This window comes from Lontra canadensis, unplaced genomic scaffold (genome assembly GCF_010015895.1).
Source record: "Lontra canadensis isolate GAN:19392208 unplaced genomic scaffold, GSC_riverotter_1.0 scaffold93, whole genome shotgun sequence".
NCBI classification, from domain to species: domain Eukaryota; kingdom Metazoa; phylum Chordata; class Mammalia; order Carnivora; family Mustelidae; genus Lontra; species Lontra canadensis.
Window position 1 is genome coordinate 585,392 of NW_022631087.1, and position 549,971 is coordinate 1,135,362.

Genomic DNA, 549,971 nt, shown 5'->3' on the forward strand with positions numbered 1-549,971 from the left:
TGTGTGTGTGTGTGTGTGTGTGTGTGTGTGTGTGTGTGTGTGTCCCCTTGTGGTTCTGCTTATTGAGCAAGCATTTCCTGAACACCTACTCTGTGCGGAGCCCTGGAGACATAGAGATGACTCAGGCGCAGTTCCTGGCTGCAAGGAAGGCGCTCCAGACAGATATTTTTATCTTGCTTCAAAAATAGTGATAAGAATGCTTCCTTGCTCTCAATTCCACACTTTATGTGTTTCAACTTACTATTAATTTTTTTTTTTAATTCTATGCCCATAGAGCTCTTTGGCAGAAATAGGGGAGGAACCCCGTGATGCAGGAGTAGCCCTAGCTTGCCCCCCATCAGAGTTCTTTCTCGTGCACGTTTGGCGTCGCCGCAGGCCGAGGTGACTTGGGGTGTGGCACTTGCACAGTGAGGTCTTCCTGGTCTGTAGGAATTGGGGTGGGGGATGGCCCCCAAGAGGAGCCAACCAGATGATGTTACTAAAGGCACGCCGATGAAGATGTCCTGGTGTCAATATGTGATGTGACAGTTACGCCCTTACTTTGGCCTGGGTGCGGGGCTGAGAAAGGGAAGCACAGAAAATGTGTTTATTTCGCCTTAGCCCCAGCAGTCATCTGAGTATATACGATGCAGCGTTAGACCCCAGCGGGCACCTTCCAAATACGTTCAGTAACCATCTGCCTGCTCCTTTGCCAGGGGACGAGGCCAGTTGGCAGGGCTGGGTCATATCCACGCCTTCTGTTTGGCTACCTCCTACTCTACCGTTTCCACCCCCCACACCTCCCCCCACCCCAGTCTGGGAAATTTTTGGAAAGTGTAGCAAATAATATAATAAACCCTCTTTCTGCTCGCCGTCCCAAATTAACAAACCGTACTGGCATATTTGTTTCAGCTCTCATCTAGGTCTGCAGATGTGGTAGAAATAATTCCTCGCCAGGGGAGAAAATCCCTTTGGAGTCTGTCCCTGTTGTGAATTTCCCGTAAATACCAGCCTGCGTGTTCACGCTTTCCCGTCCCCTCCGTGTGACCATATACAACATGCATTACCGGTTGGTGTCCTGGTTCACATAGGGGCTGTCATCCTGGGTATATTCTTCTTCAACATGGCTGTGCCACCCAACCTTGGCTTGTGAGGTCCAGCCCTCAGTTGGTTTTAATCATAATACCGTCTCCTAACGCATAACTATACCTTGTTTTATTTATCCATCTCCCCACGGGTAGCCATGTAGGCTCCTTCCCGGGTTTTGTTTTTGCAGACCACGTGGATCCCAGCGTGCTGGGTCATGCCTACGTCAGCATGCACGGGTGCAAGACTTTCCCTTCACAGTGTGTGTCAGGACACCCACCTGCGGTGGCTGAGGGCACCTGCCCGCCCTGTATCCTCCCAGCCCCTGGATTTCAGCAGCTGTTTTGCATTTCTGACCAAGTCCATGATCTCCTTATAGAAAAAAAATTTTTTTTTTTTTAGATGAGGATCTTGCACTGAAATGCCTAAGCATGCGCGCGGAAAGGAGTGCTGTGGAGATCCCAGGCTTTGGCCTCTTCTTCCTTCCCTGGGGCTCTGGGAGATTCTGGCTTCACGAGCCTCTTCCTTGCTTTCCCGGGGCTTTCAGCCTCCCGCACGACAGCATCGTGCTTCGGTCTTCGCCACGTGGATGGTGACTCCTTACCGCAGTCTTACCTTGCTTACTCTGGGTCATTTGGAAGTATCTCCCATCTGCTGTCAGCGCTTGGTCCAGGTCTCACCTTCTCACCCAGACAGCTGCCCCTCCCCGTCACTGGCCTCCTGGTGTCAGGGTTCCCATTCAGTCTGTCATTTATCCATCCATTCATTCATCTGTCCCCGACAGGAGCCCTGCTGGGTGCATCCCTATAAGCTCAGTTATGGCCCCTCATCACCTGCCAGACTGAATCCTAGTGTCTTGGCTGGGCTGTCAAGCTGTTTGACCTTTTCCCCTCCAGCTCACTTCCCCAGCATCCCTGGGTCGTCACCCCCGACCCCCTTTCCCCTGGCATTGCATCTTATCTTGCCTGCTCTCCTCCAAACACTCAGGGACAAGGTGCTCACCCCCTCTGCCAGTGTCCGCAGCCTCTCCCTGCGAAACCCTTTGTGGTCGCCCAACAATCAGCACCTTTCTTATCTGAGGAGCCTTCCCACCCTCTGGGGTAGAACTCACAGGTTCCTTTCTGTGCAAACCTCTTCTGGAGCATGACCCGTCCTCATCCACCCCTGGAGCTTCAGGACTGAGGACTGTGTCTGGCATACAGAAGGCGCATAATTAAAGTTTGTGATAAGTAGCTCTTCACTCCCTCCCTCCTGCCGTTCCCAGTTGAGAATAGTCACCCCGACCATTCAACTGACCAGCCAGCCATCCACCATCCCCCACCAACACTCCCTTGTCTGCTAAGGAAGTTTTCTGTTCCGCAAATTAGGGCTGGAGATCAGAAGGAAGGTCCGTTTTGTCTTAAGAGACTTAATTAGCTTTTCAAGAGTCTAACGAAGTATGCGGATGAATATTCTTCGTTTTTAATCAGGAGGGCTTACCTAAACAAACACCCTCTGCTTGAAGACTCTTTTGAGTTTACTCTTTATTCTTAAAAGTAATTCAGCTGAATGTAACCCAGTGTTGTCTTTAATTCAGAGTTTGCTCATTAAGATCAAGCTTCCCCTGATCAATATGAATTAAGGCAGAGTGTTAACTTGCTAAATGGCCGTTCTCCATTGCGAATGACAAATGACTGGGCTGCGTTTCATTTTATCAGCTCGGTGATTCCAGAATAAACCAGTTGCATCAGAATCGCCTGGAATCCTGATTAAAATACAGGTTCCCAGACCTTGCCATCGATCCCCACCAGACTCTCTGGGTGGGACCTGGAAATCTGTAGTTTGAACAAGCTGTCTGTGTGGCTGTAACACGTCCTGAGACTGAAAACCCCAGGTCTGGATCTGCGCCGTCGCATAGGGTGGCCACTGGTCACATGGGGCCACTGAGCACTTAAAAGGTCTTCAGTCCACACTGAGATGCGCTTCTCTGTAAAATACAGGGTTTCAAAACCTTATACCCCCCAAAAGTAAAATACCTCAGTGATACTGTTATTGATGACCTGTTAAAATGATGTTTTAGAGATACTGATTTAAGATTAATTTCACCTGTTTACTTTTCAAATGTGGCTGTTGGAACATCTTAAATGGTCCGTGTGGCTCACACGCTGTGTCTGTGGGATGGGGCTGGTCGGCATGGTCGAGTTCCTGAGAGCACGGAGCTTGTCTCCTGGGGAATCTCAGAGAGTTGGTGTTCGTTCCGTGTCTGTTGGGTGAATGAATGAGGTTGATCAGTAACACGTGGCTGGCTTCTGCTTACCTACCTCGGGACCTTAAGCGGTTCACTTCCCCGGGCCTCGACAGTCTCATCTGTAAAATGAGCAGAGTGACGGGAGCACAGTTAACGCTTGCGGTTGGGTCTCCGCGGTGACTCGGGAAAAGGCTCTTCTGTGCCTCTTGCAACGGCCACACAGCATCGCTCAGCAGGGGCAGGAAGTGATATGGTCCCCAGCTTGCCTAATGGTGAGGTCAGAAGCCTCCCGGGGAACCCTGGATAATTTCATCTTCTGTTTCATTCTTCCCCTGATATCCTCTTGGTTTCGCTTAGAGCCAGGAACAGTCCTGGCTACCCTTGTAAGCTGTGGTGCCCGTCTTTCTTACAGCGGTCCCCACACAGCTTCTGGAATTTATTATTCATTTTATCCCACCACCCTTAATTCATGACTCATTCTAGAAATCCCAGATGAAACATCAGTGGGTTTTTTTCCCCTCCTGCGTTTGCTCTGAAAATTATGCATTCTTGAGGCAATGTGGTGGTCAAAAGGGCAGATTCCAAAGTTAAATCATCGGGGGTCAGGTCTCATCCCCACATCTTACTAGTTACGTGACTTTGGGCAAATTAACTCTAACTCAGTTTCCTGGTCTGTAAAATGGGGGTAGCGTCAGCAATAAACTCCTGTGTAAGATGGAGAAGGTTACATGAGAATGATTATGTTTGTAAAGGAATCAGCACGGCACCTGGTACCTGGCAATATATTAGAATTATTATGAACTATGTTATTGATGTCAGTTTCCAAAGCCTTTACCGTGTACCCATGCAACCCCACGCATTACTGGGATATCATCCAGTATCCCAAGGAAGTGAGGTTCCCCCTACCCCATTGCAGCAGCTTTTAGGGAAAATGACATAGTGAGACGTTTACGGGTGTGAGCAGCCATAAGATTCAGAAAGGAAAAGTCACAAGAGCTGGACAGGCAAAAAAAAAAAAAAACAGCGATAACAATTATAATAATGGGGGGGCACCTGGGTGGCTCAGTCGGTGAAGCAGCCAACTCTTGATCTCAGCTCAGGTCATAATCTCAGGGTTGTGAGATCGAGCCCCACATTGGGCTCTGCACTGAGTGTGGAGTCTGCTTCAGATTCTCTCCCTCTCTCTGCACCACCCCATCCACTCGTTCTGTCTCTCAAGAAAAAAAATTTGTTTAAAAAAAAAAAAACTGAAAAAAATAATAATGCGAACCCCCTGCCACAGTCCAGTCCCATTACCCGTTCATCACATCCGTGGTCTCGCTTCATCTTCGCAGCCACCCCCTCTGACACACATGGAGAAGCGAGTCTCGGGGGGGTGAGTCCAAGGAGATGCAGCTCCAGAGAGGCCTCCCTGTATCCAGAACTCAAGTCTCTGTACCCACAAGGCCTCTACTCTTTCCACGAGCTCGTAATTCTCTCTATGGAAGTGATGGGGTCAATCAGTCCTTTTGATGTGTCTGAAGATCTTATATTAAGACATTTTCATCCCCAACATTATGGAAGACGCAGCAAAACAAATCACTGAGTTTAAAACCAGAAGATCCCTGCTTTCTGTGAAGTGTACCCCTCAGGCACACTGTGGGTGGGCTGTTCTCAAGGTCTGTAAGAGGGGCCTGGAGATGATTATAGGTGGGGTGGTGGGTTGGGCTGCCTGGGTAGTGTGGAGCTCCCTGTCCCTGCGGGAGTCAAGCAGACACTAAGAACACAGCATTCAGGACTGTTCCATCTGGAGCACACCGGTGTGGTCCTCCAGGTGGGACTTCAGGATGGGAAATTGGGAACGGAGTCAGGGAATGACCTGGGAAGCCGGGACCTGGGCCACCCCGAGGCTGGTCAGTGGGACTGGGCAGGAAGGATGGAACCTGATGCCCACTTGGGTGCTGGAACACGGCAGAAGTGTAGTATGACCCTGACCACAGGTGGCCCTACATCCCTCTTCCTCAGTCATCGGTTCCCAATATCTTCCTAGTCCAAGATCATCTAGGTTGGGGGTCAGGGTGGACTCAGCAGGCACGCCCTCCTGGTAGCCAGGCTGGGATGGCGTGGACAGGACTCACAGGTTCACCTGCTGCTCCAAGCCCGTGGTGACGTGGCCACAGAATAGTATGGATTCCAAAAGCCCATCTTTTATTCATTCAACAAACAGGCTGAGAAATTTTGCTCCCTTCTATTTTCAGAGACCCTTGGAGAGAGTTTCTCCACGTCTAGAATGTGCTGGATTTCTTTGAAATGGACAGTGGGCAAATCATAAGATGGCAAGGCGTCCCTAGTGCCAGCACATTCTAGGTGCTCTGTGAGTAATAATCGTCAGGAACAATCGGTGAGCGCTTACTGCATGACGCCGCTGTTCTACTTCATGCTCTGCTATTTCACGGAGTCCTTTCTGTAATCCTGTGATAGGTACAGATGTGGAAACTGAGGCATAGAGCAGGGGAGTCCCTTGCCCAAAGTCCCACAGCTAGCAGGGCTGGCAGCCTGGGGGCAGCCCCGGACCTATGTTCTGGATGTAGGCATGAAGATGAGGCTGGTCGGGTGTTGGAGGACTGGGCCCAGGTGATTCCTCAGGGTCCCTCAGGAAGCTTCTGGAAGGGAACAGACAACCCTTCGTCTCAGGCGGTGGAATGACCCTCCCCCCCACCCAGCCCACGCGGCAGGTCATCTCTCCCTCCCTGCCCCCCAGGCTCCTTCCCACATTGAACCCTGCCCCCAGCAGCGTCTTACGCATATTGGAAACATTAACGTGTCCCCTGCTCTTCGTCTCAGCTAGTGTTGGCTCCAAGAGTACCGTTTAGACGTTTCTCCAAGGGCAGACAGCGGGTCAGCACAAGTCGATAATGGATTCCAGCAAATTGGACACCGTTCAGATCTAATGCAAGCCTGGCGTCCGGGGCCCCCTTGTGCATTGGCAGCTGCTGGCGTGGCCCCCTGGGAAGGGCCTGTGGGTATGGGTGGTCATGGCTGACCTCCCGGCCCCAAGGCCCCACACCCACACCCCTCTGGGACCAGTAAGCACCAACGCTGGCCTCTCCCGGCTCTCCTGGCCTCTCCCCTGGTCATCTGGTCTTCCCGTGCCTGCTGGCTCGGATAAACTCCCTAGGACAGAGGACGAGTGTTCCCCACAGCACCTGCTGCAGGAGTGCCAGCCGGTGGAGGCATCGGAGAGGATTTACTGAATGAAGCAGTCACAAGCCTGTTCCTAGTACTGCTCCGCTAACACCCCAGCCCCCAGGACCCCAGACTCATCTCCCCATCAGCTTCCTGGACATCTTCATTAACATGCCTGGAATTGAGGAAAGCTGCTCCTCTCCTATCCCCCATCTCAGCAAACAGCGGCCCCCTCTTTCCAGCTGCTTGGGGCAAAAATCCTTCCTGGATGCCCTCTCTTCCCACACCTGTGCTCAGCCCGCATGCAACGCCTCTCCATCCTGCCTTCAGAATAGATGTGGAATTCATGGGCTTCTCCCCACCCCCCACTGCTGCTCTCCTCCAGCCTGCCCTGCATTATCCCAGCCTTTACTGCTCTTCCCGCCAAAAAACATTCTAATGTTGCCGCAGAGCCTGTGTGGGCCCCCAAGTCAGGGCCTGGCGGTCCTGCAGCGCCCGCCACTGCACAGGGAAGGCCCAGGTCCCCCGCAGCATCCCGGGCTCACGGTGGGTCCTTGTACCTGCTAGGCACGCGTCAGGCACGCTCCTCACTCCGCCTCTGCCTTGCTTCCCCAGATAGGCTCCGGGTTCGCTTCCTCACTTTAGGTCTCCGCCTAGACATCGCTTCTGATGTTTTGAGGATTAATGAGTTAACATGTGAAAAGCATTTAGAGCAGAGCCTAGTTCCAGAGCTGTTAGTTATTACTGTATGCTCACAACGGGGCCTTGGGGCCTAATTCAGAGCAGACAGTAAGGTTGGTGAATGGGTTATGTGTCCTGGGCCTGGCCTGATGCCTGGCACCAAGCGGGGACTAAAATGTCCGTCGAGCTGAAGGTGGAGAGACGGACCGAGTGAGGCAGTTCCGCACCCTGCCCGGCGTGGACCTCGAGAACCTGCCATGGGAGCGAAAGCGGCCGGCCCATCATTTCTGTATCCTCTGGGGATGGAATCTCCTCTTGCTTCCACGGCCCTGGGAAGTACTCCTGCCTGGGACCCTTACTTCCCGGCTTCAAGCTCGGGGGCGTTGGGGCAGTTCGGGATGGAGTCTGCTGGCAGATAATGAGCTCCTGACCAGGCTTAGAGGGTGACATGGGACGGGGCGGCCTTCCCTCCTGCTCAGCACTCAGGCTCTGTGCAGCCATCCCGAGTGGCCACCTCCCCATCAGGGAAGGGGGTCAGGGCCTTCTGTCTCCACTGTCGCTGCTCCTGGCCTTTCCTTCCTGGGCCTCTCAGCTGGAGGCTTCCCCCAGAAGGGTCTGAAGATGACGGCTGTGGCCCGAGTCCCTTGGTCTCTTTCCAGGGCTGAAAAACTTGTTAATGTGTGCTCTGTTTGGAGTAGTTCATAATTTGAAGCAGCTGCTGTTCGCAAGCAAGATCCCTCCGTTGGATCCCAGAACCCCAGCCTCCAGAGGTCTCCCCTGGTTAATTCAAACTCAGCCACTTGGCCCAGAGGTGCAGAGGGAATGGGAGATTGTGGGTCCTGCCTCGCTGGGCTACCTTCATCCCTAGGAATGCCTCCAGGGGCACTCACAGGAGCACAATCCGTTTCAACCTCAGGGCACTTGGGGTGAGGGTCTTTCATAGCCCGAGTTTCTGCCTATTTATGTTCAGTGTACTAAAAAAAAAACAAAAAGCATGGAAATTTCTTACAAAGACCAATACAGCATGAAACTCTCCTTCCACTCGGAGGGGATGACCCAGCCATTTGGCAGAGAGGTATCTCTCCTGATGAACAACACACCCTTTGCCCTTCCTTAGGCAAAACAAAAGAGGAGCGCTGTGTGCCTAGGGAGCTTGCTTCTGGAAGGATCTTGGTTTGGGTCACTCAACATTACTGTTATGTGAGTGGAGCCTTGCGGCCTGGTGGGTTTGCTGTCAGAGAGACCCAGGTTCATATCCATCACTTACTCATTGCATTCTCTTGCCCTCTCTGACTCTCGGAGAATTCATGTTATCATCTGTAAAATGGGAATAAAACAACCACCCCTGCAGGATTTCCATGAGAACTAGAGACCATGGATGTAAAGAGCCCAGCATACAGTAGGTGCTCTGTAAATGGAGGCTGTTACTCACTGACCCGTGCAATAGCTTTTTCTTGAGCATCGGCTGTGTATGAGATGGGACATAACACAGGCAAAAATCCCCACCCTTGTGGGGTTAACATTCTTGATGAGGACCTAGACACCAGCCAGATAAGTCCGGACGGAGGCTGGGGTCTAAACAGTGTGGGCAGGGGAGGTTTGCAGAGAAGATGGCATTTGAGCGAGAACTGAAGGCAGCAAGGTTGCTGGCCCTGTAGACACCTCCGGGGAAGCTGTGCCTGGCCATGGAACAGCCTAGAAGGGGAGGTTTGCCCATCGCCCACATGGGCTTTCCAACACATGGACTGGCTGAGCCCCATTGCCTGTCCTCTGCCTCCTCATTCCTGAGCTTTCTTGACCGATGGAATCCCCTCCACAAAATCAGCTGTCTCTTCAGGGAGTTTGCCTTAATAACGAATTAATTGGACCAAATGTTATTTTGTATGTTCCAGGGAAAGAATGAACCTGTGCCATTGCAGGGCCGTCAAATTCTAATGCGGAGATTGAGAGAAAAACGTAGCTGAAAGGGGACTGCACAGGACGGCTGGGGAGGGATGGACAGAATCCCTGCCCATGTGTCCCAGTCAGGGTCAGTGTCTAACCTTTGACAGTAGAGACAGGACACAAAATACACAGCAGCCTTTCCCCCACACCTCTTGTCTTGGCCAACTCCTTCTCCTCATTGGGGTCTCAGCAGAAATGTCACCTCCTCAGAGAAGTCCACCCTGACCACCCCACTGAAGTACCTTCATAGACCTTGCGGCTGTATCTGAAATGATCTTATTTCAGTGTTTCTGGGTTCGTGGTTCATGTCCTGCTTTAGAACGAAAGTGCCAGGCGGGCAGGAAACTTGTTTCCAAAGAACCTAGAAAAGTAGTTGGCACATAGCAATGGCCCATGGTTTATCCGTTAAATGGACAGATGGCATCTCTTCTTGCAGAGCCAGGGAAGGGTCACCCTGGGCCAGCGTTCCACAGACTGTAGAGTCCGCCCCATCAGTGAGTTGTGACATCAATTTGGTGGCTCATAGCTGGTATTTTTTAAAGAGAAACAGAAAAAAAATTGGGGCACCTGGGTGGCTCAGTTGGTTAAGCATCTGCCTTCGGCTCAGGTCATGATCTCAGGGTCCTAGGATCAAGCCCCGCATTGGGCTCTCTGCTCAGCAGGGAGCCTGCTTCTCCCTCTGCTACTCTCCCTGCTCATCTTCTCTCTCTCTCGAATAAATAAATAAACAAAATCTTAAAAAAGAAGAAATAGAAACATCAGAGCATATTACACATGGTGAGGGCAAGTGTTGTTTTAAGAAATATGTATATATGCATGTACATATCTTCAGTGGTGTGGAATGAAATACTTTATTTCTCGTTGGGGACTCATCAAAAAAGTTTGAAATGCAGCAGTGAATTCTAAGTTTTCTCAGGCTTGATCTTCAAAAGACATTCTTCCCTCAGAGGCTGTAAATCTCATCGCATGAAGTTTACATTCTGGGGCCCCAAAGCAGAACTTGAAGAAAAGATTCCTTTGTTTCCTATTAACTGAAAAAAAAGTGAATAACTTTCCACCGTAGAGGGGGCCTGATCTTCTGAGTCTCCCCCGACATGTAGGGGGTTATTTACATGCTCGTGTACAAACGCACACAGATACGCAGATATGCTCATACACCTACCAGCATACACGCTTACGTGGACATGTGCTCGCATGGACAGATGGACACAGACAGCAGTAATATGCATCTACACATGCAAATACACACGGACACAGATACACATGGAGACACTCAACGTTTATATAGACACAGACACATGACACAGACGTAGCTATAGACCCACACAAGAACATACTTATTTCTCCCATCTTCTCTCCCCCGAGAGGCCCCAGGCCATTCTCAGATCTGCAGCCCGCAGTGGAGTCATCGGTAACCGGCGTCGGTGGGGAGGTCAGGCCCTGTAGGTCCACAGGCTCTGCAGCTAGCCAGACTTGGGTTCGACTTTCCACCAGCTGGCTGAGTGACCTCTGTCTTGTGGAGCCAGATTTCTCACCTGGAGCTGGGGTTGATGAAGGTTATGCCTCCTTCAAGGGGGTGGGGACGAGCTGGGAGCACAGGCTTGTGGGACTTGCCAGCTGCCCCAGCAGGGTCACTGGGATAAGCTCGGGCATCTCTCCAGCTGTATGAAGGTGGCAGCTCCTTGGGGCTTTTTTGTGAAATGGGGAGAAGGCATCTCCAGCAGGCAGAATGGCAGTGAGGAGACCCCGAGGTCTGTGGGCGTTGCCTGGCATGTGCTCTGCCCCCAAGACTGCATGTTCCCCTGTGTGCTCCCTCCAAGCCCACACCGCCCCACGCTGTCCGCACCATTTCTGGGCCTCCACGGAAGCCAGGCTGGGCTCTCCCTGGAAAACCACCCTCGGCCATGTGGAAACGACATCTGTGATTTCTTGGATGGATACGCTCTTGCTCCTGTGTTATGAGGATGGGCTTCCCGTCTCTAGAAGGTTCTGGTTCCGTGATCCCACGTTTCGTGCCGTGGGGCAGAGGTCCTTGGGGGCCACTAATGCCCATGAGCTGAGAAGACTGTGTCATCTTCACCTTCTTAGTTTCATGGTTCTTCGCTTTAAGGGAAGAGAATGATCACCGAGGTGTGGAGAGTGGGAGCTGGTGGTCCTGGGTCCAAGGGCAAGGCCTGTTCCAACAGGACCCCCTGGGGATGGGGAGGAACAAAGCATCCCAGACAAATTTTCTACTTTACACTTTGCCTCTAGAACAATGCAAAGCAGCAGATGTCAATGACAATGAAACTAAAAAACAAGGAAACCCATAAAACTTAACCAGAAAGCAGTAGCATTTGTCTGCCATCTGGCACTGCCTCCTGGCCCTGCAAGCAGGCGTGGACACAGGGGAGCCCCCTGAGTGGCTCCGCCCGGGGACTCACCCCCCGCACTTCCTGCACTCCAGGGCCTTCCCTCGCCCTTCTCAGCTGCCTGCCGTTGTCAGCCAGCAAATAAATGGTTCCTGAGGCCAGGCACAGGCCAGGTGCTTTTAGGGGCAGGAAAGTGAAGGAGGTAGAAGTTTTCTTCTGGTGCAAGGACAGACATTACCCAAATAACGACTCTCTTGCTGCCAGGCACGCTGTGAGGGGGGTGAGCTGGGAGATGCGTTTCTCTGCCAGCTCCAGCCCAGCTGGGGAGTTGGGTGAATTCATTCCAATGAAGCGGTGAACTGGGGACATATTTAATCCCATCATTTCCCTTTGGGGAAGGGACTGTTTGCCCCGGCCTGCCTGACAACCCGAGGCTAGAAAGTGGCAGAGCCGGGATGTCCGGTCAACACTGATGGCTCTTTCTTTTAGAAGCCGGTCACAGAGGGCACATGGGGGGCTCAGTCGGTTAAGGGTCTGCCTTCAGCTCAGGTCACGATCCCAGGGTCTTGGGATTGAGCCCCACGTCAGGCTCCCTGCTCATCAGGGAGCCTGCTTCTCCCTCTCCTGCCCCCCCGCCCCGGTGTTTTCTTTCTCTCTCTCTCTCTCTCTCTCTCTCTCACTCGCTTGCTGTCAAATCTTTAAAAAAAATTTTTTTTTAAAGCCAGTTACAGAGAACCACAAATTGTCTGATCGCATTTCTGTGAAAGGTCCAGAATAGACAAATCCATAGCGACAAAAAGCAGATTAATGATTTCTTATGACTGGGAGGACCAGAATGGGGGGTAAGAGCTGGGCAGGGGGGCGGGTTGTAGGTACAGGGTTTCTTTTTGAGGTCATGGAAATGTTCTAAAATTAACTGTGATGAGTGCTGTCCAACTGGATGAGTGTCCTAGAAACCATTAAATAGTACAGTCTGAATGGGTGAATTGTGTGGCATGTGAATTATATCCCGAGAAAGCCGTGCCACAGTTTTTCATTTCAAGTCGAGCCCTCTTCGCCCTCTCTCAGCCGGCCGGTCCCTGCAGCTGGAGAGCAGCTGGGTCCGCATCTGTGCTTGCTCTCGCTCTCGCTCTCTCTCTGCCTCCAGCTCTGCGGTGAGAAGGGCGGGAGGGGGCCAAAAAGATGCAGGAGACTTCTGGCATGGCTGACCCCGTCTCGAGTTGGCCTGGGCTCCCCCCAGACCAGGCCAGATGCTTCCAGCAGGCTCTTTCTTTCGTGGGACTTTTGCGGGTTCTTGGGAGACTTCTCAGTCCCTGGCGACCCTCACCTTTGCTTTCCTTCTGGAGGCTCTCTATCAGCTGGTGGCTTGTGTCCTGTGCTCCAGCTCCTTCTGCAACCCGGAGACTGGGGAATGAGTCCCTGTTACACGTGGAGGTGGCCCCGCCTGGTCCTGGGGAAGCCACATGCATGCTTCCATGCCAGGCTTGGTGCCTCAGCAAAAACTTCCGAGTTAATATCCTGATACAGCCCTGCAGTATTGCGGGGTTCATGCTCTCCCATCTGCCCTAGGGCCGCCGAGTCGCATTCAGGAAAGCGAGATCCATGCCAAGATGGGCTTGTCTACCACATATATACCCCGAGAATGCTTTTAAAAGATCCATCTTTTAAAACGGTGCCTGCAGGACTCATGGAGTTGATTTTTGCCCAGGTTTATAGATGAGCTTCCTTTTTGTAGGAGGTCCTGGTGTTTTCCTGCCCCACTGAGACATCATTTGGCTAGGTTAGAAGTCCAAATAAGAAAAAAGTGCTTTTTTAAAAAATAGGAAAAAGAAAAAAAGTGGACGCCGCAGAGTTCACTGGAGTTTTGAGCTTTTTGCTGGCACGTTCATCCTGGGAGCCTCTAGCGGGGACGTCACAAGATGGGAGGAAAGAGCACTAGAAACGATCCCCCCCCCTTCTCCTTCCTCTGGGAATAAATAGCTAGGCTTACTTTTTTCCAATGCCCTTAATGTAGGTTTTCTAATTAATCTTGGGAAGGACCCAAGGACAATGTCAGCCAATTTATAATTGAATCCAAACTTGGGGGGGTGGTTGGGGTGGAGAGCGGGAAGCGAGGGCTTGTTCTCTCCTCGGCCGTGTGTGGTGGCATGTTTTAAACACTGCCTGCAAAGGTGAACGGAGAGAGACCTTCAGAGGGCAAAGTCGAGTTGGCAGTCAGACTCTTTGAAGATGAAGGATGCTTTGGGAAACTTAAAAAAATAAAGAAAGAAAATGGTTGAAAGGAAATAACAAGAACACAGGATCTTCATGTGCCTCACATGGCTTGATTCTAAGTTCGCTTCAGGCTCGGTGTCTCAGAAGGTTGCTCTGTCTTGCTCCCAGCAAAGAAGAGTGAGACGCCGGCACAGACAGAAGTCCTCCTGGCATGCTTTCTCTGGTCCCAAAGAAGTCCCTTGATGGGAGGGGTGGGCCGGTGGGCCCCAGGTACAGGTAGGAAAGGAACATTCTCAGAACAGCAGAGACGGGGTACTGGCTGGGCCAGTGTCCATCAGGGTGGGGCGGGGCCGGGTCAGGACTGAGCTGTGAGGCTGGAAAAGTCACACTGGGAGCTACCGTGTATCCAGCATTCACCGTGGTTAAGGCGTTGTGCCGGCATTTTATAGAGTGTGTCATTTGGTTTCTCTGAGGTGGGAACCGTGTTATTCTCCTTGTCTACAACCAGCTGAGGGAAAAGCCAAGTGCTGGAGTCGGCCTTCAGAGCCTCTCTTTTACTTCCCGTCTTTGTGGTAAGGGGCAAAAAGAAGAAAGAATTCCTTCTGATTATGCATTTACCGTGTGCCTGATACAAAGCTCCTCACAACAACCTCACCTCTCAGCCCTGCTCCCTCTTCACAGCTGCAGAAATTAGAGCCCAGAGGGATCAGGTAATCTGTCCAAGGCCCTCAGCTAGAAGGTAACAGACCTGAGATAAAAATCCGGGTCTGCAGAGCACCTGGATGGCTCAGTGGGTTAAGCCTCTGCCTTCGGCCCAGGTCATGATCTCAGGGTCCTGGGATCGATTCCCGAGCCGGGCTCTCTACTCAGCGGGGAGCCTGCTTCTGCCTGCCTCTCTGCCTACTTGTGATCTCTCTCTCTCTCTGTCAAATAAATAAATAAAATCTTAAAAAAAAAAAAAAAAGTCCGGGTCTGTCTGGTTCCAAAGCCCACGCAGGTACCCTCTCTTGGAGTCACTGAATTCCAGACGCCTGCGGGAGAAAGCATTTGCTGTGAAGATAGCTGGGTGAGTCTACGCTGATCAGTTATGAACCCTCAGGACTAGTGGCCCAGAGGAATTCTGGTTAGCCAGAGCTGCTCTCGCTCCACAGTCTCTCTGCTGCTCCCTGGGGAGCCCCCACCCCCACATCTGCTGTCACTGTGCTTCATGGGCAGCAGAATGACCCCTGCCTCCCCTCGGCGTGGCTTGGAACATTGCGATTTGATTTCAAGTCCGATGTGCTGGGGTTGTGCACACACAGGTGTGTGTGTGTATATATATATATATGTATTTTTTTTTAAGATTTTTTTATTCATTTGACAGACAGCATCAGTAGGCAGAAAGGCAGGCAGAGAGAGAGGGGGATGCAGGCTCCCCACCAAAGCAGAGAGCCCGATGCAAGACTCGATCCCAGGACCCCATGATCACAACCTGAGCTGAAGGCAGGGGCTTAACCCACTGAGCCACCCAGGCGCTGTATATTATGAAAGGCCAAAACATACGAAGAAGGAGCAAAGGGAGGGGCTGGTGGAGGTCCTGTGAGCAAAGTGACCCAAGTCCCCATCGCTAAAGGGGGACTTCCTGCCGCCTCTCCCACAGATGCCGGAGGACGAGCAGATCGATGGGGGAGATGCCCTGCCCCGGAGGGTGCAGGAGCCTCAGGCAGGCCTCACCTGTTCCTGAGGAGCAGCGAGGCCTCAGTGGGTCCCCCTGTGCTCACTGGGCTTGTTTGCATCACCTTTGTACCTGCCAGGGCTGAGGGAGGGCAGGGGGGCCAGCAGACGGATGGAAAGGGCTTTAAAATATAAAAGGTGCTGGAGAATGGTCAGGAATTTGGTTTGCTCTGGTGACAGTGGTGACATGGTAACGGTGAGCTCTGCGGACCCTATGCGGTTTCACAGGCTCCCGCAGCCTGGTGTCCACAGACTCCTTTTCTCAGTGAGCTTGGGCAGCGGAGGGGAGCGCGGCCCAGTGTGTGTCCTTTGCATAGCAGAACATGTAGTTTAGCTACCGCTGAGTGTGAGAAATGGAAGACTGCCTGGCTTCCAAGTCTGGATCCGTTCCACCCAGCCCTGGGACCTTGGGCCCACCACTCAGACACTCTGGGCCTCAGTTTCCTCATCTGTAAAACGGGGATGACAACAGTACCTCCCTCATAGACTTCTTGGTTTCTAAGACCACGGGCTGGAACCCGAGACCTCATGTTCAAACCCAGAGCTGGAGCTCTCAGAGTCTCCGATGTAGAGGCAGAGCTGCGGGAAGAGCCCGGTTTTGAGTCCTGGGTGTGAGTCCCACCCAGACCCTTGACTTGCCAGAAACCCGTGGGCAAGTTCTGGCTCCTCTGGGGACCTTGGAGTCCTCATCTGTAAAACGGAGCCAGAAGCAGCTGCCTTGTCAGTCGTTGACAGGGATGATGTAAGACCGCATGACATCATCACACTCACAGTAAGTTCACGGTCATTAGATGCGAGGCACCAAGCAAAACACTTCGTATCGGCGCCATCCTCCCTGACCCCGGCAGGCAGGTACTACTGGGGTTCCTTACTTCATAGTTGAGGGAACCCCAGCCCCTCAGCTGCCCCTCCCAGCTCTCCCTCTTGCTCCTACAGCCCCCCACCCCCAACAGGAAGCCTAGCCAGCTCCCAGCCCTAGGGAGCGTCACCCGGGGATGAATGGGTCTGCGATGGTGGCTGCTGCTGGAGTAAATGAGTTCATGTGTGGCGTGCCTGTTTCTTGCTGAGTGAACATCACCTTATGAATTCTCGATGAGCTTACGCAACACACAGCAATATTGGATCAGCACTTAAATGGACAGTCTTGTGCTCACCGAGAATGCACAGTCAATAAAGGCCTGTTGATTGTCGGCTGGCTCAGCCCCGCTTGGCTCAGCCCCGCTTGGCTCAGCCCTGCTCGGGCTCAGGCCTGGATCCTGCCAAGCCTGGAGAAAGATGTGGCCCCTAGCCTCCAGCTCCCGTGGCTCTGCTGGTGCTTGGGGTTCTCTGCACCCCTAGCAAGTCCGAGGGCTTCCCTGACACGAGCATACCTCCTGCAGCTTGTTTTCCAATGCTTCGGTGCCTTGTGCCTTTTTTTTTTCCTCAAGAGCCTCCCTTGTCTTGTTTAATTTAGACAGGGGTGGTAATGAGGGCTGTGTCTCCTCCACTCTCACGCACAGGATTGAAATTTTTCATTCAGGAGATCCTGGGAGGCCAGCTGCACCGTCTCTTCCAGGTGTCTCCTCGGCCTATTGGTCGCGGTCTGCAGGTGCCGGGCCGAACGGAGGCCCAGGGTGGTGGGCAGGAGACCCCCTCCGTCTCTCCTCCTGAATAGCAGTGACTGCTCTTGGGGGTGGGGGGGGGAGGTTATTAAAAACAGCCCACAGTCCTGAAAGGGACGAGGTGACAGGGTATGTTGTGACACTATTCATTTTCTAAAATTATTTCTTCATAGGTAATACCCAGTGAGGCAACCTGATGCAGAGAAAGAGCCTGAGCAGGGCAGGGAGTGGCCAGGTCACGTGGGGCTGGCTGCACGGTCATCCTTGGCCTCAGTCTCCCAATCACAGCAATGAGGACTGAAAAAAAATCCTGCCGTCACACGGCAGCTGTGCAGCTGAAATGAGAGAATGTGTGTGAACAGTAGAGAGGCAGGAGAGCAGACCAGAAGTCAGTAGGATTCTGGAGTCCAAACCCTGGGGTTCCAATCCCAGTTCTGCCACTGATGGGCTGTGTGGCCTGGGGCAAGTCACTCAGCCTCTCTGTGCCACAGTTTCCTCATTAGAGGGAGCTCAGTAAAGACCAGCTGTGAACAGTAGCAATGCTGCTGAACGCAGCCAGCACAGCCTCATGGAACGGGCTCCAGGAACGCTTGCTGCTTCTGATTCTGGGTGTTCTACTTTATTAATTCTGGTTTGCTGGCACCAGTTACCACTGCAGAGAATGACCACCACATGCCTGGGGCCATGCATTTCGAAAAGAGCTATCCAGAAGGAGGTACTAGTTTTCAGAACTTTGTCCTCCAAGGGCACCTGGCTGGCCCAGTTGGTGGAGCATGCGACTCTTGATCTCAGGGTTGTTAAATTCAAGCCCCACGTTAGATATGGAGATTACTTAAAATCTTTAAAAAAAGAAGAATTTGCCCCCCTAAAATGGTCTGGAGCAGTTAAACAGGGAGTTTCTGCATTAGTTTTCCCACCTTCCTGAATAATGAAAAGTTCCTGTGGTAGCCACAATGGTCGTCCCCAGAGACTTCCATATCCTCATCCCCAGAATCTGGGAATATGTTTTGTTACTTGGAGAAGGAGGAAGGAATTAAGGCAGCAGATAGAATTAAAGTCACTCATCATCTGACCTTAAGGTAGATTATCCTGCACTGTCTGGGTGGGCCCAGTATCATCACAAAGGTTCTTTAAGTGGGGAAGAGGGAAGACTTTCTGAAGATGGCAAGAGATGATGAGCCAAAAATGCAAGTGGCTCCTAGAAGCTCAAAATCCCCTTGATTTCTGCCAAGTGGGACCCCTGTCGGACTTCTGACCTCCAGAATTGTAAAATATACATTTGCGTTGCTTTAAGCCACGAAATGCCTAGTAAATTGTTACAGTGGCCATAGGAAACTGGTCCATCTCTCCAAGGTAACTTCCGGGCCTTGAATCCCTAAAGGGCTCAGTGGCATCCAGAGACCACGGTCTCCCGCCCCCATGATGTTTGGAGCGGTAATGTTTACCTTTGTTCACCCTTTCAGCAAACACTTTCTGAGAACTTGTCATATGTCAGAAGCAGGACCAGGTGCTGGGGACACAGCAGTGTCCAGGACAGGTGGACCTTCAGCCATCGGGGAGCTCAGCGATAAGAGTGACCACTGATCTTTACCAGATATTTATGGAGAATGATAAAAGAAACCTTTTATAGGGCTTACCATGTACACGGCCCTGTGCCAGCCCTTAATACATATCAACTCACTGACCTTCACAAGTACTCATGAAGGAGGTGGTGGGGCACCCATTATCATTCCCATTTTACAGATGAGGGAACTAAGGCACAGAGTGTTTGGCACTGCCCGAAGTCTCACCGCTGAGCAGTGGTGGACCAGATCTGGAACGCAGGCATTTAGACAGTGTTCTATGCTGTGTCCACAATGACAGGAAACGGGGAACATCCCAGAGAAGATGTAGATGTGACTGTGGCCCCCAAGGTGTCCTTCTGGCCTAGAGGATGGCAAGTCCCCCTTTAAAGCAGGTGTCTGATGCTGGCCCTGGGGGCTGATTCTGAGAGCGTGTACGTAAAAGCAAATTATAAATATGGTGACAGGTCCTTCATCTGCTGAGGTCTGGGGTCCAGAATGGGTGTGGCCGTGACCCTGGCTGTCTCTGCCAGCCTCCATGGGGCCTGGGCTGCAGGCCCGGCCCCAGGGCTGGGACTTGGCTACAGTCACTTCCGAATGAGAGAACCAGACTGGTGGTGCTAGACCAACCCCCACCCCCCCATGCATTGTCTTCCAGGCCCTGCATTGCATCTCAGGGGGGATGATCTAAGAGTCAGAGTGGTCCAGCGCGTTTGTTCTGGAAGTCAAAAGGCCGGCGTTATTTTTACTGTACATTCGAATATGTCCCTCCACTGACCCCTTGCCCACCATTTTTCATTCATCCGTCTGCTTCCTGCTGTCTGTCCCTATCTCTCTCACATACCACACACACACGCACACACACCCCCACGTGCTCACGCAATGCTGGCTGCCGTCTGACAGGAATACAGGCTTCCTGCCATTTACTGGAGGCCCCTGACTGCAGACACAGCATAAAAGTCTATTCATGGCTCTTTTTTAATTCTAGAAATGCTGCTCCAGCTAATGCCTACTTCAGGGCAAGTGACTCGTTGGCATATCAGCACTTTTCAAGTTACAAACACCCCTTCTGAGCTGGGACTCCTCGTTTCAAATGTTCCGAACGGAGAGCTGCTGAGTGGCCCGCAGGCCCAGGGAGGTGGCACAGGGGATGAGCTGGCCAGCGCGGTGGCCGGCGCCCGGGGGTGCTCCGGGGGTTCCTCTAGAAGCCCCACGAGCCCTGGGCCCAGTGCCACTTCCTGCGTGGCTGTCCTGGGTCACAGCTTTCTTTGCCTTGTGCCCATTTCCTGGAGTAAAAGTAAAGACGGTTTAGGAATTGGTCCCTGCTCCATAGCCTCTGAGGATAAACCCGTCTCTCCTGATCTCTGCTGCCTTCCAGGCTTTTCTCCACGTTTGGGTCTGTGGCTATAGTGGCCTAGTTAACACGTTGCTTTTTGTAGTTTGGGTAAGTAGACGCTTCTGGCTCGGGGAAACATTGCTGGAGGTGCCCAGGGCCCCAGGAAACACGCTTCCTCCTGAAGCACGCCCACAGAGCAGATGGGGTGATGCGCAGAGCACCAGCTCCCGTTTCGTGTGGGCCTACTGTGTGCCGGGCAGTCTAGCCACAAGTTCTGATTTTATTCTCCCCACAGTCCCATGTGGTGGGTGCCATGACTTTCTCCTTTCACAGATGAGGAAGATAGCACCAGGGAAGCTGCAGGAAGGAACCACCAAGGAAGGAAGCCCTCCTGGGCTGCACCGTAGCCTCCCTTGGTCTGCAAGGCCCCTTGCCAAGCAGGCCTGCACAACACATCCCCCATCCAGCAAGACGCGGGGGCCGGGGTCTGGGGTGCAGCCACACTTCCCCCAGGGGCTCCCTGGGACCACAGCCACCTCACACCCATTTTCTACGAAGATGCATCGTTGCAGATATTAATCTCAAACAGTATGAATGTCGTGGTCGGCGGCCAACACGGCCCCTGAACAAGGCCAGCAGACGCCTGGCCTTTGAGGGACCAGAACACCATGAGCTTTCCTTGGCCTTCCTTTTGATTTGCTATTCAATTAAAAAAGAAAAAAAAAAATTGGAGAGGATCAGTGAGTAGAAATCTAATTGGAAAAAAACAGAACAAGTCCACACAAACAGGAAGTGTGGTGTGCTGTTCGCTGGGGCTTTTTAAAATGACCCTGTGTCCTCTAGACCTGGCGTCTGCCTCCCCTTGCCTCCCTGAATGAGCCTGGCTTCTTGGGTGCGGCATTCAGGGGGTCGAGGAGCAGGGCTGGGTGGCCTGCCCCAGGGACGGGGAGAAGTGCCACCTCGTGCACCCCCACTCTCCCCGCTGTCTTGGTTTCCCCATCCTTCGGGACATGGGAAATGCTTGCTGGGAAAGGATGAGAACCCACCTTGTTCTGCTAGAACAGAAAAGGAATGTATTGGAAGGGCAGAGCCTGGGGTGGAAAGGGTGTTTGGGTTTGTGCTTGTCCTGTCTACCCGCCCCCCCACCCGACCCTGTCCCCACCCCTTCAGGACGAGGCTGTGACTCCACAGGGCTCTCTCTGGGCCCTTGAGTTTCTTCTGCCACGCATTTCTGTGTCTGCATCTCCCTCCCTCCCTCCCCCCTCCTCTCTTCTTCTCCCCCTCTCTCAGAGCGGTGCCTTTAGTCTGGAGCTTTCATGTCCATGTGGGTCCGGTGCCCAGTGCCGGCTCACCCTGTCCCTCTGACCTTCGGTGCCACATTCATGGGGAGGAGAACATGACTGTTGCATGTCTCAGTATCTCCATGTCTATAAAAATAGCAACACTAATAGTAACACCCATATCCTGAATTTCTGTGAGGGCAAAATGAGTTTCGGTTGTGTTGCTTTTAACTCCTTTAAACTCGAACGGGTGTTTCTGTGCCTGGTACATCGTTAGCGCTCAAAAATGGTGGTTGTTGCTGCTCTTCTTCCTGGTGTTTAGTGGCCCTTGTTTGAGGAGTCGGGGGAGGGAATGTTTTCCAAACTACCTCAGAAACAACTGGCATTGAACAAAAGCTTGTTTGTTCTGAAGAACTGATATAAATATTTCATGAAAAGTAAGATTTGTGTAAATCCTTGTTATAAAGATTTGCTTTATAATTTTCAAAGCACTCCCACATACGTGTTCTTATTTGACAGGCGTGACGGATATTTCCCCAAATATACTGAAGTGTTACTTAGACTGCTCAGTAATGAGCAATCAGAGGGATCTGAGGTCACAAGGTCTGCAGGTGGCAGAGTGTATACTCAGTCCAGCATCAACTCTAACCCATTCTTCTGTGTTTTCAACACCGCCAAGGTTGGAAGGTCTTGTGACCCGTCTTGTGACCCCTTTACACCTTGGCTGCTGGGAAGCTCAAGCTAAGCTCTCTCCCAGCCATGGCCGTTCGTATGCAGGACCTGGGTAAGGCAGGTGGGCTTTGTAAGACACAGCGTGAGTGCACCTGCATCGAATGGATGAATCCTGACTTCCCAGGGCCTTTAAAAGTGGTGGACATGCATTTGACCTTGAACGCCACCACCATTCTGCTCTCAGGAGGGGATGGGCTCTCGTGGCCACAAGGTCCCTCTGCCTTCCTGCCTTCTGCGTCTCTTCCTCAGCCTGGCTGTTAGGGCTCTTTGCCCACCTCTTTCAAAAGGAAAGAGGTTTCCTTTCTCCTCTGTCAGCCCTCTGACAGCTTCCCTCTGATATCGGGGTTTTCTCAGAGGCCCTGGCAGTGACACATGGTCAAAAGTCAGCCAGGATCTTTCTGAGGCTGAGATGGAGAGAGCATCTTTCCAGAACTCTAACCGTGTCAGCCTCCTAAGGATTTTAAAGTTGCCACCAACAAACCAAAGTGTATTATGGGAAGGGTTCCTGTGTGCTGGGGTGGAGGCTAATGACTTTCTTAGTCTTTGTCCCTTAGTTCTCAGGGGTGTGATGCCCAGGTGCCTGGTCAGACCCTTGCTGGGGCAGAATTTCCACCACGAGATTCTGATTCCTTCCAAAGAAGCCAGACATACCTGGCCTGAGTCCCCACTCCACAGCTCTGTGCAAACTCCCTGAGCCTCAGTTTCCTTATCTGTAACGTGAGGGTAGTATCACCTCCCAGAGGAGTTGTGGGAACAGCCAGCAGTATTAATAACAGTAAGACAGCTGACACGTAACAGGACTTAATTAACGGGGGGATAATAGGAGCTGATGCTTTTTGAATGCTTATGGTATCCCAGATGCTGTGGTAGGCGCTTTGTGTGTTAACTCATTACGGTCTCCCAGTAGCCAGTGAAAAAAACAGAGAGGTTAACAACTTGCCCAGGGTCACACAGCAAGTTTGCAGCAGCGGCAGGACCCAAAGCTGAATGCAGGGCACAGGACCAGGGCATGCCGTGGGTGATTGGGCCGTGTCGTTTCTCTTCCCTTCCCCGGGGACTGGGAGGCCAGCAGCCCATCTTCAGTGTGGAGTAACGCCTCCCTCTGTCCCTCTCCCTCTGACCCCCTTCCACTCTCCGCTCTTCACGTTTTTCTTTGGCAAGAGCCCAGGCTACATGAGGGACAGCTTTGAGTGGGGGGGTGAGCGGAGAATGTCTCCCCTTGGCTGCAGACTGGGGTCTTCTTTCTGAGGCAAACACTTTGCCGTTGTTGGAGACGCATGTGGTTTGTTTAAAAAACCCAGAGTTGTTGGTAAATGCAGTGCCCATCCCCAGACGAACATTGGGCATTCAGACCCTAGGAACCTGGGGAGCAGCTCCCGCCCCCCGCCAGAGCACCCACACATTTCCAGGAAGGAGCGCAGACAGCCCACTGGCTCAGCGAGTAGCCTGTGGACATCTCACCAGACTAAACAACCCGAGGCTGGGGCTTTTTATTCCATTGATTTTTGCACAGTCCTCTTTTTAATCTACGTGAGTAATCCTGTGCCCTAAATCCTATTAAGGGACTTCCTGACACACCCATCCAGTTTGGGGTTTTATCTTCTGAGCGCCACTGCCCTATCCCACCTTCTGGAAAGCAGCTGTTTCCCCTGAGCACCTACTGTATGCTGGGGACTCACCCTCACCCTCGGGGTGCTCCCTGTTGGTGCCATTCCTGCCGGTTCGACTGAGGACCCAGGCCCCACCGAGGCCGCCCGGCCAGGCTGCCCCAAGCGTCTACACTGCCCCTGACTGTGCCGCCCCCCTCGGCCGGCGGCCGGCTGCCAAGCGGGAACTTGCTCTGCTCCCTCCCCGATGCTTGCCCTTAATAAATCACTCCCCATTTCAGTTGTATTGTTAGAGCAGAAATAAAACCTCCTTGGAGTGCCTCATATATCTGTCTCTGGCTTGCTGTCAGGCCCTTTGGCGTGGAGAGAATCACCCCCGGGAGGTGGTGAGTCCTATAAGCCCGTGAGGGTCCAGGTTAGATTCTGGGAAGGGGGCTGTCTGGGCCCCCCACCCCCCTGCTGAGAGCGCATGACGGATGCGACCTTAGCAGCCCTCCCTGGCAAGGGGCTTCATCCTCAGAGCCCAGACAATGGAGCATATCGGGGTGTTTTCTGCACCTCTTCCCAGAGAGGAAAAGTTACATAAAATAAACTGTTCAGACTTAAGAAGGAAGGCGGCTCTGGCACAGGGCTGAGCCTTGAGGACGTTCTGCTCAGTGCAACCAGGCAGACGCAAATGGACAGATTGTGTGTGATTGTACCTCATGAAGGCCCTGGAAGGTCGGATTCATATAGGCAGAGAATAGAAGGGTGGTTGCCAGAGGCGGGGGAGAGGGATTGGGGGGTTAGTGTTCACGGGGGCCAGAGCTCCAGTTTGGGGAGATGAAACACTTCTGGACTGGGCTGCCATGGTCGCAGAGCGGTGTGAGCTGTACGCTGAAAAATGGTGATGGCTAATCTTATGTTGTGGATACTGTACCATAGTTCGAAAACAAATAAGAATTCTGCATGGTTTTCTGCTCGCATCACTGCCCAGGGAGCTTGTACCTTGTGGAAGCATTTGTCCCAAAGGGTCAGGGAGGAGCTGACAGGGTCTTAGAGCAAGGTGCTCACCCTCGGGCCTTGTCCTGCCCCTCCAGGGCCTCTGTGCAGATTTCCTGGGCTGGTCTTGGCTGAGAACTGTCCTTAGAGAGCTGCTTCTGTCCTTCCCTCCTACTGAGGATTCACTCACAGAGCCTTTGGGCCAGGCTCTGGTCCGTCCTGTCTGACAGGAGCAAAATGGAGACCAGAAGAGGCCACGTTGCTTGCCTCAAGGGACACGTCACGTTACTGTAGGGCTGACGGAGAAATGCAGGACGCCCAGTCAAAGTTGAATTTCAGATCAGCGAGGAGTAATGTGTTGGTATAAATATGTCCCATGCAATACTGGGACATACTCATACTAAAATTACCTGAAATTCTGATTTCAGTAGTGTTTTGTATTTTCTTTGCTACATCTGGCAGGCCTCGATTTGAGGCAACCTGGGGTCTTATTTCCCAGTAACTTAGCGCTTCAGAACCTGAGGCGGTGACAGGGTGTTGGCAGGAGGAACAGACATGTCAGATACCGGGGTGACCTTGGGCGAAGTTCCTCAGCTCTCTGAGCTTCTGAAATATGGATGATAATAGCGTCTTCCTCATGAACTGGGCAAGGGCTGAAACAGCACCCGTGAAACCCTTAGCACAGTGTGGGCTCACTTAGAGGCAACACTTTTCCAGTTATTCTCGGTATTTTCTTTCCTTTATGAATGAAAGATAAACAGGTACTTAATGAGCACTAGGCTGTGATGCCATAGCAGGAAAATCACGGTGTGAGGACCTGGCTTCTCATCCCAGCCTTGCCATAACACGCTGTGTGCCGCTGGCCCAATCAGTGCCCTTCTCTGGGTCTCAGTTTCCTCATTTGATGGGTTGTCCACTCACCAAAACCTGTCTGCCCCATAGCCTACTCTTTCAGGGGCCTGAGTTCTGCTAGGCAGGTCATCAGACTGTTGATGGGATCAGACAGTTCCGAGGTGGCTTTCAAAACCGGAAGTGTAAATTACACCCCAGTATCCCAATTACTGATTATGTTTTTTCATTCTGAAGCGTGCCTCCCCTGGGTCTCCCGGCACTGCACAAGACTCTCCTGTAGGTTTGCTCACTTAATGCTCAAAACCATGAGAATTAGGTGTTCTTTTCCCCGTACTGAGCTAATGACTCTCAGGGCTCAGAAAAGCTAAGTCACGCATGCAGGGTCACACAGCCATCTTGTGGCAGAGCCTGACTTGCTACCCTGGTCTTCCTGAGCACCTGTTCTTACCATCCTATACACACCAGGGATTGATCTCTCTGGAGGGCTGGGAGGGGGTGAGCAGGGTTCTACAGCCACAGCCCCAGGTCAAGTCTTCCCGGAAGGATTATCCCCAAGGCAGGTTCACCACTCACCAGACCCAAGTACATCGAGGAGGGGCCATCGGCCTGGTTCCCAAAGTTTGTTGGGGATGGAGCAGGGAACATCTTCCTCACCACACTGCCCCCGCCATCTTGAGTAATCAAGATGTGAGTGGGCAACAGAGGCCTCTTCTTTAAAACGTCAGTCCCTTGTTGCCCATCCTTTAATGAAGTAGGGTTGGCAAGAACAGAGCCTGCCGTAAAGGCGTTCTTAGCGAGGCCTCCATTGACCAGAGGATGGGACAGAAAACAAATCGGGCCCCTCCCCTCACGGCAGAGAGAAATAATTTCCTACTTCATGAGGGGTGCCTAGTGTCTCATCTGAAATCCTTAGCAGACTACATAACCAGCAACCGTTCCGTCCTTTGTTTTAGGTCCAGCTTCAGAGTTCAAAGGAGTTTTTGTCCTTTTCATTATCAGACAGACCATTTAGAAAGTTGGGTTCTGGGTGGTCTCTGTGACCAGCGGAGATCATATTGTACATCCCCCGGATGGAGAGTCCAAGCTCGAGGTAGACGCGGGACCTGCCCCTCAGCATGTTCTAAGAGAAAAGCAGGGCAGCTGGGCTGACATGGAAGCCTGCGGGGCTTGTAATTAAAAGGCAGTGGTATAAACCAGCGGCCTGGGATAAGTACCTGCTACAGCAAACTAGAAACGGGCCACTTCCGCAAAGCAGACCAGAGAATCCCTGGACGGCGGGCCCCTGGGAGTGGCACGGGAGAGGGGCGGCCTGCCTCTGCCTTCCCATCTCCGCACACTCCGTGCTGCCTCCAGACAAGGGAGCTCGGCAGCCCTGACCAGACAGGAGTTTCCAGGAAGATCCCTCCCAGTGTACTGGTGGAATGGCCTAGGATTTGGGGCGGGGGGCGAGGGGGGGCTTGAAAGGCTGCTGTCCACCCGCTGAAACGTCAGAGTATAATTTCTCACAACTGTTCGAGTCCTGTGTGTTTGAACTGGACTTAGCTGTGCACGAGCAGAGCAGCTGTCTGACGAAGTGCATACGGCTGGCAAGGTTCACCGTGGGTCAACAGTCCGATGACCTCCCCTGCAGAACTCCGGGCCCTAAAACAGTAGGATGTGGGGCAGATAGGTTTTGGCGGGTGGACTAGGGAAGATACTAGGAACAAATCTAGGACATGTCGGATGGTTACGACAATTAAGAAGAACAGTTTTGCCCACTTTGCAGTTTTGTCTGTTCTACCCGTGTAGTCATGAGCAGTTAGGTCTCCACGGATTGAGAAGGAAGCAGCTGGGCATTGATTTGGCCACATCTCCCCTCCCCCCCACCAAGTGATGACGTAGACATGACAATAACAAATTACATTGTTTAGAACCTTCTAGAAGGAATGGTGCCTCCCCTCTACCTTCCACCAATCGTTGGGGGTTCCTAAGATCTTGACTGTTCAGATTTTGTGTTATATCCCTTGGGGTCTTACGTTCAGGATCCTTTAAGGTTATAACCTTGCTCCTGGCTCATCCCGTTCAGCCTTCTGAGACGCAGTGGAGCTGTGAACCTGGCCAGGAGCTGTCCTCAAAGCCTGGGAAGCGGTGCAACTGCCCAGGTGACTGAAGTTATACCAACCCAAACAGAAATCCACTCCTCAGAGCCCAACACTGGAAGGCTGTGGCGCCGTCAAGATGGCCAGTGGGAGTGGTGGGCCCTGGGAGTGCAGAGTTCCAGGGAGCAGTTCACCACAATCCCTGGAGTGGTATGTGGGATGGTAATGGATTGGAGAAGATGAGGTATGACCAACCCGACTGCCACCCAACATGCTACAGATCCCTGTTTGTTGAATGAATGAATGAATCAATCAGTCAATCCATCAGTCAATCCATGTGCTTTCAAAACCAAGTTTAGACAGAAATCTACACTCAGAACCCAAGGAGGAAATATTGCATTCTCCAGTCCATTCATTCAGTCTTATTCAGTAGGTGTGGTGAGCATCTTCTATGTGCCAGGCAATATTCTAGATGCTGAGGACACGGCAGGGAACACAATATGCATAGAGCCTCCGGACTGGCGAGAAGACAAGCAAATGGTCACAGACTCACAGAAGCACTGGGAAGGAGGAGGACAGGGCTCAGGAAACTCCCCCAGGAAGCATTGTATTATAGAGGTCTGACATTATAAGAAGTCAGCAAGTAAAAGAATGGGAGAAGAAGATCCAGGCCCAGAACACATCCCTTCTGGAATATGTTGGGGTAAAATCCAGTATTGAACAAGTGGATGGCCTCTAGACATCACATGATTTTAGAAAACAATAATAATAATAGAAAATAATGGCTATGATTTCTCGCTGTTCTCCATCCAAAGAATTTTCACATCCCATTCATGGGCTGTCACTCTAATTGAGTAAGTAGTTCCTTTAGAAATAATTAGAGATTGTAATCAGTCGCTATTCAGAAGTCTGGCAGGAACTAATTTGCAAGTCTCTTCAGGGTTGGCCTCAAAATTTCCCCAAAGCTGTGACTACACGTACATCAAAGCCCTGGGGATCCATGCTGGATTTCAGAGTGAGAGAAAAGAAGAAGTCAGACATCCCCATCGTCAGCATACGCACAGTGTCTTGCCGATTCAGAAGCATCTGGAATGATTAAACGGTCTTCAACTCTCAGCTCCTCTTAAAAAAAAAAAAAGCCCAGGTCAGTTGGCATCACCAAGGACTTTGTTATCTTTCAGAAGCAAGGAGTTGGGAGGTGGAGCCGGACCGGCCCCCTCAGACACCAGCCTCCCCTCTCTCCATCTGAGGGCATGATGAAGTTTGAGTCCCCAGTTCCTCACCGTGCTCTGCATTTTGCTGTGTCCCTCTGGAAAGTACTAGCTTCAGTGTGCTCTTGTCCCCCTCATTCCGTTTAGGAAGCCAGTGGAGACCCCTAAAGTTTCCTGAAGTCCTGTCCTCGACCCCTGGGACATCTAGAGGCCCCATCCCTGCCTGGGAAGGCGACCTCCCAGATGCCACCTGCTCTTATAAAGACTGAGATGGGGGGGCAGAGCCCGAAGGGGCAGTGGCCGTGGAGGAGGGCGGTGGACAGAAAGGGACAAGGTAGATAGCCAGCATCCTTCCCTTCTTGAAAGTGCCAGGTCAAACAGTACTGTCTTTGTTCCCAGCTAATTGTCTCGGAAGGGAAAATGTGGTGTACAAAAGAGTGCCATGGCCATTAGAACCTAAGAACAAAGCTAGAAGAATACACCAAAACATTAATAATTGCCTCTGGTAACTGGGAGTTTGGGCGATTTTTTGTTTTCCTCTTACTCTTATGGTTTATCCCTGATTAGTACCTTCAGTGTCTAAGAATTGTTTTGAGAATTGTGGCAAGAAAGAAGAAAAAAGAGACAGAAGCAGGGGCAGAGAGGCCCAGAGAAGCTGGCAGAGAGGCAGTCACATGGCTGGGGGGACGGGGCCGGGCCGTGGGCTCTGGCCTCCCGTCTGACTTCTCCGGCACCTTGAGCCCGCAGCTCTATGAACCTCACCTTCCTCGTCAGTGCTGTGGCGCCTGTGCCTCCCGTCCAGAGCATGTTACCGGTTGTTGTGATGTTCCGGGGAGAGGTAAGGGGACCTAGCAAATCAGGAGAAACTGTATACACATGACGGGCTGTTGTCATCTTAGTAATTAACCACTGAGGTTTTAAACTGTGAGTCACCTGCAGATGTCTAGGCCTGTGGCACAGATGGCTCTCTGGGAGCAGGGCCCCAGAATCTGCATTTTAACAAGCAGGCACATGCCCTTTACCTGCCATGTGGGTTCCCGTGTTCTTTAAAGTTTGAGGTCCAGGCAACATTTAGCACAGACAACATCGTGGCAGGAGCGTGAGAAAGGGAGATACAGAACCCTATAGGGCGCATGGTGGCTCAGTGGTCAGCCGAAATGTTTCTGAGTTCGCCGGGAACTGGATGAAGCTGGGGAGGGGCAAGCTGGACTCAGAATGACTAAGGGGAGGGAGGCCTGGGGTATCTGGCTGGGGAGCGCCTGGGAGCCAGGGACTCGGACCGGGAGGGAAAGCAGCCCCTCTCCAGGCCTCCCTCCCAGGCTGTGTGTCAGGCAGGCTGGGTCGGTGATTTTGCCCTCTCTGTTCCCTGATCTCCACCTGCCCTCATGACCAGGGGCTCTCAGTAGCCCTAGATGGTTGTGCAGACCAGCACTCAGTCCCCTAAGCTGTTGGTGGCTGGCTGGTGTCAGATGACAGCAAAGCCCCCTCAAACACAGGCAGGGCCTGCCTCTTGGGCCTGCTACTCACTGGTTCACTTCCAGCAGATTCTGAGCCTGCCCGGCTGCCCGTGCAGATGCTCCACTCGTGATTGACACGCTCAGGAGCCTCCTGCCTAGGTTGGAATCCTATCTCTGTCACCCCCTCACTGTGTGACCTGACACCAGTTACTTAACCTCTCTGCCCACTTGGCCTCTTGGATCAAACAGGAAGAAGGATGGGGCCTGCCAGAGAGGGTTGTCAATGGGGGCATCCACGGACATAACCACACAAGAGCCTCGTGGCAGGGCGTGGCCCATGGTGGCAAGGGCGCAGTCATTATTAGCTACGGATGACATCGGTCCGTTCTGCATCCCTGCAGCCATTTACTGAACACCTACCCTGTTAAGTACAGAGAAGGAGCTAGAAACAGAAGGAGCTTGGGGTCGAGGGCCGGAACAGGTGTGAAACAGATTCCCGTGACACGGTGTGATGATAGCGGTGTGTCCAGGACCCGGATGGCGCGGAAGACTGAATGGCTGCCTCACTGACTGCTTAGAGGAGGAGACATTCGGTTGGCTGTTGAAATAAGAGGGAGCAGAGGGATGGGGGGGCTTGCAGGTGGACAGTAGAGACAGTAGAGCTGTGAGAAGTCCATGTATGGTGTGACAGCCTCACTCTGGCTTTGTAAAGAGTGGGGACAGGTGTCCTGTGGCTTTCCCACCCTCCGTCTCTGTGGGAGGCTGACCGATGAACCCAGAGCTTCTCTGGAGCAGAGGGAAGGTGCCCTAGCTCCCCAGGAGGGCTCTCCGGGCTTCCTCCTTCTTGCCAAAAGAGTCCCAGCTCAGGAGATAGCCTGCTAACTCTCACAGGAGCCCCTTGGAGCTCCCCAGTGTCGATGACAGGGCGGGGACAAGCATCTTCTCTCCTTCACCGACTATCAGCAGCTCTTCTGTGTTCTTCTCCATGTGGCCCTCTGCTCTCCGCTCACAAGCTGACTCGCTGAGGCCAGTCTTTGCCGTCCACCCCGTTTCATCCTGTGTGTACGTGTGCCTAGACGTGAGCGGTTCCTCTGGCCTTCCAAGCCAAAGAATGCAAACTGGCTGGAACCTTCCTGGGAGGGCTGGTTCGCTGCTCACGCGGGCGTTGTGGGAGTGGAGGGAGGGTGGGCGTCCTCAGGACCAGGAACCGGACCTCTCGGGGTCTCAGCATTGCCATCTGTAAGTCACAGATGAACTTATCCACCTCTCAGGGTCAAGACGATTCAGGAAATGACATGTCAGGTTTCTAGCCCCTCGTGAAGGTTTCCAGAATGTGCGTTCTCTTCCCCACCCCTTCCCGGGATGAGGTCCCTGAGTGCGATGATGCCAGATGTGGTTTTGAATGAAACTGTAGCGTCCCCCAAGGAGCATTCATTCACCAAGTGGCTTTGAGTGCCTGGCGCTAGGGGGAGACGTCAGGAATACAGCTGTGGAGACAGATGTGGAGCCTCCCCCTTGGTCTCACAGCCCGACAACTGCTCCAGCTTTTGTTGGAGTATGCGGGCTGGTGGGTCTGCCTCACCATTCACCTCCCCAACCTAGGGCAGGAGAAAGTGGAACTGGGCTCAGAGGCGGGAGTGGTGGTGGGTTACATTCATGCCCTGTGTGGCCTTGCCAGCGTCTGTGAGTCCTAGCGGTATGGACCGGGCTCTGTCCCTGGCATCCGAGAGCCCCATCTGTGTCCACTGCGTCCATGAGTTCCATCAGTGTGCATCGCGCTGTGTCCTGACATCAACAAGTCCCAGTGGTACGGAGTTGTGTCCCCCACGTCCGTGGGTCCCAGCGGTGTGGACCTGGCTGTGTCCCTGGCATCAAAGAGTCCCAGCAGTGTGCACCAGGCTATGTCCCCCTTGTCCATGAGCCCCAACTGTGCACACCAGGCTGTGTCCCCTGCGTCCATGCGCCCCAGTGGTACGGAGCAGGCTATGTCCATGGCATCCATGAGTCCCAGCAATGCGCACCAGGCTGTGTTCCCCACGTCTGTGAATCCCAGCAGTGAGGACCGGGCTGTGTCCCTGGTGTCTGTAAGCCCCAGCAGTGTGGACCTGGCTATGTCCCCGGCATCAACGAGTCCTAGCAGTGCACCCCCACGTCCGTGAGCCCTAGTGGTATGGACCAGACTGTGTCTCCAGCATCTGTGAGTCCCAGCAGTGCACACTGGGCTGTGTCCCCAGCGTCCATGAGTCCCAGCAGTGTGGGCCAGGCTGTGTCCCCAGTGTCCATGAATCCCAGTGGTGCACACTGGGCTGTGTCCCCAGTACCCATGAGTCCCAGCTGTGTGGACTGGGCTGTGTCCGCAGCATCAACAAGTCCTAGCAGTGCACACCAGGCTGTGTCCCCAGCATCTGTGAGTCTCAGCCATGTGCACTGGTCTGTGTCCCCCATGTCCGTGAGCCCCCATGGTGTGGACCGGGCTGATTCCCCCATGTCCACGAGTCACAGCAGTATGGACTGGGCTGTCCCTAGCATCAGTGAGTCCCAGCAGTGTGGACTGACCTATGTCCCCAGCATCCTTGAGTCACAACTGTGCGCACCGGGCTGTGTCCCCCACATCTGTGAGTCCCAGCAGTATGGACCGGGCTGTGGCCCTGGCATCCATGAGTCCCAGTGGTGTGCACCGGGCTGTGTCCCCGGAGCCTCTGAGTCCCAGCAGTGCTCACTGGGCTGTGTCCCCTGTGTCCTTGAGTCCCAGCAGTGCCGACCGGGCTGTGTCCCTGGCATCCATGAGTCCCAGCTTTGCGCACCGAGCTGCACCAATAGCATGTCCTGATCTGGCTCCTGTGCCAGAAGCTGGCTGGGCTTTTCTACACATATGCCCACTGTGGAAAGCTATGGTAACTCTAAGAACGTCCCCAGCGCTTAACCAGGTCCTGGCAGAAAATCCAGACTATGGCATGTTTTAATGGCTGTTTCAACCCCAGGGGCACTTGTGGCCTAGAAATCAAATCATTGGACTTTCACTTTTCAAAAATCCAGCTTTCACATGGGAAATCAAGCTTCTCACCCAATCTCTGAGCCTTTCCCGGTCTCTTTTCCCTTCTCCACCCCCCTCCAAAGGGTCCATGAGAGACTCCAGGGTGGGCAGTGAACAAGAGTCCCACAGGACTAATGATAAAGCACCTGTTGGTATTTAAGGGCTGAAATCACCCAGTCCCCGTGTCCCTCAGGTCACAGTGACTGCATCAAAACCCGAGCTCAGCCAGGTAGATCCCACTCACACAGGTGTCACGGGCATTTGCTGAGGCCGGGCTGATGATGTCATCTGTCGATACCCTCAGCCCCTCTCACTGGGACCCTCCTTCCCAGCTTGCTGATCACTTAGGAGACCAGATGGCAAGACACATGGTGATTTATTTTGCGGCGACAAAAGGAATCCGAATCTTTCTTTCTCTCTGGAGCTCCGCATCTCTTAAGTATTTTTTAAAAACTTGTTTTGGGCACAAAATCCAGAAAGAAGGCATCAGCCTTGGGCTTTGAACTTGACGTGGATCATCTGGTTGAATCCTGACTGTGTATTTTGCGTGGTGTTACCGGCCCCGTTAGAGACGAGTGAACCGAGGCGTGGGCCAGTTAAGGGACTTGTCCAAAGTCGCACAGGTAGGACCCTCCCCTGCCACCTGACCTGTCCCCTCGGCTCCAGAGACGATGCCCTCTCCACAATGCTGAGCTGCTTCTGGGCTCTTTAACTAGAAGACGGCGTTGGTGAGAAGCCTCCTACGTGTCGTGTGGAAGGCGTGAGGCCAGAAGTTGAATTTTGCTTGTGGATTATCTCAGATATTTCAAGCTTGAGATTCCTCTGGGATCTTTTAGGGTGATGACCAAGGACGGGACAGGAAGTCCAACCGCCTCGAGAATGAAATGAGTGCGCTGTGTTCAGTGGAAGGGAGAGGAGGAGGAGGGAGGGCCGTTTTCCAGCAGAGGCTGCTGGGAAAGAGGCCAGTGACTCAAGCTTGTATAGCGAATGCCCAGCCCGGCCAAGCTGGAGCTTTGCCCTGAGGCCTCCAACTCCATCCCATGGATTTCCAGATGTTTCTGGTTAGAAGTTTCTATAAAACTCTGAGAAAATGCCCCGCCCTTCTGGATTCTGGCCTGATTGAGGAGCCCTTGGGCTGGCCAAGCTGTGGCAGAGCCCAGAGAAGCAGGGTAGTCAGGGGGCCAGCCCCGTGGCGAGGGTATCTCGGGAAGCCTCTGTGGATGGCTGGGCTCCTGGCGAAGCCTTTGCTTTGCCCTCATCTGACTAAGTAGGGCCTTCAGAGAGCAGCCCTTTGAGATGCTGGTTCAGTTCTGAGCTCCTCCCAGGTGCCCATGAAAGACCAGGGTCCTCTGGATCCTGTTAGGCCCCTAAACAGACCTGTAGATGTGCTAGAAGGCAGCATAAACCACCCTGAAAATCCAATTTATGAAAGCCAAGGAGAAACACTTCCCTACGCTGTGAGGTATCCTCATCATAGATCTTCCCAGAAACCAAACATGGCTTCAGGGACAAGAAGGCAAAAAGCATGCCCTGTGGCTCTGAGAATCGAAACGAGCGGTATCATTGGGAAGAAAACCTCATTTCCCTTAGCACCATTTATAGATGATCCCTATGGGATATGCTGCTTAACCAGTAAGTGATGGCGCTTTTTAAATCTCCGTAAGAACTTTAGGAAGGGAATTTATTATTGTTTTATTGAGCTAGAATGGACATAGAACATTAGTTTCAGGTATACAACCTGATTCAACACTTGCATAGCATGAGAAGAGATCGCCATAATAAGTCTAGTTACTATCCATCGGCACAGAGTCATACATTTTTTCTTCCCTGTGGTGAGAACTTTTAAGATCTACTTTCTTAGCAGCCTGGGGAAGACCGTTCAGTCAGAACTTCCTACCTGAGGGTTTATTTAGTTCAATACTCATCGCCCAAGTGTGTCTCCTGCCCTGGAAGCCATGCCTCCCCTTCAAGGTAGATCTGAGGGGTGGACTGGCCTATGTGCTCCTGGCCGTTCCCGATGGGAATGGCTGAGGCCACAGAGGCAGGCAGAGTGGGGGTCACAGGCTTGGGCCGCAGACCCATGCTCCAGAATTGGACTGCCAGGGACAAATCTGGGCCCCACCACTTTACAAGGTGTAGGCCTTGAGATCTATGTCTAAGTAGTCTGAACCTCAGTTTACTCCTCTGTAAAATGGGTAATGCTTCTCGGGTTATCGTGGGGTTTAACGGTGGCGGCTGCCAGCTGCTTAGGATGCCTGGCATACGGCAGGCACCCCCGTCCCAGTGCTGAGGTCCCACCAGAGCTTCTCCTATGGCCCACGTCCCCACACCGCAGGCCACACTCCAGTCACAAAGCATCTAGCTCGCGGCGGAAGCCCACACAGGATATACTTTGAGGAATTCCCAGACTCAGGGTGGCTCTGAGCATCCGTGACTTCACTGAAGGATGGAGAGTTCCCCTCTTCTCCCGGCCTGGGTCTTCCTGGTCTGTCCCTCTCCTGCCGCCGTGTCTGATCCCCTCACTGGGCCCAGCATCTCCGCTGCCCCATGATGGGTTCTCAGTCCGTGTTGCTCTCCATAATCGCGACACCTGCTCTTCTTCCTTCTTCCCCCTGAGCCTGCAGGTGAAGCTGTAGTTTTCTGGATCATTCTGTGTCCCTCCAGACCTCACACAGACCCTTTGCTCAGCACCTTCCCCAGGCCAGTCCAGAAAAACACATGGGTGGAGGCGGGCTTGCATCTCTCAAGTGACTGTAGTTTTTGTGTCTTTCTAAAGAAGACAGAAATAGAGGACGGCGATCCCCCGCCACCGGCTCGTGCACTCAGAGTCAGGCCCGGAGGATGTGCGGAGCAGGGGAAGTGAAAGGGACGCCGCAGGAGGGGGGGTGCCACAGCTCTCTCCTGTGAAGGCCTGGGTGTCCCCAGCTGTCACTAGGTTACTTTGTTTCCTGGAGCTGAAGGGTTCCCCGCCTGGAGGCTTCCATCGCCACAGGAAGTAGATTCATTCATGAAAATCAGCCCCCCTCAGACCCTGACCCCACTCGCTTGTCTGCATCAGTTCGTTGCCTTGGCTCAGAGAATGCCACTTAGTGTATAAAAACAGATTCCCAGCAGCCCCCCTCGCTCTGGCAGTGCAATTATGTCTGTGGAGCTTCCTTTCTGGAAGGCCTGGGGTGGGGTGTGCCGCAGCCTCCCGTGGGCCCCACAGGCTCACCCAGCTTCAGTGGGCCCACCGGTCCCTGTCCCCTGCAGGCCCCCAGCCTGAGCAGAGGGGCTCTGGCCTTTGTCACCCGGAGTCTCCCTGCTTCCTCTGTCCCCACCCCGCCCCCTGCCTACAAGGCCTTCCTTTCCCCCAGCTCACAGCTTCTTATCTCTCCAGCCTCTCAGGAACATTCCTTCCTTGGGGACCTCATTCTCTACCAAGGCAGGGGCCCGCACTGTCTATCCCCCTTCACCCCACCCCTGCCCTGTGAGGCTCTCCCGAGCATTTACATGCCAAGGCAGACAACTCCTCGTCTGGTCGTTCTCCCCTCTAGCAGGTTGTTGAGCCCATTTCACAACCGGGGAAGTAGAGGCTCGCGAAGGCCCAGGCGTCCAGACAGGAGGGCCTAGATCCAGGCGTGTGACAGCAGTGTAGGCCTGGTCCCTAGAGGAGCGCTTGTCAGCTGCCACACAGCAATGGCATCTCTTCCTTTCCTCGTCTGTGGGCCCAGGTAGAATGTGAGATTCCTCTCCCCATGGGCTGGTGGAAGGTAGCGGGGATGTTTCCTACGCTTCACAGAGACAGTTTAGCACCTCAGAGATGGCTCTGGCCTGCCCCTCGCTCTGTCCCTGACTCCATCCCTGTGCCACCAGCAAGGGCTGCTGGGTGGATGGAAGGAGAAGGTGCCGCTTCTCGTTGCAGTCTTAGCTCTGGGCGTGGAGGAGTTCCCATCTCTCGGGCTCAGTGTTGCCATCTGAAAATCAGAATCAGTTGTACACTGAGGTGTTTTACAATGCTAAAGTTGGGTTCCCAGGACTCTGGGGGTGAGAAGTCCCTCCAAAGCTCTCCAAACAGAAGGGTGTTCGTGCCTCTGATGCCATTAACTTGAAGGTGTCGTATCCATCCATGGGCCGGGGTCGAGATCCACGCTGTCATGTGCGGCTCTGTTATGTGTTCCCAGCACGACCTAAACAACAGCCCAGGTGCACAGGGTTCTCGGCACACAGCTAGTGAATGCACACACATATCTGTCCCTGCAGCACTCTGTGACAGCCTTCTTGTTACACTTCCATGATCCCAAACGGGCCTTAAAAGAGGGAGAGGCGGGAAGGTGACAGAACATCTTAGTACTAGAAAGGCTTTAAGGTGTTGGCCCCAAACTCCTCATCTCTAAGTCCTGCATGTGGTGGACACCGAGTGGCACTTGGGACACTGAGTTAGCCAGGAGCTGCCCCAGCAGCCTCAGATGGGGCAGTGGTGAACTCATACCTGTCATGGCACTGTGTGATCAGGATGGAGCAGCTCGAGGCCAAGGGGACCGGGGGAAGGCGGTGGAAGCAGCTCCTCGGGGGCACTAAGGGAGAAGACAGTGGAGGGGAGCTGGTGTCCCCTGGCAGAGCTGAGAGGAGGGCTCTGGGGGCCCCTCTGCAGCACTGGCTCAACCTCCCCACTTTGTGAAGGGCCAGCCGTCCCCCTCCAGGAGACAGGCCACACGCAGACGTGCATACCTTCTCAGCAATGAGGAATGGGGATATTGCTGTAACACGTGACCCGATCATGAAATACATCCTTTCTGGGTGTCTCTCGACCGAGAGTTCACGTCCTCTGCAGTTCCATACGTCGGTGTAGTCTGTTAGTGCATACTGACGGGATCTCCGTCCAGCTGGGAAATTCATCCTTACACTACCAGTTTGCCTACCAGCTGCTGTCATGTCCCATGTCCGCGAGCGTGCGTGGCCGTGAGTCAGCTGTTCTGCACAGATGACAACTGTGTGGGACATTAAACGTGGAACCCACTCGCATAAAAGCAACCCTTAGTCAGCAGTGCTCAAAATGGAGCCCAGGTCCACCGTCCTTGGGTTTCACTTGTAGAATTACCACGGGACAGCAGTCAAGGGCAGGTACGCAGGATAGCCATACCCTGAGAGTCAGAATCTCTCAGGAATCCACATTCGCCAGGCACCCACCATGACCCTTACGTAAGGATCGGGAGCTGCTGTTGGAGTGACAGGCTTGCCGTTCTGCCGGCCACTTACGAAGCAGCCCTCTGTAACGGGATACGTGCTAATGACAAAACAAACTGCCCTTGACCGAGGGCCTACTCTGTGCGTGGCACCCTGGCAGCTGCTTTGTGGGCACTCACTGAATCCTCAGACCAACGCTGAGAAGTAGCCACTACTGTCCCTATTTTATAGATGGGAAAACCGAGCCCTCAAGGGACCAAGTGATGTGGCAAAATAGGAGTAGCTGAACATTCTGGGGAGTCTAGGAAAGGAACCAGTGAAACCAGTTGGTCCAAGGAGGGGGGAGACCAGGAAGAGAAGCTAGGGCTTCAGAGACCCCTGACTTGGAAGAACATCGCCCTCGAGGAGGCCCCTCTGGGAGGGGTGCTGTCAGCACCTTGGCTGGGAGACCGTTTGAGCCGTTTGAAGCCGTGCCGTGGAAACTTCCTCCCTGCTCCCCCCAGCCAGCAGGGACTTCCGAGGGCCCCCAAGCGTCCGTCGGCAGGTGCACATTACCCCTGTCCTCGGAGTTCTGATTTCCCAGGAAACCCAGCCTCCCAAGCAGCGTGGGGGCCACGTCCCTTCACCATTGTCCCTGTTCTTGGCTACCATTCATGGGAAGCCGGTCCAGCTTGGCAGCAGCCCCATCCCTATCCCTGCGCCCCTCCCACACCCTGCCCGGGGCCTCCGGAAGCCCAAGCAGCTGATCTAAACTGGAAATGCAACCCCTCCAGCCGCACCTGGCCTGGCTGAAAGGGAGCCCCAGCAGCACGCACCCCACGCCAGGCCTTCCCAGGGCGGCCCTTGGCTCCAGCACCTCCTGCACGATTTTCCTCCTCCTGCTTCCTGGCCTCACCAGATGGGTGGAAAGTACCAGTCTCAGAGGCTGTCGCAGCTCTCCGGAGTCTGTTTTCAGCCGGCGCCTGGAGTCCCGGCGCTGCCGCTGCAGGGGCTGTGCCAGAAACCTCTGTGGAAAGACGACGTGGGGCTGTAGATTTAGGCACCCAGAAGTCCCTGCAGCTGCATCAGCCATCCCCACGTCATTCGTGCCCACCTGCACTCACCCAGTCTTGGGACAAAGCTTGGAGGGTCCGGTACGTGCCGGGCTCTTGGAGAGACAGGACTAAACAAGAAAGTGAAAGCTACCGGCCCTCCCAGAGCTTGCATTCTGGAAGGGAGAGCCACACAGAATAAGTACCTCGGGATAAGAGCATCAGAAGGACGTGGGTGAGCACTAACGCGGAAAGGGGCCGGGAGAGCTGAGGTTCTGGTGGTTTCTCTTAATAACTCCTGCTGATTGACAACTTTCCAAATTGTTCCCAGGGGCTCCTGCCTGCAGTCTGGCCGGTTCCACCTGGGGTTTCCCCCCCCCCACCCACCCACCTCAACTTCTCCCGGGTTCTGCTCACTGAGCTGATCCGCTGGGACAAGGACAGGTACTGCACCGAACACCTGGCCCCAGAAGAGCACCTGCCCCCAGAAGAGCACCTCCTTACCAGCCCTGGTGTCCTCAAATGCCTGGGTGAGGGCGCCAGCTGGTGGCCCTTAGCAAACCCAGCCCAAACAAGCACGGTTTGGCCCACGTATTAAGACAATTTTTTTAATTGTAGCTAACATTTAAGAATGCCAAGATTTCACATAAAATCTGGTTTTCTGGCTCCTGTTGAGAAATGGAAACATCTTGAAAGACCAGGTTCCCATTCCCTCCTGGCAACAGGAGCCAGATTGAAGAGGCATCACTTACTTTCAGCGGCCCGGGGACTTCTGGCTGGCTCTGGAAGGCGGATTGAGTTTGTGACCCTCATCCCAGTCACAGATTTAAACCCTGCACATGGAAGAAGTCATTTAGCCATTAACCGGAAACCTCTCTTTGCTTCTTTCTGCCCTCAAAGCTCCGGAGGTTTTCCTCCCTTCAGAGCCCTTGGCTCCCTGTGGCCTTGTCAGCTGAGCCTGGCTGGGGTTCTGCTTCTAGAGGCGAGCACTGGGCCCTCGGGCACCCAGCGTCTCCTGTGCCTCTCCCTCGCCTCATCTGCCAGAGCTCAAAATGCTCCCCATCTGTGCGTCCCCTTCCTTCTTCCTTTTGCTTCCGGAAGGTAGGAGAAGCTCCTGCAGACCTTCAGCCCTTGTAACCAAACAGCCCCTGCTTCCTCGTGACAAGTTCACATCCTAAGCAACCAGTTTCCTGGCACCGTTAAACCCTTTAGGCCTTGTGACAGATTCAGCCCAGATTGTTTCTTTAAAGAGTCAGTATTTCTCTCCTTTCTTTTCTGAACATAAAAGTGGTTAAGCATTATGTAATTCCTCGTGGTTCCCTAAGGATGCATCCAAACATGGCTGAGAACTGTGGCCTTCTAGACCTTTGACCTCTGGCCCTGCCGAACGAATGGAAAGCCCCTTCACCTTAAATCCGAGAGCTAGGAAAAGGAGTTTTGCCCTGCATCATGCTCAGGCATTGCTTGCGTCCCGTATGTGCTTTAATTTCTAGCTGGTGGCGTTGGGGCCTGAGGGGCCGTGGTTCCCCAGCAGGGCAGCTTTAGAACGCCCTGGGAGCAGGCCGCACTCAGAGCAATTACATCTGATCTCTGGGGCTGGCCCCAGGACTCAAGAGGTGTTTAGAGCCTCTCCTGAGATCCCAGGGAGCTGCCAGGGGAGAGACCCTGGGCTCCAGCATCTCTACCCTCCAGATGATAACTCCTAGGGAGGGGAGGTGGTGTGCAGACCCCGGGAGGCCACACAATGCAGGGTCTCAGAGCACAGCCCCAGTCCCGAGCTCCCTGATCTTGAGCGAGTGACTTAGTCTCCTTGTGCCTCAGTTTCCTCCATCCGTAAGCTGGGACCAGGAGGATACCTATCTGCTAGAGTGCGGGGATTAACAGTGCCTGGGACATAGTAGGAGGTTAGGATCAGTGCCTGCCTCTCGTTTGCTGGGGCTGCGGATCCTCCAGTGATCCCTCCAGGCGAGCCCTTTCCGTGAGCGTTTAGGAGTTTTTCTGGCAGAAAGAATGGTGATGGAATCTCAGGGAAATCAGATCATCAGGTGTCTCCTGTCTCCCTCCCGTTCTCAGCTTGTCAGGATGACAGCCAGTGCAGCCGAGGTGCTGGGAGGGGTCTTTTATTAGGATTTTCAAGTGGAGAAACTGAGCCCGGGCCCAGGCGAACAGTGGTTAATGGCAGATTGCTCCAGACCCCGCTCTCTTGCTGCCTCCAGAATTTACCTTCTCCAGGTTTCCACTTCTCTGCGCCTTCCCCGCCAGGGCAGCAGAACGGAAGAGCCGCTCCTTCCAGTTGGGTTCTGATGTCTGAAAGAAATTGTAAACACCAGGACGATGTTTTAATTTAAAGGAAACCAGTTTTTCTTCCTTTTAAGATGAAACATAGTGAAGTTTTAAAGACTTTGTCAAACAGTCCCTCAGTTTGCTACTTAAACTAATTATAGATGCCTTTTTTAACTGTCCAGATTAAAAATAGACCTCAAAATGAGAAAGCAGGATGCAGCCCAGAGCCTCTAGCCATGTTCACGGCTTCCTGGAATCAGGCCTCCTCTGACCTAATTTGTACTTTTGGGAGATCAAACGGAGACAAAGGGAGCCCAGGCTGAGAGCAGAGGTGGGTCCAGGCGCCTCTTAGCAGCAAGCGAGGAACCCGGGTTCTGTGTCCGGAGTTTGAGGGTAGCCGTGACTTGGTGAATTCCTCATTACAGAACCCCGTGGTTCTCAAAGTATGGTCCCTGGACCAGCAGCATCAGCATCACCTGTGTAACAGGCCAAATGGTGCCCCCCACCCCCACCCCAAATTCACGTGCTGTAGTAAATCAGAATGTGACCACATTTGAAGCGAGGGCCTTTGAAGAGGTGATTAGATGAAAATGAGGCCATTAGGTGGGTTCTAATCCCGTAGAACTGGTGTCCTCACAAGACGGGGAAGAGACACCAGAGGCAAATGCGCACAGAGGGCATCCATCGAGGGGCAGATGTCTGCAAGCCGGAGGGGCGGGGGGGTTAGAGTAAACCAACCCCCCCCCCAGAACTGTGAGAAAATTAATTTCTTATTTGATTAATTTCTTAATTAAGCCACCCAGTCTGGGGTATTTTATTAGCAGCCCAATCAAACTAACATGCCTGGGAATTTGCAGAAATGTGGTCTCAGACCCGGTCCCTGAGCTACTGAATTGGGAACTGGGGGGGTGCGACCCAGCAAACCGTGTTTTAACGGGCCCTCCAGGTGACTCCCACGCATGCTATGGGTTAGGAACCACTAACATGAAATATACGCGATACCTTGTGGTAACCCGAAAAAAGATGTCACATGGTTGGACACATTTGGTCTGCCAACACATAAACCTCCTTTTACTAGGCTCTGGAGAAGTTCCAGTGTGTTCCTTAAACAGGATGGTGTGTGTAAAAGTGTCCTGTAAATTCTGAAGCCGTCTGTTGGCATGAGGTGCGGAGTGGCCGTAGTAGCATTGAGTCATTGGAGGAGAGCCGCCCTCCTAATACTCCAGCAACAGAGCCGGCCAAATCCCAGATGCTCCCTCCTCCGCTGAAATCTGAGTCCTTTAAAATCTTGTGCGGTGTCCACCCTGAGCCGTTGGAATGACACAGAGCAAAGGCAAAGAGATTTAATCACATTTCCCTTTTGTCCCTGCTCCTAGGAAGCCCACAGCTAAATGAGATTCTTAATCATGGCCCGCATCGTTAGCATATTTGCTTTTTCCTCTTTCAGTGTGGTCCTTTGTTGTGTTCTCTTCAAATACCTTTGAGGGAGAAAAAAAAAGAAATGGAGAGAGAAAGGGAGTGAAAGAGGAGACTGATCTTCCCGCTCAGACAATTACCAGATCCCCTGATAAAGACAGACGTTCTCTCTCAGTGACAAAGGACTAAACTGTTCAGCAGTGAGTCCTCTCCAGTCCCTTGTCTTCCTGGTGTCCCATAGCTGTAGGCTCCTTGGAGAGTTCCCTAACTGATACTCAGGGAACCTGTTAGTTACTGAAGAGTTGTGACCATTGCAGCAGGTGTCTCTCTCCTCCCGTGACCCTGCTTGGGGGCAAGAGCGGGAGTGGCGTGACCAAATTTGCAGTTTTTAAGGTTGGAAGTCACCATCTACCTGATCACAGTTTCGCACATGCTACTGGTCCTAATGATAAGCATGGAGAGATCTAGAACTGACCAGGCTGCCATCAGAAATGTCTCCTGCATCATCTTGGCCACAATGGGGCGGTGGGAGGGGCAGATGGAGAGAGAGAAGCAGACCCCCACTGAGCACAGGCTGGACCTCACCACCTGGAGATCATGGCTTGAGCTGAAATTAAGAATCAGATGCTTAACCCACTGAGCCACCTGGGCGCCCCCAAAATTATTGTAAATTAAAAAACAAATTAAACAATTTTGTGCAAAAATCTAACACTAGAGGTGCAGGTGAATATCTTCCCCTGCAAGGGGAAGTCCCCATTTGAGAATGTGCTTAGTCTGTTGACCTGTGCCCTAAACCACCCCCACCCCCCCCCCCGAGGGGACCTGGCCAGACTTCATTGCAGCAGGTGCACCATTTGTTACCTTGACTGCTGTGGCGAAAAAGGAAATGGAAAGAGAAAGAAACCTCAAATACCACAGTTCAAAGCCCCATCGAGTTAATTTTGTCTCTGCAACTGCATGTAAAATGACACCGTGGTATCGTTTCCATTTCTCATGGCTTTGTGGCCCTGACGGCAGTATTTAGCTGACATGCTACCTCCCCGGAGACCCAGAGGGCCAGAGAATTGCCTCCGACTGAAAAGACCTAGGGAAAAGTAAGTGGGGGAGACCCCTGGTTTCTCTGCTTGTTTAGTTATTTATTGCCTTCATAACAGTCAATAGTGATTTGAATAGGCAAAACTCATGGGTCTTTTCTCCTTCCGAGCCCTTCTGGTTTCTTCTGGACAGTTTGTTGTTGTTGTTAATTGAATGGTATGAATGCTCCTCTTAAGGTGATGATTCTGTCTGCTAAGAAGTCAGGAAATGGGAAACTGAGGGTTGCTGGAGGGGAGGTGCGTACAAGGATGGAGTAAGCAGGGGATGGCCATTAAGGAGAGCATGTGATGGAATGAGCCTTGGGTGTTCTATGCAACTGATGAGTCACTGAATTCTACCTCTGAAATTAATAATACACCATATGTTCACTAAATTGAACTTAAGTAAAAAAAATTTTTTAAAAAGAAGTCAAGACATGCAAGCCAGAACTTTTCATATTTAAAATATTAACTGGCTTCCATGACTTAGAACTGCCTGGAACAAAATTACTGGGCTGGTGAAATTGGTCTTTGGGATTCCTGGCCCTCTCTTTTGGGTTTCTTTCTTCATCTTTCATGAAAAAACGCCTACGTATTAACTGCCTGCTGTGTACGATATCTTGTCCAAATGCTGTACTAGGCTTGGTCTGCTTTTCTAAATGCTGAACCCATACCTGATTTGATTTCATTGACATCCCTGCGAAGGAGGTGGTACTATCTATCCCCATTTTGCAGCTAAGAGAACAGAAGCTCAGAAGATTCATGGTCTTGCCCAAAGAAGATCAAGCCCAGAGCTTCATTTTGAAATCTCATCCTCGCTGTTAACTCGTGTTCTAATATGCTTTCCTTATTTTGCGATGTAAAAATATCCTCTTGTATGATGTCATCTTCTCCTATCCATTTATACTCTCTATCAATTTGCACAAAGTTATTGACTGAAGCCTTGGCTCTTGTTTTCCCTTCATAGGGCTACCAGGTAGACCGTCTCACCTCTTGCCAGGTTTTGGGTGGTGCTGACAATCTTTGGCATCCTGTCGCTCGTAGATGCATCACTCCAACCTCTGTCTCTGTCATCACACGGCCATCTCTCTCTGGGTGTCTCTTAGTCTCTGTTTTCTCTCCTAATCAGGACAACAATCTTCGGATTTCAGCCCACCCTAATTTATTAAGACCACAACTAGTTACATCTGCCAAATACCTACTTCCAAGTAAGGTCCCATTTTAAGGTTCCAGGTAGACATAAATTTGGGGAGGACACTACTCAGCCTAGCACAGCCTTTATTAAGGGATATTCTGGCATCCATCAACATTTGCTACAGAGGGACCTTCCTGCTTTCCTATCACATTTCTCTAAAGAGGTTATTAACTGATTCACTCACGACCTCAAATATTTATTGAACATCTACTATGTGACTGCCACTTTTTTAAGCATTGAAGACACAGCCATGGGAAGAAAAATTCCACACTTCATGGCACTTCTGTTGGACAGGGGGAACCTTACGCCCGTGTAGTATGAAACTATGGCAGCTTTTCAGGAGAACCAAGGTGTAGGAACTCCAAGGTTTCATACCTGGCCCCAGAATTTGCTCATCATGGCTTCTACCACATTTGACTAGTCAGCAACTCATAGCCAGGGGGAGTCAAGGGGTTGGAGAAGTAAACTCTACTTCTTGTTGGGAAGAGTGCCAATATAGGGGACTGTCTATTAGAAAAGCACTAACGACTCCTTTGTGCTTTCCAGTAGTTTGTGAGGCTAAAAGTTGTGTGAAAATCTCCTTGTGTTAGCACCGTCTTGGTTTGCTTCCTTCCCTTGAGAGTGGAAATTTCCAGTGTGATAACATCTAATTCAGAGAATTACCAGGAAGATTAGAGATGATTTATTAAAATAACCTTTGAAAGAGCCTTAGAGTAACTCCTCCTATTGTCTGTTGTTGTCTCGTGCTGTGTGATGCCACTGATGTCCTCGGGACCATGGGGGAGGTGGATACAGGGCTATACTGCAGAGTGTTATGACTTTCTCTGGTGACCACCAGGTTATGCCTCAAGTCTCCAGGAAACTCAGCAAATCTCATTTAGGCCTGTCACAGATGCCCTGTGAATGTTTTAGATGAACTGTAGAGATTGTGCTTCATTGGAAACTCAGGGCTAGCCTGTTGGGTGATACCCAGGTTCATGGGTTTATTGACTTGGCTGTCCAGGTGGTTGGGGGGGGGGTGGTGTTCACTAATCCCTCTGTATTCTCAAGACTCAGGTCACCTATAGTCTGGCCTGGAGTGGGGCAGTGGTTCTGGGACTCTGAGTCTCCGTGAAGCAAGTGGCCACCAATCTTGAGAAAACCAAGCATAAACTAGACGGTTGGGGGCAGGGGGTAAAGGATGCTTAATGCAGTGGGTTTTCAGAGGAAAGAATGATTCTTCCACTCATCTGGCAGGGGTCATTGGAACTTGAAGGATTGTCAGGTTTATACCCACAAAAATGGAAGGGCGAGAATCCTAAATGCAAATGGTTGGGCCCAAAGGAAAAAGAAGGGAACTTCTGGAGATGATGGCCGAGTAGGGGGATCCTAGGCTCACCTTGTCTCATGGATATACCTAGATAACACCCTTAGTCAGCATAAATAACCCAGAAAATGAGCCAAAGACTGGCAGAACAGACTCTCCACAGCTGTAGGTAGAGAAGAGGCCACATCAAAAATGGTGGGAAGGGTGGAGATATGGTCAAGAACCAAACTGAGCTGGGACACTGTCAGTGGGAGGGAAGGACACTACCACCACAGAAAAGGGAGAGGAGCAGACCCCACACCAGGCTTCCCAGGCACAGGGGACCTACACTGGGAAGATAAACCCCAATAACATTTGACTTTAAAAACCAGAGGGACTTAACTTCATGAGTTCTTACAATCAGTGGCGCTTAACACTTAGAACTTTAAAAATTAGCAGGCTTAGCTCTGGGAGAGCCAGAGGGTGGTAGGAAACTGAGCCCCCCAACTCCCTTAAAGAGACATATAACAGACAACCCTGTTCAGATATAGCACAGACTAGCAGCTTAAAAAAAAAAAAAAAAAAAAAAGCCTGGGGTATGCAAGAAAGCAGTGTTTTTGTTTATAATCTCAGAGTGTGTGCCGGAGAGGCAGGGATCTTTAGGAGACTTCTCCTAAAACAAAAGAGCTGGTGGGCACTGTTTCCCTCCCTGCCCCCTTGGCTTAGATGGGTGGACACCTGCAGAAACCAGCATAGCCAGAACACACTCCACCTGGCTTGCTCACAGCGCCTTAGCCCCACGTTCACCTGCCAGCCTGTCCCATCCAACCCAGCACCAGCAGAAGTCCATCCAAAGTAGTGTCACAAGCCGAGCCACGTGCAAGCAGCCCCGACAGGGACCATCATTGTTCCGAAGTGCCTCCTTCCCTGGGGAAAGGAGATGATGACCACACATGCCAGCCTGACTGCAGCCCCAGCAATGGGCTGGGGGCATCACTGGTCCACAGGCCTTGTCCATCAACCAACGCTTCTCAAGGAACACGAGGCGAGTCCCTGCAGTTCGGTGCTACTGCCACTATGGCAAATGCCTGGGCTGACCCTCCTCAAGCCCAAGGCAGCCCCAGACTGGCTGCCATAAGGACCAAACCCTGCCCACAAAAGGTCAAGAGAGCAACTGCAGACAAATGCACTGGGAGCAAAAGCAGCTTAGCCACAACAGTAAGACGTGTGCGGTGCACACAGGAGATCCCCCTGAAGTGCCAGGTTCTGCTGAACAGGGACCATCTCACTGCTGGGCACGACAGGACCTCTTCTTCATGAGGCCACCACCCTCAAGAGCCGGAGACTTTCCTAATCCACAGAAAGAGCCACAGAGAGCAAAACAAAATGAGGAGACAGAGGAATGTGTCCCACATGAAAGAACAGGACAAAAATCACAGCAAGAGAGCTAAACAAAACAGAGATCAGCCATACGGCTGATGGAGAACTTAAAGTAATGGTCATAAAGATACTCACCGGACTTGAGAAGAGTGGAGGACATCAGTGAGACCCTCAACAAGGAGCAAACATAAAAAAGAACCAGAGATGAAGAACACAATAACCGAGATTGAAAATAGGCTAAAGGGAATCAATAGACTAGAGGAAGCAGAAGAACAGATCATCAATCAATGAGTAATGGAAAGTAATGGAGAGTAATGGAAAGCAGTCAAGCTAAACAGGAGAAAGAGAAAAGAATAGAAAGTGAGAATAGATTAAGAGAACTCAGTGACACAATCCAGCATAATGACATTTGCATTATAGGAATCTCAGAAGAGGAAGAAAAGGGGTCAGGAAACTTATCTGAAGAAATAGTAGCTGAAAACTTTCCTAATCTGGGGAAGGAAACAGATATCCAGATCCAAGAAACACAGAGACCAACCCCCCCACCCCCCCCCCGCAACAAAATCAACTCAAGGAGATCCACACCAAGACACACAGTAATTTAAATTGGCAAAAAGTAGGGGCGGGGGCTGAGTGGCTCAGTCATTAAGCGTCTACCTTCAGCTTGGGTCATGGTCCCAGGGTCCTGGGATCGAGCCCCCCATCAGGCTCCCTGCTTGGCGGGAAGCCTGCTTCTCCCTCTCCCTCTGCTTGTGTTTCCTCTCTCACTGCGTCTCTCTCTGTCAAATAAATAAATAAAAATATTTTTTTAAAAATGGCAAAAAGTAGTGATAAATAGAATGTTAAAAGCAGCAAGAGAAGGATGCCTGGGTGGCTCAGTGGGTTAAGCCACTGCCTTCGGCTCAGGTCATGATCCCAGGGTCTGGGATCGAGTCCCACATTGGACTCCTTGCTCAGCGGGGAGCCTGTTTCTCTCTCCACCTCTGCCTGCCAGTCTGCCTGCTTGTGCTCTCTCTCTCTCTCTCTGACAAACAAATAAATAAAATCTTAAAAAAAATAATAAAAAATAAAAGCAGCAAGAGAAAAGAAAGCAGTTGCAGAGAAGGAAAACCTCCTAAGGCTGATATTTTTTTTCCAGCAGAAACTTTGCAGGCCAGAAGAGAGTGCCATGATAAATAGTCCACCCAGCCAGGTTCTCATCAGAAGAGAGGGAGAGAGAGTTTCCCAAACAAAAGTTAAAGGAATTCATCACCACTAAACCAGCCTTACAAGAAATGTTAAAGGAGATTCTTTGAACCAAGATAAGATAAAGACACCAAAAAAAAAATTTTTTTTTGAGAGAACTACAGGCCAGTAACTCTGATGAACATAGATGTAAAAATCCTCAACAAAAATACTAGCAAACCAAATCCAACAACACAATAAAAAAGAATCATTCACCACAATCAAGTGGGATTTATTCCTAGGATGCAAGGATGGTTTAATACTTGAAAATCAATCAACATGATATATCACATCAATGTTACAGAAAGGATAAGAACCATATACAATCATTTCCATAAATGCAGAAAAAGCACTTGACAAATTACAACATCCATTCGTGATAAAAACTCTTGTCAGAGTAGGTTTAGAACATAATTAAGGGCCATATATGAAAACCCACAGCTAACATCATAATTGTGAAAAGCTAAGAGCTATTCCCTAAGATCAGGAACAAGACAGGGATGTCTACTCTCACCACTTTTACTCAACATGGTACTGGAAGTGTTCACCACACACAGTAAACAGACAAGAGAAAGAAAGAAAAGGCATCCACATTAGTAAAGAAGTAGTAAACCTTTCACTATCTGCAGATGACATGATACTTTATATACAAAACCCTTAAGACTCCACCAAAAACCTATTGGAACTAATAGACTAATTCAAGAAAGTTTTAGGACACAAAATCAATATACAGAAACCTGTTACATTTCTCTACACTGATAATGAAATGACAGAAAAAGAAATTAAGACAACAATCCCACTTATAGTTGCACCCAGAAGAATAAAATACCTAGGATTAAACCTACCCAAAGAAGTAAAAGACCTGTCCTCTGAAAACTACAAAACACTGATGAAAGAAATTGAAGACAACAACTGGAAAGGTATTTCATGCCCATGGATTAGAACAAATATTGTTAACGTCCATACTGCCCAAAGCAATCTACAGATTTGATGCAGTCCCTATCAAAATACCAACAGCATTTTGCACAGAACTAGAACAAAAGATCCTAATGCATGTATAGAAACACAAAAGACCTTGAGTAGCCAAAGCAATCTTGAAAAAGAACAAAACTGGAGGCCTCAGAATCCCAGATTTCAAGACACACTACAGAGCTCTAGTAATCAAAGCTGGCACAAAGACACACAGAGAGCCCAGAAATAAAGCCATGATTATATGCTCAACTAGTCTATGACAAAGGAGGCCAGAATATGCAATGGGAAGGACAGTCTCTTCAACAAATGGTGTTGGGAAAACTGGACAGCTACATGCAGAAGAATGAAACTGGACCACTTTCTCCCACCATACACAAAAATAAACTCAAAATGTATTAAAGACCTACATCTGAGACCTGAAACCATAAAAATCCTAGAATAGAGTAGAGGCAGCAATTTCTCCGACATTAGCCATAGCAACTTTTTTCTATCTCTGTCTCCTAAGGGAAGGGAAACCAAAGCAAAAGTATACTTTTGGGACTATAGCAATAAAAGAAAAAAGAAAAAAAGAAAAAGTTTTGTAAACAAAGGAAACAACAAAATGAAAAGACAACCTACTGAATGGGAGGAGATATTTGCAAATGATATATCCGATAAGGGGTTAATATCCAAAATACATGAAGAATTTCTACAAAACACCACCACAGAAACCAAATAATCCACTTAAAAAAGGACAGGAGACATGAACAGACAGTGCTCCAAAGAAGACAAACAGATGGCCAACAGGCACTTGAAAAGACACTCAACATCACTCACCATCTGGGAAATGCAAATCAAAACTACAGCGACGTATCACCTCACACCTGTCAGTCGCTAAAATCACAAGAAACAAGTGTTGGCGAGGATGTTGAGAGAAAGGAACCCTCGTGCACTGTTGGTGGGGATGCAAAGTGGTGCAACCGCTTTTGTATGGAAGTTCCTCAAAAAATTAAAACAGAATTACCGTATGATCCAGTAATTGCACTACCGCATCATTACCCGAAGAATATGAGAACACTAGTTCAAAAGGATACATGCACCCCTCTGTGTATTGCTGCATTGTTTACGACAGCCAAGATGTGAAAGCAGCCTACGTGTCTGAAGATAGATGAATGGATAAAAATGATGTAATACACACACACACACACGCACACGATGGAATTTTTCAAGGATAAAATCTTGCCATTTGCAACAACACAGCTGGATCTAGAGGGTATGATGCTACGTGAAAGAAGTCAGAGAAAGACAAATAACCATATGATTTCACCTATGTGTGGGATTTCAGAAACAAAACAAAGAAAGAGGCAAACACACTCTTCAATATAGAGAACTGGTGGTTACCAGAGGGGAGGTGGCGTGGGGAGCGAGACAGGTGAGGGGATCAGGAGTACGCTTAAGAGGAGTACTGAGTAACGTATAGAATTACTGCATTGATACATTGTGTATCTGAAACTAATATGCCAGTGTATGTTAATTATATGGGATTTTTTTTAAAAAACTTTTTTCATTAAGAAACAAAGGGAAAAGAGTGAATCATTGATTTCTCTGGAGCTCCCTTTAGTTCTGAATGGGGGAGGACTAGAAATGGGACTGGAAAGGTAGGTTGGCGCAGACTATGGAGGACGTCAAAGACAAGTACACAGATGGGGTCTGTGTTCTCGGGGCAGGAAGGTAACCATGACACCATGTCCTCTGCAGCCCCAGACTGGCTGTTCCCTAGTGCTGGTGCCCCATTTTCTCTATAGCGTTAACCATAATTAATATCAATCTCTTGGATATTTAAAAGAAGAGCCACGGGGCGCCTGGGTGGCTCAGTGGGTTAAGCCTCTGCCTTCGGCTCAGGTCATGATCCCAGGGTCCTGGGATCGAGCCCCGCATCGGGCTCTCTGCTCAGCGGGGAGTTTGTTTCCCTTCCTCTCTTTCTCTGCCTGCCTCTCTGCCTACTTGTGATCTCTGTCAAATAAATAAAAATCTTTAAAAAAAAATAATAAAAGAAGAGCCACATTGTGCGTTCAGGAAGGTAGACAGAGGCATGGTGTTAAGCCAAGAAAAATAGGGTTGTCAGCACACCAGGGCAGTGCGGTGTTCTGTTTCCTATCCTAGGAGCACTGGCTCCCAGGGGAGTGAATGGCCTTTGAGGAGACACTTCTGTTCCTAGAACCTAGAGGAGCACAGATGTCTTCCCTGTGGGCCCTTCTGAGGCGGCCAGCTCTCTGGCCTGATGTGTCCTGGACTGTGAGCACTTTAGGAAAATGTTCTCTCTCCCATGGGTGCTGAGCTGAGTGCCCTGTACACTGTGAGGTCTGGACAGATGTTTGGATGGATACATCAATGGATGAACATGGCAAAGAAGAAAGTCTCGAGGGTAGTAAATGCCAGTCCCCTTTATTTGGGCTCCAAAATCCAGACTCACACTGCTTTATGCGCCAAAGCAGATGTACTGACTACCGTAACAAAAGCCCAGGAGTTGAGGGGTCTGGTTTCAGCAAAGTATGGACCTAGGTATTGAGGTGACATCACTGGGAGTACATCCCTCTGTCTTCTCTTTTTTTGTATCCCCCCTTCCCAGTCTAGCCTTTCCTGTCCCCAAGCTCCAGGCTGCCATTCTCACCACACAGCTGCTTGAGAGGGAAAAGGAACTGGGAGTGGAGGAAAGGGGGTTCCCAGAGGAACATCAAGGCAGAGGCACCAGAAGACGCACAAAGCAACTGATGTTCATCATCGTGGCCTCGTAGAGAAATTGGATCCGCCTACTTTAATGTAGATCGATCAAATGCCAGACTTGCCATGCTTCAGTCAAGAAGATGGGAGTTCTGGACCTCAGGGTAGAGTGCAAAGTGGGCAGCCCTGGTTGTCAGGAGGACCGACCTGGGTTTGAAAACAGGGTCAGTTGCTCACTCACTGTGTGATCTCAAGCTAGTGACTTAACCTCTCTGAGCCTCGGTTCCCTCTTTCTCTCCAGCTAGGCTGTCAGCTCTGCAAGAGCAGTAACCTCATTGTATTTTTTATGACCGCATCCCCCGTGCCTCGCAGCGTAGCCTGGTATGCTGCCTGGAAACAGTGGCGGGTCCTTGATGCTGTTAAATCAGCCTCGTTTCAAGGTGCTTGTACAGAGAGAAGGAAAACAGCCTATGTGCAGCTCTAGGAACGTGCCAGGCTGGTAGAGGGTGATGCTGTGGCTAGAGTTGACCGTGACTATTGCTCCACAAAGGAAACATGGTGGAACAAAGAACCCAAAGAGGCGAGGCAGCTGGTAGAGAGTTAGGAAGGAAGACCGGGCCATCTAGTCAGTGGCCGTTTATGCTGGGTCCCCATCCCCCCGCACGGGCCATGGCGGTTGTGGACGCAGCCCAAGGTTCCCATCTCCCGTGCCCATACTGAACTCGTGTCCCTCTTGTGTCCCCTCTGCAGCTGGAGCTCTCGAACACCGCCGTCCTGCACCAGATGAGGCGCGATCAGGTCACGGACACCTGTCGCGCCAACAGCGCCCTGAGCCGCAAGCGGCGGGTGCTGACGCCCAACGACCTGAAGCACCTGGTGGTGGACGAGGACCACGAGCTCATCTACTGCTACGTGCCCAAGGTGGCGTGCACCAACTGGAAGCGGCTCATGATGGTGCTTAGCGGGCGGGGCAAGTACAGCGACCCCATGGAGATCCCGGCCAACGAGGCGCACGTGGCGGCCAACCTCAAGACCCTGAACCAGTACAGCATCCCGGAGATCAACCACCGCTTGAAAAGCTACATGAAGTTCCTGTTCGTGCGCGAGCCGTTCGAGCGCCTGGTGTCGGCCTACCGCAACAAGTTCACGCAGAAGTACAACACGTCCTTCCACAAGCGCTACGGCACCAAGATCATCCGGCGCCAGCGCAAGAACGCCACGCAGGAGGCCCTGCGGCGCGGCGACGACGTGCGCTTCGAGGAGTTCGTGGCTTATCTCATCGACCCGCACACGCAGCGCGAGGAGCCCTTCAACGAGCACTGGCAGACCGTGCACTCGCTCTGCCACCCGTGCCACATCCACTACGACCTCGTGGGCAAGTACGAGACGCTGGAGGAGGATTCCAACTACGTCCTGCGGCTGGCGGGCGTGGGCAGCTACCTGAAGTTCCCCACCTATGCCAAGTCGACGAGAACTACTGACGAGATGACCACGGAGTTCTTCCAGAACATCAGCTCCGAGCACCAGACGCAGCTGTACGAAGTCTACAAACTCGATTTTTTAATGTTCAATTACTCAGTGCCCAGCTACCTGAAATTGGAATGAAGGGGGTCGGGGAGAGGGAGAGAGAATCGTGCTTTTTAATTTAAGATTTTTTTATTTGTCGAAAGAAATTCTATGGATATTGGGTTATTTTGTAAAGTAATATTTCTGTGGGGATGATGCTGCGAGCGGCATGGTGAGAATTATTTAAAATCCTTAGTAGGGAAGGACGGCTGTCTTTGCAGGGGAAAAGGATGGGTGTCCTCGTGTTTAGACGTGAATACCTACAACACTGTCTCAGAGGTTTCCTTGTGCTCTGGTGAATTCCATGAATTGTGCATCCCATAAATTCTAATATTATTTATAGTTATTTAAACATGGTCTCTGTAGAGATTTCTTTCTGTGGCAGCAAGATTCTAATGTCTGCAGAAGAAATGTGTGTTTTTGTTCTGTACTTGCTACAGCTCGTTTTGGGGCATGAATGTTCTCACTAGGCGCTCATAGGGTTAACTGTGTGATAACAACCATCGTGATGTCTGTCGATGCCACCCTTCTCAGAAACTGGTGAGAAATAAATAGAAAAAGGCACCTTTGCGAGGGACAGATTCCAAGCAGATTCCAAGCAACCCAAGAGTCCCTTGCGCTAAGAAAAAAAAAAAAAAAGTTTTTTTTTTTTTTTTTTAACCCAAGGAGAAGAGCTGGTTGTAGCTATTTTTTCTTTTCCCTTTTTCACCAGAATTAGTAGTCTGATAGAGTAGGCCTTTCTACAGAAATTTTTAACTGGCAGTGCCAGTTATGCTGGTGAAGTGGCTGTTGCTTCATAGTCAGCAAGTATTTATTGAGCAACTACTACATGTGGGGCCTCATTGTAGGCCCTGCGGGTAGAGCATTGAACGAAACCAATAGTCTTGGCCCTCAAAAAGCTTTATGTGGACACAGTTTCCAGCTCAACCATTAGCAAACCCCTCATAGTCATGGACTTCACATGAGGTCTGGACCATTTTGAACAACCCCAGAAGGTCCATGACCCGACAAATTTGCATTTTTTTCTGGCCCAAATTTGAAAACCACACACTTAGAACAGGCCACTTGATGTGGTGAGTAATCCAGGCTCATTGCCCAACACAAGAGAAGACAAAAGCGTTTCTCATCATGTTGCCCACTCCAATGGATTGGTGGTGTCTGCCTTTAAGCACCAGCATGGATTCGCCAGGCACAGCAAGGAGCCGGGCTGTGACTGATTAGTACTGTCTGCCTTGGGGGAGGGAAAGGACTCATTCGCCAAGTGCCTCTTCCTGTGCTGTCAGCCCAGCACCCACGCCTCAGCATAGAAGTGTTCTCTCCTCTTTGTTGTGTCCAAGAGTGAGAGGCTACGGCAGGCAGGCCTCGTACACTGGCGATCTGGAGTGGTCTGTCATTTCTCCCCCGGTGAAGGTCAGAGGTAGACCACCTATACACACACACGCACGCACATACCCCTCCCAAGTCCTCCAGAGGCTGAGACCATCAGCGCCTTGGCGAGCACCATGCATGAGCCTCAAGGACAGCCTTCCATGACTGTAATCTGTGCCCCCTTTCCTCCGGAAGGTCGGAAACATTCCACTTCCTGTTCCTTGCTAATTACCATCTGCACACACTTCTCATTTCCAGCCATTCCAATGCCTCGGGTGAAGTTTGAGCCACATCCCTCTTACAACTAGTGAATGAGTTGGTAGCAGATCCTGTATATAATAATTATAGTTCTAATAATAGGGGGTGGGGTGGGATGGGGCGTGGGTAAGTTTTGCTTTTTGTTTTGTTTTTGACGCATTATATAGCAAAGGGGTGAGAATATTCTAAACAAAGAAAAATGAATAATTTATTCACAGAAACTATTAAAACTGTAAAGCTCACGGCCAGCCCAGCAACAGCTGCCACATCTCACTGAGAATATGATTTTATTGAATGTGGGTGAGGTGTGCACTGGAGAGGGTGGCCAAAGCTTTTTATAAAATGTCGTATACCTTCTTTCAAGCTCTCTCCCCTTTGTGAAGGGCACAGTCACAGTGCCCTCCTTGGACGGATATGTGTGCCATGTGTTTTACTGAATAGAGTGACAGGCCTCGCTGTCCCTGGAGTTGGGAGTCTGGGTCCTGTTTCTAGGCAGGGGACACTGTCCTCACAAATAGGGCTTCTGCTAATGAATCCTTGCCCAGCATTTCCTGATATGTGCTCCGTAGAACAAAGAGTCAAAGAGTTGTGTAGTGTGATGCAAAAAAAGAAAGAAAGAAAAAGGAAAAAAAAGGGAAAGAAACCATTTTGAGGTCAAATATCCTTGGGAAAGAAAGTTAAGTCAATTTCCTTTCTGCAGGACTTTTAAGAGCCTTGGATGTACACTGTGCATTATGAACCGCCCAAAGCATTGAGTTGGTAGCATTTCCTGAACTTATGTGACCAGGATACTCTTATTTTGCAGATCTCAGAGATGTTCCACAGAATATACTTAGGTTAGGTTGATTTAGCATATCTGAGGTTGTCGAGGATAAAACAATTTCCCTGACCTTTCTCCAGAACAAAACAAATCAATAAAACAGTACCAATCCATCTCTATCTGGTTTATAGCAACAGAGGTACGTTATCAAAAGAATCAAACTTTTATTTAAAGTGCAATGGTTTTAATCCTGGATACTACCCTGGGCAATGATTCCATCCTTCCCAAAGGGAGCAGGGGATGGTCTTGGGTGGTATGGACAGAGGAAGGGGGGGCGGAGAGGGGGACATAAGGCCACAGAACGGTCCCCCCACTCTTCAAGCCTTAGGTTACTCAACGCACGCAAAGGGAGCCCAACCTTTGAGCAGTGCTTCCTCAATTCCACCATGTGCTTTTGATTTTCCAATGGAAATTCCAAGCTCTGTGTTCCCACCACCATCTTTGTTGGGTTGGGCGAGCTCACTCGGGCCGTGAGCAGAGTACTGCCTTGCCTACATCTTCTCTCAAGTGAGAAAGACTGTCCTTTAGGGGACAAGGCATCAGTGTCGTTCTGCAATGAGGGACTTTCTCCTTGTGTTTTGTGTTCACATTTTATTTTCTAATAGCATAAAAACCTTAAAAAAAAAAAAACGAAACTGAATCAACTGTTGTGCAGAATGTAGAAAGTATTCTGTGTCCTTGGTGGAAAAGAATCCATGGGTAAAATGTGCCTGGGAAGCAAAAGCTTGTATTTTTGGTTTTTTGTTTTGTTTTGTTTTTTAAAGAAAACTGTTTGAAAACACTTTCCATTGCATGCTTTGCTGGAGAAAAGTACAGGCTGGCATCCCACCTCCAAGCCACTTTTCAAAGGTGCTGCTGTGTTTTCAAAACCAGGTACAGTTAGGGTAGTATTTGCAAGGACATTCCTGCTTAACCTATTCCTTAGGTTGGAAAATTCTAGAATATTAGCCACAGGGTTTGAATTCCTGCAGCTTCTCTGGACCACCCTCCCCATCCCCTTCCTCGCCTCCCCAGCTGGTCTGGGAAGAAAGGCAGTCAGTTGACCTATGGTGTCTCAGGGGGGACCTACCTTCCTCCCTGTCTACCAGATGAGTCCCACCCTCCTGACAGCAGAGGAGTGGGGGCACAAGGGGCTAATTCCTGCTGGAAGAAAATTCCCAGGAGAAAACAACAAAAACGCAAGTCACTAGCCCCCTTAGCTGGTGGGCTCTAGACCACTACTGAGGTAGTGATTACTCAGGCCCTATTCCAACCTTGCAAGAACCCAAGGGACTCTGTCCCCGGTGAATGGTGTCAGACCATCTCCCTCGCAGACTGCCCCTCCCCCACACACACCAACACACACAGTCAGAGCTGCCCTGTTCTGTGCCATCCCGGGGACCAGAATCCCTCCCGGGTCCCCTCCTGTGTCAGCGGGACTGACCTCATGGCTCCCCCAGTTTGCAACAACCAGCATTTCTTCCAGCATTTTCTCATCAGCTGACCGGACCCTACGAACAGGCAACAGGACCTACGATAACCAACTTGCCCCTTGGCTGTTCGCAGGCGAATTTCAGTTTGCTGCTCTTTGTCAGGTACAGAAGTGGCTGCCCGTACTGTTTTCCTATGAGCATGCTCAGTATGGTATATATGCACATATAACTTAACATCTTTGTGGAGTGTGATTTTTTTTTTTCTTATATCTTTGTATGCAGTAGAGGGCTTGTTTTAGAAAACTCTCCCTGTCTCCTACTGTACTGTTCAAGAAAGCTGAATTCCACATTGCCAACAAAAGCGTGAAATGTTCATGAACCTTCCTCCAGGAAAAGCCATTCAAGCCTGATTATTTTTCTAAGTAACTTCAATTAAATTGAAGGAAAAAAAAAAAAAAAAGAAGCTTCTCTCTGTGTATGGTTTGTTCATGGCTCATTGACAAAAGACTGTGCGGGTTGGGTGGGCTGTGTGCCTGAGCATGTGGGGGGCCCTGCTCGTGTGCGCCAAAGGATGGAGAGGGAGAAACAGAGATGAGGCCACCACCACTCTGAACCCTTCCTGTTCAGTGGATGAATGGGAGCTTTCTTCATTCCTGTTTTGCCCACAAATTCTGTTGAGTCATACTCTAGGAGGCCCACCACGATCATGTTGTCCCACCACCCATGGGAAATATAAGGAAATGGTCTTCTGGAAGGTTAAATGGTTTTGGTGACAGAGCCGGTATCCAGGGTGCCTTCAGAACCCCACACTTTGGCCACTAAGCGACACGCCTCTGAGTAGCTGTCCACCCTTCAGAAGTTGCAGACCTGCCCTGGGAGCCCCAATTTTCCAATTCCAGACCCACTCCTTTTCAGACGCCCATAGCTGCTCCCATGACAGACTTTTTTTAGCTTTATTGCTAGAAATGATTAACATTTCTATTGTGCCAAAGGAAACATACTAGAAGTCGTTTATTCTGTTCTAATTTCTTTAAATGTGTTATCTAAACGTTTCACATGAGAAGATTAGGTTTAAAATGTATCCCATTTTCAACCATGTCAGATAGGGTTTGTAATTGTCCCTACCAGTGGCCAGCTCCCACCCATGCCTGGTGTCACTACTGTCCTTGCTCTGGTCCCTTCTGCTTGGGAGATGTCCAGACCGTGGAGCTCAGTTGTCTTAAATCAGTGGAAAATGCACTTCTTTTTAATGTAGTAAGTGGACATCCCTTGGTCAGGGCCTGTCCCTGTCTCATCTAGGACAGTAGAAAATGTCACTGGGAAGCAAGCCTAAATGAGAACATGCCCAGTGTTTGTTTATTCTCAGAGTAAGACCAAAATGCCCTCTCGGCAGTGGCCAGCTAATGGGTATCTCCGATGGCACCAATGATTCCCTCTGGCTGACACGGCAAGAGCTATAGGAACGGGGGGCCAAGGCGAGGTCATTACTGATCCACCTCCCAGTGAAGAGGAGTAGCACCAGCCAGGATCCTTAGTATCCAGTGCTAAAGTGTCCTTTCTTGGAAAGAGCTCTCCTTTCTCAAGTTGTGCCTTTCCTTGAGATGTAACTGGTGATCGCATAACTGTTATGATAGTAGACATTGATTCAGAAAATAAGAATGATATTGGCAATTCCATGGCAGCCCCCAAAGCCTTTTCAAACATTTTCTCAAAAAGTCCAAATATCCAAAAAGACTAAGAACCATTGGCCAAGGAGACGTTTGAGGGGGCAGGACCCCGAGGGCTTGGTAGAGCACAAACCTCTGGGGGAATCCCTTGCGCAGGGTGATTCTGAGCTTTGCACAGCCAGTCCCCACCTTCCTGCTGGCACACTGTGGCCCATGGCTGTGGCCCGCTGGGGTTCTGGATGACTAACAGGACGTGGGGGACGAGTCCAGTCTACGTTGACCGCCGAGAGTTTATCAGACATCTTGGGCCTCGTGTTTCCAAAATGAAGCAATAAGGAAGATTCTAGCAAGACTGACATGAGAAACAAACAAGCTGTCCCCCATCTTACAATCCTCTCCCAGCACCAACATCCTCCCCCCACTGCAACACGCCCTACACAGGACAGTTAGAATGGAAACAGCCTGATTCCAACACGGAGCTGAGGACTGTTCACAATCATACCTAACCTCTTTGAAATGGGGAAAACCGTAATCTCTGAATTATATATCTCAGTTGAGGCTGCTAGCCCTGCTTCATCCACCAAGGAGTCGTGGGTCTTCTGGAGGTAATCACTTCCTGCTGGGGCCTCAGTTCCCTCGCCTGTAAAATGTAAGAATTGAGCTAGGTCTGTGGTTTTTCAATTAAAAAGAAAAATAAGCCTCTTGAATTTTTTTATATGCTGAGCACTCAGATGTACAGTAGATGAAGCAGAGATGCTGTGATTGAATAGTCTGAGGACCCCCAAGCCTCTTTTCCCTGTAAAGTTCCCGTGAACCTCCACGGACCCCTCGGGCTGGAGGGAACACAGTTTGAGAACCTTAAGTGAGGTGACCTCTAAGCGCTTCCAGCTTTGACATTCTCTAATGATCTACCCGAATCCTTCTCTGAGGCTCTTTGTGCCAAAGAGCTTGATAAGTGTTTAGAGGACACCACAGGGGTATTAGCAGCTTCAAGAAGGGATGCTGAGGGAACAGCGTTAGAACAAGATGAAGACAGAAGGAAAGAAATAAGGAAAAAGGAAAGTACAAAGGTAAAGGCAGAGGCAGGGAAGAAACAGCTCAGATTCCAGGTGGGAACTCCTCTTCCAAATGGTCTACCCAGGAAATGCAGCCTTCACACTCCTACAAAACCCCATTAATTCGAAATACGAGAGATGCAATGAAAACCAGTCTCTGTATTAGTCTGCTTTTTAATTTGCAGTGTTTGCTTTTATTTTTTAATTTTTAAAAAATATTTTATTTATTTGACAGAGATCACAAGTAGGCAGAGAGGCAGGCAGGGAGGTGGGGGAGGCAGGCTCCCCACTGAGCAGAGAGCCTGACGTGGGGCTCTGATCCCAGGACCTTGGGATCATGACCTGAGACAAAGGCAGAGGCTTTAACCCACTGAGCCACTCAGGCGCCCCTCAGTTTTGTTTTTAAAAAGCCATTGAGTGTGTCATTATGCAAGAATAACAAAGGCTTGGGGTTCATGTGGGTTTGGACCCACCAGCTAGAGAAGACTTTTTTTTTTTTTTTTTTTTTTTTTAAAGACTGCACCCAGTCTGGGATCTTTACCTGACCGAGCGAGCCAGAAACAATTTTGTGCCTAGAACCAAACTGGCAACAGGATGAAGGAGAAATGCCCGAAGAAGGAATGAAGGAAGGAAGAAGGAGCTCTGTCTCAAGGAGGGACAGCTGTTCGTTGAGCCTCTTTACACAATGGGCAGAGACTCATCTCTAGGAGGCTTGGGAGTGTTTGCTCTTAATACTTTTTTTTCCCCAAAACACATAGTTTCATAGAGGAAGTTGGCTGTAAACGTGGCTACCTTTTATTAACGTGTAACATTTATGGCAATGTGTTCAACGCTTTCCATTTCATCCTCACACCAACCAACATGGTGGATGTCTGCACCCTTTTTTGCAGATTAGGAAACAGATGACTGGAATAAATAGCTTCTGCTAAATAAATCACTCATCTAATGAGTGACAGAACCAGAATTCAAGACCAGGTTGGTTGATTCCTGGCCCATTGGAATTGGCCTCACTGGTGGACCAAGACAGGAGGCAGACAGAAGTCAGACTGGGAGGGGGGGGGGGGATGAGGGCCCTACAGACAGATATGGGAAGAGATTCAAACTCTAGCCCAAGTGGCAAAAGCTGATTAAATACAGTTGAAAGACACTACAGAGACAAAGAATGAGCTGGAAGACAAAAGGGGTCAAGTTCAGACTAAAATAGTTGCAGACAACTGGACAATCTATTAAGTTTCAGCCCGTGTGGCTGAGATAGGAAAAACAAGCTCCCCTCCTGTGTGTCCCTTTTACACCCCCCTGACTTCAGCCACACCCCGCCCTCCTGACACCAGTTTGGGGCAGAGGCAGTTCTCCCCACAACAAGCAGTTCTCTGTGACACCAGCTGGGAGTCCTACAATTCAATTCAATTCTGACACTCTCTACCTGGAAACAGTGTCAGATCCCACCGGTGAAGGACTGACTCCTACATGACTACACCCCCCCACACACTCCGGATGCCAGGCATGAGCCCGGATGTCACCTGGGCTTTTGACCCATTGGCTATAAACCAGAAGTTCCCATGCCCCCCTCCTCAGGTGTGATTCATTTGCTAGAGTGGCTCACAGAACTCAGGGAAACTGATAATAATGGCTTATCAGTTATTAGAATAGGTCGAAGGATCCAGATGGACATTTGGATGCAAGAGACACATAGGGCAAGGTATGGGGAGGGGCACAGAGTCTCCACGCTCTTTCTGGGCACGCCACTCTCCCAGCACCCCCAAGTGTTCACCAGCCCGGAAGCGCTCCAAACCCCAGACTTCTGGGATCTTTATGGAGGCTTCATCACGTAGACATGATCGACCAAGAACTCCAATTCTAGCCCCTCTCCCCTCTCTGGAGAATGGGGGATGGGTCTGATAGTCCAAGCTTCTAATCATGACTTGGTCTTTCTGGTGGCCAGCCCCCACCCAGGAGTCCACCAAACATCACCTCAGTAGATCAAAGAACACTGCTACTACCCGGCAAAGTCCAAGGGATGTGGGAGCTCTGTGTCAAGAACAGGGTCAAAGACGAAATAGTACAACAGATGCTCTGTGTGCCCTGATTCCTCACGGGATTACAAGGGTTTCGGGAACTCTGGCCAGGAACCAGGGCAGGGACCAAGATATGTTTTTTCTATTATCTACACTTGTCTATCACAGCATCTTGGCAAAACAGCTGGACCGATGATCAGCAAATTTAGACGAATGATTCCTAAGGGTCGGACTTCAACTAAGAGCCAATGGCAAAAGTGAAATTCAAACCAGGGGCTTCGGAGGAGGCCTTGAGTCTCCCAAAATGCAATGCATAAGCCATGGGTATTCTCATGGTTTGCTCAGAACAAGCCAACCTGGGTTTCAAATATAAGCTCTAAACAGGGTTCAAGGGCAGCCATTCAGGATGGAGAGAGTGTCTTTGAGTAGCTGCTCATGTAGCAACACAGCCCCTTGCAGTCTGGGTTGAGAAGCAGTGGAATGAACAACCTTTCTAAGCAGTGTAGAGAGGCCAGACAAAAACAAGAGAGAGAGAGAGGCCAAAGGGCAGGTGGGAGTATCTTGGAGCAGAATCTACTTTGGATATCATCTGGTCCTCACGGCTCCCTCTGTACATTGGGCTCTCTCTAGATACACACAGGTGTTACTTGAATCCTGGGGCAGACCTCCTGTGAGCGGAACCCTGAGCTTCTTCCTTCTAGGAACCTGCAGCTGTGAGGGGATTGAATCATTCATTCATTCATTCACTCATATGTGTAAAGCATTGCCTATATCAGGCTCTGTGAAGGATGCCAAGAGCGTGGGAATTCTTAGGCCTCACACTCAAGTGGAGAACACAGAAATGTTAACAGATTGTTATAGGATAATTAAAATATACACAAAGATGAAACACCAGACTATCCCTGGGAAAGAAGTGATCCAAGTTAGTAGCTGGAGAAACGGAGAGAAGGCAAGAGATTGGAGCAGTGGTTCTCCACCAGGGGTGTGTCCGCCCCCTGTGGACAGATCTCCACTATAAAGAATTGTCCAGCTCAAAAATGAATGGTAGAAATACCAAGGAGGTAGAATTTGTCGCTTTTAGCAACTGATCACTGTGTGGATGAGGAAGAGGACCTGAGGAAGCAGGGAGGACTGGCACATCGCCAGCTTGGGAGACAGTATCTGGAGACTGGGTCCATGAATGGGGTCAGATAAGCAGGAGCAGAAACAGGTTTCTGCAAAGGCCATAACTTCAGTATGGGACATGCTTAATTAAGTTCATGTGGGACATCCAGGGGACGATGGATAAATGGGTCTGGAACCTTACTACTCAAAGTGTGGTTTGTGAACCAGCAGCATGTGACTTGCAAGTTTGCTAGAAACACAGTATTACACACAGCCCTCCTGCATTTTGAGAAGCCAGGTGAGGCACATGCTCGGTCACACCTGAAAAGCATTTATCTAGAGCATGAGAGATAGTCTGAAGTAGAGCTGTATCTGTGGGGGAGGGGGATATCCTACATTACTGCTTATTCCTCCAGCAACCCTGAGATGTGGGTATGATCAGGGCCACTGGTGGTACAGCGTCTGGTTGTACGGGTTGTGCACTGCAAAAAGATGCCTAGTTAAGGATGGGCTGACAACTGACATTTACCGTGAAGGAAACGATGTAATACTCCTACTGTACTTGCCAAGTTATGGGCACAGGGGCTGGGATCGCCCAGAAGGGGTACTGTCCAAATTTACACAAAAGCTGGTGGTTTCCATGGTAAAATGCTTATCTTGTTCTTCCCACAGAAAAGCCCTACAGCCTAGCAGTGGCCCTGAATATAACAGTTCCACGTGCCCTCACCTGCAGTTTTGAAATCTATAAACCTTGAAAACCAAAAATCTTTTTATAGATTTACAGCAAGCACACTTGGCAGCAAAACCTGACCTTAACTAACATGATCGTATCATTGTCTTTATTTATCCTGCATACAGTGAATATTCATACATTTCTCTCCAGAAATACTAACGTGTTTTTACCGGTGTCCAGCCCCGCACTCTCCCGGGGCATTAGGTGATGCTGGCTATCAGGACAGCATTACTTTTCTGCAATCTGAAAATTCCTGAATTCTAAAACACATCTGGCCCATGGGTTCCCGAGAAGAACTGTCAACTTGTACCACTCTGATTTTACAGATAGGGAAACTGAGGCTCGGAGAGGCTAAGTACACGAGGGAGCCAAGGTCCAAACCTCCTGCCCTTTCCACATCAGGCTAATCCCGAGAAGCTTCTTAAGTAGGACCCAGATGGGTACACAGCCCAGGCCCTTCCCTCACTGGGAATGTGTATTTTCAGACAGAAACTTGGGTAAGAGACTCGACGAACTGTTTTGTACGGTCCCGGCACCTGAGTGACCCATTTCCGAACAAGCCCCCAGGTGTTCTGATGGCACTTAGCCCAGAGCCAGGCACCCCATGCCGGAGGCGTCTGTCCATCCACTTCAACCTCAGAGCAGCGCAGCAATTTTGCAAAAGAATGAAAGCAAGTGAATTCTCAATGGATCTGGGATTGATACAATACAAACGCGCGAGAGCCGAGCAGCAGGGACGGCATTCTGCTGCGCTATTCTTATTCTGATGGAGGTCTCCTGCAGCAGCAGCAGGATCCAAATGCCAATTCCTTCTTGAAAAGACATTTGCTTGCTTTGGAGAACACAGCGCCTGTCATCTCTTCCGAACCAGGGGCCGCTCCCGATTCCTCTGCTCCCTCAACAAAGAGCAGACTTTATTCTCTTCCCAGCGATGAATCTGGAGCTATAAATTATTAGCCAGAGAAGAGTCCATGTAGCGTCCTCTCTGAAATTTTGCAATTAAAATTACATTTCTGTGACATTCTGGGATCTGTATTCTTTGCTTTCGAGCTTACATGTTGGGCTGTTGCCACAAGGTAAATGTTGGAAATTTGGCATCTTGTCATCCAAATCAATGATTATCCATTCTCTATTTTGAACTTCAGCTTTTTAATAAAAATGTTTGTTTTTAAGAAACCCCTTATTAGGTCGCCTGGGTGGCTCAGTCGGTTAGGTGTCTGCCTTCGGCTCCGGTCATGATCCCAGGGTTCTGGGATGGAGCCCTGGGTCAGACTTCCTGCTCAGCAGTAGGTCTGATTCTCCCTCAGCCTGCCCCTCCCCCTGCTTGTGCTTTCTGTGAAATAAACAAAATCTTCCAGAAAAAAAAAAAAAATCAATAAAAAATGGTTAAAAAACCTTATTTAAAAGTATTTCAGTGACTACAAAAAATCATTTTTGGATTCATTTCTGATTCTCTCCATTGTCTACACATGAGTTGGACATTTTTGTGTCTTTATTTACCACTTTATATTATTTTATTTACACATTTACATATCTTCTCTGGAGAAGTGTTCATTCAAATCTTTGGCCGATTTTAAAAATTGGCTTGTTCTTCTTGGTATCAAGTTGTAAGCTTTCTTTATAAATTTTGCATTGAAGTCCATTACCAGACACATGTTTGGCCAATCTTTTCTTCCAGTCTGTGGCTTGCCTCTTCGTTTTAATAGCATCTTTGAAAGATGAAAACATTTGAATTTTGATGAAGTCTAATTTCCCCATTTTTATTTTGCGGTAGGTTGTGTCCTACATAAGAAGTCTTTGTGCCTACCTAAAGCCTCCAAGATTTTCTCCAGCGCTTTCTTACAGAGGAGGTAAAGTCTTAGCCCCCATATTTAAGATTATATCCATTTAGCCATGAGAGACCCTTAATCTCACAAAAGAAACTGAGGGTTGCGGGGGCGGGGGGCTGTGGCGGGATAGTGTGGCTGGGTGATGGACATTGGAGAGGGTGATGGACATTGGACATTGGACATATGGTGAGTGTTATGAAATGTGTAAGCCTGATGATTCACAGACCTGTACCCTTGGGGCAAATAATACATTATATGTTAATTTAAAAATTAAAAAAGATTATATCCATTTAGGGTTAATTTTGTACATGGTATGAAGGATCAGAGTTAAGACCATATAGATATTTAGTTTTTTGAAAGCCGTCTGTTGAAAAAAGTGTGCTTTCCTCACCTTGGTGCTATGTCAAAAAGCAAGTGAGCACCCACGCATTTGTGGGTGTTTCTCCCTGGATTCCATTCTGTTCCACTGGCATCATCCTGTTATAATTACTATGGTTTCAGAGTAATCATGTCGTGTCATTTCCTTCAGCATGTTTATTTATTTTTTTAATTGCACTGGTCCTGAACTCCAACATAAGGTTTAGTAAAAGTGGCTAGGAGGAAAGCATGTTTTTTACTCTAAAGGATGATCCCAGCTAGAGATCTTCTATAGATGCTTTTCATCACAAACGGAGGTGGCTGCTTTGCTATTTATTATGTGTCTAAATTCATGGGAACTACTCGCCCGTAGTTTCCTTTTCTTATAATGTGTTCATCTGGTTTTGATGTCGGGAGAATGCTCATCCCATAACATGACTTCAGAAGGGCTCCTTCTCCTATTTTCTGGAAGAATCGGTGCAGAAATGGTCATATTTCTTCCTCAAATGTTAGGTCGAATTCACCTGTGAAGCCAACTGAACCTGGAATTTTCACTGTGGGAAGACCTTTAATTACAAAATCATTTTACTTAACAGATGTAGGGCTCCTTAAGCCATCTAACTTTTCCTGACAGAGTTTTAGTAGCAAAAAGTCATGTAAGGTGCTTTCAGGCGAGTTTTTTTCCTAGAATGAATGAAACCCCATTTGTCAGGTGTGGCCTTTCTAAGGATCATCGTTAGTGTCCTGAATATTCAGTGAGATCTTTCTCTCTAGCTCCAGGAGACACAAATCATCCCTGGCATGGTGTAACCTCTGGGATCATTGTTCTTTTTTTTTTTTTTTTTTTTTAAGATTTTATTTATTTATTTGATAGAGATTACAAGAGTCAGAGAGGCAGGCAGAGAGAGAGGAGGAAGCAGGCTCCCCGCTGAGCAGAGAGCCCGATGTGGGGCTCGATCCCAGGACCCTGAGATCATGACCTGAGCCGAAGGCAGAGGCTTTAACCCACTGAGCCACCCAGGTGACCCTGGGATCATTGTTCTTTCTCTGGGAGCTGTTCTTGTCTGCCCTGTGGGGTTTTTCTCTACATGTGCACTCATTGGCATTTAGTCAAAGACTCAAGAGGACCCCTACCTAAATGTCTGAGGCCCTTTTCGGCATGGTTCTCCTCCCCAGGGCACCCTCCTCTGCCAGTTCTAGAAACATTGGCCTGTCAGAGCGTCCGTCCATCTCTCAACCCAGAGGGACTGGTGCATGGAGTCTGGGATTCTCCTTGGGGAGCTGTGCTCTGGGAATTACCCCCAGACAGAAAGCCTTGGCCATGGCAGGCTTCACCTCAACTGTTTCCTTTTCTCGGAGATCCTGGTCACTTTCTGCTTTGCTATGCAGTGTCTGAAAATAGACTGATTCCTAGATTTTGTGCATTTTTCTAGTTTGGGGGGAAGGTAATTCTGGATGGTGTTTATCCCTCATGGGCCGATGCAGACACTTGCTTCTTGTTCCAACAGCTTCAGCAAAGTCAAGGTTCCATGGCCTATTTAGCTAATCCTTTTACACTGAGAATTTGGAGTGTTTCTCTAATTTTTAAGGAAATTCTAAACAATGCCAATATGAACATTTAAAAAAAAACACACAACTTTTTTTTTTTACCAGGGTATTTCCTTAAGATTCAGCAATGATACCAGAACAAAGGATTTGAACAATTTCATAGGTTTTTTTTGCAATATTTCCTTACTATCTCTGGACAGACAAATCCCATTTATGGTATCACTAGGCATTGCGAAATGAATGTATATTTCTCCTGATTGTCAGCAACGGACTTTACCACTCTAATTTATTTTTGTTAGCTGAAACCTTGATTAATGGTGCCTAGAAGGTGGCTCAATTTATTTATTTTTTCTTTTTTTTTAAAAGATTTTATTTAACTATTGGGACGTCATCAAGATCAAAAGCTTTCGCACAGCAAAGGAAACAGTCAACGGAACCAAAAGACAACTGACAGAATGGGTGAAGATATTTGCAAAGGACATATCAGATAAAGAGCTAGTATCCAAAATCTATAAAGAACTTATCAAACTCAACACCCAAAGAACAAATAATCCAATCAAGAAATGGGCAGAGGACATGAACAGACATTTCTGCAATGAAGACATCCAAATGGCCAACAGACACATGAAAAAGTGCTCAACATCACTCAGCATTAGGGAAATACAAATCAAACCACAATGAGATACTACCTCACACCAGTCAGAATGGCTAAAATTAACAAGTCAGGAAATGACAGATTCTGACAAGGATGCGGAGAAAGGGAAGCCTCCTACACTGTTGGTGGGAATGCAAGCTGGTGCACCCACTCCAGAAAACAACAGGGAGGTTCCTCAACAAGTTGAAAATAGAACTACCCTATGACCCAGCAATTGCACTACTGGGTATTTACCCTAAAGATACAAACGTAGTGATCCGAAGGGGCACGTGCACCCGAATGTTTATAGCAGCAGTGTCCACAATAGCCAAGCTATGGAAAGAACCTAGATGTCCATCAGCAGATGAATGGATAAAGATGTGGTATATATACACACAGTGGGACACTATGCAGCCATCAAAAAAACCACCAAAATCTTGCATTTGCAAAGACGTGGATGGGGATTATGCTAAGCTAAATAAGTCAGAGAAAGACAATTAACATATGATCTATATGATATGAGGAATTTGAAAGGCAAGGCGGGAGGCTTGTGGTAGGAAGGGAGGAACAAAATAAAACAAGATGGGACTGGGGAGGGAGAAAAACCATAAGAGACTCTTAATCTCATGAAACAAACAGGGTTGCTGGGGGGTGGGGGTAGGGATAGGGTGTTTGGGTGATGGACATTGGGGGAGGGTATGTGCTATGGTGAGTGCTGTGAAATGTGTAAGCCTGATGATTCACAGACCTGCACCCCTGGGGCAAATAATACATTATATGTTAATTAAAAAAATTGTTTATTTGAGAGGGGGGAGGGGCAGAGGGAGAAGCAGACTACCCCCTGAGCGGGGAGCCTGGCCTGGCTGATCTGAGGACACCCTGGGATCAGGACCTGAGCTCAAGGCAGCAGCTGAAATGACTGAGCCACCCAGGCGCCCCTATTTTGTTTTCATATACTGCTAAGAAGATTGTGCATTTTCCCATCATACAATCCAATATCCGAATTTTCTCTTGTATACGCTATGTGTCCATCAGCCTTGATGATGCCTCAAGAGGAATTATGGTAGTTTTACCTGGTAGGACCTCATTACATCTTGTAGGAGAGCAGGCTGTTAGCAGCTGCATTTTTTTTTTTTTAAGATTTTATTTATTTATTTGATAGAGAGATCACAAGCAGGCAGAGAGGCAGGCAGAGAGAGAGGAGGAAGCAGGCTCCCCGCTGAGCAGAGAGCCCGATGCGGGGCTCCATCCCAAGACTCCGAGATCATGACCTGAGCTGAAGGCAGCGGCTTAACCCACCGAGCCACCCAGGCGCCCAGCAGCTGCATTTTTCACATAGCTTTGAGGTTACGCAGGACTTTCGGGTACGTGTCTCTTTAAGTAGCAGATAATTACATTTTGCTCGTGATTCTGTCAGTGGCTCTTTGCCCGGAGGATTTCATCTTTTCAACTTAAACATAAGTGATACATGTAGATTCTTTTCACCACTAGATTCTAAATACATTTTTAATTGTTACAGTGACTTGCTTTCTCTTTTTAACTTGCATGCCTGCTGCGGCAAATTGGATTTCTCTTCATGCTGCTTTTAAGCTACAGGACTTTAAATGCCACAGTCTTGGGGCACCTGGATGGCTCAGTCGGTGAATCATCTGCCTTCAGCTCAGGTCATGATCCTGGGATCGAGCCCTGCTTCAGGTTCCCTGCTCAGCGGGGAGCCTGCTTCTCCCTCTGCCCCCCGCCCCACTACCTGCTTGTGCTCGCTCTCTCATGCTCACTAACTCTCTCTCTCTCAAATAAACAAAGTCTTAAAAAAAAAATTCCACGAGTCTTGTGTTCTTACCCCTAGATTCCTAGTGTGGGCCAAAGTGCCTGGCATGCTGATTTATTCATTTAAAACCGAATGATTGGGCGCCTGGGTGGCTCAGTGGGTTAAAGCCTCTGCCTTCGGCTCAGGTCATGAACTCAGGGTCCTGGGATCGAGTCCCGCATCGGGCCCTCTGCTCAGAAGGGAGCCTGTTTCTTCCTCTTTCTCTACCTGCCTCTCTGCCTACTTGTGAACTCTCTCTCTCTGTCAAATAAATAAATAAATAAAAATCTTAAAAAACCAAAAAAATGAATGATTGCGATCCTGCAATGAGTTCAATGGAGATCAGGTGTGTGGATGAATCCAGAAATCTGAAATCTTTGTTAAGGGTCGAGTTTGTATCTTGTGCTTCTCCTAGTTTGGTGGTCTGAGGGACAGACTTTGATGTTCTGTCACTAACCATGCCCTCGGGGAAGGTCCAAGGCAACTGCTCTTTCAGAAAAACCCTCAGGTAATTCAGATCAGTAGTGCTCCCAGGAGGGCCCTCACAATTGTGGGATTTGGGGTTGACAGAGCATTTCCATACCTCTCACAAACCCCTGTTGGGTTTCTAAAAGAAAGGTCAGTGTGGTCTATGTTAAAGGTCAGGTGAAAGGTCAGCCGACCCTGAAAGTTCAAGCTGTCCAGCCTGCAGGAACACGGACACCCCCCTAGCTCCTAGCTTCCTGCACGTTTCCTCCAAAGCCTTCCTTTGCTAGCCGCTGTACATAAAAGGATAATTCCAAATTTGTCGTTCTTCCATCCCTCAATGTTTTTGTTCTTCTTAAATCCTTGGAAAAGCTGGTCTTTAATTCTGATGTTTAAAATCTTCACCCATTAGCTCTCTTGGAGCCCTGTTCCTATGTGGATTTCTAGATCATTCCTTTGCAATGACCTGGGATGGTCATTCATTCAGGTCACCATATTGATCTTTAATGATTTCTGATTGCCCTGGCCTTTCCTCCGGAGCCCTAGACACTGCTGGGATCGATTTGTCCTACTTACTTTATCAAGCACCTGTCAGGACTCCCAAAATCACAGTCTCGCTCATCTTCATGGTTCGGTCTTGATTTAGGGCCACTGTACGGGCTCACCTTCTGCTCTCCAGAGTTCTTTGTGCCGATGCAATCACCCTCGTTTAAACTTTACAGAACTATCAAACCCTGGGTCCAAATAGAATCCCATGCCAAAGTCTGGTCTACAAAAGAGACACCCCTAGGGATGCCCGGGTGGCTCAGGTCATGATCCCAGGGTCCTGCGATGGAGCCTGCATGAGGCTGTCCGCTGAGAGGGGAGCCTGCTTCTCCCTCTGCCTGCTGCTCTCCCTGCTTGTGCTCTGTCAAATGAATAAGTAAAATCTTTTAAAAAGATAGAGTGGTAGGTGGCGGCACCTCGGTGGCTCAGTGGGTTAAAGCCTCTGCCTTGGGCTCCGGTCATGATCCCAGGGTCCCAGGATGGAGCTCTGCATCAGGCTCTCTGCTCAGCAGGGAGCCTGTTTCACCCCCTCTCTGCCTGCCTCTCTGCCTACTTGTGATCTCTATCTGTCAAATAAATAAATAAAATATTTTTTAAAAGAGAGAGAGAGAGAGAGAGAGAGAGAGAACAAGAGTGTGATAGTCCAGAGCTGCTTTGGTCTTTGTTGGTGGTGGTGGGTGGGGACTGAGGATGTCTGGAGCCTTCCCAACCTCTGCGTCCCCTAGGAGATCTCTGACAATCCAAGGGCTCCACGGAGGGTTTTAATCAAGCTACTCTTGTGTCAAACCTGCCTCCCCACAGACTAGCTCCCCAGACACGTTCCTGAGCCTTAGCTCGGGGTTTCATGCTTTGCTCCATTTTCCTTTTTAGCAACCACCATCTCTAATGTAATCCTTCACATCGACTCATATCTTATTCTTTATGCTTCCTTGAAGATCTGCAGAAATCTGGGCAGATTTGGTTAATTAAAAAAAAAAAAAAGCTATTTATACTTCGGGATTGTGAAGAAGCCAGGAGAGAAGTGTTTGGGATTTTTAAAATACACATATGGGCTTCTTTTTATTTATTAACAGCTTTTATACATTTTCAATATTATTCCTTAAAGCAGCTGTTTCTTTGAGTTCTCTTTCACACCTGCCTGTCACTTCGGATTTCCATTTGTTAATTTACAAATCTGGAGTGGAAGTGATAAAAGCAAAGCGCAAGGTAATTTTCCTGATTTTAAACTTTACTTACATGTTTGAGAGTCATTCGTGGATACCCAGCTGGGGTCACAGAGAAACCATGAGTTTATTCTCTGTCCTCGAAATACTGTTTCTGAGCTCTCAATAATAATATAACATGGGGTGCCTGGGTGGCTCAGTGGGTTAAAGCCTCTGCCTTGGGCTCAGGTCATGATCCCAGGGTCCTGGGATGGAGCCCTGCACCGAGCCCTGCATCAGGCTCCCTGCCCAGCAGGGAGCCTTCTCCCTGCCCCCCACCCCCCCCCCCCCCCCCCGCCTACTTGTGATCTCTGTCAAATGAATAAGTAAAATCTTTAAAAAATAATAATATAACGTTTGCCAAACTTAGTTATGTTTATGTGTTTTTCTTCCAGGAGATTGTTTAACTCTGAAAGGAATTTTTCTCTTCATCCGTCATCGGACTTAGTGTGAGGCAAGTAACATGTGCTCAAACAGGAAGGCTTCATCCCTTTGTCCTTTTTAAATATCTTACGAAGGCCTATTTAAAATATTAATGATCTTGGCATTGGGACAAATCTGACACAAACTGACTTAAAGAGGGAAACGAGAACAGGGATCATGCTCCTTTTTCTAGAGGGAAAAGAACATGGTGTTCTCCACTGGCCTCAAAGAGGGCACATTTTCAGACGACAAGTGGCTCCCCAAGTTAGTGAAACGGCAAAATGACAGGGCTGATAGGACACTGATCGCTCTTAAATGTGGAAAACATGAAAGGGAAAAATATCCGGACCGAAAAGATGCAAGGGTAGCTTGAGATCATTATATCACTGGAAGCCACTAGCTCTAGGCTCAGTTTTGGCAAAAAGGACGCAACCGTAAGCTCAGCCTCTCTGTTAACTGCAGGGACAGCACACAGCAGAGGTGAGGCTCCGCCTTCTGGGCCCTGGGCGCATGCGCACGCTTGTTGTGGTCACAGGAGGGCTGAGCGCCCCCCACCCCCACCCCATTGGATTACTCAGGGCCCTGGGCAGGGACCTGTGACAGTCAGTCGTCAGTTGGCCCCAGCATTGTTAGGCTCGTGTTATTCGAGGTGCGGAGCAAGGCCGGGAGCAAATCCCCGCCATTCATTCATTCCACATGCTTTATTGAAACATTAAGGAACATCAAGGCAAGTAAATACCAGTACTCATCCTCAACTTGTTCACAGATTATAGGATAATAAAGTATGGTAACGGCATAGTATCTTGGCGGGGGTGGGGGGTATCCTGTTTAGACAATGACACTTTATTGCTGATATCTGCCATTCTGTGACTGTTATTCCTGCCACCCAGTGTGGGAATGAGCACCCTGCGGTATACACACCACTCCAGATCCCAGAGAAATGACCTCCACGCAAATGCCCAATGGCCCAAGTTATTCCAAAGTGAAATCCACCAGTCAACAAATGAAACTCATGCCTGGTCTGACTCCTGAATGTAGCTGTTCAGTTAACTACACAAGGAGGCCATTGGACAAGTGTCTCTAAGGCCGTGGGGGGCCACATAAGCAAACCAAAATCTAAGCCTATCAATACCTCCGGTTCTGAAATCAAAATGCTAAGCACAACCAGTCGCAAACAGCCAACCAAGCCACAGCCAATCAGATCACTTCCCTTCTTCGCTTCCACACTTACTCTCTGTTAAGCCTTTCCGGGTCTCCTGCCCCTGCCCGCCAAGCTTAACCTTAACAATGGTCACTGGCCCTACCCAATTCACATCCATTGTTTCTCAAACTCTTAAAATTCTTTATATGCCTCCACTTAGCTTTGTAACAAACAAACAGTTAGGAATCTCCAAGTATTTGGGAAAGCCATCCAAAGCAAAGAGAAAAAATAAATCCAGAGGAAATAGATTAAAACAAACCAAACACCAAATAGGGCTATTATCTTGCAGGAGGTAAGACAGACTACTGTATTCACAAAACGAGAAAGGCCCAAAACAAGGAACAAATAGAGATTGGAAATTAAAATTAAAAATTAAAAATAGCCAAAATAAATTCAGTTGAAGGAGAAGGAGATGAGGAAAGCTCACAGGAAGAAGATAAGAAGAAAGATGAGAGGGCTGGTTAATCTAGCCAGGAGGTAAAATTTCTAATGAATAGGAATTCCAGGAAGATAAAACAGTGAGTAGAAAACTATCAAAAATAGTGGAAATTTTTCCAGAAGTAAGGGAGGGACTCTGTTCAGTACAGTGAATAAAAAACGCCTCCACCAAGAGACCTATCATCGTAAAATTTCATAACACCAGGAACGAAAGCTTCTGGTGAAAGAAAATGAAGGCGAGTGGTAAAATAAAACCAGCATCTAATGAGGGTGGCAAGAAGCAAAAATTATAATATCGTGGGGCGCCTGGGTGGCTCAGTGGGTTAAAGCCTCTGCCTTCGGCTCGGGTCATGGTCTCAGGGTCCTGGGATCGAGCCCCGCGTCGGGCTCTCTCCTCGGCAGGAAGCCTGCTTCCTCTCTCTCTCTCTCTGCCTGCCTCTCTGCCTCCTTGTGATCTGTCAAATAAATAAATAAAATCTATTAAAAAAATTATAATATCGTGCGTGTCTGCTGTTTGAAGATGACATAGCACGCATTTGAGTTTACCACCTCATTTTCCTGGAAACTCACTGACATGAGAGGAGCAAAAAAAGAAGTAAATAGAGGAAAGTCATAAAATTGCTGAAAACTGAAAAGGGAGCGGGGCAATCTGCAGTCTTAAATAGTGAATACCAGGAATATGGGAGGTGGATGGGGGGTAGATGGGGGAACACACAACAGGGAAGGAGACCCCCCCCCCAACAAGACACACAGCAGAGTTCTTGCCTCTGGGTGTCTCTGGGGACAAACATGGGCTGAAGAGCAGACACCGATGGGAATGATGGGAAAACGTCAAGTAGCGGCTTCCCTCACCCCTCCCAGCGATGGTGCCCCTGGACTTAAACCAGAGGAAAATGCTCCAAAAATCGGAGCAGGACAATATAGTGCTCCTCTAGGGGCGGTCGAGTCCTCAAAGTAGAGACAGGCATCCTCATTTGGACATTTTGGGGAAGAAACCCAATGTATGTGCCTATTCCTTAACACGAATATGCTCTAGTGAAAGCTTTTAGTGAAGTTTGCCATTGGATATACCCAGGAACCCCCCCTACCCCAAACACGCATGCGTGCGCGCACACACACACCCCTCCACGGTACAGTCAGCCCTCTCATGCAGGGAAGAGGCCACTAGAGACAGAAAATCACACCAACTACCTACATGAATGAACCAGTGTCTCACTATTAAATATACACAGGTCACTAACAGTCCTAGGTGTGCAGAGAAAATCTCCTACACAAAGGACAAACAGACCAAACCATGGATGCTGTGTGTTGCTCAGGGCTTTTAGCTACAGAGTACTGCATCCATTCTACCTGAGTTATAGATGTGATCAACAAATATTTAAAGACTTACTGTGAACTGGGCAGAGCTCTAGGTATGGGGAGTATGGCGATGGACAAAGGAGACAATCCCTTCCTTACCATCAGGTGTGCCCAGAGCTTCTGGCTGAAGAACAGAAAATGCAAAGGCCCTGGGGTGGGCCCCGACTTTGGCCAGGATGGCTTGGGAAGAGAACAAAGGGAAGAGAGCCTGGAAAGAAGGTCAGACCACACAGGCCTTTCAAGTCATTCTAAAGACCATCTTCACTAGAGAGAGGCGGAACCATTAGAGAGCTTTGAGCCAAGGAGAAAAAAATGACTTTACCTTTAAATGGGTCACTTTGGTTTTGTGTTGAAGGAGACTGTAGAAGGATAGCGACCCATGGAGATGTTACTGCAGTCATCCGTATCAGAGAGGACAACGGCTTCATCAGAGGACAACGGTTTCCTCATATCAGAGAGGACAACAGTAGCAAAGCTGAGGTGAAATGGGCAGATTTTAGAAACATTGGGAAGGTAGAGCTGACAGGGATTGCTGATGGCTTGGTCCTCCATCATGAGAGAGAGGGAGAATCCAAGGATCATCATCTGGAATCAAGGATGACGCCAAATGAAGGATGAATCAAGGACGACTCCAAACTTTTGGTCTTAGCCACTGGAAGGGGAGGGTAGTCATTCATGGAGATGAGAGTCTCTGAGAGGAGGAGCCCTTTGGGGGCATGAGTAAAGTTCAGGAGTCTGGTTTTAGACAAGTTAAATTTGCGATGCCTGTACTATTTAGCTATTGCTACCTAATAAATTACCCCCTAACGTAGTGGCTGGAAACACAAGACACTTTGTTAATTCAGGAAATAATTTTTAAAAAATTAACAGCATTATTTTTGTTTCAGGTGTTGTAATCGAGTGATCAACAATTCTGTACATTACTCAGTTCGTCACAAGTGTACTTTTCATCCCCTTCCTCCATTTCCCCCATCACCCCACCCACCCAGCCTCCAGTAACCACCAGTTTGTTCTCTGCAGTGAAGAGTCTGTTTCTTGGTTTGTCTCCTTTTTCTATTTGTGTTCATGTGTTTCTTAAATTCCACACGGGTGAAAATCATATGGTATTTGTCCTTCTCTGACTGACTTATTTCACTTAGCATTCTACCTACTAGATCCAACCATGTTGTTGCAAATGGCAAGATTTCATCCTTGAAATATTCCGTTATGTGGAATACATACATACACACACACACACACACTTTTTTTTGTCCACTCACCTATTGATGGACACTTATGTTGCTTCCATATCTTGGCTATTGTAAACAATCCTGCAAGAAACACGAAGGTGTGCATATCATTTTAATTAGTGTTTTCATATTCTTTGGGTAAATGCCCAATAGAGAAATCACTGGATTGTATCGTAATTCTTTTTTTTTTTTTAAGATTAATTTATTTGACAGTGATCACAAGTAGGCAGAGAGGCAGGCACAGAGAGAGAGGGGGAAGCAGGCTCCCCGCTGAGCAGAGAGCCCAATGCGGGGCTCGATCCCAGGACACTGAGATCATGACCTGAGCCGAAGGCAGAGGCCTTAACCCGAGCCACCCAGATGTCCCTCATATCGTAATTCTGTTAATTTTTTTTTAGTAACCTCCATGCTGTTTTCCACAGTGTCTGCACCAGTCTGCATTCCCAACAATTCATGAGGATTTCCTTTTGTCTGCATCCCTACCAACACCTGTTGTTCTTGTGTTATTGGTTTTAGCCATTGACAGGTATGAAGTGATATGTCACTGTGGTTTGATTTGCAATTCCTTGATGATGATGAGTGATGTTGATCATCTTTTCACATGTCTTCTTTGGGGAAATGTCTGGTTATGTCTTCTGCGCATTTTTTAATTGGATTGTTTGTGGGTTCTTTGGTGTGGCATTATATAAGTTCTTCATATATTTTGGATATTAACCCCTTATCGGATATATCATTTACAAATATCCTTTCCCATTCAGTAGGTTGTCTTTTTGTTTTGTCGACTGATTCCTTTGCTGGACAGAGCTTTTTATTTTGATATAGCCCCAGGAGTTTATTTTTGTTTTTATTTTCCTTGCCTCAGGAAACATATCTAGAAAAAAGTTGCTATGGCTGTTGTCTGAGAAATTACTGCCTGTGCTCTGTTCTAGGATTTTTAGGATTTCTTTAATCCACTTTGAGTTTATTTTTGTGTTGGTGGGAGAAAGTGGTCCAGTTCATTCTTCTGCATGTAGCTGTCCAGTTTGGCCAGCACCATTTGTTGAAGGGACTATCTTTTTCCTATTGCATATTCTTGCCTTTGTCATAAATTAAATATATAATTGTGGGTTTGTTCCTGGGCTCCCTATTCTGTTCTGTTGATCTCTGTGTCTGTTTGTGTACTGTTTTGATTACTACAGTTATGTAGTATATTTTGAAACAGAATGTGATGCCTCCAGTTTTGTTCTTTTTCAAGATTGCCTTGGCTACTCAGGGTCCTCTGTGGTTTCATACAGATTTTAGGATTATTTGTTCTAGTTCAGTGCAAAATGCTGTCAAACACCAAACATTTATTCTCACGGTTTCTGTGAGTCAGATATCAGGAGCTGTTTAGCTGGGTGTCTGTAGCTGAGATTTCCCATGACACTGCTGTCAAGCTACTGGCAGGGGCTGTGGTCTCACTCAAAAGCTCAAATGAGTGTGAGGGGACCTAGTTTCCTATCTCACTCACATGGATTTTTGTAGGCCTTGGAATCTTGCCACATAGGCCTCTCCACAGGGATGTTTTAGGACATGGAATTTGGTTTTTCCCAGGCTGAATGATCCGCGAATGAGCCAGAGAGAGTGAGCACCCAAAATGGAAGCTATGCTCTCTTTGTTATGTGATCTGAGAGAGGACATCCCATTACGCCTGCCATATTGTAATAATTAGAAGTGAGCCAATATTCCCAGCCTGCCCACACTCAGTGAAAGAGGATAACACAAGGACATGAAAACCAAGAGGAAGAGTTCATTGAATATCCATGTGGCAAGGCCATATGAGTAGTTTGGGGGGGGGCAAAAAATCTGGAATACAGGGGGTAAATCCAGCTAGAAAGTTATTATCAGGAAAGTACTTATTTTGGGTGTTAGGCATCTTACACAAACTTTGAAAGGACTGGAGGGCCCAACTCTGGGCTTAGTCTCTGGGAACATCTCCCAGAACCGTACTGCTACAGATTCCAGAGAAATGTTGCCTCTGTTTCCCCACAGTGCAAAATAGATACAAGGTGTCCTGGCCATTCCCTCCTGTAACTCACTTTAGAATCAAATTTCTCAAAGGATCATATTCTGATTGGCAGAAGTAAAGTCTATGTCCTAATTACAGGGAGCAGCAAAATGTGATTTTTTTAAAATGTCAATTATGGGGGGCACCTGGGTGGCTCAGTGGGTTAAAGCCTCTGCCTTTGGCTCAGGTCATGGTCTCAGGGTCCTGGGATCAAGGCCCGCGTCTGGCTCTCCGCTCAGCGCGGAGCCTGCTTCCTCCTCTCTGCCTGCCTCTCTGCCTACTTGTAATCTCTGTCTATCAAATAAATAAAACCTTTAAAATAAATAAATAAAATGTCAATTATGGGAGGGTGAAATTAATATTATGGAAAAGGATTAAAACATAAAATTATTCAAAAGAAGTGACGCATCTATGAAGGACTACGGTCCATCGCATTCTGAAAGGAATGGAAATTTTAGATCATAAAACAAATCTAACTAAAGTGCCACAAAGAGATATGGATAGTTATTACATCCACTAAAAACTCCAAAGTGAACCAAAAGAAGCACAGAACAAGAAACCATTTGTGATAATTAAAGACATGAATGCAGAAATTTAGAACGTAATAATTCAGGTGGAAGAAATAGATGAGAAGATCTCCCTGAATATAGAAAAGACAGAAAAATGGAAAATCTGAGAAATCTTAATCCAAAAGGGTCTACATTTAACCAAGACATCTGAGAAAGAGAAGAGAGAAAGTGGAAGGCATAAAATTATTTCTTAAAAGTTTTTCTAATCCCCAGAACTAAAGGAAGATACTTCAAAGGGTCTTCTAACTACCAAATTCACGGAGCACAAAGACTCACACAGCTGTGGTATCATGATATTTCAGAACACCCAGGATACATGCCAGACAAGAACGATGATGAAATTGATTTTTTTTTTAAAAGGAGCTAACAGTACCATAGGGCTCAGTATGTGTGAGCAGCTGCCTCACTTTATATATAATAGCTAACTTATATATCATCATATTTTGGGTGAAAATACTGAGAAACTTACCCCATGGCCGCACAGTGAGCAGGTGGCCGACCAGGACTTCAAGCCAGCAGTCTGGCTCAGTACAGTGAACCGCTGCTTTCTTTTCAGTGGTGCTTAAATTCTAGATGGCAGTAGAGAAAGGTCTTCAAAGTTCTGGAGGAAAAGGATTTTCAATGTAGAATTAATCAAACATTAATCAGATATTAGGGGAACAAAATACATTTTCAGACCTGCCAAAACCCATTTTCAGACATGCAAACACCTCCAGACATTTCTTTGAAAAAGAAATTTAGGGATCCACGTCAGCAAAAGGAAAAATAAATTGAAGAAAGACAACACATAAGCGCCCAAACACGGGGAAACTAACTAAAGAAGGTAAGGAAAAGTTCATCCCAGGATGACTTCTATGCAAATTGTCCTAGAAAGAAATCAGTGTATATGCACGTACTCATAACGCATTAAATGGCTGGAAGAGATGAATAATAGGGTAATTTTTCCCCCTGTATCATCAAGGAAGAAGATAATTTTGCAACACCAGGGAGGGAAAACTGTACGAGAATATTCATTCCCAAAGTAAAACAAACTACACATATCCAGGGTTCCTTTTCAGTGACACGCAATGTTTCAGTGACATAAACGGTTCAGTATTTGATGGCATTTAAGGGAAGAGAATCCATTTCCCTTTGACTCTTGGCATTTCCCCTCGAAGAGGCGTGCCTGCCAGAGGACAGGTTTCCTATTCTGTGCATCCAGTCAGCCTGCCCTGGTCCTTTGCTAAATTCTGTTTATTTAAGCATAACTTTCTAAACTCTGTTTTCCCTTGTTAAAATAAAAAACAAACAGAGACCAGCCTTGAAAATTGCCCGAGCAGACAAAACCGGTTTAGTTATACAAGCAAAGCTTAATTCGGCTTATTTTGCAAGGCTAACTTGACCTGGGTTATTTCTTGCTTAGGCCTCTGGAAATCATAAGCGAAAGTTAAACTGTTCTAGGTTAATATGAGCTAACCACTGGCCAATTCCCCCATCATGTTGGGAGAATTCTAATATTGCAAACAACCACCGTGAAGAATGAACAGTTGCCGCTTTCTCATTAGCTAAGCTGCTTTATAACCGTATTACCCCCGAGTCTCATTCTGCGTTCTGGTGTACGAGCTCCCGATTTGCAAACTGTCTTTTTCGCTGTGTGGCCAATACATTTTTACTAATTACTACATCAGTGATTCGCCGGTTTTACTTTCGCTATTTCTGAACCTTTGATGCTGTTTCGAAAAACTTGATGAAATAACCCAGTGACCAGGACTGGAAGAAAGAGGGAGATGTGGAGGAAACTGCTGACACATCAGTAAGGAAAAACCGGTATTTAAAGAGTATGGATCAAGAAACAATAGTTTAAGCATAGCACTTAGGTTTTAAAAGTAACCAAAATAAGAACCAGTCCATAAAAAACACAACCAGCAAAATCAGGAGGAGGGGGTCAGAGAAGGAGGCGGAAGTGAATGAAACCGTACATCTTCCACGTTGGTTATTAGTAAATAATTGCTTAAAACCAAGAAATCGTGAAGCCGAGGTAGAAGCATGGTTTAGAGCCACAAGAGAGCACGTAAGGCTGACACAGGGAGTCCCAGTGGCTTACCTAGGAGCAGCCGCACCCGGGATGGGCAGCAGGACGATCTCCGTGTAGTTTGCATTTTAATGGTTTCATTCAACATTGTCTAAATGTCTCACTGCTTAATTGACTGACTTGCCACATGCATCCTGAAACAATCCAAAGGGGGTGATGCTTCCACTCAAGAAACTGGGGCCGTTCGGCACCCCCAGCCCCCCGCCTTCAGCAGCATGGGCCATCTTGCTCCCACTTCCACATTTCTTCTCCGTTCCCGGAGGCAGAGTTTTCCGCCTGGAGCCAATTTACATTCTTCCTCTTTGCCAAGCCAAAGATGATGTCTGTGTCTTTGCCAGCCCATGGACTTGGCCTGGAGAGGAGCTGCAGGGAGACTCTGATGCCATTTCAGAAGAGACTGGGGCTGGTGCGGCAGGAAGCGAGCTCAGCGTTTGGCACCTGTGCCTCATTCTCCCTCTGCTGCGTAGAAGCTACCAGAAGCTGGCGTTGCCCTGGACGGAGGTTCTGCCGTGCTTTCCGAGGGGCCCTGGGGCGGCCCGAGCAGGGCCTGGCACCAGCAACAGTAACAGCCCTCCCCGAGAGGTGGCCTGAACTTGGAGCATGAACCAGGCGATCCCGACAAGCTGTGGCTGAAGGGGAGTGAGAGACCCCCCCACCCCCACCGGGGACACGTAGGAATCACTAGGTGAGACTTAGGGAGAGAGCTGGAGGTGCTGATACGTAAATGGAGGGAGAAGCAGAAGCCGGTTGTTTAAGCAGGTGCCGTAAACACATTGTCAGCCTGAGCCCTTAATTGAACTCAGCGGCTGGTGAGGTCTGGGGAAACCTTAAATGCATTTACCCCGCATCCAAACGATCATTATCATCGTCATCCTCCTCCTCCTCTCCTGCGCAGACTCAGTCTAGTAGCACCTGGGCTTTATCTCAGTTTCTTCGGGGGTGCAAACTGTTTTCCCATGGTGTCATCCAGAAACCAGCGGCATCAGCAGCCCCTAGGAACTTTTTAGGAATGCAAGACGTCAGGCCTCACCCCAAACCTACTGAACCAGAATCTTCACTGCAACAAAATCCCCCTGCCTCCCACCGCAGTGACTGACCGACACAGGAAAGTATGAGAAGCCCTGTTCTTGAGGCATTCTTACCCTGGCTGGCCTTTTAGAATCCCCTGGACGCTGTGAGAACGTTCGGATCCCCACCCTGCCCCGCCCCCGGTGCAATTCAACCAGGATCTCTGGGTGTGGGACCAGGTGGCAGTGGTCTATAAGAGCTTCCCAGGTGATGCAGGGGCAGCCGCAGGCGGGGGAGAAGCAGGCTCCCCGCTGAGCAGGGAGTCTGAGGCAGGACTCGATCCCAGGACTCTGAGATCATGACCTGAGTGGAAGGTGGACCCTTAACCGACTGAGCCACCCAGGTGTCCCAAAGGTTCAAGTCTCAAAGGTTCAGTCTGATTCGATTTCGGGAAAGCTTTTTACCATGACTTTCCTCTTCCCAGAGTCAAACATTCATCCCCTTTCCTTCCACCATGGACTTACCTCCTTCTGCCTCCCTTTATCTCAATAAATGATATTTTTTATCCAGGGGTAGATGGGAGTCTGCCGTGGAAGGTCGGAAGTGAGCTCAGCTGGTAAAATGGAGAAGGAAGAGGCCCACCCTGACACCGACAAACACTCATGCCGAAGTGACTCGAGTGACCGGGAGAATGAGGAATGAGCTTGATGGTTGGGCAGAAAAGTTCATTTGCGGGTAGGGGAAAGACTGGAGAGAGGCAGAGGGGATTGGAGAGAGGGAGGATATGATGAGATTAAGTTTAGTTTGATGATCCGAATCTGCATCTGGAAATACAGCTTTACCCAAACGTGGAAAGGATGGCCACTCCGGCTTTCTCCGGCAACTACCTACTGAGCGGTTCCCCATACAAATCTGCTCAGGAGCCAATAATGAAATCCAATAAAGTTTTGCTAATTACACTTCTAATGAATTCCAAGTCTACCTGCTCCACAGTCCAGAGATGTATATAGTCAATAGCTGTGTTAAATAACCTCAATTACTTACATATGGTATCTAATTTTGGTGTTAATTGTACCCATTAACCCACACAGAAGAGTTTTACATTTCTGCAGGATGGTTAATGTGCTGATTCCTCTGAGGCCACTGACCACATTTTCCTCCACCCTGAAATTACTCAGCCTTCTGGATAAATGACCAAGAAGTCTAAATTTCTTCCTCATGGGAAATGCTTCATAGTATCTTTGAATTAAAACTCAAAATCAACTCTACCCGAGTTTCTCCATCTCAGAGGTGACCAAAGGAGGACATTTGTTATTTGAGCTAGTAGCTTCAGAAGCCAAGATCTCCTCCAGCTAATCAAGTCATCTCCATTCACCAGACTACATGGGCCCCAAATGTCCATATTTTTAACCCTTCACTTTTGTGGGCTTCTATTGTTAATAGACTTAAGGCAGCATGCTACCTTGGCTGGCGCATTCCAATGGAGGTGATAGGTAGGGTTGGATCAAAGACAGCATACTCCAATGATCCAATCAGGAGTGGGATGCAACAGAGCAACTGAAGTTGTATTTAATGTATTTTGTTGCCCACCCAGGCTTAAGGAGCTACCACGGTATGTAACACTCATAAAACATGTTAGAATAGATTTTGCCCAATATACGTCTGATAGAGGTTTTGGAAGTTTAGAAAGTGAAGAGCTCTTGTCCTGTGTGTTCCTGGCCGTATCACTTGCTCATCTTAAAAGGATGCAGAAAATCCTTAAGCCACTATCCGGTGATGATGACAAGTCAATGACGATGACAGACGTTAGCACTAATGACAGTGACAGGTAGTGGCCTGGGTGGTGGTATTCTCAACATAAAGGCACCCTCTGTCATAACACTAGAGCCAAGTGAATACTGCACCAGCAAATTTCACTTGAAAAACCCATTTGCAGGTGCTGGGTGGCTCAGTGGGTGAAGCCTCTGCCTTTGGCTCAGGTCATGATCTCAGGGTCCTGGGATCAAGCCCCGCGTCTGGCTTTCTGCTCAGCGGGGAGCCTGCTTCTTCTTCTCTCTCTGCCTGCCTCTCTGCTTACTTGTGATCTCTCTCTCCGTCAAATAAATAAATAAAATCTTAAAAAAAAAAGATATATAGCTTTAAACAACCATAACAATAATATATGTTTGCTGCAGAAAATTTTAGAAATATAGAGAAGCATGAATAGAAAAGAAAATCATCTAAAATCTCACCGTAAGATAACTGATATTATGTTGGTGTTTCCTTCCAATTCCTTAAAAATGTACAGTTATACACCACACATATATTTCTTACCTTTCTTCCCCACCCCCTAGTTCTCTAGCTCATAGGCACTGAGTCCTGTGGGAGCCCCTTTGCATTTTTGTCCCCAAAGCATGTCCCTTCCCTTGTCCCATAAAGTTGGGGCCCTCCCCAGATGCTTCCTGATATTCAGCAGTCCACAGTGAGGGGGCTGCCGTGGTAGGGCAGGAGGCTAGCCTCTCCAGTGTCCCTTTCCCTGAAGCAGGTTTGCCCTCCGCGGAAGAAGACTGGGAGTCCTTTAATGAATGATTCAACCGTTGCTACAAAGTCATACTTAATTGGGCAGAGAGGGGGAAGCTGGTTGGCAGGATGCCTGGCCTGCTATACTTGTGCTTTATCACCCTTGACTTCTGCACCAGGGCCGTGAGCTGCCCAGGCCCCCACAGCTGACTCCCTCAGTAGGGTCAAGGTAGAGGCACAGGGGTGACTGTCATGTGGAGCACTGAGAAATCCTGGCCGGTCTTCTGGGCTGTGCTATGTGGATTTCACTCACCTGAATTCTTCCCACTTCTCCCTAGTCCCCTTGGTTTCCCCAGCCTCCTCCTTTTCCCTTGAGCACACTGCCCCTCATCCCTGGAGAAATAACTTGCTTATTACCTGCCCCTCTTGCAAATTTCACAGCTTGCCTGTTCCCTTCTTTGTGCTGTTCTCCTTGCAGTTTCTGGTGACTCCATCAGGGGCAGCAGTGAGCACGGGGCGCAGTGATGGCTGAGGCCAGCTTTTGGGGGCGGAGATGGAGACCCTGGGGGGTATGGACACAGTGAAGTTCTGATTTGTTTTCCTAAAATAAGATCTGGAATTATAGAACTGACCTTTGTGAGGATTCGTTTCCTTCCCGAAGTATTGACTTCTCCCTGCCCGGATTGTATTCATTTCCTTGCATTAAGTTAGCAGGAAAATTGATAAATCCAAGCGGCTTTTTTTGTTTGTTTGTTTATTTCTCCCCAGTCCCTGGGTGAGAGATGGTGGAAGGCAGTCCACAGTAAATAAGATCAACCTGCATCTGTCCTGATTTTTTTTCACTTAACACTGTGAGAATTTCCCCCATGTCATTAACTGGTTTTGGAAAATATGATTGTATGTGATGGTTATATATTTTACATATATTTTGCAAATTGTGTACCACAGTTCTTTAACTATTCCTCTACTGGTGGACAGTTAGTTGGCAGTTTTTACTCTTATCCAAAACTGCTACGGGTTTTCTCATATGTAAATCCCTGGCCCTCTCACGGATCACCTGCCATGAGCCACAAGAGCCTCATTTCATCCTTCGGATTCTCCTCAGTGCTGAGAGCAGAAGCCGCTTCACATCTGGCACTTAATAAAAACTCGTTAACTTCCCTCGTGGTCTAGATCAGCTTTCATGGGGGCCTAGGAAACCTATCTCTTTAATATTAAGCTATATGAAATCACAAGATTATGCCAAACCCAATTAGCCTCTATCACGAGCTATTCACTCCGTGGACAGGCAGCTCACGTTTTGTTAATATTCAACTTCTGACAAGCTATTAGCAGAAACCATTCAGGCACCAGAGAATCAAAACACAAGTAATAATTTTTTAAAAGCACTCTGCAATGAATGTCTCATGAATATTCATCACGACAACAACAAAGTCCCCAATTCAAATTATGTTCTTTCGAGAGAAACTATTTGACAAATCCTAGGCAGTGGTGGGTGTAAGCGACGTTGCCAGTGCTCCCAGGGATGATGTCCGCCACTGAAGCCACATCATAGTGTCGGGTCCAGATTTCACGATCGGGTCTGAACCGCACACACATGCACACACATCCAGGTGCCCTCACACGTGTGTACACACACACACTCACACGGCGTGTTTGATGACGGTAATGCTCTCAGGTAATGTGAGCATCAGCTGTTGATTCACCAGAAAAGTAGAACCAAGATGAAGGAGACCTAAGTCCAGACCAAAGCTACCTGACTACTACCTTTGGGAGGAAAAAACTTGTGGAAATCACCTTTAAAGACTTTAGCTTTACCATCACAATGAGACAGATTCAACCCAGATGGGACTTTCCTTTCTGCCCAACCCTGGGCTCAGAGTCATTTATGGAATACAGGTTAACTTAACCAAAACGTAGATGGAATCCATTTACAGGCTTACCTTTAGTGCGCTTCGTTTTTTTGTTTTGGTTTGTTTTTTGAGTCTCACAGATATTGTGTTTGTTTTTTTACAAATTGAAGGTCTGTGGCGCCCGGCGCCAAGCGAGGCTCTCCGCACCACTTTTCCCATAGCATTCACTTACTTCCTGCCTCTGTGTCTACGTTTTGGTAATTCTTGCCATATTTCAAACTTTTAAATTATGATTATAGGGGCACCTGGGTGGCTCAGTGGGTTAAAGCCTCTGCCTTCGGCTCGGGTCATGATCCCAGGGTCCTGGGATCGAGCCCCGCATCGGGCTCTCTGCTCAGTGGGGAACCTGCTCCCTCCTCTCTCTCTCTGCCTGCCTCTCTGCCTACTTGTGATCTGTCTGTCAAATAAATAAATAAAAATCTTTAAATTTAAAAAATAAATAAATAAATAAATAAATTATGATTATACTTCAGTTGCTGCAATCTCATGATAAACTTTTAACAGATGAAGAGTTGCCTCTTAGGGATGAACAAAGAAATGGCTGCTTGAGTTGGAGTCTACTGGTGAAGATGCTGTAGACTGCTGAGATGACAACAAAGGATGGAGAATATTACCTGAACGTGGTTGACTGAGCAGTGGCAGGTTTGGGAGGCTTGTCTCTAATTTTGAAAGAAGTCCGACTGTAGGTAAAATGCTATGGAACAGCATCGTGTGCTACAGAGAAATCATTGGTGAATGGAAGAGTCAGTCGATGTGACAGACGTCATTGTTGTCTTATTTTTAAGAGACTGCTACAGACACCTTGTCCTTCTACTATTGCCGGCCTGATCAGTTCAGCAACCATCAATGTAGAGGCAAGATTAAGAGTTGCTCAAGGCTCAGATGTTATCATTTTTTGGCAATAAGGTATTTTTAAATTAAGATATATATATATATATATATATATATATATATATATTTTTTTTTTTTTTTAAGATTTTATCTATTCGAGGGTGGGAGGATCAGAGGGAGAGGGACAAGCAGACCCCATTCCCAATGTGGAGCTCGACAAGTGTTTGGATCTCACCACCTATGAGATCATGACCTGAGCCAAAACCAAGAGTTGGATGCTTAACCGACTGAGCCACCCAAGCACTTCCGGCATTGTTTTTTTAAAGACATAATGCGGTTGCAGACTTAATATAGTATAAATATAACTTCTATAGACACTAGGAGACAAAAAAACTTATTTGACTTGCTTTATTGCTGTAATCCTGAACCCAACCAGCAGGGCCTCTGAGAGGCACGCCGGTACAGATGTTCTGGCCTCTGGCCTCTAATCCCATTTATTTAATGCTGTTGACAGTTCTTCCCGGGTTGCCACACCATCTTGCCCCCAGGGGATACTGGCTTCCAATGACTTTCTCAAAGGTTGTTCCTGAGCTTTGCTGATGGTGGCCATGGATGCTCGGCTCACTGCAGGTGTGCAGAAAACTGTGGGAGGTAATGTCTTCTCATGTTAAATTTATTGGAATTTTGGAGCATAAATGTAGAACAACACATCTTTCAACCATATCTTCCCTTGAGTGTCTAGGCTGTAGTTATGGCGTTTGAGATGTGATTTTTTTTCCGTGTTGACCACATCCAAAGATTCAAACTCTGGTCAGGCTCCCCAAACTTCTCCTAGGTCCATCTGCGCACTTCCTTATCAAACCCGGTTTTAACAAGAACCCTGCTAAGTCCATTTAATCAGAACCCCCCACCTTTAATATCTGATCCAACTTTGATATCTGATTGGGCCCCTCATCTGCCACCACACCCCAGGTGATGAGGTCCGATCACATCAATCTGCTGCGTTTAGCAAGAATCCTGTTAGGTCCACTGAGGCAGAATGCCCCTCACCCCTGATATTTCCTCTCAGTGATTTTCCACCCACTGACCCCTACCCTACCCCTGAGTGGCTATGGCTCCCCACTCGCCCATGTTGTTTTCAGAGTTGAGTCCCATCTCTCTCCCCCACTGTAACATCCCGTTGCAGTGGTCCCTGAATAAGGTTTGCCTTACCATTGTTAGCAAGTGTCATTGAATATTTCTTTAACAGTGCCTGCCTTCCACACACCATCACCAGCGAGGAGGCTAGGTGAGGGTCCAGAAGCAGGTTGAGAAGAATGGTACCGTCCACATGATGAATGACTGTTCCTTGTCCAGTACAATTTAAGACTGACCTGGGGAAGCATGGCATCGGCACATCAACTGGAGGCAAGACAGGACATCAATTGGAAGGGTCAGTTGTGGGGCAGTGATCTTGAAAGCCATCAGTGGAGAAATGAGCAGCCAACCCCAGAAGACAGCATGACAAGTGGCACAGAGACTGCAAGAAGTTAGGGAGACTCTCCTGGGTGCAAGCGGTGAGGACACACCGGGTAAGGGACACTTGCCACCACCCTGCCACCCTTCAATGCTCTAGACCAGAGGTGATGCTATAGTCAATGCTGACAAATGAGATCTGAGGCTCAAGTCCAAGGGTTAGCTGTTAGCCGATCCTCAGTGGCCCAGAGCTCTGAACTTGTCCTCTGTCTGATGTGTCCGTCGCTCCAAATCAATGTCAGCAGCATTCCTGCATCCCACTGTCATTCTAGCCAGTGAGAGTGACCAGTCCACCCTGCTACCTTCTTGGAACTGGGCCCAGCCCTAGAGCCTTAGGACTACCCCATAGGCAAACTGTCTTGACTTGCTGGGGCATCTAGTTGACCCCATACAAGGGGCTCACCCTGAAGAGAAGAAATGGGAATGGGGGCCCATGTTCATCCCTGGATGGTCCCAGGAATTGGGCAGTGATTTACAAATCTGTGAGGTGCTTCTGGCAACTAGAGCCCATATAGGACTAGTTTCAGGTTGGGCTGCCCTGCCTGGATGACACAGCTGATCCTGGCTAGTCCCAGGTACCTGAGGGAGACTCAAAAGTAAAATTTGAGGAATTGACTCTAAAGCAGGGTGGGTCAACTTTTTTTGTGTATAAAGGGTTAGAGAGTAAATACTTCAGGCTTTGCAGGCTATATGTCTTTCATAGCTCCTCTGTTCTGCTGCCATAGAGGGAAAGTAGCCAGACACAGTATGTAAACAAATGGGCGTGGCTGCATTCTAATAAAACTTTATTTATAAAACAGGCAGTGACATGGATGTGGCCTGCTGGCTGGTTTCCCAACCACTTCATGTGGTAGAGGGCCCAGGGTAGGGGCTTTACTTGCCTGGGTCTAATGATGGTGATAGTGGGACTACAGGATCAAATGATAAATGTGTCTATAATTTTGGTAGATATGAGCCAGATTCCCTTCTACGGAGCTGTTATCAGTTTATTATGGTAAATTTATCATTTACTACCAGCAATATTGTCTGTTTCCCTACAGCCTGGCCAAGAGAATGTTTTATTAGATTTTGAATTTTTGTCAATTTGATAGGTGAGAAAGGATATCTCACTGTTATCTTTTTTTTTAAGATTCATTATTTGAGAGAGAAAGAGAGCAGGAGGCAGGGCAGAGGGAGAGAATCTTCAAGCAGACTCCCTGTTGGGCGTGGAGCCTGACACGGGGCTCCATCCCAGGACCCTGAGATCATGACCTGAGCAGAAATGGAATTGGTCACTCAACCAACTGAGCCAACCAGGTGCCCCTCAGTATGATTTTAATTAGCATTTCTTTTAGTTTGGATATTGAGCATCTATTTGGTTTTTTAATGAATTATGTCTTTGGCTTTTTTACTATTGGATTGTTGGTCTCTCTTCCTGGTTTATAGAAGCTCTTTATATATGAAGGAGATTAGCCCCTTATGTGTATTCTGTTGTCGTTTGATATGGCGGTCTATATGTGTCAGTTAGGTTAAGTGGCTGATAGTGTTGTTCAAATGTTTGAGATACCTCATCGTGGTTCGCGTGGAGTTGTCCAGCAGACATGTGGACATACAGGTCTGGAACTCGGGTGAGGGGCCTGGGCTGGAGGAATACCCTTGGGGCTAAGTGCCACAGATGGCATGTGAAACAATGAGGTGGGTGTGGTCACCTAGAAAGAGTAGATACAGAAGAGGTCATCAATACTGAGCTGTAGGCCGTTCCAGAATGTAGAGATTGAGGAGAAACCACCAGCAGGACAGACACAGGGCTTTCAGTGATGTAGAAAACAAAGCGGAAGGCAGGAGGTTTTTTGTTTTTTGTTTTTTTTGTTTTTTGGGGAAGCTAAATGAAGAAAGCATTTCAAGGAGAAAGGAGACCTTCAAAGACTTACAGAGGCCAAATAAGGTGAGAATTCTGAGAACTGACTGCTGGATTTGGCAACCCGGGGACTCTTGGTGACCTTGACAGGTCTACTTTCAGTAAAGTATAGGAGACAAAGGCCTGGGCTCCAGAGAATGAAGTGATCAGAGAAACAGCGCAGGCTGCTGGGCAGTGCGGGTTAACCTGATGCCTGAGGTTATAAATTCAAAGATCTGTCTGAGCAGTGCTGTGTCTTTTGTGAGCTGTATTCAGCTGCGTGAGCGCCGGCAAGGCAGGGGCTGTGTTTAACCAGAGCTGTCCGGTGAGTCTGAAGGAGGCAGCTGAGGATGAGTGGGCTGGCGGACCTAGGAATCGAAGCTGAAAATGAGAGGAGTGTTCAATCGTGGAAAAGTGGTAAAGCAATGGTTTGGAGGTGGAGAGGTGGTCAGAGCCTGGTTTATTATACTTGTTACAACAAATATCCACAGATCACTCCAGTCTCTTCTAGGTGAGTTCCACACAGGCTTGATGTCCTCCTAGTTTATCAAGAAGTACAACAAGGCTGTATTTCTTACATTTTATTCTTATTTGAGTTTACAACAATTCAGAGACAGCAGATGCCCATTATAAATGGGTATATGATACCACAGATACATTGTAAGGCAAGGAAGCCCGATTACTGAAAGACTTCTTAGAATGTAGTTCATTTGGCTACATCACTGATAGTGTATGATGGGGGAACTTTTGATGTCTCCCAGAAGAGACCTGACCATAAGTTCCCATTGTATCAGCTTCTAAACTTTATTTTTTAAAGGAAAAAAAAAGGTTAGTGAGCAAGAATAAAAATATGTTTTTAAAAAGATGATCTCTATATAAATAAATCGTCTGATAAATTAGTGAAAGGAAGACGTTTGGAGAGGAGTTTTTATGTTGTATAAAAATAAATACTGTCAATTTACATTATATAAGACCGATAATAAATTATTTCATGGGTAAATAAGTCTCTTATTAGTTGCATACTTATGAAAAGGCTTTCAGAAAACCAGTAAAAAGCTTTTTTTTTAAAGGACTCTAGATCCCTTTTATAAATTAATTGAGCTAATTGGTAACTGATTTTTCCATGTCTTTATTTTTCCTTATGACACACATGCCTTTTAGACTTTTTGTTGCTATAGCGAAGGTTGGGTAGCAAAAGAAAAAGGAGACAGAACTCAAATCAGCCACGCTAATTACTTATTAGCATCTATAGAAAATGTTAAATCAGGGAAGGTGGTGGCCACTAAATGTTCAATGAAATCAGGCATTAGTTTTTATTCTGAAGTCTTCATTTATCTGTGTTTTTCTTGGTCTTAGAACATGAATAATTTAGAGTTGGACTACACTTACCATTAAGACAGATTAGATGGAGGTTTCCTTGTCTGAACCCTAAAAGATGTGGCAATATTCTGTTCTACTTTAGAAAATCCTGATGCTCCAGCCTATTTTCTGTCAGTTAATGAGTTAGGTACTCTCGGTACCCCTGCGGGGGGTTCATAGAAAGAGTAACTGGCTCAGGAGACCAGAGACCCAGATTTTAGTCATGATTTCGGCACTTTCACATCCAGGCAATGTTAGAAGCGTAACTTCTCTGCGTTTCAGTTTCTTCTGGCGCAAAATACAGATAAGAATCTCTCCCTGATCTGGTTCACAGGTGCCATTGTGAGTACTATATAATAGAGTGTATTTGAGTGTGTTTCAGAATAGGTAATGCACTAAAGATGATGGTAAATGCTTTAAAAATGTAGTTTGCCGAGCACTTTTTTACGTTATAAATCAAGATAGAAATCTATCGGCAAATAGAAACGCTTATGAATCAGACAGCCCAAATGTAAGTAAGTAATTTACAAATGCTTTACAATAAAAATCAAAGAAATTATTTATGGATTTTTTTTAAGTAAAAAAAACTCTTTGCAGCTACATAGTCATTGACTTAATCGTTCTTTTAAAAGAATGTTCACTATTTGACATTATAACTCTCCAAAGGAGAAAGTCTATAATTAGTTCAGTTCTCTGCCTTGGAAGATTCATTATAAGGCAGAAGAGTGGAATAATTAAAGTTTTAAAATAAGCAAAAATATATAACTCTATACCACAGTCCTCTTATTTTAAAGAGTGTAAGAGGAATACGTCCCCCATTATGTTTATAAACAATATACTATTTATACGTTAACCCTAACTCACAACTTAAACCATAATGATCAACGTTAATGTACATGTTTCCCCTTACCAGTTCAATTATTAGATATCTGATGGTCTTGAGAGACTCTACTGAATTTTTTTAAATGAACAATATGTGATATAAAAATGCTGACCTACTGAATAACTAAAGCATTGGCCAAGTTTAGGAATATAGGTCAGAGTTTTAGAAAAATATATAGGAAACATAGCACTGTATATGACAGAGTAGAGATAAGCCTGTGCAAACAGGTGATATGTACAGAGGTGACCAACCACTAAGGTAACCCGCCAACTTCTCTCTTAAAACAGTAAGCCTAAACGTTCCAACAAACGTCTTCAAAAGGGCAAATGGATCACTTGCTCACTCGAAATCTTACTATAAAATCATAGTGATATTAAATGGTAGTTTTTTTCATAAGAAAAATTTACAATACAGGTAATAAATAGTAAATCCTGGAGAGTAGCAAAATTTGCAGACCAAATGATAAAAGCATATCAATAAAATGTGTTTAAGAATAATTACATAAAGTTAGTACTTCTATAGCACTATAATCTTTGCTATCAACAATCCAAGACTTTGTTCTCCATCCAACACTTCTCTCTGCCTTCTGTTCTTCTCTCTCTCTCTCTCACACACACACACACACACACACACACACACAATTTCTTACACCATCCTGTCCCTACAAATGCAGCCCAGTTTATCTTCTGGTTTTGACTATTCAGTCTTCTTAGAAAGATCAAAATTCTTTCACTGCAACAATGGTTAAATATGACCCACTGCTTTCTTTAAAGATCTCTCGAGGTCATTCTGTGTTTCAAGGCTAGCCTGCCAAGACCTTACAGAGCTGAAGTTAAATTCACACTGGCACAGGGAAAAGTAAGTTTATCTTATGCTCAGCAGAACATATTTAAGTCAGGTTGGGAGCTAATAGCTGATCATTTATCCTCAGCTAGCAGAGAGATGGGCAGAGTTAAAACTATTAAAGGCTTAGTTTTGGTCCTTTTCATTTTATAGTAGGATTTGCAGGACAACACACCTTTGAGACAAGACAGGCTGAAGTAGAACTCAGTTTCCTCAAACCTGGCATTATTAAGTTAAACAATAATAAATTACATTTCTGCTACATCAGTGATTTTTAAATTATTCACTGTAAACATCTTATATTCTTTCCTATTTAATTAATTTCAGAGCTTGAGCGTGTGTCTACATCTATGTCAAATTACCATTTATTCTATGAAAAGCAGCACAAATACTGTTCATTCTGGTTTTAACACAAATTCCTTAAAAAAATGTTAAGGCCATTTAATTGAATCAGGGCCAACTAAAGATTACCCTGGTAGAAGTCAACTACTGATTTAAGATTTTTGAAAAAGAGTCATATGTGGTTGTCTTGTGTTTTCCTTGTTGGGACTTGAGAACAGTTTGTAGGATTTATTAGTCTCCAACGTCCCCATCTCGATCTCCAATAAGCCAAAGAAAATGAAAACTTAAGGCTAAAAGAGCTGTCCCAAGCAGGTCACCCAATGCTGTCAGGTAGGGGATGGAGAAGCTATCCGGATCCTTCCCTTTCCTCCAGAAGTGATGCACCATCCAGTCAGCAATCCACAGCAAGGTAAACACCTAGAAAACACCAGAGATCATTCCTGTGGCTTGGACATTCCTGGTCCAGTAAACATAAGGCCCACTGGGTCATACGTCTATACCACAGCTTTCTGAAAGGAAGAGCATATGTCAAAGTCAAGAACCACGCTTGAAAAGAAGAAATATTTAACTGGCAGGAAACTTTCCTTCTCACAAGAAAAAAATGACATCTCCGCAATTAATAACTTTTCTTCAATTTTTCCCATATACCATGTCATTTTCTTCAAGCTTCCCCCAAATCCCAGTAAGCCTAAATTTAACAGTATTGCACAGTTGCCAAACCACTGCCTGTTTCAACTTCTCTCTGTATGATAAACCTGTGAAGAAGGAAGACATATAAGGAAGGAAATAAAAATTAAAATAAGGAATAACATTCTCCTATTATAGGTGTATCAAATGAAATGACGATGGGGAACCAACCATTCACTTACTAATTAGAAGGCCATGGGTGGCCTGTCAGGGGGAAGTGCCAGTCAATGCTAAGAACCACCACCAGAAGGGGCCAATGAGGAATGACCTGTCTCCACAGATGCTCAGATACAGACACAGCGTCCAAATATTTTAAAGGGTGATTCAAATACTAAGGTGACAGATGTTAAGTATTTTCTAGGCTATCGGGAAAATGAGACCATCAGAATGCTTTGAATTTGGGGGTCAGATATTTTTTTTCTTTGAATGTACAGAGTAGGAGGATCCTCTAATTTCTAAACTCCTTTAGTATTAAAAAGGGGTTTGGGGTTAGAGAGGTCAATGTTCCCTGGTTTTAGATAACTTGGCAGGAACAGTGGCGTGGCGGTGAGCCCTTCTCCATCACTCACTCAACAACTGCAGGCAAGTCACTTAACCTCTCAGATGCTCCTTCTCCAAGTGAACGTTAGAGATAATAATGGCACCTACTTCATGAGAATGTTGTGAGAATAACAGACCAAATCATCAGTCGCTGGCACACAATAAGCTTTCACCAGATGTCTGCTACTAGTAGATCTGAAGAGTGTCATTGCTGTGACAGTCTGTGGCCTCCCAGACAGTGGGAGCCCACCCCCAGTCCAGAGTCTACACCAAGGGGCTGTTATCTTTTGCTGTTCTGACATGTTGGCCATGGAGGTGAGGTGTCTGCCTTGAGTTCTAAACTTCTGTGTGCTATGGTTAGCTCTGACACCTTTGCCAGAGAGGAGACTGGCTTGTCTAAACAGAGAGACAGACATGTACCCATTCCATAGGAGTAAACTCTAGATGTCTTTGGACACCTGTCAGAGAGGGAAGCTGCGTCTTAAGCCCCATTTTCTTTTGCATGAGGCTGTTTCTTCTTTAGTGCTTCCCCGGCAAAGACTGTTTTGGGATCACAGAAAGTTCCATCAGGACAACCTGGGTTATATGTGGAGAAAACATGGAACATTAGGACTTGGAAAAGATAAGACATGGATTTGATTTCCATTTATCAGCTGTAGGACTTTGGGCAAGCTTCTTTCCACTCTGAGCCTAAATTTTCTCATTTGAAGAAAACCCAAAAGGACCTTGTGTCTGCCACACTGACTTTGAGATAGTTAATAACAGCCTCAGTCTGGGGTGGGGGGCAGAAAGAGAAAGGTAAGAAAGCAGCAGGAACTCAGGTTACATCATTAAAAGCATAATGTACAGACCAAGACAGAGCGCCATCCACTGGGCCCCGGGTGGGCCAGGCCACAGCTGGGCAGTGTGTTCTGCTCCAGATACCTTATTTCCATAGGAACTCGCTCCCCCTAGGCCTCCAGTGTCTAGCAAAGTGACTGGCTCCCCAAGCACACCCTTGCTATTTGACCGAATCCATGAGAATCAGTGGGACACAGAGTATCCCATGAGAACAAGAACAGTTTGTCCTGTGTAGGGAGAGTGGGAGATGTAAACTTAGGGTCATGGAGTCAGGAGATACTAGTTTATAATACGCAGCTTCAGAGGGTAGTTTTAGGCTATGGGAGAAAAGTTACCAGAAGACAGAACAGTTTCCATAAAAACAATTTGGGTTGTCTATAAACAGACCAAGTCCCGCAGTAAACTCTATATTCCTGGAATGTACGGAGGTTCAGTAAAGAAACATGCTATGAGTGAATAATGTGTACAGAAGAAAAAAGCAGTTTGTTTTTTTTTTTTAAGATTTTATTTACCCATCTGACAGACAGAGATCACAAGTAGACAGAGAGGCAGGCAGAGAGAGAGAGAGGAGGAAGCAGGCTCCCTGCCGAGCAGAGAGCCCGATGTGGGACTCGATCCCAGGACCTTAAGATCATGACCCGAGCCGAAGGCAGAGGCCCAACCCACTGAGCCACCCAGGCGCCCCGGAAACAGCAGTTTTGAAGAGAACAGGGTAGGTTATTTCTATGGGATTGGCAGGAAATAGAAATAAATCTGTATTATATGTGTATTATATATATTTATATAGGATAAGTTCACATATATTTATATACATAAATTTATGTAGTATATACTATCATACATATATGATAGGTAAACAACTTAGGAATTCCTTGTTTAACATCTGCACTGAATGGATTAGATTTGTCTAGAACAGGATTTGGCAATCTACAGCCCGTGGGCCAAATTCAACCTGCTGCCCGTTTTTATAAGTAAAATTTTATTGGAACGCCACTCTACCCATTTATTTACTTCCTGTCTATTTAGTCTATAATCCTCGCAACATTCTCATGAAATAGACACTCTTATTATCCCCAGTGTTCATCTGGAGCAATCAAGTCTGAAAGGTTAAGTGACCTGCTTGGCACTGTAATGACAGAACTATGTAGTTGTGACAAAGACCATATGGTCCACAAAACCCAAGATATTTACTCTCTGGCCCTTTGCAGAAAAGGTGTGCTGACCCCAGGAGACAAATGCTTATTCATACAGAAAGAAAGAAAATAGCATCTGTACCGCATATCCCAAAATAAATTCTAGGTAAGACTCAGGTACAAAAAAGCAATACATGGGAAGTTTTATACGACCTTGATGTGGAGAATGATTTCGTAAGTAAAATGCATAAAATATTAGTTTATATTAAAGATTTCCATGGTTGAATAAACACCATATGTAAAGTTAGAAATCATGCCCCAAGCTTGGGGGGTGGGAAAAAAGGCTCTGCGTTGTATATAACCGACAAAGAATTAGCATTTGGAATATTTAAAGAGAATATACAGAGAACTCCTACGGTTCATGAGAAAAAGGAACAACCCAATAGAATGGAAAAGGAAATTGAAAGTGTTAATAAACATATGAAAAGATGCTCTACCTCACTAATAATACAGGAATGCAAATTAAACCACATTAAACTCCATTTCATACTCATCTGAGTGGCAAAAATCAATTTTTAAGCAACAGTAATAGTGAACCTTGTTTTTCTAAAATGGCCTTTTACGGGGAGATGGCACTGTTCAAAGAGGTTCACATGAACTGATCCACTCCTCAAAATACCTTTAGAATATGCTATGGATTATGATTACCTCTTTTTGACATAAAAGGGAACGAAGGCATACGTGAAGTATAGGACGCCTGCCAGAGATCACACAGAGGGCACACAGCTCGTGGGCGGAGACAGGCTCCAACCCATTTTATAGTCTAACACTAAAGCCCACATTATTAAACACCAGTTGGTAAAAAGAACTCCGCATTGGCAACAGGAGCATAAACTAGCACAACCAGTCTGCAGACCAGCTCGGCAGTCTCTGTTAGATTTGAAGATGGGCATTTCTTCAATTCACCAATTCCACATAGAAACATGATTTAAAAAAAAAAAAAAAAACATTTATTTGTCAGAGAATGAGAGAGAGAGCGAGAGCAAGAGCATAGACAGAGACAGAGAGAGAAGCAGACTCCCGGCCAAGCAAGGAGCCCAATGCAGGACTCGATCCCAGGACTCTGGGATCATGACCTGAGCTGAAGGCAGCCGCCTAACCAACGGAGCCACCCAGGCGTCCCATGAAATACGATTTCCCCCCCCTTTTTCTTCTGCAACATGGGTAAAAGGATAAAACTGTTCATGGCTGAAGGAGACTGGCCTGGAAACTCTACTGATCCCGGTCCCATGTGGCTACCCAAGGGACTGAGAGGACCCATGTCTTGGGGGACTTGCAGAAACTCTGCTGGGAAACTCTGCAGGCACGCTCTCAGAAATGCATAAGGACATTCCTTGCACCAACGTCCTGGAAGTCTGAAGTTGGAGATAACCTCAAAAGGCTATTGACAAAGGAATGAATAAATTAACTCTTAGGTCACACAACTGAACGCTACAGAGAAGCTAAAACAAAATGAAAAAGAGCTCCATGAATCAAGAGGAGTATGTCTCAAAAGCCTAAGGTGGAAAGCAGAAAGCAGTAGGAGACTGCGTGAAGTACGATTCCAATAAGGCTTATGAATATGAAAGACAATACGATGTGTTATTTACAGATTCATTCCGTAGCAGTGCTCGAGAAACATGCTTGGCGGTGATACATACCAATTTAGATAACGGCTCGGGAGGGACTCCAATGAGACCAGGAAGTGATACGCAGGAGGCACCAGCCATATACATGATGCATTTTTATTGATCATTTTGAAGCAGCTGCTTAAATAATTTGTTAAGGGTTGATAAAGCCGGGTAGTAAATACGAGGCTATTTTATCTCCTGTAACTTCCTGCACATTAGAATTTTATAATTAAAAAAATGGGAGCAGCCAGGGCAGCGGTAAGTCACTGACCAGGGCTGCCGGAGCCACCTCTTAGAACACCTACTCAGGGGGACGCCCCAGAGAGGAAGTCGGTGTGTCCTGTCCGGTCCATGAAAGGTCCAGACTTGTTAGGACCACGTGGTGCTGGGGCTAATGCCAAAAGGGTACTTAAGTGTCTGTGTGTGGAGTAGGCCAAGGTTTAATTCTTTCATGATTCTTGCAACTGTTCTCCCCAGCTGGGAAAATAGAGACATTTTCTAGAGAAACTGAAGGGGAAAGTCACAGGACTCAAAAGTACTAGGAACTATAAAGTTTGAAGAACGAGGGTTAATTGGAAGTCTGCAGAGTCAACAACGTGATTCCTTTAGACCCTTGCTTTGTTCCAGAACAGTGGCGGGCAGGAGTGTCTCCCCCTAGAGGACATCAGATGTTCAAATTCGGAAGGCTCCCAGTTAAGGGGGGAGAGCGCTCAGTCAACAGCCTTCTCTACTCCAAGCTACCCACACTCTCCACGCCTCCGTCTCCTCCCTGTGAAACAGAGGAAATCATCCCTATCTCATAGATGACATAGTGCAGAATACTTACAACAGTACACACCACATAGAAAGAAAATAATAAATATTTGTTATGATTTTAAAAAATAGTAGCACTTGGATGGCTCAGGTCATGATCCCAGGGTCCTGGAATGGAGCCTGCATCCGCCTTGGGCTTCCTGCTCAGCAGGGAGTCTGCTTCTCCCTCTGCCCACCCCGCTGTGTGCACTAGAGTGTGCACTCTCTCTCTCAAATAAAAAAAAATAATAAATAAATAACAGGTCCTACACGAAGGAACAAGAACCTGACTTTCCCAATAGCAGCACTGGGAGACAAGGAAGCAATGCCTTCAAAATCTTCAGAGAAAGGTATTTCTAATCTCTAATCCTGTACCCAGTCAATGTTCACCCAAGTGTTGAGGATAAACGATAGCATTTTAAGACATGCATGCGCTCAGGAAGTTTTCTCTCATGCTCTCTTTCTTTGGAACTTTCTTGAAAATGTGTTGGCACAAAATGAGGGGAGAACCGAGGGAGAGAAGGAAGGGGGATGGGGAAAAAGAAGAGCCAACGGAGGAGAGCGGTGAGGGAAGGCGGCTCCGGGATGAGAGCCGTGCACTGGGCTGGGGAGCCAGAGTCTAGACGCGGCAGGCGGAGGGAGCACACTGGAAATGAGGTCTCCACGATCAAGGCCAATGGCAAATTATCTGATATAACAGTTTGGGGGGCAAAAAACTAAGTATAGATGTGTGACAGCTGTGATGGGACACTGGGGAAAAAAATTAATGACTGGTATACAGGAAACGATGCCAATGAAAAAAATAGGGCAATTATGTCCAGGAAAAAAAAAGAGAGAGAGAGATAGAGAGAGAAATTAAAAAAAAAAAAAAAAAAAGGAAATATATGTTAAAAAAAGAAAGAAAGAAAATATAATTATAATGCATGACTTGGCTCTGGGATAAATGTTACTTATAATCATAGAATATAAACAATACTTATTCATTAAATAAAAATTGAGCCTTCCTATATTAGTAGGAAGAAAGTTGGGGGAATAAGGCATGGGGTAAGATGGCCAGATCCTCATCTACTCTGACTAACAGTCCATAGATAATTTCTTAAATTAAGAAAGCAGAATTAGCAATCCAAGTACAACAGAGAGATAAAATAACAGAAGTAGCTAGAGTTGCTCTGGAGGACCAATAGTATGTAGTTTTTTACACACACACATAAAAGAACTTTTTAAAACATGTAACATATCTTTTTTCAATATGTGACACAGGAATGAGCTATGAACTCAATTTAATGTAACTGGTCTTTTAAGAAATGAACTAGAATAAAATAGAATACAATGGGTTAGAATAAAAAGTATTAGCATGCTAATAAGGGTATTTCATACAAATTTTGTTTCAGCTATAAAATTACACGTTTATATATTTTATTTATATATGTGTGCATTAGTTTCAGTATAAACATATTTCTTTTCTTTCTTGTTTTTTTTAAGAGAAGGGAAGGGGGGCGCCTGGGTGGCTCAGTGGCTTAAAGCCTCTGCCTTCGGCTCAGGTCATGATCCCAGGGTCCTGAGATCAAGCCCCGCATCGGGCTCTCTGCTCAGTGGGGAGCCTGCTTCCTCCTCTCTCTCTGCCTGCCTCTCTGCCTACTTGTGATCTGTCAAATAAATAAATAAATAATCTTTAAAAAAAAAAAAAGAGAGAAGGGAAGGAAGAAGGAGAGGGAGAGAGAGAATCTTAAGCAGGCTCCATGCCCAGTGTGGAGCCCAACACGGAGCTCACTCCATCTCACGACTCTGAGATCATGACTTGAGCCAAAATCAAGAGTCCGCTTAACTGACTGAGCCACCCAAGTACCCCCTAAACATGCATCTTACTGAGTGTTGGGGTCAAAAACATTCGAAAGCTACTGATCTAACATGAACATCTGACATGTGACGTTCCAGGGATCTCACGTAGAAATCTCTGGAAGGAGAAAGAAAACGATGTCATCTTTCTACTTGATCTCTTGATTTCTAGCAAAACACTTATCCACGATAAGCTGGAAACAAATGTGTGTTGCTGAACGGGCTCTACCGATGAATGACCTCATTTACTGTCAACAAGGGAATAAACCATCAAGCCTTCCTCACCTTCACAATGAGAAATCCATTACTTAACTCATGGGCGGGTTGCAGGAATTAAATTGTATGTATAAAGGGGTAAGCAAGCGTCTGTACACAGTCAATACTCAATAACTATTAACGCCACCCTCATTGTTCATTGGCTATTATGCTGAATCTATGATCTTTATTTAAAAGGTTGTTGGGGGATCCCTGGGTGGCTCATTTGGTTGAGCAGCTGGCTCTTGGCTTCAGTTCAGGGCATGATATCAGGATCCTGGGATGGAGCCCCACGTGGGGCCCTTTGCTCCATGGGGAGTCGGTTTGGGATTCTCCTTCTCCCTCTTCTCCTCCCCCCCACTCATGCTAGCTCTCTCTGTCTGTCTCTCTCAAATATATAAAATCTTTAAAAAACAAAGCTTATTGGAATGGAAGTGTGAACACTGGTTTCTAACACTCACTAACCAATGTGACTTTTCTCTCTGATCCTTAGTTTAGACTTTTTTTTTTTTTTTTTTTAAGATTTGACTTATTTATTTGACAGAGATCACAAGTAGGCGGAGAGGCACGCAGAGAGAGAGTGAGAGAGAGAGACAGAGGAGGAAGCAGGCTCCCCGCCAAGCAGAGAGCAAGATGTGGGCTCAATCCCAAGACCCTGGGATAATGACCTGAGCCCAAGGCAGAAGCTTTAACCCACTGAGCCACCCAGGCACCCCAGTTTAGGCTTCTTTAAAATAAATGTCTTCATAGTCTGTTCTAGCTCTGCAGTACAAAGGTAAGAAATTTGTTGTCATGAACTACACAGCAATAGCTTGCCTCACTACTCCCATCCCCTCCCACCTCCTCCATTAATTGGATTTAATTAATTGGATTTAAGTTCCCTTCCCATGCAATTTCTTTTTATAGGTATTAGGATGACTTAAAGTTCACTCAGGTTTCAATTTATTATTTTTTTTTTTACAAGTTAAGAAAGGATTTCAGTGCTTCTTTGGAACACAGTGTAATGAACTATTAAAATCACAATAAATATCACATACTTCTTAATGCAACATTTTATTTTTTAAAAAACTAGATGATTATTTAAGGAATGCATGCTTTTCACTGCAAAAACACATTGAAATCAAACCAAGGGTAGACTGTTTTTACATCATGTTTGTTTTTTATGAAATATGCATAAATTCTTTGGGTAAATATACCTTCTGAAGAGGCAACTTTGTAGCCTATTCTGCATGTTCTAGAAGTATTGCTTGGAATTTAAATAAATGTCCAAAGTACAAAAATATATATTTACTTTGGACGATATTGATTCTCTTGGCCAACTCCTTCTTTGAGCTAAAATCAACATTCCCACGTACTAGCATTCCCTCAATGCCCTGAATGCCAGTAATGGCCTTGTGTATTGTGTAAAGAAAGATGATTCTTCAGGGAAGGAAGGCTTAGAAATATGATGCAAATAAACACGAGGAATAGCAAATTAGTACGGTTCTTCCAAACCCCTAACTTACAAAGGCTTTATTTATTTCCCATATCAAAATATGCTTCCCTAATCCAGTTCCCAGACTAGAAACGCTACTCATTAAAATCCAATATATAAACGTTTGCTCAGAAGAATTTAGGATTATCAGTCAACAGGAATTCAATTTACTCCTGATATTTAAATAAAAGCAACTTTTGTTTGGTCTGAACTATTTTTGTAAGGTGGCAGGTGGAGGAAGGTGGGAAATGGATAGACCTTATTTTGAGAAGGAGCCCGTAATACTCCCAAGGAGTCCACGGCACAAAAATGGTGAAGACCTTCTATCCAAAAGAAACTTTTAGAATGTGTATCTTTAAAAGGTACATATACTAGGATAGGTAGTGTTTTACTTCTTAAACTGACTAGTGAGTGTCCTGGTGTTCACTGAATTATTCTTCTTCATACCTTGTACATGTCATTGTTCATCTACTCAACATTTAATATGATAATTAAAATTTAAAAAAAATTTTGGGGGCTGAGTGTTCATTAACCCTGGCCCATTTAATCCCACCACTGATTGCTCCCTCATCTGACCATGTCATTCTGTTCCAATCATGCAAAGAGCCAGTGATAATTAATGTCACTTAACATTAGGAAATGACAACCTGAAAATTAAAAAAAAAAGGGGGGTGGGGAAGCAAAATAAGATGTTTCTTAGACTCTAAAAAGGGGGAAACAGATAGAAATAAAACATGTAAACAGTCATAGGAAATGAATGTTTATTGATTTTTTTCCTACTGAGTTAAATTACTTTAATGCTGCTAGTATCCTCAGAATATTAAGGAAAAGATGCAGCAGGGAGAAACCAGGTTCTTAGCAACTTAGGTGCTCTTCCTTCACCCTCGGTCCAAAGCCCAGAGATTGCCCTGCTATGGTAGCATGGAGAGCTACCATCTCCCTTTCAGGTAGGAGGACTTTCTACGGGTTGCCTAGTAAAACATTACACTGAAAAAAAAAAAAAAAAGAATATTCATTCATTTAAAACCATTTGTTGTATGTCTTTCCAATATATTTATTATAAATTTGAGAAATCATCTTTTTAAAAATATTTTTTTAATAGCACACCAAAATATTTGTGGTGGTGGTCTTTGAGTGTGGGGATTATCGGCAATTTTACCACGATGAGTGTATGTTGCTTTATGATATGAAACGAAGCTCAAACTAGAACAAAAATGCCCAAGAAAACAATGACCAAAACGATGACCCCTTCTTGCCTAAGCTCAGCAGAGAAATCTGTTTTTTTCACTTTACTAGATGACATATGGTCTCAAAAAACAGATTAAAAAAGGCTAACCTGGAAATCTACAGGAACTGTGTAAGAAATATTGCTAGAACACGGAACTGCCTGGAAAACATTTTAAAGGTAAGTAAGGTTAAAAAAAAAAAGGTGCAGGTAAAATGAAAAGGGTCAGAAGTACAGTTCTGAACTTCTTTGACATGAGAAAGGTAAACCCTGAAAAGAAGACAACTCATTTTAATGGGAGGAAATAAAAGGAAGAGGCAAAGAAATGACAGAGATTTGAAAATCAATCTTTTCTTGATACAGAAGGGTCTCTTTAAGTTATTGGTTAGAGACAGAATATGGAGAAAGGCAGGGAATTAGAGTCGGGAGTACAAAAGGAAGGAACATGCATAATTAATCTAATTCACCTCTTAAAAAAAGCAGCCATGACAAGTGACAAGCATGGAAACCCAGACATAATCCACTTGGACTTCCGTAAGGTTAGAGAGACAGTATCACATAGAGATTCATAAACATAATTACTGCTGCTGTTGAAATCCTAGCACACTGAGAACTCTATGTTAAGAGCCGAGAATAAAAGGATATTGATTTGGCAGGGATCACAGAGAAAAACATCTACATTAGTTTTGGTTACTTGGCATATCCGTAGCTGTAAAAACATAAACACTCCTATAAATGAACTGAGACCCACATAAAGAAGAGAGTTTGCAATTAAGAAGAATGACACATGATTTCTTTTGAGACTAAATTTTAAAAAAACATGTGAAGGCTCAAAAGAAAACAGTTGCATAAGAATAGAAATATACATCAGTGGAATGGAGTAAAATTTAGAAACAGACCCACATATACATAAACTGATTTTGACAAAGACATGAAGGTCATTCAAGGCGGGTAAGGATAGTTTTCCCAATAAATGGTGCTGGAACAGCCGGGTATTCATAAGGAAAAATATGAACCTTAATCTGTCATTCACAAAAATTAATTCAAAATGGATCAGAGACAACAAAAAGAGCTAAGACCATAAATTTCTGGAACAGGAGAAACCCTTCATAAGCTAGGCATAGGCAATGGTTTCTTAGGACAAAGAAAAGCACTAGTCATAATGAAAAAAAAAATGATAAGCTGACTTTATTAAAATTGAAACCTCTGCTGTTAAAATACATGGTTAAGAAAATGAAGAAGCAATGTATAGACTGATAATATCTTCAAATCATGTATATTAACAAAGGACTTGTACCAAGAATATATAAAGAACTCTTACAACTCTGTAAGCCAGCCCACCTTTAAAAACAGACAAGACTTGAACTGGATCATTTTCTTGCACCATACAGAAAAATAAACTCAAAATGGATGAAAGACCTCAATGTGAGATAGGAATCCATCAAAATCCCAGAGGAGAACACAGGCAGCAACCTCTTTGACCCTGGCCACAACTTCTTGCTAGACATGTCTCCAGAGGCAAGAGAAACAAAAGCAAAAATGAACTATTGAGACTTCATCAAGATTAAAAGCTTCTGCATAGCAAAGAGAACAGTCAACAAAACCAAAAGGCAACCTATGGAATGGGGGAAGATATTTCCAAATGTCTTATCTGATCCAGGGGTGTATCCAAAAATCTATAAAGAACAAACTCAACACTCAAAAAACAAAAAAATCCAGTCAGGAAATGGGCAGAAGACATAAATAGACATTTCTTCAAAGAAGACATACAAATGGCCAACAGACAATTGAAAAATTGCTCAACGTCTTTCAGCATCAGGGAAATACAAATCAAAACCACAATGAGATACTACCTCACACCCGTCGGAATGGCTAAAATTAACAAGTCAGAAAATGACAGATGTCGGTGAGGATGTGCAGAAAGGGGAACTCTCCTACACTGTTGATGGGAATGCAAGCTGGTGCAGCCACTCTGGAAACAGTATGGAGGTTCCTCAAAAAGTTAAAAATAGAGCTACCCTATGACCCAGCAACTGTACTACCGGGTATTTATCCACAAGATACAAACATAGTAATTTGAAGGGACACCTGCACGCAATATTTATAGCAGCCATGTCCAAAACAGCCAAACTATGGAAAGAGCCCAGATGTGTACTGACAGATGAATGGATAAAGAAGATATGTGGGGTGTGTGTGTGTGTGTGTGTGTGTGTGTGTAATGGACCACTACTTAGCCAAGAAAAAGAACGAAACCTTGCCATTTGCAACAATGTGGATGGAACTACAGGGTATTATGCTAAGCAAAATGAGTCAGCCAGAGAAAGACAAATACCATATGATTTTGCTCATATGTGGAATTTAAGAAACAAAACAGAGGAAGGGAAGGAAAAATAAAATAAGATGAAAACTGAGAGGGAGGCAAACCATACAAGATGCTGAACTCTAGGAAACAAAGTGAGGGTCGCTGGAGGGGAGGTGGGTGGGGGGATGGGGTAATTGGGGGGTAGGCCTTAAGGAGAACGCTTGATGGAATGAGTACTGCATGTTACATGCAACGGATGAATCACTAAATTCTACCTCTGAAACTAATTTTTTAAAATAATAAATTAAAAAAATATATAGAAGGACTCTAAAGAGTTTTCTTTGCAGCAATAGCCTATAGCAAACTACAGCCTACAGGCCAAATCTGGCCTGCCACCTGTATGGCCCATAGGCTAAGAATGGTTTTGATATTTTTAAATGGTTGAAAATAATTAAAGGGAGAATAGTATTTTGTGACACACAAACATTATAAGAAATTTAATCTCCAGTGTCCATAGCAAAGCCTTGCTGGGACCCGGCCATGTGATTTGTATTTATTTATTTATTAACATTTATTTACACAGTGTCTATGCTGTGTTGTCACAGCAGCGTTGAGTACTTGTGACAGAGACCATGTTGACTATCTGGCCTTTTCCAGAAAACGTTTGCTGATCCCTGCCCTAGAGCATAGGACCGCTTTCTGTCATTCTCTACTAATAAATAATGAGATTACCAGGTTAAATTCTCAGTCCTTTTACTTATCTTGTGATGGAGTAGAGAGAAAAAGACTTTGGAGTAGTACAGATCTAAGTTCAAGCTTTAGCTATTACTTAACTGCTTCTGTGACTTCCAGTAAATTTTTTAAGCTTTCAGTCTCTAAGATTTGTCACGTGGAAAGTAGGGAAGACTATGCACATTTCAGAGGACTGCTAAAAGGATTACGTGAAATAAGGATAAAATGTCTGGCAGCTAACAGGCACTTAATAAATATTAGTTCTTATTCTTCTTGTAAGTAAGGTATCCAAGAACAGTGGCTCATCAAATCCGGGTGAGAAGAGAACGTTCCCGATTACTCAACAAACGGTTTTTGAATTCGAAGCCACAAGCTATTGTTCGTTACTTTGCCTCAGTTATTATTCTGACACAAGGTAGTTATCAAACTTCATTTACTTTTGTTATTGTTGTTCTTTGTGCCTTTATCTGTATTTAGTGTAAATGTAACAATATGTTATGTATCTCTTTGGGTCTGGCTTCTTCTGCTCAGACAATGAGGAACTGTGTCAGTATTTGCCCAGATATTCAAAGTACACTCAGCACATCTTAAATCCAATTTAACAAATATTTATTTATACCTAACACAGAAAATACTGTGATAAGCTTCATTAAGAAAAGAATACAACACAGTTATTGCTTTCAATGAGATCAGAATCTGCGTGAAGATACATGACTGAAATGCCTAAAATAATCGGAGAATACTATAAAGCTGGATACTTCTTTGAGAATTATTTACTCGAACAGGCAGGGGCTGATGCTGAGTCTACAATGATGAATGACATCATCCCTGGTCTTTCTGTCTACATTCAAGCACAATCTTGTCTGAAAGAAATGCCCATTATTGAACTAAAAATAAAACCAAACATAATATAGACTCAACCAGAAAACAAAACCAAACATAATAAGACTCAACTAGAAAATCCCTTGGAAAAAAAGGTGGAAGGGACCTTAGCAGAGCTGGACAGTAATACCAGTCAAGAACCTAAAACAGGTTCTGCAGAGAAACTCCAGAAACAGATGATTCACGGAAAACTGATTATCAACACAAGATTCTCAGAACAGAGGTGACCATACAAAGTAGACAGCTTCCACACAAGACTATCAAAATAACAGTTGCAGTGATAGCTAACGGAATGGTTTTAGACTTTCTTGGGGCCAACCAAAACCACTACTAACACTCATGTTACTTATACCTGACCAACATTACAGATGAAATAAAGCAATCTCTATCTGAGCTGAAGAAAAGGCAATCTAAGGGCCCCTGGGTGGTTCAGTGGGTAAAGCCTCTGCCTTCGGCTCCTGGGATCAAGCCCCGCATCGGGCTCTCTGCTCAGTGGGGAGCCTGCTTCCCTCTCTCTGCCTGCCTCTCTGCCTACTTGTGATCTCTGTCAAATAAGTAAATAAAATCTTTAAAAAAAAAAAAAAGAAAGAAAAGGCAATCTGGCTACCTAAGGAATGCTTATGACTTCTTATCGGGGTCACATCTGAAAAATCTTAGGTTATGCTAGTGACCTATACTGGAGTCCCTTCTTCTAATACTTCTCATCATCTTCATTTGCCTCACAGTCCTTTGATGTTTATTGTCAAGCGCCTCAAATTCTTTGACAGCCACTGTGCTGGCAGATGTTTCAGCCAATGACTCAAAGTAAAAAAAAAATGACATCAGATCTTCACAAATGAAACCTCATCTTCCAGAAGAACCAGCAACATAGGTGAAGGTTTGCGCAATCCCTAATGATCTCCTGCAGCTTCGACTGAGTGGAGAACAAAAACAGAGACTGGGGATTTAGAAAGTTTGCACACTCTCAGGAAATCGCTGATGATTCTTTAGCCATGTAACCAAGAGCCATCAGAACTGGTTTTGAATCCATTCAGTCAACAAACAACTTACATTACTGAACACACTTTAAAAGCCAGCCTGTCAATGACCGTCCTTACTTCTGAAGCAGCCAATGAGGAACAAATTCAGTCCAAGACATATACGGCTTGGGGACAAACCAAACAACATTAGTCACACCCAAGTAACCATACTTGCAGAGATGGCGTCAACCCACTCGTGCCTTTGAACATCTGCCAATCCCTTAGCTCCACAGTTCCCCTAAACTCCTATGTAAGATCGGTAGTTTGCCGGGCTGGAGAGATCTGCCTGATCCCAGCATAGCTCCCTTACAACAGTGAACAATAAATTCCATTCTGTCTTCTTTTTTTTTTTTTTTTAGATACCCAATGATGGTTTCATCCTCCTCTGACTTCCTTTAAATTTTTTTTATTCCTTTTATTTATTTATTTCTAACTATTTTATTTACTTATTTGCGTGAGAGGAAGAGGAGAAAGCAGAAGCAAAGGGAGCAGCAGGCAGAGCGAGAGAGAGAGAGAAGCAGGCTCCCCACTGAGCAGGGAGCCCGATGTGGGGCTCGATCCCAGGACCCCAGGATCATGACCTGAGCCGAAGGCAGACACTTAACCAACTGAGCCACCCAGGCGCCCCAACATTCCTTTTAATAATACAACTAGAACTAACATGGACATTTAGCTTCAAAATTTAAAAAAGTGGTGTATGGTCCTAAATATTTTTTAAAATAAGCCAAAAATGTTTAATTACAAAATCAATCAGGTCAGTATTTCTGTGGTGAATATTCTGGGATCACGACCAAAAAAGACTGTATTCTGGCAGATTTCTTGAGTAATGGTTTTTACGTTTTCCAATTAAGTGCTTTCACGGGGCTGTGTTATAAGATTTTTGTTGGTGATGTGAGAAGTCCTCTAAGTCATGTCTGCGATCTCAGCAGGATTCAGAGCACGGCTGGTTACATCCGAACCAGAACACTAGAAAAAGATGGCTCAGCTCCTCTGGCCCTACCTTCATCTTCATCAGGGTCGACAAGCCTGAAAAGAGTTCCCTTCCTCAATGCCGTGCTACCCAGGGATCCGGCATGCTATGCCTCCAGTGAGGCAGACAATCATTTCATCTTCCATGCCTGACTGGCTTGTAGCCCCAGCATACTTGTCTAGAGAATTAATCATAAATATGGATTTAGGGAGGCGTCTCCATTTCCAGAACCTACCACCTAAGCTACAGTAACATCCCCACACTATCATATCACAAAAAAACAATCACAAGGTTAAAAAAGAATCTCAAGAATTCACCTGTTTCAGGATGCCTGGGTGGCTCAGTTGGTTAAAGCCTCTGTCTTCAGCTCAGGTCATGATCTCAGGGTCCCGGGATGGGGTCCTGCATCTAGCTCTCTGCTCAGAGGGGAGCCTGCTTCCCCCTCTCTCTCTGCCTGCCTCTCTGCCTACTTGTGATCTCTGTCTGTCAAATAAATAAATAAAATCTTTAAAAAAATTCACCTGTTTCAACTGCCTACGTTAAGGTAACCATATTCATCAAATCCCAAAGCTAAAGTAGACATTTTTATAACGACAGAGAAAAAAATTCTTGGAAAGTTGATCTTCCCCCTCACATTTCCTCTGTCATTCTCTTCAGGCTTTCCTTTCAGCCCAAATTGACAGAAACCAATTAAGAGACAGAGGCAGACTAGTAACACAGAAAGAAAGAAGATCCTTACTTTCCATTTGAAATCTGGTGAATTTAAATCTTGAGGAGAGACAAAAGAATGTGAATGAGGTCAGTCAACCTGTTAAAATCCCCTGGTTGGGGCTCCTGGGTGACTCACTCAGTTAAGCATCTGACTCTTGGTCTCAGCTCAGCTCTTAATCTCAGAGTCATGAGTTCAAGTCCCACACTGGGCTCCACACTGGGCATGAAGCCTCCTTAAAAAAAATAAATAAATAAATAAGAGACGCCTGGGTGGCTCAGTCAGTTAAGCGTCTGCCTTCGGCTCAGGTCATGATCCCAGGGTTCTGGGATGGAGTCCCATGTCGGGCTCGCTGCTCAACAGGAAGCCTCCTTCTCCCTTCCCCTGCTTATGCTCTCTTCTCTCTCTCAGACAAATAAATAAAATCCTAAATAAAAGTAAAATAAAATAAAATAGATGGCCCTTCTTTTCACCCCAATGTTCATAACAGCTATGGCCACAGTCACCAAACTATGGAACGAACCAAGATGCCCTTCAACAGACAAATGGATAAAGAAGATGTGGGCCACATACACAATGGAGTATTATGCCTCCATCAGAAAGGATGAATTCCCAGCTTTGGTATCAACAGGGACAAGACTGGAGGAGGTTATGCTGAGTGAAATAAGTCAAGCAGAGAGAGTCCATTATCATATGGTTTTGCTTATTTGTGGAGCATAAGGAATAACATGGAGGACATGGGGAGATGGAAAGAAGGGAGTTGGGGGAAATCGGAGGGGGGAGACAAACCATGAGAGACTGTGGACTCTGAGAAACAAACTGAGGGTTTTGGAGGGGGAGGAGGATGGAGGGTTGGGTAAGCCTGGTGGTGGGTATTAAGGAGGCCATGTACTGCATGGAGCACTGGGTGTGGTGCATAAACAATGAATCTTGGAACACTGAAAAAAAATTAAATTAAATTAAAAAATAATAAAATAAAACCCATGGTTGCTTAGCTCTTTCCTTTGAAATGCCATCTGGGAATAGGAGTTGAGTTAGTGCAGTAATAAAAACATATATGAGCATACCAAGTAATGAGGCCTACTGTGTGCCACACATTTAAACATCATTGCTGCTGTGCAAAGAGGAATCATTATCCTCATTTTACAGGCAAGAACAATAAGACCCCCAAGGAATGAAGTAACTTGCCTAAGACTAAGCCAGTGAACTCTCAGGGAGGGGCTGGTTATCCCAGGATTCTGGTTAGGTTGTGCTGCCACCATTCGTACTGAGAAGAATGACTCTAAGGAATTAGTGGGCACTGGAATCACAGCAGGGACTCTGAATGCTAGATTCCATAGGTACTGATTCCCTGAGAGACTCATTGCTCCAATAATCCACAGCTGCTGAACAGGATGATATTAAAATAGCGAGACAGTAATGGCACCTTAACATGGATAACCTCATTTCATCCTTAAAACCACCCACACCGGGGCGCGTGGGTGGCTCAGTGGGTTACAGCCTCTGCCTTCGGCTCAGGTCATGATCTCAGGGTCCTGGAATCGAGCCCCACATCGGGCTCTCTGTGTGGCGGGGAGCCTGCTTCCCCCTCTCTCTCTGCCTGCGTCTCTGCCTACTTGTGATCTCTCTCTGTCAAATAAATAAATAAAATCTTTAAAACAAAAACAGCAATAAAAACAAAAACCACCCACATGGTGGGTCTGTTCTCAGTTGATTTTTACAGATGAGAAAACACAATCCCTGAGAAGTCACCTTGCTGAAGTGGACACAGGCGTAAGTGGTAGAAACCAGAGCCCAGAACCCTAACTTTACATACTATAAACTCTACCGCATCAGATGATTGTGTCAGATCCCTCAAGTTTGTTGCCAGTGGAGCTAATTTTGAAAATCATCATTTTCTAAAACCCAATAAGCTCTTCAGTCTAGTCTTCAAGATCCTTCATGATCTTGCCACAATCTGTAATTTTCAACCTCATTTTCTGGAAATTTTCTTACTCTTTTCTGTAAATACCCCGAGTTTGCTACTTCCTTTTGCTGAAATGGTATTTTCTAGGGATCTACAAAACAAAATTTTATCCATTCTACATCTTCCTCCCCGCATAGGAAAAAACTCTCCCAGTGCTGAAATTCCATAGCACTTTGTCCTTCTCTCAGGACACTCAGGACATATCTGTGTTCTTGACTGGATTCTTACTTGACTTCAAAAGACACAGATTCTGGGTAAACTCTGCGGAATGAATGCCCTTCTGAGGCAAAATGCCTGTCTGGAAGAAATAAGAAGATCTAATGAAACCAGAAAAAAGAGACACTTTTAAGTCTTCAGAAATTGCCATCCTAAGAACTATGACCCTCTAAGAGCACAGCAAAGTGTTAAACTTATTCTTGTAAAACACTGTGGTTAGGATAGTAGACTCTAGACCCCATCTTGCTGTGTGGACTTGGACAAGTCGCTCAACTTCTCTCTACGTCAACTGCCTCACCTGAGAATGGGAATAATGTAACTTAGCTCATGGAATTGTGCTGAGTACTCAGTGAGTTCATATACGTGAAGTGCCTACCAGTGAAATGGCTCATAATAAAAATAAATGTAATACAAATACTTGCTTTTACTGTTTTTAAAACTTTGATATATATTGGCTGAGATGACCAAACTTCAAGAAGGGGAAGGGAACTGTCAGAGATGGAAGGCGTTCAGAATGAACAACTTAGATGATAAGACCAGTACTCTTTTTCTCCCAAAAGATTAAGAGGAGATGTGACTGAACATTATAATATGACTCAAATTATGGCATAAAGAGTTGAACACAGACTTCAGGGTAAAAACAGATCCATTACAAATTAGCTGTTTGAAAAAAAAAAAAAATTAGCTATTTGGATATGGAATACAATTTTGCAGGAGAACATGTTCTGTATTGCCTGGGTTTCTGGCCAAGCCATAAAAAGCCAATTTAACTTAGTATTACTTTAGTAGTAATCATCAATTCTCATATTAATAGAAGTTGCAGTTACCAGCTCACTTTAACAGTAGCATATATATTCCTCAGTGTGTTCAACAATGCTTTGTAACAAATCATCTTTAGTGTAGAAATAGGAATTCACAAAATCAAACATCATGAATGCAGGAGGGGGATAGCTAGGGTCACTGTGCTTCCTCGTTTGCCCAGGGTAGTGATGGTCTGTGCTGGTCATTCTGATTATCAAGCTCCCTTTCAACTCTCAAAAGTGTCCTGGTTTGGGCTAAAATGATATGGTCACTTTAGTGTTACTATCTGCACTCTTGCGTTACAAGTGAGGGGTCTAAGCCACGTAGCAGTGTTGTGACTTAGCCAAAGTCACAGAGTTAGGAAGGGACCAGAAATACTTATTCCTTAGTCTGGGAGTCGTCCTGTCCCACTGCATGTACTCACCAGTAGCAGGACCGTGGTAATGACAGTGGTGGCTAGGATCTGGGGCACAAGCAGTGCATGTGGCATGAAGTCTCTGTAGGAAGGCTCTCCCCCATCCCAGAGCGACTCGACAGCATCAGGAGCTGAGGCTGGAGAAGTTTAAGGGATCTTTGTTTGTATGTCCTAAGCCTGGCCTACTGCCCTTTTCACTGTAAGCCTTGTGGCTTCCTCATGGGTAAGATTATGGGGAGAGTGAGGAATTTCATTTGGACATGTCACGTTTGAGATGTTGTCCAACATGCAACTGGAGATGTAGACAAGGAGTCCAGACTAGAGAGATCAATATGAGGGTAAACAAGGAAAGGGAGCTACCTAATTTTTTTTTTAAAGATTTTATTTATTTATTTGACAGACAGAGATTACACGTAGATAGAGAGGCAGGCAGAGGGAGAGGGGGAAGCAGGCCCCCTGCTGAGCAGAGCACCCCATACGGGGCTTGATCCCAGGACCCTGGGATCATGACCTGAGCCGAAAGCAGAGGCTTTAAACCCCTGAGCCACCCAGGCGCCCCGAAAGGGAACTAACTAAAGCTGAGGGTCCCCATCAGAAGAGCAAGAAAAGAGAGCTGCAGTAAAGAAGAGGGGCCAAGAGGAAGGTGAATGGTGAGAAGCTTAAAAAACAAAGTTCTCAGAGCATCTAACAACCAGCTCCAATAATGAGGAGAAAGAAGAAATGATGGCTCTGACAATAATGATGACAGACTGCGGCCACGACCATTACTGTAAACTTACTATGTCTCAGGAATTCCACCAAGTAATTTATACACATTAGCTTAGCCCTCATTACTATCCTCTGAGTTAGGGGAAAAAATAAGGCCAGGGAGGTTACAAAACTTGATTAAAGTCACAAAATAAGCAGCAGAGCAGAAATTCCCACTCATGTCTGACTCAAAGGAGCTCTGATCTTTTTACAATATTCCGCATATTGGGATCTTATCTTCTCTCTTCTTTCCTTTGTCCTTATGTGACATTTGTGATTACAGGTAGCCTGGCTTAAAATATTTTTCTTCTGTGGGAAGATTAATTTTATGTCTCTATTCATAGTTAAAATGGTACTAAATCATGTGAACGTGACTTCAGAACTAAGATGTGGTCAGTGTTTCTTTTTGTAAGTATATAGACCGTATTTCTGCCCCAAGCATGTTCTGCTAGATAAGAAATTGAGGATGTTTGCTCTTCATTTATACCATTTGTGTTGTGGCTGTGGTCATATAACAAACACAGGTTTCAAAATGACCATGAACTTCATTTGTAAGACAGAAAGCCTTATCAGGAAATTCATTAGTTGATATCCTAATTGTACATTTTATTTTGAGGGGCATACGTTTGCTCATTTAAGGCAGGCTTGAGATTTGCTAAGAACAATTCTTCTGAGAATATGAACCTGTGCAATTTGCACATAAGTATAAAATTCAAAGCCAATTACTATCTACTGAAAAGGAGTAACAAAAACTAAGGAGAGTCCTGTTTTTAAAATCACATTAAAATCAGTGCAGGTCATGATCTCAGGGTCCTGGGATTGAGCCCTGCATTGGGCTCTCCGCTCAGCAGGGAGCCTGCTTCCCCCCTACCCCCCCCCACCCTGCCTGCCTCTTTGCCTACTTGTGATCTCTCTCTCTCTCTGTGTCAAATAAATAAATAAATAAAATTTTTAAAGAAAAAAAATAAAAATATAAAGTATAAGAATTAACTATCTTGCTAAGAATGATTTCATCTTTATGGCTATTAACTGAAGTTCTCACCAGCTATAATATATACTCTGATCCTCCCCTTTAAAAAAAAAATCTATTAAAGCACTTTTAAAGAATGAAAGCCAGGCATTGGCAAAAAAAAAAAAAAAAAAAGTGTCTGATTCTGAAGTTACAGAGGAAGAGTCTATTGTCATAGGGAGGGAATCTCAGGGTCTTCTTTGTTTCACACATTAAGTCCAATCTCCCACAACCGAGAAGACACTGTATAGGCCAGGGACAATTTCTTCTATTTCTTTTGTCTAGCAAATAGCACAGTGCTTGGAAGACTATTATGGGTTTGATAAAATCGTGGATGTACAATTCTCAATTTTATATATTGAGAACTTGTCATTATACCATTTAATGGAAATATTTTGTCTCTCCTACATGAAACAGCAGATACAGCCAGAAGCAAAGATTTTCTACAACCAAATTTAACAATGAATTTTTCATGGAATTTGGTGCTGCTGGAATTTTAGTAGTGTTCTTAATAATCTATTTTTCTGCAAGAAACAATCAGTGCCTAAAATAGGGAATTAAAAATTTCATTTAGAAATGGCTCTGATTCATAGTTTACCAATTATATTAGCAAGCACTTTGTTGGGATTCAATAGGCATCCAGAACTAGGAAAGTCTTTTTTTCCATTAAAATATTTTATAGCAAAAAAGTGTTAATGTACTCTATATGTGCTTATCTTTTTGCCTCTTGTAAGGTATGTCATTCAAGCTTTATGCTTTTGCCTTTTCAAAGATAAAGGAAACACTGTTAGGATTTCAAAACACAAAGGGAAACTAGTAGAGACTGAATTAAATAGGGAAATGAGCCACAATGTACTCTGCTCCTTCTTTGCTAGAGAAATTGCCAGTCTGCTTATCTGATTGATAGTTACTTTTGTACCTTCTCGGGTTTATTATGCTGTCAAAATACTACATCCTTGAAAAAGACTATAGAGAATAAGGCAAAAAATGAATGAGAGAAAACCTTGAAGAAGATATTAGGATTCCCTTCGGTGGATCTTAGAAGGAAGGTCAACTAGATTTATCACAACCTGGAATTCCGTATTATAATTTTGATTTCAAAAATTAACAGGCTTTGTCCAGTTAATGAAGCATCTGAATCAGTAAGATGTGAAGGCAGAGGAAATCATCACTTAGAAGAGAAAGACCCCAATCATCTCTAAGTTTTGGGAAGAAAGTACATCCTGGTTCTGTAAAATCAAAGTTGTGGGTTCAATGGGCTAATGTGACACAGATGAAAAAAAATAGGTTCCAAAGCCAGCAACTATACCCTTAGCCATGGCTAGCAGACTCATAAATGCTGGCTTATGGCACAAAAGCTATTGTGAGTAGCCCAGGATGGTTAGCTTGGTGCCAACTCACTCTTCCTGCTGACCAAAAAAAGAACTCAAAATGCAATATGATCAGTGGTGTTCCAAATATAAATGGCTCTCACACACTACTCTGGCCTTGACATATTCCAACTAATCCTGATTGCTCTTGGGCCCTGGGCAAGAACAGAAGCAAGCACACAATCCATCACAGCTACTAACTGTGGCTTGGTGGCCCTCCTGCACATAACAAAACCACATTTGTTAGGTTCCTTCTAATTGCAAGACACATCATGAATTCTTAAGCGATGTAATTTGTGACATGTATGTGCATTTTAAAACTTAAAGATTAGTTTCAGAAAATGTGGTTAGTGTGTGCCAAGGGCAAAATGAGATACAAGATACAAGATACTTGGGACCATTTCAAGTCCCAGACAATTTCAAATTCAAGTGGACGTTCTACATTTCACTTGATGTAAGAAATAGCTACAGGACCAAAATTAGAAAACTAACATGCTCTGAAAAAACTCTTGTGTTAGAGGCACCTGAGTGGCTCAGTGAGTTAAGCATGGGAGATTCTGGCTCAGGTCACGATCTCAGGATAAGTTCAAGTCCTGAGTGGGACTCCGCACAGGGTGTGGAGCCTGCTTAAGACTCTCTCTCCCTCTCTCTAAAACAAACAAATGAACCAAAACCAAAACAAAAACCCTCTTGTGTTAACATCTGAAATAAAACCTTAATTTTTAAAACTCACTATGAAAAAGTTCAAACATACACAGAAGAGAACAGCACAAATTAACCCATACCATTCTCCTCTAACATTACTCCGCTTCACCCGCGATCCGTCATGACCAATACTGCTTTATCTCTATACCCCTATCTTTTATTTTCTCTAGATACCAAGTCATTTCATCTCTAAACATTTCAGAAAAACCTTGTAATTCTGGCTCAACAGTGACAGAACTGGTGGGGGGAGGAGGTTGTGTTTTATTTCTCATTGCCTCTAATTTTCAATACCTATGTCATTGGAAGAGATTAAGCTGGTGTTTATTGAAAGCAAGGAGAAGAAAATTTAGATTTTTTCCGTTTTTCTGGCATATCTAGGGCTTAAAAACATTTGTAAACTTTTCTCCTCCCTCCAGTGAAGGAGACATGGCTGGTAAGATATAGTTATTTGGGGGCGACCCTCTGGCCCCGCCCCCAGCCGCCCTGCCTCCTACGCACTTGGCCCTCTCAGCCTGTTCCTTCACAAGGATGCTAAGACCTCCAGTGAGCCCTTGACCAAGTCCCAAAAACACAACTGTGATCCCAAGCTCCAGCAAGAAATGGCCCTCAAGCCAAAAAGAAAAAAGAGATACAGTCATTCAGTTCAACAAACATTAACTGAGCACTAGGGATAGGACAAGGTAAAATGAGTAAAAATATTCAAGATCCCTTCTCTAGAATGGATGAGACACACATAAATAGAGAATGTCAATAAAATGTGAAAATGCTAGAATAATAATATTCACAGGATACTATGGGAACAGAATAAGGGCACTAGGACAAAATTAGGTATTCAAACAAACAAGGCTTCCAGGAAGAGATGATACCTGAGTAAATGCAAAAATACCACAAATGATTGTTACTATGTCATTATAATAAGTCCAATAAGAAGTTTCTTTCAAACAGATTTCCTTCATTTAGTTGGTTGGGGAATTGGGTGCTGAGGGGTTGGGAGGGGAACTCATCAAAGAATATTAGGAAGAAAGCAAAACACCAAGAATTCAAAACAACCACTATATAATGTCTTCTGGGGAATACCACAGGGAAAAGGGCTTGGTCTCTAGTCCCAAGGAGATAGAAATCTAAGTGTGAAGAAATTAAACATGCATCAGAAAACCTTATTATAGAATATTCAATCAAAATACAGTTTAGGGATGGGAAGAATAGACTAAAATATTTAAGTAAGAGCTGGGACTTAAATCAACCTTTTGAATATAAATTTACCCCAGATTAGAAAGGGAAGCTAATCAAGTAAGTAATAATAAAATGAATCTGAAGTGGTCAAGGAGGCTTTGTCCTTAAAATGTATTCCTTCATTCTGTCCATCTCTGAATGAGTGAAGCAGGCAGGGGAAGGTCTTTTATTCAAACCTTAGTTTCCAAAGAGGTGTGTATACACGTGTGTTTACATGTGTGTCACGGATGTTAGTGTCAGAACATGATGGTTTGATTTGAGCATTTGCAATGTGACTCAGATATTCCACTGGAATAATACACAATGTCAAGTGCATGCAAAGGTCTACTCTGGCAGATATCTGATTCTTGGGGAGAAAGTAAACATTAAAACCCGTAAAAATGAAAGCTGTAAAAGATACATAAGAAAATTCAATCAACACTATGAGATTAAAAAAATATTCTCTGATTGTCATCAGAGATCAGTGCCGCACCACTTCTAATTCTCCTTTCAGTAGCAATGACAGCATCAGCTAACACTTAAACAGCATCTATTATGCGGCAATCTCTATATAATTGACTCACTTAATCTTCAAAATGAGTTATGAGGTAGATTCTCTTATACAGGAGGTAATGGAGATACAGAGATTAATATTATTCTTTCCTCACCTCCAGTTTTTTGACCTTTACTTGTCAGAATTTAAGTCAGAGGTAAAAAAAAAAAAATCTGCAGGATTTCTCTGAGTACAGGCTGAAGTCTAATATTTTTATAAGTTCAGAAAAATTCCTTATACCCTTCAGTGACTCAAGTGAAATGATGTGTGACAGTGTGTTGGCATGGAGCCATAAACACAAATGTAAAATCAATCCATGAGGCTAAGAGATAGTGTTGCAAATAGAAGCATGCTCTAAAAATGGCATGTTTATCAACAGACCAAAGAACAATCTCTGGGTATTTCCCATGGGACTGAAGAATGCATGTTTTTCATAATACTTACACAGAGATAAATGACCATATCATATACAGCAATAAAGGAAGCCAGTGGTAAAGAAGCATTTGAAATAACTTTTGCCCCTCCTGAGCAGTAGAAAAATATTACTCCCTAGGTAGAGTTCGTTGCTTTTTCTTCCAAGATCTGAAAGTACCTTATACGTAGCTATACCCAGAATGTGTATATTACATTATAACATAATTATGTGTCCATGTAGTATCTTCCCTCCAGACTATGAGTCCTGCAGCAGAGGGTCTCAATATTCATCCTGGGATTTAAAACCCATCTCTGCATCTAGCAGAATGAAGGCTTATTGGATGAATAATTGAGTGATTTGATAGGTGACTTTTAATAAACTCCCAGGCACTACAAAGTGTTACAGGAAAGTTTAACATATCAGTGAAGGGGCGCCTGGGTGGCTCAGTGGGTTAAAGCCTCTGCCTTCGGCTCAGGTCATGATCCCAGGGTCCTGGGATCGAGTCTCGTATCAGGCTCTCTGCTCAGCGGGGAGCCTGCTTCCCCCTCCCTCTCTGCCTGCCTCTCTGCCTACTTGTGATCTCTGTCTGTCAAATAAATAAATAAAAACTCTTTAATATATGAATGAAGTTGTGTTTGCTATCTTAAGAGTATATTCCAGTCTCTTTTGCCTGGCATTTAAGACCCTTCTCCATGGCCCTAATCTACCTTCTTAACCTTCTCTCATCTACTCCCTCCTCCCAGTTATATACTGAGTATGAATTACTTTCTCTTTCTGACACAAGCTCTGTACTTTCTTATCTCTGTGCTTTAACTCCATATTCTCCCTAGGAAAAAACACCTGAGCCTACTTATTTAACACTGTGTTAATATGTTTACTATAAAACAATCATAAAAATAGAAGAAGACAGACATTTTAAACCAATGAGGAAAAAATACCTAAATAGATTTTTAATTTTTTTCTTCCTGTACACAGTGGATTGCTTTGGACATACTTTACTCTGAGAAATCACTGATTTACATGAAAAGAACAAATTTCATACAGTTTTTGTGAGAATTAAGTGAACCAACACGTTTAATGCACTTAGAACAGTGCTTGGCATGAAGGCCAAATTTAAATGTTAACTCTTCAAAGAATTACTTGAATGCATCTCTTCTGAGGTTGGGATTTCTCGCTGTAGGAGGCGCTACTCTTACAGAGTTTAGCAAGAGGCCAAGCCTAAGAAGCCAAAATAAAGCGGAAACTTGGAAAGGTTGGGTTTATAGAATATGATGGAAAAGAAAAAGATATAATTGTTAACCCCAAGAAAAATACAGTACCCAAAAAGGAAATATAATCACACTATACTATCTGGCTCTACAGTACATGATGTTTATATAGGACTAATCATACAAACACTGGCTCCAAATTAACCAAAAGTTGTGATATAATTAAATGGAAAAAATGGGGTATTAACACAGGCCCTCAAATCTTCAGTTTTTATTAGCAAAAGGCTAAAGTTTAGGCATGTTATTTTAAAACTTGGAGATACATATCAGAAGAAACAAGCTAAAATATTCCAGCAATGATCTCTGAGGAATGTGATTAGGAAGGTAGAATACTTCAGCACTATTTAATTTTGAAATTTTGTGTAGGTATTATACCAATTAAACTTTGAAAATAAAGTCAATTTTCTGGGGCGCCTGGGTGGCTCAGTGGGTTAAAACCTCTGCCTTCGGCTCAGGTCATGATCCCAGGGTCCTGGGATAGAGCTCTGCATCAGGTTCTCTGCTTGGTGGAGAACCTGCTTCCCTCTCTCTCTCTGCCTGCCTCTCTGCCTACTTGTGATCTCTGTCTGTCAAATGAATAAATAAAATCTTAAAAAAAAAAAAAGAAAGCCAATTTTCTTAAATTTAAAAATTAATAGCCTCCCACCTAGAGATGGCAGGTTGAACGCATATGTCCAACTCTACTCTCTCCAGAACTCTCAGTGACACACCAGAGAAAAGATGTAGAAAGGCACAAAAGAGAAAAAGAGAAAAAGATGAGAAATTTAATGCAAGAGTTTTAGGAATCATATAATAAGACTCCAGGGTGAAAGAAGGGAGAAAATGGAGAAAGAAAAATAATCAAAGAAATCATTCAAAAACCTTTCCTAGAACTAAAGAACACGAATTTTTTAGACCGAAAGGGTCAAACAATGTCCAACAAAACAGACAAAGTATATCTAAACCAGGGCACATCAACGTGAAATCTGAGGAAACAAGAGGAAAAAAGGGATCCTGCAAGTTTCAAAAGAAGTTATGTACAGTGAGATCAGCACCTGTTATTCTTCTCGATGGTTAATAAAAGTTAAAAGGCAAATGAAGCAAAGCCTTGAAAATTCTAAAAGAAACAATTTTATATCCAGTCAACCTATTCATGTAAAAAACACTTTATAACATGCAAAGGCTTTCATGCCTTCTAAGGAATCTATGAAAAAATGTGTTCATACGAAACAAGAGAACCAAGCCAAAAAAAAAAAAAAAAATGGTGCAGGGGAGATGTGGAATTCAGGAAATCCGAAGGTTCTGTTTATCAGATGATATTAAAAGTGTCATGAGTTTCTTGGTTTTAGGAAGATGAAATCCACACAAGGCATACGTTGCTTTTTGAAATGTTAAAATAGTTCATGTGCTCTTAGATTTACAGTTTTGCTTTTACAGCAGACTGAGGATAAAAGAGATTACAAGAGGCCTTAAGTCTTACCTGTAGTACAGCAGCAAATAAGTACACCACTATGAAGATCACAGTTAAAGAAGTGTGACCACTTTTCATCAAGTGAATAGTGTAGAGGAAAATTAAATGTCCGGGAATCACGAGAAGCAGGAGAACCTGAGCAGACTTATTATTCACTCCTGTAGTAGAAAATGTAAAAGTTAAAACAAGATCCTATTGGGTTACTAATAGGTCACGGTTATTAAAATTTAAGGATTACTTTCATGTTACTATACTATATAGCATCACATAAAATTCTGTTGCTAACAATACGTTTCAACCACTCACAGTTTACTTAATTCTTTGAAATTCTCATTATACGTTATATGCTAATTGAATGGCAGGAAGTCGATAAAAACTTGCTATGAAGAACACTGGTCAGACTTTAGTATCTATCATAGTAACAGAGGGAAGACAAAAGAAAATATATAAAGTTCTTAAAGCAAAGAAATGTTCTAATTTTACTTTTCCTTTAGAGTTCTTTCACTGATATTTCACTGGGCATTTCTCTTTTTTTTTTTTTAAGATTTTATTTATTTATTTGACAGAGAGAGATCACAAGGAGGCGGAGAGGCAGGCAGAGAGAAAGAGAGAGGAGGAAGCAGGCTCCCTGCTGAGCAGAGAGCCCAACGTGGGACTCGATCCCAGGACCCTGAGATCATGACCTGAGCTGAAGGCAGAGGCTTGACCCACGGAGCCACCCAGGTGCCCTCACTGGGCATTTCCGATCCTCATTCAGAGTGATCCGAAGGGGCACATGCACCCCAATGTTTATAGCAGCAATGTCCATTATAACTGAACTATGGAAAGACCCCAGATGTCCACTGATGGATGGATGGATAAACAAGATGTTTACACACACACACACACACACACACACACACACACACACAGGAATATTATGCAGCCATCAAGAAGTGAAATCTTGTCGTTTACAATGACATGGATGGAACTACAGGCTATTACGCTACGTGAAATAAGTCAATGAGAAAGACCATTATCAAATGATTTCACTCATGTGTGGAATTATGAAATAAAACAGAGGAGCATAGGGGAAGGGAGGGAAAAATAAAACAGGACAAAATCAGAGAGAGAGAAACAAACCATAAAAGACTCTTAATCATAGGAAACAAACTGAGGATTGCTGGAGGGGAGGGAGATAGGGGGAAGGGGGTAACTGTGTGGTGAACATTAAGGAGGGGACTTGATGTAATGAGCACTGGGTGTTATATGCAACTGATGAAACACTAAATTCTACCCCTGAAACTAATAATACACTGTGTTTTAACCAAATTGAACTTAAATTTTTTAAAAAGCCAAATATAACCTTTATTTTCATCAGAAAAGAAGTGAGAAGAATTGTGAGGTTTAATCCTGTGGTCACAATTCTTTGGTAGTCACTGGTTGGGTGACACAGGACACTACTCCGTGTTAGGGAGGCTCCACTCTCCTCCTGTTTGCTTGGGATCAAATGCCTACATCCAGAAAAGCCAAAAGGATTAATATAGGAAAGACAGTATATCTGTCTCTCTAAATCACCTAGCAAAGCTTTCCTATGTGTATAAGGTTCCTCCTTTTTTTTTTTTTAAGATTTTATTTATTTATCTGATAGAAAGAGACACAGCGAGAGAGAACACAAGCAGAGAAGTGGGCTCCCCGTGGAGCAGGGAGCCAGATACCAGGCTTGATCCCAGGACCCTGGCATCATGACCCGAGCTGAAGGCAGACATTTAATGACTGAGCTTGACCCGGGTGCCCCATGGTTTTTCCTTCTTGACCCATGAACAAGGCATCCCAGAGAAAAGAATGAAAAAGAAAAAGTATACAAAGTTCCTCAGCAACTGCAGAATTGATACAAATGACTTTTTCTCACTGAGATTTAATGAACACAATCTATTCTATTTAAAAACTACTCAGGTCTCAGGAATAAAAAAGCCACATCAAACTATGTGTTCAGCAAACGTTGCCCATCTCTATTATCAGAGAATTATTCCTGATATAAAATATGTAAAAATCGAAAAGCACATACCTGGACCAAAAAAAGTTCTAAATGGGTAGTAACAACCTTTGGGTTCATCAGGCAGTTCTCCTGGAATGCTATGTAAATGGAGGTAGGTAGAAATCCTGCTAGCCTGAATGGCCACCAAATTACCACCAATACCTGAAACATAAGGACAAACAAAGCAGTTATCATCATATTTCAAACAATTTGCATAAATGTGACGAAGCAAGGCTCTTCATGTTATAGCGTGGGCCAATAAAACAAACAAAAAAGAATCCTTCTGAAATGTTGACTTATTTAATGTTGAGCTAGGTATTCCAAAGACATAAAGTCGTTGTTATGAATTATTTTTTTAAATCTGACTCACTGCCTGAAAGCAGACCAGACTAAATAATTTTTTTTAGTGACTATCATGGCCAAGATACAGGTAGCAAGGTGTTTAATGCTTATCATCTTTTTCTTTTTTTTTAAAGATTTTATTTATTTATTTGACAGAGAGAGATCACAAGCAGGCAGAGAGGCAGGCAGAGAGAGAGGAGGAAGCAGGCTCCCTGCTGAGCAGAGAGCACGATGCGGGGCTCAATCCCAGGACTCTGAGATCATGACCTGAGCCGAAGGCAGCGGCTTAACCCACTGAGCCACCCAGGCGCCCCAATGCTTATCATCTTAATGAGAAGAAAAATAAGCTTGATTTTTTTCAAATAGGGAAGTCTTGAAATTTCTCTTCCCAGGTTACTAGAGAAATTAGTATCAGGGACTGAAAAAAATACTCAAGAAAATCATCTTTCAAGCTCAATTATCCTCTCAAATACTTTACAGACCTGCCCTACAAGAAACATGAAAGGAATTTCTCTTGGTAAAAGGAACATAAAACCAGATGGAAATCTGGAACTACACAAAGGAAAGAAGGGTGCCAGAAATGTAAAATAAATTAGAAAATTAAAAGGATATCATTTTCTCATTTTTAATCTCTTTAAAAAATAACCAGCCATTTAAAGCAAAAATAATGACGATGTATATAGGGCTTACAACAAAGTAAAATGTATGACAAAAAGAGCACATAAGAAAGAGAAATGAAAATCCAAGTATACTGATGTAAGGTCCTTCCTTTCTGTAAATGGGCTCAATTATTATTTGAAAGTACTCTGTGATAAAGATATTTATAAGCCCTAGATCAGTAGTTCCCAAAGAACAGTCAGGGGTCTGAAGGAAGATTAGTTCTAGAAATCCTAACCCCTTGCTAGCAGAGGTCCCAGAAGGAGAGCTTCACAGTGCATATTAGCATGATAAAGGCTTTAAGAAATCCTGTAGTAAAGAAATCTATTTGACCTAATGCTTCCCAAACTTAATTGGCCACAAAACTTACTTCTCAAGGTATACTATTAATCTCACAGAACTAGTATTCTTATGAAATCTATTTCAGAAAATGCTACTACTTCTGTGAGACGTTAATAAGTGTTAAAAGATATCCTCATCAAAATATCAACACTGATATGCCTTACTTGAAACAAAGTGTGTATTTTTGTAACCCATAAAACAGATAAATTAGCACTTATTGCGGGGGCTGGGGGAAGCACAGGCTTTGGAATCAAGCAGGTCTGGGTTTAAATGCTGAGTTACCACTTACTAGATGTGAGATGTTGGACACATTACTCTGTTATGATGAGGATGAAATGATGTAACATGCATAAAAGACCTGCATGTTATCTGGCATATAGTAGGTACTCACTCACTAGTTAAAAAATGATGATGGTGATGATGGTGTGTTAATTAGAGGCCCTTTAAATCACACATCCTCTAGCACATTTAGTATGAAATTCGATTCTCAAAAGTTCTGTCTTTTTTGAGGACCATGGAAGTAATCTTCTCTATCAATGTTTCTAACCAGTAGAATTTAACATAAAGTGAGCTCATTGTGAGATCCCACTAAGAGATTCACTTACTGAGATACCAAAAAGATTTTACTACCACGAATACCACGGCTTCCAAGGACAGCACTCCAGGGAGCCTCAAGAATCGTTTCTTACATAAGATGAAATAACAGGAACACTGATTCAAACCTTCCTAATGATGGGGTTGTTATAATTTAAAATTTTCTCTGAAATATTGGGCAATATAGCTCTAACAGTATTGGTGGTAGTATTTATGCTAGTGACTTCATTAACTAATATTCACAGAAGAGGATTTGAACAGGTGGACGAAAGGCAGTAATCATTCCAGGCAATGAAAATTAGGTCTTTGTAGGGCCATGAAATAGGAATCTGGTTAGAAAGATAAAGGAAAAAGTTGTACACATCCAAAAGCATATAGGGGGCTTTGAAAGTGAAGCAGAAGAATTCAAACTTGATTTGACAGGCAGGAGGAAGCCACTGATAAGTTCATCATCTTTTTTTTTTTTTTTTTAAGATTTTATTTATTTATTTGACAGAGAGAGATCACCAGTAGGCAGAGCAGCAGGCAGAGAGAGAGGAGGAAGCAGGCTCCCCACCGAGCAGAGAGCCCGATGCGGGGCTTGATCCCAGGACCCTGAGATCATGACCTGAGCCAAAGGCAGAGATTTTAACCCACTGAGCCACCCAGGCGCCCCTAAGTTCATCATCTTAAGATTGAAGTAATAAAAACAATGTTTAAGAAAGACTAGCCTGCTAGTCTTAACTGCTACTCAGTTAATTGGCACTGAGTAGGGAGTGGGTCAGGAAAGCTACTTTATGACTTCAGTGATGGCTGAAGTAAGACATTAGCAGACTATAGTGCTGAGACATTCTTATACAAAAAGTGAACAAGTGAATTATGTTAATGGGCAAATCAATGAGATTTGATCATTGTCTATTCAACGAGGGTGAAGGGCTGCGTTGATGGTTCTGTGATTTTAAGGGTGGATGATGGGGGGTAGGGGCACTAAGAAAATTGGAAAGGGGATCTAGAGGTGAAATTTCTTCATGGACATTTTACAGTTATGCAAAAATGTAAATGTTCAAGTGAAATTTTAGGTCTGAAGTTAGATTTTGGGGAACTTGCCTTCATATAACATTTTATTACACATAAATATATGAAAGCAATTTATATTAAATGTGTAGCATATCCTGTGACATGTTTTCCCTCAGGTAGAATTACTTTTTAAATTATACTGGCATAAACTGTACTAAAATCCAATATAATGACACCCAGCCCAAAAGTCAGTATGACTAGATTAAAATTATCTTACTAAATGGAATTCATACCAAAAAGCCCTGTGTACCTAAGTATTATAATTCCCATTTTATAGGTAAGAAAAAAATATAAGGCAGATCTTAAAGGGAGCCACAGAGGAGTGATAGATTTTAGTGAATCGAATTGACTTAAGCAATGTTTAAACCTAGCTAACGCTAATTGATCCACAAAAATCGACAGGAGCAGTAGCAAAACATGAGACAGCAGATAAACCCAAAGTCAATGATAATCCAGAACTGAAATATCCTATTTCGCCACACTAATCTTAACAATCAAGTATGCTCGACTCTTAAACCAATATCAAGTAAGAGTAAGAAACAGTTCTTTTCAAAAATAGGTTGTGCATACTGAGAACAGGGAATGTAATTTCTACCACGAACACCAACCTGGGGGTGGGGGGAGAATGGAAGGGAGGGGGAGATACACCTCTTAAACTGTGAACCCTAAAATTCCTGTTCCTGATTAAGAGTATATATAATGATTTGATACCATTGTGAAACAGTGTATCTAATTCTTACCATTAATAACTGGCGTGTAAACAACAATCCCAACCAAGTTTGGATCAGATACGGTTGTATCCAGAATAAGGCCCCCAATGCTGGAAGATAGAAAATTGTATAATTTAGGGAAGAGAAATGAGTGTACTAAATTTAAAGTTGCTCTTTACACACAAACACCTCTACTTTAAAAACAATTTTTTAAAAAATTGTTTTTTAAAATTTTAAATTAAAAAAAAAATTTTTTTTTACATTTAAAAAGAATAAAAAGGAAAAATAGTCCAAGTAAAAATCAATGTCAACAGTGAAACTTTGAAAATAAAACATAGAATAAGCTCTAGGCCTACATGTCAGGGCTCTCCTCCTGATCTCTAAGATATGTTCCTTTAAACAAGAAAAGAATATGCTTTAGATGCATTAAAATGTCTGGAAGGATATATAAGAAATTATCAACAATGTTTATCTCTGGGTGGAGGGACTAACAGAAGACTGATGATTATTTTATGTCCTTCTGTATTTACAAATTTTTAAAAACCATGTGCATTTATTGCTGTTCTAATTTAAAAAATAGTTTGTTATTACTTTTTTTTAAGTGAGCTCTACACCCAACGTGGGGCTTGAACTTACGACTCTGACCCCGAGATCAAGAATCTCATCATCTACCAACTTGACCCAGGCAGGTGCCCCTAAAAAATGGTTTTTTAAAAGAGTATTTCTTCGTATTTGAAATTAACAAGGCATTAGAGGCATCATTTTTATTGTGTGAAAACTAGATAGGTGTAGCATCTTATCATTGGTAATGAGTTGTAGCCAGAGAAATAATGAGTTGTGGCCATAGAAAGGGCTGATTTTGAGGACAGAGGTCTGGAAAAATAATCTATACAGGAGCAAGCCATGTACTCTGAAAGTCTCTATGGAGCTTGGAGATTTGTTAAGTTTCCATGACTGTTACCAATTGGTTAGCTTCAGTTTCTTGGTCTAAATCCTATAAAACATTGCCAGTACCTATACTCTGTGGGATCCTATTGCCTAAATCTTCCAGGAAAATGCAATCTACATTACAGAAAAATAAACCCCATGTTATCAGAGAACGGGGTTGATTGTCAAAATATCAGATCAAACGTTCTACCATTACCTGATAGTTAACATTAGGAACTTATTATTTTAATTTTTTAGTAAAATAAATGAATTGTGGCTTGCTATACCTAAATTAATAGGACTTCCCATTAAAAGTTACATTGTAAAATCCCAAAGGAGTCATCCTTAAGAGTATTTTATTAAGGTCTCACTTTAAAAATATATGTATTTCATAGAACAAACTAGTTATTGCCAAAGAATAAATTTCTGTGCCAAAATGCACAGGTTCATGCTGTGACCATAACATGAACACTTGCTAAAATACATCTTAAAATGTTTTTATGACCTAGGTAACAAAATATTATAGGAAAAATTAGAAAAGACAAAAAGAAGAAAATAAAAATCAACCTCAGTGCTATCATTCAGCATTATACTGTTATCATATTGGTATATAGCCTCCCAGACATTTTTAAACACATAGATTTTTCAAAAATAAAAGCTCATATTGTAAAAGTGGCTCTCTCTTCACTTGTATTAAATTTTATTTTTATTGAATAAACATGCACATTATTTAAAAAGTGAAAGTACCACAAAGCTTATTACATAGTCCCCAGCCCCCACTCCCAGAACCTGTTCTCCACGAGTAATTCTTTTCAACTTCTTTAGCTGTTTCTTCTGGTGTTTAATGCTCTATTTCTAAATAACATGTTTATACTGTGATTTCCTGATTTTAAATTTTAGAGATTTACCTAATGACCTCCACTATGACAGATGGGGACTTAATCTCACTTGCCCTTCCCCTCCCCACTTGGGATCCTTTATAATTCCCTTCCTCCTATCCTGCCAACTTGGTTATAACAATTCTGGGTGAAAAATATTTAAGGTTTACTTTATCGTAACAAGGAAATCATTATTCACAACTGAACCATCAAGTGTATTATTAGATTTCCTCACTTTTATTTGTTGCTTTGGCCCATATTTTTCTCAATTTTGGGGGTACTTACTACCAATTTGCTTTCAACTTTCTAACAAAGTTAATGAAATGCTTCTGAATACAGTCAAACATCAGGTAACTCATCAATTCCACTTTTGTTTCCTAGAGAAAGTCCTCTGTAAGTCCTCTGTCCTGCCAACCCAGATGGTGGCCTCTAGGCACATTACACGGCTGTCACCCCGCACCTTCCTTCAGTCTCCCACACTGGGTCTTGGTCTGTACGCCATGACCAAGTCCCAACATTTCATAGGACCCTATTGTCTGAATCTTCCAGGAAAAAGCAATCTACATCACAGAATAATGAACCATCTGCTCTCATAGAATGGGTTTCCTCATTCCTGTGTCACCTTTCTTGATTTATTTCCTTATTTTGATAGACCATTATCTGCTACCAGAGTTGATATGAAAGGGCATATGGGAAGTAAACTTTTTGAGATCCTGTCTAAAAATTTCTTGATTCCACCCTTACATCTGGCTGATATTGCAACCACAACTTATGTTCAAAATAATCTCCCTTCAGAGTTTTGAAGAAGTAAGTTTAGGTGTTGCTATTGGACATCATTCAGTTTCCCAATGCTTCATGTATAACTCATCTTTTTTCTCTAGAATATTTTGGGATTTATAGTAGTGTCCTTTGATTAGGCTCTCTCCTGGCGTTCACTGTGCTAGGTACTTAATGGGCCCAATAAGCTGGAAGCCCGTGGTCTTCAGTCCTGGGGAAATTTCTTGTATTATTTCTTTGATAATTTCTTCTCCTTATTGTTTGCCTCCAGGTGCCCGCCTCCACTTTCTGTTCTATTTTCCAGAATAATATCTCCGCTCTATCTTCTAACTTTTGAGTTTTTTAAAGATTTTATTTATTTAGGGGCACCTGGGAGGCTCAGTCAGTTAAGCATCTGCCTTCTGTTCAGGTCATGATCTCGGGGTGCTGGGATCGAGCCCCTCATTGGGCTCCCTGCTCAGCAGAGAGCCTGCTTCTCCTTCTCCCTCTGTCCTTGCCCCTGGGCTCATGCTCTCTCTCCTTCTCAAATAAAAATCTCTTAGAAGATTTTATTTATTTATTTGAGAGAGAGAGCAGGAGGAGGAGCAGAGGAAGAGGGATAAGCAGACTCCCTGCTGAGCACAGAGTCCAACGCAGGCCTCTGTGCTCAGGTCATGATCAGGTCAGATCATGACCTGAGCCAAAATCAAGTCAGTTGCTTAACCGACCGAGCCACTCAGGTGCCGCTATGTAGTCTTAATTCCCAAGAGCTCTTCCTACTTCTTAAATCCTCCTTATTAGAGCATTCTGTTCTTGCATTATGGATGCCATACATTCTCTTACTGCTCTGAGGACACTGAGGAGTTTTTTGAGGTCTTTCAACTATCCCTGTACTTTCTTTAGGTACCATTTTTCTGCTTTCTATCTCTCATGTTAGAAGCCTTAATCAAATGTCTGGTGATCCTTTCACTGTCGGCTTCTCCATGAGGGGCACTGCAGTGCACGCTTGGAGCTTTCTGTATATGGAGGCAGAGCTCATCAGAGGGCAGGCTTCCTGAAGAAGCATCGGGTGCACAAGCAGCTCTTTTCGCTAAGGGACCCACAAGGGTCAATATCCACAAGTTTTTCTTTTGTGCTGATGAGTTTTCCCAGAAAAGAATTATTCTAATTTTTTGCCTGGGGGTAGAGGCCTGACTGCCAACATTCCATGAGCAAAGAACAAGAAGTGGCATAGGATTTTCACTGTTCAGCCTCTAGATTTTCACTTAATCCTATTTTTCATACAGCGTGTAACTTGCACCCTCACATGTGCAGGTGTTTCCAAATCCACATACTCTCTGGTTCAGTCTCTCAGAGTGAATTCTTGTCTTCTGCCAAGTGGGGGTGGGGAAGAGGGTGGTCCCCCAGGTGGTCAAGCTGGAGAAGGGCTTTTAGGATCTAATTGCCTCTTGAAGAAACTTTCCACCAATGATCTTCATTTCAGCTCTGAGAAGTACTTAGTGCCTCTATTTCCTCCACCTCTCCGGGTTTCTGAGGCTCAGCTCTCAGACCCACTTGCTTCTTATGGGTGTCCCCTCATCCTGCAGGAGGTGAGGTTTTAGCTTTTTCCATTCTGCTAGTTCAGTTAAAAATCATCTGATTCCTATTTTACTAATTCTGTAGAATCTCGCACCTGCTGTCCTCTCTGCTCCCCTTCTGTTTGTGGTTTTATAGCTTTTCTGTTCTATTTACTGTCATTTTAGTAGTTTCAGGAAGGAAGAACATAAATGTGGGTCAAGACACCATGTTTAACAGGAAATTTGTACTCTTTTCTAGCTTGCTCTTTTCACCAAATGTGCAGTGAACATCTTTCCATGTCAATACAAACTTTGTTATTTTTAGTGGTTAATATTCCATTTGGTGACTACACTACTATTTACTAGATTGATAGCTGGTTGCTAGACCTCTAAGGTGATCTCTTTAGTTGTTGTCGTTAAAAATCCCACTGTGATGGGGATCCTTACAACTTTATTGTTTGCATATATTCTTAGTCATATCCTGTGTCCTGTTAGAGTGTCAGTAGTCAAATGGCATGTCCATTTCTAAGGCTTTCTGATACTTATGTGAATACCTTATTATTAAAAATAAGTAAAGTCGGGTTAACACACACATACACATACATACACACACATACACACCATGAAACCTTACTCATCAATCTGGTAAGGATTTGATTAGAAAAAAGTTTGAAACTGGTCTACAGATTTCAATAATTCCTGGGATTAATTTCTCTATTACCTGTGATTAAAAAAAAAAAAAAAGACCTGGCTATATAAGATAATTGAACCAAGAAATAAAAATAGGCTGCTGATATTTTAATATATACACAGGTACAGGTATATAGAACACATTTACACACACATTTTAATACTAACCTACTTATAACCATAGCTGTTATGACAGGCTCCCAGCCCGAGTGGAGAACTGTCCTTGTGGCTGGATGTTTAGCAGCTATTATAATCCAGATAGGAGTTAGAGCCAAGAAAAAGACACCAACTAATGGAGAAATGTAGTAATAGTTGTCTAAAATTAAAAAAGAGACAATATTTCAATCTCTCTTCTAATCATGTAGCAAATATAGATATTAAAAGTACAAGTTTCCCAGGAGATAGGATGTTATCCAATATATTCACAGGCTATATATTTTCTCTAAACTTCACACAAATTTAAAACTGTGGATAAGAAAAAAAAAAACTGTGGATAAGGAAAAATATTAAATAATGTAACTGAAAATAAATACATGAATCCAACAAACATTTACGGAAATAGCTATCTGAGCTGGATAAGAACTGCCATAATAACAGGAAGGACGATAACAGTAAAAAAACATCATTTATTTGGCTTCTATTATTGACCAAGTACTGTGCTAAGTGACTTTTAGGCAACATCTCATGTGACCGTCCTCACAAGTATGAGGTATACTGCTGTTTCTATGTTATGAAGAAACTAAAGCTTTGGAGCTTAAGAACATGGCTAGGAAATAGGAGAGTCAGGAAAAGATGGCATCTGATATCAAAGTTAGTAACTCTTTTTTTTTTTTAAGATTTTATTTATTTATTTGACAGAGAGAGAGAGAGAGAGAGCACATGCACACACACAAGCAGGGAGAAGCAGCAGGCAGAGAGGGAGAGGGAGAAGGAGACTCCCCTCTGAGCAGGGAGTCCCATATGGGACTCAATCCTGGGACCCTGGGATCATGACCTGAGTGGAAGGCAGCTACTTAACCAACTGAGCCACTCAGGCGCCCCAAAGTTAGTAACTCTTAACTCTAAAGTTAAATGGGATATTATTTTTACTTACAAGGATCTTACAGTACAAGCATTCCAAGGAATCTGGCCAATCAATTGATAATAGATAGCCCTGATACTAAATAGTGTTCCAAGCTCCAAAATAAAATAGAAAAACTAGGGGCGCCCGAGTGGCTCAGTGGGTTAAAACCTCTGCCTTTGACTCAGGTCATGATCCCGGGGTCCTGGGATTGAGCCCCCTATCAGGCTCTCTGCTCAGCAGGAAGCCTGCTTCCTCCTCCTCTGTCTGTCTGTCTCTCTCTTTCTCTCTCTGCCTGCCTGTCTGCCTACTTGTGATCTCGGTCTGTCAAATAAATAAAATCTTAAAATAATAAAATAAAATAAAATAGAAAAACCAAGTTTAATAAAGGTAAACACCTCTCTTCACTGCTGAACTTCTCAGAACCCTTAATATGCTAAGACAGAATACAGTACACTGTGTTAACCATAGTTTGGCCAGATCATCTAGTTTCACATCTTGGTGTTAATAACCTACCTTGGACAAGAAATTTCACTCCTATAAACTTCAATTTCCTTATCTATAAAATGGCAATAGTAATAGTATCTATTTCATGGAGGTACTGTGACCCTTAAGAGAATGAGTACATCTAAGTAGAATAGTGCCCAAGCACCTAGCTAATATTCATCGAACACTTGCTGTCATCATAATTATCACTGCCATTATCATTAACATCTTGCTATCTGGAACACACTGAGATAGCAGATTGCCAGGACTTTGCTATAACCCCTTGTGGTAAACTGTCTTACTTGATCACAATTACTCATTCTCTCTCCATTCTTGTTATGCTTCCCTACAGAGTGAATATATTTCTCTGCCTCATTGACTTTGGGCTTAGCTATTTGTCTTGCTTTGTAGACATGCTGTATGTCACCTCTGAACAAAATTTTAAGTGCTTTCAGAAATGACTAGAATAGATAGAGATACATGGGTAGATATCAGCAGTCTTCAGACACTAGACAACAAGCATTGCAAGCCTGTGTTCCCTGAGAGAAGGGAAAGAAATGAGATAAGCCTTATAACAGCCTCAGCTTTTTAACTAAAGGCATGTCCCAGACCACAATGCAGGAAGGGAAAACTCCAGCAGAGTAAAGCTAGGGCAGCAGGAATTTATAGGATAAAATACTGGAGAAGAGGAAGCTCTCAGAGAAAGAGTTCGTGAACTGAATACTAAGCCACGCATTCATAGGGTAAACTCCACAAGGCTAGGCCAAGAATAATTGTGGAGTTGTAAGCTGGAAAATTCCCAGAGTTTACAGAAGGCTGGAAGTCAGTCAATTCAAGGGCCAATCGTGCAGAAAGGAGAGGCCTCTTCAAACGTTGAGAACATTTAGTGAAGATCTAAGAAGTGTCACATCTTAGTAGTAGGACCAGCCCTAGTGTAACGTCTACTCAAAAGAGCTTGAAACCAAGCCTTGTAAGGCTCAAGCTAATCTACAATACATTGCTTACAGGAACAAAGTCAAACACTTCATAAAGAAAAACAAAACAATTGAGCACTTAACATTATTACATTCACAATGTCTAGCATCCAACCAAAAATTATTTTGAAGTGTTTATAGAATAATATTTGGTCACAATTACAAACTTGGTTAAATACCCTAAGATATTCTATTGACTTAGACATTTCTCGTCTCTCAAAAGTTTCCAAGTACTTAAGGTAATCTTTATAAATCTAATAGATTAAATGTACAAATATGGCAAGTCTTTAAGGTTTTATAAATGTTCATATAATGCATACAATTTTGGAATATTTATATTTAAAAGTCATAAGAGTAAGACAATTAATTACAAATTTAAGATAGAATTAGAAGACTGACATGTTTCTCTGATGGGCTTAGTTACAAGTATATTTAAAAATACATGTTTTGCCTCTTTCAGCAAATACCATGAATTTGATTCTCAAATATTTTTATACTTAATTCTAAATATCCCCAGGGATAAAAGCTGCCTACCCCTTCTTAAAACAGTAACACCATCCCAAAATATTTTTGGTAATATCATTTTAGCTGATCAAGGTGTTACTAAATTTTTCTGGCATCTCACAAAATTCTTCAATCCTTACCCAGAATCTTATCTTTGATTGAATTTGGTATTTCCCCATCTTAAGATATTTAGAGATCCCTTACCTATGACTAAAAATGTTGGAACCAGATAGAAGCTCAATTTTTTTCCAATCAGGGAGGAATAAACAATTACTATAACTATTAAAATAATATCCAACCAAATTTTATCTTTAGATCACCTCTTCAAAATAAGTATGCTCACAAAATCCATTTGAATGTTTTCTTCCATTTAAAGGGATATGACTAATGTTATACATACTGTCATTTTCTTCATGAATTTTATAGAAGATTGAAAAAAAAAACTTTATTGAATGGATTCCCAGTTCTCCTTGTTAAAATATTAGATAAGGGTAAATAACATCCCAATTAGAAGGCAATTCTTACCTCCTAACAACTAAGATTAACAACGACCTCTTTATAAGATCAAACAGGAAACTAAAGGCAAAATCCACTAAACACAAGTGAAAAGAACTATTCTGCTAGGTCAGATCATCTTACGACTTCATTACCCTTTTCATTTTACTATGTCAAAAGAGGAGCACCCTACTCAGCTTTTAAGTTACTCTCAACATTAAATCTCTGGAAGGGCACCTGAAGTGGAAAGAAGCACCTACCACCCCAACCCCAGAAACACCGCTTGAATTTTCAGAGTAGGGTAAAATTTTCTCAGTACATAAGCTAAAAATAATGAGTGGGCAGTTCCTTAAAAAGTTAAACAGAGTTATCATATATTCCACTGCTAGGTAAATACCAAGAGAACTGAAAACATATGTTCACACAAAAACTTGTGTGTGTTCATAGCCTCATTTTTTCATAATACCCCCAAAAATGGAAGCAACCCAAACGTCTATGAATTGGTAAATGGATAAACAAATGTGGTATATTCATACAATGGGATATTATTCAGGACTGACTGACTCATGCTGCAAGGCAGGTGAAACTTGAAAACATACTAACTGAAAGGAGCTGGACATAAAAGGTTATATGTTGGATGATCCAATTTTTTGGAAATGTCTAGAACAGGCAAACCCATAGAAGGTAGATTACTGGTTGCAGGGTCTGGGCAAAGGGTAGAATGGGGAGTGATAGCTACAGGTTTCTTTTGGGGTGATGAAAATGTTCTGGAATTATAAAACAGATTGTACAATGTTACAGAAGTACTAAAAATCATTGAATTGTACACTTTTTAAAGGTGAACTGTGTGGCATGCGAACTGTAGCTCAATTTTTAAAAATTCTAACAATGAAAAAAAGGAGGGGGAACTATAGTCTTCAAAAATGTCAATGTCTTAAAGACAAAGAAAAAACATATACAAATATATATATACATACATATAGAGAGAGACAGAGAATAAAAGACAAAGCAAATGGGATAAAATGTTAACATTAAATGTATCTAGGTCCAGGATATGCAGAACTTTAAAAAGTAGGGGAAAACATGATAGAAATAAAAATTTCTAAAATTGATTTACTGTAAACACGTTCTATCTCAATTTCCTGCCAAGTCTAATATGCTCATTCCTACCAAACTATTATTGCATGGGACACTCCTATCTTTTTCCTGGCTAAGACATAACCTAATTCTGATAGCTAAGGAAAAATTACAAATATAGGAAAAGGGAAGATTCTAAACATTTCTCTTTGTAGGCTATACTGGTGTTTTATAGATGTCAAAAAATTAAAGAATTACCTTCAGAAAATCACTAATGACACAATCAGCAAGAGAAAAATGGATGACTAAAAGCCAAATTTTGGTATCAAATTTAATTTCAAATTCTATCAAAATTTATCAAAATTTAAATAATGTCTTCCTTCAAAATGAAATACACTTCAATGATCCTAGTCAAAATAATATTTTGTATTAATTTCAGAGTATATCACAACAGGTATTATAGTAGGTCATTATTCAGCCATTATTCAACACATCCACATCCTAATCCTTAAAACCTGTGAATAATTACCTTATACGGCCAAAGAAACTTTGCAGATGTAAGTCAAGTATTTTGAAATGAGGAAGTTATTCTGGATCATTAGGGTGAGCCTGAAATGTAATTATAGGTGTCCTCCCAGGCGGAAGTCAGAGGAGATCTGACTTCAGAAGAGCAGGCAGTGTGACCACAGAAGCAGAGAATGAGTAATGCAGCTATAAGCCAAGGAATGCTGGCAGCCAAGGAATGCGCTTCCCCCTAAAATCCTCCAGAAGAGACCAGCCCTGCTGACACCTTGATTTTAGCCTTGTATAAGACATTTTAGACTTTGGCTTCCAGAACTGTAAGAAGATTCATTTCTGTTGTTGTTTTCTTTCATAAGATTTTATTTATTTGACAGAGGGAGAGAGAGAGAGTCAGTCAGTGGGGAGCAGCAGAAGGAGAACCAGGCTCCCCAACGGGGAGCCCAATGCGGGACTCAATCCCAGGACCCTGGGATCACAACCTGAGCTGAAGGCAGATGCTTAACCCACTAAGCCACCCAGGTGCCCCTCATTTCTGTTGTTTTAAGCCACAGAGTTTGTGGTTAATTTGTTACAACAGCAATAGGAATGAATACAGGTATACAGATAAAGCTTTGCAGAATTTTAAGCCTAAGAAATGTCTGTGCGCATTAGTATTGATTCTGTGACATACGTAAACTACAGAAAACTAAGGATGAACACAGCTAAAGTGGTTCAAATTGCTGTGATTCCACTTATCTGCCAAACATAACAGCCATCTTTCTGATTCATGGCTTGTACCTTTTATTGGATTGCTGGTGGCGTTTTGCAACAACTGTCACACAATTTTCATTAACATTCATTATTCTTACCCTAAATTCTTTTGAAATATGTAGCTGCTATGAGTGACATTCTTATATGTCAGCTGTTTGTGTGTGAGCAACAAAGCAAGGGGCATGGTAAGTTGTCAATTTTTTTTTCAATACCCTCCATTATAACTATCAGAATTTTCTCACTAAATTGACCTTCCAGGAATCACCCTAAACTAAGATGGTGAGTGCTGAAAATCTCTGAAGACTGACATGCAAGAAAAATTTAGATTCTACTCATATCACTACTCACACGCAGGCAGAGATATTCTAGAATGCCTAGCTGGCCTCCCTGTTGGTTTCTACAGATTGGAGCTACCTAAGGATGATCGTGATTGTTCTATGGCTTCAACTAAGCCTTCTTTTTAAAGTTAACCTCAAAGAATGAGAAATCCATCAACATTCTGCTTCTCAGATCTTGCCTAAAAAGAGAAAAGCTGACAGTTTGTCAAATCAATAAAATGATGTACATACCAGAATTAGATAGCCATGGAGTTATACAAATAACTGAAAAGAGTTCTTAAAATTCTCTCTCTCTTTTTTAAAGATTATTTATTTATTTATTTATTTATTTGACAGAGAAAGATGGAACACAAGCAGGGGTAATGGGAGAAGGAGCGGCAGGCTCCCCACTGAGCAGGGAGCCACTCAGGCGCCCTCTTAAAATCCTCTTAAAAGTATGCAAACAAGAAGAAAGAAAGGGCAGAAATCACTACGTACCTATATTCTGGTTGCTGGCCTAACCGCATCCTTTTAATAGCTTTTAAAAAATTACTAAATAAATGCCTTTATATCTTCTCGGCAAGTCATACCAAAGCATATCATAGTTCAGAGCTTAGATTATTTTCTAAACTAACTTTCTATTTTTGCTTCTATTTCAAGATCTCCTACCCATATGCTGCCATTTAAATTTTTCTGTATGGATACTAATCCCCTGATACTTTCTGCTAAGGCAAGATATTCTTCCAATATTTCCCTAATACTAAATATTCATTGAAAGGGTCATTTTTTTGGTTACAATCTATTCTGCTGTTGGACAAAGAACATAGCAAAATCACTCAGAAAGATTCCTGTCTATTTCCATGTGTGTATGACATCTGAACAGCTTATCTATTCACATTAACTGGATAGCTTTCCAAAAAAATAAAGCATTTCACCAAGTGTTATTTATTTAACATCCATTTATGTATATGGCCCTATGGGAGTCAGATAGATTGATTGATTGAGAAAACACAGAATTTTGTTCTCAGAAGCTTATACCCTCATAAAGGAAGGTACTACATTTACACAAAAAGCTATAATGATCAGTAAAATGTAAAGAACCATCACAAGAGACGTTATCAGTGAAGGGCTACAGGAATTCAGAGGAAAAGATCAATTAACATCAGGGAAATGTATGCAGTTAGCACTGAAAATGAGTCCTCTGACTGGCCTCAATGAAGGGGAAGGGAATGACAGAAGAAAGAAAAGGGAAAAATCTTGCCTGACAGATGAGAATCAGTAACTGAGAAGGAGAATCAGTAACTGCGTGAGTCCGCCAGGAGTAACAAGCACAAGAAAGGGAGGAGCAGGGACGGGAAAAGATAACGTTTCCGCTGACTCCCAGAGGCTGTAAACACAAGGCTAAACCTTTAACTTTGTTAACTGAGCAACAAAGACTTAGGTGACGACACAAAATAAAGTCAACAGGAATAAACAAAGCTCTGGGCTTGTTTTGCCCTTTTTGTGGGGAACTGGTGAGGTACAAAGGGTAAAAATCCTACATTTACCTCAGATATCAGAAATCAGCAAATTTTATCAGAACCAAAGGAAACACATTGAATGAATGTAGAGTGAGCTTCGGGACATGCATCCAAACTAACAAGACAAGAGGGGAGCTGTTCCAAGTCATTCTAAGCATCCAAAATTCTAGGTGAGGAGTTAAGAGAGACTTCCCTCAATGCCCTGTTCTTTGGGAGCCGTGTAACACATGCCTCTATTTGTAACAAAAGCCTAGAGAGGCCATGAAATCCTCTTATCTCTAAAGACTGCTAAGTGTTTCCAACATAGCTCAGGAATTAAACTTTGTTTCCAAGAACCAGGCAGCTCAGCAGGATGAATGGGGTTTCTGAATTTAAATGTGCCTGTTCCTAACCTCTGTAGTGAGACGACCACTAACACTGCGCTGGTCTTATGAGGCCCTCTAGTGTTCACAATGAAGACACATACTCCAACACGGGCATCAGAAACCCCTTCATCGTTACATCAACTATAATTTTAAGACAGAGAGAGATTGATTAAAAAAAAAAAAAAATCAGCACACATGATTTTCCCCCAAAGTTGATTTACCTTCTGGAATCTCATATACGGAGTCTATTATACCATTATAACAACTGTCGTATTTATTAGGATAACCTTCTTCAGTGGCATTCTCTTACCTTCTTACTCTAGGACTTCAACTGAGGAAACACCCTGATATTCAACCAGCTAGCTGAGAAATGGGTTACAAACGACTCTGTGGTATTTTGAGCAATCAAGTCTGCAAATAAGATAACTTTCCTGTTTCTGTATGCAAGAGAACCCATCCCAGAAACACTACCAGGCTTCTCATCCCATCTCCACCCCACCCTCAAAGTTTCTGGCAAGACCCATAGAATAATAATAGGTAGAAACGCTTTACTCTCTTCTCCCCTTCTTTTCTCCTCCCCACTCCTCCTCACACACTTGTCTAATCCGTAAGACTAGGGAAAGGAACACTAACCATACCTAACTCATCTTGTCTTTTGGGATCCAGCCTATTGACGACAGTCTCCCTTCCCCAACACAGTTAGCAGCCCATTTCTGTGGGGGAGATGAGGTCTACAAGTCATCCAGCTGCCTGCCTATGACTGGAGGAATGAATGAATGAAGAGTAGAAGATTATTAAGCCACATTCTTTAATACTGGCATATTTTAATCCCTGACGTCAGTATGAATTTCTGAACTGTATAAAAGAGAGAAAAAGTATACCAATTATCACCCCAAAAATAAATTAAAGCAGATTATCCCTGTACTATCATAACTCCTTTTCTGTGCTTTGCCTGACTGGAAGAGGAAAGAGTCGAACATTGCCCTAAATATATTTGTCCATACAGCACTCCCAGTATATTTCACAACAACAATGAAAACTCAAGACCTAAATGAACAATATCTTACTACATTTAGGCCATTGCTTGTTTATTGTCTTCTGCCTTGTTTCAAGTGGACATATCGTATTTCTAAATGAGAAGCATTTTCCTTCAACATCAAGTTTTATTGACCAACTCGTTAAATAATTTAAGGTAACTTTATATACTAAATGGCGCTTCCCTTAATAAATGACTGCCTTTGTCAAGTTAAAGCCCTTTCTTTAGTTCAAAAACATGTATCTGAGACTTACTTCTTCAAACCAAATGTACTTTAGACTTACTTTAAAGAATACCACAAATCTGTATAGAATTATTTATTATTTGAATGGACTCTGAATAACCCATTATATTTAATTCCAAATTAACTTACCAAGACAGGAGTACAAACCCTGACTTATCCAGGCTAATATGGCAAGAGTTATGAGGTCGCCAAAACTAGCGGCAATGGGGGTAGCAACGTTATCAGGATTTATGCCAGTCTTCTTTGAACCAACGATAACGCCAACCATTATTATTCCTAGAAGAAAGAAAACTCATTACTTTTTATGCTGTGATTTAGAGAAAATCAATCCCCTGCATTCTGAAATATAAAGGCTAGACCAACAGCCCATCAGTTCCAGTCAGACTGCTTAGATAAGTTGACTAAAGCAAACAAAACATTTTACTCTAATGCTTTGGCAAAATGCCTTTCAACAAATTCCAAATAGGGATCATAGAAGATTTCAGAAGTTCAGTGTTGCATCTGGAGACCTGAAAAGCTACTGTAAAATAACATTAAAGCTAAAGTTTCAGATTTAATAACGTTGTATGTCTCAGGTGTAATGTATTTGTGTGTACCAAACCCGAAGAATTTATTTTAACCCTCAAAGTATGAAAATGTCAAAGAAAGGTGAGGCATATTTATATGCATAGCAACTGGGAAGAAGACCGAAAAAATGGATTTGTCTACATGGTGGTAGCCAGAATGCTTGCTTTGTTTTATTTTTTAAGAGTGATGAAGCAGGGATGGGGATACCTGGGGGGCTCAGTCGGGTAAGCGGCTGCCTTCGGCTCAGGTCATGATCCCAGGGTTCTGGGATCGAGTTCCACATCGGGCTCCTTTCTCAGCAAGGAGCCAGCTTCTCTCTCTACCTCTGCCTGCCACTCTGTCTCACTTTCTCTGACAAATAAATAAATAAAATCTTAAAAAAAAAGTTTAAAAATAAAAGTGATGAAGCATTCAGAGGAGTGAACTAATTAAAATTTGAACACTGGAGGCCAAAACACAAAAAGCAGTCTCTAAAGAAGTTTCTTTTTCTTTTTTTTTTTTTTAAAGATTTATTTATTTATTTTGAGAGAGAGTGAGCAAAAGGGGCTCGATCTCACAACCCTGAGATCAGGACCTGAGCCTAAACCAAGAGTCGACACTGAACCAACTGTGTCACAGAGGTAACCCTATAGGGTATTATTTAAAACCAAAGTTTCTATCTATGAACTTCCAACTAGAGAGGATGAAAATATGACTGTATACTTGCACTCCTAAATATTTATTTTCTTGAATCACAGAAATGGTGAGGGAGGGTGACAATAATTATAACCATACCCCGTTGCATACATTTTCTCAGGCCAAAATGTAGAGGATGCAGGTGTGGAGAATATTCAAGATTAGTGCACTTAGAAGCTAACCATAAACCAGTACGGAAGCCTAAACATGGCTACAGGAAAAAAATCCAACAGAATCTCCCTGCATTCTTATACTGACAATGACTCAAAATGATTTTATTTTGGCATACTCATTTTATAGATAATAAAACTGAGGTCCTGGGAATAGGTTTTAAGTGAAAGTCACAGAATTTGCAAGTAACTCTAGTCCCGTGTCTTCTACCAACCCATAAAGGCAAAATTATTAAAAGTAGAATTTTCGTCTTGCTTCCAACAATGTCTCACTTCTTATATTCTGGAGACATTTTCAATCTACAGACTCACCTTTTGCATAATATTGGGGAAAAATGCAATAGCAGAAAAAAATTTTAAATGCATTATGTAATAATCAAGATGCAATCCTACAGAATTCTTCCTTCAAAGTCAGCACATTTAAAGACTGATATGGAAAGTTCTCCTAGAACAGAATGCCATCCATATCTTTTCAGCTGAAAACAGATATTTTGCCAGCACAGACCAGTAGAAAGAGCTGGGAGTCAGCAAACAGCCTGTAATTCTCATTTTATGTAAACCAGTTGATGAAACTAGAGAAGTCACCTTACCTGGGTCAGTCTTCTCACCTACAAAAGGTGGTTAATAGTATGTGGTATACATATATAAAGGTCAAAGTCTCATAAAATTAGAATACACATTATTCAAAGTAAGGAACCTTAAGTAAATATATTTTAAAAGTCTGGATTCTTATGATTTTGAAAATCCTAGGCAATAAAATAGTTTTTACTGAAAATTTTTAAACAAACCTCTCTAAAGAAAACAAGATTAGAAAGAAAACAGAACCAAATGAACTTAAAGAAAAAGAAGCTAATGCTTTAGGGTTTGTTTGTTTGTTTTGTTTTTTTTACCAGAAATTAATTTCCTAGTAGCTTGGGGTGCCTGGGTGGCTCAGTCGGTTAAATGACTGCCTTCAGCTTGAGTCATGATCCCAAGGCCCTGGGATCAAACCTCGCATCGGGCTTCTTGCTCAGCAGAGAGCCTGTTTCTCCCTCTCCCTCTGCCTGCTGCTCTGCCTACTTGTGCTCTCTCTCTACTACTCTCAAATAAATAAAGTGTTAAAAAAAAAAAATTTCCCGGGGCGCCTGGGTGGCTCAGTGGGTTAAAGCCTCTGCCTTCGGCTCAGGTCATGATCCCAGAGTCCTGGGATCGAGCCCCACATCGGGCTCTCTGCTCAGCAGGGAGCCTGCTTCCTCCCCTCTCTCTGCCTGCCTCTCTGCCTACTTGGGATCTCTGTCTGTCAAATAAATAAATAAAATCTTAAAAAAAAAAAAAGTTCCCAGTAACTTAACTTCACCCTGCTTTGGCCACTGTTAACTCCCCTGAATTCTGGTAATTCTATATAGAGACAAGAAACTACCCCTAATATAATTTAAGTACCAAAACAAAATGCTCGAAAATATTTTGGAAGTCAAGTCTTAATTTTAATAAGATACCCTAAATTCCCAGAACCTAACCAAAAAAGTTACCTTAACACTTGTAAAATCACCTGACATGAGAATTTACTATTTTTCACCTTGCTGGTGATATAAGGGTAAGAAGATGGTAATTTTATAATAAAAACAAAGTCTTTATCATTATGATTTCATAATAAACTAGTTCTCCAGTGCTGAGTTCTTAATAAATAAATACAACGAATGATATCCCAAATGAAAAATTCTAATGTAGTTAAGTTTTTAAATCTTTGGGCTCTTTAAAAGTCTATAGCCAGCAATATACTGGGTTGAGCATATGGTTATATTTGTATTGCCACAGAAATAGTGAAGAAATTTTTTTGAAATCTCAAACTTTAAAAAATTTTAACACAGGGACTGCTTTTGAAATTTGGAATTCCTAGAATCCTTGTTACTCAAATGACAAACCGTAAATCCTCTGCATGATTTCCAGAAAGGAGTTTCTCAATTAATTTAATTTACAGAAACTAGTGAATACCTAGATTTTTTTCCCGAGCTCACTGGGAACTCTACCAGAATACCTAAGGCCAGGAGACAACTTCAGATAGCATGTTCTAATACAAACAATCATTAGAACATATTATGAGCAACTATATGTCAGCAAATTTGACAATCTGGAAGACAGAGGCATTCCTAGAGATGTATAAACTACCAAAACTGAACCAGGAAGAAAGAGGAAACCCGAACAGACCCATAACCAGTAAGGAGATTGAAGCAGTCATCAAAAATCTCCCAACAAACAAGAGCCCAGGGCCAGACGGCTTCCCAGGGAAATTCTACCAAACATTTAGAGAAGAATTAATACCGATTCTCCTGAAACTGTTCCAAAAAATAGAAATGGAAGGAAAAGTTCCAAACTCATTTTATAAGGCCAGCATTACCTTGATCCCCAAACCAGACAAAGACCCCATCAAAAAGAATTACAGACCAATATCCTTGATGAATACAGATGCGGAAATTCTCACCAAAATCTAGCCAATAGGAACCAACAGTACATTAAAAGGATTATTCTCCAGGACCAAGTGGGATTTATCCCAGGACTGCAAGGTTGGTTTAACATCCACAAATCAATCAATGTGATATAATACATTAATAAAAGAAAGAACAAGAACCATATGATACTCTCAATAGATGCTGAAAAAGCATCTGACAAAGTACAGCATCCTTTCTTGATCAAAACTCTTCAGAGTGTAGGGATAGAGGGTACACACCTCAGTATCATCAAAGCCATCTATGAAGAACCCACAGCGCATATCGTTCTCAACAGGGAAAAACTGAGAGCTTTTCTGCTAAGGTCAGGAAGAAAGCAGGGATGTCCATTATCACCACTGCTATTCCACATAGTGCTCAAAGTCCTAGCCTCAGCAATCAGACAACAAAAAGAAATTAAAGGTATCCAAATTGGCAAAAAAGAAGTCAAACTATTGCTCTTTGTAGACGATATGATACTTCATGTGGAAAACCCAAAAGGCTCCACTCCCAAACTGCTAGAACTTGTAGAGGGATTCAGTAAAGTATCAGGATATAAAATCAATGCACAGAAATCAGTTGCATTTCTATACACCAAAAGCAAGACAGAAGAAAGAGAAATTAAGGAGTCAATCCCATTTACAATTGCAGCCAAAACATAAGATACCTAGGAATAAACCTAACCAAAGAGGCAAAGAATCTGTACTCAGAAAATGACAAAGTACTCATGAAAGAAATTGAGGAAGACACAAAGAAATGAAAAAATGTTCCATGCTCATGGATTGGAAGAACAAATACTGTGAAAATGTCTATGCCACCTAAAGCAATCTACACATTTAATGCAGTCCCTATCAAAATACCATCCATTTTTTTTCAAAGAAATGGAACAAATAATTCTAAGATTTATATGGAACCAGAAAAGACCTTGAATAGCCAGAGGAATGTTGAAAAAGAAAGCCAAAGTTGGTGGCATCACAATTCCAGACTTCAAGCTCTATTACAAAGCTGTCATCATCAAGACAGTATGGTCCTGGCACAAAACAGACACATAGATCAATGGAACTGAATAGAGAGCCCAGAAATAGACCCTCAACTCTATGTTCAACTAATCTTCTACAAAGCAGGAAAGAATGTCCAATGGAAAAAAGACAGTCTTTTCAACAAATGGTGTTGGGACAATTGGACAGCCACATGCACAAAAATGAAACTGGATGATTTCCTTATACCACACACAAAAATAGACTCAAAATGGATGAAAGACCTCAATGTGAGAAAAGAATCCATCAAAATTCTTGAGGAGAACACAGGCAGCAACCTCTTCGACCTCAGCTGCAGTAACTTCTAGGAACATCGCCAAAGGCAAGGAAAGCAAGGGCAGAAATGAACTATTGGGACTTCATCAAGATCAAAAGCTTTTGCACAGCAAAGGAAACAGTGGACAAAACCAAAAGACAACTGACAGAAAGGGAGAAGATATTTGCCAAGGACATATCAGATAAAGGGCTAGTATCCAAAATCTATAAAGAACTTATCAAACTCAACACCCAAAGACAAATAATCCAATCAAGAAATGGGCAGAGGACATGAACAGACATTTCTGCAAAGAAGACATCCAGATGGCCAATAGACACATGAAAAAGTACTCCACATTACTCGGCATCAGGGAAATACAAGTCGAAACCACAGTGAGATACCACCTCACACCAGTCAGAATGGCTAAAATTAACAAGTCAGGAAATGACAGATGTTGGTGAGGATGCGGAGAAAGGGGACCCCTCCTACACTGTTGGTGGGAATGCAAGCTGGTGCAGCCACCCGGGCAAACAGCATGGAGGTTCCTCAACAAGTTGAAAACAGAGCTACCCTACGACCCAGAAATCACACTACTGGGTATTTACCCTAAAGATACAAATGTAGTGATCTGAAGGGGCACGTGCACCTGAAAGTTTATAGTGGCAATGTCCACAATAGCCAAACTATGGAAAGAACCTAGATGTCCATCAACAGAGAAATGGATAAAGAAGATGTGGTATATATATATATAATGGAATATTATGCAGCCATCAAAAGAAATGAAATCTTGCCAATTGCAATGATGTGGATGGAACTAGAGGGTATTATGCTGAGCAAAATAAGTCAGTCAGAGAAAGACAATTATCATATGAGGAATTTGAGAGGCAACGTGGGGGGTTTAGCGGGTAGGGAAGGATAAAATGAAACAAGATGGGATTGGGAGGGAGACAAACTATAAGAGACTCTTAACTCACAAAACAAACTGAGGGTTGCTGGGGGGAGGGGGGTAGTTTATTGGCACTGGGGAGGGTATGTGCTATGGTGAGTGTTATGAAGTGTGTAAGCCTGACAATTCACAGACCTGTACCCCTGGGGCTAATAATACATTATATGTTAATAAAGAAAAAAGAAATAAAGCCTGTTCTATATTTACTAAGGCTTATATATAATATATATAAGTGTATCTGAAATAAGACATTTTAAAAGCTTATAGATAAATTTTCTCTTCTGCCTGCACTCTTGGTGAGAATGCAAACTGATATGGCACTCTGGGAAACAGTATGGAGGTTCCTCAAAAAGTTAAAAATAGAACTACCCTATAGTCTAGCAATTGCACTACTAGGTTATTTACCCTAAGAATAAAAAATAATAATAATAATTCAAAGTGATACATGCACCCCAGTGTTTACAGCATTATCTACAATAGCCAAACTATGGAAATAGCCCAAGTGGTCCTCAAGTGATGAACAGATAAAGACGATGTGACAGATCCATCCATATACAATGGAATATTACTAAACCATAAAACGAATGAAATCTTGCCATTTGCAATGATGTAGATGTAGCGTACCATGCTAAGTGAAATAAGTCAGAAAAAGAAAATACCACATGATTTCACTCATACAGGGAACTTAAGAGACAAACAAATGAGCATATGGAAAAAAGAAAGAGAAGCAAACCAAGAAACAGACTCTTAATGGTAGAGAACTAGTAGTTACCAGAATGGAAGTGCCTGGGGGGAACTGGGGGATTAAGAGTACACTCATCTTGATGAGCACTGAGTCATACATGGAAGTGTTGCATCACTGTGTTATACACCTGAAATTGATATTACATTGAGGTCAACTAACAGGAATTTAAATAAAAATTTAAAAATTTTCCCTGTTGATCTTACAATGAACAGGCATCATTTTAATAAAAATAGTCAACATGGAAAACAAATTATTTGAAAGTGAAAGACCGTGGGGGCAGACATTCATAAATTTACTTGCCTTGTAGAAGAGACGCAATGAAAGCAGTGGCAACACTGCTGGAACACAGAAGTATGGAATGGTCGAGGTAGTACTTCCCCTCCGGAATCCAGCCCAGGATCACCGCCGCCACAGCTGCTAGAAAACCAACCACTGTCGCTTGAACCTAAAAATTGTTTCAGGAAGTCCAACTGAATTATTCACTTCAAAAACCAGTTTTTACTTGATTGTGTAAATATGCATACCAAAAGTCCGAAGAAAGCGGTGCACACAGTCCCTGAGCTGCATCTTACCTTTTGAAGAAGCTACTCTATTTTAGCGCTAATATTCCCAAAGGCAGTGAGTTCTCAAACCGTCATAACCGGGAGCCATTGGGGTCCTGAATGGGGTCCAGGAATCTGTTTTTATCAAGCATCCCAAGTGACTTTGATGGTGTAACCCACAGATCATCTAAGAAGACTGAAAGGTACCCAGTCCTTACAACTGAACTTTGACTCTCCAGAGGCAGTGCTAGTAAGAAATTGGATTTTGTGATCCAACAATAAGAGTTTGCCTCCTGGCTATATTGCCCAATCTTGTGGCAAGTTATTTAAAATTTGTTCATTCAGCAAGTATTTATTGAGAATCTAGGGGCGCCTGGGTGGCTCCGTCAGCTGAAAGCCTGCCTTTGGCTCAAGTCATGATCCCAGAGTCTTGGGATCGAGTCCCACATCTGGTCCTTGCTCGGTGGGGAGCCTGCTTCTCCCTCTGCCTGCTGCTCCCAGCTTGTGCGCTCTATCAAATAAGTAAAAATAAAATCTTTAGAAGCTATACAAGGTGGTTGGCCTTGGGCCACACAGTGACCAAAATAGATTTATCCCCTGTTCTCCCCCAGCTCTTGGTGGGTGGGCGGGTGGGAGAGATATTAAAAAGTAACCTCACGAATAACACAATCATGACCTATAAAGTAACAACAGTAATACTGAATTTGAAAACTGAGATTTAAATGAGTTACATAGTATAAAAGTGCTTCCCACAGTGCTGGCACAAAGGAACCCAGCGACTAAAGAAAAGTAACACTGGGAACTCATAGAAACCTATTAAGTAAAATGTGAGAACTAAAGAAGCCCTAAGGGAACCTAATTCCAAATTCTTCATTGTATTGGTGTCCTAGACTCCTCTGACAGCCTGGCAAAAATTTTGTAAAGATTCTTTTCTCTATGAAAACACAGATGCACTCAAGACTGAGAAGAATTTCTAGGTGCTCACAGACTCTCTGAAGCCAGTCCACGTGGTGGAAGAATCCAGAACCATCTCTGGCTCCCATCCTGACCATCTGCAGGTAAGGAGAATTACAAGGGAAGGGTGCAGATGAAGAGTGGAAGGAAAAATTAAAAGCTGGGATGGAAGGTCTTAGAATGATGTGATGAATAATTTACATTGCCACTTGTATTACCTGGTAAGAGCTTAGAATATTTAAAGAATAAAATGAAATATATTTTCCAAATTTTAATTTATATATTAATTTATAGTAGCCTACTTGTTAAATATTTTATTACCCCTGAGTAGGTTCCTACAATTTCAAGCTGGAAAGGAACATTGACATGCAATACTGTGATTTAAAAGAAGAGGATGAAGAAGCCCAGAAAAGTTAAGTAAATTAACAAAGTTTATACAGCTGGTTAATGTTAGAGCTAAGATTAAATCCCGGACTTTCTTATTTCTAACCCTGTGATCTTAGAAGCAGCTACACAGGTATTTTTTTAAAGCCCATATTCAAAAAATTCTTTTATTTCTATGTCTTTGAAATGCAATACATGAAATTACTGTTCAGCAGCCATGTTTCTCAACATGATGTCCTAATCAAGCTAAGATTAAAATTAGTGAGTGTCCCTTAAGCCCACTTGCTAGAGAGTTACTAGGAGGCTGTGGTCATGTGTCTTGGGCATAATAGGAAGTAGCTGGGGAGGAAGAGATATTTACCTGAGATCTGAAGGAGATATAGATCATCTACATAATCCAAGATTTAGTGTATATGTAACTGACAATCTAATGTGCTCATTTATATGAACATTAGTAACATTAACAAATTAAGAAAAACTCTTAAATAAACATATGACTATAATATGTAAAAGTTCAGTTTGAAGAAGATTTACTTTTAAAAACAATCAAAGTAGAAAAAAACAGAACCTAAGCAATTGAAGTGCAAAATATTTGTACAGATATTAACTCAAATACTCAAATTCTGGCTCTGTAACACATGATAAAAAATTTATATATTTTATATACTTTTCAATATTTGGAAGAACCTGACCAATTTCTAGAGAAAGAACATTTTTTAGAGGTCATGAGTATCCATTTATTCTATCATTTCTTCAGGGTACTAAATTATTGTCTTGGATCCCCTGAAATAATTAACTGGTAAAGTTAAGAGGGCTAAAATTTATTCCACTCTTGCAAGTAAAACCCTAGATGTATAAACCCAAGACCTGTAAACAAACACATGCATCACTTACCTGCTTTAAAGCCAAGTTGCCAATTATGAGGTTCCACTTTTCAATGGGCGAATCCATCTTCCCAATATTTACCTGTTAAGATAGATACTTTCATCATGTATCACTGACTAATCTATACGCTTTCTCTGTTTAAATGTTTAAATAAGCATATTAAGTCTTAAAGCCAAAGATAACTCTTTAGCACATCTGATGAACGCACATTGTACTTTAAATATAATTCTGGATTCACCACCAGTCCTGTATCTCACATTTAGCTTGTCCAAGATGTTTAGAAAAATATATTTTTTAATTTAATTACTAGCTCACAAGAACTAGTGGACCAATCAGTCCACTGTTTACAATTAACATCATCAAATGTTAACCTAACATGCCAAATTTTGTGTACTGAGACCCAATATAAATAATTACACAATTTTGAGCTGCTGGCATTTTATGCCGTATCATGAAACTAATGTAATTTGAAGAATTACTGACCAGAAACCCCAGGATTAAACAAATCATTTATATGTACATAATTTATATTTGAGTCAAGACTAAAACTGTTAGCAATAAAAATTTCATTCAGTTCACATAAATTTTGATCGTGTACCTCAATATTAAAATTTACACAACTTTCTGCTAAATGGAAGAATACTCCCTGAAAAATTATTCAATTGCTCTATAAGCAAAACTGTCACTTTTCAACCATTTAGGATTCAAAACATGTATACCCAAATCTGTCGAGTTTTTCTAATGCAATCATTTGGGAAGCAGTGAACGATCTTTATTAATAAAAAACATACTGAGCTGCATTTCAATTATTCATCATCTGCTTGGTCATGGAAGACAGGTGAATGGGTGAAGTGGGAGATATGTAAGGGTTGTTATTTGTGGATAGTTTATGGACAGACTAGAGTTTCGCTCACTGGCTTCAAGCCAGCAGATTAAGTGCTACGTCAACATTCCCATTATCGATTTGGAAAACAGAATTCTCGAACCTCCCTCTGGGCTCCCTCTGGGCTCTAGACTCAAAGAGCCCAGCAATGCAAATATTAAGATTTTTCAGTTTTTCAGTATAATTATTCATGCTGTCTTTATTTACAGATTCCTTCCCTAAGCTGGGAAATATACATTATTCATGAAATTTGTGATTGTAGCTCCAACAACCTCGGGCTTTGCCTCAGTGAGTAATAAGGTACAAGCAACGTTTAAAGGTTTCGTGTTCAAGAAATAGGCATGAGAGAAATTAGTGTTATCTTTAATAACTTTTAGGAAGAGGTCTATAGGAAGCAATCTAAAATGATTCCATGAAACAGTATAAGATGTCAAGACCCCAGAACTGCTTGATGATCCGTAACGGCGAACAGTAGAGGTGAATCACACATATAGGAAGGTCTAGGAGAAGGTCAAGAAAGGTGAGTCACAGAATGAATAAATGCTATGAATTAGGTATGCTACAGTGCCAGATTCACTTGGTACCACTGCCACTAGTCCCCTTCTAAAGCCTGGAACCACCTTCCTCAAAATTCTCTTCCTTAAGCTGCAGGTTACAGTCTGCCAGTGACAGGACCTTGCCTAAGATTTGGAAGGCAGAAGCAAAGGAGAGACCATTATTTCTGTAAGGTCTTGGTAGTCAGACACAGTAGGCATCCAGAGGTCTACACTGCAATGCACCCATGTCTTTCTTCTCCTGCTCCAGTGTCTCAGGCTAGTGCTCTGACACCTCCCCCCATCACAGATCTTTACTTCTCCCACATTTGTGTAAGCCCAGATTGTTCTATCAAATTTCTTATTGCCACAGTATTTACCATGGCGGTTCTACTGACCAAACCCATTATGATAGAGAACAACGTCACACTATTCAATTAATCTGTTTTATAACTGATGAAGATCACAATTTCTAAGTCCCTTCCAGATCTCCAAGTCTCTGAATCTAGAGTCCTTTTAGTTTATCGTGAATAATAAATAGTAAGTTAGTGTAGGATGTGAAATAAAACATATTTTGCATTTATGAAATATAATTTATAGTGTGAAATCACACTATATTATGTGTAATAATATATTATGTGAAATAAACACAAAGTGGAATATATTCACAAATAATAATCACTTTTTTTAATAAAGCAAAGATTTTTAGAAGCAAGGATTTTATTTTATTTTTTTAAAGATTTTATTTATTTATTTGACAGACAGAGATCACAAGTAGGCAGAGAGGCAGGTAGAGAGAGAGGAGGAAGCAGGCTCCCTGCTGAGCAGAAAGCCCAATGCAGGGTTCAAACCCAGGACCCTGAGATCATGACCTGAGCCGAAGGCAACGGCTTAACCCACTGAGCCACCCAGACGCTCCCTGAAGTATTAGTCTTAAAATATGTATACATATATATGGGTGCCTGCGTGGCTCAGTTGCTTAAGCATCTGCCTTTGGTTTGGGTCATGATCCCAGGGTCCTGAGTTCTGCTGCTTTGGGCTCCCTGCTCAGCAGGGAGTCTGCTTCTCCTCTCCATTTGCCCTTCCCCCTCTGATTGAGCTCTCCTTCTAATTAATAAAGTCTTTTATATATATATATATAAATAAAATATGTGCTCCCCAAAAAGGGCATATAAAAAAATAAACCTGAATGTTAACTGTTGTTATTTCTGAATGACGGGCTTGTGGATAATTTTTATTTTCTTCTTTGTTCATTAGTGAATTGTTCAAATTTTTAGAGCTGAACATGTGGAACTGCTGTAATCAGAAACTATTTAAAAACACATAATTGGTAAATTTAAAAATTTGGCAACTAGAAAAGGAAATAGTCTTAGCTTTTTGCCTATGATTTCTTTCTTAAGATTCCCTGTCTGGGCACTCATTCACATATTTGTTTAATTCTTTGAACATTTTTTCCTTTAGTTCTTTGAACATATTTACACTAGATGCTTTGAAAGATTCTGCTAAATCCAACATCTGAGCCTACTTTTTTTTTTTTAAGATTTTATTTGTTTATTTGACAGAGATTGAGAGAGAGAGATCACAGGAAGGCAGAGAGGCAGACAGAGAGAAAGGAGGAAGCAGGCTCCCCACTGAGCAGAGAGCCGGATGCAGGGCTTGATCCCAGGACCCTGAGATCATGACCTGAGCTGAAGATGGAGGCTTAACCCACTGAGCCACCCAGGCGCCCCATCTAGCCCTACTTTGAGTCACTTTCCATTGAACTGAGTATGAATCTCACTATTCTTAAATATGAATCACAATTTTTTGTTTCTTGCTACATCTAATAATTTCCGGTTAAAAACTAGGCAGCATAATAATGCATAACAATGATTCCGATGATGTTATGTTTTTCTAAGCATTACTGGATTTCCCTTTCAATAGGCCATTAATTCCCCTAGACTCAAACTACAGACTATTGTCTTCTCACAGTATAAAGCAGTTCCTATCTTTGCTTCTAGTAAAGCTGGTTCTTTCACCTAGGAACTATTGCTTTGTAGCCTAGGCGTCTGGGGATCACCCCCGCACCTCTCTAAGTCTGATGGACAGCCAAAGATCTGAGCAGAACTTATACCCAGATTTTGGGGCTCATGATTTCTACTCTTCTCTTACTGTTGGGATTTCTCCATAAATTTCTACCTGCTGTTAGCTCCAAGCTCTGTTATCTAATAACTCAAGACAATAAAACTTCCACTTTTTGCCACTATACCTATGAACAAGTCACAAAAGGCATCTGGTCAAAAAAAAAAAAAAAAAAGCAAAAAACTCACAAATCTTAGCCAGTGTATTTGTTTATCAAGTACAGGCCCCTCTCATGTTTCCGTCTAGTTTTTTGGTTTTGTTTTTTTTGGTTTTTGGTTTTATTTTTTGTCAGACTCCCTGACCTCTGTCACCTCAGGCTGGTAAGACTGTGGGTTTTCTGCCACATGAGGTCCAGGGATTGGGGAAACTGCCTCAGGGAAGAAAGCTACAAACTTTGCAATCCTTACTCATTGTAGACATGGTCTTTTAAGGGTGAACTCAGTTTCTACCTGTTTTTGATCACTTTCTATTGCTTTCAGTTTGTACAGGTTCTCTAATTGTTAATCCTCGGAAGGGTTCACTCATTACTTCATTCTGCCATTAACTGGAATTAGAAACCTTATTATACATATTTTTACATGCTTGAAATATTTTATAAAACGTAACATGGCAAAATACATACAAACATACATGCATACACATACTCTAAAGCCTTTCTGAATGTGCAAGGGTGATGTCTATGCTCATAATCTTGATTGTGGGTTTCACACGTGTATCCCATGTATGAAAACTCAACAAATTGTGGACTTTGAATTTCAGTAGTCGATTTGTGTCAATTATACCACAATAAAGCTTCAAAGAAAGGGGCAGGTTAAAAATCTAGATGCCTGAAACAGTTTTAGACTAAACATAAGTAGTTCCACTCCACAAAGCAATGGCTGTGGGTTGGTATTTATAACATAAGAAACATACTCTAAAATTAAGAACTAAGAGGAATGTGTGGTTTCATTTGTATCTAACAACCAGACAAGAACTGGTAAAATTTAGAATTGTGCCAAATTTAGGAAACAATACTGAGAGTGTAACTATCTCAAAATTATGCCATAGTAACTAATATTATTACTTGGGGTTTAATTTTTCTTTATTTTAGAAGTTCTACAATGTGAACTAGAAGTGTAACTTAAAATTATTAGGGAAAGGTTTTGCCCAGTTTTTCACATTCTGGAACGTTAAGCTCAATGAAGGCAGGAACATTTTTTGTTTTATTTATTGCTGATTCCCTAGCACATAAGAGCACTTGGCATATTGTAAGGGTTTGGAAATATTTTTTGAATTAGTGAATTAAAAAGGTAGGATGTTACAAAATAATTTCAGAGAATCAAGAGTTCTCTGAGCAGACATTTGAGGCAACAAAAATCAGTTTTGGCTAAAGTGGAAAAGTGTTAATCAAACCGTGTTAGGTAATTTGCTCCAGAAAATAGATTTATAGGCTTTAAAAATATGTTGTCTTTAGGACAGTGGATGCCATTTTTGACTCTTTTATATTTAGCATCCAGAAGCAGAAAATTTTAGACCTCAGATAATAGAACCTAACCCCAACAATTTATAGAATCACTGTACTTGGATTCTTTTCTAATTATATACTACTGTTATATATCCACAACAATTATCTACCATAACATATATCTACTATTGAAAAGGTTAAAATCCAGGAAAAATTTTTGAAGTTAATCATTATAATTTAGAGATAAATTTTGACTCAAGTAAGAGGGCAAGATAAAGCTGATTTGAATTCATCATTATTAAATCTCCCTTGTTAAAATAGGAAACCTTCTTATTGAAATATCTTTTATCTGGGAACATTTAACCTTTACCTTTATAGAATAATAAGGTTTTTTTTTTTTTAAGATTTTACTTATTTATTAATTTGACAGACAGAGATCACAAGTAGGCAGAGAGGCAGGCAGAGAGAGAGAGGGAATCAGGCTCCTTGCTGAGCAGAGAACCCGATGTGCGGCTCAATCCCAGGACCCTGGGATCATGACCTGAGCTGAAGGCAGAGGCTTTACCCCACTGAGCTACCCAGTCTCCCTAGAATAATAAGTTTTAAAGACGACTGTCCTTCAATGATTGAGTGAGTAGCCTATATCTGATATTTCATGTCTTAATTTCTCTATATACTTAACCAAAGCATTCCTCACAATCCTATAAACTCATTTACCCTGATTCTCCTGCAGACAATCATACAAATGAGAAAAGACTCTTTAATGGAGCAAAAAGATTAAAGTAATCATAGCCTGGTCTTCTATAGCTATAATATTTTTTACTCCTACTTTTACAAGTGAAAATAAATACTACATAGGAAAATCCTAAAATTCAAAAGAATTATTTTTTGACTATAGATGAAAAGGCGGACTTTCGAATAGTACTTGTTTTAAGTTAGAAAAAAAATTATACTCATTGGCCCTTTTCCCTGGAACCAGGGAGTACAGGTAGGAATCTGCCACAGCAGTCCCAAATGAAGACAAGAGACAACTAAATTAAGGTAGTGGTAGGTGGGGCATAAGAGGAAGGGGAGAGGGATTTAGGTTAAACTGACAATCTAGACATTAACTAGATAGAAGGGAGGGGATGATTGGTAAGAAATACACAAAGCACAGGTAGAGTATGAGAAAGTAAAAAATTTAATTTTGAATGTAGTGAGTAGTGCAGACAATTGGAAATTCAGCTCTGGAGGTCAGGAAGGGGTTCTGGAGATAGATATCCAAGAGTTAGCAATTAGCAACGTGCAAGCAGTAGTAGGCTACATGAAATTATTGCCAGAGAACATGAAAACAAGGTACTAATGGTTCAGGCAAACCTCAGATCAAGATAAGCAAAGAAAAAGAAACCAAAAGAGTAGACTAAGAGGAAGTCATGAAAGAGTGGAAGGAAGACAGCATGGGGTCTCAAAGTCAAGGGTAACAAAAAATCTCAAGCAGAGACAGTCAGTGAAGAGTACAAGGAAGGGGAGGCTCTGGGGACTTTGCAATGAAGAAGTCATTAACCTAGGGGCTGCCTGCCTGGCTCAGTTGGTAGTTAAGCATCTGTTTTGATTTCAGCTCAGGTCATGATCTCAGGATCTCAGGACTGTGGGATTGAGCCCAAAGTTGGGCTCTGCACCTCAACAGGGAGTTTGCCTGAGAGTCTCTCTTTTTCCTTCTCCCTCTGCCCCTTTCTGTCCCCTCTCTTCCTCTCTCTGGTTTCTCTCCCCTCCTCTTAAAAAAAAAAAGAGTAAGTCTTTAACCTAGAGTTCCTTTAATAGTTGATACAGTATCAGAATTAGAAAACAGGTGGCAATGATTCCCTAGCACTCTGTAGGAATGGTAGTACTTCACCTAGCAAACATGAGATCAAATTGTCTAAGCATGAAAATACCATACACTAGGTGAATATAGTATGTTATCATAGCTTAATACCACAAGTTACTAGTTTTCCATCTACTAATTTGTTTACTTTTATCCCTCTCGAATCCTGAGAAAATTTCAAGTGACTACTCCTAGTATTTAATTTCAGCTAATCCATCAGGCAATCATGTCATCTCTCTCTGAAGATTAGTTCTGGACTCCCAATTATGTCTCACTATATCCACTGCTACCACCTTGACCCAAGCTAGCATCACCTCTAGCCTGTATTACTGCAACAGACTTGTCTCTCTGCTTTAGTCTTTGGCCCTCTGTACCTCTGTCTCAACACAACAGTCAAAATAATCTGTTAATATCTATCAGATCACAGCACTCCTCTGTTCAAAATCTTCCAATGGCTTTCCATTTCCCACAACAGGCAAAGTCCTTACAAAGGCTCACAAAGTCATCTCACGCCCTGTTATTTTCCCTCTCACTGGGTCCCCGCCCCACTGGCCTCCAGGTTGTTCATTTAACACAGTGGGTCTCAGGCTCTGACGTACATAAGAACAGCCGGTTAAATTACAGATTGCTGAGCCACACCCCCAGAGTTTCAGATTCAGTAGCTTTGGGGTGGGGCTGATAATTTGCATTGCTAGCAAGTTGCTAACAGTGCTTATCAGAGACCGCTTGTTGAGAATCATTGATCTAACAAATCAACAGCATTCCTGCCTCTGGCCTTTGACATTGACTGAGTTGTGCCTATCTTAAATAGCCTCAAAAAATAAAAAGGAAACAAATTAGTAGATAGAAAAGTAATAACTCACGGCATCAAGCCATGAAAACATAGTATATTCATCTAGTTTATGGTGTCTTCATTGCTTAGAGATCTAGGTAATTTCTTCAGTGTGTGACTCACATATCTTATCATCAGGGAGGAAATTCTCGATCTATGGAAGACATCAATTCCACCTCAACCTCCCAAAGACAGACCCAGCGAGCTCACTCTGCAGTCAAGACCTTGATTATCATATCCTCCCATGGGCTTTGCTTCTAATCAGCTTTGGACTTGCCCTCTCTTAAATATGAACAAATAAATGTAACCAGACATTTGATGGAAATATCTACCATAAAATATAAATGCCACAACACATAAAGTTCAAATTAAAACATGAAGATTAAATTCACCTTTATTCAATGTTAATGGTAATATAAGCAAATTAATTTGTAGCATATCCCTTATTACCTGGCTTCCCTATAGCAGAGCCTATTTCAAAATGGAGTGGCCTGTTCCATTTCTTATTTGAATCTAAACAAATACTGGAGAATGCTCAAGAATGTTCCTTTTCGAAATATTTTCTCTGAGATAAGCTAGCCAAAATTTCGGTTTTCCGGGCAGAGTTATCCAGTTGCTTAAAAGCTTGTATGCTTAACTATATTTATCAGAACAAAGTTCATTTTCCAACAAAATGAAACTAAAGCTACCTTGTAACTCTCATTCCAGTAACTTCCTTTTCCTTTAAATGTTGTCCGTTTTGTTTTTCAAGACCTCTTCCTTATTCCCCTCTCTGGCCATAAACCTCTTGGATTGAGTTTTACCTTCCTGACCCACCAGTTCTGCAAGCATAATGCAAATGCAGATCACTGGGGAAAAAAGATGGTATATGGAACGCATGTATATGATTTCACTAACCCTGAAAACATCAGTAAAGCCACATAAAAGGGTTTTTTTTGTTTGTTTGTTCTGTTTTTTAAGATAAAAGCTAGTGGTATAATGGACATTCTGGTGGAACACCAAGTGTGAAAATCAATATTCAGGTGACACCAAATGTAACCATTATATAATGAATATATGATGAATATCTTCTGAGATATTAGAATGTGAAATTTAATCAAATTTTTAAAAAATAGCATTACCATCTTAGTATTACATTTTTTAGCGATCATTTCTTAGCACTGAGAGCTACTAGGTTGATCCTATGGTCACTATACTTTCTATATGTAACACAATACAGATGCCCACTTTAAAACAAAGTCATTGGAGAATCAAGATTGGTTTGGGCTAGTTTTACCAATTTAGATACTTCTAAGAACAATGGTGTTACCAAATTACTGGACTTTCTTTCCTCTCACATAATAATTGATGAAAATTTGAAATCTCCTCTTTAATTCTTAGGTTTGGAGATTTGGTTGATGGTGACAGTGCAATTTCACTAAGTAGTTCCGTAAACTGAAGTTTTGTACATTGCTTGATGATGCTTTCTAAATATTTTCAGATAAGTCTAAGATTGCTGTCCTAACATATTTTTTTAAAATATTCTTATATGGACTTAATGGCTTCATAGGATTGCTTGAGAAAACCTGGTCTTTAAACCTTGGATCTAAAAGTTTAACAATGGAGCAATGTAAGTGGATTCCATGGCGCCAAAAAGTAATGAATTTCCATCTGTATCTATCACCAACACAGCTATTCAGTTTCTTGGTTACCTTTTGATATGCAAATTCCCCCCCTTCATAGATGGACTCATTCACTGTAGCACCTTTAAGCAAACAAAAGAACTTCATATACTAAATGTACTATAATTAGTAATAACCTCTGATAGCTTAATTTTTGACTTAAATTAAATTGGGTAGATGGTTCCCTGAAGTGAACCCCACTAGTGGCATGATTTTTTATTATTTTTTTATTAACATATAATGTATTATTTGACCCAGGGTTCAGGTCTGTGAATCATCAGGCTTACACATTTCACAGCACTCACCATAGCACATACCCTCCCCAATATCCATAACCCAACCACCCTCTCCCTATCCCCCTCCCCCCAGCAACCCTCAGTTTGTTTTGTGAGATTAAGAGTCTCTTATGGTTTGTCTCCCTCCGGATCCCATCTTGTTTCATTTATTCATTCCCTACCCCCCAAACCTCCCACTCTGCCTCTCAAATTACTCATATCAGGGAGATCATATGATAATTGTCTTTCTCTGATTGACTTATTTTGCTCTGCATAATACCCTCTAGTTCCATCCACGGTGTCGCAAAAGACAATATTTCATTTCTTTTGATGGCTGCATAGTATTCCATTGTATATATATACCACATCTTCTTTTTTTTTTTTTTTAAGATTTATTCATTTGACAGAGAGAGAGGAGAGAGATCACAAGTAGGCAGAGAGGCAGGCAGAGAGAGAGCAGGAAGCAGGCTCCCCACTGAGCAGAGAGCCTGATGCGGGGCTCGATCCCAGGCCTCTGAGATCATGACCTGGGCTGAAGGCAGAGGCTTAACGCCCTGAGCCACCCAGGTGCCCCAATATACCACATCTTCTTTATCCATTCACCTATTGATGGACATCTAGGTTCTTTCCAGAGTCTGGCTATTGTGAACATTGTAGCAGCATGATTTTAATCAATATAATTTGGTTTCACAATGGGGAACTCCCAACAAATGCTACAGTGAGAGAACAATGTCCTTTGGGCTTCTAAAAATAACTCAGAACCCTGTAGGGGTTTTGGTTTTAAAAACCTTCCTAGATGACAATTTAGCATATGTAGCAAAAGCTTTAAAAGAATGCATTTTTGGGGGGCGCCTGGGTGGCTCAGTCAGTTAAGTGGCTGCCTTCGGCTCAGGTCACGATCCCAGTGTCCTGGGATGGAGTCCCACATTGGCTTCCTGCTCAGTAAGGAGTCTGCGTCTCCCTCTCCCACTCCCCCTGCTCATGCTTGCTCTCTCTCATGCTGTCTCAAATAAATAAATAAAATCTTAAAAAAAAAAAAAAAGAATGCATTCTTTTCCTGAACAGTTACAATCCTAGAATATGTCCAAAAGAAATAAAAGAATACGGAACTCTGTGTATAAAAGTATTCGTTATAATATTGTTTATATAGCAAAACATTAGAAAGAGCCTATATATCTAATAATAGATTATGGACTGAATTATAGGAGAGCTATGTAAGGGAAAAGTACATAGCCAATAAAAATAATGGCATAGGTCTATAGTGATATAGAAAGATGATCATGGTGTATCTTCAAACTGATTATCACAGATTTTAAGAGAGTATATGCTATCTACATTATGCCTATCTGTAAGTATAGATAGCCAAGTACAGATGGCTATCTATATAGATAGAGACAGAAGGATCTATACCAAAATATTAATATATGATTTTATCTAGGTGAAGAATTTGAAGTGATTTTAAATTTTCTTCTTTGTAATTTTTTCTCTTTTCTTCAGTTTTTGCTACAAGCATGTATTACTTTTATAAGCACAAAAGGTTTAAATACCAGTCAACCAAACACTGAAACATAAAGAATCTCAATATCTAAACTGTCCCATGTCTTAAGCACTGATAACTGCTAGAATGCCCTGGAGTAAAATGAGGCAAGTATACTACTTCTCGGGATAAAGGAGGGCCTATAATTCACAAATTAGCCAACCTAGAAAACTTCTGGGATATTATCAACCATTACTACTTAGCATATCCCTGAGGTCCAGAAATTTATCAGATAGAGGGAAAAAAAAACTTTCTGATACAAGTTCTCCTTCTCAGAAACAGTATAGGTAATACACATACTTAGAGGTAGGAAAAAAAAACTTACTGCAGTGGATAATCTGGATGCCAATGTCATTTCCAAGTTCCCTTTGAGACCAAGAAGTGCAGGAACTAAAATGAAAACTTCTGTTACCTTTTTGAATACCTCCCAGTGCTGTAAGGGGAAAAAAAAAAAAGAATTTTCTGATACTCTTGAAAAAATACTTTAGAAAAAAGACGTTTCAAAAAATCTTAGCCTTTTTTCCTGCAATGGTGTATTTACATTTTGAATGACAACACAGGTCATTTAATCAGTGAACATTTAGCTTAACCCTATTCTCCACAGCTCTGAAGCCTTGAGTTGCTTTAGAAGATTGAGTTAAATTGGAAGTGATAGCTGATATAGTCACTACATCCCAAATACATCTAGCTTGCTACACGAGTGATACCCTTAAATTTTACTTTATCCCTTAATGAGGACAGGAGTCAGTTTAACTAGTAGTTAAGAGCACAAACTCAAGAACGAGACCATCTGGATTTGAATCTTGGTTCCAACACTCATTATAACAACCCCGCAGGAAAAGTCTAGTAATATTATATTATTATTTTATTTCACAGATGAAGAAACAAAGATTCAGTGAAGTTAAATGATTTTCCCAAGGCTAGAAGATGGGACAGAGGGGCGCCTGGGTGGCTCAGTGGGTTAAGCCTCTGTCTTTAGCTCAGGTCATGATCTCCGGGTCCCAGGAATGAGCTCCACATCAGGCTCTCTGCTCAGTGGGGAGACTGCTTCCCCCCCCTCACCTGCCTCTCTGCCTACTTGTGATCTCGCTCTATCAAATAAATAAATAAAATCTTAAAAAAAATTTAAAAAAGAAGAAGAAGAAGAAGATGGGACCGAGAATGAACCTTGGGAGTTCATCCTTGAGTCATCCCATGTTCTGGTCCCCATTTTAGGGAGTGAGGCAAGAGGCTGCAGTGTACAGCATCCATAAAAAAGCATTAAATTGGAAATTAGAAAATTTGTGATTCTAGGGATGGATCGATCACAACATAGCTGCATAATCCTGGATGAGTCATGTCTTTTGGATCTCCATTTCTTCATCCATGAAATGAAGATACTGTCTAACAGCCCTGTCTAGTCCTTGGGAAAATACCATGATAATGAAAATAACATGTTAAAGTACTTTATAAAGCGAAAGAAATCACTTAAAACAAATCACTTAATAACACAACTTACTACTTTATTAATGCCATTAAGAGGTGATTGTTCCAGTAAAAGACTTTATGGACTAACATTTTGATTTATGCCAAAAAATATCAAGAATGCAGCCTTGTCATTGATACCAAGACAGGTAAGAGAAGTAAAACTTAAGTCCATCAGATAAATGAAAGAAAAATGCAGTTTGTCCCCAGAGCTGCCCTAGAGGTTGTTTCAAATAGGTATAGAACTAGGACCTAAAGAGGTTAGGAAATGTTTATCAGATTGGTGTTTGGTAAAATCCTGGTTCAAAGAATATGCGAAGGAATCCTTCCAGGGTTCAAGTCAATTAAGGATGAGCCTAAAAAAAACCACTGGGGGCCCAGCTGATCCCAGACTTTTTAACCTGTCAAAAAACTAAGAAATAATCTTCCCATGTTTTACAGTGGGTTAAGAATTCTGCTGTGCTTGTGGGATATGTCTCCTTCAGAGGTTAAGAGTGGTGGTGGTGATGATGATGATGATGAAAGAGGTAATAATTATTAACAATATTCAACATCCACTGATTGCTTATGTGTCAGGCACTGTTTTCTTTAACTTTACTCATTTAAGCTTCACAACAGAACTATGAGATAGGGTCATTTTTAACAATTCAGGGATACATTTTACCTAGGTCATCATTTTAAGACATCTAGCTATATGACTTAATTTTAGAAACATGAGATATCCAGATCTCTCTACCAGTCTAGCTCCCACATGTCGTCACACTTTGGGTCTGCTGGGATGAACACCTTTTGGTTACTCCCATCCTTTCCAAGTTCGATTCAAATCAAACACTACCGTGAGAATTACTGTGAAGTCACCGTCACCTTAGATTGCTATAATAAGAACACTCCATTACTGATTTCCTATCTCATGCCAAATAAATTCTATATTCTTTTCCCTACATCTGCAGGGGTATGCTTCTAGAAGTTCCCAAACTTCCCCAGTTTTCATGACACCCCCTAGGGCAAAAGAAACACCTAAAAGTCCTATTTATTAAGTAGCTGGTCCAAACAACTTAACACATATTTATTTCCTAACAATTTTTTTTAAGATTTTATTTATTTATTTGTCAGACAGAGATCACAAGTAGGCAGAGAGGCAGGCATGGGGCGGGGGGATGCAGGATCCCTAATGAGCAGAGAGCATGATGAGGGGCTCAATCCCAGTACCCTGGGATCATGACCTGAGCCGAAGGCAGAGGCTTTAACCCACTGAGCCACCCAGGTGCCCCTACTTCTTAACAATTTAATAGCCATTTGTAGAAATAAAAAAAATACACTGAAAAAATATTTTACGTCAAATCACCATAATGACTTACTGAGGGGTATGTGTACCTGTTGGTCACTGCACAACTTCTCAAACCTTGGAACTGGACACTGTCACCTTCATTTCTTGTTCTATATTGTTTTTTCTGTGACATCTGCTTTTTTTCACAGCACCCCTGAAAATCTAGCCATCAAGAGAAACGTGTGATGCAATGCGGAAGTGTTGAACCACCCTGAGTTACAGACTGTCCAAGAAGTATCACTGTGCTTCCCTCAAAATTTTTTTAAAAATCCCACAGCAACCCTGGAGTGTCAAGAGACAGCATGTGGCCTATAGAGTGGTGAGAGGTAATACAGTACTTTAGTCTAGAGAAGGACTTTGGGGTCATATTACCTAGGTTGGAATTCTGACTCTTCCTGCTTTTACTATGTGACTTGTGTGATTTACCAAAGTTTACTTAACCATTCAACTGCTGAAGGTTACCTGGGTTGTATTAGGAAGCAGTCCACTTTATTATATTACCTGCTTGGCTATTATGAATGAAGTCGCTATAAACATTCATGAACCAGATTCATGTGAACATAAGTCTTCATTCTCTAGCATAAGTGCCCAGGAATGCAATTGCTAGGTTTTATGATAGTTGACATTTAGTTTTAGTTTTTGTGTGTGTGTTTGTTTTTAAGAAACTGTCAAGGCGTGCCTGGGTGGCTCAGTCGGTTAAGCATCATCAGACTCTTGGTTTCAGCTCTGGTCATGATCCTAGGGTCCTGGGATGGACTCCCACCACCTCGAAGTCAGGCTCCATGCTCAGCATGGAGTTTGCCTCTTTTACGCATGCTCTCTCTCTCTGTCTCTCTAAAACAAATTAAAAAAATAAAATCTAAAAAAAAAAAAAAAAAGACACTGTTGAGGTGCTTTCCAGAGTAGCTGTTCTGTTTTAAATTCCCATCAGCAATGTATGACCATTTCTCTACATGCTTAACAGCATTTCATAGTTTACTGTTTTTATTATGGCCATTCTGATAGGTGTGAAGTGATACCTCATAGTGATTTTCATTTGCATATCTCTAATAGCCAAAGATCCTGAACATCTCATGTTTATTTGCCATCTGGACACACTCTTTGGTGAAATGTCTCTATGTCTTTTGTCAATTTTCTACATTTTTTTAACTGTTGAGTTTTGAAGAGTCCTTTATACAGTCTAGCCTTTTGTCTAGGTATGAGCTTTGCAAATATTTTCTTCCACTCTGCAGGTTGCCATTTTATCCTCTTAACAAGGTCATTCAGAGAACAAAAATTTTATTTGATGAAGTCCAATTTATCCATTATTCCTTTTATGGATCCTGCTTTCGATATCAAGTCTAAGAAATCTTTGCTTAGCCCTAGATGTGAGAATTTTCTCCTATATTTTTCTAAAAATTTTATAGTTTCACATTTCATATTTAAAGGTGTGATCCATGTTGAGTTTTTTTTTTTTTTTTAGTTTATTTTTCTACAAAGACTTAGGTTGAGGTTTATTTCTCTGCCTATGGATGTCTAATTGCTTCAGCACCATTTGCTGAAAGGACTATTTTTTTCTCCACTGCACCTGTCTCCAAAATTCGCTGAATATATTTGTGTGGGTCCATCTCTGGGCTATCTATTCAGTTGCACTGATCTACATATCTATCCCTCCACCACTACCACAGTCTTGACTACTGGAGCCATGTTAATCAGCTTGACAACCAGGTAAATTGATCCTTCCCCTTTATTTTTATTTTTCAAACCTGTTAAAGCTATTCTATTTTCTTGTCCTTTGCATATAAATTTTAGGATATCATCTGCAAAATGTATGGAGTTTAAAAAGTTCTGCTAAACCCATTTATCAATTTGGGGAAAACTGACATCTTTACTATGTTTAGCCTTCCAAGCCATGAATATGGTATGACTCTCCATTTATTTAGATCTTTGGTTAATTTCATCAGGGTTTTATGGCTTTCAGCATACAAGTCCTGTACATATTTTGTTAGATTTATATATAGGTTAATTATTTTTTGAAAAATGTTACTGTACCTTTAATTTCAATGTCCGCCTATTCATTGTAGTGTACAGAAATAGAACTTATTTTTTGTATGTATTATGTACCCTGTGACCTTGCTGAATTAATGTGCCAGTTTTAGGAGCTTTCTTTGTAGATTTCTTGGGGTTTTCAAAGTAGGCAATCACATCATCTGCAAATAGCTACAGTTTTAGTTTTTCCTTTCCAATTTGTATGCCTTTTTTTCCCCCTTGCCTAATTGCACTGTGTTCAATAAAGGTAATGAATGCAAACATCCTTGCCTTGTACCTGGTCTTAGGGAAAAGACATTCATATTTCACCATTAAGCACAATATTGAGGAAATTCCACTCTCGTCCTAATTATCTGGGAGTTTTTTTAATTGTTTTTTTTTTTTTTTAAGATTTTATTTATTTATTTGACACAGAGAGAGAGAGATCACAAGCAGGGAGAGAGGCAGGCAGAGAGAGAGGGAGAAGCAGGCTTCCTGCTGAGCAGAGAGCCAGATGTGGGGCTTGATTCCAGGACCCTGAGACCATGACCTGAACTGAAGGCAGAGGCTTAACCCTCTGAGCCACCCAGGTGCCCTCTGAAAGTTTTTTTTAAACATGAAGGAGTGTTGAATTTTGTCAAATGCTTTTCCTGCATCAGTTGATATCATCATGTGATTTTCTTCTTTAGCCTGTTAATAGGGTAAATTACACGATTTAATTTTCAAATATTGAGGCAGACTTGCTTCCCTCACTTCTTCATGGTACATAAATTATTTTCCATATTGAATTCTATTAGACAGTGTTTTGTTAAAGATTTTTTGCGGGGGGGTCTATATACAGGAGATTAATCTGCAGACTTAAAGAAAATTCTATTGTCTCTGGGTTTGGTATCTGGGTAATAATTTGCTCTTAAAACGAACTGGAAATTATTCCCTTCTCTTCCATTTTCTGGAGCTTATGTAGAATTAGTATTAATTCTGCTTAAAATATCGATAGACTTTTCAGGTGAAGCTGTCAGGGTCTGATAGCTTTTTGGGAGGTTTTAAAGTTACACATTCAATTTCCTTGGTGGCTACAGAGCTATTCAAATGATCTATTTCATTTTGGGTTCCCTGTGGTAGTTCTGCCATTCAAGGAAGCAGTCCACTTTGTGTAAGTTGTAAAATGTATGCATGCACAGTTGTCTGTAGTATTCTCTTATTATTCTTCCAATATCTACAGGATCTATAGTGATATCCCCCATTTCATCCTGATATTGGTAATTTATGTCTTTTTTTTTTTTTTGGCACAGATTGCTACACAATTGCTACAGATTATCCATTTTACTGATCTTTTCAAAGAACCAATTATTTGTTGCATCAGTTTTCTCTATTGTCCTGCTTTCAATTTCACTGCAATTTTTGCTTTTATCTTTATTATCCTTTCCTCTCCTTGCTTCGGATTTATTTTGTTCATCATTTTCTGCGTTTGAGATGAGAGCTTTGATTGTTGATTTAAGATTTTTTTCCCTCATACTAATGTATGCATTTAATTCTATACATGTCCATCTCTGTATCGCTTTACCTGTGACTCACAAATTTGGATGTCACGTTCTCATTTTCACTCCGTTCAACGTTTTGTTTTTGACTTTTTTGAGACTCCCCCTTTGAATATGGATTGTCTAAAGGTATGTTGTTTAGTTTCCAGGTATGTGGAAGTTTTTCTGTTTTCTTTCTGTTACTGATTTCTAGTTTGATTACATTGTAATTGGAGAACATATTCTGAATCATTTCAGTATTTCAGATTTGAGATTTGGTTTATGGCCCAGGATATGGTCTCCCTTGGTATATGACCTGTGACACTTCGAACAGCATGTGTGTGCTGCTGTTTGAGGAGGGAGTGTTCTGGAAATGTCAGTCAGATCTTGTTTGGCTGATGGTGTTAGTCCTCCTATATCCTTGCTGATTTTCTATCAGTTCTATCAACTGTTGAGAGAACGGTGTTGAAGACTCTAACCGTAATTGTGGATTTTTCTATTTCCTCCTTTCCATTCTATTGGGGGCTCTCATTATTAGCCAAAAAAATTAAAATTCTGGCACCCTACATGCCCTCCTCTGATATCATCCTGGATGAAGTGTTGGGGCACCTCATTACAGCTTCTTCCTCCCCAGATTTATTGAAGTGTAACTGAAAAAAGTGTAATATATGTAAAGTGTATAACATGATGATTTGATATGCACACATTGTAAAAAGAGGCCCACCACTGAGTTAATTCACATACCCATTAACTCACATTGTTACCTTTTTCTTTGTTTGATGAAAATGCTTAAGACCTACTGTCTTATTTAGCAATTATCAACTATACGGTACAGTATTATCAACTATAGTCACCATGCTATAGATTAAATCCTCAAAATCTTTCCGAACTATGGAAAGAACCCAGATGTCCATCAATAGATGAATGGATAAAGAAGATGTGGCGCATATATATATATAATGGAATACTATGCAGCCATCAAAAGAAACGAAATCTTACCATTTGCGACAACATGAATGGAACTAGAGGGTATTATGCTGAGCGAAATAAGTCAATCAGAGAAAGACAATTATCATATGATCTCCCTGATATGAGGAAGTTGAGAGGCAACGTGGGGAGTTTGGGGGTAGGAAAGGAATAAATGAAACAACGTGGGATCGGGAGGGAGACAAATCATAAGAGACTCTTAGTCTCACAAAACAAACTGAGGGTTGCCAGGGGAAGGTGGGTAGGGAGAGGGTGGTTGGATTATGGACAATGGGGAGGGTATGTGCTATGGTGAGTGCTGTGAAGTGTGTAAACCTGGCGATTCACAGACCTGTACCCCTGGGGCTAATAATACATATGTTAATAAAAAAATAAGAAGGGACGCCTGGGTGGCTCAGTTGGTTAAGCGGCTGCCTTTGGCTCAGGTCATGATCCCAGCGTCCTGGGATCGAGTCCCGCATCGGGCTCCCTGCTCGGCGGGGAGCCTGCTTCTCCCTCTGCCTCTGCCTGCCTCTCTGCCTGTGCTCGCTCACTCTCTCTCCCTCTGTCTCTGACAAATAAATAAATAAAATCTTTAAAAAAAAAATAAAAAATAAAAAAATAAGAAAATCTAAAAAATCCTCAGAACTTATTCATCTTATAGCTGAAAGTTTGTACCTTTTAACCAACCTCTCCCCATTTCCCCCATCCCCCACCAAGTACCATTTTACTATTTCTATGAGTTTGACTTTTTTTTTTTTTTTTTAGATTCCACATGTAAGTGATACTATGCAATATTTGTTTTTCTCCATCTGGCATATTTTACTTAGCGTAATGTCCTCCACATACATCTATGTTGTTCATTACAGCCCCAAACTGAGCCTTTGTTGCTCTGGGTATGTGGGCGAGACCACAGTCTTTTCTGTCATGATTGGCTAGAGTAGAACAATTCTTGTCTACAAGGTTTCTGCCTCACTAGATTGCTCCTTTCCTGGTCCTTTAGCTGGAGAGAGCAGGCTTTTCTTGTCGTTGTTTGCACCTGTTGGTATTCCCAGGTTACTGGCTTCTTTAGCTCCAGATCTGGGATACATGAAGTGAAAAGGGCCTCACCAGACTGCTTTCTTCTCTCCATCTTTCACAGAGTCTTATGTTTGTTTTATATAAAGTTTTCAGGGTTTTGTTTTGTTGTTGTACTTAATGGGAAGGACAGGTAAATGTATATTTATTCCAGCTTTCCAGAAGTCAAAGCGCATGAATTATTTTTTAAATAAAAACCAGAATAATCACACCAGAGGGTGTGCTACTGCTTTCCTGGGATCACATGTTAAAAGAGTTATTTTCTCTTTAATAACAAACTCTAAAATGATCACTATGCTTTATAAGGAGACGCAAACATGCTGATGCCTTCCTAGCTTTGTATACTAAAAACTGATAAAAATTAGTCTAACATTGATACTGTCCTCCTACCTTCTCTTTGCACTTTTAAAACACTGGCATTTCTGTCCATAAAACTTCAACAAAGTATCTGTTTTCTCCCTGACCGCTCTACTTTCTGTATCAGAAAACTAGCCCTGACTCAGAGTTCCATGGTTAGAAATACGGCTTAGGCATTGCATCATTCCATCTGAATTCCAAAACACACACAGCAGTATAGTAATAAAGGACTATTTGAGAGCTATACTATCCTCTATTTCAAAGGAGTATTTTCAGCATTGCAACAATTCTATCTTCATAAAACACAATAGGATCTCAGGGTTTGGCAGACATCAGTTTTCAATAATATTCTAACCATCAGGATAAACTTACCTAGAAATTACTGGAAGTTCCAAAGGTATTAGCTCAGTTTACATACACTTCTTCTAGATGGATAGGTAACTAACAGTAATCTCATTTTACAGAATCTTGTAATAGATGAAGTCAACGGACAATCCAAGATACGCACATAGGTACTGTACAGAGAACAGGATTTATCCACAAGACGGGGCTCCGCCATTGACAAGCTGCACGTTCTTGGACAAATCGTTTAACGATTTGCTTATTTTTAGTGAGGGAAGGGAAGACAAAGAGCTTGGACTAGGATATTTCTGATTGAATCCTACAATTAAAAACTCAATCTGATTATCAATATTCAGCAATATTTGTAACAAAGTAGAGTTTATTTCATTTCATTCATTCATTGAACAAGGAATTACTGAGTGTCTGCTCTACATAAGGAATTAGGTTAGTTTTTCAGACTGAAGACTATGTGGTTGAACTATCCCACCCAACTCCATTTACCAGTAGTAAGGGAATTTACATTACTTTAGACTCATGATTCTCAAACTGGAACCCACATCAAAATCACCAGAAATAATAAAGCTCATAAAAAGAGTTTGCTGGACCCGCCCCAGATTTCTGATTCAGTAGAGGAGGGACAGTCTGAGAATTTGTGTATCTAAGTTCCCAGATGATGCTGATGATATTGGGCCGGGGAGCCCACTTCGAGAACCACGGACTCAGATAAATAAATAAAAAGACCAAGGAGGAGCCAGGTTCTATATGGGCAGGGTCACTACACTCAAGGTGCTGTTCTTGCCTCCTGTGCATACTTCTCCATCTCTGTTTTCCTGGAAGCAGTATTTACTCCCTTTCACTTAAGCAGTTAAATTCCGAATATTCGAGCTTCTAGTGAAATTGCTGATCTGAGTGGCCCTCTGTCCCGAGACAGAAGTGTAACTCAAACAGGGCTCATCATGTTATCCCATCTCCCTAATCACATTGACTGTTCCCCCAGAAGTAAGCATGTGACCAAACACAACCCAACTGAAGAGCTCTTCCTTAGGATCTTCCAAACTGAAGACAGAGGACAGATAGCTCATCCTTTCCCTTTGTAAAAAAAACTGAAAGGATATGACCCCACAACTGTCAGGAGCTATGTGCCATAGGAGAGCAACAAACAAAATGGAACTTGAAAGGAGAGACAGGGGTGCCTGGGTGGCTCAGTGGGTTAAGCCTCTGCCTTCAGCTCAGGTCGTGATCCCAGGGTCCTGGGATCGAGCCCCGTGTCGGGCTATCTTCTCGGCAGGGAGCCTGCTTCCTCCTCTCTCTCTGCCTGTCTCTCTGCCTACTTGTGATCTCTGTCAAATAAACAAATAAAATATTAAAAAAGAAAGAAAGAAAGAAAGAAAGGAGAGACAGAGAGAAGACCATCATAAAATTAAGTCCTTGATCTAGTTGTATCTGAGGTAAGGCCGTACAACTATTCTTCCTACTTACAAAAGACAACACATTCTTTATTATTATCGTTATTATTATTTAAATTAACTGGTTAGTTGGGTTTCAATTTCTTACAACAGGGAAGTTCTGGTGCATAGAAGGGGATCCACAAATAAGATAAGTCCCCCATAAACAAGGAGATAGTACAGTAAGTAGTTAAAAGACAACTTGGATTTAATTCAGCCAGTTATCAGTTGTGTGACCTTGGGCAAATAACTTAATATCTAACCCTGGTACATGGCCCACCTGAGTCCTCATATACATAAGGTGAGAACTCGTGCGCTAGGTACTGACAAAGAACATTCAATGAATGATGCCTGTTAATATCACATCATTTACTGAACATTGATCTCCCGGGAGATCATATACTATTTATTGTGCTTCACAAGCTCTTTTACTAAGTTCTTTAATTCAGGGCCCAGGGTGAATAAAGCGATGTTGTAAGGCACAAGCACACAAAGGTAGTTTAGACTGGGACAAAAGCTTACCCCCTGGGGTAAGTCTTAACATGTAAAAAGAACATCTCTTATTCCTATAGGTCTTTTTGGTACGTCAGTAGAATTCCTACAGCACTCTTCTAAGTGTTCAGTCACACATTTGAGTTAAGTATTTGTATTTCCCATTACTATGAAAAGGCATCAACTTTGGGGTAAAAGCTCCAAATCTGAATTCCTAGCCTGTATTTGCTAGCTGAGGGAGGTCTCTGAGCCTCACTCAAATGCCTCATTTGTAAAGTGAGGTTAAAAACTCAATCTTTGGATTATTACTCCCACTCAATACAGGTCATCTCAGCAGATTTTCTCAGCAAACATCGACAGACCACTCCAAGCTGGAATAAGTGAAGAAGAATAAAAGTAAAAAGCAGAGAGGCGAGGCTAGAGCGGGTCTTACATAAAACAGGGAGCAGATGTCCTACTACATAGAAAGCAGACAGTGGCCAAGCAATCTACCCTAATTTGCCTTTGGCCACATATTAAAGTACTGCCTTAAGACACTAACAGCCATTTAACTCCTTATCCTGCATTTGATAATCCAGCCAGAGCAGCACATATAACAGCACCTGCTAAGGATTGAATGGTGTCACCTTCATAATTCCTGTGTTGAAGCCCTAACCCCCATGTGACTGTATTTGGAGATCAGGCTTAAGAGATGGTGATGAAGGTTACAGGAAGTCGTAAGGGGAGGACCCGAATCTGACAGGGCTGGTGCCTTTATAAGAAGAGTAAGAGGCACCAGCCCCTGCTCTCTCCAGCATGAGAATGCAGAGAAAAGGCAGCTCTCTGAAAACCAGAAAAGGAACTCTCACCAGGAACAGGGTAGGCTGGGGTCTTGCTCTTGGACTTTCCAGCCTCTAGAACTGTGAGAAATAAGTGTTTAATGTTTAAGCCACCCAGTCTATAGTATTTCATTACAGCAGTCCAAGCAGACTGAGAGAGTACCAAAGACAAACTTTAGTTTTTTAGTTCTTTAAAACTGGCCCTGACCTCTATCATGTTAGAGGACCGTAGCCCTTGGAGGTGTGGGTGGCTTAGTCATTAGGGGTTTGCCTTCAGCTCAGGTCATGATCCCAGGGTACTGGGATGGAGCCCTGCATGGGGTTCCCTGCTCAGTGGGGAGCCTGCTTCTCCCTCTCCCTCTGCCTGCTGCTCTGCCTGTGTTCTCTCGCTGTCAAATAAATAAATAAAATCTTATATAAAAAAAAGAGAGATATGTAGCCCTTAAAGGATTACGAAAGCTTTCACATGCATTAAATTTATACAATGTGTAGTGGTTAAGAGAACAGATATTGAGTTTGGACCAAGATCCAATCCTCAGCTCAATCACCTGATGACAAAGTTTTTTTTTTTTTAATTTTGTAAAGCAAAAACAATGGCACCTTTCCTACAGTTTTCTTGTAAGGATTAAAATAGATCATGTATGTAAAGAGCTTAGGGCAGTGCCTACAGCAAACTTTCAATAAATGGTGTCATGTTTCAACAAACATTTACTAAAAATCTACTCAACCTGACAGGGATGTAATGGTGAATTTTTTTTTTAAGACTTACTAAAATAAACACAAAAAGAAATAGAAAAATTTGATTAGCTCTGTGACTTCTATAGAAACTCAAGCTGTAAATAAAAACATTCCCCCGCAAAAATAAAAAAACAAAAAACGCATTCCCCCACAGAAAATGGTGGGGCCAGATGCCTTCATCAGGGAATTATACCAAATACTTAGGGAAGAAATAATGACAAAGTGACATAAACTTCAACAAAGAATAGGAGAAAAAAAAAGAACATTTTCAAATTCACTCATGAGACTAGTACTACCTTAATGAAAACTGCTAATGACATTATGAGGAGGACAATTATGGGCTAATCTTACATACAGATATAGATGCAAAAAATCTCACCAAAATATTAGTAAAATTAATCAGAATTGTATAAAAAGAAAACAAATCACGAACAGGTTATACTTATCCCAGAAATATAAGATTGATTTAATTAATATAATTCAACATAGCAACAAAGGGAAAAAATCATAGATGTTAACAATAAATAGAAAGTATTTGATAAAATTCATGATAAAATTCCATTCATCATTTTTAACACAAAGCTTAGTAAATTAAAAAAAGAAACGTCCTTAATATAGTAAAGAATATGACAAATGTCAATAGCAAACCCCAGACTTCATGAGGAACTGCTGAAAACTTTCTCTTGGAGATCTAGGACAAGATAAGTCTGCTTTCATCAGTCCTATTTTATTTTTTAAATCTTTTTTTAAAAGATTTTATTTATTTGACAGAAAGAGAGATCACAAGTAGCCAGAGAGGCAGGCAGAAAGAGAGAGAGGGGAAGCAGGCTCCCCACTGAGCAGAGAGTCCGATTCGGGGCTCGATTCCAGTACCCTGAGATTGTGACCCGAGCCGAAGGCAGAGGCTTAACTCACTGAGCCACCCAGGCGCCCTCATTACTCCTATTTTATAGTGCTTTGGAGATCCTAGCCAGTACAGAATGCCACAAAAATAAATAAATAAATAAATAAATAAATAAAATGAGTTTTAGAAAGAAGTAAATACTGTCATTATTCACAGATAATATGGTTACAATGAAGTGATTCCAAAAAAATTTACATATAAATTATTATTAGTGAATTTAGCAAACTTGCTAGATACAGGGTCAACATACACATACACACACAGAGAGAAAGTGAAATTTTAAAAGAACTGTACCATTTACAATAGCATAAAAAGTATCAAATAACTAAGAATAAGTTTAACAAAAAATGTAAAAGACCTGTGCTCAGAAACTAGAAAACATCAGAGAAGGAAATCAAAGATAACCTAATAAATGGAGAGGGCTATTGCATGTACATGTGTCTGAAAAGTCAGCATTGTAAGGAGTAAATTCTCCTCCTAATTACCTGTAGATTCAATGCAATCTGAATCACAATTACAACAACGTTCTTTTGCGGAAACTGACAAGCTTTTATACTAAAATGTACATGAAAGTACAAAGGGAAAAGAATAGTCAAAGCACTTTGAGGAAGAACATGGAGAGAACATTCTCTACTCGATATTCAGATAGTGTGGTATTCATGCCAAGCAACATAAATACACCAGAGGAGAATAGAAAGCCCAGAAACACATCTGCACATAAATGGGTACTTGATTTATAACAAAGAGTTTGGTTATATAATAGTGCAGACACACCTGGAAATCCATGTGGAAAGAAACAAAATAAAACAATACACAATCCTACACCAAACTCTATAAAAAAGTATTCCAGGGAGAGGATTATCTAAATGTAAAAGGCAAAACAACAAAACTTTAAGAAGGTAATTTAAGAGAACATCTTAATTACCACAAAGTATGGAAAGGTTTCTTAAGCAGGAAGCAAAAAGTACAAACAATGGAAAAGTAGGAAAAAAGGCACTGTATCAAAATTAAGAATTCCTGCTCATTAAGACTCACTGAGAGAGGGAAAAGGTAAGCCACAGAGGAAAGATATTTTTAATACATATAACTAAAGGATTTGTATCCAGAATACACAAACAACTCTTACAAGTCAGTAAGAAAAAATCTAACAAATAAGAAAATGAGCAAAAAAACCTTTACCAGTTAACATCCAAATAAATGGTCAGTAAACATCATTAGTCATGAGGGAAATCTCCATTAAAACCACCACACATATGCCAGAATTTCTCAACTTACAAAGACTGCTGATACCTTGTATAAATAAGAATACAGAGCAGTGAGACCTCTCAAACACAGCTGGTTAACCTGTAAATTGGTACAACTATTTGACATATACTAACTTTAAATACCCGTATATCCTAAGACCCAGAAATTCCATTTCTCCATGTATATACAGCAAAGATGCATGTACATGTGCACCCAGAATCTGGAAACACCAATGAGTTCTATCTCCAGAATTAATACATTGTGATCTATTCATAATTGGATTAATATATAGAAATAAATATAAATGGACTACAGTTTCATAAAACTTACATAATGCTGAACAAAATAAAAAAACAGACACAGGGGCGCCTGGGTGGGTCAGTGAGTTAAAGCCTCTGCCTTCGGCTCAGGTTATGGTCTCAGGGTCCTGGGATTGAGCCCCAAATCGGACTCTCTGATCGGCAGGGAGCCAGCTTCCCCTCTCTCTGCCTGCCTCTCTGCCTACTTGTGATCTCTGTCAAATAAATAAATAAATAAATAAATAAATAAATAATCAATCTTTTAAAAAAAAAAAGACACAGAAGAATATATATTCTACGCTTCATTATATAAAGTTTATATAAAGAAAAATTAAGTAAAACCAAACAATGGTGTTTAATGATTCACATTTATAAAGACAAAGAAGTACAGACCATAAAATCAGATTATTGATTACCATTGGTGATGGGGAATAAAGAGTAGCAATCACAAGGGAGCATAAAGACGACTAATGAAAACTGCTAAGATTCTGTTGCTTGACCTGATAGTTATTTGGTTGTTTGTATCATGAAAATTCACTGAGCTATACATTTTTGGTTTTTATACTATGTGCTAATTTTCATAATTAAAAGTTTTTAAAGCATATTTAAATGAAATTTTTCAAAACATGTTTTTGCCATTTTTAACACTAGGGTTTAATATTATAAATCAATTGTACATGTGTTATCTCAAATAGTATCAAGAAATAAGTAACCATTACACCAGAGGAAGGTGTAACATCTTAAAGATGTTATTATCGTTCTAGATTATATGCTGAGTGTTTCTTCAGAATAATTGGTATATCAAGAAAAAAATGTCAACCAGAAATAGTTCATTCATTTTAACAGTTGTGATACTATTGTAATAACTTGAAACAATTATATTTCAAGTGAACAGGTAGATCTGGTCCTCTGTTGGTTTATAGTCCATTCAAAAATTCAATATACTTTCCATCCCCCTTATTCTAACCTCCTGTCTCCCTCTTATTAAGACCCACCTGGAAAATAAAATCTCCTCATCTCAGTATCTTTAAATTAATTACATCTGCAAAGTTTCTATTTTCCCCAACATTTTTTTTTTTTTTTACTGATGGATACTTAACATATAATTATATTAGTTACAGGGGTACGATATGATTCCACAATTCTATACATTACTCAGTGTTCATCAAGATAAGTGCACTCTTAACCCCCTTTACCTATTTAACCCAATCTCCCCACCCACCTTCTGTCTGGGAACCATCAGTTTGTTCTCTATATTTAAGAGTCTGTTGTCTCCTTTTTTTGTACATTTTGTTTCTTAAATTCAATATACGAGGGGCGCCTGCGTGGCTCAGTAGTTTAAGCCACTGCCTTCAGCTCAGGTCATGATCTCGGAGTCCTGGGATCGAGCCCCGCATCGGGCTCTCTGCTCAGCGGGGAGCCTGCTTCCTCCTCTCTCTCTGCCTGCCTCTCTGCCTACTTGTGATCTCTGTCAAATAAATAAATAAATAAAATCTTTTTTAAAAAATTCAATATACGAGTGAAATCATATAGTATTTGTCTTGCTCTGACTTATTTCACTTAGCATTATACCTTCTAGGTTCATCAGTGTGGTTGCAAATGGCAAAATCTCATTCTTTTTCATGGTTGAATAAGATTCCACCATATATATACACCATTTTTTCTTTAACCATTCACCCCTCGATGGACACTTGGGTTGTTTCCACATCTCGGCTATTGTAAATAGTAGTACAATAAACATAGGTGTGCGTATAGCTTTTCGAATAAGTGTTTTTATTTTTCTTTAGGTAAATATCATAACGGAATTACTGGATCTTACAGTATTTCTATTTTTTAATTTTTCAAGGACTCACCATTACTGTTTTCCAAAATGGCTGCACCAATTTGCATTTCCACCGGTATGGCACGAAGAGTTCCTTTTACCCCACATCCTCACCAGTACTTGTTATTTCTTGTGTATTTGATTCTAGGCATTCTGCCAAGTCTAAGGTGATATCTCACTGTGGTTTTTGTTTGCATTTCCTTGGTGATTACTGATGTTGAACATGTTTTCATGTGTCTGTTGGCCATCTGTATGTCTTCTTCAGAAAAATATTCAGGTCCAGTGCCCATTTTTAATTTAATTTAATTTAATGCTTTTGGTGTTGAGTTATGTTCTTCATATAGTTTGGATATTAACCTCATACTGGACATCATTTGCAAATATCTTCTCCCACTCAGTTGCCTTTTTGTTTTGTTGATGGTTTCCCTCACTGTGCAAAAGCTCTTTATTTGGTATAGTCCCAATAGTTTAATTTTGCTTTTGGTTCCCTTGTCTGAGGAGACACACCTAGAAAAATGCTTCTTTGGCCAATGTCAGAGAAATTACTGCTTGTGCTCTCTTTTAGGAGTTTTATGATTTCAGGTCTCACTTTTAGGTTTTTAATCCATTTTGAGTTTATTTTTCAGTACGGTGTGAGAAAGTGGCCCAGTTTCACTCTTCTGCATGTAGCTGTCCAGTTTTCACACCACCTTTCACTGAAGAGACCATCTTTTAGCCACTGTATATTCTTCCCTTCTTTGTCACAGATTAATTGACCGTGTAAGCATGGGTTTGTTTCTGGGCTCTCTATTCTGTTCCATTGATCTGTATGTCTATTTTTATGCCAGTACCATTTTTCTCCTCCTTCTCCTTCTCCTTCTCCTTCTCCTCCTCCTCCTTCTTCTTCTTCTTCTTCTTCTTCTTCTTCTTCTTCAAGTAAACCCTACTCCCAATGGGGGGCTTGAACTCATGACCCCGAGATCAAGAGTCACATGCTCTACTGACTGAGCCAGCCAGGTGTCCCCTGTTTTGATGACTACAGCTTTGTAGTGTATCTTAAAATCTGGGATTGTGACACCTACAAGCTTTGTTCTTCTTTTTCAAGGTTGATTTGACTATTCAGCGTCTTTGTGTTTCCATATAAACTTTAGTACTATTTGTTCTAGTTCTCTGAAAAATGCTGCTGGAATTTTGGTAAGGACTGCATTCTATCTGTAGATTGCTTTGGGGTATTACGGACACTTTAACAATACTGGATCTTCTAATCCCTAGGCACGGGGTATCTTTCCATTTGTTTGTGTCATCTTCTATTTCTTTTACCAGCGTTTTATAGTTTTCAGAGTACAGGTCTTTCACTTCCTTGGTTGTTTAATAATAGGTACTTTATTATTTTTGGTACAATTGTAAATGGGATTGTTTTCTTAATTCCTCTTTCTGCTATTATCAGCATACAGAAATACAACAGATTAATTGTTATTAATTCTGTATCCTGTGACTTTACTGATTTCATTTATCAATAGTAGTAGTTTTGGTGGAGTCTTAAGGGTTTTCTATATATGGTATCATGTCGCCTGCAAGTAGTGAATGTCTTACTTCTTCCTTACCAATTTGGATGCTCTTTCTTTCTTTTTTCTTGTCTGATTGCTGTAAAAATTCAATATACATCTCAAGACAATTTTTTAAATATCCTTTCTCTAATGGTAGAAAAATTGTTTCTATTTATGTATGCTTTCCATTTAGATAAAGATGTTATATTAGAAAGTTTTTTGGTGTCACAAATGATGAGATTTCTTTCAGGGAGCAAGCAATGAAAGACAAGGGCACATAAATGTTATCTAACACTTTCCCAAAGCCAATCTTTCTCTGATTGATGAATGAAAACTTGTAGTAACAGAATGCCACACTTTAACAACCTACTACTTTAGAAAGATAATTATATATGGGTAATTCTGTAACCATACCACAGTAAGAATTCCTACAAATCAGTAAGTAGCATATACATTTTTAAAATGGACAGTAGATACAGAAAAGCATTTCATAGAAGAAATAGTCACAGAAGACTAAGAATGGCCACCAGACATATGAAAACATGCTAAACTACTAATAATAACTGAAGAATGTTAATTAAAATATGAAAACATTTCCCTATCAATTACCAACAATGAAAATGATCAAGAATATTCAACACTCATAAGGACATGAAAAAATAAAAGTACTTCTACATTGATGGTAGGAGTATAAATACTTTTGCAATCTTTTCGAAAGTCAATCTGATGCTATCTACAAAATTTTATTTTTTTTTAATTTTTTTAAATATTTTATTTATTTATTTATTTGACAGAGATCACAAGTAGGCAGAGCAGCAGGCAGAGAGAGAGGAGGAAGCAGGCTCCCCACTGAGCAGAGAGCCTGATGCGGGGCTTGATCCCAGGATCCTGGGATCATGACCTGAGCCGAAGGCAGAGGCTTTAACCCACTGAGCCACCCAGGCGCCCCTATTTTTAATTTTTTTTATTTTTTTAAGATTTTATTTATTTATTTGACAGAGAGACAGTGAGAGAGGAACACAAGCAGGGGGAGTGGGAGAGGGAGAAGCAGGCTTACTGCTGAGCAGGGAGTTTGATGTGGGGCTTGATCCCAGGACCGTGGGATCATGACCTGAGCTGAAGGCAGACGCTTAATGACTGAGCCACCTAGGTCTCCCCATATCTATAAAATTTTAAACACCTAAACCTACCCTAACCCCCAGTAATCCCATTTTTAAAATCTATCCTACGAAAATATTAGTGTAAGTGCATAACGATACATTTACAAGGGTATTCATTACAGCCTTAGCATGGGAGAGTGAATAAGTAAATTTTAGTATGTCCACACAATGGAATATGAAGTTCTCATTTTATAACACAGAACATCCTTGCTATTGATTTGGAAAGATGTCTAGGTATATTATTAAGCAATGAAAATAAGGTACAGAAAAATATATACAGCATTTCATTTTTTTCTGAAAAAGAAACCCTGCACATAGGTATATATGTAGGCAGAGAAAAATGTCTGCAAGTAAACACAACAAACTCTTAACGATGATAACCTCTGGAGGGGGAGAGACTTTGGTGTGAAGAGGAGAACGAGGAAAGATTTTTTTTTTTTATCTTTTATTTAATACTCTGCACTGTCTGAATTCATTTTAACGTGTTTTCATTTTAAAAATAAAGAAGTATTTAAATGTAACATTTATTGGGTTTTGCACTGTACCCATTTGGGGATTACTTTATCATTGTAATCCTTTATGTAGAGTCACCTGACAGTCAGAATGAGACCATTCTCTTAGAACCTCTAAAGGGAAACAAACAAAAAAACACCTATAAACAGCAGATTCTCTGCTCCGGGCAGCATCCCTTCATTTCACTGAGGGATAAATTCCATCTAAAGTAAATGTCTGAGATTAGTAACCTATGCAAAACGCTGCCCGCAACAAAAGCAGTGAAGATAAACAAAGAGACAAACCCACCTGCACTATATCCAAAACCATGCCGGCTGACACTGTTCCAAAACCAGCTAGCAGAAATGGTACCAGTATTTGCAGCGCCATGACACCGCTGGATTCCTTGGGTGATTTCTGGTTTGCCTCCACAATGGCGTCTTCATCCCCATCACTAGATGCGTCTTCATTCTGCAACAAGGAAGCAGCTTCTGCAGTGCCCCTTCCATCACAGTAATTGTAGTCGGCATAGTCATCATACTTGGGGCTACAGCTTGCGGGTGTGTGCCCACTATTGCCATGAAAAGGCTGCTCTGAGAAACTGTGAAACTCCATGTGCTGCTCAGATCGATTGCTAAAAGTCTGTGCTGCTGTTGATAATCCATCTTGCCAAACGCCATTTGCTTTCTTGTGCCTATCTTCCTGGTTTTTCTGATAAATTACTGGAACCATAGTCAACAACAAGTTTAAAAACTTATCAGACTGAATTGTATTTAAGCGTAAAGTCCAGTCTACTAAACCTCCTCCACTACTTGGACCACTACTTGTGTTATTAGTAATAGATCTTCCTTTGCTATTAGTCATATTGTCATCGCAAAAGACCCTGTACTCCTAAGATCTCAAGCTTCATGAACCATGGTAGGTAAATCAGAACCACACAAATGCTGGTTTAAATTAAGATGTTGACTTCATTTTGTAGGAAATAATGTTTCTACTAATAAAAGGTGTTTAGAAGTTCCACAGAGGGACTGGATCTGAAAAGAAGAAAATAAAATAATTTTTAAAAATCAGATTAACGATCTTGATACTTAAGATTCTCATATAAAACACACATGTTCTTAAACCAACCCTAAGGTGATGACACTATACTTTGTGGGCTTAAACACATAACTGTTTTGAGCCACACACCTATTCTGTAAACAGAAACATAATACAGAGAAATTGTGCTCAATCTTTATTTAAAGTGTCTTTCATTGTTGCACACTTTACCTAATTGATACCTATGTAAAACCATCAAGTCACTAAAGTTTTACAGTGGACAAATTTATTAAATAAAGTGATGGCTTCTGGGGCACCTGGGTGGCTCAGTGGTTAAATGACTGACTTTGTGGTTTAGGCTCAGGTCATGATTTCATGGGTGGAAAGATCAAGCCCTTGTAGGGACTCCACGCTCAGCAGGGAGCTGGCTTGAAGCTTCTTGCCCTCTGCCCCCCACCCAGTCAGAAGCATGCACACGCATGCACACATTCTCTCTCGCGCTCAAATATTTTAACTGATGGCTTCTATTACTGTACAGAGGTCTCAGAATCAAATTGTTACAACTCTTCACATATGTCAGTACATAATAAGAGGTGAAGTATATGGCATTATATTTTAAATATTAAACAGCTACTTTATTTACAACTTAATATAATATGTATTTTATCAAAATGTTATTTTTATTAAAATATGAGACAATGATAGGATTTGCCATAAAAATACTCGGTAAATATTCTGAATACTCGTCAGGGCATTTATTTCACATATAAAAGTAGGTTGGAGTCATATTTGCACAATTCATTATAATTGATTAAGGAATACAATCTCTGTTATCTACCAAATAACCAAAATGAAAAGAGATTACAGATACTCACTAAATGCTCTACTTTTCAAGCCAACCAAAAGAAAGCTTATGATGCACTCACTACTTAATGCTCTTCTCAAAGTCTGCTCTGACCTTTAATCCCAGAGTATGCCCCTGAGTGGCTGGCCAGTGACCACATTCTAAGAGACACAGACACACACTGTAGCTAGTTGGACAGCAATGGACACTGAGGCTGGAGGTCATACACCACGCGCCCAGGTAGAGAGCCCGAATATCTGGACAGTGCTGCCATAGACACAGAGGCTTTCAAAGATGTCTACCGCAGTAGGTCTAAAGACCTCAGGTCAGGGACACCCAGGCCTGCCTTGTACATCCAAGAGCATTCGAGATCACGAAATTGGCACTTATTTGATAATGGGTACATGATCCCACCGCCCAACTGCACTGCCCACCCACCCAGCAAGACTAAGAATTAACTGCTGTCAGTATTGCTGCTTTTAATGAAAATTATTATATCCTTCAATGTTTATTGCCAATTCCTTAGACTGTCCATCCCCACTCCTTGGAGAGGAAGATCAACAGCAAGGAATGGTAAACAAAAGATACCAAGGAAGGGCAAACAGAGCTATCGCAGGTGCTAATAAGGCCTGTCTCATCCACTTCATCATTTACTCGATTTCCTTCCTTCCCTCTTGTGATTGTGGAGAAGTCTTGGAATTCCTACTGGGAAGTATCTTAAAATAGATTCTAGAACCCCAGGCCTACGAACTTGGAATATCTGTGCATCTTTCTTTTTAAATTTCCCAAGCAATTATGGTGCAGACTTCTTGTAAACTTGCCCTGAGAATCCAATGAGTAGATCAAGTACTAGCTGCCATTTTCCACCACTTGCAGGTTGATCGGTATATAGAAAAAGGTGGTGTCTGAAGAAAATCAGATGAATGGAACCAATGTCCAGAGTAAAGCCGAGGAGAAACCAAGTAGTCCCAGGAAGAGAGAGATGACCAGAACAGCTGCCTGAGAACCTCCCATGGGTGGAGAGGCTCAGCTGTACTTCTGGAACTAATAAGATTCCCAGAATGCTTAGATGACTAGATTGAGAGGGTTCTGTTCTTCAACACATTGTGTCTTTTTTTTAAAGTTTAGGTTTTTTTTTTTTTTAAATCTATTTGAGAGAGACAGAGACAGAGGTAGTGAGAGAGAACACAAGCAGGGAGGAGAAGGAGAAGCAGGCTCTCTGCCAAGCAGGGAGCCAGCTGTGGGGCTTGATCCCAGGACTCTGGGACCCCATGACCTGAGCCAAAGGTAGATGCTTAACGGATGGAGCCACTCAGCCTCCCCTCCCCATTTGTGTCTTTTTAAAGGGCAAGCATTTCACTGCCTCAAGGAGATCTTCAATTAAATGAAATATAAAACAAACCTCAAAGGGATTGAACTTTAAGACAAGTCTATACTACCGAAGGGCCTGTGATGGATACAGGCAGTTTCTTCCTCCTTTTGAAGTAGAATTATACAGTTGATCAAAACGGAAATGCAGAGAACTGGGGAAACATGATCAACTAACACTAGATAGAAAAATGAAGGGGAGGGAAGGGGGATAAAAAAGATGAATTTCCCAAGACAAGTCATCGCTGTTAGAATATTTATAGGGCATGGCTAGGCACATAGTCAATACAGAGTTGGCCAAGCAGGATCCAGATGCAAAGATACGTCCAGCTCATACTTCCGCTCCTAGTATCCTCACGTCAGCATAAACAATTCAGAAATGGAAGATGGATACTCAACCAGGGTCTCTGTGCAAAGAGACCATGAAGGAGGGTTGAAATCCAGCCCAAGGCTCCATTCATGGGGCTGCCTTTTTCTGGGAGGCAGTATCCTACCCACCAGACCACACAATGACAAGTGGCCCAAGCAGGACCTAAGTCCTCCCCCTTTTCATATATCTGTTTTCTTACTATTTCCCGAGTGACCACGAGATGCTGGAGTTACACCAAATTAACAAAAGTCACCATTCCTGCTTCTAATGGATTTTAACTTGTAGTGGGGAGGATAAACCACCAGGTGAGCGAACAAATGAGATAATTTGTGGAATCTGTGATAAGGGCTATAAAGGAAACAGCTGATTTAATGAAGAGTGAGTAAGTTACAAGGTTACTTTAGAGTGGAAGGCCTCTGGAAGAGTTTTCTCACTTCTCTTCGAAGTGACATCATCCTGAAGCTACCATTTTATTTTCCAGCTCAAAAAGTCCCCTCTACCACCACCACCACCACCATCACTACCACTTGAAGTGAAACCCATCCACATTAAAAGAGGATCCACAGAAAGAGAGAATCAAAGCCAGGAGATGAGTCTCGTAACAATTAGAACCTCTATTTCATTTATGTAACGCTCCTTCCGGCCCTATTGTTCCCAATTATTTGGACCAATAACTCTACAATGAGAAAGCTAGTCTGAGTGGTGTTTCTATCCTAACAGCTTTTTTTAAAAATAATGCAATTTGGAATTAGTAGGGATTATCTTGTTACAGGTGCATGCCCTAGACTACATATCACTATTTTGCACTGAGATACGTGTTTATTTTTATTTTATCCTTCACTTCATCCAGTTACTGAGTGATCATCAATTAGCCTAATGCTTGCTTACCGACAAGTTCCATTACCTCCCCTAAAGACTCCTTAAACTTTCTTCTTTTAAAGAAAGCACTTGGGAACTCACTGAATAATGGATTATAATCAAAATACTTTGTGATGGATGTAAGATGAGTAATGTACATATATACCACCAAATAAAAATCTGTTGCTCTATACGATTTACCCATGTATGACTAAAAACAGGCAATAATTTTAAAAATAACTAAACAGAATTTGGCAAAGTCTTCCCTCGCTTTAAGATACTTAAAGAATGTCAGTGGAGATACTTGTGGGTCACTCCTCAGCTACTTAGTAGGTTATATTAATCTAACCTAGTTGTGAAGAAACAGAGTCTTTAGAACTTCTGCATGTCAGTTACAAAGAAGCAAATCTCTAAAAACAAAGAATCTGCTACTCTACTCACTAATGGCCAATATTTGCACAAAACAGAAGTTGCAAATATGAGGCATGATTCAAAAACCCTCGACTGAGTGGCTGTATCAAATACTATTACTTAGCAGCTGTGTTCCAAAGACTCTTTAGGTGCTATGCACAGCCAACACAGGGGCAACTTCATTTTAGCGCCTTGGATCCTTGTTGCTCAGAGTACGGTTTGTGGTCCAGCAGCATCGGCATCACCCAGGAGCCTGTTAGAAATGTAGGATTTCAGCTCCAAGCCCTACTCCAATCTATGAATCAAAACCTACCATGTCAGGGGCGCCTGGGTGGCTCAGTGGGTTAAGCCGCTGCTTTCGGCTCGGGTCATGATCTCAGGGTCCTGGGATCAAGTCCCGCATCGGGCTCTCTGCTCAGCAAGGAGCCTGCTTCCCTCTCACTCTCTCTGCCTGCCTCTCTGCCTACTTGTGATCTCTCTCTGTCAAATAAAAAAATAAAAATAAATTAAAAAAACCCTACCATGTTAATACATCCCCAAGTGATTTGTGTACACATGAAAGTCGGAGGAGCACCTCCCTGTACATTCAAAAAAAAAAAAAAAAAGAATCTGATTTATAGGGTGCCTGGGTGGCTCAGTTGGTTAAGCAACTGCCTTTGGCTCAGGTCATGATCCTGGAGTCCTGGGATCCAGTCCTGCATAGGGCTCCCAGCTCCACAGGGAGTCTGCTTCTCCCTCTAACCCTCTCTCCAGCTCATGCTCTCTCTCTCTCAAATAAATAAATAAAATCTTAAAAAAAAAAATCTGATTTATATTCCCTATACCAAAAAGGAGATGTTGTCAGACTTTCAAATGTGAACAAGGACATGAGCACTGGTAATACATTAAACACTACTAGTGGGACAGTAAACGTTATTATACTGTTTTGGAAAACAATGGGCATTATCTACTAAAATTAAAGATGCATATGCCCCACATGCCAGCAATTCCACCCTAAGTTCATGCCCTGAAGAGACTCTTGCATGGTACACCAGGAGACACACAAAAAAAATGTCCTCAGCAGCATTTTCATACTAGCAAAAAAATGGAATTAACTCAAGACCCAAAACCTAAATTGTGGGATATTCAAACACTGGAATACATGAAAGTCATGACAGACACAAATTTCAAGAGAATTTGGCTAAGTGGTATAAAAGCAGACAGGGGGCTTCAAAGGTATTGGTTGCCATTTTTTCAGCTTGACTGAATACCTGTTAATTACTCTCCTTTATTCATATATACACTACATGAGTGTTTCAGTATGCGTGATACTGTAGATTTTATCTTACTCCCATTATTGCCACCCTCCATTAAGAGAATTATCTCCACCTGCCGCCACCTTACTTGAAGGTACGTGAGAGGGTTACACTTCCTCATCTCCACTGACATCAGATTTGGCCACGTGACTTGCATTGGCCAATGGAATGAGAGCAGTGGCAACACCTACAAGCAGAAAGAGTTCAGCTCTGTCTCCTTTTCCCTCCGTCATGAGACTGGCACATCCTAGGTTAGTGCTGCTTCTTCAGACTGGATCCTGGGACAAAGATACGTGCAGAGTCCCAGCTACGGCAGCCAATCCACGGTAACTCACAGGCAACATGTAATGTGAGAAAGAAAGAAAGGCTTGTAGTTGAAAGCCGCCAAGAATTCGGAATGATTACCACAGCATGATCTAACAAAAGCATCCTAATAGTATATATATTTAGAAAAGGACTCTGGCCTACAGATTCCTGCCTACTTTAGTTTAGGTGAATCTCTGATACAGAGCACTTATGGGTTCCAAATACGGTTAGAGTTTTAAAACAGTGGTTTGCAAACATTTAGATCTTATTAACCGAACTTCCCCTCGAATTTTACCAAGTTAAAAACAACCTTCCCAAGGGGCACCTGGGGCGGATCAGTTGGTTTAGAGCCTACTCTTGGTTTCGGGTCAGTCATGATCTGAGCATAGTGAGAATGAACACCATGTGGGGCTTGGTGCTCAGCATGGAGTCCACTTGAGATTCTCTCTCTCCCCCTACCCCTCTCCCTGACCCCCTCCCTGCCCCCCCCACATGATCCTGCTCTCTCTCAAATAAATAAATAAAAATATTGAAAAAGAATCATTCCCACCTCATGATTAGAACGGCCATCAACAAGAAGATAAGAAAACAAATGCTGACTAGAATGTGAAGAAAAGGGAACTTTATGCACTGCTGACAGGGCCGTAAATTGGTACAGCCATTATGGAAAACAACATGGAGGAACCTCAAAAAATGAAAAAACAGAACTACCATATGACCTAGCCATTCCACTTCTGGGAACATATCCAAAGGAAACAAAGACACTAACTTGAAAAGATAGATATCCTGTGTCCAGAGCACCATTATTTACAAGAGCCAAAATATGGAAACAACCTAAGTGTCCACTGACAGGCAAGTGGACAAAGAAGTTGTGATGTATATATTACATAAACACCTAATAGATTATTCGGCCATTAAAAACGACAACAACAACATCAAGGAAATCCTGACATTTGCGATAATACGGATGGGCCCTGAGGGCATATGAAATGAAGTGAAATAAGTCAAAAAGGGAAACAGACATACCGTGTGATCTAATTTATATGTACAATCTTGAAAAAGAGAGAGAGAGAGAGAGAGAGAAAGAAAAGACAAGAAAGAAAAAAAAAAACCCAAACTCACACACAAAAAGATCAGACTTGTGGTTACCAGAGATTGGTTGGGGGGGGGAGAAACAGATGGGGGAATTTGAGGAAAGAGGGCAAAGAGTACAGACTTCCTATTATAAGATGCACAAGTACTAGGGACATAATCTGCAACACCATGACTATTGTTACCACTGCTGTAGGATATTTAAATTTGCTGAGAAAGTAAATCTTAACAGTTTCCCCCACAAGGAGAAAAAGGGCTTTTCCCCCCGCCTCATTTCTTTTTAGTCTACCTATATGGCATGTTACATGTTAACTAAACTTACTGTGGTAATTATTTCACAATATTCATAAGTCAAACCTTTATGCTGTAAACCTGAAACTCACACAGTGACGTATGTCAATTATATCTCAATAAAACCGGAAAAATTAAATATATATACAAAATCTAAAATTTTTTTAAAAGATTTTTTTTATTTGACAAAGAGAGATCACAAGTAGGCAGAGAGGCAGGCAGAGAGAGAGGAGGAGGCAGGCTCCCCGCTGAGCAGAGAGCCCGAAGTGGGGCTCGATCCCAGGACCCCGGGATCATGAACCAAGCTGAAGGCAGAGGCTTAACCCATTGAGCCACCCAGGTGCCCCCCAAATCTAGAATTTTTTAAATGATCTTTTTCTAAAAATAAGTGTACATTTTAACACCAAGAATGTAGAAGGAGAGGGGCGCCTGGCTGGCTGGGTTGGAAGAGCATGCGACTCTTGTTCTTGGGGTTGTGAGTTCGAGCACCACATTTGAGGAAGAAATTACTTAAAATGAATGAATAAATTAAAACTTAAAAAATGAAATAAAAGAACGCAGAAGGGGCAAAATCTCGGACTAAAAGACAGCCTTTCCACTGAATACACTGAGATTTATAAAGAATTCACTCCATGATCCCCATCACAGTTTTGTCATGGGACAGCCCTCGTCTACAGAGACACATCAGGGACCGACTGATTTAAAGGAATAGAAATACCAGACACCCCTTATGAACTAAACTTCAGTTACAAAAATGAAAAACATTAATGTTCAAATTGCTTGTTTTTAAAAATTGGGAAAAACCAGAGTATTATATGTGTGTTGATTTACTAAACCATTATCTCGGAGAAAATCTGCTCCTTGTGCTGGAGGAAGCATCCTGTTGCATTGCAAAGGTTAAATGATAGACTTGAAAAATCTGGCAGAGCTGTGAGGCAGGCCTGTCATGCCTCCTTACTAAGAAAGGCATTAAATGAGAGCTTAATACTTTGTTATATTCCCATAACAAAAATGTTTTGAGTTCCTGTTACCAGTATTATAACATTTAATAAAAAATCCCAAAATCTGTCCATCAGGTGGGTATTTTCTATTTGTATAAATATATTTACATAAACTGTATATATTTGTATAAATTGTGTGCACTCTGCTCCTTTCATTTTTTCTTTGAGTATATCTCTTCTGTGTTTTGTTATTCAAAAGCGGGTAGTAACCAAACAGGATGTATTAGGTGGTCAGTTAAATTAGCTTTCAGGAAGGTTATGGCAAACAAAACCAGAGCTCAGCTGATATATAAACTGTTTCCTTGTTTCACAAAAAATATTTGTTCAGGGGCCACCTGGGTGGCTCATGACCTGCCTTCGGCTCAGGTCATGATCCCAGAGTCCCGGGATCGAGTCCCACATCGGGCTCCCAGCTCCATGGGGAATCTGCTCTGACCTCCTCCCGTCTCATTCTCTCACTCTCTCAAATAAATGAATAAAATCTTTAAAAAAATTTGTTCATTCTTTTGAATACTCAATTAAATACTTAACTGTCTAATCGTAGAATCGGTTCATAAAGAAGGATTATGTCAAATTATTTAAGTTGCTTTGTGCAGGACCCAAACAGCAGGTTGACTTTATGGCTGTTCAGTTTTCTTTAACTATTTTTATTTTAAGCTCTAAATCTGTGTAAACTTAAATGTTCACCAACCTCTATCAATGATTAACTCCTTCCATTTAAGCAAAAATGATGTTTAATAGCCTTTTAAGTATCAGTTTCATTACCTGAACCTCAGCTTCTCCATTTCTTTTTTTTTTTTTATAAACATATAATATATTTTTATCCCCAGGGGTACAGGTCTGTGAATCGCCAGGTTTACACACTTCACAGCACTCACCATAGCACATACTCTCCCCAATGTCCATAACCCCACCCCCCAGTCCCCCTCCCCCCATCAACCTTCAGTTTGTTTTGTGAGATTAAGAGTCACTTGTGGTTTGAGCTTCTCCATTTCTTATCTACAATTCCCTTTTCCCAAAGAATTTACCATCAAATCAGCACATATTCCACACAGCTCCTAAACATATCCCTCTGGTTGTCCTGTGTTCACCCCGACACCACTCTCTGTCATTCTGCTGTGACCTCATGCCAAACCTGCCTCCCTTGGGTGCTCATCAGAATCCAGAGGACACTCTAATCCCATTTATGGATATCAGAGACCTTGACAGCTCAACTACTGAGTTCATACTGAAAAACTTTCTTCTCCATTCAAGCTAGCCCTACATCTATTACTAAAATAATTTCCCATTTTTAGCCCTTTGATTTCATCATTTTCATCCACTGAAATGGATTACTTCCATTGCTTATTTGGGGTTCCTAATGTTTCACACAGACTCAGTGCCTTCTACTAGATTACCCAAACCAGGTAAATTATCCTCTCTTCTCTGCTTCCTTTATTCAATACAATTTCCTTTATTCAACTTTTCCAATTCTCTACTTTCTACCCAAATGTTCCTAACACCCAGGGACTTTCATCTCATTCAACAGGCAATGATAAAAGTATCCAACCTCAAAGAAATCTACCCAAATTAGTGTAAGACTAAGGGTACAGAAAGGAAAGAATAGTCAAATGTCAAAAGTATAGTTAGCAATTTTCCTATCACTTAACAGTTTAAAAAAGATAAACATTTTTAAAAATGAAAGGTATCCATTTGGTTGTCTAATGCCCATTCCCCCATGACAGAAAGGACAGGTTGCATTACCTGTGGTATTTTAATAGACCACCTGGCCCTCAAGAGAAATCAGTATGGTGATGTAAAAGAAATCTCAAGAATTCCAAATGCACTATCGCTGCTTGGCAGAGGTATATAATTCATTGTATCCAGTTAAGAATAGATAACTAGAAAAAAAGTATACAAATGTCTTCTGCTAATGTCCTGCAGCTAAACAAGGAATAGGAACTGCCCACGGTAACAATTCTAAGGAATGCAGGTGAACCCATTCAATAACTATCCCACAGAGTTTATTAAGTGTAAGTCTCAAATTGGTCCAAACAACAGCTGAGTTATAGTAATTTATGTATCTTATAAATTTTTATCATTGTTCAGCTCCCTTAAAAGTGCTTAGAAGGGCTGCCTGGGTGGCTCAGTGGGTTAAAGCCTCTGCCTTCAGCTCAGGTCATGATCTCAGGGTCTTGGGATCGAGCCCCGCATCGGGCTCTCTGCTCAGCAGGGAAACTGCTTCCCTCTCTCTCTGTTTGCCTCTCTGCCTACTTGTGATCTCTCACTTTCTGTGTGTCAAATAAATAAATAAAAATCTTTAAAAAAATAAAAATAAATAAAAGTGCTTAGAAACTGAGAGGTGTCTGGTGTTTCAGTTGGTTACGCACCCAACTCTTGCTTTTGGCTCAGGTCATGATCTCAGGGTTCTGGGATCAAATCCCATGTCCGGCTCTGTGCTGGGAGCCCCGTAGGCTTAGGATTCTCTCTCCTTCTCCCTCTGTCCTTCCCCTCAAACCCACACACACACAGTCTTTCACTCTCTCTCTAATAAATAAATAAATAAAATCTTTTTTTTTTAAGTACTTATAAACTGAAATTTAAGACACATTTCTTCACAAATACTGTCCTCCCTGGTTAAAAGGCTCACCTCTAAAGTACCGTGAAAATATCTCCTGCTTCCCCCCCCCTTTTTTTGGCTAAAATACATAATTAGCTTCTTTTAAAAATCTTGAGTTCTTTGACTTAAACTGAATGTAAGCACTCACAAAAGTTCCATTTAGGTAGGAGGGAGTGATATCAAACTTTCTTGGCAAGTTAGGAAAAACTGGGAGAAGCAAAAGGACAATTAACTGCCATTTTAGTAGCACTGAATTGCCGTAAAATTGGTGGTCCTGATAATTCCCTAACAAACACAAAAGCTTGAGCAGTCATGGACATGATTCAGCTACTGATATCCAAAAACTAGCTGACTGCATAAAACACTCACTCACTTCCAAGACTGTCCACTGAGAGAAAAAAGTAATACCATAAAATTTATTAATTCTATATGCCTATATACCAAACATCTGTAAAGAATTTGTTTTACACCCAGAGAAATAATCAGTGGGTATAATAAATCTTCTGTATAATAAATCCTCCACACATCTCAAACAGTTTTTCAAAGAAAACCAGACTCAGAGCAACTGACTTTGTTTTCAGAATCACAACCTCAATGTCACTAGTTAGTTAATTTATTTTTTGGAAGAATGCTTTAGAAGGACATGCCAAAACAAGCTACTGAATCAACTAAAACACAATCTGCAGTTAAACCATTTCTACTTACTGAGAAAATGTTGACAGAATAAATACGTGTGTGTCCAAAGAACTAAGGGTACTGCATAAACAAAGTACAATTTATCCTACCAAGTGCCATCGGTTAGATTGTATCTAGTCCCTATCAAACCGACCAACTAAAAAATGGGAGGGGGGATTCAATCATTTAACTAGACATTCTGATAAATTCACAGCATTTACAAATTCTTTCTATAACACAGGAAGCCAGCTATTACCAGAAATATCCGCCAGAGCTATGATTTGAAAACACTTCAGGAATAGTTGGATAGTGAGGAGTTCAGAGAACCCTGTTTTGAAGTTGAGAAACTGCTTTTCAATAATAAAACGGAGTATATTTCTCTTACTCTATGTTAAACATTTCTTACATGTATCTTATTAAAAAACTGCCACTTAATGACTCTCTCCTTTAACTGACGAGCAATCGACATTCATTAATTTCCTGAGAACTACTGCTGAGAACATCCCCTTCTCATCAGTCATTCATGTATAAGGTCATATGAGACTTTATTTAGAAGGCCACGCCAAAACAAGCTAATGAATCAAACTAAAGCACAATTCGCAGATAGCCTTGCTACTGAAAACTGGTATGTTTACTTTTCTTTAATAAATATTGAGCCACGTTTATTTTTTTTTTACTTCAGCAGTGAGGAAACTTACAGGTACATCAGAAATTCAAATCTATGATCAATTTATTCATCTTAATGTTAAACTCCTAGTTTTATTTTCTCTGGTCCCAGTTTCGTAATTCTTTTTTTTTAAACCAACATTTCTTGTAGGTGTTGCTTTTTATAAACTGATTCAACACTTCTATGTAAAACAGTGTACATAAGAATAAAACATAAATACATTTCCGATCCAGTTTTCTCTGGCTCTTCTGAATCTGAAATACTTAAATTGAGAAAGTAAGTTATAAGTTCATCCGCATTTCAAATGAGTAAAAATTATTATTCAGAATTCATACAAAAGTATACTTTCATACTTTCCCCTATAACACATGCTTATATTCTTAGAGAGAATTCAATTCTAAAAATGCAAACCCACTTCTGGACCAACATAAATATACACTTAGCTCTCTGTATAATTAAACTGAAAACTGAAAATGAAAGCTTCCAGAATTTTAAGGCGCAGAAGGGATGCCAAAGTGCCAAAGTTTAAAAGAAAAAGAAAATCCTATTTTTAAGAACAGAGAAAGGAAGAAAGGAAGCTAACACGCCAACATTTAAAAGAAAAAGAAAACTTGTTTTTAAGAAAAATGAAAGGAAAACGTGGTTTTCCCCATGTAAAGTTGGCATTTTTCTTCTACATTTTAAGACCTGGAGTGTCCCGTAACTTTCACGGTATCTCATTTCAACTATGTATTCAAAGCACATCTATCTGTCTACCTCCCCATACTCTCCCCTATCTCACAGGTGAAGCAGCACACTCATGCACAGGCCACACTAAATTACACTACCTTCCAGAGTTAGGAAACAGGCCAGCACCCTCCCTGCGGCGTTCCTCAGGTGGGAGCCTCACATCACCTTCCCTAGGTAGGACACCCTCACAAGGGCACCACCCAGGGAGATGACGCTGATCTTCTACCTTCCCAAACTGCACTTTCCCTTAAGAGTCCTCCCAGAGTGCTGTGGAGTTCAAGTGCAGGGAGTCAGTAAAAGGGACTACGCAGATTAGGTAAATGGCAAGTACACAGTGTTATGTTACTCAATTATCTTGGCAGTGAACTGAAACAATGGCCTCCATATCTTTACTCCCTGCAATCAAGTCTCTCCTCTACCCTTTGGCCGGGGCTGTGCACCTTTTTATTCAAATATCAGTTTTTTTAAAAAAATGGGAGGGGAAAAGCTCTAAGTTCAACTTCAAGTTCAAGCTAACTACCCTCAAAGCCACCTAAAAACCAACTGCATTGTCATGATGGTCTTTGCTCAAATATGTCCTACCATTCCTTCTTTCCCAGCTCATTTGAAATTGTGCTTCTGATATCCACTAGCACAGAGGTTTTCTTTTCTTTTTTTTTTAATTACTTTGCTTTTTCTCACAGAAGCAATAGGTCTTCATGAAAAAAGAAAAAAAAACAAGGATACATAAAAATTGTTTATTCTGGAAACCCATTATTCAGAGATAATCACTGATGACATATTGGTATATGTAACTCTTTTTTTACGATACTTTTTCTCCATATATGTATAATACAAAAATAGGCTCATATTGTACATATTATTTTATATCTTGCTTTTTGCATTTCATAAAACATCCCCCAAATTGCCTTATCAATAATATCTACAAAGTTACTTTTGATGGTTATTGCAATTTCCTCCTTCTAAAACTCCTAGGAGTTCCAAAATTGCCACTTTCTTTGCTACCTCTCCCTCTCCACTCATTCCCCAGTATGACCATCGCAACTAAAAGGTCTTCATTTAATGAACACATCCTAAACACTGCCAGATAACTGACATTCTGTATTCATTTTTCCATTTTTTATAGCCATTTCATTTATATTTGCTAGATAATTGTGAATAAGTTACTGCATCTGTCCCATGACGCTCCAAAGCAAGGCCAGATTACCACCGAGTCTATGGTGTGTCTCCCCAACAATCCACCATATATAGTTCAAAATGATAATAACTCCAAACGCATTAAGAGTCACAAAAAGGTATGATTTTTCCCAGAAAAGCCACCTCATTTTTTCTTTAAAAATTACAGAACATTAATGTTTTTCTCTTTTGGTGCTTCTTTGCTAATGCTGAAACGCATGCTTAGATTGCCTATACAGGATTGAGAAAGGGGTAGGTTATGTCCTAAAGAGTAGTATGATTTAATTTTCTTTCCTAGTTGTTATTTAAATTTCAGTGAGTGCAATTACACTAATACAGTGCAGTATTAGTTTCAGGTAGAGAACTTAATGATTCAAGAGTAACATGATTTTAAATTCAGATTATAAAATCTAGCACAGACTCCCATACCCGAGTATACAGATTTCAGCCAAGTATGTGATGCGAAATCACTGGCAAATGCTTTATGCTATATTTGAAACTGTACAAAGCTTCCTGAGCTATTTGCTATCCTTTCATTAAATGAATTAATCAACAACAGGACTTGCATTGAGTAATTTTAGAGGGAAATTCCAAGCGACTTATACAGCAAATCTCCACACTTCAATTGAGAGAGATGATTTTCTTTAAAAAAATCCAATGTTCAATTCAATAAGTATCAACACACTAATGATACTGACAGTAGTTAAGAGTTTGGGCTCCAAAGTCAAACTGCTTTGGCTTAAATTCTGACTTTCATTAGCTGTGGGAGCTATGCCTCTATACCTCAGTTTCCTCATGAAAAAAAAACCCTCCCTCACTGGGTTTTTCTGAAGATAAGTGACTTAATACACGTAAAGTATGTAGATCAGTGTATTAAGCCCTCAAAAATGTTAATTATCAGCATCATTAGTCATCATTCTTTCTATACTTTTATAAAATGTTCAAAACCTAATTTTCCATCCCTTTTTCCCCTTATTAAGGAATATACAATGCCATATGATCACAAAAATATTATATATCGCTGTATTGAACCCCCGGCTTGTAATTTGCAGGTCCACTGTTCTGTTCCAATTGTCTTTTAAAAATCAACTGAGGTTTAATAGTTACCTTTTATATAATTTATCACAGCCTTTTTTTAAAAAAAGATTTATTTATTTATTTGAGAGAGAGACAGCAAGGCGGGGATGGGAAGAGGGAGAGAGAAACTTTTTTGCAGACTTTTGTTCAGCACAGAGCCCAAAGCAGGTTTTGGTCTCACAACCCTGAGATTATGACCTGAACTGAAACCAAGAGCTAGACACTTAACTGACTGCATCATCCAGGTGCCTCTATCCCATCCTACTTTTAATTTAATTAATTAAACTGCCAGCAAGCTATAAAGTGTTGCGTACATATACTGACCACTACGTACATACACTACACAGTACTTACATATCCCAGACAAGACAGTTCTTTAGAAAACCAGTGTTTTAAAAGAAAAAAAAAAAAAAGAAAATGAAAGCTGGAATAGGAAGTAGCTGTAATACCATTATTAGGTTTACATATCATCTCTGATGTATTTTTTCATTTTCATCTACCATTTTAAAAAGAGATATTAATCCAGCAAACTGGATTCAAGTTCTTTAACACAGCTGATTGCTCAAGAATGAAAATCACTCCTTCTTAAAGTTGATCCTGAATTCACAGGTGAACTCTGCATTTTCTTTAATTACTCAACTAATAAATGAGCAAGTATTTACTGATCACCCAGAAATGTAGCTGTATCATAAAGTGCCTTTTTTAAATAAGGGCCCCATAAAACTGCAGAAGGAAGAGACCACTTCTTTTTTTAGTACCTGCCCACCCCTCAATGCCCTTACTTTGCTAAAAACATTATTGCCTTTACCTACATGAAGGTCATCCTTTACTAGTTTATGAGGTTTTGATACAAAATTCTACATATTTCCCATTCAGTATTAGTAAAAATGTGGGTGTTCACTAAAAATATGTTGAAAGAAGGAATGAACAAAACAAATGGTGAGCAGAACCTTAAAGGACAACTAAGATTTAGAGAGATGGGGGAGAAAAAGGCAGGGGTGGTGGGGGGAGGACAAGGTGACTGGTTAGCAGCGAGAAGAGTACTGGAGAAATAAACAGACAGGTCTGTATGGAACATTCCCATCACCGTGCAGCAAAATGGTAGACTGGGTAAATTCTGGAATTCCTGATCTGGAATCTCCTAGGGGACTTAGGACTTCATTTTCTAAATTAGGCCCATAGTTCTTAAACACTTAGTTTTAATGCAGAGCTATTATTTTTTTAAATTAAACCCTATGTGAAATCCCTATATATAAAATTGGAACAAACGAAGCGGTATAGGGTTTCGCAACCTGGTTCCCACCCACTTGGTCTTCAGCTACCCAACTTGAGAAGAACCAGGAGCCCCCTCCTGGGAGCAAAATTCAAAAACTACTGGGTTAGAGAAAAGTTTGGAAGGACAGATACCAAAGTGCTCAGAGTATTTACTTCTAAGAACCAGGTTGGCCTATGTTGGGGGTGGGGTGTACAGTAAGGAAGGACTTGAAATACCCTTTTCTCCCTTTTTAAATCTTGCATATGTTTGTATTATTTGAATTTTTGCTCATATTGAGCACTTTTTATTTTTTAATTTAAAAAGTAATAAATAAGAGACCATTGCTCAGAAATAGCACTTTTAATGGTTAAACTTCAAGTGCATTGACACATTTTAATGAATCATTTCCCTATAGCAGAACATTTTCTTAGCTAAATTACACTGTAATGAAAATGAACATCTTTGTGCATAATAATTTCCCATATTTAGAATTATTTCCTTAGCATAAATTTAGACAAGTTGGCAGTTTCAATTGAGGTTCTACGATGCACTGTTTAAAATAGGACTCTGTAGAACATAAAAATATAAAATGCAGTAAGTATCTTTAAAAAGCCATCCTATATTAGCAAAATTAGATTCCAGCACTCATGTTTAAGCTACATAAAATCTAATTTACAAAACTAATTAGCCAAGTTTTCACATCTCAAAAGTATACTAAAGAGAAATCTGAATCAGAACTTGAAATCTACCTTTCATGAATTTTTCATAACTTCTCTTGCCACTTATCAAAACCGTACACTTAAAGAATTTTTCCTTCACAGTTGGGTTTCACAATCGAATTCTGTGAAGTCACAGTACTGTGACAGTACAATCATTCTCTGGCAACAAATTGACATCATTAGATTCTTATTTGTTAGTTCTTTGGGGTATATGGATGTTCTGCTTTTACTTCTTTTAAGACCAAAATTTATTTTCTGTTACCTCTCCATTAAGCTCATAAGATTGATACATTTTAATCTAATTTATTCTCTTTCCTCCTAGCCATCTTTATAAAACTGTCTTTTGGTGAGTGCTCAGAAAAATGCCTATCCAAACAAAATACAAATGACCACTGGGTTGCCTCCTCTCGTCAATAATCTGTCACTGCTCTGCACTCCCTGGGAAGAAAAACTCCAGATCAGAGAGTCTGTTGTTCTTTTTCATCTCTCTGCTACTGTTTTAATATAAGAGTGCTTTTTGTTAAATTACCTTTTAAGTAAATCAGTATGGTTCTATCACTAACATGATTCCAACGGAAAAAAGAAGAATTTCCAATGAAACCTTTTCCTTTTTCCAAAAGCAAGTATTATTAGAAATGGCCAAGGTCATTTCTACTAGTATGTAACAGTTTTAAAATTAAGACTGTTTAGACTCTATCAACAAAGATTTGCTTAGTCCCTACTGGGTACCAAGCACTAAGCTAAATACCAGCGGTTCAACATGAGTAAAACTGAAGCAAGATCGACTCTTGCAGACCTTTCCATCAGTGCAAAGGCACTGAGGCAGACTATAAATCTTTATGAAATGGGAGGTTCCAATACCAAAAATAGTGGAAGGATTCTTTAGAAAAAATAGATTAGAACTAACTTTGGGATACCTGCAACATGGAGCCAAAGAATTTGTATTTTATATTCAAACAGAGAAAGCCTGGGCACTCAGAGGGATCTTTAGAAAATATTCATCTATTTAGGCCCTTCTTGAAACTTTCAGTGGCTTCTCACTTCCTCTAAGAGAAATGCCAATTCTTTAATAAGCCTAACTAAATCCTGCCTTATTATCATCCCCACCCACCCAAGACCTCTGGCTGTCGTCACACAGGGTTTTTTCTCTGTTTCGCCTGTTGCAGATTTTCAAAGTTTACATATCACAATCTAGTAACTATGTGTGACATACGTGCTTCTATGTGATTTCTTTTTTAAAATGCAGGTCACAACCCACTCCACTGAACTGACAGTCTACTCGTGAGTGCCTAGGCGTCTGCAGTTTGAAAAATACTTTAGTATACCACCCTCTCTCTTATTGACCTTTGCATTATGTTCTTTTTTCCTGAAAACTCTTGCTTTTACGTGGCTACCTCCTATTCTACTTTGTGACCTTAGTTGGTTTTGTTTTGTTTTTTTTTAAGATTTTATTTATTTGTCAGAGAGAGGGAGGGAGCACAAGCAGGGGGAGCAGCAGGTGGAGGGAGAATCAGGCTCACCAGACCTGAGGCAAAGGCAGAAGCTTAACCAACTGAGCCACAGGTGTCCCTGTGACCTTAGCTCTTAACCATCACTTCCCCGACCCTCCTAGATGAGGTCTCCCTTCTCTGTGGTCCCAAAGTACCCCAAACTTTCTAACACTTACTATACTCTACTGTAACTGTTCTGCACTAGTTGTCTTTGTAGGCTGCAAACTCCATGAAAGCAAGGACTCATTTGTCTTCACTGCTGAATCCCAAGGGCCTAGACTAGTGCCTATTACATATTCGACAGTCTGTAAATATTCGAGGAGTAAAAAAGTTATGATATAGACTTAATAATCTATGTATTTAACCACACAATGAAAAGATCAGCCACTTAAAAACTGTTCAGAGGTTTAGCTACTTCCAAGGAAAATAAATTCTCAGTTCCTATTTTGTAAAGTATTAAGTTCCTAGGCTAGCCTACAAAACACACACGACACAGTTAACTGATAAGAGGACCTCCGTATTTCCCGCTCTACAAAGACAACAGGACTTTCACTCCCCTAAGTAGAAGAACATGGGATTAAAGGGGCGCTTTTCTTTCTCTTTACCCCATCAGCAATTCCTGGAGAAAGTGACTGTTAAGGGCTGAGACAGGGATAAAGGTCAATATTCCAGACAAGCCCCTCCCCCAAACTCTCACTGGCTCTCTCCCACTTGGATGCCTTCAAGGAAAGTTTTCCTTTCCATTCCAACTCCTAGGAGGGCAACTTCCTAATCAAGAACTTTCCCTCCCTGTAGGGGAGACCTGACCCACAGCTTTTTAAGTGCTACAGTTTCCTCTGGGTAGGTAAATTAAGAAGGAAAAGAGTAAGCACAGATCTAAACTAAATTCTCCAATTCAGCTTTACCAGAAATAACAGTGAAACTATATTTTAACAGCATTTTAATCTTCATCTGGTTTCTTGACCCTGATCTCAACTTGACCAGAATGTGGAGACAGGGGAATATAATTAGCATACTGAAAAGCTTACACGTGAACAGTATTCATTGCAGTCTGACTTCTGGGTCCTAGGAGAAGAGTACCATGGAGAAGCAAGGTGGGGGAAAGGGGAAGAGGAGTGAAATAAAGAAGGTTCTTCTACCTTTTCCTATCTAGAATTTCTCTTGGGCAAAAAATGTCTACATAAGTTGAATCTATTTTAATATCTCACAACCTTTTCTTCCAAATTCTCATTCTTGTTTTTCTTTTCTCTTCTTCCAGAGCTTTTATGCTATCCAAAGATCTCCATTTTCAACACCCACACTTTTAGAAATACTGCAAATTTTGTCAAACCTCTGAAATGTAATATGATCCCCTACTACTTACCTCTCCTATCTTTACTCAGGTCAAAATTCCCATTTCCTCAGTGTAGCTGATCAGGGGGAAAGCAATTTGATTAAATCCATTTACATTATAATAGAATAACTGACTGACAGTCCTAGCCTTTGATCCCTACTGGAGATACATATGTTTTATTTTCATATATATTTTAAAACACACACACATACATTATTCTTAAGCTATAGAAATGTAATTATAGTAATCTCAGAGAAAAGATGTGAGGTGCCTAGATGCTCACTATAAAGGAGGCAGGTCTGCTCTGACCAGCATTTCTCAGGGATCCCGTCCCCAAAACTGTTCCCATTTTACACTGCCCTCGACATTCAGTCCTCAGTAAGTCCTAAAAACTCCAGAGTGTGAAGAAGGCCAGCTTGGAAAACATCTGTAGCTCTGGGAGACGTTTATAACCATTGGGTGAGTTAGTAACAATCACTATTAGGTTGGACAGGTTATCTCCAATATTCTGATAATCATTCCATTAGCTAAAAGAAAAACAGACACTCAGGTTACATACTGAACTTATTCATTCTACTAAGAAAGTCAGTGAGGCATAAAAGGGTTAAATAACATTTCCATTGTTTTATAATTTAGTAGTTGAGAAGCAGGATTGGACTGACCTTCATACTTTTAATCAGTTGCTTATCCATAATTCCATTTGGAAATCTTTAGTTTTATTTTCTATAACACTTCTGAAATTTGGAAGTAAAATTTTTTTGAACAGTTACATTAGAGCAATAGGAAAATGAGCTTGAACTCCTGAGAGGCAGGTGCCATGTCTTTTTCAGTGGTTTTTGCTATAAAAGAGCTAAGGCTAACACTGAATTTGTGTGTACTCAGAAATTAACCACAAAAGAAGCCTAGCTGCATTCATTGAGCCATAATGGCTCTTAACTCCAGTGCCACCAAAAATATTTATTTGCCACCCACAGATGGGTCTAACTGTAATAAAAGACTACAAAAACTTAGGAAAACAAGATCTTTGCCTGAGAAGTTAAGCAAATGAAATTTTAACTGAATAACTAGCGTTTGCCATTTTTTAGTATTTTGTTTAGCCAGCCATCAAAATAAATTATTTGTAATTAAAGTGATAACTGGGACTGTTTTCAAACCAAGCACTGAATATATGAAAACACCAGCTGTGTGTGGTCTCTCTTCAATCTGGTCATAGCATACCTTTTGTGGCTTTTCTCAAGAGAATAGAAAGGAAAACAGGAGGAAAGATGATCAAGAATTGACAGCTAAGGTATTCTGGAAAACATTAATGGCCCTTACTCCACTTTCCCCAAGTAGAAGCATTATGTTGCCTGCTATCAGGTTGGTTGGCTTTTTTTGGTCAGTAATAGCCCCCAAACCTAAATTTTTTTCTATAAATAAATAACATAATACAACAATAAAAAAATACCCAACATGAAAGGAAGAAAGAAAACAGATAATCACATCAAAATATGTGCAAAGGATTTAAAAAGACATTTCTCCAAAGAAGCTATACGAAGAGCAAGTAAGCACATGAGAAGACCCACAACACCATTAGTCCTGAGGTAAATGCAAATCAGTATCACTTCACACCCACTAGAATGGCTGTAACAAGAACTAGCCAACAGATCATCACAAGTGTCAGTGAATACGAGGAGAAGCTGGAACCTTCATACAGCGTTTGGCCGGAATGTAAAAGGATGCCCCCTACTATACAAAAGTTCGGCAGTTTCACAAAAAGTTAAACACGCAGACACCCAAGAGAGATGAAAGCATATGCTCACATAAAAACCTGCACACAGGGCGCCTGGGTGGCTCAGTTGGTTGAGCAACTGCCTTCAGCTCAGGTCATGATCCCAGACTCCTAGGATCGAGTCCCGCATTGGGCTCCCAGCTCCTTGGGGAGTCTGCTTCTCCCTCTGACCTTCTCCTCTCTCATGCTCTCTCTCACTCATTCTTTCTCAAATAAATAAATAAAATCTTAAAAAAAAAAACACCTGCACACAAATGTTGATGGCAACAGCATTATTCACAAGAGCCAAAATAGTGGAAACATCCTGAATGTCCATGAATGGATAAACAGTATGTGATATTATGGTACACTGATACAATGGAATATTATCCAGCCATAAAAAAGAATAAAGTTCTGATACACCCTACAACATGGATGAACGTTGGAAACATTTTGCTATGTCAAAGAAGCCAGACACCAAAAGCCACATATTGTAGGATTCCTTTTATATGAAATTTCCAGACTAGGCATATCCATAGAGAAAGAAAGTAGATTAGCAACTGCCAGAGGGTGGGGTAAAGGAGAAATGAGAAATGACTGCTAATGGGTACAGGGTTTCACTCTGAGGTGATGAAAATGTTCAGGATAGTGGTGACAGTTGCAAAACTTTGTGACTGGAGTAAAAGCCACACTTTAAAAAGATGAATTTTATGGTATGGGCAGTGTATCTCAATTAAAAAAAAAAAAAAACAAGTGTTCACTTACAGAAAGATGACATATATGTGTAACAGATTCGTAAAGGTAATTCGAATTCGTAAATGTAATTCAAAAACGTAATCGCCCAATGCAGATGAATGTTTGGGGTTTTTTTTAATTTTTATTTATTTTTAAAATTTCTTTTCAGCATTCCAGAATTCATTATTTTTTTTTTTTAATTGAGATACATTTCACTCACTTAAAAGAATGAGAGAAGGAGGTGAGACGAAGCAACTGCCGAGCCCCGAAGCGGTGGAGCTGGGGTGTGCCCGAGCCCGCCGGGCGGCGTCTCCATCCGAGCTCACCTTCCACGGGTCCCGCAGCCACCCCCACCCCCGCTGCAGGGCCCAGCGTCCGGGGCCGCCCGCCCGCCCGCAGCTGCCCGGCATCCCCGTCCGCGCCCAGGGCCAGCCCGCCGTCCCGCCCGAGGTGGGGTAGGCGCGGGGGCCCCTGGGGAGGGGACCCGGCGGCTCCCGAGGGGCGCGCGGCCGCCCCGCACAGCCCGGGCCCTCCCGCGCCCTCCCGCGCCCCGGCCGCAGGGTCCCAGCCCGGGCCCACCCCACCTCCCTCCAGTACCTGGGATGCGCCCGAACCCCGCGCCGCGGCCAAAGCCCAGACTTCCCCTCCATTATCACCTGCCCCGGAGCGCGGCCGCCCCGGCCGGTGTGAGCAGAGGGGACCCCGCCTCCTCAGACGCGACCTCGGCACCCGGGGCGGGGGGTGGAAGGAGCATTCACCTAGTGCCCCCGCGGCGGCGCGGCGGCTGCCCCCGGCCGCGGCTCCTTCCTGCAGGCGCGCCTCCTCGCGCCCTCGCGGCCCCGCGCTGACAGCCCGGGAGCCGGCGCCCGCGGCTCGCTCGATCCCCGCCCCCGCGCGGCCGCCCCGCGCACGCGCAGCCCCGCCGCCGCCCGAGGGGAAACGAGCGCCTGGTGATGTGGCCGCGGGGGCGGCGACCCGGAGCGCGAGCACCGCCCCTCCCCGACCCCCGGCCGCACCCTGGAAGCCGCCGCCCGGGGGCGGGTTGGAGGAGAGGACGCGGGGAATCTTTAGGGAACCATACCCGGGAGAGAGGGACTGTTGGCCTTTCCGCAGCGCCCTGTCATCCCCGCAGACCCACGCCCATCCCCATCGCCAGCTGCTCCTAGGTCCGAACCCCCAAATCTATGACTCATGATTTCTGTGCTCAGACCAGGGGCCTCCTGGTGGCTGCGTTCGTGTTTCCTTCTCGCAGACTGGAATGAAAACCAAGGCGTCTGTAACTCTGTGCTTGCCTTTGCGCAGAGCCTCGCTGAAGGCGCCGTGCCTCGCCGAGGACGGAGAGACGAGGGGGTGCACCAGTAGGGGATGGGATTGAGGGCCGCTCCCAGCACCTTCCCGGGGGAGCGAGGTGTAGACTCCAAGTGCATGGGCGCAGTGGAGATGACTGGGATGCCAATACTTTTCCAAGCTCGCCACAGTCCAGGTGAAAGTGACCAAAGTTTGCAGCGCAACCCCCCCCGCCACCATCCCAGACCTCTTACCTAACTACTGAGCCCCTTTACTATGACTCAGGTAATGGCCTATGCCTGCGGGATATTCCAGGGACTGTCCTCAGGCACTTATTACCAAAGGCTGTCATTTTAAAAATTACACAGCTAGTGGCCCTCTTTTCCTCAGAGCAGAGCTCCCACTGTACAGCAGTGACTTAGTATCAGCTTTTCAGATGCTAAGGGACACCAGAGCGTACATTTATCCAGTTTTTTTTTTTTTTCTTTTTTGTTTTTGTGCTTCGCAATCAGCTTGAGTTTTGACCTTAACCTTCTGGGTGAAGTGTGTTTATGTACCCGTCTTCACCATCTGCAGTAATGCCTTTTACAATGGCGAAAGCGGCTGTTCTTCGCAATCTAAACACCGTTAGGAATGAAAGGATAATTGCAAAGAATACGGAAAAACAGAGTTCTGACTGTATTTCGAAGTGGGTTTTGTTCTCACTGTTCTGAACCATACTACCACTTGCAGGTAAATAGCTGTTCTTAAAAGTTTGCCTGTAGTAAAACTCCAACCAGATAAGTGTACCTCCCTGGGACTGTACAGTTTTTGGAGACTTCTGCGCTAAGTTTTAATCAGAGAAACCGCCCTCTCCCAGTTTTGAAAATCTACCACCATTTTTTTTTTTCTCACTGATTCTGAGCTGGTGGTTTCAGCTGCCCTAAATTTCATTAGGTGGGAAGCCTTCTCCTTATGGGGTGCTGTCATTCTGTGTGCCACAATATAGTATTTTTTAGATATTTTAAGCTCTAAGTTGGAATCCAAATCCAAACTAAATTTCAACTCTGGAAATAGCTGAGGGTAGAATTGGGTCAAGAGATACCCCTTTCTGAAAAATTAGATCCTAATGTGTGCGGGCAACAATGCTCACATCACTACTTCCTCTTCTGCCTGACAGCTGGCAAGTTAAATTGTGAAGCAAGTGGCTTAGAATTGAAGATCTGTATTAATCACAGCTGCGATGATTGCTAGAAGAAAACCTGGGAGTTATGAGAGTGTGTTAACAATGGGATGTGTCTGTTTGCTCTAGGGGTAAAAAAGATCTCTTTGAGGAAGTGACATTTAATCCGAGCCTTGAAGAATAAGGAAGAGTAGGTCTGACAACAAAGGGAAAGGGGTGGGGAGTGCACTTGTTGTTGTGGAAACCGCAGGTTTGAAGGCTCTTGGGTAGGAAGGGACTCCACCTGTGGCTAGAATGAGGCGACTAAGTGCTGAAGGAGATGTGGGTACATGGCTTGAGGGCCATGGTGAAAATTTTGGACCTAATCCTAAAGACAAAAGGAAGCCACTGAAGAGTTGGAGAGACTCCAACTGCGCTCGATCCAATTCGTGTTTGCAAATGATATTTCTGGCTGCAGTGTGGGAAGAAGGCAGCAGCAGAGGGTGTGTGAAAACCAGTCTGCAGGTATGGGAGAGTAGAAGACGGTGGATCAAGGACATCAATCAGAATTAGATCTATAAGTGCCTAATCATTGGCTGCATGTGAAAGGTGGGGGAATGAAAAGTGCCAAAAGGGTGCCTGGGTGGCTCAGTTGGTTAAGAGACTGCTTTCCGCTCAGGTCAGGTTCCTGGAGTCCGAGGATCGAGTCCGGCATCGGGCTGTTTGGCAGGCAGTCTGCTTCTCCCTCTGACCCTCCCCCTTCTCATGCTCTCTCTCTCTCTCTCTCTCTCTTTCTCACACACACACACACACACACACACACACTCTCTCTCTCTCAAATAAACAAAATCTAAGAAAGAAAAGAAAGAAAGAAAGAAAAGTGTCCCAAAATGACTCCCAGGTTTCTAGGGTGAGTTCATCCCATTCCCTGGGATGGGGAGTCTGGAGGGGGAGGTCTCAAGGGGACAAGTTTGAGTTGCTTTAAATATGTTGAGTTCGCTGTCTCTATGAGACATCCAAGTGAAGATGCTGAGTATATATTTACAAAATAAATCTGGAACACAAAGTAGAGATCTGGATGGAAGATGAAATCAAACCTAAATGTTTAGAGAGCAAGGAATATGATTTGCTTGTAAGAACTGAACCTCTAAACTTTAGAAAAAATGAACAGAAGCGAAGGGTACCTAATACTATGTGTGAGACACTCCACAGACAATATTTTTATTTTATCCTTTACACCCTATGTGGATGGTATTATAATCGCATTTTTCATATAAGGACACTAAGGGTTAAATCTTTGGTCAAATTTACTTGAATTCTCGGGGTGCCTGGGTGGCTCAGTGGGTTAAAGCCTCTGCCTTCGGCTCAGGTCATGATCCCAGGGTTCTGGGATCGAGTGAGCTCCGCGTGGGGCTCTCTGCTCAGCAGGGAGCCTGCTTCCTCCTCTCTCTCTCTGCCTGCCTCTCTGCCTACTTTTGATCTCTGTCAAATAAATGAATAAAATCTTTTAAAAAAATGTACTGGAATTCTCAATTAAAAAAGACCAATTGAATAAGAATCTCTGTGGGTAATTCTGATGATCACTGAGGTTTAGAAACTTAAAAGTGCAAACTGCTGGGGCACCTGGGTGGCTCAGTGGGTTGGAACCTCTGCTTTTGGCTCAGGTCATGATCTCAGGGTCCTGGGATGGAGCCCCACGTCGGCTTTCTGCTCAGCGGGGAGCCTGCTTCCTCCTCTCTCTCTCTCTGCCTGCCTCTCTGCCTACTTGTGATCTGTCTGTCAAATAAATAAATAAAATCTTTAAAAAAAAAAGTGCAAACTGCTTAAAAGTGGTCACACAAACCATATAAAACACCTATTTTAAACAATGATTAAAATAAGATAAAATTAAATTTAAAAAGAAACCATGATTCCAAGAACATGTAGCCGATGCAGCAAATGTTTGTGGGTACACTTCCCTGTTTCTTTCACCTAAGCACCCCCACCCATTATCAATGCCCTTCCTGGGAAACTCTGGAATGTTCATTTGTTCATTCATGCAGTAAATAGTTATGGTGAACCTACTACCGTGTCCCAAATAACAACAGTCATTCATTTATTCACAAATATTTATGAGCACTTACTAAACACCATGCTGTTTCATGCTCTGGGAATATAGCAGTGAACAAAATAAACAGATGTCTGCCCTACAGAGTTTACATTCAGGTGGGGAAAGACAAACAGACATGTATGTGTATATGAATACAGGTATCCGTATGCAGGTATATATATGTAGAAAGATGTATATATCTCACATGGCAATAACTACAATGACTACAAATAAAACAGGAGAAAGAGTTGGAGAGTTCAGGGTATAGAGAGGAGGGGAGACAGTTTTATACAGGGCAATGCATAGAGGTCCTGCTGGTTTGAGCATAAAGGAGTGAGAGAGCAACTATGCTATCCCGAGAAGGTACAGCAAGCACAAAGGTCCTGAGGCAGAAGTGTGTGTGAGGTGTTCAAGATACAGCAAGGAGTCCTGTGTGGCTGGAATGAGAAGTAGCTAGAGGCAGGTTATGAGGCCTGTAGGCCATTGTGGGTAAGACCTTTGGCTTTCACTGTGAGAGAGACAGGAACCACTGAAAGGGGCTGGGCAGAGAAATGGCCCACTCTGACAGTTTCGAAGGGATGACTATGGAGAGCTGAGTGAGGAGGCAAGGGTGGAAGCAGGATGACCAGTAAGGATGCTGTTCCAATAATCCAGTCAAGGTGGGGGCGCTGGGTGGCTCAGTCAATTAAGCATCTGCTTTTGGCTCAGGTCTTGACCCCAGGGTCCTGAGTTTGAGTCCTACATTGGGCTCCTTGCTCAGTGGGGAGCCTGCTTCTCCCTCTGCCTGCCGTTCCCCCTGCTCGTGCTCTCTCTCACACACAAACAAATAAATAAACGAAATCTTAAAAAAAAAAATCCAGGTGAGAGAAATGGCAGCACAGACCAGGGTAGTCAAAGAGGAAGTGGTAAGAAGGTGCTGCACTCTGGATCATTTGACAGGAGAGCTCACAGGCAAGATTTGCTAATGGATTGAAAGATGGGTAAGAGAAAAAAAAGAAAGAGAAAGGCGGTTAAGGATGTCTCCAAAGGTTTTGGCTCAAGCAGTTGGAAGACTGGAGTTGCCATTTGCCAAAATGGTGGATGATAAGAAAAGTCAAGAGCTGGTATGAGAACCTCTGGGAGGGTCTACTCTTCTCAGCGCCTGGTCTGTGGGAACAAATTCAGTGCTCACAACAACTCTCTAAGGTACATCCTGTTGTTATGCCTATTTTATCGTCGAGGAATTGAGATATTGCTCTATACGGTTCTTCAGATTCCACTGCTGTGAATGGTGATAATACTCCAGAGGTTACCACTGCATTGTCTCTTTGGGAAGGCAGACGACTATATATACAAGGACAACAAAATCTAGAGCTACAATGGGAAAGTCTGAGGATGCCGTAGCTGTACAAAGCAGAAGCATCTTCCAGGAGGCACCTGGGTGGCTCAGTGGGTTAAGCCTCTGCCTTTGGCTCAGGTCCTTGTCTCAGGGTCCTGGGATTGAGCCCCACATCGGGCTCTCTGCCAGAGGGGGGGCCTGCTTCCCCCACCCCCACCTGCCTCTGCCTACTTGTGCTCTCTCTCTGCCAAATAAATAAATAAAATCTTAAAAAAAAAAAGCATCTTCCAAAGTTTGGGGGTCAGGGAGACAGGCAGGGGTTGGGAAAGACTTGTAGGAGGAAGTGATTTTAAGCTCCAATCTAAAGGATCACTAGCCATGCCAATGAAAATTTTAGGAGCAGGGACAGGAAAAGGAGTAGTCAGGTAGAGGTTAGTCCTAAGCACTTTTACAAAAAAGGTGGGGAGGGGATTTTGAGGAATTTAAAGAAGTTCAGTATGATGTTTTTATTTCTTTTAGACTACCTTGTTCGTTGGTCCCTATTGGGAGTTTCTCTCCACAAACAGGGTAATGTTTCAAGGGTTCCCTATCCCTGGTTTCTTTAGAACATACCCTTAATGGAGCAGAGGTCCTGCTGTCCTTGACAATTCATCAGGTTCTTGTTGTTCCTCAACTGTGCCCACAAGTTCCTGCCTGTGGACTTTGAACTACCTGTTCTCATTAACAAGGACACTCCAGTCTCCCGTACACCTTCCTGGGTCCACACCCAGGGCTTAAGGGTCTCTCTGCTTCCATGACCCCCAGTGAAAAGCATGATCATAGAACTTAAAACATAAGTTATAGACAGATACTGTTTTCTTATCTGTCCATGTCCCTACTAGGTTGTCAGCAGAGTCTTTACAACTAGGCTGGCACAATGTTGTCAGCCCTGAATGGAATTTTGATTATTTTCTTCTTGAAATGAATGAATGGATACATTTTGATTTACCCTCCTTTACTTTTAGTGGTGCTGCTACTGGCTTTTTGATGATCTGTTCTGGTTCCACTAGCAACAGAATTATTAATGTATTTTAAAATTTTAGTTACATATAGCATTGTTCTAGCTTCTTTAACTTGACCTTGTTGGGTTTTTGCTGACAGACAGGCTTTGCACAATACTGGGACGCTGGTGGCTGAGCTCTTTTTCGGGGACATCTGCACATTGATTACTCTTCTGGGGATGAAGGTGTGGCCTTGCTGATACTGGCTTAAGAACCATGCAAAACTCAGTATTTGTAACCATTCTCTTGAATGGATGCTTGTATATCCTCCGCCTCAAAACAAGAGTATAGAACACTGCTCATAGCCTCGTTTCTAAGGATCATATCTGAGAGTCAGGATTTCCAATCCAGAGACAATGGCCCTGGTGGGATGGAGCCCAATGGTATCATCGAGAGTAACTAGAATGAGGTTATTGACAGCCTTGGTGACATGAACCTTTCTAAGTCCCTTCTTTGTGGCATCTACACAAATGTTTTTGAGCTGCCATCCAGAAACAAGCCAGTCTTCCTTATCAAGGGTTATTATGTGATTGCTCAAGCCCAGTCTAGGACTGGGAGAACAGTCACGTTTGCCATATGGATTATGCAGCAGATTGAATTAGATCTCAAGACTATGTGAGACTTAGTCCTGACACCCACTAGACAGTAGACTCAGCAGATGCAAAGGGTATTCGTGACATTAGGACATTACAAGGGTGTCCCCTGACACACCTGCATTGGTGGGACCAACGCGCACGCTGAGGTCCAGAAGCTGGAGGTGGAAGTCCCCTATATCATCGTGGGGACCCCAGGTCACGTGTCTGATATGCTTAACTGGAAAAACCTGTCTCTCAAATACATCAAAATGTTTGTACTGGATGAAGCTGATGAAATGTTAAGCTATGGATTCAGGGATGTATTTGAAAAGCTCCACAACAATACCCAAGGGGGTTCGCTGTCAGCTGCAATGCCTTCCAATGTGTTCGAGGTAACCAAGAAGGTCATGAGGGACCCCATTCAGATTCTGGTCGAGAAGGAGGACTTGACCCTGGAGGGTGTCCACCCATTCTGCATCCATGTGAGAGGAGTGGAAGCTGGACACACCCTGTGGCTTGTGTGGCACCCTGACCATCACGCAGGCAGTCATAGTCAACACTGGAAGGTTGGTTGGCTCACTGAGAAGATGCACAGCTGAGACATCACTATGTCTGCCATGCATGGCGATGTGGAGCATGAGGAATGAAATGTAATTTCATTTCAGTTTCACTCTGGCTCTAGCGGAGCATTGGTTACCTCTGACCTGCTGGCCTGGGGTGCTGATGTGCAGCAGGTATCTGTAGTCAGCAGCGAGGGCCTTCCCACCAACAGGGAAAGCTATACCTGTAGAACTGGTAATTGGTCCTGGTGGATGATTTGGCTGTAAGGGTGTGGCTTTTAACAGGGTGACAGAAGAAGACAAGAGGACTCTTTGAAACACTGAGACCTTCCTCAACACCTCTGTGGGGAAGGTGCCCTTCGGTGTCGCTGACCTCATCTGAGTGGGGCTGTCCTACTACCTAGCCGAAGCCAGGGTCCAGTCCTCAGGGTCCCGAAGAGGATCAGGAGGGGGGAGAGAAGGGAGCCAAGGGATGGGCATCTTGTCTTTTTTTAATTTCCTTTTCTTTTTCTTTGAATAAATGCCACATTTTGAGGCAAACAACAACAACAACAACAAACCTGTTCATAGCAGCTTTGTCATAGTATTCTAATAACGGGAAATAAGCAGAAATTCCTCAATATGAGGATGGCAAAACTAATTTTGGGATTTCATATGATAGACCACTACTCTGCTATAGAATGAAACAGATTATGGACTCAACAAAGGGGGTGAATCTCACTAACATTACACTGAAAGAAAACTCCCTGACAGGAGAAACATACACACTATGAGCATTCGTTTTCCATTGCTGCTGTAACAAATTAGCACAAACACAGTGAGGTAAACAGAACTTTGGTTATCTTACAGTTCTGTAGGTCAGAAGTCCAATATGAGTTGAACCAAGATTAAGGTGTCTGAGAGCTATGTTCCTTCTGGGGGCTTTATGGGAGAATGCTTTACCAGCTTCTAGAACCCAACCACACCCCTTGGCTTGTGGCCCCCTTCCTCTGTCTCCGAAGATGGCAGCGTGGCATCTCTGATCCTCCTTCCATCCTCATGTCTCTCTGACTCTCTTCTTCTGCCTCCCTCTGCCACTCTAAGGACCCTCGTGAGTACCTTAGGCCCACCCAGGTAATACAGGATAATGTCCCTATTTTAAAGTCAGCCAATTAACAGACTTAATTCCCTTTTGCCATATAACCTAAGTATTCTGAATAAAAAATGGAGGATAATGGAAGGCAGATTTCCAGTGGTGTACTGCTAAACTGCCTTGGGGTGGGGTGGGGTGAAAAAACTTGATCTGTAGCATCTGCTGATTGCTATGGTATAATACTCTGATGGCTGATTTCAAGCTAACATCCGCTCACAAAATTATGATTATTTAGTAATCAGCCCTTGTAAGCTGGTTCAACATGATTCCAGCATACTACTGCAAGTTTCTCACTCTTGATGTTTTAAAATACAAAGAGAGAAATAAATATTCACATATGAGGATCTGAATGTACACATGTATGTTTCCTTGCCCTCTACAATGGTAGAGCCCAAAAGTTAGAGCACATCTGTAGCAATAAGCACACCTAACGTCTGGATCTTACTCTCTAAATATCATTCTGAACATTAACAGGAACCAATGTTCCTTGGAGAAAAGGTTAATTCTCAGACTGGGGCAGAAAAAGTACAAAAGGAGCCTGAAATGGCTGAACCAGAAATTACAGAAGTATTCAAAGAATGATGGTAACATACAAAAAGGAGAGGTTTGCAGACTGAAAAGGCTCCCACTGGGGACCATTTTAGTATCAAAATAAGTGATACAGTAATGGATTAGAGCCCATTAAACAGCATAAAAATCTGTGAGTCAAAACTGACATAAATAAGTAAATGGGAGAAGAGAAAGCTCTTTCTCAAAGTACAATACCAACTCATCATAAGATACAAATGAAAGAATGAGAAAATCAAGGAGTGTAAGTTTAATGAGACAGTATGTTTACACATCTCCCCCTAAATCCTAGTTAACTGAAAAGACGTAACTAGTAATTTTACGGTGAGGAGGTTTGACAGGTACTGCCTTCACCAAGTGATCAAAGTTAACATTACCAGTAGTGAGACAAATCCACATCACATGCCTCCAGATGTCACTGAGCAGGACCTAATATCACTTCTGTGGTATATTTGCCAAAAATATATTATCTAAGTCTAATGAAAATGTATTGTCTAAATCTGAATCATGGGGAAACAGAAGGTAGACCCAAACTGAGGGCCATTCTACAAAATCTCTCTGGTCTACCTTCTTCAAAGGTGTCAAAGTCATGAAAGACAAAAGATGACAGAGAAATTGTCACACATTGATTGGAGAGGACTGAATGCAGAACACGATCCTATTTGAGGTCCTGGACTGGAAGGAAAAATTATAAAGGACAGTACTGAGATAGTTAAAATTTGAATACAAACAGTAGATGACATAATAGTACTATTGTCATATCAAGTTTTCTGATTTTGTTCTTTGCTCTCCAGTTAGGTCAAAAAATATTTTTGTACTTAGGATGTATATACTCAAGTATTGAAGGATAAACAGACACAAAGGCTGCAATTTGCTCTCAAATTATTAAAAAAGAATAAAGTGGGTGTGAAAGGGAATAAAGTGTGGGGAAAGGGAAAAGACTAAGATAAAGCCAAAGAGAAAATGGAGCAAAATGTATCCATTTTTGAATCTGGGTAAAAGGCATATAGGAGCTGTACTACTGTTGCCACTTGTCCATAAATCTGAAATTCTATCAAAATAAAAAGTGACAAAAGATGGAGATGGGGGACATAGGAAGCCACGTTGGCAGCGCCCCATCAATGCAGAGGGGAAAGCCCTACAAAAATATGCTGGTTTTGCTTTGATTTTCTGTAGTCACCTCTCTTCTGTATATTCTTTGCAAAGGAAATAAAGGATTTATAGCCGGTGCATAGGTGGTCAGTTTAGAAGATTCAAAAGAAGATGGCTTTTGTGAACTTGAAAGTATTCATTCTAAATTAATAGAGACTTCTCTGTTCCGAATAACACTTTGGAACCCTGTAACAATTTGTAATCAGAATGTGTAAACTTGCGAAACGTTCTTAACATGAGATAGATAAAAAAGGTAGTATAGGATGAGAAAAGGGGAACAGTGCAAACTATACAGAATTTACGAATGTTAAAAAAAAAAGTTTCCTTCAAGTTCTCTCCCATGATTTAACTCTTGCTTGCACATAGTCCCTCTTTTGATTGTATCTACGAGATTGTGTGCCTATTATCGTATGAAATAGTATCATTAGAATGCTTAGCTATTGACCTCATTATAAACACTTTGGGGGAGATGCCAGCAGCCTAGTGCTAGACCTGTTTTGCTAGAGCAAGATCCATGTTACCAAGATCCTAGAAACATGAGTGAAAGAATTAACGAATTAATTAAAAGAATTAAAATGAATTAATGTTTTAGAATTAAAAGATTTAATAAATTAAAAGAGTTTAGTTATAAAATAACTTAGAACTGGTTAAAATTGGAGGGGGAGACAAACCATGAGGGACTGTGGACTCTGAGAAACAAACTGAAGGTTTTGGAGGGGGTGGAGGGTGGGGTGGGACTGGTGGTAGGTATTAAGGAGGGCACTGTGTGTGGTACGTAAACAATGCATTCTGGAACACTGAAAAAGAATTAAATTAAATTAAATTTCTTAAAAACCTGGTTAAAATGTAAAAATACTTTTCACCAGAAACTAATGAATTATGTAAAATGAAATGTCTCCCCACCCCCACCTGTATGCACATTTTCACCCCTTATTAAAATACTATGATGTTACTCCTGATTTATTGATATTTAGCAGAATTTAGCACAGGTCTTATTTTTGCCATGCCATTTATGGATGGAATTTTGAAGGAGAAATGATGCCTTGTACTACATTCAAAATTCAACCCCTAAAAAAATAATTTAAAAATTCCAACAGATGAGGCAGAGAATCAAGTTAACTCCGGTTTAAGGTGGCTACTCTTTGGGATACCAGTCTGCTAGAAATAAAATTCTGCTCTCCCCTTACCCCCAACCCCTGAGTAAAAATGTTACGCTGCTAGAAAATAAAGCATTTCTTTGACACATTTAATTGTAGCCATAGGATTAAAATAGATTAACTAAGAGCCTAACCAAAATAAATTATTTGCAATATAATTACACCATAATTTTCAGCACTAAATGTGTATGCCTCTAGAGATAAAATAGTTTTGATTTACCAAACTGGGTAATTAAATTAAGTAGATAATTTAATTACCTAAGGGCCTGGGAACCAGGTAATAGCAATTTGGTAAGTTACTAGCAGCAATCATCAGTTTGATTAGCCTGCTGAAGATAAAAAGTAAGCCTGAAATAAAAATTACCTTTAGAAAAACTTCAAAATAATATATCCCAAGTATTATTGATGTAGTAGACAGTGTGGGTGTCCCCCTCATTTTCTTGGCTGCCTCTCCCTACCACAGAAGCTCTGTCATCTGGATGATTTTCACCCCTCCATCCCCCACCCCCCCACCCCCACCCCCAGCTAGAAGACTGGCCCTGACTGGCCTAAAGCAATCAGGATAATCCCAAACCCTTTGTTTCAGCTAGTCCAAAAGAGGGCCCATGACCCAAGTTGGTTCGCTTTATTTACATTTTAACTTTTGGTTCACAATCTTAGTTCCAACTTCTTGGGGGAGTTACATTGTAACACCCAATCAGCAATAGGGTGCTGTTCCCAGTTCCATCAGGATTAGAGCCTGCTCATCATGACAACCATAACATATATGAAAGTCAACCAGAGTCTCTTGTATTTATATGCCTTCTAAGTGTCTTAAAATTGAAAACAGTTCACCTTCTTTTCGTGTCATTTTCCTGTTGTATAAAACAGATATTTATCCTGTTGGATTTCCCACCTTCTGGATTTGGCTGATTGCTCTCTTGAGTGGTTTCCCTTATCCTTCTATTCCTCACAGTTGCTGTAAAATAGTATTTAGAACTCGGGGCTTGATTTAGGAAAGTTTTCTTTCTTTTTCTTTTCTTTCTAACTTTCCTTTTTTTTTTTCCTTGTTTTTTTTTCATTCTTTCTTTTCACGAAATATTATTAGGCGCCAGTGTGCACTCCCTAATGCATCAAATTAGGGGCACACAAAATCTGGTTGGTCATACTTTGAGAGATGTCAGAATGAGGGGCAGAGCCAGATTTCACCAGCTTTGCCTAGTGGGAATCTCTGAGTTAGTTCCAGATTCCTTTTGCTGTGACCCCAATTGTCTTTGAGAGCCTCCTTGCTTTCTGGCCCCACGGACATCCCAAGTTTATACTCCCTGACCCAGACTTGACATCAAGCATTTGTAGAAGATGCTCTGTTGCTTTTAGTGAGGAAAAGTATTTAGCAGGCTGGATCCAGCTCAGGGATGCTTGTTATGGGGCCTTGTTATTATTTCCAGACCTTCCAGTGAACCAAGCTCAGGGATAAGTGGTTTTTCAGAAAGAGGAAAAGAAATCATGAATTATACAGATATTACCAATTCAAATTTAAAACTACCGGAGGACTTTATTTCTTTTCTTGGAACAAAAAATCTGAGCTGCAAATGATATATTTTTTTAAAGATTTTATTTATTTATTTGACAGAGAGAGAGAGATCACAAGTAGGCAGAGAGGCAGGCAGAGAGAGGGGATGAAGTAAGCTCACCCATGAGCAGAGAGCCCAATGTGGTGAATCCCAGGACCCTGATACCATGACCTGAGTTGAGGGCAGAGGCTTAATCCACTGAGCCACCCAGGCGCCCCTGCAAATGATATTAATATAAGTCCTTATTTGTTTTATCCAAGAATATACTTATAGCAGTTTCAGAATGATCGTACTAACAGTGCTACTAAAAATTAAGAGGATTGGATACATTTAAAAATTTCTATGTGGGTATGTAGTCATTGTCATTGCCCTTAAGCTATATCTTACTAAGGATGTACCATCCAAATATTGTGTTTTAAAGTGACCTCAATCGGTTCTTTTCCGTGTTGTTATATAAACTTGACAAACATAGTTGAATTGAGTTATTGCAGTTTGTTTTGGAGGGGATTTTCTTTCCTTTTGTTTTTATTTTTGTTTTCAAGTAGACAAGGTATTTACATGACTCCGAAGTCAAACTAGAAAACCCAATATATTCTGTGAAGTTTAATGTCCTTTTCTTTTCCTTCCTTTCCTTTCCAGGTAACTATTTTATTCAATTTTGACTTATCCTCCATTGTCTCTTGTTGAAAGTAGAAGCATATGTGCACAAACATGTGTGTACGCACATGTATGTGTGTATGTATATGTGTATGTATGTGTGAATGTATGTGTGGATACACATACATAGGTATTCTCCTCTCTTTATCACACAAAAGGCAGTATACAATAAAGCTGTTTTGCAAACTGCTGTATTAACTTAACGATATATCCAGAAGGTCACTCCATATGAGGACATACAGATCTCCCTCATTGCCTTTCACACTGCATGATACTCTGCTGTGTGTTCATTCAATCAGATCCCCACTGACGGACATCTTGGCTATTTCACTTTCTCACCATTACAAATAGCGTATCCACAGGGGTGCCCGGGGGGTTCAGCTGGTTAAGCGGCCCCCTTAGGCTCAGGTCATGGTTTCAGGTTCCTGAGATTGAGTCCTACATCAGGCTCCCTGCTCAGTGGGAAGTCTGCTTCTCCCTCTCCCTCTGCTGTTCTCCCTGTTTGTGTGCTCTTGCTTGCACATTCTCTCTCAAATAAAAAAAAACTATAAAAAAATAAAATAAAACATGCCCCTTAAAAAAAAGTGTATCTTGCACCCGCCCCCACCTCTGAATATTGTTAGAAATTTCTGAGTAAAAGGGTAAATGCACAGGGGTTCCTGGGTGGCTCAGTTGGTTAAACATCCGACTCTTGGTTTTGGTTCGGGTCATGATCTGAGGCTCCGGAGATCAAGCTCCTAATCAGGCTCCCCACTCAATGGGGATTCTGCTTCCCCTCTCTCTTTCCGTCTGCCCTACACCCCCCCTTGCCCATTCATGCATTCTCTCTCTCTAATATAAATAATTCATCTTTTTTTTTATAAAAGTAAATGTATAGGTAATTTTATTTGATAATGGCAATTCCTTTCCATAACAATATTTCCATTTTGCATTCCCAACATTAACACATGACAGTGCCTGGTTCCCCACAACTTTCCCAACAGGTAGGTTGTAATTTTTTAATAGTACCAATTTGGTATATGAGAAATAGTTGAAAATGAGTGTCATTTTCTTTTGCACGCATTTTTTAAATATGAACGAGCTACAACATCTTTATATGTTTAAGCACCATTTTTATTTCTACTTCTGTGAATTATCGGTTCATTTCTCTAAACTGTTTTTTCATGACGTTATTTAGTTGTTTTCTACTAAGTTTTTAGAAGCTCTTTATGTTATGGGTGTTGAAAGTTTCCAGTAGTATTGTAAGGGCCTATGTAGCCAGAGTGATGCCATCCGGTTAAATAATGACTTTGTCGTTTATACAGTAAAATTTAAACTGTCCCCACCTCCTTTCTCCAGGGGACTTACTTAAAACAAATCCCAGAAACTAGTCCCAGGTAACAAAGCCCAAATACAAGGATGGGTCCGGTCAGGTGGAGGTATTCAATCAGTGGGGGCAGCATACTGTCTCCTAGATACCAAGAAGTATAGGCCCCGCCCTTTGGGTACCTTTTGGGCACCCATTCTGACTAAGGGGATAGGCTAGTTCAAATATCTACTATAGGGTAAATTGTAATTCAATCGGGCACTTATGTGTGACCTAGCAGGACTGTGCAGCTTTCTCTGTGTTACAATCTCATTGGCCAACTGTGCATGGCCAGGCCCAATCACATGGCCTTTGCCCTTAAAAGCTAGTCTGTAAGGCAGAGGGGGGTCGCCTCTTTGCAAGAGATGTCCCTGGCTGGTCAGTTTGATTCTCGATGCTTGGTGTGAAATAAAGCTTTGCTTGACCTTCACTTTGTATCAGTCTTTCTCCTTTGACCATGGACCCAATAGTATAAGTTGGAAACCTTGTTTTAAAGTTTATTTGCCTTTTTACATTGCTTATGGTGACTTTTCTTAGGTAAAACTTCTTTCTGAATTTTGATGTAGTCAAATTCATAGGTTGTTTCTCTTACTGGTATATGTTTCCACATATTTCTGGAACATTATCCATTTCAAACGGTTTCCTATAGGCTTTCAAATTTGTTTTCATAGAGTTGTACAAAGTAGTCTTAACACATTTTTCTATATTTTCTCTGCTTTTATAGTCATTATTGCATTATCATTTATTTTATATATTTATACCTATAAACCTTTCGCCCCTCCCCTCTTCTGGTTTAGGTAAGCTACAGTTTGTCTACTTTCCTGACTTTTAAAATCCTTAGCTTTGAGGGCTTCCTCTTGATACAAGCATGTTTTTATAGTTTTAGGTGGAAGAGACTTTTTTAAAATGTCATTATTTTCTAGTTATATTGAATCAAATGTGATCACAGAAGGCCATTTATATCATTTGCATTTTTTGAATGCATTGAAATTTTCTTCACAGATGCTGATATGTCAATTTTGTGAAATTTCTATGTCACTTAGGTTTAATTTGTATCATTAGGATTCAGTCCCCTCTTATTTTGATATTGTCTTTCTACTATGAACACTGTTATAATTAGCTGGTCACCTCCTCTTTCTCTTTCCTACTTTATCCCTAATACCAAATTTAAAGTATTATACTTTGGCTGGCTCAGGCAGTGGAGTATATGACTCTTAATCTCTGGGTTGTGGGTTCAAGCCCCAAGTTAAGTTGGAGATTACTTAAAAATTAAAAAACAGCTAAAAAAAATAAAGTATTATATTTTATTCCAGGTTTCAAAAAGTAAGATTTTCTCTGCATTTATCATCTCTGCTTTCTCCCCATTTTTGATATTTATATTACATCCATATTATCAAAACTATAAAAAAAACCCACATACTATTCTGTAAACCTTATTCTCATCATTCTATCCTGAATTCCACTGTAAAATGCTTACCTCCAAAACTGAAATTGAATTTGTCCAATCATTTTCTGAACCTTCTTCTCTGGTAGGTACCTCAAGAAGGCTGGGAGCAATATTTCCTGTGTCCTTAACATGTTCATAACTGTCTACATCTTGAAAACTTTTATACCTGAAAAATAAGTAATGTCTTCTGTCCATCTCTTGACTGGATTATTTGTTTTTTGGGTGTTGAATTTGATACATTCTTTGTAGATCTCAGATATTAGCCCTTTATCTGATAAGACATTTGCAAATATTTTCTCCCATTCTGTCGGTTATCTTTTGGTTTTGTCAACTATTTCCTTTGTTGTGCAAAGCTTTTTATCTTGGTGAAGTCCTGATAGTTCATTTTTGCTTTTGTTTTCCCTTGTTTTTGGAGACATGTCTAGCAAGAAGTTGCTGTGGCGGAGGTCACAGAGGTTGCTGCCTGTGTTCTCCTCTAGAATTTTGATGGATTCCTATCTCACATTTTGGTCTTTCATCCGTCTTGAGTTTACCATTGTGTGTAGTATAAGAAAAGGGTCCAGTTTCATTCTTCTGCATGTGGCTGTCCAATTTTCCCAGCACCATTTGTTGAAAAGACTATATTTTTTCCATTGGATATTCTTTCCTACTTTGTCAAAGATTAGTTGACCAAAAGTTGACAGTCCATTTATGGGTTCTCTATTCCATTCTACTGATCTATGTGTCTGTTTTCGTGCCAGTACCATACTGTCTTGATGATTACAGCTTTGTAATAGAGCTTGAAGTCTAGAATTGTGGTGCCACCAGCTCTGGTTTTCTTTTTCAACATTCTTCTGGCCAGTTGAGGTCTTTTCCGGTTCCATACAAATTTTAGGATTATTTTTCCAGCTCTATGAAAAATAGATGGTATTTTATAGAGATTGCATTGAATGTGTAGATTGCTCTGAGTAGCATAGCATTTTAACAATATTTGTTCTTCTAATCCATGAGCATGGAATGTTTTTCCATTTATTTGTGTCTTCCTCAATTTCTTTCATGAGTGTTCTATAGTTTTCTGTGTAGAGATCCTTTATATATATGTGTATGTGTGTGTGTATGTATATATATGTGTAACACACACACACACACACACACACATGAATATCACTCAGCCATCAAAAAGGATGAAATCTTACCATTCACATCGACATGGTCGGAACTGGAGGGTATTATGTGGGGTGAAATAAGTCAATCAGAGAAAGAAGATTATTTTAAGGTTTCACTCATATATGGAATTTAAGAAACAAAACAGAAGATCATAGGGGAACGGAGGGGAAAAATAAGATGAAATCAGAGAGGGAGATAAACCATAAGAGACTCATAACTATAGAAATAAACTGAGGGTTGTTGGAGGGGAGGTAAATGAGGGGATGGAGTAACTGGGTGATGGGTATTGAGGAGGGAATGTGATGAAATGAGCACTGGGTGTTATATGCAATTGATGAATCCCTGAACTCTACTTCTGAAACTAATGATACACTGCATGTTAATTAATTTAACTTTAAAAAATGAGTTAAAAAAAAGGAAAGAAAACCGGTGAAGCTAAGTCCTAGCTTTAATTTACTTCCTTTGATTATCTTATATATGCTATTTACTTGCACTCTGGCAAAAATTTTTCTGTAGGAATGTCAAATGCCCATCTTATTTTCGTTCTTCATGACTTACTTGGTCTTTTTGCCAAAATACTCTGGACAGTGTTTCTTCTATTTAAAGTCCAAGAATTTTACTAGAGGATGTTTTGGAAGTAACTAGTCTGGGCTGAGATTTCTAGGTAAATGATACAGTCTTTTGATATGTATGTTCAAATTTCCACACATTTTAGAATAATTTTCTTGAATTACTTTTAAAATAAATTCTTTATCTTGCAATAGTTTTAATTTTATGGGAAATTCTCAAAGATACCACAGAGCGTTCTCATAGGTCTTTTATCTAGTTTCCATCCTTTGTTACTATTGTACATACCATGGTACGTTTGTCAAAAATAGGAACTGACACACAGATATGTCAATTTTGTGAAATTTCTGTGTGACCTAGACATGGTAGTAGTTTGTGTTTTTCATTGAATCTGTCCATTTCATCTAAATTAGAAAATTTATTGGCATAATTGCTTAGAATATTTCCCTTTTCCATTTGATGTCTATAGAATCTGTGGTAATGCTCCTCTTTCATTTCTGAGATTAATAATCTGTGTGTTCTCCAGCTATTTTCTGATTAGTTTGGATAGAGACATCAATGTTACTGATTTTTGCAAATAATCAGCTTGGTTTTATTGACTTTTTAAATTGTGTTTATTTTTTTATTTTATTGATTTCCATTATTATTTTCTTTCTTCTGCTTGCTTTTAGTTTAATTTGCTCCTTTTTTTTCTAGTTAATGTGGAATCTTAGATAAATGAGACCTTATATCTTTTCAAATATAAGCACTTAATGCTATAAATTTCCTTCCTTGTACTGCACTACCTACATTGCCTACATTTTGATGTTTTCTGTGTTTATTTTAATTCAACTCGAGATATTTTATAATTTATTTTATATTTTTTATTTGACTCATGGGTTATTTAGAACTGAATTTTTAAATTTCCAAATATTTGGAGATTTTTCAGATATCTTTCTTTTATTGATTTTTAGTTTACTTTTGATAACCTAGATAAGGTTTTTAGTTTTGTTGACAACAGAGAAAAAATATGGGATGACTTCATCCTGTGAAGTTTTTTGTGACTTGTTTTATGGTCTTGCATATATATGATCAATCTTATTGATTTTTCTGTTGCTGTTGAAACAATATATATTCTGCTGTTGTAAGGTCAGGTGTTTTGCATGTCAGTTAAGTTGGTTCTTGGTTTTGCCCAAGGCTTCTTTAGGTATACTTATTCTACCAATTACTGAGAAAGGAGTGTCAAGGGCGCCTCTTGGCTCAGTGGGTAAAGCCTCTGCCTTCTGCTCAGGTCATGATCTCAGGGACTGGGATAGAGCCCCCCATTGGGCTCTCTGCTCAGCGGGGAGCCTGCTTCCCCCTGTCTCTCTGCCTGCCTCTCTGCCTACTTGCGATCTCTCTCTCTATTACATAAAGAAATAAAAAAACTTAAAAAAAAAAGAGTGTCAAAATCTGGAACAATCATATTAGGATTGTCTATTTCTACTTTTATTTCTATTAGATTTTCCTTCTTGTGCTTTAAAGTGTGGTTATGAGATTCATTCACAATTATTATTGTTATATCATCATGATGAATTTATCTTCTTATCATTATGAAATGTGTCTCTTTATTCTTGGTGCCTTAGTCTGCTCAGGTTGCTATGACAAAGTACCACAAAGTGGGTGGCTTAAACAAGAAAAATTAATTTTCTCACGGGTCTGGAGGATGGAAATTCCAAGATCAAGTTTCTAGCAGGGTTGATAACTGCTGAGAGGTCTCCCCTTGCGTGGCAGAAGGCTGTCTTCTTACCATGTATTCATATGGCCTTTCCTTGGCCGTGTGCATATAGGGAGAGAAAGTAGTACTCTGGTGTTTCTTTATATAAAGGAACTAGTCATATTGGATCAGGACCCCACACTTACAACCTTATTTAATCATTATTACTTCCTTAGAGTCCCCATTTCCAGATAAAGCCACAGTCAGGGGTTAGGGCTTCAACATGTAGATTTTGAGAGGATACAAACATTCAATCTGTAACACTTGGTAATATTCTTTGTTTTGAAATCACTTTGTCTGATAGTAATGTAGCTACTCTAGCTTGATTTTTATTTCATATTTGCATGGTTTATCTTTTCCATCACTTGACCTTTAACCCATGTATGTTTTTATAGTCAAAGGGAACTTATTGCTGACAGCATGCAGTTGGGTCTTGTTTTATCCAGTATAAGAATTTTTGCCTTTTAAATCTTAGACAAATGTACATCTAGTCTAATTACTGATATGGGTTTAGCTTAAGTTTACCATCTTTTTTTGGTTTTCTATTTATCCCATCTGTTCTTTGCTCCTCTTTATCTTTTATCCTGTTTTCTTTTGGATTAACTGATTATACTTCACAACTCAGGTTCTATCTCCACTACTGGCTGATCAGCTATTTCTCTTTTTAGGTGTTTTTTTTTTTTTTTTGTTTTGTTTTTTTTAGTTGCTCTAGTATTTATAATATACATCTTTAACTTATCACTATTTTAAAATCCTATTAAAATACTTCACATCAAATATAAGATCCCTACAACAGATTTACTACCTCCACCTTCTATGCTATTCTTCTCATATTAACTTTACTTCTACATTTGTTGTAAACCCTGTAATTGAAAAAAATCTAAACAATCAATTATTTTTAAAAGATTAAAAGTGAGAAAAACTATGTTTTACATGTATTGCTTTTCTGGTTAACAATGTCGCTTCCGGGGGGAGACTGAAATCTGCCAGTGCGTCTTCTACTCTATCTTGGCTAAATATGAATGTCTTAATTTCTAAGTTATTGTTACAAATAGCTCCATTAGTTTTGTACCTATGGAGTGCTTCTGATCTCGTCAACAATTCACAACAGAGATTTGAGGACATTTCTATAGGCTACAATCCTGTTGTACAGGGGCGATCCATCACTCAGTGAAAGAATTCACAATTATTCATTTGTTCAACTTTTCTCTGTTCAGTTAATGGTTAAACACAGATTAATCATTAAAGATATGCCTGACTCTAAGTGAGGCACAAGAAAAAAAAGGTGCTGTCCTTTCCCTGAAGGCTCTCCAGAGTAGGTTTTAAATAGAGAGTGAAATCGGCTTCTAACATGCATTGATCAGGTGTCTTCCTCCTCAATGCCTACTCTCATTTCTCCCATAATTCCTTGTGCCCTCTTTTTTATAACTTGGTTGAAATACAATGGCAAGTCATTACTAGGATAACAATAAGGGAGGGTTGCTCGATGGATAGTTTCAGCTTTGCAAGGTTAAAAAATTCTAGAGCTCTGGTACATAACAATGCAAATGAAGTTAACACTTCTGAACTGTACACTTGAAAATGGATAAGATGGTAGATTTTATATTGTGTATTTTTTTAAACACGACCTAAAAATTAAAAAAAAAACAACATTTAAATGAGGAGAAAGGGAGCCCCAGGGTGCACTGCTCTCGAAACTGTTTGGCTAAAACTGAGTTTTGTCTGCTCTTTCATCCAGCTACAACACCCAAACCCCAACCTTCCTTTTCCCACCACAGAAATGGCCTCCGGGCTCCGCCAGGTGTCGCCATGGCCGCGGCCGCCCTCGCCCCGCCTACCGCCAAGTTTCGTCCAATCGCGGTCCTTGCCCCGCCCCCTGACCGGACCTCTTTCCTGCATCCGGGCCTGGGCGGGCTGGCTCTCAAGTCTTAGCGAGGGGCATGGAGGTCCGCGGCGAGCCCCAGTCTGGCGCGAGCTGTTCGTCGTCCGCCCGGGACTGCTCAGCGGTCCCGGTGTCCAAGGAGCTGCTGACAGCCGGCAGCGGCGGCCGCGGAGGTGACGGGCGGGTGGCCGCGGCGTGGAGTGTGCACGTGCAGCAGGGGGCGTGTGGCCGGGGCAGCGGCGGGGACCGGTCGGCGGCTCCGTGTCCAGGCCCAGCACGGCCAAGGGGACGCCCAGGGTGGCCGCGGGTCTCAGCGAGACCGCCGCGGCGGGGGTGGGGCTCGGGGGCCTCGGGGCGGGCACCCGGCCTCGGGCCCGGGGTAGTTCTATTCCGCACGGTTGTGGGCGCCCACTCCGTGAAGTGCAGCAGCAGGACACCTCCCCTAAGGGCAGGGCCTGGGGAGGGCCTTAGGTCGACTGTCGGGGTCCAGCTCCGGGTTGGTGGGGGAAGCAGGTTACTATTATGGACTAACCCCCCACCCCTACCCTTCAGTGCTCACAGGACCACCCCTTAATGCCTTGCCTCTCTTGTAGAGGGACACTTGGGTCTAGGAAGCCCACGTAGGATTTCAGACACTGTAGTAGGGAGTTGAAAAGCATCGATTCGAATCCCAACTCCATGATTGATTAGCTGTGGAACTACAGCAGAGTTGTTTACATTCTCAACGCTCAGTTTTCACATTTGGAAAATGGATGTAGTAGTACCTGTTGAATTTTTTTTTTTTTTTTTTTTTTTTTTTTGAGGAGAAGGAAAATGTGTTTAAGGTCTTGGGCATGTTCTTGGTGAATATTACCTTGAAGAGGACGTTCTGTGAGAACCCAGAGCATCCAGAGGCGTTATAGTAATAGCCAGAGCTTATGTAGTGCCTACTGGACCCAGGACTTAATTAACTCATTTAATCCTCACAAAAACGCTGTGCAGGAGGTTCTGTTATCTCTGATTTGTAGGTGAGGAAACTGAGTCACAGTGTATCATACAGATAACTTGCTGGAGATCATGTGGCTGAAAAGTGACAAAATTGGGAATCAAACATACCCTGTTGGATTCTTTATGCTAATCCATTTGCTAGACCTAAAGTACTAATCAAAGAATATTTGTTGAGCTCTGCTTTGGGGGGGGTGAAGAGGGTTTTTGTACTTGAGTGAAGAGGTTTTCCAGGCTTTGGAAACAGGGTGATCAAAGCTTTGAGTTTGAAAGACAAGTCCTGTCCTCTGGGCTCTGATGGGCTGAAGAGTTTGGCTGATTTGAGGAGTAGTGAGTGATGGGGCCGAAAAGGTGTGTGGGGGTGGGGGACGGACAGAAGTTCTCCAGAGGGCTCCTTTGTCCAGGTTGGACATCCTTAAGTGAAGGTCCAGTAACAAGGCGGGTATGCTTTATAAGCAAATGAGTGCTCTAAGAGGGTGAGTAATTTGCCCAATATAATGAAGTGAGTAACCATTTCTGGCTTCACTTAACCCTCATTGTACTCTGTGCTGCTTCCTCTGTCCCTTCGTTGCAGACACTCATTTGTCCCTGGGGGGTTTCTGATCCAAGAGGGTGCAGGTTAGTTCCTTATTACTCCTCAGCGCCGGTGGCACATACAGATGTATGAGATAGGCCTAAGGAAGGGGAGGTGGGTGGGTGTAAAGAAGTAAAATGTTGTTGTGGGACTTGGGGAGCCTCTCTTTCTACATATGCCTGGGGGAACATGGAACGTTCAAGACTTGAAAGCGGTCGGAGGAAGTTTGCTGGCGGGCCCCCATTTCTTCATGCTGTAGTAAACTAAGTGTGTGTGTGCTTTCAGGTATATGGGACAGGTTACTCATCAGCCCCAAGCCTAACTGCAGAAAAAAGTCCACTCTTCAGACAGTTCGGATAGAAAGGAGTCCCTGTAAGTATTTTTCCCTTTCTTCACTCCCCTCTTCTCTTAAGAACTTTCTCTGATATTTAGTTGTGCCCAGTGAAACAGTAGAAATCCACAGTGAACCTCAGTCCGGCCGGAGCTGTTCATTGCTCCCCCTGGGACTGCTTAGGGGTGTCAGTGTCTTAGGAGCTGCTGACAGCGTTTTCATTCGTGGAGTTCGATCTGAGTCTTTCTTACATCTTTCATTTCTTTCCTTACTGTGATCGCCATTGTGGGGGGCTTGTATTCTAGGACCTCACTGCATCCTTCCAGCAGTCCTATTTTATCATGAAAGGCCATTTCTTGACCTTTACCACCTTTTTCTTTTCTTCTTCTGTACTCTGGATGGTTCAGTCACGTACTGTGTGGCTGTGTCAGACTTAACAAGTCTTGAGAACTCATTATGTGCACAGTTATCTGCTGGGCCTCTTTTGAGAGCTAAAGAAATTAGACCTACCTTGTTTATTGATTCCCCTGTATAGTCCTCACTCCTGTTTTTACAGATGAGTACACTGAGGTTTTGAATGGTTAAATTAAATTTATTATTTAGGGCACCTGTGATTGCAAATGACTAAAATCCAGCTCTGATTGCCTTAAGCCAAAAAAATAAATTATGTTGGTCAATTTTATTGGGGAGGGGGGAGGCGTGGTGACTCCAGGTATATCTGCATCTGGGTGCTTGGGGTCCTAGAGGTCTGCTGCTCCGTATCTCTAGCTCTCCTTCTAGGTGTTGGCTAAATCTAGAGTGGGCTCTTCTCACCGTGCGGCCGGTTGTCCGGTTTATCATCAGCTCAGCCAGTCATTTCCTCACTCAGAAGGAAGGGATCTCTTTTACACAGTTCCAGCCAGAGTCCCGGGGTGATCTCTTACTGGTGTGACCAGATCACAGTGTCACTGAATATGTCACTGACCCAAATCATGTTGACCAAGGTTATGGAACATACAGACGTGAGAAGGGCAAGGCACCAGAGTGACTAAGAGTGACAGAGCTTAAAAGGAAAGTCAGGGTTATGTTATCAGAAGAAAGGGGAACAGATACTGGACAGGTAAAAACACCCGCTACTTAGTTAACTTGCCTAAGGTAAACGAGGGAGTAAGGGGTAGAACTGGGGTTCTGTTAATAATCTTGTCAGCCTGACCCCAAAGCCTCAGAGCCTGATGCAGCTAACTATTACGTCATATGTTCTCCTTATTCAGTTACTATTGGTCTGATGCCAGCCGTCTAGGAATGTACAGTTCTGAGGATATATGAAAACACAAATAAACATTGAGAAATACTCACTAACTTGTGTAGTCCTCTTTAAGGACTCAGAAGAGGGTGGAGGTTTTTAAAATGGAAGAAATTTGCAAGGTTTTTTTTTTTGTTTTTTTGTTTTGTTTTTTTTTAAACTTCTGTTACTGTTGTTACTGTTGAATTCAGGAGTGTTTTACAATAAATTCCGGATTTTAAGAGTTGAAGTTTTGGGGTGCCTGGGTGGCTCAGTTGGTTAAGTGGCTGCCTTCAGCTCAGGTCATGATACCAGGGTCCTGGGATCAAGTCCCACATCGGGCTCTCTGCTCAGTGGGGAGCCTGCTTCCCTTCCTCTCTCTGCATGCCTCTCTGCCTACGTGTGATCTCTGTCAAATAAATAAGTAAAATCTTAAAAAAAAAAAAAAAAGTTGAAGTTTGGCCGAAGAGTCACATAAATATTGATAAACTATATTTTCTCCTTAGTGTTGGACCAAGTACAGACCTTTCTACCACAGATGGCTCAGGCAAATGAAAAGCTAAGAGAAGAAATGGCGGCTGCACCACCAGGTCATTTCAATATTGAAGACATTGATGGGGCTCTTGGAAAAGTTATACAAATGGTAATGATGCTTTGTTTTCATTTCATAAAGTAAAATTACCAGTATGCCGCATCATCTATAAAGGAGAGGACTTTTCCCGTTTTAATTCAAGTGTTATTTTCCTTCTTGCGGACTCAGCAGATGTGCCCAATATTGCATGGGAACGTGGTTATTTCATGATTAGGGATCTTACAGATCAGTAAGCTTCTTTGAATGGAGTTTAGGAAGTTAGCAGTAGAGAAGAGGAGGGCTTGTTCAAGTCAAATATTATATTTGTTATCTTGAAGCATTAATTTACTAAGTGTCCCAAGTGGATTGTTTTTTCCTAAAAGAAGGCCTGAAAAAAGTAATCATAACCTGTTTCATTAAATATGTAAAAATACAGGATGCATTTAACAGACCAATAACCTAAGCTACATGATAAATCTTCTCCACATGGCAGCATATCTTCTTTCTACAGTGGAGTTCCCTTTATAACACTTGTGTCTAGACTGAGTTGACACCATTGCGGATAGTAATCTCATTATTGGCAGCTCCAGGCAGCTCTTTCTCTAGAATATGTCTCCGATCCAGCCACTCTGCATGATGTCCCCTGCTGCCACCCTTGGTCCATGTCATCGTGGTCTCCCTGTGGACTCTTGCCGTGATTCCTCAGCAGACTCTCTGGCTTCTGCCTTTGCTTTCCTAGAATCTGTTCTCCACACCGTGTGTGGCCCACATTCTCATCACATTTCTGATGAGTTTGGAATCATATGATCCTGCCTCCAGCTCTCCATCTAACTTAACCTCCCATCGTGCCCTCTCTTTCTCTAGTCCCATTCAGTCTCCTTGCTCCAGGTTTTTTTTCCCTCTTTGTACAAGGCTTCTCTGAGATTTCTGCATTGTCACTCCCTCCATCTCTCATCACTAGTCACCTCAGTAAGAGGCTTCCCCGATGTCCCTGTTAGAAGCTTATCCTATCCTTCTTTACTTTTCTTCATTTTCACAGCCTTACACTATGCCTTGTATGTAGTTGATCATTGCGTTTCCTTCCCAACTAGAACAGAGGTCAGCAAGTATTTTGTGTATGGGGCCAGCTAGTAAATACTCAGGTTTGTGGACGCTACTGTGTCTGTTATGACTGCTTATTTCTGCCATTTTAGCATGAAAGCAGCTGTAGATAATATGTATGAATAGGCAGGTTTTATCAACTTCTTTATGGACACTGAAATTTGAATATCCTATAATTCTCATGTTTCGTGGAATATTACCCTTTTGATTTTTTTCTTCTACTACTTAAAAACTTAAAAAAACATTCTTAGCTCAGGAGCTAAACAAAAACAGGTAGCGGGCTGGGTTTGGCCTTCAAGCGGTAGTTTGCCAATCCCTCTCAAAAACGTAAGTTCCAGAAAGGCAAAGATTTTATTGCTGTTCTTGTGGAGTTTCTAGGACCTAGTGTGGTGCCTGGTTCATGTTAGTGTTTGTTAATATTTGTTGGACACATATTGTTGAACAAGTTCAGGATATATAGAATCGGGTTTTGGGGGACTTCTTATACCTGTAAATCATCATGGTGGACTATGGCAGCTGAAAGGAAAAAAGTACCATATTGTATTAAAAACATTTCTTGTCCTGTGTGCTTCAGGATTTGTGTTCAGTGTTGTTGGTTCTTCGCAAGGGTGTTATTACAACTTTCTAGGGATCTGCCCTGAAATGAATTTCTCACATGGTGCTTTTGGCAGGACGTGGCCTTGTTTGAGATGAACCAAGATGATTCAAAAGAAGAGGACAGTTCAGAAGAGAGTTCGCAAGACAGCTCGGAGGACAGCTCAGAATCTGATGGGGAAGATAACGGCACTTCTGAAGTCACCATAGATAACATTAAGCTTCCTCATTCAGAAGGTGGAAAAGGCAAGATCGAGGTTTTGGACAGTCCTGCCAGTAAAAAAAAGAAATAGTAAAATAAATGATCTCCGGAACAGGTGATACACGCCTGCTAATTCTGCAGAAAAAGAGTATGGCTTGCTGATTATTTTGCATTTCAGGTATCTGTGGTGCTTTTATGTATTTTTAGATGTATTTTGTTTCTCAGAGAAACAAAAGCTACCTTTTAAAGAGCTGGACTAGGTCGCATTTGGGGATCCTCTAAGAGCAGACTGTCTTTGATCTCATGCTAAAGAGATTTCACTTAGAAAGCTTAAGTTTGTGTATGGTAACGAGTGAATTTGTTGGCATCTTCTTACGCGTAGACTTTAGTAATAGCACACTTATTTTCTTTTTTTAAAGATTTTATTTATTTATTGGACGGACAGATCACAAGTAGGCAGAGAGGCAGGCAGAGAGAGGAGGAAGCAGGCTCCCCGCCGAGCAGAGAGCCTGATGCAGGGCTCCATCCCAGAACACTGGGATCATAACCTGAGCCGAAGGCAGAGGCTTCAACCCACTGAGCCACCCAGGTACCCCAGAAATAGCACACTTATTTTAAAGTAAAAATACAAATCATCTGTTTGTTTTAAATTTATTCTCTCGAATAAAACAATCTGGGTTTTTTTTTTTTTTTTTTTTTTAGGTCATTAGAAAGTCACATTTGTTAACATCACAGTAGATTCAATGGGGGAGAATTTTTTTAAGAGAAATTTTTTACAAAGGAAAGAATAACTTATATTCAGCTGCCCTTGGGCGTTGCTACTTTCATTAAAAGAAGAGGAAGAAAGTCCTTTCCAGTTTGAGCTGGAAATCTGGCACTCTGTGGTTTCATCAGCTCTGGGGACTCCGCAGCCAGCCGCTCTGCTATAGAAATCACGGGTTGGAGAAATTCATGGGTTTTTTGTTTTTGTTTTTTCTTTTCTTTCATAAGGCAGATTTTTTGTTTCAGCCATTAAAACTATTGTACATAGTTGCCCACAGTTTGAAACCTATCAAATGTAGAAAATAAGGGACCTCACAGAAAAAATAGGGTGTGGTACAAAATGAGTTGTAACCACTCTTTTTCCCTTTCAAGGGTCAAAATGATCCTCTGCTGGAGTCATCTGTTTGCCTCATTCTTGACCTTATTAAATTTATTTCAGATCTCATCTGCCAAGGGACTGGCTTTGCTCAGGATATAGGCCTGAGAATTTAAAAGATCATCTCCAAATGTGTTGAGCTGGGGGCTCTCTTTTAACCCTTTTTCCCCCACTCCTCTCGTTAGCTCAAGACATCTTGTAAATACTCTGAAGATAATTCTCAAGTTTCTTTCTGGTATTTCGCATTGGAAATTGGAACCAGCTCTTCTGGGCTGTGCCTCACTAAATGTACGAAGAAATGAACAGAGCTGGAAATGAGACTGCTCAGTTAGAAAGGTTATTGTGCTATATTTAGTAGCACCGAACATACCTGGGATGAATTGGTGTAAATAGTTAAAGATCCCCTCCTACCAGCTCATATCTTCTGCTACATTGGGGGAAGAGTTGCATTCATCTGGTTCATGACTTATCATGGCGGATGGTACCAAGTAGGCACCGGATAATGTTATTAAATGACTTAATGGATATAATGAGGGTAAATAGGAAATTTCAAGCCATGGTAGGCTGCTCCAGGTGGGGGGTATGAAGGTGTAACTTCACAGGAAGTACACATCCTGGTGGAAATAATCTGAATGATCAGTGAGAGACCAGTCAGTCTAGAAGTATATACTAGTGTATAGAATTTTAATAGTTTCCTGCTGTGGCTAGCTCGTGTGCTCCAGTGAGCCTCCCTGTACAGTAAAGGAAGTCAACTAAATTCAGGTCCTTTGGACATTCTTAGGACAGTAGAAAAAAGAAAAACATGAAAACAATTTATGATAAGGATGTCATTTTAAGTGTAAAATGGATGAATTATTCAGTGTACAATGTCAGAACTGGCTATTTCAAGCAAGATTAGATCTTAGCCTCATACCATGTGCTAAGATAAATTTTGTGTGGATTAAAGACTTAAATATAAAAAAAATCATAAGAGTTTCATATTAAAATGTGGGTGAACGTTTAATAGCGAAATTGGGGAAAAGTTTTTTTTTCTTTTTTTAAGAAGTAGGAGTCAAAAAGGGTTTTGTTTTTTTTTTTAATTTTTTAAACCAGAATGGCAAAGTCTGAAATCACAAAGGAAAAGAGCAGAAAACTCATCTGTATAAATATTCAAAACTAAGTGCATAGCAAAGAAATTTTAAAGGCAAGGGACAAATTGGGAAAAATATTTGCAACATAAGATTGAGTATCAATATATGAAGGGCTCTTACAGATTACAAAAAGGACTAATATCTTAATAATGAAAAGGCTATAAGACAAAGAATTCACAGAAAAAAAAAAGTTTAACCCCATGTATCAAAAAAAAAAAAGTGCAGATGAAAGTAAGATCATATTCTTGAATTAGCAGATTAGCAGATGAAAGCATGGCTGGTACTTGCCAAGCCCTTCCTGTGTCACCCATTATGTCAGTGTCTAACATTTTGAGTCACCACCACTCAGTAGTACATAAAAATATATTGAGTTGCACATTTAACATTTGTGCACTTTGCCATCGCACCTTTATTAGATGTTTTGTTTGTCAGCATTTGGCCCTTCAGGCTGCTGGAAAGTAAATCACCATTGTGCTTTGGTTAGTCTGACCTGTGCTTTCTCTGCCTGGTGCTGGGGTGTGAAATGGGGCAGCCCCTTGGACAGCACTTCTGTTCCTGCTAAGGTTGATGACGGGTACCATGCTCGTGGGGGTCCCATCCTTCTGAGGCTCTGTGAGAGTTATAAATCCGAAAATCTGGTGTAATGGTGTTTGAAGCAAAAATTTCGTTCTGAATGAATCTCTTGTCCATTCCCATAACATTTTAATTGTGCATTAAATATGGTAATTATGAAAAAAAAAATCTCTGCCTTACAAAGTAGCTTGTATTATCGTATCCGTATCCCCTAGTCTGGTAGGAAAGGCAAGGGGAGAGGGTGAGCTTATTTTCACTTGTATTTCCCAAGGTGCCTAGAAGAGGGCCTTTCCCTTGTAGAAATGTACAATAAATGTTCATTACGCTACTTTTTTAAATCAGTAGTAATTCATTTTATTTCATTATTATTATTTTTAAGATTTTTATCTATTTATTTATTTGACAGACAGAGATCACAAGTAGGCAGAGAGGCAGGCAGAGAGGGGGGAAGCAGGCTCCCCGCCAAGCAGAGAGCCCGATACGGGGCTCGATCCCAGGACCCTAGGATCATGACCCGAGCCAAAGGTAGAGGCCTTAACACACTGAGCCACCCAGGCGCCCCAAAGTAATTCATTTTAAATGTCAGTGGTTCTCGATTCTGAAGAAATAAGATGGGGTAATTATGATTAGTAGACTTCCAAAGAGTTGAATGCTGGGATCTTTGTGGTTGACTCCCCACCACCTGGTCACGGGAAACCTGCCAGTGACTGGAGTGGGAATGAGCACGTGACACCAACTTTCCCAGTGAGGTGTAAGCAAAGCCTCATTTGTAGACTCTGGGAAAGGAAAGGATTCTTCATTTCTAGAAAGGAGGCACAGAAGAGGTGGTTGCTATTTCATGACTGGATAGGATTCCCGGGAGTCCTGTCTAGTGGTTGTAAATGGAGCCAACTCTTGAGTTTGTGCCCCAGGGACAGCAAAGCAAAGCAGGGGGCACCATGAAGTCACTGTATAAAGAAGCAGATGGAATCACTGGACTGTTCTGTGACAGAGTAAGTGTCCCAATTGTTTTAAAAAACAACAACAACAAAATAAAAAACCACCACCTTCCGAGAAAATTCTGCTTAGATCCACTTCACAGATGAGAAAAGTGGCCTGCGGCTGCTAAGTACCTTTCCTAAGGCCTCACAACAGGTAAGTGGTGGAATCAGGTGTCGCCCAGCCGGTCACAACCAGCCACTATGGGCCCACCAGTTGCTCGGCCAGCAGCCCGGACCCCAAAGCTATCTGGACCAGACCCCGGCCTGGCCGTTTATCTCCGTTTCCCCACCTGCAAAATGGGGGTAACCATCTCCCTCATGGGGTTTTGGTAAGAAATGGATGAGTTGAAACACAGCACGTGTTTAGAATAGTGCTCAGTAAATGTGAGGTATCATGATGCTACAGGAATAATGCGCCGGGATGACAAGAATTTGGGGGGAAACTTAGTAAGATTGTAGGTTCTAGGAATTTCTCTTAGTTAACAGCTCTGTCCACAGATTTCTATATAAGATTTATTGCCAAGTTTAAAATAGCAGAAACCAACTATGTCCGGCATGTGTGTAAACGCGCACCAACAGAGAACAAGTTAGCCACTGAACATATGAAGAAGTATGTTTATTGACACAGAAAGATGCTTGTATATTGTTAATTGCAAAAAGCAGGTAACAAAGTTAATGTACAGTATTCTAGTAATTCTGTAAAATACACATTCATAGGAAAAGTCTGGAACAGTCTCAAATGTCTGGTTCTTTCTGTGTGGAGAGTTTATAGCTGAATCTTACCTTCCGGTTTTATGTGTTTTCACATAATTAGGTCTTATTGAACCATTTTAAAAATCCACTTAGGTATTATTTGTGTAACCACGGTGATAATCACCCCATCCACCAAGTCTCATATCCGAGAATCTCCTTCGGCCCAGTTCCTCTCTACAGTCTCACTTTCCTGGAGGGCAGGTATGGGGGAACGAGTTCGGCTTCTCACCCTATCTCTAGCCATTTGCACAACAGCTTCTGAAGACAATGACAGATGTTCATTGTGTCCGGCTGCTCACCACGCAGGCCCTGAGTTAGGCACCGGCAGTAAAAGGCCACCAGCTTCTCTGCCAAGGGTGCCTCTTCTGCCACTTAACAGATGTATGATTTGGGCAGGTTGCTTAACCTCTTTGTTTGAAAGCAAGTATTTCTTGAGCTCCTTGTACGTATTAGGCATTGCAGATGCAGCACTGAACAAAAGAAGCACCTGTATATTCTGATGGGGAGAGACCGACAATAAACAAATATGCCAGACTGTGATAAATGCTATGAAAATAATGCAGGATAAGAATAAATAATAGGGCAGATGAGGTATGAATGTGGGGACTAGAAAATCCGTCTCTTCCGAGGTGAGACTGGGGGCGAGACATGAAGGGAGTGAGGCAGCCAACCAGGAGGTTGTATGTAGGAATAGAGTTGCAGGCAAAGGTGTGCTGACACTGACTTACTCGTGTTCTGATTGCACTCATCTCTACAGTTCGCAGTCAGCCCTGATGGGGGCATTTATACATAGAAGTGAGCAACTGCTCCAAGAATTGTTTCCGCCAGAGAACCATTTGGTAAATATTTACCAGCACACCATTGAGAAGAGGAACAGTAAATGCAAAGGCCCTGAGGTAAGAGTTTGCTTGGCTGAGGAACATCTAGGAAGGCTAGGCAGAACAAGAGGGAAATTCATAGGAGATAGAGTCAGAGGTAGCTAGGAGCAAGATCGATAGGACTTTATAGACCCCAGTAAGTACACTAGACCTTACTCTAATCTGATTGGGGGCCATTGGAAGGTTTGAGCCAAAGGAGTGACAGCATCTGACTCAAACTTTGAATAGATCCATACAGGGAGGAACCAGGAAGACAGGCTGGGAGACCCGGGCATAACTGGGATCAGTTATAAGGTTGGCTCCGTAGCCAGGGAGCTAGTAAGAAGAACCCCAGAACTTACTCATTTTTCTCAGATGTGTAGACATTTACAAAGTGCTTAGTAGAGTATCTAGCACACAGGAGGCCCTCAGTACATGACAGCTGTGGTTACTATTGTCCAAAAAAAGGCTGATCCTGGAGGTGGAGAAGGGGTGTTCCTACCTGGTTAGGAAGGCAGATAAGTTCAGCACCAAATGGTAAACACTGTTCCCGACAATGAGAGCATGGAAGGGAGACCCTCAAACCGAGCTGGAGGTAGGAAGCCACAAAGGGTATGTGAGCCAAAGGTGACTGCTTTAGGAGAAGGCAAGCAGAAGAGGATTAGAAGAGCCTTAGAACCACTTGGGAGTGTCCACACCTCCCCATGCAGGGGACAGTCAGATCACAGCTCTATTCTTTAGCCAAATCATCTGGGACCTGAAAGCACAGTGATAATCTTTAAAAAAAATTTTTTTTCTTAAGTATTCTCTACATCCAACATGGGGCTCGAACTCAGGACCCCAAGATCAAGAGGTGCATGCTCCACCACCTGAGCCAGCCAGCCAGCCGGAAAAGTGATCACCTAATTATTCCCGGTGTTAATTAAATCACCCAGTAGGCTGTGGGTCATTATGTTCCATTTCAAATTCACTGGTCATTTTGTGAATTCCGTGGAGCCTTGGATTCGGATCAGCACTCAGATACAAAGACTCAAGCCAGTAGGAATTTTAGAACTTACTATGGAAGAAGTGTAAGGGCCTACCTAGCCAGAGCGAGCCATTTTGTTGTTTATGCAGTAAACTTGGATTGACCCTGCGCACCCCCCCCCCCACCAAAGGAACTTACTTAGAAACAAGTCTGGGAGACCAGTAAAATATGACTGACCAGCCCCTGATAACAGAGCCCATATACCAGGACGTGTCAGGTCAGGGGGAGGTAACAGAGCCCAGAATACGAGGATGAGTCAAGCCAGGTGGAGACATCCAATCAGGAAAGCACCTCCCTAACCACCCAAGAATGTGGGCCCTGCCTTTTGGGTGCCTTTTGGGCGCCAATTCTGACCAGAGTGATAGGCTAGTTTGAATAGCTACTATGGGGTGAATTGTAATTCAGTCAGCCACCTGTGTATGGCCAGGCTGAACCACATGACCTTTACTTTATAAAGGTTAGTCTGTGAGGCTGGGAGGGGTCGCCTCTTTGCAAGAGATGGCACTGGCCGGTCAGTTTGATTCTTGATGCTTGGTGCGAAATAAAGCTTTGCTTGACCTTCGCTTTGTATCAGTCTCGTTCCTTTGACCATGGACCCAACAGAAGGAGTTGTTCATCTCCAAGCATCGGCTTTAGGAGATCTGCAAATCCCTTGAAGACACTTGAAGAATTAGGTATGTGTGTGGGAATTCGGGTAGAAACAGCACAGAGGGGCTCCACAGCTTTTAGCAGATTCTCAAAGAGGTGTATGGTCAAAGAAAATGAAAAACACTGCTACTGAGATACATAGTAGGGGGTAAAATTAGTCCAGAAGAAATGGACATGGTTTTGTTTGCCGTTTTATCTATCATTAAAATATTTGGGGGCACCTAGGTGGCTCCGTTGGTTAAGCGTCTGCCTTCAGCTCAGGTCATGATCTCAAGGTCCTGGGATCAAGCCCCAGGACGGCAGGGAGCCTGCTTCTCCCTCTCTTTCTGGCTTTCCCCCTGCTTGTGCACTTTCTCTCTCTGTCAAATAAAGAAATGAAATCTTAAAAAAATATATATTTCATAAAGTGATATTTTAGTTCACATGAAATCAGTTAAAATGCTGCATTTAAAAGTGGTTCCTTTATAATAAGGCCTTTGTCATTTAATTCATATATGGACCATCAATTTGGACTCTGAATACTCATTCCAATTTAGAATTTCATCTGTGCCTAGCTCCTAAAAAATGCTCACAGGGAAAATATGCTCTATTGATCATGCCAGGATCACACCTGGTATTCTTCCCTTTGGATGTTTTCTGCCTCTGATTTGGTTATTGTTTGTTAATTCCCCACATTCCCTTTATGATAAGCTGCTGGAGCCTTGAGCCAAAGTACCAAGTGTTCCCTGAGGGCTTCTTCAACGTCAGAGATAGGAATGTTTACTAAATTTTACCTTTTCTTTTTTTTTAAGATTTTATTTATTTATTTGACACACAGAGAGAGAGAGAGAGAGATCACAAGCAGGCAGAGAGGCAGGCAGAGAGAGCGGGGAAGCAGGCTCCCTGCTGAGCAGAGAGCCCAATGCGGGGCTCGATCCCAGCACCCTGAGATCATGACCTGAGCCGAAGGCAGAGGCTTAACACACTGAGCCACCCAGACGCCCCATGAAATTTTACTTTAAAAGAGGAATAATAGAAGTTCGTGGCTCAGACCATCCTCCAATGTCCCTGGCATTCAGGAACTCACCTTCTCATCACATGTGGATGGTGGCAATTTACTCACCTAACTGTTTCTGTCTGACAACAGCCAATTTTGTGAGTCCTGCATGGACTGTACTAATTCCCATTCCTTGGGTGTGGACTATGGTCTATACAGCTTGCCACGTGCATTATGCACATCAACCCACTGAATCCTTCCAACATCTAATGAGACAGGGACTTTATCCCCATTTATAGATACCAAGACTCTGAGATAGTAGGTAACTAACTTGCCCAAGATCACCCAACCAGTGGTCACACAGCAGATCCAGTAGGTAGAAAAGTGGAAAACGAGATGTTTAATGGAGAACAAATGAGCTGTGGAAAGAAAAGCAGTGCATTTCCTCGTACCATTGCCATTTTTCATTATATGGAATTTTCCAGTGCTGCTGCACTAAGCACCATGTCAGAACAACGAAGTATAGAAATCAATGACTCCTGAAAAAGACTGTAGGGAAATTAGGTCATCTAGTTTAGTTTATCTCAATATATTTTTAAAATAGTGATGGGGAAACAAAGTTAATTTTTTTCTTGAGTACCATGAACATAGCACAATACACGTTACTTATACTATGTGTTGACTCCTCAAAATAAAGCTCCAGAGGAAGGCATTATTATCCCCATTTGACAGATAAGGAAACTGAGGCTGGGAGAAGTTGAGGAAGCTTCCCCAAGTCACATGGCCGACATGAACCAAGACCTCCAAACAATAGCCTCCAAAGGCTATTTACACTCTATATCATACTGTAAAATTAACTTTTAAAGAGCTATTTATTAGAATTTAAGCTATGTGGGGCCAGAGATGATGTCATTAAATTCTGTCTGCTCCTCAGAACATTACAGAGTGCCCCATACCTAGTAAGTACTGAAGCACCATTTGGGGTTGGTTGTCTGTCACAGTGGGTTGAAAAATAGAACATCAAAAGGCACAAAGATGTATCTTATTTCCAAATATGAAAAAAAAAAAAAAAGGAATTGACTTCACATCCTTTACAGGATATACTGTTTCTTGAGAGCAAAATTATGGAAAATCTTTTCACTAACCCCATAGGTATAGTTCAGAGGTTAAAACCTGCATGTATGATGCAAAGTTTCCCCCAAATGCACCTTGTGAGTTATAACTGCCTGATACTGACATTTTCCAAGATGAACAACAATGGTTAGATGAGTCTGGGTGGGGAGGAAAAGCCGCCTGGCAGTTTAGAAACACGTGGGACAGACAACAGAGTCAAACCCCAACAACGACAAATTGGTTTCAGGTATAAAAGGTGTAGCAGAAAATATTCAGGCACGGGTGTAAATGCTTGGACGTGTGGCCTGGACCCTCTTTATGGTCCTCGGGTGCATGTTTCGGCTCGTGGCCGGTACCTCTTCCCTCAGCACACCTGGGCTCCCAAAGCGCGTGCAGGGGTCAGGAGGGGCTGTGGTCTGCTAAGGGCTCCTGGCGATGGCTCCGCTCTAGTACTCCAGGGTCACTGTCTTGGTTTTGAGGTATTCGTTTAGAGCTTCCTCCCCTGGGGAAGAGAAAAGCAGGTCATGGGCAAGGGGGTGTGATATCACCAGACTTCAGACACAGATGTAGGTGCGTTGGTCACTAAGCAACTAGAATGTGGCCGAAGCCAGGGCTTCCCAAACTGTAAAGTTCATGTGAGTCACCTTGTGAAGTGGCAGATTCTGATTAAATCCAGCGAAGATCCCAAGATTCTGCATTTGTGCCCATCCCCCCGATGATGCAGTGCTCGTGGTCCATGGACCACTCTCCGAGGAGTAAGTAAGGCCTTAGACCACTGATCAGGTCTTCGGAGGAACAGTGCTGACTTGGTCAGTCCCCACCAGAAAATGTGCTCCCTTATTTCCCTGCCTGATGACCAACTCCTCATCTCTATCCTTTCCCCATTTAGGCTGAATGGAAGCGACCAATACACTGTCCTTCAGATTATGTTAAATGGAGCAGAACTGAGCAGAAGAAAGAAAGTTTGAGATCCTTTGGTGTAATGTTATTTAAAGATAATACAGTTTTCCTGATTTATCTAGTATAGAGTATAGCCAGGCTAGAAAATCAGTAGGTTTGCCTTTCTGTTTCAATTCTACTTCGAGCTCATACAAATCATTGGTTTGGGGTGCCTGGGTGGCTTAGTTGTTAACAAGAGTCTGTTCAGGTCATGATCCCAGTGTTCTGGGATCGAGCCCCACATAGGGCTTGGTGGGAAGCCTTCTTCTCCCTCTCTCACTCCCCCTGCTTGTGTTCCTGCTCTCTCACTCTCTGTCAAGTAAATAAATAAAATCTTTTAAAAAAAATCATTGATTTCTATGGCATTGAAAGGGCACAAATAGCACAGAGACAAGTAATGAACATATGATCTTGGAAGTTGAGCTAAAACAAGGGTTCTTAACCTTAATGAAGGATTGCCTTGGGAAGCTTTTAAAACTCCCAATCCCAGGTCACACCCTGGACCAACTGAATCAGTATCTTTGTATTTTTTAAGTTCCCAGGTGACTCCAATGTGTGGCTAAGGCTGGGGACCCCCTGGGCTTAGGGAGTTTAAAATTGGGAAAGAAAGAAACTATTTGGGCAAATTCTGTTATTTTATAATAAACACCATTTACCTTCAACTCAATGGAATTTAAAATGAGAGCTACTTTTATTGTGGCAAATATATTACCATAAGTCACCAGGAAAGAGAAAATGTAAAAATACCCCATATTAACCAAACTTATATTAGCGGACTAATAAATCAGTAAATTACGAACATTTCCATTTTTGAAACAACACTCCAGACTGTACAGAGTCGGAACATGGGCTTGGCGGCCAGTCTGCCTGGCTTGGAATTCTCTTTCCAAACAGTGGCCAGCTGTGTAACTTTGGGCAAGTTACTCAACCTCTCTGAGCCCCAGTTTCCCCATTTATTAAATAAGAATAATAATAACACTTCCCTTCCCAGGGCTATTGTGAGGATTGCTTGTGCTATTACAGGTAAAGCAGTTAGCAGAAGATCTAGTCCATACTTAGTGTTCAAAGTAAGTTGTTACTTGAAATGTGATGGGGTCATTGCCTACAAAGAACTATCTTTTGGACTTTCTGCAACTCTAAATCCCAGACTTCCAGATACCCTTGCCAATTGTAGTATTGATTCTGAAAGACTGCCAGGCAGCTTATAACAGGATTTCTTCTTGGAACTAGCTGCGTATTGCCCTCCACTGAATTCCCTTTGTTGGTTTCACTTAGTCCCACAAGAGCTAAACGAAGGGCATACTGAATGTCAGGTAAGAAAACCGAGCATACTTTAACTAAGACATATTGCCAGTGTTTCTTTTTCCTTTCAGCATTAACCTTGTTCTTTGAAAAACACTTTTCCATGCAATTTGGGTATTTTTCTGTATGTACATTACCTAAAAATGTTTGACATTAAGACAGTTAGTACCCATATAAACTCAGATCCAACTCCCATTCAGGATATGTCCTTCAAAACAAGACAAGAGTTTTGCAGGAAACATCAAACAGACTGCCCTGTGACAGGCAAACAAAGGGAACATGAAGGAGAAAAGCAGAGCATACCTAAGTCTTTCCCAAAGCCAGACTGTTTCACTCCCCCGAAAGGGGCTGCCACATCCGTCTTGTTGTACGTGTTAATAAAAACAGTTCCCGCTTCTAGTTTTTCGCTCACATACATGGCTTTACTTATGTCTCTTGTGAAAACCCCTGAGGCCAGACCGTACTCTGTATTGTTCGCTCGCTGCAACACTCCATCGATGTCCCTACAAGATATTTTCAGGAAGATAAAACTTCACTGAATGCAAACAAGTCACTCGCATTTTATGTTCTAACATCCCCCCCCGGAATGCTAGAAAGAGAAAAATGCTACTGCTAACTCGCTTAAATATTTATGAGTAAAATATTCGAGTCTTTTACCGAAAGAAACTCCCAATGAGCCCCGATAGCTCAGTATTATATTTTTCATGTATATCAAGCAACACCTTTTAAAATCTGATCTGAAGTCATCTTTTCCATTTTCTTCTTGGTTCTCCTTTATGACGTCTCACCTCCTCGCCTCTGCCTTGAGTCCCACTTCTAGATGTATTCTCAGAGCACCCCCTTCCCCTCCATCCGCCCAGATTTTGCACACGGTTCCAGGCCCATTCATTCAGTCCCTTGCCCTGAAGCCTTCTCAGCTCCCACCAGTGCCATGGGGGAGGCAGTAGGATATAGTGGCTCAATGAGAGGGTTCTGCAGCCAGGCTGCCTGGGTGACGGGCAAACATCTTCACCTCCACATGCCTTTGTTTATTGCAAAACATAGCAGTAATAAGAAAAGGACCTTTCTTGTTGTCATGAGGATTAAATGAGCTAATAGTGCCTGGAACACAGTATAATGCTCAATAAAAGTCAACCATAATCAGTATTTTGCTTTAACTCTGTATTTGTGGTAGGACCCTGAGGACAGGGGTGATCTCTTCTTCTTTATACCATGGCATTAGATCATTCTGTGAGAGTGAATTCAGTTGATACAATTCAATAAAAGGAAATACAAATTATCCCTTCAATCATGATTTCCCTGCCTTTTGACTCCGTATGTGTGCACTCGTGAGTAAGTGGAGACGGGACCCCATTCATCTCTTGGTTGGGTCTGGTTCCACCGTGTCTGTCATGGTATGAGTATCTCATCTTTATGAGTGTCATTCTAATGTTTAAAACTGCATGAATGTTCCACAGCATGGCTGGTGCACGCAAGCCAAGTGTTTCATTTGGCCAAGAAAGAGGATCCGTCCCCAGATGGGAGGAAAAATTAATCCGAGAGACAGACAGGGCAGGCTTCAATGTGGTGGCCTCTGAAGGGATTTTCCAAGTAGACTATACATAATCTGAAGCTTGTACAGGAAATTTGGAACTGAACCTAGAGTGAATTGAGGCTCTGCTAAAACTCTCACGCTTCTTGAGGCATTGCACCTGGTAGGGACCCAAATATTTATTGACTACAGGAAAGATGCCTTCATGTCATTACTTGCTGGGGACTATTGAGATGACACAGCTTTCCAGGACACCTTGCCTACTTCTAGGAGATGGAGGAGAATAATGAGCATAGCAATGGCAATAGCACTATTAACAGACATAACTTACGTAATTCTTAGAATGACACCAAAGGATAGCTGCTATTAATCACCAACCTTCTCAAATAAAGAAACCAAGGGTCAGGTTGGCCCACAGAGGTAGTCAGGTGCAGTGGCAGAGTGCTGGGCAGACCCCACCCACTGTGGCTGCCTCTGGCCCTCTGTGGTTAATTGCCCATCTCCTTGTCTGTCTCCCCCATTAGCTGGTAAACTCCTCAAAGTTCTCTCAGTTGATATCCCCCAAACATGCCTTCTAAAATCTGCATGTTTAACACAAAGACTTTCCTATGGGGAGACATTTTTGGAAAAGAAGATTAATGGGATTAGTTAATTAATTAATCCCCTGGATTAATTAATCCCCTGGATTGTAAGGGCCTATTCAGCTAGAGCGGCCCCACCCCGGTTGAACTGCCATTTTGTTGTTTATGCAGTAAAACTTAAATTGACTCTGCCCGCCCCCCCAGGGGAACTTACTTAAAAACAAGTCCCGGAAAAAAAAAAAAAAAAAAGAAAAAACATGTCCTGGAAACCAGTCCCAGGTAACAAAGCCCAAATACAAGGGTGGGTCAGGCCAAGTGGAGACATCCGATCAGTGGGGGGGGGGGGGGGCGGCGCTGGGCTCATACTGTCTCCCTAGTTACCAAGGAGCATGGGCCCCGCCCTTTGGGCACCTTTTGGGTGCCAATTCTGACCAAGGTGATAGGCTGGTTCAAATGTCTACTATAGGGTAAATTGTAATTCAATTGGTCACTTATGTGTGATCTAACATGACTGTGCAGCTTACTCTGTGTGTTACAATTTCATTGGCCACCTGTGCGTGGCCAGGCCCAACCACATGGCCTTTGCTCTATAAAAGTTAGTCTGTGAGGGAGAGAGAGGTCGCCCTCTCTGTAAGGGGCGGCCCCAACCAGTCCATTTGATGATCGGTTTGATTCTTGATGCTTGGTGCGAAATAAAGCTTTGCTTGACCTTCACTTTGTATCAGTCTCGCTCCTTTAATCACGGACCCATTATTGGGGAACCCAACATTGGGGACCCAACAGGATCAGTGTGTCAAAAGGTTGCTCACTATAGCTTAGTGTCCCCAAATATGTCTTACAATATGCCTATCAAAGACGAAGAAGTCGTCTGAACTCTGTGTTCTGTTTTTTTCTACCTTCTCATTGGTTGAAGGATAATTCAAGCCAGAATTCTGAGGAATTTTGCCCAGCATACCATGTCTATTGTACTAAATATTCTTATATGAGCTCAGGTACCATATGCCTCTCTCTGACATGCTAAACACTTTGGAAAGTTTCCTGCACTATAATGGACCATCACTGATAGTTGATTATATGGTGATTGTGGACATTTAATAAAAAGTTGAGTTTTAGGTCTTGGGGGCATAATCCCTACGAAGGCAACACTCTTTCCTTGGGAAGACCACATTTCACAGAAGTTGCCTTCCCTAGGAATGTAAATGTAAAAGCTAGTTCTGTTTTTCTTAGTTATCTTGTTTGAGAGACATTTCAAGTATTGGTTATACAAAAACTAAATTTAGTCAGTTAAAATTCCATACAGTCAGCTATTAATTTCAGCTAAGAAGCAAGAATATATAACAATTTACATTGGTTAGCCTTCTCTTCTAATTATTTGAGTCAATTATTGTTATATAATTGAGCATTACATGTTCATTGATTTCATGATCTGTACATAGGACAATGACAGAAGAAAAAAAAAACTTATCTAGTTTAAACCTGTTAAATTGTGCCTAAAGAACATACCCATTCTGGAATTTAGAAATGACCATAATAGGCCCAAATGATTCCTCTTTGGCAAGATACATGTGGTCTTCCACATCTGTGAAAACAGTTGGTTCCATAAAAAAGCCTATTTGAAGAATAGAAAAGATCATCAATTATAGGGTAATTAATTTTTAATTAATAGTTCTCTCATTTAATTACTTCGTAATTTTTTCCCTTCCCTTTTGGGTCCATAAAACCAAGCAGCCTTTCCTTTTCCTATCTGGTATTAGCATTCCTAGGTTCTTGGGGTTTTTTTTAGCTATTTATTACAAAAATTTCAAACACATGTCAATATAGAGAAAGTAGTATCACGAATTGTACGATGAATATCTACTCATATTTTGCTACATTTGATTCATTCTTTTTCCTTGCTGAAATAATTGAAAGCCAATTCCAGAGTTTATAACTTTCACCTTCATGTACTTCAGGACAAATCTGTAAAAAAATAAGGCATTTTCTTGCCTACCACAACGTTATCACATCTAACAAAATAAGTGCTAATTCCTTCTTCATTATTTATATTTCCACTTTTTTCTCGAAAGTATCTTTTCTCAATGGATTTGGTTGATTCAGGCTTCCAATAAATTCTACACATTGCATCCACCTGTTAGATCTCTTAAGTGTTCTCTCATCTAGAACATTTCACCCCTCATTTTTCATGCCGCTTTTTAACAGAATGAGTCAGTCGTCCTGCAGAATATGTTGCATTTAGTTTTGTGTTTGTTTTCTTGGGATGACATTCAATATGTTCCTCTAGTCCCTTTATGTCTCATAATTGGGAAGTTTGACCTTAAGACACAATTGGATTCAGGTTAAACATTTTTGGCGAGAACACTTGCAGGGGTGATGCTGAGTGGTACACGCTGTCTCCGTCAGGAGACACGTCATACCCAGCTGTCCTGCTTTTGCTCTTGCTCCAACTGACCAGTGTGGTTCCAGGTGACGACAACTTCACCTCTCCCTTGTAAAACTGTGTTTTCCTCCTTGAGACTGGCAAGCGATCTTGGCGGAGAAACTTTGGTACCTTGTACATTCTCAGGTCCCCATCAACCTCGCTCCTGATCCCTGCGGCCCTCCCTTGATGATAACTGCCTGAACCAACCATTTCATTCAATTAGGGGTACAGAGTGATGATTTTTCTATTCCATCATTTTTTTCTACATTAATTAGCAGGAATTCTTCTGTTAAAAAACAGTTTCCTTTATCAGCTATACAGCTTACCCAGAAATTCAGTTCATACAAGAAACACAGGTACATGTTAAAGTTTCCCCTTCTAATTATCAATTTTCAGAGTAAGGTGCTGCAGCACAATTCCCCTACAAAAGTGAAGAATGGGGTTTTGAAGTTGTTGTCTTTCTCTTCTCTGGGGTATCATGACATGGAGCCATTCACATATTTCAGTAACAGGTATGGCTTTAGACAATAGGCATAAATCCTTCCCAGGCTATCCTGGCTGAGATTAAATCTCACAGTTCCAGGAGTCAAGGTCACCAGCACCAGAATGACAACAGTTGTCCATCACACCTGCTTACCGGACCGCCAAGGGTCTGTCATGTCCATTTTGTGATTTGATTTCCACAGCCTTGTAAAGCAGGTGCACACATCTCATCTCTTGTTACACAGGAGGAAACTGAGGCTCAGAAAAATTATCAAGTCCAAGGTACCCAGTATATAAGTAGTATCCAAAAAAGAATTATTGTGATCATAACACAAATGCTAGTCTTTTGAGGCAAGATGGAGCTGCAGTGAAAACCGTTACCATCCATTCCAGCTTCAGAAGCCAGTGCCTGGCTTGGAGGTAATCTTACCTGGCCTGTGTACTTGTCTTCCCCCGTACACCAAGGTGGCTCCCTCTTTCACACCAGCTTCACAGTACTGCAGAAGTTTCTCCAGATGGGCCTGATGGTTTTGGGGCCCGTGATCGGTAGATCTGTCAAGTGGATCACCAATTTTCATCTTTTTAATTTCTTCCACCTGTTTGTCACCCAGTTCACAAAACACAATTGTCAGTTAATAATAGTAATAGATACCCTTGGCTAGCTTCTACCATGCGGTGGGTGTCATACTAAGCTGTCAAAGGATGTGTTGTCTTTTAGTCTTCACAGAAGCACTGGAGATGGGTATTTATTATTTCCATCTTACAGGTGGAGAAACTGAGGCTTAGACAGGTTCACTGACTTAACACACACAACCACTAAAGACAGTAGAGTCTTCCTGACTTGAAAGAACACGCTGTTAACCACTGAGTTCTAACAGACTGTAGAGTACGGATGTTACATTCAAATTATCCTGAGTGTTAATCCATTAAAATAGCAAACCTGAGGTTCTGGAAGATTTGTTAATACAGCACCCTTGTACTCTTCAGGGCAGAAGAATTTCTAAAATGGCCACATGGTTATCTTCATTTTTCTCCCCTGATGTAGCAACCTGCTCTTGTGAAATGTTCATGGCATAGCCTCCGTCAGTGGAACTGCTAGAATGTTTCGATCTTTATGGTGCAGTGTTCATCCCTGACATCTCTCTGTGGTTGTCCCTGTGCCCCTCACTTATCTTAATCTACTTGTGCATTTTCTAAAGTTAAGTCCAACTCTAATAAGAAGAAAGAATGAGAGTTACCACAACCCAGCAGGGCCATGAATTTGAATTTGGGTAGGGCAAGAATTCCCCCAGTAAATGCTCAAGACAGAGCTGCTGAATGAGTGTATGAATGCCAATTGCACGTGTGCAAAACATGTTTACTGATGGACTGATGAGGTAGGCTCTTGACACTTTAGGTCTCAGCATTTGAAATGTCCACACACTGAAGTCATGAGAGCCCTGTAACATGTATTTTATTGAATCATGAAATTGAATTAGAGGGATGTTCTAGAGGGAGACACCACCCACCATCTGCCCCTCCGTATGTCTTCTGTGTTTTCCATTCTCACAAAGAAAGAATGTCTTTGCTTCTTGGCATTGGGAGGGGGAACTGACTCTGAAAAAAAGAAGCTGGGTGCTGGTTTTTCGAACATAAGCAAGTTCGTGATTACTGTTTCCATAATAATGACATAGTTTATTATAGTTTAGTTTATATTAGCCACAGAATTTATCTTAATAGTTAATGAGGCTTTTGGTCTCATGTTTATAGAATCATGACCAATCTATAGGGGGTAGGTATGGATGTGTGTGTATGTATATTATCTATCTATGTATCTATCTGTATAATGTTAGCGGAGGAAATGATATTCTGTCCTAGTAACTATGTACTGAGGATTTGCAAGGATCTAGTGGTATATCTCTCTTAGTCAATTTAGGAATTTACAAAAATCTAGGAGTATATGTCCCGTAAGTATCAAGGATAAAATTTACTAAAAATGCAGAGCAAGGTATAGGTAATAAAAGCTCTTAAGGTTTTTTTTGTTTTGTTTTGTTTGTAGAGACCTATACCTTTTTACTATGAAAAATTATGGGTACATATAAAAGTAGATGATATAGTGAAACGCCATGTACTTATCACCTAGCTCAACAACTACCACTCATGGCCAATTTACTCCCCCACTTACTTACTTCCTCCCCTCCTGGGTTATTTTGAAGCAAAGCCTAGACATCATATAATTTCTTCTGGAACTATGTCAGAAAGTAACTCTAAAAGGTAAGGACTATGTTGTTTCAAATATATCTATATGCCACAGTACTAATATCACACCTAGAAATTCATCAATAATGCCAGAAGTCCTTTTCAGGTAAAAACAGTTTCTGTACAACTCCTAGAGCCAATGTGAAGATGTCTTACCACTCTCGTCACAAATTCATCGTGGATGGATTCTTCCACAAACAACCGTCCGGCGGCAATGCAATTCTCTCCTTTGTTGAAAAATACTGCCCCCATGCCCTTCAGCAGCAGAAGAGAAAATATTAATGTCGCACACCCCGAGAATTAGATGTTTTTGGAAGACAGCAGACAAACAAAGAAATCATAGAAAGAGGCAATGCCGTGGCCTATAGCTAGTAAGGAGAACTGCTTAGAGACACTTAGAGTTTTGACTTAGCATATTTTCAGGAATTTTGTTTCTCTTTTACCCTTTTTGGTCCAGGAGCACTTAAAAAAAATGTGGGTGATCATAAGGACACACCACTGAGGACAAATTTTGTGTTGTAAGAAAATCTGCATTGTTCTATACATTTAAATGTAATATATGTATACCAAATTTTGCTTTTAAAATCTTGACATCAGTTTGTATAAATTATGAATGTTTAGAAAGAGTCTCCTGCCCCTCAAGTTTTAAAAACACCTTAATGATCCAAATTGTAAAGATACTCTTTTTAAAATTAAGTGCTTTGGGCAGTCCCAAATTTAAGCATCAAGAGAACAGTTTCTATTTATGACCAAACAAAATCAAATCTCACGTTGAGATTTTTTGTTTTTGAAGATTTTATTTATGGGGTGCCTGGGTGGCTCAGTGGGTTAAGCCTCTGCCTTTGGCTCAGGTCATGATCCCAGAGTCCTGGGACGGAGCCCCACATCAAGCTCCCTGCTCAGCAGGGGGCTTGCTTCCCCCCTCCCTCTCTGCCTGCTTCTCAGACTATTTGTGATCTCTCTCTCTTTATCAAATAAATAAATAAAATCTTTTTTTTAAAGATTTTGTTTTGTTTTGTTTTGTTGTATAAAAATCTTTTATCCAAAGATTTTGTATAAAAATCTTTTATCCAAAGATTTTGTATAAAGTCTTTTATCTTTTAAATCTTACAGAATTTTTTTATCTTATAAAATCTTTTATCTTTTATAAAAAGATTTTGTATAAACTTTTTTTTTAAAGATTTTATTTATTTATTTGACAGAGAGAGAGAGAGAGATCCCAAGTAAGCAGAGTAGCAGGCAGAGAGAGGGGGAAGCGGGCTCCCTGCTGAGCAGAGAGCCTGATGCGATGTGGAGGGGGGTGCTCAATCCCAGGACCCAGAGATCATGACCTGAGCTGAAGGCAGAGGCTTAACCCACTGAGCCACCCAGGTGCCCCATCATGTTGAGATTTCTGATAAAAAGGGAGATGAGACACATTTTAGCAGTAGCCATCTATTTGACGGGATCTGACCCCCTCTTACCATTCTCACGGCCTTGTCAAGCTCACAGTCATTGAATATTATAAGTGGGGATTTGCCACCAAGTTCAAGGGAAACTTTCTTCAAGTTGCTCACAGCACAGCTAGAAAAAATAAATGGGAAATGAGCATCCTCTGTCTCACCTTTTTAGCTACAAATTACCCTTGAGCGTGCAAAACACAACTGAACCTCAGAAATATTAAGAAACGTATTCAAAGACAAAACGGGAGTGATAGAACGGTGAGAGCTGCTGAAGCTTGGTGATGAGCACATGGGAATTCATGACACTATTCTGTGTGCTTGGTAAGTATTAGAAATTTTCCATAATAAAATTTTTTTTCTTTTTAATTCTGTGGACAAATAAATAGAGATCCTCATAGGTAAATTCGGATTCTTGAGGTGTAAGAATTTTGGTTACATAAGTCCTGGCAAGGAATTTAACCTCTAACCAAATTCCTGGAGCATTAGGGAAACAAAATATCAATTTTAGAAGCATCTTATTTATTTCCCCCTACTTGCAAAAGCATTGATACTGAAAACATTAAAAAATACCCCCCAAAAATTCAGAAAGAAGAAAGAAAAATCACAAAATTCTATCCATGTTTCAATGCCCACTGTTGTTGTTGTTGTTTTTTTTTTTTGTTTGTTTGTTTTTTTTTTTTTTACCATTTCGACATGCTTATTTCTGATCTGTGTCCAACCATGGCCTTTGCCTTATTCAACATGGTTGGGATCACCCAATATATAAAAGTGTGTGCCTTATTTTTCTTTCTATTTACCTTTTAACAACATTTCTCAGTGTTACTACAAATTCTCCATGACCATGATTACACAGCACTCCACTACACTGGCATGCTTTAACCACTGCCTTATTTTGGACATTTAGAGTGTCAGCAATTAAAAAAAAAAAAAAAAAAGAATGTTACTGCTTTTTAGGAATTCATTTTATAAATAATTCGTATTTGTCATTTATATCTTGGTTTCTTACTTATGCTCCAAAACCACTCTGGGCCACAACTTTAGTACAGAAAATTTTTTTGTGCTGCATTGTCATAGCTACCAATGGGGTAGAATTCCAATACGGCTCTGGTTATTACTGATTATGGGCTTTATGCTTTGGAAATATTTTATTATATGACAATAGTTCAACACCTAGCAGTGGTAAGTAGATTTCTCTTCTAAATCAGATGTGGGTTTTCTCCCTCTAAACACACTCTGTATAAGAAAGCAAAAAACACAACAAAAACTGAGGTTACTAGGATCTGCAGCAAACAACACATTAAAACCAATACCTCTTCATGATCTGTTTGCCAATAGCAGTGGACCCGGTGAAACCAAGTTTGCGGATATCAGGATGTTCAGAAAGGCGTTGCCCTGCTATGCCACCTGCAGAAATAGGGAAGAAAACATGAATTAAAACATTACACAAGCCTTTATGGTATGAGTGGCTTTGAATTCACTGAAATGGACTTCCAGACTTTCTGAGTTTTGCATTTCCTCTCTTAATTACAAACTTGACAAAAGTCTAGATGATGTCCTCCATGCAATTATCAGCCCCCCAAAAGATGGGTAAGTCTTGGTTTTTCATCTTCCAGAGTAATTTAAAAGAGTTGAAACAGGCCTCATTATGGTAGTTTTACAATGTTGTACAATTTCTGCTCCTCTCACCCTACTCACCCATCATTATACTTCTACTTTAAGATTTTTAGCACATGGCAAATACATTTATCCTTAAGTTAACTTTGGTGAACTGTATTTAGCTTTAATAACTTAACTTCAAGTTTTTATAACTAGTTATAAGTCAGGACAAGATTCCAGTGGGAAAATAACTACTCAGCTTCTTCTGTACCATTCATTAGTTGCCGCCAAATGAGTCCTTAGATGGCTTACCTGAGCCTGGAATGATGTTGATTACCCCCTTCGGAAAGCCTGCTTTCACAGAGAGCTCAGCAAACTTCAAAGCAGTCAAGGGTGTGACCTGAGCAGAAGCAGCCCACAATTACCTTCTTCAGACCCTGTCTTGTCCTTTAGATCAGTACCCTGCTTGTCCCTTCTGGTCGCACTACAGTTCATTTTAATTTTTCTTTTATTCGGACATAATTTCAGACTTACAGCAAAGTTGCAAAAATAGTACAAAGAATTCTTATATATCCGCTGCCCAGATTTCTCACATGTTAATGTTTTGTTACATTTGCTTTATCCTCTTATCTCTTTGTCTTTCTCTGAACTGCGTAAGAGTAAGATACAAACATGCCTTGTTACCTGTAAATAATTTTGGGTGCATTTTCCAAAAACAAACAGTTTCTTGTATGATGTAACCACATACAACGATCAAAATCAGGAAATTAACAACACATTACAAAACCTAATTTACAGACATTCCGTTTTTACCCTCTCAATAATGTGCATTACAGAAAAAGGAAATCCAAGCTCATACATTGCATTATCATGTCTGTAGTCTCCTTCAATCTGGGAGAGTTTCTGAGTTTTCTTTTATGTTTTGTTCATGACACTGACATTCTAGATAAGCACAGGCTAATAATTTTGGACAATGTTCCTTTGTCTGGATTTGTCTGCTGTTTCCTCATGATTTAATTCCTCATGGTTTAATATAATTCCTCATGAATTAATTCCTCATGATTTAATTTAATAACACTTTGGCAAGAACACCCCAGGAACGATGCTGAGTCCCTCAGGGCACCCTCTCAGAACACATGCTATCAAATAGCCCCAAGATTGGGAAATATTAATTTTGATCATTTGGTAAAGGGGGGTGACCAGGTTTCATCACCGTGAGTTACTCTTTTATGCTTTGTAATCAATTAATATTTTGTAGGAAGATACCTCAAAATTATTTAAATGTCCCATTACTCCTTCAGCTTCCATCCCCTAGCGTTAGAATACATTGCTAATTCTTCCTGAATCAATTATTATGAGGAAGGCTGCCAGATGGTGATTTTCTATCATTCCTTCCACGTGTATTAGTTGGCTTTCCTCTCTAAGAGCTTCCCCTTCTCTTTAGTTAATTAACTAATTAAGCCATGAGAACTCGTGGATTCTTACTTTATTCAATAGGTTACAATGTTTTACTATTGTTACTTCTGTGGTGTTCCAAGTGTTTCAGATTTGGCTGATGGAAGACCCTTTAGGATAGCTGTTGTGTCTTTCTAACATGTCCCTATCATTCTTTGAGCATTTACATGCATTTTGCCTTAATAAGATGTTCCGAGCACATCTTGTATTTTTCCTGTTCCAGCTCTTTCTTCAAGGAACCTAGATTTCTTTCAGTGAAGAATGATATTTAACAATTATGATATAATGGGAAATATATATTTGGTCTTTGTCTCTGGTTCCTGGTTCCTGGCACACTTGGAATCTCTCATGTAAAAAGTGTCTTTTGTGTACTTATGATGTGACTGGGAGCTGGGGGCTCTGAGGTAGTTTCAGGATGGACTCTGGTCACCAGAAAGCCCCGGCCATGGTGAGAAGGTTGGAATTTTCAGCCTGACCCTGAGGAATTGGGAGTAGCTGGAGGTTGAGTTCAATCATCAAGGGCAATGATTTAATCAATCTTGCCTGTGTAATTAAGCTTCCTTAAGGATGCCTAATCCATGGGGTTCAGAGAGCTTCAGATGGCTAAGCATCCTTGTTATGGGAGGTTGGTGCACCTGAACTCCACATGGACTGGGCTCCTATGTTCACGGTCCTTCCAGACCTCATTCTATGTACCTTTTCACCTGACTGTTGATTTGGATCCTTTATAATAGAGTCATAGTAAATAAGGTACTTTCCTGAGTTCTGTGAGCCATTCTAGCAAATCCCACCTGAGGAGGGGGTCATAGAAACATCTGATTTACAGCCATCGGTCAGAAGTACAGGAGGGCCAGGGCTCACAATTTGCATCGGCAGTGGAGGCAGTCTTGTGAGACTAACTAAGCCCTTCACCTATGGGGTTTGTACTAAAGCTCTGGTCTGTTAGTTTGACTTGAATTGTGGGACACCTCATTGGTGCCCAGAGAGTTAGAGAATAGGTAGGAATGGGGGAGAGAACCCCAGACATTTGGTGTCGAAAGGGTTGTGAGTAACAAAATTTCGGAGTTTTAGAAACCAAGATCTGGACATTATTGAAATGCTGCTTCTGCTCTCAGGAGACAGAGCTGGGGAATAGTTGTACATGTGCTTATACACCCATATATGTCTGTCTATCTTCCTACCTATCATGTATACCCACGTATACTTATATCCATTTCTTTATCCAGCTGTCTAAATATATTAAAACCCATGAGTTGTCAAATACTGCAATCCAATATCTTAGAGTTCATTCAATAATCTTTTCCCTTTTTCATGGCTGTAACTCTCTTCCCCAACAGTGAGAAACATGGCTTTCAATATCCACAGAACATTCACTGATTTGCTCAATTCAAAAATGTATAGAAAATAATTTAGGAATTATTAAGCCATGTCCTTATGAAGAGGAAGCTACTAACTAGAGTCCAATACTTATTTGCAGCACTTTTGCCTTTAGTCTGAGAGCATTCAGTCCAAATATCTGTCAAAAGTTACTTGGATTAATGTTTCCTTGCTTTCTTCAATGGGATCATGATATTCATTTGAAATATGGCTTAATTTGGTTTTATTTGTATTCAACTTTAGGGTTTTTGCCCCATCTGCGTTGATTCTATTTCTTTTGTTTGTTGTCATTGGTGAGTACGGGAAACATGCTTTCAAGAGTGAGGAACATACAAAACGTACATTCAGAGAAGTGGTGCTCTCTGCCTTCTTTCCCTCTATCTCTTGTACCCCGTCTCCCCATGGACTATGAGGGATAATCAGCCTCATTAGTCTGCAGTGTCTCCTTCTTGTTTCTTTTGCTCAAATGAGCATATATATATCTTCTTATTTTCCCTCCCTTCTTACACAAAGACGGCATAATACGATCTCATTTTTAACATCTATTATGGTGATGTGTAACTCAGAAGCAAAATGAAAGTCATATTTTCACACTGTTAAAAAACCAATGCTGATTAAGTCTTAAATTAGCACTTTTTCAGTGTGGTCTCAATAAATGGGATGTGCAAGAAGTTCCGTGGAGGTGTGGAAAGAGAACAGTGGAACTTCTACACACATATTTTAACTGACAAATATAGGCAACAAGTCAAACATGACATTTATTATGTGGCTGGCTAAGGATGCTCTCACTCCGTCTGCATGAAGGGCAGAAGGTCATGGGTCATAAAGGGATGCCCTAGGGCAGAACAGGAGCTCACAAGGCCAAGGGAACGACAGTGGTTTCTTCACTTGCTCATTTGCTGTCAGGATATTGCCATGTGTCGAAGTTTATAGGCCTGGTTACGTGGATCTGCAGACTATATTGTTACTTTTACTAACCCAGCCTTCATTAAATGGACAGGTGGCTGAAAAAGAATCTCTACGGAAACTGCATAATAAAAATAATACTTCCAAGGCAACAAGCAAACAGCAAGAAAGAGGCAAGACTAACACTTCCCCCTGCTTCTGGTAACAGGTCCACTGCAGTAACGCTGTGAGATTTTCAAAATGGCAGTCTAGTTAGACTTGATGAAAAATTGGCCTCAAACACTTGAAGTTATCAAAAAGATATCCAACACGGTGGTTTTACATCTACTACCATTACGATGATCCTAGTGCAAAGTGTATATTATTATGCCTTGATATGAAATCATGATCAGAAAAACATTTGAAAACTAACTACCCTGAATTAATGATAGTTCTTTTCAGGTAAGAACAAAAAATATTTTTATATCATTAATAAATACAATAAAACAAATTGTTTCATCTTTATCTCATCCCTTTTCATTTCTATTGGTTTTCTTTCATTTGGCTACTTAGTTCTCCCAGCAGGACTATTGCTTTAAATGATATCTGGGAAAGCATTTAGCAGTGTTCTGGGCAAGAGTAGGTCATTGCTAATGTTATTATTAGGTTTGATGAAGTGGTCAGAACCCATCAGACCTGGACCAGTCGAGGCCATGGGAAAGAGCTTCCTGATTCAGACCCTTGGACAGTCACATGAGGACTTCATGTGGGAAATGGTTGCATACCATCATCACGTAATATTATGCAACAAAGTAAAAAGATATCTACAATAGAACAATAACAACTTTGGGCCTTTCATTTTCAGGATTAAAAGTATCATCAATCATTAAACTGTCAGTTTTACTTTTTTATGTATTTTAAAATATTTTATTTATTTATTTGACACACACACACACACACACACACACACAGAGCGTGCACGAGCAGTGGGGAGGGGCAGAGGCAGAGGAAGAAGCAGACTCCCTGCTGAGCGGGGAGCCTGATGTGGGGTTCCATCCCAGGACCCTGAGATCATGACCTGAGTCGAAGGCAGACGCTTAACTGACTGAGCCACCCAGGCGCCCTAAACTCTTCATTTTAAATTGCATGTGGTGACAGAAACTATGTGTGTCTTCATCACTGATAGATGCTTGGCAACTAGTAAGCCCTCAATAAGTATCCTTAATTTTTGAACATAATATATAATCACTGGAGTTCTTCAATGCTTAGCACTCTCATTGGGTATCATTTAGTGACTCTCAACTCTGTCTTAGAAACAAATGTGAAGCTTTCAAGCAATACCAGTGCCTAGGCTCTGACCTAGACCAATTACATCAGTGTCTCTGCCAAGAGATACCAGTATTTTTAAATAAGAACTCCAGATGATTCTAATGTGCGGCCAGGTTGAGCACCCCAAGGCTAGGTTATCTGCCTCTTCTCTTCACTCTACCGGCTTCCTGCTATTTAATGGGGAAACAGCACTTCTATAGAAAGTTGCTGAATTGGTACCATTGCCATGGAAGGATTTGTCAATATCTATTTATCTAGCTATCTATCTTTTAAAGACTTATTTATTTGAAAGAGAAAGAGCACACATGTGCGGGGTGGGGGAGGAGGACAGACAGGGGAGGTGGGGAAGGGGAGGGTGAGGGACAAGCAGACTCCTGCAGAACCCAGAGCAGGACATGGGCTTGATTTCAGGACCCTGAGATCATGACCTAAGCTGAAACCAAGAGTCAACGCCCAACTGACTATGGCACACAGGAAACCCCCTCCCCCGCCCGCCAACACCTTTTCTTTCCTTTTAGAGAGAGAGAAAGAGGTAAGAGCGTGTGAGCAGGGGGAAGACAGGGAAAGGGAGAGAAAATCTTAAGCAAACTCCATGGCGGGGCTCAGTCTCAGGACCCTGAGATCATGATCTGAGCAGAAGTCAAAGAGTCAGATACCCAGCTGACTGGGCCACCCAGGTGTCCCACAAATATATGTGTCTTGTAACTAAGTGATGGTGCTATTAGAAACATTTCCTTTAAATACACATGCATATGTGCATGATGTCATATTTACAAGGTTATTAACTATAGCATTGTTTATAATTGCAAAAGGGCAGGAAACTCTAAATATCCATTAATTAGGGATTGGTTAAATAAAATATGGTTTAGCTATACAAGGGAATATTATAGGATATCATTTATTTACATAATGGAAATTGTTTAATAAAAAAGGAAGATTTTTTTCCTTTTGCTAAGTATGTATAGAATGCTACTATGATATTGTGTTGTAAAAACACTTAACACATTTACCCTCTTACCAAATTTTAAGTGTATGATATAATATTGTTAACTGCAGGCAAAACGATACACAGCAGATCTCTAGAACTTATTCTTGCATAATTGAAACTTTATACCTATTGATTGGCAATTTCCCGTATCCCCCTCTCCCCTCTCTGTGATTTTTTAATGGGTTAAAATATATATATATATATTGCAAATTATATTTTTATTGCATATTATATATATAAATTGTTTGCATATACACATATTTGTATATGCATAGAGTATCTCTGGAATTACCGAAGAAACTAATAAATAATAATTAATAACAGCAGTTGCCCCTGGGGAGGTAAATTGGCTGGTTGGGGGATTAAGAATAGGAGGGAGATTTTTTTTACCATCCACCTCTCTGTACATTTCTATTTAGAAATTTTTTTTTTTTAAAGATTTATTTATTTATTTATTTATTTGACAGAGATCACAAGCAGGCAGAGAGGCAGGCAGAGAGAGAGGGGGATGCAGGCTCCCCGCTGAGCAGAGAGCCTGATGTGGGGCTCGATCCCAGGACCCTGAGACCATGACCTGAGCCGAAGGAAGAGGCTTAACCCACTGAGCCACCCAGGCGCCCCTCTATTTAGAAATTTTTTAATGTATAATTATTTTTTAAAATGAAAGTGTTTCTGACGAGTAAAACAAGATGCCTCTGGTCAGTATGACTAAGTAGCAATAACAAATTAAATTGTAATTTCTTAAGTTCTAAAAGAAGAAATAAAGGAGAGGAGACAGATAATGTAACTCTTCTAGATTAGAGACCAAGTTTTCTCCAGGACGTGTGCACCTTAGAATGTCTACGAATGTTCACTGTATACAGTCAATACTCAGTCAGGTATAAAAGTTGGCCAACATATGCTTTTTCCTGAAAAGCTCCTGTAGCGTTAAAAATTTTTTTGAGAACTCTATCATTGGAATTATTTTTATTAGTAATTATTATTTCCTTATTATCCACATGTACATATTCTTACATAGTTGCCACAATTATGTACATTCTTTTATATCCTTTTCCCTCATCTTCCCTATCTTTAAAATACTTTTAATAATTAAAATTTGAATGCCTGTATAATACTTATTCTTTTGATGTCTCATCGTTACTCTAAATAAGTACCCAATTATTGGGCATTTGGCACTTTGCAAGAATTGAATTGGCTTGTAGAAATGCAGTGGATTTCACCAGAGCATCCTATGCTTGCTTCCCTTGTCATGGAAATTTAAACTGTGGGATATCTATGGGGTGCATTAGGCAGCTATTAAATAAAGAACATTTAATATGAAAAGGTGCCTATGATATCTTTAAAGATGTCATAATATACAAGCCTGTTTGTTTTTATTTTTTATTTAATGAATTTATTTTTTTATGGACCCTCAACTCTATGGTCAAATAATCTTCGACAAAACAGGAAAAAATATACAGTGGAAAAAAGACAGTTTCTTCAATAAATGGTGCTGGGAAAACTGGACAGCTATATGCAGAAGAATGAAACTCGACCATTCTCTTACACTGTACACAAAGATAAACTCAAAATGGATAAAAGACCTCAACATGAGACAGGAATCCATCAGAATCCTAGAGGAGAACATAGGCAGTAACCTCTTCAATATCAGCCACAGCAACTTCTTTCAAGATATGTCTCCAAAGACAAAGGAAACAAAAGCGAAGATGAACTTTTGGGACTTCAGCAAGATCAAAGGCTTCTGCACAGCAAAGGAAATAGTCAACAAAACAAAGAGGCAACCCACAGAATGGGAGAAGATATTTGCAAATGACAGTACAGACAAAAGGTTGATATCCAGGATCTATAAAGAACTCCTCAAACTCAACACACACAAAACAGACAATCATATAAAAAAATGGGCAGAAGATATGAACAGATACTTCTTCAATGAAGACATACAAATGGCTATCAGACACATGAAAAAATGTTCATCATCACTAGCCATCAGGGAGATTCAAATTAAAACCACATTGAGATACCACCTTACACCAGTTAGAATGGCCAAAATTAGCAAGACAGGAAACAACATGTGTTGGAGAGGATGTGGAGAAAGGGGAACCCTCTTCCACTGTTGGTGGGAATGCAAGTTGGTGCAGCCACTTTGGAAAACAGTGTGGAGATTCCTCAAGAAATTAAAAATAGAGCTTCCCTATGACCCTTTTTGTTTTTAAAGACATTGTTTTTAAAGACATTTTAAAGAATTTTAAAGGACAGGTGAGAAGGAGATCCTGCCCCCGGCCCCTTGCATCTCACCTGCGCTGGCTTGAGCACTAAGGTATTGCCTGCTGCCAAGCATGCCGCGCTCTTCCACGCCAGCATCATCAGCGGGTAATTCCAGGGTATGATAATGGCACAGACGCTGCAGGGGTAGAAAGACAGCATCCTTAGTTGTCTCCAACCAACACAACTCACACCGGTCACCCAGGGCACTCTCCTTGTCTTACCCAAGTGGCTCCTTCTTGGTGAAGGTCAGATTGCGATTTGGACGGGCCTGGTTGATTGGAATGGTAGAACCCTAAAAAGTAAAAAAAAAAAAAAAAAAAAAAAAAAGGGGACCGGGGTGATTTCTATTTTACTAATTCAAATGAGTAAATCTAATCTCAAGGAATCCATTTTCTCCCCACCTGTCTTAACTTTCTTAGCTGGTATGAAAAGGCAGTGTTTAGTTTATAAGAAATACATGCACCCCAAGAAAAGGAACTGCTATTTCTTTTCTGGAGGGAAGTAAGACACAGGAGAATAAACATCATTATATCTATCTATCTATCTATCTATCTATCTATCTATCTCTAAATGCTAAACATAGTTCTTTTTCTTAAGATTTTATTTATTTGTTTGAGAGAGAGAGAGAGCATGAGGTTGGGGGGAAGGGGCAGAGGGAGAGGGAAAAGCAGACTACCCGCTGAGCAGGAAGCCAGCCATGGGACTTGATGGCAGGATCCCAACATCATGATCTGCAGAACGCAGACACCCAGCTGACTGAGACATCCAGGTACTCCTATATATCAAATGTAACTCTAATTTAATTACCTCCATTCCTAATTTCTTGACATGGCAGAGAATGTTAACTGCCTGCCCAGTATCCATTCTTCCCTCTGTCCTTAGTAACAGAAACCCTATATTAATAATGGTAACAGCCATGTGCCCAGATAAAATTCTGTTTTCCAGTTTCCAGGGCAGACGGGGATGGCCAATGGAAGATATAAGTACAAGGCATCGGAAAGGGAACACTCTTTACAGTAGGCTGACTCACTCTGACCCGTGCTCTTTTACCATAAACCCCCACACTCTCTTGGGCCTTCTTGCTGCTCAGAACATCCCTGAAATGGCTGGTAAGCGCAGCGCTTATCAGGAGACCATGACACAGCCTTGAGGGCGCCAGTCACCAGTGCTAAGGATGGTCTGGCAGGAAGAGAGGGAAACTATGTGTCATATACCAGCACTGACTACTTGCCTTGTGCTCCTTGAAAATTAGGCCAAAACAAAGTCCTGCTTGAGTTTCTGTTACATGCAGCCAGACTTAATCCCAGCTAATTCATAACGGCAGTCTTTAAATGAAGCTATTCATTTGTTTGGCTACAGGAAAGAGTATAGCTGTTACTAATTACACGCATCCATCTCTTACCCAAAATCCTTGGGGTCAAGTGTGTTTTGGGATTCAGAATGATTTGGACAATGGAAACGTAATATAACACATATACCTTACGTTACATTATCAGTGACGCCCAGTAGGGTCTGGAGCAGCCCCTCATAATCCAACTTGTGATTATTGGGATATTTATTTAGCGAAACATATGGATATTCCCTCTAAGTGATAGAAACACAAATTATCAACAGATCCATGTTGGTTCAGGTCAGTTTTTGGCAACAAATGAGTTTGAATCACCCCAAACCAATTAATGTTCAGGTTTGGAGCTGTTTGGATTTCATGATTGAGGATAAAGGATGGACCCAACCCACCACTACTAAATGCTTAATATGTATGACTTTGTGATGGAAGAATCATAAAACCCACGTTCAAGTGCAAGCCTGCGTCTGTTGCAAACTTGACGCTAAGACTCACTACATAACATGCAGGGTTTGTATTAGTGTGAGCATTGTATGGAAGGGGAAAGTGAGGTTTAGAGAAATAAAATAACTTAACGACATTAGCTGGTAAGTGGCAAAGCTGACACTTGGACCCAGGTCTCTCTGACTCTATATATTAACAGTGGTGACAGCAACTTATCCAAATAAAATATTGTTTCCCAGTCTTCTTAGCAGACAAAGAAGGTCAATGGGAGATATAAGCACAAGGGAGGGTGGGATTGCTTTTTAAAGCTCCTTTGTCTCTCTCTCCCTGCCCCACTTCCTCTTCTCTGCTGGGAGGGTGGCTGTGACCGGGTGCCACTGTGGTTATCATGAATCTATGAGTAGCATACATGCTTCTCTTTGTTATGAACCTTTCCTTTAGCTCTTATATCCCCAGTTCTCAGATCAAGTGTAGTTGCCACTTATCATCATACATGTTCTATTTACTTTCTTTTTTTAAAAAAAAGTTTTTATTTATTTATTTGACGAGAGAGAGAGAGAGATCACAAGTAGGCAGAGTGGCAGGCAGAGAGAGAGAGAGGAAAGCAGGCTCCCTGCTGAGCAGAGAGCCAATGCAGGGCTCCATCCCAGGACCCTGAGACCATGACCTGAGCCGAAGGCAGACACTTAACCAACTGAGCCACCCAGGCGCCCTCCTATTTACTTTCTTATAGTAAGAAGGGAAATGAAATTTTTGTTGTAGCTAAATCTTAGAAAATTATTTTTCTTATACCCAGCTGACTTAGACCATGTACGTTGGCTCTCTGGCTTCTGTTGGCATTTCAGTTTTCAATCTCTCCCTGACACCCTCTGTCTAGAAGACTGTGAGATGCCTTTAGAGATGTGAAAGTATAAAAAACATCATTAAACTTTGTTTCAGAAAATATTGAGTTCAAATCCTAGGCTCTATGGTTTACTTACTAACAATGTGACCGTATACAAGTCATTCGTTGTTCTCAAGCATCTGTTTCCTTACCTGCAATAAGGGATAACAGCTATCTACCTACCACAGACGATTGTTAGAAGGATGAGATGAGAAAAACCCAGTAGGTGGTTCTAAAACAGTGCCTTTAAGAATGACTAAATGTTTGGCCCTTTTCCTTTTGCAATGATCTCCATGGTGACAGATAACCTTTGTGCTTACCTGAATCTTGTCACACCAGCCAGCAAAGTATCTGAATGTTTGCACAGACATTCCGATGTGAGTCTTCAGAGCCAGGGTGTAGACAGCACCCGAATCAAGGGCTTCAATGGTTGCCAACTCTTCTTGGTTCTCTTCCAGTAGGTCTGCAAGTCTGTATGGTCAGGGAAAGAAATTCATTCAACAAATACTGACTGAGCTCCTACTAGGTACCGGGCACCCTCCTAAGGGCTGAGAATTCAGAGGTGAACACACATGCACGAGGTCTCTGTCCTCATGGTGAATATGGTCCAGCAGAGAAGACAGGAAACAAATCATCTCATAAATAATTTGTTTCAAGAGTTACAAAAAAGAAGTGTGGGAAGCCTCTACCATTTGCCCCATACACGTATAAGAAGTAGAACAGTGACTGAGCCACAGTAATGCAAGGAGATCGATGACAGAAAACAGTGGGAATGTGGCCAGTTCATGAATATATAGGGAGATGTTAGTGAGTAAAACCCATAAAATTCCACGAACACGAGGATTTCTGGTTGGTACGGGAATGTTTCCGGCACTAACTGATGAGGACAAGATAGATAAATACATGGGATGAATTAGAGACATCACAACAGATTTCTGTTAGGTGTCTAGATTCTGGGGCAAGATAAGTCAAGGATTGTCTAATGGCTCTGAAAGAGTCAAAATTCATCCTTTGTGCTCCCCTCAACCATTGGTTTTCTTTTCATCCTTCAGTGGTTCTCTGAGTTGTTCCTTTTCGACCATTCTAAAGCTGGGCTCAGAAGCCGCCTCCCCCTCAGTGTTTCTTCCAGATCCTACTAAGGTCAACGATTTGGCTCTGGGTAAGGAGAAAAGTGAGTTTATGCTTGCATCTAATCAATCTTGGCATACTCGGTTACTGATTTATAATACGCTTTTCAGGCCTTAGTATTTTTCCTTCTCACTACTACTCCCTACAGGTCAAGCAGATTTGAAATTTGTCTTTGAAAACAACAAAAGTGCTACATATTCCCTGTTTGCTCTTCTGTATCCACCCTCCACACCGCTCCGTGACCTGGGAGGATGACCTTTATAGATTCCATCCCCTGGATCCCATGCTCTGTCCTGGGCTTGACTAATGAGAAGCCAGTGGGCAGTATCCTCAGGGAGAGAAAGAGATCAGGGATTCCATTCCTCAGCTCCCTCACAGATAGGTTGTGGTTCAGCCGCTGCTGGGTCCCTCCATCAAAAACCACTGGAGTGGGCGCCTGGGTGGCTCAGTGGGTTGAGCCGCTGCCTTCGGCTCAGGTCATGATCTCAGGGTCCTGGGGTCGAGTCCCGCATCGGGCTCTCTGCTCATCAGGGAGCCTGCCTCCCCCTCTCTCTCTGCCTGCCTCTCCGTCTACTTGTGATCTCTGTCTGTCAAATAAATAAATAAAAAATCTTAAAAAAAAAAAACAAAAAACACCACTGGAGTGTGGTCTTCCACAGCTACAGATCTTGCCAGGTTCCAGCCATAGCCCCTTCCTCTGTCCCAGACCTTAGGGTACAAATAGCTTCCCCCTGTTGCTGCCCCTAACTGGGTACTTCATTACCCCTCGAACTTGCCCACATCTTTTAAATGGTTCTTTACTGAACTTTTCTGCCTACTGGAACCCTGACTGTTACAAACAATAACACAAAAATCAGGAACTCACATATATGGAACTTTATATGATGTGTGTAACAGAAGGCATATAGTAGGTGCGTATGAGAATATTTGGGTGAAATTTTAAAAATCTTGGCAATGTTAGCCAATATCCCAAGATAGCAGATCCGTGTTTTTAAAAACCACACCTGTACATCAATATTCCTCTTTCTCTTGCATTCATTCTTCCCCATTCACCTTTTTCAAAGGCATCTTTTGCAGCTGCTACAGCTTTATCGACATCCACCAAAGAAGCATAGGCTACTTTGCCTATTGTCTGTTTCAAGATAAAAATAGGGTAATAGGTCATTTATTTAGAGATATATAAATATGCCTCTTAAAATTAATATCATATTAATAGGAAAAATAGGGTGTTACTTATAAAATCCAAAGAATTAATGACGGATAATCAATACACTCAGTAATATAGTAAAGACAAAATTTAACACGGAAATTGTTAGCCTGAAATTTGGGACTCCTCATGTCACACTACACTGTGGAAAGGCACATCTATTTCTTCTGGTGCTTAGGGAAGCTGAATTTCTTGCCACGAGCTTGCGGAGTCTGAAAACTCTTTTCTGCATGTAGTTTTATTGAGAGTGTGCCTCTGATGTGTCTAGGTATAGTTATCTGTCTAAATTCAGCATAAATAGTCACTCAATAAAATAGGTTATTATAGCTAGCAACCAGTACCAGAATTGAAGAGTTGAAAGAAATACACAGAGAGCATTTAGAGTAAGTGCTCAGAGAGGCAAAGTGATAGGATAAAGTAACTTCTTAAGACTGTCAATTTTACAACTGTGCATAAATTAAAAATTCATGACCAGTGGTCACTGCACACGCTAAGGAATTACTCACAGATCCGTCTGTTGGGTTGATAGTATCATAGGTCTTTCCGTCCTCAGCATCTGTGAACTGTCCATTTATGAAACACTGATGTGGCATTTTCACTGTCATATCATTGACCTCCTTCGAAATCTAAGATAGAGAATTATATTTATAGATTCAATGGATTTCTCTGCTTATCCATTTGATGCCAAATAGCGATAAAGAAGTTTACTCACTAATGCAGCAGATGTTATGTCGATAGAATTTTAGTTTCTACTCTCCAGAAGAGACAAGCATATGTAAGATTTGGGCCTCATGATGCTCAGATTGGCCACTGAGCTAGGAGGCTACCATCTCTGATGACCAAAGCGCCCCAGGTTCAGCCTTAAAAATACCGCAGATTTTCTTCCTTACGCCAATAAGAGAACTCGAAAGACCTCCAGATAATGGAAACATCACCATCTAGTGGCAACATCTATGTAGCACAGCCATTGCTTTCATTGGAATCCTTGAAATTGCCTTTGTGGATTAAGTTTCCTTTCAGAATGGTGCCGTTTTAAGTTTTGTTTCCTTAAGTTCCTCTTCATTTTTCACTTTCTCTCTCTCTTACAAATGTGTTGCCTTAATTCTATTCTCAACAGTTCCCTAGCAAATGAATTTAGGTTAGTCCATTAACTACTATGAGCTTCAGTTTTTTCAATCGTGCAAAGGGGAGGGGTGCCTGGGTGGCTCAGTGGACTAAGGGACTGACTCTTGATTTTGGCTCAGGTCATGATCTCAAGACTGTGATATCAGGCCCGGTGGGTACCCCACTTAGCAGGGAATCAGCTTGAGCTTCTCTCCATCTTCCCCCAACCTGCACGTGTGCACTTTCTCTCTCTCTCTGTTCTCTCTCTAAAACAAAAAAATAAAATCTTCAAAAAAAATTAAAAGGGGATAATGCTACCTACTACATACATTTATGAGGAATAACTGAAAAAAACATGTAAAAGAGCATTATTAGAATAAAATTTCACAACAATGAGAGGTATAAACAGTAAATATAATGATTTTCAAACAATTTCACGTAGAGAAATTGGTAATACTTAAAGAAGAAATAAAAAATATCAAGATGGTATCTACTCTTATCCCACAGATAAGAAATATTTCTGTGAAAAATTTCCATTGTGTTTATATAGGATATAATGAAGGAATCTTCATCTGACTTGATGCGTCTAGTCTCTGCATATAGTTCACTTCTATAAAGTCATCATTCTGGAACTATGTTAAGGGTCTTACATGTATTGTCTTTTTTTTTTTTTTTAAGATTTTATTTATTTATTTGGCAGAGAGGGACAGAGAGAGCAAGCACAAGCGGGAGAGTGGCAGGCAGAGGGAGAGGGAGAAGCAGGCTTCCCATAGAGCAGGGAGCCCAACTTGATCCCAGGACTCTGGGATCAGGAACCGAGCTGAAGACAGATGCTTAACTGACTGAGCCACCCAGACGCCCCTTACATATATTATCTAATTTGATTCTCCCAACTACTCTGTGAGGTAGATATTACTATTGTCATATCCAATATGAGGAAACCAAGGCTTAGAGAACTGAAGTAACTTGCCACAGGTCACACAGCTGGTAAGCAATGCTGCGTGGATTCAATGTTAGGTGGGTCTGACACCAAATTCATGTTCTTAACCAGAGGATGCTTAACTGCTTCCCAAATTTACCTAAATTTTATTAAAAACAAATGGGTGAATTATTTCTGGAATAGTAGACTACGGACCACTAAAAATCTGCTCCTTCATAAAAGCCACAAGAACATTAGAAACTATTGTCAAAATCATGTTTCTTAAGACTCTGGAATTAACCAAAAGCTTGAAAGAATCCATTTATTCAAGAAAAACAGCTGAATCTCTGTAAGCTCAGTGAGTTCTATGGTGTATTAATTGCCCTACTCTTTCCTATCTCTCTCGACAGCTCCACAGTAACTTGAAAACCAAAATCCTTACAACCACGGTGGCTATGAAAACCAGCAGTCTGTTAGTCACCAGAGGGGGACAAGTGGTGCCCAGAAGCTCCCCAGAGGTCTTATCTCCACAGAGCTTCCCAATGTCAAGCTCTATACTCCATGTTTGTCTTATGTGACCTGACCCAGAGCTTGCTCTACACAAACTACCTGAGTCCTTCAGTAAAGGCTCAGAAACTTACCAGTTCCAGAAATTTAAGGAAACTGATGTCTGGTTATTAGCTGATGACTAAGTTAGCACTAAGTAGAGACTTCGGTGGCAGCAAACAACAAAGGATACAGGCTTTACAGGATTAGTCTGAGAAAGTCCCTAAACAAAGAAAAGGCAACAACAATAAATCCCTGGGAAAGGAGGGGTCTTATTTCCAGAGTTGCCACATTCTGTTATTTAAAATGGCTGGTTTTTGACAAAAGATCGCAAGATACATGAAGAAACATGAAAGAATAAAGAGTGGCAAATACATAGGACAGACAACAGCCAATAGAAATCATCCTGGAAAAGACCTAGATGCTGGATTTATCAGAGAAACATTTTAAATAAGTTTTTACAAATATGTTCAGATAACGAAAGGAAACTATGTTTAAAAAATTAAAGGAATGTGAAAGAACAATGCCTCACCAAATAGAGAATATCAATAAAGAGATAAGAATTCTTAAAAAAAAAGAACCAAAGAGAAATGCTGGAGCTGGAAAGTGCAATAACTAACATTTTTTTAAAAATTCACTATATAGGCTCGGCAGTAGATTCAAGCAAGCGGAACAAAGAACTAGCAAACTGGACAATAGGTTGATAGAGATTATCCAGTCTGAAAACAGGAAGACAAAAGAAGACCTATGGGACACCACTGAATGTACCAACACATGCGTAAAGGGAGTTCCAGAAGGAGAGGAGAGGAGGATAGAGGCAGGAAGAATATTTGAAGAAATAATGAATGAAAATGTCCCAACTCTGATGAAGAACATTAAGCCATACATCCAAGAAGTTCAGGCAGGATAAACTCAAAGAGATCCATTTTAGAAACATAATGAAATGGTCAAACGCCAGAGATAATGAGGGAATCTTGAAAGCAGCAGGAGAGAAGTAACCTGTCACATAAAATGGATCCTTAATAAAATTAACAGATGACTAATGCTCAGAAACCATGGAGGCCAGAAGACAATGTAATGGCATATCCAAAGTGCTGAAAGGAAAAGACTGCCAACCAACAATTCCATATATAGCAAAAACAGCCTTCAAAAACAAAGGAGAAATTAAGTCATTCCCAAATGAACAAAGACTGAGAGAATTCACTGCTAACACACTGCTCTTCAGAAAGTTCTAGAAGGGGTCCTTCAGGCTAACATGAAAGGATCCTACGCAGTACTTGAATCCACATGAAGAAATAGAGCACACTGATAAAAGGAAATATATGTCAGTATACACATATTTTTGTTTTTAACTCTTCTCCTATCTGATTTAAAAGACAACTGCATAAAGCAATAATTATAAAGTTTGTTGGTGGCCTTACAATGTATAGAGATGTAATTTGTATGGCAATAGTATCACAAATGTGGGGATAGGGAGCAGAACTAAATTACAACAAAGTTTTTCTTTACTATTGTTATTAGGTTGACCTTAATCTGAACTGGAAATGCTTTAAACAAAAATGTTCCTTATACTCCTCAAGGCAACCACTAAGAAACTAACTAACAAAATATAGTAAAAGAAACAATAAGGGATTAAAATGGCATACTAGACTGTCTTTAATACAAACAAAATGGAGGGAAAGAAAAATAGAGGAGCAAAAAGGGCAAGACAAGACATACACAGGCTTCCCCTCAGAGACACTGCAGGTTCAGTTCCAGACTATTGCAATAAAGAGCATATTGCAATAAAGTGAGTCAAATGAATTATTGGTTTCCCAGTGCATATAAAAGCCACATTTATACTATACTGTAGTTTATAAGGTATGCAATAGCATTATGTCTAAAAAATCAATGTCTATGCTTTAATTCAAAATACTTTAGCAATAGTGGCACCTGGGTGTCTTAGTTAAATGTCTGCCTCTGACTCAGGTCATGATCTTAGGGTCCTGGGATTGAGCCCCACATGGGGCTCCCTGCTCTCTCTCCCTCTGTTGTTCCCCTGCTTGGGCTCTCTTGCTCTCTCTCTCTCTCTCTCAAATAAATTAAATAAATAAGAAAGTATGTAAATAAGCAAGTACACAAATAAATAAACAACATGTTTAAAAAGTACTTTATCGGGGCACCTGGGTGGCTCAGAGGGTTAAAGCCTCTGCCTTCAGCTCAGATCATGATCCCAGAGTCCTGGGATCAAGCCCCACATCGGGCTCTCTGCTCAGCGGGGAGCCTGCTTCCCCCTCTCTCTCTGCCTGCCTCTCTGCCTACTTGTGATCTGTCTGTCAAATAAATAAATAAAATCTTTTAAAAAAAGTACTTTATCAACTATACTTCAATTAAAAAATATTTTATTGCAAAAAAATTAACCACCATCTGAGCTTTCAGTGGGTTATGATCACTGATCACAGATTAACACTGATCCCAAACTCTAACAAATATAATGGCAAATGAAAAAGTTCAAAATATTGTGGGAATTACCAGAATGTGATACAGAGACAAGGCATGAGCAAATGCTGTTGGAAAGAGGGTGCCAGTAGAGTTACTCGATGCACGGCTGCCACAAACATTTAATTTGTGGAAAATGTACTACCTGTGAAGCACAGTAAAGCAAAAAGCAATAAAGCAAGGTATTTGTAGTGGCAGTGGAAAAGAATAGATAAATTCACCTTAATCAAATAAAAAACTTTTGTGTGTCAAAGGACACTGACAAAAAAGTGAAAAAAATAAAAGCCCACAGAATGGGAGAAAATATTTATAAGTCATATACCTGATTAAGCTCTAGTATCCAAAATATACAAAAGCCCCTTACAACTCAACATTAAACAGACACAATCAGAAAAATCCCAATTAGAAAATGAGTAAAGGATTTGGATGGACATTTTCCCAACGAAGATATACAAATGACCAATAAGCACATGAAAAGGGGCTTCTCATTAGTCATCAGGGAAATTTAAGTGAAAGCTACGATGAGATGCCATTTTATGCCTACAGCTAAAATAGGAAAGGCAGACAATAGCAAATATTGGCAAGGACATGGATAAATTCGAACCTTTCTATATTGCTAGTGGGATTATGAAATGGTGTAGCCCCTCTGGCAAAGAGCTCGGTAGTTCCCCCAAAAGTTAAACAGAGTTACCATACAACTCATCAGTTGTACTCCTAGGTATACACCCCAGGGAACAGAAAACAAGTGTTCACACAAAAACTTACACATGAATTTTCATAGCAGCATTATTTATAATAGGCAAACATGAAAACAACCCAAATGTCCATTCAATGAGAGATGGATAAACAACAAGTGGTATATCCATACCACGGAATACTATCCAGCGAGAAGAAGGAGTGACATACACAACACACACGACAACATAGATGAACCTTGACCACATGGTGCTCAAGTGAAAGGAGCCAATCACAAATTATGTGATTCCATGTATAGGAAATATCTAAAAGAGGCAAATCCATGGAGACAAAAAGGAGATTAGTGGTTTCTGGGGGCCAGGGGTAGGGGGGAGAGAACAGAGGATGACTGTCAGTGGATTCAGGGTTCCTTTATGGGGTGATACAAATGTTCCATAATCAGATAGACGTGATGAACCTGAACCACTGAACTGTACATTATAAAGGGTGAATTTGGGGGTGCCTGGATGGCTCAGTTGGCCTACTCTTGATTTCAGTTCAGGTCATGATCTCAGGGTCCTGGGCTTGAGCCCCAGGTCAGGCTCCGCACTCTGTGGGGTGTCTGCTTGAGATTCTCTCTCTCCCTCCCGCTATGCCCCTTCCCCTGCTCGCTCACTCTCTCTTTCTCTAAAATAAATAAATATTTAAAAAAAATTCAAGGGTGAGGGCGCCTGGGTGGCTCAGTGGGTTAAAGCCTCTGACTTCAGCTCAGGTCATGATCCCAGGGTCCTGGGATCGAGCCCTGCATCGGGCTCTCTGCTCAGCAGAGAGCCTGCTTCCCTTCTCTCTGCCTGCCTCTCTGCCTACTTGTGATCTCTCTCTCTCTCTGTCAAATAAATAAATAAAATCTTAAAAAAAAATTCAAGGGTGAATTTTACAGTGTCTGAATTTTATTTATTTTTTTATTTTTTTAAGATTTTATTTATTTATTTGACAGACAGAGATCACAAGTAGGCAGAGAGGCAGGCAGAGAGAGAGGAGAGAGGAGGAAGCAGGCTCCCTGCTGAGCAGAGAGCCCGATGCGGGGCTCGATCCCAGGACCCTGGGATCATGACCTGAGCGGAAGGCAGAGGCTTTAACCCACTGAGCCACCCAGGCACCCCTACAGTGTCTGAATTTTATCTCAATAAAATACCTATCTCAAAAAGGTCATACATGTCAAAACAAATGAACAAAAGGCATAGCCTTTCCTTATAGCTTTTGAGTCTTAGTGATGGAGATTTCAGGCAGCATGGAGAAGCTTACATAATCCACCACTAGCTCCACTTCTTGATCTTCTCCTCTCAGTTTCCTCACAACTTTTTGGATGAAGTCTGCAAACTTGGTGGCCATGTAGACATCTTCGTTCTGTAGCTGAAGCCCACCACACTTCTGTCTGATCTCTTCAACCAGCCTTAAAGTTAAGAAGCAACTCATATTACTTACATTTTTAAAAGGGTTTAGGGAAATCATATTATTACATTTGTCAAGTTGCTTTGAGATAAGACATGTCACATGCCTATTTATAGCCTATGAGATCATCTGTGATAATACCTGGAGAAACTGGGTAAGACCAGGAGAATAAAATTAAAAAGCTGTCTTGAAGGACAGTGGTTATTCTTTGTTTTTTAACTTTATATATAGCTAAAACTAAAAGAAACCAAGGCAAAAACGTTTTACCTATTGCAAGCAAGATTATAAGGGCACATAAAATCCGTTCAAAGGTAAGCAAGGAATGAGAAATAAAGGAAAGTCCCTCACTGTAAAGGTTACGAAACAAAAGTCATATTGTATAATATTGTCTCTAGATCGTGTATAAGAATGAAACAAACATGTCCTTGCATTACATGGTTAGTGTAGTTACTAAGTAGAATCAGTTACTAAGTAGAATAAGTAGGTCAAGATAATTTTTGAAGTCTCTTCCAACCCTTTGATTTTTTTGCTGTTCGTTTTTCAAATTATTGCTAGTATTTGCCATTTGTGGAATAGCACCAGTGTGCTAGATGCAAGACAGAAAGACCCCCATGGTTGTTGCTCAGTCATTTCTTCTGCAAAAGAGATGAGGTGCTTTGGTAGTTCAAGATAATAGTATCAGGCAATTATTCAGATACTCAAGCGGAAAATGGGCATTTGTACAGGAACATCTTGCTGGTGAAAAATATATAGTACTGAAATCTTTAGTTGAGAAATTAGAAGTTTTGGGAAACTGATGAACCATAGCTGAGAAATTTGTAATTTGAAGAACCAAAACTCTTGACTTCGATAATGCTGTTTGCTCTGGAGATGACTATTTGGATTAGTGGAATAAAAATTCCATGAATGAAGGAACTTTTTCCTGTTCATGTCTGTCTGTATTCCCAGGGCAAAAACTGTTCCTGATATGTAGTACATACTAAATGAATTCTGTGGAATAAGTGAGTGAGTAAACAAATAAACAGAACAACCATCAAGAACACTCACCTTTTTTTTTTAACATCAGGAGTGGCATTCTTTAACTTATTAAATTAATGAATGGCCATAGTGTGGCCCTCAGTGAAAAAAATACCTCTGAGAGACTCTTCGCTATTAGGATCCTCACAGACTTACCTTTTTTTTTTTTTTTTTTTGAAACCATAGAATAGAGCCTTCTGGGACTCTAGCTCTTTCAACTTGCCATAAACCTCTGTAGAGAAATTTTAACTACAGGGTAATTATTCTTCCTCTTGCAAGTATCCTGATAGTCCTTATTCTAGATATATCTTACTGGGTAATTCTGGGGTATAGGAAAAAAAAAAGATATCGGGGGAAGCATAATCAATGTTGGGTCTCTTTCTGAATCAGACTATGTAGGTAATTCCTGATAAATGTTCTCATCCAGAACTTCCCATTCCAATGCTGTGTGGGGGGAAAATTAGCTAAGAAACGTGAGGACAGATTTTTAAAAGAAACAAACAATTACAAGCATTGGTTTTCTAGGTATACAGGAGATAGGAAAACAACTTCTGGCTAGCAACAAAGAGGAAGGAGCATGGTGTTTGACCATGGAAAAAAGCAATCCAAAAAGGATGAAGAAAAGAGAAACAGAGTATAGTGGTTATGGTACAGCGATAACATCTAGAACAAAGGATTGGATTTGAGTTTCAAAGTCAAAGTCAAAATCCCTAGGGGAGGGGTGTGAGTCAATAGGGTGACTGTTTTACCTGACAACATCCATTGAGCTTGCTCCAGATTTAAAGAAGTCTGTTGAGTCTTCAATAACAGGGACATTGCTTAAAATTCCAGCCCAGATGACCTATACAGCAAGGGTAATTTTAATGAAGGATGTGCCATGAAGAACACAGAGGCAGAGACTGGTCAGGTCCTCAACCAAACCTACTTTTTTTCATCTTGGATACATGGCTTAACTACATTTTTCAGCATCTCTTCAAGTTAGATGTAGCCGTATGACCGACTTCAAGCCAATGAATATTAGCGGAAGTGAACTTGACTCCTAGTCTTGACCCATGAAAAACCTCCTTCACACAATTCTAGTGTGCTCTTTTGCCCTTCTTAGCTGTCTGGGAAGTAGATGACCCGTATGGTGACCTTGAAGATAGCAGAGCTTGGGTCCCCGAATGACTCCACTCCTAATCCTTACATTCCAGCTTTACCCTTCACCCCCATGTCGACCTAGAACTGCCTTACAACATTTTGTGAATGAGAAATAAATTTGCATACAAATTTTGGAGTTGATTTCCTACTGCAGCTAATACAAAAAAGAGGCAAGACAGTGTGTGCTCACTATTCTGAAGACTGAGGGTTCAGTTACATAACTGCTGCAGTGTCAAGGTCAGAGCAACATTAAAGACATCACATGTTCACCTTGATGGTCTCTGCCATCTTCACCTCTTCGGGGGTAAGTTCTACCACGGATGTCTCCCCGGCTGAAAAGTACTGAGAAGCAGGAATCATTCTTCCATCTTCAAACTGCAGATTTCTCACCATCAGCTACAAAATAGCAACAAAATAAGCCAAAGGATGGAAGATTAGGACAATTCAAAAGTGAGGTCGGTGGGAGAGGAGTGGTCACATATTTTAGAAATACAAAGATCAGCGTATTTGGCAAATACAAAAATGTGGATTGAAAGCACTCACCATTATGTGTAAAAGGATGGAAATGGTATTTTACTAACGACAGCAGAAAGGAGAAAGTGAAGTCTAGGGGTAGATATACATCTCAAAATGGATAATTAGCTCCTGTAAAAATGGACACTTGGATGTATATATTTAGACTAAAGCCTATTATAACTCCTCTTCCTCCTCCCACTACTACAACAATCCGTTCTCCTCCTCTTATGGCCATCCTCTGCTGCAGGCACAGTGCTATAGGTATGTGCATACATAGGTGTCTTATTTAATCTCATAAATCCTGGTGGAAGCAGGTACCATTATTATTCCCATGTTCCTGATAAGGAAATGGAGGCTCAATGAGGTTAAGGAATTTGCCCAATGCCACACAGCTAGTTAGTCACAGAGCTGGGATTACAACCCAGAACTAGCTGGACTGTGCAGCCTACAATTTTAATTATTGATCAGGCCTGCACGCTACCAGAATATATGTGCAAGCTGCAAATTCCCCTTTGCTTTCTTCAAAGAGTTCACTGAAGCCAAGAGCCCCTGCTCCTAAGCACAGGCAGTGTGAGGGGGTGCCTGCACGAGGGGCAAGGCAAGGAGCCTCTGAAGAGTCCCATATCCATCCTATTTATCCTGCCAGACTCTAGTGGGAAGGCAGACCTATGAGACCACACTCTGTTTTATAGACCGGGAAATGAAGACTCAGAGGGGAGAAGCACCCTCCCCTCAACTGGTAAGTGGCAGAGGAAGGGTTCTCATCATGTTTCTTGACTAAATTCCAAGCTCTTTCTACTATATCACAAAACAGACCATGCACATCCTTGAAGCATATCCCGGGGAGCCTCCTTCTCATCCTGGCACCCTGAGCCGCCTCAGAAACAGGGCACAGATATCTCAAGCTCCCCATATCACACTGTGAAATCAGATTATCTTGTGAAAGATACTCCCTTAGCGGCTGGGGTTATAGAAGGAAACCAAAAACGTTACTTTGTAGGTGACTGTATTGAACACTCACTGCTTTTCCATCATTACCAAAAAGAACAAGTCCATTTTTGGTAACAAGACCAGGCTTCTTGGCACCTTTAATTTCCAGTGGTTCTCCAGGAGGGACAGAGCTTTTCAGTAATGATGAGCCGTAGAACGTGACCATCTAAGAGAGAGACCAAACCCAGACTGTGAGAGGACGGAGTTACATCTACAGACAGGGGTGTGTGCCAGCAGCACGCCTTGTAAGCAACCTCAAGCTGGGATTATCATTTATGATAAAATTGGAATACCTCAATGTGGGAAATGGTATCAAGCATCTGTAGGGATGACACAATTAAGAGATAATCTATGAAGATATGACTGAAGAAATTTAAGAATGCCTCACATCCGGATGACTTTTATCATTTATTCACATCGATTCAAAAGTGAATGAGACAAAGAGTTCTCGAAGACTTCAGAGCCTGAAGCAAGGGTTTTCAGAGTGGTGTGGAGGGGGTGCTAGGGAGTCAGCGAGAGCAGATATGGGGACCAACACCGGACTGTTGCCATCCAGTACGATTACTGGTGGGAAATACAGGGTGGTCTGTGGGTCAGTTAGTGGAAACAGGACTGGATTCAGACTAATCAAGAGAATGTGATGCTAATTGATTTGTGATTATAATTCTATGGCAATTAGCTATCACTTATTGAGCACTATGATAGTTAACATTTATTGAGTACTTATTGCAGAGGCTAAGTATTTCAATGAATTAACATGTATTGACCCATTTAGTTTTCACAGTGACCTATAACCAATAAAAGAGGCACTATTATTAGTCCCATTTACAATAAGGAAACCTGATGGGTAAGTAACCTGCCCCAGGTTACCTAGCAAAAGTGGATCTATGTGTAATACCTCTTAGAAAGGTAACACACACACACACACACACACACACACACACACACACACACACAGAATTGGTCCCTAGAACGTACCTGTCCATTTATCTCTGTCCAAGCTCCAGGGACTTTATCATGACCTCGGATCCAGTTATGTAAAACTTCAGCTGACTGATCCCAAGAAATCTAGGACAGCACAAAGCACAAGCTGCACTCCTAATGCTATGAATGTCAAAGGTAACAGAAACATTTCTCCCCATCAGTGGTGGAAGTAGGGTTGGGGCAGAATAGGACAGGGAGGCTTGGAGATCTACCTTTCGGCCAGGAGATGGTACATTGGGAACTACTTAAAAGTAAAGGGCCAAGGACATTAAGATGTGTTATTGAGTTGATATAAATACCTCAGCATTTTCCTTTTTCTGGATACCTTCATATGTTGCCCCTTCTTCCAGCTGGGGAATCCGAGGAGCTTTCCCATCAGCTATGAGTTGGACAGCTTCCACCTAAAGTCAAAAACATGATCTGTGTCGCAGCCCAGTGGTCAATAATGGCATTGTTTGTTTAACTGAAGCTTATGCTAAACAGAATTGCTACATTTAAATCTGTCCAGGGGCTCCTGGCTGGCTCAGGCGGAAGAGCATGTGACTCTTGATCTCAGGGTTGTGAGTTCAAGCTCCACACTGGGCGTAGAGATTACTTAAATAAATAAAACTTTAATAAATAAATAATTAAATAAATAAATTTGTCCAGAGAATCAGACTATGACAATAACTACCTTTTCTTCAGTTCCACCTGTGTCCCAGGCAATGTGGTAGCTACTTTATATAAAATATCCTTTGCAGACATCACACCAATCCTGCCAGGTGGATATAATTATTTCAGGTTTACGGATGAGGAAACTGATTCTTCGAAAAGTGAAGCAACTAGCTCAAGATCACAGAGGTAGCTACTGGGTATCAGAAGCAAAATCTGCATCTGAGTTTACCTACTGCCAGTACTGAGCTGTTACTCTCAAAAATGACTCCCTTGCTGAAATAAATTTCAACTTCCCCTTGGTGACCTAGGGGGAATTTCAGTAATCGGATTGTAAGGTAAGTCCGTGTGAGTGATTTCTACTCATCAAGATGATTCTAGAAAGTGATGCATTGTTATATTTAAATAATTCGACTTGCTTTCTAGCTCAGGACACCTGGAATGACAAAACAGTTAAAATCTACGCATGAGTTTAATTGCCTTTGGGATGTGTCCTGAACTCTTTCTGTGCCAGAATCATGTTTGCCTTGAGTTGAGAGCCTCTCTCCTTCACAGGGAGGCTTACGTGAGCTTGAGTTCTTGGACCTCTCAGTATCTACGGCTGCTGACCAAACTCTCCAAGAGCTTAGGGGCAACCTAAGTACAGGGCCAGTTCATAGCTCCTTCATTCACCCACTTCAGGCTGTGATATCATCAGGTGCATGATCTGGGCTTGAGCAAATGCCGCTGAACATACATAATACGATTTTGATTGTCATGATCATTTTTGAGCACCTACCGTGTGCCGAGTGCTTTACACAAATGCTACTTAATTTCTCAGCAGCCCTTATAAGTCGGGTAGTACCCATAGAAGGAAACCAAGGCTAAAGAAGGCAAGTGACTTGTCTGTTGTCATAGAACAGATAAACAGTAGAATGAGAACTCTGATCTCTTTCTGACATCAAAGCCCTACTCTCAAAACCTTTAAATGACGCAAACCAGACGGCTCTCCTCCCTCCAGAATTAATAGCTGCTTCTTTATACCATCTTAGCGTCTATCTCCGTGTCGCTACTTCTTCCATATCCAATTCAGAAAACATTAAATGACGCTGAAATTGTCTTTCCATATTTTTACAGGCTAAAAAAATATTTTTACTTTGTGGTGCACATGCTTTGAGCTTTTTGCCCAGAGCACATCCGAATAAATAAAGCAATGACAAATTTCACCCTGTAATGCAGACTGAGTTCAAATACTTTTGAAGCCCAACGTCCACAGCAAAATTTCTTGAGATTCTGTACACTTCTTTACCATTAGTCAATACAAACTGGGTTGGCAATTCAAGTATTTGGCAAAAGAAATGAACCAGTTTCATTATCGGTTCATTTCAAGAAATGAACCAACTTTATCCATCTGATCACTGTTCTCAGAAAAACAAGCTTCACAGGCTAAGACATTTTTTTTAAAGATTTTATTTATTTATTTGACACAGAGAGATCACAAGCAGGCAGAGAGGCAGGCAGAGAGAAAGAGGAGGAAGCAGGCTCCCTGCCGAGCAGAGAGCCCGAAGTGGGACACGATTCCAGGACCGTGAGATCACGACCTGAGCCGAAGGCAGAGGCATAACCCACTGAGCCACCCAGGAGCCCCAGGCTAAGAAATTTTAATGTTTGGATTTCCATCCTAAATATACCATCCTATTGGCAAATATAAAATCTAATTTTGTTTTCAGTTTTATACTTTTTGTAAATCAACATGAGACAATTCTCAATAATAGACAAATATTTCTAAAATGTTAAAGTTTTACTAAATTCTTCTGGATGGTATAGATATACTAACCATGGCCTTGATTCCTTCAGGAAAAAGAAACCGATTATAAAGAGCATCCACTGTATCGTTGGGTTCGACGTCACATGACCTCTGAAGAAGGATGGGTCCTGTGTCTAAACCATCATCAGCCCAGAAAACAGAAAACCCAGCTTTCTTATCTCCCATAATTAGAGTCCTGTGAAAAGAAGAGCTTCAACTTACAATGGTGATTTAACATATCACAAAGTGATGAATTAGTGATATTAAATTACAAGGGAGTGGGGCATCTGGGTATCTCAGTGAGCTACGTGGCTGACTCTTGATTTTAGCTCAGGTCATGATCTCAGGGTCGGGAGACTGAGCTCCATGTCAGGCTCACTGAGCTTGGAACCTGCTTGAGATTTTCCTCTCACCCTCTCCCTCTGCTCCTTCCCCCCACCTTCCAACTCCCCCCTCCCCAAGCTCATGTGTGCTCTCTCTCCCTCTCTCTCTCTCTCAAAAAAATAAATAAATAAATAAAGTGCAAGGTAGTTCTAGTGGAAAGTAGACAGTGAGGGAACTACTGTGAGAAATGAGCAGTATAGCCAAGAGATGTCAGTATTCATAAAAAGCACTACTTGATGGTACCGCTATTTTATACATAGCTATAGTCTTTCTTGTTAATACACACTAACGACTTCTAGTCTACTCAAAAGGGCACTAGAATCTGTCATAACTGCCACTCATTATCTGCCAGTTGTCAGCTTTCTGCTGTGGCATCAAGAAACTTTGCCCACCTGGGACCAATTCCTACATTGTATTTGACCCTATGTTAGGCAGAATGAGATAATGGAAGATAAAAGAGAGGATGCTCAGTGGAGGAGAACTTATTAGTTCTCATAACTATTTATCTAGATTATGTCATTTGGATGTAAGTCAGAGCTAGAATTAGCTCTAGATTGTCTAGGTAAATTATAGTAAAAGATGGTTGAATTAGTTTTTGTATATTATGTTCTTTGTATTCATGCTTTATAAAGCTTTGCCTAGGGGTGCCTGGGTAGCTCAGTCGGTTGAGCATCTGATTTTGGTTTTTGGCTCTGGTCATGGTCTCAGGGTCCTGAGATCGAGCCCCAGGTAGAGGGCTCAGTGCTCAACCAGGAGTCTTCTTGAGTTCTGAGAGCCTCTCTCTTCTCTCTCCCTTCTCCTGCTCCTCTCTCCCCCCTCTGCCGCCTCCTTCCCCACCCCCAAGGGTATATGCACACACACTCTCTCTCTCAAACAAATAAATAAGTAAATAAATAAAATCTTGCGGGGAAAAAAGCTTAGCATAAGAGAAAATGTTGCCCCATAAGAGTTTATAATACAAACAATGAGCTGAATATGTAGACATATCAGATAAAAGCATATCAGAGGCTCAGGTAGTATCAAGAGAGTATGAAGTAATACATCATACATGCTCATGACCTAAATAACTTTTAAATCTTGGAGCTACTAATCTAGCAAGACCTATTAATCAATCACTCTTTTCAGAAATATTGAGGAATTTATTGGCATTATGTTATCAAGAGGCTTGAAAACATTCATATACTTTGCTCTTTGTTTTAGATTTTATTTATTTATTTGAGCGAGAAAGTGTGTGTGAGAGAGAGAGTATGAGCAGGGATGAGGGGTAGAGGGAGAGGGAGAAGCAGGCTCCCCTCTGAGCAAAGAGCCAGATGTGGGGCTCGATACCAGGACCCTGGGATCATGACCTGAGCCAAAGGCAGACACTTAAACGACTGAGTCACCCAGGTGCCCCAAAACATTCATATACTTTGATCCAGTGACTCTGCATATGGAAACAATGTGAAATGAGAAAAAAATATACAAGTTTAAGTGCAAAGATAACCACACAGTACCATTACAGGGGCAAAAAAGAAATTGATTCATGCCAAATACAACAAAATGTCATTCACCACATTTAAACTAAGTGTAATTTTCTGCCCATTTAACAACTTGACACTGAGCGATATCAGGGTGATATATAGGGAAAGGAGAGAAGGTAGAGAAGCATACCTGTGGTATTTAGGACTTACAGCGTACCTGCAGCAATAAAAATGTTAGACCATAGTCCCTTCCCTCAAGAACCTTAAAGTTGAAGAGAAGACAGAATGAAGAAGATAATTTCAGGTAGCTTGGCATTCCTTGAAATGTACTGGAGATGCTCTAGGCAAAAAAAGTTCTAAGGTCAAATAAGTTTGGGAACACTGTGTACTCAGATTCCCTCTTGGAGATTATGATGCTCTCACTACAGCACATCTAAAAGGTTCTCAGAAGTCCTGTGATCAAGAAATCCAGCATAAACCAACCTGTCGGAATTACCTAGCTATCTCCAATGGAGCCAGTACTCCATAGACTGACCTTGAAAATGCTCTCTGGCCCATGGAGTACTGCTAAGTCTCAGGGGGAGTTCATGCAGGAGTAGCAATCAGTCAGGGCCTCACAATTGCTCAAGCATACCTATTTTCTTGATCCCCTACATTGAAAACAGAAGGATTAAAAGCCATAGAAATAGGCCTATCTTCTCTATAATTAAGAAAATTCTCACCAGTTGATAGCTGAGGCTCCTCTGTGCCTGGGAAGGATGGAAGGGTGATATATGATAGAACCGTGCTTTGGGCTGTCAATTATATCCATGGGGATAAACTGTGTGCAGAAGGGTAGCACATTGAGCTCAGCACCCACAGATTTGTAGGCTTCTGCCACCTCCTTGATGGTCTTGCCCTTGACTCTCCATCTGGGGAACTTGAAAACAGGGGTCCCATCTTTCTCTGCAGCTAGAGCTGGGCATGAAAGAGAAAGTTATTTTTATTAAAATAAAAAATGGCCATAAGTTAATATGACTATGGATTCACACATTACAGTTTTACAGCTTCAAGAAACATTGAAAAATAAAACATGGTGAAGGGGAATTTAGATTGAGATCAGAATTTGACCTGTTATAATTTTATCATGATCCATCCATTTTCCTAATGTGACTTTTATCTATAGATTTGAGGCATTATATATTCATACTCAGAAGTTTGTAGCTAGATAATATTTTAAAATTTTAACTGAAGCTTTTTTGTTTTATAGGTAAAAAAAATTATACTTTTATTACAGATATAGCCATATAAAGAATATTGTTAGATTTGGAGCCAAGTTTGGCACATGAGCATTCGGGCTCTGGCACAGATGGAAAACCATGAGCCCCTTCCCAAGCCTATTTCTTAGAGGGAAGTCTCTTTGAAAACAAGGCAAACTATAGATCCGAACACATTCTCCCTGCCAAACAGATAGATCCCAAAAAATGAAGAGAAAGTTTTTGAGCTGAGCTAGCTTTTCTAGTTCCTTCTCCCAAATTCACCAATGAGATAAGTTAGTGGACAAAAGAAGCCAAGAATGGAGAATACATGCTCCTTGTGAGGGTTTTGCCATACTGGAGAAGGTCCAAGGCTCTTTCCCACAAAAAATGTCCTTTCCAAAGGAAGGGCTCCATCTGCTTCTGTGTGGAAAAGGAATGGCCCTCCCAAGTGCAGACAGCACTAGTTCATTTTTTTCCATAATAAGATATTACTTCTACTAACTATATACCTTATGAATATTAAGCATATATATTTATTTTTCTACCAAAAACACAAAGCAAGTATATTTTAGGCAATTTTTAAGAGCTTTAAGTAAGGCTTTTTAATCTGTATTTTTGGGCTCCCTTTCCTTTCTCTCCCATTGGATCATCAACCTTCACTGACTTTAGATGGGATGATGGCTGCACTAGAAAGCCACTAGAAAGCCTAAATTCCAAAATCTAATCTAAATTCCAAAATTCCTAAATCTCCACTAGAAAGCCTAAATTCCAAATCCTAAATGAGTCCTGAAGGAATCTTGCCATCAAGCCAATGCCTTGATCAATGGGAGAGACTGGAAAAATGATGTGTACAAAATGTGAATGTTCATAAAATGTTTAAAAAAACTGTAAACTACTCATTTTCAGATGATAGGAAAATGAATAAATGGTAAAAAAAAAAAAGGTGAAATTGGGAGAAAATTGTACAAGTTTAGACTGGAAAAAAAATGGGTTGAGAAACTTAGAAGTCTTTGTTTTAAAAATCTGCACCACGGAGATAGGCTTGTGGCGTTCACCTTCCATACTGATTTGTGGCTATTTTTGGCTGTTCTAGTTGACTATTCTGACAACAAGAATGTTAACCACTGTCATCTTGATCCCTTTTCATCAATTAGGCACAGGGCTGAGCACACTATATACGTTATTTCAGCTAATCTGTGTAAGATGGGTGTTGTTGAACTAAGGTTAGTGAGTTTTAGTAGCTTGCCCATCATCATGCAGCAAGTAAGTGGCAGAGGCAGAATTAGTTCCTTGACTCCAAAATATACACTGTTAACTCTATGCTGTACCACATCCCAGGCTGCTCTACAAGACAGATTGGTATTTTTTTCTTACCTATATTATGCCAGCAGCCAGATGGCCATGACCAATGGAAAGGAGGTCCCAGCCCTGGGACCAGACACTAGGGAAAGTTAGTTTCCCCGGACATCCTTTGGAAGGAACATTATGAGTCACATGTTTGCATTTCTTCTGAAAGTCATACACATGGCAGAGACTGCTAATTGTTCCCCTTCATTCTTTAGCAAAGATTCCCGTACTTTGGCAGAGCACATAGACGCTCTGAATAAAAATCTACATTTCTCAGTTTATTATGCAAAGAGATTTGGCCTGTGACCGAGTTCTAGTCAGCGGGATACAAGTGGGACAAATATGTGCAACTTCTGGATGATATCCCAAATAAAGGCATACCCTCTGCTTCCCCTCTTTCCTTGCCACTTGCCAGAATGCAGACTTGTTAGTTGGGGCTAAAGCAGCTATCTTGGACAATGAGATGGAAGTCCAGTGTTGATAAGGACGAAACAAAAAGGGCAGGAGCCTGCATTGTGATGAACATAAAGTGGTCACAACAGCACTAATGGCCAACTCAGACTTGAGAAATGGACTTCTGTGTTACTTAAGCTAATTTTATTTGGGGTTTCCCTGATTCGATAGCCAATCTGATATTCCAAATATAAGTCCTCCCAAATATCCCCATACAAAGCTGATGGGAATAGATAATAATAGCACAGATAATCTCAGTAATAGGAACCTATCCCCTTCAGCCCTTGGAGGCAGGTCTAAATTGATGAGGGAGATTCCCTCAGAATTCCCCTGGTTGGGATAACCTTTTTCTGAAACAAGGGTAATTTCTAAATCAAGTGATTAGGTTCATATGTGTGTATGTGCTCTTGACCCAACTTTTTTAGCTTGACTCTTGAAAAATAGTGTTAAAATACAATAGTTTTAAAAATAGTAACAAGAGGGGCACCTGGGTGGCTCAGTGGGTTGGCCTCTGCCTTTGGCTCGGGTCATGATCTCAGGATCCTGGGATCGAGCTCCGTATCGGGTTCTTTGCTCAGCAGGGAGCCTGCTTTCCCCTCTCTCTCTGCCTGCCTCTCTGCCTACTTGTGATCTCTCTCTCTGTCAAATAAATAAATAAAATCTTAAAAAAATAAAATAAAATAGTAAGAGTTAGAATAAACCTCAGAACTGCTGCTTCTGAGGAAAAAAAAAGGATAAAATTTAAGGGATATCACAGATCACTGTTTTCCAACCAATCTGTCACATTATGCCAGTGATTTATGGAGATCTCATTCAAAAGCCAAGATGTCTGGTTGTTCACTTATTCCCTGTCCATACAGTTTGTAGGCTGTTTCTATCTCTGTGTCTTACACGTATTCTCAACATAACTATAGTTGATTCTTGAAAAATACAGGTTTGAAAAATGTGGGTCCACTTACATGTGAAATTTTTTTTTTATATAGTACTGTAAATGTATTTTCTCTTCCTTATGATTTTTTAAAGTAACATTTTCTTTTCTCTAACTTACTTTCTTGTAAGAATACACTATGTAATACATATAACATATAAAAATGTGGTAATAAATTGCTTATGTTATTGGTAAGACTACCCTCTGGTCAACAGTAGGCTATTAGTAGTTAAGTTTCGGGGGAGCGAAGAGTTATATGTGGATTTTAGACTGTGTAGGAGGTCATTGCCTCAAACCTCTGCATTGTTCAAGGGTCAACTGTTTAGCTTGCAAATCAGAATCCCACTGCAGGTTTGCTTTGAGGGTGGCTATCTTCTTTAACCTTACCTTAACAGCCAAGCAGCCACAGCTCTAATTTGTTCTGACATAAATGCATTCTTTATGACCCCACATCAATTTCTGTTCTTAGATGTGGCCCTCCCTTCATTTCCACTGGCACCCCTGAATCAGACATTATTCTAGATGTTCCATAACACCCTTGTAAAGTTGCAAGTGTAGTTCAGAAAAAACAGATGCGTGGAAATTCCTCTGATGGACCTGGTGATTACCTTGGAAGTAAGTGGGAGAAATTCTTAATATAATGGGGCCATGCATCTTTCCTTGGGGTCCATGGAGAAGGGAGAATTGAGTCTATTCTATCATGCAAATAGACTTAGCTTGAGAAGGCTTCCAACAGGTGGAGTGGATGTGGCAGAACCCAGAGGGGAGGTCGGTAGTCTGGGTCTTTGGAGCCTGTGGCGAAGAAGTGTAGAAATGCTAATGAGGGGTAAGGGGTCTGAACTGGGGCCTGTGCTGGCTGGGTTGGTGCAGAGTACCTGGTTCAGTAGTTCTAAGATATACTCACCCAGCGGGTCAGCTTTTCCATCCTTGTCTGGAACAGTGAACACGCCTACAACACGGTGGCCCTCTTTGCAGAGGTGGTTGTAGACTTCCTGTCCAAAGAGGCTCTGACCGATAAGTGCCAATTTCAGCTTGTTTTTGAAATAAATCTATGAAACAATCCAACGATGGCAGATGTTGGCATGGATAGAAGACATATGGATGATAAACACTCTTTTCCCAACCATACGAGATGACTTGAGGACAAAAAAAGCCCTCAAAGATCTACAAAATAAAATTTGCATTGACATACACTGGACCCAGGCTGGATTATACATAGTTAGTAGTGAAAATAATTTCACATGGAAGAATTCCTCTTTTCCCCTTTGCTCTGATTCCCCAGTTATTCATCGTAATCATTGGGATGGCATATATTTTACAAGTCATACCAACTCCTTGCTGAAATGAAGCCAGATGTTAGCAAGTGTAAATCTCATAGTTAAAAGGAGTTTAACTCTGAGCAAGATCTGCATCAACATGACGATGATTTTATGAGCTAAACTCATCTCTTAACTTCCAAAGGAGGCCAAGAGCTAACATGTGGTCTAGAACACAGGGGTCAAGAGCAGACCCTAGAGCTAGACTACCTGAAGTTAAAATCTAGTGCCACTCTTGTTTAGTCATGTGGCTTTAAGCAAGTGACCAATTTCTGTTGTCTTTTTTCCCTCACCCATAAAGTGGGAATAATAACACCAACCTCACACAATCTTGATTGAAGTAGAGGACTTATTAGGCAATAATAAGTTTAGTGCAGTGTCTGACACAAAGTACTGTTTAAGTAAAAGCTTCAATAACGTCTTAGAGGTTTTGCCACAGTTTTGTGTTTCTTCGTATGGTCCAGAATTCCAAAATCTTTGATAAGTGGCCCAAATCCACTCGCCCTCAAAACCTGGAATGCTCTAACAGGATGTTCTTTATTGTCCTTATAGGTTTCTTGTAAGTTTGTGCAGAGTCCTTTGGCTTCAAACTTGACCTGGACCGACATACTGCTATTTATAGTCTTTATTTATAGTATTTATAAGGACTATATGAATATTTATATGTATTGCTATAGAAAGATCAATGTGTTTGGTTACAGATGCTGTTCCAGACCCTACAGTGAATTGTATGGAATGTGCTCTCTATGTACCATGTTAATTTTCTAACATGTGTATAATTCTGAACCCTAAAACATATTTGGTCCCATAGGTTTCCGATACAGAATTAAGGCCTGCACATCATTTCATTTCATTTCATTTAATCACTGCAACTATCACATTTTATTATCTCCCATTTTACACTGTTTTATGAATGAATAAACCAAGGCTTAGAAACGTCAACTATATCTCCACGGTCATACTAGCAAAAGGAAGGAGAGGTGAGATTTAAATCCAGATTTGTCTGGCTCTAAAGCCTACAAATGTACTAAAAAATAAGATAATCAAGGAGTACCTGGGTGGCTCAGTGTGTTAACCCTCTGCCTTTGGCTCAGGTCATGATCTCAGGGTCCTGGGATCAAGCCCCACATCAGGCTCTCTGCTCAGCAGGGAGCCTGCCCCCCCCAACTTGTGATCTCTCTCTGTCAAATAAATAAATAAATAAATAAAATATTTAAAAAAAGATTTACCACCACCACCCATCCCTTTTTTCTCCCTGTTAGAAGATTAACACTGATGCATGAAAGTACATTGATTATCAAAAAATACAGATACCATATAGACAAGAGTAGCACTAAGGGGTATAGTCTTAAAGAACTCTCTTTAAGCAACTTTACCTCCTGTAAATTCTCCTTAAATGGGACCCTTTCACAAAGGTAGGGTAATAAGTTGACATGATGATTATTAAGACAGAAATGAAAAGCCACTGGTGGAACAGTCTAGATGCAGGATTGCGGGTGTAGAGACGGTCATCAGAGGGTCATGACTTCATATGCACATTCCTCCCTGGTAGAACATGGCTCCACAGGATTCGGAGTTGGGATATTTTTTTCAAAGATTTTATTTATTTATTTGACAGAGAGAGAGAGATCACAAGTAGGCTAAGAGGCAGTCAGAGAGAGAGGGGGAAGCAGGCTCCCTGCTGAGCAGAGAGCTTAATGTGGGGCTTGATCCCAGGACCTGAGATCATGACCTGAGCTGAAGGCAGAGGGTTAACCCACTGAGCCACCCAGGCACCCCTGGAGTTGGAGTTTTTTCCCCCTTCACTCTAAATGGGATTCTTTAATGTTCCAGAAAGTCATTCTAAATTAGTCAAGCCTCACTGTGAAAAGTCGATTATGAGGAAACAATTTTCCCTTATTTCCCACTTTATTAAGGGTGTAGACAGCATCCCTTTTTAGGTATGAACATAAAAGCATACGTGTTGGGGCGCCTGGGTGGCTCAGTGGGTTAAAGCCTCTGCCTTCGGCTCAGATCATGATCCCGGGATCCTGGGATCGAGCCCTGAATCGGGCTCTCTGCTCAGGGGTAAGCCTGCTCCCTCCCCTCTCTCTGCCTGCCTCTCTGCCTACTTGTGATCTCTCTCTCTGTCAAATAAAAAAAAAAAAAGCATACGTGTTCACATGTTCTCTGTAATTGAGCTGATAATTCAACTGTGGAGGCTAAGAAAAACAAGGCTGTACCCACCTCGAGTCTAGCCCTGACAGAAGTGCAGCCATCTTGATGTTCCAGATTATCACAAAATATTTCTTGGGTTCTGACCTATATAGGTTAGCACTTTAAAAAGTCCCTCTCTCTTCAACAAATGTTGCTGGGAAAATTGGACAGCCACATGCAGAAAAATGAAATTGGACTATTTCCTTACACCACAAACAAAAATAGACTCAAATGGATGAAGGACCTCAATGTGAGAAAGGAATCCATCAAAATCCTTGAGGAGAACACAGGCAGCAACCTCTTTGACCTCAACTGCATTAACTTCTTCCTAGAAACATCGCCAAAGACAACAGAAGCAAGGGCAAAAATGAACTATTGGGATTTCATCAAGATCAAAAGCTTTTGCACAGCAAAGGAAACAGTGAACAAAACCAAAAGACAACTGACAGAATGGGAGAAGATATTTGCAAACGACATATCAGATAAAGGGCTAGTACCCAAAATCTATAAAGAGCTTAGCAAACTCAACACCCAAAGAACAAATAATCCAATCAAGAAATGGGCAGAGTACATGAACTGACATTTCTGCAAAGAAGACATCCACATGGCCAACAACACATGAAAAAATGCTCCACATCACTCGGCATCAGGGAAATACAAATCAAAACCACAATGAGATATCACCTCACACCAGTCAGAATGGCTAAAATTAACAAGTCAAGAAATGACAGACGCCGGCGAGGATGCAGAGAGAGGGGAACCCTCCTGCACTGTTGGTGGGAGTGCAAGCTTGTGCAACCACTCTGGAAAACAGTGTGGAGGTTCCTCAAAAAACTGAAAATAGAGCTACCCTATGGCCCAGCGATTGCACTACTGGGTATATATCCTAAAGATACAAACATGGTGCTCCGAAGGGGCACGTGCACCCGAATGTTTATAACAGCAATGTCCACAATAGCCAAACTATGGAAAGAACCTAGATGTCCATCAACAGATGAATGGATAAAGAAGATGTGGTATATATACACAATGGAATACTATACAGCCATCAAAAGAAATGAAATCTTGCCATTTGCGACGACGTGGATGGAACTAGAGGATATTATGCTTAGTGAAATAAGCCAATTGGAGAAAGACAACTGTCATATGATCTCCCTGATATGAGGAAGTGGAGATGCAATGTGGGGGGTTGAGGGGTAGAAAAAGAAAAAATGAAAGAAGATGGGATTGGGAGGGAGACAAAACATAAGTGACTCTTAATCTCACAAAACAAACTGAGGGTTGCTGAGGGGAGGGGGGACGGGAGAGGGTGGTGGGGATATGGACATTGGGGAGGGTATGTGCTATGAGGAACGCTGTGAAATGTGTAAACCTGGCGATTCACAGACCTGTACCCCTGGGGAAAAAAATATATGTTTATAAAAAATAAAATTAAAAAAAATACGTTATATGTTTATTTAAAAAATAAATAAATAAATTTAAAAAGTCCCTCTCTCCTTTAATGATTGATTTGAACTCCTGGACTGGAAAAAGGTTTTTTTTTGTTAAATAGCAAAAAACTTACTTGAGCTTCATTTTCTTTTTGTTACACTAATCATGTTTTGCTATTTTCTCCCATGTCTCCTCACCTGACTTCAACTCCTCCACTGTCATAACTTCCACAAATGATCCTTCCACTTGGGAAGATCACCTGAGCAGTCTGCCTTGGACTCAGCTGCCTCTGTCTTTCATAACTCCCCTACACATTCCCCAACTGACCAGTGTTGACCTGGGTAGGTAGGGACAACTCTACGCCCCTATTCAGCAGGAAGAAGTTACAGAAGATGAGACCGTCCACCTTCAACAACCTTAAAGATTTAAGGGTCAAAATTGTTCAGGGGGAAATGTGGAGACCGAGAAAATTAAGGCCATCCCACCTCAAGTTTAGCTGATGTGGGAAACAGAGGCAGAAGAAAATCATTAAAATTCCTTACCTACTGACAAGCCCTTGAAACAGACAGAGTGGCTCTCCCCTGGGGACTCAACTGCCCTCACCTTGAGGTTTTGCTAGGACAATCCTAGCCTGACCGACCCCCTACTCCAACAGGTCCAACCAGGATCCTGTAAGTCTACTTTAACAATTCCTTTAGGAAACTTTTATCTCTAAACCTCCAAGAGAGTGTCGAGAATCATTCCCAAGCATATAGCCCACTGATATACATCTAAAGGGTCTCACGAGAAGATTTTTATTATTGGTAATAAATAACCTTTCTCCCAATAATAGCTAGCCCTTCAAGGTCCTGGAGACCTTGCTTCCAAAATTCCTTAGAGACTAACATCATCCCCTTTGTCCTCACCCACTGCCGAGTCCACCCCTACTCTGCCTTTAAAAACTCTGACTGTAATCTGGTTCGGGGTCCAAGTCCCTACTCTGCTGTGCCGGGTATGCTTGGGCCCAAGCTTAAGCTTGTCAAATAAACCCTCGTGTGATTACATCGGTGCTTGGCTCCTTGGTGGTCTCTCGGTCGTGAAAACTCGGGCATAACAAAACAATTAAGGTTTTCGTTAAAAAATTCTTTTCCAGGGCCAAAGTTTCTATCCTCAAAGAGCCTAGAGCCTCAACATCTAACAAATATTTTTAAGGAAACAGATTAACTCTGTAACAACAGCACAGCTTGCCTATAGATAATACATGATTATTTCATCTGTTCTTATCAAAACATCAAAATGTGCCATAAATATTCTACCTCCAAATCTTATCATTAATGTTGTTGCTTGAAACAGAACTGACCTGTTGGCTATCTTAAAAATCTGGCTTTACCTCACACTGCGACCAACACCAGATATTTTAAGACCTCTAAAATACTACTCTTAGGATGCAAAAGAGCTAAGAGCCTGGGCTGACTCAAAGGAAATGTTACAAAGAGTTCAATTCCAGATTCAACACTCCCTTAAAAAGACAGCATTTGGAGAAATGTCAGTATCTTTGGAAATGCTACATTCATTGAGACACTTTCTGAGCTTCATGCTAAAGCTAAGCTACAGAGGTGAGTTTCCAACACAGAAACGCTCAGATTTTAGGATTATAAGTGTGTTTACAGTGAGTTAGCCTAATTCCAGAATACCAGACTGGGATACTCTACCTTGGTCTTATTTCTCCAGCTATGATCTTATTAGGACCGATTGCAATGCTGGTGGAATCAGCAGGGAGGATGTGCTGAAAGTGTGGGTCCCTGGGCCCCATCCCAGATCTACTGAGGCATCCTGGGCCTAGGAAGTTGTGTTTTAACAAGCTTCCCATTGACTCAGAAGGACACTTGAGTCAGAGACTCTCTGATGCATGGAGAGCGTGTGCCTACCCACTACACTAAAAGATTCTGCCCTGGGGAGTCTGGGTCAGGAAGCAGGGATGGAAATGATAGCAAACATTTGAACGAGACCCTAGTATGTGCCAGGCATTTCATACACATTTCCTCATTTTGATTGCCCAATGACTGCTGAGACAAGCATTCCGAAGCCACTTTGTAAATGGAGAAATTAAAACAGAGAGAAGATAAGACACAGCCCGGAGTCAAATAGCTACTAAATGACAGCCTTCAGATTCAACCCCGTTATTAGTATCCATTATTTTCTCATAACACAGACCCTTTGATTTTGAGCTGGGTCTCATCAATTTAAATCTGAAAAATAAAAGTATCTATTTCATAAGATTGCTATAAGGGTTTATCAGGATAAAGCAGGTAATGCATTAGGGCAATGTGTAGCAGTAGGGAATGCCCAACAAATGTTAACTATTATTATTATTCATAATAATACCATAGGTAATACCTGGGTAAATAAAAAAATGGTGATGATGGATCTCTTTTGCTAGAAATGTGCTATAAGCCCAGCACGGCACTGAGCTCTGTTCATTAATTTTAAAAAACATATCAACTAGTTATCATATGTCTCTAGGACTCACAGGAATTGTTTTTGCTGATGAGAATACACAAGACTCCAAGGAGTCAAGTAAACTGCTAACGAGGGGCAGAGACAGAAGTCAAACCCAGATCTGTCTCACTTCGGTAGATAAGCTTCTATGGCTTTCCTATGTTGAAGGTCCATCCCGCCCCCACTTATTAAAGAAAAATATGGCAACAGGTTGATGGTGAATTGTGGCAAATAGTTCCATCTTTAGACTTTCTAAAGAAATACCCTGATGGTCCTGACAGGAGGGATGGCACCATTCATTTGTGGGGTGGGTCTGGTGACAGAGAACATTCTTTGAGGCACATTTAAGTGCCTGTTATATTGGTGAGCAAGAACAGGGTGGGGCATAAAATGACCCACAGCATTTCTAAATCTGGGTGGTAAGTGCTATTATCTTGGGGTTCTCTGCTGATAACATTTTACCTTGGAAGAGCCTATGGCAGGCAACAGAACTTTTCCTTTTCCTTTTTTTAAAAAGACTTTATTTTTAAGTAATCTCTACACCCAACATGGGGCTTGAACTCACAACCCAGAGATCAAGAGTAAGGCTCTACAGGCTGAGCTTCCTAGGCACTCCCAGATTTTGTTTTTTTAAAACTATTCAATGTTTCATTCCCAGGCTATCCACACCTGGTGGAATCCTTTAGGAAGCAAACTAAGGGGACTCTGATTATGCTCCAAAGATTAAAATCCAAACAAAAACCACATGGTTTTCTATAGAAAACTTAAAGACTCAGTGCTACCAGTTTGCCCTGATCCAAATTGCTTTTGTGAAGCAAATGCTACCATAATAGAACAGTAGGGGGTATAATCCCCATCAGGAATTGTGAGACTGGACAGTTTTACATGAAGAGCCTTTCCATAAAAAAATAAAACCAAGTCAATTTTTCAGAGAAAGCGAGGTGCCTAACACTTCAGAGAAAGGAGGAGGAGGAGGAGCCTTTGGCACATGGTGCCCCAAATCATGCCTGACAGTGTGTAGGAGGTACTCAACAAGCATGTTTTGAGTATTTAGCATACTCTGGGCCCAGAGCATGGGGGGTACTGCAAATCAGGTGCCCAGCAAGAATGTTTTATTTGGCCCACAGAGCATTTGTCAAAAAGCTGTGATAATGTTTTGGAAGCTTCACTTAGCAGGCTGAATTTCTGACTTCTTTTTAGAAATCAGGAGGTTTGTCAACCATGGTCTACGTTTCCACGTAGCAATAGTCAGCTAGAGCTGAGCAGAGGCTACCCCCATTCCTCTGGCTGGACATGACCTTTCCTTCTATCTGGGTCAAATCCTTCATTTGTTTCCCCTGTTTGGCTTCTGTGGGCATTTTTCTTTGGGATTGCAACAGTCAAAGCACAAAGAAGACTGGTCCCTGTCCTCAGGAGATTACCAGTTAGCACGAAAGACACACAAATAAGGACATACTGACATCATAGTGCTAGGACAGGAGAGCATAGTGTGGGTGTGGAAGCCTAGTAGACTTCCCAAGAAGAGAACTCCATAACGGAATCTTAGAGCACTCATTTAGGGGTTGGCCAAGAGAACAGTGGGGATTATGGGAGGTCCTTGGGAAACTTCAGGCAGAGGGGGCAGCATTTAGAAAGAAATGAGTAAGTGAGCAAAGTGGGTTCAATACTGGAAAGTGGAGAGTGATGACGAGTGACACTCCAGGGACAGTCAAAAGACCAACTGCGGAGAGTCTTGTCTATACCAAATAATTTGGACCTTATTGTGAAGATAGTGAGATCCACTGAACGACTTTAAGCAGGAGAATGACATTGTCTTACTTCTATGTTGACACACACTCAGGTGAGGCATAAATTAACTTCGGATGGGCATCCCTCTAGTGTTTGAGAATTGAGCAGATAGTGAAAATAAAAAGCCTACCTAATAATCCGCCTCCATATATTGACAGGATGTAGCTTGAAATAGTGTAAAAGCCCATGTTACTTAATGTAACAAACCCTCAGACTAATAGAGGAAACAGATGTAAATCTGTGTAAGATTCCAACAAAACTCATGACACACCGTAAAGGGCAAACTTGTGCAACTTGATTTTCCTATTGCATAATCATATAAAGAATGTATTCATGAGGACTTTCTGGGATATCTGGCCAACATTTTTTTTTAATCACAAAAAGGATAACAGATTTTTAAAATAAGGATGTCTATGGACTTTTTTTTTAAAAGCAGGGACTGTTTCTTTCTTGTTTATTGTTTTGTCCTTTCTGGCCATGAGACTCTAAAAAGGTTATTTAACTTCTCTGGGTCTCAGTTACTTTATCTGTAAAGTGGGCATAATAATAGTACCTACCTCATTGAGATGTTAAGCAGGTGAGTATATATGTAAAGCATTTAAATTAGCACCTGATACATACTAAGTGCTTTATCAATGCTATTTATTATTATTATTATTATTATTTATTAATCATATCCTCAGGATTTAGAACAAATGCTCAGTACATAATACATAATTAAAGAGGGTTTGAAGTTGAATTTGAAGGTCCTAAAAACAAACTAGACACCAAAGCAGGGGGTTGGGTAATTCAGAAACAAGGATGTGGTTGCTAGAACTAGGTTATAAAGCCAGTACTTGGTTCCAAGAAGCAGGGATGGGTCCAGACTCCTGATTTGGGTCATAAGGTAACCTCAAGTTCTGAAACCAGGCTATGAACCCAGAACCAGAACCCAGACTTGTGCCAGACACTGGTAGAGGAAGTTGAGTAACAGTGCCAAATAAATATGAAGGCCAAATAACACCCACCATGGGGAGAAGTCAAGAGGCGATGAATCAGGCAAGATATTGGAAGTGTATGGTAATAACTAATAGACAAAGGGTTTTATTATTTATAGTTGCAGTGGTTAAAAAGATCCAGCCACGTCATTAAGCTGAAATCATTACATATTTCTAAGTCCATTTCTTTTAAGACAGGGAGTGGAAAAATCGATTCTGTCAGGAAGTGTTATAAACTAGTTTTCCTGTTGGATTTTGCTAGGTTCTAAGAAGTTTATTTTTTTTTCATTCTGCTTTAGTACCAAACTCAAAAATACTGTGTAATTTTTTTTTCTTTTTAAAGATGAAGGTATAATTAACACACAGTAAAATATACCCTTGTCAGTGTATAGTTCTGTGAGTTTTGACAGACACCCAGTCACCTAACCACTGTTACAATCAACACAAAGGACAGTTCCATCACGTCCCAAAATTCCTTCATGTCCTTTGTGAGATAATCTCTTATAGTCAATTCTTCCTCTAGTGCCAGCTCCTGATAACACTTTTTTCTATCACTATAGTTTGACGTTTTCTAAAATGTCAGGTAATCGGAATGCTATAATACATAGCCCTTTGAGTCTGTCTTCATACACTTAGCATCTGTATTTGAGTTTTATCTATGCGGTTGTGCCTATCAGTAGTTCACTCCTCTTTTGTTTGAGTATGATTCCCTTATGTGGATGGATTTATCCTCTGTCTATCCTGTCACTAAATGAAGGACATTTAAGTTGTTTCCTGTTTTTGCTAATAATGAATAAAGCTACTGTAGACATTCATAAATAGGTATTTGGGTAAATACCTAGGAGTGCCATGGCTGGGTTATATCATAGGTGTATGTTTAATTTTATAAAAAATGGCCAGTTTTCCAAAGTGGCTGTACCATTTTATGCTCCCGCCAGCCATGTTTGATTCTGAACAATTATTATAGAATTCCATCCAAAGAATGGCTCCCCATTTTCTATGGAGTAAAATATCCCAAGTACTCCACTTGTCGTTCCTTTTGGCCACGGGAGAACCTGTCTTCTTCCCAGTCAAATGTCACTGCTCTTCACATGAACTCCTGGGTACAGTTAGACTCAGACCCATGACCCCTGACCATGCTTGGTGCTTCCCCACATGCATGCTTTTGTCTCTATCATTTGCCAACCGGCATGTTCAACTTTGGTTACTGAAATCTTATGTACAGCCCGCTCTTGCCATCTTTGCATTCCTCAAGAATCGCTTCTGCTCTCCAAAAAAGGCAAGTCAATGAAAGGTGTTGATAGAGGAGGCCAATAAAACAGGAAAGCACAAGCGCTTGTCTCTGTGCCATCCTCCCCAGATTCCCAGATGCCACGTGGCAAGAGAAAGCTAAGGAGGAGTCCAGAGCAAGCAAAAGTTCAATTAAGTGCAGCTCTCGTTTTCCTTATTTTTTAAAAAAGGTGACTACTCCCCAAATAACTAGGACTGGATGGGGTAAAGTGAATCCTCATTTTTTGGGATTGCCTGGGAAACAAAAGCTTTTTCCATGTATGCACCACTCGGCTGGTTTTTGGTGCTATTCAAGACTTCTCCCTGCCTTCAAGATTTTTTTACATCTGGATATGTGTACATGCACATGGGACCTTTGCAAAGAAGAGGAATCGAAAAGCAAATTCCTTCACAGCCCAGAAAGCATTGACTTCCTATAAAAGAGATAATGTACGTGAGATGGATTGTTTTTCCTTCCCTAAACAGCTTTGAGTCTGCTTAGATGCAGCGAGACATCCCTCCCCTGGCCATATGCAACGTGTCTGCTCTCTTGCCATTTCTGGAGGAGCTGATGCAATTCCAAGGCGTTGGGCTGGGCCACTGGTCTGTTCTTGGGCTACAGTTAAATAGTGTTCCAGCGTGGTTGCTTCTGCAGCGCCTGGCAATCCTAGCAATCTTGCCGCCTGCAGCTCAAGAAAAATGAGCCTGCAAGCCACCAGCTCCGAGGGCCATTATCTGAATGGGCCCTGAATGCCAGTCTGGAGCGCTCACACCTCTTAGGCCGCCCAGAAGGACTCGGCTGACTTGAACACTACTCTCCCTCGGTCCTGTACTTCGGCTCCATCTCCAGACCAGGGATCTCATGATTGAAATGAAAAAAAAAAAAAAAAAAAAAAAAAAAAGAAAGGAAGCTGACTCCGTTCCCCGCTGCCAAGTGGCTGTTCCCACCCTGTCAACCCCAGCCGGACCGTCCGTAGATGTTCAAAAGCCGCATCCTCAGCCCCTTCCCCCGACAAGACAAAGGCCCGCCTGACAAGCCTTACCCAAGACCCTCTCCGGATCCTTCTCTGCAGTCTCCCAGTTTTAAAAACGCTGTCTTGGCTTTTAGCCAAGTCTCAACACCGTGCCCGCCCCCAGCCCCGCCGACTGGCCCTCCGGCCCCGGGGTCTGGAAAACAGCCCCGGGTGACAGCCAGGAAGCTCGCCCGGGCCGGACTCACCTGGCCGGTGGAGAAGCGCCGGAGCGCCTGGCTGCCTCTCCACAGCATGCTGGAAGGGAGCCCTCGGGCGGGCCGCGCGACAGCGAGGGCTCAGCCTGGACGCGGCCTGCAGCCTGCGAGCGCCCGGCGGCGGCAGTCGCGGCTCGCAGGGTCCGCGACTCTCGGGACCCGCCCACGGCCCGCCCCCTCGACTGGCACGGCCCCGCCTTCTCAGCTGGCGGGGCTCGGATGGCCAATCCCCTGAGACTGGGCGGGGCCCCAGTTCGGAGCCACGCTAGTACCTAGCGGGAGGGGCGGCTTCCAGTCTCCGCCCGGGTTCTTAGCAGCTGGGGGTCTTCTACCAGTTACTCAAACCCTGTGAGGTAGACAGGGATTTGCCTTATTAATGGTGGATCTGACATCCCAAGTCATGGCCATAACATCGCCCTGAGGAGGCAAAGATACGAAAGATAAGGGTGGAGACACCTGGCTATGTAGGATCCTGATACCTATCTTGTAAGCTAATAAAAGGATTTTAAGGAAGACTGTGTATAAAGCACTTGGCAAAGTGCCTGGCACAGAGGCTGGTCCCCAATAGATGACAGACAGATAGATACCCACCCTTTCCCCTTATCTCTCTAGAAAGAATGCTCAGACATGCTTTAGCTAAGCGCTAGTTGCAAACAGAACTCCTTAGCCTGGCATTCAAGGCCATTGGCAATTTGGCCTTTTTTTTTTTTTTTTTTTTTCCTAATTTTCTTGCTGCTCCTTTGCACATGTAATTTAGCTTAACTCTCTAGTATGTGCTGATTCTTCCCTGGACAATGATTCCATGAAAAGCTTATCATCTGTCATTTGTCAACATCTCAGCGTGACCAAATTCCTTCTTTTAAGGTATACCTCAAGGGCTGCCTCCTGGAGGCATTTTTCCTGATTTTCTCCTCCCTTAACCTCCTTATTTCCTCTAAGGAATCTTTCACTCCTCTGAAACGAGAAAGATTTTTGACTATGCGTCTCTTCTGACATCTCATTCTTTTATTGGTGTTTGTGTACCTATCATCTGCTCTACTGGAAGCTTCTTGCAGGTTGAGTCCATGTCTAACTTATCAGGACTTACAATATCTAGCACTTAGCAGAGTTCAAAAAGTACTTGTTGAAAGAGAGAATGAATGAATGAATGAATGAATGAATGTGTTTAAGAAGGAGAGAGAAAATAAATCCTTAAAGTCTGGAGAATGACAGCAAACATTGAGTTTTGCTCTGGAAATTGCCCTTTGCCAATTCAGCCCATTTCCCTAAGAGCATTTTGTGACTTTTGGCTAGCTTCCTTTAAGCTTCCAAATGCTAATAATCATTTTATTTGTTGTGATCTGTGTATACTGGGAGAGGTGGGCAAGAAGTGTGGTTTTTTTCTGAGTAGGGATTCCATAGTTATATTCTCTAACTCCTAGCTTCAGGAAATGTAGACCTTATGTCTATCCACATAATGATGTCTAAGATTTTCTTCTGTAAGAATTAAAGATATTTTTCTCCTGATAACTAGTGGTTAGACCAGAGGCAATTCAAGTTTGACAAACAGAAAAGCCCTGCCAACCTAGATTTCTAGACACAGCAAAAATGAAGGTGAAATAAAGTCATTTTTGTGTCTCCCTAACAAAAAGTTGAGAGAATCTGAGGCAGGAAAACTTCCAGATTCATTCTAAGAGCCCAGCATTACCCTGATACCAAAACCAGACCAAGACATGACAAGAGAAGTAATTACAGGCCAATATCTCTGATGAACATAGATGCAAAAATCTTCAACAAAATATTAACAAGCCAAATTCAACAATATCTTTAAAAAAATCATTCAGCATGGTTAAGTGGGTTTTATTCAAGGGCTACAAGGGTGGCTCAATATTTGCAAATCAATTAATGTAATACATCACATTAACAGGAGTAAGGATAAAAACCACACAATCATCTCAAATAGATGCAGAAAAAGCATTTGACAAAATACAGCATCCACTCAGGACAAAAAGTTTCAACAAAGTGGGTTTAGAGGGACTATACCTCAATACAATAAAGGCCATATATATAAAAAAGCTCATAACTAACATTATACTCAATGGCGAAAAACTCTAAGCTTTTCCTCTAGGATAAGGAATAAGACAAGGGTGTCCACTCTCCTCACTTTCATTCAACATACTACTGGAAGTCCAAGGTGCAGTAATCAGACAAGAAGAAGAAATAAAAGGCATCCAAATTGGTAAGGAAGAAGTAAAACGGTCACTATTTGTAGATGACAGGATACTATATATAGAAAACCCTAATGACTATATACAATGACCATATATAACTACCAAGTTAACAGAGTGTAAAATTATCAAGGTAATATGTAGAATGATTTTTAAAAATCAGTTGAAAAGAAGGAGAGAAAGGAGAGAGAAAGAAACAGAATAGCTGGGGGGAAAATGAAAAGAAATTAGTAAAATGTTAGGGTTAAGTCTAAATATACCAGTAATTGCAGTAAATGAAAATGGGCTAAACTCTTCAATTAAAAGGCAAAGATTGTCATTGCTTCAAAAACAAAATTCTTATAAGAGAGAGCCATAAAATAAAAAGATTCAGATAGGATGATTTTTTAAAACCCACCCAAACACTAAAAAGAAAAAAGCATACTATTGTAATAACTAAATAATTATTTGCTCTAGTACTTGGCAAATAGCAACAGTGTGATCTGCTTGACTGCAAATGACCAAATGACTGGCTGGTGTACAAACTAGGTATTGCTTTTTCGACCTACCATCTAAAATCCACTTTTCAGGATAACAGTATCCTCCCTTCCATGTGAGGATCTGCTTCTCCCCCTGTCTTAGGCCTTGTGGTTCCTATGAAGTTTTCTTTCCCCCTTATCCCACTGGGATTCAGGGGTGGGGCATACGACCTGCACTAAGCCAATTAGTACATCTCTCCCATCCCCTTAATTATGATGATTGGTTCAAATTATGTACAAGATCCTAGTAAGGCTAATGAAGTCCAGCAAGATCTAATTCTAGGACTTCTGTTTCAACTTTCAGTTAAGTGTACCATTTGCATCACTTTTGGTGTTGTGATAATGTGAACCTGAAGCTACCAAGAGCTACCCTATGGGTCCTAAAGAATGTAGCAAAAATTGTGGAAGAGATAGAAAAGAAATAGTGAAAATCCAAGACCTGACATCATTTGAGTCCTGAAGCCAAACACATGCGAAGGCCCATCCCACCACTACATGTTTTAAAATTAATATACAATTAAATTGATTTCATTTTTGCTGTATTGTTCTATGAGTTTTAATGTATATAAAGATTCATGTAATAATACTGTAGTCAGGATACAGAACCATTCCATTCCCTACCCCAAAACTCCCTTGGCCCTTTGCAGTCATGGCTAACCAAACCACCCTTCTCACCTTGAGAATCTCTGTCTGTTCTCTGTCACTGTGGTTTTATCTTTTCAAGACTATCAAATGAATGGAATCTCATAGTATATAACTTTGTAGATTTTCTTCATTCTGCACAATGCCCTGGTGACTTGTGCTCAAGTTTAGGGATTTTCCAGAACAGAAGAGATTCTTCTGTTATTGATTTCTATGTGATTCCATTGCAGTCAAAGAATATAATCATCACATTTCAGTCCATTCAAATGCATTGAAATTTGTTTAATGACCTAGAAAATGGCCTTCCTTGTATACTTGGAAAAAAATGTCTGCTTTTACTGTTGTCGTGTAGAATGTTTTGTAAATATGATCTAAAGAAAGTTGGTTGAGTATTGTTCAATTCTTTATTCTCTTATATTCTGTTTGTCATATGAAATATTGAGAGAAGTATTAAGATTTCCAACTATAATTACATTTATTGTTTTTTTCTATTCTGTCAGGTTTTGGTTAATTAAATTTTATTGTTCACCCACCCCCAAAAAAAGAAAGGAAAAAAGTTAATTCATGGTCTGGATTCTGTTACATTCTTAAAAAAAAAAACTACTGGGGGTTTGGTTGATTGATTTATTATTTTTTTATGATTTACTTATTTATTTGAGAGAGAGGTAGAGAGGGAGAATGAGCAGGCGGGGCAGAGGAACAGGGAGAGAGACTCTCCAGCAGACTCCATGCTGAGCACAGACAGAATCCAACTCAGTGATCCTTCTCATGACCTTGAGATCAGGGCCTGATCCGAAACCAAGAGTCAGACACTTAACCGACTGTGCCACCCAGGCGCCTCAGGGGACTTTATTTAGAAAAGAGTGAATTTGCTTGGACTCAAACCCTGCAGAGGGGAGCAGCTTATATTTCTGTTCAATTCATTTAGACAACAGTTTGGCCAACGTTTTTGCTCAGATTTGGGGGTTCACCTCCTTAGTAATTCCCTTGATTATCAGTTTTCTCTTCCAAATTTCAAGCTGCTCTGCCAGCCCAACCTCTGTTTTCTGCCGTCTGGAACCCACAGGGCTTCAGGTTTTTCCTACCCAAGGTGCACATCTGGTGGGGAATATATGCATCACCAAAAGGGCAGCAAGCATGCCTTTCACCTAGTGCAGGTGTTTTTAAGGACTCTTGACTGTGATTTCAGTAGGCTCTCTGCACGTAGTTTGATGGTTAACCAGGGATCTGTGCAATGCTTACACTAAGGTTTTGAATCTCATCTCCTCTCTGGGTCCCTTGCTTCAGGATGCTCCCCCAAATTTCCAGTTTCACTTCCAACAATTCTGAACTTGGTTTGCTGCCCCCTTGAGCTGGTAGGACAGTGTTTCATCTCTTGACTTGAAGGGGTCAGGGACACTGTCAGGCAGAAAACCACAAACTCATAATTCTTAATAGTAAATTCTGAGTACACTCAGAATTCTGAATCATTTTGCTGTGCTTTTCAGACTTCATTATCTCTCAGATCTCTCTTTTTTTTAATTTGACAGAGATCACAAGTAGGCAGAGAGGCAGGCAGTGAGAGAGAGAGGGAAGCCGACTCCCCGTTGAGCAGAGAGCCCGATGCGGGGCTCGATCCCAGGACTCTGAGATCATGATCTGAGTCGAAGGCAGAGGCTTAACCCACTGAGCCACCCAGACGCCCCTCTTTCAGATCTTTTAAAGTAATTATTATACTTTGTCTACTTCTCTTAGTTTTTAACTGCAAGTAGGTTTACTTGACTACTTTTTGCTTGTCCATTTCTAGATGTGCTCTTGTCAATTACTTTAACATGCTAATTAAAAGATTTTTCTTTTTTTTTTTTAAAGATTTTTTATTTATTTGAGAGAGAGACAGTGAGAGAGAGCATGAGAGGTGAGAAGGTCAGAGAGAGAAGCCGACTCTCCGCGGAGCTGGGAGCCCAATGCGGGACTCGATTCTGCGACTCCAGGATCATGACCTGAGCTGAAGGCAGTTGCTCAACCAACTGAGCCACCCCGCCGCCCCAAAAGATTTTTCTAAGGTATGCTTTTTAAAAACAGATTTTATGTATTTATTTGTCAGAGAGAGAAAGAGAGTACACAAGCTGGGGGAGGGGTAGTCAGCAGGCAGAGAGAGAAGCAGGTTCCCTGCTGAGCAAGGAGCCCAGTGGGGGACTTTTTAATCTCTAACACATACTCTCCCAGTAGACCACTATCCTGTTAGTGAGATTTGCGCTCTCTTTCTATGCAATTACACCCACATATGCACAAACACGTTTACATGAGTATAAATGTAACCACAAATACACATTACTCCGCAATCACCTTCTGTCAGTTTCCCATGTCTCTACAAACGTATTTCATAATATGGATGTATTAAATTTTATGTCATTATTCCCTATTGATGCATTTTAAGATCATTTCATTAGTATACATACAGTAATATGTATTAAAGACCATGCAGCAATGAACGCTACTGTGCAAACATCCGTATACATGTAGAATTACTGGGTAACATAGTTCCCCGCTTGCGGAAAAGCCAGTTAGCACGTAGGAGCATTTTAGAATACACTTAAATAGCGCTTCTTCTTCCCTCTCTGCCTTTTTAAGAGGAGAGGGCGGAGGATCCGTGAGGGCAAGGTAAGCAGAGTAGTAAAATTCCTCGCTAGGGTGTTCGTAAAGTACCTCCGCCTCTCACACACCGTTTTATTCTCAAGAACATTCAGCATAGGGCTTGCAAGAGGAGCGACGCAGGAGCTCGGATGGTGGTGACGGAGAGGGCGTTGGCAGTTCCTGCTGCTTCTTAGCGCCTGGACAGCGACCTACTCGAGGACCACGCCCTCCTGTTGAGCCACTACCCCATCACTTTTACCCTTCCCAGGCTAGACTGATGGAACAACTGCCCAGGTATTAAAAATGGCCTGGGGACAGCAGGGCGAAGTCAAGGCATCGATATGGCTTGAGATGTGAAGTGAGTGGTGTCGAGGCCCAAGTCACCACGGGAGGACGCCGCGAGTGCCGCGGAAGATGTAACGGCCGCCTCTGGCCACCCCAGCCGACTCGCTTTCCCAGCAGCCCCCGCGGCTCGCTGGGGCCTTGAGACCGGCCTGCCCTCGCGAGCGGGGGCGGGGCCCGGGCTGGGGCCGGAAGTCACGTGCCGTGACAGCCGCCGGGGTGAGGCCGCCGCGGTCGCCCGGGCTGGTTGGGGCTGTGACTGGGGGGGGGTGCCGGGGTGATGGCGGTGGAGACTCTTTCCCCCGACTGGGAGTTCGACCGCGTTGACGACGGCTCACAGAGTAAGAGAGCTGCGGGGCAAGGGCTGCGGGTGGATGCTCCCCGGCCCGCCTCAGCTCCGGCAGCGCTCCTGCGGGAGGGCTCTGCGTCGTGGTCCCCAAGCAGCCCTCCGGTCCGGGACACTTGCTGCCGCTTGGGGTGCGAGAGGGACGCGCTCTCGAACGTTACTTTCGGGGTTGGGGTACCGGTGGCGGTGCGTCAGGCCGGGCGAGGCAGGGCTTGGCGTCTGGGGCGGCGGCTCCCGGTTGCAGCCCGCGGTACCCAGAGCAGCGGCGTGGGCTGTCCACAGCCTGGGGCCGGGCGGGGCGCGCCCAGGGCCCAGTAGCCCGGGTAGCCGAGGCTGGCCTTGCCTCCGGCCTCACGGCGCTTTCGCCACCTGTGCTGAGCGTTCAGTTCTAGAACGGGCAGAGGTCGGGTTCCTGTTTTCGCTTTCCTGTTTTTCTACTTTTCCTCCAATCAACTTTTGGAAGTTTGAGTATTTTTTTTCTGCATATTCATACAACGTACAAGACAGGGAGAAAGCGCTCTTCACACGGTAAAAATAAGCAAGCGAATGTCAATTTATCTCCTCCTATGCCTTTTACTTACGATAAGTGGTGTTTTTCAGGGATGCCATAGAGCTTCCATTGCACCTAGAAAGGCTTCAAAAATTAAGCAACTTTTACTTCACAAAATCGAATTGTTTCATTTTGAACTTAGAAGTCAAAGAACCGTACCAGATTAAGTTCCATGCAGCAAAAGTTAGAGGCAAATAATTATTTTAGTGAAACTCTACTTAAGATTAATACAAGTTGGTAATCTGTCTCTTCCGTTTAAGTGATATAGGAGAGATTGGGACCTACTGCTTGTGAATTTGTTTTTTGAAACGCAGTTTCCCAAAAGGTGAATGTAATTTTTTTTTTAAGAAGGTGAATGTAGTTTTTAAAAATTCCACGTGAATTTTGCTTAACTTTACAAAGAATTGTGTAAAAACTTACATGTAATTAGGTTTTAGTAGCGTCTCAGAGAAGCATGAGCTTAATTCATAATGGTTTGCAGTTTTTCATAAAACATTCCATAAGGTATTAGCTCTTGTGCAGCATTAAAAAAAAATCTTGGTGGTAATGACAAATTCCTTTAACTTTTTTGTGGAGAGGACTCTGTATTTACTGTTACAGAGTGAACTGCACCTTTTCATGTATGGAGTTTTATGGACAGAGTTCTCCTACTTCCTTATCTTCAAAAAATTGTGATGAAAGTAAGTTGCTAGGTTTGAAAACGGTTCAGCTGAGAGTAGAATGATGTGATTCGGTCAACAGACCATATCAGGGACTGTACTAGGCATTAGGGATGGAAAGATAATAAAGAATGTAGAGATGAGCCTGTAAATAGGGTTTCTGGGATTTTACTCTTGAAGAATCACCGTGGATTCCTTATTTCAAATCTTTTTATTGTAATTTTTACTATTTTTACAACTATTCATTATTTTATCAGCAAGAAACTTTAATGTTACTGCAGGTTTTCTCTTGCTTACTCTTTTGTGACTTCCCAAACAGACCGAATGCCAGCATGCTTTTCTGGCATTGTCATTAAGAACTCATTTGCTGATTAAATGCAGCTTTGGTTATTTCCCATGTAAATGAGAATTAGGCATGTACTTGCGATTTCAAGAATCTCTAGCAGTTATTTAATTTGAGCTTTAGGGAAGAGAAGAATTCCCATCCGTTCGGTGTGCCCGGTTTTGTTAATTTTTGTGCTATGAATCCTATCTAGACTGTCTTCCAGAATTGCTTAGATTAATGCTATAACCAGATAGCAATTTTAATAATTGATCCACCTGATAGGGAGCATTAGTGCCAGAATAAGGGTGATTGGAGAGCTAGGTCTTTATCTTTAGTCAGAATGTACTTTATCTAAGAATTGCTTTGTATTGCTGATTTGAGGAGACAATAATTTTACCTTTTTTTAGACAATGATTGAATAGTTGTTCATATCAATAAAAGAGGCTGAATTGGATTTGCTGCCTTTGCAATAGTGAATTCTTATGTGTATATAGAATGTTCCCTTTCTTTATTAACTTTGATGACTAGACATACTTCTATTGTTTAGTTTATTCCAATGACTCCTTAGTCATCTATTTAATGTGGAAATTTGTTAAATATTAGCACAGTATCTTTTTTCATTCTTTTTAAAATTTTAAATTAATTAACATATAATGTATTACTTGTTTCAGACATCAAGCAGATATCTGTGATTCATCAGTCTTATATAACACCCAGTACTCATTACAAGACATACCCTCCCCGGGGTCCATCACCACTTACCTCATCCCTCCCATCCCTCTCCCCTCCAGCAACCCTCAGTTTGTCTCTTATGGTTTGTCACCCTCTCGGTTTCCTCTTATTTCATTTTTTCCTCTCTCCCCTGTGATCCTCTGCCTTGTTTCCTAAATTCCACATATCAGTGAGATCATATGATAATTGTCTTTCTCTGGTTGACTTATTTTGCTTAGCATAATACTCTCTAGTTTATCCATGTCATTGGAGATGTCAAGATTTCATTTTTGATGGCTGTGTAATATTCCATTGTGTGTGTGTGTGTGTGTGTGTGTGTGTGTGTGTGTATGTGTGTGTGTACACACACCACATCTTCTTTATCCATTCATCTGTTGATGGACATCTGCGCCCTTCCCATAAGCACAGTATTCTGTACTCAGTGTTCTTTACTGGCTTTTCCAGCCCTATTATGAGAGTTAAATAATTAAAATATCTTAGTAAGTTTTTGGCATTACAGAAATAACATTCATTATGATAAAGCAGATTTAAAACTTTTAAAAACAATATTTAGATGTATTTTTAGACAATTTACACTATAGAGACTTAAGGATTATGTTTTTAAATTTTGCTTCTATGACAACACAGATTTTTATACTTATTCAGGTCTTATTTATTTATTTATTTTTGCAAAAGAGTTATTTATGACTAAAACTTAGAATCAAGATGTTGAGTTGTCTAAGACATTATTCAAATTGTTTAAAAGCCCCAGCTTATGGGATAAATGAGACATTAATTTTTTCATAGTGCTTTAAAGTTATGGTTTATGGTTAACCAAAGTTATGGTTATGGTTAACATCTATAGGTTTTAAAATTATTTTATTATTTGGAAAAGATTAAAAGCTGAATTATTGTTTAACTTTGAAATTTTATTTTCAAGAAGTCCAGACATACTAGAGTAGTACATTTAAAAATGCTTAGTAACTACCTTGTTGTGACTTTTGAGATTATTTGAAATAAATGTCCTGCAATTTATTACTTGTACATCTTACATAATATTTTAAAATTGAAATTTAGAAATTCATGCTGAAGTCCAACTTAAGAATTATGGGAAGTTTCTTGAGGAGTATACATCTCAATTGAGAAGAATTGAGGATGCACTGGATGATTCAATTGGTGATGTTTGGGATTTCAATCTTGATCCAATAGCATTAAAGGTTTGATTTTGTTATATTTTTTAATTTACGTATACATTTTCAGGACATACTATATTTTGAAGACATGGTATTAAAAAATGGAATATACATTTGGCCCTTGAATAGTGTGGGGGTTAGGAGTGCTGACTTCCCAAGCAGTTGAAAATCTGCATAGAACTTGAGACTCTCCAAACTTAACTTATAGGCTGCTGTTGACCAAAAGCCTTACCAATAACATAAACAATCAATTAACACATATTTCATGTATGTATTGTGTATTATATTCTTACAGTAAGCTAGAGAAAAGAAAATGTTATAAAATCACAAAGAAAATACATTTATAGTACTGTACTGTATTTATAAAAAGATAAACCTGCATCTAAGTGGACCCACGCCATCCAAACCTGTGTTGTTCAAAGGTCAACTGTATATTTTCATTATTTGGAATCTGGAGAACTAAAAGAAACTTGGAGAAAAATTGTTAATTTCCTTATCTTGAAGCTAGGCAGATGTGTGTTTTTTTGTTTGTTTGTTTTGTTTTTAATGAATGACAGACTTCTGGGGTAGCCTTTGTTTTTCATCAAGAAAACGAACAGGTTGGAATAGAATATTCAAACTTTATTTGTTCCTTATTGAGATTATTTTACATACAGTGAAATGCATAGATTTACAATATAATGTTCAGTGAATTTCTGTCAAACACATATATCCATATCACTCATATTCTAATGAATATATAGAAGATTTCCATCATTTTCCCTTATGCCATTTAGGGTATCTTAATGTGGAAGTAATTTTTTTTTTTTAAGTTGTTATTTAAATTCAAGTTTGTTAACATGTACTGTAATACTAGTTTCAGTAGTAGAATTTTATGTAGGAGTAATTTTTTAATGTATAAAATAAGCCACTCCTGGGGTGCCTGGTTGGCTTGGTCAGTTAAGCATCTGCCTTCGACTCAGGTTATGGTCCCAGGGTCCTGGGATCAAGCCCCATGTTGGGCTTCCTGCCCATTTTGGGAGGGAGTCTGCTTCTCCCTCTTCTCCCCTGCTTATGCTCTCTGTCTCAAGTAAATGAATAAAATCTTTAATAAAATAAAATAATTCACTCCTCTGTTCCATTTTGAGATCATTCTATCTTTTTCTAATTTTTTTTTAAATCATTCTATCTTGTTTTATCTTTGAAACTATAGCCTGTTACCACTTAAGTAATAATTAATATTTACTGAACATTTATTATGTATTAGACACTGTTCTGAGTTACATATTGACTTTTTTAGTAACAGTTTTCTTGAAATTCACATGTCTCATATTCTTTTTTTTTTTTAAAGATTTTATTTATTTATTTGACAGAGAGAGATCACAAGTAGGCAGACAGAGAGGGGGAAGCAGGCTCCCCGCCAAGCAGAGAGCCCAGTGGAGGGCTCCATCCCAGCACTCAGATCATGACGGGAGCAGAGGGCAGAAGCTTAACCCACTGAGCCACCCAGGTGCCCCATGTGTCTCATATTCTTGAAATTCACATATCATGCAGTTCTTTGGGTTTTAGAGTATTGACAGAATTGTGCAGCAGTCATCACCAGACCCAACTGAAGAATCTTTTTACCACCTGCGAAAGAAATCCTATACCCATTAGCCATCAGTCTCCAGTGTGTGTTAGTGCTAAGTACAGAGTCCAACACAGGTTTAAATAGAATGGAGTTAGACTCGATTTGTATATTTAAAATTTCCATGATTTTTTTCAAATTAAAAATGATTTTTTCCCTTTGTTTCTATAGCTTTTGCCTTATGAACAGTCTTCCCTATTGGAACTCATAAAGACTGAAAACAAGGTATAGATTTCTTAACTAAAAATCTATTTTTAAAATGCTTTAGCTTTCTGCTATAACTCATCTTTTTATTTTATGTTTTTATTCATGAAACTAGGTCTTGAACAAAGTCATCACTGTTTATGCTGCACTTTGTTGTGAAATCAAGAAATTAAAATATGAGGTAATTATTTGTACTCTTAAGTTGTTAAAAACATGATTTTAAAAGCAAATTTGTGCTTATATGTATAGTGTACATAAAGATTTAATGCATGTTGAATTAATTTTTTATTGAATACTAATAATAGTGGTTACCATTCACTGAGTGTACTAACGGTGTGCCAGACACCATACTAACTCTGTTCATACTTAGAATGAGAGGCAGATAATGTGAGGAATAGATGAGGAAACAGGCTTAATTTTACTGGTAGTAACTGTTTGAGCCTGGGTCTATATACCTTCCAAGTCTGTGTTATTTGCCATATATACTGGCTTTCTAGATATAATTGATTTTTTACATTTTTTTTTTTTTAGTAGTCTCCACACCCAACATGGATCTTGAACTCACGATCAAGAGTTACATGCTCTACTGACTAAGCCAGCCAGGTGTCCCTAGATATAATAAATATAACTGATTTTTTTAAAAAAAGCTTTGAATTTTTAATATGTTTTGCATTTTCTTAGCCACAGGTCATTAAAACTCTGGTAGAAGTTGGTAAACTTCCTCTTTTCTCTGTACCTTTTTGATACTATGTGATTGCTTTCTATCTCCCATGAACTAGTGGGAAGATGTAGGACAATTAGGTCAGAAAAGACAAAAGCAGGGGTAAAGAAACTGAGAAATAACTTTGAGTATCAACGATATCTTTGGTATTCTAAAGATCAATTGAATTTACCTGTTTTGTAAGCAGTTTTTGAATTTAAATGAGTTTGTATATGTGATATAGTCCTCTGATTATTATTAAATATAGATAGTTAAGAGAGCCTAGGAATTTAAAAACAAGACAGCAACCTTTAAAATTATTTAATTTTTTTTAAACAGGCAGAAACTAAATTTTATAATGGTCTCTTGTTTTATGGAGAAGGAGGTAAGTTTTAAAATTTCATATTATAGTGTCATGATGCCTTTTTTGAGATTGAAATGAATGAAAAGTTGACAGTTCTAGGACTACCGTGATTAATTAATGTATACCTTGAGAAAATAAGCATTCAAATTTTTTGTTGGTTTATTTGTTTGATAAGCAGGTGGAATAAACCTGAGTGATGGAGCAGTAGCAAATTCTCTAAAATCTATTTGTGATATTTTTGTAAGTTAAAAAGAACTGTGACTAGATAAGGATTTCCCTTGAATTTGTTAAATAGTGAAACAGATGGTTATTTTTAATTGAAGGATTAATGACTGTCTTATGTTTCTTTTCAGTATAAAAATTCTGTTTTTAATATTATGCAGATTAAAAGATATACTAATGAATAAAAATTGTATTTATTTTTCTTTTTGGGTCTTGACTAAGTTTAAATTAAAAAACTGAAATAAGATTCTTCATGTTGCCTTTTAAAGCTACAGATTCCAGCATGGTGGAAGGTGATTGCCAAATTCAAATGGGAAGATTTATTTCATTCTTACAGGTGACTGTTTTTTACTTTCCATTGTTTGTTTTTTTTTTAAGTTTGGTGAATTACACAAAATTAAAAAGATTTCTGAAACCTTCAGATGCTAAGAATAAGTACTTTGAATGGTAAAACACTAAGTAGACATTGGATTGTAGTTTAAGAGGTTATAATTCGTGAAGTGTTTTCATAGCATTTTATAGAAATAAGGTCTCAAAGTAAGGTTTTGATTTTGTTTTTTGTTTTGTAATAATTTAATTTGTGAACAATTTGTCACCATGCCTTTTAAAATAACTTAAACTTTATGCCGGGTAGGAAGATAATTTATGCCAGAAAAACTTGTTAGTGGAGATGGTTAAGCTAGTACATGAGCAATGATAAGGTTTTTAAAAGTAGCACTTGATGCTTCTAACCAGATGTTTCAAACATTTCAAACCAGATGTTTTCATCACTGCAGTTTTAGTTATTCTAGGTCTTTGGTTTAGTTTTGTGAAAAAAATGAAAGAACTTCCCATTTCTTCTCTCTCCATTATAAAAACAATGCTAAAACCATATGAAAAAAGCAAAAATTGGAGATAAGGAAAAACTCCCCCTACCTCCTGATTAAGTTCAAGACTTGATGTATTTCACTGAATCAAGCATACTAACATATTATTCAGTTCACTTATATCTTTACTACCCTTTTTTGTCTCCTTGTTGTAATTGAGAGCATTTTTGTTGAACTTGACCTCTATTGTGTTATGTGTCAGTCAGGGGCTAGTCCAGAAAACGAATCACAGCTTCAGAAGAGGTGATTTGATATAGAGGATTGATTATATAAGTGTTGGAGGGTTGAAAGAAAAGAGGACAGTGAGGTCATCCAGAGGAAGGGGAAAAGGAGGAAGGATTGGGGTTACCAGAATATGGGAGCTTGGAGCAGGAGCCCTGTGTAGTTGTTGCTTATACTTGTGAATGAGGCAGTGCTGCTGCCTGGCTGGCTGGCACCTCTGAGAGGGCAATACAAGGTCGGTTCTGGAGTTTGAAAGAAGCTGGAGGTGGAGCAAACTGCCATTGCTGGGGTGAACTGCTCTTGCCTGGGTTATGTTGGTAAAAACACCAAGAGTACTTATTGTGGAAGTTAAGGCTATAAGGGGAAAAAACAAGAACTTTGGGAAGTTTCTAGAAGACCTGATGATTTCCCAGGTGTCAAAATGAACTATAAGGTCTTGAGTTAAATAACTGGGGGTATGATTAACATCTTTGTAGGGTCTGGAAGATATTATTTGTATGTTTTTCTGACTAAAGGTATATTGAAATTTTCCCTCATTGTTTTGATTGATGCACTTTGGAGATGGGCCAAACCTATACTGCCTTTTAGCTAATGACATTATTAAGGCATTTATTATGACATTGACACATGAATTACTAGGAATGTTTCATATTTAATGTTCAGAGCATCCTAGTGAAGTAATCATTTTTCTCTTATTTTTACACATTAATAAATGTAACCTCAGAAAGAGAGAAAAAAATTCCCAAAGTCTTTGAAAGGAATTTAGACTTAGGTCTTTGTATCCCTTTCCTTCTCCACCCCTACTAGGAGTTAGGTATGTTTCATGCTTTTACTTTGTTGGAAATACAGTCCTGTATGATTTCAGGAGTGTGGGTTAGAGTTCTGCATCATTCTGTGTGGTTCTTGAATCATTTAACTGTCAATTAAATCATATACCACCTGTAAAAATCCCAAAGCACCAAGAAGTAGAAAGGATGTCCTTTTCCCATCTTTAGTGTCCTTTTAGTGCCATCTGTTGGCAGTACTTAACAGGAAGCCTACTGGCAGAGATCTAAGAAATGTAATTTGCAGTCCCAGTGAATGTGTCAGTTTCTCCCTCTAGTTTTACCAAATTTTGCATTTCTTATTTTAAGGATATTCTATTTGGTGCATACAAGTTTAGAATTGTTCATCATTCTTTATAAATTGAATCTTTTATTATGTTGTTATAGCAGTTGACCCTGTTCAACTATAATTATGTATATAATATGCAGTTACATAAATGTATATCATATATTATAGCTGTGATGTGCTAACAATTTTGTCTGATATTCTCACTGCCTCAGCACTGTTTTAGTTAACATTTTCTTGGTTTATCTTTCTATATTTCAACCTTTCAATATCATTATGTTTTAGTTATGTTTTTTTAAAACCACATGTATCTGGATTTTGCTTTATTATGCAATCTGAAAATCTGAAAATCTCTGTCTTTTAATTGGCTAATTCATTCTATTTCTTTTTTTTTTTAAGATTTTATTTATTTATTTGACATAGAGAGAGAGGTCACAAGTAGGCAGAGAGGCAGGCAGAGAGAGAGGTGGAAGCTGGCTCCCTGCTGAGCAGAGAGCCCAATGTGGTGCTTGATCCCAGAACCCTGAGATCATGACCTGAGCCAAAGGCAGAGGTTTAACCTACTGAGCCACCCAGGCACCCCATATCTCTATCTTATGTAAATAGTCTGTTATATATCTGGACTTGTTTCTACCTTTTTTAACTTTGTGCTGTTTGTCTGCATTTTCTGCTCTTTGCTTTTATTGAACTTTTAGAAGTTTAATAAGAAAGACAAAACTAGAGTTATTTAAGTAAAATTGAAATGCATTATTTTCATTTTCAAACATTTTCAATTGACTTTGGATCTCATTGACAGCTGCATAAAATTCCATTTTTAAACTATAAACCTAGCATACGTTAGCAACTGTTCTTGGTGCTGGTATATAGCAGTGCACAAAACCAACAGAAATTCTTGCCCTCGTAGAACTTAAAATCTGGAATAGCCATGGGTTTAGTCAAGTTTTGAATACTTTAGGATACAAACTGGTTTTTTAGGTTTAAGCATCGAGAGCTTCTGAAAGAAGTTTTCCAAAGGTGTGGGACATAGTAGATGCGAATTAATTAATTAATGACAAATATATTCCTGCAATAATTAAAATTTCCCTTTCTCTGTGCCAGGCTTGTTTATAGATGAAGTTAAAAGTAATAAACATTTGAAGTTATTTCAGAGGGACTTTGGGAGAGCCTTTTTCCTCATATCATACTTTCTAAATTGGCAGTTTTTGAGCTTTTTCATTCAGATGTTCACTTCCGTGTTCATTTAATAGGACAAAAATATATTGAGAAGCAGCTGAGGGTTAGCCACCATGCTGGCCAGTGGATATTTAAAAGAAGGAATAAGATCTCTGTTAATTACATGAGTAACTAAAATACAAGACTCAAAATAGAAGTGTGAGTGAAATGCTATGGGAACAAACCAGTAGAAATTACTTTGACGTTCAGGAGAGGAGTTAAGAATGGATTGCTTGAAGGATGCTTGAAGTTCTCTGGCTGCAGGTTAACTGGAAACATTTTTGCTTTTGTTTAATATGTTACCATAAAGTTGAGAAATGGTGGCATTTAAAAAACAACTACGTAACATATACTCAACTTGTCATTTCAGGAACTGTCTTGTTTTGTTACAAGGTGCTATGAAGTGGTGATGAACGTAGTCCATCAGCTGGCTGTTCTCTATATCAGTAACAAGTAATGGATTTTATAAATATTTTTGCATTTGTAATAGAGATGCAGGGAATATTTTCTAAAACTAGCCATTATCTGAAATAGTTTTTTGTCTCTTTGCTCATTTATTTATTCATTCTTTCATTCATTTATTCACCATCCTTTGAAGTCTCATAATGTTTCAAACACTAGGTGTGTAATACGTAGGCTAATAAGACAGTTTCTGCTGTGGTGAATGATCTTTTATCTGTCTGAATAAGAATGTTGACAGAATATACTTAAATTTTATTATATAGAAAAAGACTATTATGGAATCAGAACATGTACCAAATTCTCTCTCCTTATTTCTCCTTTACAGTGACTGTTCCCTGGCTTATTAGAATCACATGGGACTTTCCTTAAACTACAGAATCTGGGGGAGTGGGACCAGGGAATATACGCTGAAAAAATTTTGCTTTTATTCAAATGATCTTCTGAGTTTGGGAACCACTGTTCTAAATCAGGAAAAATGATCAAATTTTCATAGACCTTGCTGTTCTTAATGACCACAAAGTAGTATCTCACATTCAATTAATACTTTATACTTAAAAATTTTCCCATTTACAATTTAACTGTGACCTTACTGTAACTTTGTTTAGTAACATGACAAGGGGTTCTCAGTTATGAGAAGTAATTGAGGCCCAGAGGAATTGTATGAGATTCCGCAGCAATTGAGATGCTGTTCTTTGATCACCAGTCCATTCATTGTTGTTCTTACTATATACCAGGCTGCATCTTAACTCTCTTTATAAACTGGGAGACTGTGTTAACTGCTTCTCATTTTCATGTTTTTCTCCTCAGTCAGGTGTTTATTTTGTGTTCTGTTCTTTCACTGAAGCTGTTCTCATGGCAGGAGGGAATGAGAGCATAGCTCCTCTAACCCCTGCAGTACCTGATGTATAATTCAGAGAGTACTCCCCACCACCACACCCCGCCCAAGAAAGATGAAATTTATTTGTATTTTGTATTTAATTTTTAAAATATTCTATCTTGTGGAATATCTATATGTCCTTTGATATACAAGTACTACTTTAAATTATTTACTGTTGAGTAAAAGATGTCTAGGAAGTAAAATTGAATTATCCCAGGGCTTTTGACTTTAGTACAATGTTGGTTGATGCATTGTTTTTCAGTAGGAATGGGAACTCAGAAATAAATCTGACTAGTTTCCAAATGCCAGTTTGGGTAGGATAACAAAGATTCTGGTTGGGAATTGAGAAATTCTAACTGTTTCGAAAGAAATGAGTATCAATTTTGTTATTTCTCCGCCTCTATCCCAAACTCAGTCCTTTAGGTTTAAATGGCTAGGGTTATTCATGGGCCACATATTGTTATTTCCGTGCCCATTGAGTAAGGTGTGGGCAGGGATAGCCTTGACTCTGCATATACAAGTTAGTTCTCTTCTAGTTAGTTAGTTCTCTTTAGGCTGATGACAGCCTAAATAATGATACATAGGTGTTAAAATCCCAAGACCTTCTGCTGCTGTGTGTTTTCCTTAAAATAAAAATGGACTGTGGTAAAAAAGGAGTTTTTTAAATTGGATGTTATTTTATTACAGGATTGCACCCAAAATTATAGAGACAACTGGAGTTCATTTTCAGGTAAAAGTAATTTAGGTTGAACTGTAGAACTATAATTTTTACTATAGTTTGCTGTGGAGTTTATATGGTTGGGGAGTAAAAAATTATAGCGAAACTCTTAAAGAGGTTTTTTGTTGTTGTTGTTGTTGTTTGCCTTTTTTCTATTTTATCTGTGAAGTTGATGAGGTATTACTGACCCACTATCAGTATAACTCTTTTTTTTTTTTTTTTAAGATTTTATTTATTTATTTGACTGACGGAGATCACAAGTAGGCAGAGAGGCAGGCAGAGAGAGAGGGGGAAGCAGGCTCCCTGCTGAGCAGAGAGCCTGATGTGGGGCTCCATCCCAGGACCCTGAGATCATGACCTGAGCCAAAGGCAGAGACTTTAACCCACTGAGCCACCCAGGCGCCCCAGTATAACTCTTTTTTTCCCCCAGTTGTGGCCAGTGGAGGTTCTCTTAAATGGTCTCTTTAGAGAGTGAAACAATTCAACAATTCTGTAAAATCACAATTAAGGATGAAGTAGTGGGCAAAGTGTTTCTCTATTTAAGGCTTGTTGTTCCATCTGAGGATTAATAGTTTCATCTGTGTATTAATAAACTGATTTATCCACTGCTTTAATTCAGTAGTAATTAGCCCAGTGTGTTTAACTTTAAAAATCCCTAAGAAGCTTAACCTGTAATTAGTGATTAAATGATAATCATTAAAGGTTTTTTTGACAGACTATGTATGAGCACTTGGGGGAGCTGCTAACTGTTTTGCTTACTCTGGATGAAATTATTGATAATCATGTCACATTGAAAGAGCACTGGACTATGTACAAAAGGTGAGCCAGTTAAAATGGTTAAAATAGTCTCTTACTTTGTATAGTTAATATATTAGTAAAAAGGAAGTAAACGTAAATAATGGAGATCTTTTAAAAGACCTGGAGATCTGTATTTAGAAGGATCTCATGTTAAATGTTTTTATGAATACAGCAACCATTTTTTGAGAGTATAAATTTATACTTGTATAAAGCCTCCTAATTCTTAAAGTATAGTAGAATGTTAATTTGAGTACCTTAGAACTCAGGTTTGTTTTTTCCTAGGGTTCTATTCAAGTGACCGTTGTTTTTCATGAACCTGGTTTTATTTCACTGTATATTCTTAAGACCTGTTTAAGTTGAGGCGTCTTATGTTGTTCATCTGGTATCTAGAATATCTGAATTTAGGATGATAGAAAAAGGTATGATTAGAAAATTAAATATATTAGCATTGTTTTTATTCAGATTTTCAAATGTATAGAACCAAACAGGAAATACAAATATAAAATTTTGATTTCTTGAAAAATTTTCAATTGAAGACTTTATTAGGAAAATTGAAGGTCTTTCTCCTAATCTTCCATAAGGTTACTGAAATCTGTCCATCACAATCCTTCAAAATTTGGAATTCAGGAAGAAAAACTAAAGCCATTTGAAAAGTTCTTGCTGAAGCTAGAAGGGCAGTTACTTGATGGAATGATATTTCAGGTATGAGCACTTTATCAGGCTATACTGAATGGGTTCCTTAGTTGAGCCAGCTCAGAACTATAGTATGACGCTTTCATAGCATATTGTTGAAATATGTGTTCTTTAAAAGTGCTGTAGCTTAAACCATTGTTAGTGTACTAAAATACAATTATTTTAGTACCAAGTAGTAAAAAAAATTAATAGTACTAGTTATATTTGGGGTGAGGTTTTTTTTTTTTAAATTATGTAAAAGGATAAAACTATTCAAGGATCAAGATCTAAGCAGTTATGTTAATGTTTGTGGTTAACCTCTGTATCTGGGTTTGTTATACTGCCTTTTAAATGTCTGGTTAATTCTTCCTGGGCTCAGGGAATATAATTTGGGTTTGTTCAGTCAGATAGCTTCCTACCACTTAGTAGCTTTTTAAAGCTTAAATTAATTAAAATGAAAGAAAATAAAATTTCACTTTCTCCACCACTTTCAACTGCTTACTAGCTATATGTAATCTAATTATTGCACCATACACTTCAAACTTATATATATATCAATAATATCATAATGAAGCTGGGAGAAAAATAGCCATAATTAGTTTGTGGCTAGCTATCTTACTAGCACAAATGTAGAATATTTCTGTGATCACAGAAAATTCTTTTGGCTAGCACTGCTTTGGGTAATATTTATCAGAAATTGCAATATTTTTATATTTAAAATCTGCTTCAGGGTTTTTTTTTTTTTAATATTTATTTATTGACAGGCAGAGATCACAAGTAGGCAGAGAGGCAGGCAGAGAGGATAGGGGGAAGCAGGCTCCCTCCTGAGCAGAGAGCCCGATGCGGGGCTCGATCCCAGGACCCTGAGATCATGACCTGAGCTGAAGGCAGAGGCTTTAACCCACTGAGCCACCCAGGTGCCCCTTCAGGGTTATTTTTAATATATTTTACATAATCACAGTTTTTAAAAAATTGATGTATAGGTGACACATAATGTTACATTAACCTCAGGTGTACAACATAGTGATTGACAAGTCTATACATCATATTATGCTCAGGATCACAGTTTTTACAGATCGATCTGAACTCTTGTTTATATCAGTTTAATGGCTAGTGTATTAGATTCAGAAGGTCTTTTTTTGTCATTGATTCTTTTTCCAGGAGATTTTTTTTTTAAAGATTTTATTTATTTATTCATTTATTTGACTGAGAGAGCACGAATCAGGGGAGGGGCAGGAGGAAGATAAGCACACTCCACACTGAGCACACAGCCTGACACAGGCCTCTATCCCAGGACTCTAGGATCATGACCTGAGCCCAAGTCAGACACTTAACTGACTGAGCCACCCAGGTGCCCCTCCAGGAGACATTTCTATACATTCTGTAATAAAGTGCTAGGAAAGTAATTGTAATCAGAAAAAATTTACTCTTAAAAGTGCAAAGTAAAATAACAAGACATGTTTTCCAGTGCTGCATCAGACATATCTTCTATACATCACTGAATATCCCTGTGTGTCTCTTCATGTAGAATTATGGATTTGTGGGGTGCCAGGATGGCTCAGATGGTTAAGCCTCTTGCCTTTAGCTCAAGTCATGATCTCTGGGTCCTAGGATGGAGCCCTGAGTCAGGCTCCCTGCTCAGTGGCGAGTCTGCTTCTCCTTCTCCCCACACCCTACACCTCTCATGCCCTCTCTCTCTCTCAAATGAATAAAAAATATCTTAAAAAAAAAAAAAGAATTACGGATTTGTGGTTCAGTTTTATTGCACTAACTGGTACTCAAATATGTACATACATACATATTCTAAAGGATTTAGATATTAGATGACATTAAGGTAAAAACTTGAGCCTCATAGTTAGTAAAATTAGAATGATGAATGTAGATCACACATACTATATTTAAATCTGTTTAATAGTTTACTATCCAGGGTCTAAATTTCTCTTTAAATGTTTCCTGTTTAGGCCTGTATAGAACAGCAGTTTGATTCTCTGAATGGAGGAGTATCTGTGTCAAAAAATAGCACTTTTGCTGAAGAATTTGCACATAGTATTCGTTCAATTTTTACAAATGTAGAAGCCAAACTCGGTAATGTAAAGTGCATTTTTAAATTTTTGTTGCTAAAGTTTGCATTTCCTTGAACGTAGAACTTAAGTGTTATTTGTTTCAATTTTCTTTCATGCTTTTGTTTTTTATAAGGAGAACCTTCTGAAATTGACCAGAGAGACAAGTATGTTGGAATTTGTGGACTTTTTGTACTGCACTTTCAAATTTTTCGAACTATTGATAAGAAGTTTTATAAGTCTTTATTGGACATTTGTAAGAAAGTAAGAACTTGGAATTTTTATTTTTTTCAATTTCAATAGATGAAAAAGATTTTGGATAAAATTGGATATTCTAAAATGTATTTTATTCCTGCTTACAAAAGTGGCAATTCTTATAATATTTTATAATAATTATAAAAATAATATTATAGTATTCATTTTTAAAAACCAGGCATCCCGGAAATAAGTACTATATAATTCCACATCGTATCAATACCTGTTTGTGGAGGTTTTTCCAGATTTCTTCCTATAAATTAAATTCCTACTACTGTTACTTTTTTCTCTTCTTTTTCTTCTATTCTTCTCCTCTTCTTACCATCCCTTCTCATTATTGAAGTAGAAAAAAAATTGAAATCGGTTTTACATCTTTGCTATTTCCATGATGTAATATCTGGTTTCAAAATTGAAAATTTAGTTTGTGTGTAGAATCAAGTGATACATGACTATGAGTACCCAGCCATCTTGGGTCTTTTATTTTTTCACTAATGTAGAATAAAAGTAAAAGTCATGAGGATTCAAGTTTCTGTTTGCTTTTTGCATATTTTTATCTGAAAATCTGTGTGTGTGTGTGTGTGTGTGTGTGTATGTATTTAATATTTAGGCAGAATAAAATTATTTTCATGTTCCACGTCAGATACTGGAGTGCCTTAATTGTGCCACAGCACAATAATATGTTTCATGATCTATTAGTGATTATAAATTGTCTTCCATTGCATATGATAGAACTATTAAATAGCTTATTGTTTAGCCTGTATTTATTAATTTCCCTTCCTTATGTTTACTATTTCAGGTACCAGCCATCACTCTAACTGCTAATATTATTTGGTTTCCTGATAATTTTTTGATCCAGAAAATACCAGCAGCTGCCAAACTTCTAGACAGAAAAAGTCTTCAGGCCATTAAAGTACACAGAGATACGTTCCTACAGCAGAAAGCTCACTCACTTACCAAGTAGGTTTTATAAGTGCTCATAATGAATATATTTATATACTTCATATTCTTGGATTTTATATTGACTCAAAATATGTGGAAAACACTTGGTTATAAGAATAAATTTATTTATTACCAGAGGAAAATGTTGGACAATCTCTAGGAGACTTATTTTTTAGGATTTTTTTTTTTGCTTTACATGATGTAGGTTTAAACTCTGTTAAAGATATAGGAAAACTATACTTTATGGAGATGTATGTGTGTGTACATACGTACCTAAATATAAGTGCATTTGCATACATGGATGCATGCACACATAACTTTTTATCGATACATTAAATATTTTTTGTGTGAAGTGTAGTTCCTGTAGTAGACGCCATTTGATGACATTAAAAGTATTGTGTGTTCATGATTCAGTGATAGTTTTTAGGAGTTGATTTTAATTTGATGCACTCCTTTTTTTAAATTTTTATTTTTATGAAAGTAATATATGTACATATTTAAAAAGTCAAGTACTAAAAGTTTAAAGGGAAAAATAATTGTCTCCATCCCACTTTCACCCTGTATCAGAGTCCTAGTCAGTTAAAGAACACTTTTAACTTTAGTTTCTTCTGATATTTACATCCTTATATTTTGTCTAAGTCTTACTATGTAAATTTTCAAATATGCACAAAATAGAGAAAACAGTATAATGGACCTCCATGTTCTCATCGCCTAGATTCAACATTTAAATTAACTGCACATTCTTGAGTGCACTACCAAGAGCACATGTTGACCTGGATGAAGATTTTAAGTCAAGTGATCCAGGACTGTGCTACTGGCCCTGTGCTGGAGACAGTTTTTATTTGTGACATGGTTAAAAGATAATAGGGAAGTTTATCTACTTCCTTTTGATTTCGACCATCAAGGGGAAATAGGGCCACTATTTCAGAGTAGGGAAAGAAAGAGTTAGGTCAGGAATGTAGGAGGTCCTCTGAAGCATCTCTTAGTACTCCCAAGTCCTGTGATTAAAGTCAGTGGAAAATGACAATTACTCAATTTAGGCAGAATTACTCACAGCAGAGATTTCTGAACTCTCTTGTACATTTTAAAACAGAACTAAGAAGGGAAAAAGACATAGTTTGGATTTAAGGAAATGAATCCAATAAGATGGAGAGATAGGGATCAGGTTTAGTAGCAGTAATTAAATGAATATTTTGATTATCAGACGCATAATGTTCTTTAACAGTGTGATGTAGTTGCTAAAAATGCCGGTATATACTTGGATTACATTAATAACTATACCTGGGTTGTGGGAACTGATAGTTATATTATCTATGCCATCTGAATTGGTAGTTTTGTTGAAGTTTTATTCATCAGATCATAGTCAGTATTTGGTGGTGTCACGTTTTAAGAGGGACACAAATGCAGCAACCCTAAAAGAAGCTGGTCAGGATATGTCAGAAGACCTGACTACCATGCCCTTTGAAGAATCTCTATATAATTTGGCCTTTCAAAGAGAAATCTGAGGAATGCTCCTTAAATATTTGAGAGGCGTTCAGATAGAAGAGGGAATAGATTTGATCTCTGTGGATCCAGAAGGTTGAACTAGAACCAAAAGATGATGACAGATCATAATAATTACCAATATTATTGAGCTCTGTGTAGCAGGCATTGTGCTAAAGGCTTTAAACACTTTGTCTCATACAAACTCTGTAGCAGTCTTCTCATATGGAAAATAATAAAGGTTGCAACTAATATTAACCTGGTCCTTTCTGTAAGCCAATAACTAAAATATTTCAGGAACTTCACATGTATCATCTCTTTTAATCATCCGAGAATTTTATGAGGTAGATACTGTTGTTATGGCCATTTTATAGGTGAGAAAATTGAAGTAGATTAAACTTACCCAAATTTAAGCAGCTAGTAGATGGCGGAGCTGGACAGTCCCAACTCTAGAGCACAAGCTGTTACCTGCTACTCTATAGTCCTCGTTTTATCCCATTTTTAGATAAAGAAAATGAGGCTTAGAGAAGTGAACTTCACCAGATCACACAACTAAGTACGTGTTAGAGAAGGCATGCAGACCTGTACCAGTCCTCCTGTAGCGCGTCTGCAGCAGTCAGACAGGCTGCTCTGAGAGCTAATGCGCTCTTTCCCTCGAGCTGAGTAGGTAGACTGTAGATGACCAGTGGTCCAAGATGCTGTAGGAAGGGAGGCTTATCAGGCGGAAGACTGAAGAAGTTGACTTTCAGTGACACCCCCCCTCCCCGATAACATTTTATGTTTCTAAATTATTTGATTCTAAAGATACAGTCACCACAGAGCTCCAGGGAGCTGAAGTGTCCTTTCAGGGAGCTAAAGGGGATAGTGTCCTTTTCAGTCTCCTTGCAGTTCTCCCAAAGAAACCTCGGAAGAGAGGAAACACTGTGATCAGCATAAGTTTTGTCTAATATTTTAGGAAAAGTTGAGGGAGTTACTGAGAGCTCTCCCAGTAAGGTTCCAGAGTTCATTACGTAAGTGAGAAGGAAGCAGTGGGGGACAGTTTCCCTGCCCTCCCACTATGCACTAGACTCTAGCTGGCCAAGTGCCCCAGCCACGTTCTTGACTGGGGTTCAAGGTTTGTAGGTGTGTTGCTACATTTTGCTTTTCCTTCACAACCATTTCGACCCTGGGAACACTGACTTTAAAGGATAGAGGTATGAACCTTCGTTTCAAACCTCTGTTGACATACAAATGTTGACACCATTTTGTGTTTTATATTGGGACAGGAAATTTTTTCTCATTAGTATTTTTCCTGTTCATACTTTGAAATGAAGCTGACCATATGACAGACCTTTGGCTATTTTTGGACACCCTTTGTCAATGAACTTGCTTTTTAAGGCTTGAAGCAGTTTCATTTTTATGTATTTGCAAGAGATGAAGATCATCTGGTGTCTGGAGGGAGTAGTAATGGGTGGAGTAACAGGCAAACTTCTGCTTCGTTCTGCATAGTCTGATCTAAAACCGAGTGAATGCCTTTGACTGCGGTATTAGCCTTCTTCATAATGTTATCGATTATCGTCAGGGAGCACTCCGTAATGTAGGCCTCTCCCTTCTGTCCTTGCTTGTGACTTTTCTGTTCCTTCCTGTATGTTATGTCCCTGCTGAATACTGATCACAGCCTCCTCAAAAGTGGAGGCATTGCCCTAGGACTTTACTCTTTCTCTGTGTTCCACACTTTTAAGTTGAATAATCCACAAGTCAAATAATGTTAGCACCATTCAAGGCAAAGCCAAAAATGCAGCGGTTGGTGTTATTTGTTTAATGGAATCCTGGCTCAGCAGAAATTTTTCTGAGATTTGATGCTAGGTTTCACTCCTTAAAACACAGTCATTAAAAATTTTGGTGTAATCCCTCTTCAGGCTGAGTTCTTGAGATTGTCAGACGGCTTGGCAGTATTTTTTGTTTGCTTGTTTGTTTTTAAGATTTATTTACTTATTTTAGAAAGAGCAAGTTTGAGCGAGCCTGAGTAACCCCTTCAGTGGGGTTAGGTGCAGAGGGAGAGGGAGAGAGAATCCTTAAGCAGACTCCCCTCTGAGTGCAGAGCCTGATGTGGGGCACCATCCCAGGACTCCGAGATCATGACCTGAGCCGAAATCGAGTCAGTGGCTTAGCCAACTAAGCCGCCCAGGTGCCCCTGAAGGAGGTTTTTAGAAAGAGTTGGTAACATCAGATCCTACAAAGGGGAATTCATTTTTTTCCCACACTTTTGGCTTCTGGGCCAAAAATTCCCATCTTGAGCAATTTGAGATGCACTGATAGAGTGATTCAGTGTTTGTAATTGGGCTGCATAGGAAAATTATGTTATTGATTTAGTCTTTCCCGGATGGGAAATCTTTCTAGATTTGGGCTTGTATCTTGGCTCAGCTGTGTACCAGTTGTTTGATCTTGGGCATGTTATTAACTTCCCTGAGTATCAATTTCCTCTTCTGTAAAATGGAGATCATAATACCTACCTCATAAGGCTAATGTGAGGATTGAATGAGTTACTTTGTGTGAGGTTCTCAGAACAGTGGCTGACATAATAAGTATTCAGTAAATGCAACTTTTATGACCAGATTTTGACCACTTCCAGTCTCCCATTCTGGTTCAAGTTGTTATCCCCTTTCTTCTGTATTATCACAGTAGCTGCCTAAGTGGTTTTCCAATATTACCCTTGTTCCCTTTATAGTTTATTTTTAGCATATCAGCCAAGGTGATACTGGTCCTCTGCAAAGTTAGATTAAGTCACTCTGTTCATTAAGTCACTCTGTTGGTGGCTTTCCATTGAAATCCTCCCTATAAGTTCTTACACAAATCCTGTTCTACTCCCCCTCTTTCCCATACCGCCCCCTCCCACTTCTCTGATTTCCTTGTTTGCTCATCCCTGCTCTCTGACCTCCAGCCGAACTGACTTCTTTGTTATTACTTGAACATGCCAGACTTACTTACTGTTTTAGAGCATTTGCATTTGTTATTCACTTTCCTAGAATTCCCTTCTCATATATTAACATGGATTACTCATTCATCTTCTTCAAATCATGGCTCAAAAACTTTTCAATGAGCCTGCTTTGATCACTGTATTTAAAATTGTATCTGCCACTCAAGTCCCTATCTCTTTTCCCTGCTGCATTTTTTCCATAGCACGTATCATCTAACATCTTATAGATTTTAATTATTGATTTCTTTATTAAGCCGCTCTCCTTTCTAGAATGTAAGTTTCATTGTGGCAAGAATTTTTATCCATTTTGTTTACTGCTAACTTTTGTTTTTAGTACTGAGAAAGAGTGCTTCAGCTATATGGGCATTCTGTAAACATTTGTTGAATGAGTAAATTATAGATGTATGTAGGATGTTTATAGTTTGAAAACCGTGGCTGCTACAAGGAAATATTTTATCCCAACCAGTTCAAAGAAATGGAAGTAAATTTTCTTTCCTGTGCTGAGTAACTGCAATATTTTCCTTTGTTAGAGATGTACAGTCTTACTACGTCTTTGTGAGCTCATGGATGATGAAAATGGAATCTATTTTATCTAAAGAGCAGAGAATGGATAAATTTGCTGAAGACCTCACCAATAGATGTAATGTTTTTATACAGGTAGTTGCATCTTCTTACTTAGAATATTTTGGGGGTCATTTCTTTGTTAATCCAATGTATAGAAGTAACCCTTTGAAAAAACTGGAAAGGATAGGATATGTTTTTGTTTTTAAAAACTGAAATTGATTTGATTGCGTTTGGATCTGTGTGATTTATTAATTTGTATATTCTAATACATGCAATTATATTCCCTTCAAAGCACGACTTTTTGCTGTTTTGATATGTTGTATTTCCATTATCCTTTAGTTCAAAATATTTAAGAAATTTTATTGTGATTTCTTCTTAGGTCTGTGAGTTACCTTGAAAGATATTTTTTAATTTCTAAAGATATGAGGATTTCCTTGTTATTTTTTATTATCGATATCTAGAAATAACAAGATAATTTCGGTAATTTGAAATGTGTTGAGATTGGCATTATGGCCCACCCTATGGTCAACTTTGGTAAACTTTTCATGTGCACTTGAATATCTAATTTGCATTTGTTGGTTGTAGTGTTCTGTATATGTCAAGCAGGTCATGTTTGTTAATGATTTTGTCTGCATATTGTATCAGTTACTGAGAGAATTGGTTTAGAGTCTCCCTCTGACATTGTGGATTTGCCTGTCAGTTTTTTTGAGGCCAAGTGAGTGTATAACATTCACAGTTGTTTTATCTTCTTGGTGAATTGAACCTTTTATCATTGTGAAATGTCCCTTTTATCTCTAGTAGTGTTCTTTGTCGTAGGTCTTGTGTGTGTGATAGTAGCATAACTATACCAGTTTTCTTTCAGTTAAGGTCTACATGGTATTTTTTTTTTGATCCTTTTACTCGCAACCTGTTTGACTCCTTATATTTAATGTCTGTCTCCTGAAGCAGTATAAATTTTTCTTCAGTCTGATAATCTTTGTTTTTTCATTTTTTAAAAAGATTTTATGTATTTATTTAGAGATAGATGCATGAGTGGGGTGAGGAGCAGAGGGAGAGGAACAAGCAGACTGTGCTAAGTGCGGAGCCTGATGTGGGGCTTAATCTCACAACCCTGAGATCATGACCTCAGCTGAAGCCAAGAGTCAAATGTTTAACCAACTGAGTCACCCAGGCATCCCTTTTCATTACTTTTTCTGTCATTGCTGATGTATTTGGATTTAAAGTAGCACCTGACTAATTGCTTTCTGTTTGTCTCACTTGTTCTATGTCCCTTTTTCCTTTCCTTTCTTCCTCTTTTGAATTAGTTTCATCATTTTATTTCTCCCACTATTAGGTTTTTAATTCTATATACCTTTATTGGTTTTTTTTAATAGTTACTGTAGAGATTTTAAGATACATCATTTAACCGTCAACTCCAGAATAAATGAGTAGTTTATCTCTTTCTAGACAGTGTAAGGATCTTAAGCCAACTTAATCATATTTATCACTTTCTCACCCCTGCTGCTATTGTTTATTTTTATTCTCTATATTAAACTTCACAAGGTGGTATTATTGCCGCTGCTGTTTTTATAGTCCATTTAGATTTACCCACATATTTATCTGTTCTGTCTTTCCTGCATCTCTCCATCCTTCTATTTGTGGAATATCTGTTAGTATTTCATTTAAACTGTCTCTCTAATGATGAATTATCACCATTTTTTTGTCTGAATATGTCTTATTTCAACTTCATTTTTGAAGGCAGTTTTGCTACATACAGAATTCTGGGTTGGCAGGATCCCTTACCTTCCTCCCCACTTTATCGTCTTCTCTCTTCTTTTATTTTTGTTGAGAAGTCAGCTGTCAGTTTTGTTGCTTTCTCAATGTGAGTCTTTCTCTGATTGCTTGTAAGATCTTTTTGGTTTTTAGTTAATATTACTCTGAGGTACCTAGGTGTAGTTTTCTTTGTGTCAGTGCTGCTTGGGATTTGTAGAGCTTCCAGGATTTATGGAAAACTCTCAGCCATTAAGTCTGCAAGTGCTCTTTTTGTTTTATTATCTCTTTCTCTCTCTCTCTAATTTTCTCTTCAGCTATGTCTAATCTACTGTTAAACCTATCACTGAATTCTTAATTATTTTACTTTTTAGCTTTTTGTTTTTTATAGTTTCCAGTTCTTTTTCTGAATAAATTTTGTTTCATTTCCTTCAACATATTCAGCATAATTATTTTGAAACCCATGTCTAATAATTTCATTATCTGGCTATTTCTCTTATCTCTTGTTTCTCTGGTTTTTGGATATATCTCATTGCTTTGTATGCCTGGTTATTTTCTTATAATGTGTGGCACATTGTATATGAAAAACTGTGGATATAATTAAAGATCTGGATTTTTTTTTTTCTCTAGAGAAGATTTAATAATCTTTGCTTCTGATGTACAGCTAGTCTAGGACAACTAGCAACCCAGATCACCTCAACTCAGTCATGGATTGTGATAATTTGAAATGGTTCCTAAATCCCATGATGGCTGTTTTTTTGAGTTCACCCTTACTTTTTAGGTAGTTGTTCAGGATCCCAATCCAGAACCTAGGTTTACAGGACCTCCATCCCTCTTTGATGGGCCATGAACTCCTATTTTCATCCCCCTTTCCTTTCTGTGAGATGTTGAAAGATAACGTTTGGCTTCTGTCTTTATTCTCTTTTGGAATGGGCAGATGTCTCTTAAGGGAAAGTGGCCACAAATGCCATACTCACCTCTCTGGGTTTCTGTCTTCTAGATTTTGCCCTTAAATTACCTTATTTTTGTGGTAGTTCTTTGATGCCTTCTAAGAAATTTAAAAACATATTTTGCCCAGATTTGCTAGTTGTTCTTTGTAGGAAGACTGGTCCAATTTATTTATTCTGCCATTAACAGAAACAGGCCCTAGATCTCTTCCCTCCCCATTTAGATTTTTAAATGACATCCTTTTAAATGACGCAAATTAATGGCCATCTGAATGGTATGATATCAACCTATGAGTTCTTTCTCCTCCATTACCCCGCAAAGAAGAAACTCCCTTTTCTCCCTGCCTTAGAGTTACACTTTTGCTGTTCCTTGTGTCTGCTTTTTAACTTTTCTAAGTGCTGCATTAGGGCAGAGTCTGGTGTAATAGTCCTGTATCTGACAAGGTAAGACTTGGGGCTCTTTCCTGTGTGTATGCCCCAAGCTTTAGTATTATTGTCTGTCACCTTTCTTAGGATGCTACCTTTTTTCTCGTTTCTTATTCTTTAATTTAGCACATCTCTATCACAGAGCCATCATTGGTTCAGAGAAACTCCTCCCTCCCATCTGTATTGACTATTACTCCTTTACTGAGTCATTGTGACACTGATGTCAGAGAGTTCTGTATCTCTCACATATGATAGAGGAAAAGAAAGAAAGTTGAGAATCAGTACCATATCACTTCTGCCCAACTCCTTGGATATATCCACAGTAGTATAGTTTAGGTTCATCTCTAAACTGTAACATGTATCTTTTCTTTGGTCCTTGATAACCCAAATAATCTTTATTATTATGTTTCTGTGTGGTTTTTTTAGATCTAAGTGAAAATATATCTGAGAGATAATATTCTTTTTGCTGATTTCTTATTCCATCCCATTTCCCTGGGTTTGCAAGCACTCAGAATATTTTTTAAACCTCACAAGACCTGTGTTCTTCCTTTGTGAATACAAGGATAGGAAGAAATTTGTTCTAATTGGGCCAGGAGGAGAAAAACTCTGATTAGTACCAGTATAGGCAGGGGACACGGTAGCAGATGGACAGTGGTGATCGGCTTTGGTGAAAAGGAAAGGGGGAATTGGCTTGAAAGTGAGAAATACCTTTTGATACATGTGCTGGCCAGAGAGCAGCTATCCTTCTCCTTCTCATTTTTCAGTTCCTAGTTCCTTGGAGTCCTTAGCTTTTGTCTGCAGCAGATAGGAGTCTTTATACTCTTGTCTGGCAGGTAAGATAAGGATGAATAGATACCTTCCTGACATTCAGATAATTTCTCTGAAGGGTTTGTGTGTTTTCTTAATGGGAAGATTCTTTAACTATAATTACATACCATAATTTTAACAGTACTAAACTTATGGTATGTAATGGGTTAAATACACTTTTAAGGGTTACTTTGAAACTTCACCATCGTGTGTATATTGTATGCGGAAAAGTATTTAAAAATCTTAAGAGCAGACTTTAAAATGAACTTTACAAACAATAGTTATTGGCAAGTTGAGGAATAATTATTACATAGAGAATGAAATGTTGAAGAAATGAAAGTTTTTATTGTAATTATAATCAGTGTTTTATTTTTTTTATAGGGCTTCTTATATGCATACAGTATTAGTACCATTATTAAAACCACAATGAATCTCTACATGTCGATGCAAAAGCCAATGACCAAAACCTCAGTTAAGGCATTATGCAGGCTTGTTGAACTTCTCAAGGTATGTTTAAAATTATTTTACTTGCCATTTTAATTGAAAATTGACCTGTGCTTAAATTAAGGTGCTTTTGTAATATTAGACTTCTTGATTATGAGAGTAAAAAATTGTGGGAGTGTCATGGCTGCCTCGAGGGACTAGTACGAGTTTGCACCTGTGGTGGGAAGGGTCTGAAGCCCACACCCGGGAACCTAGCGATGTAAAGTTGCTTCTTGGTTGTGGAGGCAACAACTTTTTTGATTCCTTGGCGATGGTGGCGTCTGGGAGTGCTATGGCTCAGAAAACCTGGGAACTGGCCAACAACTTGCTGGAAGCCCAGAACATCGACGAAATCTACAAATACGACAAGAAACAGCAGCAAGAAATACGGGCGACAAAGCCCTGGACTAAGGATCACCATTACTTTAAGTACTGCAAAATGTCAGCATTGGCTCTACTGAAAATGGTGATGCATGGCAGATCGGGAGGCAACTTAGAAGTGATGGGCTTAATGCTGGGAAAGGTGAATGGTGAAACCATGATCATTATGGACAGTTTGGCTTGCTTGTAGAGGGCACTGAAACCCGAGTAAATGCTCAGGCTGCTGCATATGAGTCCATGGCTGCGTATATAGAAAACGCCAAACAGGGCGGCTGCCTTGAAAATGCAGTTGGCGGGTATCACAGCCATCCTGGCTATGGCTGCTGGCTTTCTGGGATTGATACTACTCAGATGCTCAGTCAGCAGTTCCAGGAACCATTCGTAGCAGTTGTAATTGACCCAGCAAGAACAGTATCAGCAGGGAAAGTGAATCTTGGACCTTTAGGACATACCCAAAGGGCTACAAACCCCCTGATGAAGGACCTTCTGAGTACCAGACTATCCCACTTAATAAAATAGAAGACTTTGGTGTACATTGCAAACAATATTATGCCTTAGAAGTCTCATATTTCAAATCCTTATTGGATCACAAATTGCTTGAGCTTTTGTGCAATAAATACTGGGTGAATATAGAGTTACTCTAGTTTGCTTACTAATGCAGACTATACCACTGCTCAGGTCTTTGATTTGTCTGGAAAATTAGAACAGTCAGAAGCTCAGCTGGGACGAGGGAGTTTCATGTTGGGTTTAGAAACGCATGACAGAAAGTCAGAAGACAAACTTGCCAAAGCTACAAGAGACAGCTGTAAAACTACCATAGAAGCTATCCATGGATTGATGTCTCAGGTTATGAAGGATAAACTGTTTAATCAAATTAACATCTTTTAAACAATCACCAAGTAGTACTTTTGACTGAAAGCCAGTATGAGCAAAATACTCAAGTAACACTTTAAAGCCAGTTACCAAAAATCTTATTAGAAGTACAGGGTGTTCTGAAGTGTCCTGAATATTAACACCGTGTAATAAAATTGTTTAAAATGAAAAAAAAAATGGGAAAGTGTACTTATCTCTTAGTTGGCTAAAGAAACTGGCCATTGAAAGAAATTTTCTGAGTAACTTCTTATGAATTACCAATGTGTTTAAACTTTATTGAAAATTAGCGTTTAGTGAGAGAGAGAAGGAGGACAATGAAAAGGTTAGCTTAAGTATTAGTAAAGTTTTACTCAAGTTTTAAGCATGTTCCCTGAACTATGAAAGAGTATGACCTGGCCCAAAAATTGATACATAGGTCAGGGAACAAAATGGGGACCCCAAAATAAACCCACAATTATATGGTCAGTTATGACAAAGGAGACAAGAATATACAGTGGGGAAACAGTCTGTTTAATCAATGGTGCTGGGAAAACTGGACAGCTACATGTAAAGAATGAAACTGGACCACTTTCTGATGCCATACACAAAAATAAACTCAAACTGGATTAAAGACTTAAATATGAGACCTGAAATCCTAAAAATCCTAGAAGAGAGCACAGGCAGTAATTTCTCTGGTACCAGCCATAATGTTTTTCTAGATATGTCTCCTAAGGCAAGGGACACAAAAGCAAAAAATAAACTACTGGGACTATGTCAAAATAAAAGGTTTTGCACAGCAAAGGAAACCATCAACAAAACAAAAATACTGACTGAATGGCTGAAGATATTTGGAGTTAATATCCAAAATATATAAAGAACTTATACAACTCAACACCAAAAAAACAAAACAAAACAAAAAAAACCACAATTAAAACATGGGTAGAGGATCTAAGGAGACATTTCTCTAAAGAAGACATACAGATGGCCAATAGACAGTTGAAAAGATCCTCAACATCACTCATCAGGAAAATGCAAATCAAACCAACAATGAGATATCCCCTTACATCAGTTAGAATGGCTAATATCAAAATGACAGGAAATAACAAGTATTGGCGAGGATGTGGAGAAAAAGGAACCCTCATGCATTGTTGGTGGGAATGTAAATTGGTATAGCCACTGTGGAAAGTAGTATGGAGGTTCCTCAAAAGTTAAAAATATAAATATCACATGATCCAGTAATTCCACAACTAGATATTTACCCAGAGAAACTGAAAACTCTAATTCGAAAAGATACATGCCCCCCCATATTCATTGCGGTATTATTTATAATAACTAAGATATGGAAACAACGTAAGTGTCCTTCAGTAGACAAATGGATAAAGAAAATGTGGTATATATGTAATGGAATATTACACAGCCATAACAGGATGAGATTTGAGACAACATGGATGGACCTAGAGGGCATTATGCTAAGTGAATTAAGTCAGATGGAAAGATAAATATCATATAATTCCATTCATAAGTGGGATCTAACAACAACAATAACAAATGACTAAAAAGTCAGAATCAGTCCTATAAATGTAGGAAACAAACTGATGATTATTGGCAGGGTGAGGTAGGTGTAGAAGGTTGGTTAAAATTGGTGAAGGGGAGAGGGCAGTACAGGTTTCCAGTTATGGAATGAGTAAGTCATGGGAATAAAAAGTGCAGCTTGAGCAATATAATCAGTGATACTGAAATAGAAATGTAATGGGGCAGTTGGTAGCTATACCTGTGGTGAACATAGCATAGTATATAAATTTGTCAAATCACTAGGTTGTACACCTGAAACTAATATAACATTGTATATCAACTATACTAAAAAAAAAAAGATCCTTTTTATTGTGTTGAAATGCATATGAGGCTATCAAAATGAGGCTCTTATTATTATTATTTTTTAAAAGATTTTATTTATTTATCTGAGAGAGAGACAGTGAGAGAGAACATGAGAGATGAGAAGGTCAGAGGGAGAAGCAGGCTCCCCATGGAGCTGGGAGCCTGATGTGGGACTCGATCCTGGGACTCCAGGATCCTGACCTGAGCCCAGGACAGTTGCTTAACCAACTGAGCCACCCAGGCGCCCCAAGGCTATCATTTTGTAATTCAGAGGAAGTGCTGTGATCTTGTGATTTGAATACTTTTGAAAATATGATAAAATGTTTCTTAGCATATTCTATATAAATAAATAAAACCCCTTCTAGGCAGGAGAATCCACTTAACTTTTGTAAAAATTGAAATTAAAAAATTTGCTAGCGGGGCGCCTGGATGGCTCAGTGGGTTAAGCCTCTGCCTTTGGCTCAGGTCATGATTTCAGGGTCCTAGGATTGAGCCCCACATCTGGCTCTCTGCTCAGCAGGGAGCCTGCTACTTCTCCCTCTCTCACTGCCTGCCTCTCTGCCTGCTTGTGATCCCTCTCTCTGTCAAATAAATAAATAAAATCTTTAAAAAAAATTGTTAGCTATTTCTGCTAATGTCTTTAGATTTACTTAAGAAATTAAAATTTGGGGCTGATTTTTAGCCTTTTTTAAAGATATAATTTATTTAAATGCAGAAATGTATGTATAGGTATGTTTATACATATGTATTTAATAAACATAATTAGAAAATAGACACTTAAAAACACACCATCCCATTTAAGAAATATTAATATTTTCACAAACCCCCTGTGCCATCCCTTGGTGATTACATCTTATCCCGCTCCTTCAGAGGAAACCCTTTTCTTGAATTTGATGCTTACGTTTCCCTTGTTTTCCTTTTGGTTTATCAGATATGGATGAATCTATAAACCATTCATTGTTCAGTTATGTTCTTGAAGTTTATATTAATGAAGTAATACTTCATATATTTTTGACTTGCTTTTTTTTAAACTCAGAATTTTGTGTTTGAACATGTTGGGATGATTTTCACTTCATTTCATTTCATTTCATTTCATTTCATTTTCATTGCTGTGTAGTTTTCCTGTGGGTGGACCTTTGGGTGGTTTCCAGTTGTTGCTCTTACAAACAAAGTTGTTGTTCTTGCATATGTTTCTTGGTGTAATTGTGCCAAGAGTTTTTCTCAAGTATCATGTGTCTACAGTGGATTGCTGGGTTGTGTGTTATGTACATGTTTAGCTTTTCAAGAGGATGCCAAATTGTTTCCTATATTCTGTCAGTTTACCTACCTTCCGATGGACTAGATTTCCCATTGTTCCCTATCTGACCAACACTGGTAATATCTGGATTTTTTTTTTTTTTTTTGGTGGGAGGCAAATTTTTGGTGGGAGGTAAATGATTTTATTTGTAGTGTTTATTTCCCGGATTGTTGATGATGGGGTCTTTTTCAAGTGTTTATTGATTGTGTTTTTTCTTTTGTGAAAAATCAGTTCTTTTGTTCAGTTTTCTATTAAATTATTTGCCATTAAAAATGTTCCATTCATTTATTTATTCTGAGTATTAAATCCTTGTGTGCGGCAAAAATTTTCTCATACTTGGGTCTTTTTATGTTTTTAATAGTGGCTTTTGATGAACAGAAATTCTTTAATTTTAATGTAGTTGAACTTATCAATCTTATCCTATATCAAGTGCTTTTGGATCTCATTTACAAATTCCTTACCTAACCCAAGGTCTTCAAGGTATTCTAAATTTGCCTAAAAGCTTTGAGTTGATTTTCACAATATTCCTTGTGGTTCTTTTAAGGCAATAGAACATATGTTCTACAGAAGAAGCTTGGTTGTGGCTGATTCGGTCTCACATATAACACAGCACCTTCAGCATCAGGCTCTTAATTCTATATCTGTGGCCAAGGTATGAAGTTTATTATGTATTCAACATAATTATCTTTTTAGTTTGCTATTCTGTTGTTTTATATATGTTTTTTTAGTTTAATCTGTTTACTCCATGCTTTCAAACATATTAATTCTTGGCCCGTTTTCTCTGTGGTATTTTATGATTGTTACTTAGAGTGATCAGGGTTGTCTTAACTCTGAACTTGCAGCATGTAATATATTAACACTCCTGTATTTAAGAATGACATTGTGGGAGCACCTGGGTGGCTTAGTCCATTAAATGTCTTCCTTTGGCTCAGATCACGATCCTAGGGACCTGGAATCGAGCCCTGTGTTCGGCTTCAGAAGGGAGTCTGCTGCTGCTTCTCCCTCTACTGCTTACCTTGCTTGTGTTCTCTTGTTCTCGCTCTCTCTCTCAAATAAAAAATATTTTTAAAAAAATTACATTGAGTATAGTTTTTTTTTTAAAGATTTTATTTATTTGTTAGAGAGAGAGAGAGAGAGAGAGTACACACAAGCAGGCAGAGTGGCAGGCAGAGGCAGCGAGAGAAGCAGGCTCCCTGCCTAGCAAGGAGCCCAAAGCAGGACTCAATCCCAGGACCCTGGGATCATGACCCGAGCTGAAGGCAGTGGCTTAACCGACTGAGCCACCCAGGCGTCCCAATATTGCGTATAGTTTTAAAATATGCCTCTTTAAAGAAATAATTTCCTTCTTAAATTAATATGGAAATTTTAGAATGTGGCCTCTGCTGTTATCTTGAACTGCCTCTCAAAAAGCCTAATATGGAAATTTAAAAAGATGCTTAATACATTTGCTTTCCCTGACAGCATTAAATGGTAATGTTACAGAAATAAAGCATATAGGGGCACCTGGGTGGCTCAGTGGGTTAAAGCCTCTGCCTTCCGCTCAGGTCATGATCCCAGGGTCCTGGGATCGAGCCCCACATCGGGCTCTCTGCTCAGCAGGGAGCCTGCTTCCTCCTCTCTCTCTGCCTGACTCTTTGCCTACTTGTGATCTCTCTCTGTCAAATAAATAAATAAAAATCTAAAAAAAAAAGAGAGAGAAATAAAGCATATAACATCAGAAAAAGATGAACAGGGAAAGCATTTGTCTAAGCTCTCTTAAATTGAACCCTGGAAACATTACCCTTAAGTTTTTCCTCAGAATCTTTTGTTATTCATTCAAAAATAAAACTGTTATTTCTTGTTCTCTCCTTTTATCTTTTAGAAAAGAGTAATTTCTGACAAAAAATATAGCGAACAGCGTCTTGATGTGCTCTCTGCTCTAGTTTTGGCTGAAAACACTCTTAATGGACCAAGCACAAGGCAACGACGACTTATTGTTTCTTTGGCACTAAGTGTTGGCACACAGATGGTAAGTATATTGCTATTTTGGAGGGATAATGAAATCTGAGCTTTCACAGTTCCCTTATTATTGACCTAAGAAATCTGTCCTTACTTTTGCAATTTCTCTGTCATTCTTTCCCCTTCCTGAAAGAAAACATTTAAAGATGAAGAACTTTTTCCACTGCAAGTAGTCATGAAAAAGCTGGATCTTATCAGTGAGCTTAGAGAAAGGTAAGTCGGGATATGTAATGATATTCGAAAGAGAAGGCTAATAGAAACAGCAATTTGCTGTTTAGCATAGCAAGAGAAGAAATATAACCTAGATAGACCATTAGTTCCTCCTTGTCATTCCTTTAGCATGACCGAAATGAGACTATGACTAGGGATTATATTTTAGTTTTGCTTCTACAATAAAGAGGTGGCTTCTGAAAGAACTCCCATGAGAACATGTGATACCTAGAGCATCTGCTAGACCCTGATGTAATTGTGATTGCTGTGATTGTCCACTAGCCTAGTGGACTTCTAAAATTGCTGCTTTATAACAAGATTTCATCTATTTGTGAGGGTCGTAGAGATTCATGTCACATGTCACATTCTGTAATTTTGTTTTGATACATGAATTGGAATTCACTCAAATGAATTAGTATTTGGAAGCCCCTTGTAACTTTATTATTTTCTTTTTATTGAGGGAGCAGTAAGTTTCTTGAAGGGAAAATGGGTCTTCTGAATTCGATTCCTAGGTGAATTAAGGTTACAGCACAGTTTTCATTTAATGCTTAATTTTTGAAACTTAATGTTTTAACTCATTTAAAACTTACTGTTTTCTGTTCTGAGAAGCTGAGACTTTTATAGTTAGTAGCATTTAACTTTCTATCTTTGGAAGAAATAGTGACCCTACTTCATTGTAAGATACTCAGTGATCATTTTGTTGCCATAGAATCGTGTGAAAATGTCACTTGGCAAAGATTATAGACAGACAGGCTAAGTGTAACTGGGTTTTTGGTTTTGTTTTGTATTTTGTCACAATTTTTTAAAAGACTCTGCTTTTCAGCTTTGGGACAGGTAAAATGGTGCATGTGGTACAAGTATTATAAGTTCAGTCATACCAAATAATACTGAAAATTTTAACTATTTAAAAGTTATACATATTGTTTTTCAAGTATGCTTTAGAATTTTTCTAATTGAAAAATACTTACTTTGTGGCTTTTCTATACTAATTTTGGGTTATATGATACAGGGAATAAAAAAATGGGTAAGACTGAGCTCTTGCCATTATGGTATAGAATGTTGTTCCTTTCCTTATTTTTGGGGTGGGAGGGTACTTCAGTTTTGCTCCCACTAATTACTACTTTACATTGTAGAGTCCAAACACAATGTGACTGTTGTTTTTTATACTGGCATCGAGCTGTCTTCCCAATTTATTTAGATGATGTATATGAAAATGCCGTTGATGCAGCCAGATTACATGTAAGTGAAGAATAATGTAAAAAATAATCATTTTTAGTCACCATACCAACCATTCTAATTAGTTTTAAATACAATCATTTGACTTAATAAATCATTTTAAAATTGACTCTAATGTTTTTATAATGCTGTACATATTTAATAAGCATTTAGCCTAGTTAAATTTGATATTAATGTTAATGAACTAACTTTTTTACTTATATTCCTGATGATCCTCATTTCACTTGATTTTAGTTTATGTCCCAATAGTCTGACATTTACCTGTCTGCAAGGTATATGTTACTGAGATCTGTTTCCTTATGGAATAAGTATTTCAGTGCTCAAGACAAGAAAGGATAAGTGAATATGAATTTTTTTTAGTTTAAAGTATTTGCTTTAGAGAATAAAACCTGGCTCTTCTTATTTAGGAAAGTAAGACATGTCAAAAAAAAAAGTCTTCAGATTGAGATTTTTGTCTTTAAAGATAGATAATTAACCTGTGTGATATTCCTTTTCTTTTTTTATCCCCTTTGTGATATTTCTTAATTAGATCTCTGGTTTTTCTAAATTCATGAACATTCTAATTTTCTTCTTAGTACATGTTCAGTGCTTTACGGGACTGTGTACCTGCTATGATGCATGCAAGGCATTTAGAGTCCTATGAAATACTTCTGGATTGCTATGACAAAGAAATTATGGAAATTTTAAACGAGGTAACATCCTATTCGAGATTGCATTCCAAATACATGTTATAAGTTTTTCAATATTTGGAAAAACTTCCTGGATTGAAGCAGGCTTTCATTTACATATATACTGTATATTCATTTTTATATATAAGTCATAAGTTATTTATGAATCACTGTCTAGAACAAAAGATTTCTTTTTATAGTATCACTATTGTGTTAAATTGGTCTTTACTAATTTTTTTAAAAAATATTTTTTATGTATTTATTAGAGAGTGCACACAAGCAGGGGAATGGAGAGGGACAAGTAGACTTCCCACTGAGTGTGGAGCCCAAGGCAGGGTTCAATCTCAAGACCCTGGGATCACCACCAGAGCCAAAATCAAGAGATGCTGCTCAACTGACTGATCCACCCAGGCGCCCCAATTCCTAATTTTTAATAGAAATTCAGACAAGGAATTTGGAAAAATTTTTTCACTTTAGTAAATAGTAGATTTGAATTTATTTTTTTTTAAGATTTTTATTTATTTATTTGACAGGCAGAGATCACAAGTAGGCAGAAAGGCAGACAGAGACGGAGAAGCAGGCTCCCTGCTGAGCAGAGAGCCCGATGTGGGGCTTGATCCCAGGACCTTGAGATCATGACCTGAGCCGAAGGCAGAGGTTCTAACCCAGTGAGCCACCCAGGCGCCCCTGCAGATTTGAATTTAAAATTCTGTTTATTAGATGAATGCAAATGCAAAATTGGTTTGAAAATTGAGTGCTGCTAATGGAAATATAGTTATTGCAACTTAAACTGATTTTATTAAATTATTTGAAGCGTCACTGACTAAAATTTTATTTAAATTTTCTAAATTGAAAAGATTTACTTGTGTAACAAATCAAATGCAGTGTAGTATATACCTTCTTGTTTTAATGGAATGTATATTATAAACACTGATATCTTTAAATTTTCATCTAGCAATATTATATGGAAGGAGAGATTAAGAATGAGTGAACTCACAATATAAATGATATTCAGGTTGGATAAAATTCTGCAAAATTTTATATAATTTCTTGTATTAACTATTCTTATTTAAAAATAACATACGTGGGGCACCTGGGTGGCTCAGTGGGTTAAAGCCTCTGCTTTAGGCTCAGGTCATGATTCCACGGTCCTGGGATTGAGCCCTGCATCAGGCTCTGTGCTTGGCAGGGAGCCTGTTTCCCTTCCTCTCTAGCTGCCTGCCCCTCTGCCTACTTGTAATCTCTGTCTGTCAGATGAATAAATAAAATCTTTAAAAAAAAAAAAATAACAATAACATACGTGTCTGGCCAGTATTTAGAACTTCATGGCAGACTAGAAAAGATGATTAATTTCCTTACCTTTAGGGCAATGAATTTTGTGATTTTTTAAAAAATGATTATTATAATAAGGAAGCTTTTTTTTTTTTTTTTTTTTTTTTTTTTAATTAAAGATTTTGTTTGAGAGAGAGAGCATGGTGGGAGGGAAAGATGGAAAGTGAGAGAGAGGATCCCAAGCGGACTCCCTGCTGAGCATGGAGCCCAACATGGCACTTGATACCATGACCCCAAGATCATGACCCAAGCCAAAATCAAGAGTCAGACGCCCAACTGAGCCACCCAGGCACTCCTATAAGGAAGCTTTTAAAAAATTTCTTTTGCTAGTTCTCAGGACCTTTCTTTCTTAGTTACTGGTTTCCATAAATGTTATACTTTATATTGTATGTTCATGTTCCTTGTAATGAAGTCATCAGACAGCTTTTGAAGTTCTTTTCAAAGGTTTTAAGTATTAATGAAAATAAAAACTTAGAATTTATCTAACTGCTCCCTGGTCTAAAAATCATTGGTTTATTTTCTTTTTAAAAAAATTTTTTTTAAAGATTTTTATTTATTCGTTTGTCAGAGAGAGAGTACAAGCAAGGGCAGCTGGTAGAGAAGCAGACTCCCCACTGAGAAGGGAGCCCCATGCAGGACTTGATCCCAGGACCCAGGGATCATGACCTGAGCCTAAAGTAGACGCTTAACCAACTGAGCTGCCCAGGCATCCCCCAAAATCATTGGTTTAAAATGGAGAATAGGGGTGCCTGCCTGGCTCAGTCAGTGGCATGTGTGACTCTTAATTTCGGTGTTGTGGGTTCAAGCCCCACATTTGAGGTAAAGATTACTTAAAAATAAAAAGCTTTGAAAAAAAATAAAATGGAGAACAAAGTAATTTCCATCTTGTCAATAAAAATATTTTACCATAGCTTATTTAGACTTTTAAACCAGTTTGACAAATTTTTTCATCATTGCACTGATTATAAAACTCTAATGGTCAAAGCATAGATGCCTTGGAGGAACAATGCAGTCGGAATATTATTTTGAAAAATTAACATATGAATTCTTTTGTGAATAGCATTTATTGGATAAATTATGCAAGGAGATAGAGAAGGATCTACGACTTTCTGTTCACACTCATTTAAAGCTGGATGACCGAAATCCTTTCAAAGTTGGCATGAAAGACCTGGCCCTTTTTTTCTCTTTAAATCCAATTCGATTTTTTAATCGTTTTATTGACATTCGAGGTGAGTGTTCTGCTTTCCTTCTTAAAGTCATGTTCTATATCTGTTTGCCCTTAACTATTAAAGAACAAATAAAAACAAAACTTTGAGAGTATTTTTATGTTATTCATTTATTCTTTAGTTCCTTTTTGTTTCTTCATTTTTATTTTCCTAGTACCTTATTTTAAAGGAAGAAATTTAATGTTCAAAGACGTTTCCAAAAATTTTATTTCTCTTCTATTTTCATGAATCAAAAAGTTTTTTATTTATATATTTTTTGGTAGCTTACGTAACTCACTACCTAGACAAGACCTTCTACAATCTAACAACAGTAGCTCTTCATGACTGGGCCACTTACAGTGAAATGAGAAATTTAGCTACCCAGCGTTATGGATTGGTTATGACAGAGGCTCATCTTCCTAGTCAGACTTTGGAACAGGTATAGTATAAAGTGTTTTTAGCAGAGTGTGTTTGTAGCATAACAGTGTTTCTCTAAATCGTCTTTTTTTTTCTTTTTACTTTATTTAGCGTGTGTTTATATCTCAAGAAAATATTTGCTATAAAAACTACATACTTGACAAGAATAAAAAATTAGATGGTGCTAATTTGCTTTATGAATAATTTACCACAGGCTTCCTGTTTACACTCTGCCTTTTGTTGGACATCTGAAAGCTGTATAGATTGAGATAGTGTTTCAGAAACATTGGATTGTGAGGTGACTTGTGCAGAATTGTACAAAGTTAAGATCACAGCTAAGGATTTTAAACGTAGGTGTAATATATAAGCTTTAATGTCTTAGGAAAAAATGGTTAAATGTGTATAATTATAAATATATTCTTAAAATGACGAGTGCCTAGAAGCATTTAGCTTTGCTAATTCAGTGAGCTAATTTACAGTAAGGTAGTATCTCATGAGTACAAAAGTTTATGTTTTTAGTTAATTTGCATATATTTTATCTAAGAAAACCCAGAAATCATATTTATCAAAAAACAGTCATTCCCAAAATTTTAGGATCATAATTTTTCCTACATCCTACTGCATTTCCAGGATCAGTTTGTATATCCTTTCATTCATTTATAAATTTAGTATTCACTGAAAAGATGCTAGGCACTGAACTATGTTTTGGGATATAGAAATAAAAAGAAACAGTTTCAGCTCATGTACTTATAACCTAGTAGGAGAAAAAGTGAGTAAACAGAATTTTAGGTTGAAACATGAGAAAACGATAATAAAAAGTTTAGTGGATATTGTGATGCTCCTTTGAGCCCTAGTTAGAAGAGCTGTGGGACTATTTATATGATGCCATTAGACATTAGATTATTAACTGGAAAATGAAGGATTCTTCATAGGTAACTTGGATGTTAAAAGTGGTCTAGTGTAATTAAAAGAAGCATAAGGATTCAAAATTTGATTTTCTGAAAATTTCTGGGGTCTGCCTCTTCCTAGCCATTTGACTTTGGAGAACTCCTTTAGCTTCGTTTTCCTCAGTTGTGGGATTTATAAGACTAATACCTCATGTTTTTTTGAGACTTACATGTAAAAAACCTTGCACGGTGCCTGAAAAATAGTATGTATTTTATAAATATCACCACATATCCTGACTACTTTTTAGAATCTGGCCCTTATTTTATTTTGTAAAATGTACAGAAGATCTTTGGGAAGACAAATATTCTCAAGAATGATGGTGAAATGATTGAGTAATGAATCTCTGAAATTCTGAACATAACTGTTGTCTTTCAAAAGGGGTAAGATTAACAAGCAGCCAGGTTTCTCCAAGGAGGCAGTCCTGATTATAGCAGTTAGAAGGCTCCTTAGCCTTTGGTCATACGTTTGTATAGTTGTTTTTAAAAGTAATTTAAAAATCTTGGTAGTAAGTCACTGCATTGATATAAGTCTGTCTTCAAGAATAATAGAACTGTGTGGGTTGTTTTGTAGGGCCTGGATGTTTTGGAAATTATGAGAAATATTCATATATTTGTGTCTCGGTACCTCTACAATCTCAACAATCAGGTGAGTAGGTTTTAGAATTCTTTTTAAATGTGGGTGGATGTATAGTAGGAAGGCTGAGTGGCAAAGAATTGATTCTCATTAGGGAAAACTAGTGAAATAAAGCAGAAAATAATTGTTTAGAGATCAGCTTCTTATTCCTTTGCATTGATTACATTATCTTCTTGAATGACTTTCTAATTAAATTATCTCTAATGAAATAGATTGTAAAATTTTCTTTGTGTAACTGGCCAGTGTTTGCGATGGATTGTGTTGTTACTTAGCATAAGTTTGTTTCATTGCAGATTTTTATTGAACGAACAAGCAATAACAAACATTTGAACACTATTAATATTCGGCATATTGCTAATTCAATTCGAACACATGGCACAGGAATCATGAATACAACAGTAAGAAACTTTGTTGGGGGTTGGGTGGGTAATAGACTCCTATTTAATTTGGTGGTTTGGCAAATAGCTTTCTCATAGAATATTCTGGTAAACATACACTGCTGCCTATTTATATTATACCTGAATTTCCATTCTTCTGGTTGGTGTAATTAAAATGTCTGGGGGGCATCTGGCTGGCTTAGTTGGTGGAACATGCAACTCTTGATCTTGGTGTTGTGAGTTTGAGCTCCATGTTGGCTGTAGAGATTACTTAAAAATAAAATCTTAAAAAAATATCTGGCACTAAAATTGTGTTGGATGTGATGGAAGCTCAGTGGTACAAAAGGCATTTTTTAATATCTTACCCTCTCAGGATCATCGTTATAAATAGCATTGGAGATTTGAACACATTGACATAAATATATGTATCTGTGTGGATTGTCTGATATTCTTTGAAAGTTGCTTTTGCAAATGAATCATTGATAGAATTTTATTTAATATCAGTCATGCTCTTTTTTGGGGGCTTACTAATTATTTAAAAGTAGAAATTTACTAAAAAGACTTTGAGTCTTAGAAGTTGGCATTATCACTTGAGAGAATCTCTTGAATTTGTATGCTATTTTTTCTTCTGTGTACAAGAAAAGTCTTTGAATTTACCAAGTTTCCAGGGTACACTTAATTTCTCCTTGAAGAAGGCTATGAATGCTTAAATACTAAAATATTATTAAGCATGTTTGAAAGTAAGGGAATAGGGAGGAGTTATATAACTGGAAATTACATAGGGGTCATTTTATTATTCTGTAGGGGAGCAATTAAAGTATTTGAGCTGCTAGGAGATGTGATTGGAGTTCTGTTTTAGTGGTTACCAATATAGAAATGAGATGGATTATATAATTTAAAATAAGGAGTCATCCAGGTAGAGGTCATGTCTGAACTTTCCCGGATAAGTAAACTTTTCTTTGACCTCATCTGTCAGATACTCATTCGTGTACTAGATATAATTATGTGTATATTTTATCTGTCTGAGGCACTGTGCTGGGCACTAGGGTGAGAAAAACAGTTCCTGCTCTCATGGCGATTACACTCTAGCATGGGGTATAGTCATTAATAGTTGGTTACACTAATGAATGTACGTTCCTGATGTCTGGTGATGACTAAGTGAGTATAAAGAGACAAGATCAGAGACTGGCCGTACCCATTATTAAGAGTGGGAAGGATAAAGAAGAGACTATTTCTACTAACATGAATAGTAATAAGGAGATCAAGAAAAAGCAATGTTTGAGGATCATAGGGAAGGGAGGGGAAAAATGAAACGAGATGAAATCAGAGAAAGAGAGACAAATGATAAGAGACTCTTTTTAAAAAAATTTATTTATTTGACAAAGTAGGAGAGCGAGACAGTGAGAGAGAGAACACAAGCGGTGTGGGGGGGTGGTGAGGGAGAAGCAGACACTCCCCACTGAGCGGGGAGCCAGGACCCTGGGATCATGACCTGAGCTGAAGGCAGATGCTTAAAAGACTGAGCCACCCAGGCACCCTCTTAATCATAGGAAACAAACTGAGGGGTTGCTGAAAGAGAGGGAGGTCGTGGGGGAATGGGGTACCTGGGTGATGGACATTAAGGAGGACATGTGATATAATGAGCACTGGGTATTATATAAGACTGATGAATCCCTGAACTCCACCCCTGAAACTAATAATACACTATATATTAATTAATTGAACTTAAATAAAAAATAATAAATAGATAAAAAGAAAGAGCAGTGTTTAAGCCACAAGAAAGGTTACAAGAAAGCACCTATTTCTAAAACTGGGTAAATGAAGATTGTTAAAAATGGCATATATTTGCCACAACAGTAGGCTGGAGGAGAGTGGAGGAGATGAAAATTAATATAGGACTTCCATCTCTAGGTCAGAAGTAATCCTATGTTATGGCTTTAATTTCAGCTCAAATTCAACCTTTTCAGGATTTTCTGAGTCTAGGTCAGGGCTTTTTATTATTCAATCTCAAAGCACTGGAACTTCTCATTGTATGAATTATGTAGTAGATATTTAATAATTTATTTAACATATACTTGCTTAAAATGTCTGTCACTCCTGCTAGAATATAGACTTCATGATGACAAGCACCATGTCTAGCATGAGAGGAGAGATTGTGCTGTGCACATAGAGGTGCTCAGAATATTCCTGGGTAAATAATTGAAAGTCTTCCTTCAGAAGAGTTCAAAGAGCACCATGTATCTTATCATCCTAGACATGTAGATTAGTAATAAGTAGTCTTGCAGATGGAGGAACAGAAACTTCTGATGGTGATTTATGACTTAAAAACTAAAGTGTTGAATCTGAGTTTTTGATTCTCACTATAACTCTTATTTCTGGTAGGAAAATATTTTCCTTTTTTTCCCCCTTTTGTGTAGTTAAAATATTTAAGGGGAGCTTATAGAAAGTTTTGTAATCTTGGGCAGTAAAAAAACTTCATTTATTATTTCCAGTGTGAATTAGACTTTGTAAATATTAGGCTATGAAAACTCGTATAGTGTTATAGATAAGTTATTCAGTCACATTGATTTGAGATTAATTTTTATATTAACTTTGCCCAATTTCTTGTATTTCAATTTTATAGGTTAATTTCACCTACCAATTTTTGAAAAAGAAGTTCTATATATTCAGCCAATTTATGTATGATGAACATATCAAATCTCGGTTGATTAAAGATATTCGGTTTTTCAGGGAAATCAAGGACCAAAATGATCATAAGGTATTTTCACATATTCTTTTTAAGGTAGTTTGATTCAACCCTTGAGTATATAGCAGATGTTTATGCTGAAGTTCATTATGATACTCTGTAGTGGGGTTTTCATTTTTTTCAATTATTTTTCACAATAATGTCTCCTAGGTATGGTCTCCCCAGTTTCTTGTATTTCCCCTTATAATTTCTTACTTTTTGCATTCTCTGTAGGCTACAGTGTAAGGATCAGTGTAACCAGGTGTTACTTTATTTATTTTAAATAACGCAGAAGCAAAACATACTTTGAAACATTTAAATAACATAGAGTGCATAAACTGAATGATCTCCCTCATTTGTCTTTCTCTCACTTTCATTCTCTGGAGGCAGTTACTGTTAATATTGTGATGTGATGCTTCTAGATGTCTGTGTGATAAACATAGCTCTTTGCCCCTACATGTACTACTTTTTTTCCTAACAAAAATGGTGTAATACTACACAGATTATTTTACAATATGCTTATCATAGTTTTTTACATATAGATCTGCCTCATTCTTTTTAACAACTGACAAATATTTAGGTTTTTCTTATTTTTTTCGTGTTATTAACGGTGCTGCAGGTAACATCCTTACATATTTATCTCAGTGTATTTGGAGACTATTAAAATTCTGAAAGGTAAATTTCTGGAAGAGAAATTTCTAGGGCATATAATACGAATATTTGAAATTCTGATACATGTTGCTACATACTCTAAAAACACTGTACCAGTTGATATTCCCATCTATAATTTATAAGAATGCCCTTTTCCCTTCACCCTCTGGGCTGAGTTTTCTAATAATGAAGAGAAATCTGAGTGGTACTAGTATAGATGCATGTAGCCGTGCGAATAGAGAACCAACATGCTTATTAGATGAGTTTTATATTTGATTTGCCACATAAGGAACTATTTTAATTACTCTTAAGCATTACCTAATTGCAACCCTCTAGTAGTTCTCATCAGTGTCAAAGCAGTAAAATACTACTTTCTAGTAAAATAACTAATAAAATTACAGATTACAGTTATCAGTGGAGAATTTGTCTCCTTTTTATTGGAATAAATTCCTAGTATTCAGAGAAATTATCATTCTGTTTGTTAAGAATTGTGTCCATTTGTTTTTAGTATAAAATGAGTGATTTCCTAACTTTTAATCAGCTAAGACTTGAAAAATCTTTTTTTTTATTGGTGATGGCAACTAGATATTTTAGCTTAGCTAATGTGTATTATTTGGGAAGGAGTGTATTTATATATATACTACCTCTTCAGCCCACAGGAACTTGGTTGGACATCTCTGAAGAAATGTTTCTAGGAGGAATTGGTTTCTTTTGACTATCTATTAGAGTAGTTGGATGTTGGGAGACTAATAATGGTGGTGCAAAACTTAAATTTGGTGACTTTAATAATAATTATTTTCCTTAGCTAGTGGCAAAAAGAAGTTTAATTTATATTGACCTTGGATATTGGTAATTTTTGTGCTATAAATTTTTTGTCATTAGATTTGAGTGATTTTTTTTCTAAGCACAATGGAAATAAAAAATTAGAAGCAAGTGGTATTAGCATGGTTGATTTTAGTGGTTGAATTTATAGGCAATTTATGCTTTAGGGGTCTTTATTAATAAAGGTAATCTTTAAATTATCTCTTTAGTATCCTTTTGAAAGAGCAGAAAAATTCAATCGAGGCATCAGAAAACTTGGAATTACCCCAGAGGGACAAAGCTACCTTGATCAGTTCAGGCAACTCATTAGCCAGATTGGTAAGTTATTATAAAAGAGTTGGGAAATACAAATACAAATTCCAAGAATCTTTTTGCTTAAATATCCCATACAAGTAATCAACTTAATATATGAGTGCCTGAGATCAATTTTATCCCACTAGAGTGATGTTCTTACCAGAAGTTTTTCAAGTATGATTAGACTATTGGTACAGAAATAATTGATAGACTGTGGACTAATATATGTTGAATAAAATCTCTTCAATTAAATTAAAAATATATTTAACTTATCTCAAATATCATGCTCATAATAGTCAGCCGGTAACTGTTTATTAGGTACTTAACCCTGTTCATTGGCACTGCTTTGGGCTTTAAAAACTTGTTCCTGGGGTGCCTTGGTGGCTCAGTTGGTTAAGCATCTGCCTTCAGCTCAGGTCATGATCCTAGTGTCCTGGGATCAAGTCCTGCATTGGGTCTCCTTGCTCAGTGGGGGGCCTGCTTCTCCCTCTCCTTCTGCCTGCTCCCCCTGCTTGTGCTCTCTCTCTGTCTTTCTCTCTGTCAAATAAATAACTAAAATCTTAAAAAAAAAAGAAAAGAAAAATTGGTTCCCTGAAGTTACAGCCTAAGTGCAAAGGTATAAAATAATTTATATGGAAAGTTAATTAATATAAGTAAGTCACATTACTTATGGATCAGTTTAATTAAAGATGAAATATTAAATATTATAATTTTCTGTGTTACATCCTTTCATATGTGTATATAATTTGAGCTGTCCTGCCTCACAGGTAGAACGTGTCTTTCTGAAATGTGTTACATCATATTTAAAAGCAGGAACTACATTTAGTAATCAGAGATTAACAAAACTATACTTACTTGAGCTTCCCACACACATTATCTCTGGAAATGTCCTCACAAAAACCCTAAGTGAGAGGCATGTAATCATCATTTTAAAGATGAAAAAAGAGAAGCTCAGAGAAATAGTGTTGCTCGGACTTAAGCAGGGTTCTTTTAGCTTAAATCCAAAGGTGTTTAATATTCTTTACAGTTACAGACTTCAAGCAGTTGGTAAATTCTTATTGATAACAGTTTGGTAAAATCATGCTCTTCTAGATGCCGAAAATAGAGATAGCCTTCATTCTCACAGGGCTTTAAATTTACTGGTGGGGAAGATATTGGAAAGATTTAGTTCTGGAGTGAAATCACTGAACACTAGCTTAAATTTTATAATTTAATTGGTTTACATAGTAGACATTTCTATTATGTATTAGTACAAGAACTTAGAGAATTTAACATTTATAGTTTTTTTTAAATTTTATTTTATTTTATTTATTTTTTTAAAGATTTTATTTATTTATTTGACAGAGATCACAAGTAGGCAGAGAGGCAGGCAGAGAGAGAGAGAGGAGGAAGCAGGCTCCCTGCCGAGCAGAGAGCCCGATATGGGGCTCGATCCCAGGGCCCTGGGATCATGACCTGAGCCGAAGGCAGAGGCTTTAACCCACTGAGCCACCCAGGCGCCCCTTTTTTTAAATTTTAAACAATTGAATAATGAGGTATTATTCCACAAGTACACTTTTCTTCATAGAGACATTTGATGTCATATTAGATTATAAACTTCTGGAGCAATAGATCTTAACCCTTTTTGAGAATCTGATGAAAACTCTGGTTTGGTTTCCCCCAGAACCATGTATTATGCCTACAGTTTTGCATGTTATTATACCAGAGTTCAGGTGCTTAAAGTTAGAGTCCATGGGCCTCAGATGAAGAGCTGTTTTTCTAAAGCATTGTTGCTTAAAACTTCATTTACTTGCATACCAATGTCAGAGGTTTTTTTCCACATGTGAGTACTGCTTGCACTATTACTTAGTTAATATTTTTATATTTTTTAAGGTATAATTTTTTCTTAAGAAGTAGTCCTTAAATTATGAGCTTACTATGCTGGTCATTTTCCCACAGTACACATCAAAATAATTCCCCCCAACACACAAAAAATAGTGTCACCTCAGTTGCCACCAGGATGCATTCAACATACCGTGAATATTATCCTTTTCAGTTTGTTCCAGGGTTTTGTGAATGTTATCCTTTTCACTTTGTTCCAGGGTTTTATTCTTTATTCTCTTCTTAGAAAATATAAATTCTTCTTCTTAGAAATTCTTCTCTTCTTAGAAAATATAAATTCTTGTAATATAATATAATATATAATATAATTATATAAATATAGTATAAATAGAAATAGAAATGCTTGTAAAGCATAGTGATGTGTTTTTGAGTCTGTTATATATCTTGAGTCTGTTAAATATCTTGAGAAAAAGAGTAAGAAATCTCAGAGTTGGGAGCAAAAGGAAAAGTCACTTAGTCTAATAACCTGCCTGCTGACATAATCACCCCACCACTAACATTTATTGAGCACTTACTGTGTGCCAAAGGGTTCTGAGTGCTCTCACAATGCTATTGGCATTACTACACATTCATTCTACAGGTATTTATTGAGGACAACAAATGTTTCTAGGTACTTGTGATATATATGGCACTGAACAAAATTTCTGCCCTATAGAGCTTAATTAAACAGATGAGGAGATTTATGATTTTCTTAATAACATTTTCTTTGGTTTTATTATAAAAACACAGTATATAATACACCTAACATACAAAAAATGTGTTAATTGACTATGTCACTAATTAAAGCTTTTGGTTAATTGTAGGCTATTAGTAGTTAAATTTAGGGGAGTCAGAAGTTAAATGCAGATTTTCAGCTATGCAGGGATGGGGGTTTGGCGCCCCTAACTCCCATGTTGTCCAAGGGTCAACTGTACTAGTGAATTCGTACCATGTGCCAGGATATGTTGGCTCTAGGGATGGAGCAGTGAGAACAGAAGCTGTGTCATGGATTTTGCATGCCAGTTGGGAGAGACAAAAAAAGATACAGAATATGTCAGTGTTAACTGCTGGGTAAGGAGATGTAATGGTTCTGCACATTGCTGTTCAGTGATGTTCAGGGAAAGCTCTAAGGAGGTGATACTTGAGCAGGACCTAAATAACATCAGGGAATAAGCCATGTGCATATTCGGGGAAGGAAAGAGCGTATCTGAGAGAGGCGACAATAAGTGCCAAAGTCCTGAGTCTGTTTAGCATTTTTGGGAAATAGGGGCCAAAATGGAAGGGTTAGTAAAGTCCTGAGTTGTAGGGCAGGACATCAGAACAGCAGCAAGGGGCAGGATCACACAGGGCTTTGTTGACCACATAAGAAATTTGAATTTTATAGAGATGGAAAGCCATTGTAGAGTTTTCAGAAAAGAAAGGATATGTTCCAGCTTAGTTTGAAAAGAACCACCAGCACTGCTGCTATGTACATAAGGGATTAGGAAGCAGGATGCTAAAGGTAGAAGGAGGGAAGTCAGGGAGTCTTTGCATATTACAGAGGTGTAAGCAAGAGATGTGGTGCTTTGGAATAAGGTCATAGCTATGAACGTTCTGAAAGTAGACCTATTATAATTTGCCCATTGATTAGATATGAAGTATGAAAGAAAGAAAGGAGTCAGGAATGACTTCAGGACATTTTGCCTGAGCAGTTGAAAGGATGGAAATGTCAGTTTCTGAGATAGGAAATATAACAGGGTGATTTTGACTTAAACATATTAAATTAAAAATTCTTCTTAGTCATGTGGGCATAGGCATTGGATCAAAAAACCTGGAGGAGTAGTCCAAGCTTGGAGATATAATTTGGAAGCATCAAGATTTCTTGATATCATTTCCCTTTGCATGTATGGGGGTGGCAAGGGAGGAAAGAGAGAGGGAGGCACTCAATGTGATGAGGAAGAAATTATTGACATAGAAATTTCAAATTATTTGACTTTTTTTTTTAAAGATTTTATTTATTTATTTATTTATTTGACAGACAGATCACTAGTAGGCAGAGAGGCAGGCAGAGAGAGAAGGGCAAGCAGGCTCCCTGCTGAGCAGAGAGCCCATTGTGGGGCTTGATCCCAGGATCCCGAGATCATGACCCGAGCCGAAGGCAGAGGCCTAACCCACCGAGCCACCCAGGCGCCCCTATTTGTTTTTTAAAAAAGTAGTCAACATTTAATGAATTTGTTCATCAGATGTCATTCACATATAATTTTTGACATAGCTGTGTTTAAGTATATGTATTTATATTTTAGGCACACAAATAATGTAAGTTTTACTTTTATAGAGTAAGAACTAAAGTAAAACAGACAAGAATCCTTTGGTACTTAAGAGTGGTAAAGCCATGCTATGAATGACTGTATTCCTGACTTTTGGAGTTTAGAATTATTTGTATAAATATCTGTTTTGTATGTGTGTGTCATTTTTAAGGTAATGCTATGGGCTATATACGGATGATAAGATCTGGCGGCCTTCACTGTAGCAGCAATGCCATTAGGTATGGATGCAAACATCACTTTTGCCTTGCTTATGCCATATAAAAATTTTATGTCCTTTAATTTATCTTTATTGTGGATGATATTGTGAAGAAGTTTTTCTTATTGATATATTTTGATTTAAAATATGGGAGAAAACCATTAATTCTACTGGTTAAATTTTTTTCTTGAATTTTAAGACTATAGCAGATCCTTGAAAATCTTTATTTCTCTTAAAGTCATGGTTAACTTATCAGTACAGTTTCTGAATGGTTCTAAAGATTACATGACTTTAAGGATTAAAATTTGGTTATTCATATCTGAAAGTCAATTTTGGAATTAAATTGGTTATATTAATAATATAACTAAAATGGAAAGTTCTTTCCAAATATATGGTTGAAAAATTTAGAGTCTTACAATACCACTTTCATATCTATGTCAGTTGTACATATTTAACTTAATAAAATTATTTCCCAAATTCTTAGATTTGTGCCTGATCTCGAAGATATTGTAAATTTTGAAGAATTAGTGAAAGAAGAAGGTCTTGCAGAAGAAACATTAAAAGCAGCAAGGTACTCTAATTTTGAAATAATCTGAATTTGGAGATTTAAAAAGTATATATATATATATATATATATATGTATATATATATATATATACACACATATATATATATTTTTTTAAGATTTTATTTATTTATTTGACAGAGATCACAAGCAGCAGAGGCAGGTGGGGTGGGGGAAAGCAGGCTTCCCGCTGAGCAGAGAGCCCGGATGCAGGGCTTGATCCCAGGACCCTGAGATCATGACCCGAGCTGAAGGCAGAGGCTTAACCCACTGAGCCACTCAGGTGCCCCTAAAAAGTATATTTTTATAATAAAAACATTTTAAAGGGAAGATTAGACAGTAATATACATATACTTATATTTTTGTGTTTTTATTATACAAGTTATGGTCTCAGTTTATGAGATACAATTTTTTTAAGACTACAGTATTATGAGATTTTTCCAACTTCATTAAAAAGGAATCTTCTAGAACATGGTAATATGGTAGCCTCTAGCCACTGTGGCTATTGAGCACCTGAAATGTGACTAGTCCAAATCGAACTGTGTTGAAGTATAAAGTATATAACTAATTTTGGGGATTTAGTGTAAAAAAAAAAAAAAAGGCAAATATCTCATTAATAAAATTCATTTCACTGTTGAACTTTTTTTATATTTGTTTGCCAGCACAGTTCTAGAATACCAGTCCTTCATTTCATGTAATCTAGAGTAGTGTTGTCCAGTACAGTAGCCACTACCACATATAGCTATTGAACACTTGAAATGGGGCTAATGGGATGAGGGAGCTGAATTTAAAATTTTATTTCATTTAAATGTAAATAACTGATGGCTATCTTATTGGACAGTGCAGACCTACACACTTGAGTAGTGAGTTTGGAACTCAATTTAAAAGTTGAGAGAGGCATGTAGAATTGTTAAGAAATTATTTAGAAAACTGTAAATTTCATTATTAATAATTGTAACAGTTTTTTGACTCAGGCAGGAAAGGGCACCCCTGGACAAAGTGGAGACAGTTTGAATCTCAAAAAGAATAATGGCAGGGGTGCCTGGGTGATTTAGTCAGTTGAATGTCCAACTCTTGACTCAAGTTATGATCTCAGGGTTGTGGGATCGAGCCCCTTGTCAGGGTCTGAGCTCAGTGGAGAGTCTGTGTAAGATTCTCTCTCTTCCTCTGCCTCTCCCCGACTTGTGCACTTGCATGCTGTCTCTCAAAAAATAAGCTAATAAAAAAATGATAGAAATTGATTATAATACATTGTATAAAAAAATCATGAGCCCTAGTGGTAGTAAGAAAGGTGAAGAGCAGAACTTTTTGTAAAAAAGTTCGTTTTTTTACAGAAGAATGCCAGCTAATAGGTGCAGAAGGGATGAGAAAATCTAGGGAGAAGTCATTGTTTTGCAACCACCACTATAATGCTTGAAACCAGATAAAAATCATCAATGAAACAGTGTAGGAGAACAGAGTATTCGTTCACTATCAGAAGATTATCCCACAAATTGCTTAATAACCAACCACAAAAGGGAAAACTATCTTTAGAGAGATTGATGTATTGCGCCAAGCGATCAAACATGGTATCACCAGTTAACAAGACACACTGGTATTATGGAGCCTCCTAATGAGTGTAATAGCAAGCTCCTATGTTGTGTTCTTGCCAGAAAGGTTTACTCTGAATTTATTATGAGGAGACCATCTGAGACATTCAGAGTGTGGGGTATTCTATGAAACACCTGGCCTGGACTCTTAAAAAATATCACGTCATAAAGGACAAAAAAAGCCAAGAGACTCTTCTAGATTAAGAAACTAAAGAGACCAGACGACCAAATGCAGTGGGTAATCCTTAGTCATATCTTAGGAAAAAAAAAAGAACATTTGGGGGATAATTGGGGAAGTTGCAGTTTGTGTACATTAGGTAATACTGTATTTTACTTTGGGATGTAATGATACATTGTGGCTTTGTAAGAAAATGTCTTGGTTTTTAACAGATTCATATTAAGACATTTGTGGGCTTAATGACATGAAATCTGCCAACTTGAAATGTTTTGGGCAAAAGAAAATGTGACAGGTGTTAAATTGTGAATCTAGGTGAGGGGTAAATAGGTGTCTAGTACACTATATTTTAACTTTTCAGTAGGCCTAAAACGTTTTTAAATGAAAAGAAATGGAAAAAGTGTGTCCATATTTATGAGAATAAGGCCCCAGCACAAGATTTGGTTTGAAATAGTCTATTAGATAACTTAGTTTTTTGCCAAATTAAATAAGTCATGTACAGTTAATAATATATTTAAAGTCCTGTGTCCTGAAATTATTAGTTTGTGGCTTGTATGTCAAAGAAGAAAATCAGACTGTTTTCTCTTATTAAATGATGTCATTCATTTAAAAATTGATGACCTTTTAAAAATATTTTTGAAGCAGTTGCAAGAGGTCAGAGAGGTGGGATATTGTCTTAAGATCTCTAGGGCACTTACACTGTTGGGAATGCAAGTTGGTAAAGCCACTTTGGAAAACAATGTGGAGATTCCTTAAGAAATTAAAAATAGAGCTTCCCTATAACCCTGCAATTGCACTACTGGGTATTTACCCCAAAGATACTGATGTAGTGAAAAGAAGGGCCATCTGTACCCCAGTGTTCATAGCAGCAAATTGGAAAGAGCCAAGATGCCCTTCAATAGATGAATGGATAAAGAAGATATAGTCCATATACATAATGGAGTATTATGCCTCCATCAGAAAGGATGAATATCCAACTTTTGTGTCAACATGGATGGGACTGGAGGAGATTATGGTGATTGAAATAAGTCAAGCAGAGAAAGTCAAGTATCATATGGTTTCACTTACTTGTGGAGCATAAGGAATAACACTGAGGACATGGGGAGATGGAGAGGAGAAGTGAGTTGGGGGAAATCAGAGAGGGAGACAAAGCATGAGAGACTGTGGACTCTGAGAAACTGAGGGTTTTGGAGGGAAGGGGGTAGGGGTATGGGTGAGCCTGGCAGTGGGTATTAAGGAGGCCATGTATTGCATGGAGCACTGGGTGTGGTATATAAACAATGAATTCTGGAACACTGAAAAGAAATTTAAATATATAAATTAATATTACTGAATTCTCATTTAAAAAAAAAAAAAAAAAGATCTGTAGGGTAAAGCTGTCTGGTAATAGCAAGGTCCAGATCCATACAAAGGAATGGAAGACTGACATCGCGTGAAGGAGAGTGCGTGGCAGGTGAAGTCAAGAAGTTGTGGGATTATGATCATGAGTCGAGTATCTAAATGGACAATGAAGCCTTCCAGAATAATGGAGAACAAAAATACTTATCGTAGTCTAAGATAAAGAAAGGTAGGGAAGTGGTTTAAAAGGTTAATTAGTAGATGCCTGCTTTCAGGAAGGAGTAGTTAGGTAGTTGGATAAAATGGGATGATCGTGTGAGTCTCAAAGGAGAGATTTCTACCTTTTGGTGGTAGGGGAATAATTTGAAAGTGGTGGTAGGTATAAATGATGGATGAAGGAGAAAAAGCAGCTAATCATTCTGAACGTTAAGTGGGAAGCTAAGTTCTTGAAAAGGGGCCAGGTTCCAGTTGAGGTAGGGAGGTACAGATGAAGTGTTAGTGAAGACACTTAAAATGAAGAGGAATTTATTTACAATGAAATGGAATTCTATAGGACTTACTGTGGGAAGAAGAAATACAAAACTATTTAAGTTCTAAGATGCCCTACGTATTTTATTTTAGGGACTAAGTTAATAAGCAATAGCAATCAGCTTTTTTTTTTATATGAAAATGAATTCATTCTGAACTCCAAGGAAACTGACTTAAAAATGTCTTTGATAATGTTTTATACTTTTGAGCATTCTCATCTAAGATGGTAAGAGATGGATTTAAAAAGCCATACCTTTTCGGGACACCTGGGTGGCTCAGTTGGTTAAATGTCTGACTCTTTTTTTTTTTTTCCTTAAGATTTATTTATTTGAGAGAGAGAGAAAGAGTGCACATGCATGTGTGGGTTGGGGGGAAGAGCAGTGGGAGAGGAAGAGAATCTCAAGCAGACTCCCTGCTGAGCATGGGGCCTGAGGTGTGGAGCTGGATCTCACAGCCCTGAGATACCATGACCTGAGCCGAAATCAAGAATTGGGAGACTTGAGGCATCTGGGTGGTTCATTTGGTCTGACTCTTGATTTCGGCTCAAGTCATGATCTCAGGGTTATGAGATTGCATCCCCCATGTCAAGCTCTGTGCTGGGTGTGGAGCCTGCTTAAGATTCTCTCGTCCCTCTGTCCCACCTCCCCACCCTTGCGCATTTGTATACGTGCTCTCTCTGTGTCTCTCGCCAGATAGATGGATAGATAGCCAGCCAGCCAGCCAGCCAGCCATATCTTCTTTTTGAGAAAGGAACCAGTAAATAATGTTTTTTGTATTTTAGGCATTTGGATTCAGTCCTCAGTGATCACACACGAAATTCTGCTGAAGGCACGGAGTATTTCAAAATGCTTGTAGATGTTTTTGCTCCGGAATTTCGAAGGCCAAAGAATATACATCTTCGAAATTTCTATATCATTGTTCCCCCTCTGGTGAGTATTTTTAGTGATTTTTTTTTTTTAAGTTAGAAAATAGATCCAGTTTCTTTATAGCAGGAAATGCATATAGACTTTGTTACTTAAATGTGATCTCAGTGAATGCGGCCTAGGAATTTTACTTAACTAGCTATGTAGAATGAAACTTATTTTACAGTTGAGATGGATTTTTGTTGGTAACTGCTGGAAAAATTTAGTGTTATTTAAATTGAGTGTACGCCAGTTTACATACACACACACACACACACACACACACACATATGTGTATATATATATACATACACACACACACCATAATATCTTTGGGCTGATTATACTATGTAATCATTTTAAGTGATGAACGCAGACTTATTTCTAATTGTTAAAATATGAAGTTATTTCTCACACATCTCTTAAAAGTATTACTGTTTAAGGACAAGTTCTTTCTATACAGTAGTAAATACTAACATTTAGATGAAATTTTAAGTGCTGCTTCATAGTATAATAGTGTGCACTGCTCTAATTCTATATAGTTGCCGTCTAAGTACAGCTCAGGTTACTCCAAATCACATCGTAGAGTTGTTGCAATGGGGAAAATGGAGTCAAGAGATTAGAGCGGCATACTAGCAGTAAGAGTTATGTTTCCCTAAAGATTTCTATAATGAAACTGTTTTTTAAAAAATTTGTAAATGGGTAGCTCTAAAATCTAAATATCACTAGACAAATGTAACTTTTGATTACATCTACTTTGATCAAGAGTAATAAATTTTCATATTGCTGCCTGACTTGTTAACGTAGTTTCTTACATATTACTATCATTTTTGTCCTTTGAAAGCAGTCGATGGTCTGTGGACTGCTTTTTTCTTTGTAAATGTTCTTTTCTACTCTTTTGTAATATGTTTATTGTTCATGCTCTAGCATAATTGTTAATGCTTTATCATAATTATGTGTTGTAATTGTGATGTAGCAAATATTATCTTTTCATCCTAAAATAGTGTCAAACCGGAGGCCAATCTGTCTTGGTTATGCTTTTATAACAGTGTAGTTAACTTAGGGTGACTTGTCATTAGATTTCTTGAAGTTGAAGGACGGTGTACTGAAACCATAGTAAACAGCAGATGCGTTAATGGAGGAGTGGAGTGTTGCCGGGCCGCTGTCCGAGCCCATCAGCGACGGGTGGGTGGACAGCACTACAGGGATGTACAGGACACAGTGCTTGTGCTTGAGTTTGTCATCTGATTCCAGAAGAAAGACAAACATCAGTGAGCTACCCCAAAAAGATTTAAGTAATAGTTGGTAGAGATTTCACGAATCTAATTAATTTCCCAGTGAGTTTCTCAGGCAAAAAACCTGAGACTGGATACTAAGTTTCCAGCACAGGCTAGTATAGTATCTTTCACAGTGCATCACAGTGATTCCTGAACATGTCTCTTTTCCCTTCTAGAGCTGTGCTATCCTTGTATAGCCACAAATGGCTACTTAAATTAATTCGAATTTTATAAAATAAAAAAAATCTAGTTCCTCTGTTTTGCTAGCCATATTTCAAGCACTCAGTGACCATATATGGCTAGTGGCTTATTGTGTTGGACAATACAGATACACAGTATTTCTCTCATTGATGAGAAAGTGGCTCTAGAGTATGGACTCTTTGATGGCATTTTGTAGGAGTTGAATTTTTAGGGAAGCATTTTTGGGGGGAATTCATTTATCCAAATGACTACTAATTCTTTTTAACCATAAAGAGTATGATAAATAGTATTTAGAATGAAGTGGCTCCAGCTTTCACTTAAAGTATGACTTTGGACAAATTACTCAGCCTCTTAAACCTCAATGTCCTCATATATGGGACACCGTGCTTGGGGTATGTGGTGATTGGTGATTAGGGCAGTGCTTGTTAAAGAGCCATTGAAAGATACTGGTACAGATTGTGATCTCCCGGGAGTCTCTTTATATGAGGAAGATGTCTAAAATCAAAAGGACAGGGACCTAGAAAAGATCCTGTTTATAATTTTTGAAATGTCTGTTTTAAGAACTAAATTCTGAAGATACTCCAGCACAGTTGTTTCTCTAATATATCTTTTCAGACCCTCAACTTTGTAGAGCATTCCATTAGCTGCAAGGAGAAATTGAATAAAAAAAATAAAATTGGAGCTGCTTTTACTGATGATGGCTTTGCCATGGGTAAGCTTAATGGAATTGTTTTTCCATTAATTTTATGGTCACCTATTATAATGGATTTTTAGAAACACTTGCTTAATAAGACTGTGTGCCCTTTGTAGATTTGTTTTTCCTGAGCAGTGTTTACTCTTTATTTTTTAACTGGGTCATCTGATTAGTAGTACTTGTTTTCCATTATTTTATAACTATCATTCATTCCCCCTTGGTATTGCTAATCACTTAGTCTGTTGGACCTAATATTTAGACTGTGTCGTTGTGGTGGTTTTAAGAGTTTTCTCATCTTGTGTTGAGTTTCCCTGTAGCTTCCTCAGCTGCTGGTATTTAGCAATGGAAGTCTTTCCCCAACCTTCCATCCATGTTCTCTCTAAGTGATCTTCATAGCCTGTTTTGTTTTGTTTTTTTTTTTCCTTGATTGGCTTATTTTTAGTTCTTTATACTTTGGTATCTTTTTTTTCTTTAAAGGAGTAGAATACAACTTTTGAACTCTTTATAATTTAGCTTTGGTTTTGCTAATCACTTAGGTGTGGCTTACATATTGAAGCTTTTGGATCAGTACCAGGAATTTGACTCACTTCACTGGTTCCAGTCTGTTAGAGAGAAGTACCTAAAGGAGATAAGAGCAGTTGCTAAGCAACAGAATGTGCAGTCAGCTAGTCAAGATGAAAAACTACTACAGACCATGAATCTCACTCAGAAGCGCCTGGATGTCTGTCTACAGGTAGAGGAGAGTAATAGTCAAATCTGCTTGATAGCTGAAAAAACAAATCCTAAACCCCCTTTTAAACAAATGAGATGAATAGTGGTAATTATATTTTTTAAAAAATGGCATTTGGAAGCCATTTGATTCCATATTAAAAATGGATGGGATTACTTCATTGAGTTTCTTTTTCTTTCTTTTTTTAATATTTTATTTGAGAGAAAGAGAGTAGGAGCCAGGGGGAGGGAGGGAGAAACAGACTCCCTGCTGAGCAGGGAGCCTGACCTGGGGGTCTGTGCCAGACCCAGAGACCATGACCTGAGCCGAATGCAGCCGCTTAACCAACTGAGCCACCCAGGCGCCCCAGCTCAGTTTCTGTATTTATGATTTATACTAAAGCTCTTTAGAAGTTATATAGATCTCTAATAATTTTAATATTTTGCTATAATGTTTTCAGCTTTTATTTTACTTTTTTTTTAATTTATTTAGGAATTTGAATTGCTCTATTTTTCACTGAGCAGTGCAAGAATTTTCTTCAGAGCAGACAAGACTGCAGCTGAAGAAAACCAAGAAAAGAAAGAGAAAGGTCAGTGAGTGGCTTAAATTTGGAAAGGCAGTAAATCTTTCTTTAATAATAGCCACAAATGTGGTAGTCAGAATCCCAGCTTCCTTTTCTTTTTGGAAAATAAGAAATACCTTAAAAAAAATAAAAGTACAGCCTACATGGATAATTTGTGAAACCAACAAGAAATTTACATTGTTTTTACATTTCATTCTGGGGTAACTTTTTATTCATTTTCATCTTTTCTTAATTTAAATAAAATTTAGCAAGTTTAGATTTTCTTTCACCCTTCAACTTGTGGCTGACAAGAAGGAACCGATTAGGCGGAACACTAAGTGTTTTCTGAAGGCAGAGCTGTTGATAACTAGACACAGACTGAATGAGACGGGACAGGTGACTGAGGAGGTAGTAAAGCACTTGGGGCTCTGTGTAGTGTCGTGGTTCAAGGCCTCCCGCCCTCCACCATAGCCAGAATCAGAGCGCAGTGTAGTCCTGATAACTGATTGTCATATCCATGAACTGGGTCGTTACAGAAAGGATCCTACCCATTGTATTCTTTGTAGGATGATGTAAATTGCTTATTTCATACTTAAGGACTCACATGATACATTTCTCTCAGATAAAAAATTTAGGAACAGTTGTCTTCCCTGAAGAATGGATATTTCTTCTTTTCTGTTCCAGAAATTATTTAACTTAGGTTTTCCTCTTTGCTTGGAAGCTCAAAACTAAGTACAGCAACTGAGTTGAGTTTTCATGTTTGCCCTTTTTCCTGTTCTCTTGTATTTCATAAATCAAGGCGTAAAACTTAGTATTTCATAAAATGCTTTATTAATCTTATTTTGTTAAATTTTAAGATATGTATATATTTTACACTAAATAGAGGTGATTCTCTTGGGTAGACCACTTATATCAATTAACGTATTCCCTGATAATGTTGCATAAATTAAATATTATGTTAATAATTTGGATATGCAAGCATTTTTGGAGTCTAGACTAAGTAATAATCATGTGCTTGAAAGTGATTTCATGCTGGTACCTGGAAGATGTTCAGTATTTCTTACATGAATAGGTCATTTTCTAAAGCTAAGGTAAATTGGAAGAATTTGAGTGAGCTTGATCTAAATTTTGAGGAAAGTCAGTTATTGCTTAGGTTCTGCTTAGGTGTTTTCCTGCCAGAAGCTTGTCTCCAGCTGAGCTTACTGGGAAGACCCTGCAGACGGCTTAGATCCTTCCTTTCAGGCCTCAGGCATCAAGACAAACCTTTGCGTCTCCGTGGAACTCCTTGCTTTGGACTCTTTTTAATGAAGTCTGTGATCCTGGTTGATGCATTTCACCCATATGTTTGGGCTCTTCTGTTTTAGGACTCTGTCTTAGCTAAAGTTGCTCAGATGTGTACTCAGAGCTGCAGGAGACATGAGATAGTTTTCCTCTGTTAATGAAGTATATGCATGTGACATTTTGCACAAAAAAACCCAGGAGTTCATTTTATGTAATTATTGTAAAAACCTGCTTTAAAAAATAAACTATAAACCCAAATGGAAAGTTATTTATTCTGGACAATTTTTTTTTTGTTATTTACTTATTTGACAGACGGAGATCACAAGTAGGCAGAGAGGCAGGCAGGTAGAGAGAGAGAGGGGGTAGGAAGCAGGCTCCCCGCTGAGCAGAGAGCCCGATGCAGGGCCTTATCCCAGGACCTTGGGATCATGACCTGAGCCAAAGGCAGAGGCTTTACACTGAGCCACCCAGGCGCCCCTATTCTGGACAATTTTATATGTGAATTTGTAGCAGTGTTTCTATCAGTAACAGCAGTGCACTGTAATAGTGATTTGTTGGCCTGACTGGGGGAACCAGCCAAGAGGCAGCATGCCTTCAGATGTGTGTGAGACTCCACCCCGGAGGCAGTTGTGATTTCTCACAATTCTGTACCCTTAGTAAGTACTGGTCAGAATATTACATTTGCAATAGTTAGCTTAGATTTCTAAAAAATTAAGGTAAATAACTCAATATACTTTAGGGAACTACTGTTAGGGAACTATTTGGTAGGTGCCCATTTTCTTAATTTGAAATTTAGCAATGCAGTCCTTCTCAATTTTTGCTTAATTCATTTAAAAAAATAAACATAAATCTGTCTGTTGTTATTTTTATCCATGCTTCCAGAAGAGACAAAAACAAGCAATGGAGACCTGTCCGAGAGCACTGTGTCTGCAGATCCTGTTGTGAAATGATACTGATGGTATGTGTTGCCCGTCTGAGATCATCAGGATCGTGTCAGTACTGTTACGGGTGAAATGATGTTAATGAGTTAATGAAGAAGTGTTTCCTGGGCAGCATCTCTGGTAATCGGTGGATGTTGCAACTCTTTAAAGCAGTTCTCCAAAGTTAAGTCTATCCTTCTTCCAAAGGCTCTCTTTACATTTCACAAGTGGAGAATGAGGTTTTAAATGCGATTTTTTCCTGGACTTTAGGCTGGCAGATGTGCCTGTGGAGGTTTATCTGAAGTGAAGCCATGGAAGGGCCACTCTGCATTCCTGAACGGCTGCCTCAGATCTCTTGTAATCTGTGTGAAGGTTTTTCATTTGTATTTGCATAGGTCTTGGATCAATTTTTGTCTTAGTAATTGGAAATTCAATGCATACACTATGTATAGCCAGCAAATACATGTTTAAACAAAATGAATGAAGTCTGAAATTTATGAAGCAGACATACCAATATTCTTACAGCTGGAATATTTAAAGATGGTTTTGATAGTAGAGGTGAGGCACAAGTATGTTATGTACCTTCAGTGTACAGTGTAAAGTTGATTCATTGTTAATTTCATGTGACTTATAAGAGCTGTTATTGTCTTTTAATAAGACATTTTATAACTAGTTTACATCGCTTTAAGAACAGGTAACCTCCAACAACTGCTTTAAATTGAAGATTTACTTAATACTCAAAATGAAAGAAAATTCAGAGAAAGCCATAGAGTCCTGCTTGAAGCTTCAATTTTGGTTGAAGGCACTACATATGATATCAGAGAGAATTATATGGATTTTTATTTCTACATCCAAACTCAGGTTTCTTCTACATTAGGTTGAATTGAAATCTTGGTGATGGTTTGGGCAGACTTTTTCTTTAAACCAAGCATAATCTAAGATACCAGATTAAGCACTGTGCAGGCTTTTAAAAAATTACCACTGTGATAATAAAGTTCTAATAAATTAAATAATTTACTGATTTAAAAAGTACAGTAAGATTTTGAATAAATTTAGTTCCTGGCAGGCTACTAGCTTTATTTTTGTAAAGATTACATCAGTTAATAATTATATGGTTAATCATGACCTATAATCTTTTAATATGATACAGTGATACTTTCAGAATGGAAACAAAGTACACATAATACTAACATCATTTGGGAAAACTTGATTTTTCCATTGCACTTGCCTGTTAAGCATTTCTTCGGGTATATCCTGCAAGATTCTAGCATTTGATTTCCAGCTTTTGGAATAGGTGTACAGTGCCCTATCTGTATTAATTGGTTACTGGCAGGGTAGCTTTCCCAGCCCAAGATAAACACTTTCACTGTTCTGAGTCAGAAGAAACAGAATAGGTAGGAAATGTTTTTTGTTTATTATGTAAACATGATTTAACAGAATTCTGTACAATGGATGGATTAAAGGCATTTAATATTTCTAATTCATACTAACTGTAGAAATGGCCCTAAAGCATGCTGCATAATTAGTAATTTATATTTTCATTATAAATGTTTATATTAATGATCTTGCTTTGTATCAAATTCGTCACCATTTCATTGCAACGATATTGTTCTTTCTGTTTTTTTTTGTCTCTGACTTCCCTAAAATAATCTCCTTTAATAAGGATAGAAATTGCCATTGGAAGAGAATCCAGTGTCTGTATTCATTATCCCCACATATCAGTTATTATCGATTTTATGAATACCATATAGAGTTCATATGCTAACTCCATGGACATGTACAATTAAGAAGAAAGTGATAATTATTTTGCCATTCACTCAAAATAATGTCACTGCAGTCTGCGTAAGTTACACATATTTGAAATAAAATCTCTGGAAAGATTAAGCATACTTAAATGTTATTTAAGTGCAGAGCAATAGAGCTTGAGTGTTTCACACCAGTTAATCCACACATTTAGATGATGGTTTTCTTTGCTAACGTATTGTTAAATATTGTTTTCAGACATACTGTAATTTAAAATTAGTTTGAACATTTGTTGTAAATTCACAAAAAAATTCAATGTTCAAATTCTCAGGAATTAAGGACTAACCATAACTTTGTCAGTTCTAATTAAGTTTTGTAAAGGCAAGTTTGTTACCTCACTTGAGTGGGGCTTCGCCCTCCCCTAATTCTAAGAAAATATAATATGTATAATAAAACATTAATAAATACAATTTCAAAAATTTACTTCCCCTGGATGTTTATGTTCAAAATTGAATGTCTTATACCAGTACTTCTTATCATTAACCTTTTTGGAGTTCACTTTAATAAAATATAGGGAATCTATTTCTAAAAAAAATCCTTGCATGTACATAGCCAGAAATTTCAAGTATAAAATTGGTATTGGTTCCTCTTCGTGTATCCCAGGTGAAGAACTCATACTTTCCTTTGTACATTTTTGATCCTTCTGTTGCCTGCTGTTTTCAAATAAAAAGAACCCATATGAATGTTTAATTTTAAATCCTTATCCTGGGAAGGGATCCTTGGTTTACAGTGTTTAATGTTAGAAATAACTAGTGCCATTTACAAAACATGAGTTGAATTGAAATGGCAATAATAAATGGGAGCCTTTTAAATATTACACTGGAGATAGGAGACACAAGCCTTTTAAATACGGTTGACCCTTGAACAGTCTGGGTTTAAACTGTGTGGGTCTGCTTACATGCAGTTTTCAAAAATAAATACAGTATAGTATGATAAATGTGTATCCTCTTCCTTAATATTTTAATAGCATTTTCTTTAGCTTACTTTATTGTATGAACATAGGATATGATACAGATAACATATACAATATGTGTTCATTGTAAGGCTTCCATCAACAGTAGGCTCTTAGTTAAGTTTTTGGGGAGTCAGAAGTTACATACAGATATTTGCATGAGGGGTTGGTGCCCCTCACCTCCGTGTTGTTCAAGGATCAGCTGTCCTACACTGGAGAAATTGTTCTTGGTAAAGTCTGATTGCTGCTCCTTTACTCTTCTGAGGTAATAAATCTGTAAGACTGGGGGAGTGATGGGATAATACCATCACATATATCATGTTACTCTTTGATGGATAAATGCAAAAAGATAGATTTTAACTAATTTTAATAATTCTATGTGTTTTTTTTCAGCTAAAGTTTGAAGTTTTTAAGAAAGTTTTAACACAATTTCAAGTTTTTAGATGTTAGGAAGACTTAAACATGTTATTAGAGATTTCAGATTAAAAAAAAAGGAATCTGGAGTAAGTGGACATCTTTAGAGATTAAAGGACCATCATGCAGTGAACTCGGACGGTGATGGCAAAGTTAATGCTTAGTTTATACAAAAAGTTCTTCTGTATAGTGTATACGAAGTCGATTTGGGCAAATATATGGCTACTCTGTTTGCCTGTCTTTACTGTAAAGCCCAGTTTACCTGATAGTCTAGTTGTTCCCATTAATGGAGTTACCCTTATCAATGGAGTTGAAATTTATCTTCTGATCAGTGTAGATGTGATGTCATAATTCTGGGATCATTTTAAAGGGCTATACATTCTCTATGTAAGATCTTTGTGTAGTAAAACATTCTTTAGTAATGCCTCATCTTTTTTTTTTTTTTTTTTAAGTAATGCCTCATCATTAAGGTGACGGGGGGAGGTTAACACTTTTATATCCAGAAACACCTATCTATATTAACTTTATAGTATTTAATCATTTCGGAATGGGCACAAAAGGTTAACAAGGCATTAGAGATGCTAACTTTAAGTTGATACAATTACTGAATATCAGAATAATCTTCGAAGGTTTATATACTTGATGAGAAAAGCACTTGCAGTCTCTGGTTTGTGCTGTATGTCACAGAACCGATAGAAGCATAGACTTTGGAGCCAGACTGATTCAAATCCTGATTTGGTGCCTACCAGCAGGTTCTTAGCCTCTCTTTGCTTCATTTTCTAAGGCATAAAGTGGCCTAATAGTATAAAGCTCATAGACTGAGAGTTGAGTTAATGTGTGTAAAGCACTTTATAGGTCAGGAAACAGTAACTACTGTAAATGCTAGCTGTTGTGATTACTCATAGGCAGAAATGCACTTGGCATATAATTAACTTCACTATTATTACTTTTAGGTGGAAAAGTTTGAAGATAAACAGTATGTGACTCTGAGTGGGTCTCATAAAAACTATTCCTTTTTAAATGGCCCAGCTAAGTGTAGTCAGTGGAAGTCTTAAACTTCATTTTTTTCTTAATTTTTAAATTTTTATTTTTTTATTAACATAATGATGTACTGTTTGTTTCAGGGGTACAGGTCTGTGATTCATCGGTCTTCCACAATTCACAGTGCTGACCACAGCACATACCCTCCCCGATGTCCGTCATCCAGCCACCCCATTCCTCCCACCCTTACCCACTCCAGCAGCCCTGTTTGTTTCCCGAGATTAAGTCTTTTATGGTTTGTCTCCCTCTCTCGTTTCGTCTTCTTTCATTTTTCCTTCCCTTCCCCTATGATCCTCTACCTTGTTTCTCAAATTCCACATTATCAGTGAATCATATGATAATTGTCTTTCTCTGATTGACTTATTTTGCTTAGCATAATACCCTCTGCTTCCATCCATCTCATTGCAAATGGCAAGATTTCATTTTTTGATGGCTGCATAATATTCCATGATGTATATGTGTGTGTGTGTGTGTGTGTGTGTGTGTGTGTGTGTGTGTACCCCACATCTTCTGTATCTGTTAATGGACATCTAGGCTCTTACCATGGTTTGGCTGTTTTGGGCATTGCGGGGTCATTGTGAGGTGGTATCTCATGTGGTTTTGATTTTTATTTCCCTGAAGCCAGAGTGATGTTCAGCACTTTTTCATGTGTCTGTTGGCCATTTGGATGTCTTCTTTGCAGAAATGTCTGCTCATGCCTTCTGCCTATTTCTTGATTGGATTATTTGTTGCTTGGGTGTTGAGTTTGGTAAGTTCTTCCTATTTGGATAGTGGCCTTTTATCTGATAGGTCAATTGCAAATATCTTCTCCCATTTTGTCTGTTGTCTTTTGGTTTTGTTGACTGTTTCTTTTGCTGTGCAAAAACTTTTTATCTTAAGTCCCAGTAGTTCATTTTCACCCTGCTTCTCTTGCCTTTGGCCATGTATCTAGGAAGAAGTTGCTGTGGCTGAGGTCACAGAGGTTGCTGCCTGTGTTCTCAAGGATTTTGATGGACTCCTGTCTCACATTTAGGTCTCTCATCCATTTTGAGTCTATTTTTGTGTATAAGGAAATGGTCCAGTTTCATTCTTCTGCATATAGCTGTCCAATTTTCCCAACACCATTTGTGGAAGACACTTTTTTCCACTGGATATTTTTTCCTCCTTTGTCGAGGATAAGTTGACCATAGAGTTGAGGGTCCAGTTCTGGGCTCTCTGTTCTGTTCCATGATCTACGTGTCTGTTCTTGTGCCAGTGCCATGCTGTCTTGGTGACGACAGCTTTGTGATAGAGCCTGACGTCCGGAACTGTGATGCCACCAGCTTTGCTCTTCTTTTTCAGCATCCTTTGGCTATTCGGGGTCTTGTGGGAGTTCCATACAAATTTTAGGATTATTTCTCCCAGCTCTGTGAAAAATGTTGATGGTATTTTGATAGGGATTCCTTTAAATGTGTAGATTGCTTTAGGTAGCATAGACATTTTCACAATATTTGTTCTTCTAGTCCATGAGCATGGAATGTTTTTCCCTTTCTTTGTGTCCTCCTCAGTTTCTTTCATGAGTATTCCATAGTTTTCTGAGTACAGATTCTTTGCCTCTTTGGTTAGATTTATTCCTAGGTATCTTATAGTTTTGGGTGCATTTGTAAATGGGATTGACTCCTTAATTTCTCTTTCTTCTCATTGTTGGTATATAGAAATGCACCTGATTTCTGTGCATTGATTTTTTGAAATTTTAATACCACAGGATTTTATTTTTATTAATTTCTTTTTAAAAATTTTTTATTTTTTATTAACATATAATGTATTATTAGCCCCAGGGGTACAGGTCTGTGAATCGCCAGGTTTACATACTTCACAGCACTCACCATATGTGCATTGATTTTATATCCCGACACTACTGAATTCCTGTATGAGTTTTTGCAGTTTTGGGGTGGAGAGTCTTGAATTTTCCACATAAAGTATATAATCTGCAAAGAGTGAGAGTTTGACTTCTTCTTTGCTGATTTGGATGCCTTTTATTTCTTTCTGTTGTCTGCTGAGGTTAGGACTTCTAGTACTATGTGAACAGCAGTGGTGATAGTGGACATCCCTGCTGTGTTCCTCACCTTAGGGAAATAGCTCTCAGTTTTTCTCCATTGAGAAGATATTCGCTGTGGGTTTTTCATAGATGGCTTTTATGATATTGAGGCATGTATCCTCTGTCCCTACACTGTGAGGTGTTTCAATTAAGAAAGGATGCTGTACTTTGTCAAATGCTTTTTCTGCATCTATTGAGAGTATTGCTGCATGTGGCTGCAAAAGGAGAATTACAGAATCAATCCCACTTGGTCATGGTGAATAATCCTTTTAATGTACTGTTGAATCCTATTGGCTAGTATTTTGGTGAGAATTTTTGCATCCATGTTCATCAGGGATATTGGTGTGCTATTCTTTTTGATGGGGTCTTTATCGCCTCATAAAACGAGTTCGGACGTTTTCCTTCCATTTCTCTTTTTTGGAACAGTTTCAGAAGAATAGGTATTCTTTAAATGTTTGAATTTAATGTAGAATTCCACTGGGAAGCCATCTGGCCCTGGGCTCTTGTTTTTTTGGGAGATTTTTGATTATTGCTTCAATTTCCTTTCTGGTTTTGGGTCTGTTCAGGTTTTCATTTCTTCCTGGTTCAGTTTTGGTAGTTTATATGTCTCTAGGAATGCATCAATTTCTTCCAGATTGTCTAATTTGTTGGCGTATAGTTGTTCATAATATGTTGTATAATTGTTTGTATTTCTTTGGTGTTGGTTGTGATCTCTCCTTTCTTTTTTGATAAAGTCCGGCCGGGTGTTTACCAGTCTTAGTATTAATTCTTTCAAAGAACCAACTCCTAGTTTCATTGATCTTTTCTACTGTTATTTTGGTTTCTGTTTCATTGATTTCTGCTCTCATCTTTATGATTTCTCTTCTCCTGCTGTGTTTAGGCTTTATTTGCTGTTCTTTCTCCAGCTCCTTTAGGTGTAGGGTTTGGTTGTGCATATTTGAGACTTCCTGTTTCTTGAGAAAGGCTTGTATTGCTATATACTTTTGTCTTAGGACCATTTTTGCTGCATCCCAAAGATTTTGAAGTTATGTTTTCATTTTCATTTGTTTACATGAATTTTTAAAATTATTTAATTTCCTGGTTGACCCATTCATTCCTTAGTAGGATGCTCTTTAGCGTCCACGTATTCAAGTTCTTTCCAACTTTACTCTTGTGATTGAGTTCAAGTTTCAAAGCATTTTGGTCCAAAAATATTCAGGAAATGATCCCAGTCTTTTGGTACTGGTTGAGACCTGATTTGTGACCCAGGATGCGATCTATTCTGGAGAATGTTCCATGTGCACTAGAAAAGAATGTGTATTCTGTTGCTTTGGGATGAAATGTTCTGAATCTATCTGTGAAGTCGACAGACTTCACAGTCCAGTGAACACTGGTCCAGTGTGTCATTTAAAGCCCTTATTTCCTTGTTGATCTTTTTTCTTTTCAGTGTTCCAGAATTGTTTATGCACCACAGCCAGTGCTCCATGCAATACGTGCCCCGCATAATACCCACCACCAGGCTTACCCCCCCTAAAACCCTCAGTTTGTTTCTCAGAGTCCACAGTCTCTCATGCATTGTCTCCCCCTCCAATTTCCCTCCATCTCATTTCTCTCCATCTCATTTCTCTCCATCTCCCAATGCCCTCCATGTTATTCCTTATGCTCCACAAGTAGGTAAAACCATATAATTGACTCTCTCTGCTTGACTTATTTCACTCAGCATAATCTCTTACAGTCCTGTCCATGTTGATAACAAAAGTTGGGTATTCATCCTTTCAGATGGAGGCATAATACTCCATTGTATATACGGACCATATCTTCTTTATCCATTTGTCTGTTGAAGGGCATCTTGGCTCTTTCCACCGTTTGGTGACTGTGACCATTGCTGCTATGAACATTGAGGTACAGATGGCCCTTCTTTTCACTACATCTGTATCTTTGGGGTAAATACCCAGTAGTGCAATTGCAGGGTCATAGGGAAGCTCCATTTTTAATTTCTTAAGGAATCTCCACACTGTTTTCCAAAGTGGCTGCACCAACTTGTCCTTGTTGATCTTTTTGATGATCTGTCCACTTCAGTGAGGGGGTTGCTAAGTCCCCTATTACTATTAGTGATGTGTTTGCTTTTTTTTTTTTTTATTAACTGGCTTATATAATTCGCTGCTCTTATGTTAGGGGCATAAATATTTATAATTGTTAAATCTTGTTGGATAGACCCTTTAAGTATGATACATGTCTTATTATAATCTTTGGTTTCCTATCTAATTTGTCTGATAAAAGGATTGCCACCACAGCTTCCTTTTGATGTCCATTAGCATGGTAAATGGTTTTCCCACCCTCTCACTTTAAATCTGGAGGTGTCTTTGGGTTTACAATGAGTTTCTTGCAGACAGCATAATGATGTCTTTTTTTTTTTTTTTATCCATTCTGATACCCTGTGTCTTTTGATTGGGACATTTAGCCCATTTACATTCAGTGTAACTATTTAAAGATATGAATTTAGTGTCACTGTATTGCCTGCAAGGTGACTGTTACTGTATATCGTCTTTGTTCCTTTCTGGTCTGTGTTACTTTTAGGGCCTCTCTCTGGTTAGAGGACCCCTTTCAGTATTTCTTGTAGGGCTGGTTTGATGGTTGCAAATTCTTTGTTTCTGTTTATCCTGAAAGCTTTTTATTTCTTTCTATTTTTAATGACAGCCTAGCTGGATATAGTATTCTTGGCTGCCTATTTTCCTCATTTAGTACCCTAAGTCTTGCACTTCTTAAAAAAAGGTAGTCTGACAGGTAGCTAACCAGCGAGAGGCAATGCTGGGAAATGAAAATTGGTGTGAATAGCTGGCTAAGAAAAAGGTCCTGTTTTTCCACCCTCCCACGTTTCATTTACAGGACACTTAATTTTTCATTGTGCTTTCGTTTGGTAAATTTAAAGAAAGGGGAAGTTATCTACTTTTTCTAAATTTTAAAATTACTTAAAAATACATAACATGCAAAAGAGTATATAATATGTATGTACTATATGGAGAATAAAAACAATTCAGTAGCCACCATGTAGGTTCAAAGCCAGTTGCTCCCGCCTCAGATGCTCCCATTGTTCCTCCTCAGCTCTCAGCTCCCCTTTCCACTCCAGAGGGAGCCATAATATGCAGAGTTTTGGTAGTAACTATTCCTTCCTTTTCTCTAGTGTCATAACCTCTCTGTATTTTTCTAAACAACGTGGTGGTTTGCCCGTTTTTAAATAATTAATATAAAAGGATTTTTACTGTGTAGTTTATAGGACTTGTTTCTGAAATCCATCCATGTTGATGGATGATAGCTATAATTCATTTAGTTTTACTTCTCTAGTATTCGGTTGATACATGTGGGTCATTTCCAAATATGGTATACTATGAACAGGGCTACTGTAACTTATTGTATATGTGTTAAGAATTTCTCCATGTTTGTATCCACAAGTGAATCTGCTAGGTAGCAGGGCCAAGTACAAGAGCAATGGCTACAATACCCGGCTTCTTCCATCCCAGCAGTGGAGGAGGTTCCCCATCACTCCATCCCCACCAACAGCAGCATTTCTACCATCTGGTGAATATATAATATTGCAGTGGATTTAATATGCATTTCCTTGATTATAATAGGAAATTGAATATATTTCCGTTCCGAAACCCTTTTATTTTTATTCTATGAAATGCTTTTCTGACTTTTTCTGTTTTGTTTTTTATGTATTTTATATATTCTGGGTAGCATTTTTTATTACTCATCTGTGCTTGCTTAATAAGCTCAGTTAATTTTGTGTTTTCATTCTCTATGATGTTTTTTCCCCCCCTATGGTTTTTTGAAGTAGTTTTAATGTACTTGATTTCAGGCTTTTTTTTTTTTTTCCCCCGTATCATTTGCATGCTTTGTGGCTTAACTAAGCCACAAGTTTTTTAAAAGTTACGTTAATGAAAAAGTAGTTTCTAACAATATTGTTCACGATTAGATTCTTCCCTCCCACCATGAACAATGCTAAACAAGAAAGAAATTCAGGGGACTGTGCCTCTTGCCACCTGTCAGAGAACTTACTAATTTAATGTAGTTATGATATACAAATTTTTGTAAGGTATTAGCTAACACTGAACTAATAATTTCATGGTATATCTCCTGCTGGCTTAGATCAGTTCACTTTGTCTCTAATGGTGTATACACAGTATAGATGACCCCATAGCAATTTTGGATTAGAAAAATTGTTCTATTAATCCAGAAAATAACCATACAAAGAAAAAAAAAAGAGAGAGAGAAACAGAATGATAGTTTTTATTTGCTAGCATTTATTGCTAGGTTAATTTATTACAAAGACAGTGATACTCTGTTGAACCTGGTTATAATTAAACACACTGTGCCAATTCAAGACCACTATACTTATTTCATAGGTAGAGGTGGAAACAGGAACTTTGTACCAAGCCCCACAACCAGCCGTGCTTCAAGTGAGTTTTAAAATTAATTGGTCCCTTCCTTGAGGAGGGTCTGGCTCAGAGGAATCAGGAACTGGTAGAGTTCACTCTGTCCACCAGTAAAAGTATCTAAAGGCCTGTAAACTTGTGAATGCTGGTTCTCAAGTTTCCAATGTAAAATCGAACATCTTTTGTGGTACTCATCTGCTAGTCTTTTTATTGCATGTCTGGAAAAATTATCCAAACTAGACCTGCATTTTTGCTAGTGCTCAGGCCTCAAAGCAGGGCATGTCCCCTAACTGCACAAATTAATGCTATTAGGTCCAAATGTGAGATAAGTTTGATTATAAATACACAATTTCCAGAGTGACAGGCACTTAAAGCTCATTAAGTAAAATACAAAAATAGATATTAATAGGAAATATTTAGTGTTTATCAAGTTATAAATCTAGGTTTTTGCCATTTTTAAAAAAGGGTACTGGAAACTGAAGAGATGACATTTGAATAAAGTGAACAATGCATTTTTTCATTAATTTTCATTCTGAGCGCTGAACAACACAATCTAAGAAAAAGACTTACCACAAAGCACCTAAAATAACATTTGTAGATGGGTAGGAATGTTGTCAACCATTTCGAACTGTTTCCCTCCCATCTCTCAGTATCAAGGCATCCAGAGGACATTCCACAAGCGATTGTCAGCATTCTGAAACCAGGTCATGGGCCTGTATATCAGAGAAGTTGAAAACCCTTAAGGAGGTAGCTCTCCTTCCTGGATGCTCTTCCCCCAAAGGCCCAAGAGAGTTATGCTTCAGATTCTGCGCCTCTATTTTCACTTGGACTTCCATCATCTGGTTGCTCGTTTAACAGTACATATTTTCCGTCATTGGTTAGTGGTATGGACAGCATTAACTGAGCCAACGCTTCTGGATCCTGAAGTTAGGGGAGTTTAAGAAGGAGAAAAGAAAATGCTTAAAATGCACTTAAGAACCCCTGTGGGCTGGGCATTCGTGATGTCCTGTAATCTAGCCTCACTCCTTCTGTTATGTGTGCCTTCAGGTGAGTCTCCTTGCTTCTCCGAAAAAACTCAATTGTATTATTTCTAGAATCTAGAGCAAGGTTTTCTTTTCAGCCAAAATATTGTTCACACAAATCATAACTGTCTTTCCAGAAAGAATCCAGAGAGGAACTTATAAGACCTTTGTCTTCTAGGTCTTTAGCTTTTCTCTCTCTTTCACGCTATATCAAAAGTTGTCAAACTATGGTCATCGGGGCTCATTGCCTGTTGTTATAAGTGAAATTTTATTGGAACACAGCCATTCATTTACATACTTTATTTGGTTGCTTTTGTGTTACAGTTGCTGAGGAGTAGCTGCAACAGATGTAAGCGTAAAAGCTTTACTATCTTGCCCTTTGTAGAAACCCCTGAAATATATCGTAAAATACTCACTTGTGCTTCTTGCTACTCTTTCATGTATATTGGTGTTAGTTCTCAGCCTTCCTACCCTCCCCCAACAGACTGGAACTGCTCATACAGTACTAACTGTATGTTACTGCTTAAATTAAAACTTAAAAATCCAGTTCCTCAGTCACATTAGCTACATTCAGTCTGTATATTAAACAGTGCAGGTATAGGTCATTTCCATTATTGAAGTTCTGGACAATGCTGAACTAGAAGCCTTCTGGGAAGGGACCAGAACTGTCTTAATTACAGCTGTAATTCCAAGGTTTTTTTGTCCAAACATGGCTCTCAAAATTTATTTGGTGAATGAAAGACTGTTAGTAGCTGACAGACTGGGACGTGTGGGAATCTTCATGTCTAGTACATTTTCAGGTGAGGTCTGTCCGTGCTCTCAGGAACAAGACCTTTGAGCACATGGTAGATACTTAAAGTTTCTACCATCTTAATTTGAAAGAAAGAATATCTAGACAACAGTAGCAAGCACAAAACTGATAATATAAAGCAGGATTGTAGCAGTGATTATTAAGAACTCCACATGGGTTACCAGTGACATTGGACCTCTAGCAAGTCTGGTGGTCAGAATGCTTAAAAGGAAATCTCAAATTTGGCCACACTGCCTAGTGAACATCCTTGCTCTTTTTGAGAGAAATCTTAGTATGTAGAGAGATTTGGAGCAGTTGTTAAAACCAGCACTAAAAGGCACCTTACCTTCTGAACCTCAATGATTTCTTTTCCCAAATTAATAGCATAACATATCTGCAAGACAAGAATAGTAGTGTTTGGCAAAGGTAGAAAAGGATAAAGAACTTTAGGGGGAAAATGTGACTGTGGAAGTACAGTGAGGTCACTGCTCCTTTCAGTGTGGGGACCGAGGACTTGGCTGTAGGAGACTCATCACACGGGGTTCTGAACATTAGTGTCCACCTCTCCTGGTCTCCTGTTGCCCATTTGTGCATAACAAAAATGTCCAGGTTCAGTGGCAACTGAAGTCACTCCGATGCTTAAAATTCTTAATGGAATACTTTATTCCTTTCTCTCTAAATCACACTCAGCTACCACATGTTCATGCACACAGTAGCAAACAGGTGTTTGCTGAAAGAAGAGCTGATTAATTTTGATTAATACTAAGTAGCAAATACCATCATAAAATTTTTCATACCAAAGGAGAAGAGTTTCCTGATGTCTGTTTCCTTAGTTTGCTCCGAGACTAGATTTTCGCCATTGTAACTTTTGCTTTAATTTTTTTTAAAGAAAGAACAAACTTGAAGGCAATTGCTTTTTTAACATTTCCTGATATCTCTTCTAAACAACTGTATCCCACCATTAACATCCTTCATCACTCTGTTGAGGACGACATGCATTTTCCACAGGGAAACTGTATTCTAGCTGGTTTTCTTTCAGTGGGGCCTTCCTAGAGGTATTCTCTAACCTCAATAGGAAACAAGGAGCAGTCAACTAAATATCCAGGGGACGGTGCAAAAACCCCTGTAAGTATCTGGACAGAGAGATTAGGGAATCTTAAGATGAACAAAATGAGACCTTTTCGCCTTCTGAGTTGCTTTCAAAAACGTATGTGCTCAGAGCCTCTCCACCGGTGGATTCAGGCGTGCGGACCACGAAGCCAACCAGTCTTTTGTTCTCTTGATGAGCGGCGAACTGGGTAATGCTGGGGAGTTCAAACTGGAAATAACAGGAAGAGACTGGGTATCGCACAACTGTTACGCAAAACCAAAGCAGTCGTTCTCCGTGGAAGAGCGCACTACTAGAAGACAGGCATTCAATTTGGCAAAATCGGTGAAGTGCCTACTTTGAATTAAGGAATAACTGCTAAAGTCAGTGAGCACGTGGTACTTACATTGGCTCTTGTTACTTGAGTCTGAGGATCTATCAACCTGAAATTTGAAGAGAGTCATTATATCACACAAGCTGGATACACTTATATTCTTAGAAGGATCTATAGACGTTCAGAATGAAATCACACAAGTACACTTCAAATATGAAAACAGAAGGCCTGGCTGAGGGCAAGGCGACACGGCTCCATGTGACTGTCCAAAGGGAGGACGTGCCATGGTTCCTGGCTCTGTGGAACCTGAGTAGTTAAAGCTCAGTGTGTATCTTCATGGAAGAAGATAACAGAAAATTTCCTTTTTTTTTTTTTTAAGATTTTATTTCTCAGAGAGAGTACAAGCAGGTGGAGCGGCAGGCAGAGGGAGAAGCAGGCTCCCGCTGAGCAAGGACCCTGATGCAGGACTCCATCCCAGGACCCTGAGATCGTGACCCGAGCGGAAGACAGATCTGCTTAACCCACTGAGCCACCCAGGCGCCCCGACAATTTCACATTTCAGTGCTTATCCAGAAAGGCAGCATTATAGTTCCCTATATGCATGGGCCATATCCTGTGTAGTCGGCTGCTCAACAGCCATTTACTGACTACGGGTTTTCCTTTGAAGTGTTTGATATACATCTTTTTTTTTTTTTTTTTTTAAATATGGGGTAAGAGAATAGTGAATAGATTTTAACAAAACTATTCTATGTCAGTTTGGGTGTGGGAAGTACTATTTATGGAGCTGTTCTAGATGTATCTTGAATGGCACTTGCAGCACCTAATAATCAGGTTGATGTATCTAGGAAAATATACTAGATTACAGAATCTATTGCTATCATATATATATACACGAATTTCTACTTTCTAAATGTGGTATTATCTATTGCTAGTAGGCTATAAATTCTGTGGGTAAAAGAAAAAATGTATTCTGCGTTAAAAAAAAAAGTTACGATTCCATTTATATGAAATGTTCCAAATAGGCAAATCTATAGACATAGAAGATGAGCGGCTAATGGCTGCTGCAGGCTTGGGGGGTTTCAAGGTAAAGGGAACGAGTGCTAATGGCTATGGTTTTCTTTGGGTATAATGAAGATGTCGAAACTGTGGTGATGGCTGCACAATTATGAATATATTAAAAACACTCTGAATGGGTGAACTGTATTGGGAGTTCTACCTCAGCAAAGCGGTTCTCTCCCCCACTGGTTACAGTCAGAAATACAAGCAGTTACACTTGTGAAAGCATCGGCTTTATAATCAGGTCTCTAACCTGGATGCTCAGCTGTGGTCTTGTGCAGGTCACCCTGACTTCTCACAACTGCCTAGTTGTAAAATGGGGATAACCCCCCACTTGAAAGAGGTGGTGAAGGCAAGGAGAAAATGTGTATGGAATTTGTAGTAATCTACAAAGCTAAATAAATGTTATTTTTTATTTATGTCCCTATTAATGAACATGAATTTAAAGATTTAAAAATTATACATCATAAACAAGTTCCCTCAAATTGGGCTAAGTTCCCTTACTTAGGTATTTTGTAAAATTTTTTCATAAATAGAAACAAAACATATTTTCTGAGTAACTTAAGAGATTGCTGTCTAAATCAGGTAACATGGATTTGCCTCTTTTTTTTTTAAAGATTTTATTTATTTGACAGACAAAGACTACAAGTAGGCAGAGAGGCAGGCAGAGAGAGAGGAGGAAGCAGGCTCCCTGCCGAGCAAAGAGCCCGACGAGGGGCTCCATCCCAGGCCTCTGGGATCATGACCTGAGCCGAAGGCAGAGGCTTTAACCCACTGAGCCACCCAGGTGCCCCGGATTTGCCTCTTAATATCAGATTTTCTGGGTGCCTGGGTGGCTCAATCGTTAAGCATCTGCCTTTAGCTTGGGTCATGGTCCCAGGGTTCTGAGATCAAGCCCTGCATCGGGCTCCCTGCTCAGCGGGGAGCCTGCTTCTCCCTCTTCCACTCCCCCTGCTTGTGTTCCCTCTCTCGCTGTCTCTCTCTCTGTGAAATAAATAAATAAAATCTTTTTTAAAAAATCAGATTTTCTGTGGGATTTCTAAATTGTCTCAAAACATGAATTCCAGTTCAGGGATATGTGTGTGTATAATGCGGTAAAATATACCGGACATAAAACTGACCACTGTCGACATTTCGTCCATTTACCACACTGTACAACCATTACCGCTCTCAGGCTCCTAAACCATCTTCATCACCTCACGAGGGGGCTCCAAACCCATTAAGGAGGCCTTCTCCTCCATTCCTTCCCTCTCAGCTTCTGGCAACCAGTAACCTGCTTTCTGTCTTTGGATTTGCCTACCGCGGCCCTTTCCTGTAAATGCTCATACGAAACAGCTGACACTCACGTCTGGCTTCTTTCACTTAGCAGAATGTTTTCAGGGTTCAACAATGTTGTACCACGTGTCAGGACTTCATTCTTCTTTAAGCCTGAATCATACTCCACTATATGTAAAATACCACATTTTGGGTAAAAATTTGTTGACAGACATCCGGACTGTTTCTACTTTTTAGCTATCATGAATTGCAAACATGCATACATATTTTTATCTGAACACTTGTTTTCAGTTCTTTTGGGTATCTGCCAGGAGTGGAATTCTAGGTTTAACTCTTGGAGGAACTGCCAGACTCTTCCCCGGAATGGCTGAACTGTCTTAACAATTCCCACCAGCGACCGATTCTGATTTTTTCACATCCTTACGAACACCTGTTATTTTCCTTTAAAAAAAAAAAAAAAAATTACAGCCATCCTAGTGAGTAGGAAGTGCTGCCTCCTTGTGGACCTGATTTGCATTTCCCTAATAACTAATGACACAGAGCATCTTTTTATGTGCTTGTTGGCCATTTGTATATCTCCTTGGAGAAATGTCTACTCAGGTCCTTTGTCCGTTTTTTGTGTTTTGGTCTTTTTGTTGATTCTTGTAAGGGTTCCTTATATATTCTGAACATATACTTCTATTAAATACATGACTTGCAAATATTTTCTCCCATTCTGTGGACTGTCCTTGTACTTTGATAGTGTTCTTGGATGTACTGTCATTTTTCACAATGCTTTTACATGTATTTACTCTTGACATTTTTGGTGAAGATTATAAGAACAGTAAGCCAGTGCCCATAAAAAGTGCAGGACACACTTGGAGAAAAGTTCTAAATAAGGAAATACAAGGTTTTATTTGTAAGAAACTTATTCTCAGTATAAGGTTTTTAATAAATGAAAAGGACTGATTTTAATGAATGGAAGACACTATGTTCTGATATTTAACAAAGTCCCAGTTAACTTTTTTGAAGCTAACATTTAACTGAGCACTTTCCATAATGTCAGCTGTGGTTGTAAATATTTTATGTGTATTAACTCATTTACTCCTCATGACAACATAATGAGGTATAGATATGGTTATTTTCATCTTATAGCTGAAGAAACCAATGCACAGAGAGGAAAACTTGCCCAGGTCATACAACTCACAAACAACAAAGCCAGAGGGAAACCTAGAAATTCTGGCTCTAAAGCAGTGCTGTCGTCCCAGAGAAATCAAATGTAAGCTTCATACATAATATAAAATTTTCTAGCAGTCACATCAAAGAGTGAAACAGGTGAAATAATGTACTTTATTTAATCTACAAGGTCTAAAATAATACTAGCTAGACATGTTATTAATATAAAAGTTGAGGAGATATTTTGCATTTTGGGAGGGTTTGTATGAGGTCTTAGAAATTTATTGTTTTTTACATTTAAAACATTCAGCTCAAACTTCAGTTCTGTTTCAAGTGCTGCATGTGGACACGATACTGGACGGTGCGGCTCGTGCGGAAGCTGATGCGAACCATGGTGTGGCTGTCCTCTGCTGTTGCTTATATCCATCTTACCAGCTGAGACCCCAAGTGATGTTGGTAACAGCACTTGGTGTCTTTATTTTCCCCCCAACAGATACTCATCAGACTGTATTTGTGGTGGTCTAGTCATCTCGGGCAGGTTCGTGTTCTGTTTTCACTGTTAATTTTTATAAACAGTACATTCAGAAAGGAGCAAACCCTTTCTTTTTCAAGCTCTGAGATACACGGAGCAACTCCTGAGTGACGACGTCTTTATGAACAGTAGGATTCAGTCGCCACTCAATTTCGGAAGGAATCAGTTACTTGGGGGAGCACCTTCTACCCAACGTGTCTTACACAATCAAACTGTACAAACGAGTAGGGCGGAAACGAGAGGGACATCCTCACGTACTCCGATCAAACACTCTACTGTGAGCGTTCTAGAGGAGTCAAGGTGCCTCGCGTGGGCAATCGGGTGAAGCTGTGAGAAGTCTGAAACGAAACAACACACCTCAGAGTCTGACTGGTGACCATCAGGTGGGACTCCGTCGTGCGGAAGATGTTGTGAATTGCCCGAGCGGCCAGCACTTGTCTCATTGCTTCGTAAATCACGTCGGCGGTGTTGTCTGTTTTAACTGCCATTGATCCCAGAAACCGGACTATAAACATCTGTTGCAAAAGGGAATCTGCAAGACAGCATTTTCCGCTCAGGAGCACACGCGCTTCCTGCTGGGTGCACCCCTCAGAGGGGCGGGTCAGAGAACCCGCTGGAAACCTCCCTCACACAGCTTCCCACCCGGCTTCTCAACAAACCCGCACTGCCAAAGCCCAGAGCCTCCTGCTGTCCGCATCTGGTCTCTCTGGAATTACCTCATCCGACTAGACAAGCACCTCTTACTGCATCTATACAATGAGACGGCAGAACCACAAGAACATCCTTCCGGCGCGAAAACGTGGGTGACTAACGTAGGTGGCACTAGATGCATCTTTTCTCTGAAAATACGAGCGTCCCCACTCAGACAACAGAAAATGCGGTACTTTGGCCCTTGATAAAGTCCTCCTAAAGGAGAAAATCTAAAGAACCGAAGACCTGATGCTGGGACTCAGCCGGTTCACGCACATCGTGTGTTCCCGAAGGGCTGTGAGGACGTCCCGTCCGCTAGCGCGCATCCCACGCTACTTTCTCGGACTCTAATGAACAACCAGGACCGGCTTCCTGACAGTGGGACGTAACCTGACAAACTGAGTCACCGCAGCCATAACTGGAAGATCACAAGGTTTAAAGGTTTGTGGTTTTTTTCCCCTATAAGAACAGTAATTCGCTTATCCACCATTTTACGTGAAGAGGACTACTTTTTCCTCACTTGCCTTATTAATGTCTTTGCCCTTAAAAATAAGTAACAAAAGACTAGGAAAATATAGCTGATGTAAAATTGTAAGTAGTTACTCCCATATGAAGATACTCTTCATAAGTTTGAAAGTTTAGTTTTATAGAGTTACGGTGTGGAGTATACGGAAGGTCAGCCAGAGACGAGCGGGCAGATCTGAGCAGACCTGTTAGCTTCCTTCCTCTCCCCACTCCCGCCCCAACCCTCTTCTGCCTAATTCTGTAAGGAGAACTGACTCTCAAGTGCTACTTCTACATTTAAGGAAGTGGCAAGGCTAGTGATATTCTTCGGCTCCAGTCATGGGGTGTCAGAACGAGGTCTCGCCGGCACCTGTAGCTCCCAAGCTGCCTCGGCTGGGACCCAAGTGCTGCTCTCTGGGGCACAAGGTTACGTCAGCTCCACTGTAAGAAGGCACGTCACGTAACAAATATCTGAACTTGAACGAAGTAAATACCATTCACCCATGTCCTCTTCAAATTCAAGAATAAATTGTGTGTCTTTGGCTAAAATGGACCAGCCTAGTTGTGACTCACCCGTACTGCCAATTGTGCTGTGGCCCTTTCATCCCCTATCAGTCCGTTCTGTAGTCACCTGACACCTGATTCAGGCTCAGTAGCTTTCTTCGCAAGAGCTTCCAAAAGGGTGTGCATGAGGCCAACAGCGCAACACCTGTAGAAAATCTGTCTACTTCCCTTCAGTTTTTATCGAAGACCTGCCTTCGCTGCACATGCCCTTCTGAGTTTCCAGGGAGCAACAAATCTGTGGGTCATAATTTTGCTTCACAGTCCCAAGTCCTGGCTGCCTGGAATGTGACCTCACGTCTCACTTCAAGGACTCGTCGTTCTGAGGGGAAAGAGTGAGAGCACCAAACCAGCCACTCACCTTCTGCTTCTGGAAATGTCTCGTCCTCGGTCTCACCGAAAGGGTTGATGCGCCTAGGGGAATGAAGGGCCAGAGTCCAACAGTCAAGACGTTTTTGGCTAAAAGGACACTAACTCTCCAACTAGAAGTCAGAGCAGCAACAGTCTTGGCAGATGGGAGCCGACACCAGAGACCGCAAGTGTACCTTCGTTTCTCCCAGAGACCGCCTCCCTTGGCCCGTACCTGCTGCCTCTATTCTGATCCAGGAATTCGGAGGCAGGAAGGACGGTATCGAATTGGATGGGTGTTCCAGGTGCGATGAGCTCATCAGCGTCAGGGACGTGGACTGCTGCTGTGGGAACAATCTTGTTGTTCTCCAGCTCTACATTTCTCGGGTTCTGGCTGAGGTATAAAAGAGGGAGGGGAAAATCAAATCCCGTTTAGCGTTATTTATGCCTTTTACAATCAAGTGAACACGTGTTGAATGCTGATATGACTTTTACAGACGGACAAGGAGACGATTTCAGTCAATCCTTCAACTCATTCTACAAATAAATCTTCACAGGACATCATTCGAGTCCCCGGTAAACAGCTTGAGGACCACCCCCTGCCCCCAGTTAGCTCTGCCACACAGCATTCTGCATTATGTTCTGGTACTTAGCACGTTACCTACTGCTCTAGGTCTTTCTTCCTGTCAGACAGGTTTTTGAGAGCAGGGGCTGTAGCTAAACCCCATTTATTACATGGTACATAGAAGGCGCTCAAAAATGTTAACAGACTGAATACATCTTGGCCCAGCATTCACAACGTGGCTCTAACTTTCTCCTCCACGCACCCGCCCTTGGAGCTGCCCCACACTTCGCCTCGTTTCCTTCTCCATCCCAATCCCCCCTTTCCAACGCCAGCTCCAATTCCTATTCCTCCACCAAGGCTTTCAAGCCAGCCCCGACCCGCCGTGCGTTCCCGTGCGGCTTCTCTGAGAGTCCCAGGGACAGTCTTGCACGTCTGCGTGCCCCCGAGCTCTGCTCTGTGCGCACACACGCGTCTGACGCGTCTGACGGGACAGAGGATGACCGCCAGTACGGTGACTGGTCACGTGCCACCGAGGCTCCCCCCTTTCAGTGTCAGGCTGTTGTAATTTAGCTTTTCACATCTTCATGATCTTTTCTCCCCAGCTCGAGGGTAAGCTCCTTTGAGCGACAAAGAATGTCAGAGTATTTTGATTTCTTACGCTATTTGGAGCACAGGAAGGCTCTTGATATCTCTGTTCATTTCTCTCGAATATGTCAATAACGGAACACACTGCGTGAAACGACCTTAGGATAGCCACCTGACGGGTGAGCATGCAGACAGGGAAGTGGCTAGAAATACAACACGGGTGTGGAGACCGTCGCTGCAAGGAGAGACTCTGCTTCACCGTGACCAGGACAGGGAAATGCGGTCTCTAGGGAAGAAATTCTGAGGGCTCCTCGCTGCCAGCTTAGCGCCCCCCCGACGTCGCACTGCCTCAGTCGAGAAGGGCAGAATCACATCTGCCAGCTCCCTCAGTCTCTAAGGCAGGGCAGGAGCTCACACGTGGTGAGCACTGCAGGAAGGGAGGAGGAGAAGCTTAAAGGGAGAAAAGTGAGTCCAAGATTCTGGCTCCCCAGAGAGTCTACAGGGAGAGAACAAAGTGACACCAGCATGCGGCCACGTGTGGAGGGCAGTGACCCCGTGGGGTGGGGTCTGCCCTTGAGTCTACAGCACCGGGAGCCACGGGAGACCCTGAACACAGGAGTGACACGTGGGAGCATCACCTGTGACCTCCATGTCACCCACTCTGATGGACACGTGCTTCCTGAGCGTGTCCTGCTTCAAACACCCCACATCAAAGCAGCTCACAAAGTTGAGCTCTCCTCCTTTCTTGGTTCCTACTGACACCACTTTCCTTGATGTTTCTTGGTGGCTTTGTAGGTTCCTTCCCTTTTACAACAAATGCTGGAGTTCTTCAAGAATCTGTCCGAGGCTCCTATCTTCTCCTTCTACACTCCCTCCCTCTACGATCTCTTCCACAGCCACATCCGTTCCGTGGAGCTCCTGATTCGTATACTATACTCAGCCCTGGGATTACCCATGTGGTCCAGAAGTGTGTCATCCGTTGACCACGAGACACTTGCTGGGCTATGTCACGGGCCCCTCAATCTTGTGTCCAGAAATGAACACTATCAACTCCTTTCACTCCCTGAATATGCCGCCTTCTGCCCAAGTGCTCAACCCAGACTGTGGCTGTTGTTTGATTTGTCCCATCCCTTCCACTCACATCTCACTATACCACAAGTCCAGTAGATTTCCCCTCCAAAACAAGTCCCTGAGCTAGCTACTTTTTATGTCCTCTGCCACGATCCTGGTTTAAGACACCATCGCCGTCACCCGGACTGCTGCCACGGGTCCCTGACTCAACACCTACTTGCCCAGCTCTGTGTTCCATGTCCTCCACCGCAGCCAGAGCTGCTCTTAGATCACACACAACGGATCCACTCTCTCTGACACGCCCACGTCTGCCTCTCTGCACCCTTCGACAACTCCCCAGGGTCCTTGACCATGACTTCGCTATCCATCTGCCTGCCTCCCTCCCTCCCCAACCCCACCCTGCCCTGCGATCCCCCCGCACCCACACTGTGGTTACAGTGGCCTCCTTTCAGTTCCTCAAACACACTAAGCTCTCTCCTGCCTTCCGGCCTCCAGACTGCTACCGGGAATGCATGAGTCTGGCTCTTTGCAAGAGTGGCCACTTCTCAGTCTGATACTGTCTCCACAGGCAGGCCTCTCCGTGACCACACCTTCGCCTCGAACACCAGAGCGCTTTCCTCCATTTTAACTAAGTATTTACCTTCTGCTGGTCTTTACCGACAAGACTCAGCTTTCTGACCTGGCCCAGGGCCTGGGGCACAGAGCAGACACTCCACGAACGAACCGGTATTGGACCAGCTAGAGGAATGAATGCACATCAGAGCTGCGTTATCCGCAGAGTGAGGGAAGGCCACACATGGTATTTGCTTAGGAGTGAGTGGCAGTTTCTTCCCACGAACAGTTTCTCTGCTGCTTTCCCCTGTCATCAAAACATTTCTTTATTCCTAACGAGCTGGCCCTGAGAGGGACAGGAGCCCTCCCCCCCGTCTCCACAGCTCTGGGCCGCCTGGCAGCCACATCCATCACCCTCCCAGTCTCTTTGTTGATTCAGCTGCCTGGCTAGAGATCTTTTTTGTTTCAGGATTCTTCTGTGTGATTTACTTATTCTACAACAGGGAGAAAAAATCAGTTACTGAATAACTAAATCTGAGCTACAAACTACAAACCCAAACACAGTCTCGGTTGAGTTTTTTTAGAAAACCAGTCACACTTTAATTACTAATACTAGTCAAAAGATACATCGGCACCCTAGACAGTGTTAGAAGTACAAAGGGACTGGGGAGGTCACCTAGTTTCGCATCTTCTTGTGTCACAAATTGAAGGAGACAGAGGCCCAGAGAACTGAGCCACGTCAGGCCATCTAGCCGCGTTGAAGGCAGAGCCACCAGAAGCTCTCGGATTTCCAGGCCAGCGTTCTCCAGCGTGCCCAGCTCGCTGTGCAGCTCACAGCTTTACAGAGAGGAGGCCAGCATGTTCACCCACGATGAGGCTCATGGCCTAGCCCTCTGGCCCGATCAGTATTTCCATTTCCATTAGAGCGCCCTCCTTAGAGCTGCCCTTCACGAACATGCTGCCTGTGTCAACTATGACACCCAGCACTCAAGGGTCACCTGTTGCCCCTTGCCCATTTTTACTACCTCTGCTTAGCTTCTCCTGCTCTGTCTTAGATACTCCAGCACAGCCTGTCGGGCATCCCTGCCCTGTCCTTCGCCCCACCACGCCCCAGATCCAATATGCCCTTTGTGCAGAGAGCCGCAGGACAGCCTGTCCACACCGGCTGCGACACGCCACTCGCCTCAGTCTGCAGTTCTGCTCCATGGCCCAGAGCCTAAGCAGGGTCCCCAATCCACTGACATCAGACTCGTGGCCACTTTCTGGCCTTTTCTTCTGCTCCTTCCCGCACACCAAGGTCTCCGCGTATGCACCCTGGCAACCTGCCACACAGGCCCAAGGCCCCAGGAACTGAACTCTTAGCTTTCTGATGACACCTGTCTGGACTCAGGAGATAATATCTGTGAAACATTTATTTAATGGGTTATTTCTACCATGCCACAGAAAAACGGACACTACATACAGTCATAATCGTAACCCACCTTTGGTGTGACCAATAATGCAGTTCTCTATTAGTTAACCAATTGGAAACTCCCATTAAGACAAAAGGTGAGATTCTTGGAATAAACCTTAAGGCTGTATTCAAAACAAGAGCGAAGCTAGGTGCATGAAAGTGTTCACTGTACATGATAGTAGCAAACAGAGGAAAGGGAGGCCGCCAAAATATTCAACAGCTAATAAAAAGAAATCACGGAAGAGTGCGTAGACTTACTAAAAGGAACAATTATAAGAAATGTAAAAACATGAAAAATATATGTGAAAAGAAAAATTTAACAAAATACATGCCAAAGTATCTGTACACGTACAGGTAAGGCCTGGGCAGTAACACAGGTGCAGAAAAGGTAATTTTGTTCCTTATTTAAGTTTTCTTTTGGTTCCAGAACTTTGTTGATGCTGACAGAAAAATGCAAGAAGCCCTGACCAGCAGACCCTCGATGCAAGTCCTGTTTGCTCGGGCTGTGGCTGCACAGTCCAGGGGAAGGATGGTGCCAGGGTCACCCAAGGTCCCGCGGCTGTGGCTCCCGGTTCTGCCCCTCACGGGTGGTGTCACCGTGTGCAAACACCCCACCTCTCCCGGCAGCCTGAGCTCCACCCCTAGGTGGTACGTGAGGAGAAATAACTGCTATCCAATTCCTAACCCACAAGTATACGCAAACCGCTTTCCCACTGTCCTCTAATTACCTGGGACACGGGCTTTCTTGCTTTTTTCCGAAACTTGTAATGGGAGTCACTGCTTGGAGAGCTGTCTGATTCAACTTGATGGCGACTGCCTACAAATGCGCGGGAGGACAGGCTCAGTCCCGGGAGGGGCGCTCACCCTTCAGACTGAGCGAGGACCCAGGATGCGGGGAAGGCAGCGCGAGTTACCTCTGGGTTGTCGGTCAGGTAGATCTGTCTGGAGATGTTGTTTATGGCACATATCCACTGTGGAGAGAGGACATTACAAAATCTGCTGGACCCCGGTCACCGCTAGACTAGGACAGAAGTAGAAGAACAAACCCTACCTCCTCATTCTCCTTTCTGCTTTCTGCCTGGAGGATGATTCCCCTGCAATAAAGCACATTCATGCCAGTGACTCCCAGGCCTCTGGCTGAGGCTTAGTCCACATACGCTGAACTCAGCTGGGTCCCAAAGGGGAGGGCCGGGAAGCCAGGATGACAGGAAGAGAAGAAAATGGGCTTCAGGCTCCCTGCTCATTTGCTGTGTGATCCTGGACAGATATTTCCCGAGGGAAGTGAGCAGCCGGGCTCGGATCTACTAGCTCGAGGCTGGCGGTCCACAAGGCTGGACATCCTGTTGGCTTCTCAGGTGACTGGGGCCACCAGGAGTCCGGCCCAGAGGCACTGGCAGACCTCCCCCCGCCACCCCCAAACCCATGGAAGGGAGAGGGGAACTGGACACAAATACCACTGCTCTTCCTCTGGGGAGGGCTCCACCCTATCCAGGGACCCCACGGCGGTGGGAGGGGGGAGCGTGGCTCTTATCCTGTTTTACAGAGAAGACCAAGAAGTTAGGTAACCGGGACCGGGATCCCAGGCCACTCCTGTCACCCAGGAGGGAGGACAAGGTCTGAAACAGCTCTGCCAACCAAACAGACGGTCTGCACTGTACTGACTTGGCTGGACACACTCCTGTCAACACAGGAGCTCAGCTCAGAGCCCCACATGGAAGCAAATGGAAGCAGAGCAGCCACAGCTGAAGGGCAGGCGGTCCCTGTGGATGACCCCAAGTAACCTCTTCTGGGCCCCTGTAGTACATGGGGGTCTGCGGGCCAGTACGGAGGCTGAGTGCACCAGCCATCTCGGGTTTCGGCTGGAGCAGAGAACTCCACGCAGGCAGGTCTGGGGGCCCTCCTCCCGCGCACCCCCCCTCCCCAAGGAGGCCCCTGGCAGGGGCAGAGTCACTAGCCCCCGCCCAGCCTACGATTTCCCGTTGGGCGTGGTGATCTGGAAGCAGTAGCGGCGGTCTTCACAGTCCACGGCCATCACCGAGCAGTTGTCCAGGTCCTGGATCAGGCCTCCGGCCACAGCGCCCCTCGGCTGACACATGAGGTTCCCGCCTTGCGTGAAGAAGTAAAGCCGCTCCCAGTTGGTGGTGACCAGCCCTGTTTTACTGGAAGAACTGTGGTTTTAGAACACCCGCCAGTACGAGGAAGCCCGCGCAGCACCTCAAGGTCTGGCTGCCTCTCCCTGAGTACCGGTGACATTCTAGAAATAATATTTCTTTACATCAAAGCAAAACTGCTTTGGAAAGAATCCAAATGCAGAGGGGCAGACGAGGCACAATTCAGCCTGGGTGACCCGGAAGTTAGGGGCTCTGCTCACACAGGAGATGCAGCCCGGGGCCAGCCCTGCGTGCAGGCGGCAGTCACCGCCCCCACCCGCCCAACGGCAGCCAGACACTGGCTTCTTGCAGGATCTGGAAACAGAATGAGTCCATCCCCGTTAGGAACTGAAAACCTAGATGCTATTCTTCTAAGACATGGACCTGAACTGCTGAGTCCAGTGAGAGTCACCAGGATCCCCTCGGCTCCCGGTACCTGGAATCCTAGGGGCGTTTACCACGCTGAGTTTTGCTCTTACTGGATGTTTTGTGCGCTGCTTCCAAGAGAAGTATCCAGTAACTGGCAAACACCACCAACCCTGTAGGGTTTTCTAGCCACACAGACTGACAGATATTTAACTTGTGATCTCAACAAGCTGGAAGAGCTTTGAGGAGCTCCACCTTGGTAAGAAAAGGGCTGGCCGTTCCTCTCTGTAGATCCTCCATTTGAGAAATATCCGGTACATTTACCTGATCCAGTGTTTATCAAGTAGCAGCTTTGTGCAAGGCATGAGGCATCCTGCCTCAATAATTAGTTATTTCCAAAAACTGGTAATAGCTAGCATCCGAGTGCTTCCTACCTACTGGAAATGGCCTCATTCGGTCCTTGTAACAACTTTATTCAGTAGGTGTGATGATCGGCTCCGTTTTGCACATGACGAGATTGAGGCCCAGCTGAGGCGGGGGTCACTGAACCGAGTCAGCGTCCTCACCACCCGAACGGCCTCAGTCTGCTCCTGGACACAAGGAAGCCTGAGCCTCCTCCCTTCAAGCCAAACGGCCCCGAGTGTTACAGCGTGATTCTGTGTGTGAGAACCTGGAGGACCCTGAGGCTGGCTGGCCCTCGGACTCCGGCCTCAGTGGCAGGCCTTGAGCACACGGCTCTCACCTGTCAGGGGCCGGGGCCAAGGGCGGGATGGGACAGAAACTCCCTACAGTCCAGGATGATGATGGTTAAGAACAGGCTATCTACATATAGTCCCCTCGACCAGGGACAGGGACGGCCCAGCGCTCGGAGTCGACGCACTGGGTTCTTCTGAGACTGGTTCAAGCCCACCTCTCGGTGACCAGGGCCCTGAGGTGGGAAGGGCAGTGTGGAGGCGGGAGTTCTTCCCCAGCACCACCCACCCTCCCGACGACGCTGTCTAGCCACCTGAGGGAAAACAGACTTCAGAAAAAGAGGCACCCAGTGACATTCTCACCTTCTGAGATTAAGGTAACCAGCCTTCTGGATGAGGTTTCTGTTGATCTGTGGCGCGGCCACGTCAAAGTCTGGGGCGTAAACAGACTCATCAACAGAGAGCAGCTCCTGCTGGGATGCGCGCATCTCCTCTGCTTCGGCTTCTAGTTCCACCTGAATGCTTAAGACAGAAGGCGTCAGGTCAGCTGCTTCTCACGCCGACCCAGCACGGCGGAGCAGCCCATGGCGGAGCTGTGCCAGGCCTTCCTGCCCCATGGGGCTTCCTGCCCCGGAAGCTGGACATGGTGGGACTCAAGTCTGCTCTACTAGAAGTGGTCCTATATGGCCGCTGTTTTAGAACAGAACATGAGGAATAAATACCACCGGACGATGCCTGAACCCAGTGAAACAATTTCTCTGCAACAAAGTGGTATCCAGGCTTAGAACTGTTGATGCAATTTTCTTTTAAAAGACTCATTCATCCATTTTAGAGAGGGAAGGAGGGGGAGAGAAAGAGACTGCGCACACAAGGAGGGCGGAGCCTGACATGGGGCTCAACCCCATCACCCCGAAATCACCACCCGAGCCAAAACCAAGAATCGGAGTCTTAACTGACTGAGCCACCAAGGCGCCCCATGCTGATGCAAACTTTAGGAGAAAAGCTTTGATGAGCCCATCCTCAGGGCTGCCATGCAGGCTGCCTACGGAAGAGCTGGAAGAGAAGGAAGGTGGGAGGGAGGGAAGGAAACAGCAGTCATTCCTACCCTCCTTTCTATCCCCCAGGCTCCCCTAAGGTGAAAAAGGGCCACTGGAGATTGGTCCCACCTCCTGGTCATTTTCTTTTCTTTTTTTTTTTTTTTTTAAGATTTTATTTATTTATTTGACAGACAGAGATCACAAGTAGGCAGAGAGGCAGGCAGAGAGAGAGAGAGGAGGAAGCAGGCTCCCTGCTGAGCAGAGAGCCTGACGCGGGGCTCAATCCCAGGACCCTGGGATCACGACCTGAGCCAAAGGCAGAGGCTTTAACCCACTGAGCCACCCAGGTGCCCCCCTCCTGGTCATTTTCCTAAGTGCAGTGACAAAGACAAAGGCAATGCTTTTCCTTTTATGGCAGCCCTGCCACTGAGCCTGGGCAGCTCAGCCGGTTAAGCATTTGACTCTTCGGTTCAGGTCATGATCTCAGAGTCGAGTCCTGAGATCCAGCCCCGCATCAGGCTCTGTGTGGAGTCTGCTAAAGTTACTCTCTGTCTCCCTCTGCCCCTCCCTGCACTTGCTCACTTGCTCTAAAACAAATTTTATTTTAAAGGTATCTTGAAATACAACATCCTCAAGAAAAGGAGCAACCTTCCTCTGTTTTTCCACACGAAATAAAATCCCACACTCCTACTTCCATTTTGTCTATCTGCTTCTCAGCTGCTCTCTCCCTCGCCCATGCTCCAGAAATCACGGAGTACTCCCGGAACCAGATCTGCGGTGTGAATGAAACAAGCCTCCTTGCGGCTCGCTGTCGTGCACACTGGCAATGGAGGCAAGCCTGGCAGGACAGCCTGAAGAGAGGATGGTGTATTTTTAAAAAATAAGCATTTGAGGGGCGCCTGGGTGGCTCAGTGGATTAGAGCCTCTGCCTTCAGCTTAGGTCATGATCCCAGGGTCCTGGGACTGAGCCTCACATTGGGTTCTCTGCTCAGCAGGGAGCCTGCTTCCCTTCCTCTCTCTCTGCCTGCCTCTCTGCCTACTTGTGATCTCTCTCTGTCAAAAAAATAAATAAAATCTTAAAAAAAAATAAGCATTTGCGAGGCTGAAGTGTGATTTGTTAAATTAATTCCAAAAAGGCATAAAGCCCCATGATCGGTCATAAATGGCCGTGATGGCCAGTTTCCTAAAGAGTCACAGCACTTCTGGCTGTGAGCCCCTTGGTTCCAAAGGGGAAACGAGGTCACGTCTAAATCCACAGCCAGCCTACGCCGGGCCCACGGGCCGTGGAGGCCACTGTGACACAGGGAAGACCTCCCTCAGCACGGGCACTGGGACTTGACGGGAAAGTCCCCTCACAGACGCTTCATCTTTTCTTTAAGCTATATAATCTGTTCACGTGGTGGGCACACCTCTGGGCTCTCCACACAGTGGGGGGAGGGGGGGTACTCAGAAGGTATTACTTTCCAACCTCAGTATTCCCGAATACCGGCAGCTAAGAAGGGGCCCACTTCCCGGAGTCCCCATGGTGGCGGGGCTCCGTCCCTCCCACCTCCCAGAGGGATGGATTCAGCAGGAAAGGCAGAGGCCCCTGGACCCAGAGTGGAGTGCAGCCTTACCTCTGGACCATGTCCGCAACTGAGGATAAAAAGCTGTTCATATTTTGGGAAAACATCTCTGCTCCCTTCTTAAAGAAGTTAATCTGAAAGACAGAATGGTGATGTTCTGAAGGTCACCTAGGAAAGGTGATCAGTGAGCGCATCCAGCATGGGACTGACAGTGTTGGGGGGGACCCTGGCTGGCCTGCCGAGCCCCCTACCCCCACGCCCACGGAGTTCCTCCCAACTCAGTGCACTGCAGACTGGGGAAACTGGGAGCTCTTACGGACAGGCCGGGGGACATCAGGGATAGTGTGAGTTCACTGTCTGGCACATACTAGATGATGTGCGTCGGTAGTTCCTACTGACTATTATTTCTGATGGTCTCATCGTCAGCTCTTCACTGTGAATTCTGTGAATTTTGGATAGAAAGCTTCTAGGGGGGCAAGGAGCAGGTCTACACCTTGGCGCCCCCAGGGGCTTCCATCAGCATGTGACAGCTGACGTGCATGGCCAGAACCAGACGAGCAATGGGTGGAGCGCGGCAGGAGGTGCTCAGAGAAGCAGACCCCGGAGGCTGCGGTGACCCCAGTCAACGAGTCATGTGCGGCTTGAAACATGGGCTGGACAGAGAATGCGGCTGGGATGCTGCCCTTCCAACCCTGACGTCAACCCAGAGGGGACTGTGGGTGTGAAAGAGGCAGCACAGCCCTGCGCCTGAACAGCTGCTCGGCTGGGTGAGCTCCCATCCGGCCCCCAGTGTTCTGGGATGCGGGCTCTCTGCGCTCAGGGGAGGGCGGCCGGAGGAGGGCTCCGTCTCCTTTGAAAATAAAACTTCAATTGCTGGCTTTTGGGGAACAAACAGAAAGGAAGTCCTTACTTCCTGTGGTTCCAGGGTATTGACTTTCCTGAAAGGCTGGGTTGCCTCACAAACCCTGACGGGCAGGGCACAGGGAGGGGCCTGCTTCTGTGGATTACTAACATCTGTCACCATCCCGCCCCAAAGCTCAAGTGTCCATTTCTTCCCATGGCCAAGGCTTTAAAAAATCCGAATACTGGGGGTGACCTGTTCCATCTTATGTGCCTGATCACAGAAAGGTAAGAGTTGCAAGCCTGAGTCATGAGAAAAGGGAGAAAATGCTTAGCTTTGGACATGGGACTTCTCTTACATTCTGGGCCGGCTCAGGAGTCTGATCTGGAAACAGCCCCTGCCCTGTGTGGTGGGCAGGGAACGCGACCACGCACCCTCGTGAGGCTGGCAGGCTTCGCATGCTCACATCCTGGGGAAGGAGGCACCCCCACGCCCTTAGTTTTCATAGGATAAGAACCGGATGATCACGATTATCCTAATGTAAGGTAATCACGTGGGGCCCTGCTCTGGCCCCGTGATCTTTTAATCATGCGGAGATGAAAACAGCAAATGCCGTTCTGAATCTCTGAAACCTGCAGCATCAAAGTCTGCTCCGGGGCCTCCTGTAGTTCTGAGGACACAGCCTCCCAGTGGCCTTCCCCTCTTCCCCTCCCTGAGCTCCCTGGAATTTATACTCCAGATTCCATGGCTTAGCTCCTCTGTTATTCCGTAAATTCGGGGGTGGGGTTGGGGGGGTGGGGCGGTTGCTCCTGCAATCCCTCGAGCAGTCTGGTCTGAAGGGACGGAAGGGCGGGAGGGAGGAGATCCTGGCTTCTCTAGCCAGCTTCCATCAGATCTACCCTGTGACCACTGTCCTGGACTTGATTTCTGGGATCTCGTAAACCTGTACACAGTTTGCAAAACCTGTTTCAGGCATGACGACTGAATCGTGATCTCAGTGCAAACCTGTTCAACAAGGGCCAGGGGAGGCAGAAATGAAGTCAAACAGCCCGCACTGAAGCGGGTGGTGCCGTGAAGCCTGACTCAGTGCCACATTATCCAGAGACCCAGATTCTCGGGCCTTCGGAGCTGCAGGAAGTACAGTGGTCCGACGGCCATCAGCCAAAAAGGTGGACGCTTAGTCAACGTGGATTTAAAACAGCTGATGACGTGGGAGGAGAGCGAATGCTTTGGAATCATCCAAAAGATTTATGGGTTAGACAACAACTGGTCTAAGCAAAGGAGCTATAGTTTTCTGCAGGATGTGAAGTCTGCAGCGGGAGGGACTACCTGGTCTTGGTCTTGAAATTTGGGTTCTTTGCACATGAAAGGGAAACATGCCGTCCTCAGTCCTCAAGGTCCTCAGTCCTCAAGGATGCTGCTGCTGCACCCATCATGACTGCGGCATGCTCTGCTCTGTGTCCCCAGGCTGGGGGTCGGGGGGAGGCGGGGGGGGGGACGGTTTGCTAGGCCCCCTGGGGGGTACAGTGAGGGGGTGGCATTCACTTAGCAGAGCCCCAGCTCTTAAGAGGCCAGGACTCGTGCTCCACAGGCCACCACTGTCAATCCAGGGAGGACAGACAGGACAGGAGGCATTAATGAGAGAGCAAAGGCAGCACCGGCGCTCTCCAGCACGGCCAGGCCCTCCGCTGGGCAGAGGTGTGAGAACTAAGGAGAGAGGCAGCACCAGCACCCACCGCGAGAAGCTGGACGCTGCAGGGGTCTGCCATGGACCGGAGCCCAGGGCTGGACAGGGCCAGCTTTGGGTTCAACCCAGCTTTACCCAAACGACACAGACAGATTATAGCGCTCTGCTTAAATATCACCCCTGAAGGCAGAAGCCGTCTTGAGTAACCTTGCCTTTCAACGTCACAACCACATAAAAAGACGGATCACTGAGCTTGAATGCCTAAAGATCCTCCCTTGCTCCCCGTTCCCAAACTGAAGGATACTGATGCTGTTTTCTGAAATACACGTATTTTTTAAACATGTATTTAAAAAGAATAGATGCTCACACATGTGGTGTTTTAAAAAGCTGTTTTCTTCTCAAAATTCTGCTTCCTGACATCCCTTTCTATTCCTAGGTTGTCAACTGAGAGAAGATTCCCGGGTGTGTTTCCTGCATGCTGGGGTGCGGTGCTAGAGTCCGTGTTAAATGGGCTCCAGCAAGACAGATATGGAGGGGCGGTGTGGTGCCATTCACCATGAAGGGACACTCACTCCTGTCCCTGCCAGGCTGGTGCTGCCCAGCCAGGGCCCCGCCCTGCCACTGGAGGCTCCGGACAGAGAGTGTTCAGGAGACCACTACCGGGGGAAGAAGCTACATACATTCCGGACAGGCTTCAGCAAGCTACAGCAGTATTTTGCCACGGCCCAGATGCCAAGGTGCCGGCCATGACCTCAGCAGTGAGAACAGCCCAGCTGAGGGTGAGCCTCGCCACACAGAGCAGCAGGGGACCGTGTGTGGGTCTTAAGCTGTAGGCCCAGCTCTACCAACCTGAGCAGTTCTCCTTCTCAGAACATGAGACCAGGCCTGACTCTCACTTGGCTCAGAGACAAAGGGCCATGCCAGCACCCCCTCCGGCCCCGTGGGAGGCTTGGGACGGAGGCCGTCACTGCCTGCACGTCCAGCCTAACAATCCGTCCCCCCGGAAGCTCTCCACGTGTTGAACCTAAGGAAGGTTCCAGGGAGGTGGTGCGTTCGTGTTTCTTTCTCTGAAACATGCTTCGGTTTCTCCTAAACGCTAGCTCAGCAGGCACACAGAGCTGTTCTCCCCAGCTGGCTCAGGGCTCAGCCTTCAGGGGACGGGCACGGCCTACCTGTCCGTGGGCAAAGCCCATCATGGGCTCCATCATGGCCACGCGCTTCCTGTCCTGCAGCGCATTGAGGGCGCAGTAGTACTGGAGGGAAGAGAGGTGTTGTTTCCGTCGTGCGGCCGCCACCTCTTTCACGACATCCGTCTTCACCTGGGTGAGAGGCGAAGGCAAACGTCAGGCTGTCTGAAGGACGTGGCCTTTCTGTAAGAGCATGAAGCTTCAACAGTGTGTGTTTACTCATGAGACCCATTTCTGTGACCAATACAATAAAACTCAGATAGGGTTCCCCTTTATGTTTTAAAAACTCCCAATGAAAAATACCGAAGTATTAGCATCTCCGTGCTTATGAGGCTGCCCCGGGGTGAAGCCAAGTACTCCCCGAGCCTTTAGGAGAACAACTCAGGGGCCTGCACTGAGAGCCACAAACATTTTAGTTCACTCCTAAGACTGTATCCCAAGGAAGTAATTTAGCTCAAGGAAATCATGCAACAGAAGTAGGAATTTAGATGCATTCAAATGGGCAATATCATCTACAGCAGCAAAAAAGCACGAGTTAGAGAAGCAGAGCCAACACCCAGGGCAAGAAATTCAAGTGACCTGAATACGTATGCGGCAGACAAGCACAAGGTACCGAGCTAATCTGAAATCACTGTGCAAATGTAATTATACAATGGTTCCAAGTTGCTGTCTAATAAACCACGTTGAAAAGCCAGAATAGGGAGGTAGAAGTCTACTTATGAGGTTCAGAATAATTAAAAATCTATGTATATGAATGAAGAAAAAGAATTCATCAAGGTACCCTCAACGCCATGAATTCACAGCAGGAACGTAGAAAAGGAGCTTAAGTAAGTGAGGCGAAAAACACGACGTCAGGTAGGTATTCTTACCTTCTCATTCTCCTTTTTTTTAGGAAGCCTGCTATATTTTGCCATTGAGAGGTCATGCTCTAAAAATAAAGAGGCATTTTAGCACCCAGATGGGCTGAAAGGCAAGAACATTCATTCAGCATCTCTACCCACACACATACTAAACCCACGCGCCAAGAACGGAGAGGAGGCCTACCATTACTGGCGAGTCCAAAAAGATCCTTTAAAGTGCTAACCTCTGAACAAGAGAGAAAAAAAAAAAAATCTTAGAGCAAAGGAAAGTAAAATATGCCAACCCAGAGCTCTGTGCTTCCCCAAGAAATAAAAGTCCATGTGTGGAAGGAGGACGGCTCTGTGAGCCCCTCCTCCGGGCCTCTGCCCTCACATGGCTCTGGCCTCCTGGTCTGACTGGAGTTTGTGGCTTCAGCTGCATCCCAAACTTGGGACCCTGACTGACCCTGACCACCCACTCCTTGTTGACAGCATTTGGGGGGTCCATGAAGCAGAGGGTCCCCGGGGGAAGTGGGCTGGAGGGCGCGGTGGACAGGTGCTCTTCAGGGAGACCTGGAGTATACAGCTAAGCTCGGACTCTCCTGCCCGCCGCCCCCACCCCCAAAGAGTGTTCTAATACCTCTTTCCTCACAATATCTGGACCATACTTAGAACCTAGAAAGGCCCTTTGGCTGGCCATTTTTAACATCTGGCAAAGCCACCACTAACAAAGGAATATGGGGGTGATTATTTGCGAGAGCAAGTACACGAGCAGGGGAGGGGGGCAGAGGTGGAAGGAGAAGCAGGCTCCCTGCTGAGGGACTCCCAGGATCAAGACCTGAGCCAATGGCAGCCGCTTAACCAACTGAGCCACCCAGGCGCCCAAGGTATTTGTTTTAATGACAAAGTCTGAAGCCATCTAGCACAGGGTACCTGTGACAAGCCAACACACACCACTATTTCCTCCTGTGGGTGCCACGCGCCTCACGCATGAGGACATATAACAAAGTCCAAGACTGAGAAAAAAAACGACGAGGTCAGTGAGGGTGATGGCTGTCCAAGGTTAAAAAAAAAAACCACAGAGACATCTAGAAGAAAGTGATACTTTCTACAACTCTGCCACAATCAGTTTTGCTTCATCAAACAAAGGAAAGCATTTTCATACCTTTTATGCCTTTTTCTGTTTGCCTCAAAACTGCCTCCAGCTTTCCAATCTCTCTTCATGTTATTCTTACCCTTTCTGGTATCGGGCTGCTTTCTGCATTTCCCTTTCTTCCCCTCTCCCTTTCACTTCCTACTGGAGCACTCTCAGGGGTTTTCCCTTCTCGGGTCAAATAGCTTCCTTAATCGGTTTGTGTTCTCTTCATTTAGATAGGTACTTGGATCGGTGCATAAATGGAAAAGGAGGCGAAACGTCAGGTAAAAACCATCACGTGGAGGGGAGGCCAGATTCTAAGCTGGTTCTCGAGCTGACTCTCGAGCTGACTCAAGCATGACCTGGGCCAAATGCTTTACACTTGCATGCTGGTGTCGTCAGAGAAGGTTACTGGGATTCACTGTTTCCAAAGATACTGAAGAGGCTTCTCTTTTTACTATTACCATATAGTTTTATTCTCTTTAAAAAACAAAATCGCCATCCTAGGCAAAAACTACTAATCCACGCTTGAGTCCTACAGGACTGACAAGGCCTGGTCATTACCACTGCCGGGACCCTATGGCCCGGGCTGCCTCTCACCACAAAGCTGAAAGACACAAATCTGACAACATAGGTCGGGGTGGGGGGGTGATTATTTTCTGTCTAAAAGACTTGGAGTTTGTTCTTAAAACGATATCCCCACACATTTCTATGATTTTATATAGAGAAAATCTTTATGAAAAAATGCACTAAGACTCTCAGTTTGCACTGGATAATCATAACGGGACTACATGCAGCTTTGGGATTTGCATACTATTACAGACGAGCAACACACAAAACCACTAAAACTCCTGCTCAAGCAAGGTTTCTCCTCACACAAGCTGACTTATCATTTATTGTTCTTTGTCAGGTTTCAGTGCTGTCACACCACCCCTGGCAAATGTTCAGGTATACCCCTGCTCCCTAGAGCCTCAGGTGACGTGATCACAGGGAATCTCCATATGGGTGGGTGTGGGGAGAAGACCATCTTTAAGATGTGCTGTGTCTTTCCTGCCTGAATAAATTTTACATTTTAAGGTGAGTATATATATATATGGATATATATATGTGTGTGTATATATATATGTATATATATATGACTTCACTTAAGGTGAAAAAAAAAATATATATATGACTTCAGTTCAGAGCAAGAGAGCGGGAGAGCGAGCATGAGGCAGGTGGGGGAAGAAGGCAGAGGGAGAAGCTGAATTCCCAGTGAGCAGGGATTCTGATGTGGGGGTCGATCCCAGGACCCCAGGATCATGACCTGAATCGAAGACAGACGCTTAACCAACTCAGCCATCCAGCCACCCCCGAAGAGGCAGCACTATACTGAACAGATCTCTGAGTACTTGGTTTAGATTTCTTTGGCCAGCAATTTTTATATCAGTGTTCTAGAAAATACAATTCTTCCATCTCTAAGCAGTGAATATTTTCAGTGACATAAAGAACAAAAAGACTAGAAAGTTTGGGTTCCCTTTTGTATTATCAACTACTTTTTTTTCAAGATTTTTGGTTCTTTTTTATTCATTTTTTGACTACCTTGATTTCCAAGAGATAGAAAATTACTCTAAAGTTTTGTTTTGCTTTTTCACTGAAGAACCAAAAATAGTCCAGAAGGGCAACCAGGCTCTCTGAACCAGTCCCAGATCTACCGACCCACTCAAATGTGAGCTCCAGGAGAACAGGGAGCTTGTCTGCCTTGTTCATGGCTGCAGCTCAGGGTCTAACACAGGTAAAGCATGGTCCCTGCCCCTCTGTCCCTCTCTAAGCCACCCACGTTACATTCCAAAGCATTCATGGCTCCCCAAAAACAGCATGCCTCCTATAAATGCTCCAAACCAGTAATACAAACCTTGCCATCTTTGTCTCCTTGGTAAACACTTACTCATCTTTCAAAACCCAGCACAGAGATCACCATCTCCAGGAAGCCCCCTCTGACACTCTAACTTCAAAAGGGTAATCACACCTTTCCGTGTGCTGTTTTTATTCCTTGTACCTCTCTCTTCGGCTGCCCTCATCACATAATGTTATGATTGTTTCCAAGTCAGTTTTCTCATTAGCCTGTAACCTTCCTTTAGGGGAGCCAAGAACATAGTGGAGATTCAGTGAAAGGTAGCTAAACTGAAGTGCTCCGAAAAAGAAAGGCATTTCTCAATGGTGCACATATTTAAAGAAATTAATGCAGTCAGAACAATTATGAAATGAATTGATGTTTTGCAGGTAACTGGCACCGAACTCAGTAACTTTACCTGTGAGATCCTTTTCTCGAAATTGTATAATAGGTAGAATCATTGTGTCTGCCAACTGTTTAGCCAACTCTGTATGGAGAACATTAAGCTGAAAAAAGAGAGAAATCTTATTGAAAAAAATTAAACCCACTATAAAGGACACTGCTTTCCACACAGGATCACACTGGACAATTCTGTGTGTTTCAAGAGTTCTGCTACATTTCCTCGGCAAATAAACAACACTTCATGAAGCTGCAAATGAAACAGGCCCAGAGGTACTCAAAACTAAATGCAAGGTTCTGAGCTGGCCTCAGTTAGTTTTGCTAAAGCAGTCTCTGAGCCCATGGCTACAGTCTGTGTATGGTGCAAACCAGGCTGAGCCACACCAGCTGGAGGAGAACACGTTCATGTCCTTGCAGTGAGCATAGCTCGCTGGGAGCATTCACCTCAGGTCACACGTTACCAGCCACCATGCGTGTGCTCCCTCTCAGAAGGGCTGAAGTCACACTTGCAAGACCGGCCCGCTGGGAGCCTACTAACCCTAAAACCACAGCAGCTGCAGGCCTGGGAGTTACTCTGGTTTTTTGTATCCCTTGGTTCTCACCCACTCTGAGAGTCCGGTCTTACTGACTGTACCCATGTACCAGGTGGACAAACAACTCTCCACATCCAGACAGCAAAGAGGCAGAACGGTTGGGATTTTCATCCTGGGCTACTGGAATCCGAACTCCAGGTTTTTCCCCTTATACCGTGTTGGAGACAGAGTCTTATGCTCACGAAGTTGCCCGAACTTCAAATGTCTGGTAGTCTAGACATCAGCAACGAAAACATATTACTAAAGATGTTTTGGGATTCCTGCTTGGGGAACAAAGGGAAATCACCCAGCAGTCTTTTTGGCAGCGTGCATCTGGCCAAGCTTCTTTCAGCGATGACAGCAGTCACATACGAGGCCCCTCTGCACCCACAGTTCTCCCACCAACAGATCTGGTCCTTCAGGCCTATACTTCCAGAACTGCTCTGAAAAGCTTACAGACAATCATTTGCCAGGCAGGGGAGCTGGAGGCCAAGCAGTTAATGTCCTATCTTTCAATCATCAAGACAAAGCACGGCAGCCTTGTTCTGCTGAGAACACAGGAGGACAGACATGCCAATAAATGCCACCAAGACAGAATGTGTTAACTACTTTTCCTGAATAACTTCAGTGAGAAATGTACTGCTTTTTAACTAACAGTTAAGTGAATGAAAGTCAACCAGTGTACCTACTATGTGTCTGGCTGTGTGTTCAATGCCCTGATACACATTATCTCATTTAATCTCTACAACAGCCCAGTTAGGTGGGCTTTCTCGCTGCTGCCACTTTCAGATGAAGACACCAAAAATCAGGGTGATTAGGTGGCTTTCCAGGCATCATTCACTTTTGGAATGGTAAATTTCCTATCTACTCATTGTCTTCCTTATTTCTTAAGGATCAAGGGGTTTGGCACCAACTTTTTGCCCTGGGGTTTTTGAGAGGTATGGGACAATCACTTCTAAACACCGTGCCTTAGCTCAAGAGAGTGGAAAGAGATTACCTCTTGGCACTTCAATATCATCATCCTGAAAATAAGGAGAATACCACCTTCCCTGCATGGTTACTGTGGCGACAAAACAGTAACCTGAATAGAAAACACTCAGAGTAGAGGGCCTGACGCACACTCGTTGGCATATCCATAATGATGGTGAATTCCTATTTCGGGTGCACTCAGTGGAAGTGATCTAGGAACCCTGCCTTTGGGGAAATCAACAAGGACAGAAATTTCTATATGCGTACAAGATGGAGTGTCTGGTTCCTAGGGATTCCATTAAAAATATAAGCCACACAAAATCTCTACTTTTAGTTGTTTTTTTTCTGAGTCAAGTTACTTGTCTTGAAAATTTTCCTACCTGATACAGGCCCTGGTAGAGAAAACAACCTGAAAATCTACTCAGAAGCCTCCCACCTGAGCTAATGGCTTTCATGACACACAGGTCTCCACGCCAAGAGGCTTGTTGGAGAGGCCCCGACAGGGCCAAGCTTCTGGGAGGCCGTCATACCACCTGTAACATCACATTCCCAGCCGTCCAGCCTTTGGGAATGATTCACTCCCCACCAAAAGCATCATCATTCCTGCCCATGAAAGGAGGGTTATAAGTAAGTATCTTAAACTGGAAATATCGGTTCTGGGTGTCTGACAACTAACCACATTTCCTTAGCAACTGGCTCTGGTCAAGAAAAGACCTGACTTCAGAGGGTGTAGTCCGCTGCTTCTCCCCCTGGGCTCCTTATTCATGGCTAATTAGGAAACATTTGTCTCCTCACTTCCAAAAACATTACTTTTTACTCCTCTCTAGTTACTTTTTTCCATTCATGCTCCTCCTCTTCTGGAAAAGACATGTATCCATTTTAAACATACACTGTGAAAAGAGTCAGAGTCGTGGAGAAAGTATGAAGCTGAAAAAGAACTGGACGGCAGTTCTTTTATATCCTGTTATATCTCCCTTTACAACCTTTTATATCTGCTATATCCCCAGTGCCTACAACAGGACCTACTACACAGCAGGTGGTCAATGCGTGTTTGCTGAACGAGTATCGGCTTGTTGGGTTGACTTGTTGACTGAATGACCCTGCAATGTTAGTTTCACATTCTATAAACTGAAGACGGTATCTCTCCTACACCAGCACCTGGACAGTGAAACAGCACCTGCATATTCTTTTGCTGCTTCATCATTTTCTGCTGTGAGAACTGCAAGCTCCTTGAACGATGAAATACGATTTCGTACTGACCCAGTTCTGCAGAGGGTTCTGCTCAGCACCAGGAGCATCTGAGCTGCAGTGTTTATCACAACTGGGATTTATGTACTTCTAACAATTACCCGTTTTTCGCAAATGTTCCCAATGTATTATGCAGTACAGCTACAACAACGGTTGCATGAAACCCTCTGTGGTGGGGTGAACCCTGCCCGCCCTCATCCTCCCCCAAAGAAAAGTCCAAGCAGAACATGTGAATCTTTAGAAACAAGATCTTCACAGATGTGATGACGGACCTCCAAATGAGACCATCCTCAGTTATCCAGGTAGGCCTTAATTCAATGACAAGTGTCCTTATACGAAGAGAAGACACAGAGGGAAGGAGTGAAGTGGGGTTGGGAGGAGGCTATGGCAAGGTGGAGACTGGAGGGATGCAGCCACATGCCATGGGACAGTCAGGGGCAACAGAAGCTGGAAGAGGCCACGGAAGATTCCCCCCCGGGCCTCTGGAGGGAGCCTGGCTTTGCCAACAACTTGATTTCATACTTCTGGCCTCCAGAACTGGGAGAAAATAAATGTCTACTGTTTTAAGCCACCTACTTGTATTTTATTACAAGCAGTCAGAGAAACCAGTACACCCTTCTTAGGAAATTGAATTCTCAGAAATCTCTCTTGGTCCATTGTTCACGTATAACAAAGCCTTTCTCCTCACACCAGGAACAAACATAATCGCATACAACCTGTCTTATGAAATGAGCCTTGGAAGAGCAGCAAGTTGAGATATACTCTGAGATATTTAAGGAGATATCTAAAATGGAAAGTGGGCCAACACAAAGATGAAATAAAGTTCAAGAAGGAATCAAATCAAATTTTGCCATGTTGTGATCTTACCTCATCTACCACTTTGGCAAAATAGTGGAGTGTAGAAATTACTTCTTCATCGCCTTTGCCAAGAGCAAAATTCTAAGACCAGAGAATAAAAGACCCGGGTGTTAAGGCTTGGGGAGTCAGAGCTACCACCCCACCCACGTCCCACCGCCCTCCACACCAGTCCCCACTCTGCTCCCGAGCGCACAGGGTGTCACAGTGTCTGGCTGCAGAAAACGAGTGCACTAGCCTCGTCCTGCCCTGCGATGCTCTCAGTCACCCCTCCCTGACTAATCCTTTGTTGGCCATCGCCCTTCTTCTGTCTGGACATAACGTCATCTTTGAGTTTAGTTTCTGGAACTGGGTTATTTCCTGGAATTTGATTCCGCAGATCATGAACCCTCAAGGCAGTGGGTGACTTCTGTAGGTTAATTAGAATATACCATAAAGACTTTGGGATAATCACCAATTAGAATTTATCAGGGGAAAGGAAAAGGCAAGACAAGAGAAAAAACAGGAGTGGACCACGAACAAAAAGAAAGAAGGAAATCAAAGCCTCTCAAGGATGCTCTTGGAGAATTCCTTACAAGACCGCCACTCACGAGGGCCCCGAGCACAGCTTCACGTGCCAGGTGAATCCCCAGTTACCTGTTTCTCATATGCTAGCAGCTGCTTCGAGAGCTGGTGGGTGGCCAGGCACATCTCATTCTGCAGGGAGAGGAGAAAAGCAGGTAAGATGTGTCCAACAGACACAGAGGCACCAGAGAAACGTCACCTCAGAGAATCCCCTAAAAAAATGTATGTGTGTGTCTGTGAAATAATAGTTTGTTCAGAAATTATTTGGAAAACAAGAGCAAAACAAATTAAAAGGGGTAAAGCTTGTTTCCCCGCACCCCCCCCCCCAATTTACAAATTACTGCTCCTTCTGGTCAGTCAGTACAAAAATGTAGCGAGCAATTATGCTGTGCCCAACATCCAAGAAAGATGCTGTCTGTGTTCTCACAGGATTTACTGGGGAAACAGACATCAAAAATGGTTACAAGCATGATGAGAACTGCAAAGGAAATCGCAGACATGTTAGGGCTCTAGTAGGAGCATGCAGATGGTCTCTAAGGAAAAGGTTATAAGCGGACCCCTGAAGACAGACGAGGACTTAGCCATGAGAACCAGCTTTCCAGAAGGAGGGACTTGCATGTGGAAAGCAGCACAGGCTGTCTGAACGGTGACAGAGCAGAGTGTAGCTGGAGCAGGGGGTGCAGGTGTGCAGGCAAGACGAGGCTGGCTGTGTGGGCAGAGGGCACACAAACTCCAGGGTCCACATCTGGCCTGGATTCTAAGTGCAGTGGGAATTTCAGCAGCACTGGGACCTGATCAGATCCAGCAAACCCAAGAGGGCTAGGTCGGTCTTGCTGGATAGGAACACAGAAGCACAACTGCCCTGTCCTGGGAGGCCCGTTTTGTGCCACTTTTCACTGGCCCATATTGTTCATCTTCCTCTTCTCTGATTTATCCCTCTAATCTCTGACTGTGGGGCAGTTTTCCACCATTAGCCTCCCACAGTCGATGCCCTCCGTCTAGAACACGTGTTTTCCATCTCTAAAGCTCACTGAAAGCTTCTCTTCAGATTCAGGACTCACTCCTAGCAGAAGAGAGAGCCACAGGGTCTGACTGGAGAGGAGGGGAGGGCACCGGCTGGTCTTGGCCTTGGCCTTCACTTACTTTCTAATTCTAGGCTTGCTGTTCCTTTAGGGCAAGGCCCGAACTCTGCAGGGGCTTGTTTTCTTTACCTTGGTTTTCCTTTGCAAGACCCATTGGAGTCCTAATCCTACTTTTTTCAGCCCTCTTTGCTGACAACCAGCCGACCTATTCCCCGACTTCCTTCCCTGGCCCCAAGGAATAGGCACTAATTGGCCCTGAAACATGGCTATCTCCCTTTTTCCCCAGAATACAACAAGCACATATAATAAAAGTTCCCGGCTTTGGCATCCTACCAGGGTGCCCCTCCTTTCAAAACAAACCAGACCTGGTGGCCACAGAGCCAAGAGGAAGCAGGTGAACAGATGCACAAGCACTAGCCCCACACCGGAGGAGGGGATGCGATGGCTCCCAGCACATGGCAGCCTCTCAACAAATGTGTTGATGAGTGAGTGAGCAAACAAGGTCAGAGGACTCATCGAAATTCCCGGTTTAACACAACACTTGGAATCAGAGGTCAGGGGAAAATACCTCCTAACCCCACAAGGTGACATCACAATGGGAGGGGGGCAGGTACAATAAAATACCAAGAATGGACACGCATGAAACAATCTGCCAAGAAACAGTGCCTGTCGATCATCTCCAGCAGTGCCATTTGGAAGGTCAGAGAGAGTGCACGGGCACGAGGGTGTTGGCCCACTCACTGGGCTGATCGCCTGTTATGTCAGAAAATCCCTTGCTCCTCTTCTCAGAGTTAGTGACGGAGGGTTTAAGGTGGATTTGCTCAAGCTACTTTGGCATCTGCCTGGGGGCAGTGCCATGTGGACTGTGATTTGCAGACCTACAGACTTACCCTAACAGTAGCAGCTAACACGGAGAGCATTTAATCCACGACAGATGCCACACCAAGTGTACTCCATGCATTACCTCATTTTGTTCTGACAACCCTGTAGGTTAGGTTCTGATTACTAACTCAATTTTACAGATGAAGTAACTGTGGCACAGAGCGGTTAAGACACTTGCCGAAGGTCACACAGCTAGTTCTCAGCAGGGCTGGGATGTGAGCCCACGTCTGTTTCATTCTAAGATCTACACACTTCAACACTACCCTCCAGGATCCCAAGTCTTGCTAAGAGCTGAGGCCGCCTATGCTTTAGCCTAAAGTTGACAAACTTTTCCTCTAAGGGCCCGGATAGACATTACTTTTGGGCATCGTCTCTCACAACTACTCACTCTGCTGCTGGAACATGAAACAGCCATAACAAGACAGAAATGAATGAGTGTGCCTTCCTTGTTTAAACATTATTTACAAAAACAGGAAGCCAGCCCAAGGGTGTAAATTGTTGATCCTGCTTTAGACTCTAAATGTCTCTAGAAACCCACCCTCGGGATGCTCTCCATTAAGCTACAATATTTCAAATTCAAGGAACATATTCTATTTTTTTAAAGATTTTATTTATTTATTTGAGAGAGAGAAAGCACAAGCGGGGGAGGGGTGGGCATAGGCAGAGGGAGAAGCAGGCTCCAGCTGAGTAAGCAGCGTGATCTGGGGCTCAGTCCTAGGACCTGGGATCGTGACCTAAGCCAAAGGCAGACACTTAACCGACTGAGCCACCGAGGTGCCCCTGTTTTCTACTCTTTTAAGTCATTCTTTATCTTAGTTAAACCTAAAATATTACTGCCCTATATCTGTATCCTTTAGCAATTGGTTAACAGGCATGATACCTACCATGCATGCCTTCAAACTAAGCAAGAAGCACCAGCTACCTGAATTCTTCTTGACCACTTAGGGGCAAATGTCCCAAATGGAATGGAAAAAAACCTGTCAGAGCGCTGCCTGGGTAGGACTGCACCCTGTCTCCCAGAGGGGCGCTCCTGGGCTCCCTGCTCAAAGCAAAGAAGGGGGCACAACATTCACCGCTGCTTTCCGCAACTACTGCGTACAGCTGGACTCTGCCAGGTCTCACCCAGAAAGCCCTTGTGAAAATGCTGTGCCTTTTTCAGATGTGTGTGATTTCAGGCTGCACAATTCTGCTCTGCCAGTGTGATCTCACTGGGAACAAACGACAGGTCCAAAACGACCTGTCACCTGCCCTGAAAAAAAGTGAACTTCTGGGCGGAGTACATGCCGTGAAAAATCTTTTGAACTAGACCAACTCTAATCTTACTCACACTTAATCTATTGTACACAGAGGTTTTATGAAACGCTTTGCCAACATCAGCCAATTACCCCACACCCTGTGAGGTCGGCCCACACGATTATCTCTGCAGCAAGGCTTGCAGCCCTGGAGCTGGGGTGCAGAGTAAGAAATACCAGTAACACAGACACCCGCAAACGTGCAGTGAGTCTTTTCTAGGTACTTGATGGAGCTGGTAAGTGCTTGTCATATATTATCACATTTAATCCTTTCAATGCTCCTATAGGTAAGGACTATCGCCATCCTCATTTTACAGATGAGGAGACAAAGACTCAGAAAGGGTAGTAACTTGGGGCACCTGGGTGGCTCAGTGTGTTAAAGCCTCTGCCTTCGGCTCAGGTCATGATCCCAGGTTTCTGGGATCGAGGCCCGCATCGGGCTCTCTGCTCAGCAGGGAGCCTGCTTCTCCCTCTCTCTCTGCCTGTCTCTCTGCCTACTTGTGATCTCTGTCAAATAAATAAATAAAATCTTAAAAAAAAAAAAAGGGGTAGTAACTTTCTAAAATCACAACCAATATCCAGCAAGGTAAAGACCCAACGCAGATCTGCTGGACTTAAAATCTACACACCGCGTTTTTAACACCATGCTATTTCCAATCTAAAGGGCAAACCTGTTATCTGTCTGGCACTCAGTGGGCATGTCTCGCGGGGCCCAGGGACAGGAACATAAATCCCGCACTTTTTTTTAGCTGTGGTTCAACAACAGAAGTGGCCTAAAATTCCGACTCTAAATGGAGTTCCACGAGTAAGATTTTCTGTGACATTCTGGAACCACTCTGGCTGTTAACGACGCTATTCAATGTCTCCTAAGAATCCTTAAAAAAAGACCACTTCATGAAGTGTTCGCGGACAGCATCTCCTGTATCCCACAGCTCCTCTGTGGCTCCTGCCAAGGCAGCAACATCAGTGGTCAGCAAACCCGAAAGGAAAACCAAGGATTTAGCAGGACTGTTCATCTTGGGGTGGCACAGAGAGCCCACGGCACTGTCACTGTCACCCCAAACCACCCAAACGCCCCTGCTGGCGGCACATCCATCCCGGATGGCTACGGTGAGGCTGGGAGCAGGGGCAGAGGAAACCCCCGGGGGTCAAAGTCACCAAGTGCTTGCTTCCATCCCAGCAATGTCACCTCAAGCCCATCATGGAAAGTCTCAGTCACCATGTGCTTACCACAAAGCCGGGGTCCAGGAGCCCGCAGGCTGGGCCGCGCACAGGAGTAGCGAGGGGCGCGAGGAACGGAAGCAGGATGCGGTGCTGGGTGAGGGGTGGCCATGAGGGGTGCCCACTGGGGACGGGGACGTTACCTGGGAGGCAATGGGGAAGCCCTGAGCAACGTGGGCAGGAGAGTGACAAGACCTGACAGGAGCAGAGGAAAGCTCAAGAGTGGCCGTGGTGGAGAGGCGCGCTGCAGGGGCCAGGGCGGGAGGGTGGCGGGACAACCTGGAGAGGTCAGGTGAGGGGAGAGGGCAGTCGCAGCCTGACGCAGAAAGCGCAGAAGGCGGTGGGGACCCGTGACGAATTTCTGAGGCAAAAACAGCATGCAGTGCGTGAGCGAGGAGGAGAAATCAAGGAAAACCGACCTCTGGTCGGATGACTGAGGGAAGACGGCACCCCAGCGAGGACGCAGAGGACCCGCAGGGATTCGGGAGGACGACAAAGCACACAGCTGGGCGGTGCTGGCGTTCAGCTGCAGGTGTCCCCAGCTTGGTCCTTCACCCCACACCTGCAACACCTACAGCTCTAACACGCAGAGGGGCCAGGCCTGGTGCGGGCACTGGAGGCGGAGAGTCTGCTCTGGCATCTCCTGGCCCCGAGGGACAGGGAAACCGCATTCCTGCACCGAAAGTGCTGGGAGCGACAAGTGTAGGGCGCATCCGGGCACATGGGCGCGCTTCGGCTGGGAAGGGACGGGAGGAGGGAAGGAAAGGTGCCAGAGACACCTCGGAGGTGAGGTCTTAACACCGGGAAGGTGATTTGTCAAGGGAAGGGGTTGATGGGGATTGCTGGCAGCAGGAACGGCAGAGCACAGTCTCAAGACATGGGGAGGGCCTGGCACATTCTGGAACAGCCAAACAAGAGGGTAGAGAATCAGGCTGATAGTTCATGAAGAGCTTGCGTACCTTGCTGAGGAGTTCAAACTCAACTGCACAGGGAGCCAGGGAAGCATGTGAAGACAGGGAGGGAGGGAGGTTTGGATGGAGGAGGCATTGAAAGGGGAAGACACCTCCTGAAGGCAGGATGATGGATGGATCGGGGGACTGCTGGATCGGGTAAGAGCTGAGCACTCACTCCCCACAGCACCAAGAGGAAAATGTCTTGAATAAAGACCCAGGGACAAGGGCTAGAAACAGATTCTGAAACCACCAGACTTGCTCAAGGGATCTGAACCCTAGAAGCAAAATATGAAGCAGAGGATTCTAGTGCGGTTTTGGAGAACACCAAGACTTAAAAGGGGCAGGCAGCAACAGGGTGCCAAGAAAGGAGAAAGATCTAGAAGGATGGGCAGAAAACTAGGAGGGGACCGGAAGGGACCTTGTCACAGGAACCAAAGCAAGACCGCTTCAAGGGGGGTGTCATTAAAGGATCAGGTGCTGGCCCAGGGCCCGAGGTGGAGAGGCTATGACTTGGGAACTAAACTGTCCCCCTTTGAAATGGAGGAGGGAGGCCAGACTGAGGTGGCATGAGGAGCAGGCATCAAACACCCAGTGAGGAAGTGAAGAGAGCAAGGACAGACTGCTCCGTCAACAAAGTTAGGATCAGAGGACCAAGCTTCTACTGAACCGAAATAACATTCCCAGGACAATGTGCTATCTTAACTATTGTTATTATAAGACTTAGAAGATGATTAACACCCAGAGCCTTTTGTGCAGGAACTGATCTTCACCCTTCACAGGTAAACTCTATTAACCTTCGCAATAATCAGTGAGGCGGCCATGATTACGGTCTCTGTTACCTGCCAAGGTAATTCGGGCAAACAAGTGACCCTCCCAAGACCACACAGCAAGTGGCCAAAGCCAGCACTGGAACTCAGATCTGTGAGTTCAAGGCCACACACTTAAGTCCTGTATCTAAGCGAGTAAGCCTCGACCAGAATCATCTTCCATACTAATCTGAACACCACCAAAGCCATGGTGAGGAAAAGCTGTAGGTCCTGCAGCACGCAGAACAAGAGCAGGAATCCCGGTCTCTGAAGTAGTTTCTAGAAACCACTCAGGCTCTCTGCTCCCTCACTGAAGCTACTTTCATATTTCTCCTCAGTCCCTGTCATATCAACCTCAATTTGGCTGGTTTTCAGGGCTACTGAAATGCACTGACTAAAACAATTATGCATAAAAACTAATTCAACAAGGAAAGTCACTCTGGGATACAAAAAAGAACTGGCTCCCCCCCCTCACATACAGTGGGTCCCCGCTTCCCTGGGGGACACATTCTCAGACCCCCAGTGGATGCCCAACATCACAGCTAGTGCGGAATTCTACATATACTGTTTTTTCCTACACATACATACCTATGATAAAATTTAATTTACAAATTAGGCACAGTGAGAGATTCACAATAACCAAATGGAAAAATTACAACAATATAGTTGACCCTTGAACAACATAGGTTTGAAGGTCAACTTACATGCCAAGTTTTTTCAGTAAATACATACAGAGCTGTAAATGTATTCCTCCTTGTGATTTTCTTAATAACACCTTTTCTCCAGCTTACTTTATGGTAAGAGTACAGAATATAGTATGTACAACACCCAAAATATGTGTTAATCAACTCTATGTTATTGGAAGGCTTCTGGTCAACAGTAGGCCATTACTAGCTAAGCTCTGGGGGAGTTAAAAGTTGTATGAGGATTTTCAGCTGTGCGGGGGTCAGCGTCCCAACCCCTCCATTGTTCAAGGGCCAACTGTAACTATAATAAAAGCTATGTGAATGTGGTCTCTGTCTCAAATTCTCATTGTGCTGTACTCACCCCTCTTCTTGTGATGATGTGAGACCATAAGATGCCCACATGGTGAGATGAAGTGAGGGGAACGGCACAGCTCTAGGCTACTACTGACTTTCTGCAGATACAGTAGAAGAAGGAGCACTTGCTTCTAGACCACAGTTGGCTGTGGGTAATGGGAACGTCGGAAAGCGAGCCCACAGTTAAAGGCGGAACCGTTGTGCTACACAGCTGTTTGGCTGTCTAATAGTGGGGATTGTTCTAGAGGGACAAGAACAACCTTGGAAAGCTCCTACTTCCTCAGCCTCTGCTGCCACTTCTTCTTCTTCTTTTTTTTTTTTTTTTAATTTTATTTATTTGACAGGGAGAAACACAGCGAGAGAGGAAACACAGCAGGTGGAGTGGGAGAGGGAGAAGCAGGCTTCCCGCTGAGCAGGGAGCCCGATGTGGGGCTCGATCCCAGGACCCTGGGATCATGACCTGAGCCGGAGGCAGAAACTTAACTGACTCTGCCACCCAGGAGCCCCCTCTGCTGCCACTTCTGGAGGCCAGTATGTCAAAAGGGTAGAGCGTACTGGTTCAGGGTGAGAGTGAAGGTCTTGGAGTCAAAGACCTGAGTGCAAATTCTAGTTCTGTCACTATGATATTAGGCAAAATACATCACCTGAGTCTTAGTTTACTGATCTGCAAACATGTGCTATGGTAGTACCTATCCTTTCTTGTGAAAGCTAAATGAGATTCTACAAAGGAGATGCTGAGCTTAGTGTGTGGTATGTTTCTGTGCCCAATAAATGGAGACTATTATTTCTGTTATTACAGTAAGCAGTTCTGACCCTATCTGCTTTCCAAATCCTCCCCCAGCCCTATTATAAGCTCCCACTCCTGGAAGCCCACTCCTCCCATTGTTTCCCAATAGGTGCATTAGCTTGTGTAACTTGAGATCTCTATACAGGGGCCCCCTAAACAATGCAGGGGTTAGGCGGCAAGCCCTGCCTTGTGCAGCCAAAAATCTGTACGTAATTTTGAACTGCCCCCGAACTTAACAGCATACTGTTGACCAGAAGTCTTACTAAGAACATCAACAGTCAACACAAATTCTGTATGTCATATGTATCATATACTTTATTCTTACAATAAAGTAAGCCAGAGAAGAGAAAATGTTATTATGAAAATCTTAAGAGAGGGGCCCCTGGGTGGCTCAGCTGGCTCAGCATCCCACTCTTGGTTTTGGTTCAGGTCACAATCTCAGGGTGGTGCGATCAAGCCCCTTTGGGCTCTGGGCTCAGCAGGGACTCTGCTTGGAATCTTGTCCTTCTGCCCCTCCCCAAACTTGTGCACATGCACACTCTCTCTAAATCTTTACAAAAAAAGAAGAAAGAAAAAAGAAAGAAAAAGAAAGAAAAATCTTAAGAGAAAATACATTTACAGTACTGTATTTATAAAAAAATCCACGTATAAATGGACATGTGCCATTCAGTCATGTTGTTCAAGTGTCAACTGTATACAACATTTCTTAAGAAGAAAAATTTTTTCTTTATAATACCAAATTTCTGTGTATCTTCCCTTCAAAATATTTTACTCCTATCACCTCCTATAATTTGAAAAGATACTATTCCCACCTCCAGTTTGGGCTTTTAGTTTTTAGGATGTGTAGTTCTGTATTCCAGAAGGTTGAAGAACAGTTGTAGAGATAGAACTATGGGTGAGTAAGTCTGCTTTGCTGAAGGAAAATGAAAGAGGCTTAACAATTGTTCTCACCTCAAAAGAATCCATCCAAAATCTACTTAAAGAAAAAAAAAAGAAAAAAATTCTATCCAGACTGAAGGCACTGACTACAGAAGTTCATTATCTGTTGGAGGAGACAGATTCCAAGAATTGCTGGGTTTCGCTAAAAATGCTGGGGACATTTCACTGGTCCCTGTTTTCTCACCACAATACTCACAAGGAGATTACTAAGTAAACTTCATTGTAAGATCCTAATAAATCCATTCTTTAAATATTTAAAATTTTTTAACCTCTCCAAGAAAGAAACAAAATTATGGCAGATGTTTTGATTATTTATGAGATTCTGTAAAATCTATGAAATGCAAAATCTGAGATTTAACTGAATATAGACACAGATGCGTCTATTCAGACACTAAGGAGATTTTAACCTTATCTAGCCAATCATCCTCAAAACAGCAGACCTTTTTATGTAACCCATCTCTGCCGTTAGTGCATGAGAAACGTGTACTGCCTCCTTCGTTCAAGTGACCCCTAACAAGGCACTCAGTTCCCATGGCCTACAAAGGCACATGTGACAGTCAAAAGACCAGACGTGACTTCTGGGACCACGGTAAAATGTGAAAAACAGCTCATGGACTGTAGCTTCATTCTAGCATATACGTGAAATAAAATTTAAAATTTGCCCCAAATCAGCTACAATCAGCAAAACTGCTCACAGAACTTTCCTCTAGTTGTCCTCACTCTTCCTCTTTCTAAAACTGAGGTTCAGTGGTTTTCACCCTATCAGAATACAGAAATTTACCATGCGGTCTGATTCAAAGTGAATCATTTATCACTTACCAGCAGTATATACCTGATTTTTAAAATACAATAATGCAAAAACATCTTGCTAAGTGCCTGTGTTTTTAAAAATGAGATTATGAAACCCTACTAATTTAATTCAACAGGTCTAGGTGTAAAATAGTCAAGGAATAATGTTAAATAAACCAAGAAATAACTTGGAAAAAGCTGAGTGAAAACACTGGTGAAGTATTACTATACATATGTATACACACACCCATAAATACAGGTATATAAACAAATTCATCAAAGAGGAGTCAAAGAAGTTTTGTTTTTTTAATTACAAAGAAACAAAAGAAGACACCTAAGCCTTCACATAAACTTGAAGACCAACTGACCCTGACCCAGCCGATCTGGATGCCGCTGGCCACTGCTCGAATCTGTTGCTGAGTTTGGCAGCTTAAGCAGCCCTTCCCGCCAGCCCCTGCTGCAGGAAATGCCGAGGCAGGAGGAAGGGTTTCTGGCCAGTAGAGAACCCATGTGATGATCATGTGGTGTGAATTTAAAAAGCCGGTTTACAGACTCTTGGAATGCACGACCCACTTAATTTTGGCAAAATGTAGTTTTCTGGCTCAAAAGAAAAAAACGCGTAAGAACGCATCTGGACATCTCCAAGTAAATGATTCTGACAGACATGGAAAGGCAGAACAGAAACTTTTGAGAGTGACAGAGACACTGTCCCTTAAGTCTTGGGTCTCCTAAACCTTAAACGGGAGACAAATCATTTAATGACAATATTCAAATCACTGAACAGCAAGTAAGTTCAGGTCCAAGTCCAGTGAAAAAAATTATTTTCTTAAATTTTGAATATGTAGGGAATATAAAAAATACAATATAAATAGGGTTTAAAAAAATCAACATAATATGGCCCTAGTTTCTGAATGTCTTACCAAAACAATATCACACATGAGCACATTTGTTTGGGTTTTAACACCAGTCCCAATTAAGTTCCACTTGTATAATACATTAGAGATTTCAAATCTGTATCTCCAGCCTGAACTTCAGATCTGAACCTTTAAAAAGCTCTTTCTCACTTTGATGTCCCATGGACACCTCGAAATCAGCCTTTCAAGAAAGAATTATGATTGGCATCCCTGCCATCACTCACACACACACACACACACACACACACACCCTCCCTCCATCTCTTCCTATGTGCTCCTGACTCTCCACCCTGTTGTTCAACTCAAAGACCTGGACATCATTCTGGACTCATCCTTCACACATCTGACCCCTTCAGGTCCAATCAGTCACAGTCTGCCTCCTGAACACCTCTGAAATTCATCCACTTCTTTCCATTTCTACTGCCACTTTCCTAGTTCAAGCTGCTCCAGGTTTAGTAGCTGAGAGTTTGGGCTTCCGGTTCCAGCTGACTTGCTCTGCCATATAGTAATGGGGTGGACTTGGACAAGTCACTTGTCATTGGAATCCTTAAGTCTCCTAACCCATAAAATGTGGATGGTGTCAACAATGCCCACCTCACATTCTGGGAATTTTAAATGAAAAAAATCCATGTAAAAGTCCTGAAATCATGTCCAGAAGCTGTGCAATATTCAGTTGATCTCGACTGTCACAATCCTCCTCCCTTTGGGTGCTGAGCACAATTTCTCTGGGTTAGGCAACCTCTTCTCTTAGCGGTACTAACACTCCTAGATAAATATTTTCTCTGTCTCCCCACCCAAACATAAGCACTCTAATGGAAAGGACTGAGTCTTCGTCCCATAGACGATATGAATACATGACTAATAAAACAATGATAACAATAAATGATCACATATGAATATTAAGTTATATGAGAAATGACACACATAATTATTAGTATATATTATATACCGAATGTGGTATTCCTTAGAGATCATCAATGAGAGAAAGAAACATTGACACACACAGATTTAAGTCAGCAAGGAATCAATAATCAAAAGCATCAGCCACCATAAATTTTAATGTGCAACATAATGAATGTTAAGTAACTTATAAGTCTTCCCTTAGAATGTTAACATACAGAGGCACTTCTCGATCAAAAAAAATTCACTTTTGCTACTCAGCAATTTATTTTCCATTGTTTTGCAAGTCAGAGATATTTGTTCCTCAAAACAAAGAAGCCACCCAATAGTTTCAGAAGTGTGACTCAAGCCCTCTCAGAGGAAGCATGTGGAAAACCCTCTCTACCCTCCCACACTGACATCTAAGATTCCCATTTACGAGAAAGACAAAGAGCATGTCTCAGGATACTGACCCCTGCTCATTCACAAATGCTCCCTTCTGGGGCTGAATTTTTTTTAAGAATTAAAACCAGTGACGTGGTCCTTCTCTACGGGTTTTACTAGCTACAGGAAAATGACCCATTTTCTTTAGCAGAGAAAACAGATTGTCCTCAGTTTTTTAAGGTGAACGGAAGGGAGAGAATCGATTCTGATTTTACTTACAAAATTTTCAGTGGCATTGTTCTGACCCAAATTCCTCTGTCCCTTGAGACAAGTTCAAGGTGAGGGCAGGGGGCGCCTACTCCCCTCCTCCCGGGGGGGGGGGGGGCAGGGCCAGCTACCTGGGCTCCATAGACGCGCTGCATCGCCTGGAGAAGCTGGTTGGTGTAGTCCGTGAGGGTGCCAGCATCTTCTTCAAACACGCTCAGTAAAGAGCGAGTCTACGAGGAAAGAAGAGAAGTCCATTTATTCCTAAGTGGAAAAGTTACAGAGGAGGTAGAAACACACACGTGCACGCACACCCCCCTCTCTAAAATGGGGAAGGGAGATGCCAATTCTCCGGCTTTATTCTTTTACTGATAATACTAGGGAGGGTTGATTTCTGGAGCTTTAATTTAAAACTACTTTCCTCATCCTTCAGACTACAACGCAGGGGCAAACTGAATACAATTCGAATGTTGGGGCCAGAGAAGGAAAGCCAATTTCTAAAGAGTAAGACTTGAGGGCTATTATCTGTTTCGATTTAGCCCCTACCTAACCACCAGGAGAGTCCATCCAATTGGAAAAAAAAAAAGTTAAAAAGGCAGCCTCTCCTTCTGGCCCATAAACTGAACACGATGCCAGATCTGAGTGTTTTACCTGGGGTGTGGACGCCCAGCAGTGCATCACCCCAACAGCTAACTGCTGGTCTGGTTTTCTGCAAACTTGGACATCTTGCAGGAATGCGTCACTCTTTCCTCTTAAGATACTACAGTCAATTTCCACAACTTTCGTCATCTTTTATTCAACTAATTTTAAGCTAGTGGCCAGGAAATTTCTTATACCCTGGGTCCACCAGCAGTGGGTCTGGGCACAAAACTGAAATCGCAACTTAACAAGAATGCTAGCTCCGTCCCTTCAGGAAGGCTAAGTACTCAGTGCCCCAGAGCAGCCGAGCAAGGTCATTAGAGGGAAGGTGTTTCCTGTCGCTCTTGTGCACAAAGCTGGACACATGGAACACTGAAGAAATATTTACATGGGAGATGGTGTCTAAGTAAGTATGAAGGTGTCACATAAGTGACCATATCTACTCAAGGGACTTTACTTAATGTGTTCAGCACAGTGGGAAATTAAAATATTATGTCAGTAATAATGGAGTCTCTAAAAATAACCCATTAGGCACAGAATGGATAGTAAATTATAGAAATGCTTTTAATAAGATAATATCAAAGCACTTTACAGAGAACAATCTATTAAGGCTCATTATCTCCCTGCATATGCATTTCAATTCCTTCTTTCTTTTTCTAACCTCAGGTCAGAGAGCAGGGATGGACTTCATAGTGCCCTCAATCACCTGGGGGTTTGGATCATTCTGTCTCCCCTGGATTTTGTCCCCCAAATTCCAGTGTACTTTGCAGCAGAACACACTTGTCCTGGCTTCGCTGAGGCCTTCAAGGCTAAAAATACCTTCTGTGAGACCAGGGTACTCTCTTCACTATCAATCCTTATCAAAAGAGGGACCAGATGCAATGAATATGGAAAACATAAGACAGGTTTTCAAGAGCTCTCATGCACAGCAAAATATCAGAGCTCATACAGTATGTCATTCGTGTGCCAGAGCGGAGTTCTTCAAAACTTCTAAAATTAAAAACAATGGTACGAAACACATTACCAAACAATATTTGTCTTTAGTATGCATATACACTCCAATTTTTTCCTGTTCTATTCTGTTCCCTTCCACTTGTAAACAAAAATCATGACTGTGACCCACCGGCTCTCATAACAGATGCATGGATGTCAACCAGTAGGTGGAAAACATCAGTTCCGAACTCTTCGTTCTATCTTAAACAGACTTCTTATTTGGGGGGAGAAAAAAGATTGTATCCATTCACAGATGCACACATCTCTGCCTTTATCCAGTATCTGTCGAAACAACGTGCTGGGAACTGGGATTCAGAGGTGATTAGACCCAAACTGTTCTCCAAGAGCTTAGAGCCCGCTGCACCTCTCAAAGCATCTGGGATCCCCATGGGACCATATCAGTCCTGGGTCCAAATTCAGGCTCTAACACTGATGTGCAAGGTTACTAAGATAACAAACACACACAAAGTCCCTCCCAGTGTGTGATGTACAGTGGTAGCAGATGAAACTAATTATGAAAATAATGAATTCTGATTCCTTATTATATGCTGGACACTAAGGGCTTTACATGTATGATCTCATTTTTTCTGAGAGCAGAGCTTCCTGAGCAGATATGGACGGGGAGTCTCGGAGACTCAGAAAGGAAAGGAGCATGAATCTCTGTATGATTTCACTTTAACACCACAGCAATACTTATCTGTACAGTTATCTATAAATGTTATCTAATGGGCAAGGACCTTTTGTCTCTTTGTATTCATGATGTCAGTGCTGGAAGAGCTCACGTTTTTATGATTCTGGTATCTTCCTTTGCTATAACTAACATGTCTAGGAAAATGAGAAGGAAAGAATGATACAACTGCATTGAGATTTCATTTTTCTAACTACTACTGATCTCCATTTAGTCGAGTCCTATTAATTGTTTTTAGAACTCTCAGGAATAAAGTAGGATGGAAAATGAGAAGAGGAAAAAGAGAAGGCTTATGTAAAGGTCTTCCAGAAAGAAAAAAGAAAATGAACCCTCCCTTTTACTCTGTACCTCCTATGAGACACTGTGCTGAGCACTAAATATTTACTTCATTTAATCCTTCCAACAACTTTATGAGGTAGATACATGGATATTTAACCCTATGTTACAGATAATAAAACTGAGGCTCATCAAGGTCAAGAAAGCTGCTCAAGCTCCCACGGCTGGGAAGCAGCAGGGCTGGGATGTCAATCCCAGTTTGATGGGCACCAACGGCCACGCTTCCTCCCCTGCAGGAGGCTGCACCTGTCACCCAGCTGGCCGAACTTTATCAGTGGGCATGCGCTGTGGCCCCCAGCCCAAGTCCTGCCTGGAGCCGGCTTCCCTTCGGTCATCCTGTCACGCTCTTGCCTATTAACTGCCAAATCTTTATCACCAGTATTTCATTTGCTCACACTCTGGACATATTTACCGTGACCACCCACCGCCGTGAGCACTGGCAAGAAAAATCCAGTCATTCTAAGTAGGCCAGGATCACCACTGAAATAAATCTACCCGGCTATCTTAGGCACTGTTTTTGATACCTACGTTATCAGCTCCATATCTGCTTGAATTTATATCTGAAACAACAGGAATGTTCTATATCTGGAATGTAAGGAATGAGACCAAGACCAGCTGAAGGTACACCAGACATCAAAGATTCCACTTAAAAGTCCGAAAGACCCTGCTGCCAATCACTTGTAGGTAACAGCAATCATTTACGGAGTTATGACGTGCAGGCATGAAGACACTTTACACACTTTATTCATTCTTCATAAGAATCCCATTAAGTAACTATTTTTATTCTAATTGTACACATGTTGAAACTCAAGCTCAGAGAGGTCAAGTAACTTGCCTAAGGCAACAATGGCAGAATCAGGATTTCAGCTCCATCCTTTTCCTACTACCCTATACTTTTAAGAGTATGCCTAGCCAGAAGAAACAAACACACTAGGGCTACAGCCTCAGCTCCACATCGTCCCTCCATCTTAAAGAAACGGGGTGTTCCCTAATAAAATAGTCCTAGATATTTTTTTATTCTCCAGAATAGCATCTGACCATATAATGGCACAATTTTAGTAACTCTGATTATAAAATACACATATTATCCTCCACAAGACCTAACCCCAGGTTGTTCTGAGGCACCTTGTTTGGGTAAAGAAAGCCTGGTTTGGTCAAGGAGGGCTGTTCCCAGTCGGACCACTCACTGCATGATCTCGGAACTAAGTCTTTCATTTCTCTGGGCTTCAGTTATGCCAACTGCAAAGGAAACACACACACAAAGATCAAGAAAACAGTCAGCAATACCGCTTTTGTCTTCATCTTATCTCAAAAGCGGACTACTTACACAAAAGCCACTGAGCCCCTGAAGAAGTCAGCGCGGCAGCTGCTCAATGCTGCGTTTGTGTTCCTACCACAGCCCATTCACACGACCCTGGCACTGCTTTCCTTATCTGTCCCCCGGGACAGACTGTGCCCCATGGAGGGCAGGCACTCCTACCTTGTCACAATATTCCCAGCATCTAGCGGCGCCTGGCAAGGAGCGGAGGCCCGCGAACGGCAACGGAGACCAGTCAGAAGCTTCGTCCCCAAAACATTCTGCCTCTCACATACCAGAAATGTGTAACCAGAAATGATATGTGTACACACACACCAGTCTTCCATACACCGTGCAGTGCTAAAAAAGGACAAAATGAATAGATGTGTTTAAGGGCGGTCAACTGTTATTCGGCTCTTCTTGGGTCACTGAGTTCAGTTACAAAAGCGTTTGTGTTCACTTACTGAATCATGTGCAGGTTGCTGCAGCAACCCTCATAAGTTCTCTTCAAAAAACCAGAAGAAACAAACAATAGATGGTTTCTTAGGATCTTTTCCTTTCAGCGAAACACTGTAGGTCACCGATGATAGAAATGCCAGGTGCTAGGTAGTACCTGAACAACACAGGCTAGCCTGCTGGGTTCCTATCCTGCCTCTGCCATTGCCATTGGGCAAGTTATTTAACTTCTCCGCTCCTTGGTAATTTTCATAGGAGACCTACTTCAGAAGACTGTTGGAAATATAAAGTGAATTATTATAGGTAAAGGATTTAGAATAATGTCTGGTGCAGAAAATGTACATGTGATATAGGTGATTGCTATTGTTTTTATTCTCTACACATGAAAGGAATCAGATTTGCTTTCCTCCTGTTCCAAATCTATGGGTTTCTTCAAGAATAAGGTCGCTTTAGGGACACACCCCATATAAGACTGCTAAATAAATATATTCTGATGATTATCAAAGACCTTGAAAGTTAGCTTCCACTGCACCAACCTCATGAAGAATCCTGGTCGGGTGACACCTAAGTCCCCAGAGCAGTAACAATTCCCTACATTAAGAGGAACATTACATGGGAATGCCAGTGCCACCAGACCTCCTCTTCCACATACAAGCTCAAAGTTATAAACCATGCAATATAATTCTAAGCTTCTAAAGCCCCTTAAAGATCAACTGCTCCACGTGCCTCATTCTGCCGATGAGAAAACTGAGCCAGCCACAGGGTGCAGATAAGTAAGTGACTTGCCCCAGTCACATGATAAGTCAGTGGCAGAGCAAGAATTAGGATCCAGTTTTCCCAACTTGTTTGCCAGTCCTCCCTCTGCTTCCTCCCAGCTGAGCAAACCCTGTAAACCACTCAGAAATGGTGCATATTCACTCATGTGACAGTCAGAAATGCAGAATGTGACTTCTCAGTGAGGGAAACATAGGACAATCAGTTAGTGCAACCTCTCTGACCCGGCTCAGCCATCACCATGATCAGTTAGGAAAGCAATATAGCTTTGCACTTCCGGACGAGAAAGCAAACGGAAATCCCTGTTCCAAACGGTATCCTTAGAAATTCTAGATTATTATCTTCATATCTCACATTATGTGTGAGGATGGACAAAATGACTTCTCCAATGGGCTTCAGTCCCATTAAAATGCCACAGGTCTAGAGCTTTCAAAGGGGTCTTTGAAAAGTCCATCAGAGCAGCAGATGCCAATTAAAAAAAAAAAAAAAGTCACAGCTTGCTCAAGTTTCTTACTTGTCTACCTAAGGAAGAGCACAAAGAAATGGAGACAAGGCAACTAAGCACACTGCCGTTTGACTGCTGATTCTGAACTGGCAAGATGCAGAGTCCATCAAGAGATCATCCCCCAGAGTGTAATGTTCTAAGAAGAAAAAGGATAGGAAACGAAAAGAGAAGGAAAACAAGTTAATCTTACTCGAATTTTTGAGGAGTTGAGACACCCGGGGGGATAAAAAGACTGATTCAAATAAACTCAGGAAGATGCAGAACCCGGAGAGTAGATACGAAGCCCGGGCAACGCTAATGCGGGGCAAAAAAGTTCCTTGAAGAAAAGGGCACTGAATTATGAGCTCCTGTCACTCTGCACTCATCTGTTCTATTTACACAGCAGCTTTCATCTGCAGAGCTCCAAGGACTTAACTTTCATCTCGAGCGTGCTAATGAAGTCCCTCCGTGCGACAAATGGGGCAGGTGTTGTAATTTTCGCTTGACAAAATGGGAAAGCCGTGCCGAAGGGTACCGCTGGGAAAGAGAGCTGGGCTCTCCGCCTCCCATCTTGGCCCTAAACCCGCCAGGACCCACCGCATCAGCAGCAGCAGCAGTAGTAATAACTAAGATAGACTACTTCTGTACCAGACGTTGCCGCTAACAACTTTACAGGCGTTCCCTTATTTAATTCTGACAACTCTGTGAGGCGGGGACAATTATTATCCCTGTGTTCCCAGATGACAAAACTGTGGCACAGAAAGGCTATTTGTCCGAGGAACTCAGCGAAGCTGTGGAGCCCGACTTTAGGCCGGGCAGCGTCAGTTTCAGCTGACTCTGGAAAAGGGGTCACGACACAAAGACTCTGGCCGCGGGGGGCTTTCTCGGGTTCTCCAGCCCCGCCTGAGGGGTGCCCCTTCCCGGCCTCTGCGCGCACCCGGCCTCCACCCCGGAGCTCGAGGGGCCACCCCGGCCTCCAGACCCCCGGGCGGGGGGACCGAAGCGGCGGGAGGTACCTGGGGGCTGTCCTGCAATGCCTCCTCCAGCAGGAGCTTGTCCACCGCGGGCATGGTGGCGCGGGGCCGGGCAGAAGGACGGAGAGCGGGAGGCGCGGCCGCCGAGGGTGCTCCGGGCTGAAGCGACGAGGCAAACGCTCTGTGCCCGCCGCAGCCCGAGCGCGCCCACGTCTGGCCAGGGACCGCCTCCCCCGCAGCCTCCCGCCCGCCGGCCCTCCTCCCAGCCCAGCCCTCCGCGGAACCGGATCAACAGGAAGTGTGGCGAGCTCGTACAGCCCGGCCACCGGAAATGTGGCGGCCCCGCTTCCGGCGCGCTGCTCCTCGTCTCGTGTCGCGTCGGGGATACCTACAGCTCGTCTAAGCGGTCCCGCGGCTCCGTGCGCGCGGCGGGGGGTTCGAGGTCTGCGGTTAGGCAGCTGGGTACTCAATGCTGGTCGAGGCCCCAAACGGGGAACGATAAGGTTTTATCTATTTGGCGCCTACCCAGACGACTTTAGAATCGAAGGGGATGGGAGCGAACAGATTTTGCCCCTGGGTCCCGCGCCACTGCTTTAACGGAGGGAAGAGCCTACTCTTTTTTTTTTTTTTTTTTTTTTTTTTTAATAATTTTAAGAGCCTACTCTTGACACACCACTCGTTTCCAGATAAATCCCAGTGCCCCCGTGACAGCTCTGAGCGCAGAGGTCACCGACTTCTAGAAACAATCATCTGTGTTACTCAGAGGTAGCCACTGTGGAAATCAGAGCTATAGGATGGCAGGCTTCCTGGGCACTTGGAGACTCCAAGGCCAGCATTATTCCCAGTTGGCTGTAGCCAGCACCAACCTTTCCTGAACCATTGTATGACCTCCGTGGGGAAATCATTCGGCATCCTTTTTCCCTGCCATATTCTTCTTGGGTAGAATCATGCCTACACAATGTTTCTTCCTTTTCCTGTGTTTCCTATCATCTCTTTCAGTACTGTTCAGTTAATTTCACTTCATAAACTCCCCCAACTCTCCTCACTGAAATCCTCCTCCAAAGGTCAGACTTAAGCTCTCCCTTCCCCCTCTCTGGCCCCAGAGATCACCACCCACTCTGAACAGCTAGATCCTTGATTAATACCCAAGGTGGCTTACCAGGTAGTGCTTTTTCCTTCTCTGTGTAGATCTAACTCCCCTGTGTAAATAGTAAGCCTCTCAAGAGCATAGCACATCATCTTCCTTTTATCTCAATACTGAGATGTAGTAACAAATACTTGTTTGCTGTTTATGACACTCTTACAACCCTTTTCCAATTAAGAGAAGTACCCCCCCAACCTTCTAGCCAGTGGGAAACAAACAGTTATTAATTGCCTGCCAAACAATAAAGATCATGGTGGTGATAAGAATAGTGTAAGATTGTACCAAGGGGAAAAAGTGCATACATTTTAATATGAAAATAGATGTTAAAAAAGACACAGTGCCCTCCACGATCCTTGAAAGAGCTCAGAAGTCTCGTTGGAAATCACCACAACATTTTTCATGTGCCACCTTATCTCCTAATTAAAGTTACTTTTCCTCAAACACCTGTATTCAAAATTAAGTGTTCTTACACAATGCCATTACTTTTCTACATTCTATTGCTACATGGATAAACAGCCTCAGTGGGATTTCTTGGCACTGAAGTATCATTTATAACATTGTTTCTTTGGGAGAATGCATCCCAAATCCAAAACAACTGAGTTACAAAACCAACTCTGGGAATACAACACATTTGCAAATTGTTAATTTATGTCCTTCATTAGTTCATGTAATCATTTAATTAAATATAGACTGCTCAGTATTAAGCACTCTGCCTCCCACATATTTTACTGTCTTTACTATGCCTCTCATTTAAATTCTGAAGCCAAATATCCTCCTCTTCAACAGATAATCTGTGAAATACTATGTAAGAGGAATTTTTATGCAAACATGAGAAAAATTTTAAATGTTTGATGTAAAATTGTCCCTATTAAACTACTGTGAAGGTGAATTTCAAACATCTTCCCACTGTGTCTGAAATCCCTGGAGAGCTGTGAGGTTGGTGACAGGACATACAAAGATGGACAATTTAGAGTTTCCACGTCCTCTGGGGAGAGCAAGAATGAACTCTACAGAGCTGAAACCTTTTATCCATTGAAGATGAGTGGGGAAAAAGACACAGGTTGTTTCCATAGACACCTATCTATGTCTCCTGTATTAAGCAGGGCTTTTTTCATTGGAAAGACAGAAATCGAACTCCAATTAGCTGAAAGAAAACATAAAACTCTGGGAGAGACTGAGAAGTAAGGAGACTATATTGCTTTGGTTATTTGTATGCTGAGGAGAATGCCCCGGAAGAGTGGGGGAAACTGAAGATATGAAAAGTGATATGACAATTGCAGGAGCATGGTCCTTGAGTAGAAAAAAAGGAGTGAGATCCAAATCACATGTGATGGGGATAGAAACAGGGATAGTGTGTTCAGACTGATTCATGTGACAGTAGGTTGGTAGATTAAATGGGGAGGGTGAAGGAACTCTTTTTTGGTAGAATAAGAAGCAAGGGTATGATAAAGTCATCTTGGGGCATGAAAAGATGAGACATAAGTATCAATACCCCCATTTTACAGATACTACAACTGAGGCTCAAACAAATGACATGACAAAGCTGAGGTTCTAAAGGCCAGGATTCTGCCCACTATACCCCAAAAAGAAGGAAGCCTTCTTGGCGGGAAGCCTAAGGCTAGTTGGCCCCAGGATCCCTCTCCTCTTCCCTCCCAGGTGCCCACACAGTGTCCTGACATACAGAAAATCCTTTTTAAAATGGTTGTTGAATGAATGACTATTCCTGTTTTCTCCATCAAGACTCCCATGACCTCAGGATTTCATTTGCTTTACCTTCCGACAACCAGTCTGTGGAAGCTAGAAGAGGAATCTGAGGAACCCCAAGGATGTTTGGAGTCCTTTAGGTCTTAGGGACTACCATGGAAAACAATAAAAAAGGGGGGGGGGGAAGAGGGGCACCTGGGTGGCTCATTCAGTTGAGCGACCAATCTTGCTTTCAGCTCAGGTTGTGATCTCAGGTCATGAGATCCAGCCCCATGTCGAGCTCCGTACTCAACAGAGTCTGCTTGAGATCCTCTCTCTCCCTCTCCCTCTTCCCCTCTTGCTCATGTGCACACACTCTCTCTCTCAAATTAAAAAAAAAATTAAGGGGAAAGAAGAGGAAAGACCCTCATCGGTTCTGAGTATTATCTCATGGTGGGGATTGACCTTTGACTTTTGCTCAAGATACAAATCAGATCATGTCACTCTGCTATTTAAAACCCTTTGATGATAGTATGAGCAATAATAATAATAATACCAAAAGGCACTTTATTGAGCTATTAGTATGTGCCACGTACTCTTACTTACCTGCATTATCTTCTGGGGCATCTCATCCAAATTCTCCTTGAGTATTTGCTGTTATAATCTCCATTTTAAAGATGAAGAAACTGAGGTCTAGGAAGTTTAAGGAACCTGCCCACAGTACGTAATTTCAGAAGTGGGATTCAAACTCAGGCCATCTGTCTCCAGCATAAGTCTCTGGAGGCCTCCTTCAACAGCTGGCTCCCAGCTACAGGGGAGCCTGTGCCCACAGGGTCACATCTGGAGTCCTTAACAGGTACTCAGGCCCCTGTATGACCTGGTCTCTGATTCCCATGCTGATTTCATCTCCTACCATGACCCTTGGCACAGATGTCAAAGGAAGATCATTGCAGTCCTTGAAAATAGAGTTTAGTATGCTTGTGTCTCTGCAAAGAGTGTTTCTCTCAGCCTCAAATGCCCTTCCATCCATAAACCACTTAACAAATGCACCTTCTAAACTTCAGCTTCAATATAAGTTCCGTGTTCAGTAAAATTCAGTTCAATGCACATTAATTAAGCATGTACTTGGTTCCAAACTCCAAGCAAGATATTGGAGATTTCCTCTAAAAAAGACTTCCTGCCTTCAAGAGACCTTCAGTCTACTGATGGTAGGTAGTTTAAGATGTGACCTTCCTTTTATCTTTTTTAAAGATTTATTATTTATTTGAGAGAGAGAGAGAGCAAGAACAGGGGGCAAGGAGAGAGAAAGAGAGAGAATCCCAAGCAGAGTCCCTGTTGAGCAGAAAGCCTGACTCAGGGCTGGATCCCATAACCCCTGAGATCATGACCTGAGCCGAAATCAAGAGTTAGGCACCCAACCAACTGAGCCAGCCCGGCACCCCAAGAGATGAGCATTCTGTTAGGTGAGGCACAGACTGCAAGGGAGCACATGGTAGGAGGCTAAGGTTGACATTTCTGGGAATCAGGAGAGGATCGTGGACCAGAAAAGTGACCACCATGCATAGTCCATCTTTTGCTTGTAGCTTTGCCATGTCTGTGTTTGTGGCCCTGTCTGCTGCTAACGATAAGTCATTCTTGTGAGTAAAATACATATTAGTAAGTTTAATATTAAGTTTAAATATTAGTAAATTTATTTGTATAGTATGTTTTATATAAATCTTTTGAGCAGTGTTCCAAGAAATAACAAATTTGGGGGGAAAATGGATCCTAGAATTAACAATTTGGACACAAGTTACAGTTTAGGGGCATCTGGGTGGCTCAGTCAGTTAAGCATCTGACTCTTGGTCTCAGCTCAGGTCATGATCTCAGGTTCATGAGATCCAGCCCTGTGTTGGGCTCCCCATTGAGAAGGGAGTCTGTTTCTTTCCCTCCTCCTCTGCCCCTCCTCCTGTTCAAGTTCTCTCTCTCTCTCCCCCTCTCTCAAATAAATAAATCTTAAAAAAAGAAAGACACAGTATAGTGCTATTAGCAGTGTTAGAAGGGGCCAATGTTAATTATTCAAGTATCAGCCAATAACATTGACTGGTAGTTCTCCCCCAGTGTTTGAATATTGACTAGAAGCGATAGTTCTTTATTAATGCCACCAAACTTCATTTTTCCTATTTGTTAAACAATTTTAGATAACCATAATAATCAATAAAGAGTACATAATCTTGGAAGTATTTTAAGAATAGCTTAAGATATCAGGAATCTCTGAGATTTCCCAAGAATTCCTGATTTCTGGAATTTGGAAACAGGATTGGGGACCTGTAGGCTAAACTGAGACTTTTTTTGCTTTAGACCAGTTCTCCCTGATTTCCTCCAGCTGCCTACGAGACTTGGTACCTACCCTTACTAGCGCTCATGCTAACATCTTATTTATTAATGTGACTCAAATGTGAGACCCTAAACAACCAGGTTTGTTCCACACATCTTTATTTCTTTAGTTCCAAGCTCAGAACCTGGCTTTCAATTGGCTTTCAGGGAGAATTTGTTCAGTGAGTGAAGGAATTCAGCTAGAGTTCGATTTGCCTATAACTAATTAGAAAAAAATTATAATGTGTAAAGCACAATTGAAGTTTATTTCTCTTCTGTATTTAAGTAGCCAAGAGGTGGTCAGTCCAGGCCTAGCATGGCCTTCCAGAGAGCCAGTCACAGATTTGTCCTATCATTGTCCTGGCTTCCCTTCACAAAATCATTCCATGGCTCAGGACAGCTTCTGGTCCTCTGGTCACTAAGTCAGCTTTCCAAGTAGCAACTTGGAGAAGGCAAGAGAGGACGTGTTTCCACCAGAAACTGCACATACCACGTCTGCTTACATTCCGTCGCATAAGCCAGGACTTAGTCATAATATGGCCACACATAGCTACAAAGGGAAGCTGGAAAGTCCAGCTTTCCCAGGCTCCGTTTGCACAACTAAAAACCAAGGGTTCTCCTCATAGTCTACTGATGGGAATGTATCTGCAGAAAATAGGCAGCTCCTCAAGATGGGAAACAAAGTTATCATATGACCCAGCATGGCCCTCCTAGTGTCCACCCAAGAGATGGAAAACATCTGTCCACACCAAAACTTGTACAGGGATGTTCACAGTAGCACTCTTCATAACAGCCAAAAATGGGAAACAACCCGAATTCTGTAAACTATAGATAGATAAACAAAATACTGTTTATGGTATCCTCATACAATGGAACATTATTTGTTTTAATATTTTATTTACTTGAGATAAAGAGCACGACAGAGAGCAGGAGCATGAGAGCAGAAGGCGAGGGAGAAGCAGGTTCCCCACTGGGCCCTGGGATCATGACCTGAGTTGAAGTCAGACGCCTAACTGACTGAGCCACCCTCCAATGGAATGCTATCATTATAATTTGGCAGTAAAAAGAATAAAGTTCTTATACATGCTACAGTGTGGTTGAATCTTGAAAACACTATACTAAATTAAAAAGGCCAGATGCAAAAGGTCACATGTTGTATGACTCCAACTACATGAAATTTCCAGAAGACAAAAATCCAGAAATCGAAAGTAGTTGCATGGTAGCCTGAGAAGTAGGAGGGAGGAGGAGACGGGGAGCAACTGCTTGTAGGTATGGGGTTTATTTTGGAATAATGAAATGATCAGGACTTAGTAATGATAATCATACAAACTTGTGAGTGTGCTAAAAAAAAAACATTGAATTGTACACTTAAAAATGGTGAGTTCTATGATATGTGAATTATATCTTAATTAAAAATAATAAATAATTTTTTAAAAATCAGGGATTCTATTATTGAAAGAAAAGAGGAAAAATAACAATTTGGGGACAACAGTCTCTGCCGCAATTCTGTAGAAGGAGTTAATCAGATGAGATTCTCTTTAGACTATGTTTGGGCTAATGGAATAGTGGGAAAAGAAGGTTCTATAAAGAAGAGAATGGGACAATAAACAGAGAAACAGTCTTGAGAAATGGTCACAGAGAGATGTTCTTCTTCTTCTTCTTTTTTTAAAAACATTTTATTTATTTATTTGAGAGAGAGAGAGAGAGAGATCACAAGCAGGCAGAGAGAGGGAGGGAAGCAGGCTCCCTGCTAAGCAGGAAGCCCAATTCAGGGCTTGATTCCCAGGACCCTGACACCATGACCTGAGCTGAAGGCAGAGGGTTAACCCACTGAGTCACCCAGGCACCCCCACAGAGAGATGTTCTTAATTTTCAAAGCCTCAGGCTCAGTTTGTTGTCACCTTCTTGTGATTCTCACTGGGAATTAGGACTTGACTTGCCATTTGAACTCATAACAGAAGATGAAGTTTAGAAAAATGTTTCACTCGTAAGGTCACTGACTTTGGACTCCTGCAAAATTAGCAACTAGGCCCTCTGCTACCAGTAACTTTTAAAGTGGGAATAGTCAGAGCCTGGGAATGGTTCCAGAAAAACCATTGGCCTATGAGGATTTTGGTCATTAATCAAGAAACTTGGAAGTTCAGTAGCATGAATGTCACTGACTCTGTCATTTCCAGCTCTGCTTCCAATTTATAGAAATGTATAGAAAAGAATGCTAAGGGGGGGTTCCTGGGTGGCTCAGTCAGTTAAGTGTCTGCCTTCGGCTCAGGTCAGGATCCTGGAGTCCTGGGATTGAGCCTGGTGTCGGGCTCCCTGCTCAGCGGAGAGTATGTTTCTCCATGCGCCCTTCCCCTCCCCATGTTCTCCCTCAAGTAAATAAAATCTTAAAAAAAAAAGAATGCTAAGAATAATGAATAGATTTGAAGGAAAGCATGACATCATAAAACAACCCTAACTTTGAATTTGGTCTGGCATCCAAGTGCTGGCATTGTGGTTTACCAGCCGTGAGGTTCTATCTAACCTTTCTGAGCCTCAGTTTGCCTCTCTGTGATATGGGAATGACATCTATCACAAGCTGTTTCCCTGGGCACCTCGCCACGTGTCCTGTATTCGTCAGGACTCAGTCGCAAATGGCAGAAACCTAAGTCCATCTAGCTTAAGGAAGACATGAAAAGCTGAAGTGATTCGTGAGGAGTTTGAGGGAAAGCATTTCTTAGACTGTGATACCAGGAAGGGGAAAATTGAGGCGGAACCTCCCCAGCTGGCACCTCAAAGCCCTTTGGGCTTTCTCTCCACCATGCATCCTGTCTCTGTTGGCTTCATTGTCTCAGACCGGAGTCTCCAGGGTGCTAGAGCCAAGTCTCTCGCAGACTCCCATGTAGCACTAGAAAGGAACGGACTGATTCCCAGATTTAGTCTGAAAAATCCTAGTTAAAGACTCTGATTGTCCTGGGTGAGGACAGACTCCTACCAGCCTCCTCCTCAGGCCAGTAGCTGTGGCTGGACGCGCACGGGTGCACAGGCTACGAGGTACAAGGGTGGGCCCTGCCCCATGTCAGGGCCATGCCCCTGAGACTGGAGGAGATGGTGGAGGGTGGTGGAGGGGGACATACTGCACAGATCCAGGCACAAGAAGTCTAGCCCATGTCCCAGACCCAGCTTCACCTTCAACTCATCCCATTTTCCTCACCTGTCACACTCACTCTTTCTCCTACTCCACATCTCAATGGATGGCATCCTTCCGTGGCTGGGACTGGAAATCTGGAAGTCAGGCTGTATTCCTCCCCCTTGCTTACCTCCTGTTGGAATGAATCACCCAGCGCTCATGCTGTGCCCATGAACTCCTCATGCTTCTACCCTTTTCTTTCCACCCCCTGCCCCTGTTCTCGCAAAGAATTCACCACCTTTGTCTGTGCTGCATTGATAATGGGTCTTCTTTCTCCTTGTTGTATCTCCCTCTGTCCTGATTTCCACACTCTGGGGACAGTTATTTTTCCAAAATGATACAAGTGATAAAAGAGACACTTGCTGTGTCTCTTCCCTGCTCAGTTTTTTTTTTTTTTTTAATGACCCCACATTAAGGCCAGTGCCATAATTTCTGGTGCCAGGTGCCAAATGTTCAGAAAACAAGGGGTGGAATGCCATTGAATGTATTAAAATATGAAGATTTTTCCTTTTCCTTTTCCTTTTCTTTCTTTCTTTCTTTTTTTTTTTTGGTAGTCTGTCTCAATTTTTCGTGGTGTTTTTATTTGCCATTAACATTATTCTACGTAAACAAATATTCGTATTATAAATTCTTAGCAGGAATTTACTATTCATGTTTATATTGTACAATGCCAGTTTTAAAGACAAATATAAGAGCCTTTAACTCATTTGTGGAATCACTGAAGGGACACAATTCATATTTTGTGGCCCAGTGCACAAAATTAACCCAACTGCTTTAAAAAAAAAAAAAAGATTTATTTATTTATTTGGTGGGGGAGGGGCAGAGGAAGAGGGAGAATCCTGAAGCAGACTCCCTGCTGAGCACAGAGCCCCACTCAGGGCTTGAACCCAAGACCCTGAAATCATACTCTGAGCCAAAATCAAGAGTCAGATGCTTAACCAGCTGAGCCACCCTAACCCATCTGTTTTTATCTCACTTCTTAATACGGACACATTTTATCAACACTCAGTGGAAGGAGATGGCTTCAGAAACATGTTTGACTCGTCTTTGCTTTGAGTTGCTGAACTCCCACGCAGAGTAGGTCCTCTGGAATTCTGGGCTCTTGGAGTGTCCTGAACGTTACATGTGAATGAAGGAGCAACACAGGGCTGACGGGCCTCCCGCATCTCTCTCCTCCAAACACATGCCTGCCCCTTTGTCCCACTGGACTTCACTTACAAAGCGCAAGCCGAAAGAAAGCATTATTATGAATTTCAAGATGGCCTCCAGCAGAACAGTCAACCAAGCATGGGGTCCATCTGAGCGGGGGATCCTGGCAGGCTGTACAAGGTCACACACCCCACGAAGCAGTTCTGCTACCTATTTTCCATAGGGCAGGTTCCAACTGTTTCAGAGGAAATGCTGGCCCTTTTAGGATGAGAACTGAGTCTCATCTCCTTTCTTTATCCTGTCACCTGCTTTCTCTGCCCCACAGAAAGTTTTCTCCTGCAAGGATGAATGGCTTAGTATTTTCTCTCCCATCATCCTGATTGCCTGAAATGTCTTAGATCCTCTGCTCATCGTAAGTCTCTGTTCAAAGGCTGTCTCCTCCGTGAAGACTGCCTCGACTCTCCCAGGAAGACAGAGCTCTTCTCATGCAGCTCCCTGTGCTCTGACACAGCTGTGGTCATGATATGTGGTATCGCCATTGCCAAGACTGGAAGCTGTTTGGGGCAGGAACTGTCTCTTTTCTTGAGGTCTCAGTGTTCAGCAGGGTGTCTGGCAAATGGCAGGAGTTCACTCAACAGAACACTTACAAATGGAATGAAAGAATGAAACAACGCCTGGTGTACTGTAGCCCTTCATTCGTGAAATGTTTCATTCAAAAATGTCTACTGAGTGCCCATGATATAATGGGCTCTGGTCCATATCTGTCTTTCCTTCAACAAACAGTGAGTGTCTCCTGCGCATCAGGATTGACGTTAGGAGCTGGGGACACATGATGAGCATGACAGGCAGGTCCTCTTCCTTCTAAGACCTTATACTCTTGTTGGCTCTCAGCAAATGTCATTGCACCCCACCCTTCCCTCCACCTCCCAAGAGGTAACCAAATCAGTCATACATATTTTAAGACTTTCTCAGCTTCCACCTTCAGCTCGGGATTCCCTTTCTCTGCGACATTCTTGGGTACCAAGAGATGGATGTTTGATCATGCCAGAGCTATTTGTTTTTGTTTTTTTGTTTTCAGCCCCTGCAGAGGTTACTGTAGAATGTACAGGAAGCCAGCCCTGTAGCCCCTATACCAGCTGGGGTCACCAAATTGTTCCAGAGGTTATTTCCCTGAGACTCAACAAAGTCTCTGCCTGCCAATGACTGTTTTCAATCTCTTCCTCTCACCTAAGTGTTCCTCTCACAAATTTGAGATGTATTTCCTTGTAACACATACCATATCTGGTCATGAAAGCAGCATGTGTCTCAGTTGGAATGCAGTTGGCATCAGAGCTCAGCTCAGGCCAGCCAGAGAGAGGGAACAGAACTGTGGCCCAGATGCTTGAGTTCTTGCTGACATAGGCTATTTTCCCTCCTCCCTTTGCTTCTCCCTGACCCTCCCTTGACCTTCTAGCATCCTGTAATTTCTGAGTGTTGTTCAGTGGAGAAGAATGTTATGAGAGCCTTCTTTATAAAAGCACCCTTACTCATACAGAGCTTATGTTCCCCAGTGTTGTCCCAGCTGAGATGGAATTTTTCATTCTTTATCATGGCTAAAAGAAGGAATATTTTGGGAAGTCTGAGAAAGCTTACTTCAGAAACTGTTTATGCCTTAGAGAATTCAATTGCAGAAACGTTTCAGGTGAAGAAGTGGTAGAAGGGTCATACTACGGACCGGATTGTGTCTCCGCTGCCCCAAATTCATACACTGGAACCCTAACCCCAGTGTGAGGGTGTCTGGAGATGCGTCCTTTGGGAAGTAATTAGAGTGAGCTGGGTCTCCAGGGCAGGTCTCTCCTGTGTGGCATTAAAGGAAGAGGAAGAGAAAGAGATACTCCCTTTCCCCCATGTGAGGAGACAGTGGAGGTGTCCATCTGCAAGCCAGCAAGAAGCCTCTGACCAGGAACTGAATCAGTCAGCACGTTGACCTTGGAATTCCCAGACTCCGGAGGTCATAATTAATTTCCACACACCTCTGTTCAGAGCCGGTCACTGTCGAATAGTTTAAGTCCCTCCAGGGCACGTCAGGGGCTAGACTGATCACATCAAATGCTGCAGCCACTCAGGGCACATTATGGATTTAAATGATGACTCCAGCTGAGCTCTGACACATGTTAAATGACAATGGGTTGCTGGATCCAATGACTGCTTGAAATCATTCCCAATACATGAATAGGTTTTCGCAGAATTCTTGTTCCTAGAGAAAGCATTGTTATGGAGAACTTAGCTGTGACTCACAGCGTTTTGGTTCACTCTGCAGAAGGTGTTGGAGGAGGTGGAAGCTGTTCAAGGACATAGCCTTGAGAGAGTAAGGTGTTGTTGAGACCAGTGGGATCGTATACATAGTTAAGGCATATCTATATATACTATATATATATATATATATATATATATATATATAACATATGTATATGTGTATACACACACACACACACACACATATATATATATATATCAATGCTAGTCAGCAGGTACAGGGATTTGCTCTTTCCTGGCTGCCCCAACAAGCCTCATAAGTAACTTTTCTTGCTTATCTGCCCCCTGGAATGGTCTCTCTCTTTCTCCTATCTCTCCTTGCCCTCCACGGATGGGGGCCAATTTGCAGACCGGCAGGTCATTGAGGATTTAAACAAGGCAGGTGGGATAGTCCATCTCTAGCTTGAATTGTTGTATAGCAACTTGGCTAATCAAATGTAAAATTTTGCTTGGGACAGAATGAGAATCATAATAGCAGAAACTATAATAGACAGAGATATCTTGTACAAATGGAGGTCTAATGCATGCCAGATGTTGTGCTAGGTTGTGTGTGTGTGTGTGTGTGTGTGATTATTTTTGTCTTATGTGTTGGGAAACAGAGACCTACAAAGCTAGCTTGGAGGGTGGAGGGGGAACTGGGATTTGGATCTGACTCCAAAGCCTGTGCTTTGCTCACTACACTGCACTGCTCCTTGCATCCAAAAAGTGTTTCTGCACCTGCATCCTGCTTTCTGGGATATTACACAATTAATAATTGACATTAGAGAATTACAGCCCAGTTGGTCCCGGGAACCATGAAAATGCATCGTGAAGCCGGCCTCCTCTTGCAGATTCCTTCCATCCGGCGTCTCAGGAACAAGGGGTGTTTCCCCCAGCACTCATTTGTCAGTTTGTTATTAAAAGAAAACCTTTTTTGAGGAGAGTCAGAAAATCTTGTGAAAAAAGAACCTCCCTTCTTTTTTTCCTTGCGAAAGCAAGTGCAGTGGATGTAGCTAATTCTCTTGGTGGTGTGTCAAGACCACTTTTCATAAGCATGAGTTGCGATCGTCTAAGATAGTGTCATCAATGAATTTCTTCTGGTGGTACCTCTCCAGTTCCCAATTTACTGTATCTCATCTGCTCTTCTTTGAGAGCTGTCTTGAGTTTACTGAATTAGGAACTGTATTTTTCAAAGAACTTCAATCACTGTGGGTCAGGTTGTGTGGTTGCCTCTGGAGTCTTCCTGCAGGCAATGCGTACAGGCTTATGATGCTGCCTATTCTTAACACTATGTCCTTTGTTTTATTCTGGTTTTGTGACCACGTTTTAGGTACTTCAGCCTGCAGTGAGTCTGGCCTTTGGACAAGATGTCATTACTTACATAGCAAGAATAGATGCTTTTACTTGCAAGGAAGAGACAGCCTTACCCAAAATGACTTACATATAGTAAGGAAATGTATTATCTCATAGGGCACTCAGTCCAGATAAGGCAGGCTTCGTGGTTGCTTGATTTAATGACAACACAATGTTATCAGAGACCCACATCTTTCTATCTCTTAGTTCTGCCATTTCTAGAAGCGCTCACGGTTATAAGGTGGCTGTTAGCAGCAACTGAGGCATCACCTGATAGAAATGAAAGAATCATTGCAACAGGCATGAAAGGTAAGTTCTTCTCTTTAATCTGATTGGCCAGTTGAAGCAAGAAGCCCACCTCTGGACCAATAACATCTGCCAGGGGAATTCAGTGCTGGGATTGGCCTAGACCCAAAGTCAGCAAGTGTTTTCCAAAGAGGACCAGGCAGGAAAGGTTTCAGTTTTGGGATCCACACAGTCTTTGCCACACCTCTCAACTTTGCTGTCCTATCACCAAAGCAGCTGGAAGAAATAATGGGTGTGGTTGTTTTCAAACAACCCTTATTTACAAAAACAGGTAATAGGGCCACGGACTGACCTCTGACCTAGACTAACAAGGATCCGCCCCTGACCCTAGAGATGAATCAGCGTCTCCAGAGTCAGGTGGGGTGGGAGTGGACATCTGTGAAGAACTAGGAAATGAGTCCTGTGAGGAAGGAAGGGGGATGCTAGTAGCTGACAATGGTTTGCCTCATTGCCCCTTGGAGGAGTGGAATTTAAAAACCACAACCTTTCTTCAACTCCCATGAAAGCCAAGAGAAGGACTGTGAAAGCTGGCTGTTTATGTATATAAATATCAATTTGCTATAGCTTATCATTTAACTGACCACTTTAAAAACCACCCTCTTCTTGCTGGGCTTTCCTTATCTCTGGGCTCTAGTCTTACATACTTCCTGGAAGGTGACAGGTTCTCTTGAGCCCTTGCACTTGCTCCTCCCTTCCTTAGAAACATGCCCTGCCCTCCTCATCCCTATTCTCTTGGTTATACCCTAGTCATTCCTTCAAACCCCGGCGAAACCTTCGCTTGGGTGGGATCCTTCTCATTTCAAATCCACACAGCTGTGTACCTACCTCTATTAAAGTACATGGCACCCCATACTGTACAGTTCTGTTTCCTGGTGTGTTTTCTCACCTGACTGAGCCATCCTGGAGAGCTGTGTCCTACTGTGTGCCCTAGTCCCTGCAGAACACAGCCCCGACACATAGCAGTCCCTCAATGCATGTTTCTTGGATGAATGAGCATGAAGAAGCGTGCATGCCTTGGATGATGAAAGGAAATGAATTACCCTTTCAGTATGTTTGGGGTGTTATCATTGAGATCCGAGTATCAAAATGTATACATTTTTTTTTTTCTGAATGCTTTTCTTGCTAAATATGAATTTCAGAAGTTTGACCCTCTGGTCTTTACATGTGAATCAGATTTGATGATTTCCACGTGCCTGTGTCATGATGTGTGACTTCAGACTTCGGGTTCACGGCTTGGCCTGTGCAGCAAGACCCCATTCAATTCCATGCCTATATTCACACCACCCCCATCACCAATGGACTCCTAAAGAGGCGAGTTTCTCTGGCCCCTACAGGGAAGTCAGCTCGGGAATGCCTTATTTTCCAGTGTTCTCTGGATCTCTTCCTGGGGTGTATCCAATGGTCACTTTGCTGGTAGCACAATTCCACTCCTGGATAACTTGCCATTTGTAGCACTGGCACTCACTAGATTTGCAAAGTGAAGCTCACTGGTAGGCTGAGGAAGGGTTCCCTGGAACCCCTCCTGCAACAAGTCTCCAGCAGCGATTAACTCATGGGCTTGGAAGGAAGACTGCCCTGGCTTTGGGCCAGCCTTGGCTACTGGTCGTTTACTTAGCTTCTCTGATCTGCAGCTACCTCACTGATAAGGTGAAGATAATAAAAGTCCCTACATCATAAGGTTTTTATGAGGATTCAGTAAAATACTGCATATAACTTATAGCATAGTTCCTCCTTCCTTACTGGCAGACAGTAAGCACTCAGTAACAAAAGCTACTAGTTGATGCCCAAAATGTGTGTGCATGTATGTGTGTGTGTCTGTGTGTGCAGAACTGATGATATTAACAAATTTAATTTTCCAGTCTAGAGATTTCAGATATGACTCATCCAAAGCTCTTGGGCAAGTTTTTTTTTTTTAAATTAAATATGAGCTATTACATAACTCGTCAACCAGGAAGCAAGGAAAAGCAACACAAGATCAGGATTAGGTTCAGCTGGGAGTAACAGGGACTTTGAGGAACCAGGCTTCAAACAATATAGAGTTTGTCTTTCCTTACAAATCTAGAATTGGCAGGTGAGGGCTGGGATGGTAGCTTTACTCTATTAGGTGCTCAGAGAGCCAGGTTGTGTCTGATTTTTTTTCCCTCCTTAGCTTTAATGAGGCAAAATTGACAAACAAAATGTCATATATTTAAAGTATACAACTCAATGGTTGATACATTGTGAAATCGCCACCACAATCAAGTTAATTAATGCATCCATTATCTTACAGTTACTTCTTTTCTTTTTGTAAGAATACTTGAGATCTACTTTCTTAGTAAATTTCAAGTATATAATACATTATTATTAACTGTACTCCCTGTGTTGTACATTAGATCCTCAGAACTTCTTTGTCTTATAAGTTTGTACTGTTGGACCAACATCTCCCCATTTCTCCCACCTCCCCAGCCCCTGGCAACCATCATTCTGTTCTCTTTTTGCTATGAGTTTGATTTTTTTTCTTTTAAGATTCCACAAACAAGTGGAATATACCATATTTGTCTTTGTCTGGCTTATTTCATTTCACGTAATATCCTCCAGGTTCATCCATGCTATCACAAATGGCAGGATTTCATTCATTTTTATGTGATGTATAGAAGAGGGCTGCTGGGCTCCAGCTATCACATCTAAATTCCAGACCATAACAAGTAAAAAGGGGCAAAGAAGAAAAAATAAGTGGTACATGTCAGTTCTCTTTAAGGGAGACTCCTGAAGGCTGCCACATGACACTTTGACTTACATCTGTCCAGCCAGAGTTGAATCACGTGGCCTTACTTAGCTGCAAAGGATGCTGAGAAATCCAGTCTTTCTTCTGCATTGCCATGGGCTCCACCCCATGTCAGGGGCTCTATTGCAAAGGAGGAAAAGGGAAGGTAAATACTGGAAACAGTCTTTGCCACAAGACCCCATTCATTTCTCCTCATCATAATCATATATTTAGGGACTTTGAACAAACTTCCTAAAACTTCACTGGATTCTTTATAATACATTCAATAAAAAGGCCAGTATACTTGGCACCAATGCACATGCCATAAATCTAGGCACTGGGGATGTAAAGATAAATAAGAAAAAGTTTCTCCTCCAATGAAATTACTACAATGTTTTGTGCGCTGTACCAGTGGTGGTTACAAAGTGTTTCTAGATAGGGAGGAAGAAATGATAAAAGCTTCTAGCGAAGATCATAGGGGATGGTCTGAGGACCCCTCACAGAGAAAAGCTTTTGTCTGGGATGTTGGCAGATAAAGAGAACCTTTCTAGAAATGAGCAGACACCAGCCAAAAATCAACTGCCAGGAGCATTCTCAGCTGTAGGCAAGAGACTCTTGGCTCAAATAAATGGATTCAACTAAAGAATTGGGGAGAGATGGGGAACCCTCTCTCTCTCCAATCTGTGTACCCTAAGGGACCAGAAGAAAGAAATACATGAAATACAATGATTATTTTTTTCCTTTCAATGATGAAACTTGGCTAGACCACTTATTACTTCAGTCCAAGTTCTTTCCCCTGAAATATTGAATACTTTTCATGCTGAAGAACAAATATAGTATATGTGAATATGTGAATGGGGCAGATTTAAGAGGCAGATTTAAGAGACAGATTTAAGAGACAGACAGGTTGTAGAATTAGCTGATGTATCCATGATATAAAATTTCCACTAAAATGATAGAAAATAATCTCATTGAGAGAGTGATCAGAGGTCTGGGAAAAAAGCTTTAATCATTCCAGTAAAAGCAATCTCCTCAAGTGGAGAAATGGAGTGTACTATTAACTAGCTTTCCCAAATCATGGGGCATTATTGTGGGAGGAACTCAGAATTTCTCATTCTTCGAGATGTTTGGTTCCCCCTGTTACTATAGCCACTTTGACTGAGGACATCGAGTTATTTTCTATGCTGCATACACGGAACATTTCAAATTATAGTTTGCTTTCTATTTTGCTGCAGCATGACACATTCTAATATAAGCTCATAGGTACAACCCGAAAAAATTTGCAGTTGACTATGAAAAATGTCTTGCTAAGGCTTTCATCATGCATGTAGAGAACAAATTAAACAGCATAGATACTCAGGCTACAAAGCCACCATTATAAATGTAGAGACCACCTCATGTCAAAACTGGATTCAAAATAATGTGAAGATTCTTCTCTCTAAAAGAACACAGAGTAACCCAAGTTCCTCAGAATCTAGGAGAAGAAAGGGGAACACATCTAGCCATCCAAAGCACCACTGAGCGTGACATAGACCTTCCTGGGGTCACGTTCAGAGCGTTTGAGAAATCCAAGTACAACCAAGAGAAAGAAGTCTGTGAGCAAAATATGCCACTCTCAGCAGGAACAATAAGGACAAAGTAATAGCAATCACTTTAAGCTGTTCTGTCCCATTTTAGGAAAGTTTTTTAAAATGCTAATCAATTTGAATGGCCCATTTTGAAGTAATTTCATGACATAATTGTCCAGGAAATGCAATAAAAGTTTCACAGACAATAAATACCTGTCATCTTCAACTTGTAAAATTCCTCGTCGCCTAGTGGTTTTGTATTCTAGGTACCTTAATTCTTTTTTTTTTTTTTCACTTTTAAACTTTTGATTCTCTTCTGGTTTTGTATTTTTTGAGAGAAGGGCTTTCATGAGGATGATGGAGTTTTGCTCTCACTTGTTTTGGATCTTTGTGTTCTGGTAACTTCTGTTTTTAATTCCTAAGAACCCATCAACTTCCTGACCAAGGCTTTCCTCTACCTTGTCTTTACTTTACCAGGGCTTTCCTCTACCTTGTCTGCAAGGTAACAAAGAGCGAGAGGCTGTGTGATGTTAAGCACGCAGTTTTCTGGTTTGAATGCTGCCACTGTCTAGCTGTGTGTCTTTGGATAGCTTGCTTAACCTCTCTGTGTCTTAGTTGCCTCCTTGTAAAATAGGACTCTTGAGAGTTCCTACCTCATAATGTTGCTGAGAGGATTAAATGGTACCTACTGTTACAAAGACAAAACAAAACAAAACAAAACAAACCCCACAATTCAACTGAGTACATTTTAAAGACCTCACTGGTTTTATTCAGTGGTTCATGAATTGGGCAGCAGCCAGTCTAGTTGGTTGAAAGGAGTTCTGAAGGGCTGATCAAGGCAAGGATTGTTATAGGCAGAAGGAAGCTGGAACAAGGAAGTTGTACTAGACAATAAAGCAGGTTGATTATTGTAAAGTTACCTTCCTTAAAAGGGATGGCAGAGGTCTTATCAGGCAGATCACCAAGCTAATGCTGGTCAAGTGATTCCTGATCAACTGGCTTTAGGTTCCATTTCCTAGAGGGCTGAAACTGTAATTAAGTTTTGGTTTGGCAGTGTGGGGCTTAGCATAAGTGGCTCCATTTTGGGACAGTTGTCATGTCTTTAACATAAGCACATAGTGAGTACTTAAATAAATGTTAGCTATGGGGCGCTTGGGTGGCTCAGTCAGTTAAGAGTCCAACTCATGATTTCTGCTCAGGTCATGAACTCATGGGTCATGGGATCAGCCCTGCGATGGCCTCCATGTTCCACAGGGAATCTGCTTGAGATTCTTTCTCCCTTTCCCTCTGTCCCTCCCCCCGCCCCTCTCTCTTTTCCTCTCACTCTCTAAAGTAAGTAGATAAATCTTTTTTAAAAAGAGGTTAGCTATTATCATTTTTGGGTCAAAAATCCCAACAAGATATTAATGTTTCTCGAAAATGCTTCTTTAACAGTTTCTTTCCTATATGCCTATTGCAGTGGAAGGTCCGGTTACTGAGGTCAAAAGATCTCGGTTTGAAGCTCAGCATTGCCACATTGCAAATGTGTGACATTTAATGTTCCCATGGTTTTAGAGGTCTCTTTGAGAAACTGGTGGATGTGGAGGGTCTCTCCACATACTGATGTACATACAGGCCAGAGTTTGGGTATAAACTCAGGGACTGACAATTGGGGGTCCATTTGTGGGACCTCTGGGCCCCTTAAAAGTAAGTCACAGACTGGGGAGTTGTACCACTAAGATTCTCTCTGATTGGGAATTCCAGGAATCAGTTGGGAAAGGAACGTAGTGTCATCTACCTGTTTGAGGGGCCACTGGAGAAAACACTAACACTGCTGGGAACATCTCCAATAACCACTTGGGGACTCCTATAGGCAGAGAAATCAGGGAATGAAAATCTTTTAAAAATGTGAAATAGATCCTCTTATTCACCCGTTCAAACTCTTAGATGTTTCCTCATCACACTCACTGGAAAATTCAAAGTCTTTCCTATAGCTTGCAAGGTTCTACTTTATTTGGACCCCGCCTCCCTACACCCCTGCCCCTCACTCACTTCATTCCAGCAATGTGACCCTATTGTCCCATTTCAAGCTCATGAAGCTGGCGTCTGTTCCCTCTGCTTGGAATTCCCTTATCCCAGATCATCTCGTGAGCCTCTTCTTGCCATTCAGGTCTCAGCCCAGGACCACTGCCCTCTGAATCTAAAAGATCTCCCATTCTCTCTCTATTGATTATATTTATTCTATTCCCAGGATGTGTCACTGTCACAGTTTCCTTATTTCTTTGTATGCTTATTGTTAATTCTGAACCCAAAGGATGGAATCCCATGACACTGGAGGGGATCTTAATCCATTTTGTTCCCTGCTATATTATCAAGTTGAGTAGGATACCTGGTCCATTAGTTGGTGCTCAATAAAAAAGTTTGCAATTAAATACATGAATAAATAAATGGATAAATAAATAAGGATAATGGTACAGAAACCTGTCTCCTCTCCCATTCTAATTTCATGCCATTAATGGAAGAAGTGGTTTCGGGAATGAGTGTTTTATACTGAGAAACTCTGAGAATAGTCTCCACATCAAACTGATGTGGTGTAGTGAGGTCCATGGAATCAGGAGTCAGATTTGCCGAGTTCAATTCCCACCTCTGCTGCTGTGTGACATCTGGTACGTTCTTTAAACTCTGCAAAATGGGCATGATGGTAAAATTACCTTTTCCTGTTTTGAGTGTTTAGAGGGATAATGCAGACAATGCTCTTAAGATAGTGATTGGCCATGATAAATTATTATTACTGAGCAGTTGTTTGGTCAACTTTAAGCCTCTGCTTCCATGTCTACCTCCTGCTCCCACCTCATAGTCAGTCATAGTCATAGTCATAGTCATAGTCATAGTCATAGTCATAGTCAGCTTTCCCAAATGCCTGACATTGCCCAGGAAGACTGGTGCCTGCCCCAGTTCTCAAAATCTCCTTATGACACTCCCTGTGCTAAAGAAATTTCTAGGTGCCTTGGGTTTAACTTTCATTCTGTTCCTTTTTCACTTACTGAGGAAAACACTTCAGAAGACAAGTGAAAGTGTAGTTATTAGAAGGATACCTTGAATTTTTTCAAACTTAGAAACAAAAATGTAATTCATTAGAAAATCAACTATAAAAATGTAAATCATTGACCAAGACAAATGAAATTGAGAGCCATGGGCTTCATGGCATATTGATCAAGGAAGGGATTGAAAATGAAATGAGAAGAAATCCCTGAGCAGTAACTCCTGTGGTCCCAGGCTGTAGCTGATCCTATTATCTGAAGGCATCATGAAATTAGGTCCCAGAGAGGAATCTTTCCTGAATCCCACCAAGAAAGTTACACTGTCCACCAAACATAATGGAATTAGATCCCTTCTCCTCCACAGGGGAAATACCAAAGATGTGTCTTCAAGTAAACAGAAAGAGAAGCCATTTGCTTAGTAATAAAAAATAAATGGTTGTGGGACACCTGGCTGGCTCAGATGGAAGAGCACAGTAGATATCAAGAACAAATAGTCCATATACCCAAAGCTAGTGGAAGGAAAAAAATAATAAAGGTTAGTGCAGGGATTAAAAAAAAAAAAGAGAATAGGAAAAGGACAAGAAAAATCAACAGAACCAAGAGTGGGTTCCTCAAAAATATCCACAAAATAGACAAATTTTTAGCTCGGTTGACTTAGAAAGAAAAGAAAAGTCTCAAATAACTAAAATCAGAAAAAGTAGACATTACTACAGATCTTACAGAAAAAGGATTATAAAAGAGTACTATGGACAATTGTATACTAACAAATTTGATAGCCTAAATGAAACAAACAGATTCCTAGGAACATACAACTTACCAAGACCAACTCATGAAGAAATATAAAATCTGAACAGACTTGTAACTAGTAAGGAAATCAAATCAGTAAACAAAAACATCACCACAGGGGCACCTGGCTGGCTCAGTTGGTAGAGCTTGTGATTCTTGATCTTGGGATTTTGAGTTTGAGCCCCACATAGGGCATAGAGATTACTAAAACAAAAACCAAAAAACCTCACAATGAAGAAAAGGCCCAGGACAGGATGACTTCACAGGTGTAATTTACCAAACACCTCATGAGGGACAAGGGACTTGGGCACATGGCTGTAATAATTCCCTAGTGTTTCTGGCCTGCTGCAAGCCCATGCCAATTAAGATGCCTTCAATAGTTCAAGAAAGAGACTTCAGGTCCCTATATGCCCTTGCTGGGAGCTCCAACAGCCTGACTACAGAGCTGGGTGAGGGCAGTAGGTGGGACACAAGTAGTATGTGGTTTGGAGTGTTGGGTTTCAGAGCCAATGGCCAAGAAAGAGTTCTTGAGATGTCTTTGGTGCAAGAAGGTGTTTTTTTTTTTTTAAGGCACAGGGACAGGACCTATGGGCAGGAAGAGCTTCTGCTCCAGATTGTGAGGAACAACTGGTTATATACTATGGAGTTGGGAGAGGTAAGGACAAAGGGAAGTTTCCCAAATGACTTTCATATGTTAAAGAAGACTGTCAGGATTCTGTGGTCCCAGCTATTATCAAGCTAAGGTGGTTTTTCCCTCTAGCAAAGCGTTAACATTAAGACAGCTGGGAATTTTCTGGAGAAATATTATACTCTGCCTGTCTCAAGTATTTGTCAGTGGGCTGCAGGTTATAAGGAAATTTAATTTTATCTACATTTCCTTCTACCTTTGTTCCCCACATTGGTAGCAGCTGCTGTATTAACCATTGTAATCCATGCAGTCAAAGCAGGCTAATTTGGTTCATCTCCCAGCCCTATCATCATTAACTGTAAGATCTGTGCAAAATTTTCACCTTCCTTATGCCTCGGTATTTAATCCTAAAAATTATCACCATCCTTATGAGGTTGCTGAAAGCATTAAAAACATGCATGTCTAGTAAACCCTGGCACATAGCAGGTGCTCAATACATTTTATGTATCTGTGAAGTTCTGGGGTAGGAACACTGGGTAAATCACCCTCTTACTGAAATGTAGATTTTAACAAGGCTTAGTTTGGTCTGGGGGTGTCATGTATTACCAACCACGTTGGGACAGGAAAGACTCATTTGTATGTCAGGTCATCATCCTATTATATATTTTTAAGATTCTTTATTTGAGAGAGAGAGAGAGAGCACAAAGCAAGTAGAGGAAGGGACAGAGAATCTCAGGTAGACTCTGTGCTGAGCACAGAGCCTGTTGTGGGGCCCAATCTCAGGACCCCAAAATCATGAACTGAGAGGAAATCAAGAGCTGGTCACTCAACCAACTGAGCCACCCAGGTGCCCCTCCCTTTTTTTTTTTTTTAAAGATTTATTTATTTGAGAGAGAGAGAGAGTCGGCGGGGGAGGGACAGAGGGAGAGGAAGAGAGAGACTCCAGCAGACTCCCCACTGAGTGAGAGGCCTGATGTGGGGTTCCATCTCATGACCCATAAGATCCTGACCTGATCCAAAATCAAGTGTCAAATGCTTCACCAACGAGGCCACCCAGTTGCCCCAGATCATCACCCCATTAGTGAGCCTATACGACACAAACGGGATCTAGATTGCTACGCCCAGAACTTTCAGCAACTTTTGAAAAAGTGCCATGAGAGAACTTTTGTGGCCTGGCAGATGACTTCATGGCTCTCTCTGCCCTCAGTCTGTGGTTTAGTCCCAGAAGCAAGTCCCAGTTCAAGTTTTTGAGCCACTGGGTATGTGAGCCTTCTCCCCTAAGCAGCAGACATAAGGAAACTGGAGGGGGTGTTGCAGCGTTCAAGGGAACCATGTCTTTCAGGATACCTGAAAGACCACTGTGTACTCATCTCAATTTTTGGTCATGGGTCATTCTGCTCCTAAACAGTGAAATCTGCCCAGACATTAGTTCTTTTATGGAAAGAATGCTGTCAAAGAGAAAATCTTCATTGTTTGCAAAACCTCTGAAAGGAACCAGATAAAAATTGTTGATTTACCTGTATGCTTATTATTTTTCAAAGGGAAAAATAAATATATTTTAAAAAATTGCCTGTCTTACAAAAGATACTGATATTTTACAGGGTTATCTTGATTTTTTTTTTACTATATTATTGACATGCTGAGAAAAATCCTGTTGCATTTAAAATATTTTTTTATATTAAAAAAAGGGAGTCCCTGCATTTGGATGGCTCAAGACCACCAAGATGAGAACTTGATTTGTACTGAAAGTCAAACAGATATCCCAACAGACAAAACCCACTTTGCAAGACCATAAGCTAAAAAAACAATGTGATAAAAATAGAAAATTTTTATATTTCCAGCAATTGTTGTCAAGAAAGGCTTTGCAGTGTCTCAAGCAGACTCCCCGCTGAGCACAGAGGCCAATGCGGGGCTCAAGCTCAGGACCCTGAGATCATGACCTGAGCCAAAGTCAGTGGGACACTTAACTAGCAGAGCCACCCAGGTGCCCCTTTTATGGATGTTTTCAGGCACTGGGACACGATTTGCTTTCTGGTTTGAGGTAAGAGCAGTTTGAACCACAACCAGCAAACATCACTGGTTCACTTTCCACAATCTCTTCCTAGCCTGTGCTCATGTGGCCTGGGGGCAGCAAAGACCATCTTGGAAAGTTACTAGCTCCCTGGGTCTCCTTTCGGCATTCTTCAGTATTGTCATTTTGTTCATAGACTGATTTCTTTGAAGCCTCGTAAAAGAGTCCTTGGTTTTGTTTTGTTTTGTTTAGAGGCTAATTTCTCCTTACTTCGGCTTCATGTTCTGTGTCTCACGAGAAATTTTAACTTTTCTTAATTTCAGCCTTTTTACTTAGTCACCTGATTACTTAAACTATTACATATGATACTCAAGTTTTCATATTCTATTCTGTTCAGAGAAATGACCAGAAAACCCAAAATATAATGCTTTGCACTTACAAATTCATTTAAGCCCCAAATTGGGACTGAGATTTCTTACTTTCTTTTCTATTTGGCAGAGCTTTGAGTTTTTAAAATCCTTAACCGTTTGGTTCCAGAGTTCATGCATTTTCTTTTATGTATCACACATCTCCCTAGTTGAGTGCAAAACTGAAAAAAAAAAGTAAAGAAGAGAAAAAGAGAAGAACAGAAAAGAAAAGAAAAGAAGGAAGGGAGGGAGGAAGAAAAAGGAAAAAGATCTTTATATTTTTTTATAAGCACGTACTGCTTATACATTAGGACCAAGAAATAGGAAATTCATAATAAACAGCCAATAGTAATCACCTCTAAAGTGCTTGAAATTGGTATGGAAATATTTTCATAATCTTAAATTTTTAAAATTTATTTCCTTTACCTTTTCCAGTCATTTTCCCAGCATGCATATTTAAGATTAAAAAACAAACATTCCTTATTTATTGTATTTGCTTTTATATTTGCTTTCATTACCATCATTGAAACATCTTGTTCCTACAATTTTTCCTACAAATAGCTAGAATTTGAGCAAAATCGGTCATAAACAGGTCTCTATGGGCTGTCCGGGGGCCCTATCCCTTAGAAATTGTTTTTATGTAAAAAACATGTTCCAATTCTAAAAAGCCATAACCAAACCAAACCAAACCAAAACAAAAAACAAACTAGAACACAATCCTTTTGTACATTGGACATGGCTGATTTGTACCAGGTTAAGAGAATGGATTGGAATTAAGATAAGATCGGCTGAATTCAAATACTGGTTCTGCTTCCAGGTAGCTGTGCCATTTTAAGCAAGTTTCTTAACAACTCTGAACCTCTATTTCCTCTTTTCTAATGTGGGGAAAATATGAGTTACCCACTGTAGAGGGCTGCCAGGAGTTATGAATGGTATAATGTATGAAAAGCACATAGTAAAAGCTCAACAAATCCTAGCTATTATGATCATATTCCTAAAGTCACCTTTAGACCCTGGACTACACAAGTTAGAACTAGAAAGATAAGGGCTCAGGCTAAAAGTCCTTTCTAGCCCAATACCCAGTGGTTTATAACAGAGATTTCATTAGTTAAGGATTCTTTGTATGACCCTTGAAAATTTCACAATCTTTTTTTTTTTTTTTAGGATAGGTGTAAATATAATAAAACCTGCCTCTCTTTTTTTCATGTAACATTGTATAAGTTTGAGATATATATATATATATATATGATATATATATATATATATTGTAGTGATTTGATACATAGGTATATTGAGAAATGATTTCTACAATAAGGTTAGTTAGCACCTCCATCACCTCACATAATTACCATTTTTTAAGTGGTAGTAACATTTAAGATGTACTCTCTTAGCAACTTTCAAGTATAAAATACAGAGTTGTTAACCATGTTGCACATTAGATCCCCAGAACTAATTGGTCTTGTAATTCAAAGTTTGTAGCCCTTCACCAACCTCTTCCTATTTGCCCCACCCCAGCCCCTGGCAACCATCATTCTGCTGTTTCTACGAGTTAAAAAACCTGCCAAGCTTTAACTCGCAGAGCTGCTGTGAAAGTGAGACTCTTTGCTCAAGGTCTTTGAACTAAACAATGCCACACGTCAGGTGTCATGAACCTCAGACTTGTGCAACTTCATGTATATACTCATTCTTCTTCGGTGAGTAAGAGAGAGATAGGACAAATGAGAGAGGGTGCCGCAGCCATTGGCTGTGGATTTGCCTTGGAATGATTGGGTTCCTCACACTTCCATGCTTACAAGCTTTGGTTGCATTGAGGAACTCTGGATACAAATTAATTCAAGATCTGATCCCAGCTGTGCCACTTTCTAGCTATGTGACCTTGAGCAAGTCACTTAATTGTTCGTGGACAAGAGCAGTGTTTCCTTCAGATGCCCATGGTGAGTATGAAATGAGATTATACACAGCACACTTAGCACAGGCTCAGTGCTCAGAACATTAGAGACAATGATGAGGATGATGATGAGGATGATGATGGCTGTATGGTGATAATGATAGTGATGATCAGGTGCTGGTGCTGGTGATGGTGGTGGTGATGATAATGGCGATGCTGATGATAGTGATGCTGATGATGGTGTTGGTGATATGATGATGGTGAGGATAGTAGTGATGATAATGATGGTATTAATGGTGATGGTGATTATGGTGATTGCTGGTGGCTATGATGACGGTGATGATGGTGGTGCTGATGATGGTCATGATGGTGATTTTGCTAATTTACTGCTTAGAATTATCTGCCCTTAAGTATCACAGCTGTTCATTTTGTTTTTCAAGTTGCTGCTGCTACTGTAGCCACAGGGGTTTAAAATATGACCTGAGCTCTCCAAAGATATTCCCTTCTCTATTTTCTAATATAATCCTTTTGAAACTGTTGCTCAGTTGAATTACAGCGTTAGTTCCATATCTATCTTCTCTTTTATAAGCCACATAATTGTTTAAACAGAGAGAAAGGGAAAGAGAGATGATGTCAGACAGTATCTTTTTACATTTTGTTTTTTCATTTAACGTAATGAGTTTTGTGCTTTTTTTTTTTCTCAAAGAAATCAGGATGCTAACTAGAGGGTATTATGCTTAGTGAAATAAGTCGATCAGAGAAAGACAATTATCATATGAGCTCCCTGATATGAGGAAGTTGAAGGGCAAAGTGGGGGGCATGGGGGGTAGGAAAGGAATAAATGAAACAAGATGGGATTGGGAGGGAGACAAACCATAAGAAACTCCTAATCTCATAAAACAAACTGAGGGTTGCCGGGGGGAGGGGTGTAGGGAGAGGGTGGTGGGGTTACGGACATTGGGGAGGGTATATGCTATGGTGAGTGCTGTGAAGTGTGCAAACCTGGCGATTCACAGACCTGTACCCCTGGGGCTAATAATACATTATATGTTAATAAAAAAAATTTAAAAAATTTAAAAAAAGTAAGAAAAAAAAAAGAAATGAGGATGCTGGCAGAATGTGCAGATTGTCGTTTTAATGCAGCATCATCACATATGACAAGATTTGACAAAGTCTTCAAAAACCATTAGTCTTGTCAAAATTCCATCCTGTACTTTGTCAAGACCTACCATCACATACTACAAATCTAAGGACTTGTCGGATAAAAGCGTTGTTACAGCCCAACTTGTCAGTCAGTCTCCTCAGGCCCCTGCTTCACCTTCAACCTGAGTAGCTACAATTTTTTATTCTGGAATTGCAAGTAAAATTTCACTTGCAAAAATGATCCACAGCTAAGATGTTTGCGCTTTTATACACAAGAGATATATTTACAAACAGGAAAAAAATCTAATTAGCCAGGTGTAGTGCGTCAGAGATGTAATGGAGGAACGATGAGAAGCATAAGGAAAAAAGTGAGGTGAATAAGGACAGACAGACAAGGCACATTTAAGCAAGGGAGCACAGGTTTAAACATCCTTTGGTTGATGTAAGTTTAACATATCCATGAGATCTGAGTTCAACCACCAGCTAGCTCCTTGAGGATAGGAACTGGGTTTTGAACATCATTAGGAACTGATCTTGCAGAATTCAGGTACGGCTGAATCCAGAAGCTCAAAGACTGATTAGTTACTGGTGTCTTTCTTTCCATCTTAAGGTTCTGCTGTCCTTTGACTTCGTGTTAAGGCAGGATTTTGCCAATAGGAGTGGTGCCTGCTGCTCTGTGGTCCTTAGCTAGTGATCCTGGGGTTAGAGAATTAAGGTGTGGAAAAATACTCTTCTGATATTACTGGGAACAGTTCTAGGGTTGATTTTCATTAGCAAGAGTTGAGTCATGTGCCCATCTCTCAGTCAATCACTGTGGTTAGCAGGACAAAGTGCTCTCATAAGACATTTCTGGGTCACATGCTCACTCTTGGAGCTTGGGTGAGAAAGTAAATCCTATTTGATATACGTGAACTTGAGTGCAAAGAAGGGGTATTATCCCAAAGGAAAATCAAGATGCTATTCTCAACGGGGAAAATAATTGATATATCTTATACCCTTGAGGCTACCCTCTTCTTTCTCCTCTCGTTCACTCTGAAAATTCTCAAAAGAGAATATTGTAAAGAAGCTGACAGAGGCACCAGCTTTGGAATAAGACATTCTGTGTTGAAATTCTGTTACCACCACTTACTAACTTAGTGAGTCCTTGGACCAATGACTGAACCTCTTTGTGCTTCAGTGTTTTCTTTGCTAAAATAAAGACAATAACAGCATTTATTTCATTTGTTGCTGAGAAAATTAAGTGAGATAAGCCAAAGCAACACTTGGATGCTTGGGCCTAGTAAGAGTATAATGAGCATTATATTTCATAGAAGCTCTTTTAACTACCATTTATTTAAACCATCCATCTGATTAAACTTCATTCTTCATGCTCTCTTGGAACATACAGATAGACACCCACAGCACGTTTATGGTATGCTGACTATCTGGACACTTTTGTTCTCACCTTCTGATTTGCAAGTGGTCCAAGACCTGTTTATTCCAGTTGTGCTCTCTAGAAACACATGTTCATTAGTACTAAGCCAAGGTCATATAAATGTGAAAAGAAAGTTTTTTCTGTGGAGATCTCTTTTGGGTGCTCTGTGGATATTTTGGAAGACTTGGTTAAAAGGGAATTGCTAAAAAGGATTATTGCAAAATACAATATGAGCACAGCTAATGTAAAAGACTGGGGGAAAATAGTAAAGCTCTAGAAGGATTCTGCCTGCAAATGCTTTTTATGAGTGTGGTTTATTCAGGAAACATGATACAGGACTCTAATCACAGACCCATACCCAAGTAAAAGTCTGACTATAGTGCATCAATTGATTGGTGACTGTATATATAATTATATGTTTTAAATTTTTAAATTCAAATAATGCCTAAGGTATTATGGATTTTTTTTTATGAATCCATGCTCTAGCTGGTTTTTTTTTTTAAATTAACTACACAGTAACTAGTCTCAATTCCTTTAATAGATAGAAAACGGCATCTGCTGATTACTATAACCTTCCTATGCTTCCTATACTTACATTATCTCTACTCATTACCATTACTTTTTAATATCCTATTTACCTCCCAGCCATTTACACTCCGGCTTCTGTACCTGTTGGTTCCCTGAAACTTGTAACTAAGAAATTGCCAACCTCAATTCTCTATTTGCTCTTTAAACATTAAAGTTTTTCAGAGTTCTGCTTCCTCTGAAATGTTCAGACTATGGGGGTCTATTCCCATATGCCTCACAGAGCTGAAAGGACTGGAAGTCTGGGGGTCCACTTTTCAGTACTACTAGTGCATCCACTGATGATCCACCTGGTACAGTAACTGAATTCTTGTCCTCTTCAGTAAGACGCCCTTGTTGCCTACATACCCCTGCATGCCTCTTTTGTGGCCTCCAATATTCCTGGTCCTGGGCTTGTACTCATGTAGTCTGTCATAGCTCCTGCAGCATATGGGCTGTGTATGGGGGTCAGGAGCAAAGGGACTGCCTCGGCCACATGCTGGGATGAGCCCCCAGAACCTGGTGTTGAGCCTGTGTCTTCCCTTCCCACTTTTAGGGCTGCATTTATTTGTAAATTCACTTTAGCAGTCATGACTGATCTATGCAAGTGTGGTATTTTATTTTTTTAAATTTAAGATTCTATTTATTTAAAGAGAGAGAGAGTGAGACAGAGAGAGAGAGAGAAAAAACACAAGCAGGGGGAGTATAGAGGGAGAGGGAGAAGCAAGCTTGCCGCTGAGCAGGGAACCCAACATGGGGCTCTATCCCAGGACCCTGGGATCACGACCTGAGCCTAAGGCAGATCCTTAACTGGCTGAGTCACCCAGGCACCCCACAAATGTGGTACTTTGACTGTTCTTTTGAACAGATTGCAACCTCTTCTGGTCCGTCATTAATTAATTAGTTAAATAAATTTTTTGACAAATGTTTGTTTTACATGTAAATGAGAGTCATGCTTATACCCTCTCTAAAAAAGTATTCTTTAAGAGATTTAATATTTTTGATCCTCCAACAAATAGTCCGATCACAGTCCTGTTATGACCTCCCCCAGGACAATGGGTACCAACCTTTGTCCTATTTACAGCATCAAGGGAAACCACCTACATAATTCTCCCCAGAACAGAGAAACTCTGCACCAAGATGAGTTGCTGTTTCCATTTTTAAAAGGATCTGGCAACTCTTAAAGGGCAGCTTCTCTCCCTTGAGTTCCTTCTAACCAGGCACCTCCATGTAGAAGAAGTTCACAGACTCATTTTTCACATTCTGCATGAACCTGTTTGGTTGTATCCTTGTATCACCCCACCCCATCGCCCACTCTCTGGTTCTCTTAGACAGAAGATATGTCTTTTTCATCTTTCTAGTCTCCACAGTGCCTACAATTGTGCCTTGCATATAGTGGGAGCTCAGAAAATGTTTTTGGACTTTACTTCATATTGTAGGTTGAAGAAAAATAAAATGGCAGCCAGTTAGAGAACAAGGGTCTTAAAATATAGTATTAGTCTGCTGGAACTTCATAATTACAAGGAACCATAACCATCTTCTAGGGGCTATGATGAGAGGAGAAATAAGGTGGGAGTGGTAGCAGTGACCAACAGTCATTTCTGATGTCCCTTCATAAAGCCAAGGTCACTGGCTCCCTCGCTCCTCCAAGGGACCAACATGTCCCCATACTCCTGCGGGACCTCACTGTACTTGGATCAAGAATGGTTCTTTACACAAACAAGGCTAAAACTTTGTATCATTTCAAATCTGGGACATACTGAACTAACAAAAGTTAGTTTTTGTAACTTTTGTAACTGTAATACCTCAAGATTCCTTTTTAGCTAGCACTCAGCAATCCTAGAAGAGATTAAAAACACCACCAAAACTTCTTTTCATGAAACTAACCCGCCATGTCATCAGTTTAATGGAGAACACATGACTTTGGCCATTTTTCTGAAGCTTATTTTTATTACAGAAAAATCTAAAAACAGTGCTGAAACTGGCATAGGAATGAGATATTTTAAAAATATAATTGTAAATGAAATAATACAGAGTAAGTGAATCAGTCCCATTCATGGGGGGGGGTCAAATTTAAAATCACAGACTTTCAGAACCACAGAGCTAGGATTATCTCAGATTTTCCAGCTTCACACCAAGGAAAAAATACGATGTTTATATTTTGTCAGCATGTTCCAATCTCTCCAGAGGAGAAGAATTTAATGCCCCAAGTAGTAACCATCATTGCTTGAACACCATCAATGTGCTTCAGCCAGAGAAACTTGTTCCAACCCTAGGAACACACCTGTGGTTGACCAGGCTGCCTTTATTTCTCACTGCAGCCATGAAGAAGACACACCATGGGGAACCATGTGGCATCTCAGTCAGAGGGTATTGGAAAAAACTTACAGGATTTGGGCATTGGTTGGGTAATTTGGGGAAGGGTCTAATGAAGCAAGGGCCCATCGACACTGGGCATCATCAGAAAGCAAGGACAACCCCAAGATTGGGCATCTCAGTAAATCTTACCTCCAGGGAGAGCAGACTAGAGTCAGGGAAAGGCTGTAATGGTAAAGTAGTGGTCATTCACTTTCACAGAGAGAGGAGCATGTCTGGTATTTTGTGGGCTGCACAGAAACCTTGTTTTGTCTCACTTTATCACGGTCTCAGGGTCACCTTGTCTCTCTGTCTGTGCTGTGAGATTATGAGTGTTCAATAGGAGAGCCACGTGGCCTGGCTGAAGGCGTCAGACAGCACCCAGACACTAAAGGCTGCTTTCTCAGCCCTAACCATGTGCTAAGTGCTTCCCACAAATTATTTCATTTAGTTCCTTTAGTTCTATGAGGCAGATATTCTGAGTCCCATTTCACAAGTGAGAAAAGAGAGCTGTGAAGAAATTAGTGTTAACAGCAAGTAAGTGGCGGGCAGAGTCGGGACGGATGGAGACTGACTCCAAAGCCCACACACTATGAGCATATCCTATGTGTGAAGCTTGGGTGCCTGAGAAATGGGGGAGGCACAGAGGGCATGTGTTGGGGGGTAAGCAACTGGACCATGGAACCTTGGCATCTGACTTTTGGGGTTTCCCTGCCTTTACAGTCTCTGGGACCTTCAACATGCCTTAGATCAGTCACCTACCATCCCCATCCACGCACATCTGGACCCCCAGCAATTATGCTCCAATAGTATTTCTCTCCAGTCCATTTGGCCACCTCTACTTGTCCCTATCACACCTTGGGACCTGCCATTTCTCCCAATGTGCCATCTCTAGAGATTAAAATTCTGAAATTTCCCTCTTACCAAAGCATCGTGTTGGTCTACCTCTTTCTTATGCTCCTCCTATCTTTCCCTCTTTCCCTTTTCCTTATCCTTCAAATCCGTCTCCTGCCTCAAGGCTCGTTTTATCTTCTTCCCTTTCTACCTTGGGCCATATGACCCATCTATTAATTCACCAGATCCCTAAATCCACTCCCCTCCTTGACCTTCTGGCGGCTCTCAGCCCTGACTCAGTGGATGGTCTTTTACTTTTACTCTGTTTTGTCAGACATGGTGCTTAGCTCTTTCCAATGATTAGCCCAGTTAACCATCACAACAATTCTATGAGCTAAGGACTGTTATGCCCTCATTTTACAAGTGAAGAGCTGAGGTTCGGAGTAGTTAAATAACTTGCCTAAGGTCAAACTGCCAGTAGGTGGCAGAGTCACGATTCGAACCTAGGCAGTCTTGCTTGAGAACCTGCTGGTGGTTATGCTTCCAATGCCTTAACTACTGCCCTCTTCTGACGGTTATGTCATTTGCATGGTGAGTAGGAATTGGAATTTTCTGTTGTTCTCCTGGATGGGTATTTATTGAACCTGGTACCACAGCAGTCACCGTCTTGAGACTTCCTTTTTCACTAACACTGTTTGTCTGGTCTGACAGGCAGAGCTAACTCATGACTCCTGTGACTAGAACTCCTGCCATGCTTTTCCTGGGGTTGGGGGGAAGCTGCTGAACCATCTTCTCTTTTTTGTCCACTGGCTGGAATTTCCCTTCATCCCTGGTGAAGTTCCTCCTGGGAACAAAATAATGCCACCACCGTGAGATGCATCTCTTTTCTGCCTAAAAACCACTGTGGCCATCCCTCCTCCAGCCTATGGGTATGGGCCACTCTGATCAGCGAGTCAATATTTTGTGTTGTGAACACGTGCTGATACACTTGAGAACCCACTGAAAGTTTAAAAGATCTGTTCATAAATGTACATATCATTCAAATAAGTATCTTGAAGTTTTGCAATAAGTTTTAGGGGTTTTCAGACTTCCTTGAAGTTTTTTTTGCAGAATTACTCATTTTTTGTACATAGTACAGTATCTCAGATGGGGCACACAGTAAATATTTGTGGAATTGAATTACACAGACCAAATCACAACTTCATCTTCAGTGTAGAAATGGATTTTTTTCTTTTATCTTTTTTCCAAAAAAATAGCTTCAAGTGGTTAATATTCAGAACTTGCATCTTTAAAGTATCTTTCTCAGGACCTTGGCCTCAGTAGGAGCAAATCCCCTTCTCACTTAACTCAACAAGGATTCAGAATTTTGTAAAAGAAATATCATGGGAGGGGCACCTGGGTGGCTCAATCGTTAAGCATCTGCCTTCGGCTCAGGTCATGGTCCCAGGGTCCCGGGATGGAGCCCCACCATCGGGCTCCCTGCTCAGTGGGCAGCCTGCTTCTCCCTTTCCCACTCCCCCTGCTTGTGTTCCCTCTCTTGCCATGTCTCTCTCTGTCAAATAAATAAATAAAATCTTAAAAAAATAGAGATATCATTGGAACACGAAGTAAAAAAAAAACAAAAGCAGTTCCCTCAAAATCAATTAAAAGGCATAAAAGTGAACATACGTACGATTTGGATATCCTTATTACAGTGGTTCTCAACCTTTCCCCCTAATTCAACAAAACCATTGGGAACAGAGGCTTATAAACACACGGAGTCCAATAGGGATTGGCCTTGACCACATGTCCTAGAAGGTCACAGCAGGATGAATGGGGAGAGCTATCGTTTAGAGAAAGTCCTTCAGGACATTCTGATATCTAACTCTTTATGTTCTCATTTCTTTCAGTGTCCTAAAATTATAAGGCCTACTCAATCATTGACTCAATTTGGCTTGTTGGCCACTGGGCCTTCTGTTCTCCTGTTGATCTGGTTAGGAGCAAACAGGCTTCCAGGCCGGGTTGCCTGGATTGGAATCTTGGCTTGTCATGTAACCTCTGTGTTACCGTTCCACTAACTCCCCTGGCTGTCAACAGCCATCTTTTCCTTGCTCCCTGCTAATGGAACATGGATCTGTTTAGATATTGTCAATATCTCTCCTGACCTCAGGTGGCCCTACATCTTATTCCGGTCACAGGATGTAAATAAGGGTTGGTCAAAATAGTCATAGAAATCTCTGCCCCATTGGCCAGGAAGTGGTCTAAAGGTAGGCTTGTTATGGCTAGAGAGATGTCAGGGCAAATTGGCTGATGGGTGAGGTCGAGGGGAGAATCCATCCCAAATATGAGACGAATCCTTGAAAGGAGAAACTCTTCCTCATTCTTCCTGCCTGGATGGCTGACATAATCCCAAAGGGGTAGTGTCTATCTTACGGGCTTGAAAAGGAAAGTCAGCACGCTATCCTAGGAAGGAAAGAGGAAAAAGCTCAGTCATTTAACTGTTTTGAGGCGCCTCTGCCTCATCTCTGAACTTTACACTTTTCATTCAGTGAGAAAAATAAACAATTCATTTGTCAAGCCCCAGTAAGTATTGTTACTCCTGGTGGAATCCATTCTTATCTGATGTACTCAGTGTTTCTAATTTATAAAGTGAGAATAAAAATAGTACCAACTGAAAAGAAAGAAGTAAATGATCTGTTTTCCCATAACATGGTCTTGTGTGTAGAAAACCCTAGAGAGTCCACAAAAATAGCCTTGTTAGAATTAATAGACAAATTCAGCAAAGTTGCAGGACACAGAGTCAACACACAAAAATTAGTTGTGTTTCTTTGCACTAACAATGAGCACCCTGAAAAAGAACTTTAGAAAATGATTTCATTTACGATTGCACCAAAAGGAATAAAATACTTAAAAATAAACTTACCAAGGAGGTGAAAGACTTGTACACTGACATTCCTGAGAGAAATTAAAGAAGACCTAAATAAATGGAAAGAAATCCTGCATTTTTGGATCAAAAGACTTAATATTGCAAAGATGTCAGTATTACCCAAAGTACTCTACTGATTCAATCCTGACCAAAACCATTTTTTTTTTTCAGAAGGAGGAAAACTCATCCCCAAATTCATATCAATCTCAGGGGATCCCAAATAGCCAAAACAATTGTTAAAAGAAGAATGAAGTTGGAGTTCTCACACTTCCTCATTCCAAAACTTACTACAAAGCCACAGCTATCAAAACAGTGTGGTGCTGGCATAAAGACAGACATACAGCCCAAAGGAATAGAATAGAGAGCCCAGAAATAAACTCTCATATATGCAGTCAAATGATTTTTGACAGCTGGTATATACCCAAAAGAACTGAAAGGATAAAAAGGAGGCAAAAAGATATTTGCACACCCATGTTCATAGCAGTATTAGTCACAATTGCCAAAAGGAAGGAAAAACCCAAGCATCTATCGACAGATGAATGGATCAACAGAATGGGCTCTATCCATACAACGGAATGTTACTCATCGTCGAAAAGGAAATTCTAATATAGGCTACGACATGGGCAAACCTTGAAAATATGATAAGTAGAACGCGCCAGACAGAAAAGGACAAATATTTTATGATTTCACTTACGTGAGGTACCCAGAAGAGTGAAATTTATAAAGACACAGACAGTTAATGTTTAATGGGTATGGAGTTTCAGTCTGGGAAGTTGAAGTTCTGGAGATGGACCGTGGTGATGGTTGTACAACAGAGTAAACGTACACCATGCCACTGACCTGTACAGTTAAAAATGTTAAAAGTGATAGAGTCAATGTTATACATATTCCATCACAATTTTAAAGAATGATACCAACCCCTCAAGGAAGTTGTGAGTGTTAATTTGCAGTAACCTTCTATGAAGCATGAGGCAGTGCTTAACCCGCAGGTCAAATTCCATCTGTGTTGTCACTTTGTCCTTAACGGTACCATTTGGAGTTTGTGTGAATGGAAGGAACCCTTCCTCGGGCTAACGTACTTGGTCATGAATGAATGAATGAATGAATGAATTTCGCAAGAAATTCATGCTAGTGCCCAATAATTTCCATACAGGGTTTTAGTTGGGGATGTCTTTAAAATCTGGAAAAGCAAACGTTAGCTTTCAAGTTGGCTGTCCTGTACCACTTCTGGCTTCTTGAGCAGCAGTTTTGTATTTCTTAAGAAATGCTCTATACTACCGGTGGCTTTCTTTTAATTTGCCTTAGAGAATAACAATCAGCATACGCTGCTTTCAGTCGTTTGAATGAATTAGCTTCAATGTATAGACTCAGTTGTGGGAATTATCCTGGGAATACCTACTTTCTCTAAGTTATTAAAGATAGTCGAGGCATGAAATAAAAGTTGGTTTTTTTAAGGTTCAGCCGGAAACAGGAAAAATTAGCCTCTATGATAATTTTTGATTTGAAAAATACTTCCATATGAAGGTCTCCCCCGCTAAGTTCTTGAGATTAAGTTGCGCATTTCAAGAGTGTCTCCTGTTGCTAACTACTTACAGAGACTTTGCTTTTGAAATGTGTTAGTCTATATAATAAAGGAATGAATAGAAATTTACTCTGTTTAAAAACTAGAAAAGAGTTTTAAAATAATCATCAATGCTTTCCCTGCAATCATGTGACAAAATCAAAAGAAAAAGTTTTAAAAATCAATGTTCCTGGAAAGGAAGAAAATTTATTTTTAGATCTTCCTGACGATCGACTGCAGATTTCTCTAACATTTATTCTGCTTCTACGGACTCCTCCCTTATACTAAATTGTGGTAAAAATGCTCATTTCAGGAAATCAATTTTAATGAAAGAGCAAAGCAAACACTAGAGAAAGTGGGCGTTTCTTTTCCAACATCTAACAGGGAGCAGAACGTTATTCTCACTGCTGGGGATCACTTTCTGAGAAAGCCAGTTGAAACCCAACATTCAACTTGTGAGTTCTCCTTCTCTTCCTTCATTTTCATCCTGTACCTTCACAGCTCAAAATCTTATATGAAAAGTTGGAATTTTTTAAATAAGATTTTTAACTCACAAAGAACAAAAGGGTAAACAAATACCCTTCTTTAGCTTCTCAGCCACTTAATTACCTTTCCTGGTGTCAACCAATGTGTTTAGTTGGTCACATATCCTTCCCTCCGGATACTTTATGCGTTCTCACGCAAAGGTGTATACACACGGGTGTGTACATCAGTGCCTTTGAAAAACTTTATATTTTTAACTAGTTTATGAATCACAAGAAGCCGCAAAAATAGTACAGAGAGCTCCTGTGTATACTTCCCTCAGCTCCTGCAATGATAAGGCTTCAGTGTAATGCACACTCCACACAAAGGAATGTGACATTAAGATCGTTGGTATAATGCTGCCAACCAACCCTGATGCAACCTTATTCTATCCATTTGTTTTGACACTTTCTGTTTTCATGTAATAGCACATTATGTTATATTATTATATATTACATATGTAATATTATATATGTTATTATATCATGTTATAATAACACATCATATTATATTACTATTATAGTATATTATCCATTCTATTCAGCATCTTGTTTTTCTACATTTAGGAGTATAACTTGAAAATCATTTCAGGTCAATATGTAAAACTCTTCTTCATTCTTTAAAAAAAAAACATATACATAAAATATACAAGTAGGGGGCAGGGAGGGGATAAGAGAGAAGCACACTCCCCACTGAACAGGGAGCCAGAGAGACATGGGGCTCAATCCCAGAACCCTGAGATCATGATCCAAGCTGAAGGCAGATGCTTAACCGACTGAGCCACCCAGGCGCCGCTGAGAGGCAGAATTTAATTCACTGATGGAATGTAGCCAAGATCCAGATAAAAACCCTTGCGAATGTTTAATAAGTATATGTGGTCTGGCTCTGAAATATCATGATCATCTGAAAATTGGGACCTTTATATTTCTCAATGAGGGGAAAAGAGCCAGTGAAAATCTTCCTGGTCATTGTTCATGAAAACGCTGTTTGATATTGATCACAGTTTTAGGATATAGAAGGCAAAAAAAGATCTAGCATTTGTTCCTTAACATGACTGTCCACCAAAATGCTGAAATCATTAAATCAGAAAAGCTCTGATGTGAAAAACTTCCTATAAGCTTATTATTATGATTAGCCTACTAAGTAGATTTCTGAGCATAGATTATATTACCAGAGATAAAGAAGGCTAAAGGTCATTCGTAATGATAAAGAGGTCAACGACTCAAGAGGATATAATAATCTTAGATATTTTTAAGGGTCATGTGTCTATCCCTGATATTCTAGTTGGGAGGGAGCCATCAGCAAGTGGTGAAGGTAGGGGCAGTTCTTGCGAGACTGGAGAGGTCAGTAGAAAACACAGTAGATCCCCATTACAAAGACACTTGGTTTGCATCCAAGAATATATACAGAGACTGGGTGTAAAATATTTGACATTGGAATGCTCTTGAAAGTCCAGAGGATGCCTTAAACAAATCGGTACAACATCCTTGCCTTTCTGCTCTCAAGGATATTTATTATTGGCATTTGCACAAGACTAGAAGCTGTCAATTACACCTACAACATAGACATTTTTATTGATTTAAATTTTCAGGGACAAGCCAAATCCTTTTATGATAGAAATATGGCTGATAAATGATACAGTGCGTCTGGTAAAGCTAATATGTTTTTAAAAATATACGTTTATGCATTTACTTAACAATAGACAACATATTTTCTACTACTCAAGGGAAGTGACCTTTTGGAAAGTATAGCTTTTTGATGCTTGATTACTTGCCATTTCCATTACTCTAAACCTACAGGTTCTAGGTTTGGTTTGCACAGCACACTGAAGGGAATACAAGAGCGTGTAGTGAAACAAAGAGGGCAAAAAACGTCATTAGGTTCTATTTCTGCATTTGTCTGACAATGATCATACAAATTTGTCTCTTTTTTTAAAATTAAAATTCAGTTAGCGGACACACAGCACATCATTAGTTTCAGATGTAGTATTCAACAATTTGTCAGTTCCCTATAACACCAACTGCTCATCACATCACATGTCCTCCTTAATGCCCATCACCAAATTACCCCATCCCCACACCCACCTCCCCTTCAGCAACCATCAGTTTGTTTCCCATGGTTAAGAGTCCCTCATGGTTTCTCTCCCTGATTTCTTCCCATTCAGTTTTCCCTCCCTTCTCTCACGATCCTCTGCACTGTTTCTTAAATTCCACATATGAGTGAAACCATATGATAATTGTCTTTCTCTGACTGACTTATTTCACTTAGTATGATACCCTTCATTTCCATCCATGTTGATTTAAATGGTAAGTATTCATACTTTCTGATGGCCGAGTAATGTTCCATTGTATAAATGAACCATATCTTTTTTATCCATTCGTCTTTTGAAGGACATCTTGGCTCCTTCCACAGTGTGGCTATTGTGAACTTTGCTGTAAAAACGAACATTGAGTCACAGGTGCCCCTTCGGATCACTACATTTGTATCTTTGGGGTAAATACGCACTGGGTCACGGAGGAGCTCTATTTTTAGCTTCTTGAGGAAACTCCATGCTGTTTTCCAGAGTGGCTGCACCTGCTTGATTACTTTCTTACACAAATTTGTCTCTACATTAATTTCTCTGCCTTTAACGTGGCTTCATACATCATACATGATCACTTCATAATTTAATTCAAAAGGTTTTCTGCCACCCCATGTTTGAGGAGGCACCAGGCTCACACCAGGGGGATCTGGTAGAGGAAGCGCGGGTCTGATTGTAGACTCTGAGGTGGGGCTCCATCATCCGTGCACTAACAGGGTACTCAAGGAAATCCTCTGCATCACCCTTGCGGAATTCTAGTTCACGGGAATCATCTGGAATCATTTTTATATTTCATATTTCCTTGAGGGTTTAATGGATCCCTTGGGAAAAATTAAGAGGAGATATTTAGAACTAAAGGCTGGACTTGGAAACATTTGCTTTCTTCTACAAATACTTTCTGACTCTTTCTCTTTTTTAATAAATAACCCCCCTGGTTCCAAAATAGACTATTTGCCCTTGGGGAAAAATTGTCAGAAAAGTTTGATTCACTGAAGCAAATGTTTTATTTAGAAAAAAAAAAGTTGTCTAGAAAATGGTTTCAGCCAATTTCCATCCTCTCTAAAATGATAATAAATTTTTGGCAAAACCTCTTTTTTACCACTTGGTCACTTGCTGTCTTTGCATTATTACAGAGCTGTGTCAGGCTTGTGTATGTTTTGCTCCCTAGTTCCAGGGGAGAAGGTGGATTTTATTCTCTTTGAATATCCTTCAGTGCTTAGTACATTAGCCCACAGATAACATATATGCAATGAGCGTTTGCCAAGTGATTGAATAAATGGATGAATTAATGACTGCTATGAGAGTGACTGTCTTGAGTTTATCTGTCAACTGTTTCGATTTACTGTGAATTAACTTATAATTTGTTTTACAATAAAGTAGTCTTTAAGTAGGCGCCTCATGTTTAGGCATCTTTACATCTTCCAACTGTTCATGACAGGAGCGAGGCAGGACAAACTTCTTGGACTAGGAGAGGCTGGGTCTCCCAAGTAAAAAATGTGAAGAGTCTTTGGGAACAAGGGTGGAAAAAAAGAAAAAGAAGCTTTTCATTTATTCATTTATTTTATTTTATTTTATTTAAAGATTTTGTTTATTTGACAGAAGGAGAGACTATGCACAAGCAGGGGGAGAAGCAGAGAGAGAGGAAGAAGCAGGATCTCCACTGAGCAGGGAGCCCGATGCGGGGTTCAATCCCAGGACCCCAGGATCATGATCTGAGCCAAAGGCAGGTGTTTAACCAGCTGAGCCACCCAGGCGCCCAAGAAGCTTTTGTGGGTGACCAGCAGGCATGGCACTTCAATGATGGGGAGGGACCACGTTGACCTGCTACCATGTGCATTTTTGTGGACTCTACAAATAACAGGAAATTCCACTGGGTCGCTTAAGCCCAGAAGCTGATTTGTCTCATGTGCTGGGGGAGCAAGGGCAGGACTGGGATGGTGGCTCAGGAGCACCATCAGGGGCCCAGCATTTCTCAACATTCCATTCTCCTTCCACATAACCCTTCATCCTCATACCTCTCATCTTGGGGTTGCAATATGTTTGCTGCATTTCCAGTCCTCACATCCAAATTCTAAGCCAAAAAAAGGAGGAGTAGGGTGTGGGCAGTGAAGATTGAAGGGACAAAGACATTTGCCTTTTTATTGAGGAAGGGGCGGTGTCCCTGGGAACTTCTACCTGTATCTTATTGGGCAGAACCATATCATATGACCATCCCAGCTGCAAAGTAACCTGGGAACTCAAATATTTTCAGCTGTCCTGAATAAAACTGAGTTTCCTCTGGTAAGGACAAGGGTGGTGATCAATGTCTGTGAAACAGCTTTCCTCTGTCAAAGCGTGATTAGATGGTTTGAGCAACCTGGTTGGAGAAGCTGATAACTGGAATGTACCCGAGTGACCAAATGAGGCCAGAGGAGAGAATTAGTTCAGGGAGACATCCACGGCTGGGAGGCCCACTGAGAATTACTGACCTGCCCTCTGGAGCGAGGCTGTGGTCTAGCCTGGTCTGGCCCTGAAAATAACACTTGGAGATACCCAAGGCAAAGGAACCTGCTCTTTGCTTCCCAGGAAAGCCCATAAAGAATGGTCTTGCGTTAAATGATGACAGAAGCAACTGGATAGCTAGGAAGTAACATGGAGAATTTCCATAAAGCCCTGATCGCTGTGTTAATTCATAGTATCACAGAAATTCAGAGGTAGAAGAGACCTCAGAGGTCATTGTAATGTAATCCTTCGTTCAACAGGGAGAAAACGAAGGCAGATTAAGGTGATGTGACTTCCTCAAAATAACCCAGACAGCACCAGACCTCAGCCTATAGAGTCTAAGTACTTTGAACTCCTTGTTCAAAACTATCTTCTCTATACTGGGTCTCCTACGGGGAGCAGCAAAATCACTTGGGCCACTGGCTAAAATTCAGATTCCTGCATCCAGTACCTAATTTATTGAACCCTTATTTCCAGGTGTGGCTGCTGGGAATCTGAAGGCTGACCTGGCCTGGAGTAATGCTCTGATGGAGGACCCGAGCTGAGAATCATGTATGCCTTCCTCAATTCCAACCCGCAGGACTTTCTGTCCTGAGATTTGATCTACACGTCCGCTGAGTTGCTTTCATCTCCAAATGGCTGATGGCAAGGTGTTGGGCCAAGACAATGGCATGGAGGAGGATGAGAAGGAGTAAAATGTGTCAGAGCTAGTATCCCAAGGTGATAATCTGAACAGTAGAAGATTCTTGCTCTTTCGGCTGGTGGCAGTGGAATTTTACTAGCGAGGAATCTTAAGGAATGTTCCATTTGGGGCTGACCCAACCTATTTCATTAAGACCTATATCAGAATGGTTTTCTGCTTCCTGACCTGTAACATCATGGGTCACATGCACACTGCTGGGAAAGGCCTGTCCCCGTGGGCTCTACCTTACCACTGCAGCTGCCCCACCTGGCTGAAGCTGATATCTGATAACATAAGGAGCAGATCTACAAACTGGCCAGGAAGGGACAGACTCCCTCACAAACTGGTGTGATTCTGAGAGACTCACATGGTGTTGTTCAAAACTGTTTTGTGACAGGCAATCCAATGTTGAGGATTCTTAAGTCCAAAGGTCTTGCTTTGCTCTTCCCGAGGATCTCGACCATCGAATGAAGAAAGCTGCTGCTGTTGAAATGCATCCTGAGAAGAACAGAAAGGATGCTAAATCTGACTGATGCTGGTCAAGAACTGTATTAGCCATTGGCTTGATATTATAAGACCAAAGAGTCTTCTCCTCCAACTGGAAATATGAGTCATCAACAGTCTCTGTCCTGGTTGCATAAATTTGTCTATATCCTTAAGCAATAAAGTCATTGTCTAACTAGAAAAAAAAAGACCTGTGTTGAAATGATTGCAATTCTTTTTTTTTTAAGATTTTATTTATTTATTTGATAGAGATCACAAGTAGGCAGAGAGGCAGGCAGAGAGAGAGAGAGAGAGAGAGAGAGAGAGGAGGAAGCAGGGTCCCTGCTGAGCAGAGAGCCCGATGCGGGGCTCGGTCCCAGGACCCTGAGATCATGATCTGAGCCGAAGGCAGAGGCTTAACCCACTGAGCCACCTAGGCGCCCCTGAGATGATTACAGTTCTTAACCATAACACTCAATATGTTGGCCACTGACAATCAAATGTTTTCAGGAGGGAAACAAAGCAGTAAAAATTTTAGCTTGACTTATGGATCTTTTCCCTGAAAGCAGTGAGATGAAGTACTCTGTGTATGGGACATACACAATGATGAGTAGGAGCTTAGTTTCTCCGTCTGTCTTCCCAGTAAAAGCAGTCATAAGACATTTTTTCTCCCAGAGCTATAATGTTTCCACTCCCATTTCAATGTGAGTTGTTTATTTCCTCATCATTTATTCTCCATTATTACTTTCTGAGCAGCTAAAATGCTAGCAGGTGTCAACATTGCTTGGAGGCCTGGTATTTACGGGATAATTGGAAGAATTTGCATCTTGAGGGAATGCGGAATTTCTTTAATGAGAAATTAAACTAATGGACTTTTATCTCATTTGCCTGGTGCGGTGGTCGCTGAAACTGTTGATGATCAGAATGCTCTGGAAAGCTTTTAATATATTTTCACTGTTGATTAATTAATTTCAGAATTTAAGAGTTGTTTGTGCTCTTCGTTAGTGTGATAATAATTCAAAGAACTGTGCCAAAGGGTAAAAGTGGAAAGTAAATCCCGTCTCCTCCTCTTTGTATTTCCTAGAATAATCCCACCGTCAACATATTTTGTGTATTGTCTTCCAAATCCTTTTATACGTAGTACAATCATATGGATGCTTATATCTATTTTTCGCAGATGTGATCATTTCTCTATCTACGGATCTATTGCTTGCTTTTCCTGGCTGCAGTCTCTTGGACACCTTCATATGTAAAAAGTGCAACTACACTTCAGTCTTTCAAATGGACATGTTTTCCGTTAAAATGACTAATTCATTGGATCAGGTGAAGCCCAGGGATTTGTGCTTTTTCAAGGAAGCTCCTCCATTATTTCTGACGTAAGTTAGTCCCTGAACTCGCATTTAGAAACCACTGTCTTAGCTCATGTGGCAAAATATGTTTTAAGAATTACCATTTCCATGTTTGGCTGGAACTTTTCTTCATTAGGATTAGAAACTGTGTTTTCCTTCCCACTGCCTGATAAGTATGAGAAATAAACAACTGCCCACAAATTTTTTTTTAAAAGATGATAAAATTCTCCTTTATGCACAAGGCAGGAAAGTCCCATTGGTAACTGGTGGCAAGTATGGAAGATAATGTGTGAAACTTATCATAAGAATAAGGCAACATTTCTACTGGGAGAGTGTCGGAAAGAAGTCACCTAAATATGGTACTTACAGGTCTGTAGGAAGAGCCCAGAATGAACACCTGATGCTCATGGATAAAGAGATGAAAAATGGCAAAGTTGTTAAAATTAAATACCCCTCCCTCTCCTTTCAAGCTAGAAGTATTTATCTTCTGTCAAAATCAACTTTACTTTGAACTTGAGTCCTGGTGAATTATCTTAACCATTTTTTTTTCCTTATCAAGGGATAAAGACTTCATTTTTGGAAAATGCTATCCAAAACCATGGGGGGAGAGAGAGGGAGGTTTTGAATAGTCTTCTAGGAAACAATGACAAGTCAATCAACCTGCCAGGGAGCTTCTCCTGGGCCTCTCAGCATTAGCAGCTTGTCATCCCCCAGCAGTAAACTGTGTTTTTCTGTAGGATGAATCTTGGCTGGTCAAATGAAACTTGCCAAGAACACTAATTAAAGTAATACAAGTTAGAGTTTATTTTATCCCTTAGGAAAGGTTACAAATGGTGTGGGGGAGGGGACTTGACACAATGGGTCTATTAAATTCCTTAGCTTAGAGGAAGGGACCTGCCCCTCCAACTTGAACATCTCCCCAGCTTGTGAAGATTCAACTTGATTTTAACCACATTCTATTTCCCAAATGAAAAACAGAATCAAACAAAACTCATAAGATCTTTTAGGCATATATATATATATATTTGCCACACATATATAGTAACAACTGGAAAAGAAGTTGATTTTTTTAAAGATTTATTTATTTTAGAGAGAAAAAGCATGTGTGAGTATGGAGGGGCAAATAGAGAAGGAGAGAATCTCAAGAAGGCTCACGTTGAATGCAGACCGGGACACAGGGCTTGATCTTACGCCTATGAGATCATGACCTGAGTGGAAAGAGACTGTGAGGTGCTCACCCAAATAACTGAGTCACCCAGGTGCCCCAAAGCTAAATGCTTTCAAAGTTAGAGATTCTAATTTGGATTTTATCAGCTATGGGACTATCCTTTTGGAAATTATCACCTTAAGAAATCAAACTGCATTTGAATGCATATTATACCTTTGAGCTTGTACTTTTAAGATGATTTCCAAAGGAGCATTCATCGATTAATATTTTTCTTCGTCACTCTATCAGTTACATTCCTTTGGTTATAGACACAAACCAAGTCAGGTTAACCTAAGAAAAATGGGAGTTATTGAGAGGAGATGGTATAGTTCTACAAAATCAAAGGAGGAGTTTGTCATATGAATGGATAAATAATGGCAAAGTAATTAAAATTAAACTTTTTTTAAGGTTAGAAATATTATCTTCTTTCAAAATCATCTTTATTTTGAACTTGGGTCTTTGTGAATTGCTGTAATAGCAGTTAATATTTTAGTTAGCAGTAAGTCTTAGGAAAAGAGTAACCAGAAAGAAGAGCTTCGGAGATTCCATGAAGAGGCTCTTTTGGACATTGCCATGAGGGTGACAGATTCAACTGCTTTTTACATTGTGTCACTCTGCTCAAGGGTCAGAGTTCTGAGAGAGGGTTGGATTGGCCCAGCTGGGGCTGAAGTCTATTTCTCCACCAATCCTTATGCTTGATGAACTCTCACGGCTCACAGTCCCATCAGGTCCACATAAAATAGGAAATAGAGAGTTATCAAAGGAAAGTCAGATTCTTATGACAAGAAGAAGAGGGAAGAAATGCTAAGCAAACAAAAACCAGAGCAGCTCACCGCTGTCATCTGCTGTATTGATTAGGATGAGTTCAGTGGCAAGTAGCAAAACCTAACAGTGATCGGGAGGCCAGGAGTGAGACAAGTATAAGGTGTCTCACCACCTTCCAAGAAGTCTAGAGGTTGGTGGTCCCAGAAGATCCTCAACACATACTCAACAAATACTCATGATAAACAGACAGGGAGATCGTGGAAAGATAGGAAGCAGACCATACACTGGGGAAGTGAGAGCAACTAGAAGGAGCAGCAGGGAGAGAATAAAAAAGTAGAATTTATTTCTATAATTGGGAGAGATCTTTACATTCTCAAAGCCAGAGAAGAGGTGAAAACTGATGTTCCTTGTGGGAGAGATTAGAGGAATAAAAGTGAATTGTCTTTTTTTGGTAGCATGGGGTGGAGTCTAAGATTCAGGTAGTGGGATATTCACTTGCAAAAAAAAAAAAAAAAGGTGGGATGGGATTGACAATGCCCATTTCAATTTTTCATGGTCATGGCCACCTCTCAGCACCATGCAGTGTGTCATCTGAGGGCCAGGTCCCTGCTTGCTTGCTTGCTTGCTTCCTTCCTTCCTTCCTTCCTCTCTTCCTTCTTTCCTTCCTTCCTTCCTTCTTTCCTTCCTTCCTCTTTTTCACTTTCTTTCTTCTTTCCTCCTTTCCTTCTTCCTTCCTTTCCTCCATTCTTCCCTCCCTTCCTCCCTCCATCCTTTTAAAATAAGATTTTATTTATTTGACACACAGAGAGAGAGAGAGAGAGAGAGAGGGAGAGAGCAAGCACCAGCAGGGAAAGTGGCAGGTAGGGGAGAAGCAGGCTTCCCCTGAGCAGGGAGCCCAATGTGGGGTTTGATTCCAGGACCCTGGGATCATGACCTGAGCCAAAGGCAGCCACTTAACTGACTGAGCCACCCAGGAGCCCCCAGGTCCCTACTTCTAATTGTAGAGTCTGAATTGATCTCATGTATGTTCCTGGCAAGCTATGGAGGGTAAGAATAGATGGAAATCGCTTCCAACTTATTGTGCAGGAAATCTAGACCATGATCTCTAACAGCTGATGAGAGCTCACTGGATGGCAACAGAGGCTCAGACACGAGGACTATACATTTCATGGGGACACGGGACTCCTGAGGGGTAATTTCTTCCAATTCCTTTTTTCCTATCGGCTGTATGTTTCAAAAGCAAGCACTTGGGAGACTAAGGAGAAAGAAGGTCAGAAATGGTGCCTGATCTTCCCCACACAAAACTGCTGTGAACAATCTCTGGTCTGGTAGACTGGTTCCTTCCTCAGCAAGCACTGCTTAAACTAACTCTGACTCAGTGAGTATTTGCTCTGCGTCCATCGGAGAAATAATAGCTCCAGTTTATCAGGAGATCACCATGTGCTTGGCTAAGCCCTGGGAATGCAAAGCCAAATAAAACCTTGACCTTGTATTTGTATTTTAGTGGGGGCATGGGGGGAGGGGGAATAAACAAGACATAATGATACAATGTGTTAAAGAGTGCAGCTAAGGTACAGAGGGAGGAGGAATTATTTCTTCCTGGGAAGAGAGAAGATTTGCCAAGGAGGGGACATTTGATGGGCCTTGAAGTTGGGGTGCAAAGGTGCAGGACAGGGAATAGAGGAGAGGGAGGAAGAAGTGCCATATAGGGGCAGCTGCTGAAAGCCAGAGTGGAGTGCTCAGAACACAGTGCTCATGAAAAGGAGGGGCTGCAGATGCTTTAATAAAGCAGGTAGGGTCAGATGATAAAAAAGCCTTTGTTCAAATGCCCACTGGAGAGCTTACCCTTTGTCTCCTTGGCAGTGAGGGGCCAAGATGGAATGCAAAGGAGGGAGTGACAGGGTCAGGTGTGTTGGGACAGATAGACCCCCTGGCGGCCCCGTGGGTATGGCTGCTTCCTCCCCTAGAAAGCCCCTGGACTTCTCCATTGGGCTGGCACTGCTCCTGTTTAAGGATTCAGCTCCAGGGTCCTCTCCTGCAGGGAGCCCTCCCTGATCTCCCTGCTCTGGAGGGAACATGGATCGCAGCACTTGAGGCACTGAATCACTGCACATTCATTTCTCTGCTCCCCTGTACGTCGTTGGGAAGTGGCCTCCGGCCTCTGCTTCTCCGTGTAGTCCGCACCCAGCCCAGTCCCCAGCCGCTCACAGTTGCATGCTAGAAATATTTATTGTCCCATGAAGGAGAATGAACATCCCAGCCTTGGTAATTTCTGAAGCAGTGAGAGACAGTAAATACAACTGATCGAATACTTCCTCTTTATGAGGCATTTTGTGATCTTCTTCAGTTCCCATACAATTATTTGATGACAGTGACAATAACATTTCTATTACTACTAATTTTATCACCACTACAACAACAACAACTACTGCTGAAATCATGTATGGCTCTTACCACATACCAGATACTGCTATGAGTTACATATATTAGCTCATTTGATTCTCACAGCAACCTTCTGATACAGGGACCATTCTCCACCCCCCACCCCTCCCTTGTTTTTGTTTCGTTTTTTTTTTTTTTTTTTTTTTTTTTACAAATAAGGATACTGAGACAGAGAGTGAATAAGTAACTGGCTAGTAAGTGATGAATTAGATTTGGACCCAGGAAGTCTGGCTTTAGAATCTGGGTGCTGTCTATTGATTGGATTGCATACAGAGCATAGGTTTGAAGAAGTCGGGGAGCTCCAGGCTATTCAGTGATAAACATCGGGAAATGACCCCATCTCTATCTGGTTCCTGAGTCCTAAAGCTCCAATTCTCTGCCTTGTTCCAGGGCAAAGATAATATGAGTGCTCACCGGGGTCATTACTAAGACACCTAGAAAACTGAGTGTCTGCAGAATTAAACACAGCATTGTAGGGAGATGTCTGATTCATGGTGGGATTAGAAGCAGCCACTTGTGGGGGCGGCTGGGCAGACTCGAGGTGGGTGGATGGAGAGTCAGTAAGAAATTGGGATTCAGAATGCATCTTGGATCTAGGAAGTTTCCAGCATGAGGCACTGTGTCTGAAATCACGGTTTAAGATCTTTAAGTTAGGAACATTTATATGAGTTTAATAAAAAGAAATTTTTGTCATCTGTTGAAGCATTTAAGATCAGAAAGTGATGTCCTCATTATCTCTCTGACTCCTGGCGGATTTTCTCTACTAAAGGAGCTTGAATCTGGAAATCACTTCCTTTAGAAATCCCTTTGAGTCCAGCCAGACACAGGAGTCCAAATTCCATGTGCTTTAGCTAATGATTAAATGCTGCCTTTTTTACCTTTCTGTTCTCTCTCTCTTTTCCAGGCAATTTAATCTTAACTGTTCTTGTGTATTGTTTAGTTAGTCATGGCAACGAAGCTGTTTGATCGACAAATTAATAACTAAATTTAGACACGATACTGACAGTCCAGCTGTGTTGGCCACAGTTTTGAGATCCTAGTGTAAGTGTTTAACTGATCTTCATGAATTGACAATGCACTTGGAAATGATGGTGTGGTAACCAAAGAAGTTTCTTTGAAGTGTGAGAATACATCATTTTGGCTTTCAAATATATGTATAAGGCAATCACAGGGATGAAATGTAGCTCATCTGGTTTCAGTGAAAGCAGTTTATGAAAAAAATAATCGAGAGGGGAGAGGAATTCCTTTTGAAGAAAAGAACTTTTCAGGAAAGATGTGGATTTCAGAATTTCAATATCAAGCTTCCTTTTATTTTCCTGTTGAGGGAAACAAATATGAAATTGTTAAAATCCCATTTTTAAAATTGAATTTATAAATTAACAGTCTGTTGCAATGAAGACTTCGTATATAAACATCTAAACCATCACTCCTGGTTTTCCCTAAGAATTGATTGTATTTCATAATTTAAAATATGTGATCTTCAGCATAATTCAAGTGAAGGAGCATTTACAAGTTTAACATTAAATTTGTAAATGAATATATAATATTACAAGACTCTTTCAAGCCATCAAAGATTATTCAGCCATGTTTCAAATTTTCAAAAATAATATGTTAAAAACATGCAAAGGGGCCCCTGGGTGGCGCAGTCAGTTAAGTGTCTGCCTTTGGCTCAGGTCATGATTCCAGGGTCCTGGGATCGAGCCCCTCGTTGGGCTCCCTGCTCAGTGGGGAGCCTGCTTCTCCCTCTGCCTACGGCTCCCCCTGTTCCTGTTTTCCCTCTCACTCTCTCTCTCACTTTTGCAAATAAATAAATAAAATCTTATTTAAAAATACAAAAAGACAATTTCAGGCAAATCATTTCCTGCTCATGGTTTGAATTCCCAATTGAGCTCTCACCAATCCATCATCCACTCCACACAGGCCAATAGATGTCTTTCACATTCTGAATGTTATTATATCCAAGGAAAATGCTCTCTGTTGCCCCAAGGAAATGAGGCTATTTTAATAGTTTGCTTCGGAGAAAAGGACATGACATTATTTTTTTCACATGCATGTTAGACTTTCATCATAGGGCTGATTAGGTACCAAGCAACAGGTTTGTCACTTGCCTGCTATAAATCTCTTCCTTGTTCCCCCTCATTATTGTAAATAGCCACTGACTTCTGAATAAAGCCTTTTATCCTAGATCTCAGTTACAACTAGCTCGTCTCTAAGTTCACGGGAGCACGAAACAAGGTACAAGCTTTGCTAATGTAAGAATACTCTGGAATCAGCCCCAGTTTAAAATGCAGTAACCTCTCCATTTGTATGAAATATCCCGAAAAGGCAAATGCGCAGAGACAGGAAGCAGATTAGCTGTTGCCAGGGGCTGGGCATGAGGGTAGGGAACTGGGAGGGACTGCTCACCAGTGCAAGGTTTCTTTTTGGGCTGAGGAGAACAGCTTGGAACGAGATTGTGGGGATAAAAAGGCTAAATGCCACTGAATTGAACGGTTTAAAATGGTTTATTTGTGCTAAGCGAATTTTACACCATTTTTTTTTAAATGTAATAACATCAAGTTGTGAGAGTTGGCAGTGATGAGTGGTGAGGGAAAGGGTGCTTTACAAGGAAATTAAAGTCACACGCCTACTTTTGGCTTCCTGTCCCTCCATCTCCCTTTAAAAACAGCAAACTAGGGGCGTCTGGGTGGCTCCGTGGGTTGAGCCTCTGCCTTCCGCTGGGGTCATGATCTCAGGGTCCTAGGATCGAGCCCGGTGTCTGGCTCTCTGCTCAGCAGGGAGCCTGCTTCCCCCTCTCTCTCTGCCTGCCTTTCTGCCTACTTGTGATCTGTCAAATTAATAAATAAAAAAATCCTTAAAAAAACAAACAAACAGCAAGCTAACTAGATGTCAGTCCAGAGAAAAGGGAGTGGATACATTGGGTGAGTCCTACCATTGGGTCCCACCAGAAGGGCACTGGACCACTTTTCCTGGGGGTCCATTCTTGTTCTGAAATCCTAGGAAATTTACTGAAAATCCCCCTCAATGACTGGTTCCTGGAGGAGAGGTGAGGGAACCCTGGCTCAGTCAGCGTGACTGTGGGGCATTTAGCAGGAATTATGATGGGCTTTCTCTTTGGCCTTGAACCTCAGCACACAGGAACAGCTGCTACAGCTGTCTCACCACCATGAAGTGAAGAGTCAGTCGGCTGCTACCAGGGCCGATGTATGGGACCTGAGAATGAGGCCACGCTAAGAGACGGTGCAAACCTGAGTCCTGCTGGCTTTCTGTATCTAATCAAAGCATGGCTACAGTTGTCCTTGCTTATGTACTTTCTGATTGCATGAGCCAATGTTTCCTGTTTTGCTTTTGCACACCCCAAAGAGGTGAGGGCCGATGGGCAGTTAGGGGAGCATGAAAGCAGTCTCCATGTGGGCAGGCCCACCTGCTGCTTTAGGACTGTGGGAGAGACAGGAACTCCTGATTCATCTACTCCTGCCAAGCAGAGCGGGCATCTGAAGTGGAGCGGGAGAGAAATGGTCTCCATTGCCTGTGAAGGTGTACTTTTGGCGATCTGAAATTCTAATCTAGTTAGGAGAGTTGGTGTGAATTTACCCTTCCCGGGGCTCGAAAAGGTACTTTTGTCTCTAGGGTTCCTAGTAAGGTTCCTTTTGGAAGCTTGGGTCTACCCTGGCTGATGTGAAGGGGAAAGGGAGGGAGTCAGGGAACCCTCAGGGAAAGGTCAGAAAGCCATGGAAGCTGCGGGATGGAAAAGCAGGGGTGTGGCAGCCATGGAAGCCAGTCTTCCTCTCCAGGGAGACGTGCCTGTGGCCATGCCCGAGGAAAGATGTGATCATCCTTCTCTCCCACCCAGGATGGGGGCACCCTGCTAAGTACCTTTCACCACTGCCTCCCCAGCCAGGACTCTGGGCTTCTCAACCAACTCTCTAGGTTTTCAGAGGCAAAGCCTTCTCCCAAACTAGATGGTTATTTGACATCTAAAGATTGGCTTTCCACAATCTCTCCTCCCAAAGGAAGAGGAGAATCTGCAAGGGAGGAGGAGAGTCAGGGAGATGCCCTTGGCTCAGTGTGTCTTTCAGGACTCTCATCGAGAGAGTGGAACAGGAAATGAAAAGCTGTGGGTTTAAATTCTTACTCTGATAACTAATAATGGAGTGGGGAGCTAGGTCTGTCTGCCCTGTTTCCTCACTCTCTAACGAAAGCATTGGATTTGATTGGATCCTTAAATCAAATGCTTAACATATTACAGTGGATAACTGCCTTTAAATGACCCAGGAAGTGAACCCTCTCTCAAGTTTTGGGGAGATCCCCTGCTGTTTTAGTCATGATGGGAAGCAGAGTTCCCCACTTCTTGCTCAGCTGAAGGGAGGACAGCTTCTTTCTATCTCTGACCCTACGTAGCATTTGACCTTGGATCTTTCCCCCTGGGGCTTTGGATTTTGACAGAGGGACCCATGGTTCAGTGAGGGCGGAGTGGGGTTGGGACAGCAGCAGTGGCAGGTAGAGGCAGAGGCAGGAGCAGTGGCATTGGTGGACAGGCACCATGCACTGTGGCTGTTTTGTCCCCAGTGCTGAGTCTCCCTGCTTCCTGACCGCCTCACAGGTGTGGTTCCCAGCCTTTATAGTAAGTCTGCAAACCACGCAACAGAACTGAAGCCCTGGAAGTTTTATGAGGATTAAATGAGATAATTCATCGAAGGAGTCAGCATTGTGCCTGACTCATGGGAAGAGCTCAAAACATTCATTATTCTTGTTTTCAGAAAGATGATACAAATTGTCCTGAAAAACCAGCCCTGGGATTAATAATGGTTGTTGAGCTAAGAAATGTTTTTATGATTCTGTCTCTTACTTCTCTCTGTTTATACACACACAAAGACATTTACTTGCTCTCCTGGTGCAGTAAGGAAGGGGAGTTTAGGACACCATCCCTGTCCTCAAGGAGCTAACAGTTCAATCAGAGATACATAGCTTATGTGTATTCAATGTTGCCTGTTGAAAAACATCATTTGTGGGCTGAATAATAGCACGTGCCAGAAGAAAATGTGTTGAAACATGTTCAAATGTTAAACATGCAGAATGGCAGGGGAAGTCCCAATACATCTCCGAGCATTAATTTCAGGGTAACTCTCTCCAAGAGCAATCAACATCAATAGTAAAAATATGGATACATTTAAAAAAGAAATTCACTTGGTAACAAGAAAGTTCTCAATGATTCATGGGTTAACAGGTAACAGAAGTTGCAAAGAATTTATAACTGAACAATGTGAAGTTAGTGAAATATCAAAATTTCGGATGTAATATAAACTGTATTGAGAAGGAAAGAAAGGAAGGAAGGAGGGAAGAAAGAAAGGAAAAAAGAAAGAAGGAAAGAGAGAAGGAAAGAAAGGACTTAAATGATTTTGGTGTTTAACTTAAGAAATTATATAAGTAAGAGAGTAATCTCAATGAAATTAGAAAGAAGAAAATAATAAAGATAAGGACTGAAAATAAACAAATAGAACATAAAACAAAAAGATGGTCAAAAAATTAAAAATGGATTCCAAAACTCCAATAAAATGGATAACTCTATAGCACAGCTAAACAAGAAAGAAAATATGGAAATAAACAGTATAGGAAGGCAGAAGGGGACACAATCACAGATATGAAAGAGATAAAAATCACCCCGAGAAAATACTGTGGTTAATTTTATGGCATTTGAAATTAAATGAACATGAAAGATGTCTGTCGTCGCAGACACAGGTGGCTGTCACCTCTGTGTTAGGATCCACTGTGAAACTGACTCCAACATAAAATGAGTTGAGGTGTTATGGTATGTTATGATGTTAGGACGACACATCTTGGTGCTTAAGCACAACAACATCTAAGTGGCTTAACATAACAAAACTTCCTTTTTTCCTTATGCTTTGGTGTGACTTAGGGTTGTGACTTAGGGATCCAAGCTGATGGGAGCTGCAATTCTTCCACACGTGCTTCCAGGATCCTGGAAACTGGAGAATCTAGAACTCTCAGTCAAGAGCTTCTCTTGGTGCGGAGGGGTTGGTGATGCACCTGCTAGATCTCCCTTGGAGAGAATGTGCTGTGAGGAGTGGAGTTGGCTGACAGCCCCCAACTGCTGACACGTTAGGTCTGTTGATGTGTTCCAGCTGAGGCCAGGCTCTCTCTGGGCAGCTCACAGCCCAGTCATGGTACTAGGGCCATGTCTGCCCAACAAGAGGCTATCCCACAGGCAATCTACATTTGAAGTTCTGTTTGGCCTTGGCCAAGACTTTTTCAGAGAGGCTTTATAGTCTGAAGTTCTTCCTACCCAGTCCTCTTTATATATCCTTCTTCTTATTTCTCCCATGGGTATCAGACCTGCAAGGCAGCCTGAAGGCTTTCCCTGCCTACTCCCGATCCCACTCCCCTGGATCTTTCAGGAAGTACCCGTACCAAATCTCCTGTAGGCCCATCTCCTAACTGCCAGCAGATGGGAACTCACAGAGCCTCTGAGTCATCATTTCACTTTTGTTCACCTTTCATTGGCCAAAGCCAGTCATAGGTCTGTGCCCATCTCCAAGGGGGTAGGAAGCCTAATCCAGAAGAGAACTAATTCATAAGAGTTAGTACAAAAGGGCTCATATGTACTATGACTATGACTATATGGTTAAAAAGCTATTTTTTTAAAAAGATTTTATTTATTTATTTGACAGAGAAAGATCACAAGTAGACAGAGAGGCAGGCAGAGAGAAAGAGGGAAGCAGGCTCCCTGCTGAGCAGGGAGCCCGATGCGGAACTCGATCTCAGGACCCCGAGATCATGACCTGAGCCGAAGGCAGAGGCTTAACCCACTGAGCCACCTAGGCGCCCTGGTTAAACAGCTATTAATTGCCTCCTTTTCCTCCTGGGGCAGAGCCCCAATTTGTTCAGGTGTCTCTCCTACCCTCCCTGTCATGACTCAGGGGTGAACTGTAACTTACCAGCGCCAATTACAGCTCTCCTCTTTACCTTCCCAGTGACCGGATCAGGAAAAGTCACATGATCCAAATCCTGGCCAAAAAAATGGGAGAGGAAGTGTTCCCAGTGCCTCTCAGCTTTAAAAAGGGACCCAAAATGCAGGGGGGAAAAAATCCCCCTTTGTTGCTGAGTTCTGCTGTGTGTGGATGAGCTACCCAGAGCTGAGGCAGCCATCTTGCAGCATGTCAACAGGGAAAAGGAGAAAAACAAAAATTAAACTCAGGCTGCCAAACACTTTGTGGGGAACCCTTTATGGAAGAAAAACCATGAAAGCTGAGACTTATTTAGCTCCATGTTCTCCTGTGTCTTGGTTTCCTTTCCTTGCCAGATCAATTTCAGTCATGTATATCATCTCTCTCCCTCATACCGCATCAGTTCTTGTCTGAAGAATGAAAACAACAGCTCAATGGTGTGATTTAACTAGGACCAAGATAGAAGCCAAAACTGACCAGTCAGGAAATGAGACATGCATTAATGATTTTCTTTTGACTCATTGTTTTTGAAAACACCCAAATGCAATTAGCTGTTATTTATAAAAATAAAGTAAATTCTTAAAAAGGAAAAAGGAGATGCTAGACTTCTTCTTCTTCTTCTTTTTTTTTTTCACTCCACAACAGGGAGAGGACTGACATTAATGTGGCACTTACTAGGAAGTTTGTTAGGAACTTTGCATACATTGTCTCATCAAATGACTTCACATTGTCCTTTGAATAAAATTTTAACTCCTCACAAAGCCCATCATATCTAGTGTGATCTGGCTTATCTCCCCAACTACCCTTCTCCATCGTTGCTCTAGTCCTGCCATCCTGGCCTTTTTATCTGTTTATGAAACATACTCAGCATGTTCCTGCCCCAGGGCTCTTGCGCTTGCCGTATCTTCGGCCTGGGATGCCCTTTGCTTAGCCTTCAGATGTTTGATTTCTTCTCAACAGTTACGCCTCAGCTAAAATTTCCATTCTTCAGGGAGATCTTCCTTGATGCTCCTACCTAGAATAGTACTTCTCCCTCTACCCCTCATCACTTATTTCAGTGCCAGGCTTTGTTTTCTTATCTTTTGTTTGATTTTGATCTGTCTCCTCCCACTAGATTTTGCCTCTGTGCCTTGATCACTGCTCCATTCCAAGCATTTAGAAAAGTGGTTAGCACAAAGGAAACACTCAATGGTGTTTGTTGAAAGAATGAATAGGTAGCACACTCTATAACCTTATAAAGCTGAGTTCATGTCATTTATGAGGGTCAGTGTCCTCCGGCCAAAGACCACCAGGAACATGCCAGTAGTTAGGCAAGTTGGGTTTATTAATTTTGCAGTGAAAGGGAATGTGCACCACAGGAAATCATGAGGTATCTCATTCATGGGGTGTTAGAAAAGATTCTATAGGATTTGGGCTCAAGTTAGGTGGTTATGGTTGGGGTTTAAGAAATCAGGACATCTTTTTTTCCTGAACTGGGTGTTGGCAGGAAGCAGGGACAATTCTATGGTGGGATAGTCTTAATAAATTTCATCTATGAGGCAGGGAGCCTGGGATGAAACTGTAACTGGTTTAAAAAAAAAAAAAAGCAGATCATTCAAGTTAGCCAGGATTGAGTGATGCTCTGTGGTTTGCCAGTGAGCTTGTCTTATCAGACAAGATTACTAACTGGTAGTATTTCTGGTCTCTCTTCCTCAGAGTTAGAGAGTGCCCCTGTCTGAGATTGGTCTTCTATGTAGCTATGAACCCAAAGGCCTCACGGTGTCAGGCTGCTGACTGGATGTCAGGGTCTGTTTTCCTTTTTCTCCAAGTCTCCTACGGCTGGAGTCCAGTGTCAGCCCAGAAGTAAGCAAGAGTATTTTGTTTGGTTACTTGATAGTCCTCCTCTCTTACTCCCCCTGCTCCCCCCAACCACCTCCAATTCTGGATTTGTAAGAAGGGAGCCACTGAGCAAAGATGGTGGAGGCCAAGATAGAGAATCAGGGCTTCTAGAAGTCAACTCGGAAATACCCTTATTTGCCCAAGAATTAATTCTTATCTCAGGACATGCCCAGATATGTCTAATTTTCAAAGGAGGGATGGTGTATCCTGAATGAGATTACCCCGTGCTCTCCATTGCCTCAAAGGTCATGATCAACAGTTCACCAGGGACTCGGTTCAAGTCAAGGTTTTCTCCAAATACGACTGTTTTGTTTTAGAAAAGTCTTTTAACTGGGATCCCAGCATCCTCTGGGCTCCTGGAGCACCCTGTATTCCTTTGTTAGCATCCCTGCTATACTGTAATTGATTTGTTTATAATCCGTCTGCCTGGTTAGACTGGCTCCTACATGTTTGTATCACTGGAACTTAATTTTAACAAAGGACTTGGCACAGGCTAGGCTCTCTATAAATATTAAATGGATTTAAAATGGAGATTTAATTCCTGGCTTGAATTCATCTCACAAAACACTTACTGAGTCTGTACTATGAGCCAGGAGGACGCTAGGATAAATCAGATAGTCCTCACCTTCAGGGAATTATGTTCAGTTCTAACAGGACTTAAGAACAAGAATAGCTAACATTTATTTGGGATCAGGCACTGTGTTAGGTGTTTCCATGTGCCCGAGTTATTACTGCCATTTTAAAAAATTTTAATTATTTTTATGAACATATAATGTATTATTTGCCCCAGGGATACAGATCTGTGAATCATCAGGCTTACACATTATTACTGCCATCTTGCAGGTAAAACAACGGACACACTAACGGGTTAAGGAACTTTGCTGAGGTCACGCAACTGTTAGGGGCAGAGCAGGGGCTGTAACTCAGAGAGTCTGACCGCAGTAACAGCTGCCAAAGTGTTAGGTTGAAAGGTGCCAAGTGAATTCACAGTTCCGTCTCTAAATGAGCCAAGGTCCGAAGGCTATTGAAATTGCAGCAAATGCAATTAAAGTGGGGTAGGCTAGTATGACCGAACTAGGGAAGACTTCATGCTCTTTCCTAGCAAAGTGTATCGGGGAACAGAGCTGCATTAGCTTTCTGTTAAAGAAGGAACGGATTTTGGGGTTGACTTCAGACCCGAATATCATTCGATAACATTTACTGGGCGCCCATATGCAAAAGAGGTGTTTCCGCCGCCTCCACACCTGCCCACATCCTGAAGCAGGGAGGGGAAGCGGCGAAGAAAAGGCAAAGAAGACCTGATGGTGGGTAGGTGGGTATCCCCAGACCTCCGCCTCGCCCCAGGCCCGCGCCGGCCACGCCCCCAGCCTCGCCCTCGCCCCCAAACCCACTTCAAACTCCCGCCCCCTCTTCACGACGGCCAATGCCCGGCCGGAGAGCCCGAAGGAGGCCGGGGATTGGGCGTCGCCGCGGTTGCCGAGGTGACGGGTGGGTCCCGCGGGGACCCCGACCGCGGCTAGCAAGAAGGGTGCCGGGCGGTTTCCGTCCCGGTGCGCGCCCGGCCGCCGCGCCCTGGCCCACACCCCCCGGCTGCTGGAAGGGGTAGGCCCCGCGCAGCCCCCCCGCCCCCGGCCCCGCGCGCCCCCACCGGCCTCCGGTTCGGGGCGCCCCGCCCTCCGCCTCCGTGTCCGCCCCCAGGACCAGCGGCAGCCAGCTCCCGAGCGCTGCTTCCCGGGCCAGCAGCGCGATGGGCTGCGGGAACTCCACCGCCACCAGTGCGGGCGCCGGCCGAGGTGAGCGGGGGCGCGGGCCGGGGACTCGGGGCGGCGGGGAGGTCTGCCGGGCGGGCCGCAGCTGCGGAAGAGGCCCGGAGAGCCGGCGGGGACCTGGGGAGGGAGGGCGCGCAACCCCATCTCCCCGTCCCCATTATCGGGAAGGGGTGGGTGGGTGGGCCAGACTGCCCGCTTTTGGAACGACCCGCAGCGGGCCATTTCCCCCGCGCGGGGGCGGTCACGCCTGGACGAGGGGAGCCTGCAGGGCGATCCTGCGGAGGGTGCGCGGGGAGGACGCACAGCGGGGCTCCCCTGCAGCGGGGCGCCCGGTGCCCTCACGGGGGCGGGGTGGGGGAGAGGATTCCCCGTAGTGGCCCGCATCCGCTCCCTCCTCTCCCACTCTCGCCCCGCAGACCACGGCGCCAGCCCCTCGGAGCCCTGACGCTGCAACAGGAGAGTGCGGCAGAGCAATTCAGGACTTTTTTGGTGGTGGTGGTGGTGGTGGTGGTGGTGGTGGTGCCAGTGGGGTTGGGAGGAACTGCGAGCCAGGCTCCAAATTCATCTGAGTCTGTCCTGGTGCCTGAGAGCGGCTGGGCTGCGTGTAGGAGGATTCCTCTGAGAAGCTGCAGTATTAAGGATGTTTTAGATAAGTGTGACAGAGTTTTAATATCAGCAGTGATCTGTTCACGTGTTTTTCATTAGAAAAATAGACTGGAACTTCTTTTCCACCACTTCATTTTGTTGATTGGCGGGCGAGATCTCCTATCCCCCAGTCGGCCAGGCTTTGTGTCAAGTGACTTATTCCAAAACTCAGCCTTCTCTCTTAACCCAGCTCGTGTCTCCTGATTTAAGAATCAGGATCTGTTTTGAGTAATATCTGCTGGCCTCTGTTAGTATCCTTTCGGGTAAAGAACTCCCATCTCCTCCAACTGAGATCAATCAGATGCCGCGTCCTATTCCCACCCCCACCTCCCAAACCCCAGCAGACGCAAACAGCAGTCTCCTGCTGCAGTTTCCTAGCAGACTGGCATGGGTGCCCTCTCAGTCTTCGTGACCTTGGCCATGTCACTTCCCTTAACCCAGACATCTGTGGAAGATGGAGTTTAAAATTCAAGCCTTATTCGTTTATTTATTTTAAAGTTTATTTAGACGTTTACTTAGTGGGGTCAGATGTGGAAATCTGCTCTGTGGTCTGTGAATCTGCCAACTTTCTTTTTCCTCTTTGTCTGTAACCACACATAGAATATTTTGCTTTTCCTGAGAAGACACTAAAATATGTGGGGTTCCGGTCCTAGAGCTGTGAATGAACCCAGGTGAGGATTCACCAAAAAGTTGATCTCTTACAGATAATCTTTATTATCTTTTTTTAAAAAAGATTTTATTTATTTATTTGACAGACAGAGCTCACAAGTAGGCAGAGAGGCAGGCAGAGAGAGGGGGAGGAAGCAGGCTCCTAGCTGAGCAGAGAGCCCGATGCGGGGCTCCATCCCAAGACCCTGAGATCATGACCTGAGCCGAAGGCAGAGGCTTTAACCCACTGAGCCACCCAGGCGCCCCTAATCTTTACCATCTTGAATGAAATTCTCCTCGTTGGTATATGCAGGGAGCCACCAGAGAAGAAATCTTTTCCGTTCACATAACAGTGAGATATGATGGTTATCGTGGTTGGTGTCTTATGCCAACAAGGGCAAATGAGATTCTGAGAGCAGCCAGAAAGCTCTGCATGGAAACCTACACCAGACCTCATGTCTCTCAATCTAACAGACACTGGGGTCCTACACCATCCACTGCAATGGGCACCCTCTCTTTAAAAAGGCTAAGAACAGGGGTGCCTGTGTGGCTCAGTGGGTTAAAGCCTCTGTTTTTGGCTCAGGTTATGATTCAGGGTCCTGGGATGGAGCCCCACATCACGCTCTCTGCTCAGCAGGGAGCCTGCTTCCCCCCCGCTGCCTGCCTCTCTGTCTACTTGTGATCTCTGTCAAATAAATAAATAAAAATCTTTTTATAAAAAAAGGCTAAGAACAGTTATCCATATTTAAAAAAAAATCATGGGAAGGATTTGTAACATTTCCTTTCAAGTGGAGCTAGGTTAGTTCATTTACATTTTTATTTATTAATGAACTGCTTGTCAGATCTGGGGATAGGAGGGAGGGGCACTGTTGCTAAATCAGTGATGATAAGGTAATTTGGAAATGGTAATGTCGGAAAATGAGAAAATCAGGGGCGCCTGGGTGGCTCAGTGGGTTAAAGCCTCTGCCTTCGGTCCTGGGATCCAGCCCCACATGGGACTCTCTGCTCAGCAGGGAGCCTGCTTCCTCCTCTCTCTCTCTCTCTCTCTCTCTCTGCCTGTCTCTCTGCCTACTTGTGATCTCTCTCTGTCAAATAAATAAATACAATATTAAAAAAAAAAAGAAAAAGAAAATGGGAAAATCGGATTCTCCTTACAGATATTTGGTTGACATCTTTTTTTTTTCTCAAAATGCACATCCCTTATACCCTATACAGTTGCATTGAAAAAACCACTCCAAGTGCACGCCTTCTTGTTGGGCAGCCTGTTTATGAAGGACAGTTCACAGAAGAGCGTGTTGTTGTCTCCTCTAGCTTGCTCTTGCCTAAAAATTGTGTTTTGTTCAGGGAAATGGCAGATAGAGAGTGCAGACTGTAAAACATTAAGGAGGAAACGTGATGAGTGGGGGACTTATCACATCACCTCGTCAAAGGATCTGCTCTGGTCTTTGAGAGGTCATTCCCCAAACACGTCCTACTAGAGAGTCCAGCTGGCTAGCTTTGGGATGCGGTCATTGTTATTTGGAAATTTTTCTGTCAGCTCGTGGTAGGACTTTAGTTTCAGAAAGGAAATATGTAAAATGAGGAAAAATAAGCCACAAGGCAAAGGTATTTGAATATTTTTCAGTTGTGAATGTTGACATCAGCATGAAATATGCTGTTAACCAAGTTGCAATTGTGTGGTCCTGAACCCAAGCAGCATGAAATAAATGCATTAAATAGATGTTGTCATGGGGCGCCTGGGTGACTCAGTGGGTTAAGCATCTGACTCTTGGTTTCTGCTTCGGTCATGATCTCAGGGTCCTGGGCTGGAGCCCGGCATTGCGCTCCATGCTCATTGTGGGGTCTGCTTGTCCCTCTCCCTCTGCTCCTCCCCCTGCTCCCCCGACCATAAATAAATAAAAAATCTTAAAAAAAAAATAGATGTTGTTCCTGTCCTCCAGGTACTTACAATGCCCAACTTCTGAAATTTCCCAGGATCATACAATTCAATAGTTACACTTAAGCTTTTCAGCAATCAATTAGTCCATCCATCCAGCCAGCCATAGATAACGTGAATAACAAAATACAAAGAGAAGGTGGGAAGAGCGCTGAACTTGGAGCCTGGAGAGTGAGGCTCAAGCTTGACTTCAGCTCTGGGCTTGTTGCTAGGAGCATTTCGTTTCACATTTCTGAGTTACAGAGTGAAAGTGCTGTGTAAACTGTAATTATTATAGAGTAGTGGAATAGTACCATGTTGAAGGTGAAATGGCTTTCCCTGATCATTTTTCTACAAGACCATGGCATATCTACTTCCAAAGGGTGCATTAGGACATTATAATATGACCCTTAAACCTGAAATCTCTATTATAAGCCCTGTTTTACTCTGTAAGAAATTCAGGTAACATGAGATAATTGTTTGCCCTCTCCCTGAGCCATCTGAACAACTGCCTTTCTTGGCTTTCATCTAGAGAAATTGGTTAATATGACAAATGTATATTTAGTAGTGTGCTTGAGTAAGTTTAATTCTGTATGTCCAATAGGTGGAGAAACTGATCTGCCGTAAAATGATCCAACAGTCATAAGAAATCAACCCCCAGATAACTCAGGCCCTAGATAATTCTGGTTAGATTTCTCCTAAATATTTCTAACCGTAAGCTTACACCCAGTCCCCCTCTCCCTGTAGAGAATGGCACTTTGCTAAGAACTTGTAAGGCAAGGCTTGGGCAGCCACCAGTGGGTGGTTGAATGAAAACAAATTTTCATGCTCTTGAGAAGCTGATAGTCTAGGTAGGAAGATTAACCATTGGAGAACAGCAGCAAGGCAAAGTATGATAGAATACGCAAGCGCCCGGGACATGATGAATAATGTTCAATCAAAGGAGGCTTCGGGGAGGAGTGGAGCTGTCGGTCCAGATGAGGTCTTGAGAACAATTTCAATTGCATGAGAGCTCTCTCCATTTTCATGTTTTAGTAAGAGCACTCTCGCAACCTAGGAATTTGATTTCCCCAACCTAGAACTGTAGTGGGAGGATTTCTTATATTTTCCACTCAGTGAAGATTCGGTATGTTTGTCCTGAATAGATTCTGGCCCCTCCACTATAGAGAAACATCTGGCTTAAATACCCAATGTAAAAGTGTTCCATTTTCTGTATCGCAGGGAGCTCTTGATCTATTTCTCTCTGCTCTCCAGCCCCACCTCTCTCTTTCTCAACAATCAGATTCTCTGTCCCCTTGTTTTTCCTTGACCATGGTTTTTAACTAGGCAGAGAAATGAGTAGCCCCGCGTTTGAGCTAATGATCTGAACAAGTCAGCCATTCCCTTTTATGCCTCATACATACAGATGGGTAAGCAAGTCTGTAATGTAAGTCAGACAATCTCTTTTCAGGTAAATCAGAAAATCCCTTAAAAAGTTTGGATGGTTCCCAATATCAACAATAGCCCGTGTCCATGCAGGCTAAGGCTGTAGACATTCTTTGCAGCAGAAGACTTACTTCAGAAGTGTTCTGCTCATGATAGCTAACTGAATTTTTTAGTTGTAGTTTTTCTAGCAGGGATATGTAACTGGCAACTGTCTGATCATAACTCTGTGGCGGCTTATTATCAGAATATTTCTGTAATGGTTCTTCTGCTATTTATATAACAATAGTCTGAAGAGGAGGATTTTAATAATTATTTATCCTATTTTGTCAGTGTACCGAGGGAGTTAATACAGTCCTTTTGGGTCCAGTTATTTAGATTAGTTTTCTTTTCATCTTCAATTAGGTAGATAATTGCATTCCCTTCTTTTGCTGTAGCTCTGTGGTCCAGCCTTAATTTACATCTATAAATGGTTTTGTAGGACTGAAATGTTGCCACTGTGCTTAGCATGAGCCCAGGCCATATCGAGGACATAGTATAAAATTTTGTTGATAGCATCCTAGAAGTCACGTGTGTCTCCTGCTACTTCCCTGCCACTGCCCCCAGACCCCAACCCCACCATCCTTCTTTCAATTCCCCGAACTGTGCTGAACTGACTCTTGTTTTCTCTGTTTGAAACTTTCTTTGCTGGAGAGCTGATATTTTGTTTATTTATTTATCGCCTCTTCTGTTCCTTTCCTCCAAATGCAGGCCTCATGAGAGCCTCCTGCATCTTATTCCCAGCTGTACCCTCAGCCTCTAGACTAGGATCCAAACTTTCAATGGAATTTTTGGCTTGCAAAGAGTTTTTTTTTTGTTGTTGTTGTTCAAATGAATGAACATACTGGGGAAACGAAGATGCAAAATGAAGTCCTAGATTGTGTCACTGATACAGCAATTGAGAGAATAAAATAAAACCTCAAGCAGTCAGGGCAGCCTGCTTGAAAGAAGTGGTACTTGATTTGTTTCTGAAGAATAGGTAACTGTTCAAATAAGCAGGTAATGGAAGGAAGGGCATTCTTAGTGTTGTGTGAAATCACAGGGACAGAAATGGGCTCTGTGCATTTCTGGGCAGTAGGTCTGGCTTCACTGGCTTTAGTGGTTCATGTTGGTTATAGGGTGTTGGGAAGGAACAGTGGGTAGAATGGAGGGTGAGGAGGACAGAGAGGCAGGAAAGCCAAGCCTCGGAGTTGAGGGTGGGTTCTGGTACCAAAAGGCCCAAGTTCGAATCCCACTTTTGTCATTTATCAGCTGTGTGACCTTGGGCAACTCAATTTGAACTATACGTTGGTTTTCTCAACTGTAAAATGGGGGAGTAAGAATAGAATTGACTCCAACATAAAATGAGTTTATGTAAGTAAAGTGCTCAGTACAATGCCTTGTCTATTGTGGGTACTCACTATGCTGTTTATTATAACTATGGTGAAGACTTTTGTAACTAGTGTAAAAGGAAAGAGTGGGCTTACAGCAGTGGCTGTCTGGAGTCAGGGCAGTAAGAAGGGCCTGGAAGCATTGATGCCAGAGACCCCTGGGACAGCCAGGCTTAGGGTGGGCTGCATGGGAGGGAGAAATAAACATGAACCCAAACTAATGCCTCGTTAAATGGAAGATTCTGCTGCCTCTAAAGGGAAGGTAGGAAAAGGCAAGTGATCAGTACACCCTTGGAGGTTCCACATTGGAAGTGACTGTGAATGACAGGAGATGTGGAAAACCTCTGTCCAGGCACTTTTCACTGGTGAGACAGAATTAGGACGTTCATGTGTCCCAGCTTCCCGGAAGTGACCTTGTGCAGGGGTCGCGAAGGTGACCTCTTGGGGCCATGTGCAAGGGTCACGAAGGTGACCTCAATGAGGTATTCGGTTCAGCCACAAACCACGTACCGCTGAGTATTAGACGTGGCTGGAATTATAATATAGCAGCCAGATGTCACTGCCTTACCTTATGCCCGTCCTTCTGTGGCTGTCTTTATTTATTAATTTTTAGTTCCCTGAAGTGTAGCTATTCAATAAGGACAACCTGCAAATGAAGAGATTTTTCTGCAAGAGCTTCCATATTCATGAACAGAATTTTATATTTCTAGGACACATTGACCTGAATTTTTTTCTCCTTTATTGAAAAAAATGACTTACGAATCTAGTTCTTTTGTTGGCTTCTTGAAAAATAACTTTGCTTTGGATGAACTAAGAGCTGTTGTTGTACTTCTTTTGGCCCAACTGAGACTATGACATCGTTTTGGAACTATTATGGGTCAGAGGAGACATCATGAGCTGTCAAAATTAAAGAGAATTTTGTTTATTGTTCTGTAGTTAAGTTTATACTGTTCTCAAAGGGCCTTTTCTTTTCTTTTCTTTTACAAAACAAATAGAGTAGGACATTCCTGCATATTTTTATTATTTCCCACAAGAGCCACAATCATTTATGTTTCTGATCATTTATGCCAAGAGAAGAGTGATCTGAAAATCTTTAGTGCTTTTTAGAAACTCTTCGTGTACATAATTTTATCTTTTGATGCATGTGTTTAAATTATCACCACTCAGTCGGAAGATAGAAATACAATTTAATATACAACTTAGCAATTCATTTACTTGTGACTATTTCCAGTCTATTACATAAATTCAATAGAGTGCAACAGGACCGTGATGAAGAAAGGCGTCAGTAGGCTAGTTTTTTCAAGTGTAGAAACGGATGTGTCCTTTCTTTTAAGAGATAGATATCTTCTCTTTATGTTAGACTTTGGCATGTGGGAGGAAACTTGAAATGGTAGAAGTACAGATTGGAACAGTGCTGAAAACCTACTGGGCGCTACAGCTCACTCTTCTTAGTTTGTAAGAACAATTAGATGGCAAAGGGACATCTTCTATAGGAGCCAAGATGTTCTCTCTATCCACCTAAAACTACTGACCCCGTGTAGTGTTTTTTTTTTTTTTAAAGATTTTATTTGTTTATTTGACAGAGATCACAAGTAGGCAGAAAGGCAGGCAGAGAGAGAGGAAGGGAAGCAGGCTCCCTGCTGAGCAGAGAGCCTGACACGGGGCTCGATTCCAGGACCCTGGGACCATGACCTGAGCTGAAGGCAGAGGCCCCAACCCACTGAGCCACCCAGGCACGCCCCGTGTAGTGTTTTGAAACTGGTTGGCTTTATCGTGCACTAGGAATACAGGTTTGCCTGTGTTTGTGGGATGTAGGTTATGTTACATTAAATTTAATGCCTCCCGCATATTAATTTTTCTATATATTTCTTTTCAAAAGAGAATTTTAATTTTTGGAAGGATGGGGGAGGACAGGGATAAGAAGGTTTAGCGGGCTGAATGGTGGCTTCTAAACAGAAGTTTCCATCCTCATCCTTGGAATGTGCGAATCTTATCTTATTTGGAAAAAGGGTCTTTGCAGATATAATTAAGGATTTTGAGATAATCTGGGTGGGCCCTAAGTTCACTGGTAAGTGTCCTTACACAGAGAGACAGCGATGGGGGTGGGGGGACATGGGTGGAGCAACAGTGTGCACCTGTGGTCTCGGGCCAGAGACTGCCAAGGAACCAAGGCTCACGGCACCGGATGCTAAGGGTGTGTGGCAGTTTGGACCCGTGGACCCTTTGATTTTATGCCTCTGTCCTCCAGAAGGCTGAGAGCATCGACTTCTCTTGTTTGAAGCCACCCAGTCTTTGGGGATTTCTTACAGCAGCCGTATGAAACTACCACAGGTTTTCCTGTAGTTCTTCGGGAGTGGGAGGTAATTAGAAAATTTGGAAATACAGCTTACAGGCTATACCCGGGGTGCAGAATGATTTGCTGAAGCAAGTGCTGTGCAATCCCGTCTTGGTGTGTGATTCACAGAGCACGTCAAGGTTTTTTGGAGCCTCAGTGACTTCTCAGGACACCGCATTTTCATAAAACATGTTAAAAAACATGGAGACTATCTGCGAGGTTTTTTCCCTCCTGATACAATCCAACTTTCTGATTTTCTGACACCTGCTGGGAGTCGCACGATACGCTTCACTTCTGGCACTACCTGGAGTCTGTCAGCTGCTGCAGGCTTAAGGACAAGGTTGCGCAAGATGGCCTCACCTCTGACACCAGTCGCAAGCATTGGGTCCCCAGAGGACTCCCACTACTATCCCAACTTGGCAACAAATCTGGGGGTTCCCACAGCACCCTTTCTCAGATTGGACGATTTGCTAGAATGACTCAGAATTCAGGAAGGCACATTACTTTTGGATTTAAATTCACCAGTTTATTTGTAAAGGACACACATGAACAGCCAGATGGACAGAGTGATGTCTGGAAGGGTCCTGAGTGGGGGAATCTCTGTCCCCATGTAGTTGGGGTGTGTCACCCTCCTGCTGCATGGATGTGGTCACCAGGTCAGAAGTTCTCAGAGCCTCATTGTTTAGGGCTTTTTATGGAGGGTTTACTACATGGGTGTGGTTCGTGGAATCACTGGCTATTGGGGATTAACTCAGTCTCCAGCTCCTCTCCCTTCCCTGGTGACAGGGACGGGGACAGCAGTACCAAGCTTCTAACAACACTTGGCTTTTTTGGTGACCAGTGCCCCATCCTGAAGCTATCCTGGGTCCCGTTAGGAGTCCCTTCATTGGAATGGAAGAGGCTCCTATTACCCTTATCACTTAGGGAATTCCAAAGATTTTAGAAGTTTTGTGACAGAAAGAGGGGACAAAGCCCAAATATCTCTCTATAGCCTCACGATATCAGATTAAGTTTTTTGAATATTTGAATAAATTGGGTTTGCTGTGCCTTTTTAAGTGACTTAGACTTTTGACTTTGAGACTCATAAACAAAATATTAAAATCTTTTGAAGTGTGTAAAGTTGAAGGTATATACAATCTTGGTTTCCTTCTGAACAGCCAACAATGTTTAACTGTTTCCTACCTTCAGAAGGAAATGTTCTTCCTTACAGACCCTAGCCTTTTTTTTTTTTTTTTTTTTGGTCACTGAAACTGCATATAATACTCTTCTGAGAGCAAGCCTTCCCCCTTCTCTTTTTTAGCATGTTATTTAAAATTATCCTCCTTCATACAGTTTTGGAAACTAGTCATCAAATCTTTGGTCTTATGTACTTTGTGGTGCTTTCATTCTGTAAGAAGCATTATTGCCTTTCCCCCATCTCTGCTTCTTCTGACCCATTATATGAATACATCAAGGCTACGTTTAAACAGTAAAGAGTCATTTTGGCAGGAAATGAAGTGGTGATATCAGGAATCAATACTCTATCCCAGGGGCCTGGAAAGAATTAGATGACATTATAGATATTTGTTTAGCAAAGGCTAAGTCACATAAACCATAAACACAACTTAAAGCAAATGGGATTTTGCTGCTCTGAATCGTTCGAGATAAAGGTTTTTTTTTTTTTTTTATGAATTCTCTAGAGTAGAGATCTCCATCTGGTTAATCAATATAGAGGTGAAGTGTGATTATAAGGTTGTAGTGAAGGTAATATGATTTTTCTTCTATTTATTGATTTTATGATTTTATACTTCTGCAGAACAAAGAGCTGTTTTACATTTTATATACCTACGTATTCCGATAGTTTTGCCAAGGATTTCCAACAATTGCACATTTTTTTTTCCCTACTCTGACAAGTTGTATTTTGGGGAGTCATGTTCTACCTATCCTGATTATAAGCTTATCCTTAATAATACCATGCTACCTTCCTTCTAAGATGCACATTTTCTGTCCTTTAAAAAAAATGGAGCACATATTACAACACCTGCATACTTGATGTAGTGTTTCTGATATCTTTGCCCACCCCACCATTGCACATATTAAGTAGACGGTACTCTTTAAATGAAGGATGTTTGAGAACAGAAGTAATGGTGTGCAGACTTCCTTTTGGAAGGTAACCCCAGGCATCGGCCAGGGGCCCTGCTGGGATGCTGCATGGTGATCCCAGCAGGGAAGAGGCTCTGAGGGTGCCTGGCACCCGGAGCAATCATTTGAAGTGATGGAGGGTTCCTGGTGGCTGATTAAAATCAGTGCTCATTAGACAACATGTTGCTGTTTTGAAACTAGTTACATGCACATTACCCTTGCATTGTCTTCTCAGCTGCCTTTATGTGCCCAGTATTAGAAACCGAAGCAGTGATTTTGTGACCTTTGAATGAGTGATCTGAACAAGGACTTTGTGTGTGTCTTTGCCTTCCCATTCCCTGCCACCTTCGGGCCCTCCCTGAGATGGAGTGGGGTGGCTTCTGTCCCCTCTGCTCTCTCTGTGGATTCTATTCGATGGCCCTTCCTCTTTGCAGAGGACTCAGAGTCCTCATTATGGTCTCTGCTTTCTTCTCTCTATAAGACTTTGCAGAATCAAAGTTTCCAACCCCTCTGGCTCTCCCATCCCCTGTCCATGACAAAACCCCGAAATGTTCTTTGTACTTTTCCATGAACATGAAAATACGGAAATCAGGATATTACTTTCTTTCTAGACTTTCTTCCAGATTCTCATGCTTTTTTTGACTCTGGAGTAAAACATTCATTTGCATGGATTTTTGGTGGCACCCATCCTTTGCTTATTTTTTCCTATTAAAACACTCCTCTGTTCTTATGTTAAATTTTTTTTTTAATTTTAGGATTTTGTTTTGTTTTATGATCTCAGATTCCAAATAAGTTATTTATTTATTTGAGAGAGAGAGAGAGACAGACAGACAGCGTGAGTGGGAGGGGCAATCTCAAGCAGACTCCACGCTGAGCACAGAGCCCGACGTCGGCCTTGATCCCAGGACCCTGAGATCACAAATACCTGAGCTGAAACCAAGAGTCAGACGTTCAACTGGCTGTACCACCTAGGCACCCCAAAGCAGTTTTTGTTTATACAATTTTAATGATTGTTGTGACGTAGAAATGTTAATCTTTCCTTAAAAAAAGGAATGAGGTTTGTTATGAAGTTAAGGTTTGGTCAGAGCCTTACAAGAATTTGTTTGAGGGTGAAATCCTGCCATTTGCTATGACGTGGATGGAACTAGAGGGTATTATGCTGAGCGAAAAAAGTCAATCAGAGAAAGACAATTATCATATGATCTCCCAGATATGAGGAATTTGAAAGGCAGGGCAGGGGTTCATGGGGGGAAGGGAGGGAAAATGAAACAAGATGGGACCAGGGAGGGAGCTAAACAGTAAGAGACTCCTAATCTCAGGAAACAAACCGAGGGTTGCTGGGGAGTGTGGGGGTAGGGATAGGGTGGCTGCTTTATGGACATTGGGGAGGGTATGTGCTATGGTGAGTGCTATGAAGTGTGTAAGCCTGGTGATTCACAGACCTGCACCCCTGAAACAAGTAATACATTATATGTTAATCAAAACAAACAAACAAACAAACAAACACCCTAAAAGGCAGCCTGGGAGAAGATGTTTGAAAAAAAAAATTTGTTTGAGGCATACTGTTGATTATCTTTGCCCTCTGCTTTGAATTTACAGGATTAACAGATTTTAAATTAATATCACCAGGGTACAATGTTGCAGTTTTGGCAATGACCTTTCCTATAGGCTTATTTGCTTACTGTGTAGCACATCTTTCTTTATTTTCACCTCCGTGTGACTTAGGCAGAGATTATTTTAATTCCCATTTCATAGATAGGGAAATTGAGATATTAATTTCTAATTAATTTGACTGCTAATAATAACAATTTAGTGAGCTACTTTTAGGTACCAGACTTTGTGCTAAGTGTTGACATGCATCTTTAAAAAAAAAAAAACAAATCTTCACAGTCATGTCAAGTAACAGAAGACAAAACTGCAAGCTGCAAAATTATATTTATGTGGTCATTTGAGGTCTTAATGGATTGCAATCCAGGAGACTATACTGAAGCTGAAAACATGCTCTGGAGAGACAGACGAAGGAGTGTAGAATTTTTAAAGAGGAAAGAGAAGACTTACATAAATCGATTTGAAGAAAAGGTGTTTGGTTCTCGTTTACATACAGTTACATTAAACTACATGTGATTGGTTGTAGCGCTCATGTTAGAAAGTCTGTTTATGTCTGTTATGACAAAAGTAGGTGCCTTGGCTTTCAGCAAGGTAGTTCAGCAAAAAACTTCTGAGAATTTGGGACAGAAGATGGGCATGAGCCTTACCTCCTCAGGGTCCTCCTAGCTCCATTTGTTTTTAAATTTTTTTAAAAAGATTTTATTCATTTGTCAGAGAGAGAGAGAGCGCACAAGCAGGGGGAGTGGCAGGCAGAGGGAGAGGGAGAAGCAGGTTCCCCACTGAGCAGGGAGCCTGACGTGGGGACTCAGTCCCAGGACCCCGAGATCATGATCTGAGCTGAAGGTAGATGCTTAACCGACCGAGCCACCCAAGCATCCTCCAGCTCCATTTTCAATAACTGTCTCACTGGTGGTCATTCCATTTATTCTCTCTGTTGTATATTAACTCTTATTATCCTCATTTGACACAAGGGAGGGAAGTGAGGTTTTAAGAGGTTAAAAGACACTAAATGCTACATGCCTAGTAAAGTTAGAATCAAGGTCTGTGTTGCTCAGATGAGGCTAGTGGGAGGAGGAAGTGTGGAAATGGGACCAACTATTGGTTGAGAATCTATGATGAATGATAGGCATGGGATCCGAAAGAGACAGGATGTTTTTGGCACGTGGGTGGGAAGCAAAAAATGTGGGGGGGGGGAGGGTTCAGTAGCAAACAGGAGCAGAGTTAGAAGTGCAGGTAACTCCCTAGAGCTAGGCTGGTGTCCTTGAGACTTCTCATTGACTGAGGATATCACCTCCATTCTGTCTGGTAACTTCGCTTTACAAGTTAGTGCCCTGGTTAGTGCCCTGTGGCCCTGTGGACACCGGCTTAGAAGGCGGGTGACTTTGAAATGAAAATACTTCCCGACTCTGTCAGTTTATCTGTAAAATAAAGGGATTGGATGAGGTGATCCTTTCCAGAACCGACACCTTAAAATTTATAGGAATTGTTAAAAAAGGGCAGAATAAATTCAAAATGTAAAATTTGAATGTAGTTTTGTGTGAATTGATTTAATGTGATGTTCCTACTTTCTCCTTTATTTCTTTTGAGATGATCTTTTTAAAAGGCATATTTTCAACTTGTCTCTTTTAGAATATTATTTTAGATGGGTATTGGGTTTCACATTTTTGTTGTAATTCTATCACAATAATGCATACCTTTTTTTCCCTCCGTAGGCCCTTCAGGAGCAGCTAAAGATGTGTAAGTAGTTAATATTATGATTTTCTAAACTCTTTTTTGAGGAAGACACTGTTTTTCATGGTTGTGGTCTTTCAATAGATATAGGTATGCCTGAAAAGATACGGGAATACATTCTCTGTTATGCAAAAATCAAGATTATCATCTAGTTTATAACTAATGCACTATTTGAAGAATATCACTGTGTTATTATTTATTCCATTACTATTTATGTTGCCTTTCTGTAGCCCTAGCACTGTAACTTAGAACTTTAATCGAGGGAAACATTAAATTGTGCTTCCTTACCAACTTGTGCTGAGATTTCTTCTCATTGAAAACAAGTGGATGTGGGAAAATTCATTAAGCACATAGCTCCTGTGACTGTGTTAGAGTGAGCCAGTGGGGAGAGGCTGGGGCACGCAGGTACCAAACACACATGGGATTGGTTTAAATCTGGTGACCAGGTATTTTAGTGAATACGTATGACCATTCAGCGTAGTCAATACTGAGTTGATATTTATACCACGGGACATTAAATCAAGTGCAGCTATCTCCCAGAGGGAGGTTTTGGGAGCTCAGGAGCCCTTCCAGAATTTCCGTCATGGCCCATGTCTGCATCTTTCCATATCTCATCTAGAACAGTAAGGACTTTGCTATAGTTCACTATTTACTCTGTGGAGAGTGGATGGACCCCTGCCCCACCCACACACGGTGTGAGACGCTGCTTAGTTGGTTTGGATGTTAAGACTGATAGTGTGACACACACACACACACACACACACACACCAAGGAGGGCAAGATGATTTCTTGCTCACATATAATGAGACTTTCTGGGGGAGCAGGGTAGGCACCCAATTGGTCCATTCATCTTGAGTGAAGGAAGGGGAGGCAGGAGTGGCTTTGGTTTTAACTGTGGTTGGGAGTGGGCCTCCTCGAGGGGTCCTGTGCATGGGGAGAGGTTTGCCTGGTTTTATCGTTCCCACCAGCACAAAGGAAGGAATTCCCAGGCTTCCTAATCAGCTTGCACTGCTGTGAGGCAGAAGGGGGAGTGGTTGGACTTAAAAGCTGTCAGTGGTCAAACATCAAAAACAGAGTCAGATTTATTATTATGACAAAGAGGAATTCAGAGAAGGTGAGAATGGAATTACAAGGTTTTCCTGGAGTTAAATATGCATTTTCTATGGGACTTTCTGTACCCAAGAAGCAATATTCATTGTTTCAAACTCCTGGTTACAGTATCTGAGTTTATTACCAAAGCATGTAACAACCACAAGTTCGTTGTCCTTACCTTGTTTCTTTCATTGTGTATCTGGGTCTCTCCATGCTTCCTCCTTCCATGTCTCTACATTGTTGCCAGATTCATTACCTCAAGCACTCCCCTGGTCTTGTAGGGCCTTTGCTCAAAAACTTAAAATTACTCTCCATTGCCCGCTAGACTGAGCCCAGAATCCTTTGGGAACAGGAAGATCATTTATGTTTTTAGCTTTTCTCTGACGGGCTCTGCTTGAGTTGGAAGGAAGCCCTGCATTTGGAGTGAGCAAGGCCAAGGATGAGAAGTGAGCTGATGTCCCGCCCTCTGAGACCTCAGACAGGGACCCAAACTGACCTCCCATGTTCTGCCTCTGTTTTTGCTATTCCCTCTGCCTGGAATGGCCTTTTTCTCAATTCTATTTGTTTAAAAAAAAAAACAAAGAAAAAAAGCTAGTTGTTCTTTAGGGCTTCTGTCTTGTTCTTTGCAAGAAGAGTTTCTTGGATCTCTCAATTGGATAGAATATCTTTCTCTTCTGAACTTTTAGAGCATTTGCCCCTTTTATTTATTTATTTTTTTACTTTTTAAAATTTATTTATTTGACAGAGAGAGATCACAAGTAGGCAGAGAGGCAGGCAGAGAGAGGGGGGTGGGGGGGGAAGCAGGCTCCCCACTGAGTAGAGAGCCTGATGTGGGGCTCGATCCCAGGACCCTGGGATCATGACCTGAGCCGAAGGCAGAGGCTTTAACCCACTGAGCCACCCAGGCACCCTGCCCCTTTCTTATGACACATCAGATGGAGCTTGTATTGTAGTTATTTATCTTCTTGTCCCTCTTGGGCACTGAGGGAAGTGAAATATCTTACTCCTCTGAATGTCTCCCAGGGTTATTAGTATCGTGTTTTGAATGTGGTGTTCAGTGAATAGTTGCTGAGGGTTCCCATCATTCCTATTCAAGGAGAGATTGATATCTTGACTCCTTTCTTTTAGAGGCATGGAGATTTCTAGTAGAATTTAATGATGCCATTGTCAACAAAATTAACTATTCCACAATGTGAGATGCTGCTTAATTACTTTTTGAAATCCCTAATTCTCTAGATTTAAATTTTCTGTAACTGTATATACCTCATTGTATGTCCTAGGAAGATATAATTTTATTTAATAATTGACCCTTTTAGAAATAAATGTAATAAACTAGAAAAAGTTGAAAGAATATCATAATATTATTTTTCCTTGCACAAAAGCTATATTCAAACATGTTCTTTTTTTTTTTTTAAAGATGAAGGTACAGATTTGTAAGTCTTAACTCTAAACGAACAGCTAAGAAATGAAGACAGTTTACACTTTTTATTATAAAGATCTAAAATTTCTTTTTTAATCTAGAGAGACTGATCCCAACCCAAAGAAGTGGCCAAAATCACATAATGGGTGCTAAGAAGTACACAAGTTCACATAGAGCCAGTCCCGAATTATACAGGCAACATAAGTCTTTTGCTGGGGGGAATTATGGTTATTTTCAGAAGAGAGAAATACTGTAGTTACTTACCCTCTTAATATAACACAAAATCCATTCTGTAGGGAAGGTTTGTGATTTTTACTATCCCTCTCCCCTTGCCTGTTTATTTGCCGATTTTCTGTAAGCAAGAAGCCAGGCTATAATAACAGATAAAATGACACTTCTGCCCTTAAGTAGGTTAGTGTCTACTGGGGACCAAAATACAGTGTGATAAGTGCTAATTATTGAGATAGTCAGAATTTAATACCAGTTTGGGTCTTGAGGGATGAATAAGAGTTCGTGCAGAGAAAGGGAGAATGGCAGCCCAGAGCAGAGGAAAGAGCATGACAAGAGGCTCATGGGTGTAAGGGAGCCTCAGCTCCCCTGCAAGGAGCCTGTGGGTTTGTTCTGGAGACTGGGGCATGCTCCGCAGAGATGAGGGATGAGGCCACGGGGCTGAAATTGGCTTGTGAAGGGCCTTCGGCACCAGGTCAGTAATTTCATTTGATACTGTATGCAGTCAAGAGCCATTAGGAATTTTAAGGTGGGGGGGTTGCGATGATTATATTTGAGTGTTAGGGCGCTAACTGCCAAAGCAGAGCAGTGTGTGAGATGGGGGAAGGGAGGGGGCACAGGGAGGGAAGGAGGTGGTGAGGCCACCAGAGGGGCAGACTGCGGACAGTAGCAATGGGAGAGAGAAGGGCCGATGCGTACACTTGCAATATGACTGAGATTTGTTGGATGACGGAACAGGGAAGGAAAGGAGAGGAAAATCTGAGGCTCACGCTGCAGTTTTAAACCTTAGCTGAAGGGATGGGGGATAATCCAACAAAATCAGCCGGGCTGAAGGGGGGAGAGAAGCCACGGGGCGTGGTGCGATGCCCACACGGGCACCTGGGGGACTGTAGTTTCCCTCGAGGGGTGTGAGTAATAACTGAATGAAAATGGAAGTGGGCAAGGAGTGGGGAAGGGGTGCATGGCCTCTCTTCTTGCCATGTCTGCCAGTAGGGGAGGGAAGGATGTCAGCAGGTTAGAGATGCTGATGTACGAGGGTGCTGAATCCCGGTGTCGCGCGCCTGAAACTCACATTACCATATGCTCACTGACTGGAATCGATGTAAAAACTTTAAAAAAGCTAAAAAAGAAAAAAAAGAGGAAACATTGAAAAAAATATATTTCTGTTAGAAAAGAAGTGCCTAGAAAATTTGGGAAATATATATATATTTTTTTTTTAAAAGAAGACATCGGCTCTTATCTACCAGCAGAGACAGGCGCCATTAACATCTGACACGCTTTTCTCCCATTTCTTCATTTTTTCTGTTTCTGCCCAGGTGAGTGTATGGATGATTTTGTATATGGATGTTTGTTTTGCTTTTTCTATTTATTTTTTTACACACCATGGACTCGAGGGTAGGAATCGGTGAAGTGAGCCATGCTGTGGGTGGCTTGGGAAAGGGTCTGCTGTGAGGGTGGGGGATCTGTGATGGACGTGAATCCCAGAATAGGTGGGAGGGCCCAGCCGCTTACAAGGTTAACCTTAGAAACTCGAGAGGAGGAGGGAAGCAGGGGTGAAGATAAGAGGCACCCACCCCCTCCTGCCCCTTTTACTGTGCCTGGCTTCATTGCCTGTTGTGGATAATGCTTTTTTTTTTTTTTTTTTTTTTAAATTGAAGCTTTGTGTCCGTCCTGCATCAGGCAGATCTGTTGAAGCCATTTTCCCAACAGCATTTGCTCACTTCATGTCTGTGTCACGTTTGGGTAATTCTCACAATAGTTCAAATTTTTTCATTGTTTGGCTTGTTACAGTGATCGGTGATCAGTGATTACGACTTGCTGAAAGTTCAGATGATTGTTTGCATTTTTTAGCTACAGCGTATTTTTAATTAAGTTTTATACATTGTTTTTGTAGACATAATGTTATTGTGCACTTAATAAACTACAGTATTGTATAGTTATAAAGACATAATTTTTATAGGTGATGGGAAACCAAGAAATTCATGTGACTTGCTTTATTGTGATAATTCATTTTATGACTGTGGTCTGGGAGCTAGCCTGCATCATCTCTGAGGTATGCTTGTATAGAAACTTAGTCATCACAACACAGACTCATGCATATCAGTGAGTGAGTCTTTCTTACTCTCTCTCTCTCTGTCTTTTCAAAATTAAATCACAGTGCTGTAACATGCAAAATAAAACAGACATGAATCAATGTGATGACATTTGGCTGCTTTCACAGACCTGGAAAAATCAACCATGCTTTTATTTTATTTCAGTGAATTATCTTAGCTATTTGGCACAAATAGGTTGCATTGGGATATTTTTGGTTGGAAATGGCAGAAGTCCAGCTTAAACTGGCCTAAACAAACAAGCAAAAAGGAATTTATTGGCAAGTGTAATGGAAAAGCTCCAGGGGTTTGGCCCCAGTCACAGCTGGATCCAGGTGATCCAATGACAGGAAGAAACTGATTTCTGCTTTCTTATCTTGGACTCCATTTTAGAAGCTTTCCTCAAGTGGTGATGGAGATGGTCATCTTTTATCTCTTATCAGCTTAATAACTCCTGTGGAAAAACAGCTTTTCTTTCCCAGTGGTGTGATCCAAAGTCCTATGGTTTGGGCTCTCCCTGCCACAGCATGAGGTCATTTGCCTCCCTCTGAATCAACCAATGAGCCAGGGGAAGGGAGGTTTCTCATTGGCCAGGTCTGGGACACGTGCCCACCACTGGAGTCAATCAGTATGGTTGGCTACACCTGACCAGGTGGTCAGAGTCTGAGGGCGTGGCTAAAGACAAATCCTGAAGCTGTTACCCAAATGGAGGGCACTTAGAACTGGGTGCACAGAAACAAAGTATGTTCTGCTGTAGGTCAATTTTCATGTTATTAAAAAAGTTTCTTTATTTAAATTTTAAGCAAAATTTATGGGAATATTACAAACATGTTTTAGTAAGAAAAAACATGAAATAAGTTGATACTAATTTAATGTTTGCTGTTAAAAATAAAAGATCATAGCCACTCCCGTTTAAACCCGGTAATTCAAACATGTCTTTCACTTAACACTTGTATGGTGACATTTCATGAAGACTCCTTTCTTGATGAAGCGATTTTATTGTTATGGAAGGTAGTGACTATAGAGAAGAGTATCTCAGAATGAATGAACAAAACACTGTAAAGCACCACCTTTTAAATAAAATGAAATTATGAGTGTTTCATCTTGAGTGTCCTTGGAATCCTTTAGGGATTTCTCATGCCCAATGCACCTGTCAGCTGAGCCCTCTCTAGTCCTCGTTACAAACCCGATGGTGTCTGTTGGGCTTACTCCTCCCCTGTGGAGTAACAGGAGGTTGAGGAGGATGATGTGGAAATAGCATTGAAAAAGCATGCATTTTGGAAGCAGGGAAATCTGCCTTTGAATTTCCTACCACCATTTACCAGCTGTGTGATACTGTGTCCTCAGTGATCTTGGCCATAAAATTGGGATAATAAATGTACAGGGCAACCATCTTTATCCTTATCATCATCATTCTGTTACTAGAGCTCTTCCATGTATATATATATAATGATTATGCATTATGATATATTATGATTATGCATTCTCTCATTCTGTACCCATAACAGTCTGATGGAAACAGTATGACGTTTCATTTTACAAATGAGGATATGGGGCATAGAGAAATTAAGTAACTGCCCAAGGGTTGTGATGGTTATTGGTACAGTATATTTAGTATCTCAGGATAATACTTGGCATTATGCTTTCCTGCTGCCCATAAATAGTAGCTAGGAAGGATTATCAGATGTTTGCAGCATTGTTGCAAAGACTTGGCAGAGGCTCTGTTATGAACACCTGACAGTAGAAGAACCAGTACATCGCTGAAGTTAGGAAATACACAGTCCCATTGTTGGCCCATCAGTACACGATCAGATTCTCCTTAGGTAGGGCCAGTGCACTGGGAAGAGGAAGAGAGAAAACGGGTGGGTGTGTTCATCCCAGGGCAGACAGAGATGGTGGTGACCAGCAAGTGCTGCCAAAATGTTTGGCTGCAAAGCATGCCCTAAGGGGCGGAGGAATGGGGGAATGGGGAGAGGGGGAGAGTGGCTTCTTAGGATGGCGGGGGGCAGGAGGTGGGAAGAGCAGAAGGATGATTTTTTTTCCCCCTCTAGGGAGTGAGATTGTCTACTGTAAAAGGTCAGAGGTGAAGTAGTTCCAGAAACTAAGCTCCTCAGAGTGGTCATGGGAGTGAGTTATTAACGTAGCAATACAAGTTGTTGGAATAGAGGAAGTCAGCAAAATGTGAAACGAAGGTCGACTGGGTGATTTTCATGGAATTTAAAATCATTTAAGATAATGAAGGTTCAGAAGAAAACCTTTGGGTCAGGGCCAAAAACCTTTACGGTATTTGGGGCTGCTGTCGCAGGGTTCCAATTCCCAGAGGAGAGGATTTGAGTGAAGGTGAAATCGGCCCCATCTGAAAGAGCTCAGGGGGGAGGTTGGGAGCCTGCTGGCTTCATCTTCCATTTGGAGACACTAGGATATTTCGAGCAAAGAGTTACCATGAAGGAAAAGCAAAGTTTCTTAAGGTAAGGAGGTGGAGAGAACATTCCTGTCTTTAGCAAATGACGCTTCTACAGCCAATGCCAAAATAATCCTGAGCACTGTGTGCCTCTCAGGAGAGCAGAAGGAGGGTAGGGAAATTGCAAATTGGCTCTTGATCCATTGCTTCCAGACAAAGAGTGAATGTTATTCATATTTTCCGGTAGTACATTCTGGAAGAAAGAAAGGGACCCCTGTTGGCCAAGGGCTCATACAAAGAGAGAGATTTGAAGATAACTGTCAAAAGGAACTTTTGAATTTTGAAGAAATGAATGAGATTACATAGACTCCAAAATAGCCAATGATAAAATATTAATCCTGTCCAAAATCACATGTAATCAAGTGGTAAAATTGCTTGAAATCACCCTAAAAAAGCAGAAGCCATCATAAGAACATATTATAAGGAAGATTAAATGATTATACTTTATCTGGAGAGCTGTAGTGTCAAGGAAATAAACATTGTGAATTAATAAGCCTATTCCAAAATATTATTGTGAATGGCAGCTAAAAATAGATAATTAGAGTTATGCACACGGTCTCCAGACGTTTCCATATTTAATTTTATTGTTTACAAACCAAATAAGTTTGGCCTCTTCAGTGATATTGCAGATATGGAAAAAGAAAAGATTGCATGCTGCTTTTCTACTTTTTAGATCATTGCTAATAAGAATAGTTCTATATTTAGAACGTTTTTCTTGATAAATAAGAAATAAACCTTTTCTTTGCCACGTAACTATGTTTGTCTTGAAAGGCTAGGGAAATGAGAACTTTGTGAATTTTAAGGCCTGCTGTAGCCAGGCTGAGGCAGGAGATGCTAATTGGAGTGGCCGGCTGCTGGCTAATAGTTCTCATCTGTATTTGTTCTTGAAAGAGCACGTAATGCATCAGTGCCATGGTTCCATCATTTTATCTTTGAAACCTTTTTTTTTTTAAGTTCACTTGGGATAGCTTTTTTATTTTATTTTATTCTATTTTTAAAATAGTTTATTATTTATTTGACAGAGAGAGACACAGCAAGAGAGGGAACACAAGCAGGGGAAGTGGGAGAGAGAGAAGCAGGCTTCCTGCTGAGCAGGACCCCCCCCCCCCCGCCCTGCCCCCAACAGATTGCGGGCCTCTATCTCTGGACTCCAGGATCATGACTGAGCAGAAGACAGACGTTTAACAACTGAGCCACCCAGATGCCCCATCGGATAGCTATTTTACGCAACCCAGAAACCAAGCAAATACAGCGACATAAATATTTTAACTACCAGGTATTACTGAGGAAGAAAAAGTCGTGGCTTATATATTATAGAGGAACTCTAAATAAGGTTTCTCTTCATCGAAGTGATAGATGAAAGTGATAAGTGATCCTGAAGTGATAAGAGGAAAATCACAGTTAGAATAATCTAGAAAGTTGAAGTGTTCTATTTGGCTATTTGGTTTTAAACAGGCATTCACAACTATATTCATGCAAAAAGGAGAGGCAGAAGGGAGCCAGCCTGCCCCAGAGAGCAACCACAGACACATAGCTGGTTTTGAGGCGGGCCATTTTCTGGAATCTTGACTTCAAAGAAGTCAGAGCTTGTTTATGTTTAGAGAGAAACTAGGGATCTCTGGTTCATTTAGGAAAGGTCTGCATAGCTGGTCTGAAGCAGATTGGTGTGCAGTTGCCTGCATCAGTTAGGCATTCCGTCTGAGAAGGGCGGGTGCCAGCAAGTTCACAGGAAGTAGGCTAGAAGTATTTGATGGAGATGCTGAGAAAGAAGAAGGCAGTTGTGAAACCTCAAGTTATCCAACCACCAGCTTAGCTGTGGTGGTTGCTGTTGGTCGGTTGGGTTTTTTTTTTTTTTTTTTTTTTTCTCCTTTTTCTGACATGCCTGTGGGAGGGCCATGGGTTGGGTCAATTTTAGTGAGATAGAGATCACCAAACAGTCCACTACTCTGCAAGGGTGTGTCATTTTAAACTATCAACCGAGAAATTATCTTTTCAACCATCTCCAAAGTGGGAAGATATGTTGACTTATGGTCCACCCTCAGTAACCCTTGTGTCTGCAAATGTCGTTGTGGATGCCATGACCTAGAGCCTGGGTCAGCCTGTGAGCATGTCCTCTTACTCTGGGAAATTATCATGAGTCTCAAAGGGACACTTTACCCTCAACACAGGCTTTCCCTGCGAGCAACTAGTCTTTAATAAAGAAGCTAAATTTTTGCCAACAAAAGGAGACCCAATTTTGGGGCGCCTGGGTGGCTCAGTGGGTTAAGCCTCTGCCTTCGGCTCAAGTCATGATCTCAGGGTCCTGGGATCAAGCCCTGCATCGAGCTCTTTGCTCAGTGGGGAGCCTGCTTCCCCCTCCCTCTCTCTGCCTGCCTCTCTGCCTACTTGTGATCTTTGTCTGTCAAATAAATAAATAAAATTAAAAAAAAAAAGGAGACACAATTTTGATGAAATGCCCACTGTATTTCTTAAACCTGGTCCAAAATTGTTCATATGTGTTCCACATGTCAGTTAGAAAGTTTCCTGTGGCTTAAAAGGTTTTCCTCATAAGATGGGAGGTGAGCTTATGATTAAGATGATTTCATTGTTAACATTTTTTTTCTCGAAGATTACATCACTTTCCACACATTTCCAAATGCTGTGTAGGATCAGAAACAAACAAAACACTGTCTTGATACCAGAGAAAGCCACTTCCCTGCAGGCTTTCAGTCCTGCTCCCTCTGGAGAACACCAGTGCCTCCCACAAGTGTGCTCTGCAAAGAGTGGCCTACACGTAACCAGAAAGTGGTGCATGTACTTGTTAAAATTAATTCGAGTCTGTTAGCCCTACTTTGCTCCTTTGTCCTGGGCACAACTGTGAAACGGACCCTGTTTATGCCCGAACCCCAGCTCCTAGTTCTAACCCCTTCTCTCCGGTCCCCCTCCATTCTCTCTCATGTGTCTTCCCCCCTACCCCCCAAAAAGGCCGAGGCCCATGTGACTGATAATCAAGAACTTGAAATTACAACTTGAGCCAGTAAACGACACTATATTTAAATCTTGGACTTTCCAGGCCCTTAAAGGTATTCAAAGAGGTGTTTGCTCACACCACTGAATAAAAAAAAGTGCCTGCCTCTCCACACTTTTCCTTCCCTCCCACGACTCTTGACTGAGGTGGGGAAAGATGGAATGAAGGGTGCCATGACTTGTGTTGTGTTGGGCATTGAAATTCTGTCAAATGGAAGGACTTTTTTCTCTTAGCTGTTTTAGATTCAGTTCTACACTGCAGGGAGCACTTTGTAGCTCTTCAGTCCCTGGCTTGGCTAGAGTTGGCTGTTTCGGCCTTTTCTGGTTCTCACGCCTCTCACGAGGGCACTAGACTGGCCTAAATTAGAATTGAGGTGAAACGAAGCTGACTTACTTTCCCCGTCTTTGCCAACCAGAAACTTTCAGTTTTCCCAGGAGTGCCTTTGGGAGAGGGGTGGGACAGCTGGGTGGGGAGGCATGGAGTTGGGTCCCCTCACCTTGTTAGCCAACTGCATCCTGCCTCTGGACACACAGAGAGAGTCAGAGCTCCGTGTGCTCCCAAGGGACAGACATACACAGTCTGACCTGAGAGGAATGAGCTGCTATTGCAGAGTAATTGCGGGATTTTGTAGTTTACATCACCAGAAGCTGAAGGCATGCGTGTGGGACTGGCATTCTCAGGGTAGGAGACCAAGGAGGAAGGAATATATATACTGAGTTAGACTGAATTTATTGATAGTGTCGTATTTAATGGAGGTTCTGGATTTAATAATTTAGGTGCAGGGAGGGGACCCTAACAAGTTAATTGTCCTGGTTGGTGAAACTCAAGACGCAGTGAGCTTACACTCTAACCAGGGGCAGAAAAGGCTAGAACTTTTGTGGGATGTTGTAGGGGAAGGAGCCCAAAGGCTTAAGGAGAAGAGAATGCTGGTGTGAATTTCTCAAGTATGACCTGCTCCCCATCACAGAGGATGCTCCCTCCACTAAGGCTTTGAGAAATTTGGGGAACACATAGTGAGAGGGTGTCCCCGTTAAGCTCTAAGGTGGTGTGGTCTTCTGTAAGGGCTGTGACAGAAGGGACACTGGCCCTGGGGTGGGTGCTTTATCTCACCAGGCATGATGGGATCCCAGAGGACAGGATCACAGTTCTACCAAGCGATAGAACTTATCCCCCCGAGACAAGATGGGCACACTTACCATCATGGAGAAAGTTGGGATGAAGGGGAAAAAGGGCTTTATCCTGGAAGGAACTTTGATGATGGCTGGTTGGTTACAGTCTCCCTAGGGATAAATGAGAAGGACAGCCTTCTATTTATTTATTTATTTTTAAAGATTTTATTTACTTATTTGAGAGAGAGAGACAGAGAGCAAGCATGAGCAGGAGGGAAGGGCAGAGGGAGAAGAAGTTTCCCCACCAAGCAGGAAGGCTGACGTGGGAACCTAGGACCCCGGAATCATGACCCAAGCTGAAGGCAGACGCTTAACTGACTGAGCCACTCAGGCACCCCTGAAGGACAGCCTTCTAAAGGTTCATTTTCTCCCTCTCTATATTTTTATAAGAGGAAAGCTTCTGTCTGTAACCAGAAACCTACCTAACTTGAGTCACCACAGTGGAAAGGCATAGCCACTTAACCCAGTTTCCAGACCCAAGTCAGACTCCCAGTGATTGAGGCCATGTTTCCTCGAGGGAACTTTCAACACTGCCTCCTGTAGGTACTGTAGATAACCTCTCCACATCTTCCTCAAAGGGACGTGTGTCCATTTACTAGAGCAGTTATGTTCCTTCCCTACCAGAAAAAGAAATAAAAAGGGATACAGCGTCTCTAGGAGGAGTTGCAGAAGTTAGTGCTGGCACCAAAGACTTGAAAAAATGAAAACATGGAGAAACTTCTCACATAGCTGAGTTGATTATTTTCAATAAAGACCCTACAGCTTGAATAGCAGCTGAAATCACCCCTTCATGAGGTTTACAGTAATCGAAATTACTCTCCAAAATAAACCGGCCTTCTGCATGGGCCACAGGCAAGTTAAATGGGGATGTCCTAGTAGAAACCTCATTCTCAAGGTTTCTTCCCCATTTCTGGTCCATTTCCCAGTTTTCAGTGCCTCTGCTTGTAGGTTCCTGGACATTGACTCCAGAACTGTTTCAAAACTATTCTTTGGGAACGGCTTACTGTGATAGGAGGCTTATCCCGGTTGATGTGCACACTTGCTCCTTTTCTAAGGGAGCAAGCGTATGGGTAGGCTGACTTTGTAGAGATAATTGGACCAGCTAGCTCATGAGAGGTGCTTGTTTTTGTTTTTGTTTTATGGGAGAGAGGGAGGGAGAGACAGACGGAGAACACAAGTTGGGAGGAGGCGAGGAGGGAGAAGGGGAGGGAGAGAATCCCAAGCAGGCTCCATGCCCAGAGTGGGGCCTGACACTGGGCTCAATCCCTCAACCCCCAGATTGTGATCCCTGCTGAAATCAAGAGTGAGACGCCGCCCCAGCACCCTCTGTCAGGTGTTTTTAAGTGCAGCAAAGCAGACTGCCCTCTTTTCCAGGTCACGGACCATGCATTGGCCTTGGTTTCACTCTGTTGACGGTTCAATCTGCAGGCTCTTACCTCTAAGGGGAGTTTTGAGGCCAGAGTCATCTCTGTCTTTGTCCTTCCTGCCCTGTGTCAGTGCTGGCAGGAGATAAGGGAGTGCTGCCTATTTCTGAGGACCTTTTGGACCATCTGTCCACGGCTGCTGTTCTCACAAAGCTGGGGGAGGTGTGGCTTCGTGTTCTGTCCTCCCTTCCGCCACCCCCACTGACTTGGGGCACATATTTAGCAACTGAGCCACAGTCACAGCTGCTGGCCTCCCAGGAGCCCCTGCCCCTCTCCCTTAAGCTGTAGTGACCAGAAAAGAAACATAATCAAGTCCTCAGTGAAAACCAGAAATTCCTCCATGGTGGCGGGATGCACTGGCTGGAGCACGCTTCCCAGCCTGGCATTCTGCAACAGCTGGGTTGAAGAAGGACCACAGACTATTTTCATTACTTCAGAAACCCGAAAGGAAATCAGCATGTGCCAGGAAGGAGACTGCGCAGGCTTATCAAAATGTAGAATTTATTCACTTTTGATTCAGAGGACACAAGACCCCCACCTCCAACCTCAGCTATCCCAGGCTCATCAGAAGCTCTCTTTGGCACTTGAATGTCTAAGAAAATATCTGCCAGTGAATTATTAAGGTGGTTTGATAACAAAATCTTTCAAAATATGTTTTATGAGGAGAAGAAAGTTGCAGTGAGTCCTTAAAATGGGGTACAGGTGGGGCAGCCCAGGTATTCTGACAGCATTCTTCAAAACTTGAGAATTTCCCCAAGGATTAGAATTTGGAAGGCTTGGTAAGCACTTAGCAGTGTGTTAAGTTCAACAACAGCCCAGGATAACATCCACTTCTCTTACCAGTAAGAGATAGCCTTTTAGGAATCTTTACTGCTGCTTGGTGAACCGTTTCTTTTTCTAATGCAGTTGGGGCAGGACCCATCACCCCAGGTGGTAGGACGCTGTCCTCCTGGAGACATGGACGGGGCCGCGTTTGGTTCCCAGGCAGATACACATATCGGCTTGGACCTGTCTGTTCATAAGGAGATTGATTTTAGACCAACCACTATTTTCTGATTTAACCTCAGTCTGGACTTGGGTGTCCAGATGAAGAGATTTTAACATAACTGTCCATCAGAACAATTTTTGTACTTGGATAACAAATGAGTTCCAGCAATCCAGCAAGTTCTACATAGATCCATTGTCCCTGGAACAGTTGGACGTTTATTCTAATGCTAACAAAATATTGACTAAGACTCTTAACTGTCTCGCTTTCTTCTTTCTGTGAATGGGATGAAAAAATTGAAGAGATCCAGCTTGGGAGATGGGGTGTTTCTCTCACGCACTGAGTGTGGGCTCACAGTTTGTAAAGCAGGAGTCAGAATCATACAGAATGGTTACCCACCTGTGTAACCTTGACCATGCTACTCAACCTTTCAGAGCCTCAGCTTTTCATTAAAATGTGGCTGGGCTGCTTGTGTGGCTCAGTTGGTTAAGCATCTGACTCTTGATTTTGGCTCAGGTCATGATCTTGGGGTTCCGGGATCGAGCCCCATGCTGGGCTCCACACTCAGTTTGGAGTCTGCTTGGGATTCCCTCTCTCTCTGCCCCTACCCCCACTTGCTCTCTCTCCTTCTCTCTCTAAAATAGATAAATAAAAATTTTTAAAAAGGTGGCTCATCCCTGCTGTGCAGGATGGTGATGAGGACTGAAGGAAACCATACCATAGCACTAGAGGTGCCCGTGCAGTTCCCCGGGAGGCTGTGAGGATGAGGGGATGCTCGAAGCTTCTGCGGGAGTGGTGTGGAGGCATCCCCAGGTCAAGAGCAGCCAGCAGGCTGGTTTGTCATTTGCAGTGTTTTTACTTTTCCATCTTCCCGTTTGAGAGGCAAGTGGTGAATTAGAGTGTGGAGCACGGTTTTTGGTGTCAGATGGGGTTTAAATGTCAGTCTTACTTGTTGGATTCGCATACTTATTAATTACATGGCTCTGTGGACCTATTTTCCCAGGTCTAAACTCAGAGCTGTTGTGAGAAATTACACTGATGCCCATGAAGTATCCTGCCCTGTATCTGACATGCAGGAAAGACTCCATGATGCTGCCATTTTTACCCATGTGGTCTTCATACTGTAGAATAATTGTTTGCGGAAGGAGTGGATAAAGCCTCAGTCTCATATGTGGGGGGTGTATATACAAAGGCAGGCATTGTAACTTATTTGAAGGCTCAGAAGAGTATACGTCCAATGAGTCTTTATAAATGGTATTGTTAATGATTTAGTAATATATCTGAAGCTTAATTTATTATACAATACATATGGCAGCTACATCATCATTTCCTGCAAGTTAGATGTACAAGGTTGTTGATTAATTTTACAATGGACACAGAGTGGGTTTCAGGGTATTGAGTACTTTATAAGAGATAGCAGGTTAAAAATAGTTTACTGTTTTGTTACATTTAGGGGAGTTAAAATATATTTTAAAACCTTTAATAATATATCCTTAGGCAGAATTAGGCAAGGGGAGAAAGAATTAGAATAAACAGAGTTGGGGGCGCCTGTGTGGCTCAGTGGTTAAGCCTCTGCCTTCGGCTCAGGTCATGATCCCAGGGTCCTGGGATTGAGTCCGGATTGGGCTCTCTTCTCAGTGGGGAGCCAGCTTTCCCCCCACCCCGCCTGCCTCTCTGCCTACTTGTGAGCTCTGTCTGTCAAATAAAAAATAAAATCTTTAAAAAACATAAACAGAGTTGGATATGAAAAGAATAGCTATGCCAGAAAACGAGACATTGTATGTGTCCAAAACTACCAGTGACCTGTAGCTTCAGAAACAATGTCATGATGGCATTAGCCATTTGGGACTGGTGGTAGACAATCCTAACATACTCCACCGAGTTAGTTACCATCATTTTCCTGTTGTCTATCCTAATGGGTTATAAATCCATTTTAATTAAAAGTAGTAAACAACCACTTCAATAAGCATAACCCCATTTCTAATACAGTATGACTTTGACACCTTTGAATTAGAAAGATCCAACTTTAGCAGGAGATGAGGGAAGTTGACAATTATCTGGTGAATTTAGGTTGTGTGCTTGATTGGATAAATTGGATCTCAAAGTGAGTTTTACGATTGGAGTATTAGCTATGGGCGCGGCCAGGGTTCCACGGATGATTTCCAAATCTGCACCTCCCTTCTTTGTAGACTGGAGACTTACTGGCAGACGCAAAGAAGCAAAATCTCCCATCCATGTACATTGGAAACATTCACAGCTTTTAAATGGGTAAAACCATGATTAGACGGTCCTTAAAATGTATAGATTCAGAAGCTATTTCGATTTTTTTTCTTTCTTTCTTTTTGGCTGAAGCCCTTTAGAATTACATGTTGGGTTCAGCCAGATGCATTTGAATCTTGGGGTCTTTTCTTTAAGAAAAGTAACTTATGTATGCTAACTAGTGCTTGAAGGAAAGTTTCCCAATCCTTTTAGAAATATGCCAAGGAATATCAGTAGAATATGAATTCCTCTCATGTAAGGAAAGAAGCTGTGCATTTAAAAAATACTGATTCCCTCTAAAAATTTCCTTTTAAGCATTTCCTCCTTCTCTGTGCACATCATGTATAAAATGGCTTTTTTTTTTAGATAGAAGGGAATCAAATGGACACAACCTCTTCTGCACTAAAGAAATCTTTCATACATTGAGTGGTGTCATTAGTGGCAGGAGAATCACAGAATCCTAGTCCCCTAGGACTGGAAAGGACCTTAGGAATCATCTGGTTGACCACCTCATTCTCTAGATGAGATGCAGCCAGGCCGCTTGCCCACAGCCTGTCTGTGCTGATAGCACGCCCATGACAAGAATCTCGGCTTCCTGACGCCAAGTTACTGTGCTTTTTGCAATCTCGGTTGCCCTCTGTATGTCCTTTTGTTTAGCACTTGGATTTTTTGGCATTTGCTGGATCTGCACATTTTGTTAAGGAGAAAATGACTAATTTTTTAATGCATGAATGAGGTGGAAAGGACAGTGTGTTACAAACATACTTGATGGCAGAACTTAAATAAACTCAATTGACTCTTTCTTAGTTGCCCTGTTTTCCTCATAACCAAAAATGAAGTGTCTGACTATGGGACCAGATGGCTTATAGCAAATATTTTTGATCTTTTAGAACAGAAGAATCGATAACGGAAGACGACAAGAGGAGGTATGTTTGACATTGAAGCTGGCTTTAATTTGAATAATTTTTGCCATCGTCCATGGATTAATTTAATGCATGGATATAATTTAACACTGTATGTAGTACATGATCAATAACACAGATTATACCCAGACAGCTTCTGGCGCAGAGAATACAGGTAGGAGTGTGTGATCTGAAAAAGAACTTGCCCTGAGTTCATAATCTTTGCCTTCAGGCAAGCTTGGGTTTTGTCCTGTGCACATGGCCTGTGCTAGTTTCTATCCTATGGCCTTTGGACATGGCCTTCTCCCCAATGGATGACTTCATTCACTCTCCCTGTCCACTCCACCCTCCCTCTCCTCCTCTGGTAGACTGCATCCTACTCTCATTACTCATTAGCTCTCTCTCCCCTCCTTTCCTGTTTGTATCTACCTTCAGGGAAATGTTCTGTATGTCCATAGCACCTACTACCACGCTGACCGCTCTGAATTCTTGATGAACGTTGATGGATTAACTCTAACATGTTACTCTATGGATATTTGTTACTTTACGAAATAATAAACATCCTGATTTCTTTTCCTCTTTCTCATAACAAGTTAAATATCTAAAAATTCTATTCACTTAACTTAGCTTTCTTTTTTCATGTAGAGCTTCTTCTTAACATAGAGAAAATTATATTTCCAAGGGCAAGAATGTTCCAAATTCTACTTTTGAAAAGTCATGAGTTATTTTAATAATTTTGTAATTGTTGGCAGTACTCCATGCTTCTAACATTTTCTGTGGATATAGAATATCATTGATAACGGTCTGATTTTTCTGTCTCTTGCTTGTTTTCTCTAAGAAACTACGGAGGGGTGTATGTAGGGCTGCCATCTGAAGCTGTCGACATGGTATCCAACCAAACAAAGACTGTACGAAAAAGTAAGTAAAATGGTGAGATTTACTTTCTCTCCATATTTATCTTTTTGTTTTGTGAAAATTATGAAATCTATATTTCAGCATGCCTGACTCAACCTACATATTACTCAGTTGCTGTTAATCCTGTAGAAAAAGCCATTGTCTGTTCATTGTAATCATTTGCTGAAATTGCCACCTATGTGATGAGAGAAGTTCTGGAGCAAAATTTAGCTTCTGTTTGTGGTTATGTTTCGTGGCTGAAACAAATGTTTCTCCATGGGTAAATTTACATTTGTTGTTAATTTCCGTGACGATCCGTATGACAATGAAAACAAATGTTTCAGTAAGTTTATGGAGTTTTTGTAGAAATACAGGTAAATTCTTATAACATATTCCTGTGATGTACTGATAGATGTCTGATGATTAGAGCGAAATCAAGTGCATATTGTATAATTAAATGAAGGGAGGCCCCTTTTTGTTTCAATAGGTAGTAATTGTGAGGCTAATGTCTTTTTGGTAACAGGCTTTGATAACAGTAGCCACAGAGCGAGCTTCTGGTTAAATGTGGGACTCCTGGTAAAGAATGCTGGTTTACCAACAGCTGTACAGTTGTCTGATGCATAGTTTTAAAGGACTGTTAATATGTTTCATTTACACACAGGCTGTATTATTATCTTATTTCAACGTACTATAGTTCTTTGTTCCTCATCACTGTTTTTCTGCATTCTCATCTGGACTAGCAAATACAGATATGTCACTACTATTTGTCATTTTATAGGAAACTAGACTATGATCTTTATAATCTGAACATTTAACTTTTCTTAATTTTCTCTTTAAGATTAGAAGAAAATATGACTCCATAACCAAGAGGTACTGTATTTTTTCTAAATAATTTTACGTATTTAGCTTTGATGATGAATGAACTGTAGATATTGTTGCTAGCTCTTTCTGAGAAATCTTGAACTTAAAGATTAAGAGGGGTCTCAACTTGTGGTTAAATCTATGAAATGGAGCATGTAATATTGTAAAGGGGTCTTTGATAATTAGATCAGTTTTCTTTGCAATTAATTTTATTTTTCGTTTTATTTTGCTTCAGATGCAAACTCATTTAATAAGTAAACCTAACTCATTTAATAAGAACAAGCTAAGTGTTTGCCTAAAGCATGAAGGTTTCAGTCTTCACTGCCAGAAACTGAGGTGCTAAGACTTTGGAAATGACAGATAGGGAGGTAGCATTATCCTAAGACAAGCAGGAACAAGGACAGGAGAAAACAAGCTCTCCTTTATTAACCCTCTGTGTGCCGGTTTCTAAAAGATCCCATGCAGGATTTTCATAGAGGCAGGAAGTCTCTGTTCATCTGGTCCAGTGATGCACGTGATGCTTGGTTCCCCACTGCCTCTCAGTCTTGCTGACTGACATCTGGCCTCTTGAATATCCCATGATCAGGAATGCCCTATCTCCTGAGATAGCCCATTCTCTTTTGGGAGTCAGACAACCTTGGATATGAATTCAGGCTCTTTCACTCACTAGTGGGGCAAGTTACTTCCCCCTGTCGCCTCCATTTTATAATCTGTAAAATGGCACCAATACTTAGCTTGAACGGTGCTGTTAGGATTCCGTATGAAATGAATGATTGTTTCTGTGATATTGTTAGGATTCGATGTGATATAAATGGTAGTTCTGGTGATTGTTGTTTTCATCATCCCAGTCTTCTGTTTTGTAACAACAATCCAGGCTTTGGCAGACTCAAAGCAAACTGACTTGATACAGAACCCACTTCTTGCTAATGGTCCATTACTGGAGTTGGTGTTTGGGATGGGGAGGGGTCACGGGAGAAACTTAACAGGGGGAGACAAATAAGCTTTCCCACTGGGGAAGAGGGACAGAAACTGTAAGCAGTTTCTTCCTGACAAGAGGTACAACAGTCTTGGGTAGCTAGTTCTTTGAAGACCATCTCCTCAAGGTGAAGGCTTTATGGAGCTTTATTCCCTAGTACCCATGACCACATCATGGAGTTTGAGTTTCTGTTTGGACATTTGCTGAGATTTTCTATTTCTAGTATTTTAAGGAGTTCTAATCCTCTAGGTTATCTCCCAGTTTTCCACTGTGCAGAAGTACTTTTGTTATTTGCATCAAATAGAAAAGACAGTCTAGTTGAATCAAGCATATGTTACCCTCCTGAAAATAGGCTGTTTTTCAAAAATGTTGGAACAGAGTGGAAAGAGGTATCACGTAGCTAGGTATCAGGAGGTGTGGTAACTCTGTCACTAACACAGGACCTCGGAGGAATCCCTAACTTCCTCTCAGGCTTTTTCAAGTTTGGTTTTCTCATGGGATGGTTGGACAAGATGGTTGTTCAACTTTGTGTGTTGATCTCAAATTCCCTGATAACAATTTAGCAATCTTGCTGGTAAACCAGCCCACAACTTCAGACTGCTAGCTAAAATATCTCTTTATTGCCCGTGACTATAAACATATTTTATTGCCATCCCTATCCATTTGAATTGCCTGAAAAGTGCTCTAAGTTGAAATGCTGTCCTTTTTCCATAGCTGGTAAGCATCTACCATGATACTTGCCTGTGACATGTCTGAACTCATGGCTTTCTGGGCTTAAATTATTGGAAAGAGGGGTGCCAGGGCTGGCTCAGTATGTTAAATGTCTGCCTTCGGCTCAGGTCATGATCCCAGGGTCCTGGGATCGAGCCCCATGTCGGGCTCCCTGCTCCTCCCTCTCCCTCTGCTGTTCTTCCTGCCTGTGTTCTCTCTCTTTCGAATAAATAAATAAATAAATAAATAAAACCTTTTTTAAAAAAAAGTAATTGGACAGAAACACTGAGGAAAAGACTGTCCTTTGCAGAGGAAGCTATTTTATGCAAAGGATCGGAGACACTTTTTTTGACCTAACATGTCAAATCTCTCAAAATGATGCCACCAAACTCCCTCAATGACAGGAGTTCAAAGTTATTTTGGTGAATTTTTGAAGCAAACTGAGGAATGACTACAGAATCTGTTACAATACTTACATCACAGTACAAATGTGTAGTTTCTTCTACAAATGACCCTCGGCTGAGAGTTATGCCCACCTAGATGTGGGGAACAGCCAGGGCGGGGGGTGCTCTCAGATGCCCGTGGAGGGACTGGCTGGAACAGGTTCTCCTGAGAGAGCTGGAGAGAGCATGGAGGGCTTCCCCTCTCCTAGCAGGGTCTGACCCCGCAGGGGAGGGATGGCATCACGGCTGAGCAGTCTGTATCTTTAACTTGGGTGATGTTGACGCGCAGCTTGGCCTGGCCATTATCACATCATATTTTACTTCTAAGTTCATCAGTCTCTCTCCCCACAGCTCTTCATCGCTTTTGTAAAGTGTCATTAGTGCCTAGCGCTGTGCCGGCCACATATTCAGTCTTAAGTATTGAGTGACTCTTGCATGTGTGTTTTACTGAAAAGAAAATCAGTAAATAATTTGTAGGTTTAAGGCTGATTTTTTTTTCTAAGCCGTCCTTTATTAAGCTTGCTAACTCTTTTTCCTCTTCTGTTTGTGGTCTTCACAGCTTGCTCATTAAGACTTGGAAGGAATTGCACTCCATGGGCCGTCCTGACGTGCACAGAAGTGTCCAAGGAAATTCTAACTGGTCGCCCTCTCTGCCTCCCCTCCCTTCTCGAGTCTGTAGTTGAACCCACGAGTACATGTTGAATGTTGTGGTCCTAGAAAGGAATCGGATAAACAATGCACGGGTATCTGGAGCTTTCTGGGGTCCTCCTGAGAAAGACAGGCTGACAAACCTGGTGTCTGGAGCCGGCCTGCTGTGTCTGGCGGCTTTTTCCCCTGGCTATTCAACACAGCTCATGAGAATCATGTCTTTTCACTGATACTTTTTTGATAGTTTTTATATAGTGAAATCTGTATTCTATTTATAACTTCAGCTAAGAAGACACTATAAATGAACTCCCTAAAGTAATATATTTGTGGGTTACCTTTCACTATTTTTATGTTACATTGATTTTTATCTGTAAAATGGTTAAATTGATTCTTACTTTTCTCTTTTTCCCTTTTTTACTTTGGGTTTTCTCCTTTCTGTAAGTGTCAGAGACTGTCTTCTGTTAGGAACAACGTATGACCTTGCAATGTTGAAAAAAGCCACCGAAACTTGCATGCCCTACGCACATTTTGATTAACTTTCCATTTTCTGTAGTTGAAGGCTGATGTCACCACGAATCCTTCACAGTCATTGATCCTCCCACCCTCCTTTGTGGGATCCTGGCCTCCCTTCGTGTTAATCTATACTATTTTCAACGACTTGTGACTGATGGGTTAGTGGGGTGTTTGGAAAGCTCTTAATCTGAGGCTGGCCACGTGTAGCCATTTGGTACTGCAATGTAGATTACTCAGTTTACCAATATATTTCAACAATTAAAACATTTTTATTCCTCTTTACCTGGATTTCGTCATTGTTTTTTTGAAAAAGTTCACTTTCAAAGAAGTCACACATGGCATTGTGTATAGATACTATATCAGTCTGTAAAGCTAGTGAATAAATAGGTTACCATGAAAAACCAAAATTTTTCATAAGAAGGAAAAGATTATCTTATAAATCTGGTCCATAGGGATATCAAATTTATAAATTATCTAAAGTGATTTTCTGAGCCGGTGGTGAGAGCTGAGTCTCGGATCTTGCTTGCAGTGGCTTCTAGCTGTACCTGGAGTTTGACGAGCCCTGGGACCCAGCTCCGAGGAAAAAGTAAAGCACACCTAGGGGATCTGCTTGGTTCTACCAGCTGTTGTTAATATTTTATTAAGACGGTTTATCAGGAGGAGGTTCAATATGGCAACATAGGAGGAGCCTAGCCTCATCTCCTCCCACAGACACAAAAATCTACAGCTACATATGAAATTGTTCCCTGTGAAAAGGTCTGCCTGCTAGCAGAACAGCAGCTCCACCACAAAGGATAAAAGGGCCACATTGGGATGGGTGAGAGGGACAGAGGCATGGTTTTGCAAGAAACCTCAGGCTAGGCACAAAGACCAGCAACTGGGAGGGATCTCATTACTACAGAGCTTGTCCCTGAGGAGGGAGGGCTTTGTGCTCCACATCAGACACCCCAGCCTTTGGGAACTGCATCAGAGGGATGAGCCCCCAAAGCACCCACAGGCTTATGGCCAGGGGAAACACAGGGCTTTAGGGAGTGGAAAATCCACTCTTAAAGGGCTCATGTACAGACCCACTTATCCCAGGACCCACCACGAAACCCCGACCATATACTTGGGAGACTCATGTGTTAACCCTAGCGTGTATGCCAGAGCGACAAGAATCTGTTGGGCCTCTCTGGGGACAGAGGTGCTTGATCAGACACCAGTTTTGCATTCTCCTTCTGCCTTGTTGGGACTAGTTGCTGGGGGGCTGGTCGCCATTTTTATCCACCCCGTTCCCCGCCCTAGCCCGCTACCTCTGGCAGAGGTCCTGCCCCTGTGCACCACAGCCGAGAGTAACCCTCCCCTGGGGGGTACCTTCCCCCACACCCACTCTGCCAGCCACAGACCATGAACCCCCCACACCGGTGAAGCCCCTTGAGCCCCTGGCTCTGGTGGCTGAGGAGGATTGTGCTCTGGACCCTGTGGACCTGACACAGACAGTCCTTGACAAGTCAACACCCCCAGGCCACTGTACAAACAGTAGATGGAAACACTCTCAGCCTTCATGGGAAAGAAGCATAGTTTCTTGTCCCAGAGCTCTGGCCTGAGGGACAGGCTTTAGGTCTGGCTTATAGTCCTAGGCCACAGAGGTGCCCCCAGGGGAGATGGGCAGGGAGATAACCATATTTATTCGTGCTCTCCCGTGGCCACACATACCACCCCAAAAGGAGCTTATATACCTCTAAAGCCACAAGCTTTGCAGTTGTCACCCTGAGGACACCTCTAGACTTCTTGGTCTGGAAATCTGCAGGGTTTAGGATTGCAGACCCACAAGACTATTTACACACCCTGAAAGCTGCTGGCTGTAGATCTGGCTTGATCCATACCTAAAAAAACTAGAAGAAGAACAAATGAGGCCCAAAGTTAGTAGAAAGAAGGACGTAATAAAGATCAGAATGGAAATAAATGAAATAGAGACTAAAAAGATAACAGAAAAAGATCCATGAAATTAAGAGTTGGTTCTCTGAAAAGATAAAACTGATGAGCCTTAAGCCAGGCTCACCAATTAAAAAAGAGAAGTCTCGAATAAAATAAAAGATGAAAGAGAAGTTAACAGCTGATGTTATGGAAATATAAAACATCATAGCAGACCACTACAAGCAATTGTATGCCCCAAACCTGGACAATCTGGAAGAAATGGGCAAGTTCCTAGAAATACACAATCTTCTAAGACTGAATCTTGAGGAAACAGAAAATCTGAATAAACCAATGTTAGCCAGGAGATTGAATCAGTAATCAAAAACCTCCCAGCAAACGAAAGACCAGGACCAGATGGCTTCACTGGTGAATGCAATCAAACATTCAAAGAAGATGACGTACCTATCCTCAGACAAGGATGCCACAGAGAAGAACATTAAAGGTCAGGCCAGTAACCCTGATGGACATAGATGCGAAAGTCCTCAACAAAATCCTAGCAAACCAGGGACGCATGGGTGGCTCAGTCAGTTAAGCGGCTGCCCTTGGCTCAGGTCATGATCTCTGGGTCCTGGGGTCAAGCCCTACGTTGGGCTCCCTGCTCATCGGGGAGTCTGCTTCTCCCTCTCCCTCTGTGCTCTCCCTCTCTCTCTGTCTCTCAAATAACGAGATAACATATTTAAAAAAAGTTCTAACAAACCAAATTCAACCGTACATTAAAAGGACCATACACTGTAATCAAGGTTGATTGATCTCGGAGATGCAAGGATAGTTAATGTCCACACGTCAATCAATAATGTACATCGCATTAACATTTGCACATAAGGATGAACTGTTGTGTGGCAAGAAGCACGAATGAGAGGCCAGGAGATTCCACAGCAAGTGCAAAGGGAGAGCTGCCTCTGTTCTCAATGACTCAACAGTCCTGGCCCCAGTCTGCTCAGGCCGTGTGACTTGGCTTCTATGAAAGAAATTCATGGCGCTGTGATAAATTCTCCCCTTTGCTTTAGCTTATGTTGGTTTCTGTCCCTAGATACCAAGACACAGTCTCATTTTTCCATTTACACTGTCCACCACCTCAGTCTCAAATCTCACAAACCTAGAATTTTATAAAAGCCTGTGGACTTTTAATATATATATATATATATATATATGACTCAGTAAAACATGACTAAAATACACATGCTCTTGTCCCATAATGGCATGTAGGTGGGACATCAGCAGTTTATCCCACTGAAGTTAGCAGGTTACTTTTTGAAAACTTTTAATTTTGAAAGAATTTTAGATTTACGGAAGAGTGCAAAGTTAGCACAGACTGTCCCTATATGCCCTTGACCCAGCTTCTCCTACTGTGAACATCTTACATAAACTTGTCAAAACTAAGAAATTAAACATTGGTGCAAACTAAACTAAAGATTTTCATTGGATTCCTTTAGTTTTTCCATAAATGTCCTTTTTCTGTTTTGGGACCCAATCTGAGATTTCATCGCAGTCCATTGTTTTTGGTCGTCCTGTCTCCTTAGTCTTCCTATCCAGATGGTTCCTCAGTCTCGCCTTGTTTTTCCTGACCCTCACACTTCTGAAGCATCCTGATAGATATTTTGTGGTATTTCCCTCAATTTGGATTTGTCTGATATTTTCTGATGATCGGACTGGGGTTATAGACTGAGGGGAAGAACACTGCAGAGGCTATGTTCCCCGTCATCACATATCCTAGCTCATGATTTCACCATGACTTGTTGCTGATGGTACTGACCACAATCACCTGCTAGGTTAGGGGACATCTGTCAGATTTCTCCACTACAAGGTTTCTAGTTTTTCTTTTCCAAACTCTGCCCTATCTAAGTGAGTCACTAAGTTTATAACATACTCAGAGGAAAGGAGAATGAAACTCCAGCTCTTGGAGGAAGGAGCACCAAGGGATTTTTAGACACCCGTTAAAGCATGAGTATTTTGAGGGAGATACTTGGAGACCCCGACAATGTCTAGTTTCTTCTCCCACGAATTTTAGCATTCACCCCTGGAAGTTGCCTGCAGCATTGAACACTGTGGTGTTCTGGTGGTGATTTTCTGCTTCCCTCATTCCCTCATATGTATTACTCAGAATTCTTCTCCAAGGAAAATTTATCCCTTCTCCCCTATTTACTTATTTATTCAATCACTTATTTATATCAGCATTGACTCATGGATATTCATTTTGTTCTTTAGGTTATAATCCAGTTCTGTTACTGTTTCATGGCTCAAACTCTTTGAGGTTTGACCATTGGCCATTGGTTCAAATTGATTCTTGACATGACCCAAGCTTTCCCTCAACCCCCTGCCTTAGGTTGACTTTTAATAGCAAGCTGGCCTATAAAATAAAAATCCAATTCAAAAGTTAAAACATATTCCTAAAACTTCATCAAATTTTATTATAAATGAATAGTGTTTCCCATATTATGACAAGTCTTCACATTTTCCTTCAACTAGACATTATTTAAATTTAGAACCTTGTGATTCTGACATGCTAATAATACTTGCCACCCACTTACCTCTGTCTTAAGGTTAATGCTTATAATATTTATTAAGTACTTCAAAAATCTTGAGTGAAAGACTTAAAGAAGGAGAAACATTAACATTAAGATCTTTCAAAAGAAAAGTGAAAGAGTAACGGAGCCTTGAAAATGCCTGAAATTTAAGGTAACGTCTTTTCAAACACTATATCCTGGTTCTGTGTAAGATAGTTATTAAAAAGATATAGATGAGTTTCAGAGAATTTCTGATTAATAGAAAATGTTTTCTTAAGCATCTTTCTAAGCTAGGAGACATTTATTCTTAGTCTCTGTTAAGAAAGATGGCTTGAGTTCAGTGTTGGAAGAAACTGCTCCAATCTGGAATGGAGAAGTCTAGTTTTGGCAAATGCAGCCAACTCCTGGGGTGGAAGGAAGAATGGCGGGCCTGATAAATTGCATTCTCCAAAGTGATCTGGAGTAGGCTTTAGGGATGGAGGCAGAATGATAGACGATGCTAAGTCAGCACAATGGGGAAGCTGTCTCTGGGTGTTTGAGTTGGCAAGAGTTTGAAGAGGAAGAGAAAACGGGTTGAGTTCTGCAAATGAGAGCAGGGTTATGAGGAATTTCAGGAGGGAAAAGTTATGTAAGAGGCCTTCCCAGGAAGATATTTGGTTATTTGCTTATTTATACTTGATACGTATGATAAATTCAAGCGGTACAAAGTGATGTGCTTTTTCTATAGCTTGCATCCTAACACCCAGTTCTGATTTTCAGTTGCTGATCAACAATTGCCAGTCAAGTTCTTTTTGTGTCTCAGGTGGGTACTAATTACTAAGGGTACTGCTGAAAGCCCCAGTCCCTGAATTCTTGGCTTTTTATTGTTTTTGAAGATTTTATTTATTTATTTGTTTGAGAGAGAGAAAGAGAGAGAGAGAGAGAAAGGGAGAGAACATGAATGGTGGGGAGGGGTAGAAGGAGAGAGAGAAAAGGAAACTCCCTGCTGAGCTGAAAGCCCAACTCGAGGCTTGATCCCAGGACACAGAGATCATGACCTGAGCTGAAGGCAGACACTTAAACCTACTGAGCCACCCAGGCGCCCGCACTGTAGGCTCTTTAGAACAGTGGGGGATGTACTGGGTAACCTGATATGTATGTAAAGAGCAGTGGCCAGTGTTGGCGTGGATTACTTTGGGAGCACAGACCAGGAGCAAATAAGTCAGACTGGCAGGTTAGGAAAGACCCCCACAGGGCATCCCCTGCAGAACCACATAGGAGAGTGTGAGTTGGTCAGCTGGAGATGGGAGAAAGAGACTTCAGGCAGAGAACCTCAGGTACCAAGAAGGCCCTGAAGGCCCTTGGAATATCCTGGGAACTGCTAGGACTTCATCTAGGTGGGAGCTGGTGGTGATGGGTGGGGTGGGGGGGTGACACGGTGAGTTGGTGAGGGGCTTCCTGAGCTACGCTGGAACTTCTGAAAGCAGTGGGAAGGCCCTGGGGAGAGGCAGTCATGGAGCTTATGTGCTGGGTTCTTTCATTTACCCCTTGTCTGGGGCCATTTGAAGATTTGCTCTTGCCATCTGTTCCAATTCCTGGTTTGTGGGTCTCTTTGTGGAAGCCATGAGTAATACTATCAATAGTACCATTACTCTAGTAAATAGTATTTACTATAATAGTAATTTATAGTACTATAGTTCTCTCTGTGGGAGGCCACAGAGTAATTTACTATTAATAGTATTTACTATAGTAAGTAGTATTGAATAGTATTTATTAGTAATAGTAATACTATTAGTTCTACATGGTGAAGGTGGGGCTTCCCATTTAATTTATAACATGAAATACTTGGAGTTTTCAGACACAAACAGTGCAATTCATAGAAAGGTTGGAAAAATAACTAAGAGTTTGATAAGGTTTGTCTCCTACACGAGACCACATCTTCAAGACTGGAAGAGGTGACTGTTTGTCTAATGTTATCTAATGTATAGAAACCAATGTAGAGAGTCAAGAATAACAAAGAAACATAGGCATCTGTTCCAAATGAAACGTTCCATCGAGAATATCAGAAACATTGGGGCACACGAGTGGCTCAGTTGGTTGAGCATCCAATGCTTGTCTTTGGCTCAGGTAATGATCTCATGGTTGAGGGGACGAGCCCCATATCCGATGCTGTGCTCAGCAGGGAGTCTGCTTGAGATTCTCTCCCTCTGTCCCAGCCCTTGCTCTCTCTCTCCAGCAAATCTTAAAAAAAAAAAAAAAGAATATCAGAAACATTGCCTTAAGACAGGGTCATGCCCCTCCCAGCACCAGATATAACCAGATGTCTAATCATTAGGTTTTTGGTAATGTTGAGGTCATCCTATTGTTTCATGCATTTCTCCCATTTCTTTTTCCACAAAACCATTCCATTAAATGAAGTCAAACTTCTTTGTCCAGTGAAGACATTAACGCTTAGATAACTTAGCACTCAATGACATATTTTGCTTATTCTCTAAATATTTAATTTTGAAGTACTGCAGACTCCTTAGAAGACAAGTATATTCTTGTATATTTATATAAAATTGTATATTATTTTTCATTATTCTTAGAATTGGGTCCCCTAGACCCACACTGAAGAAATGGCCTTATGTTGGTAAGTGAAAGCAAAATAATTTGTAGCTCTCTCCCAGACAAGGAGCAACTGTGGTGTCTTCTCTAGAGCAGTAGTACCTTTGGGATGATTTCAAAGCCTTTGGCAACTCATTTGGTATTAGTGGCAACACTTCCTTTTTCATGGGTGAATAATATTCCATTCAATTTATTTATATATAATAATATAAAAACATAATATTAGCACAAGAAATATAATGGAATATTATGTATTATATAAACTATATATCATTATTATACATCTTCTTTCTTCTTTATGCCCTCATCTGTTGATGGACACTTGGATTGTCTCTGTGTCTTGGCTACTGTGAATAATACTGCAATGAACGTAGGAATGCAGATACCTTTTTGAGATACTGATTCCATTTCCTTTGTATATATACCTGGAAGTGGGATGGCTACATCATATGGTAGTTCTATATTTAATTTTTTGAGGAATCGCCATATGTTTTCCCGTAATGGCTGTCTAATTTATATTCCCATCAACTGTGCACAAAGGTTCCCTTTTCTCCACATTCTCACCAACACTTGTTATCTTTGTTTTTCTGATTAAAGCCGTTCTAACAGGTGTGAGGTGATATTTCATTATGCTTTTGGTTTACATTTCTTTGATGATGTTGAGTGTCTTTTCATATATCTGTTCATCTATCTGTTGCCATTCATATGTGTTCTTTTGAGAAATGTGTATTTGGGGTTTTTGACATCTTTTAAATTGGGTTATTTCCTATTGAGTTGTTTGAGTTCCTTATATATTTTAGATATTAACCCTTTATCAGATGTATGGCTTGCAAATATTTTTCCCATTCTGTAGGTCCTCTCTTCACAATGTTGATTGTTAGCTGTACAGAAGCTTTTTAGTTTGATGCAATCCCATTTGTCTATTTTTGTTTTTCTGCATGTAGATCATTGGCTTTCATTCTGTGAGGTGGGAAGCCCTTGGGTGGTCATGTGGCAGAAGAGTCATGTGGGCTAAGTTTTAACAGAATTATAGGCTGCTGTGTTGTGTGTGGTGAGGATGGAGGCAGGGACATCAGTTGCAAGGTGGTTGGAATAACCTTGGAGAGGGATGATGATATTTTGGAAAAGGGCGAGAGCTTTGGAAGTAGTCAGATTCTAGATATATTCTGAAGGTAGAGCAGATAGAATTTGCTGATGCATCAGATGTGGGATAGAAGAGTAAAACAAAACAAGAATTAAGGAGTTCTCCAAGGATATTGGCTGAGCAACTGGGAAAATGGAGCTGCCATTTGCTGAGATAGGGAAGATTTTGGGAGGAGCAGGTTTGAGGGATAATCAGGTGACTGGGCACACGGGCACATTAACTTTGAGATGCTTCTTCCACTTCAAAGTGGGGACATAGAAAAGGAAGGTAAGATGGCAGGAGGGAGGATGTACATATACAGCGTACTCATGGAATTTATAGCCATAGGGTGATGGTATCGCCAGCAGAGTAAGTAGATGGAGATGAGATTGAAGGGCTGGGTCCTGGCCACTCATTGTTTGGGGCTCAGAAGATGAGGAAGGACCAGCAAAGGAGAGTGAAAAGGTGGAGAGGGCGTGGGGTGGGAGGTGAGAGACAATGTGGGAGTTTGGTGTCCTGGAAATCACACACAGAGAGCACGGAACAGGGTACTGTGTTAGAAGCGCCCCACAGTGGCAAGTGGTTAGGACAACCATACTCTCACAGGCACGGATTCCCATAGAAACAAACCCATTAGGAACAGAGAAGAGAGTCTGGAGATTCTGATTTCGTTTTAGGCAAATGGTCTCTTTAGATCCATTATGATTGTTGACTTAAGTGTATTTTCAACTGATGTACGTTCTGTTTGGAGCTAAAGAATGATATCCATAGTTTGGGATTTCCTAATTCTGTGCACAAGGGTGGTATATTGAGAGGAAGTGATCAAAGGATCGAAGATTGTGTCTTTTGTGGACAAATTATTGTCTTTCCAACTGCACTAAAGCTACAGTTACAGTTACTAAAAACAAAACAAAACATGTAAACTGGGAAAGTGATGAGTGGACCATGAACCTGACCTCTTGGATCTCAGAGCACTAATTAAGCCACAATAGCCACAATAGGGCTGGTCCAGGAGTAGATAGATTGACAGAACAGAAGAAAAAACACATCCAGATCAATATAAATTTTGCATATAATGTCATAATAAATTAGAATATAAAGGAAGATTATATTTTTAAAATGGTGCTGAAAAAAATTTACTACCTGGGTGGAGAAACTGCAAGAGTCACCAAATAATCTTTCAATATATTTGAGTGCATGTGAGCATTATGTGAATTATAAAACCATACTAAAGGAAAATATTGGTGACTGTTTATCTGACATAGACTGGAAGAGATTTATGTAAATGGCACATAACACTGAGTCCATAAAGTGTTGTTGGATCTATGTAAAACATGAAAGCACATGTATGTTTGAAAAAACAAGCCTGGGAACATTTAACAGCAAACAACTGAAAAAGACACAAGCAACATTTGTGACAGAGGGTTAACGAGTTTTGAAAAGTGCTCCTAGATGAAGGGCTCAAGAAAATTATGAACAAAGAAACCAAGGGCAATTCACAAAAAGAATACAAATGGCCAGTGAATCACTGCGGGGTGGCGGTGGAGGTCAGCCTCTTTAAAATCAAATATTGCTAATAAAAGTAACAATTTTCACCTTTGAAACAGTACTCCCCTACACTCCCTTGTGGTCATCCGCTGTAGTGCAAGCACCTGCTGCTCCATTAAGAGGGCGGGTCTTGGTCTCGTGACTCTCCAGCCTTCCTCCTCGCTTTCAACATCCCTGCGTGGTCTCCCAGCTCCTTGACCTTATCTTCAGCAATTAACTTGCTCTCTACGCAGCCTCTGACACTCACTGCCACCGCACGCTCCAACTCTTATTATTTATAACTACAACATTTTTTTTTCACAGTGACACTTTCTAACATTCACACCTTGCTCACTATCCTCTCTTTCCACCTCCTGACTCCAACAGTCTTTCAACCCCAGGGGGACCATTCATGGCTGCTTTCATTGCTAGCCTCTCTTGTGCCTTCACGTCCCTCTTAGCCCAGCTGAAACACCAAGGTTGATCAATATCATCACTCTGTTGCATACGTCATCAACTCCCTTGTTCCTGTCTTTGCTGCAGTCACTTGACTATGACCCGGGCTGGAGCCATTCCCCTGCCTGCACAGGTGCATTGGATATACAAACAGACCATCAGCTAGCAGACACTTCAGGTAGGTCCACAGTGCTGCCCTCCCTTCACCTTCAATATCCATAGTCCATTCATACTTCCGTCCTTGCGGATGGCTATTTCATATTTTCTCATTTCTCAAACCTCCACCACATCCTCCCCCATCCTCACTCTTAGCTGACATGATTGCTTTCTATTTCACCAAACAAAAATAAAAACAAAGAAACAGTCAAGTTCCCCCCCCAAAACTTATGTACCCCATCTATCCTTTCCCTGGCAACTCCAAATAACCCTGTCCTCTCCTCTTTTAACCAATCAAAGGCTTTGCTCCCACAAGTCTCTCTAATTCCCCAACAATTCCCAAATCAATTCTCCCCCTCTTACCAGATTATTTCCATATCATAAAAATGTGGTTTTATTTCTCCTACCTTAAAAATCCCTCTCTTTTGACCTAATACCCCTTTCTTCCCTTCCCTTTGCAGCAGAACTCCTTGCACTATTGGTCTCTACGCACTGTCGCCAATTTCTCTTCCTATCCTTGAACCTACTACACCCAGGTTTTCACTCCTCTTTTTCCAACTAAAACTCGTTCCCACGGTCAGCAATGACCTTGTTGCTAACTCTCACGGTCAGTTCTTGGTCTTCATCTTGTTCTCGATGTTCCCAGCCTTCTTGAAACACTCTGCACTTAGCTTCCAGGTCACCATGTTCCCCTGACTGCCTTCCTGCCCGTCTGGAGGCTCATTCTCAATATCCTGTGCAGATTCCCTGTTATGATCCAAACCTCTCCACCTAGGTGTGCCCACCAGCTTGGTCTTTGGATTGTTCCTCTTTTCCATCTATTCTAAGGGCTGTCGATTCCTAAGTGTTTGTCCTCAGCCTTGACCTCTCTTGAACTCGAGTCCTCTAAGCAATTTCCTTCTATATCACTTGAATGTCTTAAAACATATCTTCAACTTAGTAAGTCCAAATCTGTATTCTTTATCTTTCTTTCCAGTTTTGCCCCTGCCGTGGACTTCTCCAACTTGGTAAAGGGCAAGTTCATTCTTCAAAAAGCTGGGTGTCATCCCAGACACTTCTTTTTTTCACCTATCTTCCTCCTGCTGCATCAGCAGATCTGGTAGGCAGAGGCACCACCTTCATGATGTGTCTACTGTTCTGTTTCTTCTCTCCATCGCCAGTATGGCTATCCCAGACCATACTGTTTCTCCCTTCTGGGTTATTGCAACAACCTCCTGAGTCCTGTCTCAGCTCATGCTTCTTCCCTCAGCCCAGAAGAGCCTATTGTGAGCACAGCACCCAGGAAGTTCTTGCTAAATGCCAAGTCAAACTCTCCAGCGCTCCGTGCCTGTTCCAGGGAAAGAGCCAAAGTGCATATAGTGCCGCACACCCGGCCCCTTACACGACTCCTTATTCCAGCTACCTTTCTGCCCTCTCTCTTTGCTCTAGCCATACCAATTCTGCATTACCTTGAACTTGCCAACTATTTTGTCTCCCATTTCCACACTTGATGGCCCATGCCTGCAGTCTTATCCTCTAGATAGTCATATACCTTCCTCCTTCCTTCAGGGAAGATGCCTCCCCATGAAGGCTTTCCTTGCCCACCCCATCTAAAACCCTTCTTACCCACTCTTCTTACTCAACTCCTTCTTACTCACGCTTCTAGTCCCACTCCCTGGGGTTACGTTTTTTCTATTTCTAATTTTTCTCCTTAGCATTTATAACTAACACATTGTGCACTTTACTGTGTATTTTCCTTATTTATCTGTGCCGTGCTCATGGGACTGGATGCTCCAGGAGGCAGAGACCTTTGTCCTTTTGGCTCACGGTTTTATTCCAGCACCCAGCATAGTGTCTGGCACATCATAGATGCCTCATAAATATTTGTCTGAGTGACAGAGATGTCAAATGTGATAACACTCAGCCGTGGCATAGTGTGGGGAGATGCACACCCCCTTCTTTGCTCGGGTTCTTCAATTACTAAAGCTGTTCTGAGGGCAGTTCTGCAGTTTGGATCAAGAGCTTTTAAAAATGCCCATATCCTGGATGCCAAACTTCAGGGTTTTAATTTTAAGGAAATAATAAGGGGTGTAGAGATTTACATGAAAAAATGTCCATCAAAATTTTGATAGTAAAGGGACACCTGGGTGGCTCAGTGGGTTAAGCCTCTGCCTTCGGCTCAGGTCATGATCTCAGGGTCCTGGGATCGAGCCCGCATCGGGCTCTCTGCTCAGCAGGGAGCCTGCTTCCCCCCTCTCTCTCTGCCTGCCTCTCTGCCTACCCGTGATCTCTTTCTCTGTCAAATAAATAAATAAAACCATTAAAAAAAGTAGTCTTTTAAAAAATTTTTGATAGTGAAGAGAAATTAGAAGCAATATAATGTCCAACAAGAGGCTATTGCTTAAAAATTATGAATCAGCTCTTCAGAGACATTACATAGTCATCAAATCACGCATTTGAAGAAGATATAATTTAATGGGAAAATGTGCTCAGCATATTTCAGAAAGCAAAGGTACAAAATTGTATACAGATTTGTCCCATATATATGTACACACACACACACACACACACACACAGAGTTTTTTCCCCCCCGCCTATCCAAAAGTAGAGCATTCCTATGAAAGCTTTGGTAAGGTGAACCAGTATAAAACAAAGAAGTAATTACTATTAATTTGTATGGAAACATTTTTGAGTGTTCCCAGACCTAAAAAGTAAGCTCTCTTAGACTTTTCTGATATTTCAGGACACAGCTTGCTAATGGATGCACAAAACAAATTGAGATAAAGCGTAGATGGTCCCAGACACAGTTCACAGCTCTGGGGGCCTGAAGCTGAGATGCTGAGAGTAGTTCCCAGGGAAGGAGACTGGGGGGCTGCTCCTGCTGCTCCTTGGCTGCGGGTGGGCGGGGGTCCTCTCTGTCCCTAGGGGCTCAGCTGGATTGCCAAAAAATGCTAAATGCTATTTTCCCTTCTTGCCTTTTTTCATAAAGGGGCACATCCTCTTTGGATTTCTTTTTGGTTAGCAAAACCAAACACTAATGGAGATCTTTGGTAAAAGTGAAGTGACATAAAGTAAACTTTCAAAAAGCAGGGGATGCCTGCATCAGTATAATAATGTGTCTATAAGTGAGACAATGAAGAAATGCTGCTTTTCTGTGAGTGACAAAATGTATGTTCCTTATACATTTCCCAGAAATGTTTGTGAGACTTTTATACTCAGAAATACATACACTTTATTTTTCAAGGCAGAACGTTACTCTCCCACCTCTCATGGGTGTGTCATATTCTGACTTGGGGAGCAGGGAATGGAAATCTCTCCTCCTTCCCCTCCAGCTCCTCCCACAGGGCTTGCTGAGCATCCTCAAAAAGCACAAGGACCTTCCATGCTCTGCAGCCTGTGTCCAGAGTATTTCTTCCTGGACTACTTCCCCATTTCCCTCCATCTGACTGACAAGTTTTCTAAAATCTTAATGCTGAGTTCCTATATCCTCTCCAGGCAGAACCGGTTGTCCCTCCCCACTCCTGCACTGCCTGGCATGGGGGCTTCAGTACAGTCCTTGCTACAGTGTTTTCCACATTCAGTTTCACCTAATTGCTCCAAATATATACAGAACCCGTGGACTTCCTTCTCTGTTGCCACCACACCACCACCATCGTGTGCTCAGACTATTATCATCTTTTCACACAGGACAAGGGAGAGTGGTACAGTGGCGTGGCCAGTCCTTGTCTCTCCTTGTTCAGTGACCGTCATGCCTGGGACACCCTGACCCCCAGAAGTAGAGCAGCGCCAGTCTCATCAGAGCAAGTAACAACTGTTTACTGAAGGTTGAAGGAAGGAGTCCTTTCCTTTGCTTGACAGTTAACAAACTCATTATTTTAATCCTCACAGAAGTATTTTTCACTTTAAGGTAATAAGGAAATCATTTCAATCAGTTTTTTCCTTAACAGTTGGCATAAACTCTATGATAAAACTTTCAGTGTTTAATGTCTTAAGAAAAAATAAATAAAATCCCATGAGTAGGCGTCATGCTTGTGTAATGCGTGCGTCTACTGCCCCCTGGTGGAAATGACTTATAATAGCAGCTGTATACGGTTCCCCTCCCGCCCCACTGCGTAATTGCTGGTAGAAGTAATCTGAGATCTTCCCTTAATATATTCATGGATTCCAGGATTCGGCAGGAATTTATATCCTGGCTTTGCCACTTAGTTTCTGTGTATCTTGGGCTGTTTACTTCTGTGTCTCAGTTTCCTAATCTGTGAAATGGAGACAGTACCAATGTTGTCCTTAAAAAGTAGTATGTATGGGGTGCTTACAACATGCCTTGCATTACTCATTGGATTTCCTCAACAACCACATTATATAGGAACAGATAGTATTTCCACTTTACAAACAAGGAAACCAAGGGCCCAGAAAGAAACAGTTCCTACCTCTCAGAGAAGTTAGAGAATTGAAGAAGTTAATATATATAACGTGATCACAGATCACAAGAGAGTTGGACACAGGGCACTGGGTAACGTCATCATTAGTATCACAAGACTGTGCCTGTGACAAAGACACTGCTGCACACAGACCCTTATTTGCATGTGGGTTGCTCTCATTTGTAACATATGACAGTTACCCACATAAGGAAACATACACTATATCAAATGGCAAGACATGTTTACACATATTTTTCTAGACATTTTTATTAACTCAAGACATAATTCCTTCTCTTTTCTCCATTTCTGATATGAGGTTGGCCTGCACAGGGGCAATACTGAGAGAGAGAAAATAAGAGGCAGATTTAATATTTATTAGTTTGCAGTCTTCTGGAGGTAAGTGGAATCACCACACATTTTTCCAGGTCTAAGTCTGGGCAGTGGGGACGAGAGAAAAAAGATGGCACCCAAAACTCTTCATGTCGCTCCTTGGGCTGCCCGCTTCTTCATTGTCTACTCAAAAAACATATACTGAGCCTCTTTGTGTCTTACGTTGTTCTAAGTGTCGACCTCTCTCTCGATTCTACCTTATGACATTCTGCTGACTCCAACAGAAATACAAGAACCAGAAACACAGATTAAGTTGTGAACACTGCCAACAAATGGATTTTCTCATAGACACATTTTTTACATTGCATTTTAGAGGATAAAGAAATAGGTATTGTTTTAAGCAATTCAATTGTGTGAACATGTTGAATTCTTCATGTCTGATACAAAATTTGAATCTTGATCAAAGGGCTAATCATGCAAAATTAAATATTGAACTTCAAATGAATAAAACTTACATAATCAAGTTCAATATTTATGGAGGCAGATTATTGGGGGTGAGACATCTTGGAAATTGATTTGAAAAAATAGGGCACTAAAGGACAGGCTGTGGAAAGCTGAGGAAGTATTAGATAATTCTCCAGGGAATGACTGGGACACAGGTGTTCCACAGAAAGATGGGCTTGGTGCCAACTTCAATGTGAAGATCAGTGGTACACTGGCAGCCCGGGCTGCTTCATGGGACACAGGCAGCTGCCCCATGGGGCCTTTTACCTAAGAGCACAAGTTCTCACCGATGCAGGTAAGTGCACACTTGAAAGTGCATACTTGAGTGCAGTGGGGGGCAATTGTTGCCATCCAGTGTTCTACCCAGCACAGAGTAAAATTTCATCCTCGCTCATTTAACATATCTGGTAGTTTCAGAACCTAAGTCCCAGATACAATTTGAGTCGCATGGGTGTCTTTTTATTGAGCACTTACTATGTAGGTCAGGCCTGTGTTAGACCCTCCTATGTACCATCTGATTTAATCCTTATAGCCACAAACAGTAGCACCTGGGTGGCTCAGTTGGTTAAGCATCTGACTCTTGATTTGGGCTCAGGTGATGAACACAGGGTTGTGGGATTGAGCCCTCTCCCATTCCTGCCTACCCCCTTGCCCCCACCAGCATTTGTGCACACACACACACACACTCTCTCTCTCTATTTATTTATAAATAAAATCTTAAAAAAGAAAAGCCACAAACAGATTTATCGAAGCTATAGAGGTTGTCATAATGCAGCAAGGTAAACCTTCTAGGCAAAGGGTTAGGCAGAATAAGATGTCACCTCTATTACTGATAAAGCTGATTTTAGAAATTGTGGCTTTTATTTGTGGGCTGGTAGTTTTCTTCATTCTGAACCCACCCAGAATTAGAGATGCTTGCTCACCCAGCCACAGGCAATGCTGGGCCACTAAGGGGCCTCCACTCATGCCGGTCTGTCCCTGCAAAACCTCCAGGGTAGAAATGGGAGCAGAGGGTAGATTTCTCACGGGCAGTCACCTCCCAACAAGAAAGGGCCACAGGGATGTGTGTTCCTGCTCTCAAGGGGAGCCTGAGTCAGCGGACACTGGCTTGTGCACAACTCTGCTTGACTTCATGATGGTAGCTTGGAACCAGCCGTGGTGAGATGGGAGTCTCCATGCCATGGGAATCATCTCACACACTATGAATCAGGGCTTCTGTCCCCCAGAGCCAGTTGTTAAATATGTACCCGTATACCACTGCCTGCTCCCCAGGTTTTCCAGTCAGAGGTTCCTCTTCTTTCTCAGCAATGAGGTTAGCGAGGATACTGGAGTGAGACCACACATACCCATCCAACGAATGGATATTCATAACACGTGGAAGGTGGGGGGGAGACGTGCGCATGCCCAGATCTTCCTCAGAAACTCACCCATCAGAGACAGACAGGAGGTTGGGCGAGGCCTCGCTGAAGTTCCTCCCACCCGAAACAGGAGGAGGGCGGAATAAGAGTTCCTGCCTCCCGGTGGACTGCAGAGACCAGGTTTTCAGACTGCAGTGTTTTCTAAAAGCATTTTTTTTTTTCCCTAAAAGCATTTGAATCAGTGCCTAACGTTTAAAAGTTGGGAGATTTCATATAAAGTTCAGATTTCAAGTTTCTCTTTGGGAAATGAAAACTGTGGCCACACAGGGCCGTGACTGGCTGTGGCAAGGGGGTGCCTTCCCTGGATGGGGTGCAGGCTCTCCGCCTCACCTTCTGCTCGCCTCGCCCCACGCCTTCCTCCTGGTCTGCGTCGCTCTTGTCTCTGCCTGCCTGGTGCCTGTTGACGTTTTGGTTTAGGACTCCCAGAGTGGTGGTTTAAGAGGAGGGGCTCTGAAGTCAGACAAGCCCTGGGTTCAGATTGGAGCTCCTAAGTGTGTGTGGCCTTGGGTAATTTATTTAGTTTCTCCATTTGTAAAATGGAAATAAGAACAGAACCTGCCTTATGGGGCTGTTGTGAGAATTCAATAATGTAATCACGGGAGTCTTTTTGTACAGGTGTGAAGCCCACGGTAAGGGCCCAGCAGGTAGGAGTTAACTGTTACTCTTTGAAAAGCAGGGGTAGGAGGGAACCTGGAAGAGAAGGAGCCTCTGGCCCAAGGATGCTTGGTCTACTTTAGCACTGCTCCGCATCTCACCAAGTTTCAGAAAAAAAATATTTTAGTAAGTCAGCTTCCAAGGAGACTCCTTTCTGTAGTAAGGTGTCCAATAGCAGTTTGGGGAATTAGAGGTCCAAATAAGGTGGTTTTCCTCCTCCCCACAATTTCATTCTCTTCTGGAAGGAGGTTGCAGGGAGGCAGGAGACTCTGGATCCCATCCAAATACTTTGATGTCTGGGTTTTAGAATAACAGCGATCGTAGCTGGCTTCGCAGACTTCCTAGTGGCCCTCAAAGGACAGCTTCTGTTTTGACTGATCACTTCTTCTCCGTGGCCCAGAATGATGGAAGATGCAGTCTACTTCCTGGTAGAGGCGAGAAACCAGATGGAATTGGGAAAGAGGCAGGATGACATAGAGGAATTATTATTATTATTTTTTATGAAGAATGTATACACTTCTCATTGTGTAAAGGAATGCCCGGTTAGGAGGCCATCAGCCTCTGAAATGATTGCAAGCTACGAAAACCAACTCAAGCTGGTGCTTGCAAAAAGGTGAATTTCTTTGGAAGGCTGCTAAAGTATTCCATGGAACCCAAGGACAGCAGGACCTCCCTGCAGACTAGTTCCAGGAGCTGGAAAGGGATCGAGTACACACTTAGCAGTGTGAAGTATGGATGCAACTTAGCTATTGATAAAAACGGAGGGTTACCTGGTTGTTCAAACACCAAGAATAGAGTAATCTATCTTTCCTCAACTGGTTTGAAATGCCACATTTATCACCTTCTAACTTTTGGTATGTGTTTTGGTCAATTTCTATTGACCAAGTTTCTATTCCATCTGCTATTCATGGGTGTTATGGGTTGAGTAACCTATAATGAGGCTCTGAGGAGGGCCCTAATCCAATATTACTGGTTTTCATTAAAAAAAAGGGGAAATTTGGGCACAGCAGTAGGTGGGCACAAGAGGGTTAGGACTAGGTTGATGAATATATAAACCAAGGATGCCAGAGGTTTCCTGCAAACCCCCAGAAGCCAGGAAAAGGCAAGGAGGGATCCTTTCCCCCACGGTGTTCAAAGGGAGCACAGCCCTGTTGACTCCTTGACTTTAGACTATTAGCCTCTAGGACTGGAAGACGTTTCTCCGAGTTTGTGGTACTTTGTTATGACAGCCCTAGCAAACTAATGTAATACTCCAGTACCAAACTGTTTTAATTATTAGAGCTTTATAGTCTTTAAAAAAGCACTTGGTCCTGTTAATCCCCAGGAGGATATTTTTAAGAGGGGAAAGATTAGATCCAACACAAATGCTGAAGATTACAATCTAGAATATCATTTAAAAAATTTATTTATTTTTTTAAAATTTCTTTTCAGTGTTCCAAATTCATGTTAATTTTTTTAGAAAACTCATTGACATATACTCTTGAAATGAGCGCATTTTATTGCATATTAGTTATTCCTCAATAAAGTTGATTAAAAAGGACTATGGAAAACACACACTAGAATGTATTATATATGACAAAGTAGCAAATGAAAAACACCACCATTTTGCTTTTTAATGTATGCTGTATGGTTTAATGCAGACCATGGACCAGAGCTCTGCATATATTTAAAATTCTTGTGGGAGTCTTATTGATTTGTGGGACAGGGCTGTTACACTAATATTTAGAAACAATATAGGCCAGCACTCATCTGCTTGTCTCTTACTGTGCAAGAGAGTAAGCTCTTGTAACCCATGTGCAGGCCATTCCCAAGTACAGATTGGGTGAGGCTTAGTCCTAGCTTAATAGACCAGCTGGGTAGGAACAGCAGAACATAAAACATGCTGAGTTGTGACAATATAATGTCACAGGTCATTTCCATATTTAAGTTTTTGTTGCAGTTCTGACTTTAGTAAGCAGAATGACTTCAGTATAGCAATTAAGGGCTCACAAAATTGCCAGGCCTGGAACAGCTAACACTGCATTAAAGCAACTGAAAGGTTACATTTTGGACTCAATATTCAATACAAAATAGATAGTTTTGAAGTATTCTGCGCATAGCCTCTGGAACAAGAATTGAGATTTCTGATTATTAAAAATGTTGTCATTGAATGTTTCAAGATATATTTGAAAAGGGTTCTGGTTTTTCAAAACAAGAAAATTTAAGTTAGCTGAAGATAGTGTTTATCAAATCCTTCCTAAGGTAACTCTTAATAATTAAGGAATGTGAATAATTGTTAGTGATTCATTGTCAGACCAAAAATTCCTTCTATCCCTCAAGCTCTGAGGCTGTTCCATTGTCCTGAGACTGGAAGGTGAGCTATCAAAATTCTTACATGGGTGACTATGCACGTTAAGTGAACTCTGGTAGCTGTGGGTTTTGTCTGCCCAGCACACTTCCTGTTCTGCTAACAGAAACCCTCTTCCCTGTGGGAAACCCATTCCTTATGGATGGGAGGAGCTGATCTCATATACCCATTCACCACCAACATGGCAGCATGACCCTAACCTGGCCAATAAGTGTTCCTATTTTCCTTCCCTGTGGTGATCCCTTTTGAGAAGGGTGTGTGACCCAAGCCTGCCAGATCAGAGTCTGTCCTCAAATTTTCTCTGGGACTTTCAGGGAAAAAAGATTCTGTTTTCCTCTAGGACAGTGAGCTTTCACTATAATGTAAGCCTAGAGCTACTAGGGCCATATTTCCCTCCAGTGTAGGGAGGTTCTCTGAGAAAAAAAGCCGATACTGGGCAGAGCAGGGCTGCGAGGTGCAGAGACTGCCATACCGAAGCTAGGTAAGCCCTTGACTTCCTTATGTGAGCTGAAAAAAATGCTCCCCTCCACTTTTTTCCCTCTTGATCTACACTGAATTGAGTTTTTCTCATTTACAACATAAAAATTACTGAGAAATAGTTATTGCCTGATTGTGAAATCAGGATTTTGCAACTGTGCAGTGCTAACCACAGCAAAAATACAAAGGAAAAAAATAACTTGATGCTGAAGCTAATCTAGGACTGAACTATCCAATATTATGCACAATTTCATAGTATAACTTGTTGGATTCATCAGAGAACCTCCATCCAAATCATTGACAGATAACTTGAAATTAAAATGATATATTTACACACACAAAAATACTACTTTAGCTCCCCATTATCTGCCTTCGGGTTTTGGATAAAATTTCCTTTGACAAAAGTGTTCTGTGCTGAAACTGATTTGAAAATGATTATGTTGGATGGTCTCTCACGCTCTTCTGGTCTTGACATTTTGAGATTCAAATACCCTTCTCTAGACTGAATGGAAAAAAGAAGAAAAATATCACAGAGAAGTTGTTAGTCTCCATTATTTCTTTTTGCTTTCTTGACTAACCAGACTTTGTTGGCCCTCTGCTGGGCTGTGAGGCCAAGGAAGAGGCACCTTCAGGGGAGTACATGAATACACTGGTGCCCAAGACAGGGATGGATCCCTCAGGGAAAATGGCCAGAATAACTTTGAAAAGGTAAACAGAGATTACTGAGGTCATCCTATTTATAGTACTTCTCACCCAAGTTACTCAAAGAGGCCTTCTCACCTAGAGTTCTTTGGCTCAGGGCAGACACACTCATTCATTCCGTACTAGTTTTCTTTTCTTTCTTATTTTAAATGATAAAAAGAAATGAACTGGCTTCCTCTAACTAACAATAGTGGGCTATTTCTGAAACTTTCCTTTATTAGCTGCATGTAGATGCCAGGAGACCTCTCTGCTGTCCCTTTCATTTGCTCTCTTTCCAACAAGAGTTGGCGTCCCACTGCCAGTTAGCTCTGAGGTAGAATGAGCCACAGAAATGCAGGGCAGGAATGGCATGTTGAGTAGGAAACATGGCATTTGTACACTTGTCAACCCTCCAAGGCTGACAGCTGACTGCCCTGAATAACAGAAATAATGACCATTTACAGAGCTCTGGCCATGTGCCAGGCAGTACTCAGGCCCCCAATCTCATTTAATCCTCACAAGAATCTACGAGGTAAATATGATTGTTATCCATGACCTCTCCAGGCTAAATTAGTATCTCCCATAATTCTTGTATAATGTTCTGCAATTTTCCCTGGGAGCACATACCTCAGTTTGGAATTATGTATGTCTACTCCATGGGAATGGAAGCTTAACAATGTCAGGAATTATGTCTGTTAATTATGGATGCCTAGACCCAACACAATGCATGACATGTAGCAGGCACTTAAAAAACATTTGCTGAATAAGTGAATCCTCATTGAATACGGAGAAAAGAAAGCTCAGAGAGGTTAAGCTTCTTGATCAAGATCACACACCCAGCAAGCTGCACAACCAGTGTCAGGACCCGCATTCTTATCACTTTGCCTCTCAGGAGGGAAGCCGGCTGTCCAGGCTCCTTCTGTGATGCTTGCTCTAGGCAGGGAAGCAGTGTGTCCAATGTAGCTTAGCAGCAGTGTTAGGTTATTTGGGTGAGAATCTTGTACTAGTTGATGGGAATGTGTAGGACTGGAGGGTAAAGAGTAGAGCAGCACCGTTATGATGGAGATGACATTGGCTTTCAGCACTCATGCATAGGCAAGCACTGATGTTTGACTTGTTATTTCTGGAAGATAGTAACCTAATAGATCATTCTTTCCCAAAGTACTTGATTCGTAGGGAATAAGTCCTTCTGTCGTAGGAGTGGCTGTCTTGAGATCTCTAACTTATTAACTGATTACCAAACCATACCTTGGTAGAAGTAATGTAGACCCTCTCATATCTGATGTCCATTTAACAGCTTTGCCAGAGGGACTGGAGGTTGTGACTGTATCTACATTCTTCCCCCCCCCCACCAAAACCCACTGAATGGCATTGTAGATGCATTAACTAGTCATGGCTACAGGACTCTCTTATTGAACGAGATTCTTTTTTCTCCTGCATCATTGTGTTTTTACCAAGATGGAATCATTTTATTTCCAAACCAATTCAGCTAATTATACTTAATGCAATTGCCACATTGTATTAGTTGTTTTTTCCTTCTTCTTTTTCTTTTCTTTCTTTTTTTTTTTTAATAATTTTATTTTTTATAAACATATATATATATATATTTTTTCCCCCAGGGGTACAGGTCTGTGAATCTCCACGTTTACAAACTTCACAGCACTCACCATAGCACATACCCTACCCAATGTCCATAACCCCCCCCAACCCCCCTCTGCCCAGCAACCCTCAGTTTGTTTTGTGAGATTAAGAGTCACTTATGGTTTGTCTCCCTCCCAATCCCAACTTGTTTCATTTACTCTTCTCCTACCACATTAACCCCCCATGTTGCATCTCCTCTCCCTCATATCAGGGAGATCATATGATAGTTGTCTTTCTCCGT

The 549,971-nt window shown here is 41.9% G+C and overlaps 7 protein-coding genes and 2 pseudogenes across 16 annotated transcripts in view; 6 read left to right on the forward strand and 3 right to left on the reverse strand.

Moving 5' to 3' along the window:
• The window catches only part of CHST11 (carbohydrate sulfotransferase 11), a 252,389-nt gene extending 197,655 nt beyond the window's left edge, over nt 1–54,734 (forward strand). For both annotated transcript variants that reach the window (XM_032836762.1, XM_032836763.1), the window contains exon 3: nt 53,567–54,734. In XM_032836762.1, the coding sequence (XP_032692653.1) occupies nt 53,567–54,421 (855 nt within the window). In that variant the 3' untranslated portion in view covers nt 54,422–54,734. The remainder of the gene's footprint in view (nt 1–53,566) is intronic.
• A 40,277-nt stretch (nt 54,735–95,011) lies between these two features.
• On the reverse strand, nt 95,012–209,365 carry SLC41A2 (solute carrier family 41 member 2). Of its 6 annotated transcripts, none has more exons than XM_032836514.1 (11): nt 209,243–209,365; nt 185,715–186,439; nt 165,733–165,840; nt 154,288–154,359; nt 151,814–151,958; nt 144,785–144,931; nt 135,474–135,621; nt 130,529–130,608; nt 126,828–126,959; nt 124,790–124,938; nt 95,012–96,004 (listed from the first exon to the last, which is right to left on the reverse strand). In XM_032836514.1, the coding sequence occupies exons 2-11, from the start codon at nt 186,267–186,269 to the stop codon at nt 95,819–95,821; spliced, it is 1,722 nt and encodes a 573-aa protein (XP_032692405.1). In that variant the 5' UTR covers nt 186,270–186,439; nt 209,243–209,365; the 3' UTR covers nt 95,012–95,818. The 6 variants fall into 6 exon arrangements, with proteins under 6 accessions (XP_032692405.1, XP_032692401.1, XP_032692404.1 ...); XM_032836510.1 differs by having other exon boundaries at nt 209,141–209,364; XM_032836513.1 differs by lacking the exon at nt 209,243–209,365 and adding an exon at nt 209,082–209,136.
• A 6,244-nt stretch (nt 209,366–215,609) lies between these two features.
• On the forward strand, nt 215,610–216,876 carry LOC116854651 (annotated as a pseudogene).
• A 14,016-nt stretch (nt 216,877–230,892) lies between these two features.
• Nucleotides 230,893–236,592, forward strand: CUNH12orf45 (chromosome unknown C12orf45 homolog). The gene is made up of 4 exons (XM_032836728.1): nt 230,893–231,007; nt 232,678–232,764; nt 234,491–234,627; nt 236,328–236,592. Exons 1-4 carry the CDS (start codon nt 230,893–230,895, stop codon nt 236,541–236,543), a joined length of 555 nt encoding a protein of 184 aa, XP_032692619.1. The 3' UTR covers nt 236,544–236,592.
• Nucleotides 236,593–245,094: 8,502 nt separating this feature from the next.
• On the reverse strand, nt 245,095–310,361 carry ALDH1L2 (aldehyde dehydrogenase 1 family member L2). Of its 2 annotated transcripts, none has more exons than XM_032836592.1 (23): nt 310,305–310,361; nt 292,457–292,601; nt 288,309–288,543; nt 285,773–285,938; nt 283,605–283,706; nt 283,300–283,389; nt 282,353–282,487; nt 281,086–281,211; nt 280,425–280,516; nt 278,512–278,659; nt 271,991–272,110; nt 271,282–271,409; nt 269,470–269,620; nt 266,699–266,769; nt 266,508–266,613; nt 258,491–258,578; nt 257,893–257,986; nt 256,604–256,703; nt 255,297–255,395; nt 253,333–253,498; nt 251,504–251,609; nt 248,192–248,391; nt 245,095–246,149 (listed from the first exon to the last, which is right to left on the reverse strand). In XM_032836592.1, exons 1-23 carry the CDS (start codon nt 310,329–310,331, stop codon nt 246,094–246,096), a joined length of 2,751 nt encoding a protein of 916 aa, XP_032692483.1. In that variant the 5' UTR covers nt 310,332–310,361; the 3' UTR covers nt 245,095–246,093. The 2 variants fall into 2 exon arrangements, with proteins under 2 accessions (XP_032692483.1, XP_032692482.1); XM_032836591.1 differs by lacking the exon at nt 310,305–310,361 and adding an exon at nt 304,227–304,361.
• A 390-nt stretch (nt 310,362–310,751) lies between these two features.
• Nucleotides 310,752–371,546, forward strand: WASHC4 (WASH complex subunit 4). 2 transcript variants are annotated; one of them, XM_032836489.1, is made up of 33 exons: nt 310,753–310,898; nt 314,226–314,365; nt 316,119–316,172; nt 316,267–316,332; nt 317,191–317,236; nt 317,707–317,774; nt 321,218–321,300; nt 322,874–322,916; nt 323,620–323,723; nt 324,284–324,404; nt 326,336–326,459; nt 326,571–326,698; nt 327,486–327,646; nt 332,597–332,723; nt 336,941–337,066; nt 341,992–342,099; nt 343,309–343,455; nt 343,579–343,658; nt 344,789–344,894; nt 345,467–345,583; nt 347,952–348,120; nt 348,381–348,535; nt 350,032–350,106; nt 350,388–350,492; nt 353,095–353,229; nt 354,879–354,987; nt 359,281–359,347; nt 359,810–359,896; nt 364,302–364,449; nt 366,516–366,612; nt 367,131–367,327; nt 367,796–367,892; nt 370,029–371,546. In XM_032836489.1, exons 1-33 carry the CDS (start codon nt 310,838–310,840, stop codon nt 370,094–370,096), a joined length of 3,519 nt encoding a protein of 1,172 aa, XP_032692380.1. In that variant the 5' UTR covers nt 310,753–310,837; the 3' UTR covers nt 370,097–371,546. The 2 variants fall into 2 exon arrangements, with proteins under 2 accessions (XP_032692381.1, XP_032692380.1); XM_032836490.1 differs by lacking the exon at nt 367,796–367,892 and having other exon boundaries at nt 310,752–310,898.
• On the forward strand, nt 337,083–338,431 carry LOC116854539 (annotated as a pseudogene).
• A 9,038-nt stretch (nt 371,547–380,584) lies between the features above and the next one.
• On the reverse strand, nt 380,585–431,453 carry APPL2 (adaptor protein, phosphotyrosine interacting with PH domain and leucine zipper 2). Of its 2 annotated transcripts, none has more exons than XM_032836492.1 (21): nt 431,219–431,453; nt 424,670–424,768; nt 412,376–412,435; nt 411,752–411,823; nt 408,115–408,202; nt 404,894–404,935; nt 404,719–404,777; nt 403,835–403,981; nt 400,186–400,268; nt 397,896–398,054; nt 396,295–396,483; nt 395,376–395,418; nt 395,239–395,295; nt 395,053–395,141; nt 390,334–390,492; nt 390,112–390,164; nt 388,353–388,527; nt 384,050–384,086; nt 383,734–383,874; nt 382,903–382,950; nt 380,585–381,457 (listed from the first exon to the last, which is right to left on the reverse strand). In XM_032836492.1, the coding sequence occupies exons 1-21, from the start codon at nt 431,270–431,272 to the stop codon at nt 381,431–381,433; spliced, it is 1,881 nt and encodes a 626-aa protein (XP_032692383.1). In that variant the 5' UTR covers nt 431,273–431,453; the 3' UTR covers nt 380,585–381,430. The 2 variants fall into 2 exon arrangements, with proteins under 2 accessions (XP_032692383.1, XP_032692382.1); XM_032836491.1 differs by having other exon boundaries at nt 380,585–381,665; nt 431,219–431,451.
• Nucleotides 431,454–490,918: 59,465 nt separating this feature from the next.
• CUNH12orf75 (chromosome unknown C12orf75 homolog) lies at nt 490,919–526,474 on the forward strand. Its single transcript, XM_032836683.1, has 6 exons — nt 490,919–491,080; nt 504,872–504,896; nt 521,916–521,951; nt 522,766–522,845; nt 523,660–523,691; nt 526,372–526,474. The coding sequence occupies exons 1-5, from the start codon at nt 491,035–491,037 to the stop codon at nt 523,662–523,664; spliced, it is 192 nt and encodes a 63-aa protein (XP_032692574.1). The 5' UTR covers nt 490,919–491,034; the 3' UTR covers nt 523,665–523,691; nt 526,372–526,474.
• The last annotated feature ends 23,497 nt before the right edge of the window (nt 526,475–549,971 follow it).

Bases quoted from the DNA above. Each gene is read 5' to 3' on its own strand.
- CUNH12orf75 (XM_032836683.1), top strand. From the start codon at position 491,035: ATGGGCTGCGGGAACTCCACCGCCACCAGTGCGGGCGCCGGCCGAG. The intron at 491,081-504,871 runs GTGAGCGGGGGC...TTCCCTCCGTAG, and splicing joins CAGTGCGGGCGCCGGCCGAG to GCCCTTCAGGAGCAGCTAAA. The intron at 521,952-522,765 runs GTATGTTTGACA...GTTTTCTCTAAG, and splicing joins ACGGAAGACGACAAGAGGAG to AAACTACGGAGGGGTGTATG.
- APPL2 (XM_032836491.1), bottom strand. From the start codon at position 431,272: ATGCCCGCGGTGGACAAGCTCCTGCTGGAGGAGGCATTGCAGGACAGC. The intron at 404,778-404,893 runs GTAGGCCTCCTC...CTTTATTTTTAG, and splicing joins TTTTGGACTCGCCAGTAATG to AGCATGACCTCTCAATGGCA. The intron at 384,087-388,352 runs GTGTGTTGTTTC...TTCAAATTTCAG, and splicing joins GTCACCAGTCAGACTCTGAG to GTTGATAGATCCTCAGACTC.
- CUNH12orf45 (XM_032836728.1), top strand. From the start codon at position 230,893: ATGGAGGTCCGCGGCGAGCCCCAGTCTGGCGCGAGCTGTTCGTCGTCC. The intron at 231,008-232,677 runs GTGACGGGCGGG...GTGTGCTTTCAG, and splicing joins CGGCAGCGGCGGCCGCGGAG to GTATATGGGACAGGTTACTC. The intron at 232,765-234,490 runs GTAAGTATTTTT...TTTTCTCCTTAG, and splicing joins TCGGATAGAAAGGAGTCCCT to TGTTGGACCAAGTACAGACC.
- WASHC4 (XM_032836489.1), top strand. From the start codon at position 310,838: ATGGCGGTGGAGACTCTTTCCCCCGACTGGGAGTTCGACCGCGTTGAC. The intron at 316,173-316,266 runs GTATAGATTTCT...TCATGAAACTAG, and splicing joins TCATAAAGACTGAAAACAAG to GTCTTGAACAAAGTCATCAC. The intron at 367,893-370,028 runs GTCAGTGAGTGG...CCATGCTTCCAG, and splicing joins CCAAGAAAAGAAAGAGAAAG to AAGAGACAAAAACAAGCAAT.
- SLC41A2 (XM_032836514.1), bottom strand. From the start codon at position 186,269: ATGACTAATAGCAAAGGAAGATCTATTACTAATAACACAAGTAGTGGT. The intron at 130,609-135,473 runs GTTAGTATTAAA...TCTATCTTCCAG, and splicing joins ACAGCTATGGTTATAAGTAG to CATTGGGGGCCTTATTCTGG. The intron at 126,960-130,528 runs GTAAGAATTAGA...CTTATGTTTCAG, and splicing joins TTACACGCCAGTTATTAATG to GTATTGGTGGTAATTTGGTG.
- ALDH1L2 (XM_032836591.1), bottom strand. From the start codon at position 304,274: ATGCTGTGGAGAGGCAGCCAGGCGCTCCGGCGCTTCTCCACCGGCCAG. The intron at 266,770-269,469 runs GTAAGCACAAAG...TTTACTTTTTAG, and splicing joins GCTGGTGTGACAAGATTCAG to GGTTCTACCATTCCAATCAA. The intron at 256,704-257,892 runs GTATTGGTTTTA...TATTTTTTCTAG, and splicing joins GGCAAACAGATCATGAAGAG to CTGTGCTGTGAGCAACTTGA.